The sequence below is a fragment of the Miniopterus schreibersii genome, assembly GCF_964146895.1.
Source record: "Miniopterus schreibersii genome assembly, chromosome: 15".
Lineage (NCBI taxonomy): Eukaryota > Metazoa > Chordata > Mammalia > Chiroptera > Miniopteridae > Miniopterus > Miniopterus schreibersii.
In genome coordinates, this window is record NC_138115.1 from 22,004,893 (window position 1) to 22,561,276 (window position 556,384).

Sequence of the window (556,384 nt, forward strand, 5' to 3'; positions counted from 1 at the left end):
GATCAATTAAATAGATAAGGGGCATTGATTAAACTGCTCTAGCCCCAGTGGTGCACAAGCTTGGCTGCATATTAGAATCCCGGGGAAACTTCTTAAGAAAAACAATGCCCAGGCCCCACCACTGAACAATTAAAATGCTGACACCCAGGCTATACCCTAAGAGATTCAGACTTCATTGTTTAGAAGGGGAGTCTGGGTGTCAGCTTCCCAGGGGATTAGAGGGTACAGATGGGGTTAAGAACCCCTGATACAAGATGTTTCCCACATGCTTTAGTTAATTGTCAGGAGAGACCAGTGGGACAGGGGAATGACTAGGAGAACACCCAGGGGTCCCAAAATCAAGTGAAGAAGGGAGCCAACAACTGTGCCAAGCCACATAAAGATAAGGCCTGAAAACTGACCATGGATTTTGCCATGAAGAGGCCATTGGTGACCTTGACAAAATGGGCATCTGTGGAGCAGTGGGAGTGAATGTCTGCTTAGAATGGATTTAAGAAAAATGGGGGGTAGAAACTGGAAAATTGAGGATGAACAGTTCTTTTTGGGAGTTTTGCTGGAAAGGGGAGTGTGGAGGCTTATTGCTTGGTGACCCCTAATGACCTTGTCTCCTAGTATTCAAGACTTTGGGTAGTCCCTTCCCTTGGATCTAGGCTATTCCTGTGGCCACCTTTAACCTAGAATGTGGCAGAAGACACGCTGTGCCAGTTCCAGGCCTAAACCATAGAAGGCCCAGTAGCTTTGGCACTTTGGGAACCCAGCCACCATGCTGTAAGAAGCCCAAGCCACACAGGCCATGTGGAAGAGAGAATGGAGGCCCTCTGCTCAACAGCCCAGCCAAGCTCCAGACAACAGCCAGCACCAATCATCAACCCTTAATCCAGTGGAGCCCCCAGAAGGCTACAGCCCCAACTGATATCACATGAAACAGAAAAACTACCCAGCAGAGCCCTGTCAACCCACTGAATTGGAGAGATATAAAATGATTGTTATTTAAAAGCCAGTCGGTTTTGGGGATGGCTTGTTGCACAGCACCAACTATCTAAAACAGAGAAACATGAAATAAAAGCTACAGAGTCAAGAGATTTTTTGTTGTTTTATTTACTGATTTTTAGAGAGAAGAGAGGAAGAGGGAGAGAGAGAGAACATCGATTTGTTGTTCCACTTATTTATGCTTTCGTTTTTGCATTCATGATTGTTTCTTACCTACGCCCTGATCAGGAATCGAACCCGCAACTTTGGTGTATCAGAACTGCACTCTAACCAACTGAGCTTCAGGGCCAGGGCCGTTGTTTTAAAGATGGAGGAAATCACAGCATGTTTTTATGGTGATGAGAATGATCCAGAAGAGGTTAAAAATTATGATGTGAAAAAAGAGAGAGGATTGCTGGAGATACATCCTTGAGCAGATGAAGGGGGATGGGGCCCATGCACAGTACAGATACACAAGCATGGTCAGCTCACCTGGGAACTGGGAGGAGGCTCAATATGTGGGTGGAGGTGCTGGTGGGAGGGTGAGTGCCTGTGGCAGAGAGTGAGGACAGGGAAGGGGGCGTGAAGGGTTTGGAGAGTGGAGGAGTGAAACAGTCGTCCAGCAGAGCTGGAGCACCAATGAACAGAAGGTTAGAGCTTAATTGCCAGGCAGAGCTGAGGGCTGTCTTGACAGTCAAGGTCATGAATTTTAAAGTGAGCAGAGTCGGGCTGGTTATCAGTTTTTCTGCAGCCACGTTCAGCTGCAGCTGCGTGGGGGCCGAGGCAGATTGGCTGAGAGTGGAACATGACCGATTCGTGGCTGTGCCAAGTGAGCGAGGAAAGCATAAGTAGTAAGTGAAGAAATAAAGATCTAAGGAAATGTCACTAAGATTAAAAGCTCAAGACCGGGGCAATGTTAGAAAACAGACCATAGAAGGGGAGGGAGAGAAAGGGAAAGAGAGAGAGACTGGAGAAAAGTAAGGAGGAAATATGAGCATGTTTGAGATTGATGTTATTAGGCAGTCGCACTTAAGTGTAGATGAGTTTCAGATGCTGTACCAACCACAGGTTTTGGTGGGAAGGGCTGGCAGGGAGCCAGGAGGGTGCCAGGAGCCTGACACAGACGTGGAGGTGACAGCTGAAGCACCTGGACCACCCCTCTCCCTCTGACCGCGCCCTGCCCCAGGACAAACTGGCTCTTTTTAATTTGGCTTCAGTTGTATTCACCTGAGGGTGGAGCTTTCTGTCCCTTCCCCCACTCCTCCCTTGCTCCCCCAAACCTGCCCTTCCCAGGTTGTTACAAAGCTGCTCTCAGGAACTTGGCCCCAGGAGACTTCTCTCCCAGAACATCCTTAACAGCAAAGTCCAGAGGTTGAGAAGTGTTCCAGCAGCTTGACAGCAGGAAAGCCAGCTTCTGGCTTCAGGCTGGGAGATTAGGGCAGGCCAGTCACACCCAGCGGTCCTCCTGCCAGAGTCACCCGTAGGGCTTCTGGGAAGAAAGCCAGACCTCGTCAGGAGATGGGCCCCCTGGCTCTCCTGCACCTTTCTGTGTGTCAGCCACTGCTCTCCTTCCCAAGAGAATCACCTGTTCAAAAATCCAGATGGCAGGGCTCCTACCCCAAGCTGGCAGTAGGATCTAGAAATCCTTATTTTCAACAAATTCCCCTGGTGAGTTCCTAAGACAGAGTCAAGGTTAGAAACTACAGATTCTTCTCTGGGCCTCGGTTTTCCTACCTGTTATAAAAGTTAACACGCAAGTCTACATGTGCTCCCAAGCACAGATTTGCTTTGAGCCCATGACAGCCTATTGGTATCATTATTCCCATTTTTGAAACCGGAAGAATGAGGTTTGTAGAGGCAAAGGGATGAAAGAGTGAGCCGCAGGATCTCTAACAGAATTTGTGGTGCTTGGATTTGAGGAATTCAAGAGGATCCCAGGGTATCAGCAGAATCTGCCTCCCGATGCTTGGGGCTGACTTAGGCTCTAACACGCCCAGGAGACTCTCAGATGACTCGGATGAGTAACGGGCAGCCTGCGTGTCCAAAGCGTGTCATTGCACATGCATGAGTGACGTTCCCTCCCCTCACTGGCATCCTTCCCCCTTCCCCACACAAGCTCCCAGCTCCTCCCTGATCAGTTGCTGCCCAACCTGTGACCTATTTTGGAAATCTTCCCTGCCATCTCTTTACTGTGCCCTATTTCAGAGTAAATGCTTTCTGCACAGTGTAGGGGAAGGTAAGTTGGGAAATTGGGAGAAACTTCTTTCTGGCTGAGTCACTTTAAGAGGGAGGGTGGAGAGAGCAGTCTGTAGCCATTAAGACTTTCCGCTAGGGGAGCCCCAAGAAAAGTTACTCTGCTCATGTGCAGATGGAGGGGAGACTGGACTAGAAGAAGCAAACCAAGAGGTCTGCAGACAGCAATGAAGCTATAAAAACCATTCAGATAACCACAGGCTAGGCGGGGGTGTGGGGACGAGAGAATGATGGGCTGTGGTGGCTGACCTGATGGTGGTGTGAGAGTGGAAGAGCTAAGGCGGTGCCTGAGGTTAGGGCTTGAGAGTCTGGGCGATGGTAGGCACTGTTCATGGAGATGGGACACAAAGGGGAGGGACCGTGTGATCTTCAGATTTACGCTCCAAATCTGGAGCACGTGGTGGACCCACTGTGAGGGAACTGAGGTGCTAACATGTCTTCTCGGGTGAGACTTCTGAGAGTTTTTGTTTTCATGGTGGGAGAGTGTCCAGTGCTCTGGCACCAGGGTTAAGGTCCCTCCTAATCCCAAAGGTGCCCTGGTATGAATTAGGAAAAGGTGACCCCCAGAGAGTGGGAGGAAATATTTACAAATCACATTATCTGATACGGGTATAGTATCTAAAATATATAAAGAATTTTTTCAAGTCAGCAGTGAGAAGCAAACAACCCAACTAAAAATTTGGCAAAGGATATGAATAGACATTTCTCCAAAGAAGATACAAATGGCCACAGAGCACAATGTAAGATACTCGACATCATTAGTCATTAGGGAAATGCAAATCAAAACCACAGTGAGATATCATTTCTCACCCATTAAGATGGCTATATAAGAGGGGGGGAAAGCAGACAATGTAGGCAAGGTTGTGGAGACTTTGGAACCCTCAAACATTGCTGATGGGAATATAAAATGGTACAGCTTCTCTGGAAAGCAGTTCAGTAGTTCCTCAAAAAGTTAAAAATAGAATTACCATATGACCCTGAAATTCCCAGGTATGTATCTAAGAGGAAAAAACACACCTGTTCACATGAAAACTTGTACAAGAACGTTCATAGCAGCATTATTCATAACAGCCAAAAGGAGGTAACAACCCAGGTGTCCACCAACTAATGAATGAATACACAAAATGTGGAATATCCATACGATGGAATATTATACAGCCATAAAGAGGAGTGAAGTACTGATATAAATGCTACAACAAAGATTAGCCTTGAAAACATTACGCTAAGTGAAAGAAGACAGTACATTAGACAACATATTATAGTGTTGATTCCATTTATACAAAAGTGCAGAATAAGAAAATCTATGGAGACAGAAAGTAGACTAGTGGTTGCCAAGCAATGGAGGAGGAGGGGAATTGGGAAATATGGAGTTGTTTTTTTGGGGGGGTGATGGAAATGTTCTAGAAATGGATAGTGGTGAAGGCTGCACAAAATTGTGAATATACTAAAACCACCCAAGAAGCAAAATAAGACCTTCATCCTGCTTTAGTCTTGGTGGTTGACTTTGGCCCCAGCTCCAAGATCTTTCAGTCTGAACACCCTCCAGCTGCAGTTCCACCACACACTCAAATTCCTTAAGCCAAGCCTCTTCCACACACCCAGACTCGCTCATTCTTTCCACCCCAGCTACACAAACTTTTTACCTTCTCACATCTCCAGGAGCATCCTGGGGACTCACCATGCCCCCTCAGACTCTCCCATGCCCCACCCTCTCCACCAAGCCACCTCCCCATTTCTAAACCCTGCTCCTGGCTCACCTCTTCCCAGAATGTCCCTTAGAGAAATCCCACTGACTTTCCATCAACCCTTTGTGCCTTTAAAAACACCCAATTGCCAGGTTTTAACCTAGGCTTTGCCACTTAAAGCCTGTGTTTCTGTGAGAATCTTATAACTTCTCTGGGCCTCAGTGCCTCCATCTGTAAAATGTACATTGCCATGTGTCTCAGTCACTCAGGCTGCCACAAAATGCCATAGACTGGGCTGCTTAAGCAACAGATATTTATGTTCTCACAGTTCAGGAGGCAGGAAGTCTGAGATCAGGGTGCCAGCACAGTCGGGTTCTAGTGAGAACTCTTCCTGGTTTGCAGGCAGCAGCCTTCTTGCTATGTCCTCACGAGGCCCCTTCTCTAATCCCATCATGAGGCCCCACCCGCATGATCTCACTTAACTGTAATTAACTCCCAAAGGCCCCATTTCCAAATATCATCTTATTGAAGATGGGGCAGAGAGGAAGACATAAACACTCAGTCCGTAACACTATGCCTACCTGCCAGGTGGGACTCCATGAGATTATGGATGTATAAACCTGTGAAAGTGCAAAGTCCCAGACCCTTATGAAGGGTTACTATTTCTCATCATTCCTGTATAGCCGTGTGTTTTTCTGCAGAGAAATGCCACACACCATTCGTAAGCATCTGACCTCCCCTAGGCAGGTGTCCAAGGGCAGGGGATGTGGCTGCTGCTTTGTTTTCTCAACCAATGATGCCCAACTACCAGAGCCAGAATCCAAATTGCCTCTCTCCCTCCTGGGATCCTGGAACCATACTTTGGCTTGAGTCATGGATATTTGAGTATCTGACTCTCAGGCCTGACTATAAAGTCCTTAAGTTCAGGGGTTCTGCAGGGAGAGGCTTCATTGCTTTAAACCTCAGTTTTCTTGTCTGTGAAATGGGGAGGATGAGAGTACCCATCTCATAGCATTATTGAGAGGGTTAAGTGAAAAAAAAAACAACATATGGTAAGCTCTCAATAAATGCTGGTGATGAAGATGAAGATGATGTATTAGTTATCTATTGCTGAGTAATAAGACACTTCATGATTTAAAACATCTATAATCATTTTTTCTCTCTCACAATATTAATAGATGAAGAATTTTTTCAAATACTTTTGGCACTCACTCAGTGTGTTTGCATGCTGTTCTCTGTGCCTGGAATACCCTTAACCTTCTTCTTTGTTTGATCTTCAGCTAAGTCCTGTGAAGTTCAGCTGAGTGATCACTTCCCCCAGGAAGCCTTCCTTGGGAGTCCCTCCATTCCCATCCCCACCCCACACACAGTGTTATTAATAACTCTCCTGGGCTCTCAAGGAGTGTTGTGTGCTTACCTCTTCATATCACCAAGGGTACTACATTATTTTGAAAATGTTAGCCTCTGTGTTTTTTAAGAAAAATAATGTTTTAAAAAATTGAGATATAATTTACGTATAGAAAAATGCAAAAATATTAAAAATGTTACCTATCTATCTACCCATATTATCATCCCAAAGATCAAAGTACAGAACATTTCCAGCACCCTTTTCCAAAGCCCCTTCACAGTCAATAGCAGTCTCCCTCTTCCCCCCCCCCCCCAGAGGGAACTACTCCTAAGGCCATAGATTAGTTCTGCCAGTTATTGAACATTATATAATATTTAATCTTTCTGTTTGGTTTCTTCCATTCAAAATAATGATTTTGACTTTCTTCTGTGTTGTTGTGGGCAGCAATATTAATAGTTCATCTACTTTTATTGCTGTACATTATCCCATAGTATGAACTTACCACAATTTGTTTATTCAAACTCCTGTTGTTGGATATTTGATTTGCTGCCGGTTTGGACTATTATGAATAAAACTGTTATGATTTATGTATAGTTTTTTGTGGAAATATGTTTTCATTTCTCTTAGAGCTACACTGAGGAATAGAATTTCTGGATCATAGGGTAGATCTATGTTTATTCAAGTTGCCAAGTAATGTTCTAAAGTGCCTATACCATGTTGCATTCCCACCAGGCGTGTATGAGAGTTCCAGTGGCTCCACGTCCTGGCCAACACTTGATGTTGTCAGTCTTAATTTCAGCCATTCTGATGGGGGCATGGAGGGAGCTCACTGGGTTGTTTTTCATTCTTGCTAATTTCTGTCACCCAGAAGCCTTATACTTCTGCCTCCCCCCACTCTTATCTTAGGCTATCGTCTCAAGGTTATTGTCTTTTCAAAAAAAGAGAAACCAGAATATTTTCCTGGCTTTTGAATTTCAAAAGTCTAGGGTCTCAGGGGCAACAGGAAAAGATTCTTGTGTATCGATGACATGATTGACATGGGAAAATGTAGGAGATTTAGGAGGAAGGCTCTGCCTCCTTGAAACTAGACAAAGTTTCCAAACAATGATGAGGGAGAGAGCTGGAGCAGCAGCAAAGGGGGAGAGAGACGGTGCAAGTCTCTGAGGAAAGGGACACTTGAACCTGATCCTTCTCTGGGCATGGCCCTGAGCTTCAATAGAGACTCCAGAATCCCCAGATAAACTCAAGAAAATAAAAGGTAGGAAGGACCTGTGCTCTTCTCCTGGGTGGACCCCTAAGCAGACTTCTCCTAGTCATTTCTTTCTAAAGGAGAACTGGCTATGTGTGGCTGGGCAGAACCTCAGATGTCTAACAGAGTTTTCCATGTCCCAGGGGCCATGGGAGCTGAGTAATGGCTTCTGTGCACTCCGGAGGGCATGGGAGCAGCTGAGAGATGGAGTGAGATCTAGGGCCAAGGAGCAATTTAGAAAGTGACCTTTCCTCAGGTAGGAACAAAGATGTCCCAGCAGATGCCAGCGTGGATATATGACGATGCACCCCAGGTGCTCCCCACAATATCCCTAAAATTGAGATACCATCCCCCAGAGAAATAGGAAAAACAGCTTACTGGAGATTAAGGTATACCACCAGAAATGGGAGATCATAGCAGGGACTTAGCTCACTTAACAAAAAATAAAGTTACCTTTCTTCTCCCCTGAGTTCATAGACTGAAATTGGGCCACTGTTGTACTTTTCACACTGTATCATGTTTGTTCCTTACATTTTCCTTTCCTCTCCTTAAGACTATGGGTAACTGGAAGTCAAAAATAAGTTCTGATTTGTCTTGGAATCAAAGACCTCTTGGCCCAGGGCCTGGCACAGACTATGGGCTTGGTAAAGATTTGTCAAATATTGATTGCAAGCTCCTTGAGGGAAGGGAGAGGAAAATAGCTACAGGGTTCAGCAGCTGGTCTGTGGAAAGCCCTGTGCTGTGTTATATATACATTGGCCACCCTATGAGGTCAGACTATGATTATCACATTTCACAGATAAACAGAACAGCCAACATTTACTGAGCACTCACTATGTGCCAGGCATCACTCTAAGCATGTTTCATATATTAACTCATGTAATCCTCACTACAACCCAATGTGGTTAATACTATTATTACCTCATTTTACAGATGAGGAAATTGAGGCATGGAACAATGAAGTGAATTGTTAAAGATTGTGATGGGATTTGAATCCAGCCTGCTTGATTCCAACACCCATGTGCCCATCTCCAGCCCACGCCGATGCCAATGTCCAGCCCTATGCCATGCTTCCTGCATGGTCCACTCTGCCTGAAACCTTCCTTCTTAATTCCTGCCCCATCTTGCTAATGAATTCTTCACACTTTTCACATCTCCTGACTTCCTTGCTGCTCAAGAGTAAAAATATTCATTTCTCCCTTCCTTTACTCCTTTGTTCCATTGCACTTTATTTTTAGGATTTGTGTAAGTTAGGATTGGGTTTATCTGCATGTAAAAGAAAATCCAAAATAATAGTGGCATAAGCAAGATAGAACTTTATTTTTTTCTTATATAAAATAAGAATAGAGGTAGATGCCCCAAGGCTGATATATCAGCTCTGTGGTGTCAGTAACTGAGGCTATTTTATCTGCTCCATCATTCTGCTATGGGGCTCCCTTCTCAAGGAAATATTACAGGTCAAAATGGCTACTAAAGCTCCAGCCATTGCATCTACATTCCAAGGAGCAGAAAAAAAGAAAGAAGAGTTTTCTTGTTCCCTTTTTTAAAAACTTTCAAGAAATCCCCACATTTCTCCTTACATCTCATTGGCTAAAACTTAGTCAAATGACCTCCCTTGCTGCAAGGGAGGCTGGGAAATACAATCTTTTAGTTGGATATTGGGAGAATCATTAGAAGGGGTAAACCATAGTCCCTGCCACATCATTATTTTAGCATTTGTCACATTATACCTGGGATGGTTTATTTGGAAATTTTGGTCCCCAGCTAGTATATTTTAAGGGCAAATTCTTGGCAGCTTCATCTTCATATCCCAAAGTCTAGCACATGTTGGAGATACTTGAGAGGGAGGAATAAGTTATTAGTTGTTACATTTCTTTGGATGACCTGGGGCCCGTAGCATGGTTCTCTGCCCACACCAAGCCTCTGATAATTGTAAGTAAAATGAATTATGCCCTGGTCAGTGTGGCTCAGTTGGTTGGAGCATCCTCCCATGCACTGAGGGGTCTTGGATTCAATTCCAGTCAAGGTACATACCGAGGTTGCGGGTTTGATCTTGGTCGGGGAGCGTAAGGGAGGCAACTGATCAGTTTCTTTCTCATGTCAATGCTTCTCTCTCTCTCCCTCCCCTTCCTCTCTCTCTAATAGCAATAAAAAGTTAAAATGTTCTTGACCTTAGCTTTCCCATTTAAAAAAAAATGGGTATAAATGACCTCAAAAGTTAATTTCAGTTTGAACATTCTCAGAGTCCATTGTATAACATTTGAAAAATATAGCTAAATATTAAAAAATGAAAACCTAGCCAGAGTTAGGTGCTGTGCATAGCTTTCAGTCTTTCTCTATTTCTTCTGCATAAACACATTTATATGTTTTACATATAAATAGAACCCCATTGTATGTACATTTTATAGTCAACCATTTTTACATAATGACATATGAAGGGACTTCTGCTTCTGCCTATAACAAACTAGCTTGTAGAGAACAAACCTCTCAATAAACAACTAGAAAATCTGGATAAAATCGTTAGAAAGAAAATAAAAATCTCTTAGAAGGCATCAAAGAACTTATCCAGGAAGCCAGAGCATAAAGGATCACAATCCCAGAGTGAAAAGAAACACATGGAGGTGGGCCCAGCGGTCTACGTGCTTTCCCTACAAATTCCTCACTAGACAGAACTACATGGAGAGATTGAGAGGCTAAAAAGATAGCAGATGCTAAGAAACAGAGAAGTTAAGCATAACTTTCTGCAATCTTACAGGGCTGGAGAGACAAAAGTAATTTATGCTGAACACATTTCTCGGCCATTACATGTTTTCCTGGAAAATATATGAATATTCATTAAAGCTCACAGACCTTTTCCATAAATAGAGTTTTGGCCTTGGGAAGAACTCCAGAGATAATATAACCAAACACTTCATTTGATGGATGTGGTAACTGAGGCCCAGAACTGCTGAGTAACATGCTTAGGGCCACACAGCAAATGCATACACCCGTCTGGTGCAACTTCTTGCACTGCACTGCCTTGCTGCTGTTGCTGCTGCTCCTAGCCTTAACCTCCCCATTTCTCTCCACACCCCCTAGCTAGAAGCGGGGAGTGGGGAGGGGGGGGGAGGGAGAAGTCAAATTCATCTCACTTCTGGTTGTAATTTCTGAATAAATAAAAGTGCTTTTCTAAAAGGAATCCAAACACAAATCCATTTATAACAATTATTAGGTATTTTTCCCAATTACAAATACCAATTTACTAAGGAAATGTTAGAAAATACAGATAAGTGAAAAACAAAAGCACCCACAAATTTTCCTCTCCTTCCCACCAATCCCTGATACAGGTATTTTAAGCTTTTTTTATATACACAAATAGGTATATATTTTTACAAAATGAGTTTATGCATACTTTGTCTTTTATGACTTGCCCTTTTAACTAGCTAGTTTTCACACAAGTCCATATTCTCTAGTATGATCTTAACAGCTGTATAAATGTCCATTCTATTGATGTGCCATAATTTAATTAACCAACCCCCTATAGCTAGACATTAGGGTTATTTTCAATCTCTCATTATGATACACAATCCTGCAATGAACATCTTTATATCTTGTTGATATGATTATTTCCTCAAGAAAAACTCTTAGAGTATGGAATAATGGACTAAACATTTTAAGAATTCTCAACATCTGGTTCCAAATTGCTTTCCAGGAAAGCTGTATCAATTTACACTTCCGCCAGCAGTGTACACACCAAACCTATATGCTTTACTTAAGGAGGGGTGGAAGGAGCAGGTCTTGTCATTCCAGTTTGACATCTGCCATTCCTGCTCACCTTCCTTTACATAGGTAGGCTTTACAGCATGCCAGACTAACTAAATTTAGAGTGGAGAAGTCAGACTAGCTGCCCAAGGCCAGAAACTTTGGAACTGATTCAGAGCCAAGTTGAAAGGGTCAATTTCAATAATTCTAAATAACATGCTTGCTACTTGGCCCACTTTGGCCCTGAAGGATACACATCTGCTCTCACAAACTGAGCAGGAAATAAAACAAAGGAGAGGCCATCTTGCCTACTTTAGGCAGCTATATGAAAAATGACCACTTGGATCTTAGCACCCAGACTGCAAAGTCCCCAGAGGAAATAGCTGAATTCATAATGTGATGGGTGGGGAGCTGGATTGGGCACTCCACCCAAATCTACCTGTCCAGGGCTTGTTGCACAGTTTGGGAACCCATTATAAGTGGCATTTATTCTCAGCGTGTCTTAAGTGCTTTGTGATTTTCCAGTTTTCCCTGTACAAATGCAAAGACAATTTCCATGGTTAGTAGGAAATCTGAAATTTCTCGGCTAAGACTAGGATTTGTTTCAGAGGTTCTATGACTGGTCAGCTGGGTTCTGTGGCTGGTTAGGTGGGTCACTGTGGAAAAGTCCTTTCCCCTCTCTGGATCTTAGTTTGCCCATGTGAACAAGGAAGCAGTTGGTCTGGATTTGGTGAGCCATGAATCCTGTTTCTTATGGGACAGGGGAGAAGGAAGGGGTCTTGGTGCCCACCAGAGCCAAGCACTTTGCATTACAAATGTATTTAATTCTAACAACAGCTCCATAAGAAAGTGGGTATTTGTGCCTCTCCAGCACCAGTGCCCCATTATTCTGCTAATAGTCCTCTGATTTTCTTTTAGGGAACCATCCCTCACCCACTCCTAGTCTTTGTGACTTAGGAGGGGCCAACTCTAATCATAGGCATGTGACTCAGGCTTGGCCAATCTGAGCAACTGTGATGGATTCAGAGCTGATCATGTGACCCAAACCAGGCTAATGAGAGTCAACCCTGAGATTTTTGCTGGAGGTGTTCGGAAGGAAGTGATCTCTTTGTCTTGAGGTTGCTTACCTGGCCATTTCTGCCTTCCTGGGAAAAGATCCATCCTGCTAATAAAAATGACACAAAGGAAAACAGTCAAGAGATAGAGGGAGACAAATTCATGACAACTTCCTCTGAGCTTCTGGCATGGACTATATCTGAATCCAAAACCACCTCCTACATTTTCAGTTCAGAACCCTTTTTGGCTGAAGCTGGTTATAACTGGGTTGATATTACCTGCAACCAAAAGAATAATCACTAGAATCCTGGATATGACACAGGCATTATTATTCTCATTTTACAGATGAAGAAATTGAGCCTCAGAGAAGCAAAGTAAACAGAGAGCTAACAAGTGGCAGAGCAGGTTTTTTTTAAAAAAACAACAAACATATTTTTGTTGATTTCAGAGAGAGGAAGGAAGAGGGAGAGATAGAAACATCAATGATGAGAGCGTCATTGATCGGCTGCCTCCTGCACGGCCCCCACAGGGGATTGAGCCTACAATCCGGGCATGTGCCCTGGCTGGGAATTGAACCACAATCTCCTGGATGATAGGTTGATGCTCAATCACTGAGCCACACCTGGCCAGGCAGAGCAGATATAATATATATTTTTTAATATATCTTTATTGATTTCAGAGAGAGGAAAGGAGAGGGAGAGAGTTAGAAACATCAATGATGAGAGAGTCATAGATCGAGCCCACAACCTGGGCATGTGCCCTGACCGGGAATCGAACCCTGATTGCCTGGATCCTAGGTCGATGCTCAACCGCTGAGCCACACCTGGCCGGGCCAGAGCAGATATTTTTAATCTACCTCTTTTTAATCTGTACCTCTAATTTCTACAAAGGAGCTCAAGAGGTTCCCTTTTCTAGTTTTTTTCCACAAAGCACAGAAATAGGAACAGGCTTGTTGAGTCAGACTGATTCAGGTTCCAGACCTGGTTCATCTGCTTCCTAACTATCTGATCTTGGAATGACTTATTAACTGTATACTCTGAACAAGTCTCTTCATCAGTTTGTGCCTCAGTTTCCTCATCTGAAAAATGGGACCATAATAGTATCTCCCCCATGGAACTGTTGTGAGGAGTAGATGTATTAGATTGTGTAACATTCTTAGAACACAGCTGGGTACATGGTAAGTATGACATAAGGGCTCATTGTTGTTTTTCATCTGCTGCCTGTATATCGTTAATAAATTGGCTGTCCCCTCTCCTCCCCACACACCCAGGAAGGGCCTGAGTTATCTCATGCTCTATAAGTTCCAAATGCCACAACAAAACCTACATACCCTGGTCACCAGGGGCTTCGAATAATATCTGACATGCTGTTTCTAAAATGCTGACTTTTCTGAAAGTGCTGATCACTGTGGGCTTAGCAGGCCTAAAAACAGCCCAGGAAGTGAAACTTTGGAGAGGAATTCCAAATAATCACGCCTTTGCTGACTTGCAGAAAGAAGAAAGAGGGGTTGGAAGTGAGCACACCCATTTCCAAGGGTTCCACCCCACCTTGGTTATGTCAGCCCCACAGCTGTAGAGAGCAGAAATGCATTTCCCTTAGAGTGTATAATAGTTGCTACCCAGTGTTAACTGAGTTCCAAAAGGTGCATTAGTCTGGTAAAGTGTAAAATATGGAGCCCTGGAGAACCACCAGGGAATGGGAGGGGGTTACTATGGACTCAGAGTGAGTCCTGGTTGTGGGCTTATGTTAAGGTACAGGGAGCTGGTCAGAGGAATAAATTGGGGCTCCTTTACCACTCTGATTCATTCATAAATGTCAGAGCTGGTACCCAGAACAGTAACATGGCCTGTCAGTTATCTAGAACCCAATGTTTCCTGTCTCTGGGCATCACCATCAGCCCTTTAATCCCCACCTTGCAGACAGGCTTAGTGGTCAATGAGCTACCATTAATGGAGCACTTGCTAAGTCCCTTACATAAATGATTTCATGGAACTTTCTAGGAGCCCCATTGACATGAAGGTTAGAGCACAATAATGATGACCTTGGGCCTTGTAGCCAAGCTGCATGGGGTAGATTCTCAGTTTCCCTATATACTAGCTGTGTGATCTTGAGCAAGTTACTTAACCTCTCTGTAGCCCAGTTTTCTCCTTTATAAAATAGGGATACTAATAGTTCCTACTTGTTCTGGCTGTTGTGAGGATTAAACACGGAAGCATCTGTAGCACTGAGAAGAATGCATGGCACAATGGCAGCTGTTTTTATTAACCCTCATTTTATAGATATGGGCCCTGTGAAGCTGGGCCTGGAACTAGCTCTATGTGATCCACCGAGTGGAATTGCCCTCTACTCAGAAGAGTTTAAAACACCCCCCGGAGACCCCTAACCCACACCCTAGCACCCCTCCACCCCAGTTCCCTCCTTCTCAAACACCCTCCTCTCCCTCTGAACTTGGGTGTCCCTTTTGAAGTGTTTAGGTAAGATCTAAGTAACTGTTTGAGGTGTTCGAATGGAGTTTTTTCTGGCACTGAGGAGAGAGAGAGACTGCCTCTCTCCCCAGCTTGGGAAAGGAAGGCAGTGGGTATGACCTCTCAGTCCCCCAGAGTCAGAGGGCACAGGGGCTGTAGGGCCTGCAGAAGAGCTAGCTGCATCCCACCCTCCCGGTGGCAACCTCACCACCCCACCTTCTGCTCAGTCTGGCATAGGATGCTAATTGAAACATGTCATGTTTTGAAACCTGAACTCATCTGGAGGGGCTAAGGAGGAACATATGAGGGGTGTGGCTTTCTAGACCTTTGGGGGGGTGGTCTCCAGTTCCCCTCGAAACCTCTGAGGGTAGGTGCCTGTCTGTCTGTCTTATCCTTTCTCTGTCTGCCTGGCTTTGGCCGTCTTTTTCTGTTTTGGCCTCTCCAGCAGGGATAAGGGGAGATGAGGCATCGCTATGTGTTTGTTGGTCAGTCGGTCTGTAGTTGACTTTGCCCAACATCATCTCATCTCTCTTTCTATCTCTGCTTCTTTATCTTGACTTATCTATATTTCTGTCTGTCTGCCCTCAGTCCTCACCAAGGTTCTCACCTTTCTTTCACCTCTCCCTGCAAACCCAAGGACCCGCCCCACCGCGCAGAGCCCCGACACTGGGGGGCCAGGAGGGAGCAGCTCCGACCCTGGGGGGCGGAGGGGGCGGTGGAATAAGGTGTCCGAGCCCGACGCGCCCCCTGGCGCCCCCTCCCGGCGCGGGGGCGGCCCTGGGAGCGCCGAGCGGGAGGTGGAGGCGCTGCAGGCCCTCGGGGCCTGGGTCTCCGCCTCGCTCCCTCCCTCTCCGGCGGGCCCCCTCCCGCGCGGCTCCTCCCCGGCACCCCGCCTCTCCGCTCCGCTCCCTCCGCCCCCCGCTGCAGTCCCCGCCGCCGCCGCCGAGCACGGAGCAGCCAGGCCGCCGCGCGGCTAAACTTTCCCCGGAACCGGCCCGGTGAGTCGGGGCCGCAGGCGAGCCGGGCGCGCGCCGGGGCGGGAGCGGGGCCGCAGCGGCAGGGCCAGGCTTTGCGCTGGCCGGGCTTGAGCCTGGGCATCCCCGGGGAGCCTGGCGGCGAACCCCGGAGCAGGCCGGCGTGGGTGGGCGCTCCTGGGCGACCTCGGGACGTGGGTGGCTCGCGTAGGGTCCCGTAGCGCGGCTCGCGCCGTGGCGCCCTCCCGGGTGCTGAGTTTCGGCCCCGGCGCCCCCGGGCGCAGACACCTGTGGCTTCCCCGGGGTGGGCCGGGGCGCGCGCCCCGCGCGGCTGCCGCCGGGCTCCGGAGCGCACTGGGCGAGTCTCCAGCTCTCCCAGGGCTGCCCAGGCTCGGCTCGGAGTTGGAGGCTGCCGGCAGTCCCAGCCCATCCGCTGAGTGCGTTGCCTGTGCCAGGCGCTGGGCATCCGTGATCTCTTTTGATTCTTCCTGTCATTTGATGGGACCTTAGGTCCCTTCTGCTTGTGGCCGGGTATTATCATACCCGTTTTACAGAGGAGGAAACAGGCTCAGAGAGGGAAAGTGGTGCCCAGGAGCACCAGCGAGTCAACGAGGGAGCAAGGGTTTTGAGTCCGAGTCGCCTGACCCGAACTACTACTCCGCCCGCAGGCGAGCCCCAGGGTCCGCGTGCCCAGGGCTCGGGGGTGGGAAGAGTGAAGACCACCGCCCATGCCTCCTGCAGCCCGGCTGCAAGCCCAGCACGGCGGAGCGGATTTACCGCGCTGAGCACCCTTTGGGAAAACAGGAGGCTGTCTCTGCCAGAGAGTGGATTCTGGTGGTAGGAGCGCATGGGGGCTGCTGCTCCTGCAGGGCAAGGGTGAGAGGGTAGTAAATTCCCCATTTTTCGGGAAGGATCCAAGGAGGTCAGGAGCAGGAGCTGAAGCTCAGAAGTTCTTCGCGGAAGCCACTCTCCCTTTCTGGGCCATTAGCCCCTTTGTCCCCCCACCCCACCCCACGAAGAAGCCCCCTCCCGAATCGTTGAGAATCGGAGGTGTCCGCTCCGTCCGGGAGCTGGCGGTGCAGAGGTGCTGCGGGCAGGGTCGCTGTCCTCCGGCAGGGGGCTCCCACTTCAGACCTGGAGCCGGCGAAAGGAGACAACGCAGGGAGTGGGGCTGTGTGAGCAATATCCCCTGGCGGGAATGTGCTTGGGAAACTCTCCGTGATGAAGGGTAGGCCCCTGTGACTGGAGCACAGATGGAATGCATCTCCAGAGCATGAAGGAGTGGGGAGCTGAGGGTCCGATAGGGAGAGGCTTGAATGCCCCAATCTTGGTTTTTATCTTGAAGGCATCCAGGAATCAGAAGAGCCTGGGAGAGGGAGAGTGGGTAGAATGATCAGAGTATCATTAAATCCCTATGAGTTTTCACCGCAGCCTTGCAAGGTGGGCACTATTATTCCTAGCCTCATTGAAGAGAGAGTCTGTGAGGCTCAGAGAAGTAACTTGCATGGTCCATATCAGAGTTAGGATTTGAACATGGGTCTTACCTTACTCCTTCCAGATTATCAGTGAAACTCGGGCTGCAGATGGGACCTCAGATCCCTCCTGCTTGTGGCTGTCAGCACCAAAGGTGATGACCAGAGACATGCCAGGCAACATGGTCCCTAATGCCCCTGCACCAGCTCTCCTTTCTCTCTGATAGGTGTCCTGCAAGAGGCCTACTGCTGAGTGGGTGACCACTCACAGGAATCCCTAATAACCCCATGTAAATACCCTGACATCTTCAGGTCTTGCTAGACTGTCACAAGCAAGCAGAAGGCTGCCTAACACTGCCAGCTGTCTTGATATATTTTCTTGGTGGAGAAAGAGTCTGTACCATTTGGTGAAGGGAAGCTGTACCATTTTCAAGTGTGACAGAATCCTTCCAAGGTGGGAGATGGCCCAGCACTGACCATGATTTCAGAGTTGGGTGGAGGCTGGAGCTGCCTGACAATGACCCTGTAGCCCAGAGGAGTTTGAGTAATCCGGGGCTGGGAGTGGTACCTCTTGGCCCTCAGCAGAGTGTCCGAGGTAGGAAGAACTTACTCTCCTTGGACGCTCTCAGAATTCCGTGTTTGTACTTTCATTTTTACAATCAAAGAGTGGCTGATGGGACATGGTCTGGCTTTCTGTAACAAAGAGGAGGCATACCAAAGAGATAAAAAGTGTGGATTCTGGAGCTGGCTCAAATTCCAGTGCTCTCACTGAGGAGCTCCGTGGCATTGGGCAAATTGCTATACCTTTCTGTTCCTCAGTTCACCATTTTTAGAATAGGAGTGTTCATAGCACCTTCCTCACTGGGTTGGTAAGAGAATTGTGTTCATGAACATAAAAAAGTGCCATTTAAATATTAGTTTTCATTAGTGTTACTATCAAGGTCAAACAGGCTAGCTTTTATCCTGGCTCTGCCACCTGCAAGCTGCCTCATCTCTGCAAGCCTCTTTCCTTCTTGTCTGTAAAGTGGGAATATGTCTCGTGTTAGATATAAATGTGTGTCCCAGAAGTCTTAATGCCGTCTCAAGCTTTAAATAGCCTAAAACCCAAAGTCTCAATGCAGACTTATTTAAATTTCCGGCGCTCTACTAGGTACTCAGCAAATTCTGGGCATTAGCACAGTTATGACTATTATGGCAACCTCACTCCTTCATGCTGTAGCTTAAACTTTATCCTCTGGCTTGGTTCTGAGCAGTATGGATTTGAGGCAGTTTTCTGGCTTGTGTGGGTAGGGAAAAGGCTCTTCCTGTCTTTCAGCCCAAGTTCTCTCTTTGTGGTCATTTCTCAGGTCCCTAAGGGACAAATGTGGTTGTGGGATGTCAGATGGTAGGTTTGAAGTTCATTTCATAAAGTCTAGCTACAGGTGCCATGTCCTCACCAAGGCAAAGGTTTCAACAGAACTCACCACCCTAGCTGCCTTTCAGATTGTCCTACTGACTAAGGATGTTTTGTGTACCTTCCTAGTAAAGTGAACACATCCAGAATTCTGAAATTTTTCCCCTTAAAGACAGAATGGTGGAGTAAAAAAGGTTCAGGGTTAGAACCCCAACCTTGGCCCTTTGAGCTGAGTGAACGTCAGTTTCCTCATTAGCAAAATGGCCATTAATCATATTTTCCAGTGTCTGTTTCTCAGCATGGAAAAGCAGAGAAAAGAAGGGAAAAAGCAGATGGTATAAATGGCAATGACTTACATGCAATTGTAAGTACTTCTCATTAGCATTCAGGCTGGACATTAGCGGTAATTGCTCCTGATCCAAGACGTTTTATCTGAAAAATGTACCTGGCAGAGGATCATTCAAGCCCCAGTCGCCTGCTGCCCTCCCTTTCACAGTGATGCCGGGCATTTCTGAATTGTGGGATGTAATTATAATAAAGCTCCTGTATCTTATTTATAAGTGACTCATTTCTGCCATTAATGGTAGCAGAGGACTCAGGCGCACACTCATTGGGAACAATGCCACTGATGCTGTGGGAAGAGAGGCCAGGATGCCTCTCCTCTTCCCTGCATTCATTATCCCGGCTGTAATTCTCCAGTGATAATGCACGAGAATCACATGGACCGGGGTTAAAGCTGACAGCTCACTATTCGTGCAGCAGCTTGGATGGCAAGACCCGTTGAAACTTGGTGCTGCCAGCAGAATGGATGTTAGAAGTCATTATATTCACAACAGAGAGGGTGGAGCAGAGGAACTTGAGGAAGGCAACTCCAAGGAGTGCTTAAGAGCATGGACTCTGTCCAGCAGACCTGAGTTTGAATCTTGGTTCTGCCGGCTTGTTGGTTGAGGTATGATTTTTGGCTAGCTTCTTCACTAGACTTGCAGCTCTAATAGAGCAGGGACCATGTCTGTCTTATTCACCAGGGTATACACAGCTCCTAGCACATAGAAAGGGCTCATGGATGCCCAATAAATGAATGACTATATGAATGACAAGTTGCTTGATTGGGCCTCAGCTTTGTCCTATGCAAAATGGGGCTAGCATAGCACCTGCCTTGTAGGTTGTCATGAGGACTGAATGAGGAAATGTTATGCACAGAATAAGCACTCAGCCCTGCCCTTGGTGACAAACTGATGAGCAGAAACAAGGACATAGCTGGTTTAATCTGGGAGAGAAAACTTTTCCCCTACCCTCAAACCAACAAGGGGCAATAATGCTAGTTACAAGAATCCTTGCATTTATACAGCACTCTACAAAGGGCTTTCATATCCATTGACTCCTAACAACTAGACAGAATGGATATTCCTGTTTTACAGGTCAGGAAACTGACTTTCGGGGTGGTGGTGATGGAATGCCCAGAGTCCCACATTTTAGAAGAAACAGGGGGTGGGAAATAAGCCCAGACTGCTGTAATCTGCTAGCTGTTATTGCTGAGCTCTCTATTGCTCCACAGAGGGTGTAAGGTATAGTGTTTAGTCTTCCATGAACATGGTATCTCTATTATTTAGAATATCTTTAACTTCTCATGGTACAGTTTCCTAATTTTCTGTTGGTGGTCTTGCACATCTGTTACCTATCTATCATCTATCTATATCTATCTATTTATAATATGTTTTTATTTCAGAGAGAGGAGGGGTAAAGGAGGGAGAGATAGAAACATCAATGACAAGAGAGTCCTTAATTGGCTGCCTCCTGCACGGCCCCCACGGGGGATTGAGCCCCGCAACCTGGGCATGTGCCCTGACTAGAAATCGAATCGAACCATGACCTCCTGGTACATAGATAGATGCTCAACCACTGAACCATGCTGGCCAGGAGCACATCTTTTTTTAGATATATTGCTAGTTATTTGATATTTTACATGCTATTTTAAATAAATTTTTTTAACTTAATGCTCTATTGGTTACTTTTTGGAAAAATATGTCTCCATTTTGCATAGTGATTTTGTATCCAGAAATCATGCTAAACTCTCTTACTAATTCAAAACAGGTATTTATAGATTCTTTTGGATACACTATGTATACAATTATAGGAGGTAAAAATACCAGTTTTGTTTCTTTCTTTTGATTCCTTTTGTTCCTATTTTTTCTCCCCCCCTCCCCTTGCGTTACTTCCCTGGATAATACCTTAGTACAAGAATGAATTAAAGAGGCAATAGTGGTCATCTCGCCTTTTGCAGCTCTTAGGGAGCTGTGTACATTTGATAACCAGGTATAATGTTTAGTCCAGGGTTTTGGTAGGTAATCTTTACCACATTAAAGAAGTTCCTTTCTATTTCCAATTCACTGAGTGTTTCTTTTCTTTTTAGTCATAAATTGAAGTAGAGTTTTTAACAGATGTTTTCCATGCATCTGCTCAGATGGTCATATGATTTTTCTTTGTCAATCTGTTAACATGGTGAACTACATTGATTTCTGTTTTTCTGGAATGAACTCAACTCGCATCATCCTATAGCATCTCTGTTGCCGATTATTTCTGCTCATGTTTCTGTTTAGAATTTTAACATCATGAGTTTATGAGTGAGATTCATTGGCAATTTTCCGTTCTGATGCTTGCTTGTCAGACTTCGGTATCAAGGTTATGCTGGCCTCACAGAACAAAGTGGGCAGAATTCCCACTTCTTTGGTTCTCCAGAAAAGATTGTGCAAGCTGGGTGTTGTTCTTGTTGAGTGTTTGGTGGACCTCACCAGTGAGGCCCCCAGTGGGTGGAAGCTAAAGTAGTGTTTGGGAAGGGCAGCAGGTTTCAGCTCAGTCCAAGGAGAAACTTTCCAACTGCGAGAGGCAAGCAAGGCTGCCTCAGGCAGGAGTAGACAGAAACTGTGACACCGGCTGTCCTGAGTGCTTCAGGGAGAGCCGAGCGACCCTTGGGCACTGGGTAGGGTTCTTCCAACCAAGGATCATGGATGAAGGGAGCTCAGCCCAGGGTGAAAGTCTGATTCCTGCCAGTTCTACTTGAGTCTCTTGCTTCTAAAATTGCTGCAGCTGCAGACAGTGTACTCACCATGAATTATTATTGCTCTGGTACTCACAGATGGAGGGATCTGACTCCATGGACTGTTCTTCCAGTTGGTATCAGTTTGCCTGGAATCCCCAGATTATAACCTGGGGCTACACCCCTCCTGCTGATTCCCCGTGTCCCCTCAGGGTTGCTAGATTTGGGGAAGTTTCTCAGTGGAATCTTCACTCAATCCTCTTATACTTAAAAGTACCAGGCCCTGTGCTAATTTGCATCCTCTCTCTTAGTCCCGATAACAACACTATGAGGTAGTCACTCTTACCCCCATTATTCAGATTAGGAAAACAAGGTTTCTAGTTGTCATGTTTTAATGCTTTCATATTTCACACTGAATCATCCCTCTCTAACCTGTTTGAGTTTGGGTATAAGAAAAAGGTCTAACTTAATTTTTTTAATTCACATAGTTAACCACCTGTCCCCATCCTATTTACTGACTCTTCCTTCCTTTCCTCACCTATGCCACCTGTTTCATCAGACACTAACTTACTCCCCATCTCCTGAGGCAGAGCTGCGGCATTGCACAACTCCGAGGACGACCGTTCACATGGTTTTGTTTCTTGGGCCTTGAGATATGCAATTTGGAAACCCTGTCATTAGGAGCAGGTCTCTTTCCAGGCTGTCTGTTCTGGTGTTGAACTTTCTGCTGATTCTAGCAGACAACCATCAGACAGGGTAGTGGCAGGAAACAGGGCAAACGCCAACTGGGCACAGCACAGGTGGAGGGAAGGAGTGGGGATCTGTGCCATGCTGCTTTGATGATGGTCTGCATAATGTATGTTTTCATAGCTGGCAAAGGCATCTGCTTCCCCCCTTTTTTTTAGTTTTTTCTTTCCAACTTTCTAGGCAATTTTCACTTGGTTTATTCTTTCAGGAGAATTTCATTTATTTACTAGCTGGCTTTTTCTGTTCCTGGAGAGAATCATCATTCAGTAAACCCACCTGCTGTCCCTCTGCCTGAGCCCATGTGAATCACAGTTTCATCTCCAGCCTATGCATGTGGTTTGGAGCGTCTGTCGATGGGATCTTTTGTTGATCCTGGGCCCACAATCAACGGCTCATTTTTTTCCCTCTGTCTGTGGCCTCTGGCTGCCTGTATGACAGATCCAGCCTGATGGGCCTAACATGGGCCTCTGGTGGATCCCATTTTCAGCCTCCTTAGAGAATGATGATCTAACTCTTCAAAGCACCTCCCAAGGGCTCCCCAGAGAAAATCTGAGGGAAACCGTAAATTCTGCATTTAAATCAGACTACCATAATCTCCTGAAAACAAGTTCTTGCAAGGCAGAAAGAGACAGAGAGACAAAATGTAATTGTAGATATAAATTCAATTATATAAATGAAACCCACAAATTCAGTTTACGGATATGAGCACAGTTTCCAGGGCCAGATGACGTAGATTCCGATCTGGCTCCAACACTCTCCAGTGTGTGTCCCAGGCAAGTCATCCAACCTGACTTTGCCTTGATTCTTTCAACTTTAAAGTGGGATTAGTGACTGCATTAAGAGACGGGATTGTTACGAGTATTAAATGAGTCATGAAGTTCCAGAGAATTAACATTTGAAAAGCATTTACAGCAGAGTCTGGCCACTCATAAGTGTTTATTAAATAAACCAGTGATTTTCAACCAGTGTGCCACAAGAATTTTTAGAACATGTGATACCTATTTAGTCAGGGGCACTGACCTCTTTTCCCTTAGATTGTCAAATAGAAAGATGACAACAGCCAACACAGAAGTGAATCAATGAATCAAAATTATACCTATTTTTGCCCTGGCCGGTGTTCTCAATGGTTGGAGCATTGTCCCGTGCACCAAAGGGTTGTGGGTTCATTTATGGTCAAAGCACATACCCAGGTTGCGGGTTCGATCCCTGGCGTGTGTGTGAGACAACCAGTTGATGTTTCTCTTTCTGTCCCTCTCCCTTCTTCTCTCTCTAGAATCAATGAAAAACATATCCTTGAGTAAGGATTAAAATAAAAAATTATACCAATTTTTTTTTTGTCTGATCAGCAAAAAACATATTTTTTGGTGTGCCGCAGAATTTTAGCAATTAGTTTATGTGTGCCATGAGATGAAAAAGGTTGAAAATTGCTGAAATAAACCAATTAATAAACAAAGATATTATATGGATTTCTTTTCTCCCAAGATATTGGGAGTCATTTTGTCATGTTCCAAAACAAATTCCATTGGGTTTTTAGAATTTGAAATTGTAGTAATTTTACATATCAATTTCTGACCTGCCTCGTGTGATTAGTGTTTTCTTTGTAAAGATGTTTTCTCTCAAATTTGACTGGAAGCTCCTTCAGGGCAGCTACACGCCACATTGCTGAAGCTGTCCGCAGGAAGATTCTTTTTAAAAGCGCTAGAACCGAAAAAGAGGAACAAGACTGTGCAGGTAACCGCTGCACCCGCCGCCTCCCGCAACCACATCAAAATTACAACTAAAGTACAGAACCACCGTCGCTCAGAGCCTCCTGAAACCTGGCTGCACAGAAGCCCCACAACCAGGGAGCTGAAGAAGCACCGAGACCAGAGGAGGGGCGGAGACGCCGGCGGGTTGGGGCTGAATCGCGGAGACGCGGCCGCGGGCCCACCTTCTGTCCCCGGGTTAAACTCAGGAGGGAATCTCGGCGGCGGAGGTTTCCCGGAGCAGTGAGGGGTCCCAGCCCCACATCAGGCCCCCAGCCCAGGGCTCCAGGGCCAGGAAGAGACGTCCCCACAACTTCGGGCTGTGAAACCGGCGGGGACTGTCCCGGAGGGTACAGAGGCGGCGGGAGCCCCAGGCTTTCCTCTCAAAGGGCCCGGCACGGACTCACTCGGATGCGCCCTCTGAGCCCAGCGCCGGGCAGCAGCCGGAAAGGACCCGGGACACTCGGGGAGGAACTAACCTGCCTGGAATCAGGGCGAGAGGTGGAGGGGCGGCTTCCTCCCAGGCAGAAGAGCTGGCAGAGGCCACTGCTGCTTTGGGGAGTCCTTCCCCCACAAAGTCGGCAGGCGGCGCCATATTTGAATCGCCAGCACCTGACTCACACCTTTGGCCCCGCCCCGTGATTCCCGGAGGCCCCGCCCCTCCCCACCTGCAGCTCATCCAGGCCATTTCCAGGGGCTTTTCTGTGCAAGTGGCCTCTCAGGCCTCATGCTTAGGACTTTCCTAAAATCTCTCAAACAAGCAGCAGCGGGCCCCATACAGCTTGATAAGCGGCCCCAGGCCTGGCACTAGCGGCAGCCTGCATTGGTTCATGGCTTGGCCTCTCCTGGACACCTCCAAGCCCAGCACAAGTAGCAGCCAGCTGTGGTTTGCTGTGTAGCTCATGCTGGGTGGCCCTGGGCAAGGCACTGGCACAGGCTGACTTTGCACCTCCCGGGAGGCCCCAGAGACAGTGCACCTGGTGGTGAGGCTCGACCACACTGGATTACAACCCTACCACAGCCACGAGTGACACACTCAAGGGGTGCACTTGGTGAATACCAAAGCCCCACTGAAGTAAATCCTGCTCCATAAGGGTGTCTCCAGCACAGCAGCTCTTTGGCTGTAGTTGCAGCTGGTCCTCACAGCCGATTGGCCTAAGGGTCAGTTCCTCCCAGGGACACCAACAGCAGCCAAGGCTCAACTACAACAGGACAGTGCACACAGCCCACACAGGGGAGCACCTAGAAGGTCCAGCTTAGGTGACTGGGGAGGCTGAGCCACTGGACCCTAGAGGACACCTACTACACAAAGCCACTCTACAAATTCCAGGAGACACAGCAGCTCTACCTAATACATAGAAACAAACACCTGGAAGCAGCCAAAATGTGGAGGCAAAGAAACATGTCACAAAGGAAAGAAGAGAAGAAATCTCCAGAAAAGGAATGAAATGAAATAGAACCAAACAGGCTACTAGATACCGAGTTCAGAATAACAGTTATAAGGATGCTCAAGGATATTAATAAGACTATTACGAAAACAAGTGAGACCATCGATGACATAATAAAGTACCACTCTGAAATGAAGGCTATACGAACTGAAATAAAGAATAATTTACAAGGAATCAACAGTAGAATAGAGGACACTGAGAATCAAATCAACAATTTGTAACATGAAGAAGCAAAAAACACCCAACTAGAAAAGCAAAAAGAACAAAGAATCCAGAAATATGAAGATAGCATAAGGAGTCTCTGGAACAACTTCAAGAGGCCCAACATTCGTATTATTGCAGTACAAGAAGGAGAGGAAAGACAGCAAGAAATTGAAAACCAATTTGAAAAAATAATGATAGAAAACTTCCCCTACCTAAGGAAAGAAATAGACATACAAGTCCAGGAAGCACAGAGGGTCCCAAACAAGAGGAACCCAAAGAGGCCCACAGCAAGACACATCATAATTAAAATGCCAAAGGTTAAAGACAAAGAGAGAATCTTAAAAACAGGAAAAGAAAAGCAGTGAGTTACCTACAAGGGAGCACCCATACGACTGTCAGCTGATTTCTCAACAGAAACCTTGCAGGCCAGAAGGGAGTGGCAAGAAATATTCAAAGTGATGAAAAACATGGAACTACAGCCAAGATTACTCTATCCAGCAGAGCTATCATTTAGAATTGAAGGTCAGATAAAGAGCTTCTCAGACAAGGAAAAGCTAAAGGAGTTCATCACCACCAGACAAGCACTACAGGAAATGTTGAAGGGTCTTCTTTAAGAAGAAGCTAATGAACAAAAGAATCTGACAAACTAAATAGATCCAGAGACATTGACGCATGCGACAGATGATCTTATTTCAGAGGGAAGAGGGAAGGGGGGTGGAGGGTGGGAAGAGATTAATCAAAGAAGTTATATGCATATATGCATAACCCATGCACACAGACAATAACAGGGTGAAGGCCTGGGGAGGGGGTGGGGGCAAGGTGGAGGGGATCAATTCGGGGGGAAAATGGGACACCTGTAATACTCTCAACAATAAAGATTAAAAAAAAGTGCTAGAATCTAGAGGCAGGTGGGTTTGGTGGCAATAGTTAGGGTTTCAGAGGCTGGACCTGGACTCACATCCTAATGCCATCAATAGTTACCTTTGTTACCTCAGAGGAAGCATTTTAACCTCCCTGGCCTCAGTTTCCTCATCTGTAAAAGGGGAAGAAGAAGAAGAATACTCAGCTCACAGCATTATTGAGCACCTCTTCCCCAAGATCTTGCAGTGACTAACGCCTTCTCATTACTGAGGACTCAGATGTCCCCTCCTTGGAGAGGCCTTAGCTTCCCACCCCATTTTTACCCCTGCACCAATGCAGTCACTCTTCGCTGATTTTCTTCATAGCCCCCACCAGATTGCCAGCTCCAGAAGTGTAGGGAAATCATCCGCCTGGTTTACCACTAAACCTGCAATTAGCACCTGACACCTAGTAGGTGTGCAATAAAAATGCATTGGATGAAGGAAGTAAGATCACAGTGAGATCCTTAAAGATGAGGGCATGTCTGGATCATGCACATGGTGGTGAAGACCACCAAGATGGTGAATGTTCCTGGCACATTTTAGCATTCACACACCTGAAAATGCTACTAGGCATTTTGGATGTAGTAAGAAACACTGGGCAAAGATGAGCTCTTCTCACAATTGTATTTGGAGCTCAATAGATATTTGTCAGTCATCTATTGATTGATTCTCACAGCATCCAATACCGGGCTTGACTGAGGCCCTGAGTAGCTCCATTAGTGAGTCAGGAATACAAGACAGAGTTTTCTCCCACTGCTTAGTCCTGTTGGGGGGTCAGATAGGTCAATAAATAGCACTTCTTCGCCTGGTCTGAGTTCTGGACCAACCGAGAATTAAGACAAAAGGCAGGGCAGCTGGAGAACAAATGTTACTGTTACTACATCGACGTTGGAACGTGCGGGCTGACTAATGCTGAAAGCCAGAACGTTGGATATCCCTGCCTGGCGCAGCGCAGGTGGTGTTGGGGGTCCTGCAGAGGGGCCCCTTCTCCTTCCCAGTAGAGAGGGAACAGCCCCAGATGCATGCCCCCTGCAACCGGGCTGGCTTTTAAGAGAAGCAGAAAAAAGCCTGAGTTTACTTACCTATTGCATCTCTCAAACTCACTTATAAATATGTGGCACCATGCACAGACCTACGGGAGGAACAAATGAGGAGAGGGAGAGAAGCCGGGGTATGAAGGTAGTAAAACTCCCATTACGTGGAAGGAAACATGAGGAAGAAAATAAGGCAAAAAGCCCTGTGGGGTGTGAGCTCAAGAGAGTCGGGGAGATCCAGAGGCCTCTAATGCCTGCTTGTTATCTGTATCTTTCTGACCCCTCCCATCCGGCTGAAGAGGAGAGGAATTTTCACCTATTGAGAAAGCACTCCTGGCCTGGGCTTTCCATTCATTATGTTGCCTGGTCTTCTCTACAGCCCTGTGAAATAAGTAATTACTATGCCCTTTTTATAGATGAGGAAACAGAGGCTAGAGATATTGACCAACTTATGCTAGAGTGAAACTGGGGAGACCCGTAAGGAGACTATTCCAGCTGTCCAGATGAGACAGGATGGTTTCTTGGACCAGGAGGTGGTGGTGATGGAGAGAAATGGACAGATTGAGACTTTTTTGGAGTAGATGCATTAGGATTGACAGGTGGTAGAGTGTGAAGAGGTTGGTTGGGGCATTACTAGAAGACAGTGTTAAAGCAGTGCTATTGGGTAACTTTTGTGTGTGGGGGGGGTTGTTTTGTTGCACTTTGAGTAGAGTAGATATGACCCTTCTAGGCAACAATTATTCAGAAAATTAAGAATTCCACGGGCATCACATCTGCACATCTCAGGGGAACTGAAACTGATGATCACTCACTCAATTGGAAGTGCTAGCTGGAGCATGCTTAGAGAGAATTAAAACACACAGGGCTAAGGTAGGGGGCTAAAGAGAAAAGAATGCTTGGTCTGTAAGGCTTGTAAGAAAGGGGATCTGGAGACACCCCGTCCCCCATTTCCTTCTTCCGTTAGAGGTGGCAGCTGCTACACCCCACTGTCGGTCATGTTCCTACTGCCCAGCCGCCTTCTGCGCCCTCCCTATCCCACCTTGAGCATAAACCTGTTCTCCTTCCCTAGAACTCCTAACATAGTTTTCTGCCCCCAGGTAGCCCCCTGCTGTCCCCAGAGGCTCTTTCCCAGGGATGAATCTGATCATGTCATTTCCCTCCTCAAAAGCCATTGACATCTTCTGCAGCCATTAACTAGAATGAAACCTGAGTTGCACCACCTGGAAAGATGTCCATGAAAAATGTATTGTTAAGTGAAAAGAGGAAATGTCAGATACGGACAGCATAAGATGGCCACCAGGTGTAGTGGTCAAAAGCATGGGCTCTGGGCCCACCCTGAGTTTGAACCGCAGCTCCTAACCTCTGTGGACACCACCACTAGCTTCAGGCAGACCGTTCTCTTTCCAAGGCTTATCACGTCAAATCTAGACTCATCCAGGGTTTTGTCCATAGGCTCTTTGCACGCTGGCTCTGGATGCCTTTCATCCCTTCCCTTCTCCCCCGGTCCCCCCAGACTATCCACTTGTCCCACCCACACTGGACATCTCACCCTTCCCCAGACATGCCTAATGCTTCCTGAGCACCACGTCTTTGCTGCCAACATACCCTGCTGCTCCTCTGCCCACTCAGCCCCTAAGTGCTCATTGATTTGTACTCTTAAAACAAGAAAGTTCTACTCTGGGGTGTGTGTGTGTGTGTGTGTGTGTGTGTGTGTATTAGAATATACATAAGAAAATGAGTGAATCTTATGGTATGTAAGTTGCATCTCAATATAGCTGTTTAAAAAAACAAAGGAGAGGGTCCTGGGGATGCCCGTTCCAAGGTCTCCCTTCTGTGGTGCCTCTTCCAGGAAGGCTTCCTCGTTAGCATGTTGTTTGGGATTGCAGGGACTAGAGATATGTCTACTTTAGCCTCGGTTAATGGAGTTTGTTGTCTGGATATATAGGAATGTAAGAAAGACAGAAAACAGTGTCTCCACCATACTGCAGGCCTCATGGAGAACTGAATAATCATTTAAATCCACTGGAGACACATTAGCCTGTCCCCCCTGCAGCAGTGACCTCTGCTTCCCTCTCTACTCCTGGGACGAGGGCCCTCAGCTCCTTATTCCTCTGTTTTAGCTGTTCCTGCTCATACCAACTAACTCTTCCTATTCTGTGCTCTACCTTTCAGTCATTTAATAAACACTTATTGAGCACCTACTGTGTGCCAGGTCTCCTCTAGGCACTTGGGATATTCTTTAGAACAAAGCAGACACTTGCCCAGGTGGAGCCTATATTCTACCTCCTGGTTTCTGCTGTCTATAACATCTGTTGTTCCATGGCTTCTGGTTGCTCATAACATCTGTTGTCCCCTGGTTTCTGCTGACCCATGACATCCATTGTGCCATGAACTCTGGTTGCTCATGACATCTGCTGTCTTGTGGCTTCTGCTGGCCCATGACATCTGTTGTCCCGTGATATCCGTGGCCTCCTGACTTCTGTAGCTGCATGTTTTTTTATTTCTGTCCTAATCCCTACCAACTACTGCTTCTCTATTCAACCTACCAAGAGGGATCCTTCTTATTTCAGTTATCCAGTATCCCGGTGTCCAGAAATTTTGCCCCAGGCTACCCCATAGATAACCCGTGAATGACTGTCAAGGACTGACCTCGGTGCAGAGATACAGGGTGAACAAAATGGAAGGTCTTGCCTTCCTAGAGTTTATGCTCTAGTGGAAGGTGAGGCAAGAAATAAATCAATAAATGAAATTAAAATGGAGTGTTGGAGAACAGTAAGTGATAAGCCAGGTAGGAGAATGGAAGGGTCTTTTTACACAGAGTGGGAGGGGCAGCACTGGAGCCAATGAGGAATGAAACATGCTTGTATCTGAGGGAAAAGCATTCTGGACAGAGGGAATAGTAAGACCCTGGGCTGGAGGCGGTTTGGAATATTCTAGAAAGAGAGACGAAGCCTGAGTGGCGGGCGCACAGTTTAGGGATGGAGTCAGAGAAATCATGGGGCTAGCAGTATAGAGCTTTGTTGGCCATTGTGGGGACCTGGCTTTTGTTCAGAACACATTGGAGCCATGGAGGGTTTCAAGCTTCCAATGACACAGTCCAACCTGTGATGAAAAGCATGGCCCTGGCTGCTGTGTGGGTGATACACCAAAGGAAGGGGAGAGTAGTGGCAGAGCGATATCATAAAGGGCCAATGCTGTCATTCAAGTAGAGGGTGGTGGTGGCCTAGACCAGGGTGGTGGCCTCCAGGTATGACGTGGAGGGGATGAAAAGTGATCAACTTTCAGCCCTGGCCGGGTGGCTCCTAGGTTGCAGGTTTGATCCCCGGTCTGGGCGCATGCGGGAGGCAACGGATTCATGTTTCTTTCTCACCTCTCTCTCTCCTCTCCTCTCTCTCTCAAATCCACAAACATATCCTCAGGTGAGGATTAAAATTTTTTTAATTTTAAAAGATAAAGTGATCAGCTTTCAGATCTATTTTGAAGGTAGAACTGAGCTTCATGGATGTCTCTCTGATGCACTTTCCCCCAGTCTCGCAGGTAGATACAAGCTCTCCCTCCTCTCTTCTTCTGAGATTCTTACCCTGGGTGCTACTGGTGGGTTCCCTGATCTATAATGAGGATAATAACTGTCATTGTGAGCATGCAGGGCCGTAGCGGAGCTCCTGGAGCAAAGTGGATGCCCAGCAAGTGAGAGCTATTATTTTGAGGAACACTGGGGGTGTGGGCAACATGAGAAGAACAGCTCTGGGTCAGACTTCCCCAGGGGCTTGGGCAGCCCTGGCTCTGCTTCATCCAGGAACCCTGGCACTGGGGTCTTACCAGAAGGAAACAGAAGAGCAGACCCCTTTACTATACTCCAACCAGGAGCCTGGGGCTTTTCCAAGCTTATTGTAATACTCACAACCCTCAGAGCAATGGGACACACCTAATCCATTCTGCAGAGTGTCAGAGAGGTAAAGGGATTCACCCAAGAGCCATGGCAAGTGGCAAAACTTGGGTCTGAGAAGTTGAACCCTGGCCAAGAGGCAAGGTGGTGTAGTGGTTAAAGACCTAGTCTTTAACCCGTGGAAAACAAGTGTGAATCCTGGCTCTGCCAGGTACTGACTGTATGACCCGGGGCATGTCCCTTCCCCTCTCTGTTCCTCAGTCTTCTAATCTGTAAAGTGGGTTCTTCACCTGGTGGCATGATGAGGAAGGGAGATTATGAATGTGAAATATTGGACAAGACCCACACAGAGCAGGCACTCAGCAGGTGAGAGGGCTCCCTTTCCTTACCCCAGGCCTGTGTCTGTGTGGCTCCTGCCTGGCATCTCTGCCAGCATTTTGAAGTAGATGCCTCATTGCCAGATGCTGTCATGGAAACCAAGAGATGGGGCAATAGGAGAGACCCAGAGGACGTGTGGGGAGGGGATTTCATTCCCTTACTCACCCTGGGGCCCACCTCAACCAGCTCATTATAGCAGTGATGGCTTAGAGGAACAAAGTGGGGATGGGAAGCCTGGTGGTGGTGGAGGAGACAAAGGCTGGCTGAGCTCAAGTAGATGCTTTGTTCCTGCGGGAATGCAGGATACAGAGCACTATTTGTGGGGCCCCCAAAGCTTGAGGGGGCTGGAGCCAGGATGTGACTCATTTTGGAATCCCTTGTCTACCCGTCATTCTTTCTGTACTCTTCAAGAGACAATACATTGCCTTTCCCTTTGAAACAACCTTCCCTCCCCACCTCTGACTAGTCAAAGGGGATGACCCTTCTGGCTGTTTCTCAGAATCAATGTCAAAATGAGTTGCTCGCTATCTTGCAGACAAGAACAGCTCCATTTGGGGACCTGGTCCCCTATCCAGGTGTTCTTCAGTAATTGGATTCCTTTTGACACCTCATTCCTACAAAAGGGTCCCTCCCCCTTCTGTACACTCCAGCCCCCGGGACTCCATCCTACAACTCCTACTGCCTTCCATTCCTCCAGCGTGTCAACACTGCTAGGCTCCCCTCCACTATTTAGAATGTAGGCTTCAAGCTTTGCAGCTTTTGGTTTGGACTCATGCAGAGCTGTGTTAGAATCCCCACTTGCTCTGCCACTTATACACTGTGTGACTGGTTCGTGGCCCCTGTGAGTCCCAGTTTTCTTATCTGTTCAGTGCAGACTGGCTTCACAGGATTCAATGAGTTAACCCAGGTAAAGCACCTGCAAACTGCATTACTATGATCACTTCCCGCCTTTCTTAAAGTTCAGGAACAAAAAAGGAAGCAGAAACACAACACACACGCACACACACACACACACACACACACACACACACACTTTGTTTATTTCTCTTGAGATGGAAAGAATCTGCTAAACTCTTTCTTTGGAGGAGATGTTGCCAGCTGCATATCAGTTTGTCAAACATTAATCATGCATCTACTATGTAAGCACTGGGCAGACACAGGCAGACAAGGTTTTGAACTTGGCAGATAAGGCAGACCTGGATCCAGGCAGTGTCCATACAATAAGATATGTGTTATGGTCTAGATGTTCACAGGGTTAAGTGTGTGCAAAAGCTGGCTTTAGGGTTCGGGAGGGGACAGTTATCTCAGCCTGAGAGTGTGACAGCTGAGGTTTGAAAGGTGAGTGGGACTTAATTCAGCAAAACAAGGTGAGATGGGCTTTCCAGACAGAGCAAAATACCAGCCAAAATAGTGTGGTATGTGAGGAAACTGTAAGGAGCTAGGATTTGCCAGAGCATAAAGTAAAGCTTAAGGTCAGGGGGTGGTGGGAGATGGACACAACTAAGACAAGCAGTCTCCCTGTCTTGGTCTAACCTGGCATCTTTTCATCACACTGAGTGAAAGTTTCAGGGTTACCAGGAGACCAAGAGGCATGGAAAGGTTTAAACTGCCCATCTATTGCCTGGAACTTCACTCTTCGTGGGGTTGTTCTAGGACCAGGAGCACCGATGTCACTTGGGAGCTTGATGGAAATGCAGAATCTCAGGCCCCACCCCAAACCTGCAAAATCAGAATCTGCATTTTAATAAAGAGACATGTGCACAATACAGATCGAGGTGTATCCAGTGCCAAAAAGTATTCAGACATCACCCACTCTGCTTCCAGCTCTGGCAAAGGGGGACTTTTTGCTATTTAAGCAGTCTAGGACCCCTGAGTAGGCATACGTCATTAGTCTTAGAGGAGGACTGGGTGGTAATTGCCCCAACTCTGGGATAGCTCTAAAAGGGGAGATGTCTAAGTCCCTTATTACCTCCCTGGGACTTCTTGCCTTATCTGAAGCAGGATCATGTGGGATATCTTCTCTGTTCTTTGTTATAAAAAGTCTTCAAATGAAAGATATTTGGGCAAGAGATTTGGCAGGTGCTACATGATTCCTTCTTTGTGATGGTTTTTCTTCAAGGACAGAACAGCCAGACCTTGTGTGTGTCACTTGTTTAACAGCCTCCGTTTATCATCTGCATATTCTCTTGACCGCAGAGTTTCTCCCACTTCCAAGAGCCGTGGAAATTAGGCCAAGCGAATTGGACTTCTGCCAGGCCCATTTGGGAGCCATTGAAGAATTCTAAGGAGGGGAGTGGCAAGTTGAATGTTGCTTGTTGAAAGACCACTCTGCTGGCAATGAGGAAGTGGCAGGAGGGTCTGGGGACATCAGCACAGAGACTGACGTCGGGGCCCAAGTGAGAAAGGTAAGGCCTGGGTCTGGCCTTGTTTTGGTCACACTGCGTCAGCCCTCAGAGGACCCATACTTCCTCCTGCTAATCGGGCAGTGGCTTAAGGACTTGGTGTTCATAACCTGTCTAGTCTGCTGGAGACTCAAGCAGCAGCTAAATTTGAAGCAACAACTTAGAACTGGCTGAGAATAAAATATGGGACCCTCTGTGGGTCATATGTAACCAATGAGATTATCTATTTAGATCTGGGCAGTTTAGGAGATGTCAGCTGGAGTCTTGGCCTCTCCTGGAAATCCCTCCTAATTCTCACACCAGCCCCTGGGGTGAACACAGAACTCAGGACCTCCGGGCCCAGCTAAGAAGGGGAAGGAAGAGACACTGTGGCCCAGAAGTCCTTTTGCTGCTTTTGGTTAATCCATGAGAAACAAACTAGAGTAGTTAGTATTTCCCAGAGTCGCTCTATGGAATTCTAGATGAAAGAAAGTTCCATGGTTGAGTAGATTTAGAAATGCTGTGTATCATATTTACAATACCCAGTAAAATGTAGAGACTTTGGGTGAGACACAACCTAGCTTTGAATCTCAGCTTCATTATTTTCTGTGTGATCTTGTACAATAAACTGCACTTCTTGGGTTCATTCCGTCTCCTTGTCTGCAAAGTGGGAGTAATGGCTGCACTGATGACTTAAAGTCATCAGGATCCATGAGATAATGCATAGCACATGTCTTGCAATAAGGAGACACTAAATAAAGGGTAGCTGTTAAATTATTATTTTTTAATGTTATTAAATTATTAGCTCTAAAAATTTATTATATATATAATAAAATTTATTATATATTATATATTATATAATATATATAATATAATATAATGTAATATATAATATATATTATATTATATTATATATATATATATATAATATAGATATATATATAATCTTAGTATTTTACCTATAAAGGCTCTAAGAAGTCTTGCAGTAAAGCCTGCTTGACTTTATTAACGCAGTGTTTCTGAAACTTACGTGATCTTGGAGTCTCCTTTCTCATATAACATACAGGACTTTACTAAGGAATTCATGCTGTGTGGGATGCTGGGAAATACTGATTTTTGTATTTTGGGAATAGTCTGGGGAAGCCAATGTCTCTGAGCCTGGATCCAGGTCAAACATGGGCCCTTCTGGGTATAAAAAGTTAGGTTTTATTCTCTTTCTCCTCTATTCCTTCTTCCCCAAGATGGTCACGCACCAGAATTGTAGCACTAGAAGCAGGGGTTGAGGCTTGAGAAGCCAGCCCAAGCCTTGGGAAGCTCCTGCTCATCCTTCGATACCGGATTCCAGTGTTCACTTTTCTCAGACTTCCCAGCTTGCCAGGCAGAATGAGTTGGCCATTGCAACATGAGAAGGCCCGTGTTCCCTAGTCTAAACCTGACACTCCACACGTACACTGAACCCCACATTGAGCCATAGTTACCTGTCACATGACTGTCTCCTGCCAGCCAGACTGTGAACTTCTTAAGGAAAGGCATCCTCTGTGTGTCATCTCAGTGCTCTAAGACAGCACTTGATCAACACCAGGTTTTATTCATCATGTTCGAGGGATTCCTAATGACTCAGCCAGAGAGAAGAGGAGTGGAAAACATAGCTCTGGGTTTCTCAGGCTGGGAGTGGCCATGGCAGCTCGGACAACTCTGCTGCTTTCCATTGCCTTGGGGAGAAGAGTCAGTTTTCTCTGATTGCCAAATACATGATCCAAGACCTTTCTGGGGTCTCTGAGTGCAGAAGCCAAGGAAGTAGGAGATGAAAACCGCGATTTCAGCTGCAAAAGGGCAGAGAGAACCACAAAGGAATGACAGTAACAAAAGCCAGCTCTCAGTGCCCACTCCAGATTTCATATGCCATGAACTGTAAAATTGGTGGCTTATTGAGAGCTAACTGAGGGCCTTGTGGATGATTTGCCTTGGAAGGAGGCAGCTGTCCCCAGTGCTCTGATGATTGGAGGTGAGCCTAGGGCAGAGGGGCCCGGTTAATTCTGGACAGCTCAGAGGCCAGAGCTGGAACCCAAGAGGTGGCTCTTGGCTCTTCGCTATAGCTTAGGGCCTCAGCCCAAGCATGCCAGGACCCCAGAAGTGGTGGGGAAAGTGGGGAAGGAGCTCAAAGCCAGGAGGAGACTGGAAGAGCTGTTGGGCACTGGATGTCCCAGGACAACATCTAGTAGAGAGTGAGGCCTGGATCCAACAGGGTCCCAATGGGAGAGTCTAAGTTTCATGGTTCATGTGGATCAGGACCCCTCTCCCCATCGGTGCCTGGAGATCCAGGATGCTGAGCCAAACTGGAGGAGGGTTTTGGAGTTGGGATGCTAATACTTCGTCCCATCTCAGGGTCCCAGCTGGGAAGAATTCTTTGGATAATTAATAATAATAATGATAACAGCAGCTTCTATTATTACCAAGCACTTAACTTGTGCCTTTTATAGTCAACCTCATATAACGCTCACTACAACCCTTTAAGGTGAGTATTTTAGCTCCATTTTGCGGATGAGGAAGCTAAGGATCAGTAAGAAGCTACAAATTCCCCCAGGTTATATAACTAGTAAGCAACAGAGCTGGGGTTCAAATTTAAACCTTTCTGGATCCCAAAGCCTGGCTCCCATACTTAAGCTACACTATTTGTCATCCCAAGGGAAATTAGATAGATCCCAGTTGTAAGGACTAGGCCAGCAGGTCTGAATCCTTCAGACCCCAATTCTCCCTTTTAAAACAAATAGTTGGTGACCCTCTTTACCACCCTGAAATGCAGTTCATACATAGATCATATAATGTACCTACAGGTACTAAAAATAGTATTAATCATAATAATACATTAATCATATGGCAAAGGAGAAAGAAAAGGAAAACCATTTATAATAAAATATTAATACATGTTTCACTGCATAACTGCTTGGGCATGCCCACACTCACAGATTTTCTGAAGCAGGCAGATGCCTGCAGCCACATCAGGCAAAAGCACAACTGCAATGCAGATGGATATAGGTGTGTCAAATTGGCAAGTCAAACCCAGCTAAGTGATTCACCGTGGTAAAGCTCCAACCAAAACAAGATATAGGCATACCTCATTTTACTGTGTTCCACTTTATTGCACATCACAGATATTGCATTATTTACAAATTGAAAGCAAGACCATCCACCAGCAAAAATGTTATGACTCTCTTTATTTAGATGGTCTGGGATCAAACTGACAATATCTCTGAGGTATGCCTGTATCACCTTCCTTCAATGTACACTATCAGAACAATCTTAGACAATTCAGAGCAGATTAAAACTGTGTGTTGAGTTTTTGTGTTTACGTGTAAGTATAATTAGGAATCTGGATTTAGATAATTATAAACAGGATTTCCCACCTACATACAGTTCAGGGAGCATTTGAAAGGTGGGCAGGACAAAGGACAGTGCTCGTTCTGAGGACTTCACTGCCCACTGCCCACTAAGTGCTAGTTGTGTCCTCCAAATCATTGTGATAACTCAAAATGTCCCATCCATTTCCAGATGCTCTGTCCACTTCCAGATGCCCCAAAGAAGGTAGTACCTCACCACCACCACTACTATCCCCATTGAAAACCATTCTTTTAGGCTATATAGTGGGGTGGAGTGGGGTCTGAGGTTTTGAGAAGCACATGGGCACCCACAGTTCTCACCCCTCCAACACACACAATGAATTCCAGGCCTCTGGCTACAGTTCCAGGTGCCAACTACTGGTGAGCCTGAAGGTGCCCAGTGTCTCAGGTTGACTCAAGGACTGGCCAGGCTAGTAAGCCTGTAGCCAAGTAGGAAAGGTGGGGAAGAAATGAATGAATATCAAGTGTTTACTTTCAGTTGGGCCCAGGTTATACTGTTAATGAGTGGTGAAGGAGGATTCAAACAGGACTGACTCCAAAGAAGATGATTTGTACCATAGTTTTTAAAATTAAGGTTGTCATTTGGGGTCTTAATGGAATGGGAGTCTCAAGATAGACAGTGTTATCCAAGTACAACCCCAGTCCTACTGCTCATCAGCCAAGTAATTTTGAAATGGCACTTCCCTCATTCTTTTCTGGTGAAGTTCTCATCTCAAAAAAGCCCAGCTCAAATATCACCTTATTTATGAGTTATCCCCAGCTTCTCCAGGACAAGGGAGTATTCCCTCCTCTGGGCTCTAAGCTCCTATTTATAACTCTTACCATGACATTTATCACCCTGGGTTGTGATTCCTGTATCTGTGTCCCCTGCTGGATGATGAGCTTCTTGAGGACAGAGACTTTGTCTGATTCATTTATGATCCCCCCAGCCCCAGCGTCCAACACAGTGCCAGCCAGGTGCATCACAGGCATGCGTAAGTGCAGAATGAATGACTGACTTGGTTGAGTCAATGCCCATGGTTTGCTAAGTTGCTCTCAGAGCAGACCCTTCCAGCTGGGTGACTAAGTGGAGCAAGTGACAATCACTTGGGATTTATCGGCTGTTTGTGGCTTCTCTTTAAGCACAGCAGCTTCTCAGCGGCACAGAGACAGGAGGCAGCGTGTTCCTGCCACAATCCAGCCCCGCTTTGAAGAGGTTTATTCAAAAGAGTTCCCACCACGAGGTTTCTTTCAAACACATCTGCATCCCCCAGTCATCTCAGCCTCTGCATTCTGTTATCTGGGTCTGTCCACCCCCAAACTAGAGCTTTCAGCAGCGGAGGAGAGGTGGTTGGGTTGCATTTAGATCCAGGCCATGGAGGGATTGTTCCTTTCTGTCTCCCTTGGGATCCAGGTTTGTGTCTCTCTCCAGCCTCTGGCTGCTGGGCACCATCCTCCTTTTGGGTCCAGCTTGTCATCCTCGCCCCTGTGGTCCATTCCCCAGCCCCGCCTATGGGAGCATCCCTTTTGAAGAGTGTGAGGAGGCCATGGGCTTTGGGGAATACCTGGTTTCAAATCCCAGGTCCCTTATTTCCTAGGTAGGTGCCTAGAGCAGGCAGTGCTGGTGTTCTGCTCAGATCTCCTTTACAGTTTCCATGCGACCCGCCTCCAACCTCGCTGTGCTTTTGCCCCCAAAGGCATGCACTGCGACCCTTCTCTGGAGGCTGCTGCTGGGCTAGGAGCCATTTTGTCCACACATGCAGAGATCCAGAAATGCCCAAGAATTGACACCTCCCACCTCCATCCCCTTGGCCCTTGACTAAACACTGTTGGGTGCTAGAGTATGAAAGCCCATCGCCCTTGCCTTAGCTGGGCCAACTTGCCCTTCAGAGCTCCCCTGCAGGATCAGGCTGGATTCTGCCTGAGATCCCAGGCTTGCTTGGCTCCTTCCCCACCCACCCCCTTCTGCTTTCTCTTCAGACCCCTACCTGATTCTTGCTCATGAATCTTTGTCTCTGGGTCAGCTTCTGGGCAACCTGAATCAAGTCAGCAACTTCTGCAGGTCACTTCACATTTCTGAACCTCAGTATTCTCATCTGTTAATTGGGGTTCGTAGCACATAGTACCCAGGGTTGTTGGCAGGATGAAGTAAGCTAAATGGGTGGGCCATAGCATAAGCCAGAGAACAGATGAATTTGATTTGGTTGACTTGCTCAAATTTCACATAAAATTTTGTATTCCCTGATTCTCTTGAGAGAGAAAAAAGAGAGACAGAGAGATTTGTCAATACTAAGCCCAAGTTCCCACTTGGCAAACTTGGCCAGAGCTGAGAGGCAACTGTCCCGTCTGACTGCAGCATGCATGTAGCAGGTCTCCACGATGCCCCTTGCTGGACCTGCTCCACTGCTTGGAAGTCAGGGTCACAGCTTGATCATCTCCACACTCCCAGCCATTCTTTCGGGCTGTGCTGCATGCTTGTTGAATGACTTCACAGGGAGTAAAGGGATGACCATAGAAAAGCGGTGTGTTTGCCAAGGTCACCCAGTGACATGCTGGCAGAGCCAGGGCCAGAACACATCCGTGGGCCCAGAGGGGAGCGTGGTGACAGGCAATTCCTTCCTGTAGCAAAAATATCTTTCCTGACCACCCCCCCTTCTCTGGCCAGGATAAGGGGGGTAGTAGCAGCAGCTCTCAGGAAAATTCCCTTGGATAGATGTCATGACCCACAGTAGTTTCTATGAATACTGAGCAAGAAGTGCCAGGGATTTGAAAGAAAGTAAAAGTATAGCAGGAGCATTGGTCTACCCTTGACTTGTCTTGGTTCCAGGAAAAGCCATATTGTCTTCCTGCGTTATTTCCATAGCCAAGAGCCACTCACCTACCCCGGTTGACTCGAGGGTCCAGGGGGAGGGTCTCAGGAAGAGATGGAAGTATTGTAAGAGACACAAACCTCTTGCTGTCTTACCTTTAGCTGTCCTGCCCCTTCTTTTTCTTCTTCTTCCACATGTGAACTCGTGGCCTAAACATGACCTGGGGTTTTCCCTTAAGTCAAAGGGCATTTGCAGTCTTCCTCGAAACAAACATTGTCTGCAAAACTTCTGAAATAGTTACTTCAATGATAAAATGTAGTAGGATAATAACACACAGCTGACTTAAGTGATTTTAAAAAAAGAGAGCCATTTTGGCAAGAAAATGATTACATCATCAGGGAAGACTTCTTTTGGACTTGTGTCTTAGTTTCTCTAAAAAGCCTGGCATGCTGCTAAACACTGTGAGGGGATCGAACATGAGCAAAATTTGGCTCCCTATTGCAGAAAGAGTAATGCTCATCTAATATTCCATGTGCTCCCTACATTTCCCAGCCCTTTGCAGGTAGTCAGAGCCAGTAACTAGTTCAAATTAATCAAATCCAGAGCACTTAATTGACCATTTGAGACCTCCAGCACTCTCTTCCGCTATAGTGTTAATCAACAGTGTTTCAGACGATGAAGCCTTTTTATCCTGGTTCCCTGAATGACTATGTGAAACAGAATCCCCTGCTGACGTGCACTGGCCATTTAGCACGGCGAAAAATTAACCTTTGCTTTGTTATACCTCCGAGATTTGAGGGGTAATTTGTTCCTACAGCATAATCTAGTCTATGCTGACTAATACAGTCCCTAACCTCAGTAACGACAGCTCCCATTTATTTTTTATTATTATTATTAAAAAAAAATATCTTTATTGATTTCAGAGAGAGGAAGGGAGAGGGAGAGAGAGAGAGATAGAAACATCAATGATGAGAGAGTCGTCACTGATCAGCTGCCTCCTGCACGCCCCCGACTGGGGATTGAGCCCGCAACCCAGGCATGTGCCCTGACCGGGAATGGAACGGAGATCTCTTGGATCCTAGGTCAATGCTCAACCGCTGAGCTACGCCCAGCCGGCTCCCATTTATTGAATGCTTACTATGTACCCACACACTTTACTTGTTTTATCCCATTTAATCCTAAGAGACAGCCCTATGAGAAAGCTATTGTTATCTCCCTTTTCCAGACAAGAAGCAGAAGTTCAGAGAGTCTTGCCTCTTATCACACAACTAATAAGTTGCAGAATCAAGATTCACCCTCTGGTCTGTCTGACTGTTTGCTGGTGTTTTTCTCCTAAACTAGTTTCAAGTTCAAGCGAGCTTAGACATGAAAATGTATTCTGCAAGGTGACGGTTGGAGGCTGGGGAGATCAGACAAAGGGGAATTCCTCGGTTTAGCATGAGAAGGAAATCCAGGCTCAAGATCCCAAATTAGAATGCTGGTATTAGAGAGACAGAAATGCCACTTTAAATGTTGTTTTGGTTATGGCCACTACTTGACTTTGCATGTGTAGACACATCACTGCTATTTGCTCCCACCAGCAAGAAGAATCCCTAATGTAATCTGTTTGCTGTTTCACATATATTTTAGCTCAGAAACAAGGTCAAAGTCATAAAACATTAGAATGAGAAGAGACCTCCTCTGAGATGCCTTCTTTTTAGGGTTGTCCCTAAACGGGAAGTCCCCTACACACTGTGTTCCTGGCAGCCCTTTCAGCTGTGCCACAAACACATAACCCAAGTATTTGCAGAAGTCTGCAGAGAAAATGCGTGTCTGATTTTCCTTTCTTCTGTAAGATCCTAAATGCTCCCTGAAGCCAGGAGTAGCATCAGACTTATGCACTCAACCCTGTCCCTTCATGTATATGTTTAGCAGAAGCTAAGTATTTTCACATCAGTTGTCTCTTCTGACCTTCACAGAAACCCTCTGAGTGAGAACAGGTCTTGTCCCTATTGTACAGGTGCCAGAAAGTTCTCAGTGAGGTGGAGTAGTTTGTTCAGCATCACACATCTTATATGTAGCTGCAACCCAGATTTCCTTACTCTCAAACGTGTCATCCTTCCGTATCCAGGAGACACCCTCAAGCTTATATCGTAGAGCAGCCCACTGATTCAGTACATGGCTCTGCATTCATAATCCAGCTATTCAACCCTTCTGTGACTCAGTTTCTTCATCTGTAAAGCTGGGAGGATAATAGTACCTGGCTCAAGAAGAATTAAGTGAACTAATGCATGCAAAGCTCTTTAGCATAGTCCTTGGGACAGTTAATGCTTAATTGATATCAGCCAGTACTCTAATGAGATACTTGGCATCAGTGGACATAATAGTTTGGCAGTTCTCAAGGGAGCCCTTTGATCCATGGCAGTGACAATTTATTGTTTTGCTGAGACAGATGTTAACTACGGAATGATATTATAATAATTTTAAAACACACACACATACTTCTTTGGGAAAGATGGTCACTAAGGGAGTGAAAATAGTGAAAATTCAGGTAATTGGAGGAGAGACGGGTGGGAAGCATGTGCCTCTAGAATAACTGTGTGACAGAGAGAAAGCCAAGAGCCTCTGGTGTGGTATGGGTGAGCCATTGGGGCACCATTATGGGTGTTAGTAGAAGGATGTCGTCCAGATGGCGTTTAGCCAGGGGCCCAGGAACACCCAGCCCTGCTCTGCAGCTCCCAAGAAGGAATATAAGTGCCCAGAGGACACTGAGCAGAGTGTCACTCTGCAGCTGCGGCCCCAGAAACCCACCTGGACCCCGAGTGAGCATGACCAAACCAGACCTGAAGGTCCCCTTCCCTGATCCACACTTGGGCCTGGACTCTTACCACTCCAGTAATGAGGAGAGCCCTGGCCGTCACATGCAGCCCCAAGGCCAAGCCTCCCCATGCTGCTCACCTCAGGCCTCCTGTGGACAGGGTAGTGGGCCAGCCACGTGGAAGGAAGAGCTGATCTTGAAGTTTGTTGGTTTGGTTCTGTGTTGTTCAAGCACAGATGCAAATAGATGGGCAGCATACATGTGTGCGTTGGGATAAAACGGGCCATACCTCAATCTGGGGTCTCTATGAGGCATTTGTATGAAGGACATTTGTTTTTTCTGGAGGTGAGAGTAAATGATTTATTGTTAGGGGTGGGACGGTGGAGTTAGAGAATCTGGGAACTGAAGGCAAACAGACCTATGTTCAAGTACCAACTTTGGCACTTTCTAGTTGTATGCATTTGGACAAGTGTCTTCGTTTCTCTGTGCCTCAGTTTTTTCAACTGTTAGACAGGAATGATAATTCCTGCCCTCTTATTGTAAGGATTAGAGACGATGTAGGCACTTGCTAAATGGTGGCTGTCGCATTGGGGCTCCTAATTGGTGCCAGACTCTATGCCATGAGCCCGCCCACTTTCATCTCAACAGTTCTACAGATTCTACTACTTTTGTCTTACTTGTAAACCAACTGTACTATTATTTATTTAGTAAATTTCTAAGCTTACTTTTTAATTTAAGCCTCATCCTGAGAAATAATAGCCATGAAATTATGGCTTGATGTGCTTCCCCCCCTAATATGCCTTAAAGTATATGCATAACCATTAAAATAAATTTTCATGTTGAGACACAAAAAAATAAGACTTGCTGTGTTTGCCAGCATTTATATGCATCCCTCAAGACATCCTGCCAAGGAAGCCATCCCCCTTTTAGAGACAAAGGAATGAGTTTCTCCATCAAGAGCACGCATGCAACCAGAGCCTTTGAGAGGTCAGTTTGACATTCCTTCAAGACATTTTCTTTTTAAGAGAAATCTTTCAGAAACTAAATTCTGTTCTAATCTGTAACCAAAACCAGCAAAACACTGTTGCAAGTGGTTCCTTGGAACACGCAGCTTTCTACAAAGTTGTTTTCATTTTGAAAAGATTCATATTCTTCTCAGTCTCTTGTAAATCAAACCCAAACCTCCAACATGAGGGGAACCATAAACAACCTTGAATGGGGCTGGCTGGACAGTGCTGACCTTCAGAGCCAATTCGTGTTTCCAGCTGGGACCATATTTAGGCATTTCTGTCATATGATCCCTTGAAACCGCCCCCACCCCAATTCCCACCCCCACCCCGAAACCTCCCACTCCTGGGTTGGCTAGAAATTGCCTCCATCTCAGTGTAGTGGGTGGCAATGACCTAGTGTGATCCTGCCAAAGCTCAGAAATCTATGTGCATTTGTTGGGACCAAGCAACTATCCAATGGAGTTGGATTAAATTATGGGGAATCTGAAGATCCATCTCAGGGCACTGCTGCTTGCCCTTGAAAGCTTCAGTTCAGGTGCACTGCTGAATTCTCTAGGATTCCCTGGGTTGCAAGGAACTCCGATAAGGATACAGAGGCATCCCAAGGAAACCAAGGCAGGACAGCAGAGGAGCCTCAAGGAGGGCTGGAACCAGGACCTGAAATGCAGCAGAGCACCCCCACTGCCACCCCACCCCCACCCCCACAAACCCTCCCTCGCTCAGTTACTTCTGTGTGTCTGGTTCACTCTGTCCTTAGCAGACTGCCTGTCCCTGCTTCCAGCATCTTTTGAGCAGAAAGTGGCCATCCACAGCTTCAGCTTTGTGCCACCTGGAGAGAGACAAAATGCAAATCTTAGGATATTCCTTCCTCACCTTAAAACTCTTCAGCGGCCCCTCGCACTTTTCGCATGGGGGCAGAACTCTTCAGGAGGTCCTGCCTGGTCTGGCTGCTCCTGAAGCACTCCCGCCCACCTCCACCACCAACCTCCTTCACTAGGTCACCGCTCCCTCCCTTTTACACCCTCGTCACATTTGTCACAGATGTAGGTTTACATTTATCCGTATTATGATTCTTTGATTTTTACTTGTTGCTAACCTGAATATAAAAGGCCTTTCAAAGTGAGAGGCAGCAGACATTTATTTGAGATCACTAAGAATAGCTATTCAGGACGCACTGAGTCAGGTAGGAGCCCAAATAGTGGTCTAATTAGGAGCCAAAGGCAGTGGGTAGTTACCAGTAAGGGAAGGGGGGCAGTTACAGCAATAGAAGGAAGGCATTCCTACTGGTGCTGAGAACATAATATAGTGATGTTAATTCTAAATAAAGTTTTAATTTTTAGTCCGGTGAATTCTATGTCATCAGTCTGATAGTCATAATATATGCTTCCTTGTTACCTTTGCAAACTTCTTTGGGGCACACAGTTGCTTTAGTCCCAGTCTAAAGGTTATTTTGCCCGGTTTTAACATTCCCAAGGTTTGAGGCTTAAGACATTCCTCTGGCATGACAGCTCTGGCTCCATTTTATAGTGGCTTCATTTGTTTTATTTATTTGGCATTGTCTACCCCCATTCAATGGCTCACGCCATCAGGATGAAGAATTGTCTGTTTAATCTCCTAGCACATAGTAGGTGCTCCTCAGTAACAGCAACATTAATACTTGAGCCTTTAATCGAGTCATCTCTCAGAGCCTTTCAGAGCACCCGTGCTTCAAACACATGTCATACATTTGAGATGCTGCCCTTTAAGAAACTGTATATGATGCTGTCATAGGGAATTATATTCCAAATAATAAATAGCCATTCAGCTACTCAGACGGCCTCACCTGGGAGCCTGTTAAAAATGCAGAATCTCAGACCCCACCACTATTCATTTGGAATCTGTATATTAGCAAGTGACTCATGTGCCTGTTAAAGTTTGAGAAGCACTGGGTTAGGATACCCTTTTATGTGCCTATAACATCTCTTGATTTCTCTCTGTTTATAACTTTCTTTAGTGTTGGACTTCTAGACTGTGAGCTTCCTGAAGGCTGGGACCTGGCTGTTTTGCAAACTCATTAACCTTGGTGCCTGGTACATGGCCTAGCATTGACAGGCAAAGATGTGTTTTTCCCCCTCTAAATTATTTCCTAGAAAAGGGTCCATACAAAATCTTTCATATTATAAGAATCTCTGTAAATTACTTTGTTTTGAACCAAAAATAATGTCTGCAAAAGTACATTAGTTTGAAAATAACCTCAATGCTCAATGGATTCCATTAAAAAAATAGGTAAAGAAATGCAACCCAATTCAGTCATCATTTCTTGAAAGTGTGACTTCACAGTTGTAATCACTGGATATTATTGGACATGTGCCTTTTGAAGATCATCTTTAAAAATATACAGTATGTGGTTACGTTGGGGGAGGGGGGTCATGACATACATCCCAGAATTAACTTAGAGAAACGAACAGCTCATCGAAGGCTTCCTTCCTGTCTGCACACTGTTTCTAACGCTACAGTGTTAGCTCTTAGGAACTGAGGAGGGAAGATCACATTTGGCAAGCTGTGACTGGAATGTCCCCACTCTGCCTTGTACTAGCTGGTGATTGCAAGAGAGTCTTTCAACTCTGGTCTTATTTCTTCGCCTGGAAAAAAGAGGATGCTGCTGTTGACTCTGAATGTGTTTTGGATTCATTTATTCCACTGTCTAGCTGAAGCCTTCATTATCCAGCTCTCTGCTGGGCTCTCACCTACTCTCCCCGGTACCCTTAGCCATGACTGCCTGTAGCCTCTGCCATCTGTAGCACAGGGGGACACAGAGACCCTGGGCCTTGCCTTCTGCAAAGCTGTGAGGTCCTAAGAGCTGCAGTTGGTCCTCTGCATCTTCATGCTTCTTCTTGCACACCCCTCCGCCTCAAACGCCCACCATGCTTGCTCGTTGCCCCCCCCCCCATAAGGTCCCACCTAGACCAACTTCCATTTCCCACCCTCACTTTCCAATCCCCATGCTCCAAACATTCTCTCCCTCTGATTTAATTCCAATTTTATCAGGGCCCAGCTGCCAGGATTTTATTTGATAAAGGAACCAGATGCCAAAGACTGAGAGATCCATCTTCTATTATAATAATTGCTGCTGTGTATTGGACATTTGGTTTGGCCTGGCTTCTGGGTTGCATGTGCAGGTGGATGGTGGTGCCATTCTCTAAGATAGAGAAGAGGAGGGTGGGGACTTCCTGTAATTATGACCCCCATCCCTGCGCCCACCCCTAACAGTTGCGGGGCCCAAGGCAGAAAAGAGTACAAATGATCTGGGGGTGCATGCGGGAGGCAACCAGTCAATGTGTGTCTCTCTCCCCTCTTCCCCCCTCCCACTCTCTCTCAAAATGCAATGGAAAAAATACCCTCAGGTGAAGATTAACAACAAAAAATATATATTTTTGCCAAGAGACTTTGGCCACCTGAATGAAGGCAGTGACATGAGAACAAAAGGAGAGGGTTGATGTATAAGAAATTTCCAAGGCAGAAACCGGATGGTGAGGAAAGAGAATTACTGAGGATAACTTTGTGCTTTACAGGTGTGTGGCTCATAAAGCGGGGAACCCAGTCAAGGACATAGGTGCCCCAGAAGGAGTCTTGGAAATGACACATTGAGTGTACCTCCAAGGGGTATTGTCCAGGAGGTGTTTGGATATGTGGGCATGGACTTGGCAGATCCGGGCAGATTTTGGAGTTACCCTATCAAAAGTTTGAGGCAGGGACAGAAGGCCAGAGTTGCTGTCTACACCAGAAATGATGGTGGCCTGGCCCAGAAGTGGTGGCAGAATGATTTAGGAAAATGGAATTGAGGAGCATTTAAGAGATAGAGTGGGCAGCACTTAAAGATGGTTGGAATGTGGAAGGTGAGATAGAAGTAAAATTCAAAATTGCCTCCCAGTTTTCTAGATGCCACAGCATCTGCAAGGAGGACAATGCAATCCCTGGAACAAGAAGACATTTGTGGGGAAAGATGATGACTTTGTTTTCATTCTCCCCAAAGCAAACTTTGGCCATGTCTGAGAATGGTCTCATGAGGCTGGTTGAGCACTGCTCCTGGGGGGTTAACTCTCCAACACGTCCAGCCTGCCCTGCATGGCAGGTAGAGAGACCCCGTCGGAGTAGCCAGCTGTCTGAGAGTAGACCAAGGAGTTATGGGCTGAACACCAAACGTGTGTGCTACAGGTGATGAGACAGCTCTGATAGGCTGAGTCCCAGGAATCTGAGACTTCCAACAAACAGATGGTGGTGACACTGTAGTAGCCATCAAAGAGTCCTGGGCACTGTACCCTGGAAGGGTGAGTCCCTTCATGTTTGTTTAGGGCCCTTGGGTATCCATGGTCTGGTTGGACCTGGCAGATGGAATCATCTCCAGACCCTGGGTCTGGCTGCAGAGCCAGTACTTTAGGGCTCAGTTCAAATAGTCATCGACTATTTCTATACCTCTGCCCTCCCTTCTTTCATATCGAGAGCACCACTTGACAAGAGTTCCAAGAAATAGGGATCATTAAGCAAAGAAAAGATGGAGGAGTGGGAGCAAACAGGCCCATCAGAGGACAAAGCACAGAATGGAAAACAAGAGAGCAGGGGGCGGTGGGGAGCGCCACCTTCATCGCCGTCATGATGCTAAGTGAGCTCCCAGGCAGCCCGAGCTTGTGCAGGGAGAAGCTGGGCAGAAAGAGCGATGGTGCCTGTGTCCCTTGTCCGCACTGCAGGTGTTGAATGGGTTTGCCGTCCAGTGCTGCCAGACGGTTTTAGGAAGCCCATCAGTGGATTCGGCTGGAGGAAGGCATCCGAGGCCCACTCCCTGCCTTCCCGCCCTGCCTGAGCTGAGGTAGGGGAAACGGAAGATACGCTCTTCCTCAGAGGGACCCTCAGTGCAGAAGGGGAGGCAAATGTGCACGTAAACCAATCACCTCCCTCGAGAGGCACTGACAGAGGCAAGCCCTGGTGACACCAGGAGAGGGACTTGTGTTGCCTGGGAAGGCAGGGGAAGGTGCTCACCAGGTGCTCAGAGGAAGGTCTCGTGTAGGCAAAGAGCACCCCCGGGGTGTGACAGGGCACTGGTAATTATGGAATGGGGCGTAGCTGCGCAGTTAGAGCACAGCAGGAGATGAGACTGGGATGGTGGGATGGGAAGAAGGACAGGATAGAGAAAGGCTTGTGGAGAGGAGCCCAGAGGAGGCGGCCAAGTGCAGGATACTTTGGGGTCTGCATAAAAGCGGGGAACAGGGCAGATCTCTACAGAAGTTCATGAGGACCTAATGTCACACATGGGCCTCCAAGAAACAGGCTGAGAAATCAGCACAACCTCAGACTCTGTGAGAAAAAGGCCATCTGTAAATTTAAGGTGTCACCAAGGCTGACACTGCCCCCTGAGAGGGAGCTACCAGGCAGAGTGCTCCCCTATCCCAGCCTTGACAAGCGCCTGCTGAGCTGCCCACAAAAAGCATGCCTAGCTTGGAAGAAAAGAAAAAAAGCCGAGACCTTTCCCCTTTGTGTGGTCCCACGGTGGCTTTTAACTCAGGCCCTTGTACCTGACCCTCAGAGGCTAACATTAACATTTCAGAAAGTTAAAGGAAATGGTTTACCTGCCGCCCAGGCTCCGGTGGGCTTCCATCTTTGCTGGAATTGCATCTGCACGGTGTCTCCACGTGGCTCCCTCACACTGGGCAGGCGCTGGCTGACAGAACAGGATGGCTTTGAGTAATTCGAAGCTGGGAAAGTGGATTCTTCCCTGAAAAAATGTGGCTCTGTGGTGGATGAAGTTGTTTCATGGCAGGAACTTCCTTTGTTTGGGAACCAGTTAACTAGGTAATGTCTAAGGTTCCCTCCGGCTTTTAGCACCCTGACCCTCTGTGGTGTCAGCCTCTGGGCTCCCCACCCCCCCATTCCTCCATCCCCTAGCCAAGCTGTTCTTCCAGGGAGCTTTACTCCTGCTTCTGACTCCTTAACCAAAGGGAGTTGGGGAAAGGAGAGTTGGTCCATCGAGGGACTGTTGTGTGCCAAAGATTATTTAATCATTTCACAGCACCATAGGGTGGGATTATGATTCCTGTTGGACAGATGTATTCACTGAGGCTCAGCCAGATGTGCACATCCATCCATTAAACAAACATGAATTAAAGAGCTACTTTGTGATAAACCTTGAGCCCGGAGCTGGAGATACAACAGAGAACAAAATGGAAGTGTTACCTGAACTTACTATCTAGTAGGGCAGAGAGGGACATTTACAAGTAAATGGAGTTAGGAGAGTTTAGTCTGGGCTAGGGAAGGCTTCCTGGAGGAGGTGATATTTGAGCCGAGCTTGGAAGCATGAGTACAGGTATTAACTAGGCAGAGACAGGGGCAAGGTGTTCCAAGCAGAGGAGATAGCACTTGCAAAGCCCTTGAGACAGGAAGGAGCTTCGGACTTTCCAGGGACTCAGAGGTCTGTGTGACTAGAGCATGGAGTGCGAGATGATATAAGAGGACCTCCCTGAATCACTGAGGGTAGGGAGGGTCAGCTCCATACCACCTCCTGGGCCTTGAGCTCATAAAGAAAGGGCATAGAGAAAGAGAACAAACCACATACCAGGCTCTGTACCAGGCGCTGTCACTACCTGTGATCTCATTTGATCCCTGCAACCACCCAATGGTAACTGTTTTCACCATCCCATTTTACACATGAAAAAACTGCAGCTCAGAGGGCACTAACTGCAGGTCACATCGCTGGTCAGAGGCGGATCCAGGCTTCCCACCCACACCTGATCCCAAAGCCCTGGCCCCCCTCGTCTCCTCATCTCAGGCGCCTGGACACCCCAGCCACCATCCCTCTGCCAGTGCCTCGAGCCCCCTTTTCCAGGTGCAAGATTCCCTGCAGGGAGAACCCCGCCAGCCTCTCCTCAGCCCCACATTTTTGGCTTCTAGCCTGTCTCTGTGGCATTCTTGCTTGGAATCCAAAAGAGAAATTTGGGGTCTGGTAATTGTATTCCATTAAGCCTAATTAAGATGCAAATTTGTACAGTTAATGAAGAAGGCAATTTGGAGGCAGATTCACCAGTGTCATGGGACTCTCATCAGTACCTCTCTTCTCAGTGGGTAGGTCTGAGGATGTGGGAAATGTATGTGCTGCTTGCTACCCACCCAGCTGCATCTGGCTGGTCTCCAGGAATCAATTCTTCCCACCCCAGGTAGAACATACTGTGCAGAAACTACTCAGATCGCATGATCCCTGATGCGAGGATCACCCAGTCCTGGGCCCCTGCCACTTTCCTCCCCTCCAGTTTTCTTGACCTTCACCAGCAGGCTCTGCATTACCCTGGCCTCTTGATATGGGCCAGAGAGCCTGAAGTATTTCCCTAGAACCAGTCTTCCTAGGTTCAAATCCTAGCCCTACCACTCACCAACTGTGTAGCTTTGGGCAAGTTTCTTAACCTCTCTGGGCCTCAGCTTCCTCCTCTGTGAAATGGGATCCTAATAGCATCACCTGATAAGGTTGCTGAGGGGATAAAATGAGACAATGCACCTAAAACACTCGGAAAGCATCTGGTGCATGAATGTCAGACATTTTCATTAGCTCTGCTAGTCTCCCACATGCCACATGGGTAAGAGTTCTGCCCCCCAAACTCCACGTTCTCAGATTTCTTATTGCTGCTGTCAGAGGCCTGCTGTCTTAGAGTTGGACTTTCCCCAGGTCCTGGATGCCCTGTCCCTGTGATTGGTCTGGCTATGTAGATGGAATGAATATACCTAACAGCTGGCTTTCTACATGGATCACCACCTGTTGGTTGTCTGTTTTCCCATCTATGGATTCCAAAATTGGTGCTGGCCTGGACTTACTTCTAGCACCTGGCTCCACTTCCTCCCACCCCCTCGCCCCTCTTCCACTTTTGACCAGATTTACTGATAAATAAATTACTGATAAACCAGTATCATTATTATTGTAGCTAATATTTGTGGCATGTTCACTGTGTTAAACTCTTCACTTATAATTATATTTTATCCTTACAACAGTTTACAACAAGATGCAGAAAGTGAGTCTCCGAGCGGTAGAATGACTTGCCCAGGGTCACACGGCTCATACAGGGCGGAAGTGGAATTCAAACCATGTCTCTCTGGCTCCTAACCTCATTTGCAAGCTTTCTATTCAAACTGCTCTGCAATTCCCAAGTGTCTGGTGTGTGCCAGGCCCTTTGCCCATCTCCTGGGGCAGAGACCATGTCTTTGCCCTTGAGAGGAACACACACTTGTAGGAAAGGACAGCCAGGGGAACAGGCAATGCAGAGCAGGGCAGAAGGGCTGCAGTGAAGGGAACCCAGGAGAGTGGGATATGTGGGACCGTGAGAAGGACCTTTGTCTTCCACGGGACAAGTCAGGAAAGGAAGAGATCAAAGAACAGGGAGCACTTGACCTGAGAGTTGAAATATGGATGGAAGTCTCTGGAGGTTTGCTGTGGGAAGGGCATTCTTAGAGGAGGAACAGCAGGTGCAGTGGCATGGATGTGTGAGATACCTGATGTACTGAAGTTTAAGGGCCAGGGGTTGGTGGTGGTCACAGAACAGCGGTGGGAAAGGGAGGCAGTAAAGGTAGGTAGAGGCCTTGACAATCATGTACGTCTTCCCATGTCAATAGAGAAAGCCACATCATATTAAAAGCTGCATATTATTTCAGTATTCTTCTATGCTAATATTTAAGCAATTCTATAATGACTAGTGTTTATATTGCTTCTAGTTTTCCAAATAGTATAAAGAACACTATGGCGAACATCTTTTTGTACTCTGTGGGATGAAAGATTCTTAGAAGTAGAATTGCTGAACCAAAGGATATGTACATTTTAAAGATTTTGAATAAAAATCACTAAACTGCCCTCCTGAAAGAGAGCCCCAATTTATATCACTCCATTTATGAGATGCCAACTTCTCTCACCCTCATCTGTCTTGTTTTGCTCTTCTAGATGCTAAAATAAAAAGATTCAATTAGGAAATACTTATTAACAGAGATTTGGAAATAATTGTTTTGTGATGGTCATTTTAAATTGCTGAGAGATTGTTTTTTTAAGTCTCCAAAGACCTGTGAATCCAATGAGTACAATAGAGTTAGAGATGGCTCCAGAGACTCTCAGAGCATAGCACCATTAGTTCATTCAGCAAATATTGATTGAGTACCTATTTTGTGCCCAGCATCAAAATTCAGCAGTGAACAAGACAATATGCCAGCTCCTGAAGAACCTATTTACAAGGGAGATTGAGATAAAAGAGAGTAGCAGGCAAATAAATCTGCCCCATAATTCAAATAGTGCTGGGTGCTATGAAGATAAATACAGGAAAGCAGACTTAGAGGAAAAATAAAGCAGACTAAGGACTAGAAATACCAAGAGAGAGGGCTTGGGAGGAGAATTATTTAGACTGAATGGACAAGGAGGGTTGCCTCTGAGCTGAGATCTGAATGAAGCGGAACACACCAAGGGAAGATGTGCTTTAACAATTTTGGTGCCCAAATCAAGCAGCTAACGGGGCCTTCAGACCAACATTGTAAGTAATGAGGAGGGGGGTCCAGCTCCCTAGTCCGGTGAATTATAATCCTAGACGCTGAGCTCTTTTGTTTCCAACTGCTGGGGGAACACTTAGTATCAGCATGTAAATTTGACAAATTGAGAAATGAAACAGTATTTCATAATTACTATTAGGCCTTTTTGTTACCTTTTACTATCAGAACCTTAGGCAAGGCCTGGCATCCTCTCCTGGCAGCTACTATCCCTGGGCAGCTGCAAACCCCAGAGCGTGGGCCCTCCTGGGTATGACCCAGAGAGCAAACTCTGGGCAGTGCTGGTAGTTCAAGTCCGGATGATAAATGCGAAGGTTCACATGCAGGTTGGCAAGGACTGGGATTTTAAGATTCTCCTGTGCTCTGATTTGCCCAGGAGATGTCCCAACCTGCCAGGAGCCAGAATGTGCTTCTCATGGTTTGGGAAAGGATTGGGGGGCACTTCATCCTGTGAGCCTAGATGCAGAAAGATTGGACTCTATGGTTTGGGGCAGTTTTTCTCAGACCACCAACATCGCAATCATCTGGGACTCTATTGAAAATGCATCTTCCAGGGCTCAACTCAGACCTCCTGAGCCCAATTTTCTGAAATCTGCATTTTAAAGAAGCTCCTCTATGGTCCCCAGAGTTGGGGAATTGACTGGATGGTGGGGTACCGACCAGAAGAATATTTGTAGTCATGATTGTCCTGGGACCATCAGCGCACACTCTCCCTGTCCTGCTGTCAGGTGGCATTTCCAAATCAGGTTGGTGGGAGCTGGCCTCATCCCCAGTTTTGTATTTTTGCCTCTGAGAGAACTGTGACAGGAATAAAGGCAGGAATTTCAGAAGTTGGTGTCGGTTGTGCTGTGAGACAGTGTGCATGAGAAAGCTCTACTGTACTTCAAATGAGAAGGAAAAAAGAAAAAGCTTTATATCTATATTCTGGAGGCAAATGTGTCACTTTCAATGGATTCTTTTCCAGCCTGGACACAATTTTCATTTCTCTCTGGTGAGTCATTGCAAAAGTCGCCTTTTGTACGCTGCCTCTTGTAAGCAAAGGACATTTCATGGAAGGACTGAGACCTCCCCAGGGATAGGACTGGGAAGTTTACTCTTTGCCAAGTTCACTAAGAGGACCCACTGAGACTGTCACAGAACCCCACCCAGTCCTGTGCTGTGGGGACCACAGAGACTCCTAACAACCAAGGAGATGGTCATGCTCCTTACCCTTTAATAATTAGCCATCCTTGTTAGCTCAGATCTTATCCTCTCTTGGGTTATTTTCAGACTATCTGGCTGCTATCCTGCTGGTTTTAATGAGAAAATGTCCCCAAGTATTTTTTGACATTCTCTCATGTATCCATCAGTATAGCATAGTAATTAAGAGCATGGGTTCTGGAAGCCATCCAGTGTGGCTCCTCATCTCAGGCAAAGTCAAAGCCAAAGGCTCTATCACATCTGCAAGGCCCTGTGTTATCTAATCCTTGTCACTTCTCTAACTGCATTTCTCTCTCACTCAGCTGCAGCCTCACTAACCTTCTTGCTATTCATCAAACATGTCAAGGATGTGTCCACCCCAGGGCCTTTGCACAGGCTTCTCCATCCTCCTGTGATGCTCTTTTCCCCAGATCTTGACTCATTCCCTCACTTATTTTACGTCTCCACTCAAATGTCACCACATCCCCTTTATAAAATAGCACACCCATTCCAGCCGTCACTAATCCCCGGGTTTTTTTCCTCAAAGCATTTATTACCACCTAACATAGTATTTATATACTTGTATTTTTTTATGATTTGTTTTTCTGCACTAGAATGATAGCTCCTTGTGGATGGGAACTTTGTCTGACTTAGTTACTGCTAACTTGTCAACTTCTAGAATGTGTCTGGTATATTATAAGCACTTAATGAATAATTGATTGATTGATTGATTGATTGGATTGACTGATTGATTGAATGCTCTGTGTGACCTTGAGCTCCTAAGCATCTTTAAGCCTCAGTTTCCAAATGGACATAGTTCAAATGGACATAGTTTAAATGGACATAGTTATAGAGGTTTGCATGTTAAATGAAACAATACATGTAAGTCCTTTGCATGGTGACCAACACACTCAAAGTTCTCCATAAATGATGACTGACCTTCATCTATTATTATACCAACAAAGCAAGACGGAATGTGGTAAAGGAATGAAAGAGGTTTACAAAAAGCTGTCATGTTGAAAGATGGCAGAGATGGCAGAGATGCTGCCCAGGTGGTTGGAATCAGGAAAGGCTTCTCAGCGGGGGTGGCATTTGAGCTGGGCCTCTGGGTTGGGCAGGATCTCAGCAGGTCAGTCTTGAGTTTGTAGAATCTCAGCAGGTCAGTCTTGAGTTTGTACAGGAAAAAGGAACCGGGTAAATAAAGAAGCAGAAGGGAGAAAGTTCAGGAACTGGTCAAGTGTGCTTCCCAAACCCCAGGGACTTTAATAACAGGGGGAAGGGAACACAGAATAAGAAGATGGAAGCATTTTTTTTGCTTCCTGGAAGAAAAGAAACCAGCCAATGATTTCCAACAAGTTGTGCAACAATAGAACAAAAAGAAAGTCTGATTTACACCCCAGCTCCCTTCTTGGGGCAGAGTGCTTTGCAGTTGGTAAAGCAATTCCTAAGCATCATTTTGCTGGCTTGTCATAACCCTTCTTGAAGTAGGCAGAATTTATTAGGTGTTTATCATTCCAATCTGGCAGTCACCTGCAAGTAACTCTGAGTGGGGTATCATGTCCAAAGACACCCATTGGCAGTGGTGGGATTTCTGGGTGCTATGGCATCCTGCTGTCTTGAAGACTGGGAAGAAATTCACAGCATAGGTGTCAGGGGAAACCAAGAAGGGTGGTGTGAGGGAGAAAGACTGAATGGTTAACTTCAGAAAGCAGAAGGACATGCGTTTGTCATTCATTTGGTCATTCATTCATTCATTCACCCCGTGAACACTGAGCACTTATTCTGTACAAGCCAGAATATTCAGGCCAAGGGCCCAATGGCCAGAACTTTAGCCACATTATATGTTTAATTTTCTGCATGATTAAAAAAAAAGTTCTGTCACTTAAGGGAGGTGGGGGAGGCAGCCTGGGTTTCATCTCAAATATCAACTTCAATGGATTTATTGTAGCTACCCAGAAAGGGTTTCTGTGGACTCATCAGGAAGGAATCCAATAATTCATTTTCAATGTCTTCCTTGGGCCAGAATACATGTCTAGGGATTCACATCTGCATAATAAAACAATTTATTAGCTATTAAATTGGTTAAAGTGATTCCTTAAAACTCAGGATAGTGATTACTTGCAGGTCATGTGAGAGGGATGGCACACACTCACAGGGCTTCTGGGGTTGGGGGCAAAGTTCTCTTTCTTGACCTGAGTGGTGTTTGCCGTATAATAATCCATTAATTTATACACTAGATTTGCATGGTTTTCTGTGTTTATGCTTTGTTGAACAAAAACACACACTCACTTTTAAAAAGATAGGAGGAGGTGTTGGGGACAGAGAGAGGAGTCAGACAGACCTAGATAAAAACCCAAGTTCTGCCTACTGTTAGCTCTGTGACCTTTGGTAAGTTACTTAACCTCTCTAAGCCTCAGTTTTCTCATCTGGAAAAGAAATCATAATAGTACTTAGCTCATAGTGTTGCATAAGACAGTGCATGAAATTGCCTAGCACCACACCTGATCCCAAGTAAGTGCTATAAACGTTAGTTGTTGTTGATCCTGGAAAGACATGGACCCAGATATAAGAAGCCCTGAGTGCCATTGTCACCTCTAACCCTGACTTGCTGTGTGATCTCGGTAAAGTCTCTTCTCTGTGGACTGATCCCTCCTAATTTTCCTGATAATTTTGTATGATAACTGAGATCAGTAGGCTACTCCCTGGGACCTGTGGCGCTCAGGGCTGAGCCTCCCCATGCTGTTTCCTCCAACTACATGCAGAGCCTCTACTCACCCCAGGAAGCAGCAGGTGAGAAGCGTGGAATTTTCCAGCTTCCTGTGTGAGCCAGCGGGTAAAAATGTGCCCCAGACAGACAGCCGAGACAGTAATTGCTTTCTGTCATCCTGTGCCAGGAAAGTAACGCTGTTTGTACCTTTCTAGTCTTGGGCTGTCTCTCTTGTTTGCCCTCTACCTTTAGCAGGTGGTGTGAACTTAACAGACAAGTGGAGGGTAAGTACAGCAACCTCAGGGAAGGAAGGATTACCTGCCCAGCGAAGTTTCACTTTTTATGAAAAGTGGGCTTTCGTTCAGAATCCCGCTTCCCCAGGAGCATGACAGAGACAGCTGGCCAATCCCTGGCTCCTTCATGGAGCAGACCAGCAGAAACCAGGTCAGACAGAGCACTGAAGCCCCTGCTCCCTGAAATATCTGAACATGGGAATAAGAGTTCATAAGAAAACTTAACTTCATGTATAATAATCAGTCAGTGCATGGGCACCTACTAGAAGACACTTCCATTCAATCTATCCCAAACTCCCAGGAAGATTTCCTCTAAAGACCCCTTTCAATTGACAAATCCTTTCATGTCAGATCCCCTCAGAATGCTGGGAGGAGCTGCTCAGTTCTTATTTATTTGTTTGTTTATTTTTTTAATAATTGTGGTAAAATATACATAACATAAAAATTTACTACTTTTGCCATTTTTAAAGTGTACAGTTCAGTGGCATTAAGTACATTCACACTGCTGTGCCATGGTCACCACCACCCACCTCCAGGGCTTTTCCATCTTCCCAAACTGAAACTCTCTGCCCATGAAATACTACTCCCATCCCTCCCCCCACCCAGCCCCTGGCAGCCATCATTCTACTTTCTGTCTGTAGGAGTCTGACTACTCTAGGGACCTCATGTAGGTGGAATTATATAGTATTTGTCCTTTCGTGACAGGTTCATTTCACTAAGCATAATGTCCTCAAGGTGCATCAATGTTGAAGCGTGTAACAGGGCTTTCTTCCTTTTTATTGCTGAATAGTATTCCATTGTGTGGATGCCACACTTTTTTTATGCATTCATCCATTGACGGGCACCTGGGTTGCTTCTGCCTCTTGGCTATTGCAAGTAGTGCTGCAGTGAGCATGGGTGTATCAGTTTCTCTTTAGAGTTGCCCAGTAATCCTTTATTCCAATTCCTATGAAGTTGTTCTGATTATACAGGGTACTAATGGGTGCAAGTAGTCAGCTAGGTCTTCTCTTTAACACCTATATCCTGGGCTCAGGAACTGGGGAAATAGCCGAGAAGCAGGAGGCAGGGGACAGGGTGGGTGTGAGGGGCAGCCAGGACTGGGCCAGGACACGGAACCCCAACATGCTGTATATTCACAGCTGTAGTTCCCCAGACTGGGAAAGTTCTCTCGGCAACTTTTATGAAAGCTATGATTATTTTCCATTTCCTAGCCTCCGTGCTTGTTTTCATAAGAAGCTAAGTGGTTCCCATGTGATTATAAATCCCAGGTGTTGTGTGGGATTTTAGCTAAAATACTGAAATCTAAGGCTCTTTGCCTGTATCACTCATCCGTTTGTTCAACTTCCTCCGAGTTCATTGCACTATTTAAATTGTTTATAATGAGTGCAGGTTTTAGTGAGTTCTAGAAAGCAGAAAGAGGAAAAAAATGGTGGAGAAAAGTAGGATTGAAACAGAAAGGAAAAAGACGGCAGGCTGACAGGGAGGGACAGTGGTCCCAGTCGCTGGCTGCTGACGTGTGTCCAGCAGAGCAAGCAGTCCCTTATATCCAGACACCCCATCCAGAGACCCCTACGTCCCCCTTCCAGTTAAGGCCCTCACTCCACATTCAAGCACGTTAGACACTCAGTAATAGTTGTCCAAATGTGTCAGAAAGGATTTTCCCTTTTCTGAGTCACTCTCTTAAAATGCAGACGTTCCTTAAAGAGCAATGTGAATTTTCAAGCTATGAGGGCTTTTAGGGTTCATCAACCTAATTGTTATCAAACTCTGCTCGGAAGGCGCTTTGGGGGAGCCTGGGGCAAAGAGGGAGGGGAAAAGCCAAGCAAATGATGCTCTGAGCCTCCCGTTCCTCCGCTCCAGCCAGAGCAGCTTGCTTTTACCTGTTTGGTATACATTTGTACATGAACCAGCAGTTGCATTGCCAAGAAAGGGGGGAGGGCATTTGGAAGCCTCTGATCTAGTGCAACCCCTATTTTGACAGAGGAGGCCTAGAGAAGTTGAGAGAAGGGTTCAAAGTTACATAGCAAATTCATTCAGTAGATCCATACTGAGCACCTACTATGGGCCAGGCACACAGTGAACAAAGATGACTGCTCTAATCCCTTGCCATGAAGAGTGGAACTCTTCTCTCTAGGATGAATCCCCTCCAGTCTTGGGGGGACACACCGGGAGATGTCAGTGGGGAAGGGAACAGCCTTCCCCTAACCAACAATATGTTCCAGCCAGGTGATCCTCACACCCCACCTGTGGGTGATGCCATCTCTCAGTGCAAGCAAAGGGGAACAGTCCTATGTTCTCTTTAGTATATTGTTCCCCTAACATAACATCTCTTTTCATCCTTGCTGAAGCCCTGTGGTATGTGTACTGTTACCAAAAAAAAAAATTCAATGACTTTTGTTAAAGATGATAAGGCAGACTTTATGCAGGACCATCGTGATAGGTATTGGGATCCCTACAATGGGATTGTACAGTGAGAGAGAGAGAGATGGGACTCAACTCTGAACACACAGTGGGCCAGTGGGAATTTATAGCCAAAGAACAGGGTGAAGTCCATGGAGGGAAAAGAACTCGGAGGAAACATCAGGGGTGAGGGGATTTCTGGCTTAGCAGACCTAACGCGATTCTTGCTGAAGACAGTCCAGGGTGATCAGATATCACCTGGGGATGGTGGAGCAGGAGGAGCCTGATAAGATATCAAGAGAGATCGTGCATCAAGGGTGGGAGATTCTGATTAGACATCGGTATAGTTTTGCTCTGCTTTCAAGTCTGAATGTCTTTATTTCATTTTTATGCCTAATTGCTGGGCTGCTTTTAGCTCCTTTTCATTTTTGGCTAGGTGAGAGCCAGCCCTGGCTAAAGACAGAGAGAGGGAGGGCTGGCCAAGTAAGGAAGAACATAGCCAGGTGAGTACCAGGGTAAGCTCTTGAGCTCTGATATGACACCTGCTCCCAGGCATCCTCACCTGATGAGCAGGAAGCAAGTCACAGGTAAATGCTTTTCTGCAGCGCTCATAGCTGGAGCATATTTCTGCAGCATCCAGTAACTGTTTATTGGGCCCCTCCCTGGTTCCTGGTGTCAAGTGTAAGAACTCTTTGCCTAGCCTTAGACCCTGGAGTTTTCTCTAATGTATTTTTCTAAAACTTTTATGGTTTTACATGTAAGTCTATTGACCATTTTTGTGTTACTTTTTAGAGGTTTTGGTTAAGGTTCAGTTTTTGTCCTATGGATGTCCAACTGCTCCTGGACCATTTGTTGAAAAGGCCCTCTCCTCAATTTAATTGATTTCGTGCCTTGGTCAAAAATCTCTTGGACATATTTGTGTGGGTCTATTTCTTGGTTCTGTATCCTGTTCCATCGGTCTGTGTCTACCCCTTCACCAATCCCACAATCTTGATTCCTGTAGCTATATAAGTCTTGAAATTAGGTAGCCTGAGTTCTCTCATTTTATTCTTCTTTCTCAAAATCATTTTAGCTATTCTAGTTTTTTTGTGTTTTCATATAAATTTTAGAATAGTCTTGTCCATATCTACAAGAGATCTTGCTGAGATTTGGATAGGACTTGCATTAAATCTGTACATCAACTTAGAGAGAATTGACATTTTTCTATGCTGAGTCTCCTAATCCGTGAACACCGGGTAGCTCTCCATTTATTTAGATCTTTTATTTCTCTCATCAGCATTTTGTTGTTTTCAGCATGCCAAGCCTGTACAAGTTATTCGTAGGAATGTGTTGATTTCCCTTCATTCCTTAAGGGTATTTTCAATGAATGTGAGATTCTGGGTTGACAGTTCTTTTCTTTCAGCATATGAAAAATAGTGTGTTGCTTCCTTCTCATCGCTACGTTTTCTGATGAGAAATCTGTTGTCATTATCATCATGGGAAGGTATTGTTTTTCTCCGGCTGCTTTCAAGATTTTTTTCCTTTGTCTTTAGTTTTCAGAAGTTTAATTATTACGTGTCTTGGTGTGGGTTTGGGGGAGCTGTTTTAGGTTCACTCGGCTTCTTGATTCTGTAGATTTATGTCTTTTCCAAATTTAGGAAGTTTTCAGCCCTTATCTCTTCAAGTACCTTTATATTCCCACTCTTTTTCTTCTCAAGATATTACATGAATGCTAGATCTTTTGTTATAGTCTCACAGGTCCCTGGGCCTCTGTTCATTTTGTTTGTTTCAGTCTATTTTCCCTCTGATGTTCAGATTGGGTGATCTCTATTATTCTGTCTAATTTCCATTGTTCTGTCTTCCAGTTCACTGATTCTTTACTCTGTTTCCTTCATCCTGTTGTCAGGCCCAACCACTGAGTTTTTATTTCAGTTATAAGATTTTTCAGTTCTAAAATTTCCAATTTGTTCTTCTCTTCATCTTCTGTTTCTTTGCTGAGACTTTCTATGTTTTCATTTGTTTCAAGTGTGTTCGCGTTTGTACATTGATGCATTTTTATGATGATTACTTTAAAATATTTGTCAGATAATCCTAACTTCTCTGTCATCTTGGCATTGGTATCTATGGATTGTTTTTTTAAAATTCCATATGAAATCTTCCCATTTTTGACATAGCAAGTAATTTTTGACTGAAATGCAGACATTTTCAGTATGTTAGAAGACACTGGATCATATTTAAGCCTCCTGTTTTATCTGGCTTGATGTGACAGTGCTGTGGCAGAGGCGGCAGAGGCAGTGGAGAGAGTACGCACGGCCTCATTACTTCAGGGTGGGAGTAGAAGTCCAGGTTTCCTGCTCGGCTTCTGTGATGTTGGGGGCCGTACTTGCTCCTCACTAGGCTTCCAGGAATAAATCCCTGGCTGTAAGATGTGCCTCCTTACCGCTCCCCATGTGGCCTCCACTGATACTGTGGAGGATGGGAGGCAGTGCTTGTCTTCACGCGATGGGGATGAAAGTCCCAGCTCCCTGCCAGGGACACCATCCCTGGTCTGTTGGGTGACCTTGTTGCAGCCTGATAAGGGAGTATCTTGGCTCCCCACTTAGCCTTTGCTGGCTAGGATCGGAATGGGGCTCCAGTGTTTTCTGTGGTGTTTGGCTGCAGTAGAGCATTTATTTCCTGGAAGTTTTCTTTTTGCTAGGCTGCCCATTTCCTGTCCTTTGTCTAGACACAACAGGCTTTGTATGTGGGGGGGAGGAATCTTTTATTTTTGTCTGTGCTCATGGGCACAGAGTTTCTGAATAGCCACCTTCTCCAGCTGAGGGTCTCAGATATATGTGGCCGCACAAAAACCCAGGGAGCTAATAGTCATTGTGTCATTTTTTGGGGTCCCAGAGTTCCTAGCTGGGCTGCCTTGGCCTCTCCACCTTTCAGAGTCATCTTATGTTTGTTTTAAATAGGCCCAGGGTTTTTACTTGTACTTAGCAAAAGAATAGGGAAAAGCACCTTTACTTCCCCTTCTCTGAAGCAGATGTCTCAGTATGTTTTAAAAGCTCTCCAGGCAGCCAAAGTTGAGATCCACCAGTATAGACTGTAAACTCCATGAGGGCAAGGATTGTGTCTATCTTTTACTGATGATAACATCTTTAAATAAAGATCTTTTGGATGGATGGATAGATAGATAGGAGGGGCAATAAGATGGGTGGATGGGAGCGTGGATGGATGGATAGATGAATGAATGAAGCAATGAATGAATGTCAGAATGGAACTGGCAGCCAGACTGGTTCACGCTCACCTGTGTCCCTGTACTACATACTCCAGTGTAGACACAAGTCTGGCTTCAGAACCATCAAGAGGGCTTGACCAGCAGGTGGCGCTGAGGAGCCCCAGGAGTGCCGCCTGGGTGGCAGCTGCACTGACACTGAGTCACTTGAGCGAAGGAGACAGAGACCTTAAAGAAACTCCTCACTACCTTGGAGCTCTCTCTTGAAAACATCACATCTGCCTCTCCTTTCTCTCTGCCAGCTCTTTTATTTACTTCAAATATCACAAATAACTTTTTCTCTCAGGAGGAGAACAGCCTGGATGACTTTGGTCTTTGAAAGTGCCTTCCTCAAGGCTTAATCTCCAGGGACTTGGAACACAAAAGAAAGCATTATTCATCATGTCCTGAAATAATATGTGTGTGTGTGTGTGCTGGGCCTGGTGTTGTGTTTACTGTGTCCTTGTCTAATGTTAGCGCAGATATTCATATTTCCAATTCCATGAAATCTTTTTTTAGCATTTATTGACTTCCCTCTCTTTTTTACCATAGTGAGAAGAAGGGTGGGTGAAAGGCAAGAGGTGGGGATCTGAAGCTCATTCAAAGGTCTTAGAAAGTGGTGTCACTTGGGCCTTTAAGTGAAACTTGATCTTCAGTCACTCTTAGATCTTAGTGCCGGGCACCCAGGCCTATAAACTCTAGAAGCCCCTGTTTCTACATCTTTAAAATGGGCGCAAAAGTGATTCTTTAATTGTGAGGTCACCAGCACTGTGAAGATGAAATGAGTCAACCCGGAAAACCTCCCAGCCCAATGCTGGTATGCAGAAAGTCTTTGAGATATTACTTTTCTTTCTATTCATTGCTTTTTAAGGCCAGATGGTAAGAGATAACAGAGCTGGGCTTTAACTTGTCTTGCTTGCTATTTAGTGATAATTATCCTTCAGCTTCCTTTTCCTGTGCCTAATTTTTTTTTTCCTAATCTTTAAAATCCCAGCCTGTCACACCATGGATGGGGGTTAGGAAGAGCAGATAATCAAACATGTTCAACCTCCCAATACTTAAACCAAATTAAAGAATGAGCCATCCTAGAGGTACAGGAGAAGAGAGCTGATGTAACTGAGCTATTTCCATAATTCCACTCCTGATGATTAAGTCAGAAGTCATTGTGTCACCTTTACAAGAAATCACGAGGTACACGTAATCAAAAACTTAGTACCAGCTAAAGTTGTCCTTCTGCTAAGCCATTAGTTTGCTTTCATTTAAATGACACTAGAATCTTTCATTTAGTTCTATTTCCTTCTTTTCTCTGCCTTTTGGGAAACTCAGAGTCAAATTTGTGCCTCATGAGGAGTGGTTCTTTAGCACCCACCCTTAGTTTCATCCATATTGTCTAATACTTCTTTATTTCCTTAAAAAACAAACAAAACTAGAGCCTGGTAGGCATTTTGGGGAGCAACTGATATACATAAACAGATTTTAAAAACAGAGATATGGAAATCCAGCCAGCCTCTTTCTTGGGCCACTGAATTTTTTTATACAACTTTATAAAGGTATAATTTACACACCATAAAATTAACCCATTTTAAGTGAATCATACAATTCAATTGTTATTAAATTTACAAAGTTGTACAGTGGTCATCAGAATCCAATTTTAGACCATTGCCATCAGTCTCAAGAGATCCCTCTAGTTCCCAACTCTTACCCCAGGCAACCACTAATCTACTTTTTGTCTTAGTGGATTTGCCTATTCTGGACATTTCTCATAAATGGAATCATACAGTGCATTGCCTTTTATGTCTGGCTTCTTTCACTTAGCATGATGTTTTTTGGAGTGCATCCATGTTGTAGCATGTATCAGTATTTTGTTCCTTTTTATTGATAGTCTTTCATCACATGGGTATACTGTATTTTGAATATCCACTTACTAAGTGATGAACATTTGTGTTGTTTCCACTTTTTAGCTTGGTATGAATAATGCTATGAACATTTACATACAAATTTTTTGTGAAGATACGTTTCAGTTCTCTTGAGTATATATGTACATATGAAATCACTGGGTCATATGCTAACTATGTTTAACTGTTTGAGGAACTGCCAGACTTTTCCACGGTGGCTGTACCATTTTACAGTCCCACCAGCAGTGTATGAAGGCTCTAATTTCTCCACATCCTCTTTAGCACTTGTTGTCCGTCTTTTTAAATTACAGCCATCCTAGTGGGTATGAAGTGGTATCTCATTGTGGTTTTGATTTGCATTTCCCTGGTAAGTAATTATGTTGAGCATCTTTTAATGAGCTTATGAGCCATTCCTGTATCTTCTTTGGTGAAATGTCTATTCAAATCCAGTGTCCATTTTTTAATTGGGTTATTTGTCTTCTTTCTATTGAGTTGGAATAGTTCTTTATACATTCAGGACATCTCAGATATGTCAGCTATATAATAAATATTTTCAGCCATTCTCTAACTTTCCCCTTTTTTAGTGGTGCCTTTTGAAGCACAAACATTTTTATTTTGATGAAGTCCAGTTTAGCAACTTTTTTTCTTTACTTATCGTGACTTTGGTATTTTATTTAAGAAATTTTTACCCAACTAAAGGTCACAAAGCTTTTCTCCTATGATTTCTTCTAAGAGTTTAAGAGATTTAGCTGTTACATTTAGGATCGTCATCAATTTAGAGTTAATTTTTATGTATGGTGTGAGGTAAAGGTCTAAACTCATCTTTGTACACATAGATATCACTTCTTCCGGCACACGATCATTGCGTGGGTCGGCTGCCTTCTTCCATCCCTCCCACCACTTCAGCATGCCTGGAGATGAGCAACACCCCTGCTCCATGGCAGCCTCAGACCCCACTTCCCCGCCATGTCAGTTCACAAGACCAACAGACTGTCTTGACTGCACACAGTCCCAATTCCATTTTTCTAGAAGAAGAAAACAATGGACCAATTGGCCCATTTTGGGTCAAATGACAACCTCTGGTCCAATTGCACATGCCCTAGGGGTCAGGGTTGTATAGTATAACTTTGGCTGCCACGCTCACCCCTGGATGGATGATAGTTCTCAGAGAAGGATGCTTGTTATAAGCTGAGCAGATACCCCCAAAGGTGTCTACTCCTGAGTCAGTTCAGCACTCTGGATCTCTGGTAAACTAGCTTGACTTTTCCAGCTCTGGGCTCACAGGTCATGGCCCCAAAATTTGTTTTTTCTTGACCTGTGTTCAAGTGTTCATGGAAACAAATGAAACAATTGAATAATTTACAACATTTAAAAACTATAAGATTTCATCTGAAAATCCAGCTCTTATCTTTCATTTTTAAAATAGGCAGATCTGGGCTTGTAGCACTTGGTGGCATCTGAGTGGCACCTGGACTCTTCAGAGATTATACTCTCCAGTCCCCACCACTCCCTCTTGTTCCACAGACATTCCCCCTGTAGTAATTTTTATTCCTGAAACCGTAGACATTTAAATATGTGCCTCCACCCATTGAAAAGCTCGTGGGGCCACTGCCTGCCCACAAAGTCATATGCCTCTTGCATCTTATCCAGAGGATAACTCTTAACCCAGCACTGCCTAGATTCTAAGTCTAAATCCTGCAGCACTGGACTCGAAAGGGGATTTTGACATTTACAGTCTGCTCTCTGCACCACAGCCAATGGCGCTGATAATCCTGCATGTTTTATGGAAATTATGCTCTGACCAGACTTCATGAGAATATGCAGTATTTGGGGCACCTTCATGCATGATGCCTTTTTCTCAGAATTAGAAAAAGAAATTAATATTCTGACTTACTCGACTACAATACCAAGTATGGCAGAAAGTAGAGCAGTTTGGAATGGGAAGTGGTGGATGAGGCAGGTTAGAATATATTAAGAAAGGAATCTCAAACTCTCACTTTTTACTAAGAAAATAAAAGATGTGCTAAGAATGTGGAAGGCATTTCATTTTAGAAGATCTTTCCCAATAGGATAAACCTTTTTTTTTTTTTCTTTATTGATTTCAGAAAGAAGAGAGAGAGAAAGAGAGAGAGGGGGGGATAGAAACATCAGTGATGAGAGAGTCATTGATCGGCTGCCTCCTGCACACCCCTGACCGGGGACCCAGCCCACAACCCAGGCTTGTGCCCTGACTGGGAATCCAACCGAGATCTCCTGGATCCTAGGTCGATGCTCAACCACTGAGCCATGCCCAGCCAGGCTAAACCTTTTTTTTTTTTTTTTTTAATGAGTTCAGTTAGTTCTTATTTTCCCTTTTATAAAACCAAGATGTTCTCATAGTTGAAATCTTGGGAAATACCAAAGATAATAAACATCCACTACCCAGAGGAAACCAGTATTAACATAAGAGGGACTCACCCTTGCTCTCACCCTGTTAGTTAATAGAATTGGCATCATCCTGCACAAACAATGTCTTCTATAAATTTAATCTCCTTATAAGCATTTTCCCATATCATACTGGGGCTCCACGGATGTGATTATCAATGGCTGCATGTTCTGTAGCTATCCCATAATATATTTCATTCCCAAATGTCAGATTATTTCCTATCATAAATAATGTTGCAATGAGCATCTTTATGCATAACCCCTTATTCATGCTTTGGATTACCATGAACGGATTTTCTAATAATCAGATTTCCAGGAAAAAATAGGAAAGTTAGCAGAAAGGTATCAATATTCATCAATAGGATAAATCTTATCTCAAGTTTTTTGTTGGTTTAAACATCATTGTGAAAAATATGCCCATACCTTCTGCACTTAGGTCCTTCTTCCTGTGTCTTCTTTATCCATTTGGGTCTCGTTTCCTCAGAATTCAACTACAGAACCTCTCTTGAGTATTGATCGTGTGCCAGCTTGGTGCCAGCACAGGAGAATGGCAATAGGTGAAAAGGTGTGGTCCCTGCCATCAAGGAGGGGGCATCCCCTTGATCGTCATGGGTGTCACAAATCAGAAACAGAAGTAATGGACACCCTGCATGCCCTAGAGTTGCACCCTTTTTAGTCAGGGAGAACCAGCTGAAGAAGGAATGATTAGATAGGTGATATAAAGAGCATTGTTAGAAGTGCTGTGGGTACACACAGAGAGGAGCACTAAGAGCTTCAAGGCAAAAGGATGCTCCAGGCAAGGAGCCCAGCACAAGCAAAGGCACACAGTGTAGAAGAGCTTCCTTACACCTTGGCCCCAGCATGTCTTTCCAGACTCATCATTCTGCACTCCAGTCATGACAATTCTCTCCTAATTCATTGAACTCAGCTCTGTATTTTTATTCTTTCTTTTACTCAGCCTTAAATTCCTCTTCCTTCTTCCTGGTGAACTTCTACTCATCCATCAAAGCCCAGCTCTCCCATCACCCCTTTTCTGATGTCCTTCTTGACATCAACACTCTACCTTGGGAGAAGCTGTGTCTTCCTCCTCTGTTCTGCCACCTGCTTTCATCTTACCTGAGTCATCACACTTGTCCCAGTTGAATTCTCGAATTTTTAATGTAATTTTTAAAAATATGTTTTTATTCATTTCAGAGGGGGGGAGGGGGAGGGAGAGAGAGATAGAAACATCAATGATGTATCATTGATTGGCTGCCTCGTGCCTGCCACTACTGGGGATCGAGCCCACAACCTTGGCATGTGCCCTGACTGGGAATCAAACCCTGACCTCCTGGTTCACAGGTCAGCATTCAACCACTGAGCCATGCCGGCCAGGCTAATTTAATTTTTGATGCTGTTTATCTTATGTCTTTCTTTTCAAGCTAATTGACAAAGTTCTTAAAGGCAGAGCAGTGTATCAGTTAGGATGATTCTGTTGGCTGTGTGTGATAGAAAATCCAAGCTAACCCAGTAGTAGAGAGTCCTGGCTGGTAAGGCAGCCCCATTATCATCAGAGACCTCAACTTTTTCCAAATTATAACTGTACCTTTCTCATTTTGTGGCTCTTTCTCATGGCTGCTTAAAGTCTATTCATGCTGTCAACATTCCAGCCAACTGGAAGAAAGAAGGGCCAAAGAAAAGAACAAATCCTCCCTTTAAGGCTGCCTTTAGAAAGTTGCAAACTACATTTTTATTTCCATTTCTTTGGAACTTAGTCATATGGTAATCTCCAGCTGCAAAGGAGCCTGGGAAATGTAGTCTCTATTGCAGACAGCCATGTACTCAGCTAAAAGCAGAAGCCTATTCCTAAGCAGAGGAGAACTGATATTAGAAGACTATTAGTTTCTGCCATAGTGAAAAACAGGGAAAGATCAAGGATGATTCCCCTGAACCAGACTGGCCCGGCTGTGGGATCCCTGTGTCACTCACCAAGAAATGGAAGAAAACACAACAGCTACTATTAATTAATTGAGCACTTCCTGTATGTCAGGCACTGTACTAAGTGCTTACTTTATCCCCATTTTAGAGGTGAGGAAAACTGAGTCTTGGTGAAGTCTGGACCAGCTCATTGGGGCAGAGAGAGGATTAGAGCAGAGGTTTAGTGGTTTATAAAGCACCTGCGTTCTTAATTGCTGCCCTGTTCTACCACTCAAATGAGTTCCGAGCCATCTGAGGACCAGCAGTGCTGAACTGGGAGGGGAAGTGGAGGGGATGAAGCCATGGGAGAGCATCTCTCCAAACCCTTCAGTTCCTCTTGCCTGCCCTTTCTGGCTATCAGCAGAGATCCTTGCCCAACAGTCTCTTTTATCTACACCCAACGCCTGCAAGTTTTACTTTGGAAAATAATTACCTTTAGGAAAGTGGGAGTATTTTGGAATCAGACCCAGGCCACTTCTCCTTGCATACCTCCCATCATGGGAAGCATAGTATCTCTCAAGGCAATTCATCGCATTGTTAGATAACATTTACTTTTAGAAAGTCTTCCTTACCTTGAGCTGAGAGCTGTGTTCTTTGGTAGTTCAGGGTGCATATTCTTCAGTTAGTTCAGTGGTTCTAAACAAAGGATCATTTTGCCCCCCAGTGGATATCTGGCAATGTCTAGAGGTATTTTTGGTTGTCATGACTGGAAATGGGAGAAAGGTGCTACTGACATCTAGTGAGTAGAAGCCAGGGATGCTGCTAAACATCCAGCCAATGCACATGACAGCCCCCCACAACAAAGAATTATCAGTTCAAAATGTCAGTAGAATGAAGGCGGAGAAACTCTGAGTTAGATAGACCTACTAGGTTTGAGTCTTGGCCTCACCAACTGCTTCCTGGCTGTCTGGCCCCTCTGAGCCTGAGCTAACTGCCCCACCCCACTATCTCCAGTGATCCTCAACAGCCCAGGGAAGGAGGTCATAATATTTTCCTATAATACAGCTGAGGAAATTGGGGACCTGACTGTTTTCTCAGGTTCCCCACAACCCATCAAGTGGCAGAGCCTGGGTGAGAAGGTGAGAGCGCTCTCTCTCCATCACCTGCTTCACTATGGACACAATGCAATAAAGAACCTACAGGCTCCTCCTACCTTTCTTCTCAAAATGCCCTGTCCAGTGTGCCTCCTCTAGCTCCTATTCTGTTTCCTCAGAGCACATCTTCTCACCAGCCAGCACCGCCTCTGAAGGCTTGGTCTTGACCCTAGAGAGGGTACCTCAGAACCCAGTGGTGTCTGGACAGACTGAGAGGAGTGTGGCCTCTTGGTGGCATGAGGTGAAATGAGGATCTGTGTCCCCAAGTACCTCCATCCTGTGCCAGAGTGCCATAACATTAGTTATCTCACTGAGTAGGGTCTGTTCAGAGATTAGGTGAGAGGAGGAGAGTCTAGGAAGGACTTAATGAGCCTATGTATGACCTGGGCAGCCACACAGGCCCTGGGCACAGGATCCCAAAGTTTGGTTTAATGTTCTGCTGTCTCCATCTTGAAATTCTTAATAATATTTTAATTTGCACTGGGCCCACAGATTATTCAGCCAGTCATGATGTGGCCACTCCTGCTGTCCTCTTGGCTGCCCGCCCTGTAGGGCCCATTTTTTCAGGCTCAGTGCTGGAGTCACATGTTCCCTCAAGCTTCCCCCTCCTCTTCTGACCCCCCCACCCCCAGCCATCAGCGTTGCTCAGGGAGGGGTAGCCTCCAAGTGCCATGTGTATGCAGCGTGGGTACTGCAGTTGCCTTTCCAGGGACCCTCCTTTGGAATCCCGTGGTTTAAGACCGAAGTGGATTTGCTCGTTCCTGAAACAGATCACTGAGCTGCAAGGGAGTGTTCACCAGTAACTGTCTGTTGAATGAATAAGTTCTAAGCTGAGATATTTCGGACCATCCTGCTTCTCACTCACTAGGGCTGCCTTGGGAATGCGAAGCTCTGGCAGTGTTTTAGGAAACCGCTTCCTGCTTTCTTCCAATCAAAACAATAACAAATAAAATCCATGAGAGAATACTGCCTTAGCCTTCCTCAGGTGACTGTGGGCAATTCCAAGGAGTTTCAGTTTGGTCAGGGCTGAAGGTGAAGCTCCAGTTTATTGACTGAGTATTGGATGGAGAAGTACAGAAAGATACAGACTGAAGCTGTAGATTTGGGAGTTGTCCACACAGAGGTGATGGCTGGGGTGAACCGGGGTGAGTGCGTAAGGCCTGTGAGGCTGACAGCATGGAGTGAGAGGGGCAGAGGGCAGGACTGGGCCACAGGAGGAGAAGAACAAGTTCTTGAAAAAGTCAGAGGAAGCACACTCAGAGAAGTCCGAGGGTTGCTCTGCCTGGCTGTTCAGAGCTTGAGAAGAACGTGGAAAAATACCTAAAGCAAGACTCTAAAAAGGAGACCTGGAAAAGCTTTTAGTGATCACCTACCCTACCTTTCACATTTGACCAATGAGAAAACACAGGCTGAGACATCACTCAGAAAATTAGTGGCAGAGCTGGGGCAAAATCAGTGCCACCCAGTGGTGCTTTTCCAGTAAACTAACTCAACAGGTTCCTTCCTCAAGGACCAAATGCCTTGGGGTCATGATATTTATCTTAAAAAATATGAATTTGGCCTTATACTCAGGAATTTATCTGGCTTTGCCTTAATGTAAAACTAGTTTTTTCCCCTAAATTATTCAAAAAGATTTATGACCTCTGTGTTTCTCAGTTTTCTTTAAACTCATGTCACTTTTTGAAGAATATAAAAAATCTGGAAGTTTTAATACCTACTTTTACTTCCCACCCCAACTGGTGATCACCAATAACAGGATACAATCTGTTCTCAGTATAGACCCGCTAGCAATGTATAGTTTTATGTCATAAAAATGTTTTTCAAATATAAAAGTAAAATAATAATAAATATGCTTTCTCAAGTAACAACCCTCTCCCCATTTGAGAACCATTTGTCTAAGGAAATGGGCTCAACTTATTTCCTGCTTTGTGTACCCTTGGAGCCTCTTCTATATCAGTTAGGGGTGCTTTTAGTTGTCAGTAAAAACTCCCGCAATAGTTACTTAAGCAAAGAAGATATTTCATTATTTCCCATAATAACCAGTGTGAAGGAAGAAGATTCCAGGTTCTGTTCAGCATCTCAACGATAATAGGACTCTCTGGGTTGTCATCTCAGCGTTTTTCTTAGCATTTCCCCGATGGCCCCAAGATGACCTCCATAGCCCCAAGCATCACTTCCTGTGAGGAAGAAAGCAGCAAAGTGGGAAACAATGTTTTTCCTTGTTTTGCTCATTTTTCGGAGAGGAAGTACTTTCCAGAATCCCACCTTTGCCAAGAGACTTTCCCATTTACTTCCTTGGCCACAGTTGTGTCTCATGCCCACCCCTAGACCAGCCACTGGCAATGAGGAACTAGAGCACCGTATTCAGCTTAAACCAATCATGATGCAGCCCACCTTTCCAGAACACGTGCAATGTGGGATACAAACTTCACCTTGTTTTTGTCCAACTCCCTCACTAGAATGCAAGCATCTTGAGGGCATAGATTTTTGTTTTGTTCACTTATATATTTCCAACACCCAGAACAATGGCAGAAATTCAGTAAATAGTCATTAAATGAAAGAAGGAATGAATGACAAGAAAGAAGGGGGTATAAGCTGTAGGTAACCAGCAATGTCCACTGCCCCTGATCACATACAACCCCAGTCTGATCAATGTGATGGTACTAAGTGACCGTTGATCACCAAGACCTAACCTTAATCCTTCTGTCTTTCTTCCCAGGGAGTGAGCCATAGCTGGAGGTTGCTCTTTTGTCAATGACCTTTCCCAACTCTTCCATCATCTTAGAAGATAAGATGTGTGAAAGGAACAGGACCACCATGCCCATCTCCCAGCTAATGCCCCTGGTGGTAGTCCTGAGCACCATCTCCTTGGTCACAGTGATGCTCAACTTGCTGGTCCTGTGTGCTGTGCGCAGCGAGCGGAAGCTGCACACCGTGGGGAACCTGTACATCGTTAGCCTCTCGGTGGCGGACCTGATTGTGGGAGCTGTTGTCATGCCCATGAACATCCTCTACCTCTTCATGACCAAGTGGTCCCTAGGCTGGCCTCTCTGCCTCTTTTGGCTTTCCATGGACTACGTGGCCAGCACAGCATCTATTTTCAGTGTCTTCATCTTGTGCATTGATCGCTACCGTTCTGTCCAGCAGCCCCTCAGATACCTGAAGTACCGCACCAAGACCCGAGCGTTGGCCATCATCGTGGGAGCCTGGTTTCTCTCCTTCCTCTGGATTATTCCTATTCTGGGCTGGCATCACTTCATGCCGCAGATCTCAGGGCAACAGAGGGACAAATGTGAGACAGACTTCTACAATGTCCTCTGGTTCAAGATCATGACCGCCATCATCAACTTCTACCTGCCTACCTTGCTCATGCTCTGGTTCTACGCCAAAATCTACAAGGCTGTCCGGCAGCACTGTCAGCACCGGGACCTCATCAACAGATCCCTCCCTTCCTTTTCTGAAATTAAGCTGAAGCCAGAGAGCCCTAAGATGGGGGCCAAGAAACCAGGGAAGAAGTCTCCCTGGGAGGTTCTGAAAAGGAAACAGAAAGTTGCTGGTGATGGACCGGTCTTGAAGCCACCATCCCAAGACCCAAAGGAGATGAAATCTCCAGGTGTCTGCAGCCAAGAGGATGATGAAGAAGTGGACAAACTTCATTGCCTCCCACTTAATACTGTGCAAACACAGACTGAGGCGGAAGGAAGTGGCACAGGCTACATAACCACTGACCAGAGCCAGAGCCAAAGCCAGCTTGAGATAGATGCGCAGAGCATGACTATGCATGGGGCCAGTGAGATATCAGAGGATCAGACCCTAGGCGATAGCCAGTCCTTCACTCCAACAGACTCGGACACCCCCACAGAGTCAGCATTGGGGAAAGGCAAACCGAGAAGTGAGTCCAGCACAGGCCTCGATTACATCAAGTTCACTTGGAAGAGGCTCCGCTCGCACTCAAGACAGTATATGTCTGGGTTGCACATGTACCGAGAGCGGAAGGCCGCCAAACAACTGGGTTTTATCATGGCAGCCTTCATCCTTTGCTGGATCCCATATTTCATCTTCTTCATGGTCGTTGCCTTCTGCGAGAGCTGTTGCAACGAACATGTGCACATGTTCACTATCTGGCTGGGCTACATCAACTCCACGCTGAACCCCCTCATCTACCCTTTGTGCAATGAGAACTTCAAGAAAACATTCAAGAAAATTCTGCACATTCGCTCCTAAGGGAGGCTGCAGGGGGATGCGACAAAGTGATATTTAGGTTGTCCCTGAAGAAAATGGAGGGGGAAGGCCTGTGCGTTGCCAGGTTCCTGGGCTTTCTGGAGTCAAAACAATAGTCCTTGGGGCTGGGTCATTTGGAAAGTTCTTAGGCACCATCGAAAGAACTGCAAATGGTGGTCAGCAGAGAATGTACTCTGAGTACAAGAGAGAATATTTCCAAGAGAATCGAATCTGGATGAGCACTCCTACTCTCACTGTAATTCAAGTTTCCAGACTTGAATTAATTGGCAGTTGAAGGGACTCATGGGTAGAGTTCCACTGGAGAGTTAGAACTCTAGCTCCTTTCTGGAATGGAGCTATATGACTGTGCAGAGACCTTACACATGCAGAGATGCTGTCCCTTTCCAAGGGTCACCTTGAGAGGCATAACAGCTATTCTACTGTGACTGCCACTTCTCAGAATACCTCTCTTCTGAGCCTCTTTTACAGCTGTCTTCAGAACCAGTGTCTGAACCGCCCTGGAAATTCTGCCTTATTATTTCTCCCTCACACATGGCTCAGAGTTGATAGGAAATTGGGCAGCTTGCACACCCATCGTTTTCAACCCCACATTCCTTTTAGCTATTAAAAAAAATGATGATAAAAGCTGCCCTAAAAAGAAAAAGAAATTTTTTAATGGTTTCACATTAAACATTTTTAAAAAGGGAATGGGAGAAGAAAGCTGTATTTCTTGAGCACTATGCCAGGTTTATCTCATTTAAGCCCCATCACACCCTACAACAGGAGGGTGGTGTGAGGAGAGACACAAACTGAGGTGCAACATGGTGAAATAAGCTGCCCAAGATCACATAGCTAGTTATGTGAGAGAACTAGGATGAAAACCCTGTGGGGTTCCCGTTCATCGTAACACATTTTCTCCCAAAAGCAAGTATTTGTCCTATGAGTACAAGCGCGCACACACACACACATGCACACACACAAAATTCTTGAGAGTGGTAGCAATTCTCAAAAGAATATGTTGTGAGCAGGAACAGCTGATGTAGAATATTCCTGTGGCCATTGAAGGTGATACTTTGAAGGGACAGTGTGCTACTTATCTGTGAGTTCTGCTGTGTTTGTCCAAACATGGTCATGTTCTTTTACAGTCACATCTCTCAAGTAAAAACTAGTAAAGGCATGGAAACATACAGTTTTACTTGGTGTTCATGTTGCAATCTGTTGGTGACTTATATTTTAAAACTTGATGCTAAACTGTAATATGTGTAGCAAATGGGGTGTCCATGTAAGCTGGCATTTTGTGTCTTGTGTTCCTGTTTGCATGATCTGCTAAAATCAGAGATTTTTTACCTACTTAAAATATGATATTTAAAAGTATACTGTTATCATTTTGACTTACCCAGGTCTACTATTCTGAGTCTCTTGGATGGAGATGTACTGAAATTACTGTCAAATGTTACAAGAGCTCATATAGGGTTTCTCTTTGGTTTCTGATCACATTTGTAAATGGCGTTAGAAAAGGACCTACTTTTCAAAACTAGCTTCACACTCACTCTGCTTTGCATCCCCAAAAGCTCTTCTTGCTCAAAACTGTGGGAGCTAAAGAGACTTTTATCCTGGTTTTAGAAGCTGCAGCTGGTCTGTTTCCAGGTCAGCAGACATTTCTCAGAAGGCCAGTGAAAGCGTTCTTCCCTAGGATCCCTCAGGACCAAGGAACACCTAAAAAGACCATTCTACGCAGACAAATGGCTAAGTGCTCATTATTTATGTTGATGTACAGTTAAGGCAACTAGTGAAGAGAAGTGGTTATGAGCTCTGACTTTGGGTCAGAGTAACCTGGATTTGAGTTTGACAAGAACAAGAAACGATCAACATAAATTGTCAGAGCATAAAGAACAAGGTCCATGCATTATCATATACAGTGTTTATGATGCTTGTAGTTTGGTTGGTACACAGAGGGAACTCATATGTCGTTTTCAAACATACTGAGTATTTGCTATGTGCCGGGCTTCATGCTTTACCACCATTATCTAACTTAACCTTTATAGCAGTCTCGTGAAGGAGATTTCCATGTTTTCACAAATAGGCAAACTGGATCACAGAGAGGTTAAGGACCAGCTGTAAGATCTGATTCTGAAATGTGCTTCCTTTCCACTGTATCAGCCTGCTATTCCCACTCCTGTCTGAATGATTGGATTAATTTTTGAATTTATGAGGGACTAAATTCATATGAGATAACTCAGCCCCAGCCCATTCAGCAAAGAATCAGTGACCGATGGCTTGCACAAAATCCAGTTGAAACCAGGCTTTCTGCCCTAAATACCTTCTAGGAGAGGGCTGTTATAGAGACCTTGATTATAGATAAGAATTTGAAGATTCAGAAGCTCCTATGGATTTCTTTTTATGGGCTTAAAGCTGATGAGCTTAAAGCCAACTCCTCATATGGCCAGTTTGCCAAATTTATCAAACATTAGCTTCTTTTTAACCATTTACAAGGTCTACAACAATGCATATTGGATGAGGCTTTTAAGAACACTTTTCTACCATTGTGAAGATATAGTAACTGATTCTCAATTTCCTTCATGGCCATGTATTGAAGAAGGTTCAGTATGCTCTGCCCCTAGCTCACTGCTACTGCAGCAACAGACTGAGTTGCAGAGAGGGGAGAAATAGAGGTGAGGAGACTAAGGGTGAGAAGAGGGGGAAATGAGGGGTAGAAATTAGAGGAGTGGGGGAGACAGAGGGTCAGAGAAGACACACCAAGGGGAAGAGATGAGGGACACCAAGGGACAGAAGAGGGAGAAAGGGCGAGATACAAGTGCGGAAGGACAGAGAAGGGGAGAGATTAAGGAGCAAATGGAGGAGATTAAGAGGCAGACAGATGGAGACAGGGGAAGACAAAGGGAGAAACTGAGGAATGGAAGGGGAGACAGAAAATAAAAGGTGGAGTGGGGGACAGAAAGAGCGTAAACTAGGTAGCAGAGTATTAATACACCCAGGAAAAAGCTACATTCAAAAACATATTCTTCATTAATGTATTCATAAGTTAAATTTATTCAGAGAAAGAATGAACCATCTTTAGCTTTTGGTAAATAGAAAATGCCTTCAAATGCTTCTCTGAGACACATGAAAACCAGTTAACTACCACATCACGTAAATCTTTAAAAGCTTGTGAAGCCATTCCATCCAATAGAAATTGATATAAACCATAGAACTTGGTCATTTGGTTCCTTGGTTTACAGAAAATTGTTGGTCTTTCTTTTGAAGTTGGGCCTTCCAGGAGGTAGATTTAATAGCCTTAACACACGGTAAAAAGATCCTGGGGCTCTGCTGGCTGTGATGCACTCTAAGTGCTGTAAAGAAAGAATGCTAAGATCTAACTTGCCAACATGTCATTCCCCAATTTCTTGGGCTTTCAAAGCCAAGGTTGTGTGCCATATGGTTCCCATTGTGGGGACTGTGTGTACTCCTCAACTGAGCTGGAAGATAAGCATGAAAGCAGATTGACCTGAGTCACTTGAATAAGCATCACGGTCTTGTTGACCTGCTATGTCTGAGAACATTCTCTTGCATCTTTCTTGATGTTCCACCATCTTGGTGCCTCCCCATCCTGGGCAGCAAGGCAGGTCTTCTGTTCTGAACCTCACCCTAATAAGGAGGCCACATTTGTGACTTGAGTGACCATCTATTTTGTATGTCCAGACATCATCTGTTAATTTAACAAGTACTTCTTGAACACTTCTTGGGCCAGGCATTAGGAGACAATGGAGAACAAAGCAGACATGACTTCAACCATATGAAGTTACTTTAGGGTTGCAAGCGACAGAAATCAGGTTTGTGAATGGCTACTGAGGTGTTTTGTGGAATCCAGTAAGGTTTTAGATGACCTCGCCTCCGGAAGGGCTTGAGCCAAGTCAGCCACAGGAACCACAATAGTAGAAGAAGTTCCCTCTAGAATACTGCTGTTGACCTATTTTATTTATTCCTGTTCCTACTATCTGTGAGCATCAGTTCAAAAGCACAAAGCTCGAGTAAAGAATCGTCCTATGTCCACCTCAGCTGCAATCAGCTCTGAAGGGAGGTGGGGTGGGGGTGGGAGCAGGTGGGACATGGGGTACAAACATGGCTGGAGGACCAGCAGTTCCTAGAGGAGCAGGAAATATTGTGAGTTGGGAAGAAACCCCAAAAGGTATTAATTACAAGGATCTTGAAGTCCAGCAGGGGAAACAAGCTTATAAAGAACTAACTTCAACCTATCCTCATATATGCTTAATAGAGTGAAGCCTAGAGATGGTGGGTGTCAGGCACATAGGAGGTCACATCCCTACTGTTGTTTTTTTAAATCAAATTTATTACATTAAATATATCAGTAAAATGCACCCATTTTAAATGTAGGGTTCAATGAATTTTGACAAATGTGTACACCCACACCATCTCCATCTCAATCAAGATAGATAAAACATTTCTAAAAAGTTGCTCATGCCCCTTTGCAGACAATGCCTCCCCTTTATGCCCCAGGCAACCACTGACTTGACTTCTATCACTATAGATTAGTTTTGCTGATTCTAGAGCTTTACATAAGTAGAATCATATAATATGTTCTCTTTTTCCATCAACATTTTGTCTAAGATTCACCCACATTTCAACTGGAGTTTGAAGACAGAAAAAGGGTTAGACAAGCAGAGGAAGTGTGAGGGGATTGCAGATGGAGAGAGAAATGAGCAGGATGTGATTAAAACATCAGAATTAGTGTAGTGTGACCCAAGCATGCAGTCTGAGGGGGCAGTGGCAGGGGAGGAACCTGATATAGTGGGAACAGTTGACAATGTTGAATTTTACTTGAGCCCCGTGCTCTTAAAAACCAGCAATGGTTAAGAAATCCTCCCCCACCCCAACACACACACATACTCTTGTGCTTCTGAACTGGTTTACTGAAAGAAACATCAATTCTCATGACTTAGATGGGACTTATGGGTGCCTCCTTGTTTACTGTGGCAAGGTCAGACACAGTCTTGAATTCCTTTTTGTCTCCACTGATTAAAGAAAAATGCCTAATAACCAACTTTAGTTAAGCTCTCATTCCCCAGGCTCCCTAATGTTGACTCACCCACATGCTGAAGCAGCATACAACCCCTCCCGAGAAAAGGGGGGGCTCAAGGTAAAACAGTCTGATTTACTACTAGATCAGACCACCCTTTCTTCCCACTTTCCCACACCCAGTTTCTTCTAGTCTTCTTCACTCTTCTTCCTCACTGAAGAAACTCTTTTCGCCTAACCCTCGAGACATTTGCAGATCTTTTGGTCAGAGCGATTTCCTATTGCAATATTTCCCTCCCCTGTTGCAATAGCCTCTCCCCTCTCCTCCCCCATGCTGTGTAAGAATCCTTTTGAATAAAGTATCTCCTTACGAAGTCAAACAGGCTTCGATTAGAATCCTGGCCCGAAAGTTCTTTAACTTCAGCAAGCCCTTAACTTTTCCTGGCCTCCATCCTTTCCTATGTAAAATGGGGGTAATATAACACCTACTTTGCTGGACCTTTGTGGCAATTAGAGATGTGGAAACCTGCAAACATGGCAGATAATCAATAAATAGTAGTCATTACTCTTGTTATTATGAGTCTATAGAGCTACATCAGAGTCACTTTGTGAATGGCCTGACAGATTAGGTTTATACTCACTACTGTATTTTCAACACCTCTGCACTGCTTGGCACATAGTACACGCTCAATAAATAACTTAGGTGCAAAACTATCCCATTGGAAGCGGAGTGCTTTGAGAATAGTGCCTCGGTGAGAAAGCGCAGATGGGTCACTGTAAAATTTCATTGGCCATTACCTATCACAATTCTCATCTTCTGTCTCTCCACGCCTCTCTCCGAATGGTCCCTGGAATACATTTGATGCTGCCTCTCCCAGAAAATGGAAATGCTAATAATTCCTGTCCTCTGAAAAAAAGAGAGAAGGTGGAGCGTTTTTACAAAAGCCTAGGGGCATAAACTCCTTCCCGCCTCGGAGGAGGTGCAGCCTCCCAGGACCTGCTCGCCCCAGGGGGCCTCGCCCACCGCCTGAGGCTCCGCCTCCCCCGCCTCTCAAGTTCCTCCCACTCAGCCCGGTGCTAGGGGCTCGCTTCCCACGCGGGCCCGCGGCTCCGTGTACGCATGCTCACCACTAACCCCGGGCAGGCGGGGGCGGGTCACGTTGCGTCATCGGGGCGCGCTCTGCGGACGACGCTGCGGTTGCCGGAAGTTGAGCGGCGGTAAGTGAGCCGCGCTGGTGTGGGAGCGGTGGGGTCCTTCGGGGTAGGTTCTGGAGGCCTGGCGGGACGGGGCGAGCTCGGCTGTGAAGGCGAAGGTCTCAGAGAGTCTCGGGATCCTCCATCCCCCGGGGAGTGACTGACTCTCGCCCTCGTCCTCCTGCAGTGACGTCCCCTCTGATTCCCTCAGCCGGGGTCTTCTGACTCGGGTGGCCCTAATTTCCTAAGCCAGTCCCTTGAGTCCTCCGACAGGGCGAGCTCAGCATGTCCGGCGGTGGAGCGCGGCAGCTAGGACGCCAGGCTGCTCGTCCTGGCTTTGCCCGGATTTGCTGTGTGACTGGCACGTCATCCCCCTTCCTGAGCCTTCTTCCCTCATCTGTAAAATGGGAGTGATAATAACCCGATCTGTGAAGCGTGGACGTTAAGTTGGGCTTCTCTGAGCTAAGGTTCTTGATTCCTCGGTTTGGTCCGAGGGTTGTAAACTTTAATGCTTAGTCGGGTAAGGTAAATGTAGATGTAAGAAAATTTCTGCATCATAGAGTCAACTTTTATTTTTACTGAATTGAGTTATATGAGCACAATACTAACATATATGATGATGGAGAAGTGAAACCAAATCTCCAGTGTGTGTGTGTGTGTGTGCACGTGCGCTGGGGTCAGTCTCTTGTTTTTTAAACCCTTGGTGACTAATACATTTTTTTAAAAATTGGCAACTAATTAAAAATCTTTTAAACTGCAGCTGAAACCAGGCATATCTGTGGCTTCCAGTTTGGGACCTTTGAGTCCCAGATTCCCTTGTCCATTGAATACTTGGATTTCTTCTGTGACACTGCCACTGGTTAAAATTCTTAAGTGACAGAAGCTTACTACTTCTTGCTACTCCTATTTGGACTTCCTCCAGCTCTGACTCTTAAAAAGTCATAAATTGAGCTGAAAGTGGTTACCCAGTAATTTCAGCTCATTGTCCCTCCTTCAGGCTCTTAAGGCTCTCACTTCCACTTTATTGCCCACACATCTTTGAAAGCTGCTAGTTTGTCTTCCTCTTCCCACCTTTTCATCTTCAGGCTAAGCTCATATAATTTCTTCTTATATTAGAGAGAGGAAGGTGGCGGAGAGAGGGAGAGACACATGGATTTGTTCCACCTATTTATGCATTCATTGATTGCTTCTTGTATGTGCCCTGGCCTGGGATTGAACCCGCAGCCTTGGTGTATTGGGATGATGCTCTAACCAACTGAGCTATTCGGCTAGGACTCATTTTTTTACCCACAGTAAACTCCACAACAACTGAGAATATTGTTATGTGTCAATCAGGCATTATTGTAAGCATTGGTGATGTAGCAGTAAAATAAAACAAAAGCCCTGTTTCATGGAGCCTTCTTTTTGATCATGGTGGCCGCAGTTGAGGTGATAGTCAATAATACAGTACTTCTAATGGGTCATAGGTGTTTCGGATCCTGATAAACACTTTTTAAAAAAAGAAACAAGAGGCTCACAGGCTGTGTTTCACCTGTAGCCCTTTGCTTTTTTTTTTTCTTTCAATATATCTTTATTGATTTCAGGGAGAGGGAGAGAGAGAGATAGAAACATCAATGATGAGAGAGTCATTGATTGGCCGCCTCCTGCACGCCCCCGACTGGGGATTGAGCCCGCAACCTGGGCATGTGCCCTGACCGGGAATCGAACTGTGATCTCCTGTATCCTAGGTCGATTCTCAACCGCTGAGCCACACCTGGCCAGGCTAGCCCTTTGCTTTTGATGCTTCTACTTTCTGGAACATCTCTCCTTCCCCTTCCATTTTTCTTGGCCAACTCCTCCCTGCCCCTCATGTGACATAATTTTGAAACCCGTTAAGAAATTGAGCATAGGGTTCTCATTTGACCACAGGGTCCTTTTTTTGCTCCCAGCCAGCCTCTCATAATAGAGAATAACCGTAAGTATTTATTGAGCTTCTGCTATGCTTGGCACTGCTCTGCAAGCTGAAAATACCAAAATGAGTAAGAGACACATCCCTGTCCTCAAGGAATTAACTTTTTCTAATTCAAGGAGCTGGACAACAGCACTATTATATGAAGCTGTTGTAGAGGTTTGCTGGAGGAGGATTTAGGGTGCTCAGGTCAGGGTAAGACATCAGAGAAGGCTTCTGTGAGGAGGTGTTGCTTTACCCAAGTCCTAACGGATGAGCAGGACTGGACAGGTGGAGAGAGATGAGAGGTGGGAAGGTAGTGCAGACACTGGGAGTAGTGTGAGCTAAGGGCTGTGGGTGACAGTGCATGACCTGCAGGTAGTTCACCCAAATTGGAGTGTGGAGTTGTAGGGTAAGACATGACTGAAAATGTAAGCAGGAGACATCATATAGGGCCTTGTGGACAATAGCATATTAAGAACACAGACTTTGGAATCTAAAATACTTGTGTACCAGTACTAGCATTGCCACTGAATTAGTTTTGTGACCTTGAGCAAGTCACTCTCTTTTAAAGCTTTAGTTTTCTCATCTATAAAAAGAAATATAAGCCCTCCCAGGGTTGCTGTGAGAATTAAATGAAGTATTTGTTATCCACTTGGCTCTGGTAGATGGTAAACAATAAACTATAGCAGTTAATATTGCCATGCTGAGAAGTCTGGACTTTATTTTGAAAGTGTGATGGTGGAGAAGGATTTTAAACAGGGTGTGACATGCTCTCATCTATTTTAAATTACCCAGGCAGCATTCTGGTGATTACATTGAACAGGGTTCGACCAGCAGGGAGACCAGTCGGGGCACTGTTACCTGGTCTAGATGACGAGAAGGAGGCTAGATCGAGGCAGTGACTGTGGAGGGGGAGGGGAGAGTGTGGATTTGAAGGATGAAGTGGGATTTGCTGGACTGGTAACTGATTGAGTGACCCCATACAGGGGAAAGGAATCAAGATATTGGGGTAGGAGAGAATGACTCCTCTGCATGGTAATAAGTAATAACAGAATTCTTTGATTAACGTTCCCTGAGATTATTCCTGACCTCCTCTCAGATTGCCTCTGCCCTCCAGTTTTACCCATGAAAGAATGAAGTTCACAAATGCCTTCCTTCTCTCCTCTCTTTCCCAATCCTTACTTCCACTTTTCTCAGTGTAAGTAAGGCCCAATTGTGATTCAAGGGAGAAAAACTGGTGCATCAGACTGCATTGTTATCCGATTGTGGTGTTTTTTGGACTAAGATTTATAACGCTATATTCACCTCTATGAAATTTTTTTTTTAATCGTCACCCAAGGATATTTTTTCCATTGCTTTTCAGAGAGAGTGGAAGGGGGAGAGAGACAGACAGACACATCGAATGGTTGCTTCCCGCAGACGCCCCAACCAGGCCTGGGATCGAGCCTGCAACTGAGGTACGCGCCCTTGACTAGAATAGAACCCACGACCCTTCAGTCCCCGGGGTGATGCTCTACCTATGGAGCCAGACTGGCTAGGGCCACCTATATGAAATTTTTAATCTTGTTAAAATAGGCCTGTCATTCCGGGCAGTCAGTGTCTTTTTTATTCTGAATTTTTGTTATCCATCGTATTGCCTTTTCTTCCCTGCTTCACGTCACATGTAGAGTTGATAAGCAAGCATTGTTATCCAAGTTACTGATAAAATGTAATGACAGTACCTTATTGAATCGACTTGTTTGTGTCTGTTTCACTGCTGTAAGAGGTTTAGCACACATGAAATACTTTGTAAATACTGATGAATATTCATTAACATAGAAAAATAAAGTACAGTAGTCCCTCCTTATCCATGGGAGAACACGTTTCTAGACCCCCAATGGATGCCTGTAACCACGAATAATACCGAACCCTATAAATATTTTGTTTTTTCCTATACATACATACATGTGATAAAGTTTTATTTATAAATGAGGCACAGTAAGAAATTAACACTAACTAATAAAATAGAATAATTATAACAGTATACTGTAAGTTATGTTAATGTGGTCTCTGTCAAAATATCTTATTGTATTGTACTCACCCTTCTTCTTGTGATGATGTGAGACGATAAAATGCCTGGTAAAGTGAATGATGCAGGCATGGGGAGGTAGGCTACTATTAGGCTACTATTGACCCAGAAGGAGAATCATCTGCTTTGGGTAATCCTGGACCGTTGAGCCATGACGATGTTGATGGTCGGATGTCAAGGCAGATGATGCCAAGAGCTGAGAATCCTTGATAATCGAAGGGTTTTTTTGTTCGTTTGTGTTTTTACTAACGGGTGGCATATACAGTGTGGATATGCTGGACAAAGGGATGATTAACAACCATGGCAAGACAGAGCTGGACAGTGCAAGATTTTATCACACTACTCAGAACGATATGCAATTTAAAACTTATGAATTATTCTGAAACTTATTAATATTTTTTGGACTGTGGTTGACCTTGGGTAACTGAAACTGTGGAAAGTGCAACCATGGATAAGGGGGGAACTACTGTAAAAATAGATTGGGCAGGACCAAAGACTGAGCCAAAGACTTATCACTATTAGCTCCTTTCTTATTAACATCAGTTCATTCCTTAACCAGCATTCTTTGAATAAGATTATTTCACCAGTTCTTAATTCCTCTAATTATTATTTTTCCTCTAATTATGATTCCTCTAATTAGTATTTAATTCCTACATCTTCAACTCGTCTACTAGGGTATCTGGAACAGTCTTGTCAGAGACGTTTCTGAGGTCCACATATCCTATATCCTGTGTGTATGGTTCTGTGATCAAGGCAGAAATGAGTTACTTCATAATGCTTGTTTCTTAAATAAACCATAGTGGCCTCTTGTGATTACTCAGGACTGCTGCATACAGTTGTGCAGGTTATGTACTGTGCAAGAGGTCACATCTGAGGGGGTTCTGTTTAGATCATAGGCATCATGGGTGTATTTTTATAACAGTTTTTTGGCAGACAAGGGTAAATGTCTTGAGCTAACCTGTTCAATATATTACAACAATTTTCTAAGAAAAGGAAATAAAATGTTTTGAAGGGGTACAATTTTCTAATTGTACAAAGGTACCATGTGGACTAGAATGTCTCATGACATCTTTCCTAGGAGCAAAATATCTGTTCAGTGGGATACAGAATCCATCTTTATTCTCATTTTTGGAAATCAATTATTTTGAAAATCTGAAATCAGGTATTGGTTTGTCCCAGCTTTTTAGCACTTCTCCCATTTTCCAGGACTCCTTAAAGGTCCCCAGAAATGAAAACCACAGAAACTGTTATTCAGAAGCAAGCCTTCATTATTCAGCCAGCTTTTAGAAACAACAGATTTTAGTGGTTGGTTGACATAAGGGCTCCCCAGCTATTCAGGTGAATCCAGGTGGTTATCCCTCATGTACAGAAAGGACCAACATGATTGGTGGAGGTAATAAATAAACACTCAAAAGTAGGCATACTGTTCTCCATTATCCTTGTGTTGTCTCTCTCGTCTTTTCCAGGTTTCTCCTCAGCTTTCGCTCTCACTTCCTTGTATGCATGTCACACCCCACAATGCTGGTATCTAGTGCGTCCATTCTCAAAAAAACAGGCTGGATGAGAGCAGATTATATGTGAAGGTTCAAGTTATTACAACAGAAGGAAAACAAAAAAAAAAACGACTGCCTGAAGTAACCAGTGAGAATTCAGGTTATGGTTTGAAGACTAGAGGTGACTGATTGGCCTTAGGAAGAAACAAGTGTCGATTCTGTAAGAGTAGATGGCTCACGTGGAGGTGAGGTGACAACTTGTTTGTAATAGCAGTTATCCTGCCTGTGTAGGTAACCAGCTGTTACCACCTAATAGCAGTCACAAAAAAGCCATTTTGTCTTGTAGATACATCAGTTTGGCTCAGGGGCACCTTGACTCTAATGCAATTTTTAAAAGGAATTGAGGCTTCTGTACCCAGCTGGTTCCCCTATAGGAGTCCTGAGTTTTCGTCTTCCCTTAAAGCCTAATCTTTCTTCTAAGTCTGGAACTTCCCCCCTTCCTTTTGGAAGCAGTCTTGCTAATTACTTCCAAAACTCGTGAAGTTGCAGAAGCATCATTAGCCGACAGAACGTGCATTGGCTCCATATGCCAAAGGGGCCCTCTCCCCACTTCTGGCCATCTCCACCTCCTTTTTACCCATCCGCAGCTAAGAACATACTTTGTTTGTATCAGTAGGACTTGGTCACGTGGTTTGGTGCTTATTTTAATGACTGCCAGAGCTCACAGCCCCACAGCTGGGAAAATGAGAACAGAAGCCTGCTCTATGTGCTCCATTTTGGCTCAGAGAAGCTACTTCAGGGCCAAATTGCAGTTATGCTGGCACTTCTGCTAAGTGAATGGCCCCACGTGGCCCCAGAGAAATTGAACACAGAGTGCTCCTAACCCCTTCGAACTTGTCCCCTGGACTACCCCTTCTTGTCCTATAGCAGGAGAACATCTGTTTCATTTTAATTAAACCTCCGCTGTGACTACCGTGAAGGGAGGTGAGACATCAGTGAGGTGTGTTCTGAGGCAGAGAAGGTTTTCATAGTGAGTGTGAGGAAGGGCAACCACATTAGTCAGGCATTGTGTATGGGGGTGGAATGGGGGAGTGACAAGAAAAACTAAGAGCAACTACCATTTTTTACTGCTGGCTATATGCCAGGCACTGTAACAGGCGCATCACACAAGTTCTTATTTAGCCCTCCCAACAACCTCCTGGGTTGGGTGTAATTATCCTTATTTTGTAGATGAGGAAATCGAGGCACAGGGGATGAAGTTACCTGCTCAAGGCTACTCAGCCAGTGAGAGGTGGAGACAGAACTCAAAATTGGGTTTGTCTGACTGAAAACCAAGCTACCGTAGCTTTTAGCATCCTTTCTCTAAACCATTCACAAATCCTCTGGCCTCCCCAAGCAAACGAACAACCCCAATAACACACATGGAAAAATTACAGTGAGAGATTTTTTAGTATAGTCAGGCTGCTGGTCTCTTTTTCTGCCCTCCCTTGAAGGGTCTAGTTTTCCTAAAGACAGGTTTGTTTGTTTATCTCTCTGATTGCTGTTTATTTTCTACCAATTTTACTTCTTCATTTCAAAAATCCTACACTGGTGTGATATTTTCTGTGTCCAGTCCTGTTGGTCCCCCATGGAGGGAGACAGTTGGGCAGACTCACTCCAGGAAGCACTTCTCCAATTAATTTTATAAGCAGCAAAGCCAAAATACTTGCATCTTCAGCATCATTAATAACAAAATGCTAGAAAAATATATGGACATGTTATTTCATTTAGACTCCTTGTTTAGAGCAATGAATTTATTTTCACCAAAGCTAGGTTTAAATAGGTTGTCTGTTAACTGTTGGATGAATACGGAAGGTTCTTTGTAGGATCAGTATAGCTTGAATATAGGGTTTTCTGTTCTTTTTTGATCAGGTATAACATACATATAGTGAAGTGCACTCTTTGTAAATATATAGCTCATGGATTTTTACATATGTTTGTGTCACATAATCAGGGTATATAGAATATTTTCAGCTTCCCAGGAGGCTTCCTCATGCCCCTTCCTAGTCAATAGCTCCACTTCACCCTGTAATTATTATTCTCACTTCTGTCACTTTGATTGGTTTTGTCCATTGAACATACCACACACTGGGTGTGTGCAGGCTCTAAAATTGTCTTAGTGTTTTACTTTGGAACAGTTACAGAAACCTTACAAGAATAAGACAAGGACCTTCCATATGCCCTTCTCCCAGAGGCTCCATTCAGATTTCAACCCCATAACATTCTTTATAGTAGTAGACAGTCAATCCAGGATTCAGGCATGGCCCCCAGTCATCATGTCTTTCTAATCTTCCACTCTGGAATAGTTCTTTAGCCTTCCTTTGATTTTTAAGACCTTGGCACTTTTAAAGATTATAAGCCAGCCAGTCCCGATCATTTTATAGAATGATTTTCAGTTTGAGTTTATCTGATATTTCCTGCCAATTAGACCCAGGTCATGTATTTTCAGCTGAATACCATATATATGTTCTTTTCAGTGCATTGTGTTGGTAGCACACAATGTCCATTTGTCCAATTGCTGCTGGTGTTAACTTTGATCCCTTCGTTAAGGTGGTGTCTGCTAGATTTTGTCACTGAAGAGTCACTTTGTCTTTCTTTTGTAATGAATACTTTTTTTGTTTTTTGAGAAATACTTTGAGACTGTGATTGTAGGCTTTTAATATACCCAGTTTCAGGAAGAAATATTTATTCTATATTACTTTTGTATTTGGTTGAGTAAGTTTTCACTTAAATTGATTTGTACATGCATATTTCCTGTTCTCTAAGATCTTAGTCCTTAAAAAAACAACGAATGATTGGTTTAGAGACCTTCCAAGTCACGTGGCATACCTCCATATGTTCTCGACTTCTTACTCGTCTCCATGCTCCATGGTAATAAGCCTGGAGTCTCTTCTCCCAATCAGAAGCCTGAGTTATTTCTCTTGTTTCTCTTGGGTTTCTTAAATTCATCTTAGCAACATTTGAGAGCCAATCTGCAGGGGACTAAGGTAGATTGAGAGGAATATGAGCTAGAATCTGTATTTGTAGACTATACAATCAGGCGGACAGAATGGAGAAAGACAGGTAAGCAAAGAGTTGACTACCACTACTAAGTGTAGAGGTAGCTTAGGGAAAGATGTGATTAACCAGCTGATGGGAGGAGCATGAGAGGAGTCAAGAGATTGAGGGGCAGCACTGGGAAGGCTTTCTATAGCAGATAACCTCTGATCTGGATTTTGAAAAGTCCCAGGCAGTCATGGGGCTAGGGTGCCTTTTAGACAGAGGAGGACTGTTCAGGGTTGTGGAGGCAGGACAGCCAGCAAGCATGTTAGAGGAGCACCAAGCAGCTCAATGTTTCTTCAGCATCAAGTCAGAGGTGGGGAGTGGCAGGGCCACCAGGGTGGCACTAGAGAAGTTAGCAGGCAGGCACAGAGGTCCAAGATAAAGTAATGAAGGTACCCAACAGAGGCGTGTAACATGCCTGTCTAGGATGTGAGATGCCGCTGATGCAGTCTTCCCCACATGTTATGAGCTTCAATAAATATCAAATGAGCTTCATCTTGGCTTAATGATGCTGACGTATGTGTGAGAGTGTTCTGTGTAGACTGCATTTACCAGTTCATAAAGACGTATCTGCAGCATTACAAGGTACATATTGTAGGACAGCAAATGTAGCCTTGGCATCTGGTCTTGCAATCTGCTTCCCCCTCAGCAATCTTGCCGATCTCTGCTACCCCCTAAAAAGATTTTGCCCAAAATATCAGTCTTTCTAAGAACAAAATACATTATTGTCACCTTCAAAAAATCAAAAATAACAGGTTTGGAAGATCATTTAGTCCATGGGTCAGCAAACTACAGCTTGAAGGTCAGATTCTGCCTGGGGCTACTGTATGTGTGTGTATGGGCACGCAGGCGTGCAACTGTGAGCTAAGAATGTCTTTTTACGTTCTTCAAGAGTTGTAAAAAAGAAGGAAGAAAATATGACAGAAACTGTTTTGGCCTGCAGTGCCTAACATATTTACTATCTGGCCCTTTTCAAGAAAAGCCTGCCAACCCCTGGTCTCTTGCCTGACTGCCTGATACAGTAATCCTTTGTGCACTGTTATTTGGCAAATAATCATCTAATATACGCCTGAACACTTTCACTAATGGAAAATTTATTTTCTCTCTAGTCAATCTGTTTCCTATTTGGACAATTCAGGCTATTAGTAATTTTTAAACTCTGCTGAAACTTGTCTCACTATAGCATCCATCCTCTGGCCCTTTTGTGGGGAAGAGAGCTATTATTTCATTTCAGCATTTACTGAGCTAATATATTCTAGGCACTGTGCTAAGTGCTGAAAAAAGATGAATAAGACACGTTTTTTTCATCAAGTATATCCCAAGTGTTATTTCTTGGCACTAAAGCAGTTGGGTTGGCAGTCTTCTTTCTCTCATTCTCTGTCTTTGTGGCATTGGGTTAGGACTTTTGTCTTGAATGATTTTACTTATTTCTGAATTGTTATCCCACATACACAAAATTCAGAAGGGCAAAAGGGTCATGCAGTGAAACTAAGCCTCTCCACACCCCTATCTCCTGACCCCTTAGCTTCTTTCTTAGGAAGTAGCCACTAACATACATTTCCTGTGGGGGTTTGACATTAAAGAACAGCATGAACACAAGGTTTTTAAATCCATTTGGACAGAAACTTTTAAGTCCAATGGCACTATTTTTTTTTAATCTCCTATTTGTAAGTTTCTGAAAATGACTTAGTTTTATGTTTATAAAAGCTTGAAATTTGCACCAAGTTTGAGTGGTAGACACAGCTCCAGAGGGTCAGTTTTGCTTAACCACCCACCTGCTTTTTCAGTTTAATCTTGCCTGGATGTTTTGGTTACTGCTGGCTTTCTTATACTGCTGGGATTCTTGTTCATTACAGTATTGAATCCTCATCAAAGCCTTTCCTCTTTCATTTGAAGTAACACAATCCCATCTTGTGTAACTCCTGGGTTTCACATCCTGAATATGATAGAAACAGTTTGAAATAAAGTTGAGTCATACTTAGAATGACGCCTCTGTCAGTTTCTTCCCTTGAATATGTCTGTATGTAATGTTGAAGGTTGATAAAACTAATCTTTTAGCTTCCTAAGCTAAACAGAGGCCAGAAGTCTCACCTGCACTGTCTAGGGTTATATAGGCAAACCTTAATTTTTAGGAAACAGGTAATGTTTAGACCTAGGTTAGTTACACATAAATGACTGTATCAAGGACTCACTTCCCACTCCCTCCAGAATTCCCTCTGATCATTATTTCTTTAATATTCCCTTCCAATTAGGGAAGATAGCAATGTGACCTAGATGTATATGTTCCTAAGTGATACATTTATATTTGAGTATCCTATTTAGATGTTTCCAGCAGATTCCTAATCACATGTTGCTGCTATTGCTTAAGAATTTCCCGTTTAACAGTTCAGCAGCTGAACACTAACGGTATCCTTTTGTGAAATAGGCTCTTGGATTCTGTTTGGAATTTCTCAAAGACCAAATAAGCCAGAAAGGATGTGCCTCTTATGCAAATTACTTTCTTAGTGTGCCTGTCCTTTATCTTTTAAGTGGTCATCCTGACTCACTTTTCCCCAGCTGCAGAAGTGCTGCGTGGGATAGAGTTTACTCATTTGTCTCTGGCACTGGTAAAATTCCATCTTGACCTCAGAAGGTCATCTAAACAATGATGAGAACAGGTTGCTGTTGACCTTTAAGAGTAAACTGTGAATGACTAAAGTGTGTAGGGGCCCAATGACCCATCACACAGGATTTCAGATGAAATCCATTTGTACCACTGTCTGCTACTGTGTTGAGTTCTTTCTATATTGGGTCATTGCTCTGGCCACTGTCTTTTTCTTTTGACTCGATTATAGAGGAAGTTAGTATGTAAATGTTTTTCAAAATAATTGGTTAATTTTTAGCATATGTGGAGTTGATGTGCAATATAAAGATTCTGAAAGGGAGGGGGTGTTTCTTCCTTCAAGGAAGTATAGTGTTGAAATTCAGGGCTTTGAAGCTACTAGACCTGGGTTATAAACTCAGCTATTCCACTTCCTTTGTGACTGGGCAAGTTACTTAACCTCTCACTTCTTCCCAGTTTCTTTTCTATAAAGTAGCTTACTACAACAACTCTGAGGTTGTCATAGATAATATGTGAAATGTTTAGTGTAGTGCTTGCCATAGAGTAAGCATTCAGATAGAACGGTTATTATTACTGCTGCTGTTACAATGGTCCTTCCTTAACCACGGTTTCACAGTTTCAATTACCCGCAGTCAACCTCTGTCTGAAAATATTAAATAGAAAATTCCAGATATAAACAATTCATAAGTTTTAAATTGCACACCATTCTGAGTAGCTTGAAATCTCGTGTCATCCCACCTGGGACATGAATCATCCTTTTGTCCAGTGTATCTACACTGTATATGCTACCTGCCCATTAGCCACTTAGTAGCCATCTCGGTTATCAGACCAACTATCTCGGTATCACAGGGCTTGTGTTTAAGTGACCCTTATTCATACTTAACAGTGGCCCAAAGCTCAAGAGTAGTGATGCTGGCAATTCAGATATGCCAAAGAGAAGCCATAAAGTGCTTCCTTTAAGTGAAAAGGTATGAATATATAGGAAAAAAACAGTATATATAGGGTTCAGTACTATCTGCAGTTTCAGGCATCCACTGGACATCTTGGAACACATCCCATGAAGATAAGGGGAAGACTATATTTTAAACGTTTTTGAAAGGGTATGATCAAAAAAGGAAGTATGATTCATGGTGATAAATGCTCTAATGGAAGTTTTCATTTGGAAAAGGGAACTACTGATACCTCCTGACTGGGCATTAATGAAAGCTTCATAAAGGATCTTACGAGATGAGAAGGAATTTTCCTGATAGACGGGGAGAGATTTCCTAGGGGTATCAGCAAAGGCATAAGGTCAGGAAACTGGCAGACTAAGGCAGGGATGACACCTAACTCTGTGTCTTAAATCCAGTAAGTGTTGGTTTGGTTGGTTAACAAGGGAGCCACCAGCGCAGATCAGTTCTGTTGGCAACTTCTTGTTTAGGGAAGATAGGGACTGAAGTCAGTGACCTGTGAACACATTCCTGCTGGAGCGGAGGTGAGATGGCGGGCCTGATGTGTGGCAGTGGGAATGGAGAGAAGGAAAGCTGACCTGGACAGGAAGCATGAAGTTGCGTGAAGAGTATGGGCATTGGAGTAATGCTGGAATTTGAATCCTGGTCCCCCCACTTAACTAACTATACAAACTTCTGTAAATTTCTTTCTTCTCTCTTAATCTCAATTCTTTCTCTGTAACACTGGAACTTCACTTCCTAGGGCAGTTGGGAGAAGTGTCTGTTCTGCTTGCTGTTGCGGTTTCTGTTCCTGGCCCATATACAGTAAATTTACCTTCATTTTTTTCCAGAGGACTGTTTAAGGTTCAGCCTCTAGCAATTAGTGGTTTATTGGATGTGAGAGAGAAAAATTGACGATGACTTTGAGGTTTCTACCTTAATATACAGAAGTGCTAAGTAAACTAGGACATACAGGAAAAGGGGCAGAATTTTGGGAAAAGGTATGGTATGTTCAGTTTTAGATTTGTCGAGTTTGAGATGTCTGAGAAATCCAAGTCCTGGCTTCCAAAGACACTTAAATATATGATAGGTTAGCACTAGAAATACAGTCTTGGGATTCATTGGCATATGGATGGATATTGATATAGAAAATAATTTTGCTTTTGGGAGAGCTTTTAGATTAAGGACAGGGGTGAGCATGGAAACTTTCAAAAACCAACAATAGAAAGTAAATACTAGTTGCATGGTAGAGGAGAAAGGAGAAGGGAGCAATTGGAGGCCCAGAAGCCAATCAGGAGGTTGTTAGGGTGTTCTAGTCCAGTGTTTCTCAAAGTGTGGACCCCAGGTCACTTGCACGAGGGTCTGTTTCTCCACTGGGCACCGAAGCCACAGTGCACAGGATCCACAATTTTTCAGGGGCCTATGAAGATAGGAGAGACCTGAAAAGGGGTGAATATTCTGAGAGTGCAAAATTATAAAAGTCCTTTCAAACAATTAAAAGCCAGAAAATATTTAATATGGGGTGAAGGTGCACTTAAATCTGTCTGATATGATTTAGAGGTGGGATCTCCAAAAGTTAGGAGTGTCAGTGGCTTAAAGGCATCAAGATAGCATCAAACTTTAATCAGAATAAACTATGGTACTTGTCATTTCTGACTCCTGGCCACCCTCCCTCTCCTTACTCCCCTCCAGCAGGTGGAGCCCAGATAGCATCATTTTTAAATAAGCTTTCAAGGTGTGAAAAGTTTGAAAGACCTTGGTCAGGCATTGTCTGGTGCACGATGTTGCAAACCCATACTAAGGCAGGAGAGAGTTTTAAGGACAGTGATGCACCCTCCTTTGTGATCAACTAAGCTTATTGATTATGTAGGAAAATAATTATTATAGTTCCCACTTCTTGTTTTCTGTTTGTTTTTCTGAGTTTGTTAAGTCCCCACTGTGAAATTTTTATTAATTCTAAATTGGATTTCTGTTGCCAAATCGTATTTTTAAATGTGACAAACACATTAAGCCTGCTGAAAAACCATCACCCATTAAGAATCCAGTAGCAAACTTAACCAGCCTCTGGAACAAGCCAAGACACAGTTGGCTGCTTCCCCATGCTGATCGTACCCTTGCAGCATGTTCTGTTTTTAACAATCTACCCTCAAATTCCACTTTAGAAAGCCACCACTGAGCTCCTTTTAAAAATTAAAATCCAATGGCATTGACCAGGCCTTCTTTTCTTTTTTCCTTTTTTCTTTTTACTTTTAATATTCTTTGGCACCATTTGTCATTACTCTCTTCAAATTTTTTTTTTAAGTAGTGCACGGATATGGTTTAATCTTTTTCTTGGTAATGTTTGATTTTTTTAAATTTATTTTTTATTGTTAACAGTATTACAAATGTCCCCCATTCTCCCCCACCTCTGCCCCACTCCACCAAAGCCCTGCCCCACCCCAGGCCTTCATTACACTATTGTCTGTGTTCATGGACTAAGCATATATGCATAGAAGTTCTTTGGTTAACCTCTTCCCCTCCCTCTGATCCCTCTCCCCTCTGAGATCTGTCAGTCTGTTCCATGCATCCATGTCCCTAGACCTATTTTGTTCATCAGTTTATTTTGTTCATTAGATTCCACATATACATGAGATCACATGATATTTGTCTTTCACTGACTGGCTTATTTTGCTTAGCATAATAATCTCCAGATCCATCCATACTATCACAAAGGGTAAGAGTTCTTTCTTTTTTACAGCTACATAGTATTCCATTGTGTAAATGTACCACAGCTTTTTTATCCACTCATCTACTGATGGGCACTTGGGCTGTTTCCAGATCTTAGCTATTGTAAATAATGCTGCAGTAAACATATATGGCCTTTATTATCTTGAGGTATGATCCCTCTGTTCCCACTTTGCTGAGAGTTTTTATCAAAAATGGGTGCTGAATTTTGTCAAATGCTTTTTCTGCATCAATTGATATGATCATGTGATTTTTATCCTTCGTTTTGTTTATGTGATGTAACACATTTATTGATTTGCGAATATTGTACCAACCTTTCATCTCTGGAATAAATCTCACTTGGTCATGGTGTATGATCTTTTTAGTGTATTGCTGGATCTGATTTGCTAATATTTTGTTGAGGATTTTAGCATCTATGTTGATTAGGGATATGGACCTGTAATTTTCTTCTTTGCAGTGTGTTTATGTGGTTTTGGAATTAGGATAATGCTGGCCTTGTAAAAAGAGCTTGGAAGTCTTCCTTTCTCTTGAAGTTTTTGGAAGAGTTTGAGGAGGACAGGTGTTCTTTGAATGATTGGTAAAACTTGCCTGTGAAGCCATCTGGGAGTTTTTTGGTTACTGCTTCATTTCATTAGCTGTTATTGTTCTATTGAGGTTTTCTGATTCTTCCTGGTTGAGTTTTGGAAGAGTGTATGTTTCTAGGAATTTGTCTGTTTCACCCAGGTTGTCCAGTTTGTTGGCATATAGTTGTTTATAGTATTTTTTTACAATCCTTTATATTTCTGTGATACAGTTGTTTTTTCTCTTCTTTCATTTGTGATTTTATTTATTTCATTCCTCTTTGTTTCTTGATGAATGTGGCTAAAGATTCATCAGTCTTGTTTATCTTTTCAGAGAACCAGCTATTGGTTTTGTTGATTATTTCTATTGTATTTTTTAGCCTCTATGTCATTTATTTCCACGCTGATCTTTATTATTTCCTTCTTTATTGATTTCAGAGAGAGGAAAGGAGAGGGAGAGAGAGAGATAGAAACATCAATGATGAGAGAGTCATTGATCGAGCCCACAACCGGGGCATGTGCCGTGACCGGGAATCAAACCCCAGTCGCCTGGATCATAGGTTGACGCTCAACCGCTGAGCCACGCCCGGCCAGGCTGGACTTTTCTTGTTTTTCTCTTTATAGTTCCTTTAGTTAGATTGGGGTTAGATAGGGTTAGATTGCTTATTTGAGATTTTTCTTGTATCTTGAGGTAGGCTTCTCATGCTCTGACCTTCCCTTTCAGGACTGCTTTCACTGTGTCCCATACATTTTGGGTATTGTGTGTTCATTTTTATTTGTTTTTAGGAAGCTTTTCATTCCTTTGTCTCATTGGTAACCCACTCATTGTTTAAGAACATGCTATTTAGCCTCCATTTGTTTCCCCATTTTTGTTGTTTCTTTGTGTTTGTTTCTGTGTATTGGATAAGACTGTTGTGCCTCCCAGTCTTGGTGGGGTGGCCTTCTTGTGGGACCCAATGGTGTAGTCTCCTTGATCTTCTGAGCTGGGTGGTCTAGGACTGTCTCTTGTGTGGGTTATGTGTGCCCTCCTATTGTATTTGGGTGTTGATTGCTGTTGTCTTGTTTGTGAATGGGCTCAGACCTCAGGCTTGCTGACTGTGAGGTTAAACCCTGACCCCATCATGTCAACTGTTAATCGGGTGCTGACAGAAGAAATCAAGACCAAACTGAAAACAACACAGAAAATAAAATACCCAAACAACAAAAATAACAAAGACAACTACCACACACACACACACACACATACACATAAAACAACAAAAAGAATAGTAAAAGGCACAAGACCAAAATAATTAGAGGAGGAAAAAAAAAAAGAAACAGAAAAAGAGAATATGAAAGAAAAGAAGGAAGAAAAATGAAATAGAATAAGAATAAAAAGGAAAAAATAATGAAATAATAACAAAATTTTAAGTAATAATAATGAATAAAACAAAATACAAACTAAGAAAAGAACTGAAAAAAAATTAGAGATAAAAATTTTAAAAATAAAATAAAAAGGAAAATAGAATAAAAGGAAAGAGAGAAATAGAAAATATGCAAGCATAAAGAGAAGGAAGAAAAACAAAAGCATTTGGATCTGCTATTTGTGGAGCTTGCTGGATTTTGCTCGGATGTTGTTGAATCTGGCCCCTTCGTATGTCGATCTGGCCTCCAGAGAGGTTTTCTGGTGCAATCCAGTGTATGTCACTGTCCCTGCCTGCTCCTGGGCAATCTGACTGAAGCATGGCAGGGTGGAGCCTAAGTACTCTTGCATGTGGGGCCCCCATGGCCCAGAGGCTGGGTGTGCCTGGGTCACACCTTGAATGTCCCTGTTTTGAGCAGCTCTCCCTTTCCTCACAGAAGTGGGTTCTGCAGGGATATCGCGGTCCTGGCCAGGATGGTTTAAAGACTCATGTTGGGGGTGGTACCCATAGCTTGTGGGACGGGATAGGCACTTCCTCTCCGTTCAGTGTCTCAGCTCTGCCTAATTTGCTGCCACCCCCTTGCTGCAGGAGGGGTTTTTAAAAAATTTTTAAATCAGCCCCCTTGGCACTCCAGTCTTTTAGCATGGCAGCTCCCACAGGGTGAGGCCTCTGCCCAGACTCCCACCAGGCCAAAAGTCTGAGTCCCCTGTGCCACCAGGTTGCAGATTTCCAGCCCAGAGCCCTTACCCTTTGCCTTGCATGGCAGCGGGATGGGGCATAACCAGCCTTCCCCAGCGCTCAAGTTGGGGAGGACTGATCCTCTTCCCTGGGGCACACTGTCCAGCCCTATCCTGCTCTCCACCAAAAGTACTTTCCATCTGCTGCCCCAAGTACCACCTCATGGCCCCTCCTGCAGGCACAGTCTCTTCAAACTTTTTCATTGCTTTGGATCAGTGGATACAAATACTATCCTGATGTATCAATTAGTGCTTTGCACTGTCCTGTATGTGTCTTTTGTGTTGCTGGTTTACCTGCTAACTGGGCATTCTCTAGGACAGTGATTTTCAACAAGTTTCCCATGAGAATTTTTAAAACCTGCAGTATCTGACTATTTAGTCAGGGGCACTGACCTATTTTCCCTTAGATTGTCAAATTTAAAAAAATGACAACAGCCAACACAACAGTAGCTGTCCGGTGTGAATGAATAAAAAATATACCTATTTTTTTTTGTTAGATCGGCAAAAATTATATTTTTGGTGTGCCACAGAATTTTAGTAATTCATTTATGTGTGCCATGAGATAAAAAAGGTTGAAAATCACTGCTCTAGAACTCTGTTGGGCTGTGACTTTTCTTTCTCTGAATAACTTCTAAGAACTGATCATTCTCACCTGTTATTGCTGTTATCTCAGTGTAAATGCCTTTATAATCTCTGAGTCCACCCTCTTGGGCACACCCCTTTCCTTGGATCAGCTTCACTTTACTCTGCTGCTGTCCTTGTTGAAAATGCCTTTAATTTGTTATTACCTGTCTGCCTCTCAAGTGTCTTCTCTGTGGAGCTGCCACTCTCCTAGCCAGTCATGGCTTGACACCCCAGGCAGGGACTTTTTCCTCTTGCATTCCTTGAATCCATCAAGATACCAAGTGTGTTCACCTTTTCTCTGAAAATGTCTCCAAAGAGGGTCTCATTGTCATTCTGGCTTCCTTTGCTCTAATCCAAGTCTTCATAAATTCTTAGGCTCTTAACTGCTTTTCCCTATCTGGCTCCTTCAAAGCCATTTTGCTACTATCCAATTCTGTCATATCCAATTCCTGTTCCAAACTGCCACTTGCTTCTTACTCCAGAATTCTTCACCCTTACTTTTTTTTTTTTAATCTTCACCCAAGGATATGTTTTCATTGATTTTTAGAGAGAGAGGAAGGGCGGAGGGTGGGGGGTGGGGGGCAAGAAACATTGATGTGAGAAATATTGATTGGTTTGTGTGCCCTGGGGATCAAACCTGCAACCTAGGTATGTGCCCTGACTGGGATTCAAACCCACAACCTTTCAGTGTATGGGACAGCCCTCCAATCAACTGAGCCACCTGGCCAGGGCCAGCCTCACTTTCGAAGGCTTCTCCATCCTTGTTCACTGTGTAACCCACTTAGCTTTGTGTGTGCTATTGCACAGTACCAACCCTCCACTAAGAAAGCTTCCCTGTTTCTACCACAGCGGTTCCCTATTCTAATTCCTTTAGCCCTCTGCCCATCTTCCCCCTTCATGCCCATCCTTTTCAACACCTTCACAGAAGCTTTCTCCCTGCTCTGTTCCACACTACGCCTTGATTTTTAGCACTTTTATGTAATACTAACTTTGCATTTTCCATATTGATACTATCAGTCCAAAGCTCCTTATCTCTAATTCTAAAATCCCACATGGTTGGAAAAGTGAAAGCTATCTAATAACCTTGGCACAAAACTTGGGCAAAACAGCTCTGAGTGGATGTGAACTCTTTTTTATTTATTTATCCCATCTGGTGTGACTGTTTATACATTCTGCTGCAGAAATATGAATTTCATTACAGGGCAGTTGGACAGGGTGGAAAATAAAGGGAACTTATCAACCCTCACTTTTTGGAACTGCCAAGTTTCTCTAGTATTATGCTTCTCAGACTGGGGTACCTGTACCTATGAGAGTGTGCAGGGAACATAGGGAGTTACAGTAGATACCTGCTTGATTGCCAGGAGGGTCAACTTTGATGATTTGAGGGAAAATAGGAAATATTAAAGAAAATGTAGTAAGGTACAAAATTTTCATGCATTTAAAAGATCAAAGATGAGATTTCAGAGAAATGCAGGTACTATGGTCAGGTGGTAAGAAACTTCTTCATTCTCCTCACCTGGGGGGCTCAAGCACTGTTCTTATTCAGAAAACCCTAACAGTTTGCATTGTTGTGTTTCTCACTGTCTGGCCTCTGGGTTTTGTACTTGTAAACTTCTCTAGGACCACACAGGATGGCAAAAACTGTTGATACTATGACTGTGTGGAAGAAAGAATAACACTAGTTCATCAGTCAGGCTGACTTTAACAAGAAAGGAAGATGTATAAAAGTAAAGGCCAAGAAAGATTACTTAGAAAAATCAGTTGTGTCTTAAGGAGGCTAAACTTGACAACACAGGCGAATTACTCAGGTTGATTTCCAAAGTTGTGTCTTTAGGTACCCCAAATACCTTTCATACTTTTTGTTTGGTTGATTTGTCCCCCCGCCCCCAGTTTTATCGAGAAATAATTGACATACATTCCTGTATAAGTTTAAGGCACACAGTATGAAGACATGATTATCACAGTAGGTTCTGCTAACTTCCAGCTTCATATATAGGTAACAATAAAGAAAACGAAGAAAAAAGGAAAAGCATTTTCCTTGTGATGAAAAGTCTTAGGATTGAGCTCTCTTAACAACTGTGTGTCATACAGCATTGTTAGCTATAGTCATCATGTTATACATCCCTAGTACTTATTTATCTTATAACTGTAGTTAATGCCTTTTGACCACCTTCCTCCAATTGCCCCTCCCCCCATCCTCTACTTCTAGTAACAAATCTGGTCTCTTTTTCTGTGAGCTTGATTATTTTTTATTTTTTATTTAGAATCCACATATAAGTGAGATCATACAATATTTGTCTTTCTCTGTCTGACTTATTTCACTTAGCGTAATGCCATGTTATTGCAAATGATAGTATTTCCTTTTTTTAATGTCTGAATAATATTCCATTATATATGTATATTACAGATTGTTTATCTGCCCACCCATCAATGAACACTTAGGTTGTTTCCATGTTTTGGGTATTTTAAATACTGTTGCCATGAGCATGGGGGTGCAGCTATCTTTTCTACTTAGTGTTTTCATTTTCTTTGGATATATTCCTGAAATGGAATTGCTGGATCAAATGGTAGTTCTATTTTTAATTTTTGAGGATCCCCTTTTCCATAGCCTCTACCAATTTACAGTCCCACCAACAATGCAAAAGGGTTTCCTTTTCTCCACATTCACACCAGCATTTGTTCTTTCTTGTATTTGCTGATGATCAATCTAATAGGCTCGAAGTGATATCTCATTGCAGTTTTAATCTGCATTGTCCTAATGACTAGTGATGTTGAATATTTTTCCATATACTTATTGGCCTTTCATATATCTTCTTTGGAGAAATGTCTTTTTAGGGCCTTTGCCCATTTGTTCTTTTGCTATTGAATTGTATAAGTTCTTTATATATTTTGGGTATTAACCCCTTTTCAGATATGTGTTTTGCAAATATTCTTTCCCATTCTGTATGTTGTCTTTTCACTTTGTTGATGGTTTATTTTGCTGTGCAGAAGTTTGATGTAGTTTCACTCATTTTTTAATTTTTTATTTTTGCCTGTGCTTTAGGTTTCATGTCCAAAATATTACAAAGACCTGTGTCAAGGATCTTTATTCTTATGTTTTCTTCTATGAGTTTTATGGTTTCAGGTCTTACATTTAAGTCTTTAATCCATTTTGAGTTTTTGTGAGTGGTATAAGATATGTGTCCATTTTTATTTTACATGTATGACTATCCAATTATCCCAGCACCATTTATTGAAAAAACTGTCTTTTCTCCATTGAGTATTCTTGGCTCCCTTGTCAAATAGTAATTGACTGTATGTGCTGGGGTTTATTTCTGGGCTCTCAGTTCTGTTCCATTGGTCTATTTGTCTATTTTTATGCCAGTACCATACTGTTTTGATGACTTTGGCTTCTAGTATAGCTTGAAATCAGGAAGTGTGGTACCTCCTACTTTGTTCTTCTTTTTTAAGATTTTTTTTTTTCTTTTTGGCTATTTGGGGTCTTCTTTGCTTCCATATAAACTTTAGGAGAATTTTTTCTATCTCTGTAAAAAATGCCATTGATAGGGATTGTATTGATTCTATAGATGCCTTTTGATAGTATTGATGTTTTAACAATATCAGTTCTTCCAATCCATGAACACAGGATACCTTTCCGTTTGTGTCTTCTTTGATTTCTTTCATTAATGTCTTGTAGTTTTCAGTAGAGATCTTTCACCTCCTTAGTTAAATTCATCCTAAGTATTTTATTGTTTTTGATGCTAATGTAAATGTGATAGATTTCTTTGTATCTTTTTCAGAAGATTTATTGTTAGCATATAGAAACACTACTGATTGTTGCATGTTAATTTTGTATTATGCAACTTTACTGAAGTCATTGATTAGATCTGTTTTTATTTTTTAGGATTTTCTATATATAAAATTGTGATATCTGCAGATAGAGACAGTTTTACTTCCTTTTTGTTTGTCTTAATTAAGCATTACTGCAAATGTTTATATTTACCATGTTTTGTGCTATATTGTTGTGTTCTATTTTGCTTTTTTAGTAGGCAACAAATAATGGCGGCAGCTACAGGGGATCCTGGACTCTTCAAATTGCAGTTTGCCCCCTTTAACAGTGCCTTGGATGTTGGATTTTGGCATGAGTTGACCCAGAAGAAGTTGAATGAGTATCGGCTAGATGAAGCTCCCAAGGACATTAAGGGTTATTACTACAATGGTAGGCAATATTAAACTTCATCTTCCGTTATCTTCTGTTATCTTCTCTGCCCTCTAGTATTGGGTCAGCTTTCCTTTAACAAGGGACATCCTTTCTTTTACAATAATAGCCTACCACTTTCTATTTTACTTCCTGACTTTTGACCCAAGTTTATTTTTACTTCTTTTTCCCTGTTGTGGGGAAAAGAAAGGGAGAAGTAATATTAATTCTTTGGATTGCTAGGAGAAAAGATTGGAAATATTTTTTTCCAGTGACTTTTTTTTCTATATTATTGGCAAATTTCTCAAATTCACAAAAGCTCTGTCATTGTATGCTAAGTCTGACTTGTTTAGTTTGGATAACCAGGAGTTGGGTGGGGCACTTTGGGCTCAACAAAAAGAACAAAATTATTCACAAATGTTTTCATTATGAATGCTGCTATCAATGACTTATGATTGAAAATGTGATACTGCTTCTGTGCAGGTGATTCTGCCGGGCTTCCAGCTCGCTTAACATTGGAGTTCAGTGCTTTTGACATGTGAGTATTTTTTACTTAAAAATCTATAGTGCAGGAACAGTGTTTGCTTTTTTCAAGGAATGAGCATTCTTAACCTTCCTCATAGGTGAACCACAATGAAACTAGAGGAGCTCCCGGTGAGCAGAGCCAGTTCCTCATGATTCTCTTTACTTCTCATAACACAGAGACAAGTGCTAGATGCTTACAACTGATTTATTTTTTCAGCAGGTATTTATCAGATCCTATTTGGTGCCAAGTACCACCTAGTTTGATTGAGGCTTAGATAACATTCCTCCTGGTTTTGATTGTAGTTAGTCTTTTATGTTTTTTTATTGTATCTCTTGGTATATTCCTTTAGTTGCTTATCCATGGGTATCAATGAATGTTTATTAGGTTATTTCTGTATAGAAGCTACTGTGCAAGGCATTATAAAATTCAACACATTTTATTCCTTTATCTCAAATTATAAAATTAGATTCCATAACATAGATGCAAAACAATGTTAGTCTTTATATCTTTAAAATGGCAAGTGTTGGTCCATAATAAATTCCTGTGATTACTTATCAAAACAAATTAAATCCTAGTAATCTCTGCCCTGCTTTCGTAAAGACTCACTTAATTTTGTAGCAATTGCAAGATAATGAGAAAAATACGGACAGTATGCAAGCAATAAATTATCTGAATGAAGATGGTAAAGTAGGGAATATCAGCCGTGTAGTTTCAGTATAATCTGGAGAGTCTAACATTCATCATAGCCTCACTCCTATCTTTATTCTGATACTAGACTGAAGGTTATTTTTTAAAAGATATTAATAGTTTTGTTCTTTGGAACAATTATAGAAAAAAGCAGTTCACAGAAGTTAGGCTTGGTCTTATTACAAAATTCAAGCATCTTAAATTTTAGTGATCCAGACATTTTAGTTGAAAGAAGGAAAAATATCTGTGTTCCTGCAGCTATGACTTTCACACAAATTGCTTGGTTTTTCTCATCATACTTGTTTATTTAGCTACTGAATACTCACAGGATGTGAGGCTCCCTGGTAGGCACTGGGAAAGATCAGCAAGAATAAGATGCGGGCCCTAGTGTTGGGAAAATAGCCCTGGATTTGAAGTTCGAAGACTTTGTATCTATCTACAGCTGATTAACCAAGTTACCTAGAATAAGTCCTTTTAGTTTTTTAGCTTCAGTTTCCTCATCTTTAACTCTCAGCTTCTAATGTTCCTTGTAGTTCTAAAAGCCTGTGATTTTCTGAGTCCCTCTTTCCTAGGATGGTTGGTACTATGGTCTGAATATTTGTGTACCCCCAAATTCATATGTTGAAAACCCAAAGCCCAAGGTTATAGTTTTTAGTGGTGGGGCCTTTGAGAGGTGATTAGATCATGAGGGCAAAGCTCTCACAAATGGGATTAGTGCCCTTATAAAAGAGGCCCCAGAGAGCTAGCTTACTGCTTCAGCCATGTGAAGACAGAAAAAAGTGGGCAGTCTGTGACCAGAAGAGCACCTTCACCAGAACCCAACCATGCTGGTACTTTGATTTTGGGCTTCCAGCCTCCAGAACTATGAGAATATATTTCTATTGTTTATAAGCCAGCCATTCTATAGTATTTTGTTATAGCAGCCTGAACAGACTAAGATAGTTAGGAAGTTTAATGAATGCACTTAGAGCTCCTCAGAAGAAATGAGTTTTTTATATCCAAATTATTTTTTTTATTATTGCACTTTCTTTATTTTTATTACTGCACTTCGGCATGGGTTTGTAGGAAAATCTTTATGAATTTATTTATCAAACACTGAATGCTGCTTATGTGCAAAACGTGTAGGTGTTAGGAAAACAAAGACTTATGAAACATGGAGCTCTGGAAGGGCCCTGGATTGAACTAGAAGACAAATATTTGCATTATAGTGTGCTTTGTGCTGTAATAAATATGGAGAGGTAATAGTTATTTCAGAAATACTTATTGTTTCCTCTGTGTCTTGATAATAAAATGTGCTAGGCACTGGGTATACAGAGAGGAGTAAGATACAGTTGAAGAGCTAACAGTCCTAGTTGTCACTTACAGATGCCATCAATATCTCAGCTTTGCATAGCAGCAGATAAATCCCTTTTACTCTGAGTCCCTGGAAGCTTTGTGGATCTCTGCCAGAAGGTAGCAACACAGGATCCTGTTCTCTACATTGTATTAGGTGAATGATCAGTCAGGCACCAACTGTCTTGTATTGGAGGGTGCTATTTTGGGGTGGAGTGTACTACTGCACTAGACTCCAGAATGTAATGGCTCAAACACAGAGAAAGTTCTTTTCTTGCCCACTTCATAGTCCTGGGTGGTGGTCCAGTCTTCTTTCCTCTTATGGCTTCATCATTCTAGGGGGCTTGTGTTTGTGTGCTGCTTAAGACGGAATTGTATCTTTCAGGTTATAATAGATAGAAAGGGGAAAAGAGCCAGGGTGAAAACAGGTGGAAGAAACCTACCCAGTCTCTTAAAGGTCCTAGCCAGGCAGGGACGTGAACCACTCCACTTGGATTCTGCTGGGGAGAGCACAATGCCTCAAATATCTTGCAAGGAAGCTTGGGAAATGTGGTGTCCAGCTACCAGCATCTTGTATGTATTCTGTTTCTGTTTAAGAAGAGGAGAATAGATTTTGGTGGACAATTTCTGTATAAACATGAAACTAGTTTTTTAAAAAAGTTTTTCTTTCCCTGGGCCTCTTTCCCTTGGTTTTTAGGCATAAGAACTATTTTTCTTCTCTAAGCCTCAAGTTGGACTCAATTAGAGAAAAAGAGGGCCCTCAAAAACCTAAACAGTAGCTAAGGAAGTAAGACTCATGCACAAAATTACCTGTTTCTTATTCTCTGCTATCTCACTAGTACCTAACACAGATCCTGACATGTACTAGTTGCTCAAAAAATTGTTGTATTTAGTTACAAGCAGTCTAATTGCATGGCTGTCAAAATGAGATAGGGTGTGGCTGATGGAAGGATACCAGTGGACTCTGTTAGAGGATGTTATCATCAGAAACTCAGATTATCATGGCAAGCAGGAGATAATGCAGCACGCTCCCAGACTGAGTATGACTTCCCAGGTTCCCAGAGTTCCCAGTGGCCATGCAAAGCTGTGGAGTAAGATTCCTGCAGGTGTGAAAAGCGACCTCTGCCCTTCTGGAGGATTCATTCTGTCCTGGCCACCGCCACTGCCTGCCTGTTCCAGAGGCTTTGGCTCATGCCTGGTTTGGCCAAGTGTAAGTAACAGGTGCAAAATAATCTCAGTACTTTCCTGAGTAATCACTGGGAGACTGAGTGAAGTAAAGGCATAGTTTTCAGCGATAACAGATCTGGGCTCAGGCCTCTATGAGATCCATTCTTTACCAGGTTAATGTACACATCATTGTAATGTACACATAATGTACACATTCACTGTTGGCTGTAGGGAAGATTTCTGATTCTGATTTTTTAAACAGCTTTACTGAGGTAAAATTTATATACCATAAAAGTCACCCTTTAAAATGTACAATTCAGTGGTTTTTAGTATATTCACAGGGTTGTGCAAACCACCACCATGGTTTAATTCCAGAACATTTCCATCACCCTCCAGAAGAAACCCTGTACCCATTAGTAGTCACTCGTCATTCCTCCCTTCCCCCAACCCTAGGCAACCACAAATCTACTTTCTGTCTCTATGGATTTGCCTATTCTGGACATTTCATGTAAGTGGAACTGTAGAAAACTAAACTAATAAGTGTTCAGGACTAGAATTTGAACTAAATTATCTTGTTTCCAAGTCTAAGGCTCTTTCTAGGTCTCATCTGAGCCACGTCTTTGTGGAACAAGTGGAACAAGTGGAACTTGAACCTTGAGAAACTGGTAGAATGGTTTTCCCTCCCATTATCACTTTCTAAATTTGTTTCCTTGGACACTTCCCCTGCTGGAACTTTAATCATGAAAAATGCTTCTCCTTTGAAACTTCCTCTTGTCCTCAGTAATTGCATGAGCACTGATGATCTAGGAATGTAGCTGACCTGGCAGTTGCTTGAATTCTCATGATGTGGTTTCTTCCACTCTCAGAGCAAGGCTTTGACATGGCTTTCACACACCCAGGACTTTTGGACATTTAGGAAGGAGGGTACATTCCTCCTCTTCTGCTTGTATCCAAATTAGATCTTAACCTCCTTCCTTCTGTTTCAGCAGCAATTTCATAAAGTTGCCTGATGTAGAAGGTCTAGTTTATCAACTGCTCCACTTCCTTCTTCTTTCCTCTAGTCTTAATCTCACTTCTTCCGGATATCATTTTCTCATCAAGACTATCTTTGATGGCCTCATTTCACCTGGATGAAAAATATTCTTATGTTGGAGTAGAGTGGTGACAAACAACCTGTGATTGCTGATTTGTCAGCTCTCAAAGGAAGGCTCTGGCCATTGAAAGTTGCTCACCCCTAGGACTTGGCATTTGAGCCTTATAGACTGCATTTGGCAGAATCTTTGTCACTCGTTGCACCCCTTCACACCTGTTCTAGGCTTAGATCTCTTCTTGCAGCCCACCCCCAACCCAATTTTACACAGACTTTAAATGAAGAGACACTGGGTCTTTTAAACACAGCTACCATCAGTGCAATAAATAACACTGCATTTTTTCACAGTAGTTCTTAAGTGACAGCAATATTAGGCTGCTGAGATGGTATTTTCTTTTAGTATCTATAACTACTGAGCACAAGTTAATCATTTTATAGAAGAGACCAGATTTCTCCACATCTGAGTTTGTGTTCAGAATCAACTCATCTTTCCCTCTCTTGACTTTGATTATTCTGAAGACTGTGAGGTCTTCCAGGGCATTGTACAGTACCCATGTGGCATGATGAATTGTCAGGTAGCTTGGTGTAACACATTTTGTCTGTGTGGCTCTACCAAGGGGTATATACAGCTCTGTGCAGAGCCTGTTTGGGCTGGGCTTGGTTGTGGGACAGTCAGAAGAGGGGGACGTGTTCCCTGCCCTTAAGGAGCTTACTGTCCTCCAGTTGGGTGGATATAGTCATACTGTCTTGGAAACACTCTAAAATATTATGCTCAGTTTTATGTGTGAACTATTACCAAAGACAATGGGAGATGGCTTCCTGGGAGAGGAAGGTTCGGAACAGGACCCGGGGAGGGCTTGAGTGAGGAGTGGGGAGCATAGCACTTCGGAGTTAACTAGTTCTGACTTTAGATTCCAGCTCTACTTATTCTTATATGACCTTAGGCAAGTAACTTAAACCTTGAAATAGGAGAACAAGCTGTTATGAGAATTCAAACCTTGTATAGTTCTTGGCACAGTAGAAGCTTAATAAATAATGTTTCCTTTTCAGGTTAAAGATGGGAAAGAATAACAAATAGAGAAAGAACTTATATTTGGGGGCAATGGAAGAACAGTATGCTAAGAGATTAGGGTAAGGGGAATATAGAGGCTTTTGGGAGGTGCAATGCCTGTTTTTATTTTTTAAGCAATAATATTCATTTTTTTCCAAAGAAATGTACAGTCAGTCTGTTTGCCCCTCCAGAGCACTGTCCTCTGTCTCTCACTGTTGTGCTGGTTTGTTTGTCACTCCCTGGCTCTCTGGGTCCCAGCTGTGCCTGCTTAACCTTGTTTCTGTTATATCCAGGAGTGCTCCCACCCCAGCCCATTGCTGCCCGGCTGTTGGAACACTGTATAACACCAACACACTCGAGGCTTTCAAGGCTGCAGATAAGAAGCTACTTTTGGAACAAGCAGCAAATGAGGTTAGCTGGGAAAACATGATGTAGTCGTTGTATTTTCTGTGGTCCTCAAGGCATGGAGTTTCTGATCAGGTGCAGGGATCTGTCATAGAAACTAGTATATAGTTGGTCCTCAAAGATAGTTGGCTTCTGCGTTGGTGAGAAGGTCAGGGATAAGACACTGAGACTCTCACCTGGGTTTAGGCCAGAATACAGGGCAGTGTGTGAAAAGCTTTGCTGCTGATCTCTAATTATAACATTTTGAAACAGCTTGATCCTCTGTCTGAGAGTTCTGTTTCTATGTCCGAATGCATTTGGATTCTCTGTTCTTTGTGCCCCTGGAAGAGACTTTCTAGTCTAAGCACTATAGTGCTGTCAGAGGTGGTTGTATAGCCTCTTCAGTATCCTCAGGACTAAATCTAAACCACTCCAGATGATTTACCAGGCCCTTCATGGCCTGGTCTCTGTGGCCTTTCTGTCCTATCACTCTTGCCCTCACCTTCTTTGACCCAGTCACAGTAAATCACTTCTCATTCCTTCCTTCACCTGCTTTTGTTCTCTCCTCTTTCCTCAGGACATGATGTTCTCTCTACCTGGAATGTTTTACTTCTTCATATCTGAGTCTGTGTGAGGAATTAAAATGGGGGGACAATTTATTCCCATCCCCTCTAACCCACTTAACCGAGTGGTCTTTATGCTAGTCTTAAAAAACAAAAACAAAAAAGATTCTTGCCCTGACCAGGGAGGCTTAGTTTGGTTGAGTGCTGTCCTGTGAACTGAAAAGTCACTGGTTTGATTCTCAGTCAGGGTATATACCCAGGTTGTGGGTTCGATCACTGGTCAGGGTGTGTGCAGGGGGCAATTGATGTTTCTTTCTCTCTCCCTCTCTCTCTGAAAAATCAATAAAAATATATTTTAAAACAGACAAAAAAAATGACTCTCACTTATGTGGGTGCCATGGTTAGAGAAGGAAGTTTCCTGCCTTTGGTCTTGAAGAAGGTGTCTCTTATGTCCCTCACAATGGATGCAGCTTGTGACTCAAGTGATGATGGTTGTTCTTCTTGGCCTGCAGCTTGACTGTTCCTGGGCTCTTTGTTTTGGCTGAACATTTATCTTCTTTTTTTTTTTTTTTAATTCTCATTAGAGGATATTTTTTCCATTGATTTTCAGAGAGAGTAGAAGGAGAGAGAGAGAGAAAGAACATCAATGTGAGAGAGACACATCGTTGCCTCCCACATGTGCCCTAACTGGGGCCAGGGATTGAGCTTGCAACCGAGATGCATGCCCTTGGCTGGAATCGAACCCAGGACCTTCATCCTGTGGGCTGACGCTCTACCCACTGAGCCAAACCAGATAGGGCTTGGCTGCACATTTAAAAGGCCATCTCCAAAGTTGGGTCAGACCTTAATCCATCATGGAAAAAACAGGTTGCCCCCCACAAGAGTCCTCACTCTTTGCCTGGAGCTCAGACTTTCCCCACAGTTCCCCTCACTTGGCTTATCAGAAACTAGGGTCTGCTCTTCAGCAGAACAGCACCACAGTTGGTATTTCAATAGCAGGATCTTCTCTTTGCTTATTTCACTCTTCCATCCAAATGGTTCTTAAGACCCATTTGTTTGTCTTGCATAGTGACATAACATTTAGCAACTAATCTTAGCTACTAAAACATCTTGTGACCAGCAGCTGCTGACCAGTACCAGCTTCTGCTTCTAGTCACAGCACTTGCTGAGTATTCATGAATTTGAAGTTCATTCTCTTTCCTTCCTATCTCGGGGTGAGATAATCCCAAATAAGACTTTAAGAAATCTCCTCTGCATAGTTCAAATCACTGCCTTCCAGAGCCCTCGTTGGCTCTTTTCCCTCCCACCTCCCAGCCCAGTTTGGTGTTCCTCCCAGGAATTCTACATTCTTCTGTGATAGCACATCCTACCTTATGGTGTACTTGGACATTTATGCCTGAATCTCTCACTAGACTATAAGCTTCTTGAGGGTAGGGACTGTGTTTTTTATTTTTATAACCCTCGTGTGCCTGGTATATACTAGGAAACAAGTAAATGTTTGTTGAAGGAAATAATGAAAGGCATGAAAATGGCCTAGTTGCCTCCTCTGATGCTGAAACCCACTGAGAGGAGGCCTTTGGGTTCTCTCACTTTCCTCAGCCTGTTATGTGAGTGTGGCTGGTGGAGAGGGGTGGGAAATGGGAAGAGTGAGGTAATGACCCACTTCATTATCTGGGATAAGTGTTGCTGGGCCTGTAGGAAAGAAGAGTTTGGGGCTGTACAGCTCTGTGCTTCTCTTGAGAGTGAGAGACTCAGAGATGCCTGATATCCTACCTTGACACTTTTTTTTCCCTTCTGGCAGATATGGGAATCCATAAAATCAGGCACTGCTCTTGAAAACCCTGTTCTCCTCAACAAATTCCTCCTCTTGACGTTTGCAGTAAGTAAATGGACTCTGGGTCACACTTAGATTGTTCAAATGCCCTGGCCAAACCCATTGTGCCAATAGAACAGTCTGCTGTCTTCTCCCTGAAGCTTTTACCTTGTGTCATTCAAGTCACGGCTATTAAATGTTCATTTGGCTAGTGGCCCAATATTGCTGGCCCTTATTACCAGTGCAAAATTAATTAATTCTTACTGATCATACTGGTATACTCATACTACTGGTAATATTTGTATGGTTTATATAGTGCAGTCGTCAGACTCTTGTCATTCAGGACACCATAGAGTCAGATTCAGGAAGTAGTGGTTTGTTGTTGCTAACGTTTTTGTTAAATACAGTCCTGCAGAGCTCAGTGCTGGGTCCATTGACATAAAGAAAAGGTGATATCTTAGGAAACCCGGTCATCCCCAAGCAGCTCTAGACTAGAGGAGATGACACTACATTGCTTGTCCACACAATTATGTTTTTTTAAGAAGGAAAAATGTTTTACATAAATGAGACCTAATTAAAATGAACATTGAGGACAGCCTTAAAGAGGAAAAGAAATCACACTAGGGTAACACCTGCTGCCTAGGGCAGTAAGGGAAACAACCTGGTCTTGGTGATGGGGAAAGTGATATGGGTAGAATGTAGAGATACTAGCTACACACACACACACATATGTGTATATGTACATATATATGCACAGGCATACCTTGGAAATATTGCAGGTTTGGTTTCAGACTACTACAATGAAGCAAGTATTGCAATAAAGCAAGTCATAATCTTTTGCTGGTAGAGGGTCTTGCCTTCAATTTGTAAAATGCAACATCTGTGAAGCATAATAAAGCAAAGTTCAATAAAACACTGTATGTTTTATATGTGTGTCTCTATAATCTACATATAAAACTAATTTTTCTTTTGTAATAAAGCACAATTACATAATATTCTGTCAAGTGTATATTCTATAGATTCTTGTACAGCTAGGTTGTTTCTAATAATTACTTAAAAAAATTGCTGCAGCAAGTAATACTGGCCGTACTGATATTTTCCCCTGTGCTCATTTTATTTCTTTAGAATAAATTCTTTGGAGGGGGCATATAAACTTAAGTGTGTTACTTCACCACAGCTTTGGGCATTAACCCTCTTTCCCACATTTTTCTTTCTTTCTTTTTTTTCTCCAAGTTATAGGTCTTGCTTTTCTTCCTCCCCAACAAGTTAATCCTCATTTCCTCTGAATGCTGCCTCTGATTTACTGAAAGAATGATCCGAATCAAACTGGAGGCCATTCCAAAGGGTGGCTATCTGAAAGGAGCACATTTTCTAACCAGTTATACCGCTTTATGTGTAACAGCAGGGGGATAGAAAAAATTTTAAATTCTTTATGGGATTACTAAGGTGCAATTTGGCATTGATAATTCATCTGCAAAATTGAGTAATTTTGTAGGTTTACTACTAGAATAGATGTAAATAGTGCTAGTTAAAGATTTCTAGTTTTGTTACTTTAACATCAATACATTTTCTATACCAAGAATTCTAGTTAGTGGAATCTAACTGACAATTTGCACTTAAAGAGAAAAAATAACATTCACTCATACTTAAAGTTTCAAGGCATTTCCCAGAGTCCGTATGTGTGTTAGCCTATTGCCCTTTTATTGAGCATTCTTAGTCTGCCTTTAAAAATATTAAAAGTCTCTATCTTTTAAAATCTTCAGGCACAAAGGGCTTTATGTTTAATTTAATGGAGGCCTTTTGTATTCTGAAAAGAATCCTAAGAAATTCAAGTCTTTGGACTTTTGAGAATGACCTCATAAAGCTTCTTAGAAATTGTGAATCCTTCATCTTGAATTGTTTAACATTTTACTAAAGATCACTTATGATAAATCATTTAAGTACAAAAAGAGAGAATAATCTCTGGAGGTGTGTTTTGTTTTTTTTCCCTGCTGTTTTTAGGACTTGAAGGAACAGACACTTCATTAATTTCAGTTTTGCAGTTTCGCTATTGTCGAAAGAGAATTTATTCCTAGTTGAATTTATTCCTAGTTAGTGGCAGAATTAAAGAGTGCAGAAACTGTGATTACTAGACTTTCTCATCTAGACACACATTTATATATAAGTTTATGTTTTAAAAAGTCATCTAATATGATTTGATTTATATGAAAAGTCCAGAAAAGTCAAACCTGTAGAGACAAAATAGATTAGTGATTTCCAGGGGATGGGGAGAGCAGGGAATGGGGATTTTCTGCTAACGTAGTGATTTTCAATTTTTTTCATCTCACGGCACACATAAACTAATTACTAAAATTCTGTAGCACACTGAAAAATATATTTTTTGCTGACACGACAAAAAAAACAGGTAGAATTTTAATTAATTTAAACAGCGTACAGCTATTGTGTTGGCTGTTGTCATTTTTTTAATTTGACAATGTAAAGGAAAATAGGTCTGTGCCCCTGACTAAATAGTCAGATATTGCATGTTTTAAAAATTTTTGTGGCACACTGGTTGAAAATCGCTGTGCTAAGGGTTTTTTTTATTGTAGGGGGTGATGAAAATGTTCTTGTTAATATACTAAATATTCCAATTATATACTTTGACATCATGAATTTTATGGTGTGTGAATTATATCTCAATAAAAAAAGCTATAGGGCAGTTATCCACTTTTTATTTGTAGCACGATTCAAGAATAAATATTAATTAGCCAACTAAAGTGCATTGTGATCAGTGGTAACAGACCAGCCGGTAAGCTGTCAAATAGCAGCATAACTATGGGATCCTACACATGAGTGATTCAGGCCACAAATGCTGCAAGAATTCAGAGGCAAGAGCATTCAACCTGAGTGGAAACCGTACCTAGGACAGCTTCACAATCCTTTCTCCTGCATCTCTTTGCCCTTGTGGAAGAACAATCTCTCTCTCTCTCTCTCTCTCTCTCTCTCTCTCTCTCTCTCTCTCTGACACACACACACACACACAGTCACACGTGTGCCCATGCACGCACGCGCACCAAGACATGCACTCTCTTCTATCTTTGAAGCTCTGTAGTTCTTAGAACCTCTTCTGTGACACATACACTACTAACTTAATCTCTGCTTCCTGCAGAAAGTGAGCTCAAGGGCTGGAACTGGGTTTTATTTATCTTCTTATTGTTATTGTCCTGTACATAGCAAGTGCTTCATAGTTGTTGACTTGAATTTCACCAATAAGACATTTCTGAAAGCAACATTATCTCAGCACATATAGGTTATGAATAGCACAGCTTCTTTAATAACATGATTAAACCATTTGATTATAAAGAGAATGGTAACTGTGTTTGCAGGTCATGCCTCCCAGATGGAACATTGAATGTTTTGGTTTCATGAACAAAAGCTTAAATTTTAGAAGCAGAGTTCTGATCCCCTCTCTGCCACTTAGTATCTTTGTTTTGTTCAAGTTCTTCACCCCTCTGTAAGCTTTAGTTTTCAGTCTATAAAATGGGATGATAATAGTTGTCTCCCTGGGTGGTTTTGTGTATTAAACAATGATGACAATAGTGTCAGTTACTTACTGAGCACTTTCTGTTAGCAAGTGGCCAAAAAAGTATATTATGTTTATCGTGAGATAGCAATGTGTAGTGTGTGGGAGTGAAATTCAGTATCTATCATGAGTTCTATTGGAGATGAGAATTTCTGACAAGCTGGTCATATCTTGTGTGCATCAGTTTTTCTGTCTTACGTGGTTATGGGAAGTTACATTAATAGATGCTTTCAATTTAGTCATAGGTGCTATTCTGATATCCTGTTATATTTTTTCTTCTAGGATCTGAAGAAGTACCACTTCTACTACTGGTTTTGCTCTCCCGCTCTCTGCCTTCCTGAGAGTATACCCCTCATTCAGGCACCAGTGGGCTTGGATCAAAGGTTTTCACCAAAACAGGTATCAACAAATAAAGCAAAATGCAGGTACAATTGGGTTTAACGTGCAAGCTCAGTTTATCTAGTACATTCTAAAGACAAATAGGCACTTGTCTGAATGAAGAGGTAGTCACTGTGAAATCTTCCAAAGATGGTACTAGCAGACTTATTTCCAAAATGTTTGTAAAATCATTTTGAAGAAGTAGTGAGCAATAATTTTCCAGGTTTTCTATGACATTTGGTAAAATTCTAAGCCAGTAGGGAGGAATTATAGGAACATTTTAAAAAGACTGTAAGAATTTTCTAAAATGTGGTCTTCACTTCAGTGGGGGGAATCATAAGGCAATATAACTTTGGGATGAGGGTCTTTGAAACCAAATAGAAGACATTCTCCTTCCCTCATACCAAGTTGCAGAACTTCTGCATCAGGAATGATACATGCAGAGCTAGTTTTTACGGTTTAAGAAAGATAATAAGGTCATTAGAGACGGTCCCGGGAAGAGCAATGAAAATAATCAGGCTGATAGAACACAGACCCTAAACCAAAGAATTCTGACTGTTACTGAAGCAAAAATTGAGTGGCAAGATGATTTGAATTCATAAAGCACATTACTCACTAAAACCCTGAATTCTGAAGCCAGGGAGCGCTTACTGATTGAAAAATAATGTTTGTTTACTAAGAAAAATCAAAGGTTGTGGTTTTGTGGAACTAATTTCCCAAGGAGAAATATAAGTTGGGGGAAAGGATTATGCATGGGGATTGACTGCTGATGGGTGTGAGGTTTCTTTTAGAAGGGACAAAAGTGTCCTCAAATCATTTTGGTTACAATTGCATAATCCTGTGAACATGCTAAAAACAGCATTTAATTGTGTACTGTAAATGGGTCAATTGTTTGGTAAGTGAATGTGTCTCAATAAAGTTGTTAAAGATTATGGAAAGGTTCAGGGTAAAATTCAGCAATGGTAGAGTCATGCTTGGTTATCCTAGAAGAGGAATAATGTTTGGATACCTCTCTCAACCTTTGTGGTTTACATCTTAGAGAACCACCATGCTGTACCATAAAATGTCGCTTTGTGCCCCTAAGACACACCATCATACATGTGAAAAATGTTATGTAAAAGTGAAGTGACATTTATGGTCATTTGCTGCAAAAGAGTAATGGGTGTGATCAGTCATTTCTAGTCCTCTGGCTTGAAATTACTTTTTATTTTATGTTAATTTTTAGCTCAGAACCAGATATGTGATTCCTGGAAAATAACTCAATGTTTCCTATTTTCAGATTCAATCCCTTGAGTACGCATATGATGATCTTTGTCAAGCTGAAGGCGTTCCAGCGCTACCTTACTTCTTAATCAAGTATAATGAGAACACGGTGCTGGTTTCCTTGCTTAAACACTACAGTGATTTCTTCCAAGATCAAAGAACAAAGGTCAGAGAAACTCTGAGTATCATTTTATTATCTAATAAAAAAACAACAACACCCGACATTCATGTTAGGATAGACCACTGCAAAATTCACACTCATTGATTTCTTTAGCCCTCCAATGAATGTTTCAGAACATTTCATTATCTTCACCCTCTCCCACCCTGCAGTTCCCAGATCAGCTCCTGCTCTAGATTTTTCTAGCTCTGTTGCACCTCAGAGTAATTTTTGATTCCTTGCTTCCCATTAGTGATGAAGTTATTTCAGTTTTCCTTCCCAATATATTTTGTATCTATGTTTTAATTTATTCCCAGAGCTACCACTAAAGCTCAGGCCCTGATTATCTCACTCCTGGACAGGAAGAGTCTTCTTACTTCCATCTTGCACAGCACTACTGAAAAAGGGCCTTCCTCAAACTGCTCACATTCGCTATATCTTCATTGATCAAGGGTTAATGGCGTCTTCCTTCTGACTCCAAGCTAACTTTCCTGCCTTGTATTTCACCACCTTCTTCTTAAACCATGGCTGCAAATAAGCTTGTCTGTATTTTATCAGACAACCCCCCTGCAATCAACTATATCTAGAACCTTTTCTATATCTCTCTTTATCCTCATGTTATATCATCTTCCTGAAACATATTCTATCTGTGAAAATCCTAAGAAACTCTTTTTATTGAAATTCTACCTCCACTGTGAAGCCTTCTCATGGTGGGGCCATGTGTAACCTAAGCTTTTCTGATCTCATGGCACTTATTCCCTGATCCTCATTTTCTACACAGCTCCATTCTACAAGTTACTTTTTGTTAGTCTGTAAGCTCATAGAGGGCAGGGACTATGTCTACATTGTGTGTAGCATCTTAGGCACTCAATAAAATTTTGAATGAATGAAAGAATAATGTAAGTGTCCTTTACAGGTGATGAGATATATAGTAAGCTATCTTAACCATACAAGAGATTGTAAATTAAAAATTAAAAATTGATTAGTATTATGAATTTGAAATCAACTGTGTAATTTTAATAGCCATGTAGGTCAATCAGAACTGAGAGGAGAGAGACCTCTAACTGATGGTCTGATTATTCCTTAGCCTGAATTTAAGATACCTTTTTTTAAAATACACTCTTTTTCAGAGGAAGCCCTTTTTAAATTGATGACTGAGGATTGAAGTTTTATTAAAATTCTTTTCTTTTCCCCCAGGCAGTTTCACAGAACTGTAGCTAAATTAGTAGCAATGAGACCAACCATTAATAATTTAAAGTCTAGTCTAAAGTGAGGTCCTGTTGTGATAGCAGGCAGGATTAAATGGCCTGTGTTTGAAGGCAACTGTAATTCAGGACGTGTGTGGTAAATAATATGTCCTCCCCCAAAGTGCACCTCTACCAAAATAATAACTGTTTGCAGAGCATTTTACTTTTTAAAAGGGGCTTTAACACAATTGACCTTGCAATAACTTTGTGAAATAGGTGTTATTAGTGTCTGCATTATCTATTTAATGAAAATGAGACTCAGAGTCAGATGGCCAAGTGGTCTGATTCCAATCTCCTGTGCTTTCTTCCAGTCCATTCTCTCATCATTTGGGCAGAGATTGGCCTTTGGAATCAAATAGATCTGGATTTGGCACCCAACATTGCCATTTAGTAGCTTGGTGACTTTGGGGAATTTGCATGATCTTTCTTTAGTTTAGTCTACCTGTTGAACAGTGGTAATACTACCTCCTATAGGCTTTGTAAAGGTCAGACAAGATAATGTAAATAAAATGCCCAGCAGGTGCTTAGTATGCATCCACTTCCTTTCTTCCTCAACAGCAACATCTTTTCAAGGACTGAACAAATCTCTGGAGTCTCCTTTGAAGTTCTCTGGGCAAGTTTACCAGTGTCCTGACCCTGAGACCAACCACCTGCCAAGTTCAGGCGTAGAGGTCTTCACTGGGTTAGGGTCACATCTCAGGAAAGCCTAGAATTGCTCAGCGCGTGTGTTCTCACAGAACCTGAGGTTTTCTAGGGAGATGAGACATGACTTGTGGAAAGTTAACGAGAAATTCAGCTAGCAGAAGAGAAGTGCCAATGAAATTATATGGATGATACTTTGGTTGTTTATCTGTGCCCTGTCTTGTTCTAGAAAGGTTCACCAGAAACTGTGCAGATGGGTGGCCTTATAGGAATTTCACGGCCTCCTAGGCGACCTCCCCATCTGTGGTCCTGAATGTCTTATCCATCCCTCACAGTGCTGCCCAAATGCATTTTCTAACATGTAAATTTGATCATATCAATTTTCTACTTAAAACTGTTCTATGGTTCCTGTTGACTTCAGGATAAAGTAAAACAAATTAGGTTGGCATTTGGGGCCTCTTCAAACCAGTTCCTGCCTATCTAGCTTCATCTCCCAATATTCCCTCAGGATGCATCCTATGTTCTGGCTATAACTATGCTTTCCAAATGCCCCATGCTTCCCCCAACCTCTACCTTCAGACATGCCTTTCTCTCTGTCTCCCTTCCTTCACCTGTTTAGGATCTCACTCGCTTTCTGGTTCATCACTGTTTGATAGCCTTCATCTATGTTCAGGTAGCAGCCTTTCTCCTAGCACTGACTGAGCTCTCATGTCATTGTTGGTTTATCTGCCTGCCCCCTCTCCCTGACCAGCCTGTGGACAACTTTAGCACAGAAATCACGTTTGACCCCACACTGAGTCCTCAACATTTAGTGGAATGCCAAACACTTCATGGGCACCTGATGTGTGAATGTTGAGAGGAGGAGAGACCATTTTGGACTGGTCTAGCCACAAAAGGCTTCAGGGAAAGTAGATCTCTGTATAATCTAAACATCACTTCATTTGAAGTCATTCCTGCTTTAATTGTTATTAATCTAGTTCACTGTTTTACATAAAGTTCTCTTTAGTGTTTCTGATTCATGAAGTGTCCTTGAAGGCTTTTGCCCTGACCTTCAAAAAATAGGCATTCTTTTCAGTGTGAACTCCTGCAGTTGTGCTCTGGCTTCGTGTTTTACTCTTTTATCTGCCTCCTCCTCTTACGAGCACTTTGAAACCCCTGGGGAAGTCACTGTTTCTCTGAGAGCCTTGGTGTCCTCACATGTAAGATGGAGAAATGTTGGCATCCCTCCAAGTTTCTCACTTTTCAGTCTGTTTTCTTTTCTGGGGGATCTCTTTGTGCTCGCGATGCCTGTAACCACTTCCTCCATTATGCCCCCTCTGGACCCCAGACCATGTTATCCAACTGCCTGCTTTCTCCAGCCCCTCAAATTGAATATCTTCAAGCTGAACTCATGATCTTCATCTCAGATCTGGTCTCCTTCTGGGCATCAATGTCTTGTAGTGATACCACCTCCCATCTAGTCATGAGAGCCAGAAATCGGGACAGCCTACCCCTGAAGAGGGCACACTGCCCACTTAGCCAGCAGCAGCTGCAGCTACTGTGTCCTAAGTTCTGACTATGTGCCCACCACAGAGCTGGTTCCTTCAACACCCTGCAAAGTCAATAGTATTGTTCCCATTTTATAGATGAGGAGAAGGGAAACGAGGCTAGGAAATGGAAGCCTCTTCACATGTGAATGACCTTACCTCCTACAGTCAGAGTGCTTCCCGTAATGGAAAAAGAAGCAGTCACTTTTCTCTCACTAGCTCACAGCATGTTGTGATCGAGTAGGAAGGCCAGATTTTGGGTCCCAACTGCAACTTCATGAGCTAAGGTCTCTGAGTCTCAGTTCCCTCCTCATGTCCAAGTGTACAAGTAATAATACCCTCTTCCTCATAGATGGTTGTGAGAATTAAGAGATGATAGATATAAACAGGCTTTCTTAAGTTTTACTCACATGTTACAGTTGTTCCCACTGTATTTTCTAAGAATAAGTTTGTCAGTTTTCATTTTCAAAGGAAAATTCTTTCTTTGAATTAACTTCAGTCTCTAGCTATTCTATAAGAATGGAATATTGAGACCCTGAGTCATGCTGCCAACTTTTGCCTTTACCAAAGAAAGGCAAACTTCCTTGCCTTTTTGGATTTCAAAAATATCTGAAGAAATTAGGAGTAGTCCACCTGCAGGAGAAGCCCTCCTGAGATTTGCAGAGATACTAATTCAGAAGTCCCTAGATGATCCAGGAAGGTTTTTACCAGTTCAGTGCTTTCTTTAAATTAAAAATCAGTAGCAAATGCATCTTTGATTGGTTTTCTCTCATTTCTTGGCTGACTTATGGTTGTTAAGATGATTGCTTAAGGCCAAACTTTGACTGTTACTGATAGTTAAAAATACCTGTTAAATTATGACTCAATGATCATATTTATGTGTGTCTTTAGATGTATATACACATATGGTTAACTAAAACAAAAGTTTAACAAAATAATACTTTACTAGGTGCTTATTTTCTACCCTATTCTGTTTTATCTTTTTGAAAAATGCTAGTTGTGACCCACTAAATGATTTAGGACTCACAAATAGCTTATCACCTGTGTTTTGGACAATGCTGTGTACCTATTTTTAGGATACTAGCAGATAAGTGAACTGTACTAGGCATGGTTCCATTCATTATTTTTATTTATACTTGTGTCTTTCTATTTTTGAAGTATTACAAAGCTCCTCAACTATTTAAGTTTTTGGATTTTTTTAAAGTAAGCGTTTTGTATATTTCCTTCTGATTTTTTTCTGCCTATTTTTTAACAACTAAGATTCTGTTTTATTGTAGCAGTTTAGCGTAATAGTATTATACTCCTCAGTTCCCTCCTCATATCAACATCCTTTTAAATAGATATATTTGGTAATTTATTTTACCAAATTATTCACATTTAGATTTCTCATAATTATTTACTATTAGGAGCTTCTTTGTGCATGAAATTCCTCCCCTCCTTCCTATTTTAAATTATTTCCTTAGATTTCTAGATGTGGAATTACTGGGTTGAAGAGTTTGAACATCTTAAGGCTTGTAATCAGTGATGTGCTGGTGAATGTTTGACAATTGGCTTTTGGGTTAGGGGGACCCTGATTTTGTAGTGTTTGCTTATTTTCATGGTGTCGGTAATCCCATCACAGCCAATTTCAAGCCACCATTTCGAAGTCACATGCAGAGATGGGAAGAGAGAAAGGCGTAATTGGCTCTCCCAAGCCTGTTTGAGCCAGCTCTAGCACACCACTGCTTATAATAACTGTTGCCCCAAACTGCCAGTTTCTCTCCTACCAACAGTGTACGCTTACCAGCATTGAGTGTTACATACATTTTACGCGTTTGGTCAGTTGAAAACAAGCATTGTTTAAGTTCTTATTTCCCTCAATAAAATGTTGATTCCACTTATCAGTCATGGTCGCACCGTATTGCTACAACAAATAGTTCTTATGATTGCATTAAAAACAGCCCATATAGCTATTCCATTGCCAATCTTTTTGGACAGCTTGTTTGAGTCTTTTATTCTCTTCAGAGCAGTTATTGAAGATTGGATGTTTGGGAAATATTTTGTAATTTCAAAAACATTAGGCTTTAATTCTAGGGCTTTAGAGCAATAGCATTGGTATGCTTTTAATGGACTCTTAGCGATTTTTTCATTTTGGCAGTTGTCTGTGACATCACCGGGCATTAGCGCTATGAATGATTTTCTTATACTTTTAAAATATGTAATTTCCTTTGCGCATTTCCTGTTATATCAAATGTTTGGGTAATAGCCATTGGTCAGATACACATGTTTTATGGGATCAGTGTGGAAATTTCTCAAGACACTCAAGTTGACAGTTTTCACCCCCTTTTCTTTCTCATGTACTTTTCCAGCAAATTGCTGGGTAGACCATAGCCAGATCATGACTGGACCACTTCAGTGAGTTGTATGCTCTCAGCCAAGTGGAAATAAATATTTATTTTATAAACCTTTTAAGCAAAGTATTTTTCCAATTATATTTTGCTTCTTTCTGCTGATTTGTATTATAAAAGGATGTGATTTGTCCAAGTTTATGCAATGAATTTGCGGCAAAGCCAGTTCTAGAACCCAGAACTCCTAGTCAATGATGATTTTTGGTTGCCATTTAAAAAAATTTTTATTGATTACCTAAAGAGTTAAGCTGGCTTCCTAGCATTGTGCTGACTAATTTCTATAATGACTGAGCTTCCTGATTTAGTTGCTAAAGCACTTACAGGTTTTGGAGTCACTTTAGAAAAATCAAAGGAATATTAAATTATGTTCAGCCTAGTGTCAAATGGATTCTGTCATTTTTCTGTCCAGATGCTTGCCTCATGTGAGTAGGAGAGTTACTTCAAAGCATTTTCACGCTGACCTCCCTTTATGGGTAAGTGATAGATTTTTCTTTAGCAGTTCATTCCTGCTCTGTAGCTCATCTTAGGTCATGTTGCTCTAAGAACTTATTCCTGGTCTTTTCGGCTCAAAAAAAGATTTCTTTTTTTCTTACTACCTTCATACCTCATTGCCTTTGTATTTAGTGTCAGAAATATGCTCATTCTTTGAAATTAGGCATCCACTTGTAGTATATAACATTCTAATTTATATAATTTAAGTACCACTTAGTCCCAACTCTACATTTGCAGTTGATAAAACCTAGACCCAGAGAATATATGATAAACTAGAACTTATCCACTTCTTCTCTCTACCAGTTAGGAAAAGATAACTTTGATACATACTGAAGATAGATAGCTTTATAATGGTGATGGATTGAACTGAACAGATAGGTGAGTGAAGGTACTACAATAGAGTTTATTTATATTGCATTATAGTCACCATCTGTTGAGTGCTTGCCTGTGTCTGTGCTCAAGTGCAGGTAAGAATTATCGTATGGATGAGAAAACTAAGGCATAGAGAGGTTAAGTAAATTGCCAAGGGTTGCACGAGAGTAACTCTGAACGTTTGATGAGAGCCCAGGTTTATGGAGTCACATATGAAAACTGAAACTCAAAGTCTCTATACAAATGGCATTTTTTGGATTGATGTTGTCTAGGTTCTTCCTAAATAAGTTGAATAGCCGTAAAATTGAACCTTAATATAATCTGTGTTGTTTTATAACTTATGTAGGATTTTTTCCTCTTTAATGTTCTTTGAAGTTCTATAATTCTGGAGCTAAAAGGAATCCTTTGAGATAAAATGATTCAACCCCTTCATTTTACAGGTGAGGAAAGAATTTCCCCAAGGTCTTAAAATCAATTAGCTATAGGGTTAGGACATATACTGCTCCAACCAGTAGTTTTGTGTATGTGTAGTTTTTATTTTTACTGTATCAGGCCATTTCTTTTCTAACTCATTTCAAATGTTAGAGAAGTCGAATGTTAATTTTCTCTGATGAATTTTTTTTTTTTTTTTGATTGAAGTTGAAGCGATGATTGCTTTTGTAGTTTATCCAGCAGATAACATGTGTCACTACTGAATCATGGGGAAGACAATAGGACCTACTTCATAGAGTTGTAGTGAGGATTAGGTGAGATGGTACTGAACATGAAACCCTGCACATGGGTATTGCTTCTAACAACATTATTAGTGACTCCGAATCTCCAGTGGTGAGACTAGCCATCTGTTTGTATAAAATGCCTGAGTGATTCAGATAAAATTGAGTCTTGGAGGAGTTGACTAATTTTCCCTAGGCCACTCATTGAGTAAGGGGCAGTATTCAGAATAGTCTCTGCAAGTTCTATTTTTTAAAGCTTCCTAGATCCTGAGGTTTTATCTCTCCATGGAAAAGGAAATCTCAAATAAAGGTATCCTATATTTTCCGAAAGGATGGCCATACCTATGAATCTGTTTATATTGAATTAAATATGACTCTACTTGCATTTAATACATGAAAATGCATCTAGGCAAAATGCGTCAGTCTTGGGAATAAGAAAATTTATAGCGCAGAAGGCAGCAAATGTATTTGAAAGAATGTCTTTGAAATAATGCAGTAATTATCTGATAAGACAATAATAGTAAGACATTTTCAGAGATTTATTGGGCACAGGTGAAGACTACTTAATTGTCCTTGAATAGAAAACAGAAAAAAGTTGTGCGACATCAGTACAGTGGAATGCCATTCAGCTACTGATGATAGTGGTTGTAGAATGACACTTATTAATATGGAAGAGAGTTCACAATAGAATAATAGATATAAAACAATATTTATAGCATGATTTCCACTTTTGTTTAAAAGTTGTAATAATAAAAATATATTTATGTAAAGAATAAAGTTAAGGGAAGTTACACACCAAGGTGTTAATAGTGTTTCTCTCTGGATCGTGTTGTTATGGCCTCCCTTCCTCCCTCCCTTCCCTCATTGTCTCTCTTTCTGTCTTTGTTTTATCTGAATATTGGTTAAGCTCCTTCTTTGTGGCTGACACTGTACTCAGCACTTTGGTAAATAAATGGAAGTGTTTGGGCTGATCCCGTTCTTACAGAACTAACTGGATCTAGACTAATTACAAGTTTGTCTGCCATGTTTCTATTTAACCCACGGGTATACCTATAAAGGACACCTGGGGTTAACTTACGGTTCTCTGCCAGCCATCTTTCCTTCCTCCTTCCTTTCATCCTTTCATCCATCATCCATCCATCATTTAGAAATCCATCCATCCATCTATCCATCTGTTTTCATCATTCAACAAGCATTCACTAAGTATCTGCTATGTATCTATGAACTGATCATGGGAAGATGAAAAAGATACTTCTCTTTTTTAGATGCTCATCATCTTGTTTTTAAAAAAAATATTTTTATTGATTTTTAGAGAGAGAGGAAGGGAGGGGGAGAGAGAGAAACATCGACCCCTGCCTCCCACATGCTCCCCCCTCTCCCAGGGATCAAGCCCACAACCCAGGCATGTGCCCTGACAGGGAATTGAACCGGCAATCATTCAGTGCATGGGATGACACTCAACCAACAGAGCCACACAGGGCAGGTTTTTTTTTTAAATAAACTTTTTATTTTGGAATAATTTTAGATTTACAGAAAAGTTGCAAAGATAGTGCAGAGAGTTCCCATATTCCTTCACTCTGATTTTAGTTTTTTGTAGGTTTTCTTTTTGTTTGTTTTTTATGATTAGACTGGGATTATGGGTTTTTAGAAAGAATACCACTGAGGTAAAGTGCCCTTTTCATCACATCCTATCTGGGAGTATCTGATATCCATGTAGCGTCCCTGGTGATGTTGAACTTGATCACTTGGTTAAAGTAGAATTTGCCAGGTTTCTCCACTGCATAGTTACTAATTTTTCTTTAGATGTGATTCACTAACTCCAGCCACTCTCAATGATTAAGCTCTACTCCTGGAGGGGGCAGTATGTATCTACATATATTGTTTGGAAATCTTCTGTAAGGAAGACTTGTTCCTTTACCTTTATATACTTATCTATCCCATCATTTATATCAGAATGGACTCATAGATATTTACTTTATACTATGGATTATAATCCTATACTATATTATTTATTTTGTTGCCCATATTGGTTCAACCTTGGCCATTGAGATAGCTCTTTCTCTTGGCTCTGGTGATCTCTTGACATCTCCCATCCTTTTGTTTATTGAGCACTTCCTTACTTTCTGATATACAAGGTGCTCCAGGTTCCTCTTGTATTTTTCCAGCCTCAGCCCTAGAATTAGCCATGTATCCCAAGGAGCTGTGATTCCTTTTGTTGGATAATGGTACTTAGAAATTGAGACCTAGGTGTTTAGTGTTCATTGTCTTTTGAGAGAAAGAAGACAGAAAAAGTGAAAAATGGTGTGTATAATGTTCAAAATGCTGTGGAAGCAGAGGGAACAGAGGCACTACTTTAGCCAAGGGGAGACAGCACTGAAGAAATGGCATTTGAAGTTGAGTCAAGTTTTCCAGACAGAGGTCAGAGTTTTGGGAGTTGGAATGGGAAGGGATGGGAGGAAACATGTCAGCAATCAAGGGCATCTGGCTTTTGAATTTGACCTGGCTTTAGATTTATAATGGTAGTGGCCCTGAGATTTCCTCATATAAAAATTAGTAATTTTCACAGATTATGTCTCTTTAAGAGAGGATTTTCTCTATGTGAGCCCTGACAGTTGACAGTCTTCCCTCCCTCCCTCCTTCTCTCCTTCCCTGTCTTCCCTCAGTCTTTCTTCCTTTTACATGTATCTAGTTCCTGCTCTCTGCCAGGCCCGTGCAAGGTACAGGGGTACAGAGAAGACTGACAGCTTCTGCCATCAGGGAGTTCTGTAGTCTACACTTATATCATTTTTGCTTTCTTCCCTTCCCTTTAGCCCCTCACTGAGCATCTAATTGTTAATGCTTTTGCAGAACAGCATAAAAAGTGAAGAGGAAGTGTTAGCAATGTCTGTATTGTGAATCTGACATGATACTTGATTCACTCAGAAAGTCTTTTCTGTTCACAGATAACAGTTGGTGTATACGATCCCTGTAACTTAGCCCAATACCCTGGATGGCCTTTGAGGAATTTTTTGGTCCTAGCAGCCCACAGATGGTACGGTATTTATGTGTGTGTCTGTGTGTCTGTCTATATGTTTTTGACAATGTGTCTGCCTATATTTGCATTTTTTTCATTTCTGGCACACAAACCAGATTATAAGTCAATAAATTAGTTGTGAACTGATTTCCATCAGTGGTGAGCCCCTAAGCAGGGCTGTTATGGAGCTGCAGACTGTGACCATAGTGTACTAAAGATATTTTAGAATATGGCAGGGCAAGTAGCCAGAGGTCCTGACCCTGAAATTCTTCAGCCCTCCTTTCAGCTGTCTGGTTGCTTTCAAATAAGATTATCCTGTTGCTCTAGCCTCCTTTTGTCCTAAACCTAAAATAGCTTAAACAAAGGGTATCTATTGGGCCGATATACATTTGAAAAGATGCTCAACATAATTGATCATCAAGGAAAAAAAATGAGATCTTACTCATTAATAGAGATAATAAGATACAATAATGAGATACTGCTATATACCCACCAGCACGACTTAATAAATGACAATAGCAAGTGTTGTTGAAGTTGTGGAGCAATTGGAACTCTCAGACACTGCTGGAAAGCTGGCAATATCTATCAAAGTTAGAAATATCTGTAGCTCAACAGTTTCACTCTCAGGTATATGTCGCATATAAATGCTAACTCAGATACAAGCAAAACACATACCAAGAATGTTTATAGCCAGGAGGCTCAGTTGGTTGGAGCATCATCCCATACACTAAAAGGTTGTGGGTTCAATTCCTGGTCAGGGCACATCCCTAGGTTGCAGGTTCGATCCCCAGTTGGGGTGCATATGGGAAGCAACCAGTTAATGTTTCTCTCTCACATTGATGTTTCTCTCTCTCTCCACCCCCTTTTTCTCTCTCTAAAAATCAATTAAAAACATATCTTTGGGTAAGGATTTAAAAAAAAGAATGTTTATAGTAGTATTATTCTTAATAACCCAAAACTGGAAATAACCCAGATGTCATTCAACAATGAAATGGAATGGAATAAATTGTGGTTTATTCATTGCAATGGAATGCTATTTTATGAATTTGAGTGGACTACCAATACATGTATCAGTATAGATGAGTTTAAAAAACAATGTTGCTCAACAATTTCACTCTCAGGTATATATCGCATATAAATGCTTGAGTGAAATAAGCTGGATATAAAAGAATATATACTCTATGATTCCATCTATGTGACGGTCAAAATATGCAAAACCCATGTATGGACTTTATTAGAGTAGTAGTTATTTTTGAAGGGGTGGTTAATAACTGGGAGAAGCTATGAGACAAGCTCCTTTGTATTTAAAATTTGTGTACTTTGCTTTGTGGCTGCTTTACTTAAGTGAAAGTTTACTTAAAAAAAAAAAATGAAGATAGCCCAGCCTGCATGGCTCAGCGGTTGAGTATCTACCTATGATCCAGGAGATCACAGTTTGATTCCCGATCAAGGCACATGCCTGTGTTGCACGCTCAGTCCCCAGTAGGGGGCATGCAGGAGGCAGCCGATTAATGACTCATCACTGATGTTTCTATCTCTCTCCCTCTTCCTCTCTCTGAAGTCAATAGACTTTTTTCTTTTTTTAAATTATAAAAAAGTGAAGATAGCTAGCTAAGTTATAGATTGTCCCCAGAGGGAGAATGGTTATACTTACTTATCCAGGTGGTCAGTCTATATAGTGCAAATGGGCTTCCAGCTACTGAGGTGTGGTTTCGTAGGATGTAAGCTCAGATGGAGAGAAGGGTGACCAGAAGAACCCATGCATGCCCCAGCCGTTCTTTTTAGTGTCTTGTGAGTTTTTTTCTCTTACATTTAAGATTCATTATTTATGATTGTTATATAAAATTCACCTAGAAAGAAATCATAGCCTATTCAGCCTTCAGCCTGTAAGCACTGAGCCAAATGAAGAATATGTGGATGTGTTCAGAATTTCTCAAAGGTTAAGGCCATCCCCCAAGAGTGTCAGGGAAGCATAATTACAATGAGCTGAATTCTCTCCACCTGGGTTTGCTGAAGTTCTTATGTGAGCTCTTTCTTTTCCTTTCTTAAAAACAACAATGACAACTGGGACCTGACACAAGGAGGAGGAGTTTCCAGTCTGTTGAAGTCCTCTGCTTCCGGGACCGCACCATGCAGGGGGTTAGAGACATCACCCACAGCATCATCTTTGAAGTGAAGCTTCCAGAAATGGCATTTAGCCCAGGTAATTTGCTGGTCTCTGAGAAAGCATATAATTATTATTTATCAGAAACCTAATCAGGTTTAACTTTCCTTTCATCCTTTCACATTGGCAGCAGAAGGGAGGGAAAAGTACAATTTCTACCTCTTTGTCAATGCAATCACCTCCCTTGAACAGAGGGCAGCTCTGCTAGTCTGATAGGAACAAAGGCAAAGATTGTCCCCAGGAAATGTCCTCCTTAAGGATGTTTTATTCCCCTAGTTTTGTTTTTGTTTTTGCTTAAGACACAGTCTTTATTCCTGACCCTTCTTAAAGGAAAAATGAAGTATTAACACACTGACTTATTTATTTGTTACAAACTTAAAGTTGTATGTGACTTTATTCTCCATACAGTAAACGAGCGAGTAAAAGTGCCAATTCTTTTTCCACATTTAATATTTTTCATTTAGTCCTGTGTGGTAGACATAAGCTATTATCCCCCTTTCATAAATTAGGAAACTTAGGCTCACAGACATTTTATATAGATGTGTGTATGTACATATATATGCTTATGTTTATATGCATGTCTCAGAGACTGAACACATACTGAAGTCTGAGTAAAATTAAGGTAATACTAGTACCTACCACATGGAGTATTTCTTATGAGGAATCTGTCCGGTGTAAAGGACAGAACACAATATCTGACATGGTATAGGTGCTTCATAAATGCTGATTTAACTTCCTATCACACTAAGCCCAGCACTCTTCAAAATGATCCCTCAGATTTCTGTGATTTACATGCTTTCCAGAGTATTTTCACATACATGGTTTAATTTGCTCCTCACAATGTCCCACACTGTTTCAAGGCATTACTTTTTTTAATCCACTAGTATGTGCCTTAAAGTGTGTGAGTGTTGGGGGTGGGAGGACGGGTGTTGAAATTTCTTCTGAGATGGCATTTCTAGAGTGCAGAAGTCAAAAGGATCCAGGATTGGCTCTGATGATATTTTATCAGTGATTCTTTGCTGTAGCACTGATAAATGTCTTGGTAGACTTCTCAGAGAGATTGACAGAGAAGTGCTAGGTCAGGCAATTGAGGGAGCCATTTACTTATTACTTTAGAGCCATAAGAAATCCATTGCCTCTCTGCTATCTTTAGATATTTGCATTTGGCTTAGCACCCTCTTCTGGCACACTCTAAAATAGCTTCCATGTGATGTTAATTTACATACTGTAACTTTGTTATATTAAAGCCACAACTTGAGGATAGTTCTAGAGGAATGAAGTTAACAAGTAATGCCGGCCTGGTCTATACCTGACAGGCCACCATCGCCTTTCATACTTCCCTCACTTAATCCTGCCAACCACCGTTGGCGGAGGCACGTTTCTTTCCATTTTTAAGATAAAGTCACTCAATTACTCTTACTCCCTGCTCCCAGTATCACTTATGCTTGATGAAGCTGGCAAACCCAGGAAACAGTGTACATTTCCATTTGAAAAAGAAGCTTTCTATAGTCCAGTAATGCCTCAGTACATCTTTTTAATGCTTGATATTACGTGTAGATCATTTAGTTTAGGAAAGACAAATTTTCTTTATTTTTTCCTGTGAATTAATGGTTCCCCTCTTAGCTGTAAATTAAACTTTATAATAAAAAATCTTTCACCCTGGGTGAGTGGCTCAGTTGGTTGGAGTGTCATCCCATACACCAAAGGGTTGTGGGTTCGATTCCCAGTCAGGGCACATACCTAGGTAGCAGGTCCAATCTCCCAGTCGAGGCACGTAGGAGAGGCAACCAGTCAATGTTTCTCCCTCACATCAATGTGTGTTTTTTCTCTCTCCCCCTCCTCCCTCTTTCTCTCTAAAATCAATAAAGTAAAAAGCATATCCTTGAGTGAGGATTAAAAAGAAATCTTTCTAAAGAATTATTCTGTATCATAGTGTGAACTGAAGGTATTAGAATGGCAGTAGTTTTTAGTATTTCGAAGACATCCCATAACTACAATGGCAGTGGTATCAGAAGTATAATTTTAAATATCCTATATTTTCTTATGCTCCTCACGGTGCAGCCAAGCCCACCCACCCTCCGTTGCTGATACAGAGAGTATTCTGGCAACTGGCTGAAGGAGGCAGCAGATGCTGCTGAGAGTGGGGGAGCCCTCATTTTAATTCGTGTCCTGGATATGCTCCTCCTAGTTACCCAACTGTGGGAAAACAAGTCCTAAGTTTCCCCTAAAAAATATTTTCTCATTAATTTGGGATATGACTTATAGATGTAGTTTATATGGAGGCAGATACGATAGATTACATATTGTCATATATAGTATTTTTTTCATTATCAATAAGTTCAAAGTACATCTAATTTTCTTAGAAATGGCTGTAGCATTTTGCGTAATGAGATATTTTAATTTGAAATAATATTTTGTTTTTGACTTATGATTTTTTATGAGAAAACTTAAGCTGGAGTTATGAATTACAGTACTAGACTGTTCTTGTCAAGTTTCTTGTGCTGTGTATTAGGGAAACATTTTTTATTTAATGTAAGAATAGTAAGGAAATACTATTTAGTAACAAGTCTGAACTCTTTTTCCCAGAAAAAGAATTTCATAGTCTTAACCTCTTTAAGAACTCAAATTTATTTTATCAGTTTTAATTTTTCATGACATTAAAAATAGGACCACACTAGAGGCCTGAATTAAAGTGAGAAGGGACGTTTGTTTTCTGGCTTCTTTCTGTGAATGATGCCCCCAGCTAAGTAGCTTTCTAGGATGTTTGGTCCCAAGGTTTTCCATTGGTCATCCTATCCCATATTTTCACAAAGAAAAAGATTATGTAAATGAAATCAACACATTTTAGGTCCCATAATTATATTAAGAAATAATATTTTAAAAAGAAAGAAAGAAGAAAGAGAGAGAGAGAGAGAGACAGAGAGAGAGAGAGAGAGAGAGAGAGAGAGAGAGAGAGAGAGAAAGAAAGAAAGAAAGAAAGAAAGAAAGAAAGAAAGAAAGAAAGAAAGAAAGAAAGAAAGAAAGAAAGAAAGAAAGAAAGAAAGAAAGAGAAAGGAGGGAAGGGAAGGGAAGGGAAGGGAAGGGAAGGGAAGGGAAGGGAAGGGAAGGGAAGGGAAGGGAAGGGAAGGGAAGGGAAGGGAAGGGAAGGGAAGGGAAGGGAAGGGAAGGGAAGGGGGGAGGGAGGGAGGAAGAAGGAAGGAAGGAAGGAAGGAAGGAAGGAAGGAAGGAAGGAAGGAAGGAAGGAAGGAAGGAGAGAGAGAGAGAGAGAGAGAGAGAGAGAGAGAGAGAGAGAGAGAGAAAGAAAGAAAGAAAGAAAGAAAGAAAGAAAGAAAGAAAGAAAGAAAGAAAGAAAGAAAGAAAGAAAGAAGAAAGAAAGAGCAAAAGCTAAAAAGTTTCCAAGGAAAGAAAAATAGAAGGTCAGTAGAAATCTAAAAGTAGGAGAATGGCGAAAGAGCCAGCATACAATTAGAAACAAACGAAATTTCTCCGGATAGTCTTGTACATTAAGTCAAAGAGCTTCTGTTCCTTCAGAGATGCATGTAAGCAGACATTGGAGGGGATGCTGAAAGGGCTGTGGCTGGGTGAATTCCCTGTGAAGGATTTGAAGCTGTACTGTGAATTTCAGGGATTCCGTGAGGAACGGACTGAGGTCCTGAGATGTAGGAAGTGTAAGAGAGTGGCTGCACCCCATTAGCAGGTTTCCACCAAGAAAGCCAGGTTTCCATTAAGGTGAGGAGGTAGCAGGAGTATTCTACAAAGCAACTGAGGTTTTTAAGAGGATTTTGCAGCAGTAGAATACAGCTGCATTTCCCTGAATGTGTTACCAGTGAGGGAGGGAGATACTTAGAGGCAGGTAAGTTTGGGAAACAAAGCGACATCAAATACTGTAGTTCCTTTACTGTAGGCTTCTCAGAGCTTTTATCTCCCTCAAGTGCAATGTGAATCTCCAGGTTTGGGTGGTGGTAGGGAGTGGATCGGGAACATAGAGATGGGTCTAGAGGTATTTCCCAAGTCTGTTAGCCACGGGACCTTATCTTCTCAGAGCATCAGACGGCATACATTGAGAATTGGAGTAACAGAGGCACCCATAGCAGGTTAAAAGATAAGTCAGAGAAGGGGAAAGTCTGAATGGGTAAGGGTGAGCTTAAAGGAGAGGGCAGTTTAACAGAGGGACAGTCCTCCTGGACTCTGGTCTGCCCACAGGTAGGTAAGTACACCACGGTGGAGTTGAGTGGCTGAGCAAAGGGACGTGATGAAGATGAGGACCAGAAGGGACGTACTGTTCACATCCCAGTGGGAATTTCATCAGAAGCTATGCTGCCATCACAGCAATGTGTTTGCTTCGATAGAGAACCTTCAACAGGGTTATACCAATCCCAAGTATGATTGTCTTTATTTGAGCAGCTTCCAGTAACTGCAGAAACCAAAGCAACTAGGGCTAGAGTTGAGGGCTGTTTCAGAAGCCCCTCTACAGGAAGACTATGCTTGGGTCTACTGGCCTCTAAGCAAGATTCCTAGTAGCCATGGCAGATGGGGAGGCCACTGAGGCAAGCAGATGCAAATTCAGGCCCAAGAGCCTTTTGAGAAGGAAGTGTGCGGAAAGCTTGTCAATGTGTGGGCCATCTTGCTGCTTGACTGACTTGTTTTCATCCTTCCCTCCTTCATTAAATGTACTGTTTTATTTGCATTAAGATTGTCCCAAAGCAGTTGGATGGGAAAAGAACCAGAAAGGAGGCATGGGACCGAGGATGGTGAACCTCAGTGAATGCATGGACCCTAAAAGGTATATTTTGGAAGATGTTTTCTCCAATGGAGCTTTTGCACCCCAGGTTCTATGAGGCCAGTGGCATCACACAATTCAGTCCAGGGGGTGCCATTCACATGAACAATGAGTGTTATTGCATTCTTTGCTGCTTAAGTCATAATTTAAGTTTGGTTGTGGGAATTAATATTAATGATAGATATCCCGAAGGGCACACAGTTCACCTGTTCCTAGACATTCTAAATTTTGTCCTTGCTTCAAGCTCAGACTTGCAGACCTGTATACCTGCAGCATCTTTTAGTCCTTTATTCATTGCCCTTTAATTTTGTCCAAGTAGCCTACATAGAAGGACATTATAAGAAATATTTCATGGAAACCAGTATTGTATTTAAGGGAGAATGTAAGTGCACCCTTTATTGAGTGGACATGGAAGAAATGTCTCTGTTTTCAGTATTAGGAAAAACTTTCCTCTTAAGCAACTGGTATCTGGTGTGTTTTTATTTATGGATACAATGACTTCTGGTACCAGGCATGCTTCCCTTTTCATCTTGGCTGCTAGGAGCTCAGTATCAAATATGTGGCCTATCACTAACAATTGCAGAAGACTACAATGCCATGATTCTGTACAGTAAGTAACCTTTCTCCTCCCCACTTACCCTCAAGCTTCATCATATTTTTCCTTTGATCCTAATTTCCTTAGTATTTGTTTCTTTTCCCATACAGCTACTTTCTATCCAAAAAGGACAAGATGGGAGTATAAATGAGTGATTGACTGAATAAATAAATAATTCTCTCATTTTTTTAGGTTAGCTGAGTCATCAGTGGATCTAAATCTCAAATTGATGTGTTGGAGATTGGTGCCTACTTTGGATTTAGACAAAGTTGTGTCTGCCAAATGTTTGCTGCTTGGAGCCGGCACCTTGGGTTGTAATGTAGCTAGGACACTGATGGTAAGTTTGTGGGGGCCAAAGGGTACCTTTGAAGCTGTGGCTTCTCTTTCTATTTTACTATATCTGATTGCCTTCCACCTTCCAGATGCCCTTTTCCCTCCCTCTCTCCTTTCCTTTTTTCTTTTCTCAATATATTTTTAATTATAAAAGGAATACATGCTTTTATTATAAGGTAAAAACACAAAGTCTCTCTTCACTCCCATCCCAAGTCACATTTCCCAGAATTCTTTAGACTTTATAGATCAGTATGCAGTACATCTTTCCCTGAAGTTGTCATAGGCATATACAAATAGACATTGTCATATTTGCTGCTATTTATTTATATTTATGAAAATTAGATCATAGCATACTGTCTATAACAGGTTTTTATTTTTAACTTAATATAAAAGTAATTATGGCTCTTTTTTTTTCTGTATCCCATGTTATGTATATATAATATTTTGTTGTATGACTGTGTCCTTGGTTTATTTCATCAGTGTCAGCATATTTTTCATTTAGAGGCGCTGATGATATGAATATATTTACACTTATATCTTTACTATGATAATACTATTGATAGTATTATTTCTTTGGGGAAAAAATCCTAGAATTGCTATGGTAGAGAAAATGTAATATATATCTCTTTTTTTTTTCCTTCCCAAACTAAATTATCTTTCAAAAAGATTATACTAGTCTCTACTCCTAGAAACATGTGAGGAACAGAACTTCTTATTTGCATTTCTTTAATTAGTGAGAGTCTTAAATTTTATTTCTTTTGTGAAGTTTATTTCTTCTATTCGTGTCCTTTGGGCTGTGTTTCTTTTATTGATTTGGAGTTCTTTTTATTATGGTTAACCTTTTTTCTGTTATGTGATGCAAATGTTTTTCTCAACTTATTTAAAGTATGTTTAGCCATATAAAAAATTTTTAACAAAGTTTTTGTGATTAATTATGTTAGTCTTTTCCTTTATGGTTTACAACACTCTTGTGTAAAAGTTATAACACAGGAAAGGTATCCATTTTTCTACCACTTTTTCACTTTTTTCCTTTCAGTGTTTGTTTAATATATATTTTTAAACCTTATATGATATGTAATAATGTCCCTTGGTTTTATTAATTAACGTTGTAAACACTTTCCTATATCATTAAAAAGGGTGCTTATTAGGCCTTTTTAATGGCTTTAGTATATGCCTTTTTGTATGATGAAACATAATTTACTGAGACATTCCCCTAACATTAGGCATTAACATTTATTCCAATTTTTTACATAAGTGTAAATTTTTTATACATAACTATAAATTATGTTGCAAAGAACATCTTTGCAATTGCATTTTTGTCAGTATTTCAGACTATTTCCTAGGGTAGATTACCAGAAGTAGGTCAAAGGATGTGCACATTTTAAAGACTCTAGAAACATTGCCAAATTGCTTTCCAGAAAAATACACCAGTTTATCATTATCAACCAGTAAAACAGGCTTTTCACTACCACATCCTCACCAGCATTGAGTATTGTAATTCTCTTTAATCTTTGCAGATTAGCCATTTAAACTGTGTAGCATTCCAAGAAGCCAAAAGTTAAGTGTGGAAGTCCACCTGCATGTGACTACCTATGGCATGTTTGTAATTTATCTGGCTTTCTTCCCACTGCCCAGCATGTTCCCAAACTGCCTTCTTTGCTACCCACTTAGCATTGCTTTAAGAAATGCAAAAATACTTCAGAAATAAATATCTCCAAACTAAGCACAAGTGACTTTTGGATTTTCCATACCTTCATTCTCGGTCATGATCGATTACTTAGCTGGGTTAATAGACCAAAAAGTTAACTCTGGGTCTCAAAACAAACAGCCCATCTAAACTATGCTTTTGAAAGGACAGATTCTGGCCTGCCTTTCTCAACCCCAAAAACAAATCGGGTCTTCATTGATTGTCCCCCTAGAATCATCAGTGTAATTGAGTTTCAAGGTCCCTAATAGAAGGATATTGAAATGAGAGAGAGCAGAATCTTAGCTTTCTAGTGAATCATGGCAGAGCTTCTCTTGGATCATTATGCTTATTTATGATATACTGAAATACACACATGCACACACCCCACCTCGCCCCCCCCCCCCCAAAGTGGGCATCTTCGTTTGATAGCAACTCTGGAGATCTCATTTCTTCCCCGCCATTAACTACATCTATGGCCTTAGGTGAATCACTTACCTTTTCTGAGTTTAGTTTTCATATCTGTAAAACAAAGTAATTGGACTAAAGATTTTTAGAGATCCTATCCAGCTTTAAGACTTTATAGATGTAATTGAAGTGTATGAAAACTATCTGAGAATACAGAATCATCCCCTACATTCTAGATTATTAAGGCTTTTGCCTCTTGGAGAAATAATAGAAACTCTTCTACAGTGTTAGTAGGAAATAACTTGTAAGTCATTTTTCCCAGGAGTTAATTTAGGCTTTAAGTGAGTTTTAAGATGAGCTGTTATTTATATTTAATTATTCCTTAAGGGGAAGCAAGGACATGGGGGGGCTATTGCTAATTCTTTTAAGACAGCAACATAGACAGTTTTTATGAGAGTCACCTCCAAATCTTTTTCTGGCACGACTGTCAAAAGTAGTGAATTATTAGCTAGAGCCACTCTGACACTTCTTAGTCTCATTACTACAGGAAACCAGGTACTGGGTGTATAATTTTGATATTCTGTTTATCAGAAACTGAATTTGCACAATTTAATTTCTGAAGTTCCCTATATTTTGAGGTTCCCAAGCTGCTCCAAAGCAAATGCCTTTTCAGGATTTCAAGAGAGATACCCTGTGAAACGTTCACCAGAAACACACCATGATATCCTGTTTCCATGCAGGGATGGGGCGTCAGACACATCACATTTGTGGACAATGCGAAGATCTCCTACTCCAATCCTGTGAGGCAGCCTCTCTATGAATTTGAAGATTGCCTAACAGGTGGCAAGTCCAAGGCCCTGGCTGCAGCAGACCGGCTCCAGAGAATATTCCCCGGAGTGGTGCGTTGATGCTGTTTGGGAATGTCAGAGTTTTTCTCCTGTGTCTTTAACGTTTAAGCCTTAAGGAATGAGGCTGTATGGTACTGGTGAAAGACAGTCAGATATCTGTCACTTACTACCAGGCCCTCATTATGTGGCTGAGCCTCTGTTTCCTCATCTCAGAGATGGGGATTAAAACACAAAACAAAACCTCATATATTGTTGTAAAAATGAAATGAAGAATGTGTGAAAAAATATTTCGTAAGTTACAGTGTATTATCTGACTTTAAGTTGAGGAATTATGGGGGTATGTATATTTTTATATCCTGCCTTGTCCCAAAGGGATTTATGGTGACAGATGTAGGATACTATTTTTCCTTCATCATGAGAATACAGAGATAGTTTCTTAGAACAGATTGATAAAATAAATTGAATGCAAGCCTGTGCAGAAGAAAGTTTGAGCTATATGTTTAGCTTTTTACTTTAGTTGTTTCTTATTTTTTAGTTGGATCATTTAAACACCAGATAATAGGAAACAAAGTCATTCAGCTCACTTGATTCAAAATCTTGTCAGGTTTTTTTAAGTCATTCTGCAAAAGGGATTCTGCATGCTTAGTCAATTTATCTGACAGAGGTTAGATTACATGTCTCCAAAGCATCTACTTATATTTAAAGTGCCACAAGAGACTCTCAGCCCTAACTTAAAAAAAAAAAAAAAGCCCACTTTCTCAAAGTTTCTCTGTTTAGTCACTCATTATTCATTCATTTTAGAAGTCTTTGCTTTAGAAGTAACTTTGACGGTTTTGTTCATTTTTCCAGTGTATCTGAGGAATGTCATTTATTTGGTTTAATTCAACAGTATTGATTGAGCACCCACTATGTACCCAACTAGGTTACTAGATGCCAAAAGAAATAAGAATAAATTACAACCTTGTCATTAAGGAGGCATATTAGTTAGGTTTCTGCTGTGACAATATTGCATATCACACATCCCAACATTTCAGTAGCTTACATTTATAAATATTTATTTCATGATCACAGGTCTGCAGGTTGGCTGTGGTTTAGTTGCTAGGCTAGGCTGGACTCCAAGCTTCGAGTCAGGTTCCAGTCTGCACTATATGTCATTATTTCAAAATCTAGACTCAGGGAGCAACAGCCATCTGATCCTGCTTTTCTTATGGTAAAAGGTGGAAGTGTAAAAGCGTTGGTGAAAACTTACCATACCTATACCTCTTAAAGTCTCAGCTTAATGATGGCACTGTGCAATGTCCTCCATCTCCATTGCCAAAATAAGTCTCAGGGCCACACCCAAAGTCAGTAGGGTCGGTCAGTACACTCTGCTGTCCTAGTGGGAAGTCCTGCAGAGTAATATGGTGATAGACATATAATTCTATTAGAGGGAGGCAGTACATAGTTGAGAAGAATAATCCACTTTATCACAGAAGCGTGTTATGAGCTCCCCCTGGGATCCAGAGAGACCTGGCCTTGAATCGGAGCTCTGCCACTTATTTGTTGCCTGAAGTATTGGCTTGCTCAAATCATAGCCATTGTCTATGAGCCAAATCAGTCCCCACTATTTATTTGTTACCCTATTATTACTTATTCACCAAAATATTTAAGGCCTGTTATGTGCTTGGGACTAGGGAACAAGACAGACAAAGTTTCCTCTTCCTTATTTTGAGCTTATGGTCTAATGAGGGAGACAGTCATTAACAACTAATTTCACAAAATATTATAATTGTAATAAGTACATGAAGCAGGAGCTCAGTTGCCATGAGAATGTTTAACAGGAAGCCATGACCAAGACTAGACTTCTGTGAGGAAACTAGGTCTTGTAGGATGAGTGGAGTTAGCTAGACTAAAGGTGGCAGAGCTGTCTGTGCAAACACCTGAGGCAGGAAGCAGCATGGTGCTTCTTTGGAACTGAAGGGAAAACCAGGGTGGCTGAAGCACAAAGTTCAAGGAAGACAGACAAGAGACTGGGGCCGAAGCAAGGGCCACATCATGCTGGACCTTAGAGATCAAGTTCAGCTTTTCTTGAAAACATCAGCCCACCAGGATCAAGCCTCTTCCTCAGCACAGACATCCCTATTGGAGTATTAAGTCCTTGAGCCCAGGAGTCAGGTCTCTCATACTTTTATCCTTCATGCCTATTGAGCAATCATAGGTAATGTATACAGCCCATCAAAGTGCTGATATAATTCATTCATGAAAAATACTTGTGAAGCTATTTCACTTATTGCTTAGCCAGGCTTACCCATAAAGAACATTTTCTCTATATGTTCAATTTAGTGTAGTTTTTTCATTTAACAGATATTCATTACCTTCCTTGTTCCAGCCATGGCCAAAAGGCTAGTCCTAAGTGAACAAGACATGAAAAGAATTGCACTGCTACAAATACCATGCCTAATTTGAGAATTGAATTAATTGAATAGGAAAAAAATCTGACCTTTAATAAATCAAGTAACTATTTGAGGTCACCATTTTTTTTTAAGGCTAGGCAATAAAATGTAGAATTATGGAGCTACACTAAAGGTTTTAAAACCCAACTCTGAACATCGGCTTCCAACCCTGATGAATAACTGATATTGGACTAGCTCTCCTACCATAAACAATTATGTACCTGGAATATATAAAATGACTCTCTTCAGACAATGAACAATAGGCAGTGAAAGACTGTGGTCCCAGACAGAAGGGAAAGAATGAATGTTTGTCCCAACTTACTGCATGAAAGCATTTTCTGGCCCATTTCAGAGCCTACAGGATATTCTTGGTCTTGATGAGCTGAGGAAGCTGAGATCAGAGTTCAGAGCAGCTAAGGTGTCTGGGATTTGCAGGATAGAGTATTAGACATGTGGGAGCTGTGCAGAGAAGGAGGCCCAGAAAACTATCTAGGCAGCACCTTGAGCCTCTGACTGAATAGGAAGTTGTACATGCCCAGGTCATGACTCTGTAAAGCTGGGCAAAAAGCACCACCATTCTGCTGTGAGAATGGAGATACCAGAGCTCTAACAAGGCTGGGAGGCATTGGAGTTCCACCTGTTCAGAAGGAAGAGACCTCACTGAATACTCTGAGCCCTTAGGTGACACCCCAGTAAGGCCGTAGAATTAAACATAAAAGCTAAAATTTCAAAGCTTCTAGGAACAAGAAGCTTAGTGATCTTGTGATAGGCAAATATTTCTTGGGACTCAGTAAATACTGACCGTAAATAAAAAAATGTATGACTTGGACTTTATAAAAATCTAAAACTTTTGCTTCTCAAAAGACACTATTAAGAGAATGGAAAAGCTGGCCAAAACTGGGAAAATATAGTACATCTGTTTGGCAAATATCTTTATCCAGAATACATAAACAACTCCTACCACTCAATAATAATAAGACAGACATACTGTTTTTTTTAAGGAGCAAATACTTGAACAGGCACTTATTTCATAGTGAAGCTCTATAAATGGCCAGTGAACACATGAAAATGCTGAACATTAATAGTCATCAAGGAAATATGAATTAAAGCGACAAATATATATCACTACACACCCACTAAAATGGCTAAAATTCAAATGATTGACAGTGCTAAATGTTATCAGGCTGTGGAGCAGCCAGAACTCTCATAGTTTGCTGGTAAAACAAGGCCTTTGGAAATTAGTCTGGCAGTTTCTCATGACATTAAACATACACCTACCTAATGACCCCCAAATTCCACTTTTAGCTTTCTATCTAAGAGAAATGAAAACATATATACAGGGGTGGGCAAAAGTAGGTTTACAGTTATGAGTTATATTATTTATTTATTGATTATTGTATTATTTATATGTATTATCTGTCTTCTTCCACATGAACAACTGTAAACCTCCTTTTGCCCACTCCTGTATACTAAAAGACTTACACATGAATGTCCATAGTAGCTTTATTCATAATAGCCAAAATTTAGAAGTAACCCAAATAGCTGTCAATAAGAAAGTGAATAAAGAAATTGAGGTATATTCATACAACAAAAAGGAACGTACTGTTGATACTTAACAATATGGGTGAGCCTCAAAAGAATTATGCTGAGTGAGAGAAACCAAACGCAAACAAGGTATACTGTAGGATACCATTTATATGAAGTCCTAGATTAGGCAAAACCAATCTAGGGTTTAAAAAGTCACAATATTGCACAATAATAATGCAGAATAATGTTCATTGCAGCATTATTTACAGTAGCCAAGATATGGAACTGACTTAATTATCCATTGATAGGTGAATGGTTAAAGAACATGTGGTACATATATATACACAATGGAGTATTACTCAGCCATAAAAAGGAATTATATCTTGCCATTTGTGACACCATGGATGGACCTAGAGGGTATTATGCTAAATGAAATAAGTCAGACAGAGAAAGACAAATACCATATTATTTCACTTATATGTGGAATTTTAAAAAACAAAATGAACAAACAAAACAGAAACAAACTCATGATAGAACAAACTGATGGTTGCCAGGTAAGAGGGGTAATGGGGGCATGGGCAGAAAAGGTGAAAGGATTAAGAAGTACAAATTGGCAGTTATAAAGTCATGAGATGTAAAGTGCAGCACAGGGAGTATGGTCAATAATATTATAATAACTACATTGGTGCCAGATGGCTACTGGACTCACCAGGTAAGATATATAAACATCTAATCACTGTTTATACACCTGAAACTAATGTAATATTGTATGTTAACTGTAATTGAAAAATAAATTTTTTTAAAATGTCAAAACAGCAGTTGTCCCAGTGGGGTTGGAGAGTAGTGGGGATTGACTGGAAGGGGTGCAAGATTGCGCTCTGGGGTAATGGAAATGTTCTGTATCTTTACAGGTGCGTTACAGTGGTTAATCTGCAGTTTTGCAAAACACACTGAACTGTACACTTGAGATCTGTACATTTCACCTTTTCTGTAAATTATACCTTGCCCCAGTCACACAATTGAATCATCTAGGCAGTTTTAGAAAATGTTGGTGTCTGGGTCCACTCTCAGAGATTCCGATTCAAATGGTCTAGGGAAAACCTGGCATTAGGAAGTTTTAAAACTCTCTGGGTGGTTCTAGTGTGCAACCAAGGTTGAAACCTACTCTGTTGAAACTTGCTGAATTCCAGCCTCAGTTGTATAAACCTAAATGGCGGGCCAAGGGCCAGTCCTATCGACGTTTATTGGCTGAAATTTTAGCAAGCAGAGAATTATTTAGGTTAGCAAAGTGGATATGGGTGAGGATCTGTACTATTCAATAGGTCAGAATTGGCATTGAGTAATTATACTTTAATCTTGGTGTCATTAAAATACCTAAATAATATCTGTTTGGACCAAGTTATTACCACTTGAAATGCTTCATTATTATTGTTCGTTATGTTGTTGTTGTTATGACTGTGGTGGTTGCTTTTCTTATCGTTTATTATAGTACTTGGTACATGGTAGGTGCACCATACATAATGAATGAACAAATGAGGTCCCAGGAGTTGTCTTTGTGGTGTTTTCATTGTTCAGATGGACTTGTTTTGAACCTTTATTCTTGCTGAAGTCCTTTCTGCCTGGCGTCCTTTCCTGTTTTTCTTCCAACTTTTTTTCCCCTCATTCTTCTAAAGATTGTTGTCACTATTGTCCCGTTCTTGAATTCCAGAGATTAGATTTAAAATTTAAGATTAGGAGAAAATATCTACACTATACAAAATAGATTTTCCGTTGTAACAGGACCTTCTTGCCCTGCCCCCTGAGCTATTTTTCCAGTGGGTGAGGGGTTTTGGCAAAGGAATTAAAAAGCTGATGTTTCCACACACTTCCGTGTGGCCAGGTCTATGCAGGGCATTAAGGGTGCAGTTTGTGATTCTAGAAAACTTTCTTTCTTGAAAAGTTAATGTCCCCAGCTCCTTTGGCACCCATATGTGACTCACTGTTAATCTGCCAAGACACTCTATGGCCAGCAGGGGGCAAATGGTAAATTACAGAGCTGTGCTAAAGCCCCTGTGAAAGTGCATCCCCACACTTGAAGAAAACCCAGGTTGCCAGGGAACTTCTACTTTTGGACAGAGAATGAGGCCTCACTTTAGTACCACATGCTCTTAGGGTGCCCTCCCCACTTCCCACCCTCCCCAACAAATATCTGCACAGTCCTAAGTAGATTTTTCTGGCTGAAAGTTAACAAGCAGAGTTTTTGGTTTTGAGGTTGTTGTTTTTTAAATGTGTATAACCCTAGGAAGATGAAGGCAAGACTGGCAGTCATTCTAATCTTATGTAAATTTATTAAATCAAATGTTTTTTGTTATAACATGTCATTTCGAGATGTTATACACTAAAGAAAAGGAGGAGAGGGCAAGTTGGGAACAAGTAAGAAGAGACAGCTCAGCTGGACAGAGGGGATTTGTGCAGGCAGAGGGCATTTTGGTGAAGTGTTTTGGCCTCAGATTGTAGGAAAGAGCCAAAGATAAACAGCTTTCTCCAGGGTTCTTGCTTCAGATGGGAAGTGCCCTGCCACCCACTTTGAAACTAATATTCATATTTCTTTGTTTGCTGCTCTATCCAGACTTAGGGACCCTGTGGTGGCAGGCCAAGGAGGTCTAGGATACAGAGGTAAAGAAGCCTGAGAGCATAGGTAGCAAAAGGAAAAAGCAACATAATTATGCACAGAGACATTTCTGGTTGCCAAGTGACCATACTTACATGCTTGTAGCTATGGGGAGACATGGGCTCTGAGACATCACCTCTACCTCTGCTTCAGACATCCTTATATCTGGGTGTTTCCCTAGAATGCCAAAGGGTTCAACATGAGCATCCCCATGCCTGGACATCCAGTGAACTTCTCCAGCGTGACCCTGGAGCAAGCCCGCAGGGATGTGGAGCAACTGGAGCAGCTCATCGAAAGCCATGATGTTGTCTTTCTGTTGATGGACACCAGGGAGAGCCGGTGGCTTCCTGCTGTCATTGCTGCGAGCAAGAGAAAGGTAAGGTGTATGGATCCCCTGGGGCTTTTTTCTCTGGTTGTGATTTAATGCACAATCACCCTAGAGGGAGAAGTGTCCCCAGTCCACCCTCCCTGCAGAAAAGACGTGTGCTTCGTGTGTCCTTAGTGACACAGTTGGAAAAGGCTTCCACTGCAGATTATCTGCCTCACAGCCATCATCCAACATAATAGTTATCCTTTACTGCTTAATTTCCATAGCCCGTTCAGGTACTTTGGACTAGAATGGGTACTCACACTAAAATGTAAGCTCCAAGAGGGCAAAGACTTTGTCATATTCACTACTATTTGGTCAGTGACACATTCAAGGGTCAACAGTATTGATGGTTAAATTAAGCATGGTACATACATGTGATAGAGTAATATGCAGCCATTCATGGTTATGTTTTCAGTGAATTTTAATAACATGGAAAATACCACATTATGTTAAATAAGCAGAGAAAATACTGCATATACTTTATATCAATTATGTTTATATATATGTATATATATATATAAACGTTTATGTCTATGTCGGTTTATCAATGGGGGAGGAAACATGAAGAAGGGAGAAAGGGAGGGAGAAGGAACGGGAGATAAAACAAAAAAATAATAGGAAGAAATTCCCCAAATTATTAATAGTAACTGTTTGCGCTGTAAGATTGTGAGTGACTTTTGTTTTCTTTTCTGGTATGGTTTTTCTTTATTTTTCTAACTTTCTATATAACTTGGAATTTGGGAGAATAAACTAAATTACAACTAAAAGAAGTTCCTATAAGTAAAAATAAAAGCTGTTCTTAAAAATCTATGAAGGGTAAATTGTATAGTATGTGAATTATATCTCAAACTGTTATGAGAAAAATCTGTGTAGACATGAGAGACCACAGTATAACAGTGGAAAGAATGGGTTTAAGAAATATCAAACTGTGGTTTTATATGCCTATCTCTTACCAGCTAAGTGACCTTGAACAGGTTATAGAAGTAACCTCTCTGACTTTCAATATCCTCATCTTTAAATAGAAAATGTTTGCTGGGAGTTTTAAATGAAACTGAAAGAGATGATTTATGTTAATCACTTGCACTTAATATGCCTTCAGTGTTGGGTAACTTTCACCAACATTATCTTCTAGTATCTAATTACACTCATATGCAAGTTCAAAATAAATTTTAAAAGTTGACCAAATATGAAATTAGCCATGGCTTAAAATATAAGTGCCTCTTAATTCTAGTCTTTTATTCCTTGAAACCCACAGCTGGTCATCAATGCTGCCTTGGGCTTTGACACATTTGTTGTCATGAGACATGGCCTGAAGAAACCTAAGCATCAGGGTGCCGGGGACTTGTGTCCCAGCCACCCTGTGGCACCTACTGATCTGGGCTCGTCGCTTTTTGCCAACATCCCTGGCTACAAACTTGGCTGCTATTTCTGCAATGATGTGGTGGCCCCAGGAGATGTAAGTGAGTTTCTTTGTGGTTCCAAGTATTTCCTATAGCTGTCTTGCCCTCTGGGGCAGAGAGACTCAGCTCTTTCCTTTATGACTATTTAAATACTGTCTTTTAATAAAGAGAAGAATTCTTCAGTTTGGGGGGTGACATTATCCCACTGTGGGCCTTGATTGGCATCATCACCTGTGTACAGCTGTTCCCTGTTCACCAATAAAAAGGCAGGAACAAACCATTTTTGTGCAAAGCTCAGCAAGGAAGTTACAGGATGGACCAGTCCCTGGCATCACTCAGCACTGTCTCCTGTGTCTATCTTAGTGAAGAGAGAATTAAATGGGGAATAAGACCCAAATTCTAGTTCTGGCTTGGACGCTGCCTCATGGGGTAATTCTAAACAAGTCTCTTAGGCTAGCTGTGCTTCTGCAGAATGGGGCTGGGGCCCATAAGCTGGTCAGATTTAGCAAGTAAAAATACAGAATTCCCTGTTAACTTTGAATAATGAATAATATTTTAGTATAAGTATGTCCCATGCAATATTTGAAATCTGCTTATATTAAAAAGGAATTCATTATTTATTTAAAATTCTAATTTAACTGGGCATCTTGTATTTTATCTGTTAACCCCAGTAGGAAAGTAAAACTACTTTCCCTGACTACTCCCAGTGCAAGGTGGGTTTAACGTGAAAGTGCTCTGAACAGCAAGCAGTAGTACACTGTTGAAATGTAAGTCTGTAGTGTTAATGTCACCACTCCAGGCAGAGTCTGTAGGAATTGTCTTTTATCAGAATAGATCATCACTTCTAGTGGAACAAAGCAGAGAGAGGTGTTTTCTGTACCATCCCCTCCATTTTCCATTTCTTTTAAACCATGTTCTTTAATAACTCATACCCCTTTTGGATGACTGGCTTTCATGTCCTCCCAGTATAAAGAAAAAATGATAAATATTCTCTTATGTGAAGAAGGATGGCTTTATGATCTCCATCATGGTGTTATAATACAAAGCTGGTTCTGTTGTTTCATTCTTAATAACTAATAGAAATAAGGGTCAGTTGCAGTCAAGTCACTTATGTTCATAAGGTAAAAATTTCAGTCAGAAGTATCCCTAATAACCTCTTTTCATTTGTCCAGAGTTGGAATACTAGAATTTCTTTGGTTTGGAGTCATGTTGTAACAAAAATAGTTGTATTTAAGCCCTGAGATAACACTCAGAATGACAAGATGCCCACATTGTGAGAGGCACATAGGAACTGAGGACAGCAGGAATAGTAATTTAGTGCTCCCATCTCACAGGTACTCTGCAGCATTAGCTCAATTAAAATGGCAGGATAGAATCATTTGTGCTAATCAAACGATTATTCCTCTCTGTATCTCTGTCTCTCAACTACAAAGCACAGTAGAGTTGAATTGAATCACTTAAAAGGGCACATTGTACAAGTCTATATATGAGACAGCTAAGCCCCAAATCTTTAATTTGTTTATAACTGCTAGTCCTTTTTAGTACATTACCTCATTTAGTTACCTAAATTGTATATTTTGTTTTTCTTGGTACTTGCAAGAAATGATGTTATTTGACGCTGAATGTTCTTTGCCAACAGTGACATCTGGTTATGTTGTATAGCTTTATCATTGAGGAGTTTCATGCTGCAGACAGCTAGAGTTGAGCATGTCAATTACTATCTCTCTGTAGTCAACCAGAGACCGGACCTTGGACCAGCAGTGCACTGTGAGTCGTCCAGGACTGGCCATGATTGCAGGAGCCCTGGCTGTGGAATTGATGGTTTCTGTTTTGCAGCATCCAGAAGGGTGAGTTTGCTGTTTAGAGATGGGTATTTAAACAAAGAAAGCTTTTGTGTCTCCTTTGGCCTTTTCTCAGTCTGACTCTTCTGAGAATTGTGTTGCTCTTTCTGTCCTCAAACAAATAAGACTAAAAAACCTGACCTGATTCTTTGGCCTAGAAGAACTTGTCATGCAATCTTTGGGGCTACATCACTGCATCCTTTTGGAATTGAACTCTCCTAGTTCAATTTAGTGATACAGAAGAATAAAAATGTTGATAGGGGCCTAAGGACCTTCATGTTTTTATTCTGTTAGTAAGTTTTACCTCCTTAGCCCTGGACATGTGTAAGGCAGCACCTGAGTCACATATGATAGAAAATGCATTTGGCTGTATATTACAGAGATCCATCTTCAGTGACTTAGCCAAACAGGGCTTTATTTTTCTTATGAAGCAAGAAGCTCAGAGGCAGGCAGTCCAGGACTGATACAAAGGCTCTGTAATGCCATCAAGGACTCAAGTTCCTTCTTGTCATTCACTAAGCTGCTCTTACCTTTCTTCCTTATGCTTGTTACCTCTGGTCAAAAGATGGCTGCTCTGCCTCCAGTACTGCTTTTGTGTTATAGTTAAGAAAAAAAGGCCCTGGCCAGGTAGCTCAGGTGGTTAGAGTGTTATCGAGATACGCCAAGGTTGCAATGTTTGATCCCCCATCAGGGCACATATAAGAATTAACCAACAAATGCTTAAATAAGTGGAATGACAAATCAATGTTTCTCTTTCTCTCTCTTCCTCCCCCTCCTTCCTCATTCTCTCTCTTCTTACCCTTCCTCACTCTCTCTAAAATCAATAAATAAAAATTTTTAAAAAAAAAGAAAGAAATGAGCAAAAGATAAAAATTGTGCTCAGCTGAGGCTTGCCCATCTTTTAAAGAGGTTTCCTGGAAGACTTGCCCACTGATTCTAACTTCTGTATCACATGACCTTTCACTGTTAGCTGCAAGGAAGACTGACATGTAGTTGCCTCTCTGAATAAAACTGCAATAAGATAGAATGAAGAATGGATGTTGGGTAGGCAACCAGCAGTGTCTGAAAACTCATTTTCTAAAAATGCTGTCTATATTTTAAGCCCCAGAAGATATTATTAGTGTTATATAGTTGGTATTCATTTAGTTTTACTAATATTTTCCTTTTTGTTGCTTTAAAAAAAAATTTTTTTTTAATATGTCTTTATTGATTTCGGAAAGAGGAAGGGAGAGAGAAAGAGGAATAGAAACATCAGTGATGAGAGAGCCATTGATTGGCTGCCTCCTGCACGCCTCCTACTGGGGATCGAGCCCACAACCTGGGCATGTGCCTTGACCTGGAATTGAACCGCAATCTCCTGGATCCTAGGTTGATGCTCAACCGCTGAGCCACGCCAGCTAGGCTCCTTTTTGTTACTTTTCATTTCTTTCTCGAACTTCAAGCTTCTGGCCAAGGGCATTTGCCTTCTGTCTGAAGAATACCTTCTATTATACTTCACAAATGCTAATGACAAAGATATCTGTTTTTATTTGTCTGAAAATATCTGTTTTACCTTCAAGTTTGAAATATATTTTTGCTATGTAAAGAATTGCAGATTGGAGGTGATTCTCTTTCAACTTGTGGGAAGTATAGTCCTGTTGTCCCTCCTTTCTCCTTGTTGTGGAATTAGGTGTTTATCCCACTGCTGCTCCTTTGATACAATTTATTTTTCTTCCTCTTCTCCTCCCCCCAGTTGTTTGTAAGATTTTCTCATTGTTATTAGATTTCAGAAGTTGGACTATGATGTACGGAGTGTATTTATTCTGATTGTGTTTTCTATTGCTTCTTAAATCCATGTCTTGATTATTTTCATCTGTTGTGGAAAATTCTCAGCCATTATCTGTTAAAATATCCTTCTGCCCCTTTTCTCGTGCTTCTTTCCTGTTGAGTCTCCAATTGCATGTCAGTTAGAGTCGACCTGTGTTCTTTTCTGTAGTTTCCGTCACCTCGTCTTTGATTGCTCTGGACTGGCTTATCTTCCAATTTACTAACTCACTCTTTTTCTGTTTTTAATATGTGTTAAAACCATCCACTGGGTTTTTAATTTCATTATTAAATGTTTTAGTTCCAGAATTTCCATTCTATCTTATTTTACACGTTTCCTGTTCTCTGCTAAAATTATGATTTTGGTCTTTTTCATTCCTTGATAATATTTAACCATGTTTTTCTTTTAAGTTCTTATCAAATGTCTTTCTTATCTGGATCTCCTATTGGTCTTTTCCTATTGTCTGTTGTTTTTCTTGGCTTTTGTTTATGCATTGTCTCCTCATAAACCTGATGTTTTAGTTTTTTTAAAACAAAACCTTTTTATTATGGAAAATTCAAACGTATGAAAGAAGATATATACATAAAATAATAAACTCCCTGTGTACACCACCCAGCTTTCAATAATTACCAGCACATGGCCAGTCATTATTTACCTATACTGCTATCCACGTTGTTTCCTCCTCCCTCCGGCTTATTTTAAATCAAATCCAAGACATAGCATTTCATTCAGAAAAAATGTATCTTTTCAGTATGTATGTCTACTATTTTTACATATAAAAAGTTTAAAGGCAACTTCTTAGTATCATTACATGTCCAATTTGTATTAAATATCTCTAATTCCTTGAATCTTCTTGATTTATTTGATTGAGTACTGGACATTATATATGAAAAATTAGAGATTATGTGATTTACATTTCCTTCTGGCAAACTGCTAGGCCAAGTGGACTATCAGTCCTAGAATACCTAAATACAATTAGGATTTGTCTGTTTCTGGTTCACCTTTGTTCTGCCGATGTAGCCCCAGCTCAAAGCTTGAGATATTTTCTATGGTTTCTCCTTCTTGGCAGACCTCAAAGTATAGCTTTTTCTTTCAGCCCCATGAGTCTGTCAGTATCACTGTTCAGCTTCTGATCCTATGCCTACTGCTTTTGGAGGTTGGCAGTCACTTTATGGAAGAAAGCTTCTCTTGCAAATACCTCTATGGGCTTCTCCTCACAGATCTTGGCTCTGCAATTCTTCCCTACCTTGGTAGCTCTGTGATGCTTTCAAACAAAGATGTTTATACTTTATCTGTCTTGTCTTATCTTTTTTTTAAAGAGCATTTTCTTTTTGTTATTGTTGTTAAATTGATTTTAGGGAGAGGAGGGGAGAGAGAAATTGAGATAGAAACATCAATGGGAGAGAAACATTGATCAGCTGCCTCCTGCAGGCCCCCCACCAGGGATTGAGCTGCAGTCCAGCCATGTGCCCTGACCAGGAATCGAATCAGCGACCTCTTTCATGGTGCATGGGACCACGCTCAGTCCACTGAGCCACACCAGCCGGGCTTGTCTATCTTTTCTGTTTGTTCTCAGTGGGAGGGTTGGTTCTGACCACCTAGTCCACTAATACCACTTTTTTTTTCCAGTTAATCCTCACCCAAGGATATTTTTTCCATTAATTTTTAGAGAGAGTGGAAGGGAGGGAGGGAGTGGGAAGAGAGAGAGAGAGGGAGAGAAAGAAAGAAAAATCAGTGTGAGAGAGACACATCGATTGGTTGCCTCCCGCACATGTCCTGACTGGGGTGGAGGATCGAACCTGCAACACAGATACGTGCCCCCTGACCAGGAACCAAACCCCCAGCCCTTCAGTGCACAGGCCAGGGCCCACAAATACCACTTTTGAAAAACCTCTTTTAATGTATTGAGCACTTACAGTGTACTAGGTTTGCATATGAGAGGAAAGAAATGAGTGGGTTGATATTCTTTGTTTCAACTTGACCTTGGACCTTTTAGTCTATATGTTTAACACTGTATATAATTTATATTAAAGATAAAAAAATTAGCACATTTGTGATCTGCACTTCTGCCTTGTCCAAGCAAGGAGAAGATCTTACTTTATGATTTACAATATAATTAATTCATCTTGTAATAAATGGAAGTGAGACAAAAATTAAATTAATTTTTAAAATAGTAAGATTCTCTCAATATCTGCCTGAGACTATGCTTTCAAATGTCAGATGGTGAAGACAGACTGACATCAAGCAAATATTTACAACTAAGTATATGATAAAAACACTGTAATTTATTTTTCAAACAGATAGTGCTTACTTTGTGCTAGGCACTGTTCTAAGCACTTTACAAATATTAACTCATTTAGCCCTCAAAACAAACCTACTAAGAAAGAACTATTATTAATCCCATTTTTGATGGGGAAATTGAGGCATAGACAGGATAAGTTGCTGAAATTTATATAACCTGATAAGTGGTAAAACTGGGCCTTAGCTCAGCCAGTTTGGCTCCAGACTTTGCTTTAATCACTCTGCCATGCTGTTTGTAATACAGGCAGAGAGAATTGTATTTTTGAAAGATTTATTTTCCAATTCTCAGAAATTAACATGAATATCCTATTTATTGTGTGACTAAGTTTTTTACACAGTTGAAAAGATGGCCTTTGTACATCATTGGTATCATGTAACTAGCAAAAATACTCCATAATTAAATGAAAATAAGCAGCTTTTTTTGTCTTCCACTCATCTCTGTCGTTTTCCTTAGCTCTCCATGCCATCTAAGCTTAGTGTGGCCTCCTGACAGGAACTATCTGGGAGAAAGTCTTGGAGAGCTGATTCTGTGATTTCCTGACTTTGGCCCTCTGTCTGCCGTGTTCTCACTAACTGTAGGCTGAAACCAGGTCCTGTGTCTCATGTCTCCTGTGCCGTAAGCAAACACACCCTTATTCCAGGAGGAATGTACTCATTCTCCTGCCCAGTTAGTTCCTCGCTCTTCTTTTTCCTTCCTCCACTTTAGTAGCATTTACATCACCTCAAGAAGTTATGGTTGAAAAGTTTTCCATTTCAAATTCCAATACGAAAATGTGCTGTGGCGTATTACAAGACTGTCTCAGAATAAACAAGTTATCGTACCAAACGTTGTGCATGGCAATTTATCTACTATTTCTCACAACCATATTATTACTATTTTATAGATGATGGACCTGAAACACAGAGAAGGTGACAAGCTCTGGTCTTTTCAATTCCAAAACTCAAGCATTTTTTGTACTCTTCTGCCTTCCCTGCAAGGAAAATCAGTTATATGCTGCCTAGCAAGGGGCATTTTGGTTATCCTTATAAGTCTTGCATGGACTGCCTCCAGGTCACCCTCACATATGTTAAACATAAACTTTTATTAAATGAGCTGCTCTAATCATTTCCTTTTCTCAGGGGCTACGCCATTGCCAGCAGCAGTGACGACCGCATGAATGAGCCTCCAACCTCTCTCGGGCTTGTGCCTCACCAGGTTAGTGATTTGGAAATGAAATCACAGTTCTGGACCTGATCCCAGTGATGCAGGGGGAAAGCATTTGGGGTCACTTTACATGCCATCAACCCAGCCCACCTCTCCTCTACCCTATTTACCCTCCAGCTTCCCTGGAATGTCAGTGGGAGAGATTTATGACCACGAGGAAAGTATTCCATTCTGCAGATGGTGATGAGAAGAAGTCGTGAACAAGCAGCATTACCCAGAGTCTTTGATACATTTAGAATATTGACTAGAGGTCTCATAATTAAAGAAAAAAAAACAAGAATGGGGCTTTGGAATCAGCCAGGCGAGGTTTAAATCATAACCCTGCGGTTATTAAGATGGCCTCCCTTGGTCAAGTCCCTAAACTTCTGCGAGCCTTAGTTTTCTTATCTATAAAGTGGAGACAATAGTACTGACCTCATTGCAAAGATAATGGATGATATATAGAAAGGGCTCAGCAACAGCGAGTGCCTGTCACAGCCCCTCAATAAATATGCCTAGTATGTTTCTTGCTGTTGTTTGTTATTATTATTGACTCTCTAGCCAAATACAAAGCCTTTATAGGCATGTCTAGGAAAACCATTAGAAGTGTGCAGCATCACCAAAAAGTGGGGTTTACTTTCAGGGAAAGAATCTGAAGCATCCTAAGGAAGGTCCATTCCATTGAGAGCGAAAAAGACAAAAAGTAGTGGAATGAGAATTTAGAGTGGAATTCATCTCACCTCTTCAGTAATTCTCTTATTCGGTTTGGAGGAATGAAGAGGTTTTCTAGTCTTATATTTTGGAAATCATTTCTCTAGGTTTCATGCATGCAAGTCAGTCTATAACAGGCAGGCTGTCTTCATGCATGAAGCATTGATAGTGCCTGAGAGTCCTGTCTGGGAATTTTTGAGGACAGACTCACAGATGAGTGCAGGGAATAGGGTGACTCATTCATTCATGTCCGTCTCTCTCTGCCTCCCCTCCGTCTGCTTCCTGTCATGTAGGACAGCCCTATCATTTTCCAGTTGAAGAAGGGAAATTCCTTGTCCATGGTCATAGAGCGAGATAGTGGACACACTGCAATCCAGACCTAAATTTGGCACTCTGACCAGAGCTCACTCTTAGATTTTGTGAGTGGAAAGAGCCCTGGCCTGCACATTGGAAGAGTTAGCTTTGAATTATTACTGCAGCCCTCTTACACTAAGTCACCCTCCACAGACCTGTGTTAGGTCCCTTACCATCCCCAAGCCTCAGTTTCCATATCAGTAAAAGCAGGTGCTTTACCTTGTGTCCAGGATTAAGTCTGTAACGAGGCTTTGTAAACCATAAGATACTGTTCAATGCGACCTTTCCAGCCTGCCTCACAAAGGTGGCATTTTTTTTATATGAATGTGTTCATCTTTTCTACAGAAACATTTCCAGTAAGGCCCAACAGATACTGTAATAACCCTTGGTCATAAGAAAGTGGTCTTCCAAAGCCGACCTCTGCTATTCACACTATCTTATCTCATTCGAATCCCCACCCTCTTCTCTTTTTCATGTCTCCTTCCCTTTCTTCTGACCTTGAGATGTGCCCTCATCTCCATTACAGATTTCATACTGAGAAGGGCCTTAATTAAATTTTCAGTCATGCCCCTGCACTGGTTTCCTTCTTTAAGTCCTTTATGTTACATTACGGCAGTTGTAGTTTTCTCAGTGCTGAGGCCAGAGGGCAAAACAGTCTCTTTTAGAAGGGGTCCAGTGTCAACATGCATGTGCCCATGTTTTTAAAGTACTATGGCAACTAATCCCTCTCAGTGTTATTTACCCCCATTGAGCCTTGCAATTGTTAGTCATTCATCAGCTCTTCTAGTTCTTTCTCCTGCTTTTCAGATGTCTGCAGGATTATTTTGGTTGTTGGCCATCTCTTCATTTGGCCTTTTCAAAGTCTGAAGAATAAGGCACCCATATATGGGGAAAGCCCAGTGTGTGTGTGTGATTACTTGCTTACATTATTTCAAGTTTCAAGCCTTTATTTTTAGCTACTTTCTAAAAAAGAGAGTGGAGAAAGAGCTTTAAAATTATTAATCAGGGTTGTGTGGCCCCTATTTATAGGCTTTAAATTTCTTTTTTTTTTTAAGTAGAGTTAGTCCATTTATGCAACTGTGTTTTGATTAGTAGAACATCCTTTCCACAAAAACACTGGACTGTGTTGCAATGCCCTGTTGCAGACTCAGCACTTCCCTCCTCCTCTTCCTGGCTTTCCGAGACTAATGGTTTCCTGTTGGAGAGGAATTCGGTCAGCCCCTTTGTGTGCTTTGTATACCAAGAATGACCAGTGACATTCCCTGGGCTCATTTTCCTCAGTTCCCCAAAGGAGAGTGTTTATTAATTGGCCCTTGTGGAACGAGCTGTAGTAGGAAAGTGATAGCCCTTGGATAGAGAATCACAGGGCCCCCCACCAGCAACTCATTGTGTAATCTGGGGAAAGCTGCCTAAGTAGCCTGCGCTCCCTGTGCCTCTGCTATCCTCCGCCTCAGACCTGGGAGGCTTAAGGATTACTTTGTTGATCTCTCTGTGGGACCACAGCCAGCATTTGGCCCATCCAGAGATTGGCAAAGTGCAGAAAAAGGCTTGATTAGGCCCTGAAATTCAGCAATATTCAGGCTGGGGGGGAGGGGGAGGGACAAAAAAACCCTCTTACTCAATTTGAAAACCATGAAAAAACCACTTGAAGGTGAGAAAATAGGCTTATGGGTTTGTTCTTTTTTAAAGTCTCTGGCACAGAATACATGAATGGGGTTCTGTAAGTATGCCACAGCAAGTATAAGCCACTTTCTGTCTACAAAGAAAGTGATTTTTTAATCGTTTTATTGATGTATAAAAGACCTGTAGAGAGTCACACAAGTCCTTAGGTATACAACTTTAATTATCACAAAATGAACACACTCATGCACCCAGCACACAGATCAAAATAAAATGTTATCGGGCATCCCCAAAGTTCCTCTGTGCTTCGTCTAATTATCCTTATCTCCTTCCTGCACAGAGGGAAGCATCTCTTGACTCAGAACACCATGGGAGACTTTTGTCTAACTTTGGACTTTCTATAAATGAAATCATATAGTATATACTCTTTGGAGTCTGAATTCTTTTGTAGAGAGAACTTTTTCATTGTAGATCGTAGCATAGTATCATTCCCTCTATTTCCCATCAAGTGGGATATTTTATTAAAAAAAAAAAAAAAGTTTGTCTTTTCCTGGCTCCTGGGGTGGTGGCTGAGTACTGTGAGGCCAGACCCTTTTCCCTGGTTCTTTGGTGGGAGGTGCAGTTCAGGAGTTATAAAATATATAAGCCACTCCTGATATCCAGAAAGTGATTCTGTAGGTTGGTAAGAGATTCTGAATGTGACAGAAACTGGCTGCCTATGAAGCTGCTGATCATTTGGCTGGACATCCATTAAAGAATAAAAAACAAGCTGCCAGTATAACAGTCATTCAAACACCACGGTCATCAATATAAGCAGTCCTGATTTTATCCCATTTGTGGACCAGGCAGTTCGAGGCTTTTGTCTTTGGGTGAATGTACTCTTGGTTCTCAAGTACTGATGAATAAAGACCCTGAATGTGTATGCTCTTACTTGGGGTTTGGACTTGCCAAGCCCATGGTTCTCTCAGGCTCTTGAATTCTTGCTTTTTAGTTACTTTCAGAAAAGTAGAACAAAGCCCAAACTAGGACAGGACCCTGGGAGGGACCTGGTCTGGGAAATCTCTAAAAAGGCAAATGCTGAGATAGAGCTGGCTCTCTCCAGTCAGGCCTTGGACTGCTATTTATTTGGCCTCTGTACAGACTGTGCACCACAAATCCTCAGGCCTTTATATTTAAATTTTTTTTAATTGTTCAAAATATTACAGATGTCTCTTTTTCTCCCCATTGACCCATTCCTCCCCGCCAGTCCCTCCCCACCCCATTGTCCTTGACTCTCTTTACTGTGCTCAGAAATGCTTATATCTCAGTGTGTGTCAAAGGATATAGACACATTGACTGCTGAGAAAGGAGGTTGAGAAGATAAGAAATAAGAGCATATTTCCTGAGATATAGCCCAGGAAAAGGAATCTCCTTCCTCCTCTGGGTCTATACCCCTTAGATTGATGACTGGAAATGGCAAGAAAAACGGGCAGTCCAAATCTAGCCTGTCTCACCTTGTCAGCTGTTGTGGTGTGTAACCTGCTCATCCCCCCTGCCTCTCTCTCTCGTTCCCTCCCGTCATCCCATCTACAAATGGTTCCCAAACACTGACTCTGTGCCAAGCACCGTTTGGTTCAGAGGAGTTAGGCAATTGCACAAGATCACCCAGTGTTTAGTTCCATTTACTTCTGGAGTCATCTGAGGTGTTAGATGCACCCGTGTGGATGTGGTAGAATCTGCTCCCATGGAGTGGCGCCTGAATTGGAGGCGGCCCTGGGTACAAGGCCTGACAGCGTCGGGGCCTCCTGTGTGTGGCCCTAGAAGAGGATGGGGGTCCCTCCCTTGGCACACAGGAGAGGGTTAAATACAGACAATCGGAGTTCAGAAACGTCCCAGGTGGCATCTCTTGTCCCCAGAGGACTTGGGTATGACTTTTATCAGTTGAAGGAAGTTACTTGTGCCCAGGAGTTCTGCTCCCTGAGGAGGCTGTCCAGTTTGGGAGGTCCCTTGTGCGAGGCAGCCTGAAGGCTGCGTGTGTGGCCATGCAGGTCTGATTAGGATCCCAGCTTTGCCTCTTATTTTATTTTCATCCATTCATTCATTAGCTCATTTTACAAAAGGATTTGTAGCAGTTCTTGCCACCTGTCTCTGTGTGTCCTCTCTGAACTTCGTATTTCATGTCAGTAAAATGGGGGTAATAATATAATAAACTCCTGGAATTCATGTACAGAATAAATTATATGACATTTACTAAGCACTAGCACAGTTCTGAGCACATAAGAGATACTTGTGGATGCTGGTTCTATCTTTCATGTTTAATTAAAATGGTAAAGTGGGAACTTATCTAATCTCCTAAAAAATTAAGTTACAGAGAATCTCATAAAACTCTGGAAGTGGTGAGTGAGTAGGGAAGGTTTGGAAGGGTTAGCTCCATTCTCCAGAATTTTTCTAATGATGACACTGGCTCATTTCCAGCTTACTTCTTCTGCCCCATGGTGGCTCTAGTTAGATAATGAGATGGGTCAGTAGTGGTAGCTGAAGCTGTTGTCTGAAACAAAGACCACTGTGGTGTGCGTGGGGTTTTGCAATTGCTAAACTCTCCATTTTGGCATTGAATTTGATTAAGAATCTTTCCAACATCCAAGAGCGATCTGGAGTTTGGAGTCAGTTTTTATTTATGCAAACTCCAAACCCTAGAAATATTGCCAGGCCTGCTAGAAACTGGTGTGAATTAAAGCAGTACGTCCCAATTGTGGTTGCAACTGTACCTTTTCAGAATGGCTGTTTCTGGGCATTGGATCTTCACTTCCCATCTAGGCGAGGCGGGCTTGGAGCTCAAGTTGATTTTACTCAGCTGAGGTATAAACACCAGAATGGAAGGGATCCTTCTATTCCTCATCTGTTTATTTTGTAGCCAGCTGGGCATAATTGATTAAAGATAATTTAATCCACCCAGCCCCTGATAGCAGCCATCTAGATGCTGAGTTTTTGGTTGGGGTGGGATGGGGTTTTTTCTAATTCCTCTGGCCTTCTCTTTCTTTTCTCCTTTCTTTTTAACCCCTCCTTGCTTTCTTTTCCCAGACTTTGGAGCCAGAAAGAACAGAATTGAGTTTCCTGGCTTTGCTACTTGATAGTTGTAGAACTTTGGGCAAGCTGTGCCACCTCCCTGAGCCTTGATTTCTTTATCTGGAATGTGGGAGAAGGTCACAGGATGGTAGTGAGGCCAAAATGAGATGAGTGTAGGAAAACACTCAAGAGCAGTAGACACAGGGATGACACTTAATAAATGTCAGTGCTCTCCTCCCTCCCCCAGACCATCATTTTCCACATTATTCCAGGGCATGCCTTCTGGCCAAGGTTAGGAGGGAGCAGTTGTTTATGTGGAAGGGAAAAGGGAGAGGAATAAGCACTTTCCGGAAGGCACAGGAGTGGCGGAGAAGATGGGTGAGAAGGGGGCTCAGTGAGTTGGAAGTGCCAGAGGGTGGCCAGTGTATCTATAAAAGAGAGACAGTTGGGGGAGCACAATGGAGGAAGAGAAAAGGCAGGCAGGATCTTATAGGCCATTTTAAAGGTTTGGACCTTCAACCCAGGGGCAACAGAAAGCCACTGAGCAATCATAAGCTAAGTCATGATAAGGTTTGGGTGCTGCATGGAGAATAGACTGGAAACGACATGAATGGATCTGGGTATAGAATTAATTTAAAGTCTTCAGGCACTAAGTCGCAGACATCCTGATCCAGGGGCTCCCACATCTGGCTGTGTATCAGAATCACCTCAGGAGCCATTTCAGAATGCACATTTCCCACCCCAGATCCATGAGGTGACGCTAGGCATTTGAGAAACACAGCTTCGGTCTATAAAATTGGCTTCTTGGTGGCATCGTATGGGACAAAGTACGTAACTCATCAAGGTAACAGACCAAATCCTGCTCTTCGAACATGCCTTTGAGTTGTGTGCTCCCAGCAACACTAGCACACCAACCCCCCATCCCAAGCAGGTGTTCCTGCCTTCGAGCTTTTGGATACTAATTAGACACACACAGGTGCCTGTGTTGAATTAAAGCCGGTCCACCCCCATCCTGCTGGGAACAGCCCAGGAGTGAAGCAAGCCAGCGTTTAAAGGCCCTGCTCTGGTGCTTTCTCTTCTCTGCTGTGTTTTCACTCCTCCTGGTGAGAAGGGCATGTCCTGTCTTATAAGGCACGGTTAGCCAAGTGCAGATATCACCAAGTTCCTCATGGGTGCCTGACAACGGGGGATTTCAACTCAAGTTGCTTTTGTCCTTTGTGGGACCTGGAGGTGATGAGAGGTAAGGGGCCAAGAAACCATAACTAATTGTATTCTAAGTTCTGTCATTCCCAGGTGGGTTTTTAAATATTCAGGTGTTAGCAAAGATTCACATATTGTAGAGCTGGTTTAGACACAAAATATTTTTTTTCCTAGAAGGCTACACAGGAAACTGATGTTGCTGATTATTTTGAGGAAGAGGGATTGGGGACAGTTGGGACTTATGCTTCCATTTTGTACCTTTCTGCATGGTTTTGAAAGTGTTAATCAATCAAGATTATGTTGTTTTTTTACATCACCTTTTTTAAAGTATAATTTATACAATAAAATGCACCCATTTTAACTGTGAATTTTGATGAGTTTTGACAAGTGTCTACACTTGTATATAATCACCACCACCACAAAGAAGACCTAGAACATTCCTAATCACCCCCAAAATTTCCTTTGTGTCTTTCCAGGTAATATCCCCACTCTCAGCCCCAGGCAACCACTGATTAGATTTTCATAAGGGCCATTTTAATGTTTTCTTTATTTTCTGTATTAAGAGAGAAAAACTTAATCTAAGTTTTTAAAATGAATAAAATGTGCAGTTAGGCAGGCAAGGTCTGACCTTTCTAAGGAATCCCTCTTACTCTCCACAAAGCTAGGTAGAGAGGCAGCGTGTTTGTGAAATTGGCAGCAGTGGGGAGGTTGAGAATCCAGTATTCAGAAGAGGCCGTTTTAAAGAAGTTAAATATTTTATTTTTTAAAAAGAAAAGAAAAATGGGAGTGACTATGCTATGGGAGTACGTTTTTTTGTTTGCTCTTTTGTTTTCTGTCATGTGTTTATTGTTTTTATTATAGGTAGAATTACGTTTTTAAAATAGCTGTTTAATGCCTACTTTCCTGTCCTTAAAGGAAAGCTTGGCAGCAAATATTAGTAATAGGCTAGGAGTTTAGAGTAAACTGTGTGCAATCCCAGGTTAGAGAATTTACCTTGAGCAGTGTCAAGAGGCCTATGTGAATGGAGAAATAACCCGGATATTTTGTAAAGCCTTTTCATTAAACGTTAGTTTAGATGTGGGCTAAATTAGGTGGGTGTGGTGGTGCTATTCTTACAAAACGTGGAAAGAATGAGAGGCTTGCTAACTGCTTCCATCTGTTTCCTGACATCTACCAGGTGATGTTAAGTTGGTACAGAGCAAAGCACAGGAAGGTGTAAATAAGGTTGGTAACAAAGCATCTTGTTTCACACACTTGCTGATAAGAATCACCTGGGGCTCCTGTTAAACATACAGATTCTCAGGCCTTACCCTAGACCTTTTGAATCAAGTTCCAGGCGATTCTTACCAGGCAAGTTTAGAAAAATACTGAGTGAGCATATTGTTTTACACACCTTGCACACTATTCTAAGTAGGGAGGTGACAGTAAAGTTTTCTCTACCTAAGCAAAGGACAAGTCCTTATAATTTTGATGATTATGAATTGGGGCCTGGCCTCTCTAAATTGGTGTGAATATATTTATTAAGATTTTGCCAATGGAACCTGGATTTTAGATTTCTCTGGAGATGTCTTTGGATGTCTAAGGAAGGAGCTAAAATTTTAAGGAGTAACCTCTGCCCTTTAATTTTTATGTATTTCTTGTAAGAGTGAGGGAATGTACATCATGTTGTGGAAGCTCAGTGTGTTGGTAATACTGGGGATTTAAAGCATTGTTGTTGGGGAAGGGCTTCAAATTGCCTGAATGGTGGTTAAGTTGGAATTTTTCTTGTGGTTTATTTGGGACACATTTTCTCTGTATAGTTTAGATATGAATAATTTGGTAGGCTTTGAGATGTTGGTGTTTTAACATTCATTCATTTCATAATGAATAACACTGACTATCCTTTATGAGCAAATCACTGTACCATGGGCAAGTGCAAATAGTTCAACCTGTATGTCTTGCCCTCTAAAAGCAAGAGAGATAAATAATTTTTTAAAAATAACTAAAGCACACAGGTTGATCCTAAAATTCATATGGAAAGGCAGAGGACCCAGAATAGCCAAAATAACCTTGAAAAAAACAAAGCTGGTAGGCTCACACTTCCCAGGTTCAAAACTTACTGTAAAGCTACAGTAATGAAGACAGTGTTGTGCTGTCATCGGACAGACAGATATATCAACAGAACAGAATTGAGAGTCCAGAAACGAACCCTTACGTTTATGTTCATTTGATGATGGTTCAAGTGGGAGAAGAGTCGTCTTTCCAATAAAGGGTTGGGACAGCTGGATCCCCCCTGCAAAATAATGAGTCTGGGCCTTTATCCTGCACCACATACGTAATCGAACTCAAAGTGGAAGACAGACCTAAATGTAAGAGCTAAAACTATAACACCTGGAGAAAGCACAATAAATCTTCATGTCCTTGGGTTAGACAATGGGTTCTTATATAGGACACCAAAAGACCAAGTAACCAGAGAAAATAAGACTTCATGAAAATAAAGTAGTTTTGTGCTTCAAAGAACACCATCAAGAAAGTGAAAAGATAACCTACAGAATGGGAGAAAATATTTGCAAATCATTTATCTGATAAGAAACTTGTATCTAAAATATATAAAGAACTCTTCAATTTAACACTAAAAAGAAAATCCAGTTTAAAATTTGGCAAAGAATTTGAATAGACATTTCTCCAAAGAAGATATACAAATGGTCAAGAAGCACATGGGGAAATCCTCAAAATTATTAATTATTAGGGAAATGAAAATCAAACCCACAGTGAGATACCACGTCACACTCACTGGAATGCCTATAATAATTTTTTTTAAAAGGCTGTAAGTATGGACAAAAAGGTGGAGAAATTGGAAACCTCACACCTTGCTGACAGGAATGTGGTATAGCAGTTACTAGATATATGAAGCATATAGTTAGTATAGGACTCATTAATTCCACTCTGTGCAAAGAAATGTCCATCAACTGATAGATGGATAAGCAAAATGTGGTATATTTATACAATGGAATATCATTTGGTGATTAAAAGGAATGAAGTACAGATACATGATACAGTATGGGTAAAAACATCTTGCTGAGTGAAAGAAGACAGTCTTGTATGATTCCATTTGTGGGAAATAAAATAGGCGAGTCAATAGACATAGAAAATAGATCAGTGGTTCGCAAGGTCTGGAGAAAGTGGAAAATGATGACTAATTGCTTGGGAGCTCTAGGCTTCTTTTTGGGGTGATGAAAATGTTCTGAAATTGGTGTGATGGTTACACAACTCCATGAATATACTAACAGCCACTGAACTGTATGCTTTAAAAAGATGAATTTTATGTTACAGGAATTATATTTCAATAAACCTGTCGTTTTTTTTTTAACAAAAGAACTGTTACACAAGGTATTTTGATGATAAATGCCCCAAAGAAGAATTTCAGATGATGGAGATATTATTTCTAAGCTGGGTGGTAGGTAGATTGAAGGTTTGTGAAAGAAGTGTGTTTGAGTTGAGTAGCTTTTAAGGAAAATGAAAATTTGAATATGTAGCTATTTCCAAAAGGAAGAATTCTGAGTTCCAGCATTCAGCATGAGACAAGATGCAAAACATGGGGATGTCTTTAGAAGGGAAGGTGTTGTTCGGTTTATCATTTGTGCAGGGCCTGTGAAAAGATTTAATCCAAGACATAATCGAAGGGCAGGTTGGGCCCAGATTAGGGGGAACCTTAAATGCCAACATAAGGAATTCTCTGCTATATTTGGTCAGCTCCAGGAAGTTGATTAAAAATGACAGACCTCAGAGCTGTATATTGGAAAAATTAATCAACAGCAGAGTGTTGCGTTAAATGGAAGGTAGAGAGCTCACCTGTGAAGATACCAGTTAGGAGTCTGTTGCCATTGGTTTGAGAAGGCTTTCCTCTTAAATTACCTAAATCTGGAATTACTTTGATTAAGTTCTGGGCCTTCTGATAGCAACTTGGTGAATTTGAAAAGCCTCACACACACATGTTATTCTACTTCATTTCCTGGGAAAATGAATCAGTTTCCTAGTAAAGAGCTGTCTGGGTTACTAAACAATAGTGTGTGGGCCCTTGCTTGGCCAACCCATTCAGTTCAGCTTCTTTTCTATTGCTCACCACCTGTGTTTTGTTTTTATTTTCCCCCTTTCCTTCCTTCCTCTCCCTTTTCTCTCTTCCTTTTGTTCCTAACTGGGTCTTCTGTCTCCTTTTCCTTCAACTTTCCCTCCCCACCTCCAATCATGAGACGGTTTAGCAGAGAAAATTACCAGTATTTTTTTGTACAACATAAAGAAAACTTGATATTGGCTATATAAAGAAAAGAGAATGAAAAAAATCTTTTCATGAAGCATATATGGAGCCATTAACATATATAGGTGGTGTCAATGAACATTTTAATGGAAAGTATGCTACTAATGATAAATTTTTTTCTAGGTAAATTTTATATTAAATGAAAATTCGTCCAAGCCTATAACTTAAAGATCTCATGAGGATCTCAACATTCCCATTTATGTCTTGCCATTAAAGTCTCTGTCAGTTTGATGTCTCCTGTTTTGATGTCCTGAATAGCAAACTTAAGACCCTGATTGTGCCTCAGGTACTACATTACAAAGTGGCCACCACATTCCTGAGACATAGGGAACTAAAAGATTGTCACATTTCAGAGGTTCAGGATGAGGTTACCTAAATTGTCCTAAATTATTCCAAATAAATAATAAAATTTATAATTTCTACCAAACACTTTTGATCTTGGATTACCTTGATAAGGACATTTAAAAGATGGCTACAGGCATTTTCGTTAAGGTTAGATTTTCCGGTATGCATATGCAGTTAGACTTAGCTGTAGTGCAGGTATGCAGATGGAGTTATCCAAACTCAAAAGGAAGCCTGTTTCTTTAAAGAGTTTGTCAGGCTTTATTTGTTTTTTTGTAGCGGGGAGTGCTGGTAGGGTGGCTAAAGACAGCACTGGTGTGTGGGTTGGTTTTTCAAGCGAGACAGTTAAATTTGTGTTGAGACCTAATATTGAAGACTAATGCTGTGATATGATATCCTGAGGGGAAGGGAAGGAGGCGGGGAGGGATAGAAACAAAGAGGGAAGGGGCCCAGGCCAGGGCCTCGCCAGGTTTGGAGTCAGGGACGCTGACTTTTTTTTTTTAATTGAATTTATTGCATGACAGTGATTCACAAAATCATACAAGCTTCAAGTGTACAACTCAAACAAAACATTATCCGCATACTGCATTGTGTGCCAATCGCCCCAAGCAAAGTCTCTTTCTGTCCCCATCCCCCCTTTGGTCACCTCTGCCTACCCTCTACCTCCCTTTCCAGGAGGGCTGCCTCTGAAGCTTAGCTCCATGACTTTGTTTTCCTGACCTAAGTTGCTTCACCTTTCTGAGCTTGAGTTTTACCAACATAAGATGAGGTAGTTGGGAAGATCAAATAAATTAACTCATGAGAAGATGTGTTGCCTGACATAAATGTTGAGTCCTGTGGAGACTTTAGAGAGTTTGCCATTCATATTTTAGTAATAATATTTTAATGATATATACAACAGTTTAAAACTCTCCTTTTGTGTAAATATAGTTCTAGAGGTATAATGTTCTGAATTACTTAAACCTTGGTTTGTGAAACCTGGTTGTAGCTAATACTCAGTAAATGGAAGTTAGTTGTAGTCCAGAAATTTATGCTCAAGGTGGCGCTGTTTCCCCATAAATTTGGTGATGTTTTGCATTTTATCCCTAAGTGTTCTAAGTCAAGCAAATAACTGGATATATATTTAGGACTGTCTGCCTTCTGTATTCCCCAGGCCTTCTTACCTTGTAAGAACCCACCCAATACCACATCCTAGAAATACACACTTATCTCATATTTACTATAACTTATATATGAGAGTTGTCATAATGAACTAGTTGACCTGTTATATTTTTGAAGACATTTGTTAAAATGGAACTTCAGATTTTACAGCTTTTTTATTTTGTAGTCAATTATGTTTTTAGATCTCAAATATGTGAAAAGCCTGTAGACCCTGGTTCCTAATGGGATAAAGGAACTAATATAGTTCTGTTCTTCTTCACACTGATTATAGTACAAGGGAAGATATTTATGCCAAACTTCATTTTTGCTGGTAATCTGTGTCAAGACCATCATATGAATTGTTTCCAGCTTGTCTGAAACTACACATGTATTTTACAGGTGTGATCATTCTGAGCTTGATGTGAATGATTTTGTTTTGTTTGTTTTTAGATCCGGGGATTTCTGTCACGGTTTGATAATGTCCTTCCTGTGAGCCTGGCATTTGACAAATGTACAGCTTGTTCTTCCAAAGTAAGTCGTTCTGCATTTAAGGGGTTTGTCTTTTAAAATAAGCCCGTCAGCCTTACTGGACAGAGGTATTAAAATCAACTGAGGGCTTTTGGGGGGGAAAGGTGGGGTCTAAAAAAACCAGAAAGGACTTTGTTTTCGTTAACCTGTGTTCATTCTTACAGAGTAACCAGTCTGAGACAGCTGGATTTATAGTATACAGAGAGAGACTGAATTAGCTATTTTAGTTTTATATCCGCAGTTGCATCTGGTAATTTTGTCTTGAACTTGAACTCTACTGGTCTTTGTTCTTCCCCATAGGGTTCTTCCCTCCCATGGACCATCATAGAGCACCTTCTTTTTTTCGTCTCTGCTTTTTTTAAAAATTGAATTTATTGGGGTGACATTGGTTCACAAAACCATACAGTTGTCAAGTGTACAACTCAATAAAACTATCTGCGCACTGCATCATGCACCCATCTCCCCAAGCAAAGTCTTTTTCGGTCCCCATCCCCCTCTTTACCCACCTCCACCTAGCTCCCACCCCACTTTCCCTCTGGCTGTTACCACACTGTCCTCTGTGCCTGTGTGTTACATCATAGAGCAACTTTTAAGTGTTATTCAGACGATGGGGGATACCAGGCAGACCTGATGGTGTATCTTTTGGAGAGCTATATAATGACAAAGAAAAGTAAATGGAGATTAGAGGCCTGGAGGGGGAGCCAATAAAAGTTCAGCTTTGATCTTTCCAGAGGCTCTAAAAATAGAGCCGGTATGTCCTCCATTATAATGGGAAACGGCTGATATATATAAAAACTACAGTGATGGCATCTCATTTTTTAATAGACTTTGAGATAGTCTGAGTTATTTTTACATTTATGCTTCGTGTTATAGCTAATTTCCTTTTGGATGTTTCTTTAAGCCTCTAACACCCAGTGATTTAACCTGAGCTTTTAAAACTCATGATTTTTGATAAAACTTTCATGTTTAGGTATTATGCAAAATAGCGTTGGGGTCCTTAATCCCAAACTCTGGCCTCTTGGTTATAATTTGGGACTTCTTTGCTGTGTAGCCTACATCTGGCAGTATGGAAGGAATTAAATTCTGGGGAAATTCTCTCGATTCTGAGTTGACAAGCTTACTTTGAAAACTTCACTTGGGGCATAGAAGCACAATCCTGAGCAGTTTCTCTAAAATGTTAACTCAGATGTGGCAACAATGTTGGTGAAGTTGGTTAATTTGGGGTGCTCAAAATTTTTGAGTGATTTTTTTTCTTCAAAAGTAAACTAAGCTCCTGCTTTATCAAGTGTCTATGCTGAGATTTAAAGTATATCATTTGACAGTAGTTGGTCATGAGCACATTCTGTAGTTTCTTTAAGGTGTCATATCTGCCCAAGTCAAGGACTCAGGAATGTCTATGTGCACTTCTGTCTTCAGAAATGCAAGTTTTGGGATTATATGCTTTTCAGTGGAGCACATTTTTTTTTTCTTTGAATGGCTGAGCTAATTGGTCTCAAAATAACTTGGCAATAGTATTAATTTTTATATTGAAATCATTTGGCACAGGTGCCAGTTTTTCTGTGGCTTTATGTATATCTGGCTAGTTAATGAAATAAAGATAATTGGGCTCTCTGAGTGAAATGCAAACACTCATTCTTTCTTGTTCTAGTTCTAATTAAGTTAGCCCCTTATATTTTTTGAGAGAGAATAGCTTTGCATTTTGTTTTCACACTTATTGTAAGCATTACGTTAAATATATGTATCACTTTTTTGTTAGCAAAATTATTTCCTCTTGGTGGTCATTCTGAGAGTCCTGCTTTACATAAGCATGCTGGACGATTTAATACAAACTGACTTGGATTTTAACAGCTGTGCTATTCCCATAGTGATCACTTTTCATGTGGTCAAGGTATTAAATTTCTTTTGTGCTGGAAAGGTTGCTTCATTGGTACACGTATTTCCTTACAGTAGAAACACAGCATTTACTTACTTGGCTAACTTCTTTATTCGCTTAGGAGAATGTCATTCTCTATTATCTGCAAACCCAACATTAATACTTTGAAATGACAAATCCAATTACATTTTCATCTCTGTGCATGTGAATTTTTCTTAATGCATACTTAGCATAATATTTTTTATACTGACTCATATCATAGTTGTTATTATTTCAAAAAGATTCTTTGGGGCTAAAAATGACTTTTGAAAAATTCTCCTTTCACATCTATGAAGTAATTTTTTCCTTTGGTAGTTTTCAGTATTTTTTTCCCCCTGGAACCGAAGCCATACTTGTCTTGATTTAACCACAAATACAGACAGAAAGATTGGGGGCGTAGAATAAGCTCAGCTAAGTAATAATGTTCTTGTTCACATATATATAATATATAGACCTTTAATAAGGCCTGAGGTCTGGAAGAATACAGTTCTTTGCTTCCATGGCAGGAAGGCGGAATCATCTACACGTAAATCATTCTTACCCTGTTTGATTTTAGCTTGGCATATAGCCAGGTGGATTGTACCATTTACAGAAAAGCTATTGAAGAATCTGGAGGGAGGGGAATGGTGAGGAGTTACTTTCATTCCAATTTCTGTTGTTTACCTTGCAAGACTTTCTAAAATGACAGTATCTACCACTGGGATTTCAAAAAACCTTATTGGAAGGTACATGAGTTGTTTTTTGGTTCTAAAAAGGAATTTAGAGCCAAGAAACAAATACATGTATTCTTGAAAGAATTTCTCATAATACATTGAGTTAGCTTGTTATTAGCCTCTCACCTAAATATTTTGGGGGAAAGTTAGGTGTGTGTTTTTTATGTTTTTGTTTTTGTTTTTTTGTAATATTCTATTTTGATGTAATTTTAAGTTGCAAGAATAGTATAAGGAATTCCTGTATAACTTTTACTCCGATTCACCAGTTGTTTACATTTTGCCCTGTTTGTACCTATGGTCTCCCTTTCCTTCCTCCACTCCCCTTTCTCTTAAAACTTTGGGAGTAAGTTGGAGACATTATGGACATTTATAGCTAAATACTTCAGTGTATTTCCTAAGAACAAAAGCAAGGACATTCTCTTACCTAAATAGAATACTCATCAAATTCAGGCAATTTAATGTTTATACAATACTGTTATCTAATCCACAGTCTATATTTCAGATGTTATTATTTGTACCAGTAGTGTCCTCTATAGGTTTTTTCCTCCCAGACCAGGATCCAATTCAGCATCAAACAATTGTATTTAATTGTCATGTCTCTTTGGCTTCCCTCAGTCTGGAAAAGTTCCTTTCTTTGTCTTTGTAACGTCAACATTCTGAAATTTTGCCAGTTATTTTGTAGAATTTTCTTCGATTTGGATTTGCCTAATGTTTCCTTATGATTAGATTCAGGTTTTGAATTTTTGGCAGGGATTCCAGAGAAGTGATGATGCATCCTTGTGTCAGGAGGCACATGATGTATTTTAACCCCTTTGGTGATGTTAATTTCCCCCTTTTTATATTTGTAACTAACTTCCCCAACCGTGAGAAACCTGGCTCCCATTACCCTGGATATACAGGGTGTCTCCCCGCCCCAAAAAGCTATAACAGCTGATAGCTCAAATTTGAAAATGAAATGTATTTTAATAAACACTGCCTTTATAATTATTCAAAGTGTGTGTATACATTTGGGGGGACACCCTATATTTACTCACTTGCTCAAGTCTAGATTACATAAAAAGTAGTTTCAAAATTGCTATCCCATACTACTGCAGAAAGTAAACCTACTAACTAGAGGTTAATTGTGCGTGGTTCTTTTTTTTTTAAGTAAAATTTATACACAGTGAAATATGAATCTTAAGAGAATTCTGTAAGTTTTGACAAATGTATCAACACATTTCAATCAATACAGAACATTTCCATTATACCAGAAAGTTCCCCCCTTGTACCCCTTCCCAGTCAATCTTGGTGGAGAAGGGCAGTATGTTGAATATTGTGACTATTCTCTTTCCCTATAAGGAGAAAGCCAGGCACCTTCTGGTGTTTTATGCAACAGTAACTTTGTTTCTGGAACCCAAAAGTGGACTAGAAACTTCTCTCAGCTCTGCAGTCAGGAGCAGGGCTGTGCATGAAGAGACTGTATGCAGAGTATTCTTGCTTTTGTTGCACAGTCTGTCACACACAACTTTTGTGATATTGCAGGAACAGCCTTTTATGAAGAAGCAGACCCCAAACTTGGTTTTCATACCATCTGGGACCTGTCTGCTGCACAGATGTAGCAAGATGAGCCCAGAAACCTGATCTTGAGATTTTTATTAGCAACCCTAATAATATACTCATTCTGGTGTTTACTGTGCAATGGGCTCTTCTGTTGATGGGTTATGATTAAACTTCCCAAAGTGACTTATTAACTTTTTGTGTACATCTGTGTTTGTGTGTCTTGAGGACTGGTAGGGAGAGGGTGGTGTAGGAATTATATATGTTAGCTGGTATCATTTTTTGGTAAATTATACTTTCTTTTTGCCTTTGTCATAGCCAGCCTACCCATTTATCTTTTGATATTATACAATCCTACGTTTCTTCTGTCATATTTCTTCATAAATTAAAAAGCATGAAATACACTAAACTCGGCTATTGAAACTTTAAGGAAAAATCTCTGTCCCAAAGCAACCTATTGCCTGAAAGTTCTGCCAATGTACCATTTAGAGGATAGAAAGGCAAATCATAGATTTACAAGGAAAGGTTAAAGTCTTACTGTGTCTGTTAGCAGACATTCATTTATTCAACTGATGTTTGAGGGCCTGTTGGTTGCCAAAGATACAAAGATGATTAAAATAGCCACTGCCCTTAAGGAATGCTGTCTAGAGGGTGAGACAGACATATAAACCAGTGATGATTTCTCTTATATTGTGATATCCTCTGCAGTCAAGGAATGTCCTCTTGTTATGGTATCCTAGTACCAATTTTATAAACGGGAAAGACCTAGGACAGCCTTGCAGAGAGTGACTTCTGAGTTGATGAGTAGGAATTTCTGGAACCACACAGGACAAGAGGAAGGCATTCTGGCAGAGGGGGATTGCATGTGTAGTAGCCAGAGGCAAGAAAACACGGCACGTTTATGAAGTTGTTCAGCACAGCAGTGTGACAGAACCTGAGACACCCTAATTCCCTGCAAATTGTCCTCCGGTCTTTGTGAATTCCATTTCAGTTTCAGCTATTCTTGAGTTGGAATTCTTGAGTTAGGCTGCTGTTTTGAATTTTATAATTCCATATAAAACTCCTTCTCACCTTAGGGGGTTTCCTAGCCTAAGGAATCCAGCAGCTGCAGCAGGGTGATGTGGAGGCCAGGAAGTCGGTCAGGGGATTTCCAGGGTCCTGGCTCTCCTCCCTCACTGGCCGGCTGAGTGACCACGAGCAAGGTGCTCCCCCCTCTTTCCGCCTCCATTTCTTCTTTTGTTAAATGAGTCAGTTGGATGAGATAAGCTCTGGCTCTCTATTGACACTTAAAGTTACTAGCTTTAATATTTACTCTATTTTATTTTATTCTTTATTCCACAACAATCCATTTTAATTATTTTTTTAAATCAGAAAATATATTTAAGGATTAAAAAAAAGATAACCATATTCCAACCAATCTGATCACTGTTAGCTATTGATCTCTTGACTTAGGAAAAAATCTATATAGAGGTACATGTAGATAATTTTTCTCTCTGAACATTCCTATTATAAGTTTAAAATGAGCTTTAAAGAGAGGGCTTATGGTGCTTCATCAAGGATACTCCCTGCTCCTCTGATATGATAGGGTTTTAAATCTCAGTCATTTACAAGGACTGGACAGACCCCAATCGGAAGAGCTCTCCAAAGCTTGTGCCAGGAATTTTTGCATACAGCTTCTCAGTGGCAAATATTACTCAAAACTGGACTGCAGACAGGTTTTCCTTCTCCTTTCCAAAAGGGACATAAATTTCTGATTTGGAAAATGATGAGTAACCCCCAGGTTCCCTTTTTCTATCTCATTTACCCAGCGAGACCTCGGATCTTCTGTTTTAGTGCGTGATGGATTCCATATGTATGGTTGTGTGGTGTAAACTGTATCCCACATCTTGTCCTTAGCAACTAGTGTTTCTCCAATCTCCAGAACTGCTTCGTTCCCAAAAGGAGATGGAATATCCAGCCAGAGCCAGCGTGGAGTATTTAGTTACAAGCTCTAGCCTCAGAGCTCTTGGCTCTTCACCTCCTTGAAAAACCTTGGACATTTCTCCCTTTGCTTCAATTTCCTCATCCATAGAGTGGGGAAAATATTTTCTGTTTCCCAGGGAAATTGCAATGGCTGACGTGTCTCCAGTTCCCTGTGACCAAGTACCAAGGCCTTTGCCCACTCTGGGGACTGATGTTGACATCAGAAGGAGAAGAAAACAAAGACCCCTGTGATTGCATTTTGTCTCCTGGGGTCTCTGGAACCCTTTCTGGGCTCACTGTTTGTTCACAAACAGGTACAGTGAGAGTCCTGATGGAAGGTCAAGGCTTCCCTGGGTTTGTGAGGCTGCAGAAACCTTCCATCGCAGCTCATGACAATCACGAAAACCTTTTCCGTGATTCCAGAGAACTCAACCTTGCTTGTTACTTTTGACCTGTGCTCTTCTGAGACCACCTAATCAGTAGTTAGAGCTTGTGCAGCTTACTCCTTTCACTGTCACCTGTGGTCACAGACACACCAGCTTGCCTAAACACATTTTTTTCTTACAGAATCTTTTTTTACCATCCAGACCAGAAAGGTTAGGACTGTGTCATCCTTCCATGGTTCTACTGGCTGCCTGGCCCCAGCATATTCTTCAGGTTATTGAAAATATGGGTTCCTTTTAGTTTGGAATTAATCTCATTCACTTTTAGCTTTCCCCCCAAGCCCATCTATTGACATAGTGGCTCTTAAATTTTTTGAGTCATGGACCTTGTTTAGTCTGATGAAAGCAGTAGACCCTGCTCCCCTGAAATATGCAAAGCCAAACAGTTTTGCAGACAATTTCAGTGGCTGCATGAAGTCCCTGAAACATGCCTGTGGATTCTAGTGGAACATTCTTGCTCTATGCATTTTTCTTCAGTACCATTGTCAAGCTCTCCACTGTATGTCTTTGGAATGTTGCCTGCTCTCTTGGGAGACTCATCTTTCATTTTTTGTAGGCCCAACTACATCCCACTGGGGGGCAGGGAAAGAGACTGACTTTGCTCAGAGTTGCTCAGAGTTCTAAGAGTTAGTTCTTCCTCCTCAAGTAGTACATTGATTTGACTCCTGATGGGCACAGAGCCCCAACTATCATCCGTTCATATACCTTCTTTCCTTTTTATTTATATAGTACATTCCTCTTCTTCCCTTCTCCCTCCACCCTTACTACCTTTGGAAAGTAGGGAGGAAGGCACATGGTAGTAACTGCTGGATTTTTGAAATAAGGGAGCCATCAGCTTCAATAGGGAAACTTTTTATGAATGTACATGCTTATACATACACGGGTTGGATACAATATATATGACTATTTTAAATGAATGCTTTAAACACCCAAATACATATTTATAAGAGTTTATTTTAATGACTATTGTTATAGCAGTCCAGTTCAACAAACATTAGAGCTCCTATTTCATGACATATTTTTGGATGATACAAAGGAGAATAAGGCGACCTCTGAAGTTTTTGATGATGTCCTTCTGGACAAGATAATAAAGTTATATGCATGATTATACAATTCAAGCATATCAAATTATTTAAATATCTTTACTCAAGAAAAGTTCCTAGCTTGGGAGATGTAACTAATTCCTAGCAAGTGGTAGGAACTGATTAAATATGTTTTGAATGGTGAGAAAAATGAACGAGTGATTTGGTAGGTAAATAAATGAATGGAACAACAGGAGGGGGAAAGGAAGATAGTCTGCGCCCTGCAGGGACACGGCGCCTGGGAGATAGCTAGGACTCAGTAGCAGGCACCCTTTGCCTACTAGTACGGAGGTACAATTTGTCATTAAGCCATAAATGGTAGCTGTTATTGAATGCTACATTTCAGTGTTCTGAATATTTATTCAGCTGAGCTTCTTTCCAGCTTTTACTATCTCAGTTGCTTTAGTTGATACTTTCGATGATTTGTTATTGTGTTGGAAGATCATTTCCAGAGTATATTAAAACAGGGAGCCTTTGGGATTCATCAGAAATGATTTAGCATTTTATGAAAGGACACTTTCTGGCAGTGAGTTCTTTGAAGGGTTTTGCTTGTTCTCCTGCAGGATTTTTAAGTGTCTCACCCTGTTATTTTTTCTATAGGGCCTTTCAGTATTCTGTCCAGGTAATTCTAAAAGTTCTTATAACTTCTTTTGCCGGAGAAGATGTGAAAGAACTGTTTGAGAACATCCTATTCCTAAAGTTATTGTCCTTATAACTTGTTTATATAACATTTTATGCCATGATAGTGATAAATTCTAGACTGTCTGGCCTTCCCTAGTTTTAAATAAGTCTTTCATCATAAAAGTTTTGTTCAAGTTTTTTTCTTAATGTGAAGAAAAGACTACATGTTTGTTTTTTAACATCTTGAATTTATAGCCATCAGACTAAAATTGGAAAATATCTCCTCTGTGGTCCTTAAATGGCTGCAAGTGTGCTAAATATAAACAGTCGTAGAACAGACATAGCAAGTTTTGCAAATGTGAGGAACTGTCTTGACATTATGAAAGTATGTATCCAGCGGTGTCTTGAGGAATGGCAGCTTCTTTGGGATAACTGCCCATTCTCCCACGAGGACTGCTTTGAAGGGTATGATGAATAGGCACAAGACCTGTAGTCAGAACTTATCTATCATCATAGTTCTAGGGGCTTTGGTGGCTTTATAGTTGACTCTGGATTCACTGGGGTATTTAGATATTTTTAAGATCTTTATCAGAACTCCAACTTAACAATCTGTGTGAAAGTATATTTTTGTGTTGTCAAAGCAGAAGAGAAAATTTGGGTTGAGGCAAGTAGCAATTATGAATTGTTGCATTAATACCTCTCACATATCCCAAATGTGGAACATGAGCTCAGCATTGCTCTTTCTTAAAGAAAACCTGACTAAACACCATCCATAAGATCTCACTAATATGTGGACTCTAATGTTCAAAATAAACTGACGAACAAAACAGGACCAGAGGCATGGATATATGGAACAGACTGGCAAATGTCAGGGGGAGGCGAGGGAGACTGGATAAAGAAGGTGAAGAGATTAGCCAAAGAACATATATGCATAGCCCACGGACACAGACAACAGTGTGGTGAAGGCCAGGGGAGTGGGGAGTGGGGCTGGGTTGAGGGGGGCAAAGGGGGGATATGGGGGACATCTGTAATAGTGTCAACAATGAAAATAATAAAAATAATAAAATAAAAGCCATCCGTAAGATTGCTACTGTGCCCATATCCAGATCTTCTGTTAGTTCAATTTGACGCGGCGGATTTGTCTTCAATCACAGTGCAAGCGATTTTAAAAAATGAGTGCACAATGACTTACTAGTAGAATAACGTACATAAGTAAGAAAACAAAACACACTGCGTCACGTGGCTGTACTGGAGGAGTAAGAGTTTTATTTCACATCTGTTCTTTGCCTAATTGCTCACTGCTTCCTATTATTGAGATTATTCCAATAGGCACTTACACCTGAAAAATGAGACCTACATCACCCTATTACACTCCCTGCGCAGGGACTGCAAGTCCCAAGAAATGGGCCCTTTCACAGTGTTCCCTGGGGGAGGTACTGTGCGTATTTCAGTTCTGTGCTAGCTCAAAACAGTTGACAAGTTCTTCTTGGGAAATTGCTTCAGATCTCTCAATATTTTCCTCTTAATAGTCTTAGCCGTGGTGAATTATTGAGCTTTGAGGATGAGTTTGATTTTTTGGAAATAGCCTAAAGTAATTTGGTGTTATGTGTTGTGAATAAAGAGAAAGAGCAATTAGCAAGAAAAAAGTTTAAAATTTAAAAAAGAGCTGCAAGAGTTTTAAATAGCTTATGGGTCTGAATAAGCGAGAGCACCAGTTCGAGGGAACTCAGAGCACACTAAGCTTTTGACTAAGAGCTGGCTGAGAGAGAACAGGACGTTTGGATATGGCCCACGCCATAGAAATGAGCACTGGCTTTAGAGAGAATGCCATCTATCAAATGTGGGACCTGCGACAAGTATCTCAGACTTTCTGAGATTCAGTTTCCTCTGGTGGAAAATAGTTAAAATACCATTTTAGTGGCGATGAAGATTAAATGAGAGCTTCTATGCTGAGTGTCATGTAGCTGGCTCTCTGTAAATCTTTTTGATAGCTCCTTCGTACGAGCAGAGATCAGGTGCCATTCCCATTTCCTTTCATAAAAGCACTCACCTTGTAATTTACAGTCATAAACTCTTGACATTTTTAGAAGTTGACAAAAAGGGAGGGGAACAAAAAAAGATGAGTAATTCTTTTAAAAGGGCATGGCCTCAAGAGCTGAGCAAATAAATATTAATCTGAGAGGTTATTAGATTCTTTGTCTTTTTCTTTTCCCTTTTCTTTTCAGGTAGGATTTTCATGTAGGGGTTTCATTGTTAACCAAAATGAAGCTGAGGGTTAATGTTCCCTGGAGTGTGTACTCAGCGAGGGGGTGAATTCTCTTATTTCCTGAAATATCTGTGACCAATGTCAGACCAACAACTTGAGAGATGAGCTGACATAAACTTTGGGAACAACCTTGTGGCTGTGTTTCCTCTGAATTCTGAATTCCTCTGTGCTCTTAGAGGCAGGGACATAAGAGACCCAGGATGGCAGTTCTCTGGCAGCACCAGGCCTGCTGCCTGTCACTGCAGTTGCTCTTATCTCTGTCTCACCCTGCTTCTCAGAAGCCTTTCTCCAGCCTTGCCTTTTCTTGCTGTTGCTATAAATGGGTTGGAGGCCAGGGGAATAGGAGCAGGAAGCACCAGCTGCCTTTGGCTTAATCTTTTCAAGTGCTGCAACATTTCTCTCTTCCATTAGCATCATTTTATGGATGTTTTCAGTGTCTCATTCAAGCTTCCTGAAACGTGGCTAGCAAAAGGGCTTCCCAGTCTATCAGATAGGGAGATCGTTAGGCTCAGAGAAATGACATGAAAATCCAGGTTTTCACTTACCATATTAAACATCTCTCAGACAATGATGTGACCAGATTAATTCACACCAAAGAATTACAATGTACTCTCTTTTGGAGGGAGGGGGAAGATTCCACTTGAAATTTTTAGCAGTTTTGAGGACTGGTTGGTTAAGCTCCTTCATGAACCAGTTGGTTAGCTTTCTTTGAGGGACCTGCCCTTGTAAGGGGGAATCCTAACACCTGGAAGAATGTGCTTCTTATAGTCACGTTTTCAGACTGTGTCATCAGGAGAATTGTGTGGGCTAGGGCCACTTCTTGTTGCCCTCCAGTACAGCTGCAGGGTGGGAGATGACAGTTGCAAAGTTTTCCCTCAAGAAATTGTTATGACAAACATACCTCACTTTCCCATTTTGGTTAATTTTCAGCTTAAATATTTTTTAAAACATTCAGAGGATAGGGACATGCAGCTGCTAAGAATCTAAGACAGTACGGTTTTAAAAATGCAAATGCTTCTGTTTTGCATTTACTTGAGGAAGTCGGATAGTTGCCTCCCATCTATCTATTCCTTTGAATACAGAAATTGTTTATATGGCATTATTTTGAGTTGAGTCCAGAATCCATATGGTTTTGGGGAAATCACTGGGTAAAAAAAAATTGGATATCATTGCATTCCAGGGGCCAAGAAACAGAATGATGGTATTTTTGGCTGGCTCCCAGGCCCAGCAAAACCCACACCCCGAGGCTGTCTCTGTAGCTTCCTGTGGTTTTCTCACTAAAGAGAAATAGCCTTTCTCTTGGAGGGTCCAGGATGGCAAGTTTGAGCATCGTCAGCATGATATTGCTGCTCTGAGGTTATGTCTCAGCAGGCTTCATTTGGGAAATCTGATGCACCATAATTGTTGCAAACTGACCTGAACCAGTTTCATTGCTTCTGGTAGTGCAGATCTTTTTGGTAGAAATTGGTAGCTTCCACGGATTACAACCTATATGCTTCCATGTGGTCTGTAACAATAAAGTGAAGTTTCAGACCAAATTTTGCCACACAGGTGAACATTTATTAGCAAGCAGGCAAGTTAGTCATTGAACCTGTTCTTATAGACTGAGAAAAGCTCCAACCCTCATCCTTTCCGTGTGTATCTCACATCAAAATTTCAGTAGAGACAGATGCAGACATTTTCTTATGTTACGTGATATATTATCTAACCTGTTAGTTGGATCAGGTGATGGAATCATTTGTTAAGTCCCTACACCCAGGACCAGAACCTTAGGCCTAGAGTGCTACTTCAAGGAGTGTTCATCTGCCTGGTTTCCCAGATTCTTATAACCTGCATGTATGTATAACATTGGAGGTCCCTGTACAATATTTCCAACCAACCCATATATCTTGAACACTATTACTTTCATCAGAAAAATTATTTCTCTGCTCCCTTGTATTCATTAGGGAATCCTGTAGTTGATACACTCTGACTCTGGAGGTTGGACTTCTTTTTTTTTTTCTTTTTTATAAATATATCTTTATTGACTTCAGAGAGAGGAAGGGAGAGGGAGAGAGAGAGATAGAAACATCAGTGATGAGAGAGTTATTGATTGGCTGCAACCCACAACCCGAGAATGTGCCCTGACCAGGAATTGAACCCTGATCTCGTGGATCCCAGGTCGATGCTCAACCACTGAGCCACTCCCGGCTGGGCTGGAGGTTGGACTTCTATTTAGTTTTTCAAATGTGAACCACTCACACATGGAATATGCATTCCCGAGTACAGTACCTCAAATACCAGCTAGCTACCCCTAAGAGATAAAGGGAGAGTGTGTGGTACATATTGTATGTGTGTACGCTTTGTAGGCTGAAGTATTTTAAACTAAATTATAGATACTATAACAATAGATATCCTCTTGTTTGACCTTTTGAATACTGTGTCTTCCATAATGTTGCCAGACACTGATGAGTGACCTGAAATGTCATTGGACCACTGGCCTGTCATGATGAATTAGCCAGAGTCATGGATGAATGGTTCACCTTTGGGGTAAAGAAAAAAGGGAAGAGAATTGCAGTTCTTATTAGTTTTGTAGGCTTTTTCAGGCTCTTTTGTGTCCTTTCATCTGAACTTTTGATATGTATGGAAGTAGTATCTCTCCCACCAAATTTTGCAGATAAAACTTTGTCCAGAATCATAGGGTAAAGAAATTACAGGAACTGTACCCCTTTGCCCTTTATAATTCTTCTGCACTATAAGGGTAAGTTGCTACCAAGAAGAGTGATCATGATTCTTTAAGGAACACCATAGAACTTTTTCACCTGTTTGCAAGATAAGGCTACATACTAAGGATATAATATATAAGAGAATGCTGGGAGAGCATGATTCAAAACAGCTCTCTTATGTCAGCTAAAGGAACTGGATCAATTCTTTTTCAACAGTCTTCTTAAACATAAAAGAACTAATAAATTGTGAGGAATCATTGAGTTCAAATTTGGGGAAGAATGTGAATATAGGAGTGAGCCTAGCACTGGGGTCACTTTTGTCTTATGGGCACTTGTTGATTAGGACAAGGAAGTTGAGAGCCTGAGCTCACCTTTGGTGTCCTTTCAAGGTTAAAAATTGTAGTCTGGGTGTTGTCAAGCCTGGGAATCCTGGTAAACCATTTCCCACTTTGAGTTGGGATCCCCTGAAGAGATACACCTAGGAGTAAGGGTAACTGAGAATAAACCACTTCTCACATGGGCTGCAGCTCAGTTTCACATTATCTGAGTGGCCCAGAAACCTAAGGCTTACTTGGATTAAATGATAGCTAATGCCCATAGGTGCCAAGTAAAAGCAATGAAATCATCTTAGAGGATTCTAGTCCTCAGATCACTTCTACAAATAATTTTTCAATTACAGTATCATAAAAAAATAAGCAAAGAAAGCAGTAAATATGTGTATAACTCTGAGTGAACATTAACTGTAAGACAGTACAATGTTGGATTTTTTAAAATATAGAAAGATTTAATATGTGGGACAAAATAACAATAGTTGTGAGTAGGTAAATGGAATTAGTCTGTTCTAAGGTTCTTACATTGTCTTGGAAGGGGGTGAAGGTGTCAGTTAATGTTTGACCATGATAAGTCAAGGATATATGTTGTAATTAATGGACTAAACACTAAATAAATAGAAAAATTTTATAACTTCTAATAATGGGGGGAAAATCTAATGAGAAAACAGTTTAAAGGGGAAAACAGGAACATAGAATGAGTAAAAGATATGGAACACAAGGAGTGGTGGTTGACTTAAACTCGTATGCATCAGTAATTACATTAAACATAAATTGACTAAAGGGACAAAGATTTTCAGACTAGATTTTTAAAATTATATGCATTATGCAAACAGTATACTTTAAGTATATGGATAGAGAATAATTGAAAATAAAAAGTGCAGCTTCTGGGTTATCAAACACATGGAGATTCAGGGAGAGTGGCACCCCTGCAGAAGCATGGAATTTCTGCACCCTTTCCCCGTACCTTACCTTATGCGTCTCTTCCATCTCGCTGTTCCTGAGCTATGTCCTATTACAATAAATTGGTGATTTAGATTAGCAAGTTGGATCTGGTAATGATTTTTATGTGTTCTTCTAAAGACTTGGAATTGCTTCAGGCAGAGCACAGTATACTCAAAATTGAGCAACAAACAAGTTCAGCAATTATCCACTGTATCACAGTCTCTATGAAATGTGAATTAGTGAAAAGTTTTATGATTCACCTTTTAAGTACCACCTCACTTTGGCCCAGGTTTGAGGAGGGATGGTATTCAAACTAGCCAATTTCGTAGTTGCCTTTTGACTGTCAAGATTATGCTGTAGTTTTAAGAAGTATGCTGGCAAAATTTATATTTTAATGAAACATCCACAAAAAATGAAAATGTATGGTATATCATTGATTCACTTTTTTCTGCAGTGAAGAATTTTACAGAAATTGCTTCGAAGTTCAGGGAGAGACTCCAAGATTCAGACAAAAACAACCCAATATTATTGAGAATTATAAATGAACAGCTGATCTTTCTGTAATGAGCATTGATTAGTCACTTAGGATTATCACAGGCCTTTCTATAGGCATGTGAAACAGCCACAACAACATTCTCAGGAATCTATAATGCCCTGTTTGATATCAAAAGCAAAGTGCATCCCTTGCCAGTGTGGCTTGGTTGGTTGGAGCATCATCCTGTACACTGAAAGGTTGCAGGTTCGATCCCCAGTTGACGCTCATACGGGAGCCAGCCGATCGATGTTTCTCAAATAAATGTTTCTCTCTCTCTCAAAAAAAACACAAAACAACAACAAAAAGTCAGTTAAAAAAAAGCATATCCTTGGGTGGGTATTTAAAAAAAAATAAGGAAGTGATTATCACACAAGTAAGTATCTCAGAGAGGCAAGCAGGGCGTCATGATTGGGAAGTGGCTTTGTAGGGACTTCTGATGTTATTGACTAGGTGGGAGTTATACAGAGGTTAGTTCATGCTACAATATTTTAAGCTACTCTATATATTAAATTTACTTGTCTGTGTTATTTTACAACAAAAAAGGTTAAAATGACAAATAGGCATGATGCACGCAGGTTTTTGCAGGCACTGCTTATTGTTTACACTATTCTTTTTGCAGACAGGAAGGGTCTCAACCTGGCACATAGTTTTTCAGAGCATGCTCATCCATCCTATCCTGAAGGTTTCCTCTACAAGAATTTCCAAAGAATAAATGTGGCCTACCTACTGGTAGATCACACAACTCAACAACCGTATGCCATAAGAGACTGAATCCAAAAAACCTTACCTACACCACACCTAACTTAAGCCAGTGTATATGTTCTTTTTGAAACTGAGACCCTACTATCTGTTCCATCTTATGTAGAGCACCCAAATACACGAGATGCTAGGCTGATAAATAAATGCTTGGAGAGGACTAGGTTGAGGACAACAGGAAATGAATGGGAACTGTGGCCAGCTAGAGCTCAAATTCTCTCTGCAGGGCAGCTACAGCCCAACTCTGGCTGATTGTTGACTTGCAGAAAATTGGGAATAATATTGCCAGATGTTCTGATTTTTTTTTAAAGAGAAGGTAGAAATCTGAATTTTAATGTGAAAGTATCTGATTTTTAAGTGTTTAAGCATATTTTCCCCCCAAAATACTACATGAATCAAATCAAACCTGTGTCTGAGCTATTTCCAGCCAAGGGTTGCTAGTTTATGGCAGTGACCTCAAGAGCTCTGCAGATGGAGGTAAAAAATATGTATAAAATAATTTAATATAATCAAGTTTCTAATTTTTCTCAATGGAGCTTGCCTGCCAAATATGTGCTTGTATAATTATCAGTTCCAAAATTAAAAGAAACTCACTGAACCAAAATTCACACATTACGAAAGTTACTCTGGGTAATGCTTTTTTTGAGACCTGGCTCCCTTGCAGGGGAACTGAAAACTTTTTACCATAAAGAATTTATTAAAGGGATTGACTAAAACTGCTAGATAAACAATAATATCACCCAAAGTAATTTTTTTAGGAGGAAGAGCTAAAAGTGAGTTTTTAAAATGAAAGGGAACGTACACATTTCTGCCTGGGTTGAGTCTTAAGAGAAAGTGCTCCTGTTTAGATATAACAGGCATCCTCAGTACCATTGTCATCTGGGAACTTGCTGGAAATGCAAATTCTTAGACTCCACCCTACACCCAATAATCAGAAACACTGGGGGTGGTGCCAAGCTGTCTGATTTTTAACTAGCCCTCCATGGGGTTCTGATGCATGCTTCAGTTTGAGAACCACTGCTCTGTAATTTTTGTGCTTTGTGACTTATTTTGAAGGATTGCTTTAGAAAGTTGTACTTTGTCATATTAAAATTTCAGTATATAATTTAAAAATTTTGAAATCCTCCAAATGATCCTTCAGAGTTTGTTATAGTCAGTAAAAAAGCATGATTTGATTTAAAAAGATGACTGAGAAAGAAATTTGCATTCCTAAAAATTCCATTTTAAAGTGAGATTTGTATGCAGTGGATGCAATTATACCCTCTTTTTGTCTTTCTTGTCTACTCATATGATGAAATAGATATATTTTTCAAGGATATTCAAAGGCAGTAGTGGGAAGGTAGTAGGAGAGGTGATCAAGAGATTATATTTTTTGAGATGACAGGCATTTCAGCTTGTGTTCAGGTGAGAATATGGAGAGGAAGGGATATAGTTCTTGTCTTATTCCTTCTGTTTAGGTGAAAGGAAGTCATTTAAGAAATATAACTTGTACCCAATGTAAACTTTTTTTTTTAATTTTATTTTTGTTTAAAACATTATAGATGTCCCTTTTTCTCCCCAATGACCCGTTCCACCCCGTCCCCACCCCCTCCCCAGTGTAAACTTTTAACTTATGTATTTTGGGGGAATTTTTACCTCTTTCTCTGAGTCACTTGCATTTGATTGGGGTCCGGGGATCTTCATTTTACATGTTATTGTTAATTAATACTTAAATATGTAAGGTTGTCTGACTTGGTTTTTCTCGACTTGGTTTTAGAAATTAATGAGTATGCTAATAAAATGGCAAAGAAAATAAAAAACCAACAAACATTAGAGTAAAGCAAACTTGAGACCAAATAATGAATATCACAAGTGCAAAAATAGTCCTGCATGGATCATGCATTAGAGTGGATATTTGGTTATCTCCCTGATGAAAGACGGCACCCCGTACTTCCCTCTTCATTGCGGCATCATTCGTGATGGCTGGAGCATGGAGGTCAGCCACGTGTCCGTCCACAGATGACTACACAAACAAAATGTGCTCTCTACATACAGTGGAATATTATTAAGCCTTCGAAAGGAAGGAAATTCTGACACATGCTACAATACGGATGAGGTCATTAAGCTAAGTGAAATAAAGCAGTTTACAGTAAAACAAATACTGTATGAATCCACTTAAATAAGGTCCTTAGAGTAGTCAGGCTCACAGAGACAGAAAGTAGAATGGTGACTGCCAGCGACCATCGGGAGGGAGTAGTGGAAGTTATTCTTTAATGAGTACAGAGTTTCAGTTGGAAGATGAAAAGACTTCTGGAGATGAGTGGTGGTGATGGTTGAATAGCAGTGTGAATGTACTTTATGCCACTAAATTATACACTTAAAAATGATTAAGACAGCCCGGCCTGGCGTGGCTCAGCGGTTGAGCATTGACCTAGGATCCAGGATATCGCCGTTCGATTCCCAGTCAGGGCACATGCCTGGGTGTGTGGGCTCCATCCTCAGTCGGGGGCGTGCAGAAGGCAGCCAGTCAATGACTCTCTCATCACTGATGTTTCTCTCTCTCTCTCTCTCTCCCTTCCTCTCTCTGAAATCAATAAAGATATTTTTTTAAAAAAACAAAACACATCCTTAAAAAAAATGATTACGACAGTAAATTTTATGTTATGTGTATTTTACCACAATAAAAAATTGGGGTGGAAAAAAAGGATGGTTTCCCTTAAACAGAAACACACTGAATTTCCTGAAGAAGCCTGTAACCTAGAGCAGGCTCTCTGTAAATATTTGATTGATGTATTGAGTGGGTTGGGCTGTAAGTATTCTTGGAGTAACTTTTTGTTTGCATTTTTCCAATTTACCTCCTTATTGATTTCTATTGATATTAAAATAAGCCCTCTTCAGATTTATGACCTACAATAGCAAAAGTCAAAAAGGATTAGATTAATTGGTCAGAGCATCCATTTGCAAATATTTGGATCATTATAATATCCTGCTCATTAACCAGCTTAATTTTTTTAAACAGCTCAATTTTGTAAAGTCAAATTATTTGAGAAAACCTTATTTTGCTTTTATGATAGAAATAAAAAGAGAGCTATTTTGTAGATTTAGATAAAGTTGCTTGTGGCAGATTAGCTTTTCTTTTTTTTTCTTTGTTGGGAGGGGGCAGGTTAGCTTTTCTACAAAGGATCTACACTAGTTCTTTGGTCCTCTCCCACTCCCCAAAACTCGAAGCTTGTGGACAGAACCACCCAAAGAGAACTTCCTTGTTCTCTCCCTTTCTCTTCACTATATATATTTCTTTATCATTCCAAGGATCTTCAGAAGTATTGTTGATTTTTTTAAGGTGATAAACTAGACTTGGTAGTTATTTCACTCCAAACAACTCTAATTGGAAATGACACGATATCGAAGAAGCATTCCCTAGCGCTTCAAAGACTGATGGGAGTGGGGTAAGTGTGTCCGCCTGTCCCTTCATCCATCCAGATACTGTTTTTAATTCCTCAGACATTCTACATTGGATTCTCCTATTAACAGCTTATTGTGTGTCTCTTTTAAAAACAAGCTATAATTTACATACCATAACATTCACCATTTTAAAGTACCTCATTCAGCCCTGGCCGGTTTGCCTCAGTGGTTAGAGCATTGACCTGTGGACTGAAGGGTCCTGGATTCAATTCTGATCAAGGGCATGTACCTTGGTTGCAGGCTCGATCCCCAGCCCTGGTCGGAGAGCATGCAATAGGCAACTAATCAATGTGTCTCTCTCACATCGATGTTTCTCTCTCACATCGATGTTTCTCTCTCTCTCCCTCTTTCTCTCTCCCTCTCCCACTCTCTCAGAAAAGCAATGGAAAATATCCTCAGGTGAGGATTAAAATAAAAAATTGCATAATTCATTGCATTTTTAGTATACTTACAAGTTTGTACAACCACCACACAATCTAATTCCAGAATACTTTTAGCACCCTCAAAAAAACCCTGTACCCACTAGTAGTCACTCCCCATTCACAGCCTTCCCCCAGCCCCTGGCAACCACTAAGCTACTCCCTAGGTATTTGGGTTTCCCTTTTCTGGACATTTCATATAAATGGAACCTCATGTGGCCTTTTATGAGTGTTTTCTTTCACTTTGCACAATGCTTTCAAGGTTCACCCATACTGTAGCATGTATCAGTACTTCATTGCTTTTTATGACTGATAATATTCCATTGTACCACATTTTTTATCCATTCATCAATTGATGGATATTTGGGTTGTCATTTTTTTTTTTTTACTATGATGCTATTATGAATAATGGTGCTATAAACATTTATGTACACGTTTTTGTGTAAACATATGTTCTCACTTCTGGGTATATACCTAGGATTATAATTATTGGGTCACCTGGTAACTCTATGTGTAACATTTTGTGAAACTGTCAAACTATTTTCCATAAGAGCTCCACCATTTTAAATTCCCATTAGCAGTGTAGAAGGGTTTCCATTTTCCATCTTCTCCTCAACACTTGTTATTGTCTCTTTTTTTATTATATCCACATTACTGAGTGTGAGGTGGTATCTCACTGTGTATTTCATTGGCATTTCTCTAAAGACCAGTGATGTTGAGTGTCTTTTTGTGTGTGTGTTGGTCATTTGTATATCCTTTTTTTGTCTATTTAATTCCTTTGCCCATTTTTAAATTGGGTTTTTTGTCTTTTTGTTGATTAGTAATAAGAATTTTTTATATATCCTGGATACCAAGCCTTTATGAGATACATAATTTGCAAATATTTTCTCCTGCTCTGTGGCTTGTCTTTTCACTTTCTTGATGTATCCTTTGAAGCACAATAGTTTTTAATTTTGATGAAGTCCTAACTTATTTTGTTTTATTTATTTTAATATAATAACTATATTCTTTTCTTATGGTTTTATTGTCACATCTAAGAAACTGTTGTCCAACTCAAAGTCTTCAAGATTTACTATGATTTCTTTTTAATCATATTGTTTTAGCTCTTATATTTAGATATATAATTCATTTTTAGTTAATTTTTGTATATGGTATGTGGTAAGGGCCCAACGTTATTCTTTTATATGTAGATGTTCAGTTGTTTCAGCACCATGTGTTGAAAAGACTATTTTTCCCCCATTGTATTGTCTTGTCACTCTTGTCAAAAATGTCAGGGTTGCCCTAGCTGGTTTGGCTCCGTGGTTAGAGTGTCCGCCCGTGGACTGAAGGGTGCTGGGCTTGATTCTGATCAAGGGCACGTGCCTCAGTTGCAGGCTTCTCCCCAGCCTGGCCGGGGCACATGCAGGAGGCAACCAATCGATGTGTCTCACGTCAGTGTTTCTCTCTCTCTGTCTCTTCTTCCTCCCTTCCATTCTCTCTGAAAAGCAATGGAACAAATAACCTCGGGTAAGGATTAAAAAAAAAAAGGGTTTATTTTTGGACTCTCAGTTCTGTTTCATTGATCTGTATTTCACCCTTATGCTAGTAGCATTTTGTATTGATTACTGTATCTTTATGGTAAGGTCTGAAATCAGGAAGTGTGAGATCTCCAACAGTGTGGGTTTTTTTCAAGATTATTTTGGCTATTTTAGGTTCCTTACATTTTTATATAAATTTTAGGATCAGCTTGTCAATATCTGCCTCCTCCACTAAAAGCCAGCTGGGATTGCATTGAATATTAGATCGATTTGAGGAGTGTTGCCATCTTACCAATATTGAGTCTTGTGATCCATAAACTTGTCTTTGTATTATTTATTTTGTTCAGTTTTTTTCAATGAAGTTTTGTGATTTTCAGTGTACATGTATTGTACTTATTTTGTTAAATTTATTCATAGATATTTTATTCTTTTGATGCTATTGTAAATGGAGTTTTCTTCTTAATTTCTTCATGAAATTGTTCATTGCTAATGTATAAAAATATGATTGATTTTTTTATATGGCCCTTGTATTCTGCAGAATTGTTTGTTCTAAGAGTTTTTTGCAGATTCTTTAGGCTTTTCTGTATACAAGATCATGTCATCTGCAATAAAGGTAGTTTTACTACTTCCTTTCCTTTACTTCTTCAATCTAGATAGATGCCTTTTATTTCTTTTTCTTTATTTTTTTAACTCTGGTAAGAACCTCTAATAAAATGTTGAATAGAAGTGGCAAAAGCAGGCATCCTGGTCTCGCTCCTGACGTTAGTGGGAAAGCTTTTACCGTTAAGTGTCATATTGCTCATAAATATGCCTATTGATGCCCTTGAGCAAGTTGAGGAAATTTTCCTTATTCCTAGCCTGTTGAGCTTTATCATAAAAGAGTTTTAGATTTTGTTAAATGCTTTTTCTGAGTCTATTAAGATGACCATGTAGTTTTTGTCTCTTACTCTGTTAACATAGGGTATTGATTTATTTTCATATGTTGAACCGACCCTGCTTCCCAGGGATAATTCCCACTTTGTCATGGTGTATAATCCTTCTTATATTTTGCTAGTTTGCTAGTATTTTATTGAAGATGTTTGCATATATATTTATAAGGAACATTGTTCTATAGTTTTCTTTATTATCTTTTCTGGTTCTAGTATCAAGATAATACTGGCCTATAGGATGAGTTGAGATTTGTTTCTTCATTTTCCGTTTTTTTGGGGGGAGGACAGGGGTGAAGTTTGTGAAAAATCAGTTAATTCTTCTTTAAATGTGTGGTAAATTTACCAGCAAAGCCATCTGTTCCTGGGCTTTACTTAATGAGAAGTTTTTTTATTATTAATTCAACCTCTTTACTCTTCATAAGTCTGTCTATTCAGATTTTCTATTTCTTTTTTAGTCAATGTTAGTACTTTGTTCATTTCAAGGTTATCAAATTAGTTAATTCAATTGTTTATAGTTTTGCAATCTTTGTTTATTTTTGTAAGATTGATAGTAATATCTCCTCTCTCATTCTTTTTATTAGTAATTTGAGTCTTCTCACTTTCATTTTTGGTAATTTTTTTTTTGAGATGCAGACATTTTAAATAATATAATGTAGCATCTCTGGAAATCATATTCTCCCCCTGCCCATGGTTTACTGTCACTCTTTGCTGTTGTTTTTGACATTTAGAGACCTATCTGAACTAATTCCATTGATTTTGTATTCTTTGTCCTGTGCGGCCATGAAGTTTCTGCTTGGTTAACTTAGTGGTCATCTGATAATTGGACAGAGATTTCCTTAAATGCTTGGAAGCAATAAGTCTCCCAGTCTTTTCTGAGAGGCTTTATGTGCATATTGGAGCATGCCTTTAATGCTCAGCAAGGCAGTTAAGAATTCTGCCTTACCTTTCATTTCCTGTTTGTACAGATCCTCAAGGTCAGCTAGAGGTAAGAGTTTAGGACCTTCTCAGATCTTTCCTGAGTATGTGCACGACTTGGGGCATGCATCTAACTCTATGCCTATGCATGGTCTTCTAGATTTGTAAGAGTATGCTATTCCCTAGGTTTTCCTTTAAAACTTTTTGGTTAGCTTATTGTTACTCCAACTGTTATCCACCACTTTAGGAGATCATGATATTAAGCACTTGCCCTTGATACTTCTCAAAACTGGCCCCAGGAAAAGGGCTTTCACACTGAGTTCTGAGTCAGGTCAAATAAAGACAGCATGCATGTAGAGCTTCCTTCCAAACTAGTGACAATTTTCTGAAAATGGGATTGGAACTCTTTCAGAGCTCCAATCTGTTCCCCCCAGTGGCTGCCAGACTGGCTTTAACTGTGATTGTGTGGTAATTGGTTTTCAAGGCTATAGTTGATCTGGAAGGCACATGTGCCTTCTTGTCCTGTATTTTCTATACTTATCAAGCCCTATTTGGTGATAAAAAAATTATGTTTTAAAAGTAATAAGTGCAAAGAAAAGGTAATAAATGCATTGCTTTTCTATTGCCCTTTGTAAATTATTTTTGTCAGTGATTGAAATCATGAAATCTTTTTTTGTGTTTCAATAAGTGGGGAGATAGGCATGGTGTTGCATCCTCATTTTAGAGATTAGCAAGCAGGCTCAAAAGATAGTGTTTTGCCTAATGTTGCCAGATTACTGCAGTTGCATGTTGACTCCCAATTCTCATTTTCTTCTACCCAGTTGGCTTCAATAAAATTCTGATTTTGGTATGTGAAGATACCAAGATGTAATATTATTTGGTTCTTTTTAGTACAGTTGTGTGTTGCATCCTAAGAAGTTCCATTAAAATACTAAAATACTGGGACTTTTATTCCATTGTCAGTTATCTCAATTTTAAAGCTATTTGATGTTTTAATTTGAAATCACCCGCATCCTCTAAATTACCATTGTTCCCATTTTGCATTTGGATGCCTAAGAATAATGTGAACTATACAGTGACTTTAGGGAAATAACAAGAGACTTATCTGTCCTATATTTTTGACATGTCGGTAATTATCCCGATTCATGCTATAGTTTTTGACATACTAATACTTATCTTGAACTGATTACATATCTTGAACTCAGATTTGTCCTTTTTAAAAAAAAAAAGTTTGGCCTTGTAAATCCTGCTTGTGACCGATAGATCAAGTTAACAGCAACAGATGTAGTTAGGATGATAGTTTCATGTTTCCATATGAAGCTATTTTCTCATCCATTATCTGCTTTATATCACTGACATATATAGAAAGAGAAACAAAGTTATTGAACATCTGGTTGATATTTGAAAGTGCCATCAACTCCTGATTACCAGGGGATAGTGAGTCATAGCATTTCCTTCAATTTCTTTGGCAACTCGATGGGCCTTAGAGAGTGGGGGAAGAAAAGATCATAGAAAGTGGAATTAATCAGGGAAGACTTCTTGCAGGAGTTGATAACTTGAACTGAGCTTTGATGTAAGTAAAAGATCTTATTTAATGTAGAAGACAGGAGGTCATTTGAGGTAGGGCAGCACCAAGAGGGAACCAGAAAGGAGATGAAACTTTCCCAAAGTGATGGTCCTGTCTCCACAGGAGTTGCTGGGAGCTGTGAAGGTGGTACAGTAGTCTTGTAAGGGCTTCTGAAATTGGGGCTTTTTTCTTCTTTGATTATCTTTTATTATGATAGAAATTCCAGGACACCAAGAGACAAACTGATCAAGGGTTTCCTGGTTTTATTAACATTGCTTCCTGTTCATTATCTGAAGTGGGGCTTCTCTGCTGTGGAATGGCTCACTTAGCAACAGTTCTGGAAAACAGAAGGTTTTGCCCTCAACTTGGAGCAAAGCCTCTGCAGACAACTGGGTAACTGTCCCTCAGTGGAGAGTGTTTTGACCTTCCTTTCGTGGATTCTTGTAGGATGGGAATTAAGGATCTTGGTGGCTTCCATACTCTTTTATTACCCTATCTGGCACATAGGGAAAGATTTACCTAGGTTTTTTAGAAGTCAGGATGCACACATTTTTTAATTGCTGAGAACAAGTAAGTACAATTTCTAAACAATAGGGACTTTGTTTTGCAGATACTTCATGTGACCTTTCCCCTTTGAAAACACACAAGCTATTTTTTTAGATAGGGTACACAGTTTGTGGTGTCCTATTTAAGAATAATAGAAAAGAGTTGTAAACTACGAATTTCTAATGCTGCTCATGAAATGAAAAACAATGCATAGTGTTGTTGGAAGGTCTTAGACTCTATGAAAATCATTCTTCAGAGAGTCATCCAAAAGTAGAGGGTTATGGAGGGACTTAAATGCCTAGCAGGAGAGTATGGGTTTGATATAGTAAAGAGTCACCAAAGGGAGGGGCCCAAGTTGGAGGTGTAAAAAGATCCCAAACTCATCTCCTTCCACAGACACACTAAATATACACTTATGTATAGAGCATTTCTTCCTGAAGAACAACTGAGAGCTGATTGAACAGCTTCCTCACAGAGAGAGAGAGAGAGAGAAGGACACATAGAAAGGGTAGGAGAGACAGATATGTAGTAATCATGGGAACTCTACCCAGATAGTGTGTCCTACAGTATGGTTGTTACTGAGAGGCCCACTCAGGCATACTTGCCTGCTCTGGAGCACAGCAATAAAATAGCTGAAAGCTTTCTCTCTAAGATCAGGAACAAAACAAGATGCTCATTCTCACCACATTTATTCAATTGGAATAAATTGAAAATGTTAGTATTGGAAGTCTTGGTCACAGCAATCAGACAAGAAAAAGAAATAAAAGGCATCTAAGTTGGAAAGGAAAGAGTTAATTAAAACTGTCGTTGTTTGCAGAAGGCATGATACTGTAGGTAGAAAACCTTAAAGACTTTAAAATATATATATATTAAAACTGATAAATGAATTCAGTAAAGTTGCAAGATACAAAATTAATATTCAGAAATCTGTTGCATTTCTGTACATTAATAATGAACTATCAGAAAGAGAAATAAAGAAACCAATCCCATTTATAATTGCATCAAAAAGTATAAAATACTTAGGAATAAATTTAAGGAGGCAAAATACCTGTACTTTGGAAACTAAAATACATTAATGAAAGAAATTGAAGATGATACAAATAAATGGAAGGATATACCATGCTCATGGATTGGAAGGATTAATATAGTTAAAATGTCCATACTACCCAAAGCAATCTACAGATTTATTGCAATCTCTATCAAAATACCAATGACATTTTTCACAGAGCTGTAACAAATAATCCTAAAATTATATGGAACCACAAAAGACTTTGGATAATCTAAGGAATCTTGAGGAAGAAGAAAAAAGTTGGAGTTATCACACACTGATTTCATACTATACTACAAAACTACAGTAATCAAAACAGTATGGTTTTGGCACAAACGCAGACACATAGATCAATGGAACAGAAGAGAGAGCCCAAAATAAACCCTCAAGTTTATGGTCAATTAATCTATAACAAGGAAGGCAAGAATATACAATGGGGGACAGTCTATTCAATAAGTGGTATTGGGAAAACATGCAAAAAATTGAAACTGGACCACTTCTTTTACCATATACAAAAGTAAACTCAAAGTGAATTAAAGACTTAAATGTAAGACCTGAAACCATAAAACTCCAGAAGGAAAAAAAAAAGGTAATAAACTCTGACATTGGTCTTAACAATATTTTTTTGAATATATCTCCCTGGGCAAGGGCAACAATATAAAAAAATAAACAAATGGCACTACATCAAACTGAAAAGCTTTTGCACAGCAAAGGAAACCATCAGCAAACAAAAAGACATCCTATTGAAGAGAAGATATTTGTAAATTTTATATCCAATAAGGGGTTATTATAAAAAATATATAAAGAACTCATACAACTCAACATTAAAAAAATGGGCAGATGACCTGACTTAACATTTCTCCAAAGAAGGCATGCAGATGGCCAACAGGCATATGAAAAGATGCTCAAAATCACTAATCAGTAGAGAAATGCAAATCAAAACCACAATGCAGTTGGGGGTGTGCAGGAGGCAGACGATCAATGACTCTCTCATCATTGATGTTTCTACTTTCTCTCTCCCTCCCTCTCTGAAATCAATAAAGATATATATATATTTTAAAAGTACTTGTTCTGCAATTAGCTGGACTTTAAAAAAACCACAATGAAATATCACCTCAGATGGCTGTTACCAGAAAGTCAACAAGTAAGCCCTGGCCAGTGGCTCAGTTGGTTGAAGCGTCATCCTGTCCACCAAAAGGTTTCAGGTTCTATCCTAGATTGGGGCACTGTGCGAGGCAGCCAGTCGATGTTTCTCTCTCACATTGGTGTTTCTCTCTTTCTCTCTCCCCGCCTCCCCACCTCCCTACCTCCCTCTCCCCCACCTCCCCCCTTCCTCTCTCTAAGATCAATTTTTTTAAAAAGGCAACAAGTAAATGTTGTCAAGGATATGGAGAAATGGGAACCCTTGTGCTCTGTTGGTAGGAATGTAAAATGGTGCAGCTACTTTGGAAAACAGTATGGAAGTTTCTCAAAAATAAAAAATAGAACTACCATAGGACACAGTAATTCCTTTTCTGGGCATTTATCAAAAAAAAACAAAAATACTAATTCAAAAATATATATGCACCTCTGTTTATAACAGCATTATTTACACTAGCCAGGATACAGAGGCAACCTAGTTGTTCATCGATGAATGGATAAGATGTAGAGGCACCCTACATCTTGGTGAACTACACAGTGACAGATGGTTTGTAGACTTAGTGTTGTGATCACATTGTAAGGTATATAAATGTCAAATCACTGTTGTACACCTAAAATTAATATAATATTGTATGTCAGCTATACTTTTATTTTTTAAAAAGGCACCAAAAATCTTAGCAAGAGAAGTGATATTCCTAAATTGGTGTTGTAAGAATATTGCCACCTTTGTCCAGCAGTATGTGCTCATATATGTTGCAAATAAAGATAACCTAGCCTTATAAAACAGTTAAGTAAGGAAAATTATATCCATAAGGAAAGGATCTATATCTTTATACTGAAGGGGTCATTATTATTTCTCTACTTAGCAAACTCTCCCAGAACCTTTGGAATACTTGTACCCTAGCAGAATGTAAGGGCCCTCCACTTCTCAGGACCTTATATTATGTAACTCTCTTAAGAGGTGTGGCACATTTTATGTAGATTGACAGGTTGTTACACTGCTCATATTCATTGTGATAGTATCTTGGTTTTTGTTTTTGGATAATGTAAAACACATGTTTTCCCCTTTAAGACAGTTAAGCTGTTTGTAGGGGGGGAAAATCCTGGTACCTTTTATAAGCTGCTTATACTCGTAACACAGATTAACTTCCCAGCATATAAAGGGAATACTGGAAAACCCTTGCATGATTAAATATGCCCCTAGAGGATTAAGTTTTTCCACATATTTTTCAAGCCAAAGCTATTAATAATGTTTCAGCATTAAACTTTCTGTACATCATGATTATGGGGAAGGCCTTTACTCATTCTGTCCTTACTGTTGGTTTTTCCACTGTCCAGATTTGTAGCACCAAAAAATTATCTGTGAAAACATAGGCTTGAAAACTGAAAGTTTAATGAAGTCTAACAAATTCTCATCTCTGGAATTATTTCAGGTTTTTTTCAAAGTTTTTGTTCATTTTTCAAACTCATTTCTTCTTTTACCCTACTAGAAGCCTGGCACAAAGTAGCTATTTCGTGAGTATAGTGGTTCACTCAGAAATACATGATCACTAAACACTCAGCATTTTTCATTTCGAACAAGGTCATTTAATTTCCATGCACATTTTTCCTTAGATAACAATCTGGTTTGTAAGAAATCTTATTACTGAGGGATTCAGTTATTAAGTGCCTTTTTATCCAAGCAGTAGGCTGTCAAATTAGTTTACTGTATGTAGTTAACCGAAGACTGTTTTGTATATGTCTTGAGACATGACGTCCACCCCACTCCTCCAGCACTTCAGGATCCCAGTCTAGCTATTCCCTCCATCCTGCAGTTCTTTTCTTACCAGCCTTGGGTCCCTTCTTGGTATTCATCAGCCCCTCAATTTCTTTGATCTCTGTTTTTTTCACCCCTATCCTTCAAGTCCCCAAGCTTAGATGGGTCCTTTAACCACCTTTCTTTGAAAGCTTATATTTTCTGTCCTGAGCAGAGGGCTCAGATTGCTTAGCACTCTTTCTGTGATGCTGATCAGCTTCCTTTCTCACATTCCCCACACAGATGTCCCAGATCATTACCACCCTCCTTAAGCTTCGTGGCCTGCCCCTTCCCTCTCTCTGGCAGCAGATGACCTTGTTGCCTGCTGTTCAGACCCTAGAGCTCCTCAGCCCAGTTTCCTACTCTCCTAAATTATCACTACAGCTGCTGTGCTTCCTGTGGCTCAGAGAGGACTCACCCTCCTTTCTAGCTCCAACTTCATCAGCAGGACTTTAGAGTTCTTCCTTCTCTTCTGAGACTTTTCTCCAGCCCTGGGGAAGGAAAACAAAACCACTAAACTAAGATTTTAATATTATTTAAAGAAGTAATACATGCACCTGGTTTTTAAAATTCAAGTAGTATAAAAGAATATACAGAAGCAACTACTTGATGCGAGTTGCGTGTGTGTGTATTTTCTTCCAGAGATGATATATGCATAAACAAGCATATGCATATGTACATTTCCCGCCCTTCCTCTTTCCTCCTCTGCTTTTATTTTAAAAACATTAATACTAGACACATGGTCTGTCTGGTCATTGCTTTTTAATATATCCCTCTGTCTTGGAAATCAGTTTATATTGGTACTTTGGAACTGTCTAATTATTTTTTGGGAGGTCTGGGGGACAATGATCTTTTTTTACAATTTCTTTTTCAGTTACAGTTTACTTTCAATATATAGAACTGCCTCATTCTTTTGATGGATCCAGATTATGTCCTTGATTGTAAATACACCATGATTTAGTTAATCAGTCCCCTATTGAAGGGTAGTTGTTTCTAATCTTTTGTTGTTTCAACTTGCTATATAGTATTTGACTACATGAATAAACTACAGTTTGTTCATTCATTCTACTGTTGGTGGACACTTGTGTAGTTTCTAGTTGGGAGCTATCATGAATAGTGCTTTTGTGGACACTTTTGTTTGGGTCTTCTGACGCACGTATGTATACATTTTTTGTTGTGTATGTATAACCAGGAGTAGAATTTCTTGAGCATAAGGCATATAAGTGTTAAGCCTCTAGAGTGGTTGCCTCACTTTGTACTCCCATAAGAATGCTGGTTGTTCAAAATCCTTGCCAGTACTTGTTTTTTTCTGTCTTTTCCATTTTAGCCATTTCAGCCACTACTATAAAGCAGTATTTCATTGTAGTTTTACTTTTTAGTTCCCTGATCACTTGTAATGCTGAGCAACATTTCATAAGTTTATTGGGTCTCCTCTTTTGTGACATGCCTGGTGAAATTTAGTTTTACATTTTTTAATTCTTTTTTTTTTTTTTAAATCTATTTGGCTAGCCAGTTGGTAACATTTCCCATCCTTCTGTCCCTTCCTTTCCCTTTATCCTTGTAAAAATATTTTCTTGGCTCTTCTCTTACCTGTGGTTTTTTTTGTGTGTGTGTTCGTTTTTTAATAACAAGTGGGCTTTAAAATCAGTAACCCCAACTCTTCTAGGATTTTTAATGAATTTGCATGTAACTTATTTTATATGAGAAAAAAATTTCCATCTCAATTGGAAGATAATATTGTCATCCTTTCTAAGAAAGAAAAAAGTGATAAATACTAAGCCCTCCCAGGTTTTTTGCCTAACAGATTGGTTATCCCCATACTTAATACTAGTTTTTGTTTCATTTTTGGCAGGTGCTTAGTAAAGTGAAAATCTTTGAATATGCATTTAAGACCTACAGCGCCCTTTTAAAAAATATAAATGTTTTACAGGTTCTTGATCAATATGAACGAGAAGGATTTCATTTCTTAGCGAAGGTGTTTAATTCTTCACATTCCTTCTTAGAAGACTTGACAGGTCTTACATTGCTGCATCAAGAGACCCAAGCTGCTGAGGTAAGAATAAAACAAGTTTTATGTACTGAGAATTGATGTATTTGATGTTCAGATTTACAGAAAAGGAAGGGAGCAGTTAATTATTATTATTTTTTTCCCCTTAGAACAAACCCTCTGCAGTTGCTAGATGCTGATGTGTGCAGGTTGTTGTATAATAAGTGTCAAATGCAAAAAAATTGTTGATAAAGGAAGTACAGGTTATTGATTCCTAAGCACCTGTTTCGTACTGAAAAACAGCATGCCAGTGGCCATTAGAGAGTTGGTTCTAATGTCCATACATCAAATGCAAGCCAAGGAAGACACTGGACTCTGACACCGTTCTTTAAAGAGAACATGCCTGGCTTTTATTTCACAATTTGATCAGTCTTAGGCCATTGAACCCTACCATGAAATAGCTTCTTCAGTTACAACCTAAGAGAGTTACGTTCAGCTTGTCAATTTGAATATTTTGCAGATCTTAATTTCCCATACCACCGCAATCATGTTTATTTGTTTTTTAAAGATGGGGATTAAAAAAATAGTTGTTTTGTTTTTTCCAAATGCTCACCGTCCTTAAAGAAGGGTATTACTGTAAGTGGTGTGGAGCTGTTTGCGTCACTTGGCAAAATGGACAGTTTCTCAAAATGGTTGAATGAGATTAAATCAACATCTTTCTACTCAGTTACCCAGGGGAAAAAGCTCTAAGGAAAAATGTGACCTATCATAGCATTTCCACAAGCTACATAAGAACCTTGAGTGCCTGTATACTGCACAGTTGCCATTAGTCCTATCGTCCGATTCTTTGATTACCTCCCCACTGCCACCCCTTCCTGGTGTTGTATTGTCTCATCAGTAGGGGAGGCCCCAGTGGTTATGAGTAGATGATCAGGCCCAATACTAGACCAGTTGGTGGTGAAAAGGCTGCTGTTTGGAAGATTGGAGGTAGCACTGAGCATAGGAAAATCATGTGGAAATACCAGAGTCAAATCCTTTGAAATTTTCAGCAGATTTGGGTGAGAATTTTAAGCACACCAGAGACACAAGATAGTGCATCTCTAGTGCTAGACTTAGAACTGAAACTGGTTCTTCTTTAACTTGCTTTGGCTTTGGGGTCCTGGGCATTTAACAAATGTAGTCTTCCACTGATGACCAGTAGTTAGACCCACATAGAGTCTCTTAATTTCAGAAGGTGAATGGCATCTCTGCAGGACTTTAAGAGACTTTCATATCTTCCCCAGAATTTGGCCCAGGTTCCCAGAGAGGGTTCAGAACTTTATGTTGATGTTAGCCATCATATTTTCTTTTGAGCAGCAGTATACTGCCAGATGATGAGGGGAAAATAACTTATAGGTCTTTTCAACCATACAATCATTTCACTAGTTGGTTGGGGAATTTTTCCAGCCAGCTAGAAATAATTCACATGCTTTTCTTTAGTTGGCATGAAGAATTGAAACTTGAAATTGACCTCATATTTTCACTCTTTAAAACAGAGCAGATGTTAGAATAATGGGCACATTTCTTGATTAAACCTGGCTCTTTTGCATTTTAGTTGGTCAAACATTAATAGCCTTTTAAAAGACCCTGGAAGTTTAAGGCAGCAATAGTGACTAAACAGATGGTGGGGCAGGATGGGGCATGGATTCTCCTACAGGTCTGAGTTTTCTTCTTGAACTTTTTTTCTATTAAATTATATTTATAGTTTTGGAATCATAAGCCACACATCAAATTTTTGATTAGAGATGGTAAACTGGTTGGCCTATGAGCCAGATATGGCTTGCAGGTGTGTTTTGTTTGGCCTGCCCTATGTGTTAAATTCTGAATAAAGCCAACATTTTAAAATTATGAGTTTTACATAAAAATCAGAATTTTCCCATTTATAACTTCTTTGAAAAATCAAATCTGGCAACTTCAGGACTGCATTCCTAAATAGTGATGGTTAGGTGGAGCCAAGAAGCAAATTATATAGATAAATAATGTACTTGATATGAAATTTAAAGGTATAAAAAATATTCTGTGTGTAAAGGAAATCTACACCTTTCCCTTACCACCCAGTTTCCTTAGTGGAGATAAACACTGTTGTTAGTTTCTTGCCCAAAGGTATTTTTTTTACATATTATTTATATATTTATTTTTAATTTTTCAATTTCAGTTGACATTCAATATTATTTTATATTAGTTTCAGGTGTACAGCATAGTGGTTAGACAATTATATAATTTATGAGCTGATCCCCCCCAATAATTTAGTATTCGCCTGGCACCATACATAGTTATTACAATATTATTGACTATATTCCCTATGCTGTACTTTACATGCCCATGACTATTTTGTAACCACCAATCTGTACATCTCCATCCCTTGACCTTTTTCACCCAATCCCCAAAACCCCCTCCCATTCTGCAACCCTCAGTTTGTTCTCTGCATCTATGAGCCCGTTTCTGTTTTATTTATTTTGTTCTTTAGATTCCACATATAAACAAAATCATATGGTATTTGTCTTTCTCTGTCTAACTTGTTTCACTTAGTATGATAACTCTCTAGGTTCATCCATGTCATCACAAGTGGTAAGATTCTATTCTTTTCTATGACTAAGTAATATTCTATTGTATATATGTACTACATCTTTACCCACTCATCTGTGGGTTGCCTCCATATCTTGACTATTGTAAATAATGCTGCAATGAACATAGGGGTGCATATATCTTTTTGAATTAGTGTTTTGGGTTTCTTTGGATTTATACCCAGAAGTGAAATTGCTGGGTCATAATGTAGTTCTCTTTTTTATTTTGCTAAGGTAACTCCATACTGTTTTACACAGCAGCTGCACCAAAGTGCAGTCCGACCAACAGTGAACGAGGATTCCCTTTTTTCCACATCCTCAGCAACACTTGTTTGTTGATTTATTGATGGTGGCCATTCTCACAGATGTGAGGTGATATCTCATTGTGGTTTTAATTTGCATTTCTCTGATGATTAGTGATGTTGAGTATCTTTTCATATGTCGATTGGCCATCTATATGTCCTCTTTGGAGAAGTACCTGTTCAGGTCTTCTGCCCATTTTTTAATTGGATCATTTGTTTGTTTTGATGCTGAGTTGTATGAGTTCTTTATAAACTTTGGACATTAACCCCTTATCAGATGTCTCATCAGCAAATATCTTCTCCCATTCAGTAGGTTGTCTTTTCTAGTTTGACATAGTCTTATTTTTTAATGTTTTCTTTTGTTTCCCTTACTCGAACAGATATATGAGAAGAAATATTGCTAACAAAAATATCAAAGATTTTACTGCCTGTGTTTTCTTCTAGGAGTTTTATGCTTTCTGGTCTTACAATTAGGACTTTAATCCATTTTGAGTTTATGGTGTAACAAAATGGTCTAGTTTTGTGGTTTTTTTTTTGCACATTATCTGTCCAATTGTCACAGCACCATTTATTGAGTAGACTATCTTTACCCCGTTGTATGTTCTTGCCTCCTTTGCCATAGATTAATTGACCATATAGGCATGGGTTTATTTCTGGGCTTTCTATTCTGTCCCCAAAGGTATTCTTTAGGTGATGTTCTCCATTTAGATGATGCTTTTCAGTTGATGATCCTTATAGGTATTGGTATTTGCAGCCCCTGTCTTAGAACAGGATCATTACTTTTCTTAAAAAGCTCTAAATAGGGCTGTGTTTTAAGATAATGCTCACCAAAGGACCTTATAACAACAAAAATCATCCTACCTACATTAATTTATATTACTGTGAAAATGTGTGTGTAAATAAATAAATAGGTATGTCAAAAAATATATACATATCTGTGTAAAGATAGTGTTTTGATTTATGTATTTGATTCCCAGTGCATTTGCATTGTTCAGTGATAAAAATGCAAAATTCTGCATCCCATATAGAAAGGTCTCAACTTATTTATTTTAACAATGGAATGAAGAATGCCCAATTAATTCTCATCTTAGGCTAACTGTTTTCATGCATCAACATTGGAATTGCAAACAAAAGATTCAACCAGATAATTATGTGACAGTAGCATTTTATACATTAATTATAAAATATACATTTGTACAGATACTGTTTTTAAAAAGAGAATTACTGAACATCTTTTGAAAATAGCAAGGCAGTGTGCTAGTGAGCAAATACAGAAGTTAATGAGATGAGCTCATGGTCTAGTGCGAGAAACAGAGACATAAATAGGGCACTCTAATATCATTAAAAATGTTCTGGTCATTTATATATTAAGTGCTGAGAGAGCAGTTACTGCTGCCTGAGGGGTGGGGGGGAAGGAGGGATTAAGGAAGTCAAGGAAAGCTTCACACAGAAGGAAACAAATATTCCAGTTCGGTTTTTAAAATTATTTTAATTGAGGAATAATTGACATACAACATTATATTAGTTTCTAGTGTTCACTGTAATTAATGATTTGCTATTTGTACATATTGCAAAACAATCACCACAGTAAATGTAGTTAATATCCATCACCAGTTAGTTTTAAAGGATAAGTAAGCTATCTTTTAAAATAAAAGTTGGATTTGGGCAGGGAAAGGTTAGGGGGAGGACATTCTAGGCTGAATAAATGTCTCAGAGGCCAAGTCTTTAGTGTGTTACTCAGAATCATGAGCGTGTAGCTGGAGCCAGAGTTTCCTGAAATCAGATAAGGTTGTTTTTTATTAATAACAGCTTTATTGAGTTATAATTCACATACTATGAAATTCACCCTTTTAAAGTGTACAGTTCAGTGGGTTTTTTAGTATATTCACAGAGTTGTGCTATTATTACTACTAAGTTTAGAACATTTTCATCACACCCAAAAGAAACTCTGTACCATTAAACAGTCACTCCTCATTCCCCCCTCATCCTAGGCCTGGCAACCACTACTCTACTTTCTGTCTCTATAGAGTTGCCTATTCTGGACATGTCATGTAAATGGAATCTCATAATATGTGACCTTTTGTATCTGGCATCTTTAACTTAGCATGATGTTCTCAAGGTTCATCCATGTTGGGGCAAGATAATTCTTTTTTAATTAGAGGAAAAAAACTTTTGGTGCTATTAATCTTTCCCATCTCTCTTGAATACCTGTGGTCTGTCTCCCAAAATATAGACCCTTTATGGAAGATTGCATAGCTGATCCTACTAGAGACTACAAATCCATTTATTTTCATAGAAAGGGGCACAGGGATAATGGATTGGAAGATATATTTAAGACAGAATCATCCAGATCTAATGCAACCCAGTTTGTTTGCACCCATCCTCCTTCCATCATCCAAAAATAATTGCCATTATTTTAGTCTAGGTTACTAGTATGATAATAGTGCTGTTGAGATTACCAGACAAATCACCAGGTTGGTTTGTGTTGCAGGAGAGCTTGAAGCACAAGGTGCAGAGTAGGGTCTCATTGTGGTGGAGTGGGTTGCCACACTTACAAAGATGAGTTTGTTTGGGGTAATGATGATTTTGAGGTAATGGAATAAATGAGTGAAAATGACTGGATGGTATTAGAGATAGGATGGAGATACAACTTAGAAAAAGAAGCAGAACTGGTAGATTGATTTTGCAGATAAAGGAAAAGTATCCTGTTTCATTTAGTGAAGTGAGGAGAAGCTGCCGAGCTAAGATGCAATAAAAATATTTAAGTGACAAATGTGTGTGGTAGATTTTTAACTCGAGTTGAGTCGTAGATTAAAAAATTAAAAATGTCCCTGGCCAGTGTGGCGCAGTTGTTTGAACATTGTCTCATGCACCAAGGGGTCTCCAGTTCAGTTCCCAGTCAGGGAACATGCCCAGATTGCAGTTCCAGAAGGGGGTGTGCAGGAGGCAGCCGATCAATGTTTCTCTCCCTTCCTCTCTCTAAAAATCAATAAAAACATATAACAATAAAAAAAAATTATTTAAAAATTTAAAAGACCTCATAAATGTTTTTTCTTATATTTCATTAATTTGGAGTCTTGGACAGAGCTCTCTTTGTCTATAGTCCATCTTGCTGCCAAACTATAGTTCCATTCTACCCGTGAGGTATTAGAAAGCCTCACAGAGGAAATGGCCCACTCAGCTTTTTACTCTCTCAAAATGTTGCCATCTGAATAGGGAATTTCTGACCATTGGCATGAAGTTCTGACCATTACTTTCAAGACCTGTAGGGAGAATGGGTTTTGGATATATGGAGATTGAGGCCAGTTTCCTGTTGTTCCTAGACATCTGTTTATCCCAGTTGGACCCAAAGAAAATGGCCTTAAAGTTGATGAAGCACAAGATATCCAAGTTATGGAGCTGGTGAAGTACTCACCAAATACTCTTCAAATTGCTGAATTTGTTGTAGAAAGAGTCTAAATAAAATGTGAATAACTTAGCCATGTTTTCATAAAATTTGCTGTGACTTGCCTTCTTAGGGTTATTTATCATCAACTATCAGTTTTCATGTACTGATTTCATTCCAACTGTGGATTCAGTGTTGTGCTGTGGGAAATGCCAAATAATTTTCAAGCTCCATCTAACTAGAGAGAAAAGACTGATTCATAAGAGAATTAACAAAACAAGCTGTATTGGTATATCCTTGAAAAACTGAAATTCCAAAATCCCATAACCCAGCTTTCCTGAAATACTTTATTCTCATTCTTGACAGTTTGTAAGTTCCATGATTTCAGGAATAATTTTAGGCTATGTTTCCTTCTCTTGTCTTGACTATATTATCAATATTTGATGATGTATCATACAGTTATGTTTTCAGGATTATAGTTACAGCACTCTTTTAATATAATTGTAGAATTAGGGACTAATGAATGATCATTTAAAAAGAAAGGTTAGCACCAACTTTAACATAGGATTTAAATCATGAACAGGCTGTCATAAATGAACAGGGCTAAGCCGGTGGGTTGATTCTGAATTAAAACTCAGATTCTGACTCATCTACTACAGAACTCAGAATTCTAGAAAATAAAGTGCCCATTTCTCTGAGAGCAGGAAAGTCATAAGAAAACATTATAGTCATGTGATATGACTTCATTGGCCTGACAATTTACTATTCAGCGAAGTAAATAATGCAATTAACAAATGTTTCTGCTGGGCCTTTTGCACTTACACTGAGTTTTTGGCCTCTTCCACTCACAGCTGGTTTTGATTTGGTTCCTGTGGATTATTTGTTTTGTTTTGTTTTGTATTTAACAACAGTCAGATATTTATGTACAGCTTCATCAAGAGCCTCTGATGACAAATAGCCTTTGGAGGCCAGTAGAAGCTGTGGGAAACCCCATGTCGGCACTTAGCCCTGTTTCCAATGGAGAGGCATTGCTCTGGAGACTGACCTAGCCTGCCCACGAATCCAGTTCTCTTTTCCCAGGGCCTTCTGCTAGCCCACGTCCAACCTGCACTGGCCCATCCTCAGACTGTATCCTCTCTTGATTTTTCCTTATGAAGCAACAGTCAAGACACAGCCTTGGCCTTCTCTCCTAAGAGAGGGGGAAAAGGCAGAAACAGCAGGCAGAAAGCCATTTAATTCTCAAATTGGAAACTAGAGACTATTTTTTGAAATAAGGCTTGGCCGTATCCCTTTAGAACTCACTTTATAAAATGAGTCCCTTTTATTTGCTGTCAGAATTATCTACATGGGTTTGAAATGTTTAGATAAGTTGGTATTAGGGAAGGATCCAATTGGAGCATAGACAATGAAGTCTGGGCAGAGTTCCCCACTCTTAAGGAGTCTTGGATGGTATAATCCACTTGGAGATCTATAGGAGAGAGAAGGGGAGAATCATAAATGCTAAAAGCAGCATTAAAACAGCAACTATTAAGAAATAGAACATGGGAACTGCATCCTCCTTAAATTTTTGTTCCTGTTCTGCTAGTGTTCTCATGAGTACTTGGGTGAATAAACATTTTGTGTGTCAGTTTCCCCATTTACAATAAGGGGATTGAACCATATATGAAATCCTTTTTAGTTCTGATAATTCAGTGATTTTGATTCATATATACCCAGTATGACCAAGAAGTAAAAAGATGACTAATTCTTATATAAAAAAATACTTTAAAGTGATTGGAGTGATTACTTTTTGTACATTTTATAAATATTCTCTTGTATCTGTCATATCTGGCTGCCATTCCTAGAAACACTTTTGGTCACATTCTTTTGAGATTTAGAACTACTTTGGGCCTTAAAAGAACATTTCTCATACTGTGTATTTGTTGGTTGTATAGCAGTATATGTAAATACAAAATGGTGTAATCCAGCCAACTGACCTCATGCTCCAGACTTGGCACCCAGGACTTTGGGCTTCTTCATAATCTCAAATCTCCCCTCATCATAATTGAGTATGTTCATAAAACATACTACTCATGACCTCTTGGTGCAGGTTCTAAAGATGAATTTCAAAACCCCCATGTTTTAAGTAATGGCAGTATCCTTAGATGTTGAATGTATAGTATATGAAGAGCTCTTTAAAAATCAGCCATATTACACTAAAACACACAGAGTAAATGAGTAGCCTGAACTCTGACCTGATGAGAAGGCCTGAGTTCATATTCCTACTCTAACAAATGGCCAAGACTACTGTGTTCAAATGTGTGGGTTTTACAGGACAGGCCCATGTACAGTGGCCCTATGTGAGACCCTGGGTCAATTCTTTAATTTCATTGAGCTTCATTTCTTCATTTGTAGAATGGGGTCAATAATTCCTACTTTTCACCATTACTGTGAGCATTAAATAAGAAATAATCTTTTAAAAGAAAAGACAGAAAAATTAACTACATCAAAAACTTCCTATTTCAAATAGTTTTTTGCAAATCATATATTTGATAAGGGACTGGTATCCACAATATATAAGGATCTCTTGCAACGCAACAATAAAAAACATATAACTCAATTTTAAAATGGGCAATGGATTTAAAAGTTATACAGATATCCAATAAGTACATGAAAAGATGCTCAACATCATTAACCATCAGGGAAATGCAAGCCAAACCACTGTGAGGTGCCACTTCATACTCACTAAGATGACTACAATAAAAAAGACAAGCCCTGGCCAGGTAGCTTAGTTGGTTAGAGCATCACCCCAAAACACCAAGGTTGCAGGTTCAGGCCCTGGTCAGGGCACATACAAGAATCAAATGATGAATGCACAAATAAGTGGGACAATAAATCGATGTTTCCCTCTCCCTCTCCCTCTCCCTCCCCCTCCCCTCCCCTCCCCTCCCCTCCCCCTCCCTCTCCCTCTCTCTCTTTCTCTTTCTCCCTCTTCTTTCCTCTCTCTCTCCCTAAAAATCAATCAATAAATAAAAAGAAATAAGATAATCAGTGTTGACGAGGGTGCAAAGAAATTGGAACCCTTGTACGCTGTTGGTGGGAAGGTAAAATGGCGCAGTCACTTCAGAAAACAGTCTGGCAGTTCCTTAAAAAGTTTAACAGAGTCACCAGAAATTCTACTTCTAGGTATATAACCAAGATAAATGAAAACACATGTTCATACAAAAACTATTATACCAATGTTCATAACAGCTTGTTTATTCATAATAGCCAAAAAATAGAAATAACCCAGAGACCCATCAACTGGTGAATGGATCAACTATTAGAAAATAGTGGTGTATCATTTGGCACCAAAAAGGAAAGAACTACTGATACATCCTGTAACATGTATGAACCCTGCTAAGTGAAAGAAGCCAGTCACAAAAGGCCACATGTTACAGGATTTCATATATAAGAAATGTCCAGAATTTAAAAATCCATAGAGTCTGAAAGCGGATTAATGGGTTGCCAGGGAGTGGGAGTGGGAAATGGGGGGAAATGAGGAGTGACTGCTTAGGGATAAGGGTTTCTTTTTGAGGTGAAGAAATGTTCTAGTTTTGGATTGTGGTAATGGTTGGACAACTGTGAACATACTAAAATCGTTGAATTATACACACTTTAGATGAGTGAATTGTAGGGTATGTGAATTATATCTCAATAAAGATTTAAAAAAGAAAGCCTGTAGCCTGATGCACACAGTTGGGACTCTCTGTCCCTCCTCCTCTCCTTGTTTGCCTCTGAGGGCACTGTGACAGGCTGTTGGAGCATGTTAATGTATTGTTTGTGAGATTGAACTTTGTGTAGAAGTGACAATGATTTTCTTCCATTTTTATTGTGCCTTGATGTGCAAAGCCTTAGTCTCTGCTCACCATTTAACCCTTTCTTGTAGTATGGATAGCCAGTAACTGCTGGAGCACTGAGGGAGAAGGGAGAATATGGAAGGGCCCACTGGCCAAATGCCTCCCTCCCTGGTGGGCTTTCTGGAAGGAGAGAGAAAGTCAAAATGTCAGCTCCAGCCCCAGAGACCTCTCATAGAGTGGTTCGGGGAAGATAAGAGTGCTTTGATGTCCATTATTGTAAGTTGAAGCAGGTATTTCGAAGATCCAAACCCCAACCTGGATCTCAATTTAAAAAATTTCCCTCTTGCCCTGGCTGGTTGGCTTAGTTCGTTGAAACATCATCTGGTACACCAAAAGGTTGTGGGTTCTATTTCCAGTCAGGGCACATTCCTAGGTTGAAAGTTCAATCCCCAGTCGGGGTGCATTCGGGAGGCAACCCCATCAATGGTTCTCTCACATCAATGTTTCTCTCTCTCTCTGCCCCCCCCACTTCCTCGTTCACTAAAAACAGCCTCGAGTGAGAATTTTTTTTAAATTCCCTCTTTATCACAGGATTTCCCCCCCTGACTCTTTATTTTAAAAATTCTTGAACATACATAAGACTTTAAAGAAAAATACAATAAAATCCCCATGATGTACCTTCCACTTGGATTCAACAATTAACATTTTGTCACATCTAATTTCTCCCCCCACACATACCATATCACATACACACTCAGACATTTTCCATTTTCCTGAACCATTTGAAAGCAAGTTTTGTATACAGTGACACCTCAACCCTAATTTTTTAGCAAAAATCTGCCAAGAATACATTTTTTTAATGTAAACAGAATACCATTGTTGTCACAGAACAACAAACAATAATTCCATAATACCTAAATCCGGTACATATTCTAATTTTCCTAGTACACAGGATTTTAAAGGCAACTTTTAAACCATTGTTTTTTCTCAAGTTTGCAACTTTATAAAGTTTTTTTAAATAATAATTAAGCATCAGTCACTTGGCATATAAACTTGAGCATATCTGTTAAGCTATGACACCCTCATCTCTAAATAGGGAGACTTGGTTATCCTGCTAGGCAGTATACCCCAGAAATCCTGCTGGCAGGTCTCTTCCAGGTGAGGTTATCTCCAGGTATCACATGGGCATCCTGGCTGTTTTCCATATTTTGAAAAGCCTAACAAAAATAAAACATTTATGACATGAGATTACATTGACCAACAAAACCATCAAGTTGGTTTTTTTGTTTTCTGAATTCTGTTGTTTCAAATAAAATGGAATACTGGTTAGCTTGACCCATTCAGAAGCTCTGATTGGTAGCTATGTATGCCTTTGAATTAGAAAAACAATAAAATAAAGTAGTGCCTTTTGTTGGCTAGGAGGGGTTTTTGGAGATAAAGTCCTGTGAGAAAATGGAGATTAGGAAGTGGAGAGCCCTGGCCCTGATTTCCTGACGGCATCAGCAGTGGAGAGTCCTGGGGAGGTGTTCTTGCAGTTTGCCCTGTGACCATTATTCTAGGGGCTGTATTTTTACAGCTGACCCTTCTCACTTGCAATCATAACAGCTGCCATGTGTTGAATTTGGGGGTTGTCCATGTTTTGATATTGTAAAATTAAATTGATTTCTTGGTTCTGAAATCTTAGTGTTGCTTCATCTTGCTTTTCAAATAGCTGTGGGAGAGCAGGGAGGGAAGGGAATATGAAATATTCTAAGATGTATATTTTTAAAATTAAATACTGTTCAGGTTTAATCATGGCTTCTATCAGTCAACAAATACTTATTGACCCCTTGCCAATTTCATGGTAGTATGGGGATTCAAAAAGGTATAAGCCAGGCCTTCAGGAGACAGGGGAGTAGAAGGGAAAAGTAACTGAGGCTGCAGGGCAATGGATGTGCAGAGAGCTGGATACATGGTACAGTGAGTCCTGCAGGATTTTAGGAGCATCAGATGCAGAAAAAAGACACCAGGCAAGAGTTGGATTTTGAACTGGGCCTCCAAGGTTGGAACTCAAAAGTGTAGGAGAAGAGAGAAGGCATTCCAGAATAGCGCATGACCTGGAAGCGTCCAAGATCTCTGATGAAAAGTACCATGAGGGGTATAGCAACCAATATTGATTACGTTATCTATAATTTTCATGCAGCTTTTGTACCTAGCCTTTGGATGCCCACAATAATCTTCTGAGGTGGCTACTACCCCGTGGATGAGACTGTCAAGGCTCAGGGAAGTGAGTTGATTTGCTAAGTTGACTGGACATTTTTAAACTTAGCTGTGCTCAGTATTTATCTACATCTTGAGGTTTACTTCATAAGCCTGGGATGTGTTCTACTTTATAGAGGGTACCTCTATTTCAGAACAAGTAGTTTAACAAAGCCCTTTTGCTTTTTGTCTGTTTCCTTTCACCTGTGTTCTTGGATAGCATGGTTTATTTCACTGTATTATCCTGGGGCCTGGTCAGCCAGCATCACTATGCTTTCTTACTGCTTGAAGAGTAGACTGGCTTCTAATAAAATCTGTGGGAATGAGGTTTTAACTTTGTGATTCCATCTCCAGACTTACCTATGGGGAAAAGAGCAGGTAAAAGATAACTTCTTTCTTCCTGGCCTTTACTTTTCCCTCAATTGTAAAGGGAAATTGAGAGCTTGCCTTTACTTGCCTTTATTCAGCTGTGTGTGGGGGGGGGGGGGGGAAATTCAGTGCTAAAGTAGAAGTATTTATATCTTATTGTTGCAGAACAAAATCATTGAGTTCCTAATTATAAATATAGCACAACACTGTGAGTTAGTTTGTTTTTAATTTTGCTACTAAACTTAGGCCTTTGTGTCTATTTTACCTTAATTTTCCTTGGAAGAGGCCATACCTAATTCTCCTTAGCAGTTTATTAAAAGGAAAGAAACTTGGCTTTTAAAAGATTTTTTAAAATATTTTATTTTTATAAAAGATACACACATATAATATTTATGTTATTCTTTGTCTAAAGCTCATCATTGAATTGATGTTTTAAAGCACCAATTCAGTATCAACTCTTTAGAAATAACTATTTCAAGTTTCTATACCCCAATACTTATTGGTATATTTATACTCTACTCCCTTGTTCCCTTTTCTCTTTCTTTCAACAATGACCTATAGAAATAAAACTTTATTTTCCAATACCATGAAAGTTAGACTAAATAATATTAAGCCTAGCTCCCTTCAGCCCTTAGCATCATGGGTCTAGAAACAGAGTATTCTCATGGACGGAGCATAGGGTTTGGGTTCTGAAGAGTAGGGGTCTTGCCACTTAATTACATCACTTCCTCTTGCCTGGGCTTAATTTTTTTTTTTTTTAATATATCTTTATTGATTTCAGAGAGCGGAAGGGAGAGAGAGAGATAGAAACATCAATGATGAGAGAGTCATTGATCAGCTGCAGCCCGCAACCCGGGCATGTGCCCTGACCGGGAATCGAACCCCGATCTCCTGGATCCTAGGTCGATGCTCAACTGCTGAGCCACGCCCAGTCGGGCTAGGCTTCATCTTTAAAAAGAGATAATACCTAACCTACAATGTTGCTGTTACAATGTGCTTTGAAATCTTTTAGAAGTATAATGCAAACATTAGCTTTTATAAGCTAAATATAAATGAACCAAATGGAAAACTGCCATAGCTTTTTAAACATAAATTTTTCTTGAACATAAATATCTTAAATTAAACTTTCAACAATCATTAACCATTAAAATGGTAATTCACATTAGATTGATATGATTTGAGTGTAAAAGAGATTAGCAACGGGTAGTTTTGTTGTAGAAGAACCTATAAAAACCTATTTGATCCTAGTCAAGGTATAAGAATGCACATTAACTTTCAAATAAATCTGGGTAAGACTTCCTAATATGAAATAATTGCAACTTTTTGATTAAATCGTGATTTTGAAAAGGTCATTCTTATCTGTTCTGAAATTAACTCCTCAAAAGGACAACTGAACGTAGCCTATTCTCCCGTGTGTCCCACGTTCTCAGTGAGGCGGTGCATACTTCTGTGCTGCATCCCCTCCCGCCTCCAGGCTGTTCGGCTAAGCTGTCTGCTGGTTTCCTTCCCCATGGGATCTGCCTGGTGTTCCTGCTGGTCCTTCTAACTCAAGCAGTTAACCTCCTTTGAAGAATGGTTCCTAACTCACTCCTTCCTTCTGAGGCCGAGGTGCAGACAAGGTTTTGTAGATTAAAATCCGAAAGCACCACGCACATTTGGAGCAGTTTGTATTAATAGTTGTGAGTTCAGGAATATCTTGATCCAAACAATACTTCAGGAAAATATAAATGGTAAAGATTAAGAAAATTTTCCCCCTGCTTTTTTCTTTTATATCTTAATGTTTGTTTCAAAATGAGCTATAACACAGGCATAAGAAAACATAAAACATTATGTACAGTCTAATGAACAGTTATTATATAAACACCCAGGTCAAAAAATATAACATTGTCTTCACCTCTCTCATGTTTGGCTCTCTAATCACAGCCCTAGAGGTAACTGCCCTACCAATTCTTGTGATAGTTATTTCCCTGCTTTTTCTTACAGCTTTAGTCTACTGTATGGATTCTCAAACAATATAATTCCGTTGGCCTGACTTTGAACTTTTATAAATGGAATTATATCCTATGTAATCTTTTGTGTCTTGCTTCTTTTTCTCAAAATTATGAGTTACCCATGTTGTTGTTTGCATCATGTTCCTTTTCATTACTGTATAGTATTCTACAGTTTATTCATTCTACTAAAAATGGATATTTGTAGCCCTTCCAGTATTTGTAGCCCTTACAGGGGGCATTCTTGTATATATATCCTGGGGTACCTGTGCAACATTTCTGTAGGTCAGTGTTTTTCAACCTTTTTTCCATTATCACCTCTTTTAGGGAGAAAATTTAATTAGTGTTAAACTTAAACTTTAAAATTCAAATTAAATTAATCCTAAAGAATAAGATTTTGTTGGATTGGATTGTGTTTTGGAGGGCCAAAAGCCATTGTAATATCCAAGATATTTTCACCCACCAGAAATCAATATTTGCTCCTTTGTGGGGTAATATTGCCCCCATTGAGAATACGTGTTCTAGGTTATATACCTAAGACCAAAATTGTTGGGTCACAGAAAATGTGAATTTTCAACATTATTAGATCATAACAAACTGCCTTCCAAAACAATTGGACCAATTTAAGTGATTACTAGTAGTATGTGGGAGTTTCTATGGCTGTATATCCTTGCCAAAATCTTGGTACTGTCACATTTTTAAAAATTTGCCAATCTGTTGGGTGTATAATAATATCTCATTATGCTTTTAATTTGCATTTTTCTGATTATCAATGAGGTTAGACAGCTTATGTTTATCATTTATTTTGATTTCTCTTTCCTGATGGTTTATTTCTCTACTTCAACTCTAAAAATGTCTGTATGTCTGTATGTTCTGCTTATGTAGCCCTTGTTAAAAGAAAACACAATAGGATAACCTAGTTATTCACTTAAAAAATACAACGGAACTCAGAGGCCTGTGTTCTAATCCCAGATGAGCTATTCGACTTGGTCAGAGTCCTGTCTATACCTCTGGTCCTCAGTGCCCTCATTTGCTGGGTTAGAACAGTGATTCTCAACCCGGTTGCCTATCAGAATTTTATCTGGGGTGCTTTTCAAAAATACTGCTGTTTAGACCACACTTACACCAGAAAGCTTGATTCATTTGGATTAGAGATATATCTTTTCTAACTTTAAATTCCATGATAATGATAGAATAAGTCTTTAACACCTGGGTTCCATGGTTTTGATCATTCCCCTTGTGTGCACCCTAAATTAAATATGCCAGAGGGCTATTTTCTATTTTTGTAAATGAGCTATAAAAAGGAGAAAACACCTTAATTTAGTCCACAGAGAAAACATGGTATCAACATTAAAAATATTTTTCTGTAGCTGATTTACGGTTAGCACTAATAGGATTTTCTTTCATTGACAGCTGTCATGACAAAATGTACATCCAATGACAATATTAAGAAATGATAAATGAACCTTAGAAAGAATGAGCACATGTCAGGTTAGGGCCCAGCCCAAGTCTAAGAAGGCTGAATTCCTGAATTCCTAACATTGGACTGCCTACTGTAAAATTCTGTCACATTGCCAAAGGCCCTACTTCCAATTCCAGTTGGAGAGGGGCTGCTCAGGTCTGGGACCATGGCACAGTCTGTGCTCCAGGAAGAGTTGGCCAAAACCACTGCTCTCCTGGACTGGGTCATAGGTTGGTGATTATTGGGGCTGGGGGCAGGAACCATGACAGGGTATTATACCATTCCACCTGCCTCTGTGTATTTTCAAATGTCTCCATAATGAAAATTTATTGTTTTTTAATCACTCTCCTGACATTGATTGGTTCAGCAATTTTCCTAGTACCCACCTGCCACTCAACATGTGATCAATATCTGACACTTGTGTGGCACTTGTATTTTTCAAAGTGGGTTTACTTGCATTTACTCAGTTGATCATCATAGCAACCTCATTTTCAATAAAAAGCCTTTTATAGCCATCTAGACCCTGGTTATGATAGCAAAAACCAAAAGTTCGAACTAGCTTTAACATAAATGAGGAATTTTTAACCAGGCCATGGAATCCTGGCCCCAAGGATTCTAGGTTGGGGTGGGGCGTGTTTAATGTTATGACCATCTTTGTTTTCATTGTTTATCTCTGTTTTCTCATTGTTGATGTCATTTTCTCTCACTGTAAACAGGTTCCATTTTGGGTTTTTTTGTTTTTGTTTTTCCATGTAGCAAAAAACATGGCCTCAGTTACTTCCACAATTTCATTCTTCCTGTAAGAGCATCTTCCCCAGTGGCTCCAAAAGGAAAACCTCAGACACAGGTCTGAGTCACATGCCTTCTCTGGACCACTTGTAGGCAACAGGGATGGGCAGTTGTGATTGGCCAGCTTGGACCACAGGTACGGTGATTGGCAGCTTCCCTCAGAACTACATGGTTGGGGTGAGAGAGGCATAGTCCACCCCAAAGGAGGGGAGACTGATATGGGTGGATGGGTGTTGGGCATATGTATAGAAATCCATTCTAAGTCCTGTCTACTCTTAATTCTACTTCTGTGTTTGTTCTTGTTCCTCCTAAACAGTTCTTTTCTATGAGCAATTTCAAATTAAGGACTTTAGTGCCAATCTTAAAATTCTAGTCCCCAGATTTGCCCCCAAGAGCTAGCTGCTCAGTCTACCTCACCCTCTCCTATGCCCCCCCCCCAAGAAAAAAGAGAAGGAAGAGTTTTCTTTAAGATTGAAACATAGGGCTTCTCTCCTCCACAGGACTTAAATGTCTCATTCCTTAAGTTAAGCTCCCACACATCATTGTGAGGCCACACCTCTTAGGGTGGGGAAGGGGAGTGCCCTGACTTCCTCTGCTGCCCAAGTATGGACTGGGGAGCTAGGGATTGGAGGCCAGTATGAGGTTTCATCTTTCAGCCCAGATGGTGATGGTCAGTAACAGTGTCACTGCCTTAGGACATGTGCCTTCAGTCTCCTCTGCAGTCTAAAAAATTACTTGCTATGCTGAAACTTGTTGATAAACTAAGGTCTGTAATTAGGAACATAAGCTACACAAAACAGGCCTCAAACAAATGAACAGTTGTGGGGTATTATGGGCCCCTGTGGATTATTTGACTGAAGAAAAGGAGAGGGGGAAAGCTGGTTGCTGTTGAACAAATTGCTACCAGATGTAGATTTCAATAAACACCACACTGTTGTTCTCTTGCCCGAAGGTGCTATGAATTTCTTGAGGCAACAGAGCAATCAGTAAACTGGCGACTGGTCCAACATGAACGGAGCCTCCTGGTGTTTCCTGGTCTAGATGTTTGTCCACAAAATGCAAAGCAGACCCTGGGTGCAGGGGCTATCTCCCCTACCTGACATTTTACAGGAGAGTAATATACTTTAAAATGCAGCAACCAGATCCCATGGAAACTAAAAGAAGTGGGAACTGCAGTTAGAATGTTGCAAAAAGAACACATCACTGAGAGGCTGCTGTAAGAGAAAGGGGATCACCTGGCCCTGGTCAGGGCGTGTGCAGGCAACCAATCGATGTGTCTCTCTCACATTGATGTTTCTCTCCGTCCCTCTCTCTCTCATTTCTCCCCCTCTCTCTCCCTCTCCCTCCTTCCCTTTCACTTTCTTTAAAAATCAATAGAAAAAATATCCTCAGGTGAGGATTAACAAAAAGAGAGAGAGAGAAAGGGGATCAGTGGTTTTTCTTACAGAAGCTAATTCTAATAATCATAGGATGAACCTGCCTCAGTGAATAAATATTTGAGAGCCCTCCTGTGCCATCTAATGAAGAAAGCCCAGTTTCCTTCTCCCCACCATGAAACTTCCAATGAGAGGAAGAGGGGCATTAAGTGGTAGCTACAAATAAATAATGGATGACCTTCAGTGTCCTGGGAAGGAGTCCTGTGTGAATTTGTAGCATGGGAGTTGCTTGTCTGCCTTCACCAACAGCTGCCATTGGCCGGCCAACATATGCTATACCTTGAAGGGAATGGAAAGGAGAGATTGAAATTGAAAGAGGGAGGGAGAGAGTGTACAGTCGATTTTAGTTCAGTATAGTAACAAGCTTCTCGTGTTCCTTGGAACAGAGTGATTCTAGATATAGTGATTTGCCTGCCCCTTCTCTTGGTTATGACTCTGTAATGCACCGTCCCCCTTTGTATTCTCATTGACTAACAGGCACTTTTCATGTAAGTACTCAGAAAAGTATACATTGGTTCAATGGGAAAAAAGAACAATTTTATAAGAAAAACACATCACCCAGCCCGGCGTGGCTCAGCGGTTGAGCATAGACCTAGGATCTAGGAGATCGGGGTTCGATTCCGGGTCAGGGCATATGCCAGGGTAACAGGCTGCAGCCGATCAATGACTCTCTCATCATTGATGTTTCTCTCTCTCTCTCCTTCTCCCTTCCTCTCTCTGAAATCAATGAAGATATATTAAAAAAAAAAGAAAAGAAAAGAAAAGAAAAACACATCAGCTACTGAGACATTTTTGTTTTGAATTTTATGTAAAAGTTTAAGGGGCATGGGAGCTAATTGGAAGTCCTGGAGTTGAAGTAAATTCAACAGCATCAGGGTTGTATTTGGCCCTCTATTGGTACTTCTCTGCCCTGACTTTAATTTTGGGGGGGCTCTCCATCTCATACTGTGGTCAGTCCTCCTTTGGATAGTGATGGTGTGATGGCTAACCTCTGAGGGCTTGCTATGTTCCAGATGTCAGACTAAGCATTTATTTGGATTATCGCATTTAATCTTCACAGTCACTTTATTTCACAGATGAGGAAACTGAAGCACATGGAGGCTAAGTTGCCCAACGTCACGTGGCTGATAAGTGTTGGAGTTTGGTCCTAGAGCCTGTGTTCCTAACTACCACTTTGTACCACCTCTCTTACTCATTAGTTGTGTCTACTTATAGCTAGTTGAATTCCTCTTCTGAATGACATTCCAAAGGTCATGGTTTTTATATTCCCCAAACCTCTGTTCTCCAGATTTTTGCTTTGGTGGATAATCATGGTCCTTGGGTCCTACCTCCTCAGATCAGAAATTCATTTAGCATGAAGACTCTCAGGAACTAACTTTAAATAGCCAATATCATAAGCAGTTGATGTATAGACTAGGCTATTTAATTTGTTGTGTCTTTCACACCCTATATGTACACGGGGGGACAGTTGGTAATCAGGTTTCACGATTGCCTCATAGAACTGTGATACCTCAAGTACCAAAGGGATCTGTTTTCCAGTGAGATCCCCTTGCTAATTTCTAGACAGTGGCAAAGACATCAACAAATTGTTGCACAAATTCTGGGCTCCCTCTTTCCAAACTCCACATGGACCCTGCCACAAACCATGAACAATTTTCTAGAGTTATGTTGGTTTCAGCTTTCTTAATTAAAATATATCTCCTGAGATCACTCCTTTGTTACTTTGATTAAAGGTGGAAATTCCCAGTCTCATCAACTGCTTTTCCATAGTCTCTTCAGATGACTAACTTTCACACATGGCTGATGTCCTCCAAGGGCATTTCAGTTCTTAGTACTGACTGGAATAGTAATTCCATTCTCCAAGGCTAACCCTATTTCCAAGATATACAGAGCCCTCAGTACTCCCTACCCCCATATGTGCTAAGTAAGGTCATTACCACACAGGAAAATCTCAAATACATTGTTGGAAACCCAGAGAGAATATTTCTTTGATCTTAATAGAAAGAAAAAGACAAATTGGGTGCATTTAAAAACAAACCAAAACTTCTGAGTCTTTATCAGAGAGGGTGTCTTTTGAAAAGGACCGATCAGGTACAGGTGCTTGATCAAATAGGAGTAAAGTAGACATTTGTAGGCCTGACCATCACATGACATGGAGCACATGACATGGAACACTGGGTAGCATCTACCCAATAATGTTGAACCCATAGGGAGATGCTGAGCTCTTGGCCTGAATATCCCATTGGTACAAAGGGCCTCTGCCAGAAGCTATGAGTGTGTCTATTGTGCCCTGGGTGTTATGCGCTCAGCAAATGTTTATTGTTTGACTGTAAGTAACTGGGAGGCAGATACTAGATTTTACTCAAGCCGGTGATTCCAGCACCTGGCAAGAGAACCGGCATATGCAGGAAATACAATGAATATTTGAGGTGTGTGTTTTTTTTTAATGAATGAGATTCTATTTATATGAAATATCCAGAATAGGCAAATCTATAGAGACATAAAGTAGATTAGTGGTTGCCAGGAGTTGGATGGAGGGGTGGAGGTATAGGGGTCAGGAGAGTTGAGGGAAAATAGGGAGTAACTGATAATGGTACTAGGTTTCTTTGGGGCATGATATAATGTTCTGGAATTAGATAGTGATGATGGTTGTACAACTCTGAATATACTAAAAACCACTGAAATGTACCCTTTAAATGGATGAATTGTATGGTATGTGAATAAACAGTTCGTGTGTGCTAATCTGACCTACTATACTAGCATCCTTTGTTTGGAGTTAGCTCCTGAGGACTGGAGAATCAGTTAACTAGTTTATTTACATAGGATCGAGATCTGTTATAAAGACCATAAAAGTTGAGTCACCTTAGGGTTGAGAATTTGTTAGGATTGGGGCACTGAGGTTTACAGTAGAAGAGATGAACACTTTTCTGGAACACAAATATTGCAGGTGTTAATGTTTAGACCCATTCTTTTTAGTATTTTTTATGCACAAGTATTCCATAGTTCATCAACATTCACTAAATGCCTACTGTGTGTGCCAGTTGCCAATCCAAGGGAGAACCAGTTCTTGTCCGCTGGAAGTGCACAGTCTCCTGGGCTCTGGCAAACACAGTGCCAGTCCAATGGGGAACAGGTCCACTGGCTGCTAAACAGCCATCTGTTAAAACCCAGAAAAGACAGTGGAAGCAAATAACCCTTTCTTACCAAGCATGGAGTATCTACAGTTCTGTCCACAATGCTGAAAGAGAGCCACACTGAAAAATTGGAAGGTCTCTTCTCTTGTACAGTAAAAGGAGGAGTGGTCGTTTTGATGTTGACAGGGCTGAGTTCTCTGGATTCCCAGGGGAGAAGAACAGAAAGAGTCATGGGCCTTTTTGCCATGTGGCCTAAGAACTGAATGTCCTTGAAGTGTGGAAAGTCCTGTCCACAAGCTTTATTAACTATTTTTCCACCTAGAAACAAGCCAAGAAGTTTCAGAGTAATCCAGAATCATCTTCACAGAAGATAATACCAGAAAACTCAGAGGGATAAAAAGATATGCTTGTTAAAAAGAATATTTCCCAGCCTTGGCTGGCCCTTTGAGCCAACAAAAGCAAAACCTCAGTCAGTCTTTAATGAGTGAGAGAGAACAGCTAGAAAAGGGTGGAGAAGTAGGCAGAAGGAGGCTATTTAAAAGACCCTAAAGTGCTGCAGCTGTTTTGGCTAATTTTTCTCATTTCAGTGATGTTCCAAGCTCTTTGTCTTCTACGTGGGGTGAATTCATTTGGCTCTCTCATTAGTCATCCTGCCCACAAATAATCTCTCTTGGAGTAGCCCTCATGAAAACAGACAATTCACATTGCATTGTGTGAATTGGCAATTGTGTGTCCCTTCCCTGGGTGGGCCAAGCTGCGTCTGCTCTGCCTTCACACATCAGGACTTCTAAGGTCTAAGCACACCCTCGGTTTGTTTGGGGTTGGGGATGGGATGGGGGTGGAGGGTGTTACACAGAAGGAGACATCTGGAGTGCAAAACTGAAGCAGGCAAGGAAGGCTGCTCCATCCTAAATGTTTCTAGATTTCACAGATGTAACCTTCCTCACAGGGTTTTATGAGAATTATCTATGAAAAAAATAGACAACATCAGAGGAAATTCTGTGTAAATAAATGTTACTATCATTTCCACTTGGATCTTGCCAAATGAGCTTTTCCTTTTAGATAGTATTTTCTTTACTGTATGGCCAGCAGATCTGATCAGCATTTTTATTTAAGATTTCCCTAGAGATACTGATCTCTTTAAGAAGAGACTAGAATGGATATCTTTGTTTTGGCTGCCTCGCAAGACTTTCTCTTCCCTAACAAGTACCATGATTTTACTCTGAGAAACCATCTGGGACTTTATTCTCATCCCATGTGCATTTCTGGGACTCTGCCTTTTGGGCTCAGGGTTGCAGTGTGTAACAGAGGCCCAAGATAGTCAGCACATCATATTTCCCTGGCCATGATGATTGGTTCCGAAATGGCATATGACCCAGTCATGAGCAATGAGATTCAGTGAGATTTTGGTTAGAAGGCCTGGATCAGGGCTTGGAGCTTTGCCAGCATGAGCTCTGGACTGGGGCAGCCTTCTAATGATGTGAATGGAGAGCCAGTTTGAGCATGGAGACCATACATGGATGAGAGCCGAGTCTAGCTGAGCTGAGAGAAGACAAGGACAGTCATGGTGTTAGCCTCTAAGCCCTGAGCCAAGCTGTCCTGAAGGCACCATTGTCCTGGTCTTTCTAGGTGTGTGAGCCAGCAAGTTCCCTTTTGGCTTGAGTAAATCTGGGTTGAGTTTTCTGTCTCTTCTACCAGGAGTTCTAACTCATTTGCAGCAGTGTTTCACTCATACTCAGCATTTAGCAGAGTACCTGGTTTGTAGAGGAAACTCAGTATACATGTATTGCATAAATTCTCATTCAGCTAAACAGGTGTTTATTGAACACTTTTGGAACAAGGTACAGGCATACCTCACTTTCTTGTGTTTCACAGGTGTTGCATTTTTTATAAATTGAAGGCAAGCGCCTCCACCAGCAAAAAAGATTTCAACTTGCTTTATTGTGCTACTTGTTTTATTGTAATGGTCTGGAACCAAACCCAGTGTCTCCGACATATGCCTATATTGTTTGGCTCCTATAGGGCTGCACTATTTAATATAACAGCTACTTGTCACAAATGGTTCTTTAAATTTAAATTAGTGAAAATTCAATAAAATAAGAACTTCAGTTCCTAAGTCACACCACCCACATTTCAAGTGCTCAATAGCCACAGATGGCAGTGGCTGCCATATTGGACAGTGCAGATATAGAACATTTCCATCATTGCAGAAAGTTCTGTAGAACAGCACTACTACAGAGAATACAGACAAGACTCATACCATGCTTCCAAGAAGCTGTATCTCCTCAGTTGTTTATTTTGAAATTATCAAAACGATAGAGCATAACATGCAAAATTATAGTCTGACTTACTGAAAAGACTGATTTATAAAAGGTCAACTTTATTTCTCTCATGTATAAATGTTTACATATAAGTTCTAATTAAGTAGTTTATGATAAAAGTTACTATATAGAGCCATACATTATATGAAGTTAAGTGTGCTCAGCTGTTCTTTAAAGCAAGAGGAACTAGAATTTGCTGGGCCTGGAAACTGAAGGTACTCAGAATACCTTGTTGTTTTTTGGAGCCTTTTCAGGAAATAAGAACTTGTTTCTTCTCTTTATCCAGTAAGACTCACATGTGCTAAACCATAATGATTACAGTTCTGAAATAGTATGGTCCAGAGCAATCAGTTCTGGCAGATGGCTCCTGGACATGCAAGTGCTCCTCTTGTTTCTTTTGTGTTCAACATCCAACTCTGCACTGCCCCTCCTTCAGAGTAGGGTGTCTGACTGTCAACATACTCGTTTTGAAGCGATATGAGTGTTTCCCCACAGTTCCTTCCTCCATTTCTATGAACAGTTCTGAGAGAGGCTGACCAAGAGTCTGTCAACTTATTCTTGTTGGCCTGGAAACCATCAGCACTTGGAAGGCTGAATGGATTCTGCCCTCACCGGGGGCCATCTTCAGCCCCTCAGATTTAGCCCAAGCTGGCCACAACTCTGTTTCCAGCCTCATCTCCTTAGGTCCCCACTGAAGGCTCCCACCTTAACCAATCTGGTTTCCTCACAATGCGGGAGCATCTCTGTCCTTTGGTTCACACTGTCTCTCTTTCCCTTTCCCCTCACCTCAGTTAAGGATTTCTCCTCAAAACTTAACTCAAATACCTAACCTGTCCTTATGATGCTCTTTCAAACCCCCCAAACCAGAAATTCTTTATCCCTCCATTAAGCCTCTAAGACAGCATTTTTTTGTTATTACAGTGAATTATTGATATATAAGTCACATATCCTACAAGTTACCCTTTTTAAATGCACAGTTCAATGTTTTTAAATATATTTAGAGTAGTAACCATCCCCTGATCTGTTTAGAATATTTTATCACCCCAAAAATAAATCCTGTATTCTTTAGCAGTCAGCCCTCATTTCCCCAAGGTCTACCCCCCACCCCACCATCACCCCAGACCTAGGCAATGACCAATCTACATTCTGTGTATAGATTTGCCCATTCTGGTTTTACGTAAAAGGAATCCTACAATATGTGGTCTTTTGTGACTGCCATCTTCTGCTTAGCATAATGTTTTCAAGGTACATCCATGTTGTAGCATGTATCAGAACTTTATTCATTTTTAAGGCCAAATAATACTCCATTTTGTGGCTATACCACTTTTTTTTTTATCCATTCATCAGCTGATGGACATTTGGGTTGTTTCCACTTTTTGGCTGTTATAAACAATGCTACTTTGAACATCCATGTACAAGTTGTGTGTACATACGTTATCAATTCTTTGGAGTATATGCCTAGGAGTGGAATTGCTGGGTCACATGGCAACTATGTTTTGTACCATTCTTTTGGCAACATTATATATTCCTGTACTTAAATCCCATGATTATTTAGCTTATCACTACTATATCTCACCTTCCTTAGGAAATCTAAACCCTTTAGGGCAGAAAAAAGAGCCTTATTTCTCTCTGTTTCACCCAGTAATTACCACTATGTCTGCCTAGCAAAAAAACACAATCATTGTTTGGACATGAAGATGGAATGGAAAGAAGTAGAGACTTGTGGGGTTCTTTTCCTAAGTTATGTCACCTCTTTCTGTTTGTGCTGCATTTGTACTCTTTTCTAAATGTATTTGGCCTCTCTGAGGCCCAGGCATTGGAGGTGACCAATCTGCAAATGCAGGTAAGTGGTGTACAACACCCCACAGGTCTGAACCTTCTGAGGGAGATGTACTTTGGAGCACAAAGAAAGGGCAGCTTCCAACATGACTCTTTCTGGACAACATGCACTGTTCCACACTACTGAGAAAGGTCAGCTGGTGGGTAATAAGGCACCTCTACAAAGCGGGGCTTCACAGGGTCTTTACTCATTTATCACCAATAATAAAATGTTTAAAGACATGTAAAAGTCATTAAAAGGAAAAGACATCTTCCTGCTTTTTCTCCCTTGATCAAACTCTAAGAAAGCAGCTTAAACAAATGAGAAGAAAGATGCCAGGCTTATAAAATGGAGGCCCTGCAGCTGTCTTTGGGTCCACCTTGAGATAAGGTCAGAAGTCTTTCTCCACCCCCCCCCCAAACTCTTCGGGCAGGAAGAGCTATACTAGGTGGCATTGTTAACGGGTTCTTTTCTCAGTTGGTAAATCACTGGGTATGATAAGCAGCTGCTTTGAAGTAAGGGTGCAGCAACTCTGTTTGAATCTCTAGCAGCAGATGGCAACTGTGGGTGATGACAGACATAAGATAGAGCACTGTGCTGCCCAATCTGAAATGGAAATTTCGAGTGAAAGAGAACTGAGGTCTCTTGTTGGGGCATAATTTGTCTTTCATGAGTCATTATCAAGCATTCTTCCAGTGCCTAGAAGAACTGTTCCTCACCCAGGAGCTTAACCAGTGCTAAATGAATGAAAACATTTACCTTCTTTCCCGAGTGGGGGAAATCAGGGTTCTAGTACATACAATAAGAACGTGAAATTTTATAGCATTTAATAAGCATGTAATAACTGTTACTAGTCCAGGGATGACAGTTCATGTGTCCCTGTTATCAATTGCTCATGGCTGCTTGGAGGGTTGTATTGGGAAGGCTTTTTGAGGCCAGTTTTAGGCTCAACAGGAAAGATGGTCATATAGTGAATTAGTGGTGTCTGTCATCAACACTTAAGAAAGTAAGGATAGTACACGTGTTGAATACTTGCCTTAGACCTTGAGTTCCTTGATGACATGGACAATGTCTTAGATAGCATATCATCAGGACCTAGCACACCACCTGTCATGTAGTAATTAACCAGTAAGTATACATTGGTTGAATGAGTGATTGATTTCCTAGTTTAGGGGTTTGGCCCCTGGTTCTAAGTGAATGACATACATTGAATGCCTTAACAATAAATCAATTTTTGCAACAGAAATATTTCCCAGAGGACTTTGATTTTAATGGAGCTATTGCCTTGATGTTTTCAAAACAGCCCTCCATTTTGCTACAATAGATAATGCATTTCAAGAATTTCAATTCAAATTGGCTACTCAAAACAAACTTCCTCATCTTCTATTTCAGTGGTCTTAGAACAGTGTCTTGGCATTTTAGAAAGAAGATGGACCTGGAAGTCAGATTTAGGTTTTACTTACAGCTTGGCTATGAATAAACTATGCTAAGCTAGTCACTTCTCTACTCTGGGTCTCAGTGCCTTCTATAAAATTAGGGAATTGAAGTCAATGAGCTCTTTGAGTCTATGAATCAGGATAGAGGATGAAAAAGAGAATAGGTTTCAACAAGATAATCTGTCTGTCTTCGGCCTTCTCTGATTTCAGCCTCACTTTCTGTCCTAGGAGCAGTGATCCTAGGGTAAGGAGGTGGGAATGACATTTTTAACAATGATCACTACAGTGAGATGTCAACATAATGAAAGCCTTTTTTGATATCTCTGGAGAATGCTACATGAGATTTATCCTGTATTTCAAGATGATTATGGTATGTGTGATTCACAAAAATATAATGTATCATCTCAGACACAAGTCTTGGCTGACATTCAGCACCAAGAATCTGACTAATACATGTTTTTATATTTATGTACATTCTTCCTGATTAAAAAAAAAAAGACTTAAGACAGTTATACTATACTCAAAATCATAGAAATAACTAAGGCTAAAAACCTTTGGAATGAAAATAAAAGGACAAGAGCCAAGTATTTTTTTAAGTCAATATTTTAGAAAGTGCAACTAAAGAAATCTTCCAAAATTGAACATGAAATGTAACTTCAGAGCAAAGAGGAAGATAATGGGCTACCTAGTTCTCCTTGTCTAATAACAGTTAGAGTAATTGGCTTTGGGAAAAAATTAAATGCAGGAACAATTTGTCACCCTGCCAGACCTGTTCTAATGGCCTCTTATCAGGGCAATAGCCATCAGTTAATAATGAAACCATTGAATTGCAAAAGCAGAGTGCCAACACAGACCAAGCCTTATTTAATGAATAATGGCTATTTTACTAGTTGTTTGGTAGACTTTAGCCAGGTCACATACAATAATAGTAGCTGATGCTTACTTTTTACAGTGCTTATGCGCCGGACACTGTTATAATCACTTTACATATATTAAATCCTTAAAACAGCCCTATGAGTTAGGACTAATGCTCTGTGATCTTAACCACTGCACCACACAGCCTCTCACTAGTCTGAAATGATGCAGAGGTTTAACTTAACTACCACTTACACAGCTTATCTCTGAGCTATCTTAGGACAGAATGTCTCATTTAAAGCATTAATAACCTGTTAAAAAGTGGGCAGCTGCAGTGCTCTACAGCTGCATGGATCAGTTGTTTGCTCACTGAGTTAACTGGCTCTTTTCACGTTGTTTGAACATGGCATCTTGAATTTTAAAAGAATTTTAAAAGCCCTATTTGAGCATTCTTTTCTACATTTCAGTGTTGGCACAAAGAATATTGTGCATCATGCACAAGTGCATGGCTTTATCAGCCATGGTCTAGTTCAAGATCAGGATTTCCCTCTAAACTACATGGCTTCTGAGATTATTTTATTTCCAAGAGGAGAATAGGGTGTAGCGATTCACAAAATTAATTCCTTCTTCAAATTTATTGAATCCCTGTTTTGTACAAGACACACAATAGATCCCTGGCTGGTGTTTCTCAGTGGTTAGTACATCAACCCATGCACTGCAGGGTTGTGGGTTCGATTCCCAGTCAAGGGCACATACCTGGGTTTCAGGTTCAATCGCCAGCCTGGGTCCAGGTGCGTGCAGGAGGCAACCAATCCATGTATCTCTTGCACGTCGATGTTTCCCTCTCTCCCCCTCCCTCCCTCCCACTCTCTCTAAAAATCAATGGAAAAAATATCCTTGTGTGAGTGAGGATTAACAATAGCAAAAAAGACAATAGAAAGATGAACAAGTCCCTGTCTCCAAAAAATTTATTCCAGCCAGAGACATATAAATTCTAACAAATAATTTCTATATGGTGAGGTAATTATTCTTATAAAGTGCTGTGGGGAGCGCAAAGGAAAGGACTGCTGTCTGTGCCTGGGAAGGGCAGACAGGCTTCACGGAGAAGGTGGCAGTTAATCCAAACCCTTATTCGAGCCATGTGTGGAGCCTTTTGGGAGTGTATTTTTATAACCACCTGGCATGACCATGTTCCCGTTTTTTTAAACTGTAATATTCAGAATACATACATACAGTGCCACCATCAGGAAGTCATCTCTTTTGAGTCCCGATGCAGTTTCACACCCAGGAAGAGGGTATGAAACTAATCTATCAGGATGGGTCAATATTTTACAAGTTTAGCTGTGGGTCAGACCTCTGGGGAAGACGAAGCCAGGGACAGAGGGGGTTCATACTACTGGGCGAGGGGAAGAAGGTGCTAAATGAGAAATCAGAACTGCCGGCAGCCAGCGGGGGCATTTCCTCCACGGCCAGCTCTGTGTCCACATAGAAACATGTTCTCTACAGACGTGAGAATTGCAGGGAGCAGTGATTGCGGTTAGAATGGCATCACGGGGGCTGAAAAATAAAGTCACTTTGGAGCTAACCTTTGTATTCAGAGAGAGCCCCTAATCCTGTTTAGGATTCCCACAGCATCTTTTCTCTTAAGAGAGGTCAAAGGCTTTCATTTTTCACTCCTCACTGCCTTGTAAAGATAGACATCCAAAATCCCCATTTGCAGTGAGAAAACCGAGTTTGTGATCTGAGAGCCCTAAGACTCACAAACAAGTGCTTAATCTCTCTCACCCCCACATTTGATCTTAAATTTGATGCTTGGAATGAGAAGATTTCTTCTCGGTGGTTTTAAGAAAATGATAAGGCTTCATACTATATTTAATCACCTAGAAACAAAACATTAAAGCCAAGAGGACACTTTGGAGATATCATATCCGTCCTCTCATTCTAAAGATGTGGAATCTGAATCCAGGAGACAGCTACAAATAATTCGAGGAGTAGCCATTAAAACCTACTCAGCCTTCAAGGTTTCTGTTTTTAACTGAAGGTCAAATGCCCCCAAGAGCTGTTTAAAAGCCTCTGTTGCTTCTTCTGGAACTCAATTTAAGAACTGCTGGGGCCCTGGAAAATTCCCCTGTCCTCAGTTTGCATCTGAGTTCCAGGCCTTCCCTTAGCCATTGTTAATGGCTTTGGCTCCTCTCCTATGTTTCTGTCCATTTATCAGACTCCTGCCATTTCCCTAACAACCACTGATTGCAGCTTGCAACAGAAAATTCAGGCTTTGCAGCTGAAAAGGACTCAGATTGCTGACCACAAGTAGAAGAGGCCTCCCCGGGAGGTGTTATAGACCAGCTCTGCTGTTCCTTACCTGCTTCCGGATGCCAGCTTGCACTCAGGCATGTCTTCCTTGTCCCTTAGGGAATGCTGCAGGAGACAGTGCTCTCCAAAAAGCTGGTATTTTCCTAGGTCTCCTAAACCTTCGGACTTGTTAAACTAGTTGTTTTACTACCTTGTAACAGCAGTTGGGAATTTTTCCACCCTGGATAGGGTATTTCTTATGGCCTCCTACTTCATTTCATCTTTTTTTTTTTTTTTTTTTTTATTTAGACTTGGTCACTTTCAACTGTACATTCCTGGTACCGTTTCTAAATTATTCAGGACTGTTGGTTTCAAGTGACATAAACCCAACTTGAATTATTGTAGTCCAGTGGAAACGTGAAGCATTGAGCACATTTGAAAGAAAGGTCGATCGAGGAAACCTTAAACAAAGCTACAGTTCAGGAGTAACAGGAACAGGTCTTCTCCCTGCAGACAGGCTTCTTCCCCATGGCAGGAATTATGGCTGCCAGCAGCTCCAGAGCCTACTAATTCAGAGTTTCCATCACCTGGCATGCATGGGCTGGCCCACATCCTTAGGTCCCAGATTTAAAATTCAGGGCCTATCTTGGTTCTATTGCTTATTTGGGGGCCAGTCAAGTTGGGCCAGAGAGGCAGGGTTTGTAAAGGGACATTGTTGGCATGGAAAGAAGAAGAGGTCCCCGTCAAAAGTTGTTTGCCATAACCAGAAGACAGCAGGGTGCTGGGCAGATAAAACCAAAGTACCCCAGAGTTCGTTAGGAGAGGGATGATTAAGTAATTTAAGTGAAAGAGCAAATTGAAAACCAACAGGCATAATATGCTTTTTAAAAATATTTATATCCAATAAAGTTTTCCTAACCAATGTTCCCTTAATTGACTCTGCTGATTAATTAACTCTGCACTCCCTTGTTAAAGCATGATCTGGTGTCCGTGCCAGGCCAGATGCTCCCCACTAGTGGGCTGTTTTCTAGGACACCTGTATATTTCTGCTCCTACCAGTTAAGGCTTACACTCTCCAAGAGTCTTTTGTATTTCTTGCCAGACCTGAAAATGGCAGATGGACTTGTTGTTGTAATTATACCATTTAATTAAATAGCCTTTAAATGAAAAACCAATGCAAAAAGAAAGTTATTTCTATGAAATCAAGTTTAATTCAGAAAGATTTTATGACAGCAAATTGCTAGAAGCAATGGCTCTCTATAGTGGGAAAGGGGTTTTCACCATTTATTCCAGAATGGGTTATGGTGTCCAATCCCCTGTTTTCAAAATCTAGCTGCTTACTAGCTGTGTAGCCTTGTGCAAGTTGCAGAATCATCATAAGACTTAGCCCCTTTAATGTAAAATAGAAATAATAACCTTGTTGAGGAACTGTTAGGATTAAATAAGATAATATATTTAAAGCACTTAACACAGTTACTGGCACACAGTAAACATTCAGTAAATGGGACATCTGCCATCATCGTCATCATTATAATTATTATTAACAATCACAGCTTGAAGTGAAGTATATATTTATAGTGTTTCACACTAGTCTTATGTTACATGGTATAAAATGAGGATGTTTCCATTAAGTATTTAATAAATTTATTTTTAATAATAATTAGAAATGATTGACCCTAGAGAAAAATCATTTATTTATCAAATCAATCCCTGAAAACCTAAATAATTTTTTTATGCAAAAAGACACCTCCAGAAAGTTCTAGAGCTATGCAAAAACCTGGTTTATTAGGATGAGCCTATTGTATGTCCTCCTTCCCTGGTAGTATGTTTGGCTTTTGTAAGAATAAAAGAGCCAGGGATATGAAGCAGGGGAGATACTTGGAAGGTCTCCAGGTAGCTTTAAGATCTCTCAGTACAATAGAACCTGTGTTGGCTCTATTCATAACTGCTTTCTGGACCAGTATTCTAGAAGTTGGTACATTCTTTTCATTTGTGTCTTTCACAGAGGGCAGTAAAATTGAGTTCTAATTATATTTAGGGCATCTGGATTCTAGTCAGTGTTTCTGGCTCCGTTTTAGAATCTAAAGTCTGTGGCCTATTCCTAATGTGGAAAATGGAATAATCCCCCAGGCACGAGAAGAAGAACTCCAGCTCTCAGGCTGCCGTTACTATAGAGAGACGCTGCTGCAGACATCACAAGACTTGTTATACAAGGAAACATGATTACAGTGGATTAGAGAAACTTGCCAGGGCCGTGAAGGATTTATTACTTTTTGAATTCTGAATGAGACCTAAATATGTTTTTCCCCTCTTGATTTTGGACCCCATACAGAGGTGAGAAAATTCTTCAGCAAATTCTAGAATGTTTAAGCTCCTAAGGATGATTTGGGAATTGTGTCCAAGTCATACTGCAAAGGGCATGAATACTTGCTTGGCAGAGATACAAAACAGTCACTCCTCTCTGTCTGCATTGCCAAGTTAGTTACTGCCTTGTCTCCCAGTGGGAGAAAAACGGAGTTCCTTGGGGAATCTTCTGGAAGGCAGCGTGCTGTAATGGAAAAGGCAGTGCACTTGGAGGCAGGAGGCCTGGATTTCACCTTTCCCATTTATAAGCTCTGTGATTTTCAACGGGTTACTTTAACTCTCTGCGCCTTAGTGTCCTTTTATGAAATATAGGGACAATAATTTCCATCTCAGAGAGTGGTGTTCAGGATTAAAATGTGTTAAATATCATATAGAAAATTTCAAATGTTAGTTGCATTAGCATCAGAATGGCAGCTTATAACACACTCATTTGATATCTTAGATCTCAGAATTTTGCTGATGTCCTAAAGGGAAGGGCTTTTAAAAATAATGATGGTCTCTCACCTTACCTGTTCTCCAGATTCTCTGATTTCTCTGGAAACTGAACAGATAGCACGGGATAGTGGTTACAAACAACTTCGGACTCAGACCTCAGTTTCAACCCACTGCTTACTAGCTGTGTAGCCTTGAACAATTCACCTGACCTGTTATCCTCAGTTTCCTCATACGTAAAATGGATACAAAAATAGTACCTCAACCATTCTTTATTTCTTTGCCACCTTTTATTTTCTTTATGGCACATCACTGTCTGAAATTATTTATGTATATTTTTTGTCTCCTACTCCAGCCCCCACTCAAATATAGTCCCCATAAAGGTAAAGACTTTGTCTTGTTTACCACTTTATATGTCTTGCCTAAGATAGTGACTCATACATTGTTGTTATTTATTCTTTTCACCTTTGACTCCCATTTTTAAAAATTCCCCTCTGAGCATCATGGCTAAATTTATATACAGTAGCTGAGTTGGAAACTGGGCAGAGATGTTTGTCTTTGGAAATACCTGTTGTTCTTACAGTTGAGTTTCTATTTCCTAAAGATGCTTATTCAGTCTTTCATGGCACAGTTTGACTTGTGACATCAGAAGATTGACAAGCAAAAGTCTGACTCAGGGATTCAGCTAGGAGAGTGTGTGACTTTCAGCCTGGCTCACCCTTTGAGGGTTGGCTGGACAAGGCTCAAAAAGGTCTTGGATTTCATTTTATCTAGGAAGGTATTTAGCAAATTATTTTTAACCATTTGGATTTGGTACAGATCATGCAAGGAATCTGCAGTCTCTGCACAAGTACAAAATGAGAATGGAAGAACTAAGTGGAGCTGAGCAGGAGAGAACAGGCTTCCCTTCCCCTTCCTGGGGAGGGTGGGGCACCTGCTGGCTTTCTCCAAGGCCTGGACCATGCCTGCTCCCCTTCACCCTGTTCCTTCCCCCAGAGCATCCCCTTGGACTTTTGCTTACTTAGCACCTTGGAAATCACTAAGATTCCAGGATTTTCCACAGCCACTCAGAGTTAGGCACTGCAGACAGATAAACGTTTGGGCTCTGTTTCACATCAGTCATTCTCCATTTCCCTGCTGAGAGGTGGCACTCAAAGCAGTGAGCTGTATCATGGAGAAAATTGAGCCCTGAGAGGAGGAACTCTTGACTCCTACCTCTTCTTTCAAGCCCTGTAAACTGTTCCTTTGAATTCCTGTAGGACCAAGATGGGCTTGGGGGTGGGGGGTGGGGTGGGATGGGTATGATTCCTGAACACCCAGGAGTTGTATACAAAATTTTGTAAGTATGTGTATTGTGGGGAGGCTCAGTGTCATTAAAATCTCAAAAGATAGAAATCTTTGGTCTAAAATAGATTTGGAACCACTGCCCTAAGTGGACTTAATATGTTTTTATAGCACTTGCAAACTCTGCAGATTTGCCCCTCTGGCACCCAAAGCTCTATGTGGGTGGGTTAAGGATGGAAATGCTGAAGCAATGTACAGCTGCCCAATCTTGTTGGGTTTTTGCATTATGGTTCTCTCATCTCTTATTGAGTTTGCTCATTTGCACAAACAATTAAGCCAGGCCCATTGGTAACCAGGTCCTGACTTGTCAGCAGAGGGCTTGGTTGAAGAAGGTAGTAGGAAGTTCTATAAATAAGATACCTCTATAGATTTGTCTTTAAGAATAAAATAAAGCCACACCACCAACAAGCCTACCTATTAGTCCACTAAGTTTCTTTCTTCAGTCACAGAACATTCCCCAGCCAATCCCATACTCTTAGAGAAAGAGTGATGATACATTTGACCTTGTCACCTGACAGGTGAAGGATGAGAGTTGTATTTCTGCATCCGGGAGCATTAACGTGCCTCTCCTTGTCCAGCATCGTTCACTGTAACCTGACTGGATTTCTTATAGGCCTTCAGAAATAGTGCACTTGTGTTGGTCTGTGTGCTTTAAAGACTCAGTAAAGAGCATCTGCCTTGCTTCTACAACAAAATTCAATTAACTGGAAGATCTAGAAAATGCTGGCAAGTGAAAAGGGAGCTCCTGATGTGATCGTGTCTTTGTCTCTTAGTAATCCAACTCGCTTCATCTTTAGCAGGAGTGTGGCAGCTTCTATTTATTGCATGTTCATCACGTGTCAGGCTCTATGAAATTTGCTTATTTAATTCTTATCATGTGGTAAATGTCAGTATCCCATTTTATAGGTGAGCAAGTTGAGGTTCAGAGAAATGTAGTCGGTGATCAGGTCTAAAAACAAATATATGATGCCAAAAAAGTGTAGGGGACCAAAGGGGCCACCAGCCTATATGGAACGCAGGTCTTCCCTAAAGCCAAGCCATGCGGGTGAATGGGATTTAAATGGGGGGCAGAATTTAGGCTGGAGGAGCTGAGACCAAGTCTGAGGAAGCACAGGCATTTATTCCCCTTCCCCGTATCACTCTTATTCAGTCTTTGTCCTTTAGCTTGCTAATCATCTTCTTGACTTGAATTCTTCTCAAGTCACCTGCATGGGGTTAATTTTCAGTGCCTTTCATGTTAGAATTGTAGACAATTGCCTCCTACTCTTGTCTTTTCTCCATTAAAGTCCCTACAGCCATTTCCCATTGACGATCACAGGACCCAGTAAGTCCTGCCTTCCACCTCTGTCCCCTCTAGTCCACCCCTACAATGGCCACCAAGCTTCCCTTTCTGACCCACAGATCTGAGCATGTTACTCAGGAACTTCCAAAGTCTCAGCTTTGTTTCAGGATAAGATCAGCTCCTTGGCCTGGCACCCACAGCTCTTTCAGCCACTCCAGCCTACCTCTCAAGCTGTCAGCCCTAGCCACCTTGGGCTTCTCACACTTCCTGACTATTCCATTGCACTTGTTCTCTCTACCTGGCAAATGCCTTCTCATCTTTCAAGGCTTCATCCTTTCCAAGGCTGTTCTGGATCCCGTCTCATGCCTGTCACACTGAATCATAATTATTTGTTAGCTCCTTGAGAACAAGGACTGTCTTAATCATCTTTGTATCCTTAGCACCTAGCATAATACTTGCATTTATTTGACACTTGCTGAGAACATTTTTGAATGAATGAATGGATGTTTGACTCTTTGGTGGGGATATGAAGATGAAAGATCAGAGACATAATAAATGAGTCTCCTTCTGTCTACAGTAACTTCATAGTGTAGTGCAGTTGTCTCATTTATACTCAACAGAGAGAGTGTGTGTGTGTGTTTGTGTGTGTATAATTTTGGTCAAATGGTATTCCTTTATTTGAGAGAGAACTCAGAAAAATACTTCATGAACTGCCTTTTTAGATAACTCCTTTAGGATTAAACTCTACAAGATTATTTACTGTATCAGTCAAACTCTTTTAGTTGGAAGTTAGACACTAACGTAAAGAGATTTAAGCAAACATGAGAATTTAATTGTTCAAGTAACTGAAAAATTCATGAACAATTCTAGCCTTAAGGCATCAGTAGATCCAAGTGTTCAAAAAGTGTCAATAGTGACCTTTGTATCACCTTCTCTTGCCTGGCTTTTCTCTGCATTCCTTCATTCTTAGGTAGTCTCCAGCCTGGCGATAGCAGCATGGCACTGGTAACTCTAGGCTTACATCCCCAGGCTTAGCAACTCCCATGGAAAGAGAGCCTTGTTCCCATTGATGTTAACTAATGTCCTGCTTTACTGATCACTAGTGACCCAATGATGGCGGGGCATGGGGGTAACTTTCATTGGTCAGATTTGGGATATGTACCCATCTCTAGTGGCACTGAGGTGAACAGACCACCTTAATCACATGACCTGAGAGTCAGGGATAAATTGGTGAAAAATTAGAAAACTGGTATGGTTGTCATAAGGATAATGATACTGCAGGCTGAGCAAACAGAGTGACAATGTCCGCTATGGTTACCTTGCCTTTCTTTTTTGTGGCCACTATTTCTGTCATTTCCTAGGACTTGGTGTTAGACCCCAAGCAGGTAGCTCGACTTGTCCTTTTCCTGTAAATACCTTCTTCCCCTCCCCCCAGAATTGTTGCAAATAGTTAGTCCACTGCTTTCTTTGATTTACTTTTCACCATAGCCTTTGCGATTGGTCCAGCAGCTCCAGTGTTTGTGCTGGAGCCTTGGAATGCCAAACCTAGTGATTTGAACACAACAGCTTTTCCTGATGACTTGCATTTCTCAATAAAATCAATAAATAAGTAAATTCCCATTGGTCGTCCCCCCCCCCCCACTGGAATCCTACCATGAGTTCTCTGCTACTATGTAGCTTTAAAGAAATTACTGTTCTCAGGGACATACTTTCCCTTTCCTTACATTTTGTAGTTAACCAGTGATTTCTGATATTCAGTGACTTTTTTCTGTTCAGCCCTGACTACCACTTCTCACTGTGATGAAGCCGTAACATGTCAATGTTTGTATCTTTCTTATATGGAGAGTAACACGAAAACATTATAGCACTTTGGGCCTTGTTTCATTTTTTCCGATTGACAGTTTGTGTTTTTCCTGCCTCTCTTCGTTATGCTTGTTTCCTGGCATGCTTTCTACCCCAATTTGACCGTCACCTAGTGAGTAGTTTTTGAGCTCCTACCACCTATCCAGGAAGGAAATTGTAATTTGTTGAGTACCTACTTTTTATTAAATACATCAAAAGGCCTTTTATGTAAATCATCCTATTTATTTCTCATACCATCCCTTTGTGGGATGAGGGTCATTATCCACTTAAAAGATGTGGAAATGAAGGCTAAGAGAGGAAAAATTATTCACCAAATGCCTTAGAACTGGTGGAAGGCCTAGGATTCAGTTCTGAACCTGCTAAACTTCAAAGCCCTTTCTCCAAGAGGGTAGGAACTCTAAGATCCTGGAAAAGCATGAGATCCAATTTCTGATCATTTGAAACAATGAGAGTGAACTTAGGATAGGGTCATTTCTTTTTCTTTCTTTCTTTTTTCTCATTAAACTTTGTTTTAATGGGTCTCAAAATTCTGTGACAGATTTTTGGTCAAGTTGTTTCTATTAAAAAGTACTGATTTTTAAAACTAAAAACTTAAAAACTGCCACACACACAAAAACACACACACACAAATGGCCCACAAAACATTCTCTTTTCCTTCTGAAGGTTTATGATGCATTGTTACCATGAACCAGTCTTTTACTATTAAACTTAAATGGCCAATTGAGACAGTCCTAAGACCGTTCTTCCACCACTGATTAAGACTGGAGTGGCAGGTATTGGGGATAATGTTCATTTAGCCTTCAGAGCTTTCTGGGTGACTTTGCCAGCTCCAGCTGCCTTCTTGTCCACTGCTTTGATGACACCCACAGCAACTGCTGTCTAATATCACAAACAGCAAAATAGCCCAGAGGAGGATAGTCAGAGAAGCTCTCAACAAATAGCCCAGAGGAGGGTAGTTTGCCAGGAACCATACAGACTGGCAGCATCACTAGATTTCAAAAACTTTGTGCCACCTTCCAGCATTTTCCCAGAATGATTGGCAGTCTTCTCCTTCAGCTCAGCAAATTTGCAGTTAATGTGAGCTGTATGATAATCCAGCACCGGTGCACAGTCAGCACTGATTTGGCCTGGATGGCTCGGGATAGTCACCTGAGCTGTGAAGCCAGCTGCTTCCATTGGTGGGTCACCTTTGCTGTCACCAGCCACACTGCCATGATGAACATCTTCACAGATACATTCCTGACATTGAAGCCCACATTGTCCCCAGGAAGAGCTTCACGCAGAGTTTCATGGTGCATTTCAACAGACTTCTGTTGTAACATTGACTGGAGCAGAGGTTACCACCATGCTGGGTCTGAGAACGCCAGTCTCCACTTGGCCCATAGGGACAGTACCCATACCGATTTTGTAGACATTCTGGAGGGGCAGATGCAGGGACTTGTCACTTGGATGAGATGGTTGCAGGATGCAATTTAGAGCTTCAAGCCCTGTGGTTCCACTGGCATTGCCGTCTTTATGGGTGGCTTTCCCTCGAACCAAGGCATGTTAGTTAGCACTTGGCTCCAGCATGTTGTCGCCATTCCAACCAGAAATTGGCACAAATGCTACTATATCAGGCTTTTAGCCAATTGTTTTTAATGTAGGTGCTGGCTCCTTGAACAATTTCCTCGTATCTCTTCTGGCTGTAGGGTGGCTCTGTAGAATCCATTTTGGTAACACCAACAATCAATTTTTTCACACCCAGTGTGTGAGCCAGCAGTGCATGCTGACAGGTCTGCCCATTCTTGGAGATACCTGCTTCAAATTCACCAATACCAGCAGCAGCAATCAGGACAGCACAGTCAGCCTGAGATGTGCCTGTAATCATGTTTTTTATGAAATCTCTGTGTCCTCGGGCATCAGTGATGGTCACATAATACTTGCTAGTCTTGAATTTCCACAGGAAGATATCAGTGGTGAGACCACACTTACATTCAGCTTTCAGTATATCTAAGACCCAAGCATACTTAAAGGAGCCCTTCCCCATCTCAGCAGCCTCCTTCTCAATTTTTGATGCTTCTTTGTCCATGATATTTGTAGATCAGATGGCTAGTAGTGGTAGACTTGCCAGAATCTATTTGTCCAGTGATGACAATGTTGATACAAGTTTTTTCCTTTGCCATTCTGGCTTTGATTTAGTGGTGGTTTTCACGACACCCCTGTTCTGGAGGCAAACTTGTTGCAAAAAGCAAGATAGGGTCATTTCTAAGTGCTATGTGAATACTGCCTCCAAACCCTGCTCTACTTCTGTCTGAACCTGAGTGGGAATATATCTAAATATCAGAGTTTATTTTAAATGTAACCCATACAGTTTCACTGTATGCTAATTCACTGTTTTGTTTACTCTGTGCTGTGAATTTAGACATTTGTGTCTCCTCACACTTCTGTTGAACCCAGAAACCTTGGTGAGCCCTAAATATCTTTACATACATTCGCCCTCATGCCCACTGTCTTTTAGGTCCCATATACTTACTCCTTGATAAGCACAGGCCACCGTTATGAACTCTTTATGGTACATCTGATCTGGCAAGATGGTGGCCAAGGGAAGATGTTTATCTGTACCCTGGATATCTGCCACTTGATTGAGTTCAGTGCAGTTCAACTCAGCTAAGGCTTACTGAGCGCCGGGTAAGTGGCAGCCAGTGCACAAGGCTCTGTGGGAGATACAGCGTATTATTCATTCAGTGTCTGCTATGTGCTAGGCCCCTTCTAAGCACTGGAGATACAGTGATAGTCAAGAGAAGGCAAGGTCTCTGTTTGCATGCAGCTTATTACATTCTAGTTTCATAAACAAGCAGTGGGGGAAAGACACTTTCAGCTAGTGATGAGCACAATGACGAAAACAAAACAGAATGTTGGGATAGAGTGAATTGGTGTGGGGCATGGAGGAGCAGGGAACAGAGGTCAGGATTTAGACAATTTAAACTGGCAGGTCAGTGAAGGTGGCTTCTGAGCTGAGACCTGAATACAGAGAAGGAGTCAGACATGTGAGAATCAGGGGAAAGAGCCTGTTGTCAGAGGGAATGCCCTGTGCAAAGACCTAAGTTACAAACAAGCTTTCTTAGTTTAAGAAATGGGGGAAATGTAGCCAGTGCGGCGGAAGCACAGTGAGTTAAGGGGAGAGTGGAAGGAAATGAGGTTGGGGGCATAAGCAGGGAGCTATATGGGCTCTCATAGCCATGAGAACATCTTGTGTTGTGTTTTAAGCAGGAGAGTGACAGGGAGTGATTCAAATTTTTTGAAAGTCTTGCCTGCTATGTGGGGAAAGGACTGGGGTACAAAAATGTTTGGGGTGAGTGGCTGAGCAAGGTAAGTTATATTGTTGTTATTGACATTATCACATACCTGGCCAAGGAATTTGAATTTAGACTTTCTCCTAAAGGCAGTGATGTGTGTTAATAATAGCTCCCACTTATCGAACACTTACCAGTACTTGAGGCATGTGGCCCTATGTGCGTTTTTCATCAAGCACACACGTGCACATACACACACTCACATTCACACACCTTATAAGCTGGGTTTATTATTGACATCAGCCTTTGTGGCGGGGAAAATTGAGGTGGAGAGAGCATAGCTACTGACCACTAGTTAGTGAGGAAAGGGAACAGGAACGGCTTGATTCCAGGTGCCCAACTCTGAGAAGGGGAGACTCGTGAGGAAGCACATGGAAGGCCACTGGAGTTGGGCAGTGGTTTTGAGACGCAGAGAAGAGCTGGTCCTGCTGACTGGTGAAGAGCCTGTGTAAGGAACACATATCAAAGGGCAGCCTGCACTGTGTGTAAACCACTGGGGTAAATGCTACAGTCTTTGATAAACCAGAAACTGATGTTGTTACCCCCAGCAATTTACAGACCAGGAGGTGATTAGGTATACCTGTAACACAAACTAAAAGCGGGAACTTCCTGAAGGAGAATTTGTTGATACCCTTAACTGAGAATGTCAGAAAAAGCCCTGGTGTCATAATTGAGCTCCTACACCTTCCCCAGGGTTAGTTTTAAGCTAAAATGGTCTTAGAAAATCTGTCCTGTCCTGTCCTGTCCTGTCCTGTCTGTGTCCTGTACCCCAAGTAAGCAGGTCGGTTCAGTGCTTTTTTAACCCAGTTAATCTGTCTCTGTCTCTGTTACACAAGCACACATGCAAGCACTCACACAAACACCCTGGGACCTGGACATTCTGAGGCGTCTCAAGAGCCCTGGGGCAGTTTGTTGTGCCCTGAATGTTTCCATTAGGACAAAAATCACCCCCAGGTGTGATTTTGTTTCCCTCAGACACTTAGGGTCTTCTCACTGCCCTGAGACATCATCATGACTTCCCAAGGACGGGGTGTTTGTGTGTGCACAAAAACCACACTGCATGTTTATTTCCCTCAGCCCTCACCAGGGTCAGGTCCTGCTCCTCTGTACCCTGAAGTATTGGAAAAGCTGTTGGGACCTAAATCTGGTCTCATCTATAAGAACCATTTTTTGTTTCATTTTTGCTTTTCCTTCTTATTCTTCTTTGAGAGGACTGACTGTGTTGTTTTTAGTTTTCTCTCAGCATTTGCTCTGGCAAAGCCCAGAGGTGCTGGGGTTTATGGTTGGCCAGGCTACAGATCAGTTCATAGCAAATGACTGCAATTCTAGGAATTGCAGTCTTGATTTGTTAGCCAAAGTCTCCATGCACCAGCAGTGGCAGTAGCTGCCGGCTGACCTGAGATTTATGTGGTGAGATTGCTGTTTTGTTTTGTTTTTCCCCTCCTCAGATGAGAACTACTGTTTGCTAGAGCCGAGATCATCAAAACCATTTCAATTAAGACTTCGTCTGAGAATATAATTAAACCTCCCAAAAATACAAGCCTGGCTTAGTGAAGTGAGGGCAAAAAACAAATAGGGTCAGTACGGAAGAAATATTACTGGTACCAGGTAGATTGAATGGAAACTGACTCACTTTCAATGATATTATAGAAATTAAATAAAATTCTATTCCCTTTTATTATTTTAGCTGAGTATTCTTGTCCAAAATGAAAATCAGATGTTTTTCTTCTTGTTCATTTTTTTCCAAAGCCAATGGTTACAAACACTTACTTAATATAATTTACTGGAGCTTTTTTCTAAAGGAACATTTACATTACTTTCTTTTATGCATGCAGTAACTTTTGATCAAAACATGACTCCACTCCCTTGTTTAATGTTGAGCATCTGGATTAAAGGCTTCTTTTAATCTTAAATACAGATTATGGCTCTCTTTCCCTTTAAGCAAACCGCCATAAAACTTTGGCCCCCTTCCAGTTTTCTTCATTAAAGCTCTCTTTATTATAGTGTTTTCGGATGGCAGTCATTAAATGATTGTTATGCACAATGGGCACTTGATTATAATTATTTAACTGGCAATCAGTTATTGCAGCAATTTGGTGGTGTAATTAAAAGGGAGCATGTTTGTACCTGCCAGCATCTCTGAGATGTTCAGCTCTGGGCTAGGGAAAGAAGCAGAACCTAAACATATGGACAGGAAGGATCGGCACTTCTGTGAACGAAGCTTTTCTTTTATTCTTCTCCAATCTGGTCCTTGGCCTCTTTTGTTCCATAAGGTGGGTGAACAATGGTGACAAAATAAGATGTGCTTACGCATATTTGTGCTACTGACTCCTGAATCTGTAGATTCCTTCAGTAGTGAATGTTAAGTTGCTCTATGTGCTAAGAAAAGTGAAACAGGTAGGACTATATTTATATAATTCTGCTTGACTTAACCCAAGTATAGGAGTGTTTTTCCTCACTCTGATTTATCAGTTTCAGCGTTTCTTTCTTGACATATAAGTTGATATGGGATACCACTAACAAAAAGTTGCTATAAAAAATACATGACGTTCATTAACACACACCTGGAAAGCCATTAATCACTAAAGAAGTTAGTAACAAGGTGATTTCCAAGTTAAGATGGGCTCCTGCATTATTGTGCACAACTCTTTTCTGTTGTAAATTACACAGGCCTGATTCTTACCAACCTTAGCAAAGAGGAAACTGGTTATGTAGCTGGAATATTGCTGGAACTGCTTATAGGATTAAAGGAAGAGCTGCAGGAACCAGGGCTCAGGGTTAGGAACTGGGATTCAGTCCCTCCAAGACTCACTTTCTCTCTCTCAGCTGAGCCTGCCCAGGCTTTGCTTCATTCTGAGGCATAGACTTCCATCTTCTCTTTGTGGCAGGAAATACGGCCATTAGTAGCTCCAGATTCCCATCTTCCCAGCTGAGCAACTCCCGTGGAAAGCAACATGTGTCTTCCATCGTTCATAAATCAGTCTCAGGGAAGGACTTTGATTGGCCCTACTTGAGTCGTACACCCACCCCCTGGACTAATTACTATTGCCAAGAAAATGGCACTGTTATTGGTTAAGCCTGGATCAGATATTATCCCTGGGATAGAGAAGATGGAATCCTGTGGTTGATAATCCTGTCAGAGGCAGTAATATGTCCCCATATGCAGTACCCCAATGACTGAGAAAAATGCAATGATTATTTTAGAAAATGTTTTCTACTTGTTTTTTCAAAGTGGATCTCTTTCTTTTAGAAATATTCCACCTTTGTAAGACTGAATTATAAAAGTGTCTGAGTTTCAAATGATTGCCAAACCTCACCTATAGTCATTCTTGATTTCAAAAGACCCCTTAGTAGTTTAATCTAAGGGCAGGGTCCTGAAGAGATGGGACAGGCACAAATTACAGATGCCTGCCATAGCTACATTATCACCAGGGACTCAGGATTCAGGGTTCAGGGAGCACAGTGTTCAACTACTACCTCAGAATATTAAACCACTTACCACAGTTCTGGCTAATAAAATTCTCCATTTCTGTCTTGGTTTAGTTCCATATTTGAATCTGTGAGTACAAAGGCAAAACAGTCTACAAAATAGCAGACTTAATAGCAAAAAACCTTAAAAGCAAAAGAAAACATTAATTGAAAATTTAAAAGAAAAGGTCCCTCCCTACCCACACCCACCCACCTACACACACACACACTCACACACACACTCTGAATATGATCTAATCAGTCTTACTTATGGGGCAAGTATGAATCATCCTATTTATTAAGCAAATAAAGAAGACAATTGAAATGTGCAAGCTCAGACTTGAATAAAAATAATTTTCATTTTCTCATTTCTCTTATTAATTAATGCACATTTGTTTTTGTGTTATGTATATATTTGTACAACTGAGATATTTAAGCTCAGGGTAACTGAAATGACTAATTGAATACTACCTGAACTCAGGGATGGGGAATCAGCTTCTTCAAATCGAACATGTGCTCGTATATTTACACATACACACTTTCTTAGTTTGTGGATATTGGACACTGCTAGAGGAGTTTCTTGGGAATCTAATCTTCTCAATGGCAAGCTCCTGCATCGCCTTTGCCAGTAGTTTAGTTCATATGGACTCAATGCCAATTTTCTTTTCACATATGTGAAATAACAGTTTGGCACATAGCAAACAAAACAGTGACACCATAGAGAAGACTGGTGCTTTTTAAGGAGTGCAAAAGGCAGATTCAGAACTAATTTTTTCTTTAGGTGCACAAAGTTTAAATTAAATTAAATGTTGTAAGAGATTACAGTATTTGTGTGACTCAAGAAGTCAAAGGCCGTGGCAATAAAGTATTTTCATTTTATAGAGTTTTTCTTGGAAAGGATGCACACCATATGACAGCAGAGTGCTTAAAACCCAGAGCCTGCTGCCAGCACAAAATCCAAACATCATAAAGTTACTTCCAAAGCCCAGATATTTATCGGTCCCCTCTCTTGGAACAGAGCATCTGTCAACTAGTCCAAGTCCACCAGCTCAGAATCACCTTCCCAGCCTTGGGTTTTGAGTATGAAGCACCAAGTAAGGCATGTTGTCCAGGAAGGAAGGAAAAGCAATAGAACAATTGTCAGATGAGTCAAAAACCACAGACAGCAACATTGTCCCAAGGGACAATTTTTGTCTTTAGCAAAAATTTTTTCTTTAGCCAAAGAAAGTCAAAGGAGGCCAAATAGTGGCCCAGTGGCCATTGCTATGTGCGTTCTTGGTCTCTTGGTCAGTTGTGTTTTTTTTAAGCCCAGTGAACTTCCCTCTAACAAATAGTCTGTCTACCTCTTAAACCTCTCCGCTTAGGGCTGTGTGCCATTACCAGATTAGAAAATTCTAAAGTGAAGGGGCCATTTGTTCAGACTTTCCATGCTTCTGCCGTGCCCTGGAAGCAGTAAAAAGCCTTGTAATCCTTGTTTGTCTGCTTCCCCAACTTTACCCAAAGAGTACTGGGGAGGCCTTTGCTTTCTCTCTAGGCTACTTCTGTGCACAGAAGACCTCTGAAAGCTTTGCTCACCAGGACCTGAAATTCAGGCTCCTCAGTGAATTTCCATCACGGTCACTGCCAAGTCACACAAATCTGTCAAGGAAGGCTTCATAGGAGAGCACCGAGTCCCTGTCCGCTGGGCGACAGCTCAACAACTAGCCTCCAGTGCTGGCTGGCCGGGTGTCTCTTCTTTCCCACTCCCAGCTTTAGACTTCACCACCACCTGCTAATGCATCTACAGAGAGCAAGAGGTCTTGGTCACAACAGATGATTAGAGCTGATGCCAGAAGGGTAAACAAGTCATAAATTACTCTTAATTCTTCTTGGCTATGGATGCTATTAGTTTTTAGTTATGGAAAAATAGACTGCCTTTAATCTTTTTTATTTATATAATAGTTGGTTTTCTTCTATGACTATAAAGCTCACTTTTCTTCAAGAAGCATTTCCTAAGCATGTGCCCTATGCAAAGTGCTGTGTAAGCTGCTACTTGAGCAGGTAGGGGAGTTCGCGTTCAATGGTTCGGAGTTTCAGTTTAGAGAGAAAAAAGTTCTGGAGATGGATGGTGGCCATGGCAGCACAACAGTGTGAATGTACTTGATGCTACTGGACGTACACTTAAAAATGATTAAAATTGTGGGGTTTGTTATATTTTACCACAATAAAAAAATTAGGTTTCTTACACAGTTTTTTAGTCAAGGTTAATTATTTGTTACAAGTTATATGTTCACATATATCTCATAGCAAAATGTAAGTGTATGTGACTTACCACAAAAACCTAGAATTCTACATTTCTTGTATTTCACATAGCAAATGCTGAGGTCATTATTTCACTGATTTCTCCTAATGTCAGAATACTATATAAAGTCTTATTTAAGTTAATGAATGATTATCCCCTGTAACAGAAGTGAAAACAGAATCTCAACTAATGATTTGCATAATACATTCCTAAGTTAGGCCTTAGACTGAAGGTCCATACCGCAGTGCCCCAGAGTGATGAGGGCTTTGATGAGCTTGGAGAACAGACGTCCAGATCTTGTCTTGAGCCTTGGTAAAGTGGAGAGAGTCCTGGCCTTAGGCCAGAGGTGTGACTGCAGGTCAATCATGTCATCTCTGTGGGCTGCAGTGTCTTTATCTGCAAAACGAGAGTAAAGATGCCTACCTCGGCCAGGTTGTCAGGAATAAAAGTACAAACATTTGTGAGAACACTGAGTGCTACGCCAGGGACATAGTAGGTAAATCTGTGCCATCTCCCTTCCCTTCCCTTGAGGTCATTGTGATAGTCAAAGGTCTGTAATGCAATGGGTGTCTGAGGCGGGCTCTCCCCTCATCCTGCATGTGTGGGAGCATGTGAGCTGCCTCCTGAAAATCCTTTTCTCCCTCTTCTGATACCAGGGCCCCTTTCCTGTCACTCTATAGACTTTTTTTCCTCCCGCTCTGCCTGCCTTTGAACTGGGGAGCTCATGATAGAAATGTATTGATGTTGTGTGAGGGGGGAAATGGCCCGCCCCAGAGCCCCTGGCCCAGCGCCAGCAGCAGCTGTGGAAACAAAACAGTGCTTAGTGTCTGATGGAGTTTGGGCCTCTTGCTCTTCCAGGACCCCAAGGCCTCACTGCCTCACTCCTCAGACCCACCACCTTTCCCTTGGGTTAGAATCTCTTCCCCTTGGTTTCCTTTGACCTCTCATTCATTAGTCTAAAGCCAGCAGACCCGTGTCTTTTCAGTGAGTAGCTTGGCCCCAGCAGGCCTTCCTCCGGGTCAGAAAAGCTGTCCAGCAACTGTACCCTTCCTTCCTTGTGAGTCCATGCTGCTGCTCCTGGCTCCAGGAGACAGTCTGGCCCTGCATCAGGCCTCACCAAGAGCTAGAATTCAGTTTGTTGAAAGATGAGAGTACTTTGATTGCTGGTATAGTTTATCAGCCTTCTCGAGTGAATAACATCCTTTTGTATCTTGTAAACATCTCAGTGGTAAATTGCTGGCCACCCCCTCCATACCAGCACCATGAATTACAGGGGACAGCTAGTCCCAGGCTGTCCAGTGGTTCTCAATCCTTTTATTATTTTTTTAACCTTTTAATTGAGGGTTATATAATTTATATACAATTAAGTACACACTTCTTAAGTGTACATCTCATTGATTTATTATCTATACACCTGTGTAAATACCACCTAGATCAAGATTTAGAACATTTTCTAAAGCCTCCCTCGACTTCTCTTCTACGCTGTGTCCCCAAAGATGGATAACCACTATTTTGACCTCTATCACCCTAGGTTAGTTTGGGTTCTCAACTTTTTTTCACCTATGCTCACCCCTAAGTTCCCCTCTCCTATTTAAAATCATTTAAGAATTCAAAATTAATTATTGCCTATTATAACCAAAAAACCCCTAGAGTAATGATAATCTAAAAAATGCTTTTCCTGCCCTTCCCTCCCCCACACATTCTAATACACGCTTTCTCCCCTTTTCCCATCCCCAAACTAGGTCATGGGGAGGGAGGGTGACACCCCTATCCTTTCTGGGCAGTAATGTGCAATCCCCAAATCTGGCAGAGAAGAGAAACATACACCCCAGAACCGTAGTCCTATATTCCTGGTGCCCAAACCTCACATTATAGTATTTTCTAATCTGAACAAGTGTGTGGTTATTAGAATTATCAGACAGCCACTGAGCTCCCAATGTGCACAGATTCCTACTTCCCATTTTCTTTCAAAGTAGGATTTTTCTTTCTCCCCGATTATGATTTATCTTGGGAATGAGGATTGCATTTAAAGAGGAGTATCACCATTGCATCCCCCTTTCAACATGTTAAAGTTGACCATCTTGAACTGTTCCTCATGAGGAACACGATGGGAAGATTATTTTACAGGAGGTGCACAGAAGCCCCCATTTTGGCATGTACTGCCATACTCAAATCCTTGTATTTAAAAGTGGAGCTTAGTCTGTTTATCCTACAGTAAAAATATCTACAAGAAGCTATTATTATATTGACATTAGAGCCAAACAGGAAATCAGAGGATTCACAGATGTTATCTCCTTTAATTCAGTGGGTTTTCTACAAACTGACCTTGCAGCCAATCAGGATAGGCACTACAAAAGGATTTAATGAACATGTTATTGACATAATGTTTATTCCTTGGGCTTTGCAGGCTACATCGTGTTCCCAGAGTTCCGAGGGCTAAAGAGACAGGAAAACTTAGAGAGAGAGGTGAACCCAGCAAGAAAGAATTTAGAAAGATCTCATCACTACCAAGAAAATATAACTATAATTTTTTTTATATTGGGTAGGACTGGATATAATTCAACAATTTTGTATAAGCATTTATTATATGCCCAGAATTGCAGAACGCACAGTTTGGAACCTAAAGGGAAGGTGAGGTGCCAAAAAGGTTAAATCCTCAAAACTGGCTTTTTCAGGATTTTTATCCGTGATTTAGATTAGGACAAAACTGGCACATCTAGCAAATTCATGGATGATGCTAAGCCAGGAACAGAAATAAAATCAGGATCCAAAGAGATCGTGACATGCATAAGGCTGAGCCTAAAATACTGAAATACAACAGGCACAAGTGTAAGTCCTTAGATCTTAAAAAAAAAAAAAAAAAAGTTTCCATGAGTATAAGATGGGAGAGATGTAATAAATAGCACCTGTAAAAGGTTTCTGACACCTGCAAGCACACTATGAGTGAAGGAAGCAGCAGTGTGAAGGGACATAACAACATAGTGTCTGCACCGTTGAAGGTACATTTCTAGAAATTGAATGGCGAGACCCACACCTGGAGTATTGACTTCACATTGCTACACTTTAAGATGCTGAAGCACGTTGAGAACCAGGACCAGAAACCATACAAGGAACATTCTCAAATAAAGAATGAATAGTTAGGTGAAAGACGAGAAAACCAAAGGGATGCCTTTGTCCTATGCACAAATACCTGTAGGGCTGGCCTGTGTGTGAGGCATATGAAGGCAAAGCTAGAACTAGGGGACAAAGCTAGAGAAGGGTCTTCAGTTCAGTTTGACAAAGACCTTTTCCCACACTTGAAGATGGTGATCCAGAATGGAATAGGTGGCCTCGTGACTGAGCACAGTGTGGAGGACTGCCATTTGTGGAGGGTGTAACCCATGCCAGTCCTCATGCCAATTGTAGGGCCCCAGAGGCCACCTGTCAGGGACGCTGTGGAGGGGATTTGTGCACCCCGCAGATGTTTGAAGGAGATGCTCTGTAAAGCCTCATCCAACCCTGGTATTCTCTGGTTGCTTATGTGTGCACATGGTCAAAACACACAGTGCAGGATCTGGTGAGTTCTAGTAAGATGGCCATGGGCTAGAATGCCTGGGGAAGGAGGCAGGGATTGCTGTGGCTCTTGTAGTGTAGACAGAATTAAGGAGCTCAAGATGATTGAAGGCTTGAAGGTAGGCATGCATGGGGGTGAGAGGGCAGGTTGGAGCCCATCATGGCTGACAGCCATGGATACCAAGTTTCTGTTTTGCCTTCATTCATAAGTGTGGCTCTAGAAGGCTCTTCCTTAGTTCTGGCCATCAGCACTCTTTATCTAGTTTTATTTAACTTCCCAAATTCACCCTTTATTTTCTTTTAACTGAATAGACAACAGATGCAAAGTGCATACAGTGGTGTTAATTTGGTTCATTTGTACTGTAAGGACTTACACTATATTGTGTTACCTTTTGCAAGTGCACCACACTTTTATTTCCAGACATTTTTTCCAGACAACAGCCCTATGGTGTAAATAAGTTCTCACTTATTCCCTGTATCCCAGACGAAGAGGTTAATGCAGGAGAGGTTAAGTGATGCTGTGAAAATGGTTTTGTAAGTGTGACGAATATCCCATTTCATGAGAGGCGAGGCCACTGGAAGGAGGACGTTATCGCCCTTTAACTAAAGAAACATTCACAGAGAAAGGGTTTGGCATTGGCAAGGCCAAGTTAAACAGGATACTGCATTCTCTCCAAGTGTTTCCACCACCGCACCCCTCTCTTCACACTGACGCTTGCGGGTCACTTCCTAATCCGTGAATGGGTTCACTGACCTGTAAGCAGGAGTGGGAGATAGAGATTTCATTTGCACAAACTCACGGGGGGAAGTCATTTTGCAAGTTTCCCAGGGATAAGAGAATGTTTTTCCTTCCTCCTCCCTTGCCACCCCTTCCCTTCCCCCACTGTAAAACACCCACAGCCTCTCTGCCCTAGCAAAACCTGTGGCACAAACCTGCATGTAGATGCAGACTATGGCCATGTTTATCCTGTTCCCCTCTGGGAGCTACTGAGTCTGGGACTTTGTGCCCTCACTGGACCAATGCCTCTAAAAAGACACTTCAGGGCCATCAAAGAGACTGTACTATCTGGGGGCCATTTAAAAAGCCAGAGACCTATTCTGTGACTCATCGACAAGTTCTGACATTTACTAATCCCATCATCTTACAGGGCCCCAAATACTGTTTCATTTGATCTTATACCCAGTTTGAGTAAAGAATCAGGAGTGCTTTATGGGCTAATTCTGTAGGATACATTATCATTTCTTCTGAAGCTAGAAAGGAAATATAAATCTGTTATTGCTTAAATTAAAATAAAATAAACAAAAATCTGTAGGACTTTCATGTCCTGTCTGATGCAGCCTTTATTGGGCATTTCTTGTGTTCATAATTATTTCAAGTTCCAAGTCTGTTATTCTGTTTCCTGCTTCCCAGGATTTTCCACAGTCTTCACCCCATCAAATCTGGCTGCTCCTACTCTGTCTTAATGTGGGTTATACAGAGCTTGTTTGTTCCCCAGAGACATGAAGCAGATCAGTGGCTTAATTTTTATTTTAAATGTCTGTGAGCCATCATCATGGGGCAACTTTGGTATATAAGACTGACTTTTGTTCCCCAGAAGTCTCTGCCAATATTCTGGTCTATTGTATACATTCACTGCTATTATAGTAATAATAGTTTACAGGAGCCCAGATTATGATATTTAATAATATAGAGCCTTTTGTTGATATAAATGCTTGATGCAAATTGGAATGAAATATTGAAACCACACTTTTGGCTCTACGTAGCAGTACACAAGAAGATTGGACTTGATGCATCAGGTAGACATGAGCCTTCTTTGGCATTTAGTGTTTCTTCTCACGTCCCTTATAGAGCCCTCATTTTCAGAGTGATGAAACAGGCCTATGACCACTGTTTGGTGAGTTTATGGTCAAACTGAGATTCAACTCTAAGTCTCCTGACTCCCAGTCCAGTACTTTTTTTCTCCTGTTCCATGTTTAAACATTCTTTTATATACTTTCCTAGGAGCAAGCCTATGGTCTCCAAGCAGAATGTCTAAAATCTTGATTCTAGTTTGCCTCAGAGAGAATCCTAAAACAGCAGTTTTTCAAGCACACAGTCAATGGCTACAATTCCTATTATCAGGGATTATGGTTTGGAGTATTTTGAGGTATGGACCCTGGGTAGTGTGGCTGCTGAAGGAAAGGACTGACACCTACTCTGTTATATCAGGTTTTTACTATGTAGGTGCATTGATTTTTCAGGTGATATAATTTCTTACCTTCTCATTCCTCCAGTCCATCCACTGCCCCCACTAGGATTAATCTTCCTAAAACACTGGTTTTTACTATATCACTCCTATGACCTAACACCTCCCCCACTTTCCCCAGATCAAAACTCCAAACTCCTCAGCTGTTCCTCCAAGGTCCCCAGCCAGATCACTGTCTTCCCTGTCTCCAGAACAGGCCATGTTCATTACACATTCTCTTTGCTCTTATAAAGGCCTTTTCTCCTGTCTGTGGTTCAGTCCTTCCCACAGTGGCCAGGCCAGTCCCACTAGTTTGATTCTGTCCCAGACTGTGCTCCCTGTATTCTGAATTCCTGAAATGTCTGCTAATTCAGTGAGTGTATAAGCCTAACTGTTCACATCCCGATTACATGACTGTCATGACTCTGGTCTCTGAAAGTAAGCTGTGAGCTCCTAGAAAAGTTCTCAAACTTTCTAGTCACGGTGCTCTTGGAGTCTTAGGAATTGTTTCACAGAGCCCCTTTGGTCAAAAAAATACATAGCAGTTCCATTTGTTAAGTATTTAGGACCAAGCAACTTAATATTTAATGTCTTAGCAATTGAGTAGCTATTTGAAAAAAATGCAGTACATACATTAAAAGAAAAGATCACTGTTTCATTCTGAAATTACCAGTTATTTGCTAATAGGATGTATGCCCCTGTTGGGTACTGCACAACATCCCAAATCCTGGAATCACATGGGAACCTGACATACTCCTTTCCTGTTCTATGTTGATTTTCACACAATACTTACTTTTATAAAACAACTGCCTAAAACCCGGTTTTGCTTGCTACTCTGCCTGTGGGGTAGCCCATTCTCTGTCTCACTGCTTCACTAATAAACTCACTTTCACTTAAAAAACAAACAAACAAACAAAAAACAACCACCAATAAGCCTCCCCTCCCCCCAGTTTTGCAAAGATAGATCATCAAAAGGAATGTAACACAAAGTAATGCTGAAGCTGTAAACTACCTTGATCTGGTAGTTTGTGCAGTGCCCAACAGGTTGTGTATCATGGCGTCTCCCCCCAAAATTTAAAATATCCCGTGGAGCCAAGTCACTGCAGCGTCCTGAGGCACCAAGGCACACAGTTGGGAACCACAGTTCTAGAGCACAAGTGTAATATCATACTTCTCTTGTGTGTTCTCCAAGGTGCACTGGGTGATGCAGTCCTTATCGTAGGTAGCCACTAAATGCTTTATGAGGATCTCAATCCTTGACCTCCTGATAGAGGCCACAAATGCCACAACTTGAGCAATATGCTAAGTTCCCTGGAACAGCAATAATTGAAGTTAAATCCGTTTGAACATCTTTGAGGGATGCTGTAAAGGAAGTTCCTGTTCCCTTCCATAGCTGAGGTTCTTTAATTCAGTGGCAATGACATGCCATATAAGACCAGTATAAGCACAATTGCATGACAGTGGTGAGAATGAAATGTCTCAAATCCCTGTGCCAAAAACGTAAAAATATTTGAATTCTAACAAGCTGAGTTTGGTTTGGAGGAAGGAAATAGAGACATAGAATTGTTATTTCCTTAATAAGCTAGATTAATTGATAAACCACCTTCTTTTCAATTGCTACAAAAATTGAACATATGCTAAAACACAGAAAACTGCAGTACATACCAAAAAAGTTGAAATAGCACAAAAAACATATCTGATCCCTATGTAATACAACTGAAAAATACAAGTTAAAAACAAGTTAAAACTGGAAATAAAACACCACTCGGAAATGTAAAAATTCTTCTTGGGTCAATGAGGAAATCAAAATAAAAATTATAGACTATCTAGAAAATGTGAAAATTCTACGCATAAATATTTTTTGATACAGCTAATGCAGTGCTTAGGAAAATTCACCAACTTAAGTTCTTATGTGAATAACAAAAATGAATAAAATAAAAGAAATTATGCATCAAACTTACAACGTTATAAAAAGAACAGGAAAACTTACCCAGGGATGACAGGGAAAAAATCTGAGAAAAGTGCCTGACACATAGTAAGCACTTAATAGGTGTTAGCTCTTATCTTTAGTTGTCAAGTAGATTGAGGAGTTTCTATTTGAGTAGTACAGAAAAATCTCTAGGATATAGTGCTAAGTTTAAAAAGCAAGGTTTGTCTGTGGCCACCCTGAACAAGCCTGATCTCATCCCAAAAAGCAAGGTTGACTTTTGAGACAGCTGGGGAAATTTGAATATGGACTCTATGTTAGGTGATATTATTGAATTAATGATAAGTTGCATAGGTGTGGTAATATTGTGGGTATATAGGAGAATGTCCTTATTCTTAGGGGATACATGCTAAAAGATTTAGAGGATGTGTCATTGATGTCTACAGTGTATTTTCCAGTGGTTCAGGGGGGGCAAAAACATACTGAGAGAGAGAGAAATGTGGGAAAATATTAATCAGTATAATTATGTGAATAGTATAGAGGTGCTTATTCAAGTTTTCTCTAAGTTTGAAACTTTTCAGAAGAAAAAGAACAAATACTATTACCAAAAATAAACAAGGTACAGTTTATGTTTTTCTAAATCATGTGTATGTTTGTGTGTTCATGTGCTTGTCCATACATGAACTGTCTCTAAAGTATACACCCAGTCATTGCTACTAGGGAAGGGGACTGGTTGGCTGGGGACAGGACCAGGAGACTTAGCTTTTGAATCTTGTACTGTGTACTTACATATTCTGTTTTAAAAACATGCTGTTGGGTTGTGTTTTTAATTTTAAACTCTCTGTCCTGTGCCAGTCTTATTGTTGTGCCATCAGTGGACAAAGGAGATAAGAGTACCTGGAGGCCAGGAGACCATTTAAGAAGTGCCTTTTCTCAGGGCCAGTTTCTTCAGTGGTTTCTTCTTCAGACTGGCCCCACGGCACTGCTGATCTTCCTGCGGGTGAGCAGCCTGTGTGCTTCCTGCCCAGCATCCCACCCCACCCGCACGGAGCAGCCCTTTGGCCTTGGCTCTGTGGGGATTTCATGAAGGCGTTTTTACAGCTGGTTGAAGGTGGTGGGCACATGGGATGGTCCTCAGAAGAAATAGGTGTGGGCTTCCTGTTTTCACTGTGACTCAGACATGTGGGAGAGCAGTTCTGTAGAATACTCTTAATAAATAACTTCTTTACCCTGACACCAGTGAGACTCCCCAGTGTCACAGTTGGAATTGAGGGCAAGAGGTACCTGATCCTGATGTTTCACTCCACTCATTTGCCACCCACTATACTGGGCAGGCTGCTCTCTGGAAAGCTGAGGGGGCAAGCCACGTTCCTCCCATGGCCTCGCCTCACTATTTTCCGTCATGGCCTCCTAGAAAGCAAGCAGGAGCTATGGGAGGAAATGGCCTATCAGCAGAGTCATTGTGAAGGTTAGACACCACTGTGCTGTGGTCCTGGCCTGCTGGTTATGCCATTTGATTCCTCTCTATGTCATCCCTATAGGCTCCTGTATTTATGGCAGGTTAGCTGATGTTTGTATTTCTTACTTCTATGTTGGAAAGGGCTTCTTCTCTTTAACCCCAGATAGTTGAGCAATCACTTAGTCGAGTATTATGCTAGATAGAGGAGTTACAGCCCTGCTGTCAGTCAGATTGTGTTCTGGTGCTAAAGGCTGCAGATATATTTATTTATAACTGTAAAGGCCACTAGATACATATAAGAGATGGTCATCAAGTTTGAGGATGGAGAAGACTTCATGGAGGAGGAGCCACTTGAGCTGTATCTAAAAGAGCTAGTAGGATTTTAACACAGAATATGCACAATGAGAACCATGGGTTTGAAGGCATAGTTTTTGCCTTTTTCAGGTAATCAGAGGGTAGAGTGCATGTAAGAATTCTTCAGAGAAATGAAGCTTTAAAGTTAGTAAGGTAGGTGTGTGGGGTGAGGCTGGGGAGAATTTTGAATGGACTTTATCCTGAACATGTGAGGGAATCCAAGAATTGTATTAAGCAGAGGAGAGACACGGTAAGGACTGTTAGAAAAATGCCTTTGGCAGCAGGAAGGCATGAATTAGAAAGGGAGAGCTGAGGCCTGATCAGGAGACAGGAGGAGGAGGCAGTAGCAATAGGGGAAAAAAAGAAGGAAAGGATGAATTTGAGGGTAGGTACTCTGTTAGAAGTGAGCAAAATAGATGGGTAGGCAGAAGGCAACTTAAGCTACTTATTCTTTTTCTGTTTCTACTGATTTTGTCAAACGGGGGTCAGACCACAGGTAAATAGCAGCAGTATTTTTATCAGTACCTCGGGCTATGAAAACAAAAAACAAAATGGAGTATAATGTGGAAATAATTGCATAAAGGCCTAAGTAGGGACAAGAGTTTAAGGCATATGAAAGAAATGAGCATCAATTAAAAATGCTAATGGATCTTCTTAAAGAAGAGGGAGGAGGAGGGGAAAAGATAAAAAAATGAAAAATAAGATGGCAATAAATACATATTCATCAACAATTGAATCAAAAAAACAAAATAAACGAACAAGCAGAACAGAAATAGACTCATAGATACAGAGAACATCTTGACAGTTGCCAGATGGGAAGGAGGCTGGAAGGGATCGGTGAAAAAGATGAAGGGATTGAGAAGTACAAACTGGTTGTTACAGAATGGGAATGTAAAGTACAGCACAGGGAATATAGTCAATAATATTCTAATAACTATGTATGGTGTCAGATGGGTATTAGATTTATCAGAATGATCACTTAGTAAGTTATGTAATGTTATCAGGTACACATCCCAGTTATCTAATCACTGGGATGTGCACCTGAAACTAATATAATAATGTATGTCAACTGTAATTGAAAAGTTTTTTAGCCCAGCTGGCCATGGCTCAGTGGATGAGCATTGACCTAGGATCCAGGAGATCGGGGTTCGATTCCCAGTCAGGGCACATGCCCGGGTTGCGGGCTGCAGCCGATCAATGACTCTCTCATCATTGATGTTTCTATCTTTCTCTCTCCCTCTCTCTGAAATCAATAAAGATATATATATATTTTTTAAATTTTTAATGATTTAAAAAAATGTTAGTACTCAAAAAAAAAAAGTCATCCTATATGTCTTAACTTTCATGCGTTGATTTCTGCACATGCTGAAGTCAGGAAATGAGAAAAGTCCTCTGCATTTAGAATCAGGGATCCAGCATACAGCATTCCTTCTCTGCCTCTTAACAATCTATGAGACCTTGTGTTAACCACTTGACCTTTCTAGACTGTGGTCCCTTCCATCTTAAAACAGGATTTGTCTGTTGCCCCAGGATTCCTTTCAGATCTAACATCATATAGATTCTGCTGACAACATGTTAGGCCTTTCCCCTGAGGCATGTCTTTCTGGATACCACTCACCTTTTTCTTTCCCAAGAAGAGGAACTACTTGCTGAGTTTCTGTAAACCACTTCCATAATTCATATGATTTATTTCTAAATCTGACCCACTGAAAATATATGTGCCTATATTGGGTTAAGGGCAAGAAATCTTCTAAAGGATTTATGAAGCAAGTTGTAGTGTACTTCCCCTTACCTTTTAGCTAATGGGCTAATATAAAGAGCTAGTGAACCCTGAAGAGTGATTATTGCTTTAATTGGTATTCAACTATGATACAGGGCAGAAAGAACTTGGCAAGATACCCTCAGGTGTGTGCCTACTTGAGACTACTGCTCTGCCCTTGAAGAGTACAGTTGTGTTACAGACATGATGAGATATATGTTTCCCAGGTGAATTTTTTTGTACATTTGAATTCTAAGTTCAAATAATCTCTCTTTCCATCTATTTGTCTTTTTACCATATTAATAAGTTAATTTTGACGTCTTTGTCTACTAAATCACATATCTGATAGGTCATCTCTGATCTGCTTCTATTCACTGTTTTATCTCTTGATAATTTTTCACTTTTTATAGGTGATTTTTTTTTGTGTGGGCTGGGTGTGGGGCATATTTAGTAATTTTTTTATGATATGTGAGATATTGTAAATGATATATGTACTCTGGATTTTGTTACAGTGTTCTAAAGAGTGTTTAATTATCTTGTGACAGTCAGATAAATTACTAGGAGGCACTTTGATTCTATTAAGGCCTGGTTTAAGCTTGTTAGGGCAGATCTATTTCAGTGTTCCCCTTGCTCCTAGAATATGGTTGCTAATCTTATAGGCAGCCTTTCTGGAGTTCTAATACATGTTTGATATGTTCACCTATGTCTTCCACTCTGACTTGGCCTAAAATCCAACATCTCTCTAGTACTGTTTAATATCTGGCATTTCCTCTGAGCCTTAGTTCTCACCTTCCCAGCATGTACTTTCTTCTTCCAGACTTTTAGGTGTCTCACCCTTCACTTTGAAGCCCAATAATTAGCCAAGGTTCCAATTTCCACATAGATTTCTGGGTTTCTTCCCTGAGGTTCACCTATCTCTGCAACCCTGCTCCCCAGATCCCAACATCCTTCACAGCATTGTACTCTGATTTCTGTCTTCTCTCTCTATCAAGACCATTGTTCCCTGCTTGAGTTTCTGTGTTATTGTTCTCTGAGCCTAATAACAATTATTTCACATATTTTGTGAAGCTATTATTGTTTATGACAAGAGAGTAAGTCTGATATAATCAACATTATCATGGTCAGAGCTGGAAGTCAGCATTTTGCTGTCTTGATTTCAGTTACATTTCTTTACATTCTCATTTTAAAAGAATAATTTATGGCTGATTTTGATTTTGAGTTTGAGATTACTTCATTGAGGTAGTTTTATTATTTAGTAATGTTTCCCAACTATGGAATGTGGACCTTGGGTGCCTTTATTGTTTAGATAGAAAATTATTATTTTTTAGCAGCATCTTTACTAATGCATGAATGTTTTAATTGCCTATTTAGCTTTGGTGCTCAGTATGCTAAAAATTAGCTTCTTGACATTTGCTTGGTTTGAATTTTGTGGAGGGTTGAGAGTCCATTCGGGTTTGCCCCAATATTCCTGATGAGCATGGTCTTAGTAACAGCATATCTTGGCAAAACTGATATGTTCTGAAATGGCAGCTACTAGAGTTTAATTCCTTTGGCCCTAAGTTTTATCTCCCGTGAAAGTTGAGCCACTTCAAGGGAAGAATGGCAGAGTAGGCTGTATTAGTAATTCACACCACTAGGAGAACAAATTATCAGATCCCCTCTTGTGGAGTTAGTTTAATAATAAGTGGGAGGAAGTTTTTGTGGTTAGCTTTGGTGTCTGAGGCAGTGAACAGGCCATACAAGGTAGGAAAGCATAATGTGGAAGGGACAAGAGAGAGAAACTTTATCATTGTTTTAATCTTCTTCAAGGAGCTGGGCTCCTTCATTTTCACATCTGTTTCCTCAAGAAATTCTTAGTGCAGTGTGATAGGTACTAGAGTAATAAAGCAGAGTCAAAAATGATGCAAATAGACTGATAATATAGAGTAAGAATTAAAATGATGGTAGGCTGAAAAAGACCTACAACTTTAAGAGAGGAGAAAATAGGTAATATACGAAGAACCAAAAATCAGAATGGTTTCCAACTTCTCAGTAACTACACTGGAAACCAGAAGAAGTCAATGGAACAATGCTTTTCAAACCAAAAAGGAAAATTATTTCTAATCTACAGTTCTATATCCAGCCAAACTGTTCATTGAGTTTGAAGGTAAAGATATTTTCAGGTACACAAACGATCTCAAAAAATTTATCTTCTGTTCAACCTTTTTGAGAACCCACTGAAGGATGAACTCCAGAAAAGTGAAAGAGTAAAACAAGAAAGAGAAAGAACCCTGGTCAGTGTGGCTCAGTTAGTTGGGCATCATCCTGTGCACTGAAAGGTCGCTAGGTGTATTCTGGTTCAAGGCACATGCCCGGGTTGTGGCCTTGGTCCCTGGTAGGGTGCATGCAGGAGGCAGTCTATCGATGTTCCGCTCACATCATGTTTCTCCCTCTCTTTTTCTCTCTCCCTCCCCCTTCCTCTCTCTCTCTAAAAACCAATTTAAAATCTTTAAAAAAGAAAGAAGGAGGAAGACATGAATTATAGGAAATGGGGGATGGCACACAGGAGAGAGTTAAAGGAATCCTTAATAATGGTGAAGGGAAATCTTAGGATGACAGTTGTGCCTGAAGCATTGAGGGAAACTAGAACAGATCAGAGCAGAGCAGAAGGCCCCCAGCATGGATTTTGTTAAGAAAGTGAAATTGCTTGAATATGTGTTTGAGCATATATTTAGGAGATTTAGACAATTGGCAGAAATGTTGGGATTAAATTATCCGTAAGTACTTAGGAACAAAACAAAACAAACAAAAAAAGATAATTGTTAACTCCAGGGAAAACAATGTTGTAGAAGAAAGAAAAAGTAATCCTTGTATATTATAGTGCTCAACTAGATATACAATTAAGTAGTCATAATAATGTCAACACTGGATATTGATCCAATTAAGCTTATAATGTAATTATGTTGAAAGGATGGGAGGACAAGAATGTAAGAGTTTGTGATTGTAGGGGTGAAAGGGCGCTTAACAATGAAAGAGAGCTAAATCTTCATTTACCAAAATAGGAAATAGATATATAATGCTTAAACTAAAAAAAAAAAAAAAAAGAGGTAACAATATAGACATATTATTTTAATATATAGAGGTAACTTAAATAGTATCAAGTAACTCACTATGGGGAGTGGAAGGTGGAAACATGCTTTTTCCCCATAACATGCCTTGGAATTATTTTTTTTTAAACTATGCTCATATATAAATTAGAATCAAATGAAAACTTAAAAAGAACAAAACAAAATTGAAGAGTCGTAATAAGAATGGACACTGAGGTTTTGGAGGATGAGTAGGAGTTCTGTAAGCTAAGGGAATGGAGACATGTGCTAGCAGGTAGAGAGAACCAAGACTGGTAGTAAGTAGGGCGGAGGTAGCAGGGCCTCTGAAGAAAGCTTGAGATGTGGGGTATAGACACACCTATGTATTTCTCTCTTTGGTTTCTATTTGTTGTTTAGAATTTCAGATCTGGTTCTTTTGTTACTGATAAAATGACCTGTTACTATATTTGATTATTGTTCTAAAATAAGTGTTCTTTGTACTAATTTCAAAGGAAGGAATATGAACTGTCATTGAAATGATCTTTGCAGTAGTTTGCTGAAAAGGCAGTGTCATTTCCAAGTCCTTACCTGGACTTCAGAAGAGTCTTTTAACTACCACTCCCAGCCCTCAGGAGTCCTTACAAGACAATAGACTCCAAAGGAAACTGACACTTTGCCAAGTATTTGTGAAATTCGGATGTCTGCAGCATCCCAAAGCACCTAGGGCCAGAAAAAGGACTTAGCAGACCTTTGTGCCGCAGAGGCAAATGGACACCTGGGGGAGTGGTCAGGTGGTTAAGAGCTAGTTGTGGGTCTTTTTGAGCCAAGTCACATCCTGCTGCTGACTGCCATCCGCTGGAAAGGACATGGTGTGGTGCTAAGATCTGGAGTTGACTCCTGGCTCTACTATCTTTGTCACTTCAACAGAGTCACCTAACCTCTCTCAGAGTAAGATAGGGATAATAATCACAGGGTGATTATAGGTGTCAGGTAAAATTATGTATATGGGAATGCTTTTATAAATAGAAAACTCCTATTACAAATCTTGGTTTCAATTAGTAAATTTCTCTACCTGTTGAATTTGTCTCTACAAATGTGCCTTCTTTCTCTAGAATATTTATTATTGATTCCAGGTAGTTTTTTGAATTAGTTAAGGTATAGGTTAAGGTACTATAACAGAGAGACCCAAAAATATGGCAGTTCAAACAAGATAGGAATTTGTTTCTCTCTCATATAACAGTCTAGAACTGGGCTATCCAATGTGGTAGCCACTAGGTACATGTGGCTATTTACATTTAAATAAATTAAATTTAAATAAAATTAAAAATTCCGTTTCTCAGTTGCATTAACCACATTTCAAGTAGCCACTTGATTAGGTGCTGTTGCATGGAACAGCACATATAGAAGATTTCCACCACACAGAAAGTTCTGTTGAGCAGCCCTAGTCTAGAGTAGTGGTCCAGAACTTGCAGGGTCTACAGGGTCATGCATGGACATGAGTTCCTTAAATACTATGTTCTCTTATTCCCTAGGTAAGGCTTCATAATGTTTTTTGTGCCATAAATCCCTTTGGCAGTCGGACAAAGCCTATATACCACTTCACAAAGTAATAATGTTAAATGTGTAAGATAAAATACATAGAATTACAAAGTAAATTAACTATGCTGAAGTACAATTGTCAATGTATTTTTTAAAAATAAAACCAACTCATGGTACAGTAATGTGTGCTTTATTAATAACATTAAATAATCTAGTGGCAAGTATAATGTGACATGAAAATATTTGTAATTTCAGTTGGTGACAGAGTCATGGCTACTGCTAATATCAGATAAAGGATAGTAAAAATAAAGTTTCATAGTTTTTTCCCACCCAAGATAGAGACCAACAATTTTATTTATGGACCCCAGGGGGCCTGTGGACTCCAGGGTTAAGAAACCCTGCTGGATATTGTAAAAGCTGGCTGGGCAATGCCAAGTCCACACTCCAGAAGGTAGAAAGGAGAAAAGAGAGGAAATGGAAGGCAGATGATTTCCCTCTTAAAGTACATGACCCGAGAGTTGCTCACATCCCATTGGCCAGCAGTTGGTTCCACGGCCACCTGTGGTATAAGGCAGGCTGGGAAAAGTAGTGTGCAGGGCAGCTCTGCACTGTGCTAGTGAGAAACTGGGAGGAGTTCTATCAGGAAAAGGAAGAAGGGAAGAATGGATGTAAAGATAAGGAGTCTGCCACTGCTTGGTTCATCACTGTGGAACTGAGACAAAACACGTTCATTCAAAATGTGCTTAGAAGTCACAAGTCTAAATCAGAAATGCCAGAAAGAGTTTCACTCTGACTAACTGTGGGCAGGCCACCAACGTGTTGCCAGTGCCTGAGGCACCACCCGGGTCTAAGGGATATAACATATTTTGAGTTAATATTCCCCAATTCTGTGGATATGCCTGAAGTCACTGGCAACATTTTAGTATTAGCACAGAGAGGACATTTTCCTCAGTATCAGAAGTGTGTTTGTTCCTTGTTTAAAGCAAACTCGGTATGCTATGATCTGTACTTACAAAACTAATAACGAATTAGGTGTCTGCTCCTGTCACCCATGGCCAGTATTCTATGTGCAAGACAGCATAAAGTAGCAGGAAGCTGGCTTTTCCCAACAAACAGATCCCTTGAGCACATGCCCTTTAAAGTTTAAAATAACAACCCCTTGGGTTGCACAGGACTTTAACTTTTCAGAGAGCTATAAGTACCTTAATTCTTCTTATTTTATTAAAGCTCCCAAATCATGGGATTATTTTTTTTTTTCTCAAGTTAGTTAAATAAATAGCAATTATGACACAGCAGCACATGGCCAGCAGCTTTTAAGCCTTTAGATGGAGGGTTTGGAAAGGCGCACTTAGAGGCGAACTTGGTTGGCTTCTGCTGGACTGAGGGAGGCAGAGCTGTTCCAAGCCCAAATAACACTTAAAGGGCCAGATGATCCCTCGTGGGCTTCCCCTTGTATCCGTCCAGGAGGATGTTTTTCCGATACAATGTCCAGCGTCCTAGATTGTGAGCTCCCAAGGGGCAAGCACTGGGGTCTTTGTACCCCCACAAAGGCTGGTGCAATTCCTTGTACTGTACATCAAAGACACTAGACATATGTTTGCTGACAGATAATTTCTACTTTATAAGCATTTATAATAGCCTTTTAAGTAAGTGTCATTTTAAAGTTTGCTGAATGAAGGGTGGCTTTTTTTAGCCTTAGGGTTACCATTGTTTTATTTTGTTTGTATTTTTTGGCCACCCCTCCCCCAATCCATCTCTAGTTTTAAAATGTGATTCACTAGGAAAATATGACTCCTTTAATTGAATTCATTTTAGAGCCAACTTTTCAGGAACCTATCTATTTCTGTAAAGTGAGATCCACTTGCAAGTGTACCGTTTGGTGCCAGCACTCAGATTTTCCCTGACTCAGTTGTTCCAGTGGTGTTTGAAATATCCATAAATCAGGCAGCCAGTGCCCCATACTTGTAAGGATTATTTACTGGGTCTTGTGATTCAGCCCAGGATCCTGATAGTGATCTTGGACGGGTGATATAAATAGGCTAGGATTTGCCAATGGCTATTTTTATAAGGGAAGCTTTCTAAGTTGATTTCTTTGAACCCAGAATGACTTCCTCCCTCTGGCTTCCCCTGTTTTCCTCCACCAGTGGGGAGATCCTCTCTTCATTCTTCCTGTCTGTCTTTCCCCCTCCCCCAACCAGCTGGTGTCTGCAAAAATCAGAAGGAAGATACGTGCCTGACACAGAGTTGCTTGAAATCATATCTTCAGCCCCTTTCAGGATCATCTTTCTTTCATCCGGCCCCAAGAATGGCAACTACCCCGCCCATCAGGCCACAGGATCTCTGGGGCCGGCTGCCTTGTCTGAAATAGATATCCACCAGCTCTCAGGCAGAACAATTCCCTACATTCATACCTGAATGTATATTTTACAATATCATCCCTTGTTTATCTTTGTAGCTTTGCCCCTACCCCAAGTTGAAACAAAAAAATCCTAAGTAGAATTACAGCTAATAAACTCTACTCTTTTTCCTAACCCCAACCCTATTTGTGCCCAGCCTTCAGTCAATTAATAGAACAGAAGAGAGAAAATAAGCATCTAACACACCCACCCCAAGTGGTACAGACACTGGGATGCCTAGTCAGACCTTGCCCCCCCCCCCCGCTCCAGAGCCCCCTTCTCTCCTTGTGAGATGCCCCCCCCCCCCAGCACAGTAAGTGTTGTCAGCCAGGAAAAGCTTGCTGTGGAGCACAGCCCTCTCTCAGCATCCTTCTCCCAGGTTTTCATGCTGAAAGCAGCACATTCTCAACATGAAACAAAAATTGATTCTGCTGTCTTTTCACTTTGTGTTTTTGACCATGCTGTTCTTGGCAGTCAGACTTCCAGTGTTGGGGGTAGAATTGATAGCTTAAAGTGTAGATGTTAAATTGGTCGGCCATATGCCATTTGGAGTCTTAGTTGCCCTGGATAATTTACCAGCATCTGTGGCTTCACCCCACCCAGTGGCCTTGAGTGTCTCCTTAACTTTACAACCAGCTTCCCTCTTGGATCTTCCCCCACCCTCCAACCTCCCAGCTCCCAGCCAGCCCTGAGTGCTGAAGCCCTTTCTCAATTCCTGGGCCAAGCGCTAGAAGTAAAAGAGACTGTTTTCAATCCCTGAGTTCTACCCAGGGTCAAGGGCCTCAGAGTCTGGTGCTGCGGTCTGGCCAAAGGGATCACAAAACCAGGTCACCAGTGATGTTCATCCATGCTCTGAGCTTGGTTCTGCCTTTACATGGGATGAACGTTCCATCTTCGAATAACCGAGGATCAGATGAAGTGTGTGAATACTTGAAATGCTTCATGAAAGGTAGCGAGAGAAGCACAGCAAGAATAAAAATAGTAGCTACTATTTTCTGAGAATCTTCCTGCCTGAGGTACTGTGTTTTGACAACGACTCTAAAAGTATCAGTACGCCCATGTCATAGAAAGGAAAGGGAGACTCAAAAAGATCAAGTTATTGGTGAAGATCACACACCTAAGGAAAGCGATAGAGTTAAAATTTAGTTTGGTCAGTGTGACTTTATGGCCCATCCTCTCATCTATTAAGCAGAATATTTTTCTTCCAATTTCCAGATTTATAGGAGAAGCAGCATTATCTTTAAGATGTACATTAGTTGTTCTTTTCCTTGGAATACCTGGTGTATCTTTCATTTTCAGGTCAACAAGCAATTTCCTGTGCTCAGGGCTTATTCCCTTCAGCAAAAGGAACTCAGTGATTTTCTCACTGGGAGGAGACCTGAGATATGGCTGCCTCTTCGAGGAAATGCACCTACTCATCACCCATGTTGAACTGCCCTGATGCACTGATGATAGGTTAGCAACTCAGCCATTACTCTGTTGTGTAAGCCACTAGCTGTCACGGTGACTAAGGCTCAGAAAGTGCTCGCTGCATTTCTGTTTCTGTGGTTGACAGTAGATTGAGTAGGGCATTTAGAACTGCTCTGCTTTTAAGAGCCTCTGGGCAGATGTGAGTTCATCCAGCCCTTGGCATAGCACATGGGTAGCCACAAGGAGAATTAGAAACAAAAGGCTTGGTTCCTATGTAGAGCCACCATCCTGTGGAAAAGACAGGACAGGCATTGTGGCTAGTGACTGTGTGTATATTTGGAAGTATAGGATTAAATGCATCAGTGAAGAGAATTTAGAGAAGGCCGGGGTTAATGGGGGCTTTGGGGAAGCCTTTATGAACGAGAATTTGATCTGGGCACTGGTATATATACATTTTTTTTTAATCCTCACCTGAAGGTATCTTTTTTTATTGATTTTAGAGAGGAGTGGGGAGAGAGAGAGAGAAAGAAACATTGGTTGTCTGCCATACACACCCCAACCAGGGATCAAACCCACAACATAGGTATGGGCCCTGACCGGGAGTCTAACCCTAAACTTTCTGGTGCACGGGATCATGCTCCAGCCAAGCCACCTGGCCAGGTCTGGCAGTGGTCTATGTAGGCAGAATAGTGAGAAGGGAATAATGTTACGAATAAGAGAAACAGCCAAGTGTATCTGGTCAAGATTTTGAAATGCTTCGTTCTTGAGAGGATTTGATAGCAATTGAATTTTAGTCTTAATTCAAGAGGATACATGAGAAAACTTGCCACTTTTCAAAGTGTTCTTGCCTTAACTGAGAAATGATGCAATTCTACTCAACATGTCTTAACTGTTGAGTGACCAGACATTGTCCCAGGGGCAGTGAGGGAATTGAGAGTGAGTGAGATGGTGGTGGTGGTGGTTACACAGACATATTTGTATATTAAAATTCATAAAATTATTCCCCCAAAAGTTTTTCACCATATGTAAATTTCTAAAATAATAGTTTTTTAAAGTGTATGAGTCCTTCCCCCTCAAAGAGCTTACATCTTAATGAGAGGTAAGATAGTAAACTCTTGCGTAGCTGGTCTGTGCCACCAGAGGACAAAAGAATGTTGTGGGAACTTAAAGCCACTGCTGGCCGCAGGAAACCTAAACCATCCTGACAGTTGGGTGGCATATGCAGTGAGAGTGTGGAATGGCCAGAATAAAGGCATAGGAGCAGGAGGTACATTTTGGGAATAGCTTACATTCTCTTTTGTTTTTTTTAACATAAGACATAATTCCTAAGCTGATGTTTGTTGAACACCAACTCTGCATCAACCCCTGTGTTAGGTGCTAGTCCCCACCTTCATCCCCACCTCACTAGAGAAGATATACAGATGGCAAATAAGCGTATGAAGCGATGCTCCAGATCATCTGTCATCAAGGAATTGCAAATTAAAGCAGCAATGAAATACCACTACGTACCTATTAGGAAGGCCCAAATGTAAAAACTGACAGCACCAAATGCTGACAAGGGTGTGAGCAACAGGAAGACTCGCCTTCATTGCTGGTGGGAATGCAACATGATAGACACTTTGGAAGACAGCTTAGCAGTTTCTTATAAAACTAAACACATTCTTATCCATCCAGCAATCATGCTCCTTGATGTTTACCCAAATTAGTTGAAAAATTGTGTCCACACAAGAGCCTGCACACAGATATTTATAGTTTTATTCATAATTGCCAAAACTTGGAAGCACCAAGTTGTCCTTTAGCAAGCGAATGGATAAACTGTGATACGTCCAGACAGTGGAATATTAGTGCTAAAAAGAAATGAGTTAGCAAACCATGAAAAGACAGAGGAAACATAAGTGCATATTACTAAGTGAAAGAAGCCAGTCTGAAAAGGCTACTTACTGTATGATTCCAACTATATGACATTCTGGAAAATGCAAAACACTGGAGGCAGCAGAAGATCTGTGGTTGCCAGGGGCTGGGGGTAGGGAGGTAGAGCAGAGAGGATTTGCGGGGTGGGGGGGCTTTGTTCCCTGTCCTTAGAGATGTCTGGTCTAACTGGGGAGACAAACACACACAGTGTAGCTGGAGATGGAGAAAGTACAAATTCTTCCCCAGAGGAAAACAGAGGAGGGACCTAAGTGGCCCTTGGGAGCTTCACTAGTGGCTTTCTAGAGGAAGATGCTCATCTAAGGTAAGCCTGGAAAGAGCTGCAAACAGAAAGAAAGTGAGAACATTATTCCAGGCCACAGAAACTGCACATGGAAAGGCCTAGAGGTAAGAGAGAGGAATAGAAACCATCTGTGACTTGAGAGCAGCTCAGCAGAGCTGGGAGGGTCTGGCAGCCAGGCTGAGGCACCAATGGGCTGAGGCAGGCAAGGCTTGGTCAGCTACACAAGGACATGGAGACTTTGTGTTGAGAGCCATAGGGAGGACCAGCAGGTTTTGAGCAGGATGACATGATCAGATTCCTGCTTCAGAAAAATGACCACAGGGTAGAGGACAGATTAGAGATGATAGGCTAGCTCAAGGAGGACAGTGGCTTGGCTAAGAGCAGGCTAGAAAGCAGAGGATGAATTGAGAAGGTAGAATCTCCAGGTCCCAGTGATTGGCTGATTGGTGGGTGAGGGAGAGGAAGGGGACGATGAGGCTCTTTGGGTTCTGGTTCTGGTTCAGACAGCTGGCAAAGGTAGGGGCTTTCACAAAGACGATGAGGAGCTGGGAGAGGAGGACAGGAAATAAAGCTAGAAAGGTTGATTAAACCATGCTGTGCAAGTACTGAATGCCAAGGTAAAGACTTTGTATTGAAAACCCAGGGCAGGAATGATCTTGTTGCAAATCACTATTTGTTACTGTTCTTCTCTTTGATACATCAGCTTTGGCCAGAACCCAGGATATAGATGGATGTCTGGGAATTGTTAGATTCTAGAGTAAACATTTGACAGCCTCTGCATTCCCAAACTGATAATTGGGGACTTGCTGAAATCTGGAGAAAAGCTTGGTATGAGCCTCAAAGCCAATGCAGTTAATTGAAAGAGAATAATTTGTATTGAGTTTTAATAATTATTTCTTTTAAATGATAAGGTAAACAACAGAAACAACCTTAGTCTCTCTCAATTTTCTCATCTTATAAATGAAGGAAAAAGACCTATTGATCTCAAATTTCCCCTCAAGCTCTGAAATATTAGCCTAATAAAATTTTTCTTCAAGTTTTTGTAACAAACACACACCTCTACTTATGTGAATAAACACACAGAGTACAGCATGATCCCTTATTGAGCCTCAAACATTTTTTATCCAAAATTTTCATTTTTAAACCTCAATTTGCCAGATTTTTCAAAGTATAAATCTCCTGACCAGTGAGCTATTACTGTTTGAAAATACCTTAGCCTCCAAAACTCTGACTTTATCTTGCTTGGGAGGTAGTTCCATTTTTTCAGCAATGAATTTCTTTATTCTAATACTACAAAAAGCTAACAGTTGTGTCATATAATCCCCATTTTAATGATAAAGTAATATGTAGATGAAGGTAATTATTTTAGACCCTGTGCTTCCTTGGTGGGGTATTTGTGGATAGTGAATCTAACTCAGCTTTTGTCCTGATGCTATTCTTAGAGTAGACTTGAGAAGTTATCACAGCCAACTCTCTTTCTCAGTGCAGATGGATAAAACGGGTACAAGTTGTCTTGCGTTTGTGCTCAAAATATTACTTGCTGTCATTGAATTCAGTTGGTGAGAGGAGTTTTTATTTTACCTTAAGTATTTTTTTTGTTCAACCCAATTATCTTCACCTCTCCTTCCCCTCTCCACTTTCAGATGACACCTTTTTCTTTTTTTCTTTTTTTTTTTGGCATTTTTAAATGGAAATAGCTTTGGGACCACATTTATACAGCTTGAGACTGTGACGGTCTTACAGGGAGTAAGGGAAGGAGGGATCCTGTCAGACGCCCAAATGGCAGCTGTGTGGTTGACACTTTTTGCACATAAACTCATTCAATTCTCATAAAAATCTTGCAAGACAAGGGAACTGAGCCTCAGTGAATTCAGTAAACTTACCCACAGTCACACAGCTTTGAGGCAGAGTTAGGATTTGAACCCACTTCAGGCAGACCTCACCTCCTACTCTCCACTAGCTGCTGCTCAACTATGATTGGGGGACCCCAGGTTGAAGTCCCTTCCCCAGCAATATTAAAGAACTAGCACGTCTGAAATGCCACTGTCCTCCTTTTTATTTTTTATTCATTCAATAAACGAGATGATACATCCACCTGGCCTCATCAGGACATTTTAAGGATTAAAGAAGTATAATTCCTATACAAGTTTTGGCCTTCAGCTCAGCAGTAAGTGCCTGTTCAATGGTAGCCCTATGGCTTTAACAGGAGCTGCTCTTAGCAGGCTAGGGACATAGGCACACGTTCCTGCCCTGGAGGAGCTCACAGACAAGGGGAGGATATGGCCCCAAAACAAATAACAAGCATATAGTGAAAGTAGGACCTCAGCACACAGACTCTGCGCCTCTGAGGTTGCCCTCTTATCTTGCAGCAGCAATCGCAATGACCTGACACTCTGGGTTACAGAAACCACTCTGTGGATCAGGGCCTCAGCTTGTCGAGAACCAAGAGTATGTTTGGGACATGTTTTTCCCTCTTTAAAAAGTCAGAGTTTAGTAGGAGCCCTTACCCTCCTCCACCTCGCATCTTCCCTCCATTGGCCCCTGAGAATTAGGCACAGTTGCTTGAGTTCTCTCTGGGGGATCACTCTACAGGCAAGTGAGTTTTCTAGCGCTTAAGGCTACCATGTTAGCCTAAGGGGGGCCATTGTTCCTGTGAGGATTGGAACAGAGTGAAAAGCTACAGACTGTTGGGTTCATAGTTGCTCTCTCTCTAACGTGGGATGATGGTAATATGTCTGCCTAACAGAGGTCTTGGGGGAAAGGTCTCAACAGATCATAGATCATGAGATAATAGGTGCGACACATTTAAAGTCTGTAAAGCACTAAGCAGAAGTTAGTTGCCATTAGTAATAATGAGCTGAGAAGGCCAGTAACACATGAAACAACTATATATATATGAGAATGCTGGCTGTACATGCTAGGCACTGACAGGGTACTAAGAAAAATAAAAATTTGGCTGAGGCTGACCTGGAAAAGGGTGGCTAAGAGAAGCATCACAGAGATTTGGCTATGTGATGGTAGAGAATAGTGGAAATTCTAGCTCAGGGGGAAGGCACGCAGAATTGCAAAGTAGCAGGAAGGAACAAGCTGAATGAGGGGTATGGAAGGCCCTCTGATGCAAGATTGCACCCAAATGGTCTCTCTTAACCTACTGCCATGGCCTGCCATGGGATCAACTTTCCATTTAATGACTCTAGATTGCCGCTACTGACAACAACGAAGTAGATAAATGTTTGAGTGCCTACTGGTATTGTCCTAACTCTTGATGTTACTGGTCTTCACTACTACCCCATGAGGTACCTACCATTATTATCCTCATTTTATAGAAAGGGACAAAGACCTTGCATGACTTGTCCCCAGGTCAACAGCTAATAAGTGTCTAAGCCAAGGTTCCATTTCAGATCTGTCTATGCTTAGAACCCAAGCCCTTTAATTCAGCAGTACAAGGTTATTCTTGGGAAGAAGAGATTTTTATTTCCTTTCATCTGGTTATCTTCTATTGAAAATGTTCCTGTTGAAGGGTTAAACCACATCCAAGACTGACAAATCTCTTTGATGGCATGTCAGGGAATCCTGACATCCTAAAGCCAAGAGTTGTGTGTTTTTAGAACTTCCCACCCTTTTGTGTCTTCACTTCCTTTTCCTAACTAAAGGTGGGTTTACAGTCATTTAGAAGATGATTCTGTGCTGGGAGATACTGGGAGATTCCTGAATAAGCTCAGGACTTATTAACCAATCAGACAAGCTGATGAGCCTTATGGAGTTCACAGCTCTGCAGGTTGGCTGGGTGAATAATGGGTTGGGCAGGGCCACAGAGACACTCCTGTGAGGAGCTGCACAGGGCCGGGAGGGGCTAGGAACAGAAGTAGGCCTCAAGGCAATAGACATGACTATTAATGGAATTTAGACTAAATTCTATCAAAACGGTGTATACTGGGCAATTCCACGTGACTGTGACTAACTAATTCAAACAAACCACAGCCTTCAACCAGCCTGTCAAATGCTCACTGTGTGTCCTCTCCTCCCAGTCTGATGTTCCTGCATTTAAGCATGGTGGTGTCAGTGCGGGCTGTGAGGAGGTGCAGGCAGACCGTGAACACCCACACTGTTTTGATTCTGTGTTTGAAGGCTCCTTTTCACAAACTAATAGCTCTGCATCTAGAATCAAGCAAAGCGGAAGTCAAGAGCCAACATGCCACCTACCAGCCATGTGGCCTCAAGGCCCTCGCTATTCCTCCCGCAGACTTGTTTCTTCACCTCTGCAGTGGACATACTATACTGATTCCTCGTAGGGCTTCTCAGAGGGGCTAATGAAAGAGTGTGATCACACTTTGTAAAGTACCTTGTAAATGCTGACGTAATTTTGTGTTGTATAGGAAATGCTTCCTCGGGTGCTCATAACGCCCAACTCAAGTCATCCCTGAGAACATCCCCAAGTTGTAAGGATCAACCAGAAACCGTGATGATGGTTTTGTAAATGTTTGGCCTATAAAGTAAAATTAGTATCTTTCCTTCCTCATTCTTGGGGAGGGGGGATGTTCAGATTTGTTAAAATGATTTTAATAAAGCTCTTAGGCAAAGATCATTTTACCCTGTTTCCTGATGACCCATCACATACGAGGCAGTCAGCCACCTAGACCATCTCCAGGCCTAGAAGGAGGATGGGGAGGATGCTTTTTAATTTTGACCATATGCACCACTGCTCCCAGGCCACCTTTAGGCAGAAGTACTCCCGATGTTTGGTTTAGAGTAACAGGGAAATCTGCTATGCCATTCCTCCGGGAGCCCTAAATGTTGATTTGCCTTTGGGAAGGGGGGTGTAGGTGAAACCTGATTTACAGCGTCGCCCTGGTACTGATTTCCTTTCACATACTCTAAAGGAAGTGCTCTAGTGATATTGGCACTGAGCAAGTAACAAAGGCTTTAAAACGTTGGCTCTGGAAACAAAACTGCACCTTGTGATGTTAGAATAATTATACCACACTTGATCTCTGATTACAGCCAAAACAATGGCTAAATCCAGCTAACATGGAAAAACTGGAAAAGAAGAGGGAGAGATATCAACCAAACCCCTGACAAGGGACAGAAAGGGGCCTCGGTTGGACACAAAACCTTGTGTTTCCGCTTGTCTGGTACTAACTGCAACACCCTGTGGCCCCAGCCCCCACCCCTTCCTTTTCTACAACCATAAGGCTCTGCGTGTTGACACTAGCAGCGGGAACTCAATGATTTAAAGTTGAGTTGAAAGAACTGCTTTTATCATTTTAAGTATGCAGCTCCAGGCCAAAACAGACAAAACAATTTTTAAAAGTCTCAGTTCAAAAGCAGTTTGAAACATTCTCTATTTTTCTTACATGAATGTCTCCATCAAAAAGAACCCCGAATCTCTCCACTGTTCTCTGTGCCCTTCCTCTGATTGTCTACCTGGCAGGCTCCCCCGGTTAACTGGTTCCCCTGGGTTAACTGTGGTGTAGTTAAGCTGCATTTGAAGCATGTAAGCTGAAGGAAGGTGTTTCCTCACAACCACCAACAGAGCAGGCCATTCCACTACTGTCACCACTGGAAAACCTATGTGGGAGTGCTGAAAAGTGGGATTTGGGTTTTCCCTCCAACTATGGCATATTATAGAAATAGAAGAGTGTCATACAGAATGGTGGCAGCTGCTGCATGTTTCTCAGGAAAGCAGAAGAATTCTACTAAAGAATGTACAGTCTGTTTTTAATGCTACTAATAAATACCATGCGTTCCAAGTCTGTGGCAGATCCCCCATTATCCTGTCATCTTCCAGGTGATGTTTTGTACTTTACAGATCATTAAGAACAGAACTCTTCATTAGTGAGCAGATGCTTAAAACAACAACACAGAACAAACCACAAACCCCATACATTCTGTATAGTCCCTAGCTGCTTCAAAGATTTGGGATGGAATTTAGGGGCATTTATTCCTGTCTTCTCAAATCTTACATTGGCATGTTTTTGAGAATCAAAAACAAAGTATCCCTTCTCTTTCCCCTGAGTGATTGACTTTACTCACAGGAAGTTCACAGTCAATCATTTGTGGGGGGTTTTACTCCCTGGTCCTTGTATTTGATAGATGCCCATTTGTTTGTTGATGGATTGAGCATCTTTTGTACAGCCAGTATGAGATCTAGTTATAGCCACTTTTGAATCAAGAGCCCAGGTACTAAGAAATTTTGTAGCTTTATTTCCTCAAAAAAAAAAAAAAAAAAAGAGATTCTGCCTCTCCGACAAGGTGATTTTGAGTTTCTAAAACACTATTGTGATAGCTGACTACTAGACTCAGTGAAAGAACTGTTTCTCCGTACTCACAGAATATTCCAGTGTGTGGGTATGTTTCCCACACTGAGCAGTTCTCCAGTTATCTGCAGACACCAGCTGGGAGTCGTACCATTCAACTGAATTCTGACGCTCTCCACCTGCAGATAGCATCCAGCCCACTTTGCCTGTTGCTCAAAGATCTCCCATGTAGTCATTTCTACTTCAGTTGTGGGCTTTCTGGCACCTTCTCGTTTTGGGGACCTTGGGAATGCGCATAGCAAAGAAAAGAAATGATCCAGTGGACAAGAGGGCACATGAAGAAGGTGGAAGAAAGGACTAGGAATTAAGAGCCCGAGGGTTATATTCACGGTCACCTCAAAAGCCAGCCTGGGTGAGAAGTTTGGATTTTCACCCTTAGGGTGCTAGGGCCAAGATGTGTCTGTGACATTCAGCCAACTTCAGGCTCCCAGCTTGCCTCTTCTTACCCCTCATAATGACTGAGCTTCACTGTCCTCTCCTGATGAGAAAGGAAGAGCCCATAGACCTCTCTCTTACTGCCCCTTTTTAAATTTGAAAGTGGTGGGCAGGTGTGCCATTGGCTTCTGTGGTGATGCCTCTCACTCTGGCTGGAGGGTGTTGGCTCCAAGGCAGGCCTGAGGACTGGCTGCCCCGTGTAGAAGGAGCCAGCACAGATGTGTTGTAATACCCTTCCCACCTCAGCAGACATGACTAAACAAACACTGTCTGCTTTGAACAATTAATTCATTTGTCAGAGCAGCTCACAGGGCGAGCGAGGCCTTGCAAGCAGCAGCATGTTCTCAGCAGAAAAAGTACCGGGTGTGCATCTGCAGACTTCCTTCTGTGGAACACGTTGCCAGTCGATGTGTTGAACACTCTAAGATAAACTTTTTAGGAATTGCAACCTTTTGAATTTAAAGAGCCATAATGACCTGAGCTGTGTCTTGGCCCAGAAGTCGCTTCCAGACCTCCTTTCATCAGTTTTCTGAGGGACTTGGAAGCTGAATTATGAAGTAATGATTTGCCTTTGTTGAAAACAGAAATGCAAGAAAAATTCAAATTCTTTCCAGCCGGCACCCAACCCAGACCTCATCGTGAAATATGCCCCCTCCTCTGAGATCACCACTTCTCTCCTGACCCCCATCTTCATCAGTGACCCCCATTTAGCCACGATCTTTGTCTCTCCAGTTCTTCCTAATAACAAATACTGTCTTCACATTTGTTTTACTCTTAAAAATGAGGACTGCCTTCCTCCCCAAGGTCACTGTGGAGTTAGGCAGGCAGGCTTCATCTCCCTCTGCCCAGTGCTCTCAGTTTATAGGTTCCAGAGTTGAGACTAAAACCTGCTTGTCCTGACCCGGCCAGGCACTTAAGGACGGGTGTTACTGTGCAAAGCACACAGCACATGAAGGGGTTGGGGTAGGGAGAGCAAGGAAGAGTGTGAGCATGGGGACCTGGAACTCCTATCCTGTTAGTCTGAGAGGTGGGGGGACCTAAGAACAGGAGGGGACTTCACTCTCACTTCATGCTTGGCACTTACCTCCCAGCCTGTGTGTGAACATGCTGGGGTGCAACCTGCACAGGAAGGCCAAGCACCTTCTTCACAGCACGGCCACCGCCTCGCCCCAGTTCTTTGCTGGATGACTCTAATAGAACTCACCCACTTGTAAACGTCCTTAAGCTCAAGGAACAATTAAATGGTCCACAAGTCTGTGTGTTGGCTCTCACTAAACTCCATCCTTACACATAGCATTTCAGAGTTTCTTAAATAGCTAAAAATGGTTTAATAGTAATAACACTTATTGAGTGTGTACTATGTGCCAAACACCGTTCTAAACACGTTGGTTTCAAATTTAATTATCAAATTTAATTATTTAATCTTCCCCAGAACTATCACTTAGAAAGTGATCACTTGTTAAGACTTAGTGAACTGAAGAGATTACATTTTATAGCAACAGACAGACCAGACTGTCACTGAGCCTCCTGTGCCAGGTGCTGGGAGGGCCAGTAGGAAGGAGGGTCCTTCCTCAGGGTGCTTCAGATCAGAATTCAAGAAGAGAATTTACATAATGTGAATCACTGCTAAGAGTGGGCTTGTTCTTTTATTCCCTTATTCAACAAGCATTTCTTGAGCATGATTTATTGATTTATGCATGATTTATTGAGCATTTGTTGGTACTAAGCACTGTGAGATGCTGCAGATACTGGCATATCATCTGCAATGAATAAACCAGAAGCGCAGTGTGCTGGAGGCCCACAAGCGAGGAGGGCAGAGCTGAGCCTGAAGGACAGAGGGAGCTGGAGTCGGCGGTTGAGAACACAGGCTTTATTCCCACAGCTAAGGAGAACACCTGTCTCTGTGTGGGGCGGGGATGTGTCGAGAGAACGTGGGAGTCGTGTTTACCGCAGTGCCTGACAGGCGTCAGCAGGCAGAAAAATGAGCTATTTTGTTAACAGAGTATAAGGGCTTTGGTGGAGACTGAGTTTTGTTCAGTTGTCTGTATACCACCCCTTGTTCTCAGTGTTAGCACTGACTCACACACACGCTAGGTACCAGGATGCAAACCAGGAAGGTTTCCCAGAGGGGTGGGGAGAAGAGCAGGCCCCAGCCAGAGAGGGAAGGACTGGAGGAAGGCCCAAGACAGGGACAGCCTGGAGGGGTACTTTTGGGCAGAGCAGAAAGCAGTGCTCTTTACTCTGGAGTCCCTAACCTAGAACTGCTGCCTCCTGTGGGTCAGAGGGCAGACATGACCCCGCCCCCTCACACACACCCCACTGCCCCCGCACCCCATCCCCACACACACTGTGCTGCCTGTAGGGCCCCGGAGGCACATTGGGCTGGGAGTGTCTCAATCACTGGTGGCCACAAGGAGCTGTTTATCCCCCAAGCCCTCCTCTCTGCTCCTTTCATCATCACTGTGCGTGTTCATTTAAACTCAGCAAGACCTGTGCCAACAAAAACAAAGAAAATGATCTCTTAGCAGTTATTTATATTGTAAACCTCCTCTGGAGTGATTTTTTCCCCAGTCCAGCTTGCAATAATTTATTAAGAAAGATAAAGTGATTTTTAAGTGTGATTTTAAAGAGGTAGGCCCGTATTTTCTGTTATTCTTCTGCTCGGGTTTGATGATGTTCCCAACATGAAATTTCATTTTCCTTCTTAGTGTGGGACCTCTGAGAAAAGTCCCCATTCTGTAAAACCAGCCATTGCATAAATACACTGAAGCAGAAACTCTTTTTCTGAAATGACTAAAAACTGTCATTAAAAACGACTTTCTGAGATAGAAGAGATGGTAGGGAATACATGGAGCTGATTCTTTAAAGATGTTATTTTTTGAAGCCACATTTGTTCTTTCTTCTCTGTTAACCAAAATGTAGCCTTTTGAACTTAGCGCCTGTTGTTTATCAACGAACCAAGAAAGAGAAAAGAGAAAAATGGAAAGAAAAAAAATTAGAAGCAGAAAATTCTGAATTGTTTATAAAGTGGGTTTTTAAAAAAATATTTATTAAGAGAACAAACTACCCTTTCTTTTCTGTTCTTAAAATTTTAAGCTCTTTCAAGTGATAGCCAATTAAAAAACTTGGAGCACATCTTGAGGCCCAGGCTTCCCACCATCAGAAATGTGTAGCCACAAAGGAAAAGTCAAGGATTACAGCTGCCTGGGCTGGAAAAGTACTGGCCAGAGGAAAGCTTCAGGCTGGGGCCATGGGGCTTCGTGCCTTCTCCCCGCTAGTGAAAAGCTGCATATCTGTCCAGCTGGCATGGCTGTGCCCCTCTGCCAGGCCGTCTGTCATCTTCACCTGCGGTGGAGGATGTTCATTCAGTCTGAACAAGAAAGGAACTTGAGATTCCAGCAACACATAGTGAAAAGCTTCTAGAGTCTTAACACTGTGTCCTTCTGCTGTAAGTTGGACTGTGCTGATTCTGTGGCAGCAGGCAAATGCCCATTCTGCACAGGCATCTATATTTAGGTGTGGGCATGAGATTGCCAAGGTAAAGAAAGGCATGGTCGGTGTTGCCTCAGCACACTGTTTGTTTTGGAACTGAGGCCCTCACTGTCTGTCCTCCCATCTCTGCTCACAGGCAGGCCCTGTGTTGCCCCATGGGTTAGACTGTCTCACTGAGGAGAAGGCCTCTCCCCAAAGCCCAGGTAGTTGGAAGGCAGCAGGGCCCTCCCTGAATGACTGTCCTTCATGTCGGGTAGCTACGTGCTCCTGGGCAGAGACCAGACACCGTGGTTTCCTATTTGCTGTCCTGCAGGCAGCTGCCACAGGCTCTTTTTTAGCAGACTGTGTAGTCGAGCCCTGAGAAGCTCAGCCATGTCCAATGGCTCATCATCTTTCAAAGCAGATGTCCTTTAACCCACAGTGGGAAGCTAACTCTTTCCTGGCTCAGTTTCCCACTTGGGGACAGAGCCCCAGTCATTATGTACCTAGCTGCCTTGGGACCTCCTGAGTGCCCCTCCCACCCCATGGAAGGGCAGCACAGCATCCTTGCCCCACGCTCAAAAGGCCTCAGCTTGACCAGCAGCCCACATTCTTCTCCCAGTCTCAGGCCCCCACCCCAGAAGCCTTCCCTGCCTTTCTTTTTCTTACTTCCTGACCGGAACCTCCATACCAGCTGGCCTTCACCCTCATCTTATACCTCCTTGCCCCAATGCCTTTGCTCCCCTGAGCTGTGCTACCTGTTCACACCTTTGTTCATTTCTAGATCAGCTCCTCCAGGAAGCCTCCTGTGAAAGGCTGACTGATTTCTTTCCAGGATTCTTTAATTGGGGGCCTCCTTCAAGGCCACGCTGGCATTCATTCTGGAATGTTCTATCCTCAGGGCCTACACCCAGACTATCCTGTGCAGAGCCTTAGCTGAGTTCCCAGCCCTCTGCACCCTCTAGCTCAGGCCAGCCCCTGGGCCTATCCCTCTGAGAAGGGCTTGACCTGCTATTTTCAAATTTGTAGGTCTAGCCTTCTGGGCACAGATGCAAAGGGGCTGGGGATGAGGCATTTAGGGCTCTGACTCCAGGGAGAGCTGTAGAGCTGTTCCCTGTCCCGCCTTTCCAAGATCCTTTAAGAACACTTCAGAACTTCCTAGGACCCAGGGCTTCTTCTAGCCTCACACCCTTGGTCTCATGGCGAGACACATCAGTCTTTTTTTTTAAGAATTTTTGCTGATCTCACAAAAAAATATGAGCCCTGAGGCTTATCATCCTCAGCAGGGATAAAGCAATCAGTTCTATTTGGGAGGGACAGAGCCCCCTGCCATACCATCATCAGCCTGGCAGAGGTTCAGGTGGGAAGGGCCTCAGAACTCCCTCCACTGAATGGGTCAGGGCCACTAGGCCAGTCCCTGACTTCTCTGGGCCTCTCAGGGCTGGCTCCTGGGTAGAGGGAGTTTGGAAGCACTGGCCCCAGGGACCAGGGGAGCAGGGTTTGAGGGGAACTGATTCTGGTGGGTTCAAAATAGCTCATTAGGGATGAATTAGGTAGCAAAAGAAATGTCTGTAAGGACTGATATTAGTGAGTACAGCCATCTCCTCTTAAACACTAGTTCTGGTCCACTCACCACCACCCTGCCCCCACCAACATAAGCTCAGGGAAACATACCATCAGTGGCCTGGTGACAGTGGGCGGTGGAGGGGAACCAGCTCCACCTTGCCATCACCCTATTCCATCAGAAGTGACCATCATCTCTGACTCCACCTTTAGTTTTGTCCTGGCAACATAGCCTGGATTTCAGGATAGGTCTGTGCCTTCCCAGGACCTTCTCCTGGACTGCAGAGGAAGAAAGCCAAAACTTCCATTTCCCAAGGGAAGTGCAGAGTATCACACACACCTAGGGAGGTTGTTTGTGTTCCATGGAGGTCGCTGCCCTTGTTTCCAGAGTAAATGTTTGTGTGAGCGAAGTCAGTGGATAGTGGACCCTCTCAGATCTGTTTCTCCAGGAATGAACCAAGCCGCAGCTGAGGACCACCCTGGTAGTCTAGGGTTCTAGGCCCAGCTCTGCTTAAGCCATGGCCCCTCTCTGGGCCTCGGTTTCCTCTTCTGTAACAATGGGAGGTGAACTTGATGTGTATAAGATTATTTCCAAGCTCCTACACTTTAGGATTCTGACCTTAGGTATTTAAGACCAGCCAGCTGATACTCCCTTCAAAGTACTGTATACTTCCAATACGTAAACTGCTCCCATTTCTCCTGGCACTGTCCATCATCAAGTCACTTCCTGCTTAAGTTCAATGTCTTAGAATAAACCCAGACTCCTCACCATGGACCCTCTAATCTCAGATCTCCCGTCCTTCTGTCCTGGGCCTTTCCCACCCCAACCACATCTCTGCTCTCAGGGTGAAACACTCAGTTCTTTTAAAAGAATTTCTGCTGATCCCACAGCCCCTGGAGCACATCACGCCCTTTTCTGCCTTCAGATCTTTGCACCTGCTGTTCCCTCCACTGAGAGCCACCCTCCCTCTGCTCTTTGATGAGTTGGCTCCTTCCCATCTTTAGGATCTCAGCTCAAATGTCACCTCCAAGAGGTCTTACTCAAAATCTCTGTCTAAAGTAAGTGCTCCTCCGTTGTTCCACCTCTCACTCCATGTTTATTTTCCTTCATGGTACTTAGGTGTCTTACAGCTATTTTCTTAGATATGGTTATGTGTCTCTTTCACTAGAATGTAAGTTTCACACAGTGGGGACCTCCTGAGAGTGGGTCCTTATCTGTCTTGATCAATGCTGATCACCCAGAGTCTAGCATAGTGCCTGGTACATAGTAGGTGCTCCATAAATGTTTGTTGAATGACTGAGTGGTTGAATGGATGGATACTTCTTCCATAAAGAGCTTCATTTTTCTTCCTGATCTCTCGGTCTCAGGCCCCATGTTCCCTCAAGGATCTGCATGTAGCAGTGAGGGAGATTATAAAACAAACCAATGTCCATTGACGTCCTTAGTCAATAGCCAAGAGGGTTTTTTACTCCCCACCCCACTCCTTGCTCCTGTGGCCTCAGCACAGTTGGACTCAGATTTGTTTAACATTTCCTAAGGGCCGGCTTAGTGCCAGGTTCTGGGTGAATGCTTTCCAATCATTAATTTATTTACCCTTGATGACCTTTATGAGTTTGATGGTAGAAAGTGACTCTCAGATTAAGTAACCTTTCCTAAAATCACAGAGCTAGCAAGTGGCAGAGCCCAGATCTGAACTAAGGAGCTCCTTTGCCCTGAGGCCAGTTCTGTTTCCTTCTTACCCAGTGCCACTGAGCTGAGCTGTGGCCATGAACATAGCAGGGGCCTAGGAAGGGTGGAGGGAGGCTGGCAGGTACCTATGTGTGATTTTGGATAGCCTTTATTGTCCGCCGAGCTAGAAGCATGGAGCCTGGGGCTGCCTGATGTCCCTGTGTGTCATGGGAACCTGACATCAGTCTGTGGAATTTCTAGAGACCTGGTGTCATACAGAGCATGGGGTTGTGTTAGGATTAGTGATAACTGGGAGACCAGAGACCAGCTGGGTGGTGCTGCCCTCTCAGCAGTGACCTGTCAGCTGCTTCAGGAAGGCCTTTCTGAGGCAAGCGCAGTTTCTCTTCAGGAGATAGTTCTCTTGGCAAGACATCCACTTGGAGCCTCAAAAAGGACCTAGAAACCAGAGTGGAGAAGAAAACATGGGTCATGAGACCAGACAGACCTGGGCTTGAATCTAGGCTCTGCTGCTTACCAGCTGTGTGACCCTGAGTCATCTACCCTCTCTGAGACATAAATTCATAAAGAGAGTCATATTTGAATATGACACAGAATCTGCACTTAATAATTCTTGTGGCTCAGTAAGAAAAGGAGACACATCTAAGATGTCCCCTTCCAGGAGAGACGGCAGGGAGGAGGAAGCAGCTCCATGTTATTTTCAGCATGAAAAGCTTTTAATTAGGCTATTATATGAGATAGATCACCCACAACTTCCAAGAGCTTACCAAAAAATGTTAATGATGTAAACAGGGATTTCTTTTTTCAGGTTGTAAGGTTGTGTTCTCCATTATTTCAAACAAGTAACAGCACACACTCACTTGTTTACCGTGTCAGGCACTATTCTAAGCACTTTATATCCCTTAGCTCATTTAATTGTCGTAGTAAACCTATGAGGGAGAGACTATTTTTGTCTTCGTTTCTCAGATGAGAAAACGGAGGCGCAGAGAGATTAAGTAAGTGGCCTAGGGTCACACAGCTAGTCAGTGGCAGAGCAGGGATGCAGTCCAGGAAGTCTTACTTCAGAGGCAGAGCCTTCAACTCCTGGGCTAAAGCGCGTGGTGTTGATTGGGGACTAAAGGGAGAACCCGGTCCAGGATGAGAGAAGGCATGCCAGCTAGCTGAGGAAGCAAGGGGATGCTAGACAGTCATGATTCTGTTCTGCTTAAAGAGGTTAAGAAGTAAGACTTCTGGATAGAGTGGTTGGGAGACAGTTTGGGTGCTGAAAGGGTGGAATTGGGCCCTACTTCAGGATTGCCCGTCCTTGGCCTTCTTGCCCATTTTGGAAAGGGTACAATTAAAAAACAAGCTCTCGAGGTATAATTTATGTACAGTAATATGTATGTAAAAGTGTACTTTTCTATGAGTTTTGACAAACTTACACACCTGTGTAACTGCCACCACAATCAAAATAGGGACATTTTCTATTACCCCAAAGGTAAAGATTTCCTTGGGGTTTTTCACAGCCAAATCCCCCACTGACCAGCCCCAGGAAACCAAGGGTCTGCTTTCTGTCATTACAGATTCCATTTGTATCTTCTTGGGTGCCATACAAATAGAATAATATATTTTTGTTTTATTTTATTTTTTATTTTTAAATTTACTTTTATTGAGATATAATTGACATATAACACTGTGTAAGGTTAAAATGTACAACATATTGATTTGATACATTTATATATTGCAATGTGATTACCGTAGCTTTAGCTAGCACCTCCATCACCCGTCATGTCACAATTATTCCCTTTTTGTGGTGGCAGCAATTAAGATCTAGTCTTTTAGCAATTTTAAAGTTTATAATACAGTTTTGTTGCCTGTAATCACTATGCTGTGCATTAGAATCCCCACTTGCTTATCTACTAGTTGCAAGTTTATACCCTTAAACAACATCTCCCCAATTCCCCCAGCGCCCTCGCCTTTTCATTTTGTTGATTCTTTTTTTGCTGTGCAGAAGCTTTTTAGTTTATCATCTCATTTGTTGATTTTTGCTTTGTTGCTTATGCTTTTAAATTAACATCACATCTAAAAAACCATTGCCAAGGTCAAAGTTAAGGAGCTCCTTTCCTGTGTTTTCTTGTAGGAGTTTTACAGTATCAGGTCTTGGGTTTACACTTTTAATCCATTTTGAGTTAATTTTTGTGAATGGTGTAAGATAGGGGGATCCAATTTCATTTTTCTGCATGTGGTTATCCAGTTTTCTCAGCACCATTTGTTGAAGAGACTACTCTTTTCCCATTGAATGTTCTTGGCTCCCTTGTCAAAGATTAGTTGGCCATAAATGTGGGGTTTATTTCTGGGATCTCATTGTTTCATTGGCCTGTATGTCTATTTTCATACCAGTACCATGCTGTTTTAGTTACTATAGCTTTGTATAATTTGAAATCGGGAAACGTGATGCCTCAAGCTCTGTTCTTTCTCATAACTGCTTTGGCTATTTGGAGTCTTTTGTGGTTCCATATACATTTGAGGATTGTTTTTTGGAATCATATATTAAGTACTCTTTTGTCTGACTTCTTTCGCTCAGCATAATATTTTTGAGATTCATCCATGTTGTTGCATGTGTCAGTAGTTTGTCCCTTTCTATTGCTGAATAGCTCCCCATTTTATGAATATACCATTATTGTTTATTTACTAATTTATTTATGAGTATTTGAGTTGTTTCCGTTTGGAACTGTTATAAATAAAGCTTCAGTGTGTGTTTGTGTACAAGTCTTTGTGTGGACATTTGTTTTCGTTTCTCTTGAGTGATTAGCTAGGGCTAGAATTGCTTGGTTATCATATGAGAGAAGTATGTTTAATTTTTAAAGAAACTATTTCAAAGGGGCTGTACCATTTGTTGTTCCCACCAGCAATGTATGAGTGTTCTGGTTGCTCCACATCCTGGCCAACACTTGGAGCCGCAGTTTTTAGTTTTAGCCATACGTGTGGGTGGGTGGTGGTATCTCGTGGTTTTAATTGCAGGTCTATGATGACGGTGGATGCTAAACATGTTTTTCGTGTACTTATTTGCCATCTGTACATCTTCTTGTGTAGCATTTATTTCAAATCTTTTGCCCATGGGTAGTTTTCATTGGGTCATTTTTCTTATTATTATTGAGTTATGAGTTCTTTGTATTTTCTGGACATAGATCCCTTCTCAGATATATGTATTGCATATATTTCCTCCTTATCTTTGGCTTGTCTTTTCATTTGCTTAATATTATCATTAAGAGAGATAAAATTTTGAATTTTGTTGGCGTCCAGTTTATTGAACTTATTATTTTATGGTCCATACTACCCTAAGAATTCTTTTCCTATCTGAAAATCTCATTAAATTTTTTATGTTCTTTTCTAGAAGTTTTATACTTTTAGCTTTTACATGTTATGGTCCATGATTCATTTCAAATAATTTTTGTGTATGGTTTAAGGTAAGAGCGAGGTTCATTTCCCCCCCCATGATTATCTTATTGTTCCAGTACCATTTGTTGTTTTTTTAAAAAATATATCTTTATTGATCTCAGAGAGAGGAAAGGAGAGGGAGAGAGAGAAACATCAATGATGAGAGAGTCATTGATCGGCTGCCTAGCCCTCAACCCGGGCATGTGCCCTGACCAGGAATCGAACCCCGATCGCCTGGATCCTAGGTCGACGCTCAAACACTGAGCCACGCCTGGCCGGACACTATTTGTTTAAAATACTCCCCCCACTGAATTACCTTGGTGCCCTTGTTGAAAGTCAGTTGACCCGTGTCTGTGTAGGCCTGTTCCTGCCTCTCTGCTCTTTTCCATCCTTACCTCATTGCCACACTGTCTGGTTCCTGTAGCTTTATACAGGGTCTGAGGTCAGCATCTGTCTCATCCCAGGATCTCTGCCGGCCAGGCCCAGAGGCAAGGTCCTTGGGAGAGTGCCTGCCAGGGATTGAGTCACTCACCTGTATTTGCATTGTTTAAAGTTTCAAAATTATCTCTTCTTATCAAGTAAAATCTCTGTATGTTTATATTCCACATTCACCTCATTCTAGAGCTCTCAGGCTTTTCTTCCGTCTCCTCTCCCCAGCGTTGACCCCCAAACCTTTTTGAGGTAGAGAACAAAAATGCCAAGTGCCCACTTCTTTAAAGGGGTGCTTTTCAGAAAGTTTTCTAAAGAACTGAAAAGAAGAACAACATAATGGAAACCATTTTGCAGCCTCCAGCATGGCCATTTATCTCAATAACCATTTCATTTAAAATGTGGGCCAAACATATAAATCATATCTTGAAAGAAAGTATGTTGGTGCCACAGAAATTGCCCTGTATTCTTACCACCTAATTTGAAAAATGTGTTTTGAAGCTTGGAAGAGGGAACATAAGCCTGGGGCCCCACCGTCCTTCCCACACATCCCTTTCCTTCATTCCTTCTCCTTCATTCCTTCATCCATCCCCAAAATAAATCCTTGCTACTCCCCAAACTAAGTGGGGAAGCTGGATCGCATAAGACACACCCTGTCGTTAAGTAATTCTCTGCTGCTGCTATTTTGAGCCCTCCCACCTTTGAATGTCATTAGGTAATGAGGAACTGAGAGCCAAAAAACAGGCTGCTCCTCACCAGTCCTTGGAGTGACCCCTCTCAGAGCATGGCCACCCTTGTCTTTAGGCCATTAACAGGAGTTGGAGCTCTTAGATATTGGTGCTCATTTAGGGACCTGGCCAGAGGGAGGGTGCTAAATATAGCAGAGCCCTGAGGCCCATTCTCCAGACTAATCAAATGGGGAGACATTGGGCAGCCTGTGCCGTGGGCTGGGAATTCCAGGATCTCCCATTTAAACCTCACTGAGGAGTCTGTGGTTAAAATGGCAGCATTTCCCCTGTAGCTGGTTTCTTATTTTGCTTCCCAGAACTTCCCAGGAGGAGAAAACAAAAGAAACCAACAGGTACTGAGTCCCTGTGCACTGTCGCGGGCAGAGTGCTTCCTGTAGCCGGTGTTCTCTCCCGGAGGGTCCCTGGAGGGTCTCTGGAGGCTCCAGTATCCCCCACGCTTTACAATGCATATTTTTCCTGATTGTGAAAGTCCTGCGTGAGCATCTAAGATAAAGAAAATTTAGACCCTCAATTCCACCCCTCAGAGGTTCTGGTTTGCTTTGTACTTATAGCCCTCCCCCCCCTTTTTTTTTCTTTTAAACCATGCATATGTGTGACTGGGGTCAGAATGATGATCATTTTATTTCCTCTTTTCACTTAACAATTTCTGATCATTTTCTCACATCATTAAAACTTGCTTGAAAACATGCTTAATGCCTGCCTAATACTCGTCCTATGCATGGGCCAATCTCTCCCACCATCTCCCCTGGTAGTAGGGGGCCCGGGATCCCAGCCCTGACGGCAGTTTCTCTTTTCTGGCCCAGGGGATGGCTTGACCCTCCTGTCCCCCATAGGACAGACATTCTCCCCACCTCCTGTGTCCCTCCTCCCTGGCCTTAGAGGCCATGCAGCCTCTGGTAGGAAGGTGGAAACCAAGAGCCCTTCCTCAGGTGGACTGTCATGAAGCCTCCCTGCCACTGGGTGATAACGCCTGAGACCTGCACCTCCCCAAACCTACCTTTTCTCTCCATTCTTCCTCCTCCCAGCCTAGTAGCTGCTCCCAGCAGCCTGTTCTCCACCGTTTCCCTCCTATGCCTCCTTTAAGAAGAGACCGCCTGGGTACCCCTTCCAGGACATCCTGTCCCTCTCTCTGTGTGTTTCAAGTGTTAGCTGAGTTCTTGGTGCCTGAGCACCACCCTAGCACTTCTCTGAGTGTATTGGCCTGTCCTTTTCTCTGGACCTAGGTTCTGAAGCATGGACCCGTTTTTTTCAGACCTCCATTATCAGTTGCCATCCAGAGCATCTTTGTAGGGGAAGCAGGGACACCTGGGTGGCAGAGGCCTCCCGAAGGTGGCAAATCACATGTGTGCGTAGGCCCTGGCCTTGCCTCCTCCCTCGATGAGCCTTTGATCAGCTGCCCAGGCTGTAGGCAGACAGAGGCGTCCCCCACACCCCTCCATGCCCCCAGCCTGCCAGCAACATAAAGCATTTCCTTTCTCCTTTCTCCCCCCTCACCATTGGCTGCCCAACATGCTTTGTATAAGTCATTGTTTGCGTCTTATCACCTGCCTCAGCCCTGACTGTTTCTTCCTAATAAAACATCAGCCTTGTTCCTGAAACCCCTGGGGCAGTGTGGTCTTGGGGAAGTGCATGCAGGGCCCCTGAATTGGCACCTGTGGGGGTGGAGAGGGAAAAGCTGGTGATAAGTTCTCCACCAGAAGATTCTAGAGCTGGAAGTTGCCCCAGAAACAGAGGCCAGACTAGAGGAGGTAGTGAGTGAGTGGGTACAAGGGCAGATGGCAGATGGGCGTTTTTCAAAGGGGAGGCACCAAAGTGGTGGTGTAGAAGACGGGAGAGTGCAAACCCCTGAGCATGGGAGGGGGAGGAGAGGAATCATTTCATCTCCACTGGAGGTGGGTGAACAGCAAACATAATAGGAGCCAGAGCCCTGGCAGAGCCCTGGCTGCTGGGCACAGACAGCAAGGACACTCAGATGTCCCCTGCAGGGCATGGGTTGTTGGTTCCCGAGGGAACCCTCACCATCTGCTCCGGCCTTCCTCATACAGACTCTCTACCCTCTTCTTTCCTCTTGTTTGTCTCCCACAGTCATCATCTGCTCTCACCAGCAGACTTCAGCAGTTCACACCAACCACCCTTGACCAAGGGGCAGAAGCATCTTGAAACTTTTGGATCCCATGAACACTGGGGCACTATCCTCCCACTATCCCCCTGGATTCTGCACCTGTGAGAGCGGGGACAGGGTTATTCATGAGTTGTTCAGATGTCCATGATGAGACAGAAGCTCCGGGTGGGAATCTTGGAACTGGGAAGTCAGAACCTGGGTCTTTACCCAGTGGCACCTCCTGTGCACCCCTCTATCCCAGGCACATGCTGCATAGGTAGTCCTGGGTCAAGCATGGTCACAGGTTGGCCTGCAAGGCCACCATCTAGAGATCCCAAGCTGCTAAATATAGAGCATCCTTTTTGACAGCACCAATCCTGCCCTGGGGCCTCTCGGGGTCGAGAAGCAAAAGTTGTCCACAGCTCTGCATTCCTGTGACCTCCTTTCAGACCTGAGGGTGGGCCCAGGAAGGAGAATAAGGCCTTTCTTGGAAAGTGACCCCACTGCCCCCTTATCCCATGGACTCTCACAATGAGATGACCACAGCCCTGCCCCAGTGTCCTTTGGGGCTTAGAGGCTAAGGGTGTGACTTGCCAGATACCCCAGAAACCAGCTGTACTGAGCGACTCTTTCTGTTTGATTCTTGAGTATTATGTTCACACCAAAAATTCCCCTTTCTCTCTCCTGTAGAATATGTCCAAAGCAGATGGCCGGAATCACTGTTCATTCAAAAGTTATGTATTGGGTCCTGGCTGGGTGGCTCAGTTGGTTGGAACATCATCCCAAAAGGTTTCAGGCTTGATTTCCAGGCAGGGCACACACCTAGGTTGAGGGTTTGATCTCCAGTCAAGGCACATACTGGAGGCAACCGATTGATGTTTCTCTCTCTCCCTTACCCTCCCTCCCTCTCTCTCTCTCCCTCCCTCCTTCCCTCCCTCTCCCTTCCTCCCTCCCTCTCCTTCCTTCCCTTCCTCTCCCTCCCTCCCTCTCTGAAATCAATAAAATAACATATCCTCAGGTGAAGATTAAAAAGAAAAAAGCTGTGTGTTGGGCCAGGCCCTGCCCTCTAGTGGCTCATGGTCCCCTGGGAAGTCAGGCAGATGCACAAACAAAAATGTGGTAACAGATTACAGTAGGGTCTCTGGAGGAACCAAATGGGTTGTTTGAGCCAGAGAATGAGGAGGAGGCTGTTTTAGATGGGTGTTCCGGAAAGACAAAAGGAGCTGCGCACAGCCAGCCAGTGGTGAGAATCCTGGGGAGGGGTCTCCCATGCCAAATGGGAAGGGGAGAGCTTGGGACCTTCAGCAGCTGGAAGCTGGTGAGCGAGAGTCATGGGAGGGGAGCTCGGAGAGGTCGGTAGGGCCAGGGCATGGGGACTAGTATGGATTGCACTCTCCCTGTGTGCAGGGAAAGCCTTTGAAGGCTCTAAAACCGAGGCAGGGCACTATGAGATTGCTTTCTGAGAAAATCAGTGTGATGCTGTATGGAGTATGGGTGGGAACAGCACCAGAGGGCTGTGGAGACTCAAGGTGAGCAGCCAGGGGCCAATGCTATCTGGAAGACAGATCCTGTTCCCTCGTGGGCACTCGGAACCTTCACAGTGCCCCTGGACACAGCCCTGCCCCACTCCTGGGGGTCCCAGTGGTTTCTCCACCCAGCAGAAAGAATTGTACCTCTGAGGACCCAGCAAGGAGGTGTGGGGAGCAGGAGAAGTCTAGATATTTCCAATTTTTTATTTAAAAAAATACAGAAATGCCAAAACTGGGTTTCAAAAACTGGTAATTTGAAATGTTTACATTTAACAAATGAACACTTTTAACACACACACAAACGCACACACACACACACACACACAAATATAATTGTGCCATTCCCAGGATAATTACAGTGTTTATAAAAGAAAAACCTTAGTCCATGGCGTGCTCCAGGCAGTGTGGTCCAGAAACGGGACACGCGTTTGAAATTGGATGACAAACGGCTCTGCTCCAATGTGTCTGTCTCCTTTGCAGAGTGGAAAGTGAAACCTTGAGGCCCTCTGGGGGTGTGCGGTCTCACCACACATTTCTCCCTGGCTCTTGTGATGAGCTCTGATGGTTAGAAAGTCCTCCTGGTTAGAGTTGTGGGTCCAGTCACTGCTGCTAGGCAAGGGTTTGTTCAGGCCCTGACCATGGGGGTCAGGCCACCCAGCTGGCCCAAAGCAGCGCAGCCTACTGCCAGTCTGAGCCCACAGCCTGAGCTTTGGGGCAAGAGCTTAGGATCAACCACTGAATGGGATCAGAGAATAGAAGTGGGGACCCAGGAGCTGATATAGGACAAAGGCTGGTCTGGCCTTTCACCCGTCCTAGGTTTGCCCGTGGTTACTGTGTGTGCCGTGGGTCCTGGGGCCACTTGTTTGTCAGCATCACAGTGTCAGTCCAGGAAGACTTCAGACTGTCCTTCACTGTTTTTTTTTTTTTAAGAAGGAATTATGTTTAACAAGAAGGAAGTCGTGAGATAAAGTGGAAAAAGTCTCTCCTCTACCCCTTACCAGCTCCTGAAAGTCATCTCAACAGTTTCATAATTTCCTCTGGCCTATGTTATAAAACTGGGGCCGTCACAGCAACATCCTCAGGCTCCTGAGAAGACTGAGTACAGGCAGGTGTTTGGCTGAATAATATTGCACTGTATGGGCAGATGGCATTTTCCATTAATCTGCTGATGGACATTTGGTTTGTTTCCACTTTTTGACTAATGAATTATGCTATGAACATTCATGTACAAGTTCTTATGTGGACGTAGGTTTTCGTCTCTCTTGGGTATACACACCCAGGAGTGGAATTCCTGGGCCATATGGTAACTCTATGTCTAACTTTTTGATGAACTGCCATCTGTTTTCAAAGTGGCTGCAGCATTTTACATTTCCAACAGCAACATATACTGGTTCCAGTTTTTCCAGATCATCACCAACACTTGTTATTATCTGACTCTTTTATTATAACCATCATAATAGGTGCAAAGTGCTATCTCCTTGTGGTTTTGATTTGAATTCTCCTGATGCCTAATGGTGTTCAGGTATCCATTGTCTATGTCTTCGGGCTTCTTAGCCATTTGTATGTCTTTTGTGGAGAAATGTCTATTCAACTCCTTTGCCCAATTTTAATTGGGTTATTTGCTTTTTATTACTGACTTGTGAATGGCCTAAATACAAGTCCCTTATCAGATGTGGTTTGCAAATATTTTCTCTCAGAATTGTCTTTTCACTTTAATAGTGTTCTCAAAGCTGGCCTTTAAAAAACACAAAGTTTTTAAATTTGATGGAGTCTAATTAATTGTTTTGTTGCTGTGCTTTGGGATATTTTTCTTGATTTAATTTTTAAATATGTAAAACACTTCCTTGATTCTAAAATGAAAAGGTATTCTCATAGCAGTCTCGTGTCCATTCCACCCACTCCCTACAGGTAGTCATTTAAATCAGTTTCTGTTTTACCATTCCTGCGTTTGTGAAAAGTTCAAGACGATTTTTAAATATTCTTATTTTCTCTTCTCATAAAACACATGGCATGCCATGGACACTGTATTTTTTTTTTTTTCACTAAGTAAATCTTGGAATGCCTCCTATCAGTTCATTGAGCTTTTTCTCACTGTTTTGGGGCCACAGTGGGCCATGGTGTAGATGTACAGTGAATGGTTTCATTAGGTGGTTCTGACTTGGGTTGTCTCCAGTCTTTTCCAATAACAAGTCATGCAGCAATGATGTCCTTTTGTATTTGTGGAGGTGTATCATTAGATAGACTCCTGAAAGTGAGCTTGCTGGGTCAACAGTTAAGATGTGAGTAATTCTGTTGGATATAGCCAGACTTTCCTTTGTAGGGGTTATACCATTTATGTCCCACCAGCATCATAGGAGAGTGCTGTTTTCCCACAAACAGAATGTATTGTCAAGTGTTAGGATTTTTGCCAGTTTGATAGGTAAGAAAATGCTGTCTCTGTGCAGCTTTTTTAAAAATCAACTTTATTAAGGTACAATTTACATAAAATAAAATGCACCCATTTAAAATGTATAGTTTAGTGAGTTGTGACAAATGATACATTTTCTGTCACCATGGATTAGTTTTGCCCCTGCTAGAACTCCATATACAACCAAACCTCGGTTCTCAAACATCTCCATCTTGAACAATTCGGTTCTCGACCAAGTTGTTCATGGAAAAATGTCTCAGTTGTCTAACAAAACTTCAGTAGTTGTCGAACAGATCTTCCGGTTGACCTGACAACTCTTTCTCACTGATACATCTGCGTGACAAAAATCATCTCTCAGGCTACAAACAAAGGAGAGAATGCCCCAGTATGAGTCAATTTACCGCTAAGCCTCACCTTATTAACATCTCAGGAAATTGTGCTGTGAATATTTTTGGGGGGTTTTCTTTCTTTTGTTGCTGGTGAAATGGACAATTAGCACAATTTTAAAATGTAAAGAGGCCATCAAGAGTGCTGATGTTGCTAAGGGTGTGAAAGAAACAATGACCACAGGCAGTTGAAGAGGTAGAAAAACTGTTGTTGATTTGGATAAACGAAAAACAGTTAGCAGGTGACAGCATTTCAGAGGCAGTGATATGTGAAAAAGTGAAGATGGCTGCGTGCAGACCTCTCTGTAAGACACCCCTGGACCTAGTGCTGGAAGTGATTCATTTAAGGCTAGTAGGGGGTGGTTTGATAAATTTAAGTGTTTATTTATAGATTAAACAGTACATTAAACATGGACTGTATATAAGAAAGGTTAACATAGGGAATCATTTGGGGGGTTCTGGAACGAATTAATTCAATTTACATTATTTCTAATGGGGGAAAAAATTCAGTTTTTTAAAAAAATCTTTTTTATTGATTTCAGAGAGAGAGGAAAGGAGAGGGAGAGATAGAAACATCAGTGATGAGAGAGTCATTGATCGGCTGCCTCCTGCATGCCCCCGACTGGGGATCGAGCCCGCAACCCGGGCATGTGCCCTGACCGGGAATCGAACCCGGATCCCCTGGATCCTAGGTCGATGCTCAACCGCTGAGCCACCCCCAGCCGGACAATGATTCAGTTATTTAACAGATCACTTCTTGAACAGCCTTCCGGAATGAATTAAGTTTGAGAACTAAGGTTCCACTGTAAATGGATTTACAGTGGTACCTCGGTTTTCGAATGTCTCCGTTGACAAACATTTCGGTTTACGATCCCCGTAAACCTGGAGGTAAATGCTTCGGTTTTTGAACATGCCACACGGCTTCCGCTGAGGGCAAGATCCTGAAGCCCAGCTGTCGGCTCTTGATCCCTCGGTTTTCAAACGTTTCCGAACCCGGTCTTCCGGAGCGGGTCACATTAGAAAACCGAGGGGCCACTGTGTCCAGCGTGTCGTCTTTTGGGGTGGGCCGCTTTGACTCAGCATGAGGATTCTGAGATGAGCGCACATTGCCGCACGCATTAGTGGTTTGTTCCTTTGACGGAGAGTAGTATCCACTATGAATATTCCACAACAACTTTTCTGTCAATGGACATTTGGGTTGATTCTAGTTTGTGCCTACTATGAACAAAGCTGCCGTGACCATTCTTGCACAAGTCGCCTCGCAGCCATGTGTTTTCCTTTCTTTGGGGTAAATAGGAGTGGAATGGCTGCGTCATATGGTAAGTGTATGTTTAACTTCATGTCATCAGACCTTTCTCCCAAGTGGTTACGCCAGCTGACATTCCCACTAGCAGCAGTGCGTGAGTTCCCAACCTTTTTCATTTTGGCCATTCTAGAAACGGGGTGTGCTGTCTTTGTGGTTTAGATTTGCATTTCCCTGAGGACAAAGGATGCTGAACATCTTTTTAGGTTCTTATTGGCCATCGTAGTTCCTCTTTTGTGAAGTGTTCAGATCGTTTACTTATTTTTAAAAAATCATGTTGTCTCTTTTATTGAACTGTCAGTTTTTTTGTATATTTTGTATACAAGTTCTTTTTATATACATTATGGGTATTTTCTGCTAGTCTGTGGTTTGCTTTTTTATTTTCATAGTGGTGTCTTTCAGAGATCAGAAGTTTTGATTTTTGTGAAGTCCCAATCAATTTTTCTGGTATTGTGTGTCCTAAGAAATTTTAACATTTCTCTTATTCTGATTAAGGTTGAGCATCCTTTCTTAACTTTAAGGGCAACCTATGTATCTTTTTTCTGTGAACTGTTGATGTCTTTGGCCTGCTTTTTAAAAATCAGTTTATTGGTCTTTCTCTTCTTGATTTTTAAGAGCTATTTGCGTATTGGGGAGATTAGCCTTTTATGATATGTTACAATGTTTTCTCCCAATGAGTTTGTCTTTGGCTTTGCTTACAGTGTTCTCTCCATGCAAAATTGCACACGTGTTTTTACATAGTCCATTTTTATTGCTTATAGATTTTAGGTTATAGGCTTCCTACTTCCAGGTTATAAAGGAATTCACCTATTTGTTGCATCTAATATTTATATGGTTTCACTTTTTTACATTTAGATCAGTGTTCCATTTGGAGTTTGTTCTGATGTTCAGTGTAAGGCATGGAATCAATTTATCATTTTGCAAATGACTATATACTTGTTTCCATGTCATCTATTAAAAAGTCCATTTTTTCTAATGATTTGAGGTCACATTCCCCAGACCTTTATCATTAAAATATTAAATTTCCATATGTACACAGACATTCTGTTCTGTCCTGTTTCTGGACTCATTTTGTTCCACTGGCCCAAATGCCCACAGTCTAGGAGGCAACAAGTTTCCTTTTTCCCCTCAACTTTATTAAGGAATAACTGGCAAATAAAAAATGTATATATTTAGATTGTACAATGTGAAGATTTAATATACATATACATTGTGAAATGGTTACCACAATCAAGTTAACATATCCCTCACCTCAGTTACTTTTAAAAAAATTTTATTTAAGCGTAGTTGGTATACAATAACATATTAGTTTCAGGTGTACAATATAGTGATTTGACATTTTTGTATGTGATCACCCCACTAATTCTAGTAATCACCTGTCATGGTACAAACTTATCACAGTATTACTGACTATAGTCCCCTTCACCTTTGTACCCATCCCCTCGGACACCCTTTCCTTTTATCTGTTTCTATGAGTCTGTATTTGTTTTTTTTAGATTTCCACATTTAAGTGAAACCGTATGGTATTTGTCCTCTGACTTATTTCACTTAGTATAGTACCCTTTAGATCCATCCATGTTGTTGCAAATGGCAAGACTTCATTCATTTTTTTATTGCTGTACAATATTTTATGTATATAATTTTTATCCATTCATCTATTGACATATCTTGGCTAGTGTAAATAATGCTGAACATAGGGATGCATATGGCTTTTCAAATTAGTGCTTTCGTTCTCTCTGGATGAATACCCACAAGTGGAATTGCTGGGTCATATGGTAGACCTATTTTTAGTTTTTTGAGTACTCTCCATACTGTTTTCCACCAAAAGTGGCCACACCAATTTTCAGTCCCACCAGCAATGCACAATGGTTCCCTTTTCTCCACATCCATGCCATTACTTGACTTTTTGGTAATAGCCATTCTGACAGGTGTGAAGTGGTCTCTCATTGTGGTTTTGATTTGCATTTCCCTGATGATTAGTGATGTTGAACATCTTTTTGTCTGTTGGTCATCTGTATATCTTCTTTGGAGAAACATTTTTTTGTGTCCACTGCCCTTTTTTTTTTTAATCAGATTGTTTTTTGTTTTGTTATTGAGTTGCATGAGTTTCTTATATATTTTGGATATTAACCCCTTATCAGATATATATTTACCCATTCAGTAGGTTGTCTACCTAGTTACTTTGGTGTGAATAGTGGGAACACTTTTAAGATCTACTCTTAGCAAATTTGAAGTATACAATACAGTGGGAACTGTAGTCCCAGTGCCGTATATTAGATCCCCACAACTTATCCCTCTTGTAACTGAGACTTTGTTTGACCAATATCTATCTCCCCACTTCCCCCAGTCCCTGGCACCCCCACCCACCTACTCTCTCTGGTTCTGAGTTCGGCTCTCTTAGATTCCACATGTGAGATCATACAGTATTTGTCGAGGCTCATTTCTGGAAATTTTAAATTAAGGCTGCTGCTGCCTTCCTGAACCCAGCTGATAGGAAAAGAACTGCCTGCCTTAGTGGAGAAACCCATCTCAGGGAACTCATTCTGTGAAATCCCGGAGTAGTTATGTAAAGGTCCACCCCCTCTCCTTCTGTAGAGCTCCACCATAAGCCCTTTGGGCATCTACTCGATCCTCTACACAGCCTGGGCCTCCCGACCTCAGGCCAGCTCTCTTCCCCCTACTATGTGCAGAGGCAGGGCTGGGTGTCAAGGACCCTTCCTCACAGCTGAGATCCAGTAAAATGAATGGCAGCTCCTGCTTTCCCATACAGCCCTGCCCTGGGCCCCCAGAGTCATGTGAACTTCATCTGCCCATCTGCAGAGGGCATTGCTCATTGACATGGACTCTGCCCAGCCCTGGCTGGTGGCTTCCCAGGAGGCTGGGCGGGAGGCTGTGGAGGGTCAAGGTCCCCTCCCTGCAGCCTGCCCCGGCCCCCGCCCCGCAGGCAGTCCAAGCAGCCCTTTTTGTTCACATAACCTTTTCCCACACACCTGTGTTCCCAGGTCTGCACCTTACTTGCTGTAGGAGGCCAGGCAAGGTGCCTTACCTTTCTGAGCTTGTTTCCATCTGTACTTCACAGGCTGTTGTGAGGAGTGAAGGAAGGATTATTGCGTCAGGTCTGCGCAGTTTGTGGCACAGGGAGAGGCTTCATAAATGTGTGTTTATTGAATGACAGAGTGAAAGAATGAATTCCACTGGTGAACCTTCTGGTGGCTCATTTGCCTGCTGAGATGGTCAGAACTGTAGGATCTTCAGGTCTAGGGGCTCCTAAGTGCAGACTTCATTCCAAATGCAGCCACCCCATCCCCTACCATTGAATCCTACCCCAGGAGGCAGGCCCAAGAGTTTTCAAGCCATGCTGAGGATGAGCCAAGTTGGAGCTGGGCCGAGGACAGGGCCTGCCAGGCCACACTCAGGTTGTCAGACCCCAGACCCAGCTCCTCCACATCCTGGCCCGGCTCCTGCAGGCACCTGGATGTTGGCACTGCAACCTATCCCAGTGTCCTTAGACAGTTAAGATGTATGTAAAGATGGGGGGATGTGAGAGGCACACCCACCAGCCCTCAGTCTGGGCTGCTGGGTCCTCCAGAGAGGAAATTTCCTTCTCTTATTTATTTTCCACATCCTTGACTTTGAAAGCCAAGCTGGTGTTGATATTTACCTTGGCCGAGCCACCCCGTCTCCCTGGGCCAGCCTCGTGTAAACACGATGTTCCTTCTCTCGGCTCAGCTAGCGTTGAGGTGGCCTTTTGCAACCAGTTCTAGGAATTCTGAAAGTCTGAAGGCGTAAGTTCAGGGACCAGGCCCTAGGGAGCCCAGGGTATGAGGAGCCCAAGGGCCTCTGGGGCCAGCGGGCTGGGCCTCCCCCCACCTTTTCTCATTTCTGTGGGAGATCTTATTTTCCCCATATTCACATCTCGCCCCACCCCAGGTCAGACTCAGAAGTCCCAGGCTCCTTAAGGATATATACCGAGGGGCAGGCAGGATCTGGCTGTCCACTGTCCTGCCCTAGGCGCCCACTGGGGCTGGTATGGAGAAGGCTGACTCGAGGGGCAGCCAGCTCTCTAGTGTTTGTCCAGACATGTGGTTTTTTTGTCCAGTTGGCACCTGGACCACCACCCTGGTGGGTGCCTGCGGAGGTGGGAGGTGTGTGCACAGTCTGGGCCCCATTCAGCAAGAGCACAGCCCAAGTCCCTGCCCTCAGGGAGCTTACCTTCTAGGGAATGGGTGTATGTTAAGGAGGAGGCCATTGAAGAGACAAGGTGACCTGGGCTCATGGTCAGGCCACAGAAACAAGAGTGAGCGGGGACTGACTGGGGCAGGAATGGTAGCTCTGCGGTGGATGGAGCTGAGGCGGCATTTGTACTCCTTGGGGCCAAATCCTAGCTCTCCCCGCTGGCTTGGCCACTGGTTCACTTACCAGAGATCTCTTGGGCAAGTGACTTCACTTCTCTGAGACTTGGTTCCATTATATAAGAAATGGAGGTGTCAATCTCTTAGTGACAAGAGTTGAGGCACACAGTGTGTCACCTGCAAGTAGGAGCCATTGTTCCTTCTGCTTATTGACAGTTGACACAATTGCACAGCTCTGAACATCAGAAGACAGCTCTGAGCCACTGAACACTCTGAATGTCTCCCCTTCTCCACACAGATCTGGGACATGAGTGACGACGAGACCGTCTGACACAGCCCACCCTTGTGTGGACAACTTCTCCTGGCTGCCTGCTGAGGAGCTCTCAGTGGCCAGAGCAGGACTGCCACCCTAAGACTGGTGACTCTGGGTGGGCCCTGCTTCCCTTCCTCTCCATACCTTGAGAACTGGGGCCCTCCCTTTGCTGCCCAGGAGCTTCTGGTGTTCATTTCTGATTCATGATCCTACCCGTTCTGAGCTAAATAATAACCTTGGCTTTGCATTGCCATCAACCTGGGACATGGTTCCGTCCTCGAGCAGTTCTTTTTTCTCGTCAGTGTTTGATAGTCAAGCTCCCCAGGATCCTTTCCGCCTTGGCCCCCATGGGGTGGTAATGGGGACAGAGAGGAGTCAGCCAACGAAGACTAATGGTCTCCTTCTAGAGACCATTATAGGGGCTGCCCCATCCCTTCCCAGCCCCTCACCTGACACCTCTCTCCCCCACCCGGGGATCCTCACTGTGCCCTGACTCGTGTGGGATGGCGGGGTGGCTGGCTGTGTGTGCACCAGTCTGTGGTCAGCAGGCAGTGAGAGTTCAGATGGGTTCTGCTGTGTGTCATTCAGGCTCTGCCTGATTTTCTCCTTTATCCCGGGTCTGCACATCTGTGACACCCACAGAGGTGAGTGTGGAAACCCAGGAGAGAGAAGATGCCCTTTCATACCTTTTATCTTTGTGGTTTCATCTTTTGTCTCAGGCCTGGAACCAAAGTCAAAATGGAGCCAGAAGCTGACTCTTACTAGAGTAGGATTTCTGGAGGTTAGGTTTTAAATGAATCTTATACTCTTCCAGCCCAGGGGGGACATAAATAGGGGCACCTCTATAAACAGGTGCAGGGCTGCTAAGCACCCTCCCCCTCCCAGGGCCTCATAGCAAAGGTGCTATCACTCCAGGACCCAAGGGTGACACATACAGTCCGTGGTTTAAGAGCACTTTATTATTGTTCTTAAGGCTACTTTTAAGTACAAAAAAAAAGATGGCCTGCCAAACCTTTTTTTTCTTCTTCTTCCAGGAAAAACAGGCCACAGAAAATGGTATATTACAGATTTACAAACATGGAGAGAACTGTCAGAACGCACTGCAGATGGCGTGGCTCTGTGAAGACCCTCACTGTGCTCCTCCTGAGGCCGGAGAGTATGTCCTTTCCCAGTGAAATGTTTGGTTTCCTGTTCCCGTCTGCCCGAGGCCCCTCCAGGTACTGCCTATCCCAGATAGGTCAGTGCACAGGGACCCGGCCGTCACACCACTGTCCCCTCCCCGAGCGATGACCTCGTTCACGGACAGCTGTCCGAGGAGCCAGTCTTCACAGAGCCCGCCGGCAGTGGGGTTGTTTCCTGTGGCGACGCTCAGTAGCCTGTAGCAGTAACAAACTAGTGGCTATTAAGGCAGATGCAGTGTTCTCATAGAATAACTGTGTTCCTGCACTTTTACAGACAAAATCTACGACAAAAAAAGATCAACTTTTTTTTCCAAACAAAAAAAATATGAATGATTACAATAGGAAAGGGAAAATTAAATAGCTACATATCATTAACAAATTAATTGTTCTTCAAAAAATACCTACAAATTTCTCTGTACATTCTTTACGCACAGCGTAATGATGGTCTTAAAGTTACCTATATAAAAAAAGTGTTCTCAACGATTTTTCCTACAGAAAATACGGGGCCTGAATGCGAAAGCCTGGAAGCCCAGTTAAGTGGGAGTGAAATGTGTGCAGGGGCGAGAGGACAGGGCTTTTCTTTCGCCTTTTCAAAGACCTGCAGCCACCCTGTGACCACAGCAAGAGCCAATCCTCAATCTTTTCCACCTGGTGCGAATTTTCAAAATGAACCAGCTCACCTATATTTTTCTCATACTGAAAACCAGCCTCGAGGGCTCCCGTGAGTCCACAATGCCTTGCAGGTGAGGTGGTCACGCCAGCGTCACCTGGCCAGGTGACTTCTTAAACCCTCCAGTGAGCGAGGCTGGAATGTAGCCCAGGGGAGGGGCAAGGGGATAGACACGTGCGTTTACCAGAGAGAGGAGCAGCTGTCGAACATCCACAGCTGTGTCTGTCATGCTTTCTTCTTCACCTAATTTCTAGTTAGTAGCTATTACTATAGCAAACGATAATAAATGCAGTAATAACTGTATAAAGTCAGAGGAATGTATACTGCCTTGGCCCCAGCGTATGAGGAAGCACACAAAAGAGCGCATCACAGATTGTCAGAAATCTGCTGTTTAGCCAAGAGAGTTAAAGGAAGCAGTTTCTGCATGGAGGGCAGTTGGGAGACACAAACCCCACCTCCCCTGGGAGCTAGTAATAAGCAGACAGGGATGCAAAAAATAAATGATGCTGTCAGCCTGTAGCAAAAACTCCAGCATCCTACACCACGGCTGACCGACGACTCAACTGCCCGTCCCAGGGCCTGCCGGGGGCCACTCGGCCCCCACTACTTGGGAGTAACGTGAATATCAAATACAAATCTTAGAGTACAACTGTACCAGCAGTAAGTATATCTAGGACTGTAACTGACAAAAATAAACTAATTCTCAATAGAAGCTAGTAAGTATTAAGGTTTGTGTTTACTGTCTATACAATTAATAGAAACCAGCTATTTTTCTCTTAAAACATGCATCGCATTTAAAGCACTACGGAACCTCCAACCTCAGCTCTAGTCTAACAAACTGCAGTGTTTAGAAAAAGTAAAATGCCCGTGATTGGTGGAGTCTGCAGTCCAGTTGCAAGCACCTGAAATCTAGAGAGAAAGACCTATAACCGGTATGAGACTTCCCCTTCCAAAGCTGTTTAGTCTAAAAACAACAACAATACACAAATGGTCAGAAATGTCATCCTTAAACCCTTTGTTTTTCAGCAGTTTGCCCTCAGTTAGCATCTCACATAAAGTTGTCAAGCAGGCAACTCTAGTCCCCCTCCAATAGTGCAAATCAGACACAACAGTCCTCTGTTCTCTTCAAGTAGACGCACACACACAAGCACACACGCGCGAGCTGGACCGAACAAGCCACGGAAGCTAAGCCGCACACACCTCGGTCTCAGAAGCAACTGCAAAAGCACAAAGCGTTTGGGTCACCAATGTCATGGCTTGTGACTGAGGAAGTGCGTGCCATGGAGTCCCGGCCCTGCTGGGGCAGCAGACCTGCATCAGAGGTTTCTTTGGTAACTGAGGCAGGAAGTTAGGATGCTACATGAGACAGATGTTCCACATGCCGTTCCTGCTATCGTTTTTGAGGGCCCTGGCGTACAAATACCAAGCAAGCACAAAAACAGAACAAAAATCCCAACGACATGGTTTTTGCGAATAAACCATCCCCTTCCCCCCACCCCACTCCCATGATTTTTTTTTTCCTGTTTTTTAAGCAATGACTGTTCAAAGCTCAGGCAAACCATGCAGATCAAGGTCTTGCTCGAGGGCGATGTTCCCTTCAGGAGACCACGGAGGGGGAGTGACTGTGGCTGACCATGTGAGCAGAGGGGCTGGCAGGCTGGCCCCTGCGTGAGGCCGACTCAGGGCTGCTGGACGCGCCGTCCTTGGCCGCCTTGATCTGAAGCCACGTGTCTCCCAGGGCTTTGGCAAAGTGGTCGTCCACGGAGCCCGTGATGGACACCGAGTTGGGCGCCGGTTCAGGCTCCTTGTAGTTCTTGCCCAAGCTCCTGCGGAAATGCTCCTCCACCACAGGGTCACAGGTGGCGGTGGCAGCTGTGGGGGAATGGGACAGTGGTCAGAGCTGGGATCTGGGGACAGAGGGCCCATCTCCACCCAGCTTAGCTGGACACTTGGGTACATGTCTCAACCTATAACCTGGCATCAAGCCTGCCACCTGGGCTAGCTACGAGTTCAGAGAGAGAATGTGGCGTTAAGTGATGCAGAGCCTATTTTTACCCCAACTAGAGAGAGATCCTGAAGGTCAAAGCCAATGTGTGTCTTCCCTCCTTCCCACCCAAGCCAGGCACAATGCGAGGAGCATATGTGCTCCAAATATCCCACTTTCGGTCTTCTCAATTAGAAATAAGCTCCAGGACACCTAGAGGTTCCCGTCTACAGCATGAGCTGGGAGCAAGCAAACTCCGCTCGAAGCACGTTGACTGAGGAGGCCCAAGCCCACCTGGCCACCCCCACCCCAGGGACACTTACAGCTCGGGGCCCTCCGGTAGCTGGCTGGCCCGGCCACGCAGCCACTGTGCGCGATGGGGCAGTGGGAGAGGTTGCAGTTGCGGGCGCTGGCAGAGGCGCAGGTGATCACTGAAGGCCGGTTCTGGGGAGAGGGGGACTGGCGTCAGCTCAGGCTTGGGAACACAGGAGTCGTACTGCTTCCCCAGCCCTCCCACAGCAGAGAGCCAAGTGCCACCCACCGCCTCGGGCCCCAAGTCCCCCATCTGTCGGACTCCAGCTCCTGCATTCAGGACCCTCACCAGCATCCTCCACCACTCTGCTGTGAGCCTGGGGCCCCTCCTGAGGGAAGGCAAATCAAAGTCCCGTCCCTCAGCAGCCTCCTACTTCAAAAGCGGAGTCATGCTAAGGGACAGCAGCGAATCCAGGAGAGAGAGCCACCCCTGATCCTCCAGTTGAGGTCCCCGTGTTGAGGTCCCTGCAGCAGCAGTCTTGCCTTATTAGTATGTGCGACTGTACCCCAGAGGTTCTCTGAATGGTCCCTGTACCCTTCAAACATGCAGTTTCTGCTTAGGCCAAAGCCAGCTCAAGTTGGTTTTTAATATGACCACACAAATGGAGACCGAAATGCAGGAAATACATGAGTATATGAATTACACGTGTACCACCGCTCACCCATCTGCTGTGCCGATGCTTTCCTTTCCCATGACAGCCACACTGTTTGCCAGGCAAACTCCACTCGCCCTTTAAAACCCTGTTCAAATACCATCTCTGTGAAGCCTTTTATGACCCGCCCCCCCGCCCCGATTCAGCAGGTAAAGCAGCCTTCCAGGTGCACCCGCAAGACACCAGCACCTGCCGCCGCCTCTAGACCAAGCACACTTCAGAGCAGGGACCAGAGCTAGTTTCTAGATCCCCAGACCTTGGTGCAGCGCCTGTGGCAGAAAATATCTGAACCAAACAGCTTCCTCAGGCTCCAGCCAGGAAAGGCATCTCCTGCTAGCCCCGAGGTCAAGACTTAGATGACATACGCTGAGTTCCAAGACAACAAGTGAGGAACTGATTGAAGGGTCCACAGAGGGGACTGGCTTGTCCCCCCAGCCTTTCCTTTCACGAGTCGATCAGCAGCCAGTACACAGATACACTCAAGGCTTCACATCAAACCTTCTCATGATTGGAAATGAACAAGACTGACAAGGTGGAAAATATGCAATGACTCCATATCCAAAGTAATGACTCCAAAACAGGACTCCGAGCAGCAGGGGTGAACCAGGAACAAAGGGATTTAGAAATTTCATGCTTTTCCTTGGACTCCTTTTCTGTGCCTGGCCATCTACGGTCCCCCCCCCCCCCGCACCTCTTCAACTCACCCACCCTCCCCTTAATATGAACCACCTGAATTTTGAACTCTCTTAAGATGGATTTGAGAATTCATTCTCCCATCTTAAGAAACATTTCCTTGCTCAAAAAAAAAAAAGACAAAACCACGTCTGTGATAAAGATCTGGATCTACTAGGAACTGGGATTAAACATAAGGGCCTGGGCTTGGGTCTAACAAGAAATTACATCTAAGATGGGGGAAGATGCAGCTTAGTAGCAGCACGTGAAAAAATTCAGAGTTTTATTAACAGCACAACTCATCAGTTGAGATGTTCCCTCGCAATAGGGATGAACAGCCAAAGACACAGCGTGGACAAAAACGGCAGAGATGAGAACGTGGCTTTGAGGCCAGGCAGACCCAGGCGAGTGCCACTCCTCAGGCAAGGGCCTACAGAAGGCTGAGCCTCCATTTGTTCCTGGACAAGGGGCCAGATGTGGAAGCCTGTCCCCTGGTCGCATGTAGGAGACCTGCTCATCAGGTGCTACTCAGACCGCACCTGGTGGACAACCTGCACCTCTGGAAGGACCTACTGAATCCCTGAGCCCATGATCGCCTCCCCTCCCCTCCCGGGGAGTGTGCCCTCCATCTACGAGGTAGGGCTAAGGCAGCCAGGTTCATAAGTGCCCTTGCCCCTTGGCCAGGTTGGAAATCTGAGCCAGGCTGGGGGCCAACTATTAAACCTGACTCATAAGAGATTCAGACTGACCTCAGGAGCTGTGGGACAGCCACGCTGGGCGTCTCAAAGCAGAGCGGAGAGGATGCCGAGACCCAGACAGGCACAGAGCCAAGGGAGGAAGGCGAGTCCTGCGCCCTCTCCTGCTCTCCCAGGCAAGGGCCAGCCCTTCCTTCCTCAGCCCGGCTGTACCCATGACCCTCCCAATAAAACTCCCTTCCTTTTGTGCTTAAAGCAGCTCAGGCTGGCTTCTGTTCCTTGCAACCAGAGTCCTGACCAACGCAAATGCCAGGAAGTAGGGATGTGTTTGGGGGAAGTGTCGCAGAACGGATTTAGGGAAGCTTAGACTGAATGAAGAGGAAAGTCGACATCCAGCCTGTATGCCGCTGCTTTTCAAAGGCAGGAGCGGCGACTCCAGGACAGAACGTGGCTCCTCCTAGTGGGGGGGAGCCCAGCAGAGCAGGACAGCCAATGTGGGGGCACTGTGAGAGATGACAACTGTAACCTGGCACTGGATCGTTCCTGGGACGCCTCCTGACCTGACCTGAGGCGGACACCTGCAGATGTGCAAATGGTCACTGTCTGGGCTTCCTCTCCTCCCCAAATCCAGACTGCAGGTGCTTTCCTGGGACACACAAACCACCTTCCTCTTCCGAGCTCAGGTTCCAGTGTCTTGACCAAACTCTGGCTGAGTGCGAGCTGGGCTTGGGCGCCATGCACTCAACTAGAACAGACCTCACGCTCCCAGATGGTGGCTGCTGTGAGCCCACATGGCCCAACACCCCTCCCCCAACACCGTAATTCCCCAGATGGGGAAAAAGGCCAGAAACAGAGCACCTGCTGGAGGCTACACAACAAATTAGCAGCAGGGCCACTTGTCACCCAGCTCCATTCCCCCCTTGCCCTACCTGCTCTGGCTGGCTTAGGGGAAGAGCATCCATATGAGAACAGTCGGGTGCTCACTGCCCCTTGGGTTTTACTATTTACTCTTTTCCAGTATCTCTCTTTGTTTGCTGCTGCTTTTGAGGCCACCCTCTTGGTATCTTTCGTACCATTCTTTAGAACACCCCACATCTCCAGAGCTGCCATTACCAAAACATAAAGTGGGGTGACACTTTCTGCAGCTTCCCCAGACATGCTGCCTGGGAACTTTCCAGTCCCAGTTCCCAGAGTTCTGAGTCACACTTTCCAGCACGCAGAGGAAGGCTTCCCTGCACAGCCCGCCCTGCCTGCCTGCCACACCGCGCTCGGCTGTGCTCCGGAAGCCCCTCCCCACCCGCACCTCCCTCACTCAGAGCTGGGGTGACACGCACGCCTCCCCGCAGCAGCATCCCGACTGCTCACAAACGAAGCGGACTCCCAGAAATGGGTGGACGCCCGAGCTGCTGGAGAACAGGCGCTGTCACTCATCTCTGTGTCAATACAGCACCTGGCGCGGACTCAGTAAGTGTCCAAGCAGAAGCCCAGGTTGTAGCCCACAGCCCAGCCCACGCCGCCCACATAGGAAGGAGCTTGAGGAATGGTTGCTGTGTGAACGAAACGTGCTGACCAGCAGTCGAGGTGAAAGGGCAGGCCGATGACCCTTTACCACTAACCCTAAAGTAAAGCTTAGGCCAGTGGCCACCATGTCGGGGAAGCCAGAGCCACTGTGCCCATCCCAGGAAAGCCGTTGGCTTGTTCGATGGTCACTAGCCAGGAATCTCCTAAGAACACAGGTGGGAATTCAAGGTTCTAGAAAACCTGCTCACCAGCACACCTGATGGGCAGGATCCTCTCCTGGAGGGCAGCTAGGTATATTTTAGGGCAGGGCTAGGGAGACCACGGTAAGGACGGCAGCGAGGTCACTCCATCCAGTACACTTTTCACAAAGCAACTGTGAATAAAAACCAACCAGAAGAGCCTCAAAAGCCTTCACAGAAGCTCAGGGGCCCACCCTGATTTCTGGGAGGCACCAGAGCTTCCTCCCCGGCCACCTAGGCTCAGAGACAGAACCTCCCAGTGGCTGCCCGCCTCCCCCGCCCCGCCCCCAGGGACTCCTGAGGCAGTGGCAGTGGCCAGAGGGCTGAATTCCGTGGATATCCTGGAGATAAATTCCCTTCATGCTTAAATCACCTCCACTGTGCCCGCCCCGCAGGAGCCTGTGGAGGGCACAGGGCTGGTCAGTCCTGGTAATGTTCAATAAATGAAGGGCAGTGGTAACTTTGGCCCCTGTTCTTATCAGAGTAAGTGGCTGCTGACCAATACTTTAATAGTTAAAATACCATAGTTGTTATTTGATTACCTATCTCATCTCCAGACTAAAACTGAATGCCACGTCTTGCTTGACTGCCTTCCAGCACACTTCCTTCTACGTAGTAGGTGTCTACCAGCTTTGCTGAATGAACGAATGAATGAAACACACGGGACCGTGATGCTGGGCTCCGAGGTGGGAAGCACACTGCTCTTCAGCCTTACTGGGAATCCCAAGGCCTGGCCTGCCCACAGGCAGCCATCACTGACCCGACCAGAAACACGCCAGGCAGTGCGGGCTGGGCTGGGCGCAGCTGGACAGGGTGGAGCGGCTGCCAGAAGCCCGGCCTCGGGCAGTGGGATGAGCCCATCAGTGGTGTACTGGGGGGCTGCTTAGGGGGGGCCTGGAAGCTGTGGCCTGGCCTCCTGCTTCACCCAGCACATGCTCTGCTCACTGCCAGCAAGTCTCCAGCAAACAATGACTAAGGACCTATTAGGTCACAGACCCCAGAGGCTGAGAGAGAAGGGCCACGGGCTAATGCAGTGATTCCAAACCCAATGTTAATGCCTCCTTCTCTTACATATTTCCTCAGGAACCCCGTTTTTAAAAGATTTTTTTTTTTCCTACCAAGCAAACTGGTACTTATTAAATAACCTAATTTTCTTATTTTCCTTGAATGAAACACATCCCCATCGGCCAATCACAGGTTCCTGACCAGCATGAGCTAATAACCATTGTGACCATTCACCTCCTAGGATTCCAGCCCGAAGCAAAGCAAGCTGACATTCAGCCACCTGTGACCTCACAGCGGGTAACTGCATGATTGCCGTTAGGGTCATTACACTCATCCTAACAGAGACCACCAAGGAAGACTGCTGGAAACACAACCAACCTGGACCCCTTTAGCAAAGACACCAAACCTCACAGACATTCAACCCCTCGTCCACGGCGGTTAGTCCTACGAGGTGAGGCCCAGCAGGTCTAGGTAGGCACTGAAATCGAGCTGGTATTTGGTAAAAGTATCCCTCCCCCTGTCGCTGCTGCGGCTCCCGTCCCACGCGCAGAGCCAAGGCCGAGGACAGACTCACCCACCACCTCTCCCCACCTCCCTCACGGCCTCTGCGCGGCGCTCTTCCCCCAGCCCGCAGGCCCCAAGCCCCGAACCCTCCTGGATAAAATACCTGCTGCCGCTCCACCGGGGTCAGCGTGGGCGAGATGCCCGCCGGCCTGCTGGCATCCATGCTGTTCTTGGTCAGTGCGAGGGGCTGCTCCATGCTGAGGCTGGGGAGGGACGTGTACAGGTGGTTGCCGTGCAGGCTCATGGTGGGGGCCACGGCCCGCTCGATGGGGCTGCGGCTGCGCTCCCGGGGGTCTTTCCGGCAGTCTCCATTGGCAGTCTTGTTCCTGAAAGAGGAATGGCTCAGCTGAGAATGCCGCATCCCGCGAGTGGCGCCGGGGACACGGCCGTGTGCCAAGCCCTTCCCGCAGATTATTTAATTCTTTACCTTGCTGTGGATAAGTATTACTTCCTCCTCATCGCCCCCATTTTCTGAGGCTCGGGTCAAATAGCTCACCGACCAGTAAGCTGCGCTCTGGAGCCCAAAGTGCCCCATGCAAACCTTGAACAGAGCCCCCCCCCCCCAACGCCACTACCAACGATTTCTTCACCTATGTGCACACCTCTTAAATTACATAACTGTCTAACCACTACGCTGTATACCTGAACTACCATAAAATATTAAATGGCAACTGTAATTCAAAAAATAAAATTTAAAAGTTTCCTTCTAAATTTGGATAAAACAAATTTATTGTTTGATAAGCTACGTAAATTGCTCCCCCGACACAACCCCCCCCCCCCCGCGATGTCTGAAAGCCATTTAAAGAATGAGGCAAACCCAGGGCACAGACTGATGAGCTTCTCAGAATTCTCCTCTGTCTGACTCGGACGCCAGTGTATTCAACCAGGGTTAACTGAGCCCCTATTTTGTGACAGTTACAGAAAGCAAGACACAGTGCTGCCGTCTCACAGGGCACAGGTGGGTAGCACATGCCAGAGAGGCTGGCGGGAGGCTGGAAGGAGCAGCCTAAGCTCAGGCAGCATCTGCCCCAAGGTCAGAGTCACCAGTCCGTACACGCGGCCCACCCATCCCTCACACCGATGTGCATGTGGCACCTGAATGCTGGCAAGTCGAGCCACGTGTACTAACTTGGCTGAGCCTCCAGGGGCCAACCCTGAGGCCCGGGGCTCAGTCACCACGTTCCAAGGGAAAGGGGGTCCCAAGGACAGCGGTGAGGTGTCTGCAATGCCACCTGTGCTCCTGAAGACCCACTCTGCGCCCACACTGCGAGGGGGAGCAGGGAAGGGACTTTGGGGGACGCAAACCAGAAAAACGGTCAACCAAAAACATGACGCAGTGGGGCATCACGGAGCAGACGCCGAAAAAGACAGAAAGAAACGTCTGAAGAACTCGCTGGTTAATTTTAGTAAAATTATACATTACTCACATTTCCAGCTCATTTTCCTAGTTCCTGGAGCTTAAAGACAGACATTGTTTTCCATGTTCCCCCCGAGTGAATCATACCCCGGGCTCCACTGCCTCCCAGAGCATCATGTGCTCCCAAGGCCAGCAGACCCAAACCACACGCTTCCTGCCTGGGCGATCGGAGCGGCCTCCGTGAAAACAGCTGCGGCCCCACTAGGGCCTAACGGGCTCGTGTGGCGGGACACCGAGGACCATGGTGCCGCGGCAGCTCCAGGGCACCCTGGCCCCTCCTGGGACCTCCCCTCACCCTGGGGAGGACATTCCCACTGCCAGCTATGGAAATGGAAGGCGGGGGGGGGGGGGGGCAAAAGTAAAGAGATGGTAAAAAGAACGTCACCTACTATACTTTCCTTCATGACAAAGTGTCCAGGCCACAGACTCCTACTTACTCTGCCCTCTCTGAGCTGAGAAGCCAGAAATGCCTACAGGGTTGGGGAAAAGTCCACGAGAGTCTAAGCAGTGACGCTGAAAGAGTCCATCACACGGCAAGTGTGCTGCGCCCACGGGGTCCCCATTAGAACGCGAGTTCCCGCCCTTAACACCGGAGCTCTGAGTTGACGCCGACGGGAAGGCGCTGCAGCAGCGGACTCGCTCAGGCCTCGGCTGAGTTCCACTAACTACAGACGGCTATGAACTAACCCAATGTTGAGTCTGAATTTGTCCGGGGGGGAGGGGATATGGGGTGAGACGTCGTACTTCGTGCCTTCAAGGAAATATTCTGGGATCCTGGGGTCCCGTGGGACCCCGTGCTGTAGGCACCAGGCAGTCTCAGGGCAGGTCCCCCGGCCCAGGTGAACGAGGCAAGGACCAGTTCAGCCCTGCCTCTCCCCCACCCAGCTCCCGGGATGCGCAGAACACCCCTGAGGTGACAGCAGTCCTGCCGGACGCCAGACCACACCTGGCTGCAGTGAACTGAAGGGGTGAGTAGTGGGGAGGCCAGGAGGGAGCAGGGGCCCTGGACAGCCACAGCCAAGACCGTCCTCCCTCCAGCTCAGGCCCCCTTCCTTCTCCCGTTTCATTCCTGCACAAGCATTTGCCCTCTGGGAACCTACAGCAGAGTAACACACCTTCACAGCCCAACCCTGAATACTAACAAAGTTGTTAAAGCATCTTTACTTTTCACAAGCTTCCTCAGAGAATGCTCTTAATGCCACTGAACTGTGGCTAAAAATGGCTACAATGTCATGCATACTTTACCACAACTAAAAATAACAATTTTTAAATTAAAAATAAAAAGCACCCCCATGACCATCACTTACAGAGCCCTCAGGATATGACGTGCAGCGGCAGGTGGCACTGCCCAGGTTTACAGAAAAGAGGGCCGAGGTGAGGAAGAGAAAGGGCCTAAGAGCCAGATGGAAGCAGGATGTCGCCAGACACACCCTGAAACTCAGCTGTTCTCACCCCGAGCCCCTGCGACACACCTCCGCATCACCCCCCAAGCTTCCAGGAGGCCTTCCCTGACCCCGCAAACTGCAGGGACAGAGGTAACAGTGGGGACCTGGACACGAGGGGAGGCACCAGCCCCCCAGGGCACCCCCCCACTTAGTTGCGTCTGCCTTACTGTCTGAATCAGCCAGCTTCGTGGAGCTGTTCCCAGGGGCACGTCCAGCCTCCCCAGGGGGACCAGACGCTCTGGAGGCCCGCACCTGCGAGCTCTGCCCCCTCTCCAGTGCTGGGCCCAAAACTGAGCACACAGCGGCGTGTTAACTATCCATTGAATAAGTGAATTATTAAAGTACATGACTACGTGTGAGTCTAGTTAACAGCATTTATGGTGAATGAAAAGGGAATTAAGGACATTTCAGAGGAGATTTCCAGCAGGAAAGACTTCTTTTTGTGAAAAAGAATTCAGGGAACATTGAAACATCAGGTAGCAATGGCAGTGAGATGTTCTCTCCCTTTAAGTACATTTTCCAGCTATTGTTTTCGCCCCCCCACTTCTAAATGTCCCCCAGTTTGTCCAAACCTCACACTCACGGGATGCACACACCACCCCCTCTTTCTCCTCGCGAGCAGGATAAGCCAAGCAAGAGGATGCTGGGGTTTGTCTCCAAGGCATCCTAGTCCAGTCTCATCACTCCTGAGTACCCATGTCAGACGGGATGGGGGGGAAAGGGGGACAGCACCACCAGGGTGCTGTGACAGAGGGAAGCCTGATACAGATGACGTTCGCATGCGGAGGTGCTGGGAGGTGGGGCAGAGACACCGTCCAGCGTAAGAGATGGCAAGCTCTGCGTCACGGGCAGGAGAACATTGGGAAGCACTGGCATCCAGGGCGTCCCGACGACACGGAGCGACCCAGGGCTCTCTGCTTCCATGACGCTCATCCTGGTCAGCAATAAAAAGGGGGCAGAGACTGCCTCTCCCTTAAACGCAGGGAATGACTGTTGCATAAGACAACTATCATCACTTCACCACAAATAATCAACAGTCACAGCCCTACCACCATCAAAGGCTCAAGGGGACCCAACCTGAGTGTGAAGGACAATGCAACCGGCCAATTCCAGTTGCCACAGCTACCCACCCACGTAACATTTCCCCCATTTTAACTCCCATCGTCCCCCCTGCTGCTAGTTCAGCTTTCAAAAACCAACTACACGAACTAAGCAATACCCCATTTGCTCAAACACGTGACTTGTGACCTGCAGTCCCAGTGAGAAAGGCATACACCATGCAATATTGCCCTCAGAAAGTAGTGTTCAAAAACAATGCATTAAAAGTTGGGGGAAATCAGCCCTGGCCTGTTTGGCTCAGCGGTTAAAGTGTTGGCCTGTGGACCGAAAGGTCTTGGGTTCGATTCCCGGTCAAGGGTACGTACCTGAGTTGTAGGTTTAATCCCTGGCCCCAGTCAGGGAGCGTGTGGAAGGCAACCAATCAATGCATCTCTCTCACACTCATGTCTCTCTGTCTCTGTCTGTCTCTCTGTCTCTGTCTCTCTGTCTCTCTCTCCCCCCCCACTCTCCCTAAAATAATAATAATAATAAATAATAATAATAATGGAAAAATATCCTCAAGTGAGGATTAACAATAAAAAAAGTTGGGGAATCCCTGGAAGCAATTTATTTATCTTACCTTTACTATCACACATGCCAGATCACATGCTACACACGCCTCATTACCTTATTAAATCCACCACACTGCCGCAAAATACGTATCATCACCCCCATTTTACAGATGAGTAAACTGAGGTACAGAGAGGTTGAGTAAGTTATCTGAAGTACTAAGATTCTAATTTATATGTGACCCATTCCAAAGCCTTTCTTTTTCACATTCCCCTCTTAAGAGTGAGGTTGAGTAAATGACAAAGACCTATGTACCTACCACCCAGAGCTGAGCAATGAAGCCACACCATTGTATCTGCTTCAGACCTTTCCTTCCCTCCTAAAGGAAATGCTGGCCGTGACCAAAGCAGCAGAACAGGGCAGACACAGCCGCAGCCCCTCCTTCCCACCCTCCCCAGGCCCATGGCCCCTATTCACCCACAGATGTACCCGCCGCCGTCCAGTATTGGGGGATATTCTTCCTATCTGTGAATATATCTATAAATAATACGAAGCACATTTTAAATTCACATCACGGTATCACACTGTATGTTCTGTTCTACAACCATGCTTTCGCCCCTCCCCTGGTTCTGGGGCTCTACCATGATCTGGCCTAGAGATCTAGTGGATGCAGCTCACTTCCCGGCTCCTTCACACAAACACACCACAGTTCACTTACTCACGCCCCTAGTGACAGGTATCTGAACAGTCTCTGGTTTTTTCCTGCTGTACACAGCCCCGCAGTGTTTATATCTCTGCACATCTCTCCTGTGCCTGGTGCAAGGTTTCTGAGCGCCTCTCAGGTAGACATCTAGAAGTCACAGTGTAACTGAGGAGATGTCCATACATTTATTAATCATTCTACCTTCTTATTTAAATTGCTTTTAATTTGTTATGGCTTGAACTATGCCCCCCAAAGATGTTGAAGTCCTAACTCCCTGCCTGCAAATGTGATCTTACTTGGAAACAGAGTCCTTGCAGATAATAAAGTTAAGATGAGGTCATTAGGGTAGGCCCACATCCAATATGATCGGTGTCCTTATAAAAAGCAGAAATTTGGATAGAGTCACAGGCATGTACAGAAGAAAAATGATGTGAAGACACAGGGAGAATGCCATCTTTAAGCCAAGGAATGCCTGAGGCCACCGGAAGAGAAAGGCCTGGACCAGACTTTCCCTCACTGCCCTCGGAGGACACCAACCCTGCTGACGCCTTGTTCTAGGGCGTCCAGCCTCCAGAACTGAGGGACAATACATTCCTGTTGTTTAAGCCACTCACACTGGGGTACTTTGTCACGGCAGCCCTAGCAAACTAATAAAATTTCCATGTTTTTTGTTTTTTTACCCCATTGCTTTATACATTATTGGATATTGTCCACACCCATGTTTTTTTCTACTTTATTTGTATTAATCCTGCCCCCCTTCCCAAAACTTTTTAGAGTTTCTTCTGGACACTTTCAAAGAGGTCCCTAAGGTCCACTGGACCTCAGGTGTCCCTGTTGTGCACACCTGCCATCATGAGGCATGTTTCATAAGCACCGAGATGCCAACAGGAGTCGAGACCAGTGTGTGTGAGGCCAGGCCTGCCAATGAGAAGGTGGAGGGCCAGCTGCCCCGACTTGTCCTCTAAGTGCAGTTCAGAGGCAGGAAAAGGCACACCCACTGGCCCCCACATACAGGAGGGAAGCAGCTTGTCGGCCAAGTTATCACCCAAAACCTTTAGGCTCAGGGTCATTTTGAATGGATGAATGAATGAATGAGCCAGCAGATCTTTTCATTATTCCAGCACTGATGGGCCTGTCGATAGCAAACACCCCGAGACCACGGGCCAACTGTGAGTTCTGCCCACCTCTCTATTCATTGCCTGGGCCAACCCTTGGAAGCGCCCACCACCATTCCCGTGGCACACGGAGGGAAGGGGTAGTTGAGAATGAGACACTCAGCCCAGTCACATGGCTGGTGGGTGGTGGTGGGCGGGGAATCAAATCTGGTCAGCCCTTCCTCTTCTGCCGAAACTGCCTGTGAGGGTTTCAGAAATAGCACATTTCTGCAGTGCCAGGGGGCGCGCCAACAATACCGGGCAGTGCAAGAGTAAACACATAACTGACGTGGCCCCTTCTCGGTAACTGAGCCCAGGGTTTCCAGTGAAAGCCCTCTCAGTAGTGAGTGGCGCTGAATCGGCACAGCCCACGTGTCCGCATCCTCCAGCCTCCGCGACTCCCGCCCTCCCTCCGCCCTCCAGCAGCAGTCCAGCCCTACCTAGCGCTCGGTGTGATACGCCCCTGCCACCCGCCCTCCTCTCTCCGAGAGGAAGGAGCAGGGGAAGTGGGCCTCTGCTTTCCTAGAGCACATTACTGTGCAGATGTGTGCAAGGGACCCAGGGGCGCCCAGGAAACCTGCCGCGCATCTGGCAGCACAGGGTGGTCAGTCACTACGTAAAGCTCCCAGATAACCCAAAAGTGAGCCTCAGAGATAAAACACTGTCAAACCATTTCAGTTAGCAACCCGTCTGAAACATCCTTCAATGTATTCTTTCGCGTCTTGGTGATTCAGGGTCTCTATCATAAACACTATTCCCAGACGAGAAGCAGCAGGCCCCCGGGCCGGCCTGTCCGCCTGCACCGAGCCTTCACAGTGCCCCGCGGCCTGCGGCCTCTGCCAGCTCCTCGCTGTGCTCTGGTTCCCTCCCTTGGTTGACGTAGGGTCATTCCCGGAGCACAAGTGTCTACCACGGCCGGTACCCCTTACCTTTCCCTTCTCACCATGGGCCAAAACGCCAGGCAACCAGGTTTGCTAGAATGACGGGTCAAGGAAGAGTCCACAGCTCTGAGGGCCTGCAGCACCTCCCAGGGCCAACTCTTCCCATCTCAAGTCCGGCGCCCAGAAATCTTATTTGCCTGGGAAAGGAGGGCCTCCTAGACCTGCAGCCTAGACAGAAGCAAGACTCGCCCACAGTGTCGGCCGGCAGAGCAGGGCTCTTACATGTTGCTGGGAGACTCACATTTCTGAATTGCTCAACTCTATGTTAAAAAAAAATTTTTTTTAAATTGCTCAAGCAGTTTTCTTTGACTACAACTGTCTGCACATGTTTTCTATCATTAGCTGAGACAAGAGGAAAAACTAAAGTTTGAGAAAAGAGGTCAACCCCGAGAACACGATTGGTAAAGCATCTCGTCCGCCGCCCATGTTAGCACCTGAGACCACGACGGCACTGGGTTTCCTCCCCGTGGGCCGGGCCCCGGGACTCGCTACAACAGGCAGGCGCCCACATGCGCACCAAGCGCTGCTCACAGGCAGGGCGGGTCACACGCCCCACATGCGTCCACTCAGTTTCCACATGAATGGAGATGTTGCTGAGACTCATAAATTAATTTAAAATTCCTACTGCTCCTAAATTTGCAGTCATTTTTGTCATTATGTGTTCCCTCAAGGAGTGATGTAGAAAAATACAACCACCATTATATTTTTGGCATTAAACAGAGTCCTCCCACCAGAGAAGGGATGGGAAACATTATGTCTTCCTTCTGTAACCCAGCCACAGTTTCTGAGGTGGGCAACGGCCTACTTCTCAGCACAACAGCGGACATGCCAACATGGTGATAGTCTGCTCGGCTGTCCGCTGAGGACCGCTTGAGACAGCTGGTGGAAGGAGAAGCAAAGGGATTTGCCCAGAGATCGTCCAGAGCTGGCTTTCAAATGGACAGTGTCTGCACCAGCTCTGCTGGGGGTGCCCAAAAGCTCAGTCTTCCTGCTGCTCCCCCGGCCGCCACCAGCCCTCAGTCCGATTGTAAGATCCACGGGCAAAGGCTTCCTTGTGCTAGGAGAGTGTGGAACCAGCTGCTCAGGAAGGCGCAAGATGCAATCATTCCCTTTCTTAATCATTCACCAACCGAGCCGAGACTCAGAAGACCAGTTACTTTCTAGACAGGCCCAGAATGAAGCCGCCCAGGGAAAGGGACTCTGTGCGCAGTGCACTGCCCAGACGTTCCCACGGTCAGGGTCCACCACAGTGCCTGGCACTCAGTAATTTACGCACGGAACCATCCAAAAGCAACCACTTCTTAGGAAAAAACAGCACCAACTGGTTTGAATAAGACAGAGGAACTCATGAAGCTCCAGGACAGCACCTGGCTGAGGGGGGACAGGAGAAACAACTCCGGCCATCGCAAACCCTCCAGAAAGTAATGGTCTGCAAACTCCTTCAGTCGTCCTTTCGGCTTTCATCCCGGTTCGGTGCCGAGCCAGCTTTCATAATTCCATTCAAATTCTTTTGAAGGCTCACTCTTAGCTTTTACTCCACATTTTGCAGCAAAATGCTGGAAAACATTATGAAAGCGTCAAGGTTGGATGCTTTGTCCTCCTCGCAGGAAAAGAGCTTCACGGTGAAATGCCTGTGAATAAAGGAGGGGGTGGCGGCCCTGCAGCGCCCCTCAGACAGCCGCACACCCAGGCTCTTCCTTCCTCTCTAAGCAACTCGCTCAACTATTGAAAAGCTTCACTGAAATGTTCTTCCTCGTAATGGGTGAAATCTGCTTTTCAGCAGGACTCTTGGGTCAAAGGTCAGCCCTTTGGAAAAAGGCAATGAAATCGTATTTCTTCTTCCAACTACTAGACAGCTGCTTCTATGTCAGCCCTGCCAAGCCCAGAATTCTCACCAAATGAGAATCCCTCCAAACAACCCTAATACCAGACCCCCGTCCTGTCAGCCACCTCCGCATGGTCTCCAAACTAACATTCTTCTTCAAGTGTGGTGCCCAGAACTAGGAGTACTACTGCAGATGTAATCTAAAGAGCAGAGCACACCAGAAAATATCATTCCCTTCCATTTATGGTAGCTTATTTCTGGACCAAAAATCAGGGCATACGGTCTAATTGGTAAACACTAAAGTAAACAAAACAGAACATTCAAAATCAGGATTATTCCAGGACCTGCGTCAACTAGAACTACACCGTCAACAGCACCATTCAAGGTGCCAACAGTGACTTCTGCAGCCCTGTCATACAGTGAGCGTGGCCACCTAAAATCCACTTACTTGGTTTTTTCCTTTCAATTCAGCTCTATCTGTGACCCCATATTGGCTAGAGATATAAATGAGTTACTACATATATCTGCATCTCACGTGCATGCATATCAGAAACAAACTATCCAGTTTCCTTCCTGTGCCATCTGGTTTGTTGCAATTCCCCCCTCCCCTCCCCTGCAGGCACCCAGACACGACCTACACCATCCCATTCCTACACCTGACCGAAAGGAGCCCTGATGGGGTGGTAACCAGTTTGTTTTGTGGACTTGTTGATATTAGAGGATAACCTCTAACTCAGTACATTTATTCAACACTCAACAAAAATTAGAAAGCCAGTTTTTCTTTTATAACTACCCGTCTACCCTGACTGGCATCAGAAACGTGGCAGGCAAAATTAAATTATTGAGTTAAATTACAATTATACTAAAAAGTTTGTCAGTCTAAGTATTGAGTATATAAAGTGGTTAAATGGTCATCTAATAAAAGACAGTGAGTCATCTACCAAATATTCTTTAAAGTAGTTAATTATTGTAATTATTAATTATAAAATTATTGTTAAAGGACCTTCCGTCCGAGAGCAAACTATGTAGTGCACGAATTCCCTCTGAGCATCAGGCAGTCTCTGAGCTGAACTCCATCTTTCCAGAAATTAGAGGAAAAGGTTGGCTAAACTAATTTTTCTTTACTTAGATTACATGATAGGAGCTGCTCTGAATTACTTAATGATTATTTCAAGGACCTTCGGGTGCTTAAAAAGGCTTCTAACATACTGACAACGGACAGACAAATTACCAATCGATCTCTATTCTTAAAGCAAAGTTCCCAAGGAACCCCCCCCTCCAAAAAACAATACTGATGACCTACTTCATTTTTCTCCAAGTTATAAAGTGCAATTATTCTCTCATTTTCAAACTCTTCATAGAATTCAGAACTGACTTTCCCTAAGCTGTCTGCTTAGCTTCACTGTAACATCTCTAACATCCAAGTAGTCCCCTGGCTATTAAAATCATACTTGGTCCAAAACCTGGAACCCTGGAAAAGAGGGAGAAAAGATACTTAGGGGAACCTGAGGATTCCATTTAACCCTGAAATGGCATTTTCTCCCCAAACCCTGAGTTGGTGATTCTAAACATACCTTTAGAAAAAAAATCCAGGACCACCATCCCTACACCCTAAAGGCCATACACGTTTCATTTTCACAAGCAAGGACTTCCAAAACCAAATGGTAATGGTGAATGAATCCTAACTAGCCTTGAAGTTAAAATGATCACCCCAAGAGTCATCACACTGGGACTCTGTATTATTAGACCAAATAACACATCCTCAGGGAGCTGAACTGACCCCCAAAATGCTCACTTCCTTCTTGTACCTGTGCGTAGCTCACCTTGGCTGAGTGTGGGAACATGAAAGCTTAACCCTGCCTCTGTTCTTCTGGGTAATAGACTCACTATTGTTTATTCAGTTGAACTAAATAAAGTTAATCATTAGTCCTAAAAAGGAATTTTAATTTATTTTTTACGGTGGTAAAATACACATAAAATTCACCACTGCGGTCATTTTTAAGCGTACAGTTCAGTGGCATCAAGTACATTCACGCTGTTCTGCAACCATCACCACCATCCACCTCCAGAGCTTTTCCATCTTCCCAAACTGAAACTCTGTCCCCACGAAACACGAACCTCCGTCCCCCCTCCCCCAGCCCCTGGGAACCACCACCCTACTTTCTGTCTCTAGGAATCTGACTCCTCACAAAGTGCAATCATACACTACTTGTCCCTCACTCAGCATAATGTCCTTAAGGTTCATCCATTCTACAGCCCGGGTCAGGATTCTCTACCTTTTTTAAAGCTCAGTAATAGTCCGCTGTGTGTACAGACCACATTTTGTTTACCTGGATGTGGTGATGGACATTCGGGTTGTTTCCACCCCTTGGCTTTTATGAATAGCGCTGCTGTGAACACGTGTGTACGAATATCTCTTCGAGTCCCTGCTTTCAATTCTTTTGGGTCTATACCCACAAACAGACTTGCTGGATCGCATGGTAATTCTACGTTTCATTTTCAGCCCTTAGAAGTTCTGACAAATCACTGGCAGTAAGGCCGGTTGGCACTACAGGACACATCTTTCACTGCATGTTTTGTCCCTCCCTACTAGAGAAAAAATAAAAGGTTTCCAAAAGGATGGGTCTGACCCCACAACAACAACAACAAAAAATGCCAAGTCTTTGTAAACACGGTCCAAGTGGTTCATGAGAGAAATGCTCATGAATAATGTAAACATTTGACATAAAAGTTAAATAAACAAAGAACATCCATCACTCAGTTCACTAAATTCAGCAAACACAGGCACACGGTCAAGGATGTTGCAATCAACAGTGAGCATGGTGGCGACTCACAAGCTACATACTTGCGGTTCTCATTTCTCACCATGGGCCTTTAAAAATTACTTCAAGTCATCAAGGATGGCTAATGCTAATAACATGTAGTAACAACTACCATTCGTATAACATGAGCGTAGCGTTTTACAAAGCGCTCTGCACATACGTGATCGTTAACAGATCTCCAATGTGCAGCTCCCCCGCACTGCCCAGAATATGTTTCTCAAATGATGGGAGGAAAGGCCTGTGGCACCTTCTGTGCCGGCAGGTGAGGGCACCAGACGCCGGCCCCCGTGGCCCGTTACCTGGCTCTCCATTTGAACCTCAGCTTCATTTCAGACCAAGGGGGGGGGGGAAAGGGGGGGAGGAGTGACTGCTCTGCGGAGTCACTTTACAAGTTCCTGAGAGATTAAACAAAAGCGCTCATTTTCTATTAAATGTGAAGGATCTCTTGGTGTCTAATGCATGCTGTGCACTCAAGCAACTCAGAGGAGGGACTCAAGTAAAATTTCCATGGAGGGAAGTGGTCAAAATAGCTGAGGTCAAAACCTCCAGACTTCAAATGTGGCCAAGTGCTTTTATTTCCCTTGTAATTTTCTTTAAGAATAAATGTTAAACCTAAAACATACCCTTCCTTTTGGAGGCGATCCTGGCAGCAGAACTGGGGGGGCGGGGGGGAGGGGGAAAGCACCCCGTACTCCTCCCCAAACCAGCAGCCACTCTGACCACACACCACTGTCCGGAGGGGGTCACCTGAGCGCCCGGCCTGGCAGTAACAGGTCGGCCATCGCCTGAAACTTGGTTACTTCCAACCCCGTGAGGACGCTATTACCCGTGTGCATGAGCCCTCCCAGCTCACACGTGTAATGGGGGGCCGGGGCTGCAGCCCCACTAACAGCCCTCTCTCTCCTTGCAGTTCCTGTCCCCCCACCCCCGGGAGAAACTGTACATGACACAGATCTGATTGGGACAAGGTGCCGTCCAGTGAGGGGCAAGGGATTGGGGGGGGATCACTGCTGTCCCCTCCGAGCAAAATCAACTCTACCTCTCCCGGCACTTGCTGCCTCACAGTTTAAATTAATTACAGCTGAAAATACAGGGTTGCCATCTGGTTTGAAAAAGCAAGGGTAAGGGGATAAAATGAAAGGGTTTTTGGTACTAACCTCACTTTAATCATTGCCAAAGAGCATGAAGACAGCCCAGCGTCCTCCCACAAGAAAGCCTTGGGCCTCACAAACTTGGCAAGCGGTCCCCGGCGCGGAACCCGGGGCGCAGGATGCCTGTCAGAATAAAAGTCCCCGGCCGGAGGAGCCTCGCAAGGTAAGGGGCCGGCCTGCCCCGCGCCGCAGGAGCCGTCTCCTATGGGTCCTGGGAGAGGTTAGCCACTCCTGGGAGGGTTTGTTTACAGACGGTGTCTTGCCAAAACGTTACACGCATCATTACAGTTCCATTTTGCGAGAAAATGGGTCTGCTGTCAGAGAATTATACTATGTGATTTCCTCTCTCTTTGTTTCGCCATCTTCCACAACATAAGGCTTTCATAAAACTCCAAAAACAAGGCTGAACAAAACACAGGGGAGGAAGGCTGCCGGGGAAGGGAGCCAGCTCTGCCCGGACGATGCAACTCAACTCCGCGGCACCCTTGCAGCTGGCCCCGCGCAGAAGGAATGTCAAAAATCCCTATTTTTCCTCCGCTCGCAGCCACAACTACAGTCTCGCTTGTGTTTTGTAGGAAGCAACTTCCTTCTGCTTTCCTCCCACCAGCAGAATCCTGGATGAGAGGCTCTTTTCTATTTGGACGCTTGGGCTGCAGAAAAATGCTGACTGCAGGCATTGGGGAAGGCAAGGTACCACAGCAATCCTAGATTTGTCTCACTGGGCTGTAGGTGGGTGCAAAAAAACACAACAAAACCCAGCAACAACGAAAACGCCGAGTCTGCAGCTTTCTTAACCATTCCCCAGCGTCAACTAGCCCACAGAGGCGGAGCATCGCTCAGATTTTCAGTCCCATTTAAAGTTTCACCTGCCAGCTACCTGAGTTCTTTTCGACCCAGGTGAGTTTTGCAAACAAAACCGATAGGTACCTGAGTCCAGCTGCTCTCAGAAAGTAACATCCACGAGGCACAGCGGCGTTTACCGAAATAAACTCTGATCAGCCAGCGACTGTCTTTATAAACCAGAGATCAGAACTGTAACTGAAAAGATTATGAAGACAAGCATTTCTGTTCCGGGGAAAAACACATTTTCCACCCAAAAATGATGCGAAAGTTGTCGTCCAAATCCTGCCCTGACAGAATCATTGTCTATAGCAACAGTGTCCATAACATTCAAAATCTCAGGAGTGTAACTTTCGAGTAAATGGTACATCTGTCAAACCACAGGAAACATCTGGTAATATGGTTAAATAAAAACAGAATTTCAACTTTTGATTTCACAGCTTGCTTACGGTACCCAACAGGAGACTAGTAAAACAAATACCCAAATCTTTCTGACCACTCACAGGGCTCAGTGTGATAGTGAAAGAAAGAAAAAAAGGAAAAGAAAAAAAGTGTCCCCGAGTGAGATGGGGAGAAAAAGCAGACAAGGCAGGAAACACTGGCCGCAATCCTATTTTCGTGGAGATCGCAGTGCCCCTGTTCTCACAGGGACTGTGGCCACAGCCTTCCGAGGGCCAAGGAAACCCCACACTCTGCCCACACACCACCCCCCCTGCAACTTCCTCAGGGCTGACGCCTTCACACACACATCCCCACATCCCCCAGTGCCACCAGCCAAGTAGGCCCTCAGGAAATGATGGGTGGATGAACAAATGAAGATACAACCACTACGCTCTCTTCATTCCACAGCCAACGTGTATTAAGCACACACAATCATCCTACACAGCCTAGACGTATGTAACAAGGTCCACGCCAACACATTTCAGTCCCTTCCAGAACACTTAAGAAGCCTTTTCCTTTAAAGAAAAGATTTAATGATTTAACCAATTCCAAATTTTTTTAAAAATCTGTATTTCAAAAACACGGTAAAGTTGAAAAGCAAATCACAAATTAGGAAACTGGTTATTTTCCTAACATCTGACAGAGGATCTTTAATATGAAGAGTGGTAACATATTAATAGAAAGAAGAGGAACACCCTAATTTTTATTTTAGAAAATGATGAACAGTCACAAAAGAAGAAATACAAATGGCCAATAAGCACATAAAAAGATCACTGAAGTTCCCTACTAGCAGAAAGGGAAAAATAGGCAAGTTATCACACAATGATGAAACTTGCAAAGATTAAATACACATGGTAAGAGTCACCCTCTTGATGATGTAGGGCGACAGACACATGCTTACAGTTGCTAGTGGGAATGTAAATCAGTAAACCTACTAGATACCAAGTTGGCAGAGAGCACCAGCAAAAGCAGAGCCCTCTGACCCAGAAAATGAGATATGACCAAGGATGGAAATACAGTGATGGCCCCAGAAGTTCTGCAAGTGACAGTAAAACACTGTAAACAAACCAAATATCTGTATTTGTTAAGTTCCTTTGGTTACAAGCAACATAAAACAAGGCTAGCTAGCTTAAGGGAAAGGGGCGGGGGGGATGGTTATTGGAAGGCTACTGTGCTCCATTTCTTGGAAATGAAGAGCTGAACAACCAATCCTTGAAAAGGGAAAAAAGGAGGCGGCCCTGAGGGCCTCGGCAACAGGAGGTGGGAAGAGCTCCGTGCTCCCCCCGTGAAACGCACCCCAAGGCCTGCTCCAGCTCCAGAGCTGCCTGCCTTCCCCCAGCACCGGGGCCAGACGCTCAGCTGGGAGACACCACAGGCAACCGCTGAGTTAGGAGCACTGACCTTCCCCCACCGCAGCAAGAGTAGAAAATCCTGTAAAATTTTTGACTTCCCCCAAAACTTTACTAATAGCCTACTATTGACCGGAAACCTTACCGATAACATCAACAGCCAATAATAACACGTGTTGTATGTTATATGTATTATATACTGTATTCTTACAATAAAGTGAGCTAGAGAAAAGAAAATATTAAGAAAATCATAAGGAAGAGAAATTGAGTACATGTAGTTTATGAATTCATGACATACCTAACCTTTTCTCAATTGTTTCAATATTTCTAGGCCAGGTGGTGCATTCGCAAGTTTTTCCAAATTGTCGCAAATCTCCAAAAAATTTCTCCATATATTTATTGAATAAAATCTGTGTATACGTGGGCTCATACAGTTCAAGCCCGCTTATTTAGCATTTAAAGTTCAACTGCATACCCATCTCCAATCACAGTGCCAATATCAAGACTTAAAAATTCTGAGACTGGGTTTATTAGATAGTATATGTGCTGCTAAAAATTAGAAGACGCCACGCACACCCCCACCAGTTTTCACAGTCAGACTTCACCTGAGCTTCAAATGAATTATTTCTAAGCAAGAAACTCGGGATCTTACAAGAACCCAATCTACTAGGGTTTTATTGGGGGGTTTGTAGATTTAGAGAAAAAAGGAACAGGGTATGGCTCCACTATGCCATGAGTAAGTCAAAGTACTGGGTTTTTTTAAACTGTCAGAATTGTTAGCTAGAAATAGAAATGAGCCTTTGGGGCAGTCATAAAAATTTATGAAAAGGTGACTTGAGTTTTCTGAGAGCAGGCATGAAAATTTTAATTGGTTCCCTAGATCTCAGCCATCTTGTCTTCCAAACCCTTTGCCTGACTTTTTCAGCAAGCCTGCTCTCCTTTTCCCGTTCCCAAACTCATACTTCCTACCACACAATAACCACACACATATCCTGAACACTCCATTTATTTATCATATACAATGTCATCCCTCCCAGGGTTCGTAGACACTCTCCTCACCACTGGTCTGACTGGCTTTCCCAAGGGAGATCTCAGCGGGGGCTGACACTCCAGGGCAGTGTGTGTGTGGGGTCCCCGCCCCTCTTACCACCAAAACACCGCCCCCGCCCACCCCCGCAAAACGGGAATAACTATTCTAGATTAAAGATCTCTAACAGACACGACAACCCAACGCAATGTGTGATTTGTAATTGATTCCTGAATTTAAAAGAAAACATCTATAAAGGGCACTACTGAATATGAATATACAGTATATTAGATCATATATATATGTCTACAACACACACAAAAGAGAAAGCAAACAGACAAGTCTGGATGGAATGTGCAGAATGATCTCACTTGAAAGTATAGGTGATGTGGGACGTTGGTAGCCCTCGAAGAGTCTTCAAAAGAGCTGGCACAGGGATGAGAGGAGGAACCTGTGTAGTGGAGAGGGCCACGCCATACGCATGGGATGCCACGGGCAATGACAATGCTGGTTTCAAACATCAGCCTCAAATCGAAAGTCCAGACGCAGGTTAAACAGTCCACCTTGAATTGAGAGAGTTGCTTCTCACACTCTGTGTAGCTTGCCAAAAGGCAGGTACTAGCCATAATTTAAGTTAATTCTTTTTAGATTTAGCCATGGGTAAGGAGTCTTTAAACAATCAATAGTCCAAGGAGACCATTTACTGAGAATTAATACTGGGGAAGGGAGTTTGGGACAGATCACCAAAGTCCTTGAAGGGTACCCTAAAAAACTTGAATTTTATATTGTAATCAAAAAGGAGCCAGAGCCATGGCCCACCAACAAACTTTGCCATGCGCTCCAAACAGGCTTCTCAAGATATACCTGCTGGCGGAGGTTTCATGGCCATCAGCCCCTTTCAACAATGTCTCCATCCCCAAGGTACAGGGGTGGCCCCAAAGGCATGTCTGTGTTTCAATCACTTAACATAACTTGCTCTAAAGCTAACAGGCTAGTAACACAAAATGATGCAGTGTCATTACCGCATTCGGGATCTAGGGCTGTTAGCAAAGCAAGCCCAAAGTTATCACACACAAATAAAATAAACACCACGACGACCCTATTGGAAAATAGCTGAAAAACACTTCAGCTTTGAGAACTTTTTAGGAAGATCTGAAAAACAACAGAAGTAGTAAACACTTGGGCAGAGATCTGCTTGCTTTTCTAGTACGAACAGATCTATATTTTGGGTGGATTTCCACCCAGAAGGAAGTCTGGCCATCTCTCTGGCCTGTGAGGAGCACCCAACTGAACTGAATTTCTCATTTCCATAAACCTTACCTATGTTCACATTGAGATCGGAGCAAGATGCATAAGAAGAAATATAAACAGAGGAGTGGAAAAAAACCATTTCATTCATACAAAAAAAAAAAAAAACTCTGAAGGTTTATTACTCAGAGTCAACATTGGAATAGGATCATTGGATCCAAAATAAGCATCACAGCTGGGCCAGTGAGTCAGACTGTAAACTGTGCATTTGCCCAGGTACCAGAGGTTTGCACTGTTCTGTTTGGGGGGAGCTAAGGGTGGGGAAGGAAAGCAGTGGAGGTCATATTGGTGGGACTCCCTCTGTTCTAGCATGTTCCCTGAACTAGACATCAAGGCTACAAAGAAAAACTGGAAGTACAAGAAGTGGTGCCACTCTGGGTTTATTACGTATTTACTTGAAAGGAATTCTTATATTCTTTCCCGAAGGGAAGGGTGGTTCGACAATGCTCTCATAGTGACTCATTTTTCATTGAAGCATTTACTTAGCACCTAGAAGGTGCCGGGCACTCTGCTGGGTGTTAGTGGGACAGACATGAGTAAGACTCAGCCCATGTCCTGGAAGAATGTGCCGTCTGGGAAGGGGGACAGACAGATGGGTACATGATTACACCAAAGTGTCATCATTTTATACAAAGAAGTGTTCATCTCGAAGCAGATGGAACGGCCATTTGTCAAGAGAAGGAGGCAAGGGACGTGTATGGGGACAGGAGTGTGGGCACGTGGCTTACATCAGCAAGGCGGAGCTCGCTGAGGGCCAGAAGCTCCCATGGATAGGGGTGTGTCCAGTGTTTCCTGGAGCTGACTGGGAGCCACGGGAGAATTCCAAGCACAGAGTGAGACTTCAAAAAGCCTCTTCTGACACTTAAGTGCCAAGGCCAGTATGGTGGGCGCTGCTGTGGAAATGGAGGTCCAAACTATGGCCTAGGTCAGGTCCTACGTGGAAAACACTCAGCAGACTGATTCCACAGAGTGTGTCAATGGACTTGATCCGGGAGGTGAGATAAGAGAAGGAAGGAGTCGACTTCCAGGCAAGTGGAAAGATAGCTGTCCCATCATGAAAATGGGACTTTGGAAAGTGCTGGAAGAAGGAAGGAGTGACTAAAATCAACTCCACTGAGGCAGCACTGAACTTGAGGTCCACATGCAATACCTACAAAGCAGAAAGCTCTATGGTGTGAAGGTTAGCTCTCAGCTGGACATCAAGATTTGGGGGTCATCCACGTGTAGTGTTGTTCAAGCCATGAGTTGGCATGTCACTTCCCTGGAAGAGCCTGTGCAGTGAGGGCCGAGCTCTGGAGAATGGCAATAGCGATGTGTCTTTGGAAGGTCCTCAGCGGAGTGGCCACAGAAGTAGGAAGGGAACCAAAGAAAGCAAGTAAGGGGCCACGGAAGCCAAGAGAGAAGAGATTTACAAGGAAGTGGAGGTCAAACAGGGTCAGGAATTGCAGGTTTCCCCCGGATCGGGCGAAGTTTCATTAAAATTGTTGGTAGGGATCACAGCATTGGACTGGGAAGTAGACGTGGGAGTGGAGACAATCTGCTCTCTGGAAACTGCTCAGAGGGAAGGAGAGGGGTAGAGACGGAACATGAGGACACATGGTCAAGGGAAGACAGGGCCTTCAGCTTCCTCAATTTCTCTGGCCTCGGTGACTTTCCCTGAAAGCCCCGGGGAAGAAAGATGGCACCCAACAATCCCAAGTCAAGAAATTACACAATAATTCCATTACGACAGTTAAGCTGTGCAGCACCAAACTTTATGAGTCTGAATGTTTATAACAGGATTTTGAAATCAAATAAAATGTTGATTTTGTCAGGCAAGTGTGCTCCCCTGGAATAGTCCTAATAGGTCTCATGCAAAGGGGATAAAGGATTCCATGGCCGGTTACATCTGAGAAACCCTGGGCCAACCAATGTTTCTGTGCATTGGGCTTCTCAAAGTCTGAAATGTGGTCTCAACGTGCACAAGCAGACCCGGGACATCAGGACAGGTCCTTCCCAAACTCTGCCCAGAGGACACCCTTCTTCCTTCAAACATCTGAGGCAAGACCGTTCTGACACAATCTACAGGCCACGGTGCTTTGAACCCCCAAGGGTGTCACTTCAGTGGTCATGAGCAACCAAGGAAATCACTCCTGACGAGTTAGGAAACCCCACTGCCATTCTTCGATGGGCTCCAGGACAGGAGCAAATTTAGGGAAACAAAGAGGTTTCGGCTCTCTGACTTGCTTCTAAAGCAACCCGACCTAATAAGAAGAGCTGGTTTGTTTCTTCCCCTTGGCTTAGGCCCATTTTCTGAAGCTGGTTTCGATGTGGATCCATTAGTTGTATTCCTTAGGTCTCCTCAAGGAAGGGAAGGCAAGAGGTGAGATCAGTGAGAGGGGAGTATGGCAGCGAACTTTGTTTCCTTCTGTTCTGCAGCACATTTCGCCTCTGTCGGGGCGATGAGGGCTTGGATCCAGAATTCAGATCCCTGTTTGGCAAGGTTTCTAGCTACTGCCAGACCCAGAACATTATTACTGCAACATTAAGTTCTCTAATTATGCTGCAGAGGCAATCTGTGAAGAAATTTCAAAATGAAGAGAGAGAGAATGTGTGTGTGTACCCAAAGATTTAGCAAAGAAGAGAGAGACCAAGTACTCGCATTTATTAAATAAAACAATACTAGACACAGAACACAGGGCTTGTAAACTACCTCGCTCTGTTCCAGCTGCATGCAGCACCGGCAAATGATTGATTTACAAGCAAGATCCTAGAGTAAAAGAAAAGAGCCCCCAACACTCACACAGGCACATTCCTCAGCATTCCCCTTCCTGGTCCTCGGTCAAATCTACTAAAGTGACAGCACGGCTTTCAGGACAGACTGGCTCTGTGCTGCTAAGAAGAGGCCTGTGCGGTCATAAAGCTACATCAAGATTAATCCTGTAACTATGTATAAAAATAGCTGCCATTTGTGTTCCCAGCGCAGAAGCATCTTCGTGCGAACAGCGCTCGGAGAAGAGCTGAAGCGCTGCGAGAATCGGGGCGGGAGGGGGGCCGGGGCAACTCCCGAGCTGTTCTCCTTCCTCACCTTCTGAACAAAACGCCTTCGGCTTCATCCATAAATCTAAAAACACCCCTTTTTCTCAATTTTAGTGTGTCATTTTAAACAGTGACTTTTCACACGCTAATGAAAGCTGTGATATGTCCCAAATGTTCTTTAATTCCTCTCTGGGAAAACAAGTCCCCGTTTTTTTTCAAGGTTCTCGCCCCCCTGTTACAACCCTCGTGATACAGAAGAGCACCGCCGAGGTCCCCAGTGGGGACAGGAACTGACAAACGATGACGGTCCCTTTTGTTCACCTTCTCTGACCCTTGGCACTCTTGGCATTTCTTCACTCTGTGCTATTTGGCCAGAAAACCGTCAGTAGCGGGATGGTTATCTGCCCTCCCAGCTCCGGGCGAAGACTCTTAAGGCAGAAGTGATGCCTGCTGGGAAAAGGCTGATGTCAGCTCCCGGAGCAAGCTCCCTGGGATAAGAAGGTCTTTGTTTTCGGCTGAACTGTGAAAATGAGAAAATGCCTCTCAGCCTGACAAACAAGAAGCCCACAGGACACAGGTAGGCCCGTGACCTTTACTTAAAGGCACCACACTTCACCAGCGGACGCGCCTTGCACGTCACGTGGGAGCGGCGTGGCAGGCCAGCTTCGCTCCCACCCCGGTTCGGGCTGACCTGGGCCACAGCGGGGAGCGCGAGGGGCAGCGGGCCCGCGGGACGCCCTTCTTAGATCACACCCCCCTGACGCGCCCTTTCGTCAAGACCCAGGCTCCCTTCTCATTTATATTTTTTAAGTAAACACACATACTTGCTATACATTGGGGAGGGGATTTTTTTTTTTTAATCCCTATTTAACAATATCTCAGTTTGCGAGTTATTTAAGAGAACTAAAATTAAGGCTCTAAAATATCCTCTTAAAATATCCCAGAACACTTGTGGGAGTGCTTGCAAGACTGTGTGTGAAAGGGACAGAAGAAGAGAGAATGTCAGGGCTAGAACTGCCCAAGTTTGGAGACGCCAGGAAGGATGTGGGAGAAAAAGAGAGAGCATCCAGTCTGAGGGATTCTATTTCAAGCGCGTTTGATTTATGAAATCTGGAAAGGGAAGAAAAAGATGTCTTCATATACACAAATTTAAAAACACTCCTGCAGTTTGAGTCTTTTACACTAAAGTTACTACTGTGCCACTAACTTAAAACTGGGTCAGATATTTTCAACAAGAACTGGAACAATTTAAAAAGCCCTTTCCTGAGCCTCAAGGAAACCCTTGTTTGTTCCTGCAGGGTTCTCGCCTGTACACAGACACCATTTCAAGCCTCTTCAGGGGAGTATATCAACAGCCCTTCCTTCCACCGTCTCTGAAGGGAACCGTCACTGCACTGGGGGGGTTTCGCCTGCACAGCACCCTTATTACTGACGACCTTCATCACCTTATGCCCCTCCATCTCCAAATGCTAAAGATGGGTAGTCTCCACCTCTCTCGCCAAAGCATCCAACAACTGTGTTTTGAGAGTGTTTAAATAGTAGATCGTCCAAAACTATGAGGCATTAAGGACCTACATCAAACGATTCACATAAGCTATTGATATAAACGTAACATGGTCGCTGAGAGCGCTGGCTCTAGGAACAGACAGCCTGGGTTTCGGTGCCCGGCTCGGTTACCTACTGGCTCGCTGTGTGACCCTGAACGAGTTACAGAACCACTCTGAGACTCAGTTTTACCATCTGCGAAAGTGGGATAACAACAGTATCCACATCACAGGGTTGTGAGGACGCAACGAGATCATGCTCATGAAGCATCTGCCTAGGGCTTGATACACATTAAGGCTCAATAAATTGTCACTATTATTAAAGTTTTGACATAGCTGTCATAATTCCCTGGATGCCGGGAACCCTGACCCATCACCATCCTCAGTGAGGAAACGTTCACGCGCTCTAAGGCTTCTGCAGACATGAACGTGACAGTAACACGGCTCCGTCTACAAAGATGTATTTCTGTTTACCTTACAGAGCCTCAGTTGGGTCAAGGTACTAATATAACGGCAACTTTTCAATTTCCTCTGGGTCTAGTTTCAGTTTAAAATGAGGAATTGCTTCCTCCACTTTCATGGAGTTTGTAGAAAAAGTAGTTTCGTGGTAAGTTTATGTCCATATATGTCCAAACCAAAGGTACTAAAGAGATACAGGAAACAGGCTCACCAAGGGAGTGTGATAATGTCACCAAGGGTTATCATCGGGGATACCACAAACTACAGACATTCCCGAACACTTACACAACCAACTCCACTGCAAAAAATAAACAAAACCCAGAGGAAAACCCCGAAACCCATTTTATCCAATAATCAATATTTTATTTATTTAGGTTAATCCTCAATCGAGGATATTTTTCCATTGATTTTAGACAGAGTGGAAGGAACGGGGGGGGGGGGGGGCACATCGATTGCTTGCCTCCCGCACAGGCCTGACTGGGATCGAGGATCAAACCTGCAACCCAGGTACGTGCCCTTGAACGGGAATCGAACCCGCAACCCTTTGGTGTGCGGGTCAACACTCTAACCACTGAGCCACACTGGCCAGGCTCAATAATTTTTTAACCAAGTTTCTATTATACATGCCCAGCACTTGATTTCTAAGGCTTGCTCCAACCTTTTGTCAAGATGAAAGAATTACCAGTTTTGAGTTGTCACTTTCCCTCGTTCTCTGTTCACCCTCATGGAGGGGAGAGGGGAGCGACTGGGGGGTCGGGGGGTGTAAGAGGAGGGCGGAGGGAAGAGGAACGCAAAGGAGAAGAAGGGAGAAGTACAAGCGGAGGAGCGAAGGAAACAGAAGCTCCCGAGATTGGATAATGCACTCTAGGATAGACCAAGGCTGGCTACGTGGGATCTGAGAAAAAACTTCAAAGCAACGGCCACAGAAGCAAAGTCAACAACAATGGACACATTTCACACCAGGACAGTATTTCAAAGGAGCACCACCAGAGAGAGGAGGCAATGTTTTCTTCCACTGGGCCCTTCCTCAGTCAGCAGCTGGTCACCGCACCAGGCTAGTGACCATGGCTTTGATCCCAGTGTGAGCTGATGGTGTTCTGAGGCCGGGGGCAACTATTCTGCAAATGTACACCACTGATCAAAAAGACGATGCCTACTCCAACTGAAACCTGAGCTCAAAGAGCACATTCTCTGGATAGCAGGTGCAATTCAATTCATGTGCCATGTGCGGGACCTTCTCCTGGTCAAGTGGCATGCTAAATATGCGATGTCTATCTTTAAGTGGATGCAATCCTGGCTCAGGTAAGACACAGCTATGGCATAATCAAATGACCACTGATTTGGGTGCCACACACAGCAGGGTTAATCCCAGCTCCACCACTATGGACACATTACCCTCTCAATTTCTACTTCTGTAAATAGAGCTACACGCACACCGCCTTAAAGGAACACCTTCATTGTGAGGGTTAAATGAGATCATACATTTAAAGTGTCTAGCGTAGGTCCAGTATATAGTTAAGCACTCAGTATACATTCCCATCCTTTCACAGGTCACTGCATGAACAGTTCAATCACCTGGCCCAGCTCCAAACCTACACACACAAAGTTGAAAACTGCTTTGTTTCCCAAAATCATCTTAGACTCTTCAGCACAGAATTCCCACTAGGTTCTACCAGCCAAGCAGCCTCAAAAAAGTCTTAAAACCAGTATGAATTTAGCATGCTGTTATACTACAACAATTACTAGCCTTCAAGAGTTTTTATTGTATTACAAAAACACAAGATATACAAGATGCACAAGATTATCCACTGCAATATTAGTATTATAAAATATTGGAAATTACCTAAATGTCCAAACAAAGGGGACTGGCTGAATGAACCTTGGCACATGCATGCCGTGGAGTACTATGCAGCTGTGAACAAGGATGGGGAAGTGGCAGGAAAAGATTTCCACAACATATTGGTGAATGAAAACACCAAAGCTCAAATAAGTATACAAAGTGTGCTACTTTAAGTGTAAGAAAGAAGGGGAAATGAGAAACCACTCATGCACCTGCTTACTTCAACACACACGTGCGCACACATGCGTGCACAAGAATTACCTACAGGGACAGGGAACAAAGAAGTGAAAGAGACATGGAAGGAAATAACACTTCTTTTAAGTACTTTGTAATAAAGTTTTGACTTTTTTCCTTTCAGGTTTATAGAGTTGCAACTGACAGGCAGTACTGTGTAAGTATGACTTACATATACTGCAAAACATAGTTTTGACTTTTAGGAGCAAGTTAATGTTTTACGTATTCAAAAAAAAAAAAAAAAAAAAGAAACAAAATCACCAAGGATGAAAAAATCCACAGCTGAATGGAAAAAGAAATTAATGAACCCATATATATGCTACCGAACATAACAACACTGAGAAGAGGGGGGAAGTAACTCATGAAGTTGGTGTTTTGACCATTTTCTCTCTGCACAGGGAAAAAAAGAACTGCCAACAAATCGCGAACTCTTTTTAGGAGGTTTGTTTTTCAAAGTGGAATGACCACAGCATTTCTGAAACTACGTTATATGTCCTGTAGGACTGAACAAGGCAATGTGTTGACGCTGCTGGGAACCAGGGAGATACAAATGCGGATGGGGAGGGTGCGGAAGAACTCTGCGGACTGGATTAGAGTTGGAGTGTTTTAGTACGAACTCGTCATTTCCGAGCTCTTTCCACTAAAAGGGTCTAGAGACCCTGCTCTTCAAGAGAACTTCCTGTGACAGTAGAAATGTGGCTAATGCCCCACCAGCCACGTGTGGCTCCTGAGCTCGGAATGTGGCGACTGCAACTGAGGAACTGAATTTTTTATTTCTTTTCATTTTAAATGCAAATTGCCACATGTAGCTAGTGTCTACCATGTGAGAAAACGCAAATCTAGAGGCAATGACATCACAGTAACACCTAGCACCCATATCTTGGCTTCTAAATACTATTCCCCACTAAAAGGAACCAGGGTGTCCTAGAGAAATGGCTGGTTCTATGGCTGAGGTAGATGGGTTACAAGATGAACATCTTGCTTGCCAGAAAATACGAAAGTGCTAAATATATATATATATGTAGAAGATGTAACAAGCACACAAGAGCCAGTTAAAGGGACTCAAGAGTCAGTCGAAGGGACTGTTACTTGCCAAATCAGGGACAGCTAAAACTCCCTGAATAAAAAAGGAATCCATGAGTCCATATGGATAATACACAGGAGAAAAGGGAGAGCTCTTCCTTACCAAATCATACTTGAAAAGCAAGGTCACATAAACAGTTACCTACTGACATTTCCATGAGAGGAACCCCAACTCTACCTGCCCCCAACCACCACCACCCTCCGCCTTATACTTCAATCCACTTTCTAAGTAGCACTTTTCGACTTCCAAAAAAAGGCATTCATGCTCTTAACAGTTTTCTTAGAAAACAAAAAAACAAAAAAATACATTTCTCAGGGTCACCATATCAACAAGAAAATTAATAGAGTGCAAATGACCCAGGTTTTTATATATATATGGCTGGAACCAGAGCCCAGAAACTCTCAATATCCAAGTTCTGAAGAAAAACTAAGGAAACCTCTCTTCTTTCTCCTCCCCCCAAGTCAAATCAGATGAAATGTAGACATACTCTCTGGAGCTTCCTATTCTGGCTCAGAGCCACTCGCTCTCTCCAATGTGATGGTTATAATGAAATGCAGCCAAAGCGTGCATCTTCAGACCCTCTTAGCGAGCTGTCACAACAACACTCCTTCCTCCAGAATTCCTGTGATTTCTTTAGTGATAAAATAACAAAATACATTTAAGAAGATAAAAAGTAAAGATCACTTTGTAATCTCCTTAAACAAATATACGACACCATTCTTTTCCAAATAAACACGAATCTGTAATTTATTACTGAAAACGTCCTAGACAGTAAATAAAAAGGCGGGAACATGCTACCCCTCAAACAGTAAACATTTCATCAAGTCAAACAACAGGACTTCCTCAGCACTACACAACATGAAGAGGCAGAGATGCAGCAATCTTTTCAATCTGCCTGCGAAATCTATCATTCGGCTCTTAGAAAACAAGTAGAAATACTGGTAACGTTACCGAAATGAGTAACTACCACATGAACAAGTGACACCAGAAGGAACCGACCACACACGGATCACGTTTCCTGCTTAGGTCCAGGGAGGCTGGCCCATGAGGGCGACTTGGCGGCCGTTTCTGTTTTCCTGAGACTTTTCATGATGACGTCCATTGTGAGCTGCGCATGAAATCTAGCAATTCTATTTTTATTATTTACACTTCATTTATAACGTCATCATAGACCCGTACCTCAAGGTCATATTTGTAACAACCCAAGGAATTACAAAATCATTTTCTAAAGCCGAGTTCTCACTACCTGCCAGGTGCTGCACTTGGCCCTTACAATCAACCTACAAGGAAGGAACTATGATTACTCCCAATGAAACATAGAGCTGGGATGTGAACCCAGAATTTCTTACTAAAACGCAGTGTTCTCAAACATTAAATTCACCATAATAGCATTCTTCGCCTCTATCATCAGTACCAGTATTTGAATAATAGACTTGTTAATAAAAGTAATAGCTACATGAACTGAATATTATACTCTGCCAAACTCCTTGCCAATTTTAACTCTAATGCTCACAGTAGCTCTATACACGAACTATTATCATTGCCATTTTACAAAGAAGGATACTGGGCCCAGATATATTAAGGGATTGTCCAAGGCCTTATAGCTGGTGTTAGATTAGGATTTAAACTAAGGCATGTGTGACCCCAAAACATACTATCTCAGAGCTGTCTCTTCGCACCTTCCAAAAAAAAACCCCAAACGTCTCTTATTTGGCTCTGGAGAGGAAAGGATATGAGAACAATAAACTCCAAACAGTTGCACGCCCAGGACCTACATTATAAGCCAACCGGTTCGCGAGAGCCCGTTGCGCCTCGTCGCTGGATTCCTTCCTGATCGTAGCAAATCCCAGGGCTCCAGACTGCAGGCTCAGCCTCTAACACTACGGTGATTTACTGGAGGGTAAATACCTCTGTCAGTGGGTCTTATGACTGCACACAGCAGTCCAAGCGGCTGGAATGTGCGGAATGCCGAGGACTGCCGGCGCTGAGGCAGCAGAGGGCTGCTGGCGTTATCGGCCACCTAACTGCGCAAGGTCTCCTCCTCCGACGAGGAAATGGGAACTCTCTGAACCTCACGTCCTTGCCAGAAACAGCAGCATCCTCGGAAATCAGAACCAGGGAAACTGAGCATGCTGAATAATTACAAAACATTAACAAGTCCGTGGGGAGGGGGAAAGCAGTAGAACCTTTTTACCTGGATACACAGAGAGGCCCCTTCCAATAACCAGAGCTAAATTCCCACGGCTGCCAAGACCCCAGACTCTGATCATACCGACTGGCTACACAATTGCCAGAGCAGACTCTCCAGGCAGCTGGCTGGGTGCCTCCGAGTCCTGAAAACATGTGAAAAAGCATTCTGCTCCCTTTTTCAAGGCATGCACGTGTTAGAGGAGAGTGCAAGGGAAAGCCGGAATATAGTGCACAGAAATACAAGCTGTTTTCCAAATACAAACGTGCTACATGGTGCACAGTTTCAGAGAGCTTTCATTTCAACCCTTTCATTTCATAAATAAGAGAACTGAGGCCCAGAGAGTTGTAGCAACAAATGCTGTGATTCTAGAGAGTGTCGCGGCAGGTCGAGCACCCAGTCCTCCTAGCCCCAAGACTCTAGGGGCTGCATGCAGCAGGCTCACGCATCAGATGGGATGCACAGCACCTTCTCACAAACACAAAAAGCCATCTTTCTCACGCTGGGAAGATCTCAAGGTTACACCGTGAACACATAAGGTGAGAATTAATACTTCTTAATGTGTTCAATCCTAGACTCCTAAGGAAAGGATTTCACAGAAGTCTGCTCAGGCGCTAACCTTTCCCACCATGTCCCTGGCACATAACGACATTCACCAAAGACTGACTCTCCTAACGCCCACCAGTAGTACAGCCAAGAAAAGGCAACTCTTTCAACCACCCCAAGAAGCACCAAGTTCCCTTAAAACACCCGTGGGAAAAACACACGAATGGTCAGACACATAAGCCAGAGGGAAATAAGATGTCTTTTTCTGAGTTATTAAAATTGGTTTAATTACCCCCTCCTGGCAGATGAGCACTATTCATCTTTCACTCTACTGTCGAAACAAAGCTGCAAGAGAAATGCCGCACAAACCTAAATCAGAATGCCCACACTTCAGAAGCAGGGAACTTACAGATGGGGGTTGAAGATGCGGCTGATCTTGGAAGCATGGTCGTTTTCACAGTCCAGGTCATCGTCCCCTTGCTCCATGCCGAACTTCCTCTTGCTGGGGCTGATGGGCGGGGGGCCCGTGCGGTGACTGGTGAGGGCGGACGCCACGGGGATGGTCTGCATCCTGGGCTCTCCCCTGAGAGCAGCTTCACCTACGCAAGAAAAATGATGTAGTCACCAAGGAGGAGAAATGTCCCTACCTCAGCCCCTGGCTCCCCGCCCGCCTGGCCCCTTGCAAAACTACTCCCAGTGGAAAGTTTTTGGCAGCGTGACACGCGGCCCTGCCATTCTCAGAACATGGTCCGAGCATAAGGTTAGCTGCCAAGCATGAGACATTTTACATAAACGTGGTTTTCTAGCACAATAACTCTTTTTCCCCCCTAGCTTTATTGAGATATAACTGACATATAACATTATGTAAGTTTAAGGTGTACAACGTGTTGATTTGATACTTATATATGGCAAAACGCTTGCCACCACAGAGTTAGCTAACACCTCCATCACCTCACATAATTACCATTTCTTCAATAACTCTTCAGGGTAGAGTTTAAAATTAAAAGTTGCAATAAAGTAACAGAGGGGAAAAAAATACTGACCATAAACCATCTCGAAAGTTAATTTAAAACATGAAACAACTTTTGATTTATGGGCACTCAACTCCATACCTCTAAGAGAATGACCTAACACAGGGTTCATTAGAACACTACACCAAACTCACTTTTCTTGCTCATTACATTTTTATTATATTTTTGGTATGCTATTTTTTTTTTTTAAGGAATGAGGAAAATTTATGGGTTAACGATTCACATATTTGCCCAAAAAGTTAAAAGAAATTAAAATGCATTGTTTAATGAGAAATAAACATTTTATTCTTAGAGTACACTAAAAACGGCACGTTAAAAATATTATGGTTATCATCAGCAGGGTTTCTGCATATAATTTATCACAAACTTAATCCACAGGTCTAGTAGTTCTCAAAACATTTTTCAAAGATGCTCAAATTGAAGTTCACATCTTGATCTGATTCAACATCTTGTTGGTTTTCATACCCATTCTAAAAAGTCTTTGCACTAGGTGACAACTTTGTGCCTCATTATGAACTGAAATTAAGTATAACCCTTCATATGCTTATAATAAAGGTTGTATACCTTCTAAGTTTATAAACAAGAATAATAATGACTTTAAGAGAAAACTTGAAGCTTTCTGAGTCATATGGGGGCAGAGGGACCTAAATTTTTCACAAATAATGACCCTTCTGTTGTGCTATTCATACTGGTCTCTAAGGCCTGACCAACTGGGTTTCCACTTGGTCACAACTTGAGAGTAATATTAGGACAAAGTCAACTTCATCTGAGGCCTTTTGGTACCTAAGAAAGGAAATCTTTGTTTGCCACCATTAATTTTCATATCATCACAGACGTGTGGACGGTTTTAACAGTCGTTTGCTTCATACACGTGTGTATGACAAATATGATTTTGTGAGGAGTGAGGAAAAAAACCTTCTGAGTGTTTACCAGGAAAAATAAAAATTTTGCCAATTTAGTCACCAAGATATAAACTAGCAAATATACAGAGTGACCCCTAATACACCTCCAGTGAGGACTTCTTTTTGGGATTTTTGGCCCCAGTGCAAACTGGAACTTTCCATTTTAAATGAAATACCTAAAAAACAGGACCTATGCTGGCCTGCTACTCACAGAAATTCAGTAGGATCTGGGTTGACCTCTACTTCCAATTAAGTAATTTTTGGTTTAAATAAACAAACAAGCAAACAGAGCAGTGCTAATATTTATGCCTTGATAAAGTAGAAATATTCTTTCCAAATATGCCCCTTTCTTACACTTGCCTCCCCCCACAGGGAGGGGAGGAGTTCCCAGGGTATAGCATTCGTAGCCAAACTAACTTTTGGAGGAGCCTTGATACCCCCCCGGGAACTCAGCCATTGCAAATCAAACCTCGTCACCACGCCAGAGCCACCACGCCAGAGCCACCACGCCCTCCGCCCAGTGTTTCTCCACATCTTTGGCAGGATGGGGGATGAGGAGGACTCGGGCTCTATGCAGACCCCTGGGATTTGGGAGCCATTTCATCAGATGCCAGATGTGTGGCAACGGCAGTTACCATGGAAAACCACCACCACAGCAACAAATTCAAATCACTCCAAAAAAGGAAGCCACTCATCACACAGCATACACTGTTCCACGAAAAGCAAAGCTCTTGGGGTAACGACAACATTCTGTTCCACTCTCCAATTTTCACCCAGCGTAAGTTCTTGAGCTTGTTTGCACTGTAAGTTCGTAAAACTGATGCACTGCTTTGTCTTTAAGACTGAAGCACTGGTGCCTGACACAGAAGAAAGTCCACAGCAACACTCTGAAAACACTGGAAATTTCTAAGCTGGGAGGTAAGAGACCCACAAGCAGCCGCAGGTGGTCCTTCTTCCCTTAGGGGCTGCAACCTAACTCTACCGGATCCCTTAGAGACAACGGGGCATGCATGTTATTGGTGCCAGAAGGGGCCTTGTGCACACTGATTCCCTCACACACACTTTGGGTGTTGCTGCCCTAGTTCAATATTACACAAATTAGTAAATGTTGGCTGCTTGCTTGTTTGATCACAGAAGTACATCACTAATTCTAAAGGCTAAAGGAATGAGAAAACTGTGCCCCAATCATGGAGAGACCTACTTAGGGTCACAGTTAACAGGTTAACTGTTGGCAAGAACCTATACCCCCTGCCTATCAGACTAACACCTCACCCTCCCCACACAAGGCTAAGATCAAAGAAACTATGGGTAGAAGAAAAAGAATTCACAGAAGGAAGACAAAGGTCTGGTCTCTCACATGCTTTCATTCCTCTTTGGGTGCTCCACCACTGAGGGCCCTAGCCCAACACCTTGTACTGCAGAGCAGGATTTGTTGTTTTATTATGTATGTAGCAAAAGAAGGTTAAAATTATTTTGGTAAAATCGAGAACATTTGGTCTGGGAGTCAAGACATGCTCCCTTTATTTGGGACAGGTGAACATGGGCACAGACTTCTCCTCTAAGGCCTCCATACAATGTCGAGATGGACTAGCTAACATCTAACATTCCCTCAGCCCTTAGAACTACTGATCCAATTCTATGATCCACAATCCTACCATTGACCAAGTAACCAACTAACCAACATTCGCTAAAAAATTATTACTTGTATAATATTTAACTAAGGCAGCAAAACCCAAAGTATGTACCTCAGATTTTATGTTTCCTTTTCTTTAAAAAAGGTGAATCCATGGTAAAAATAAACTTCAAAATCATGACATTAAACAATTTCACAGGCGTTTCTTAACTACAGGTCTTGTCTTCTAATGCACATGTCAGTCTTCAAGATAGAAACACTGGCCAGTGTTGCTCAGTGGTTAGAGTGTTGGCCCACACACCAATGGGTCCAGGGTTAGATTCCCGGTCGAGAGCATGTATCTGGGTTGCAGGTTTCATCCCCAGCCCCAGTTGGGATGCATGTGGGAGGCAACCAATCAATGTCTCTCTCACATCGATGTTTCTCTCTGTGTCTCTCTCTCTCGCTTTCTCTCTCTCCGGCTCTGTCTCTCTCTCCCTGTCCCTTCCTTCCACTCTCTCCAAAAAGCAATAGAAAAAAAAGATAGAAACACAGCAGTACAGCTTTCAATCACCCCCAAACCCACCTAGCGGCATACACATTTCTGCGAATTCAGTCTTTCAATACACCATTCTAAGCACGTCAACCTGTCCTAACCCCACATATCCAGGGGCTCACCAGTCACTGATAAAATACTATCCAGACTGCTTCTGCATTCAAAATCAACATGTGGTCCCAACTACCTTTCCGGTCTTTGTTCCCAGTATTTCTCTTATTTCAGCCCTATAAGTTAAACTAGACCAGTCACCATTCCACAGAGAACAAACTGTCTAACCACAAGATCTTTACTCAGGTTCTTCCCCCAATCTTCTTGTATTTAAATCCTATGCATCCTGCAAAGGCCACTTAAAATGCCACCTCCTTCAGATTGTCTTCCTTGATTCCTCAATCTGAAAGTTATCTCTTCTTTCTTCTGAACTCCCACTGAAGTTTATCATTATGGTACTTCAATTCCTGCTTTGTTTTATGCTCCTTGAAGCAGAGGACATTTTATTCATTTTATATTCTTGAGCGCAGAGAGCACAGTATTATCTTCCACACAGAGATGGTCAATAAATACTGACTGAATGAACAAATGAAGCAGGGCAACGAGGCGCCCAAGTTATAGAGTTTTATAGTATGTTAAAGGTCAAAGATGCCATAGAATAAGGAATGTTAAAAGATCTACTTAAGAATATATTTATATAAAGACTCACAACTCAACAATAAAATAATAATCCAATATAAAAAGAGGAAAGGATCTGAATAGACATTTCTCCAAAGAAGATATGCAAATGGCCAATAAGCACATGGAAAGATGTCCAACATCATGAGCCATCAGGAAAACAAAAAAATCAAAATCACAATGAGTTACCACTTCATAGCCATCAGAACTATAATCAATAAACAAATAATACCCAGTTTTGATGAGGATGTGGGGAAGCTGGAACCCTCGTGCATTGTTGGTGCAAATGTGAATGGTGCAGTTGTTGTGGCAAACAGTTTGGCAGTTCCTCGAAGGTTAAGCATAGAGTTACCATGTGACCCAGCAATTCCACTCCTAAGAATATACCCAAGAGAAATGAAAACGTATTTTCACCAAAACGAGTATACCTGAGTGTTCATAGAGCAGCATTTGTCATAATAGCCAAAAACCCAAATGTCCACCAGCTGAAGAAGGTATACCAAAAACAGTGGTATATCCATACAATGGAATATTACGTAGCCATAAAAAGGAATGAAGTACCGATTCATGCTGCGACATGAATGAGCCTAAAAAATAGTCTGTTGCATGAAAGAAGCCAGACGCAAAAGGTCCTATATTTCTGATCCCATTTAGATGAAATGTCCAGAAAAAATAAATACAAAAAGACAAAAAGTAGATCAGTGATCACTAGGGGCTGGGAGAGAGGGGAACAGGAAGTGACTGCTGATGAGTACAGGTTTTCTTTGGGGGATGGTGCAAATGTCCTCAGACTGATTGTGGTGAAGGCTGTTGCACAATATGCTGAGGACCACTGGACTGTATATGTTCACTGGGCCAATCGTATGGTATGTGAACTACATCTCAACGAAGCGGTTACCCTCCCCCCAAACAAGAACATGTATTTATCAGCAGATGACAGAAGACCCCTATTAGATCCTTTCTCTCGGGTTTTTCACACTTCACTGTTAAATAAAAAGAAACCTTTTGTGTTGTTATAGCTCTATCTCTCCCCACTCTGTTTCAGTCAGATAAGCTCCAGCTCAGCTTCTAATCAGACCGAGTCTGAGTGCCTGTTACGTGGTGAAGGCTGTGCGAAGGACTGTCAGAAAAACAAATGATGACATTTATACAGACCTGACCACGGCGGGGGGGGGGGGGGGGGGCGGGGGGGGCGGGGGGGGCTCACACACCCAAGGAACTTATCTTGAGGGTACAAAAGGCTTTTTTCTTTTGTACTAATGGGTATTCTAAATTTCACAATGGTCTGGCACTTGAAAAAGGAGAAAAGATTATCTTTCATTTTCAAGAATGAACAGGAGAGAAAGGAGATTTGAGCTGAGTAACCCAGTATTTTAAGTCTCTCAATTTGGCTTAACTACACTTGCCAACTTAACTTTCTGAAAATTTTACAGTTGTAACAGAAAGAAGTTTAATTTTTTTTAAATGTTTTGGCCTTTTAAACTAGGTGTGTTACTGAAGAAAAATGCCTAATAGATGCAAAAATTACTTAACGTGGTGGCAGTTCTAATCTATAGACCAAAAAAAAATATTTCTCCCAACTGAAGATGAACAAAGACTTTGGCCCAAGGTTTCACAAGAATCAGCATATATTCATTTCAATTCTAAAAAATTTAACACAGAGAAACAAAAAAGAAAATCACTAAGCTTTACAATGTGCTATATGAGGATCTGGGTGAAATATTAGAAGAAAATTCTTTCAAAGTCAGAATGGAGAAGATGGGAGAGACCCAGGAATATGTATAGCCTGGTTTCAGAGCCCTGTTATTACCATATTGCAACAGAGGTAAGAGTCTTTACTTCCTACATTTTTTTTTTAAATATATCTTTATTGATTTCAGAGAGAAGAAAGGAGAGGGAGAGAGAGATAGAAACATCCATGTTGAGAGAGTCACTGATCGAGCCCGCAACTCGGGCATGTGCCCTGACCGGGAATCGAACCCCGATCACCTGGATCCCAGGTCAACACTCAACTGCTGAGCCACGCCCGGCTGGGCACTTCCTACATTTTAATATAGCTAAGACTGAAGTTGGCCTTATATTCAGTTGGTGCATTTGTCTTAGTGGGACATAAAACAATGGTTCGTCTTAGACTGGATGCAAAATGGAATCTAACTGGAAGGTCTTCAAAACAGCACTCATCTCGTCGGCCTCAGTTTCTGCATTTGTAAAAGTAAGTGGTTCCATCTGATCACCTTGAAGGCCTAACGTGGGCTCTAACGGTCTACGTTCTCCATAATGCATACCTTCCAAAGTTAAGTCTTACTTTAATAACTGCTGATTGAAAAATACTAAACGTATACAAGGCACACTTTACATGGTGGTGGTGGTGGTGGTGGTGGTGGGGAAACTTGAGTCAAATGTTAACTAATAATTTACCTCATCATTAAAGACGGTTTAATAAAAAATCAAGTACACTTCTAATTCTCAGTGCTCCAGCTTCATTCATTCACTGAAATACTACAAGAGAGTTGTAGTCAGTCAACTGAAACCACAGACGAATGAATATAACCTGGTCCACAAAATGCAGATTTGACTTGCATACAACTGAATGATCGAGGCCAAGACCTTCAACATGGAGATGAGGCAACTGATTTGGTTTCAGAGAGATGAATGGATTCGGGGGCAAAGCAGCAGCAGCGGCAGGACCTGTGTCTCAAACACCCCATCACAGCGCCTCTGCACCAGCTCGGGGCCCACCGCCAGGCAGGCATCTGTGACTGCCCTGAAGACTGCGGCGTGACTCAAGAGGAATCAATCGGAGTAATGGCATTTACTGTCGTTTTATGAAGGTTAGTCAAACAGCGCAATGCCGAAATGCCAACGTCTCTGTGTTTGTGAAACAGCGGAAGGTACAACTACACTATAAAGTATTCTGCTACAACTTTTAAGGGAAGGTTTTTCACGAACATCTCCATGCCTAACCCAACAGAGAGTTTTCTGCCACAATTTAATCTCTGCTGTGTCTAAGACTTTATATTCTCACTCCCCTCCCCACCCCTTTTATCGTGTCTGAACCTAAATCAAAGAAGTAAAACCACAGCGCAGTCCCCCAAGCCAGCCGCTCAGCTACGCGGATGTCTCCTGTCTGACCACAGCCCACGGCGAGCAGGCTGACGTCACCCTGCTGGCAAGAGAGCACCCTGATAAAACAACTCTAACATTTCACGACCCAGCTCACATCTCACAAACTCATGACCGCGCAGGGCAGAAGCCCCGGCAGCCAGGGCTTATTCATTTTCTTTCAAATAATACTTCTTTGTCTCAGGGACTAGCAGCTGGGGAGAAGACAGTGAACGTCAACCTCTTTCAAATAGTTCAACTTGTGGCTCTCCCCATTCTGGTTAACTTTTTTTCTTTTCTTTTCTTTACTGTTGTTTTTTTTTTGTTTTTTTTTTACAAGGAGGACTGTTAGGCAACAGATGAGACCCGGGCGAGCCAGCGGAGATAAAAGATGTGACGTAGTGTCTGCCAGTGGTACAAGGACGGCACACAATTCTACAACTCAGGGACCGGGTGCCCTTTCCCATCACCTCTGGGGTACAACACAAGTGCCATTCCCACTGTCCTTCCCAGGCAGCCCCGGGCTCACAGCTCTAAACCTGCAGAGCCTGACCTTGTATCTGGAGGCCAAACCTCGGTGAAAGGTCACTCTGGTCCAGTCGGCCAGGAGGGGGAGGACAGGCCAAGTCCAGACCTCTGCCGGAGCTTGGTTTGAGCTGATCAGGTCTGGTGTTTTCTTTAGAGCAACAATGAGGTTGCTGCGAAAACCCCCACAACCTTGCACTGCTGACTGCTCTAATACTATAATTAAGGACAACACAGTAAAACGTGTGAGGTTGAAACATGTGCCATTTTAATTAGAATTTCAAGTAATCCAAATAATCCTGTAAATATGACACGCTGGCAGAGTTTCCCTGTATCTTTAAAATATTTTAACTTAAAAGCGTTTTTCCTCACTACAGTCCTTTAAGGGAGGAGGGGAAGAATAACTCCCATTTGGCAGCGAAGGACACTAGCATTTCAAGAATTAGTGAATTGCTCAAGGCCACAAAGCTGATTAACAGAAGAGCTGGAAGGAGAAAAACAGCACTTAAGAGTTTCCAGTTTTTATATTCTTTCCCTCCTTGCGGGACGCTTTTACAGGTTAAGGGAAGAAGTGAGGGGGAGATAGCTGAAGGGAAGGAAGGAGGAGAGAGGTGGATGGGAGGGGAGGGGGGAGAGAGAAGTGAGGAGGAAGGGAAAGGGTGGGGAAGGGACTGTTATGAATGGAACTATGCCACCCCCAAATTCACATCCTGTAGTCCTAACCCCAGGACCTCAGAACATGACTGTATTTGGAGACAGGGTCTCTAAAGAGGTGACTGGGGTTAAGTGGGATCATTAAGATGGGCCCTGGTCCAATATGACTGGTGTCCTAATAAGAAAAGATGAGGACACAGACAGACAAGACAGACCATGTGACCATGAAGACAGTCATCTTCAAGCCAAGGAGAGAGGCCTCATCCCTGTGGACACCTTAATCTCAGGGGCCCAGCCTCCAGAACTGTGAGGGTGTCCTGCCCAGCCTGTCACGTTACTTTGTGATCGCAGCCTGGGGAGGGAGGGAGTGGAGGGAGGTGAGGAGAGGACTGAAACCTAGTCTGACCAAACAGCTCCCACCGCTGGCCTACGCTGACTAACCCAACACAGTGGGCCTGGTCAAGGCGGAAGCAACCTCATGTGGGAGGCCACCTCTGAATCAGAACCCGCCAGGGAGGGAAGAGACCAAAGGGTCGGCACTAAAAGCAAGTGGACTTCTTGGCTCAGTACCCGGCAAGTGTAGAGACTCATGCTATGCCTCAGGGCAAAAGAAAGCACAGAGAGACTGGGCTCACTCTGAAAGGCACAGGTGAAGGGGAGGGTTCCTAGGAACCTGGTAGGGGTCTCACTCAGGTTGCGGTTCAGCGAATCCAGGTGGTGCCGACTCCCAGACAGCCCCGAGGGTGGACGCTGTCAACAGTCCCTAATGGTTTTAAATATCTGTAATTCTATAGGGGCCAGAGGGGGAAGGGTAACAACGACAATCCCAAAGAAGTGGTAAAATGTCTCTATAATCCTCAATATCCATTCCACATATACGCTAAAATGTTTTAAAAAGTTGAAAAGTTAACTTGAATATCAAAAAGCAGTAACTTATAAATGCTCAGAAGGAATTTCCGAATGATGCTGGATCTAACCTCTTCAACAGTGGAGCCACCTCTGACCTGGGGGGGGGGGATTCCAGCTGCCATGAAGCAGAGGAAGTAAGCTAGGGGGAAATGGCATCGCCTCTCCGAAATGTGAGTAAAAATGCCCAGAGAAATTATTTTTAAGCTCTTTGGCATGCAAACAGGTTAAATATCTAAGGTAACAGGCTAGTACCTACATCTTCAAAACATTCTTTAATTAAAGGGAATTCTGGAGGGTATGAGTGGACCAGGGATCCTGGGACAGACAGTTGAGTCTTAAAAATCAGTCACTGACCAACAGAGGAGGAAAAGAAGAGACAATTTTGAGAGTGGATGGAGAGGCTGGAAAATTAATCTTTCCTTTCCCTGATTTCCCATAACACTCTGAAGCTCTAAAATGGACTTCTCACAGCCTGCCTCTTCAAGACTGTGTCTGCTCCTCTTGGTGACACCTCACGTGTGGTCAGGGTGCTGCCCTGTGGGCAGGGGGTTGGGGGGCAGGGGCTTCATTTCTGCCTCCCTGACCACACTAGCCCAGTGTGGACGAACAGGGTAGGACATGGGCTTTGCAATCACAAATAGGTGTGATCTTGGCAAAGTCTCTTCATCTCTCTGGAGCCTCTATTTCTTCATCTACCTTGAGGGATTTTTATGAGAATCAATGAAAACTTGTACAAAATTCCTAGAAAGGTCCTATCTTATTAAACAAAGTTCCAAGAAAGGCTGAATTCCATCAGTTGATACAACTCCCATTTAGAGAATGAAATGATAGGGGCACAGGGAACTTCTCCAAAGGTCACTCCCACTATTCAGGAGAGTTCCTCTCCGCTAATAAACTTAGCACATATACAGTTTCCACCAACTAATCTGAAAGGTCAGGAGATGCAGTGCCAAGGACCATGGGTCAGTGAGCCTTCCAAATGTGCTCCACCAAGAGCCAGCGGGGTGATGGCGGGGCCGCTACCTGACTTCCTATGACTCTTTCCACATGTGTGAAAATTTACAGAGGCCCTGAGCGAGCGCAAGGATTAAACAGAAACTTGGCCCAGTGCCCAGCGCTCGGGAACCCAGGCATACAGTCTCACCTCCTCTGCTTGCTTCCATTCACCTTCCTCCCCACTAGAATGAGTTCTGAAATCCTCCTGACCAATTTGTATTCATCTCAACTTTCAAATGCTGCCGCTTCTGATACATTCTAGCTGGGCTGAGCTGCAGGGCACAGTCCTAGTGACACTCTAATGCTGACCACCTCCAGCTCAACAACTACTGATTCCTGAGCAGTCAGTCTCTCAAAAGATAAATAGGCAATACTGTTCTCTGCAACATGGCCTAGCCCAGACCCAGAGGTCCCCAGGAACAAATTTAAAGTGCTTATACAAACCAGCATACGGACTGCGCTAAAGGCCACGTCCAAGCCTACCTATTTCAAACATGGAATCTCACTATCAGCTCCAAAAACCCCCGACAGAAGGAGTGGGCAGGTAGCTGGGACGTGATAAATATCCTAAGTCAAATATCTCAGAAAGCCATTTTGCTGTCCCTCAGAGATGCATTAACTCGCTGTACTACTTAATGTTGCTGAGCATGCTGGTTTCAGAAGCCCCGGGGTGAATTTCCAAGGATTAAAATAGGACACAAAGTTCAAAGACTCCACAATTCTGAGAGTAAAAGCAGCATTAAGAACTCAGGCAAGCACATTAATTCAAGTGCCTAATAACCATGAAGACTGGTAAAACGAGTGCTATAAAGTAGGATTTTGTAAACTTGATCACTGAAAGAGCTAATACCTAAATGAATAATTTTATTTTATCCAATTTATTTAAAAAAAAAAAAAAATTAAGCTACTGAAAAGTTGAGTAAACAGACAATGAGCATCCCATTCCCTTCACTTTGATTCAGTTTGTCAGTTTATCTGCACACATGGACTTTTGGGCTATAATTCCTATCTTTTTTTTAAAGTAACCTGCAGATATCATATTTCACTCCTAACTGCTTCAACAAGAGTCTTACTCTTCTAAGAACAAGCTGTTCTCCTCCTAGCCACAATACCATTATCACACCCAAGAATATTAAAGCTGACACACTGTCACTAATACCCAATCCATTTTCAAATCTCCCCAACTGAACTATTTCTTTTGGGGGTGGGGGGTTGGCACTGGGGGAATCCAGGATCCAATCAAGAATCACACACTGCTAAATGCAGTTGTCATGTCTCTTTAATTTTCTTTTATCTAAAGAAACTTATTCTATTTTTTTTCCTTTCCTGACATGATGTCTTTAAATAATCCAGACCAATGAGCTGCCCTAGTTTTTGGTTGTCTGATCACATCCTCATGAGTAAATCTGAGCTGAATGTTTCTGGCAAGAACACTATAGAGGTGAGACTGTGCACACCTCCATGTACCTCCTCAGAAGGCACCACATCCCACTGCTGATGAAACTAAGCTTCATCACCCGGTTAAGGGGGTGCCCACAGATTTCTCTAGTATAAAAAAAATAACCTTTTCCCTTTCATAGTTATTATATGGGGTTGTGCATCTTGTCATCATCACTCACTCAATCTCCTGCTCATTTATTAAGCATCTTTATTTGCTATGCAAGAGACTAGTGCTAAGCTGGATAAAACATGACACTCCTGGTTACAAATCAGCACATCTGATCTGGGACACAAAATACAAGAAAACACCCAATGTGACCAGGGCCTGGCTTACACTCTTCCTGGAATATAGCAGGTCTTCAATAAATATTTGTTGAATAAGTTACCTGTATGGTTCGGGCAAATGAAAATGACTGACACTGACTGACCATCCTTTCAATTCTTCCTTCACACCTTGAGCAGGCAGTCTTCCAATGCGGTCACTCAGCCTCCCACCATGAGAGATTAAAGTCCCCGATTGACTGGGTTGCTGGAGTAAATCTAAAACTTCTCAATCTGGCAGTCTAGACTAGACCTCCACAGCCCATCTCTTCAGCCTTAGGCCTATCTTTCTGGTCTTCACACTCCTCCAGGACCCCATGGCTCACGCTGCTCACTCATGCGGGAAATGCTCTTCCATCTCCCCTCCCACCTACCCAAAACATCCCTCACTTCCAGGTCTGGGCTAGAGTGCAAGTCCCACCTTCATCAAATTCTTCTTTGGCACGTCAGCTTTCTTGCTCTTCACTACCTCAAAATATGTATAAGCCTTACTGTCTGTATCATGCACTGTGGCTCTTCACCATATCACCTAGCGGTGGCACTACTTACAAACCTTTTGACAAAGCTGGTAAGCCAACAGGCGACTTCATGGACCCAGGTTCCAAGGACAAACCCTGTTTTTCTTTGCTCGGAAAGCTGGCACCCCAGCTCTCTTCTTGAGATGGTCCTCACCCCAAAAAGACAGTTAAGCGGAACTTGTAATCCTGCCGAATCATCCTAGAAACGGACACACAGAGCCTTTATTTTAAAGGCTAACTGCTAATTGTTGAATACAGCCCCATCTAAAGAAGGCATGAGATTTAGAACTAGCAGAAGAAATAAGGGGAGATGGCTCAGTCAGAAGCATTTTAGGGCCTGGAATGTGTGTAGGACAACACCAGGAACTAAGGAAAACAAAAGGACATTTGAGATCTGGTCTCTCCCTCAAGGAAATTTAGTTCCAAGTAGTAGTGACAAGTCATGGAGATAAATAACTGTAAAGAAAAACATGATACCTTCTAAAATAAGAGAGATGCTCTTTGAATGGGAGAATTGTAGGATTATGTGAATCACGTCTCATTAAAGCTGTCAAACAAGAACAACAACAAAAATCACTGAGGACCACAAAGAGCTTCTGCTTATATAGGTTATAACTATCAATAATTACTATCAATGTTAGAAATTAAAATGGAGACAGGTGTTCAAATATTAATTTGAAGATAAAAATAAACTCATTACATTAAAAAAAAAAAAAAGATAGAGAAGCTATGAGCATTTTGTATGAAAAGACACAAATTCCAGCTCAAATAGTCAGGGGTGGGATTTGAAAAATAGGTAGGATTTGGACACTTGGAAACCGTGGGTATGGGCATTCCAGGCGAGGACAACTGTATGAATAAATGGGGAGAGCAAGAATGACATCATATGTGTGTGAGGCTGCTCTAACTGGAACAAAGGGCTCATTTCTTTTAGTAGTAAAGGGTCAGAATAAACAGATAGATGGGTCAGATAATAAAGGGCTTTGAACTTGGGCAGAACCGTTTAGACTTGTGGCAGGCAACTGATAGGGAGCCATTATAGGTTGCTGGCTCAACTAAAGCAAAGCTTCAGAGAAAGGTGGTCTAAGGACACTATGCTGGATGATTCCTTGGACGGACACACCTGAGCAGGGACAGGGCAGTGACACCTGTGTCCGGGGGTGAGGTTCAGCAGTGTTCATATCTGCGAGGGTCGAGAACAGGCAAGCCCAAAAGGCATTTTAAGGAAAGATCAGACAACTGCAAACACATTCCAGCTTGTACGGTCACCTGACCTTTTCGAAACAGGCCACCCTCATCTTCCCAATAATTCTCTCAACACGTGGCTGGTCTTTTCTTCTTTATAAATTGAGGAACTATACGAATTGAAAAAGCCAGTTAGCTATACTTTGTTTCTAGCTTATCAATATGTAAAAGAGGGAAAATAAAGATTGAGAGAGCAGTATAGCTCCATATTTTAAGTTCTACAGGTTGATGTAAAAAAGGTTCACTAACCTTCTACATCCAAATTTAGTATTGTCAGTGGACATTTTTAATATTCTAATAAGATCCTTTTTATTGTCGAAGAAAAAAGGTTAGTATACCAAAACTCATTTTCTTTAAATAAAATAATACAGATGGCTATTGTTTTAGTGCCATGCGTTGTGCTAAGACCTTTCAATTATCTATGCTTAATCAATATTCATTCAATAGATATTTCCTGGATAACATCTGAGTTGTGAAGAACAAATATCAAACACCTCAAATAATAATGCATGCTTACAGAAAAAAACTCCTGAACAGTGATTTAAAAAGACTCAAATAAAACCTTCTCTATGTTAAAATAAACCAATTCTTTAAAAGCATAACATGGCATCCTTCATTAAATTGGTGCCAAGCTAATACACAGTTATGTGTGCTTTTTTCACAGCATGCAGTATATTTTGGAGTCCTTTTACAAACACATTTTATTAAATAACTGTAGTTTACATAAGCTATTATTAAAAGATGTTTGCAACCCCCAACCCATAACTAAGAGACTACTGGAACTGAAGTCTAAAAACATACTGACTAGCTTGAAGGAATATTAAAACTTATTGGAGATGTACTGGAGAGGCATATAATTTCAAATATGGATGAGTATTTAATATCAAAATATATTTTTAATTTCATATTAGTAACTATTTGCAGCATAACCAAAGAATATGTGAATCTGTGAGTTGTTTTATCAAGGAGCTACTGCAGATTTGTTCCCCAGATTTTAATATTAATTGGAAATCTTAAGATTCTTATGCAAAAAATTCCATCCAGTCAAGGAGAACTTTTTGTATCCTTACCAAGTTCCAAGAAAAGAAGCCGTTAAATAATAAACTTAAAAAGTCATAAAACTTAATCTGAAAACGAATATTCCACTAGCATGTAAAATGCGGTGTGTTTCCAAAGCACAATACACCCCTATGACGCTGAGGAGTTTTACACGCCAATGCGAAGGAGATTCCCCAAATCATATTTAAACAATTTAAAATATTGGGGGAGGGGGTATGGTGCTTCTGTTTTATTTCTACTTCTCTCAATCTTGTCCACCGCCGCCGTTTTTTTCAAGTTTACTTTATCCAGTGAGCAAATTTTATCAATGAGCGGCCAGGAAGGGCTGACTCCCTCCGGTATATTTACTTAAGATAGGAAGGTCAAACCACCACTGTGCTCATAAAAGTTGTGGCTGTTTTGGGGCCCACTTCAGGTCTCTCCTTACCTCCAAGTGACTCATTATGAAGCCAAAAAAAAAAAAAAAGAGGAAAATTGAGCTGATCAAAGGCCAGGCTGTCGTTAAGTGAAAATGATGGAAGATGAAAGGCCTGCCCGCCACTTCAAAGGCAGAGCCCAGCCGGGCAAGCTCACAACAAGCCCCTGGCTGGGAGGTTCGGACGGCAGTGTGCAGGACTACGGCATCCCTCGAGCCTAGAGCCTAGAGAGCCTAGGCTTTCCTTCTGGCTGTAAAGGAGTGGGTAACCCCAAATTATCAAGTGGCGTACATCCTTTCCACACTTGCAAAAATGAAGAAGTTTAATAAGGTTCAAGGGCTGCTGAGGAAGTTGGCATCACTGAAACCGTGTACAGTTAGATTTAAACAAAGTTGTCCCTTATGCCCTTAGGTGTGTAATGAAATCAATCTTAATTTTGAGAGAGCCTGTGTGTAAGCTGTAAGTCTCATTCCCCAGCGGTTTAATGGACGACACTTAAGAGTATTGAGGCAGAGGGACCCCCCCCCCCCAGGTTTGCTTGAAGCTATAGGGAGAGTATAGGGAGAGCCAGGACAGGGACAGAGAAGAGGAGGAGAGCGGGAGAGCCAAGTCCTTTATTATTCCGCAATGGTCCCCTCATCCCACCCTGCCACACCCTCACACCACACCCGGTACAAACAGAAGCTCCTTTAGGCAGCAAAAATTTTACATTATATGGGGCCCTTAAGTCATTTAATCTAATCTCCCTCCTCAAATAGATTCCCCAGAATGACTATAAAAAGGGGTAAACACATACGCACTCCCCACCCCCACCCCCTTTGGCACATGGAACAATCTGACCAAACTGGAGGCTTTCTGGAGGTTTTACAGCCCCACCCTCACCCCTGTAACTTACTGTTAGTAATGGAAGGGCCGGGGAAGCAAAGAGGAAAGGGCCACCCTCTCGGCCTGAAATAAATAATCGGGACGACAGGTAACACAAGCACGGACTTGGTGCCGGGACGGGTTCCAAAAGCTCTACATTCCCGAATTTGTTTCACCCTCTGATTACCTACGAAGTCTCATTTTACAGAGGAGGAAACAGAGACCAAAAGTGGCTTAGCACTTTTTGCCCAAGGTCGCAGCATTCAGGGAGGCTTAATGGAGCAGATGGAGCTCCAGCTGAGCCTCGAAGGACGGACCGGAGTTTGCCAGCAAACAAACCCTGCAGGCCCAAGGGGCAGTGGGTGCAGAGCGGCGGGAGCCGGCAGGCAGCACCGGGTCGCTGCAGTTCACAGGCCAAAGGAGGAAGAGCGCAAGACACAAGGGCTGAGGAAAGAAGACCCCGCTGACTGTGGTGATGGGGACAGGTTGGGCTCTGGCAACCCAAAAACCTTAGCTCCTCCAAGACCCCGTCCAATCAACACTCACACTCATTGTAAGTTCAGCTTAGTCTGCTACGCGGAGAAGCTGAAGACAGGTCCACGCGCCCTCCCGTTTCCAATCAGACCACCCTCTTCCAGTCTGACCGCCAACACAGCTCCCCAGCGCTGGAAATTCTCACAGCCTCTCTACTCGGCCGCGCTGAAGACTTTGGACTTTCTTTTGCAGGCCATAGGGAGCTAATGACAAAATTCAAGCTGGAAAGCAAGATACACGTGTACTTGGCCATCTTTAAGCATTTGCCCTTGTTGATTGCCTTCACCTAGATTTCCATCCCCTCCTCTCCTCATCCTCAGGTTCCAAACACCTCCCCGCCCCCCCCACCCCCCCGCACACACAATTTAGTCTCTGTAGAGATTATCTTAATTTACAACGTGCATGATGCCAATGTTTCTTATACGATAGCTAGTACTAATTATGAAGAAAGCACAATACTAGATGGTCAGCTTCTTGAGAAAAGCTGTACTGTGTTCAGCAGTGAATGCTCCCTAGCCCTGGACACAAAGCCAGCACTCAGATATTCAAGGACTGCTCTACGGGTGCCGTCAGTAAGGTTCATAATCGAGTTAGTAATAATTTGCAAAATATTTTCATGTAAGCAAATGGATACACATACAACTTTGCAAAGTATCAAATGAAGTTATAGTTACAAACAACATTCCCCACTTCAAATCTTCAAATTTTTCAACAGCTTTATTGAAATCCATAAAGACATACAATGTCACACTAGTAATAAATTGTAGAATCTACATGGGTTTTGCCAACCTATTTTCTTTAAAACCAGGATGATAATGATTGTTAAAACTGCTCCCATGCTAGAATGCTCTTAAATTGTTTTAGCCTTGACACAAGGTCAATGGGAATTAGACTAATGAAAAAATAAAGCAAAACTGAAACATTATGATCTGGGGTCTACTATATTAACTTCTAGCAAATTAAGTGGATGAATGGTTTGCAACCACTGACATTTATATTTCACTATTAGTTTTCCAGGCTCTTTATTTGCTCTGTGCCATGAACCTTTAGGGTCTAGCTCTTTGTCAATCTCACGTCAACCATGCTTTCTAGGGATCACAGATCAGTAATTCCACGGCACAGTATGGCACAAGCCCAGCCAAATCAGAGAGACAGATGTGAGCTCATGTCATTGAGAGGTTTCCATCTGTTGCACTGAAAACTGAGGCCTGAAAGCCTCACATTTCCTTTCTTATACTCGCTTGGAGCTGTTTGGGTTTGGGAAAACCCATTTACTTAAGCACTAGATATTTCAACAAATATCTTCAACGGCTAACGGGAACACTCATTTAGGATTCTCACATTATGGGTCACAAAGGTGGCTAAAAACAGAAAGGTGATAATCCCAGATGGGAAAAGTAACATCAACTCCTGCATATCCAAGTCCTAGCTTTCCACATGTAATCACACTGTCTCACTAAGACAGCAGATCATCTATTGGGACCATGTCAAGGCACTGTAAATTTGCTAGAAGAAACAGAAGGATCTGTGAAGTAGAAGCAGCAAAGGATCTTATTTTTAGTAAAGAGTTAAAAAATAGATGTTGTATACTAAAGAGAAATTATATTCTTTCTCTCAGGATTTTCTATAAGTGGCTGATCTGAATATTTCGATGACTATCCAGGTGAAACTGACTTCATGTGAAAATCTGGGAATAAATTAACTTGTTTAAGTCTGATCATGATCTACCGAGCTCCCATTTAAAGCAAAAGTGGTTCTCAGGTTATTTTCATCAATCTGTGGAAATTTTCCTTATTATTTCTCATTTGCCCCTGTTCACCACTTAGGTGAAATGTTTTTCAAAGTATGGTCCCTGGGTCACCTATATCAGAATCACTGGAGATGCACATTTAAGATGCATATTCCTAGGCTTCACCACGGTTCCAATGAAAAAGTTATCCCGGGACCCCAAAACTCTGTAATTATAGCATGCTTCCCCGGGGGGTTCCATGCATATGAGCATGTATCTTCTCTTGTGCCTCTTCAGCTTTCAAAACCGATCAGTACTACAATCAACCAGTCAAACATTTCCAACTGCCCACAGGGTGTTCTGGCAGCGATGCAACGGGAGGGAGAACTCAATGCTCAAGTCAGGAAATGCCTGAAAAAACAGGTTTAGAGAGCAAGATTTAGGGCATTCTGGTGACCTCCAGCTAACAGTAATGTGTAAGCTGAGGATCGCCTGTAGGAGAAATCACCTCTGCTTTCAAACAATGATATATTTCTCTGATTTTTTAAAAATGTTCACCTCTTTAGAGGTCAGAACCTTAGTTAAGCAACCCCCACAGGCGCCTCAGTTTCCCCCTATAGAAAATAGACACACCACCTGCCTTATAGTCCCTATAATGCATGTACTGCCATAAGCTTCCTATGTGTCTTTTGCGAAACAAAGCAACTCATGCCCCTCAAAAGCTCTGAATCAGGCCCACAAGATATTCCATAAAAGCCTTGCAGACAGAGACCACCAATTTGTAAATTTCTCAGTCTAGAAAAATGAGAGAGGCAGGGAAGAAAGCGAAGGAAAACTTCTCCTTTAACTGTAAAAACTAGTCTCAACTTGCTCAGCAGAAAACTGCCAGCATCCTTGCGGCCAGCTCCTCATGATTAAACGGAGGCCAACCACAACGCCACCGTGATCGCTCTCTGAGATGCCACGGAGGTAAACTGAGGATGGAGCGGAACTGGTGTCAGAGACCAAAATGCCCTTTGGTGGATCCACCTATTAAAACATCTCACCTCATTCTGTAAATATTTTTGAAACAAGCAACAAAACCAAAATCATTAAGAATTAAAACAGTTAACAAAGAATCACATGCTAACTTATAAAAAGTTTCTAAAAATTCAAAAGTGCCAGAGGCATTTTTTTCTGCAGCAGATTGTTTCTCAGATGTCACTTCGTGACAGAAGGGGCAGCTCATGAGAGCAGGATGTTGCCGTTTGTGTCAGCTAATTCATCGGTGGCAGCACACTGCCTCCAAATCCTGTGAGGAGGCATCCTTAGAGGGACTGCTGGCACTTGGCAGTCTATCTTATTTTGACCCCATGACAATGGAGACCAAACCATAAACGCACTTCGTAGTTTATAATTCATTATGATTTAGGTTGAATGATATTTGGTTCTGAAGTCTTCGAAAGTACAGGTTTAAAAATGCCAAAGACTTTTTATTGATATATATCTGTATATCCAGAGAGCTATTTTAAACGTATATATAATTTATATGTATTTATAGATAATATAACTTTCTTAATACAGACTATCTCCATAGATGGATAGGCATCCATGTGAAATCAGACAGAGATCTAACACTACACATCCAATCTCACTGCTATCTATATACATATACACACATACACACATATAAAATCACCATATCTAAAGTGTAGGCTTCCTGAGAGCAAGGAGCCTACCAATTTCACAGAGCCATTGCTCATGCAACATACAGATGTGCGAACAAGGCTGAACAAAAGAAACACAGAGCCAGAAATGGCCAGCCTACTGGGAGCACAAACGATCACTCAGATACTAAAACGAAACCATGCTACTGCTCCAGGGGGTTATCCCACAGGGTCGGGACACAGACATTCTGCTGCAATTCGAGTGCCAATCGGCAAACAAGATGGCATGTTTTCCTCCTGCTCTTTCACAGCTGAAGAAGACTGCAGAAGGCATTCTAGTCTATAGAAGGGCTCAGCCCCGCCCTGGTCCAGGAGCTATTACCGCTTCTTAAAGAAACATTCTCCTTTGGGTTAAATAAAATGTGGTATAACCATACAGAGAAACATTACTCAGCACTAAAAAAGGAACGAAGTACTGATAGCGTGCTGCGACATCCGTGAAGCTTTCATGACGCTCAGTGAAAGAAGCCAGTCACAAGAGCTCATACACTGTATGATTCCATTTATATGAAGTGTCCAGAATACGCAGATCTACAGAGACAGAAGGTAGATTAGGTTACCAGTGGCCTAGGAGGAGAGGGGAATGAGAGCACTGCCAATGGTACAAGGTTTCTTTTGAGGGTGATACAAATGTTCTAAACTTAGATCGTGGTGATGGCTGCGGGCTCTGTGTGAATATACTCAAACTACTGAATCGTACACTGTAAAAGAGTGAATTTTATGTATATCGATTACACGTCAGTAAAGCTGTTTAAAAAGTACAAAATTTTGCCCTGGCCTGTGTGGCTCCGCTGGCTGGAGCATCGTCCTGTACACAGAAAGGCTGCGGGTTCAATTCCTGCTCAGGGCACATACCTACCTGGGTCGCAGGTTCAGTCCCCGGTTGGGGTGAGTAGGAGAGGCAAGCAATCGATCTCTCTCTCAAATCAATACACGTATCCTCGATGAGGATTAATTTAAAAAATACAAGCCCGGCCGGGCGTGGCTCAGCGGTTGAGCGTCGACGTAGGATCCAGGCGATCGGGGTTCGATTCCCGGCCAGGGCACATGCCCGGGTTACAGGCTCGATCCCCAGTTGGGGACGTGCAGGAGGCAGCCGATCAATGACTCTCTCATCATTGATGTTTCTCTCTCTCTCTCCCTCTCCTTTCCTCTCTCTGAAATCAATAAAGATATGTTTTTAAAAAAATAAAGAAATAAAAAAAATTATTTTTAAAAACTATCATCTTTAAAAACCTACAGCAGAAAGAGAATCAACATTGAGGAGAGCAAATATGGCAGCTTTTTATCTTTCCAAGATCCTCAGTAGGCCCTGGGCATTACAAGAAATAGACAAGCAACCGTCACAGCTGCAATGGCATGGCACAGTGAATCAAACAGGGAAGGGGAATTCTCCTGAAGTCGAAGAAATAAACTGCCACACACACACACACACACACACACACACACACACGCACGAGAAACTAAATCAAAACAACGTGAGTCCCAGCAGGGTGTGCATGTTTCCAAGTGCTGTCACTCACGTCACCAGAGGTTCTCTGCCTCCCTCATTACTTAAAAGATAAGCCCTGGGAAGGGCAGGAACTTGAAGTTTTTTGTGTGTTTTTTTTCCCCCTCATGACACACGAGATCTTGCGCAGCTGGAGATTTCACAACCTTTAAAGGCAGGAGTATTTTAAGGTGCCACGAATATTCCCTGAACTGTACCCTAAACAGTACTGTGGTAGCTATGAGCTGTGACTACCCCCATCCCCACCTGTTTCAACGGGAATGGGGGACTCCTTCCACAGAAAGACTCCTTACAGACAGGACGTGAGGTAGCATTCACCTCTCCCATAAAGTGGGGCGATGAACAGGTTGCTAGAACTTCAACAGCCAATGCTCTGTGCAACATATATAGATAAGTGAGCAAAGCTGAACCAAAAAAAGACAAAGCCAGAGACTGCCAGTCTCCCTAGTATAACAACCAAATCACCTGGGCCCTCTAAATAAGGGCTCTGCGATCTGCGACCACACATTTACTTAGTGCCTATCGTGGTCACAAGCAATGACCTGTGCCACGGGCACAGGGAGAGCATTTAAAAGACAGTAAACTCCTTTCTGTCAAGAAACACTTTAGATGTGGTGAGTTCATACATATGCATAATATGAAAGAATACATATTATATTTATGTATATGAATATGTAGAGAATGTATGTGTGTGTGTGTAGCAGTGAAACTGAAATTTTTATTTTTTGGTAAACATGCAAATGAGGGCTGTCATTTTGTTTTAATCCTCACTAGAGGGTATTTTTTCCATTGCCTTTCAGAGAGAGTGGGTGAGAGAGACAGACAGACTGACAGACATCAACGTGAGACACATCGCCTCCGCACACTCCCTGACGGGGGCCGGGGATGGAGCCTGCAACTGAGGTGCGTGCCCTTGACTAGAATCGAACCCGGGACCCTTCCGTCCACGGGCCAACGCTCCAACCAATGAGCAAACCAGCTAGGGTGAGCGCTGTCGCCTGCAAAGCAGTCATTCTAGAATGACTTGAACTTATTAAAAAAAAATTTGTCGCTGATTAAAAGATATTCTCCGGCTCCACTTGTAGAACTGGCTTTAGAATGACACAGGCAGAACCAGCTCCTCATTTCACAGGGACACTTACAGAGAACTGTGCCTGGAAAAACCGGTGCGCTGCGGATCTCATGTGTGTGTGTGTGTGTGTGTGAGCGTGTGTGTGTGTGTGTGTGTGTAATTACAGGCCACCCTTCAAAATATTCAAAAGAATGTATCTCAGACCTTGAAAGCAACTTCTAAAAAACCCAGCAGTGTTCTGAGAACGAGATCGTCACAGCGTTAGGTTAAATGTGTAATTTTCCAAGGTAACTATTTTGAAGACAAGCTTGAACTCCTTCCTTACTTAGATGTGTCAGTTGTTATGTTTGTTTATTTTTAATGTCACACTGTATTTACATTAAAGGTTATAAAATAAAAAGAAGACATAACTGCCAAATGATAATTATAGGCTATAAAAACTCCACCGAAATTCAAAAGAGGACATGAACGTCGTAAGGCATTGAAAGTGGGCAAGGCATCTCGGGAATTTAAAAGGTCACAGTACAACTCCTGCCTATAAAAAGTTTCAAGTTAACTTTTACAAAGGGAGGCTGAGCTACACTCTGAAGACTGTATAGAAATCATATCACTGGAAAGTTAACTTTTACAAAGGGAGGCTGAGCTACACTCTGAAGACTGTATAGAAATCATATCACTGGAAAGGAAAAAGAAGGGCTTTCCAAGTGGGAGGGAAATGAACAGAGCCTAACGGGAGAATGGTAGACAAACCAGGAAAGAAATCAAACTGGAGCTAAGAGCTTAGTCCCTGAGCTTCATTTGAACAGGCCAGTGGTTGGATGAATCATTACCAAATAAGAAATAAAGCAAAGCAACACTATACAGTGTTTCCAAAAAAGAGTCCTCCGTGCCACGTTGGTGTTTGTTCACATCCCCCAATCTGGCTGCCGGATGGTTTCCACGGCTTGGATTTACCAATTTGGAAAAACAACCCCTTCTTGGACAATACCAAAATCACTACTTCTGCCCTGAAATTAGACAAGAAACATACATACTGTAGCCTCTAACTTAGATGATCAACTCTTCAAAAGTAGAGAATATGTCTTTTTTCACATAATACCAATCACCAGTGTCACAACGGATATTCAGTAAGCAATGAATTATTAAGTTAACAACAGGCCTAAAATTTCAAAGACTGGCAAGATCAAGTAGTGGTGGGGACGCATGAGTGTCCGGAGCCCTTTCATGCTGTTGGTGGGAAAGTCAGATGGTACAACCACTTGGAAAGCCACTAAACATACCCGATGACCCAGCCGTTCCAGGCATATTTATCCAAGAGATACAAGTGCATACGTCCACAAAAAGGCTTGTATAAAAATATTCAGAGGTCACACCACAAAGAGAATGTACTTAATACCACTGAAGTGTACACCTAAAAATGGTTAAAACGATGAATTTTATGTTTTTTAAAAAAAAACAAAAAACATGTTTAGAGCAACTTGATTCAAAATTATTAAAAGCTGGAAACAACACAAGTTTCCATCAGCCTTAGACCAGTGTGGAGGAGGCTGGTCCATGGCACGACCACTGTCTGACTACAGCCGAACCAGACCCACAGCTAGATCCCGGCCAGGACAGACTGCTTCCCAAACTCCTCTGAGTCTGCCTGGTGAACCCCACCCTGTGCCCCATGGAGTTCTGGTTTGTGCTGGTTCACAGGCTGTGGCCTTCCAAGGGCAAGCCAGCATTCCTCTTATCTGGGGTGCGCGACGCCCCAGAACCCCTACCCATCCTGCCCTTCCTCCCTAACCGAGCCCTCAGTACCCGCCATGCCGTGTCCTCTCGCCGTCGCTGCCCAAGGCGAGCCTCCTACGTAAGTTCCCATAATAGTCTTGATGTGATGATGGAGTTGTCAGCCTTTTCCTACAGTCTCTAGCCCAGGAGAACTTTACATAACAAACAGGTAAGCAAGATGGGAGGCAGGGGTCCGTTATGGGGTTCTTATAGGAAAAAGAAGAACATTACTGAAGACCTGAGAGTTCCTACGACCTCTTCAGCTTCTCATTCTACAGTATTGTTTGTTCCTAGGTGACCATTCTTGCCCAAAGCTTCACAGTTTTCTCCGTCCCAAACTAGTATCTCCAGCAGCGGCCTCTCCTCTGAGATCTAGACCCATGTACGCAACTTTCCAAAACTTACCTCTACTCTGAAATCTCAAAGATCCTTCAAACTCAACATATTCAAGACTATACCCATGACCTCACCCCAGAATCCAGTCTTCTTCCTGTTTTCCTATCTCTGCAAATGGGAGCAGCATCCATCCTCTTGGGTAAGCTGGAAACCTTGGAGGCGCCCTCAACGCCTTCTAAGTCTTCTCCCTCACCCCCTGCTTCAATCTAGCACCATGTCCTGTCAAGTCTTCCCTCCAAATAGCTCTTAGATCCGCTCACCTCTGTCCTACTACACAACCACCATAATTTGGGTGACCACCATCTCTTGCCTAAACCACGGCAACAGGTTCCCACCATCTCCTCTCTCTACAAACTTTCCTTATTCCCTCCCAATCTATTCTCAAGCTGCACCCACAGGTTTTGTTTTCAGTGTGGACCAGCCTGCCTCGCTCTTTTAAGGCCTCCTGCCCACCGCCCGCCAGGAGCTCCATCAAGATCCTGTCAGCGTTGCTCACCAGGTCTTCATTCCCCATGGGGTGGAGACTCGGTAAGTATTTGAGCCAAGGGATGTAAGAATTTTAGGAATCTGTAAGGAGTCAGCGCCAAACGGCACAGAGGTGAACTAAGGTGAGGCCTAGAAAGTGTCCACTGAACTTGCACTAGGATATCATTCAGTAACCTTGTCCAGAACAATGTCAAGGGAGTTGTGGGAGCAGAAATCAAATGACAGCGGGTCAAGAATAGCATGGGCAGAAGGGAAGGAGAAACACACTGACCTTCTTCCGATGGCTTGGATGGCAAGGAAGAGCGTCTAAGAGCAGAGGGTGAGCACAAGGTTTAAGGACGGGTTGGTTTGTTTTTGTTTTAAAGTTGGGAGAGACTGATGCACGGACACATGATCAAGAGAAAGACCCAGGGGAGGGAGAGGAAACTAGAAAAGAAACAGATCACTGGATGAGTCCCTGAGGCCCGAAGGGTTGGGACTTGTGAGAACCAACAGAAGAATTAGCGTTTCACAGATCCTGAGGGAAAGGAAAGAGGGATGGGGTTGGATTCAGAAGAGTTTGAAGGTGGGAAAGCCAAGAAGATGTGGTGGTTCCTCTATGTTCTCCTTAAGTGATGTGTAAGAATTCTTCCAGCTCTATTCAGAGGGCACTCTCTCTCTGTTGGACAAGTACAGTACGTATGTGTGTGTATATTCTATGTATTTTTTTTCTTGTGTTGTATTTATTACTGGACAAAAAGAGCAACGTTTGATGTCTACTGTCAGTTCTGGAACTCACTTCATTCCACCTCTTTCCCTACCAATATCAGCCATCTCTTGTTGTTATAAAGTCTCTAACAGAAAAAGGGCTCCCATCGCAGTCTCCAGAAACTGGTGGCAATTGTTCCCAATAGAGAACTCAGCAGAGCAGTGCTAGAGAACTTTACATAGGTTTTATACCAAGAATGACTACTATTTTCCATCCCTTTTACCCTCTACTCAATAGAACTTAAAACCTGATACAGCTGCTATTACATATTCCTTTTTAAAAAGCTACCAAAATCACTCTCACGGGTGACTTTAAGCATTGGCAAAGAGGTTACAGCTTTTCAGCAGGGAAATAAAACCAGGGTTCTCTGTGGGGTCAGCCAATCGTTTATCAGTTACTCATCAGAAAAACAATAGTTTAAGAGGACACACGGAGTAAGAATGGGAGAAAATGGGTACAGGAAAAAGCTGCTGACATTAAAATAAAATTTTAAATTAATCCCTTGTCACTTTAACAGTGCTGCCACATAATGGAAGATGTGTTTGTTTTCAAAGGGGGGAAAACATCCAGAAATTTGCACTCATCACTCCCTCAACTGTTATCGGGAAGAAGCATAGACTCTGTCCAGCTGGATTTGGGGTAGTGTAAACAACTTGGCTAAATTGCTTGGCAGAGTGCATCTGCATCAAACCATTAAATTCTGGAATTCACTCTATTAAAACCAAATCATTAGCCAAGAAGAATTAGCAGGCAACTATTTTCATGCAAAACAGATATAAAATAAAAAACAAGAGCAATACATATGGATGATTCATTTTCATTCATAATTTTAGATAGTGCATAAGGCAGACTATTGTTTCAGATCTTTGTTACTCTCTAACATCCATCTCTATACAATGTAGAGTATTGTTTCAATATTGGAACAATTTAAGCTTTTTCTCTGTATCTAAAAGTCCCTGGATTAACATCCAAAGAAACCTGGCACTGCAACAAAGCTGACTTGTAGCAAGTCTCAGCCTTTAAGCAATTTGCTTATTAATGCAGAACTAGAGTCGCAGTTCAGATCCTAATTAATAAGCTATGTATCTCCAAGTGTCCCCCTGCTTTTACACTCTCCAAAACTGTGCAGAATTTTTCTAACACCTAATTTTCCATTACAGCATGGATGGTGGAAGGCTTTAACAGGTGGTGAAAACCATGGACAAAATACTGACTGAAAAAAAGCTCAGACCAAAGCATCACCAGGGCTGTTTAATAAACAGCACAACAGCAGGTAAGAGGAAGGCTGGGACATCCACATGTATTCCTCAGCCACGATTCCCCAGACTCCAAGATAAGCTGGCATCACACGGAAACGACCGACTCTTAGGACATTCCACTGCTTTAAAAGACCTCATCAACAAAGACGCAACAGAAGACACTAAAAAAAGACAGACAAAACTAAGCTAATTTGTTTAGAATTACACACACAGTCATAAAAGTCAAGGTATTTATTTATTTTTAATATTTTTCTTTTATTTTAGAGAGAGGAGGGAGAAGAGGGGTAGAGGAGTAGAAACATCAATGAAAGAGAAACATCTATCAGCTGCCTCCTGCACGCCCCCTACTGGGGACCCATCCGGCAACCCGGGCACCTGCCCTAAGAATTGAACCAGCGACCTCTTGGTTCATGAGTCAATGCTCAACCACTGAGCCACCCTAGCCGGGTAGTGGTCGAGGTATTTTAAAAAGCAAATTATAATTGTGATGACCTCTTGGGTTGGGAGAAATTGTGACCGGAAGAGAATACTTGAAGGAGGCAATTTACTATTTTTTGACCTGGTGATGATTACAAGGTTTATTTTTTAACTATAAAATACACATGTTTTGTGCACATTCATGTATATGTGATCTATTTCATAACAGAAATTGAGAAAGACAGAGAGACAGAGTCAGACAGACAAAGACCAACCCCAAGACCTAATACATTCCTTAGCCGCGCGCAGGCATCCCATAAACGCTGAGAGAATGGATCCTGGGTGACTAAAGGACAGTAGTGAGTTCCTTACTAAATATATTCCAGTTTGTTATGTTTCTTTGCAAACAAATGGGTGAAATGTTAAGAGTTCGGAAGGGTCATATAAATAGCAACAAATGGAGAACTTTAAGAATGGATTTCCTATTTTATTTAGGGTAAATAAACATTCTCCTAATGAGCAGGGATTCACATGGTTAGGATTAAAACACACCCTGTATTACTCTGAAATTAAAACAACCTACAGAATTATTATTATTTTTTAAATGCAGAAAAGGCAAGATGAAGCAAATTGACGGGAGTAATTTCATAGAACTTAGCAGAACTGCAATATTCAGGAAGGGAGGGAGAGGAAAGGAGGGAGGGAGACAGAGAAGGAGGGAGGAAAAACAAACAAATGGAGAAAGTAAAACCATTTCCAGACTCTGCTTTTAAAATTAAGTGTCCATGGCTGAAGCGTTGGGGGGATGGACAGGAGGGGGGGGGGGGCCTGATACATGAGTTCATGAAAAAATAAAACAGGGAGAGAGACTATTTTGTAGGACAAACTGATGTTGCTGAGCAAGACCAGAAAGTAGTTCCAATGAACTCAATATGCAATACATAGATACCACTAAATATAAACAGTCACTGAACAAATGTTAACATATAGAGAGATAAAACAGGCGTAGCCAGAAACAATCCCTGGTAAGGCTGGTTTCATATATTTGTGTACATGCAGCAAGTGCTAAATCTGGATCCAATTTCTTCATGACAAAACCCAGTTTTCTGCAACATCCTCACAATCCCAGAGGGAATTTCTTTTTATCTTATGGCATGTTTTAAAAAACAAAATCTTCACAGCAACAAATTTAAGCTCCCTAGAAGAAGGCCGCGCGGACAATAGGGGAGGGAAGGAGGAAGGAAGGAAGAGAAATCTGCCTTCTCAAACAAAGCCATGTGCAGGCTCCAGAAGATAAACAGCCAAGTAAAATAATCCTTCCAGAAGCAGAGAGAGAAACAAGGGTGGGGAGCTAGGAGGAAGGAGGGTATGTATAATCACACCTTCCCTTCACAAACTGTAATTAGAAGGGAATACAAACTGGCCAGATCTCTCTCGGGAGATCTCTTGGGCTCACCTGGGCCTGTTTTATTCATCAGGCTCCTCCCCTGTCTCTCTCCCTCTCTCCCTCCCTCTCCTACAAACAAAAAGCTAAAGTAAAATGAATTTCCACAGCAAAACAGTTGCAGATGTTCTACCTTGGAACACACCCTTGGATCAAGAGCTGGTCACCTGATATCCAGGGCTGGGGACCTGAGGCTGGTACAAAATGGCCCTACTCTGTGGCCTTTTCACCTTCATAGTACCCAACGCTTCTAAGTTTCCTGATGCCTCTGAGCTCATGAGACAAAGAACAATGAATCCAGGACTCCATTAAACCGCTGGTGGTTAGACTGGCAGAAAACAAAACCGTCACCCGGCCTTGCTCGCATTCCTAGCAGTCTCACTCAACTCCACTCCTGCGTGTGTTTCCCTTGCAATTCCAGAAAGCTAATTTAAATGTAGCCTCTGATGAAACAAGTGATAATTATGTTCTAAAACAACGAGCAGCTCAAAAATGTGAGGGACTCAGAATACGCTCTTCTTAAGCTTTCAGATGATCATAATATGTGATTTGTTTTTACTTTCTCCCAATATAAATCATACTATTAAATTAAAAGGGGAGAATTCTTCTACCGAATTACACACTAATGGCTCTTAACCCATAATTAAAGTATCACTAACAGCAGCTTAAAGCCACAGCCAACCATGAGCACATTTATTAGGACCTAAGTTTTCAGCACCAAGTAATTATGTAAATATAACAGTCTGCCATCTTGAGAAAAGTCCATGGTCTAACCAGCTCCCTGCTCCCTTGGGAGACACTCTTTGTGAACTGACGTTACACAGGGCCTCCACCTCCTCTGCACAATCAGAAAAAGGTAAAGCAAACGTTTAAGTGCCGATGCAGCAAGGAAAGTAAATGCCAATGAGGTTGGTCACCTAGAGTCTCACTGCCGGCCTTCCTGAAAGTCTAACAGCCTGGAAACCTGGACAGACCAGCAATGGCTTCGGAGCAATGAAGAGTCCAGAACAGGCTCGACTGTGCACTGTGATCCACAATGTCCCTGCGTTGGAACTGTGATGGTCCCAGAGACAGAGTGTGGTCTCTAACATCAAGGAGCTAATAATTAATTCAGGAGACAAGACATGAAATAATTTTGGAGAGGCAGTCCAGTATAGAAAAATCATGGAAGAGTCAAAATCACCGCAATTGGGTTATCATCGCAATTCAATTCTGTTACAAACTTTCTGAATAAACTTGAACAATTTATCTCACTGGGCCTGTTTCCTTGGTAAAAGCAAGGCCAATGTATCAGGTGATGTCAAGGCTCTGTACAGCTCTGCAAATAATTAGATAATTAGATAGTGCAACACTGTACATAACCAAGTGCTAAATTATACAGTAGCGACTACAACTGCTATTGGAAAGATTTTGTTGATTTTTCTGAGCCCTATCAGGCACAGGGTCAGGATTGAGAGACAGCAGCGACCAAGACAGTGCCTTCCCTGCCTTCAGGAGGATTCTGATCTCCTCCTGGAGTGTTCTCAGGAGAGTTCGGAGGGGAAAATGGAAGGCTGGGGTTGGACTAGAACCTTTTCACTGAGATGGAGGCAAAACTGGGATGCAAACGGGTATAATCTGACCCCTCAGAGAGGCGATGATGAACTGGTTAACTGTTGAGGATTGCAGCAATAAACCGTGAGGTTTTCGAACAGACGCATTAACACATGCAGGGTTCTGCTCATCTGCTGATCATTCACTGAAGGTAATTAGTTTCCAGAAATTAGTCAGACTTACAGATTCTTTCTGCCCTTTGCCAATCTTCTCCTCCTACCCCAGCGGGCCCCCCCACCCCATGCCTACTATTGGTGGTGAATTTTTTCTTTCATTCTCTTTTCAGTGACGCTTCTGGAGGACCATGATGGAAGTCAGGTGCCGGAGAGCAGTCACCACACAAAGTCCACCTGAGTGAGCCATGCAGAGTGTGCTCTCAGTGTGGGCTTTTAGGAGGGCACTGTATGCTACCAGATAATTGGCTAGAAAAGACCCATTTGTGTGTAAGTTGCTAGAGAGGCTGAAGAAAGACGGTGCAAACACATGGTTTATTCTGCAAAGCAGAGCTGTGTGTAATATAACTAAGGAATATGGTATAACGAACCTAGAGAATAATAATAACCATCGACATCTTAATATTTAAAGCTAAAAATTCAGAAAATGCGTCCCCTTATTCTTAAGAGACGTGAAACCTGCCTGTGCCCTGAGTGAAATCAAGCGCTGCCTACCAACTGTACATTCCATTTTCCAAATAACTTCCCTGGAATGCTGGTGAGCTGAGACGCTTAACACAAATATTCTTCAAGTGTTGGATTTAAAGGAACAATTGCTCCGACTTTTCTTACCCAAAAAAAAAAAAAAAAAAAAAAATTTTCCATCTAAGATTTATGTCCATCTTCAAAACACCCTTCTGAGTTCAGAGCAGATGTGTGCAGTGTTTACAATGAGAAAACCACGAGTGCATAAACAACCCACTATAAACACCACTCAAATTCTGCTGTGCTTTTCTTCATATCCTGTATATTTATTTTGGTGTTAGAATAATGTTAACTTTCATAATAAGGAAAATAGCAGCAGATGTTTAAACCAAACAAGACTATATAGCGTATCATCCCACACATCTCCTTGACTTTCAAAATCAAAGTTTCTCCCTCACAAACAAGGAGGGAGGCCAGAAGACGACGCCTGTGTTTTACACACTGCAGGACAAGTCAACCTGGAGAGGCTTTCCATAAGCTTTCCCCCCCACCACCAACTGGACACATACAAAAATTAACGTGGTATCAACTTCCTAACAATCTTTATATTCCTTTCTTAAGCTGATCATTACATTTTGTTTTGAGGGTATCACATGACTCAATAATAAACAGAAACTGCCTCCAAAGTTTTTAATTTCTTGTTCACTAAAGAAAAGTTTAAAAACTAACTGCAGGAAGTTAATTTCATGGGCCTGTTGAGACTATTCTGGAGAAATCTGCCTTTTAAATGGGTGACCTCACAAGCAAGATGATACTTAAGCAGCAGATTCAAAGAAAGCAACTCATCAAAATTCCCATTAGTGGGACAAGTTGGAGGGGAGAAAAAAAACAAAACCTTTAAAAAAAACAAAAAAACTTAAGTATGAAATCCTTATCCAGGTTTAAAAAAAAAAAAAAAAGGCATGAATGAGATTTGTTTTTCCCCCTAATAAGTTTTCAACTGATTAGGCAACAGGCCTGAGATTTTTTATGTGAAAAATACTAGTGGATCCACTCACCCTCCCAAGTTTCTTCAGTTTTCTTTTTTTTTTTTTTCGAGAGAAATGTTCAGTTCACTACAGGAGAAACATGGAAACTGCTCCTGCTGAATCAGAAAGGAGAGGTCTCCTCGATTTGTATGTCGTTACAACAAAAAACACTCCCCGGGCCAAGCTGAATTCCCCCGGAGATGCCTCTGGCCACTCAAACCCAGGCCATTACCACTTTTTCAAATCGCACGTAGATAATGTTCCAACAGATTAAGAAATCACTTCTTCTCTTCTTGCTACCCACAGAGACGGCTTGAAATACTACAGCGCAGTAGGGAAATACCTCATGGTTTAGTAAGTGGTAATAAACAATAAGAATTCAGAGCCCTTTTCTTTCTTTTTTTTAGCTTTCTGGTTGGGGAGTTGTGCAATCACTTCCACAAGGGACCGGAGTGTGGAGGGAACATCCTTCAATGTCAGAACTCTCTGGAGCTGTACAGGAAATGGGAAATCAGACAAAGAGCCAGTCTTCGCTCGGTGACATGGGTGCCCTTCCAGTCCCCCAAACCGAACAGAAAAATTATTCATTGTTTGGGACAATCGGTCCCAAAAACAAAAACTCACTGTAACTTTCTGTTCCCCTCTATATGCAAACCCGAAGCGCTGTTGTAGTACAACACAAATACTGTAGATGGTGTAGCGCTTAAAATAAATATCAATGCAAAACAACAAAAAACACGATACATTTAACTTTTACTTGGGTCCGAAAAGTTCTTCCCCTAAAGAAAACACCAACAGAAATTAAAAAGAATTACATTTTAAAGAGTCAAAAATCTGAATAGTATGTTGCTAGCGAGCGTAAAGCAAACTTTTAACAGTTTATATTTCACGTCCTCCCCACCCCCAGTCCTCACCACTACCCCCAGAAAGGCGAAGATATAAACAACACACTTTGAAAACTGAAAAGGGCACAGAATAATATCACCTCTCAAAGCACCCGAACGTCCCAAGAAAGAGAACAAAAAGCAGGGAAGGCACTCAAAACCTTAGAGGAGGAGTGGCTTTCCTAAAACAGGATAGCGATTTCTAGAAGAGAGCCTCTACCTTCGTAGCACAGGATGCCGATATTGTTGTTCATCTTGTCCAAGTACTGGTAGTTCAACAGGTCCATCTTCATAAATAGCATTTATTGGGCTAGCACAGAAAACCAGCTCTTTGCTTTTGCCCCCCAAAAAAAGAGTACGTTTCAAAAAAAAAAAAAAAAATCAATTTTATTGCTGAGTAGCTCCTGGCTCTTCTCTTTAAAACTTCACAAAGACGGAGGCCCGGCCTCAAACAATCAAAACGAAGTATGTAAAAGTTGGAAGAAAGGGAAAAAAAAAAAAGAAGCACACACACACACAAAACTGAACTCACACAAAACCCTTCAAGGGTTTAGTTGTAGACGGTCTAAGTTTTGTATCCTCAATCGAGCATTTAGAAAGCGTTTCAGAAGTCTTTACAAGTCTTTCTGGGAAGGAAGAGAGGAGCGAGGAAGCCCAGCGCGGCGCACATTTCCCAGGACAAAGCCCGCGGCGCCCTCGCAGCCGCCGCCGCCGCAAGTCCCCTGCGCTGACACGCGGGCTATGCGCGGTATGACTCGTATGTAAACGAGCTTCCTCTTCCCGGGAGCGCGCCGCGCCTGCGCGCTGGGCCGGGCGCCGCAAATGTCAGGGATACTTTCTGCACAAGATCAGCCTCCCAATGTATCGAGTGTTTGCAAGCGAGAGAGAGAGAGAGAGAGAGAGGAGGTGGAGAGTCTGCACGGAGGGGCCGCGGGGAGCCGCTCGCTCGGGGCAGGAAGCGGCCCTGCCGCCGCAGAGCCGTAGGAGGAAAGAGAAAACCCAGGAAGTTTCTTTTGCAGGAGCTGAGGGAAAAGTAAAAAAAAAAAAAAAAAAATCCATCATGGAAGCAAACTTCCATGGAATGTAACTCTAGGGTAACGTCTCGTTTGGGTTTCCTAAGCCCGGTGTGTGATGATGTGGTACATATACCACGTCTATTTGGCAAGGGGTTCCTTTTCTTTCTTTTAAAAAGTGTTTCCCAGCGCCCATTTACACTTTCTCTGCGTGTTTTAAAAGTACTGGCGTTTGTAGTTCCATACAATGTCTCTCGTGATCCTCCGAGCTCGTGGGGGCAGGGAGGGAATCGCCGCACAGCAGAAGAAACTGAGGCTCCGAGGGATGCAAGGACTGGCCCGTGGCCCCCAAAATAGCTGTGAGAACTACTTTTAGAGTGTTTTCTTCCCTTAATATTATAACCTTCTAAAAAAAAAAAACACGGGGTGTGGGGGGGTGTTAAAGAGGAAGAAAGGAGTGGTTGGAGCTGCGCGGGCTACTCGCATGCAGCCTTGCTGTTCCCCGCTGGAAGGGCTGGGCTTGGGGCTTTCAACCTGCATCTCCAACACCTCGCACAGCAAGGAGGGGCCCAAAAGCTGTTCACTGAATCGATCGCTGGATGTTCAGAGTCTTCCACACTGGAAGAACACAACAGCAAAGTGTGGGGGGGAGGGGTAGTTTTTAATTTTGTAGTTTTTTTTCTTTGCAGAAGCAGCCAGGTCTTGGCACCTTAAATAGACTAATAATTCACCATAGGAAGTGTTTCCATATTGACATCATTGTATACTATTTGGAGACTTAGAAAATACCAATAAGTATGCCAAACTGTAGATCAGCAAAACCTGAAATTTTAACGCTCTAAAATAAGATTTGAGTATGTAATTTCAAGGAGACATAGGTTAAAAATTCAGCAATAGTTGCATTTGGGGTAACAGGCCTGTTCATGGCAAGGTGTTCCAATCAAATCTTATCTGGAGATGACTACAGCGCCCAACTACTGTAACCGTCACTGCTGCCACAGTAGTCATTGGGACAGCGGCTGCTGAAGTCAGGAAAATCAAGATTTCACAAGCTTTAACTTATTACTAATGCTAGATACTAAATTAGCGACATTGAAAGATATGTATATCATCAATTGTAATTAAAATACTTAATGGGATTTGGCGGGAGGGTTGGAAGAAACCTCTTATAGCATCTAGTATACACACAATGATTGCATTTATATAACAGTCTTACTACCTTTAAGTATCAAATTCAAATTCAACTAACAGCTTTGGAGTACAATCACTGTGCTATATGTTCTTTGACACATAAGTTCTCAATCAGAAAACATTAGCATAAAGCATATCCCCTGTGTGAGAGAGTTGGCTGCACACTGGAATCAGTGCAGAGTTGTTAAATAGCCTAATGCTGAGCTAACACCCCAAACTAATCTGAGGGGGTGGGACCCAGCACCAGGGTCTTTTTTAAAGAGTCCCAGGTGAGCCCCAGCCGGGTGGCTCAGTTGGTTGGAGTGCTGTCCCATACACCAAAAGGTTGTAGGTTCCATCTCCAGTCCGGTACCGGAGGCAACAGATCGATTTTTCTCTCTCCCTCTCCCCCTTCCTCCTCTCCCTTTCTAAAAATCAATAAAGATATCCTTGGGGAGGATTTAAAAAAATAAAAGTCCCAAGTGATTCTAATAAGCATCCAAGGTTGAGAACTGTTGCTTTCATCTGGAGGGGAAAATTTACCTGCTTTAATATATTTCGTTATATAGCTATTTTGAGAAGGAAAGTTTCTTTTTAAAATACTGTGATTCAACCAGATTCAAATAATACCATTGTAAAGATATGAGTAAGTGCCAATGCTTCTTAAGTTGATTCATAGGCTAATATATTCATCATTAAAATACTAACAGGAAGAATGGTGCTAAATTTTGTCTATAAAAAAATCAGGTTGAAAGATCTATTTTTTAAGAATGAAGAAATTTGAATTATCAGATATTTAAGACATAAAGCAAAGAACGTTTTGGGGTGAAACTGGGTACTGATTTAAGCAGCACTAAACAGATATTGTCATAAAGTGAAGTTTTTACTGTAAAGACTTTGAAAACCGTAAGAATATGTTCAGACTATGTAATTTGGAATAGGGAAACATTTTTCTATGCCTGAAAAAAAAAAAAAAAACTTAAAGAAGTCACAGAGGAAAACACTCAAGAATTTGACTGAATATACAAATTTCATGTTTTTGTACTTCTGAAAACACCAAAACCAAGTACAGAGGCAAAGCACAAAAGAATATATTTGTAACATATATTATGATGGATGAAGGATAAATGTTCTTGGTATATAAAGAACATTTTAGAGTAGTAAGAAAAAATAATCTAAATATTTTTCTAATGAGCAAAGAACATGAGAAAGAAATGGATGGCCCATACATTGTTGAAAAACTATTCAACCTCATTAATAAGTAAGAAATTTTAATTAAATCATCGTCAATCTCCCAAATTAACAATACAAGAAGCCTTTTTCAATCTTATTTAATGCTGGTGAGGTGAGATGCCATTGGAATTTGTGTTCCCTGATAGTGGAGGGTAAATAGATAATGCCTTTCTACGAAGCAGTGTGACATTCACATTAAGCTATTTGCAGTGTTGAAAATGCTCACATTCCTTTCCTGGCCAACTGGGCTCTACTTCTAGAACTCTGTCTTATGAAAATAATAAGATGTGGTTAAAGAGGTACATAAAGATGCTTTGCATCCTTCTATTTATAATAATGAAAACTTGAAAAGCTAGAAGTACAAAAATAAGGGAATGCAGTGGAACTGAGGCCTATCAATGACAGAATATTATGCAGCCATTATAATTCCTTCAAAAATATTCAATGACACGAGGAAATGCTATATTATGTACTATATATAATAGTACTACACAGGTTAACTGAAAACAATAAAAATAGGATAAAAAAGCTGTACACTCTTTGCCAATTTTACTTATATATAGGGTGTCCCAAAAAAATGTGTACACATTTTGAATAATTATATATTCCAATGGGTTAAATCTGAAAAGAAAGAAACGTCAATTGAGCTATTAGCTGTTAAAGGGCGTATACAGTTTTGGAGGGATACTCTATGGGCATATATACACATATAGAAAAAAGTATACACATGTATTTAAAAAGCTGGGAAGAATACCAAAACGTTAATACTATCTTTGAGTCACGGGCATTTTTTGACATTTTTCTGTATTTCTAATTTACCTATAAAGAGTATGTTCCTTATATGATCAAGATGAGGGTGAAGGAAGTTCCCCACTTTTTAAAAAGCAGGCACATAATGTGAAACTATGTCCTGGTAAGGCAAAAGCAATGGACCATATATATTTTATTTTTAAACACCATGATATGTCCTTTTGACTTAGATTTAACAACTAAAAATAATAAAGTCCCAAACATCTATTTAGAACTTTATAAAACACGAGGATGTTTATGGTGAGGTATCCGTCCTAAAGAACAGCGTCCAGGGAGAAACTCTCTGTACTTTAAACTTTCAGAGCACACAGACATGGATGCATATGCTTTTTGTATTCCACTGGTTTACTAATTATTTCATGTATTAGTATCAGTTCCCCAAACCAGACCACAAGCTTCTGGAGGGAAGGAAAACTAAGCTTCAGTTCTTGGTATAAAGCTCCTCACGGCATACAGTAGGTGCTCCATAAATGTTCCCTATGGCAGCATCTCAGCACCTTTGTGGAATAATGACGACCAATGATGATAAGAGAGCCCAGACCAATGACTGGGTTAAACTGTTCTACTTGCTAGAGAGTTGAGTATCAATTTACAATAGAATCACCAAAACTTTTAGGTGCTTAACAAAAGCCAAACGATCAAAATCACTCTCCAGACACTTTTTAAAACATAAAATGTTTTCATCAGAGCACGTGCAGAAAAGGGAATGTTTTACCGTTAAGTCTAACAATAATCTCTTCAAAGACGCTGGGAAATAGAAATAATCCTACTGGGCTATTTGGTTCGTCTACTGGATTCAACTGCTCTCTTCCCAGGATTCTAAGCAACCTAGACATTTAGCTAATGCTTTCATTTTAAAGCATGTTTTTTTCTCCTTACCACACACATATTTTTTTTACAATCATTTTACTCTGTGTGAATAATAAAACAAACCTTATTGAAGGAAGAAAATAAGTTTGACTATACTTTGACCTAAACTTGCAGCTTGAACAAGAAGTTGGGTGTATAAAAATAAAATGTGTAAAAGCATCTCCAGACTCTACTGCCTTTTACAGGTACATTCCTCGGTATAATATGTTCTGGAACAAAATGATGATGATGCTTGGAAAACACTTCACTGGTTAAGGCACTTGCATGTTTTTATTTTAATATCTTAATTATTAACACAAGGTTGTAAGAAGGAAAGCACAGAAAAAAGTTTAAATGAAAACCAAGCATTCAGTAGGAAGGAGGAAGACTTAAGAAATCAAACTTCCTTTTCTTTTAAATACAGGGTGGGGCAAAACTAGGTTTATAGTTGTGAGTACTCAAAACAGAGTTTACTCTTGCATTATTATTTATTTATTATTGTATTATTTTTCATACAAACAACTGTAAACCTACTTTTGACCCACCCTGTATTGTTTAGAATGCAAAGTTCTGTGGCTTCTACCTAAAGGCCTAGCTAAAACCCTACCTCCTCCCCCCAAAAACCCCATTAGTTAGGATTAATCTCTTTATTCCACTGTGTTTTATAGGGTTAGACAGCTTATAGGTTTCCTTAATTCTAAAGAAAAGCAGATTATAAGATAATTTATGTATTTCTCCCCACCAGATTATAAAGACTACTTTGCACACTGTAGGTCTTCAACAACATAGCTGTTCAATTACAGAAGACTCCCAAACAAAACAATTTTCAAATGCCTCAAGTATCAATGATGTGAACCTAAATATCTATTAAGTTACCTATGTTATTACATTTTCTATCAAGGAAAGGATTCCTAAATATATCATAAAATACTGCTTATTTCTTTAACTTGGAGTTGTTCACACTGAAATGACGATGAAAAATATACAGTACTTTGTCAAATTTTCACAAAAGCAAATACCATTAAGCTTAAGTCTTGACTTTTATTGTTTATAAAATAGTACCACTTCTAAGTTAAAACACTTGACTTCTATTAAGTAGTTACTAGGTCATTTACTGTAACTAGTGGGATTTTAGTACAAATATATGTGTGGTTTTTTAAATTTAAAATGGTTTTTCAAATCAAATATTTAAACTTTCAATACAACAGTACCCCCTAGGGGTGAATTTTAAATTGCAAAGACAAATTTAAGAAAGCAAACTGCACATTGGGCTATTCTCACCTGATGTAAAATATATTTCCAACACAATAAGCTTCTTGTTTTATTTAATAAAAGTCACAGCAAATATCTTACAACAAACAGTTGAATCTTCACTAGGCTTTGCAAAAATTAAAATACTAACAAAACCAATTCAATTGATATCAAATGATTCAATCAGAAATCTGCTTTATTAACCTGAGTTTAAGATATAAATAGTATTTTTAAATGCACACCAAGACCCACGTTTTGAATAAATCAGTATTTTGGAAGAGAATTTAATCAATTAGCATTCCCAAGAAAGAATAAATCTCTTGCCAAACACTGTAACTTGTTAGTTTGAGTAGTACCTTACAATGATTGACAACACAATTGTTTTCTTGCAAACAAAAATTATTATTTTAGTTGTTTTCATTGCTAAAAACCACTTAGGTTCAGTAGTCCCATTCAAAGAAGCCTCACAAATAAAATATTATTCTGATATTCACATTCTCCCAAGTTATAATTATCCACAGACGTATTCCTGCAAGGTTGGCCAGAACTAGCTTCCATGGTAAAGATAGGAGAAGAACACCAATGGAGGAAAAATCCTAAGTACTTAACATTTGAAGGGCTCATTATGCAGAATTTTCCTACCTCCAGAATCACCCTTTCAACTGGTTAGGATCCAATCCAGAAAGCAGACAACACATCTGTTATTTTAACAGAGAGAATTTTAATGCTTCCCCTTCCAGTAACTGCCTCCCAGAAGGTAACTACTATCCCAACCTTTAAGAGCATAGCTTGGTTTAACCACTTTATATAAATAGAATAATATGCCAAATACTCTTCTGTAATTGGATTCTTTCATTCAACATCATGTTGGCAAGTGTTATCCTAATTTTTCTGTGCAGCTTAAAATAAATCATTCATTTTCATTGCTATATAGTAACCCATTGCTCTAACAGAGCATACTTCATTCTACTATTGATTGGCATCTAGGCAGTTTCTATTTGGAGGTGGTTATAAATACTGCTGCTACAAATATTTTAGTACATGTCTTTGGTGAGCATATGACTGCATTTCTGTTACATACATACTTAGGAGTAAATATGTCTGGTCATAGAGTAAGCACATGTTCAGCTTAAGTAGATATTGCCAAACAGTTTTCCAAAGCAGCTGTACCGATGTACACTCCTGCCAGCGGTGTGTGGGATTTCAGGTTGCTCCGCATCCTCGACAACACTTTTTTATCTTTGCCATTCCCACTACTCTGGTAAATATGAAATAGCCACACTGTGTTTATACTTTGTACTTCTCTAACCAATAGTAAAAACTCTTAAATGCTTGTGAGAGGCAGAGGGAAAGGATTCACCATACAGAACAGGGTGGGAAGGGTCTAGGCCACTGCCTCTCAACCAGGCCAATTTTGCTATCCCCCAGTGGGGGACACTGGGCAATGCCTGGTTGTCATAACTTGAGGTTGCTACCGGCATCCAGTGAATGAAGGCCGGGGATGCTGCCAAACTTGCTACAATACACAGGACAGCTCCCCACAACTTGTAGACTGACCTGGACCAAAATGACAATAATGCCACTGTTAAGAAAACTGGATCAAAGCAAACCATTACTACAATTACTCTCCTTAGCCATATAATCGGTGGCTGGTACAGCTCATGGGGGCAATTTCCTATTGTCTCAGAATGTTATTTTCTCCCTGAAGTTGAAGGGATAGAAAGACAAAGGACACTTACTACATCTTGGGAATGGTACATGGGATAATACTAGGTTCTTTCACATATTTTGTTTTTTATTTCTCGCAACAATGCTATCAGGTACTATCACCATTTTATAGATGAGAAAACATCAGGCTAAGTAGTTTATCCAAACTCACACAAAGAGTGGTAGATCTGGGATCCGAAGCTCGGATTTTCCACTCTACCCAGGGTCTTAAGTTTAACCAAAAATAAGAATTTTTTAAGTCCACAGTGATTGCTAACTTGCAAGGGACAAGTTTAGCATTAGATTTGTAAAAAGCAGCTAAATAAAAACTGGGTATGGAAAACAGGTCATTTGCAATGTTGAGATTAACATGCACCTGTAAGTTTACCCTACAATGTTTAAACAAATCCATCTTCCCCACCACCCTGGGATCTCTTTGAAGTTAGATCCATGTCTTATTTTTCTTTGCCTATGCCCCAGTGTCTGTAGGAGTAGGTATTTAAAGTTTCCTAGGTTAATTACTGACCCAAAACCCCAATGAGGGAAGACAGGCTCCATAAAGCAAGCAGATAGTTCAGGTATTCCTTTCTCACCAAGCCAACTGTATTCAGTAGTATAAAGTAGAATAAAATGGGTTTTGTTGCAAATACTTGATTAAATAAATGGTCAATACCATCAGATTCTTTTCACAATTCTACTTTTCCAAGGATTTATTTGCCAACATAGCCTTGTCAGTCATCCTTCCGATGTTTTCACTGATGCCTTAAGAATATTACAGCCACAGGGCCACCAGAAACCCATCCACCAGAAGAACAGTTTTCACCCCTGGCCATGAATTAGAATCACCCAGGAGGCTTTGAAAGCCATTGCCACCGAGGCCCCATATTTGGAGGTCAGTTTAGTAAATCTGGGGTGGGACCCAGTGAGATATATTTTGAATTTACACCCAGGAAAAAGGTACATTCAGAAAGAAGTATAGTTTGAAAATAGCTCCCCACATAATTTTCACACGTGCTCCTCCCCTAGTGGTTCAGAACCACCACCAAAGGGGCAGGGGAGAATTCTGAACTGAATTTAGTAGGGCACCTGCCCCTTCCCACACTTCCCAGAGTTCAAGGGCATCCCACGGAGTTACTCCTGGGCAGGACTAGGGGGCGATGTAAGCCAACCTAAGAAACAGCTCAGCCTCCTTCCCACTGCGAAACGGATCGTTTTAATTCACACAATTCCAGCCTTGCTTTACAGGGAAGGAGCAAATGAACTCCCCTATTCTCAGCCTCTCTTCTTAAACTACCTAAAGTGCCAATGCTTGTCTGTATTAACACTAGAAATGTACAAACCAGGACTTTCTGTTTATCCCCATGTGGGTAGGGGTGTGAACGGTCCTGGAAATGAGACAGGGCATTTACTAGGGGAGCAGAGTAGGATTTCCACAGTGTGTGTGTCCAGTTAAGGCTGGTGACGGTGAATTTTCAGTGACACTCACACGGCACCACGCACCTTGTCCCTCCAGAGGACTCAGAGGCAGTGGTAATGTCATGTGTGTGCGCTCCTCTGCTTAATGTCCATCTCCCTTCCAGTTTTCCTAGCGGGTTCCAGCACTTAACACAATGCCTGGCAGCTGGTAGGTCAAAGATTTGTTGAAACAACAAATGAGAAGACAGAGCTCTAGAATCTGGAACGGAAGACAGCCACCAGGGGCCAGACACCCTGAGTTCTGGATCAAGTCTAGGGCAGCTGGAAGGGGACACTGACGTTGACAGCTTGGTGAGCTCTACAGAAAAACTAGGTTTCTAGCCAGGCTTAGAGGACAAGCGACATTCCAGCCTCCCAGGGAAGAGCTGACTGCTTTGGCTCCCGTAACAATAAACCACAATCCTCATGAGAGAATCAAACCCTAGGGAAAAAGCAGAGGGTCTAGGGATTCAAGACCAAAAAGAAAGGGCTGCAGGGGAACATGGCATCTACCGGTGAAGCCAGGAAAGGGACAGCAGAGAGAAGTCTGTAGCATCGGAAGCTGAGAAAATGACAAGCCTGCTTTCTGAGCTCTCTGCAATCCCAGACTGGCTTCCTAGTTTAAAAAAAAAAAAAAAAAGCACTAGATAGAGTCAGAAAAGTCAGGTTCCTGTCCAGCGCTGACCCACACTGAGCCATGTGATCCTGATCACGGAACTCTACCTTTCCCAGCCTCGATTTCTTTATCTGCGCAATGGGTACGATAAACTTCCCGGGCCCATCACAGAGGCTGCCAAGGACCCAGCGGGACAACGGCTATCACAGGGTTCCGCAAACTACAAAGAACATACAAAGGTGGGTAATGTTGACAGCCATTCTCACAGATGACGGGCTCCCGCTCTTCCCTGAGAAGCTGGGGGCCTGTTCCGACAACAGGCCTGCCCTGCCCCTCCCCCACCCCGACAGAACTTCAAACAGAAACAAAATCTGTAAAAGAGCGGGAACAAAGCTTGTCTTTTGGGCAGTGAGCCGTTTCCTTGTGCTTAATTAGACAGTATGTGGATTTCCAAAAAGGAGAGTCCAGGAATGCTGCGACCGTATCCCTCACCTGTCTGTCCTGAGGACCACCGAGTAACTAAAGACAGCTGTGGCTCTGTGAAGGAAACCACACACACGCTTTTTTCTTTTTTTTGTAACTTTAAAAATATGATTATAATGCATGCAGAGTTCAATTTAGCATCCTTACCCTAAAAGTTGTCAAATATTCGAAAATCACATTAGCTACTTACCCATAATGTACACGAAACAAAAGCACACTGTGAAGAGGGCATTAAGGACAGGGGTCTAGCCCCGGCTGGTGTGGCCCAGTGGTTAGTGCCAATCACACGCTCTCCCGTCCCCACCCCCCCCACCCCGCCCCTTTCCACTTTTTCTAAAAATCAATGGAAAAAATATCCTCACTCCTTGGGTGAGGATTTAAAAAAACACACACACACAGAAAACAGGTGTCTAATACTGGAGTAGATTTGCTCTGTTGACTTCACACAAAATGTACCACATTGACTCGCTTATTCCCCCAAACCTCACCCGTTCTCTCTAGTCCACCACATGTCCACTTCAATAAACAGCCTCCCTCTATCTTCAGCCCCTATGGGGTCTGATGCAGCCCTAAAATTCCAGGGTTACGGACAATTCCTCTCTTCTCGGTTGCTCACCTCCACCCAGCCATAGACTGCTCCTTTCATTTGTGATCTCAAGACAGAATTTCACATTGTACATAATAAACAGTAGTAATTATTATTTAGAGAGGGCTGTTTCTGCTGGGTTTATGGTAGCTTTTCTTTGGTTTTTCTTACTGAAGGCATGTGGGAAGTTAGAGCTGTACCTCCCAGGACAATAAAAGAAAAAAAAAAATAGAGCGGGCTAGAGAGACATTCTTCTCATAACAATAGACATGAAGAATATTGTTTTGTTCATTTTCCAAATGGTTCAACTTAACAATAGTAACAATAACAGTGGGAGGCCTTAACATAACTGAAAGTTCTAGGCTTCTTTGGGAGAACACGGAAACAAGCCGTCTGCTACCCTACAAGGATCTGGATCTGCCTTTTCTCTTCAAAAAGAGTAAAAAATAAAAATTTAAAATTTTTTTAAAACTCTAAAATTCCTGGTTGCCTCAAGTTCTAGGTGAGGCTGGTTACTCAAGGGTTAAGGAGTCTCACCACTCCACCCATAAAAGTTTCAGGTATAATCCTATTATTTTTGAACGGCTATCAGTGCACTTTGAAATTCTGATTACGCCAAGATTACGGCTACAGGATATCTGTGCTAACAGCCCTGTGGTACAGGCTGCCAAGAAGAAAATTATGATCCTGGTTGCAGTAATGCCAATTTACACTCCATCTAAATAAATGATCCTTCCTGCTCTCTCTTCCCCATTTTCCCAGTAAAACAAGTTTGAAAGAGAGAGAGAAACATGAGAAAACACAGCATCACTGAACCTGCACACTTACTGGTGTCTGCTCTCCGCTGCAATAACCAAATGGCCATATTTTATTTATAGACACTCTACAGGTACAACTGCTTAAAGCACAGGCTAAAACACTTTTCATTTGGCCTGGAACCACCATGGAAAGGTACAGCAATATATTTCCCTTAGGAAGGCTGACACACAAAACAGACGCTTTACTCCCTCTTAGTTAAGCAAACCTTCCAATCAGCTTCTGACAGAGCACTGCTTCGTGTTTGCTGTTTTAATATCATGATTATTTAAAGAACGAGCTGCCAATTTTAATAAACTGAGAAGGCCACAGAGAAAAATAACACATGGACTCTTTCTAGGCCTTTCCTCTTAATTCATCTGGCATGTGGCCCACTACTCTTCACAAAAGAGAAAAATCACCCCCTCAGTTTTCACTTGCAAATGCACACTTGGTTATTGAACGAAAAGAGTCCAAATAACCTTAAGAGTCCAATATGCACTTATAAAATGTTAAAATGCCTACTATGTGCACTTGGCAAGTGAATGTGAAAATATTTTGCAGAGCTGAAAAGTGCTGTTTGGCTCTTGATAGAAGACAGTATACAAAGTGTAGCACCTAGAATTTTTTTTCTATTGACAAGAGAATGCTACAGGGACCCCAGGAGCAGAGACATCAACAACACTCCCCATACACACCTGGCCCCTATCTACAAGTCTCAGGTACAAATTCATCCAGCCCAGGGTCATGAAAGAGGTAAAAACCTGGAAGTAAACCCAAAACAGATACAATTTTCATGTCTCCAAGTACTGTTTACTTTTCTTTGGGATCCTAAACATATGACAAGCAAGGCATCCAATAAACAGTATGGACCGAGTGCCATGTTAACCACAAGCACCACTTCACCGGCCTGAAAGTGAAGGGTGCAAAGATGAGTAAGATACGGTCCCTGTCTTTGCAGGGCTTCTAATTGAGGGCAGACTGCAAAAACTACAAACAGTACCGTAGTCCCCCCTGACCTGCAGTTTCTCTTTCTGTGGTTTCAGTTACCCACAGTCCACTGCAGCCCCAAAATATTAAATGTAAAATTCCAGAAATAAACACTTCATAAATTTTAAGTTGCACACCATTCTGAGTGGTGTGATTAAATCTAGAATTGTCCTGCTCCGTCCCACCTCACATGTGAATCATCCCTTTGTCCAGGTCTCTTCACCTGTCACTCACTCAGTCACTTAGATCAGTTATCAGAGAGTGAGAGAGACAGAGAAAGAAAGACCACTTTCATATAACCTTTAATATAGTATATTATTATAATTGCTCTTTTATTATTGGTTATTGTTGTCAATCTCTTACTGTGTCTAATTTATACATTAAACTTTATCACAGGCAAACTACCATATGTATATATAGGAAAAAACATAGTATATATAGGGTTGAGTACTATCCACGGTTTCAGGCATCCACTGGGGGTCTTGGAATGTATCCCCAGTGGCTACGGAGAACTACCGTAGAAGGCAGAGGAGGGAGAAATCCTCTTTTCTGAAGGAACTTAGGTATGGGCTTCATAAAGAAAGTGGCCTTAAATGAACATAATTTCAAAGCAGGATTGAGGAACATTGAAGGCATTCCAGAGTATTTCATTAGACACAAAATAAAATGTTTGATATCACTCAGTATTTTTACAGGCATATTAATTGAACTTTAAATGATTACTCAGGACAAAAGTAACTTAAAATATAAAAATATTTAGCCCAGCCGGGCGTGACTCAGAGGTTGAGCCTCAACCTAGGATCCAGGAGATCAAGGTTTAATTCCCAGTCAGGGCACATGCCCGGATTGCGGGCTTGATCCCCAGTCGGGGGCATGCAGGAGGCCCCGATCAATGACTCTCACCACTGATGTTTCTATGTCTCTCTCCCTCTCCCTTTCTCTCTCTGAAATCAATAAAAGATATATTTTATATACATATGTGTATACACACACACACACACACACACACACACACACACACACACATATATATATATATATATATATATATATATAAAATATCCAATCCTGGAGGCCAGGAGTCAGTCAGAGGCAGGTTCCAATCTTGGTTCTGTCCCAGACTAGCTATGCGAGTTTAGGCATATTACTTAATCCCTCGGATCTAGTTCTCCATCTTCGAAAAATGGGGATAATCACACCACCCTCAGAAAACTGATCACGCTACCTAGATGCCACCATGTTGATCATGGTACTTAACAAAGCCTGTTATAATTACACAAGGCTCTATCTCCCCCATAGACCAAGACCAAGTGCTCCTTGAGGTCCAAGGCCTTTATTTACTCTGAAAAGCTTGGCACACCCAATAAATGCCAAGTTCTCTTCCTATTAGATTTCTAGTTACTGTGAAAACACTGCTGTTCTTCAAATTGTGAAATATCCCAATTTCAAAATTTGAGTTTTACCTTGCACATTTCAGCATATGTCCATTCCAGCAGGACTCTTCTTTTGTATGATTACTGTTATAGGTTTAAAAATATATACAACTATCTCTTTGGGGACTTGAGTATATGAAACACTATGGGGAAATCATTTAAATTTAGTTCTAAAAATTAAAAACTAAATAACTTTGGAATCCCAAGAGAAGACTCTTAAGCTTTATATTAACTAAACTTTCATTTCAGCTTTGCCTCCAATAGATGGAGAAAAACACAGAATACCAAAGGCAACAAAAACAAGCAACTGCACATTTCAGTTTCAACAGGATGGCCATGGGAATGAACAGCAAGATTACCATACACGAAAGCCTTCACAAAAATGGATACATATACCCTGCCGGGTTAGCTACTCACACACTAAGTGAGAAGGACCTGGCTATACTGGCTTCATCAACAGTCAAAATTCCTGCTATACTGGAAAGGAGAAATGCCCTCAGGATGGAGTGCTTGGGCTTGTAAGAAATTATTCTGAGGCAACAGGCTGAAATTCAAGTTGCCTTTACCCCCAGCACTCTGCCCAAACAATTCCCAATCACAATCACTCAGCAAATTGCTACCCTGGAAAGAACAATCCCCATTTAAAACTGAATAAGAATGAGACTGGAATCATCACCGACTGAGGCAAATAAAGTACCCGATAAAAGAAACATTACAAACAGCAAACATTTAAAGAAAATACACCAGAGGAATTGTGCTACAAAGAACTTGAAATTTATGAACCAACATTTCTCTGTGTGATTTTTTGTAAGAGGCATATAACCTCTCCGAAATAAGAGCTTAAAGGAGAAACAGTAAGACAACAAGCGGAGATGAAACTATAGCTAGCGAAGTTCAAGAAAGAAACAGAAGAGAAAAATTAGGCTATGACAGAAACAGATGTCACATTAAAAGCAATAAAATAAATAGACACTGATGAAAATGCAATTAGGTTTTCCTGAAGGACAGGCTTCGAGGCCATCACAGTGGTCGGTGCCCTACGAGCACTCGTCTTGCAGACGTTTGCTGCAGAGTTTCTGGAAAGAAGCCCGAGAGAGCTATCAGAAGAGACAGTCTTCTTTGGCTAATATGGTAAAGCCATTCTGCTACTACCAAGGAGGTCAGCCCAAGGACAAAGCCACATACCAAGAAAATCACAGAGAAATAAAGCGGGAGCCTGAAAAGACCAGGATCCTTTCTGTTGTTGCTAATCGTTACCCCAGGATATTTTTCCCATTGACTTTTAGAGCGTGGAAGGGAGGGGGGAGGCGGAGGAAGGAGTGGGAGAGAGAGAGACACATTGAGCGGTTGCCCCGACTGCAGCCAGGGATCTAACCTACAACTGAGGTACGTGCCCTTGACCGGGAATCGAACCCGAGACCCTTTGGTGCAAGGGCCGACACTCTAACCACCGACCCGCGCTGGATCCTCCGAATCAAACTGCACCTGAAGCCCACCCGACCTTCAGATTGTTGAGCTATGTGAATTAATAAATTCCTTTGATTTTTAAAATCATTTTGATTGAGTTTTCTCTTTTCTTCAATTGAGAAAAGGCAGTTATTTTTCATAATTTTAAAATAACACAACTAGAAAGACAAAAGAAACACAACTGAAAACGTATTCAAAACAATACGAGAATGTAGTGAAGTGGACTGTTATAAAATTAACTTATCAAAACCCAGTATGAAAATAAGAGTTCATGGGTGGTAGACAAATACACTCCCAACTACCCTTCTCCCTTATTACCTCCACTAGGGGGATGGAGAAAACAAAATGCTCTCTTATTCCAGTTATAGTTGGGAGTGACCACGTAACACAGACCTGGCCAATGAGACATAAACAGAAGTCTGTTTTGGGCTTCTGGAAAAGCTTTTGCTTTTCTTAATAAAATGATCAGATATGGCTCGGGACACCTTTTCTCCTCCCTTCGCTGCCTTACTGTCCTGCATGCAAATGTGATAGCTGGAGATAAGGCTGCCACTTTGTGACCAAGCCTCAAAAAGCTTAAGGCAGCTACAAAAGAAACTTAACAGTGGTTACCTCAGGAAAACTAGGAACTTGAGATGGGAAGGGTTTACTTCACTGACTGAATTTTCTTTTCTTTTTAACACCTTTTATAATAAAAGTCGGTAAAGAAAGATAATTATCTTGGAAATACAAAAGAAAAGACTATTAAGGTTTACTCCGAGTAATTAGGTTTTAAAAAGGGGACAAGTTGAGTAAGCAAAGTAGCAGGGGAAAAGCGTTCAGGCTATCAAAATGACCTGAGCCACGAGTTTACTGAAGCAAAGGGTTCTGGGGGTGGACAGCAGATAACATAACTGAAAAAGATAAAGGGAGCCAGAGTAGGAGTACAAGGAATAAGCCAGCAGAAATCAGGCTTGACTCTGTACAGTAACATCCAGTCGTGAAGAGTCCCTGAGTCCCCATAGCTTCTTTTTGGGGAAAAGGAGTGATACAACAAAAACAACATCTGAAGATTAACCCAGGATACATAATAAGCTTGGTAAGTTGGGAAAGAAAATAAATGTTGAGAGTCACAATGAAGTCACCCAACTCAATTCTCAGATTTCAAAATTACATTAGCAACACTCGATGAAAAATTCTGTTGTATATGTTGAAGAATTTGGACAGCTCTGTTATTACACACTATTTCTTTCTTTTTTTCTTTTTTAAGATATTTTATTGATTTTTTTTTTTTTTTATGAGAGAGAGAGAGAGGAAGGAAGAGGGAGAAAGAGAAACATCAATGTGAGAGCGAAACATGGATTGGGGGCTTTCTGCACGCCCCCTACCCGGGAGGGATCGAGCCCACACCCAGGTCATGTGCCCTGACTAGGAATCTGACCACCAGCTATTGGGAGCCACTCCAGCCAGGACCGCGTTATTTCTCTACATATCATTATTTCTGAGATTAGCAGACTGATGGATTTAATTTCTCAGTGCTGAACACTAACGTAAGAGAACACATTTGCCATTTCTTTTTCTATTTCATTTTCCAAACAGCTCCAAAAAGGACAGACCAATCCCTGGAAGGAAGGCAGCCAGAGTCCAATTTGCTACTTTCGCACAGTGAGACCCTAAAAAGAGCACCCAATTAGGACTCTGGAGACATGGGTTCCAGGTCTACCACTAGCCTACTGTGGGGTCCTGGGCAGACACCTCCTCTTTCTGAACCTCAGCACTCTCATCTGTAAAATAAAGGAGGTGGCCCAAAACTGTGCTACAGTCCTTTTCAATTCAGAAGAGAACCGGCCAACAAAATGTGACTATTGTTTCCTATGATCTGACGCCTCTATACCACCGATTCTTCCCTCTCAACCACTTCTTCCTTTTTAGATTATGTCTCACTAATACTCTCCTTTAGATTTCTTAGTCCTTGCTCCCAGGAGCAACGGACACAAATCAAAACAAAGCAAAAACAAAACGAACCACTGGATACTTTTTAACCAGGTAAATTTCTAAACGTATTTGAGAAAAATTAGAACTGGTAGGACCTGTCTGAACAGAGACATCATATGCATCAGAACCGGGAGTGTAAATTACCTGATAATTGCAATTCTATTTGCTTGTGGAATTCTGCCAAGTAAAGCTATGGTAGAATCATGCTTAAAGATAGACTCCTTAAAAATTAGTATTATCTAAAATACATGTATATAATCTCATCAAGATAAACATTTTAACTTCTTGTCAATTTAAGTGACCTAAATATCTAAACTCAATGACACAGGCTTAACTAGAAGCAATTGCAGTAAACTCCTATTTATTTAAAGTTTGGGAGAAACAGCATTAATTAAATGCTCTGGTTAACTAAAAGCTACCATATATAAATAATTAATTTCTCAGTTACTTGGAAGACAATCACAGAACAAATGTTTGAATAAACACTCAGAGAAAAGCACATATAGAACCATAACTATACAAGATAAGCCCAGCTTCCTTTGAAGTCTCTCACTCAGGAGTCACAGAATTTTATTGTATTAAAATCTGTGTTTGTGTATACTCTCATATACACACACGCACAAAATGTCATTTGTAAATCCCTCCAAGGATTTCTTCTGATGTGCCCCAGAAGTAAAATGCTTTCTACATAAAAGAAACACTAGAGTCCAGACTTTAAAGACAGAGACAGGCTTGTCAAGGGTTGTTACTAGAAATAATTTCCTCAAAAGAGAACACAGTTCTGGAACTAAACATCTCACCAGAAGTAAGGGGTAAAGAAGATACATTAATCCTTGAGATTAGTCCAAAATGTACATTATCTCTTTTGAGATTCTACCAGCCCCAGATCCCTGCAATCCACAGAATTCTCTCAGAAAATAAAACTAGCCTCAAATATAACAAAATAGTTACACCACTCAGTTATCCAAAGTGGGCAGCCCATTCCTACATCTCTTTCAGGAACATATGTAGCAACTTTTTGGAGATTTTGTAATGACTATTGGATATTTTCTTTAATGTCTCTAGTTTCGATTAATTTCAAAATAAAGTTCCAAACACTGCTTACCAAAATGAAAGAGATTTGAATGACTGCATTTACTGGGAAAATTCCACCATATTCAAATCCCAACACGCCCTCGTGCACCTATTAACTTTGCCAAAGCCAATTTACACCCTGCTGCCAGCCCACGGCCTGGAAGATGAGTACCTTCTGAGTGGGCAGGAAGAGCTGGCTGAGCGGCTGGGGAGGAATTAGGGACTGCGAGCACTCCTGTAAAGAAAGCCGAGTCCTGTCCATGCACGCAGGTGCCTGACAAAGTCTACACCAGGATACCATCGGGAAGGATGAGACGGCACATATTTATTCATCACCTACCATGTCCCAGGCACTGTTCTAGGCCCTGGAGATTCTATAGTGAACAAAACAAGATAAAAATCCCTGCTCTCATGGATCATGTATTCTAGTGTTTGTGAGAGAGAAACGAGGTAAAAATAAAGCAGAAAAGTGCAGTCAAATCACAGATAGAGGGAAGCATGGCAGAAGGAAAGTTGTTCTGAGAAAGTGCAATTGAGTGAAGACATCAAGGAAGCAAGAGGGTTATCCATGATGATATCTGAAGGTAAATCATTCTATGCTGCAGGAGCAGCAAGTGCAAAGGCCCTGGGGCAGGAGAGGGGACATGCTTCCCATGAACAGTAAGTAGGCCACCGTGCCTTAGAGGTTATATAAGAATATCAGCTTTTATCTCCTCTTGAGATGGAAAGCCACTTGAAATTTTCTGAACAGAAGAGTGACACAATCTGATTTCCATTTTAAAAGGATCACTCTAGCACCAGGGTTGAAAACAGAGTAAAAGGGGACAGAGAAGTAGTGACAACAACTGGGAAGATTCTGCAATAACCCAGGCAAGAGATGAGAGTCTATGGACAAGGGTGGTAGCCATGATGTGATGAAAAGTGGTCAGATTTAGGATGTATCATCCGAAGGCAGATCCAACAGAATTTTCTGGTGGACAGTTTGTGAGATATGAGAGAAGCAGTCAAGAATGACCCTAAGCTTTTTTGGCGTCCGTGTAAGATTTTTCGGATGTATCTTTGGGCAATGATTACTACCCACACTGAAAACAGGCTTCGAATCCAGGGCCAATGAGACCGTGCAAGCTATAAAAGGCTTCTACAGGGACCTCTAAACCTACAGGCTTGTAAGGCTCCATAAAACACCAGTTAGGAAGAAATTCACTGCAATAGCTTATCACTTACAATTAATGCTACTACCGTTTTATTTTTTCACACTCTATTCTTTGCTGAGATTCTTATACATTTATGAGCAATTTATTTATTTTATAAATCACTAGTAACACACCCTTTTACTTCTCACTTTTTTTTTTTTGGTTAATCTTCACCCGAGGATATTTTTCTCCATTGATTCTAGAGAAAGCCTGAATGACTTTGAGTGACAGGCTACATTGCTTGGGCTTCATTTGATAGCTAACATGAAGCAAAATAAGATTGGTGAATATCCTGATATTCTTTTCTCACCTTCCCTTCTGAATTTACATGTTATATTGTCTTGTTTTTATGGTAGATGTCACTTTCTAAAGGCTATAAAGGTATAAAGTGACATATTCCATTTATATATACCTATATATACTACATATGTCCTAATTACTTATCTATATATACTCTATATACCTACTTTTATATATATATATATATATATATATATATATACACACACACACACACTAGACACACACATATACTATGATATATATTCTATTTACCATTAATCTGACTGCTTTATCTTCATTATCACATATACAATCATTTAGGACCTATTTGATTCACTTTGCATAACCTCTGTGTAGTACCAATATATAGTCAGTCTTTGCACAGAGAAAGGCCACAATATTTGTTATATCACAAACAAACGTAAAAGACAATGGAAAGGGACCAAACAGCAAAGGCAACTCATTAAAAATGTCACCAAAAGGTGCTTCCTTTTAAACTCTCTAAATATCATCACCACTTGGGTTGCATTTTCTCTATTACGCAATTAACAAAGGTTCCTGACACACAGGCAACCTTTCTGACGTATTTCATGAGGGTCTCAAATTCCTATCTTTAAGCCACAGGAAGTAACCCATTTCCTCAAGATATAAACCAAAAAGAAAAAAAAAAAAAAAAGGTGGAAAACAAAGGAGACAGAATTTTAAACATCAAAACAGCTTTACTCTCATCTTGTAAACCCCAAATACAGCCTTTTAGAGTAAGCACCATCTCTAAATGCACCCTGCTTATTGCTACTGTTTCTGAAAACTTCCTTACAAAAATGACCCAATCCATTCTCACTTTGCTACTAAAAGCGAGGCGACCAGACAACTTGTGGGAGCTTGTCAGAAATGCAAATTAACGGGCTCTCTCCCCCAGACCTACAGAATCAGACAAGCTCTTGGGGTAAACCTTAGAGAAGGCCGGCTCTTTCCCAGAGTGGTATTTTGACAACCCTCCTCGATGTGCCATCTCTCTCATGAAAAACCGTCAATGGCCACAGAATAAAGTCCAAGTGCCTTAGCCAAAGGTGAAGGATCTTCTTAGTTTAATTCCAACAGTCTTCCCATTAAATCACTAGACATGTGTTGACCACCTGCCATACTTTTGCAGACTGAGAGAATGTAGCCAAAGTCCCTGCTCTCACGGAGCTTCCCTTCCAGGGGAGAAGCTGTCCTCGGACCTCAACTCCCTCCAACTCCTCTATCACCTGCGTTCTAGTCACAGTGCCTTCTTCACCCTGCTCCAAATATGTCCAAGCACTTTACTTGCTTCATGACAGAGTTCATCCTGTTTCCTCTGCCTAAGAATTTCTTCCACACCTACAAAACCTCCTTTCAACTCAAACGTCATCAATAAAGCCACTTCCACCCATCCCAGGCCCTGTCCCTGACTCAATACCCACCAGGCTGAAATAACCCCTCCCTCCTCTGGGCTTCCTCTTACCCTCTAACATAGTTAGGGGTGTGTCCTTTAATTGTGGTTTGTATTTAAAGTACCTGTTTCTCCTTCACAGGGTCGTATGTACCTCAAGGGCAGGACTATATATCATTCACCTCGGTAGCCTTGGCACCTGGCTTGGAATAAGTAGGCATTTGATTAAATGCTTTTCAAAACGCAACTCAAGAGGGAGAATACTATCTTTGTTCAAAACCCTTCTTTGGAAATCTTTACCTTTTCCTCTAAAGTCTATAACTTTTTTTTTTAATGGCATTCTTCTAAATGATGAAAATATCCTTTGGAAGAATAATTAGAATTTTAGGCAATGGCAAATCATTTAAATATAAGTGGTGTGAACAAAAGGGGTGATTAAGATGGGTAATACAACTGCTATTTCAAACAAAGCTTGCATATTAATAAAACTTATTATTTTGGTGCATTTTACAAATTCTTCCCAAAGGCAATTCCAAAAATGTCTTGAACAGTGACAATATCACTATAATACTGTTATTCTAGAGTAATAGTTACAATAACATTCTTGTGAATGTACCAATTCTGACATGCTTCTTCAAAATGAAATACAATCCCTTTTCCAGCAGGTTTGCAGAAATGAATTATGAACAAAAGTGGGAGCCTCTTTCTTTCTAAAACAGATAAAAGCAAAAATAACCAGATTGGAGAGAGGTTACCAGAACCTCTCCCTATTATCTTTCTTCCTGCCACCCCAGGCCCTTGCCATCTGAGGCACCCATGGAAACCCCAGGTTCCCTGGAAGACATCCAGAAGCCAAAGGACTAATGGAAAGAAGCTGGAAAACCTCTGTCCTAGTCCCAAGTATCAGGATCTTAGGAAAGTACATACTTCTACTGTCTGGGCCTCAGTTTCTTTATACGGACAATAAGGAAAACTCAGGTTCCTTCTCATTGAAAGGCTATTGTTTCCAAATATCTTCAACTCTGGGGACAGAACACCGGCTAATTTACCTGAATCTCATAGGTCCTTTCAGGATGTATACACATAGCATCAAGTAACCCATCAGTAAGAATGTTTAACACTCATACCCTAAATATGTATATTCATTTTTTCCAGTATATATAAGTAATATCATATCTATACTAAATATTAGTAAAGCTCAAGGTTGTAGAAAAAAGCAAATATAAGTAAAACTTCTATGCTGACTTCCCCCACTGTCTTTAGAGCCCACCGACTGAGAGGAGGGCGGGCCCTCCACGGACACTAATGAGCACCTGCCCGTGAAGGACTGCGGAGGGGGTGGGAGCCAAGAGGCCGCCGCAGCAGTCTCAGGCCTTGAAAAGACTGGAATCTGGTCTCAAGCACAAACGGGTTTTATCAAGTAGCAAAGCATTTAGATAAACACACGAAAAAAGAAGAACATTGCAAGACCATTTCGCCCTGTCAATTTTTAAAATGTGACAACTTTTTAGAACTGGTAACTATGTGGGTGATGGATGTGTTAATTAACTATGTTAATCACTTAACAATTATATGTATCTCACATCACACTGTACACTTTAAATGTATACAACTGTATCTGACAATTATACCTCAAGCCGGAAAAGCAACCACCACTTTTTCTCCTCCCCTGCCCCCACTCCCGTGCCCCCCCCCCCAAAAGAAGACAGTGTGAAAACAATGAGAACATTTTCACCATGGTGTAGAGCTGCCCCTCTCAAATTTTACAGTGCATGGGACTCCCTGGGGGATCCGGTCACCATGCATCGGCTCCATCAGCAGCTCTGCCATGACCGCATTGCTAACAGGCTCCCAGGTGATAACGCCAGGGACCACACTGGAGTAGCAGAGAGGGAGAGCATATAATCTACGCAGCAGTATGCTTCCTAAAGGGTCTTGTTCTGAGAATATATAATCTAAAATCTCAATTTTTTTCACTTCAACTGAGAAAATTCCATGAAGCCAGACCCTGGCTCAAAGCCCAGGATCCCAGGCCCTTTTCTTAAAAATAGGTTTTCAAAATGCTTAGCTTTTTTTTTTTTTTTTTAAGAATAGGCTATTTGCCTAAAATTCTAGCAAAGGCTTTGATATTCATCAATCTGATTATTATATTTACTAACCTAACCGTTGTTTCGATTTTCACTTCCTGCTCTAACCTGTCATTAAACTATATCAGAAAACTGCCAAATCTCTACTTGCTTGCCAGGAGATGAAATACCACTTACCATTTGCTTACCTACATAGAAGAGAAAGACTTTATTTTCCTGGCAAGTTTTTTAAAGTCCTTAATTTTTTTTTCAGTTTTATTGAGGTATATTGACACGAAAATGTAAGATATTTAAAGTGTACATCATGGCGATTTGTATATATTGTGAAAGAATTCCCTCCATGTAATTATTTACTGATAAACACACTTACCACCTCATACATTTGGGGGGGGGGGTGGAGGGTGGAGGGAGAACACAAGTTCTACTCTCTTAGCTAATTTCAATTATACAATACAGTGTTATCAACTATAGTCACCATATCATACATTAAATCCTCAGACCTTATTTACCTTATAGCTAAGTGTTTGTATCCTTTTACTCATCTCTGCCTATTTCTCTAAGTTCTTTAAGATTTCCAAAGGTGCCTGGCCAGCATGGCTCAGCAGCTGAGCATCGATCTATGATCCAGGAGATCGTGGTTCGATTCCCAGTCAGGGCACATGCCCGAGTTGCGGGCTCGATCCCCAGTGGGGGGCATGCAGGAGGTGGCAGATCAATGACTCATCACTGATGTTTCTATCTCCCTCTCCCTCTCTTTGAAATCAATAAAGACATATTAAAAAAAAAAAAAAGATTCCCAAAGGTACAGAGTATCTATCATGCAGCAGGGTTATGGAATTAGGAAACCAGAAAGAACTTTTGGACTTTCTGAAAGTTTGTGGTTACTTCAGATCATCATCCCATAGAGAGGGCAATTATGGGTCCTCTTTGTAAAGCAAAAACACAGGCTATTAACTACAAAACTAGGCCTGAAGTACAGAAGGTCAACTTCAAACAAATTCAGGACGCAAAGATCTTTCACTCAGGCAGTAACTTGATTTTCCAAGACGATGCTCTCAGTATTAAAATAGCTCAAGAAGAAAGCATATGCTTCTATTTAGTGTGGGTTTTTTTCCTGTTGTAAATTCTGCTAACCTATTATTTTCTTATGTTTAAAAACATCTTCATTCTCATTCACTGTCCCTGGGGCAGTGTCCCTGGCAAATTCTTCACAATTCCCCCAGAATCTTCCAGCACAGACACAGGCTTCCAAGTCAAAACTTGTGCAAACATCACCTGTCAAACGCCTGCAAGGTAATGACATATGCATCCTGAGCTCTATCATCATTCCCTTACTGGGACTTTACTAAAATCCCTAGCACAGCAAGAGACTTTCAAACAGCTTTCTCCTGCCCTTTTATTTCACAGGTTAAGTGACTGACTCAAAGTTACACTGCTATTCAAACTAGTCTCCTGGCCTCATTTGTGAATTTTCTAATAATCTACAGATTAAGCAGAGGCGGCCAATTATGAGAAATAAAAGCCCTCCGTTTATAAACATTTCCCCAAGAAGTTACCAATAAAAACATCTATAAAAGGAAAAAAGAGAATGCTGAACTCTTTATCTTAATTGAAAAAGAAAGGGCAGACATCACACTGAATTCTTAGGCCAGTTACTCATACAACTGAATTTAAAACAGCCAATTCTCTCCCTCATCTATTCTACCAGGCCAGGATTCACAGCAAATCTCTACTATTAAGTAAAGGGAAGAAATCCTTCTATTGAGTACCACTGACCAAATCAGGGCAAAAGAAAATAAAGGATCATTCATAAGTAAAAGAATTAAAGTTTAATTTCTCAGGAAAACTTACAGAGTGTGCAACTTTTAAAAATACAAAGACCACTGAACTTTAGTCAAGATATCCATGGACTTTATTATATACTTTTATTATATATTGGAGGCAACTAAAAGGGGCATCTCAGATTGGAGAGAGCTGGAAGTTCCCTGTAATGCCATGAGGGCAGGGCTTCTAGACAGTTCAGGGCTGTGTCCCAGTGCCTAGAAAAGTGCCAAGCACAGAGCAGGTGCTCGACACATAGTATTAGCTCAAAAAAAGAGAAAGGTGGGAAAAAGAACAAAGTTGCAGCACAGAGATACATACAAGAAACACACTGGGATGGCTGCTCATGGGGAAGGCATGGAAAATGGGGAAAAATAAATAACTCAGAGCCGGGCTTTCCATGGACCTATGACAGGTAATATGCCATGACCTGACGTTCAGCCAAGGGGAGGGAACTGGGAGGGGACTTGGAGGAGATGAGGAAAGGTTGGGATGGACAAGAATGAGTAAGTTTTAGTCATTAGCAACTAATGACTATCTTCAGAGGCTAAAAAAAAAACAAAAAACAAGCTGAGGGCCAACTCCTGCCTTTAGGTTCTTGGTTCTCCACTTCCTGACAAATATTTATCAGTTAAGTGTGACTAAACAGGACGTTCAATTCCAAATAGTAATTATTAGTTTGGAAAGAAGAAAGCTTGGAATGCTATTTACCTATATCGCATTTTTTTAAAGTGTGCATTTTCAAATCTGCCTGAACTAACCTAAGGATGAAAACAAATAATATTGCAGCTGGTTATCAAAAACAACATGGTGCTGTTTCCTTACTTCTCATTAGTTAACAACACGAATTTGGCCCCTTGAGTGTTTTTAAACATCTAGATCGTGAACAGAATATTTTCTATCACCAGTTCTAATCCCAAAAGATAGCACCACAGAGAGGCTCTGCTGTTACTCATAAACTCAGTGTGTACATTACTTATTCTAAATGCCTTCAAGGCTATTTCTATTACCATTAATAATGCAAAATTTCGAAAGCTAAGGGGCTTGAAAATAAGCTAACAAATTTGGTCCTAATTTTTAAATACCCTGTGTTCCAACAGCATTGTATACTTTTTAAACTTCTTTCACAAGATCATCTCACGAGAACCTCATTTGAAGCAGGCAAAGCAGGTATTTGTCCCACTAAAAACAATTAATATGAAAAGGTTAAATAAATAAAAGTTATTGCCAGAGCAAGGGCTAAACGACAGGTCTCCGAAACATGATATATTTAGTCCCAACTCCATCATTAGCTCCACGTTTTTCTACTTCAACAAGCAGCCTCACAATCACATACAAAAGGTAACAGTAAAAGAGAGGTTTGAAAAGGGAAGGAAGCCCAAGGTAAGCATTCCAAGTGAGACTGCATTCTTTAAACAAATACTGGTTGGAAGCCTATCACAGACCAGGCACTGTTTTGGATGCTGTTGCTTCTCAGCCCTCATAGAGCTTACATTCCAGCGAGGGAGGGAGAGAGATGCACAAACACATAGTATCAGGAAGTAACAAGTGCTGTAAAAAGAAACGTAGGTGTCACCTGTATGTGGAATCTAAGAAATGCACTTGGAATCTAAGAAATGCAGGTTGCACTTATGTGTGGAATCTAAAAAAGCCAAACTCATTAAAAAGGAGAGGAAAATGATGGTTATCGGGAGCTGGGGGTTACTGGAATAGGAGAGATGTTGTTTAAGGATACAAATTTGCAACTATTAGGTAAATAAGTCCTAGAGATCTAATGTACAGTATAGTGAATATAGTCAACAATATTGTATTATAATTATCAAACTTGCTAAGAGACTAAATCTAAATTATTCCCACAACAAAAAAATTAACAATTATGTGATGTGAAAGAAGTGCTAATGATGGCAATCATATTACAATATATAAATGTATCAAATCAACATGTTGAACACCTTGAATTTACACAGTGTTGTATGTTAAATATATTTGAATAAAAGAAAAAAAAAAAAGCAGGTTACAAGACACTGCAAATATACTACTCTGAGACCAACCTAACCATCACTGAACGGTACACTTCAAATTGGTTGTATGGTAGGTATGTCAATCTCAATATCTCAGTAAAGCTGTTTTTTAAAATGCAGGGTAAGGGAATAGCAAACAATGGGGTTGAGTATTAAACTTCACAGTTTTGTGTTACCTTAAGCACTTAGCCAAGTTAAGATGGCAGATTGATTATACATCCCCAACTTGGCTCCCAGAATGCTGGCAGACTGTGAACTCTGGGAAGCTCTGAGAAACTTGACCAGCCCCAGACCCATGATATTGAGACTGGAGGTTCCCCCAACAGATGGCCCTCAAACAGCACCCCACAGTGTGGTTCAGAGTATAAATGCTCTTCTTCTTTTATTAAACTCAGTAATTTCTACCCTGACCCTAATTATGTGCAGACAACTAAATATTTGAGGAAAATTACTGACATGGAAGACAGAGACCAAATCAAACCAAAAAAAGCAATCCGAAGACACAAAGACTATGCAAGAAGGAGGAAATGTCTGAAAATATATCAATTGCCTCAGAGAGAGACAGCATCTATGAAAGAGAGTATAAATTTTAAAAAAAGTTCTAGAAAATAAAAAACATAATAGAAGTTTTAAAAATAATCAATAGGATTGGAAAATAAAGTTGAGAAAAATCTTCCAATAAGGAGAACAAAACTTCAAGAAGGAAAAAAGAAAAAAGGGTAAAAAAAATTAAGCTCAGTTCAGGAGATCCAACATCTGAAAAATAAAATTCCCAGAAGGAGAGAAGAAAGCAAAGATAAGAAAAATGAGTAATGAAATTATTCAAGAAATTTCCCCAGGAATGGGTTTCCACATAGAAGGAGCTTACTGAGTCTCCAATAGAACAGGTCACAAGAAACCCACAAGTCAGAGCACTGTGAAGTTTCACAACACTGGGAACAAAAAGACAATCCCAAAAGCTTCCAGAGAGAAAAAACGGTCACATTAACACATAAGAAATCAGAATACCTTCAGATTTCAACAGTAAGTCAATGCCAAAAGGCAATAAGGCTTGCCTCCAATATTCTGAAGGAAAATTTCCAACTGAATTCTATACCCAGTTAAATTATCAATGAAATGGGAATGTAGAATAAAGGTGTTTGCTGGAATATCTCAAAACGCTTATCTTCCACAAGTTCTTTCTCAGAATAAGCTCTTCAAAAATAAGAGTAAATCTGTAGAGAGAAACACAGGAGACACAGGACACAGGAGAAAGGTGAAGGAATACAAAGAAAAATGTGAAGAGGGGTCCCAGGACGGCTCTGGTGTGTGTCCTAGATTCAATGGACAACCATCTACACAGACCGGGGATTATGAGCAGTTCAAAAATCCCCAGGGATTTGTGCAATTAAAATAAAATTTTAGTGGGGGTGGGAGGAGAGGAGTTGCAGGGTGGAAGGGTGAATGGGAGTGGGGGAAAGAGAGACATCTGTAATACTTTCGACAATAAATTTAAAAATAGTAATTCTTAAAAACCTCTCGATTAATAAAGTACAAAAGAATGTGGAATTTAAGTATATTCTGTCAATTGAATCAGAAAAAAGAACACTTGGAAAAAAGAAAAAGGCCTATATCTAATACAGGTGAAACTGATATAAATGTAACTATTTGTGCAACAATAAGTTGCTACAAACCTTTTAGAAAGCTATATACAAAACATTTAAGAAACTATATTGCTTTACCCAGTAATTTTTTTCCTGGAAGTAGGAAATAACTAAAGAGGAAATAAATGCTATAAGGCAAGAAAATAATCACTATCTACAATAACCAGTTATAAACTTTTTTATTATTATTCCATTTAATAAAAGGGGGAATGATTAATAAGTAAATTGTGTCATATCAACTCCATAAGAGCCCAATGAAATTAGTTTAAATGTTTGATAATTTTATATTTAACCAATTCACTAAGTTTTTTGAAAAGAAAATATCAGATAAAAATCACTCATAATCCTGCCACTAAGAGAGAAATCACTGCTAAAACTGATACATGTTTTCTATATGACACACATTTTTAGCAGAGTTAGTGCGATACCACATGTGTAGTTTTATTGTTAAATATTTAGCATGTTTTCAGTATTTTGCAATGCCACAATCAGCATCATGTGCAAACCTCAGATTATATTCTTAGGATAAATTCCTAGGAAATTAGTAGGTTAATAAGTATGAACAATCTGCTAATTTGTATTCCCATCAGAGAGTGTGAATATGACTTGTTAAATTTTTTTAAAAGCAGACTGGAAATTTTAAAAAGTGTTATAATGTGCTATAATGAATAGAACATATGTGAGCAAAAAGGAGAAGAGAACACACAGGTAATCATTTTTAAAATTTCATTTAATGTTGTAGCCATACTGTTTTACAATTTAAATTACTAATTTCATGCGCTAGCTTCAGCTCTCAGCTCTCAGTTCTCAGAACAGAATCCCTAAAGATTCACACCAAATAAAGTGTCTCTGACCCATAACTAAATTCTTAATATCATGGTATTTTTCATTCCAGAGATAGCACAGTATTAATTCCAACCTACATACTAATTATCTTTCAGCAGGAATGCTGTTCCCAGTTACAATGTTCCTTTCCTTTTAAACTGGTTTTCGTTTAGCTGAGACCCTCTACATAGTATCCTAATCCATGTACCTATTTGTTTATGCTCGAAATTTTTTATAAAACAAATTTTTAATTTTTATAAAACAAATTTCATTTCTTTAAAGCATAGCAAAGGGATGTTCCTAAGGAAAGCCATCCTATTTTTAAGTGTCTCTATTATTACAACCATGTGTTATTTTCCACAGCAGTATGACAAGCAAATATCCCAAAACACTACCAAGTTCATACCTACTAAGAGAAAAAGTAATACTCAGTTTAAAAATAAATTATTTTGCTTAAAGCACTACACACAGACACTGTGGGAAATCACAATGTGTGAGAGAGATGACAGACTGACACAGAGATAACAAGTCTGATGCAAGGCAGACACCTAAACATAGGGTCCAGCCCGGCCAGTGTGGCTCAGCAGTTGAGCAGAGACCTATGATCCAGGAGACTGAGGTTCAATTCCCGGTCAGGGCACATGCCCAGGTTTTGAGCTCGATCCCCAGCGGAGGACATACAGGAGGCAGCCGATCAATGACTCTCTCATCACTGATGTTTCTCTCTCTTTCTCCCTCTCTCTGAAATATCAATAAAAATACATTTTATAAAAAACAAAATAACACACCAAGATTGATTCCAGAAGGGAAGCAGGGAGGGTAGTGGAAAGACACTACGGGCTTGTCTTAGTGGATACCATTAAGCCACGTTTTTCTCATCTACAGCACTTATGCCAAGTTCCTTAAGAAAATTCCAAATGAAACTTGCATGACTGACTCAAAATAGTCAATGTAATGTTCACTTACACTGAAACAGCACAGTGGAAAGGATATGCACAATGAAGTCAGCCAAGTCCGGTTTCCTATCCCATTGCTGTGAGAGGATAGGAAAAGTCTCGACCTCCGCAAAATGGAGATGATAGTCTCTACCTCTCGCTTAGCATGGCATCTACCTTTCCATGAGGCACCGTAGGCACAGTGCCTAAAGCCCTCAATATTTTGGGGAGGTCACATGAAAATGGTCTAATTGTTTTCAAAATCATAAGAAAAATGTAAACTGGTAGACTGAAGAGAATGTTTTAATATATAATATTAATCTATATGCCAACAATCATAAACTATAATTTTTAATATTTTTTTAATGAAGGAAGGTACATACAAGGGAAAAGTTCCACAGGCTCATGAAAGCCATACTGTGGCCCTGTCACTCAAGCTGAGGACCAAACATGAACAAAAAGCCAACAATTCAGATTTGGGAGAAGAGTATTTCAGGTAGAGAGAGAAACTGGTGAAAAGGTCCTAAAATGGGTAAAGACTAATAGCATGTATGGAAAATGTAGTAATATCACAAAGGACTGGTCTGAACCACATTTAAGAATAAAGACAACTTTCTATAGAAAAGATATAGGAAATACAAACAGTGTTGCACAGATGTTAATATATAGTGGAGATAATACATTCTAATTATTTTCCCCTCTTTTTTTATCTAAGCATAAGCATTCCCAAATAAGCAGCTTTTCAAATATCGAGAGAGAGAGAGACAGAGAGAGAGAACTTGAAACACAATTAAGAATAAGAGATTTAGAAATTTAACCAAGGAGGAGAAAGATCTGTACACTAAAAACTATAAGCCACTGATAAAAGAAATTAAAGACTCAAATAAACGGAAAGACTTCTTATGTTTATAGAAGAATTAAATTAATTAAAATGTCCATACTATCCAAAACAATTTACAGATTTAATGTAATCCTTATCAAAATTCTGATGGCAGTTTTCACTGATATAAAATCCAAAATTCATATGGAACCACAAAAGACCCTGAACAGCCAAACCAATATTGAGAAAGAAAAACAAAGCTGGAGCCATCATACTCCTTGATTTCAAACCATATTACAAAGCCACAGTAATCAAAACAGTATGGTACTTGGCATAAAGACATAAAGATCAATGGAACAGAATCAAAAGTCCAGAAATAAACCCAAACAAATGCTGTCAACTAATCTATGACAAGTGTAACAAATATACAGAATGGGGAAAGTATAGTTTCTTTAATAAACGGTGCTGGGAAAACTAAACAGCTACATGCAAAAGAATGAAATTTAATCCTTATTTTATGCCATATGCAAAAATCAACTCAAAATCAATTAAAGACTAAAACATAAAATCCGAAATCATGACATTTCTAAAAGAAAACATATGGGGTAAGCTCTTTGATATTGGTCTTGGCAATGATTTTTTGGATATGACACCAAAAGTACAGGAAACAAAAGCAAAAATAAACAAGTGGGACTACATCAAACTTCTGCACAGCAAAAGAAAAACAAAAAGTTTACCCATGAAATAGGAAAATAATTGCAAACCGTATATTTGATAAGGGGTTAATATCCAAAATATGTAAGGAATTCATATAACTGAACAGCAAAATAATAAATAACCTAATAAAAAAAATGGGCAAAGAACCTTCATAGACATTTTTCCAAAGAAGATACTACTGTCCAATCAGTATGTGAAAAGGTGTTCAACATCACTAATCATCAGGGGAATGCAAATCAAAACAATGAGGTATCACCTCACATCTGTTAGAATGGTTACTACCAAAAAGACAAGTGTTGGCAAAGATGTGGAGAAAAGAACCCTTCTGCACTGTTCAGCCACTAAGGAAAACAGCACGGAGTTTCCTCAAAAGATTGAAAGTAGAGCTGCCATATATGACCCAGCCATTCCACATCTGGGTATATATACAAAGGAAATGAAAACAGTATCTCAAAGAAATATTTGCAATTCCATGTTCATTGCAGCATTATTCACAATAGCCAAGATATGAAAACAACCTACCTATCTGTGAATAGATGAATGGGTGAAAAAAACTATGGTGTGTATATGTATACAATGTATACATAAAAGAAAGAAACCCTGATCTGCAAGAGTGGCTCAGGGGTTGAGTGTCAACCTATAAACCAGAAGTTCACGGTCAATTCCCAGTCAGGGCACATGCCCAGATTGCAGGCTCCATCCCCAGTAGGGGACATGCAGGAGGCAGCCAATCAATGACTTCTCATCATTGGTGTTTCTATCTCTCCCTCTCCCTTCCTCGCTCTCTGAAATCAATAAGAAACATAAAAATAAAAATAAAAAAAGAAAGAAAACCCACCATCTGTGACAACATGGATGAATCTGGAGGGCATTATGCTAAGTGAAATAAGCTAGACAAAGATAAATACTGTACACTCTCACTTACATATATGTGGGATTTAAAAAGGCAAACTCATAGAAACAGGAAGTAGAAAAGTGGTTGCCAGGGGCTGGGGAGAGAAATGGGGAGATGCTGGTCCAAGGGCACAAACTTTCGGTTAGTAAATAAGTAAGTTCTGGGGATCTAATGTACGGCATGGTGGCTACAGTTAATAATACTGTATCATATACTTGAAATTTGCTGAGAGTAGATCTTCAGTGTTCTCTCAGCAACATATATATGTATATATGTGTGTGTGTGTGTGTGTGTATGAACACACACACATATATATAGTAATGGGTGTTAATTAATTTGACTGTGGTTAATGTTTGACAATGTACATATATATCAAACCATCACACTGTACTTCTTAATCATATACAATTATTTGTCAATTATACCTCAATAAAGCTGACTAGAAAAAAGAAAACATCATGTAATAAATAGGTGAGAAAAGGAGACATTTCAATGGGATCAGAGAAAAATATCCCAAGGATGGAAATTGGAACAATTCCAAGGATTGGAAGAGATGTTCTACGTAACTGGGAATAGAAGCGTGTCCAAGAAGATAAAGTTATATTGATGCAGATTTCCATTTAATAATAAATAATAAAACTGTTCTAACTCCTCAAAGTGTTCAAGGATTGACAGTGTAATGAAGTAAGGGCACCTCTGCGTTAGAGGGAATACTGAACAAGGGGATAATCAAGGTCCTATCCATCCCGGTAATCCTCAATTTTCACAGAAGTCCGCAGGAAAATAAAGGCCTTCTGCAAGCTGGGTTCCCTAGAAAGAAGGCTGAGGTGGAGACAGTGTGCAGGAAGTGTATAGGGGAGTGCTCTCAAGATCATCCCTGTAGGAGAAGGGATGGAGACAGGAGCAGATGGAGAAGTTAGGCTGTGATGATGTCATAACAGGGGCCTCAGTTTACCCCTTCAGAGTCAGGGCAAGAAGGTTGGCTGGACCTTTATACCCCTTCATCCACCAGTCAGTCACTGAATGCAGACTGCACCCAGGAAGGAGTGTGACCCTGAAGACCAGACTTCTTTCAGCGGAGGGCTAACAGCTGAGAACCACAGGCAGGCACATGACCAGCAGCGGGCAGGATCTGGGAGATGCAGCACCCACTATAAAACCTTACATAGAGGTGGTGGCTACACAACATCACGAATGTACTAAATGACACTGAATTGTTCATGTTAAAATGGTTAATTTTATGTGAATTTCACCTCTGTAAGAAATAATTGACATAGATGACCCACAAAGTGAATCCCTGACACATAAATAAACTATATCATTATTCCAACTATGAAAAAACAAAACAAACAAACAAAAAACCATACATAAAAAATTTGTGTACCAATTATTTCAGTAGGATAACACACATCAAATGCCAAAACCAGCCTTTGGCATTTTACGACATTCTGTTGTAAAATATTCAGTAGTTCACTGGCCTCACTAGGAAACACCACAGCACATAAATATTATTACATTTACTAACATATCTAACTTTTAAAAAACAATCCTACTTTCATTCTTCATACAAAAAGATCCCATCCCACTCTCCACAGCCAAAGTTTAGAAGGTTGAGAATCCTCATCCACAGCGCTATGGTTGTGTAAAGTCTGAAGTTATCAACAATAGCCAAAATTAACCAATAAAATTCAAATTAGATAGAAAATCAAATGTTTTTTAAATCCTTCCCTCCCCTTGGGAGATTAAAGATGGCGGCAGACTAAGTGGAAGCTACACTGACACTCTCCCAGGACCAAACTGGAATTACAATTAAAACATAGAAAAACCATCCTGAATTATCAATGGCAACTGAAGACAAGCTGGAGAGCACCCTCATGACCAAGGAGGAAAAGTGGAGACCACATAGAGACTGGTAGGAAGTGTGGAGGCATGAGAGGGCTGGCTGGCCTCCCACAGGAAGAAGCTGAAGGTCCTGAGGGATCTATCAGCTGTGGGGGGTTCCCACAGAGGAATCTGGGGCCTAAACCCCAGGCTGGGCTTCCCAGCCAAGAGCCCCAGAACTGAGAAAGGTGTCCACATAACATCTGGCTGTGAAAAGCAGCTGGGTTTCTGTCTGCCAGGGAGAGATGACTGGAAATGAAGGCACACTCTTAGAGAGCTAACACACAACGTTTTGTGTGCAGCCACTCACCTTGGGCTCCAGCAGAAGGAGGGCACAGTTGGACTGGAGCTGTGTGAGGAGAATCAAGGGTTGTGGGCTCTGGAGACAGAGCTCAGAGGGCATTCCTCTGGATTCCTGTGCTGAGTCATTCCCCCATACTGCAGAAGCAGACTTTTACCTTCCAAACAGCTTTTGCCTGAGGGGGAAGCAATTGCCCCACCCTGCTGGAAAACCTCTTGCCCTATCCCGTGGAGTGTCTACAGCCTGAGGCTCATTAAGAGAATCAGATTAATCAGCCTGCAGGCAGAAGCAGACCTCAGAGTGCTTTGAGTCTTTGCCTGATCTGCTTCTGGACCCAGGCCCTGGAAAAGTAAACTTTGGTGTGCATCCTGGTCCTCTCCAAACAGACCCAGCCCCAACAGAGGGGACCTCAAGCCATTGGTTGTTAATAGCTCCAAACAGAGTCCTCAAGGCCAGTCACAAACAGCATCTGACAATTGCTTGCACCAGAGATCTTCCAAAAAGGCTAAGAGTCCTAGCAGGCCTACCTAATACATAGAAATGAACCCAAATAGGCAGTCAAAATGGGGGGACAAAAAAACAAGCCCCAAATGAAAGAACAAGAGAAGTCTCCAGAAAAAGATCTAAGTGAAATGGAGATAAGCAATCTATCAGATATAGAGTTCAGAAAACTGATTGTAAGGATGCTCAACAGCATGAAAAAAGATATGGAAACTATGAAGGAAATTAAGAATGACATAGCAGAAATAAAGAATACATTGGAAGGAATAAACAGCAGATTAGAGGAAGCTGAGGACTGGATCAGTGAATTAGAAGACAAGGTAGAAAAAAATCACTCAATCAGAGATCCAAAAAGAAAAAACAATTAAAAAACAGGACAGTCTAAGGGACCTGTGGGACAACATGAAACATAACAATATTCGCCATCATAGGAGTGCCAGAGGAGGTCGAAAGTAAGCAAGGGTTAGAGAACCTGTTTGAAGAAATAATGGCAGAAAACTTCCCTAACCTGGTCAAGGAAAAGTCACTCAAGTTCAGGAGGCACAGAGAGTCCCAAGCAAGAAGCCAAAGAGCCCCACACCCAGAAAAATCACAATTAAAATGACAAAAATTCAAGACAAAGAGAAAATATTAAAGGCAGCAAGAGAAAAGCAATGTTACCTACAAAGGAGCTCCCATAAAGCTGTCAGCTGACGTCTCATCAGAAACTCTACAGGCCTGAAGGGAATGGCATGAAGTATTCAAGGTAATGCAAGACAAGGATCTGAAAACAAGACTACTCTATCCAGCAAGGCTATCATTCAAAATAGATGGTAAAACAAAGAGCTTCCCAGACAAAAAAAGGCTAAAGGAGTTATCACCACCAAACCAGCATTGCAGGAAATGTTAAAGGGACTGCTGTAATTAGAAGTAGAAATACAAGCATTGCAAGAAATGTTAAAGGAACTGCTGTAATAATGAGAAGAAATAGAGAAAACATAGGCATAAAGAACTAAAACAGCAATAAATAAGGACCTATCAATAATAACCTTAAGGACTTTAAGGGAGAGATCAACAGCAATACAGTCATAATCGTGGACTTTAACACCCCACTGACTTCACTGGATAGGCTTCCAGACAAAAAGTCAACACAGAAACAGTGACTAAATGGCACACTAGATCAGATGGATTTAATGGATATTTACAGAACATTTCACCCCAAAGCTGCAGAATATACATTCCTCTCAAGTGCACATGAGTCATTCTCAAAGACAGACCACATTAGGACACAAAACCAATCTCTACAAATTCAAGAATATTGAAATCATATCAAGCATCTCAGATCACAAGGGCATGAAATTAGAAATCAACTACAGTAAAAACACTCAAAAACATTCAAACACATGGAGGCTAAATAACATGTTATTAAAGAATGAATGAGTTACCAATAAGATCAAGAAAGAAATTAAAAACTTCCTGGAAACAAATGAAAACGAACACACAACAACCCAAAATCTATGGGACACAGCAAAAGCAATCCTCAGAGGGAAGTTCATAGCACTGCAGGCCTACCTCAAAAAGCAAGAAAAATTTTTAGTAAACTATCTAACCCTACAACTTAGAGAATTAGAAATCTCCCCTGTGAAGCTGTCCGGACCACAGCTTTTGCTGGGAGTTTTTTTTATTACTGCTTCAATTTTATCAGTTATTAGCCTATTCAGGTTTTCTGATTTTTCCTGATTCAGTTTTACATGATCTCAGTCATATGTGGAATCTAATAAACAAAACAGAATGAGGAACAAAATAGATCCAGAGACATAGAAGCATGGAACAGACTGATGAATCTCAGTGGGAAAGCTGGGATGGGGGAGTAGGTGGCCAAGATTAATAAAAGAACTTATATGCATATATACATAACCCATCGACACAGACAATAATGTGGTGAAGGCCTGGGGGGGGGGCGATGTGGGATGGAGGGGATCAATGGGGGGAAAAAGAGGGAATATCTGTACTACTTTCAACAATAACGATAACTTTTAAAACTATAAAAATAAAAGTAAATAAAAATCCTTCCCTCCCCTGCACAATGTAAACTAATTTACTCACCCATAGAAAACGTGTGTTAAGTGTACATGCATTCTACTTCAACTGATTATCTTCTAATTGATAAGCTTTAACCATGCTATTCCCTCATGCTATTAATATTAGGTCATTAATGCCCTGGCTGAGGATCTCAGTTGTTAGAGAGTCATTGTGACTCGCCGAGGTTTCAGGTTTGATTCCTGGTCAAGGCACATACAAGACGCAACCGATGAATGCACAAATTTGTGGAACAACAAACTGATGTTTCTCTCTCTCACATACACACACCCTTTCTACTCTCTCTTTCTCTAAAGTAAATAAATTTAAATTTTTAAAAAAATATTAGGACATTAACTTATTTATAAATTGTCTGTGCCACACATATGACATGTAAATATCAAATCATGAGATTTCCATAATCAACATCTAGTCCTCTACAATCAGAAAAGCTGAATTTTCAACAAGTCTAAAGAGTAATTTACTGCCTTTGAGTAAAATGCTGCTAATGGAACACAATTATGATACAAATATTAATAAGGCTTTCCTTTTGCTTATAAAGTTTATATTTACACTAAAGAGAAAAAATTGAGGTGTGGACATAGGCAAGCAGTGCCTGCCCTCAAACTGAATTATCTACCTCTTTGGTGACTAGAATGACCAATTTTTAGTGGGGGGGGAAAAAAAGCTTACAATTTAATACAGAAAGATTAAGAAAAGATGCTGTACTCATGTAAAAGTGAAGTAGCTTCTTGTAATTTATCTCTGAAATTCTTCTAGAGCTCAGACAGAAGGGAAATAATGGGGAAAAGTGGACCTAAAGTGCCACAGTCAAAACAAAATTTTTGCTAAGTTCAAGAACATTTAGAGAAGCCAAATTAAGATCAATGGAACAATAAAATAAATAGGTGTTATTCTGAGCCATTAAGTTTGTGGTCATTGTTACAGCAGCAACTGAAAACTAATACAAGTGCTTATTAAAGTCTATCTCTTGCTAGATATTAAATAAGAGTTACGTCTTATACATTTTAATGTGTTCTGTTCAAAGCTTATTTAGCAAGGCTCTCTGTACAAATCTGGCCCTCAATACCTTTTGAATGAATGACATCTTGTAAATCTCCTCCCTGCCTTCACTAAAGGAAGAATTATATTAGAACCAGTCTAGATCGAATTTCTTTAGTAGGACTCTTTGCCAAGAAGCCCAGGAGCTAAAGACCCTCACTTTTTTTTTTTCATTTATCTTAATTTGGCTTCTCTAAATGTTCCTGAAATACCAAAACCTCTATAAGGTTGTTTCTTTTAAAGGATGACTGATTTTCTAATAACAAATAAATTGAAGTATCCCTAATTAAACTAAAGTGTTCAATGCCTCCTAACTTGATATTTTTTATAGTGTCAGGTCATGTAATTTAAACACTTATCTTCTTTATTGCTACAAAATCAGTGTTGTTTTTTTGTTTGTTTTTGAAGGGAAGGGGGCCATATCATTCTCCTACACAAAGTCCATTTATAGCTCTTCACTGCCTGCTGAATCAACCAGCATTTCCTCACACCGGCACTCACAGTATGCCCCCTCATCTCTCCATTCTAATCTCCTACTCCCCACTCTTACGCCCATTTTCCTCCAGCCAACAAGACAATCATTCCCCAGGAACACCATGCACCAAGCCTGTCTCCGCCTCTTTGTTCATGTTCCCATTGTTGGGAACATGGCATCACCCTCCATTCCTACTCCTCACTTCTAATTCTACCTTCTCCATGAACCTCTTCTCGCTCTCTCTCAACCAGATGGTCTCTTTCTCCTTGGAATCTTCAAAGTCCTTTGGAAATGTCTCTCGGTGATTAACTCTCTCCTGTGCATCACGGTTATTTCTATGATTGTCCCCTTACACTTAAAGACTGTGCACCCGGAGCTTGCACAACCTACCCCATTGTTCAAAATGGGCGGGCAATGATACATATTTGTGAATTTGAAATGACTAGGTCCCCTTTGATGATTGGGTGTTGGGTTATAAACATTATAGGTCCATCACAATTGATTCTGAAGGCCTATATATAAATTCTTTAACCAATCTGATATTTATTTTCGTCTACAGTATGAGGTGAGAAACCTCTGTAACAACTTTCTTCCAAATATTACTGAACCGTCTAATTGTCTTAGCTTTTTTTTAGCAATTCATTCTTTCTCCATGGATTCAAAAATTTTTATATTAAATTTGTGTGTGTGTGTTTCTGAATTTTATTCTGTTTCAATTACTCTAGCTTGTTTTTCAAACTGCAAGGTTTCCCCCATTAGTGGTTCCTAAAATCAGTTTAATGGGTGATAACCACCACTGTTGTTTTCTTTTAATGAAATAGGACAGAAAATAGCAGAGCACTTCTGATATAGTAAAGTATTATCCCATGAAACTTGTTTCATATATATGTACATATACACTTGGTTAAACTGTAAAATGCTTTTGTTACTATGAATCATAGGTTTTTTTAAAGAAATACTGCTAGAGTTACCTCTATGCCAATATTACTCCCATTTTAATTACTTCACAGTAACAAAATTTATAGTGTTTTAATGTCTGCAAGATCCTTCCTTCCCCACCTTATATTTTTCAAAAATTTTGAACTTTAAAATCAGTTTATTAACTGAAAAATTATTTTGATATTCTGATTAGGATTACATTGAATCTAGATTAATTTAAATGTAACTGCCATCTTTGACTGAATCTTCCTACTCAGAAATACAGTTTGTATTTCCTTTTATTCAGATCATTTGTCATTAAATAGTTTCATAACTTATTCATATATATCTTACATGTTTAGTTAGATATGTTCCTAAATATTTTATACCTACAGTTGAGAGGTACAGTTATTTTTTTAGAGATAATTTCTAACTGCAAGTGATTTTTAATGCTATTCTTATAACCAGTCACCTTATTTAAGTCTCTTATTAGTCCTAGTAGTTTTTCCCCCCATTTTTGTTATGATTTTCTAGTAGACTATTACAAACATCTGAAAATTAGAGTTTTGCCTATCTCCTTTCAGTTTTTATGTCTTGTTAAAAATTCACTAGTCTAGAACCTCAGGTTCAATGCTATCTGAGTTGTCTTGCTCCTAAAACTATTTCACCATTAAACATATTCATCATAGGTTTCTAGCAGATAATTTTTACCAGTTTTAGAAAGTTTAATTCCTATCATGCTGAGAGTTTTTATCATGAATAGGTGCTGAATTTCATAAAATACTTTTGGGTTTCTGTCATGAATATTATATGGATTTTTCTTCTTTTACGCTATTAAAGTAATATAAATAATTTATTATATAAGAGTTTCTATTATTGAACCATCTTTGCATCCTTGTGATGCAAACAACTTACCTGGACATGTGATATGTTACTCTTTTAATACACTACCAGACTGATTTTTTACATATTTAACTTGGGGTTTTCATATATATGTTATATGAAATGATTTATAATATATACATACAGTATGTGCTTTCCTTGTCCAGTTTTAGTATCATGATTACATTACCCTTATGGAAGGAGTTAGAAAGTGCTATATATGCTAAGATAGTCTTATAAAGAAATTTTATCCGTTTAATATTTGGTCAAATTTACCTATAAAATCATCTGGGCTCACATCTCTGACTACCTGTTCGATTTTTCCTGTAATTATTGGCCAACTCGGGTTTTCTACCTCTTTATAAGTAAAATAAAACCATCCACCTCACCAATCTCTGTTTTTTGTTATATTGTGCAATAGTGTGTATATTATTCTCATTTATGCTCTTAATAATGTCCCTTTCCTAATTTCTAATGGCCTGTAAATTACACATTTTCTTTTTTTCCTAATCAAATTCACCAACAGTTTGTGTAATTTATTGGTCTTTTTTAAAAAAAAACACACAAAGAAAACAGTTTTTGGTTTTACTGTTTAGGTTTACTGGTTATTTTTTTCATTTACAATAGTCCCACCTTATCTGTGGTTTCCCTTTCCTTGGGTTCAGTTACCCACGGTAAATATTAAATGGAAAATTCCAGAAGTAAACAATCCTAAGTTCAAAATTGTATGCCATCCTAAGTGGCATAATGAAATCTCACTCTGTTCTGCTCAGGAATAAATCATCCCTTTGTCTTGCACAGCCACACTAGATATATGACCCATCCATCCATCACTTAGTAGCTGTCTTGGTTATAAGATCTTGTGTTCTTAGTATCACAATTGCGTGTGTTCAAGTAACCCTTATTTTATTTAATAATGGCCCCAAAGCTATAGATATAACTTTTATTACAGCATATTGTGATATTCTACTTATTAGTTGTTAATCTCTTACTGTGTCTAATTTATCAATTAAGTGTTATCAGAGGTTCTGTATATATAAGAAAAACATATATATGTGGGGGGGGGGTTCGGTACTATTTCTGGTTCCAAGAGTTCACTGGGGGTCTCCGACTTATCCCCTGTGGATAAGGGGAAGGGTCTACTGTACAGAGATAAAAAGCAGTGATCATTTTTTTCTACTTTGGGTTTTTTATTATTATTATTTTGGTTGTTCATTTAGCTCATTTATTTCCTATTTTTTGAATAAATGAATCTTCTCAAAACTGCTCTGCCCTATCCCACAATAACTTCTATCTGATGACAGATTTTTGTGATCCTGGACTTGATCGGTATTACCTCCTCATTTCCCAATGTAGGTACAAAACTTCGTTGCCTTTCTTCCAGACCACTCAATTTGTCTTTAATCATATCCATTCAATTCTCAAGCCAAACTATTTAATCTTTTAAGTTCAATGATCATATTTTAAACTCCCATACAGTTTGTTGTTTAATTGATCTTTTCTCATAAGCAGGCTACTTTTATTTAATGTACTCACTATCTCGAATCTCTTCCTGAGAGACCAGCTAACGTGTTTTTAGCTTCTATATTCCCCAAACTGCTTATTCTGGGTCTTTTCTTTCACCCGGTTTTCCTCAATGGTCTGATGATCCTTTGATCTTCATTCATATTTAAGAATAAAAGACTGGCCCGGCCGGCCGTGGCTCAGCGGTTGAGTGTCGACCTGGGATCCAGGCGATCAGGGTTCGATTCCCGGTCAGGGCTCATGCCCAGGTTGCGGGCTCGATCAATGACCCTCTCATCATTGATGTTTCTGTCTCTCTCTCCCCCTCTCCTTTCCTCTCTCTGAAATAAAGATATATTTTTTAAAAATTTAAATAAATAAATAAATAAAAGAATAAAAGACTGGGTCAATCAAGAAAGGCAACTAATGCATGCTTCCTCTCTAGTATTAGGACTCTCCTTAGAGAGGGTCAAATACAGGCTGTATGTTAAAAAAAAAAAATAAGAGTATAAGGAGATGTCCAGTGATGGGCTTTCCTTAAGGGTGCATGCGTAGGGAGCAAGCAGGAAGGCAGGTTGAAAGAAAAATAAAGTCTGTCCTCTAGTGGCAAAGGACTTGAGTAGAAACTGCCTATTACTTTCTTTCCCCAGAACCTCTGTTGGGGGTGCCCATGGTGATCCTGAACTCTACTCCGCTGCTCTCTCAGATCCCTAAACCCACATGAGGGATGGTTCCAAGACAGATGCTCGTTCACTTTCTAGAAAGCACAGATCTCAGTTCTTAGCCAGGGGGTCACTGTTATAAACAGAATACTTTAATTTCCTGCATTTTGCTCCATCCAGGGCCCCTGCCTGTTGGTAGTTGTTAGTCACTCTAAGCTCTGCTTTTAATTCTGTTTTCTTTTGCACCTGTGTTTTGGGTTATACTTTCTTCATTTTGTTTTTGTTTTCATTTGTCAACTTAATCCCACCTGTTTTCGGTTTTCCAGAAATTCCTCCTAACTTTTGGTCTACTGAAGATAAGCACCTTTTCAAGTTTTCCAGCAGTATTACAAATTTTCTTAAGTGTCTATATTTTGTTACTTTAAAGGATTTTTGGATAAGAGGAAAGCTAGAAGCACTTGTTCGGGCTGCCATTTTACTCCAAAACTACAGTTTGTCCCCCTGAATTCTAAATGAAATATTCCTTTGTGATACTCAAAGTGTTTTATTCAAAAACTGTAATTTAAACTGTTTAGTTCCCTAAACTAGCACTTTACTAAGAAAATGAAAATTCATTCTTCTCACCCGTTGCTTACTGGTGAACAAAACAGACTTCTCTCTTGTCTAGTTCATTAAAAAAGTGATTCAAGTCCAGTTAAACAAGGTAAATTCCATGAAAAAAGTGACATGTAACCAATATTTTTCCAAAGGGAAAAAGCATATATATGTAAAGTTTGATGAGAAGGCAGTTCTAGAGAAAGAACTGGTAATTTCTACAGATTTCAAATAGGAAGATTTATTCATTTCATTTACAAGGACTCAAGAGTGCGATACAATAAAAAGGCAGTTGGGGTAACTCTAACACCACTAAGGATGTAACAGTCTGATTTTTCAAACTAGATTCAATTTCTCTAAAAGTGTAAACCTCCAACGTTCGCTTGTACAAATTATACCCACATCAAATGCCAAGTCAACAAGTACCTCTTAAGCACGTAACAGCAATCTTTAAGAAAGCAAAAAAGCAGAAGAAAACATGTAGCCTTTGTGTTTTAACAGAAAATCTGAATGGGAAGAAAAAATACACATATCCAAATTAATTTCCTCATTAAGATAATAATAGGTATTAGAAGACAGTTTAATGCTAAATATCACCTTTTTCAGCTCTTAAAGAATTGCTGTAGTAAATCACAGCTACAATGGAGGAGGAGAGAGAAGCCGATGTAGGTCGCTTTAAAAAAATCTGTCATTTTTTCTTTTTGTTTTATTACAAGATTGTATTAATGGAAGTATGGAGACTATAATATAAAACACATACTAGATAATACCTATCGCTCCAATCTTGGGAAGAGAACTACTGTTTGGCTCACATGAAAATTTTAAAATGTAGAAATTTTACATGAAAATCCAGGTTTTAATTTATTTGAACAATCAAGAGTATCTGACAAATAAATCCAGCCCCATGTTCCCGCGTAAAAACAGTCAGCTGGACCAGTGACACGGTACAGGCATGCCTCACAGATAATGCAGGTTCAATACAGCAATTTATCTTTTTGCTGGTGGAGGGCCTTGCCTTCAATTTGTAAAAGACACAGCATCTGTGAAGCACAATAAAGCAGGGTGCAAGAAAGCAAGGTAAAAGGTAACAACCGGCTCTGTTGGGAGGAAAAAAGCCTGATCTATAGCATTTGCCATGTTACAAACACTCCCACAATGACTGATTTCAAGCTCCCACATGAAGTCCAGAGTTGGTAAGAGACCTACAGCGTCAGCTCTCATGAGCCAGCTCTGACACAACAGAGGCCACGGCTGGGTGGTGGCTGCTGCCCCCTGTAAAGGAATAGAGGCCTTCTGTTCTCCAGGGTTCCCACTGCTCTTCACGGCCTTACACTCGGCCACTTCATGCACTGGTCACCAGTCTGCCCTTCACCCTCCACTGCCATGAACCCTTGGACAAAATCGAAGTTGGTGGTAGTCCTAAGTACACTATACTACATTTGATCACATACAAAAATCAATGTTTAGGTTTGAATGTACCATCTTACAGGAGGGACACTGACTAGCCAGGTGGGTGAAGAAGACAGAGCCAACAAAGAATGGTTGCTTGTACTGGGGATATCTGGACAAGATATTAATTAGGGCAGTGATTATTATGAGGCAGAGAGGGGAAGAGAGAACAGGGAGGACCATGCTGGGAGGCAAAAAGGCCATCCACAAAGACATGCATCAAATGAAAAAAAGGAAGTACTTCATCCAAGGATTCTTGATTCTGATATTTTAAACTGAATTGCAAAGGACATTAAAATAGCTCATAGCATTTTTATGTGTATTAAAGGAAAGCATGGATTTCTAAAGATGGAGTAATATTCATTTAAATGAAACATGATAAATCACCCTCAATTGTCTAAAGAGCTATTTGGTGGAAGAATCTATTTTCAACATCCATTATGCTAATTAACAAGCCATTATTTTCAGCAGTGGAGATCCATTGCTAACATTTATTATGCTAATTTGATCTGATATAAAACTATAAAAATAGCACAGACATTTGTAGTAGCTGTCTCTGGAGGGTAGCCTTCTTATTAAATGCCAGGTGACTACCCTGGGAGGCCAGCTGACCACACCTACAGTGTCCTAAATAAGCACGTAATACTATCCCACCTTATGTTTTATGAAGCTTTTTAAAGGAAAATAGACTACTGAGAGATGATATTTCCAATGTCATTTTCACAAAAGGAAATAACTGAAAACACAAAACATAGTATTAGTGATTCCAACCTTTAGAAAAAGGGCAGCAAATTCAGTCCTTATTTTGTTTTTGGGGATTTTTTTTGGGTTTTTTTTTTTTTTTATATCTTTATAGATTTCAGAGAGAGGAAGGGAGAGGGAGGGAGAGAGAGAGATAGAAACATCAGTGATGAGAGAGTCATTGATCGGATGCCTCCTGCACGCCACCGACTGGGGATCGAGCCCGCAACCCGGGCATCTGCCCTGACCGGGAATTAAACCACCATCTCCTGGATCCTAGGTCGATGCTCAACCCCTGAGCCACGCCCGGCCTCAGTCCTTCTTTTGAAGGAGGTGTGGGAACATGGAGTTAGAGTAACTCCCCAAGACCTTCTGATTTCCTACCCTGGAGGACCAGCCACAAGTCCCACTCATTTATTAATTGCTATCCTGATGATCATAGCATGAGACTGCACATGAGGGCACTGGGGAGGGGGGGACACCTCCAGCTTTTTTTTTTTAACATTTTAATCTTGAATTAGGCATTCAACTTCTTTCAAGCATAATTTTTTCTGATAACCCCCACTAAGCCTATTGCAAAGATTCTTGTTATAACCACCAGATAAAATGTTTAGCAAACTACGGAGAATTATCAAGTGGAATACAGTGCTCCTTTAAATCTGTACATTACTGGTGGTAATAGTGCTAATTATACTTAGTCATTTTTGCTAGTGCTAAATGAATTATTCCTCAGAGATGAGCCTTTCACTCCAGTGGTTGCTTTATTGCCAACAGATATTTATTAAATGCTGATCATATGCACCAAATGGTACGTGCTTGGAAAACAAAGCAATATGGAACAGGATCCTTGCCTTGAACACACCTAGGGTCTAATCGTAGGTCCTCGAGTCCTGCCACCCACCTAATTTCCCGCTACAATGCCTCTGGACAGTGGTCATCTTGTCTCTACTGGAACACTTTGGCAATGAGGGATCTGTTACTTTGTGAAGCAGCCCACCGCCGGAGCCGAGATCCTCTCCTTAACCGAGGTCCTTGCTGGAAACAAAAGCTCAATATAAAGAGAAGCTCTGTGGAAGTGTGTGTGTGAGCCGTCAACATACGTGGGAGGCAGAGTCACGGCATGAATGTGGGCTACTATCCATCCTCAACGTTTGGCTGGTTATAGGTAGCTACTTAATGCTTTGAAAATGCTCACCTTTTCCCTAAAAGGGAAACCTTTTCCAAATGAAAAACCTCTTTGCTGACTTATTAGTGGAGGTAGTATATACAGTTTTATTTTCTTTTGTTTGCATTTTAAATCAGCAGTCAAGCCTTCAATGCCCTCTATCTGAGAAGGCATACAGTAGAGAACTTAAGAGCGTAGACTTCAGAGTCAGGATATCCTTAAATAAATTACTTAAGCTCTCTATAAGCCTTAGTTTCTTTAACTCTAAAAGGAGACTTTAATACCTACTGAATAGGGCTACTGTGAGAACTAAATGAGATAATACATAATCCTTAAACTGAGGCACACAGACATGTACTCAGGGATCTGTGAGGAATTTTCACTTGTATTGTTATTTCAATGAGAATCTTTTTAAAAACCTGACATAAGCATATTCTGAATCACACACCTAGTATATAACCAAGCATTGGGACATGATTTTGGTGACTGTTTGCATTTTTCTCCTGGTCTAATGAGAAACAAAACAAACCCAATATGAAATTAAGGTATGTGCCCCAAGAGAAAGTCAACATGTCACTATAATCAGTACAATACAATATTTTATAAGAGCTCACAAGATAAACGTGGTGGGGAAATTGTGTCAAAGGACACATGGCAGTACAGGCATAATGACATTAAAAAATCAATCGTGGTGCCTGGCCGGGCGTGGCTCGGCAGTTGAGCATTGAACTAGGATCCAGGCGATCAGGGTTCAATTCCCGGTCAGGGCACATGCCTGGGTTGCGGGCTCGATCCCCAGCAGGGGGCGTGCAGGAGGCAGCCGATCAATGACTCTCTCTCATCACTGATGTTTCTCTCTCTCTCCCTTTCCCTTCCTCTCTCTGAAAGCAATATTTTTTTTTTTTAAATCAATCATGGCCCAGTGGCAGTGAGTGCTCTCCACTAGTGGAACAGGGTGTAGTTTTAACAGATTGTCATCTATTGTATCATGGCTTTTATTGGCTGTATTAAATCATAAATTCATATTCTGGTTATGAGGTTGTAGAAGAACTATAAGCATAAAGATTTTATGCCCAATTTTATCCTTATATATATGTAACATTTTAATGAAGATAACCATATCGTGGTTATGAAAGAGAATATCCTCATTTGTACGAAATACATATTTAAGTATTTAGGATTAAAGAGGCATAGCTCCCACTTACTCTCAAATGTTTCAGGAAAAGTAACACACACATACCCGTGTGTGTGTGTGTGTGTGTGTGTGTGTGTGTATTTGTGTGTACACAGTAAGTCCTCACTTAACATCATCAAAAGGTTCCACAACGTTAAGTGAAATAATGCATAACAAAACCAATTTTACACAGGCTAATTGAGTTAAGTTCCTAGGAATCTCATCAACATCGTAACAAATTGATGTTGAACAAAACAATATTATTTGAGGATCTGCTGTGTATATATGTATGTATGTGTGTATGTGTGTGTGTAGAGAGAGAGAGAGAGAGAATGTGATAAAGGAAATGAGACATAAACTGGTGAGTCTGGTGAAAGGATACGTGATAGCCAAAGAAGGGTCTAGCCCCTCCTTCTTAAAGATCCAGATCCAGAGCTCCTGCAGGAATACTACTAAACCAGTGGCTCTCATCTGGGAGAAGGGATCCAGCATCAGAACCACCCGGGAAGCCATTCCTCCTCTCTTGGAGAATCCCTGCTACGATGAGTGGCTGTCGAGATGGAAATGCATGATACCCTTCTCGGCTATTGAGGACACAAAGAATAAAAACCACAAACGCAGTGACCAAAGTCATCAAATTAGTCTACAAAGGATCATACTGGTGTGCTGTCAGTGTCTACTAGCAGTCTCAATGGAGCTAGGAGCACTCTTTAGGGAACAAGAAGGAGCTAAACAGGTTCAACCAAAGGGGAGTGACCATTTTCTAGAGCACTTACTCCAGAAATCAGGAACGATAAAGGCTCAGAATAGAGAGGAACTGCCTCTAATGGAGTAGTCATGTATGCTTACAATTACTGTGCCAAGTCCACTAGTGGTCTTCAAAGAAAACAATATAATGACATCATTCCTGTCCGGTCACCAATAATTCCATCATGTCTAATACTCTGGCTCACTGGCCCTGTGTCAGTCAAATCTTCCCAGTACACAAAGGGAGGAGCCGGAAATGTTTATCTAACAAAGGAGATCTAAACCAAATCATGTTTTTCAACTGCAGGTCTCAAATCATTAGTGGATCCTAGAAATCAATTTAATGAGTCATGACCCAACTTTCATTTAAATAAAGTAGAATGCAAGAATAAAACAGGTAACTCAAACGACGCTGTGCAAAGTCAGAGCAAGTATTGTTTCATGAAGCTTCTGTATCCATTAGGTCACTCTCTGAGTACAAGGGTCACAATGGAAACACTTTTTTACCCTGTGCCATGGTCAAAAATGTATGCAAGCCACTATATCAGAGGCCAAGAGGAAAGGCAAGAGAGTAAAGAGGAAAGGAGAGGAAGGGGGAAAAATCAGGCCCAGCTCAAAGGAAAGTGCTGGCTAAATCACCGCAGCCTGGGCACACGGCAACTGGTTTACCTTACTGGCACAGAGGCTGACAAAGTCATTGTGCTCACGGAGGAAAGAAGTTAATCTGAGGAAACTGTGTGTGAGTGCAACTGACTGTTATGTTACAACTAACTGGATAGGCCATGGAAATAGTCCACACATCTGGGCATCAGTCCCCATGATCATAAAAGCTTCCGCTCCTAGGAATCCTTTCCTCAGAAGGAATACGGTAATTTATGCTTCATCAATTAGTTCAGCTTTCAAACACTGGCCAAATGAGGAGCTAGCGAATTTCTAGGAGCAGATGCAGCCGCACCACCTGCCAAAGCTGCCTTCCCTTCCTGTTCCCTCCACATCACAAACGCCAACTTTTGTTGTTGTTGTTAATCTTTACCAGAGGATATTTTTTCCATTGAAAAAAGGGGGGGGAGGAGAGAGAGAAACACTGATGTGAGAGAGTGATTGTTTGCCTCCGGAGCCAGGGATCAAACCTGCAACCCAGGTACATGCCCTTGACAGGAATCGAACCCGTGACCCCTCGGTGCGAGGGCCAACGCCCTAACCACTGAACCACACCGGTAAGGGCATTCACAACAACTTCATCCAGTTTTTTCTGATCGTATGCATACTCATTAGACCAGATCAAAAGTACTATCCCCTCCACCAAAACCCTCCAAAACAAGAAGAAAAAAGTCCAAAGATGTCTATAATAATTATTAACATATAGACAACATTTTTTGAGACTTTTCTTACTGCGGTGCTGTCAGCAGATACAAGAGGACCTTATAATCAGAAGATACAAGAACAAAATGTGTACCAAAAATAAAACATTCTGCAAACATCACAATAAAACAAGGTATCATGTTGGAGATGCACGAGGTGTTGTTTTAAACATCAGAGTGTAAGTGTCCTGTCCTCGAATCCTGTCCAATTTTGACTACTAAAAAACAGAGCTGGAGAAAAGGCTGGAGTCTTCCAGCATTAACGATCACTTGAAAGGAGAGATTCCTCAAGCACAGGGAAGACTGGCAACCTCTCGTCGTATTTTTGTTAAGTACCTTCCAGGATTACCCCGCATGCTGATTAAATCAATGTCTCATGAGCAGTGGAGTGATTATTTTAAGTAAATTTATTCCTTCTAGGCCATCCAGATAAGCGACTATTGTGTTACTACAAAACCACCATTTCGCTATTGACTTTGGCGTTACAGTGTACTACTGAGATATTTCTTTTATTTTCCACTAGCAGACATAATGAAGTCTTAAGGCTATCAGGTATTATATACTCAGGTCCTATTAGGTACTGTTCTCTTCGAAATGCGAAAACAATAACATCTTCAAAAATGCCTAAGTTTTCGGTTCTCCGTGAGCAGAAGAAAAGGGAGTCATTTAGGTCACCTACATGAGTTGGGAAACTGATCTCCAAATAGTAGAACATTTTTCTGTTTGGAATCAGACACCCAAATCAGATTACACACACAAGACTTTTTTTAAAGCGCTGAGGAGAATGTTCAGTGTAAGAGCAATCTATAACAAAAGCGAAAATAGACTTAATCTACGGCCGCGAAAGCTGAATCGGGCTGAACAAGCCCAAATAGGTTCTTAAAAAAGGTACCTGAAAGACTGAACTTAATGCTCAACTTGGCCTATAAATTACAGGAGTTTTCACATACTTACGTTACTAGGTAATAGAAAATACAGTGCACGTCTGGTTTTTGAGCTCTGAGCTCTTACGAGTGCTACACACAGCCCCACAGTAAAAGTTTAAAAAGTTTCTCAAAACTGTTGCCTACATGTTAACAATAATGAATACAGACATCTTTGGACTTTTTTCTTCTTCTTTAGATGTAAAAAATGGTCCCCCCAAAATCTGAAACCATTACAAATGGGTTCCAGGATTATGCCAGCCCATTCCTAAACCAATTGGAATTACTGGAGCCCAAAGAAGAATATTCCAGAATAAAGTCTACTCGATGGTCAGTCTAGCCTATTACATGAATACAGATGTGACATTTTTCCCGAATATTTTCCATCCACGGTCGGTTGTATCTGCAGATGCAGAACCCGCAGGTACAGAGAGCCGACTGTATACCTTTACTCTACAAAACACCGAGGGCTGTGTTCAACACAGGAGGAAAGTAAGAATTCCTCTCCCCCTTGGCAGTGCCCTTCTGCTTCTATGAAAACAGCTCTCCCAAGCTCTGGGCTCTAAGGAGGCCCTGTATCTACATCGCCCAGTATACCCAGTCTACACACGGTAAGTTCATAAGCTCCATGAAGGCAGGCACTGCCCTGGTCCATCTATATATGCCCCGTACACATAATCATTCAGTCGCTGCTCACGGAACTGGAAACTACACACAGCCTCCAACCTGAACAGAGTAATCCTGAAACCGGGCTCCAGGAGAGAACCCGAGAAGGTAGCAGAAAAAGAAAAGAAACTTACCCTCTACACTCAGGGTACAAAGGGCCACCCTGAGGTCATTCCTTCTATTTTCCATTTGTATCAACAGTATTTTCTTTTAATAATCCTAACTAAACATGGGCATTATAAAACAGAAACTCAAAATACCATCTTATATAAAAACTTCTAAATTAACTATATTAATGTTTAACAGTTTGTAACTATCTACCCAAGTCAGGAACATTTATTGCAATCTTAAGAGGAATAAAGGAGTTTTTTGTTGTTCAGATAAAAGCGTACAACCTGAGCTGCCTCTCCCTAGCTCAGTGTGCTTGGGAATGACACTTAACATCCCAGAGCTTCAATTTCCTTGGGGAGGAATCACTACACCTCACCACTGGGTAGTTATAGCCTCCCAACAATCAAAAGCTAAATAAATGTAAGTTACATACGAGGTTAGAAAAAAAAACACACACACAAATACTTTAATGGTCATCTCATCCAATCACTAGTCTGAAGATAATCCCGAGGGGTGGTGGGGGGAGAGTGGGAAGATGCAGACACACTGATGGTGTATCGAAACCAGAGTAACAGTGAGACCTATCAGAGAGCCAACAAGGCACCGAGAGGGAAGAGGGCAAGGGAGTCCCCACGCCTTAGGAGTTGAGAGCTAAGGTAAGCACTATCTGCACAACAGCCCATCTAATCCTCACAAATACTTTGTCAGTAGGTATTATTTCATGTTACTAATGAGGAAACTGGCTTAGAAAAATAAAAGTCTTAACGGCTAGTAAAAAAGGCAGACCTGACATTTTTAAGGACATGTACTTCCAGCTGCCAACTCATTAACAACTAAACTGGAAAGTAGCTCTCATCTTCCAGAATTTATAATGTATCAATGCTCAACCTTTTATTACTATTTTAATGCGTAGGAAAAGAATATTCAAGCTTGTTCCCACATAAAACAATTATTCTTGCAAATATTGTTCAGAGCAAACAACTCTAACTTTGAACAGAACATTGAAAAATAACTACACCTTAGGATGAGCAGGAAAATCACTGTAACACATTGTGGAATAACCTTCCAGTGTCGACGTTCCTGCTCCTTTTGCCCCTCCCCCACCAAATTAAGAATGTTTTTCCCCCAAATATTTGCTCTCTCTCAGCTATGGGAAAGGAATTTTCACAACTGTTTTTCATTATATGTACTGCACACTTCCAATGACAGGAATGGTCTTGGAGGATTTTTTTCCCATCTCTAGTTCTCTGACGGTCAATCTGTCTATCGACCAACACACACTTATCTAAACTTCTAGACACTAAGGAGTATCTCCTCCATTCCAGCCCCACTGGAGGAAGCTGGGAAGGAAAAGACTTCCTGGGGTGAACTGCTCAAGCCCCAGGATCCAAAGATAACATTTAAAGGACTTACATGTTCTGGCACTTGGAAATAAAATTAAAAATACCAAGCTGTTATCTCTAAGGAAAACAAACCAAAATTAACAGCATATAGCCACACAGCCACGTATAGAAATCCGTAATTTTATGACCGTGCAGGAGCAGGAAGGAGCACGGAAAAGAGATGCCTCACTTACGCTTCTCATCGTCAGCATGCACCAGAGACGCTGCCCTGGACAGAACATCCAACGGCGTCTCCATTCCTGGTTGGAGCCTACGAGGAAAGAACAAAAAGAGAAATAAAAGAATTTAACCAGAATTCGAAAGGCACTTTTAGAATGCTGGTCATTAACGACTGGAATGACCGCCCCCCCCCATGAAACGCAGATCACTCTTCTGAAGATGAAATTCTTCCCGTTCCGGGAAGAAATCGGACTGGGTTCAGAGGCACCCAGAGGAAAGGGTTAAACGCCATTCGGTCTACTGAGCTAAACCTTGCCCCTTCCAGGAAGCAGCTCCTGTCGGAACTAAAAGAAGGGATATTGTGAATATTCATGCCCATGTTATTTGTGCTTATAAATGCTTATGTGTGCGCATGCTAACATGCCTGTACAGACATACCCCGTAAAAAGTCGTTTCCGGAACAAAGGCAGCTCTGTGAGCATAGCATGACTACCAGTCTGAGGTTTTTGTTGTGGTGGTAGTGGTTGCTGCTTTGTTAGTTTTAACAAAAATTACTAAGACGGAACCATTCTGTTCTTACGCCTCCTTTAGCTGACAGAGGCTCTGCGTGACCGTGGAGCGTAATGTATGCAGTGTACTCATCACAAGCTGGTGAGTCAAATGGTATTTTAAGCCCAATAGGAACCTTGTAGAGTATGAAATGCACATTTCAAAATGCAAAACAAGGGAGACGTGTCTTGTAGAGTGCGTACTATCGCCACCACCAATCACCAATTTATCTAGCATCATATTTTTAAATAAGCCTGGATTTTAATTTTTAATTGCTTTCTTAAATTATGCCATACCGATAAAAGCAAAAACAGCAAAAGATTTAACGATGGTGGACAATCTAGAAAACCAAGCTACTTCTGCCCAGTTTCCTTCTCTGGAAAAATACACACCCCCTATTAGTACAACAACGAAGGACATATATTAACTACACCCCTTGAAAGAGGCTCAGCCTTTAATCAGCATCCTTCAACATTTACTGAGTACCTGTATGTGCAGTTACCAAACGTAGCAAAGCAGCCTTTCTTTATAATGTTCATACGTCAAGCATCCAAACATCAATTCTTAATCTTGCAACATGATTTCATTCAGTAAACGCCAGATATCTACCAGGTGCTAAGGCAGGAAAAATGAGCCCAGCCCAGTGAGGGCCTTCAAAGAGCTTTCAATCTGCAGAGCAGACATGCCTACAAGAAATCTAGCTTCAGGCAGTATTTTTCCAAAGTGTTTTGCACTGGATGTTCGTATCTCATAAGAAAAAAAGGTTTTCTATGATAAATAAGTTTCGGAAACACTTGAATAAACCAAATTAAGCAGCTTCTTTTCTTTCCTGGGCTTCTGATATGCTGTTGCTTACTATGCCTTACACAGGGGCCAAGGCAAGTGGGGATGGCAGCTCTATGTACTCAAAACCTCTCAAACCTCACTGGCCATTCTTCTTTTTTTTAAAATATATCTTCATTGATTTCAGAGAGAGGAAAGGAGAGGGAGAGAGAGAGAGAGAAACATCAATGATGACGGAGTCACTGATCAAGCCCGCAACCGGGCATGTGCCCTGACCGGGAATCGAACCCTGATCGCCTGCATCCTAAGTCGATGCTCAACCGCTGAGCCACGCCCGGCCGGGCGGAAACATCTCTTAAGGAATACTTAGGGAAATAATGGATTAAGGCAAAACGTGCTCAGTGTCAAACAGCGCTATAAACTAAGTCCCAGAGAAATACAGATGAACTCTGAAGGCTCTGTGGAGAAACAGAACCTGAGCTGAGCCTCTGAGGAACACATATAGCAGCACTCCAGAAGGGAGGAACATGAGCAGAATCCATTTAAGAGCTAGAAAAATAAACTGGGGAGGGAGAGGAAGTAAGAGATGAAGATGGAACCATATCGTGGAAGGACTGAGGGCCGGGGAAGGATCTGGGCTTCATTTTGCAGGCACAGAAGGAGCCACTGAGATCTCAGAGCAGAAAAAGAACTCACTCATCTACGTGCTCTTGTGGCAAGTTATTCTGGTAGCACTGTGTCGAATGGAGTAGCGCCATTCTACAGAAAGGGAGCCAAAGGCAGGGTGGGCAATTTGAAAGATACAGCTCTGCGGCACGCGGAAGGTAATGGGACATTATCACGGAGCAGTGGGGGTGACACAACAGAACTGACAGCTTGAAAGTCTTCAGACTCGAGACTGAAGACTCAGAGACACTGGATGGGCAGTGGTCATAAACCAGAGTCAATTTCTTCTTTTTTTCAGAGACAAGGAGGGATGAGTAAAATCAGAGGTCTAAGAGAGAAAAAGGAGTGATACAGTCCTAATCTCTTGTGTAAGATAGGAAAGATCATCTCCTGTGAATAAGGATTTGTAAACTTGTTCAAAGGTGGAGAAAACAAAGGATGGTTTGGAACAGACTGATAGGAGAAGGTTTGCTGAACTCCCAAGATCTCAGTTAACATTCTCTTCATCTAAGCCAGTTTCCTATTCAGGCAAGATTTGGGTTTAAAGTCTTTTATTTTGATTAAGGAAAATGATGATAAGCATTCTACTCCTTAATGCAGTATCTAGACTCCAATTCCTTAATTTCTCCATTAGGCTGAAGAAGTTCAACGCTTTCAAAATTCTAAACCAAAATAGATACATGTTAACATATGCCTTAAGTATGCAGAGAAGTGTTATGCATAGAAACAAAATATCAAAGTATAAAAATATCAAAGTATAAAAATATCAAATGGCACACAGAAGTAGACCCAGAATTCTAGCATCTTAGAAGATTAGATACTTAAGTTGATTCAGAATCCATGAAATATAATCGCCCGAGCAACTTATGTTCAAAGTAGGTAGCAGATAAGAAATCAGGTGTTAAAGGTTCAACTGCAAAGTACCTGCCATCTGCTGCAACATTATTAATGAAACCAATTTTTATTGCACAATTATTCTGAGTTCAGCAAAGCACTAAGAAGAGAGGTTGAAGAGAACAGAAGATATGACCCCTGCTTTTAAGGAGTTCTCTTGTTCGTAAACCTAACGTATGTGGAACAGGATAACCATAGACAAATTTAAAAGAGCATAATAAAAGACTAAATATGATTTACAACCAAAATGTGCATTGTGTAATAAAAAAGACATCGGGGTCAGTGAAGTGGTTACCTTGTGAACATCTATTGTTAGGTAGGTGTGTAATGTGCCTGTGTATGTGCGTGTGCGTGCACACATGTGTGCATGTGTGTTTCCAAAAGCCACAGCAAAGGCTTCTTTCCCCCGTTTCTCTGCCCTGGGCGGTCACTCTCCTCTCTGGCCTCTCTTACTCACCTGTGGATCACGCTGTTTGATATTTCCTGGGTGCAAGGAAAGGCACAGAGGCAGGAATGAGAAGCTGGGACAGGGAGACAGACCAGCCAGCCGGTAAACGCTGAAAAATCTTTGTTAAGCAGAAGAAGCTGTTTGGGTGAGCATGATGTGGACGTGGCAGACCACGGGAGGTGACCCAGGCAGGTTCACACTGAATGTAGTAGGCAACGGGCAGTTATTATCAGCCCCCGAGCAGGTTGGTGATATGATGTTACTGATATTTTAGTTCGGCAGTTCTGGGGAGGGTGGTTTGACTTGAGGGAGTGAAGTGGGCAGTCACTGGAAGCAGATCAGTTGGGAGGCTTCCGTAGGAACCAGGTGTGAGATAAGGACCATAGGGCTGGTAGTGACACAATAAAACAGGTGGGAGATGTAGACAAGGCACCAGGCAGTATCCAGCCACAAAAGACCTAAGCAAATAAAGGTAAAAGGTAACAAATTTTTTTTGCAAAGTCTTCTGAATTTTATGTCTTGTCTAATATCACAGCCCAATAAAACATTAGTAATGCGGTGGAAAAAAACTAGTTACAGTATTTGATGGAGGGACACACTATACTGGGAGGCAAATTAGAACGATGGCTATTTACAAGGATGATCTTTGGAAGCCGATCTGAGTTTACATCAGCTCAGTCTCTTTCTGTCTGTGCAATCCTGGGACCTCTGTGTATCTGTTTCCTCATCTGTTAAATGAGGGTATTAATATTACCTCCTTCATAGGGTGTTATGAGAAGTGAATGGGCTTTAGATGTATTAAAATAATTATTTGTCAAAATATATGCAAGCATGTTAAATGAATTGCAAATGACAGTAAATGTATTTTTAAAAAGACAGGGCACTGGCCACTACTTTTAGAGTAATCTGGGAAGATTTCTCTGAGGAGATGGATGAAAGCTGAGACCTAAAAGATGAGAGGAATTAACATTATGAGGGGAAGAAGGGGAAAATAGCATTTGGGGGAAAAAAAACAGACCAAAGCTGGACATGTGGATGTGGAGGAGTGCTGTGGCCTGACCACAGTTCAGGGAGCCAGGGGAGAAGACAGGAGGTGAGGTGGGAAAGTGGGCAAGGGCCCAATCGTGCAAACCCTTAGATTTTATTCTAAGCCACAGAAAAGCCCTTGAATGGTTTGAATGGTTTTAAGTAGGGGAGTGACATGTCTGGTTTATTTTATATCCTTTATGAACCAGAAATCATCTACTACCTTTTACATAAGATTATACATCTAGAAAATAAATCTAAGTACATCTCAACGGTTTTTTCATCTCTTTGATAGTTTTTATATTATGAGATCATGATAACCAAAAATATAATCACGCAAAATGCTAACACCTGGGACACAGTAACATTAAAGCGAGAGGGACGCGCTTCTGGAAAAAGACAAAGTGCATTTGTAAAGGTGTTCTACGGTGCTGAAACCCATCTTTGGTCTATCCATTCACCTTCTTTCATGGTTGTTGTCAACATGAATATCAGTCACGATGACTAGAACATACATTTTGTTTTGTGATTTCTTTTTCAAGCAATAGTCACGTGTTTCCTCTGCCAGCCCACATTCCTTTCCTCGGACTCCCTCACCTTTAATAACATGCTCTTCCAAATAGCTTAAGGTTGGGAATTAGAGAACAATAGATATCAATCCTAAAGCTACTAAAATTTAGGGGAATTCAGTGCTAATGACAAGCTCAGCTATAAATCTGAACACCATTATTTTGGCCTTCCACAAGAACAGTCCCATTTTTATCAACAAGGAACAAGAGCACCTATCTGGAGAACAGACGTATGGGATATATTAGATTATATTTTTTTCAGGCAAGGGAATGGAATTTCAAGGTATGCTATGGAAGCGTTCCAAGGAGATTTCCAAGGAGATTTCCAAGGTGACAGCTACAGCACCAGGCTCGCCTTTCTGCCCGGCTCTTCCAGCAATAGTGGCTAACTACATTATAGTGAAGAGAGTAGGAGAACAGAAGCAGGAGGTGGAACGGGAGAAGCACATTCACACCTCCGGATGTTCCTGCCACACTGTCACTTCACTAGAAGCCAGGAACACGAAGACATCACGCTCCTGGGATACTGATGGCATCTTCAACTTCCAGATGCACACTCTTCAGGGTCCCCAACTCCTGTTGGCCCTGTTCCGTCCCTCTATCCCCCCCCGCAGGACCACCTCTTGGGCTAACCCAGCGTGGCCTCGCGAATCAAATACAACCATGGGACAAGCCTACAAGTACGACCTGGAAAACTACGGCACAGGGTGTATGGTCCTTTTGACTGTCAAGAATTTAGAGGCTTTCACTGGCTATCTCCTCTCTCTATTGAATATTTATGGATGATACAGAAAAGGAAAAAGAATCGTAGTGCCCTGGAGCAATGTACACCGAATGCAACCAGACTAGGGTTGATGTGGCTAGCTGTCCATCTCAGAGAGAGGAAATAAAATGTCAGACCAATCATCACCCCATTCTGGAGGCCACATGCAAGCACAGCTTCAGGTACATGAGGTAAACGTGTGTTAACATCCTCGTAGCTGTTCTTTCCCACAGTGTGTCCTCACTGCGCCCCCCCAACTTCTTGCAACACACGTTCTTCCTGTTCTTATCCAATTCTCACACCATCCTCTCTGTTCTTCCTGCTAAAAATACCTCTCATTTGTGTAAGACTTTTTGTTTCTCACACTTTACCATCTGTTAATGTCAGCTGAGCCGGGACTTCACCGCAGTTTGAGCCCTACTTCAGCCTTTCACTCATGCAATCAACAACGAATCGCTGAAAGGCTATTTTGTTCTAGGCTTTGCTCTAAATGCCCAACGCTACATGTACGGGCCAGTCATTTACTCTCTCCAGGCCCAAGTTTCCTCACTTAAACAAAATCACACTAGCAGTGCCTACTTCACAGTTCACAAGCTCGGCATGTGGTGTAAACGATATAACGAAACTAAAAATGCCTTGTGAACTCAAATAAGAAATGAGTGGTTTTCATTCTGCCTCTACAACCAACTTACAGCTGTCTAGCACATACTTTTCAAAAACACAGTCACATAAATTAGCTCATTGTATTCTCACTATGTGTTGACCAAATACGATTATTAGTATTCTTCTACAGGTGAAAAACCGAGGTGTAAAGAATATAAGTGACTTCTTGAAAAAGCTAAGACGGGAACCCAAGTCTCCTGACTCACCATTAAATGCCATTTTTACTATTCTTAAGCTGATTTTCATCAAGTCCTTTTGGAGAAAAGCACGATTATTAAGTTATCAGAACAACAACAAAAAGAACCTCCCCTCAGCAACCAAGGCAGGACGGCTAGTCTGTGCCCTTTCTCCTACACCTTGAGACATATATCAGGCAATAACCTGGCAGTTTCTAAAGTAAGCAAAGGGAAGCAAGCCCTCTCCTCTCGGACATACAAAAACCATGCCTTATTTTACTGTCTTTGAACAGAGACAGGCATGGAGTCACACCAATAGTAACCAAGACCAGTAAGAAGATGGTGAGAGTGGGACAAACAGCACAGACTGCCAAGCCATTGGACTCCGGGGCCACAGCCACACAGGAATTAAGCATAAGCCCCAAGGACTTCAGGCTCCAAGAACAGGCTCAGTGCAAGGAAGGATTGCCTCGACTTAGTCAAGATCAAGAAAACCTGTTAACCTGCAGTAGATAACTGTTAAGGTTATCCAAAAGGATGTCCAAGAATTCAACTTAACTCTGATACGATCTACCAGGAGATAAAATCAGATCCCACAGGTTAAGGACTCAATCCCACAAGGCTGCCCTCCACTTCAGGCATCAGTCACAAGTCCAGGTTGTCATCTGTGCTTCTGACAAACTTGGCTATAAATATAATAGGTTCTCACAACTCTCTACTTGGGTTCAATTAATTTGCTAGAGTGGCTCACAGAACTCAGAAAAACATGTTACTTACCAGTTCACTGGGTTATTGTAAAAGGAACAGCCAGATGAGAGAGATATGTAGGACAAGGTATGTGGGCAAAGGGCATGGAAGCTCCATGCCCTCTCCAGGCGCACCACACTCTTTCCCGAACCCCCTAGTGTTCACCAACCCAGAGCCCTCTGAACCCCATCCTCTTGGAAGGTTTTTATGGATGGATCCTTTGCTAATCCAACTCTCCTTATCTAGGCATGTCCCAGGCATGAATAATTGACCCATATTGCCATTCATTATATAGGCATAATTGATTAAACCATTGGCCATTGTCTATAGAATCAATCTCCAGCCCCTCTCCCCTCCCCAGAGGCGGGTGTGGGAATGAAAGTTCCAACCTTCTAATAACACAGTTGTTTTTCCTGGCAACCAGCCCCATCCTCAGGTGCTTCCACAAATCACCTCATTCACATAACAAAAGACACCTTTGTCACGCTCAACAACACTCAGGAAATTCCAAGCATTTGGGGAGCTGTGAGTCATGTACAGTGGATGACAAAATATATACAAAAAAATATATTTTGGTCGTGAGTATTTATTCAAAATACTCTTTCCATAGTCATACTACCAAAAATAGAACATAAAGAGATGGATCCTTTGCTAATCCAGCTCTCCTTATCTAGGCATGTCCCAGGCATGAATAACTGACCCATATTGCCATAGTCTGAAGCCCCACGCATACCAGGTACAATGGTCAGAAAGACCTGGTCAGATTCTGCTTACATTCAATCTCTTACTTTTACACGTAATCATTCCTGAAAATTCATCTGAAGGCCAAATGTCTAAAATCTGAACAATATACCCACATGTTTTATGCTTATTTCCAGAGAATTAAAAATATATATGTGTAAAATCCCTAGTTAGGTTTCTTTCAGGTGCTGTCAACCTCAAGCATAAACCCCAAAACGAGAGCCAGCTGTGTTGGCAGTTCTTCCAATGCCTTAGGACACTAATCAACTTGGTAAATTGATATAGGCGTGTACCCTTCTCATAAGGGCTTAATGCCCCTCCAGTGAAACCTCTGCAGGAGGCCGGCCATGGGCTGGGCATCCAACAATCTCTTACATTCCCAGTGGGACACATTATATATCAGGCACAAGGTAACCTGAGGTGCCTGCCATCAACTCAGCTCTGTCTTTGCTCAGCTACACCTCCCAGCACATCAAGAGACTGAGGTACCGGTTAGCTTAGGCTACCACTATGGATGGAAACCCATGAATGAATGAATGAATGAATGAATGAATGCTCAACCAACCACTTTAGGTGTTCTGATGCTAAAATGGCCCAAGACTTGACTCTATAGACAAAAGGAGGCAAGGATGTCATATTTAGTCATCTTGACCTGGGCAACAGGAGCTGCCAAACAGTGCCTCCACGCAATAACTAAAATCCTTGGTTACTATAAAATAGTTTGGTATCAGTGTAAACTGCGCAAATGCACGGACTATATGAAAGGTGACCATGAGTCAGTGGAGGGCCATCTATTTAGGATTAAAGCTGCAAAACCAAACTTTGGGTAAAGCCTATTTCGTGACCTTTATGTGAGGCTGCCCAGTGCTGGTGTAAAATTCTTACTGCTGGCTGAGGTTCACCCATCTCCCTGTAGTATCCCCTGGAAAGTAATGTATGCTGGGCCCACACTGACACCACTGTGCCCAAGGAGGAAAAATAAAATTCACATGTGGACTCTTTGAGCAGACTACCAATTCCCACCATTTTGCAACACTGTTGTCAAATTAAAATGAACTATCCTTTTCTACCTCATATTTAGGCTATTGTGAATCTGCCTCATTTTCAAGACCTCAGCCTTGCACATGAGAAATAAGAGAAACTCAGGCATTTTTAGTTTACTCTGGATATGCTTGTTCTTGCCATTATTTTATTTGGATACTTAGACTTTCCTATTCACAAGCACTGAGGTGCCTCATCCTCTCGGGGACTTGTTACTCCCAAGAATAAGATACATGAATTTGCACCATAATCCGAGTTGGCAAACTTCCCATCATACCCCAGATCTAACTGCACTGTTCCAAAATCTCAACTCTCAGCCTAGTCAGAGCCTAGAAAAAGTCTTCTAACCCGTGATACATTGTATCATTAGGAAGCACTCTAGTTCTCTACATCCATAAGTGCCGTCAATTCTCATTATTCACAGTAGTTATGTTCTATAAAGTCTCTGTGAACAATGAATTAGCAAATACCGAACCATTACTCCTAGGGGAAAGACAGGGTTAGGTCCCTGCAAGCCTCTGGTTACAACATTTTTGTCAACTGATCAATACATAATCTTGTTTTACGAGTGTTTCTATTTAAAGGCACCTTATTTGATATCTGTTGTTGATTCATTAACACTGAACTCCCAGCCAAAAGCACGACAACTCATGCCTGGGCAAAGCTTATCTAATGCACTTATTTTTCATGTAAGGCACATTATAGCTTTTGCTCTTAGGAGCACTTGACAACACTTCAGTATTATGCTTGTGGGCCATTTTAAACAGCAAAACCACCGACAAAAAAGCCCCCAAATGAGGAAACCATGGCACTCAATAAACAGACCGCAAAAACATACTTGTTTACAGTATGAGAGCTGAAACGAGGAGGCAGAACGCTGCTTTGTTCAATCTCGCCTGAGAGCATGCATTTCAGAGACTCACATTTTGTACCACTCTGAGCATGTGCATGAATGACTGCAAAAGTGCTGCAAATACTGATTTGGGAATCACACAAAAATTTTAATAAACAGACAAATTCTCAACTACGGAGTCCGCCAAAAATGAGAATAATGAAGACCAACTGTGTCTTTATCACACCTGCGGCATGAGATACAAGATTTTCCTCCCTTGCAAAAGAGCTATAATGTAACCCAGGTAGAAAGAATTTTTCTGGTGTTAGCACCCCCCCCCTTCCCATCCTTGGCAGTTTATACTAACAATATCTTGCAGTCCAATTCCTAAATTGCTGTCGCTTTAATATGGACAGATCCTAAATGGCTACAGAATGACTGATTGGCAGCACTTATTTGTCTCTTTGATTAAACTACCACATACAGATTCATTCCATAACTTTAGATGGGCTCCCTAAAAGAATCACTAATCAGCCTCAGTTCACATTTCTTGCAGAAACTTTTTAACACATTTACAAAAAAACTTTCCCTGTCACCAGGTTCTCATAGCTGCAACAGCTTATTTAACACAGGCCAAAAACAGACAACTTGATATGTTAAAATCGCCACTCAGCATTAGAATTTTGGTTACATTAGAACTCTACCAATGTACAGGAGTGGGTAAAAGTAGGGTAATAATAATAATAAATACAATAAATAAATAATACAAGAATAAACTGCTTTGCATACTCACAACCGGAAACCTACTTTTGCCCACCCCTGTATTTGACTTTTACCTCCTGAACTTACACTTCTTATTTTATTAAGTCATGTTCAAAGTTGCAAAACAACTTTTATTATGATTATTTTATTTATTTGATTAAGGCAAACTAAAAGTTGCACAGCAAAACTATCCAGGAGAGATACCTGAAAAGACACAAAGTAAAATCTTTCTTTGGATTTGTTTTGGTAACCACCACAGAGAGGTTGGTAACAAGGCTGACTCCATAAGGAGATAAAAGGAATTTCCCATTACAGAACTCTTATCAAACGGAACATTTAAAAGTGAAAGTTTTAGTTTCATAATTATCATGTCCGTTAAAAGCTTAAGGTAAAGTCCTGGTCCTCAATCAGTTGGAGGTAAGTGGCAACGGCTGTGTTTATGAAGCTCTCACATCCTCAAAGACTTTTATAAATAACATAAATAACACAAATACTTTTCAAAGCACATTATTCCCTCTAATTCCTGAAACTCTGTAATGTATTGGAACAGATATCATCACCCCCTTACAGAGGAAATAAAGCCCAAAGGTTAAATAGAAGTAACTTTTTCTGGTCCCAAACTTACTAGGTGAAAAAGTCAAAACTTGAACTCAAGTCTCCAGAAATAAACCAGAGCTGTTTTTACAACAATACACACAGTTTTGGAATGTAGTTCATGGCTATTTATAGAATTATTTTCTTAATTGTATTGTGTTTTGGTCAACACAAAAATTAGTTTGCATTCCCTTCCAAATGGAAAGCAAAGGCAGGCTGCCCAGAAGTGTGAAAAAACCATGGCTGGGGAAATCAGCCTAAGATACAAATTTTGCCAAAATTAAACAACAAACTGAGGGGTTTACACCATTTCTACCATGGGGGAGGTGACTTTTCAGCCAGATGTGACAAGAAATGCAAAGAAAACACACACACACACACACAAAACCGTGTCTTGAGTATGAGACAACAAACTTCCTAGTAAAGTATTTCTAAACCCACTGTTTAAAATTAGAGCACTGGGATTTAGAGATGATAAATACAGCCTTAAGGCTGCTGACCCCAAAGCTCTCTTTAAACTGCTCAAGCTAAACCCCTCACAGTCATGCGCAGACTTCATTAGCTGCAAGCAGGAAACAATATTACAAGTCTGTGGACTCCAGAGACTGGAACAGAGTTGAAGTTTGGTATGCTAAAACCGTGTGCCAAACTGACCTTTAAATACCAACAGAATAATTAACACTTAATGTTTTTGTGTGTTCAGAGGAAACAGTTGCGAGCCTTCATTTTCGTCAAGGTAGGCTTGGGTTTAGGAAAAGATATTCAAACTCGACAAACCTGGCGGTAGGACCTTATAAGTAAAGGGGGGAGCCAGCTGCTGATAAAACGAGAAGAGCGATCTCCACCCCCGGCCCGCAGGCTGCTGGTTCTTATTAACCAGAGAAGGAAATACAACCAGCAAACATACAGCACCCGTGATCAAAGTGAAACCGATTTTTTAATCACCTAGCTTAAGTAGACGAACACATGCCAGTAAAGCGTATAAAACTAAGTTAATAGCAAAAGCAAGTACTGTCATCCTAACCTAAGACATTTAAATTTCTCAGCGTAATGAATCAAAGGAGACTTTAAGCCACACACACAAAACGAGGAGAGACTTTTGCTTTTCGGCGAGGCCTGCACTGGGTGCGGGAAGTGTGTGGTGTGGTTTTGAGGGGGGGGGCAGGAAGCCTACAGAGAGGGGAGAGCCGGGCCCCAGCCGCCCATCCCCAGCTCCTTCCCGCGGCCCCGCAGCACTGCCCTCCAGCGCCGCCCGCCGGGACCAAAGGGGATGCGGGGCGCCGGGCCCACTTCCTGGCCCCGCGCCTCCCACTCCCAGGACGCCTTCCACTCGGGACCCCTCCAGGAGCTGCACCTCGCCCTCGGAGAGCCGAGACGCTTCGGTTCCCACCGGGAGCCTCAAGTTTCCCCGCAAGGACTAGCCACCGTCTCCTGGCAGGAGGGCGCCCTCGGTCCCGATCCGCGCCAGCCCGACCCTGAGTCCCCGGTAGGCCACCCCCCGCCCGGCCTCGGTCCCGCCAGCCCGCCGGCCCGGTTCCCCAGCACTCACCGCCCGGCGGCTCTGGGCGCGCCCGCCTCGGGCCGGCAGGGCCCCGCGGGCACGGGGGCGGGACCGCCGAGAGCGCGGGGCGCACTCCGGGGGCGCGCCGACGCAGTGGCGCGCTCGCGCCCGCGCTCCCGCACCGACCCCCCTCCGCACACCCACACGCACAGGCGGACGGCGCGCGCAGGGCCGGCTCGGCGGCGGACGCGAGCGCGGGAGCCCGAGGAATCCCTGGAATGAGGCGCCGCCCGCTCTCTCCGAGGCTCTGCCGGCCTCTGCCCGGCTCCGCCAGGCCCGCCAGGCCCCGCCCCCCGCCACGCCCCTCCCACCGAGCAGGTGGGGCCGAGCCCAGGTGAGCCCGCGTGAGCCCGCAGGTAGGCGGGCGCCGGGCGCAGCGCGCGGGGAGAGGCTCACTTCCCCTCCCCCGCCGCCGCGCGCCCCGAGGCGGCTCGCACCTACCGGGCGGGTACCGACGCGCTCCGGGAGCCAACGGCCAACAAGGGCCTGGTGCGGCGCTGGGCACCCCCGGAGGAGCCTCCGTCTCCCACACCTCCCGTCCTCAAGGCCCCGCCAGTGGGCACACACCCTGCGTGCACCCGCACAGACACAAACCAACCTTTCCCGTGCTCCCAGGTGCCTGCTGCCGTGGGCCAGGGCCAGGCATGTTCCTCACACGCACACAGCCGCTCTCGCGCCCGTGGACCCCAGCACACGTGACACCGAGGTCCCCGGGCGAGCCACGCTCGGTACCCATTGCCCCAGCCGCCCCTTCACCGCCCCAGCCAGCCAAGGGTCGGCGCCAGACGTGCAGCGCGTCCGCCGCGCCCGGCTTCCCCCCGCGCCGCCCCGACCTCCCGAACGGACCCGCCGCGAGGGCCGCCCGCGGAGGGCGCGCAGACCCCTCCCGCGCCCGGCTCCCGGCGCTGACACCGGCTCACCGCCAGCCCGGGCTCCACGCTGCACGCGGCGCCGACCTGGGGCCCCAAGCACCCTCCCCGCCCCGCACACGCGACCCAGCCGCGCGGCCCAGGCGGGCGGGCGACCGCACGTACCTGAAGGCGCGGGGCGCACTAGCTGGTGGAGGCGGGAGCTCAGGTGCCGCGGGCTCAGGACGGCCGCTGCGGCGCAGGACGCCCGGGGGCGGCTCGGGTTCCTCCCATCACAGCCCTTCACACCCGCCACCCCACTTTCACACACACACGCGCGCACACTCACGCCCGGCGCTCCGCAGCGTCTTTCCCCCTCCCTCGCCCACAGGAGGAAGTCCCGGAAAATCAAAACAGTGTGGGAGGGAGGGAGCCAGGAGGGAGGGACGGAGGTCCCAGGGGAGAGGGTCCCCCGCAGCCGCTGGTGCGCACCAGTGTTTGCGTGTTTGGCAAACTCCTGGAGCCCACAGCTCAGTCTGCTCGGAGATATGCGGGGGGGGGGGGGGGGGCGCGCAGGGGGGGGCGAGGGGGAGGTGAAACATTTCTAATTGGTGCAGGTTCTTATTACAGCAGCCGTGTAGACATGTGACCACGAAAAGAAAAGGCCTGTCTTTAATTTTTTCCTGTCATTCTCTAGAGATTTAGTGGTGGGGGCTGGGGGTGGGGTGGAACACCCCCCCCTCCCGGGCAGCCCTTCCCCATTGTTTTCTCATTCTGCCACAATTAAGAAAACATTTGCTTAACATATCCAGCCGTTAACTTCATAAAATAAATAGTCAGAGACTGGACTTCCTCTGGTTTGCTTTAGATGGCTTCATGTTGCGTCTCCTAGCTGCTTTTCTCAAGCCTCAGCCATTATTGGGGGGCTCCTGCTACATACAGGGCTTTCTCTGGGAAAGGGCTCTGCAGAGAGGGAATGATAACCGTAAAAACAAATACCAGCTTACATTAAGGCTGGGGGGAAATGCTTTGCAGTTTTCAAACGGTTTTCCCTTCTATTACCTCATCCCCACACGTAAAGTCACAGCACATGAACTTTTTATCTTAGCCCCCGTTGGGCCTTCGTAGTTCCATTTTACAGAGAGAGTGGATGGTTTGCCTAAAGCAGGCAGAGGCATCGCCCGAACCAGAGCCCGGGTCTGGTGGCCCCTTGTGAAATCCGCTCTCCTCCACCCCACGCAGGGCCACCGGGAACCGGGCAACCCAAGTGACAAGCCTACCCGAGCACAGCTGCCCCTTCTCGCCTGGTTCCCAGATTAAAATTCACAGATTAAAGCCAAGAGGCTCCCAGTCTTCCCGAAGGTATTTTTACTTAGACTCCATTTTAGTTCATCAATAGTCTCAGGCTCGGTGGGTGGGAGGGGGCCCTAAGAAAGATCATAAAGAGGTTGTCATCCTGCCGTATTAGGACAGTGAATGAGGAAAGAGTGGGGACTGCTTGGGCAGATTTCAGGGAGTGTGACAAGATAGAAAAAGGGTCTTAGAGTCGGAAGACCTGGATTTGAATCCAAACCCCACCTCCATTAGTTAGAGGACTTTGGGTATGTTATGAAGCCCAGTTTTCTCATCTGTAAACCAGAGATAATTTTTACCTTGAAGAGCCATTGCAGGGACTAAGGACTAGGCCGCCTATTCAATGAATATTCACATCTCCCTCCTCTCTTCCCGCCTTTGTCCAGTCCTGCCGGGACACCACTATAAGCAGGGGCCCACCTTAATTGTGGAGGGACAGGAAAATGATCTGCCCAGACAGTGCAAATGAAAAATGATAGCAGCAACACTACAACTGCACGTTTATAAAAAGGCTCTGGGGTTTACAAAGTGTTCCCACATATCATTATCTCATTTGATCTTCATGACAACTCTGCCATCTGTATGCTGCTAAATGATTTTTGTTTTTTGGGTCAGCGTAGAGGTCCTAACGCTTCCTCTTTAATTTCCATCACAGCTGAGCGCGAACCTCACTCTGCAGATAAATCATGGGGACAGAGGCCCTTTTCTCATGGATGTGACCAGTCTTCGACCTCTCCAAGGATTAATCTCACTGCTTCCCTTCCATCAGCATGAATGTGCCTTTGCTCTGGCAGCACCTAAGCAGGATTGTTTTAGTCTGGCTGTTTTAGTTGTGCCGAATAAAGACGCACTCAGGTTAACATAAGAAAATGGGGGGCGTTCTGTCAAGATGTGGACTGGAACTGGAGCATGTCCGATACATAGAGTATTCGCACATTGGAGTATTAGCAGCCTAAACAAATGACTTACAGTGACCTGCAATAATAGGGACAAGTCATGAGAATATTGAGTGGAAGAAAAAAAAAGTAAGTTCTAAAAGATGGCATAGAGTGTAATATACAATTAGTAATGTGAAAAAAATGAAAAACAATTGTATGCGTACATACACCTGCAATAAAACTATATAAAAAGGAAGTAAAGAAATAAGTATGCAACGAAGCAGAATGAGGGTTACCTAGGGAGGGGACTGCATGGGGTGGAATCATTTGGTTAGATGAAGGTTACTGTCAAGGTCTTAGTTTTGGGCTGATATTTGCACAACAGTGTGAATGCCACTGAACTATACACTTAAAATGGTTAAAATAGTAAATTTTATGTTATGTATATTTTACCATAGTAATCGCTCCTCAGCCTTTTGGCTGAGATCAAGTGCAGTATTTTACAACAGTAAAAACATATATATATATGGAGCTGAAGGGGGAAATGGGGAAATTTCTTTCTTTTTTTTTTTTAATATATCTTTATTGATTTCAGAGAGAGGAAAGGAGAGGGAGAGAGAGAGAGAGAAAAACATCAATGATGAGAGAGTCATTGATCGAGCCCGCAACCCGGGCATGTGCCCTGACCTGGACTCGAACCCTGGTTGCCTGGATCCTAGGTCAACGCTCAACTGCTAAGCCACGCCCGGCCAGGCGAAATGGGGAAATTTCTAAAAATAAAAATTAAAAAACCTACTTAAGTAGCTAACTATGAAAATAAAGGCAGGCTGTATATTGACCACTGATAAGAATGTGATTCACACCAAGGATTTTGTAAATGCACCAGAAGTTTATTTTTAAAAATAAAAATAACCCAGGAGGAGAAACTAGATCGCCACTGAGTTGATCATGATTGGGGCTGACTGATGTGTGCAGGGGGAGTTGTTATACTGTTCTGTCTACTCTTGCATATGTTTAAAATTTATTATATTAAAACATTAAAAGGAAAAGAAAGTCCAGAGGACAGAAGGATGCTGCATGGAGCATTGTTCTGACCCTCCTGTGGGCCACGAAGCCGTTGGCCGATCTCCCTGTTTCTCTGCGCCTCCCCTGGTTCAAGTCTTTTTCATCTTTCTACCAAGGAGCTTCCTCGTTGCTTCGGCTCCCTTATTACTGTCCCTATGACCCCTTTTGGCTTTTGCCCTTGCTGGTGCCTGACTCCTTTCATCCCTTCATAGTTCAAATTGCTCAGAGAGAGAATCCGATTATTCTCTTTGACTAATCCATAGAAATGGCTGCAATCTGATCTACCTTGAAGCCGCGTGTCCATGAGGCTCCCTGAAATGAGCCATGGCCCAGGATGAGAAAAGGGAGAACTCGGGGAGAGGCCGAACTATGGGGTATATAACACAACTGCCAGCAGGCGGGGGTGGGACAGCAGCAAGACTGCGATGACCAAATGCAGCGTGAAATGAAAGGCTCTACGGAGTTTAATTAGGTAAGAAGAAGGTCTTCACCTTCCTGATCACTCCTTAGGATTTTTTAAGGATCCCCAGTTAGTATTGTAAAAATTAATTTTCCACACCAAATCCCTAATAAGTAGTTTATTTTTCCATTTGCCCTCCCATGTCATGCTTTCAGGAGGGGATTAAGGGAAACACCAACAGCTGCCAGTCTGAAACGTGCATACGCAGTGCACAGATTCTCATTGTTCTCAATGCTCTACCCCGTGTCCCTTTGCTTATAATGTGCTCACATGAATCCCTTCCTTCCTTCTCTTCCTTCCAACTTGTTCCACAAAGAGCACAGAAGATGTGGGTTCTAGTTCAGACTCAGTCTCTAGGTGAGAGTGTGAGCCCATGGAAATCATTTTACACCTCTGGGTCTAAGGCTCCATATCTGTGAGGAGCTCAGACCAGATCAGGTTTGGGACACAGGTTTTGTCTTGAGCACCAGCTCTGCCTGGAGCCTTTCTTAAGAAGGACTCTAGCCCGGCCGGCTGTGGCTCAGCGGTTGAGCGTTGACCTAGGATCCAGGCGATCGGGGTTCGATTCCCGGTCAGGGCACATGCCCGGGTTGCAGGCTCGATCCCCAGTTCGCGGCATGCAGGAGGCAGCCAATCAATGACTCTCTCATCATTGATGTTTCTATCTCTCTCTCCCTCTCCCTTCCTCTCTCTGAAATCAATAAAGATATATTTAAAAAAAAAAAAAAAAGGAATCTAAAACCATACTTGAGGTTCAATAAAAAAATTTAAAAAAAAAAAAGAGCATCAAGATTGATGAGCAATGTCTGCTATGGGCTGGGGATAGGAACTGGTGAGCCAGACGCTCGACATTTTTTAATCTAGAAGAGCTCTAAAAACCCCTTCTAGTGATAACTTCCCTCTTTTCTCATAGAGTGAGAATAGGTGAATTTCTACTTTTCTGGGGACCAAAGTAACCAGTGGAAAAAACCAAAGGATATTATTTCAATGAGAGAATACAGAATAAGAAATGATCTAAAATGACAATACTCGACATTTACTGAGCGTACTTCCTATGATCCCCACACTGTTCTAAGTGGGTTAAGATGATTATTTATGCCTTACAAGAGCCCTATGAGGTAGGGACTATAAATATTCCCACTTAGCAAATAAATAGGAAGCACAGAGATGTTAAATGACTTGTCCGAGTTTTTTAAAGATAGTAAGGGTGCAACTAGAATTACACCCTGGCAGTCCGATTCTGGATTCCACGTGCTTAACCTATCACTTCACAACTTCACATCAGGCATCCCCTGGGAGCTTGCTAGTAATGAAGACTCCCAGGCCTCACTCAGACCTACCCCATCAGAATCTACATTTCAGCAAGCTCCCTGGGTGATGTATATTCACATTACACTTTGAGAAGCACTGGTCTATACCATATTGCTTCCTGAAAGGATGTCATTAAGTATTTACAATATGAATGTATTGTGCTAAGCATTATGACTATGTTATTGCATTTAATCCACATAAATAGCCTAGAAGGGAAATCCTATAAGATCAATGAATTGATCAATGTCAATATCCTGATCGTGATATTGTACTAAGTTTTGTTAAGATGTTACTGCTGGAGAAAAGGCTACATAGGACCTCTCAGTATTATGTCTTAAAATTACATGTGAATCTACAATTCTCTCAAAATAAAAAATATATAATTTAAAAATCCTATGATGTAGGTTTTATTTTCCTACTTTTATTGTTGAGGAAACAGAAGGTTTAAAGAGGCTAAGTAAGAAGCCTAGTTGGTAATTCAAATTAACAAATAAGTATGGAAGCCCTACTGTGTGCAGGACACTATTCTAGGCACTGAGGATACAGCAATAAACAAACACTGCACTAGTTGACCTATCATTCTAGTGCAGGTGGTCAGAATTCAAACCCAGATCTGGTTTGCCCTGTCCTCTACTGCTCAGATTTCAAAGAATGGTCACAGGATCAGAATGCGGTAAATAATAGAGCTATGAAGGTTAAAACATTTGCAAAATTTTCAAGCAGATGTATATGTAAGCATCTAACAACGCCAGGCATTCAATCAATTCCCTCCCTCCCTCCCTCCCTCCCTCCCTCCCTCCCTCCCTCCCTCCCTCCTTCCTTCCTTCCTTCCTTCCTTCCTTCCTTCCTTCCTTCCTTCCTTCCTTCCTTCCTTCCTTCCTTCCCTCCCTTTCAACTGTCTCAGAGCCCAGAAATGAGCCTCACCTCCACCATGACCCAACATGGACTTTACCCTTTACCAGCTGGACAGAGCCCAGTGATGGGGCCACTGTGAGCGGTAGTAACCTAAACCATCCACTTGAGGAATTTGATGAAGAGCTGTGCTTGAGGGCGATGTTCCAAGGTTCGGGGAGGTACCATTTGAAACCTGTCAAGGAGTCAGTGGTGAGCATTTTTATGAACATCAGCTCTTTACACAGCATGGCTCTGAATGAGTCCCCTTAAGCAAGACCAGATTTGTGGCCAAAACAATTACTCAGACCTCGGATCTCTGAGTGATGTGTAACACTGACACAGAAATTGGATTTGTCCTCACACAAGGAATTTTCCTTCAAATACTATAAGAACAATTCAGCTTGTCGATATATTTTTTCTCAGAGACAAACTTCAGTGGACTGGAGCGGGAGATAATAAGAGCAATTTTCCAAAGAAAAGAATGTTGCAGATGCTGGATTCAAGGCCAGCCAGAATTTGGCCACAGTTAACCAGCTACCTCTCAGACAGAATGGTTTGACTTGGTAACAAAACTGAGCATGCGTTTTTCTTCTGAGTGTGGATTCAAGCAAACACCACCACCACCTTGGAGAGAAATTCTTCAAATCGAGATTGCCACGTCTCTCTTGGTTCCAATTTCTTCTTTTGTATTCAGCTCTTACAAGCATGTGCTATATACAGGCAGGAAGAAAGTAAACAGGAAGGAAGGAGATCAGCATCACTGGGTGCCAACTATGGGCAAGGCACCACGCTGAACATTCTCACTTAATGCAGTGTGACCCTGTGAGGAAGACACGGGTGACCCGACTCTACAGAGGACGAAGTGGGGGCTCGCAGAGGGTAGAACATTTGCCTCAGTGCAACTGCTTGAGTAGTTCAAAACCAGGATTCAGAACAGCTGGCCTGACTACTCATTCAACAATCTTTCAAAAATACCACTAAGTTCACCCAGGGAAGACCCCTCTGTCTCTAAATAAATCATTGTATCTACTCTCATAGACCAACACTTCAGTTCAGAAGGAAAATATCTCCTCTTGGTTTCCCATCCCCTGGGGCTACCCTGTGGAACTGGAATTTACTGGGGTTCTAACATCATTTTTGAAATTATCAAAGGATGGAGAAGCCCTTGACACATGAAAATTGCTGAGACTGCAGCATCAGACAGGCCAGGGTTCCAACTGTGGTCCCACCATTTTCTTTTTTTTTAATCTTCACCTCAGAAAATTTTTTCCATTGCTTTTGAGAGAGAGTGGAAGGGAGAGAGAGAGAGAAAGAGAAACATCAATGTGAGAGAGACACATCAGTTGGTTGCCCGAAAGCCCCCAGGGCCAGGGATCGAGCCTATAACTGAGGTACGTGTCCCTGGCCGGAATCAAACCTAGGACCCTTCAGTCCTCAGGCCGACGCTCTAACCACTGACCCAAACCAGGCAGGGCAGTCCCACCATTTTCTGGCTGCATGGCACTGGGCACAAACTTGGAGAGTGCCCAAACTTCCATTTTTCTCACCTATACATTGGGGATGATGTCTACTTAGAAACGTGTTTCTAAAACAAATGTGTACATGGAAAGACATATATTGTATAATCTCACTTATATGTGGAGCCTAAAATAGAAAAAAGAATCTAAACTTATAGGAAAAGAGATCAGGTTTGTGGCTACCAGAGGTGGAGGGTGAGAAGAGGGGGGACTGGGTAAAGGTGGCCAAAAGTTACAAATGTCCAAATATAAGATAAATGAGTACTAGGGATGTAATGTACAATATGATAACTATAGCTAACACTGCTAAAGCTATATCTGAAAGCTGTTACAAGAATTTCATCACAAGGAAAATATTTTTTCTTTTTTTTTATCTATATAGGATAACGGATATTAATGAAACTTCTTGTGGTAATCATTTCACAATATGTGTAAGTCCAACCATTATGCTGTACGCTTTAAATTAATATAGTGCTGCATGTCAATTATATCGCAATAGAACTGAAAGGAAAAAAGAGAAAAGCCTTAACTGAATTCTAAAAAAAAAAGGATCAGAGTTTTTAAAAGTATTAAGTACTTTAAAAAGTATATTTGTATCTGGTGAGGACTGGCTTCTTGGTTCTTAGATTCTCATGGGGTGGAAGGGGCAAGAGAGTCCCGTTCCTAAGGGGTCTGCTCTCATGACCTAATCACTTCCCCAAGGCCCCACCTCCAAATGCCATCACACTGGGGATTAGGTTTCAACAGATGAATCTGCAGGGCACACAGACTTTCAGTCTATAGCAGCAGAGAGATAAGTTAGGAGACTTTTGCAATCTTTCAGATGAGAGAAGATAGTGGTTCAGAATAGAATAAGAGATTAAAGAAGACAAGAGGACAGATGTGAGATATATGTTGTAGATAAATATACTAGTTAAGTTGATGCCAGCTACTATAAGAGATAATCCCCAAAACTTGTTTTTCACATAAAGTCCTAACAGGTATTCTAAAAGAGTGAGTGGCTCTCCTCCAAGTGGTGACTCAGGGACCCAGGATCCTTCTTCCATCTCTTGACTCTGCTAATCCCAGGGGCCCCAGAATCCTTTGCAGGATCGTCTTTACCCAGCAAACAGATGGAGAAAGAGAACATGGAGAAGGCACACATGCTCCTTGAGAACTTGGGCCTGGTTGTGGCACTTCCATTTACATCCCATTGATGGGAACTAGTCCCGTGATTTCACCTGAATGATAGGGATCTAGGAAATTTAGTCCCTGTGTGGGCAGCCACTTCCCATCAACAATTCTGCACTATGGAAAGGGAAGACAGATCTTTGTGTTCAACTGGCCATTTCTGTCATTGTAGAGTCAGCAAACTTTCTGATGGATTACACGTAGGGGTTGAAAAAAAGTGGGACACCCAGCATGAATCCTTGGCTTTGGCCTGAGCAAAGGTGGGAGGCGGTCATTAACTGAAACAAGAAGTTGGGGGAGGGGCAGATTTATACTGGGAACAGGGGTAACCAAAAGTTCTTTTTTAGACACAATGTGTGAGCTGACTGTTAGACATCCAAAGGGAAATCTTAAAAAGGCTATTGGGTATATGAGCCAGGACTTCAGAGGGGGGGTCAAGACTGAAGATTTAAATGTTGTGTTTCCCCCTTACCCAGTGGCTTCTGAGCCTAACACCTCCTCATATAGTGGTATGGGCCCCTCATTGCCTTTGACCCTCAATGCATTAACTGCAACCGCATAGCTTTGCTCCTTTATTAGAGATGTTTGTAATTCTATTACTCATGAGATGACAGCTGTTACTAGTACATGCATTCAGTCATTCCACACACAGTTTACTGAGTGTCTGCTATGTGTTGGGCAAGTGCAATTAGCAAGGAAGAAGACTAGCCTCTGCCTCATGAAGATTGCATTCTAGTAGGTATGGATAGAAAATAAAGAGGTAAGTACACAGCACAGTGTGTCAGGTTTCCTGGAGAACACTAGAGCACCATGAATGAGAAAGTACCAGGGAAGATGGGGACTGGGATTACTAGAAGCAGAACGACTTCCATAATAAGGAATATTTGAGCAGGAACTGGAAAGAAATTGAGGAAGCACATCATATGTCTATATGGGGAAGAATGTGTCAGGCAAGTGCAAAGGCCCAGAGGCACAAGAGAACCTGGCACCTTCCAAAACCAACCAGGAGGCCAGTGTGCACAAGGTGGAGTGGGAATGGGGAAGAGTGGTAGGGTGAGGTCAGAGAGGTGGGAGGTGGGCAAATCATGCAGTAGCCAAAGTGGGTTCCCCCCCCACCCAACTCCTTCAGGTAACTGGAAAAGCAGGAAGAAAAACAAACCTATTTCCCCGTACACAAACCTTTGCAAAGAAAGCAATGGACAATCAAGAACTTCCTGTGCAGTTTCCAAAGCGAAACACCTTCAAAGTGGAGAACTTGTGACCAAAATAAGAAAGGGTAACAGTTTCATAATATGGAGCACAGAGTGTAGAATTTTTCCTTGTGCAGCAGGTTTTCTTCACAGTTAATTGCAGCCACATGTGAAGTACTGCAGGGAAGCATTTTCAGCAAGCGCCATCTGAGACCTGGACAAATGCTTCCCATCCCTCATGCTCGGAGCAAAACCAGTTGTGTGATTAGCCCAGGAGGAAGGGAACATAAAAATCCTGCTATGATAAAAACTATGTTTTCTGAATTTCAACTCCAAAGACGGAGCCAAAGTCCTTTTATTAGCTTGTTTTTATAACATCCAAAGAAGCTGGTTTAAATAAAATAAAAAAATAAAAAAAATTTTTTTTTTTTTTTTTTGAGGAAGACATGGTTTCTCTATTAAATGTCCTTGTGTGGTTCCCTCCTGATCTGTCGTGAGGATCATGGAACAAAAATACCAGTGGTGGAAGCTGGGCCTTTTATCGTTGATCTTGGTCACAGTGGGACCTCATTAAACACTGCTCAACAATATCTGTAAACATGTGGCCAGAGCTACATGGTTGGTGCTCATGAGGTGGTTTTATTTAATGCTGACCTCCCTGGAATTGTTCCGTTGTCTCTGTTTTATAGGGGAGGGTGCATAGTGGACATTGTCTGGGTTTTGGCTCCTCAGCATCTAGAGGTCCTTCCTATTTGGGGGAAATTCTCCATTGTCTGGCTCTACAGAAGTCAAAAGAAGCCAGATGGCCCCTCCCTGGCAGCCGGGAGGTAGGCAAATGACTGAGGCTCAGCCAACTGGATGTTCCCGCCTGCTATCTTCACTCTTGAAAGAGTGATTTGAAGGCTTGGTGGTGCAGCAGCAGGAGTTCTGGATTGGCAGTGCCTGGACCTAAGTAGTGAATGAGTCAGAGCTTCTTCCACCACAGACAGCTCTGGGGGCAGCCCTGGCCACCCTCCCTAGCTCCTGACTACTTACTGAGTCTGGCTCTCTAGCCTTCCCCTCCGTTCTTCAGCCACCCAATATCCAGCCAATAAACTCCATTTCTGCTTATATTAACCAGAGACCATTTCTGTTGCCTAAAACCCAGAAGCCTGGCTTAATCTTAAGTAATTTGCAGACCCCATTCATAAACAAAAGCTCCCCTAGACTCCCAGAGTTGACTATATTATTTTTGTTCTCATGTAACTCAAATAAGTACACCATAAAACTAGGTATAAACTCCTTAGAGACTTGTAGCTTTTAAGGAACTATAAAACACAAACACATTTGCAAGCTAAATACAAGCAATGGCACAAAATCAGCAATGTTGAAAATAATAGCATTAACTTAATATGGCAGATGTTCGTGAAACTAAATAGCTATTAGTAATGTGAATATGGAACTGACTGATATGGGTTCATGTCTTTGTTTTTTAACTTCCATGGGCCACTTAATGACTTAACTTTTCTACTTCTTTTCTCCATTAAAACCATAGCGGACACTCCATTCACACAGCTTGTCTTGAGGTCCTTTGCTCTTTACGTTGCATGGGCCCATCATTCACAAACGAAGACGACTGATGCCCTTCGTATAAGGAAAATTCTACTTGGCTCCAATGTCACTGTAAACACCAATGCAGATGCAAGGTCTGAAATCAGCTAGAAGCATTGTTCAGATATCCAATATTTGCTTAAATGAATTTTTAAAAGATTAACATTAATAATACTGAATTTTAAAAAGTCTCATAGAAACCTTATAAATTCCTAAAAATGCATTTGTAAACCACAGTTTCAGAAACCATGACAAAGTAGTTAGGGGCATAAGCTTTGGAGTTAAAAAAGGAATCCTGGTTTTGAATCCTAACCCCATCCTTTATTAGTCTTGGGATCTTGAGCAAATTATTTAATCTCCCTTAGTCTTATCTGTAAATTGGAACAATAATACTCATCTTTCAGGACAGCTATATTAAACAAGATGATTGCTTCGCTATTTAAGAAATGGTACTAAATATTGTTACTGGTGTACTAATTGACATTCGGATTGGGTAACATGTGTGTCCCAGTTCATATAACCAGTTGGTCATAGAGACAAAACTGGAACCCAGATCCTCTCAACAGCTGGCCCTTTGCTTTTAATGCTATCTGTGCTGAGCAGTGTGATGTCCATTAGGGCTGTGCTCATAGGGAGCTGTTGTTTCTGAGGGATTTACACACTGTAGGAGATAACTCAGTCTCCAGGTTGATTCCATTGACTATCCTTCCAATAAATAAATGAATAAATAAATAAATAAGTAAGTAAATAAATAAATAAATAAAGATCACTTCATTCCCCTACTTGAAAACTCCTGTCCAGCTCTTATTCCTTATACCAATGGTTCTCCAAACGGGGTCTCCTGGTCAGCGGGGACTTGTCAGAAAGGATCAAGCAAATTCTCAGGCCCCATCCCAGACACCCTCAATCAGACACTCAGGCAGGGGAGGGGGCGCAATCTGCATTTTAATAAGCCCCATATGCAAAAGTTTGAGAACTACTGCTTTATGGGACCAAGGCCAAACTCCTGAGCACAGCATTCAAGGCTCTTCCTGTTCTGGTCTAAGCCTACTTTTCTAGGGTCTTCTCCTGACACCCCTGAAAGTACCTTATACTCCAAACAGCACCATTAGACTCTACTCTCTGTCTTAAACATGACCGGCCCTTTCACGCTTTGGTACATGTAGTGCAGTTCCCTCTCCTGGGCGTTTCTTCAGAAGGTCTCTTCCTCTGTGAGCCTTCCCTGCTTGTGCCAAGGCTGGTTTCGTGGCCCTGCGGCCTTTATGTCATACTTCCATGACACACACCAGTAGTTACTAACTAGTTAGAGGCTTACCTTCCCATCTGGATTACAAAATCCCTGTGTTGGAGACTGCTAGTTGCCAACCCTGATCCATTCTCTCCCTGTCCCGGCAAGAGAATCCCAATTTCCCAGCTCCCTGCAGACAGGAGTGGCCAAAGAAATGCAGACGGAGGCTGACGATGCACCTCCCTGGGGAGTCCCCAGCAGGGCGTGGGGAGCTCGCTAATTCAGCCGGCAGGCCCTCCCCTGCTCTCCTTCCTTCTGATTAAAGCTGAGCTGCAGTGTCCACCTTTCAACAAGGATGTAAGCTTGAGCGTGGGAGCCATGTGCTAAGGGTGAGGGAGCAAAAAGATAGTAGGAGCCTGTGACTTTGGTGACGCTGCAGGTAGGCCACTGCTCCGACTCTGGATCTTTTATCCCAGTCTTCAGGTTACATAATACTCAAGTAGATCCCATTTTTATTAGAACCAATGTTGTTTGCCCCTCTGCCCCCGGGATCTGACAATGCAGTTTCTCAAAGGCAGGACTGTCTTACTCACTGTCGCGTCTATAGTGCCTGGCACGATGCCTGACCCATAGCAGATGCTTAATAAATACATGTGAAAGGAATGAAAGAATAAATCCTCATTATTTCTGCTGCAGAAGGAACCAGAGCTCATATATTGGACCTAAAATTGCCTTCTTGGAAACTCTGGGAAACTACATCAGGTTAAAAAAAACAAAAACACAGATCTTTTAAATTTTATTTTAAATTAAAATGTCACAGTTGTAACTTAAACCAGGATGATATTATCCTGCCATTGGACAGAAAATAGGTGCTAAATGAAGACATGTGTCCCTCCTGCTTAAAATCCCTCCGTAGTTCTCCACAGCATTTAAAATCCCAAATCCTTAGTGTTTTCTGGCTTTCCACTGCTTTTTTATTTTTTATAGTGATAATTGTAGATGCATACATCATTGTAATAAATAATAAGGAGAGAACTTATGTACCTTTTGCCCAGTTTCCTCCAGTCCTAGCATCTTACAAAACTATCGTACAGTATCAGAACCAGGATACTGACGTGGAGACAATCCACCAGCCCTACTCAGAGCGCCCAGCTTTATTTATACTCACTTATGTATATGTGCACGTGCGTGTTTAGTTCTACAACATCTGGTTTTGTGTGTAGGCCCATGTATCCACCTCCACCGTGAAGACATAGAGCAGGACATCCGTCTTTATAGCCACCCTCACCTCCTCTCGCTGTGCCCTCTCCCCATCCCTGACCCTCGGCAAACACCAATTTGTTCTCTATTTCTAAAATTTTGTCATTTCCAAAAGTTATGTCAATGAAATCACACAGTATGCAATCTTTGGGAATTGGCTTCTTTCACTCGGCACAATTCCCAGGAGGCCCACCCGAGTTACTGTGTGTATCAGTAGTTCATTCCCATTGTTCTGAGTAACACTCTGTGCTACGGATGGACCATTCCCTTCTTGAAGGACAATCTGGATTATTTCCAGTTTGGGGCTATTACAAATAAGGCTGCTATGAACATTCTTATACAAGTTTTTGTGTAAACATTCCCGCTGCTTTTTGAACCCTTTCTATTATTGGGGGGGTTCCCTCCCTCATGAGTCCTGCCTACTGAAAAGAGAGGCCAGAAAACACATTTCCCCAACTTGCACAGGGGGAGCTGATGCTCTGTCAGACACAACCATGAAAGATTCTGTTGGGAAGTGAGCTGTGTGAGGAATCGTTTTAAGATAAAGATGAGAGCAGGAAAAAAACAGGTTTGGTGGGGGCCAGCCAGAATGGACGTTTGAGGTCACTGTAGCTGGTGAGCTCCAGGGACCATACCAGCAGGGTGGTCGCAATGGGATCTTTGCTGAAAGTCCTATGGGATGGTTTGTGTATTGTTTCTGGTCCAGTGGCCTCTAAACCCCACTCTCTGGCCCTCTTGGAGATGTGAACTACCAAGTATTTTTTTTACAAATTTATTTTCTGCTAAAATAAGCTTGAGTGGATTCTGTTGTTTGAAACTTAGAACTCTAACCAATCTCCCTCTCCAGCCCCATTTCTAGCCATTCCTTATACTCAATGCTCCCAGTCTCTGAAATGACTCAGTTTACCAAATATTACAGGCTAGCATCGTGCGCTTTCCTTTTAGGGCACTTGTCACAAAGGGAACGTTGCCTATTGACTTATCTGTCTCCCTCCAAGACCTGTAAACCCAGTATCCCCAGTCACACTTTTACTGTCCTTAGTATATGCTAAATTCATATTCAAATAATTGCTTGTCTTTATCTTCAATAAGAACAATGCTGTGACCAGTAAGTACTATTATAGTCACTTTGGTACTCTGAACAAAAGTTTCCTTATCTATAAAATGGAATAGCTCTTGCTGGCGTAGCTAGTTGGCTGAGCATTGTCCCATGCACTGAAGGGTCGCTGGTCCGATTCCTGGTCAGGGCACATACCCAGGTTTCAGGTTTGAACCCTGGTCGGGGCACAATCCATGGCCCTCTTGGAGATGTGAACTACAGGGCATGTACAGGAGGCAACCGATCGATGTTTCTCACATTGATGTTTCTCTCTCTCTCCTTTCCTCTATCTCTAAAATCAATCAAAACATATTTACATTTCAAACACTAGAATCCCACTCTTCAGCCTCAAAGAAACTAGAATGTCTCGTGTTAATGTTGTTTATGTTTTTTGTACTTTTACATGCAGCAGCAAAATAATAGAGGGGGAAAAGAAACAGAAAATGACATTTTTGAGAGCTTTCTCTCCTGTGGGAGCTACCGGTGGGGTCATCCACATGGTAATACGGAGAGTGTGAGACTTGAATCTGTGGCAAGCATTTTGCTACCACAGTGAGAGCCTGGAGGGTACTTTGCTTGGCACTGTTGCATACGTATTATCATTTGACCCTCAGCACCCGAGGAAGTAGGTTTTATTGTGTTCACGCTTACAGTTGAACAAAGAGACTCAGATTTGTTAAATGCCTTTCTTATCACACTGTCAGTAAGTGGTGGAACTAGGACTTAAACCTAAATCTCTCTCCAAAGACTTTTGACTACAAACCTGGAAACTGGAATCCTATATTTATAGAGCTTAGGTCCTGGCCACCAAAGCCTGTTTCCTTTGTTTTACAATGATTAGGGTCTCCCCAGGAGAGTCCCTAAATTCTGTGCAACTCTGACCTACGTAGGTAAGACATAGAAGCCAGCCCATTGTTACTACAGTTCATCAGGATCTGCTGGCAGACTTTTTTCTCTTTCAGCAATTTCTTTCTTTTTATTTACAGTTGTGTTCAGTGCAAATCAATTCCATAAAAGAGAAGTTGCCATGAATCAAAGCATAAACACACACACAATGTACAATGCAAAACAGATGTGCACCGATCCGATATGAAGCAAAAGGGAGCGTCCGTTCATACCCACGGTAGCTTGAGATCTGTTGGATCTGCTTGTTCCCATGTTGCTTTCTAATGATGGCAAGAACTGACTTTGATTAAGACTGCTGTTATCAGATTAGACATGATCATCTTAGCCTGGTGTGTGCCCAGGTGAGCAAAAGGCTTTGTGGAGTGTCTGTTTCTGAAAAGGGTTCTCTGTACTGAGGCAGTTGTAAAACATCTACAGTTGATCCTTGAACGACATGGGTTTGAACTGCACTGGTCCACTTATACGTGGATTTTTCTCAATAAATACCTATAATGTTTTTGATCCGCGGTTGGGGGTCTGCAGATGCATGGATTTACTCCATTCTATAAAAGGGACTTGAGCATCTGCAGATTTTGGTATCTGTGGGGGATCCTGAAACTAATCCCCTGCGGCTACTGAGGGACAACAGCTCTAGTTAAAGTTTGGTGGAGTCAAAGGTTATACACAAATTTTTGACTGGACGGGTCAGTGCCCCTAATCCCAATGTTGTTTAAGCATCAAATGTACTTTGCAGAATCAAGCCCACTTTAGGCTTCAGGCCCTCTTAGACCCATGTCTAACCCTCTGAAAATACTGGCTGATTGTGACATGTTCTAATTGCTTACCTCGGTCTAACGACAGAAGACTTGTGGCTTAGATTCAAATCTTAGTTCAATCAAATCTGTTGAAGGCTTGGTTCATTCTCAAAAAATGCCCCATTCAGTTTCAATTCGCCAGACGCACAGGTTGACATACTAGTTGTATCGGTCAGAGCTCTTTTTCATCCATAAGAGGAACTTATTTACTCATGGAGCTGAAGTGTCCAGAGGGAACTTGCTCAGACAGGGCTTGCTCCCAAGGATCCACCTGCCACTGGGGCCTCACTTACTCTTTCCCTCAGCTCCCCGCCCCCCATAGGACCTGGTTTATCCACTGGCTCCACACTCTGCTTTGTGGTAGCAATATGGCAACCACAGGTCCAGGTCACATACTCTTACACCACAACATCCAGAGGGAGAGAGTGTCTTTCCAGGAGTTTCCAGAAGTCTTCACTGAGGAGCCCGAGCGAGCATCTTCTTGAATGTCCTTGGCTGTGCACAGCCCTGAACTGAATGCTGTGGGAAGCAAGCATATCACCAAAACCAGTAAGCCCCTGCTCTGGTGGGGTCAGTCCCCCAAACCACATGGTTGAGAATGAAGAGAATGGATCCCCACAGGCCCATCAGGGCACTGTTGGTAGAAGAGGGGGGTAGACCCTGGATGGCAACCAGCGCATTTCCACCTGAGCAGCTTCTTCCATGCTTTGAACTGACCTGCTCAACCCCAAAGAATATGCCGCCTGAACGTTCAGTCCTCAGATCACTGAAACTCCCAGCTGCATTTGCCACTGTTGACCCTTCTTGAAATTCCCTTCTAAAGGTTCTCAACCCTGGCTGTTATCTGAGTACATCAAAGTGGAGAATTTTACACTAACCCAGGGGATTTAGATTTGATGGGTATGAGACTGGGGCAGGGGGCAGGCATCTGTACATTCACAAAGCTTCTTGAGTTGACTTTGATGCCAGCAGCCTCAACTGAGAACACTGCACTAGGCTGCTGTGACATCACCCCCTCCTGGGCCACTCCTTTATTCCTCAGGTATTTACTGAGTGTGTACTAGGTGCCTGACACCCAGGTAGGTGCTGAGCCTACAGAAAGGAATGAGGCAGACAAGCTCATTGCATAGAGTTTACATTTTAGTGGGGGGAGGGGGAGTGTGGAGCGAGGCAACTAAACAAGAAAATGTTCCAAAGATTTCAGATAATGCTACAAGCAATAAAGGAAATAAATCAGTAATAGGAGGAAGAGAGAGCTGCCTTAGATCGGCCACCCTGCCCAGCCAGTGTGGCTCAGTTGGCTGAGTGCCCGCCCATGCACCAAGAGGGCACTGGTTCCATTCTTGGTGGGGCACATGTGCTTCCCTTCGATTGGCACTTGTCATAAAGGGAACATTGCCTGTTGACTTATCTGTCTTCCTCCAAGACCTGTAAACCCAATATCCCCAGTCACACGTCTACTGCCCTTAGTATATGCTACATTAATATTCAAATAATTGCTGCTCTGTTCACCTTTACGCCGAGCATCAGATGCTTAAGTATCACATAATAGGGGGCAGAGCCATGTTTGGGATCACACAGTCCTGGATTAAAACTCCAGCTTTACGGTTTACTCGCTGTGACACCTTAGCAGCCATGTTGTCCCTCTTATTATCAGTAAAACACACCGATGATCCCTTTTTGCAGGTCTTTCTGAGGATTAAATGGGCTTATTTAAAGTGCCTGGCACATAGTAGGTGCTCAATCAATGTTAGCTCCCTTTCTTGGCCTTGAGATACGCAATAGGTGTAATTCTACAGTCATTGAACAGCTACTGTTTGTGGGATGCTACCAACAGTGCCTGTTAGCACCGCCTTTCCCTTCTTCCTTGACCTCTCTTTCCTGGTAAACTTCAGTGCAATTCTCATTTATTACGTATTGGAAGTGAGGCATTTTCCATGCAGAGTAACAGGCAGAAGCTATCATTTACTGGGCGTCTACTGTGTGCCTGGCCTTCACCAGGTGCTTTCCAGGTAGTCTCTCGGTTAATATTCACAATGTCACTAGTATTAATCACTATCCTATATATGCCCAAATCAAGGTTTTGAGAAGTTAAATAACTTTCCTGAAGTCACACAGCCAGTAACTGATAGTCAAGATAGAAATCTAGTCTTCCGGATTCCAAAGCCCATCCATGTCTTTTCAAATAGACCACATTTCCTCTCATGAAATACAATATAACAATAATAGTAATAGAAATTGTTAACACTTAGTGATTACCTATTTGCTGGGAACTATTATAACTGTACATGTATTAATTAACCTCTGCAAACATCCTATGAAGTAGTTACTCTTATTAGCCCATTTTACGGAAAAGAACCGAAGCATAAGGAGGCGAAGTAACTTGCCCAGATCGCTTAAAGCTGAGTCTGTTTCTGTATCTATGTTGTGAAACGTTGCAGTCATCAATCTTCTTTCTTCAATGAGCATAAGATCCATGATCAAAAGGGAAAGAATAAATAGGAAAGTTTTAGAAACCTAGATGTGCTAGAGGGGTGTTTGCTATTATGTTGAAGTGAAAGCGAGGGGAGATTCTGAGTGTGCTCAGGGTTTGAGAACCAGCGAGCAGAAGCGCTGTTCTCCTGGAACTCACCTCCTAAGGGCGGGCTAGATCCCGAGGGTCACATGGGGGGGAGGGCACCGGGGCACTGAAGTTTGTCACCCATCCCTGGAGACCTATAGAATCATCGGCCTTACAAAGATGATTAGCAGCCTAAGAGAGCAAGGACAGACTCTTCCAACCAGCGAACAGAGCCAACAACTTGCGCAATCCCTCGGGAGTGTGTGACCATGATGTCACCTTGTTTATTCCCCGCATGGGAATCAGGCCCCACTGGGGTTTGATTAACTGCTGGCCACAGACAGCAAAATGACAATGCTTTCAAATCTATTCTTCAGACCTTCAGACCATCAGGAGCTCCCCATCTAAAAGTCACTCCGAAATAAATCACAGGGATGGTTAATCTTTGCTCTGATTCTGAGATTTAGAAGCCATTCTGTGTCACTTCCCTTCAATCACTGGGCATGTCACTCCTTAAGTGCGGGGTGGAAATCATTCATGTAGACGCCATGTATCCATTGAGAGTCTCTTACATGTCTGTTCACTAAGCAGGTGCTTAGGATATGATGGCGAATAGAATGATATAGTCCGCCGGCCAGGTGGCTCAGTTGCTCCAAGGTTGCGGGTTTGATCCCTGGTCAGGGCACATACAAGAAGCAACCAGTGAATGCAGAAATAAGTGGGACAAAATCGATGTCTCGCTCTCAAATCAACCAATGAAAAAAATTACCTTTAGCCCTAGCTGGTTTGGTTAAGTGGTTCAAGTGTCGGCCCACGGACACTTTATTGAAGTCTCAGGTTCAATTCTGGGCAAGGACACGTACCTTGGTTGCAGGCTTGATTCCCGGCCAGGCCAGAGAGTTCGGGAATCAACCAATCTGTGTGTCTCTCATGTCCATGTCTCTCTCTCTCTTTCTCTCTCTCTCTCTCTCTCTCCCCCACCCCTCCCTTCCACTCTCTCTGAAAAGCAATAGAAAAAATATTCTTGGGTGAGGATTTGAAAAATTACCTTTAAAAGAATGATATGGTCCCAGTGGGTTCGGAACTGAATCTAGTTGGGAAAGGGGACATTTAAGAAACATTTAGTGCCTGGCTGGTGTGGTTCAGTTGGCTGAGCGTCATCCTGTGCACCGAAGGGATGGCTGGGTTCCCGGTCAGGGCACATGCCCAGGTTGCAGTTCAGTCCCCTGTCCCAGTGCGTGTGGGAAGCAGCTGATGCACATTTTTCTCTCTCTCTCCCTCTCCCTTCCTCTGTCTCTAAAAAAAAAAAAAAATCATTAAAAACAAACTTTTTTTTTTTAAAGAAACAATTGGAGCTCTATTAGGAGTTTTTTAAGGAGGTGTAGAGAGAGCCAGAGGGCCTAAGTCTGGCCTTTCTTAGTATTCAGTGCCCTTGCCATTCCTGTTACTACACAAACGCCCAATTCCTGGTCACCTCTGCCTGCTTCTCCATGCCGAGCCGGGCAGCCCATTTATCACTCATGTATGTGTTTCATGTTTTCTCCACAGAGATATGTGATTTATTTTTTACGGTGGCTATGTTTTTTTCTCTGTTTTAATAATTTATATTTTTATATATTTGGAGCAGGGAAAGCCTCAAAGCATGACCTTATGACACCATCTTGACCAGAAGCCTCCCAGATCCTCTGCGCATACCTCTGTTAGCCCACTTGTTACGTGGTATTGTAAGTGTTTACAATGCTGACTTCACTGCTTGCCCAAAGTCATAGGTCAAATTGTGGAAACAGGATTTTAACCTCAGTCTACTGACTCTTATTTAGAGCACTCTTTTTTAGAACAGAGGAATACGGTTCATTTATCACCCTATCACCAGTGCCTTGCACACAAAGATAGGTGGTCAGTTAATGTTTTTTGAATGAATGACTTAACCTTGGACTCCCATTGCTGTCTTCTAGATTTATCATAATTCTCCCCCTGTCAAGCTAACACAATGACCCTCTCTTTAGAAACGTAAGATCAGTGAACACTTAATTCTTACCTATTCTCCCTTTCCTGTGCTCATGACAAATACCACAATTGGTCAGATAACTTTCTTTAAAAAAATATTTTTATTTTTATTTTTATTGATTTCAGAGAGAAGAAGGGAGAGCGAGAGAGAGATAGAAACATCAATGATGAGAGAGCCATTAAGCAGCAGCCTCCTGCCCACCCCTTGCTGGAGATCGAGCCTGGAAACCCAGCTATGTACCCTGATGGGGAATCGAACCTTGATCTCCTGGATCAATGCTCAACCGCTGAGCCACGCTGGCCGGGCCAGAGAACTCTCTCTTAATGCCTGGGCCTTGTTGCGTGACCCTCCTTACCTAGCGCTTCAAGCACTCATTATTAATTGATGAGCATTTGCCTTCCCAATATAGACACACATTTTTCTTTTACCCATTAAAGACCCTAAAGCTCTCAGAAGACCAAACATGGAGGCATTAATGAATTAGTGGTCTCCTTCTATTGTTCTGGAATTTTTACTTCCTACTCTAATTTTGTCCTAAGATATCAATAACAAACACATCTAGAAATAATACAATTCTATGATCTTGGGTTATCTGTAAACAGCCCACAACTGAGAATACTATCTATAATTTCCTATAATGTTACCTTCTTTTTTAATACAATTCACTTTCTTTTACTTAATTTCACACTAAACCGATGAGGTAGGCTTTATTATTTATTTCTTACAGATGAAAAAACTGAAGCACAGAGAGGTTAAGTGACTTGGCTAACAAGACACAACAGGTAAGTTGCAGAACCTGTACCAAAACCCAGATATTTTCTTTTTTAATTAAAAAAAATTATTGATTGATTTTAGAGAGAGATAGAGGAGGGAGAGAGAGTAGCATTGACTTGTTCCGCTTATTTATGCATTCATTGGTTGCTTCTTGTATGTTCTCTGACTGGGGATTGAACCCACAAACTTGGGGTATCGGGACAATGCTCTAACCAACTGAGCTATCTGGTCAGAGGCAGATTTCCTCATTTCTAATCTTTGTATTGCCTAGTATATCAGCACTACTTCTATTATCTTATTGTTTTTCTATAACAGTACTTTTCAAGCACCAGACATATGAAGATGACCTTCATAATCATTTTGTTTCAATGTTATCTTTGACAAATATGATAAAACATTCACAGAATCACTGTTTTATATTGATTACAGATCCCTATTTTGTGGTTCTTTTTGTTGCTGTCTTTTTGTTTCTTGTTTTTTGCATTTTATAGGTTCAGTACTGTGCACGCCTGAGGACTGGGACTGTCTGGCATTCTCAGTGCTCAGTGAGGTGCGGGCCCGACGCATGTTTGCAGAGCTGTTTCCAACAGTTATCCCCAAGGTTATACACCCTTAATGCTCAGGTGTGTGCTGAGTTTCCAAAGTCAAATAATCTTACTTTCTAAAAATAAGCATGATTGAGAAGATGCATAACCAATTTTAAGTTGTATATAGGCCTTTTCATATATAAGACATCACGAATCACACACATTAAAAAAAAAAAAAAAAAAAAAAGCTTTTTTAAGGATAGGTATCCTAAGTTTTTGCAAGGAAAATACAGTCATCATGGGATCACGATTTGTATGAAATGCTTCTTGACTCAGCTGACCTTAGGATACAAACCTTTGCTGGCCTCATCCCGCCTGTGGTTTTTCCATGCTGTTTCTATAGCTTTCATTTCAAAGAATATTAGCTTGAGCCTCCAGAGTAACCAGGCCTTTGCTCTCCTCTGATTGTTCCTCTAGCAGAACTGACAACAGAAGCCTTTTCTCTGGCTCTCTTTAAGTACAAATCCATTATCAAGTGGACCCAAGGACCTACTGGGCTCAAGGCTTTTACTACCAACCCCAGTCACCTACAAATATATGTCAGGGACAATAGTGTATAAATCACCATCCTTGGTATTATTGTCATCATAACTACCACTTACTGAGTCCTTAATATGGGGCAGGTATTCTACCGAGCCTTTTACATGAATTAGCTATTCATGTAATTTTAACCTTCACAACAATTCTATGGAGTAGATTCTACAATTTTCTTTCTACATATAATGACACTGAGACTCAAAGAAGTTAAGAAACTTATCCAATGCCACAGAACTAAAAGAGGTAAAGACAGGATTCAAAACCAGGTCACCTCTGGTGTAGAATCCTCATGATATCCCACATTAAATATAATATACACACACAATGAGCATGATGTTTTCAAAGTTCATCCAGCTTGTAGCATGAATCAGAATTACATTCATTTTTAAGGCTGAATAATGTTTTATTGTATGGAATACACATTACATTTTATTTATCCATTTACTAGTGGATGGAAATTTATGTTGTTTCTACTGTTTTGCTATTATGAATAAAGTTGCTATGAATATTGCTGTACATGTTTTTTGTGTGTGTGTGTGGACATGTTTTCATTTCTCTTGGGTATATACTTAGGAGTGGAATTGCTGGGTCATGGGGTAACTCTAAGGGACTACCAAAGTGTTTTGTACGGCATCTGCACCATGTCGCATTCCCACCAGCAATGTAAGAGGGTTCCAGTTACTCCACTCCTCACCAACACATGTTATCTCTCTTTTTGATTATAGCCATCCTAGAGGGTATGAAGTAGTAACTAATTGTGGTTTTGATTTGCAGTGCCCTGATGGCTAATGATGTTGAGTATCTTTTCATGTGCTTATTGGCCATTTGTATATCTTCTTTGTGGAGGTAGGTTCCTTTTAAAAGTCCTGAATATACTTGATGTGTGGCTCAGCAGTTGAGCCTCTACCTATGATCCAGGAGATTGAGGTTCGATTACCAGTCAGGGCACATGCCTACATTTTGGGCTCAATCCCCAGTGGGGGGCATGCAGGAGGCATCCAATCAATGACCATCTCATCATTGATGTTTCTCTCTCTCTCCCTCTCCTTTCCTCTCTCTGAAATCAATAAAAATACATTTTTAAAAAATAATAAAGTGAATGTGACAATGTGCTTACTGACGTTTGATGTTAGAAGAAAAAATATGTACTGTATCTATTTACGAACTCACTCATTAAACATCTTCTGAGCACCTATGATATTCCAACTACCAGAAGTTCAGAGAGAAGAAGAAACCAGATAGTCCATTATGAGAGGTGGCATAGATAGGGTTCTGGGCACTTTTATAAAAAACCTGTTTCTGACTTAACTTACCATCCAGATCATTCATCTACATTCCTGGCAGGAGCAGAAAGGCAGTGAGACAAGATCCCTGATCTCTAGTAGCTCACTCTCTAGTGGGGAATAAAAACCCATAAACACACTGCAATCCGGGCAATACAGTGATGGTTGTTTGTCTAAAGAGCTAAGGGAGCAGAGGAGGGAGGACTCAATTCTGCTGGGCCTCTAAGGAAGGGTGCATGGGGGAGGTGACATTTGAATTGGTGTTATAGAATGTTTAGATGTTTGACAGAGGGAGAAAGCAGAAGGACGTTCTAGGCATCAGCCACAGCATGAACCAAGGTGGAGGGTGCAAAGTAGGGATGGGAGGAAGTGTGGGCCAGGCTGTGTAGAGCCACACTAAGGAGCTTCTTCCTATAGTGTGGATTTTTATTTATTTATTTAAGCAGAAGAATGTTGTGGTTGGATCTAATGTTTAAGAGATCACTCTGCCCTGGCCTGGTGATTCAGTTGGTTGGAGTGTCAACTCTGTAAAGGGGCAACCAGTAAGTATTTTGGGCTTGCCAAAATATGATCTTTGTCACAAGTTCTCAACTCTGCTGTTATAGTGTGAAAACAGCATAGGCAATACTTAAATGTATAAGCCTGGCTCTGTCCTAAAACAGCCCTATTTCCAAAACCCAGCGGAGTATGCCCTGCAGGAGTGGCTCAGTTGGTTGAGCATCATACTGTGTATCAAAAGGTTGCCGGTTCAATTCCCGGTCAAGGCACGTACCTGGGTTGTGGGTTTGATCCCCAGTCAGGGGCTGTACAGAAGGCAACCTATTGCTGTTTCTCTCTCACATCGATGCTTCTCTCTCTCTCTCTAAGCATGTAAAAACATAAAATAAAATAGGCAGAGTGGATTTGTCTGAAAGGCCATGGTTTACTGACTCCTAGGTTAGACCAAAGGAAGAATGAAAGTAAAAAGACCGGACTATCCGGAAGTTATCCCATTAGTGGTGAAAATCAAAATGGAGCAAGGGAAGTGTAACTTTTAACTGAGGCAGAAGGTATCTTTAGACTTCAAGAAGAGTCGGGTGCGCAATGTGGGCTGGGCTGGAAGGTGGAACTACGCTTCCCACCCCAGGCCAGTGTTTCCTACAAGGCGAGCCAGGACTCCCTGTCCACCCCAAATCACACCACTCCTTCAGGCCTCAGCAGACCCTGTGACAGCAGTGTGGATGCGTGGAGTCTAAACCAGTGACAGTCCTGCCAAGGAACCCACAGCCAAGGCAAGGAGAAACCTAGACAACGAGGCAGAAAGTCTCGGCAAAGATCATCGGGCCTGAGACAGGAGGGCTTGATTCCAGTTGATTTAAGTAAGGAATATGTGCAGGGCACCTCCTAGAGCCAAGAGGTGGGATGCGTAGGTGGTCCTGGACTAGAGCCAGGGCTGGAAGGTTAGGAGCAGGTGCCCTTCTTGGCCTCTCTCGGGCTGCAGGGACTCCTATTTTGGGGTCTGCTGCAGGCTTTGCACACCGGCTTTCTACCTCCGTGTGCAGCCTGCTCATCAGTCAGCACAGGGTGGAGACACAGAGGTTTATGAGTGGCCTTATAAAAATATGAGGGCTTTCAAAAAGCCGTTTAAAAGACTCTGCCCGCTGATGAAAACTGCCAAACTTCTTTCCTCTTGGCTGGGATTACTGTCAATTTACCGTAGTAACACTGGTTATCCCAGACCAATCTGCTGCTCTGATTGGCTGCTGGTGACATAATAGAAGTTCCCGAAGGTGGTTGGCGGGCCAGCTGCCCAGCTGAGCGCCACTGAGCTGGAGGCAAGTGGAGCTGTGAGCAGAACAGCGCATGCCCAGAGTGGGAATAGCCCTATAGGGGAATCGACCCATCAGCGTCTTTAAAGCACTGGGCTGAGTTTTAAACAAAACAGAGGCCTTGAAGCTTGTGAAACCTATGCATGATCCTTGAGGTGCGCCCGGGTTCCTTTGTGTTGCTTCTGCCTCCCCTTGTCCCAGGGGTGTGTGTGTGTGTGTGTGTGTGTGTGTGTGTCCCTAGAGACTCACAGACAGGTGCTGACAGGTCTGCCTCCACTCCCAGTGCCCCTGTCTCTGCCCCGACACGCTCTCTGGAGCCCTGAGATGGGCGGCCAGCTTCCCCCTCTGCAGCCCAGGGCCAGGCTGAGCACTTGGGTCCTTCCCTGCTCCAAGTGGCCACGATAACAGCATCTCAAGCTGCGACCTTGTGCAGCATCAGGCACCCTCCTTGACAACTCCTCCAGACAGCAAAGCCACAGTGGGAGGAGCGAACCTGAGAGGAAACACAAACGTGCGGGCACAGGCGGGAGGGGCGTGTTTTCTTTAACAGGAACAGGAACGAGGGCCTGGGGACCGGCTCACCTGGTGAGTCACTGCACATTCTCTGCCCTTGGCTGGCTACCAAAGGAGAAGAGCACAAGCAATAGCCGATGGCCTCCGGGGACAATGTGGGGGCACTTTAGAAAGGCTCAGGGTCTGCGGAAGAGAAGAGCCGTAGCACAGCACGGGGGGAAGCTGCTCGGGGCTCTCAGCACACTTGCCTGGGGCCTGGGGCCTGGGGCCTGGGGCCTTCTCTTTGGGTCTCCCTTGCCTCACCTGTTGAACGTGGGCTACAGCCCCATAGTATCCAGGCCTTTTCCAGCTCAGTTTTCCCCTCCTCGTGGAATACAGGTGTTTTGGGAGCTGAAAGTGTTCTGATGCCAGTAATATTACCCATACCTTTCCTTTAGTAAGGCTCCTACTATGTGCCAGGGGGTTTCCATACATTAATGCTAATCTTGAGAATAACTCTGCCAAGTAGGTATCATTGCCATCTTAAAAAGAGGAAGCAGTTTCCAAGAGATTTAGTAACTTGCCCAATGTCACACAGCCCTTGTTCTTAATGTAAACCCAGGTCTTTCTGACTCCAAAGTCCCCCAAATATGATTTTTTTTTTCCTTTTTGATTTGCTTTAAAAAAACCCACACACATAAGAGCCAATAACTAGTACTTTGTCAATATTAAGTTTTTCTCCCAACATTTTTACTTGATGACTACTATAGGTACTAGCAGAACATCAAACCTATTGGCAAAAGGATATTGGAAATGAATGCCATGAAGACACTTAGAAGCTGGAACCTGAGTAGCTCAACAGTTTGTTTTCTCCATGAGCCGGTATGCTTATGGCTGTGATTTTGTCATTTATAACAGTATGCACAATAAATTAAGCAGGAGTTTCTAGCCCAACCCAGATGCTAAATCCATGCATATATTCTGAGTTAAATCATGGTCCATACAATGAGCAATAGAAATGCCAGTGTTGGATCATCTTCTGCAAAGGAAGCTGACTTCCACGTGCTCCGCCACCTATAACAGGTTTGAGCAGCCTTGCTTCCAGCTGCTGAATGCACACTGTATGCACAGGAAGACTTCCTGGATGAAGCAGAGCAAGCGAGAGTTCTCTCACCACCTTAGAAGCCATAACCCTGGGGGTTGTTTTCTTTTCCTCCCTGGAATCAGAAAATGTTCTTCCCTCTATGTGTACACCTGGAAAGTTTCCCATCAAACCACACTGACATAGGCAGGCCCTCCACCCTGCCCACAAAAGCAGAAATTGAGTTCAGTGTGGCCAGCACAAGATCAACTAGTTGTGCCATGGGCAGAAGAGGGAGCACTTTCCATGAGGCAACCGCATGCCTCAGGTTCAGGGGCGGAGCCTGCAATCGCCTGACTCCCGAGACTGGACTGCCCCTGACCTAACGTCTTTCCCTTGAGCTTGAGACCAGGAGCTAGAATACTTTTCTTATTACTATCTCCAAGAGACCTACCGACATTCCCTGTGGGCTTTGGAGATGTGCTAACCATCTTCCTTTCTGTCATATTCACGTTCCCTGCCACTATCCTGGAGATTGTCCATGTGCATATGAACAATTCTCCCTTCAGCTATGTTTTTCAGCATTATAGTTTCCTCAAGGTGGCCAGGACCTGGCTATTCTGCAGTTACAGTTATCTGCTCCAATTAGCTTCATATTTTGGAATAACTCCGGAATTTAAAAAACAAATTATTTGCTACATTTGTTCCTCCCAAAGAGGAAACCTTACACCGGCTCTGAGTTATCCTGCTTTCCAGTGGAGGGCTGCAAGCAATGTAGCTAATAACCAGGTATTTTTTTTGGCACAGCATTTGAGAGGAAACGAAGGGGGTATGGCGCCCTTTGATTTGTCGCTGTGATCTAAAATCTAGCTTGGCTTAGAGATAGAGGCAGCTTTGGTTTGAGACCCTAAAACAAAACCCTAAATTCTCAAACAAACAAACAAAAGTCATACTCTCCGTTCTCTGTCACTCTTTACTTTTCCACCTTTATGCCCTTTTCACTTGTTCTTTCTCCACTTTCTCAACTCCTACCACTCCTCTGAGGCCATCGCAAGTGCCTTCGCCTCTGTGAAACCTTTCTTTTATTTTTAACAGCTTTATTTGAGATATAATTCATATGCCACATAATTTGCCATTTAACATACTTAAACCATTGAATTTAAGTAGTTTAATGGGTTTTGGTATATTCACAGAGTTGTGTAATCATAATCACAATCAATTTTAGAACATTTTCGATAACCTAAAAAGAAACCCTGAATCCTTAGCTGTCACTTCCAAGCCTCCCATTGCCCCCTTCCAACCCTAGGTAACCAACCACTAACCTTCTTTTTGTTTCTGTACTTTTGTCTATTCTTTAGAGAAAGAATATTTAATACTGCCCAGCTGGTGTGGCTCAGGGGTTGAGCATTGACCTATGATCTAGGAGATCGAGGTTTGATTCCAGCTCAGGCCACATGCCCAGGTTGGGGGCTCGACCTCTGGTGGGGCACTTGCAGGAGGCAGCTGATCAATGACTCTCTCATCATTGAGGTTTGTATCTCTCTCCCTCCCTCCCTCTCCCTCCCTCTCTGAAATCAATAAAGATATATTATTTATTTATTTATTTATTTTTATTTTTAAAATATATGTTTATTGATTTCAGAGAGAGAGAGAGAGAAACATCAATGATGAGAGAGTCATTGATCGAGCCCACAACCCCGGCATGTGCCCTGATTGGGAATCAAACCCCAATCGCCTGGATCCTAGGTCGACACTCAACCGCTGAGCCACGCCCGGCCGGGCAAGATATCTTTTTTTAAAAAAATTTAATATCAGTTGAATCATACAATATGTGGTCTCTTGTGTGTGGCTTCTTTCACTTAGCGTAATGTTTTCAAGGTTCAACCATGTTGTAGCATGAGTCAGTTTCATCCTTTCTTATTGCTGAATAATATTCCATTGCATAAGATATACCATATTTGTTTATCTGTTCATCAGTGGTGGACACTGGGTTGTTTCCACTTCCTGGCTATTGTGGATATAGGTGCTATGAATATTCATGTACAAGTTTTTGTGTGGGCATCTGTTTTCATTTCTCTTGGCTATACAGCTAGAAGTAGAATTGTTGGATCATACGGTAATTCTATGTTTAACCACCTGAAGGCCTGCCAGATTTTTTTCATAGCTGCTGCAGTATATTACATTTTCACAAGCAGAGAGGGCTCCAGTTTCTCCACATCTTCACCAACACTTGCTATTTTCTGTCTTTTTTATTCTAGCCACATAGTGGGTATAAAAAGTATCTCATGGTTTAGTTTGCATTTTTCTGATGACTAATGTTGTTGAGCGTCTTTTCATGTGCTTACTGGCCATTGTGTACTTTTTTTGGAGATATGTACTTTCAGATCTTTTCCCCATTTTAAAATATGGTTATTTGTTTTTTTGTTTTGAATTGTAACAGTCATTAATATATTCTTAAAAGTTATTTATACATTGTAGGTACAAGGGGGCCTTATCAGATATATGATTTGCAAATATTTTCTCCCATTCTATGGGTTGTCTCTTCAATACAAAAGTTTTAATTTTTGATGAAATCTAATTTATCTTTTTGTTGTTGCTTGTGCTTTTAGTGTCATGTCTAAGACGTCATTGACTAATCCAAGGTTATAAAGATTTAATTGTGTTCTCTTCTAAGAGGTTTTATAGTTTTAGCTGTTACATTTAGGCTTTGATCCATTTGAGTTAACTTTTATATGTGATATGAGGTGAGGCTCCACCTTCAGTCTTTTGATGTGGATATCCAATTGTCCTAGCACCGCATGCTGAACAAATCATTCTGTCCCCCATTTATGCCTTGGTACCCTATTGAAAATCAGCTGACTGCGTGAAACCTTTTTTGAACCTTCCAACTGAATTGGACCTTTCTGCTGTATTAGTCAGGATAGGCTAGGTTATGCTGCAATAACAAGTGCTTCCAAAGTCTCAGAGGATGTAACCACTAAATGTTTATCACTCATGCTGATTGTGCATCATGGTTCTGCTCCAGGCGATCTTTATTCTGGGACCCAGACTGATGAAGTAGCCTCTATTTGGAACATTGCCAGTCTTATGGAAGAGGGAAATGAGACGTGTTAAAAAACTCTGGGCTGGCTCTTAAAGTTTCTGCTCAGAAGTGACACTTGCCACTTACATTCTCACTGTATTGGCCAAAACAAGTCACAAGGCCACACTTGATGTCTGTGGGGGAAGACAATTGATCCTCCCATGGGAGGGGACACTGCAGGGAGGGAAAATCAATTATCAGGGGAACGGTAATACAATTTAATGCTTCCCCACCATCCCCTGTATGACTTGACACCTAGTTCTCCTGGTTTTCCTCTGACCTTTCCACTACTCCTCAAATTTCTTTGCCTTTTTCTTTCATGTTGGTGTTCCCCAGTGTTGTGCCCTTGGCTTTCTTCTCTTTGTACCCTACAGACTCCGGGGGAAATCTCATCCACTCCCGTGGTTGTCTTTAACTACCATCTATTAGCTGCCAACTCTCAGTTCTATTTCCAGCCCCAGACCTGTGTAGCTAACTGTCTACTGAACATCTCCCACAGACATCCCAAACTCAGCAAACCTGGGCCTGAATTTATCACCATCCACAAGCTACCCACAAATCTGCTTCTCCTGCTGAATCCCTAACTTGAGAAATGGTACACCATTCTCCCAGCTGCCCCAGCCAGAAACCTTGGCACCACCTTCTCCGTATTCAACCATGAAGCTGTACTGGGTATAGCTCCTAAACATCACTTGAGTCTGTCCCTTTCAGTCCCTTCTCAACAATTCTGCCCTAGACCACCATTATCTCTCAGTTAGATGATCTCAATCTTGTTGTCCCTTCTAATTCATGCTCTATGTTCCAGCCATAATGGTTTTTAGAAAATGCAAATCCAATTCTGCCAACCCCATTGCTCTGGGATAATGATTAACACACTAACAGGCCGTATCAAGACCTTTCATTATCTGGCCTCAGCCATTTCTCCAGCTTCACTTCTGCCTGGCATTTTATTCATTTGGAGCTAACTTTAGTGCCCTGAACATACTGTGATCTCTTCATTCAGGGCTTTTGAACAAACACTTCCCTCTGTCTAGGACACTCTTCCTTCTCCTCTGGGTAACTTACATGTTCTTTCTTTTTCTTTTTTTTTTTAAAGGAAGGATTATTTTTATTTTTAAAAATATATCTTTATTGATTTCAGAGAGAGGAAAGGAGAGGGAGAGAAACATCAATGATGAGAGAGTCATTGATCGGCTGCCTCCTGCACGCCCCCGACTAGGGATCAAGCCCACAACCGGGCATGTGCCCTGACCAGGAATCAAACCGCGATCTCCTGGATCCTAGGTCGACGCACAACCGCTGTGCCACGCCAGGCTGGGCCAACTTACATGTCCTTAAAGTAACAGGCTGGACATCACTTGCTCCCTCTATTCATACGCTTCAGTGGGCGAATCCTACGTGATTGAGAGACGGTTTAGCTAAGAGGTTAACAGGGAGGGTTCTGGAAACTGATGGCCCGGTTTTGAATCCTGGTTGTCATCTACTACCTGTGAAACTGTATGTAAGGTATTTCTTCTGGGTGCCTCCATTTCCTCAGGCATAAAATAGGGAATAATAAGAATCCCTATTATATAAAGCTGTGGTGAGGGTTAAATGAATACGTGCATAGGGAGTGCTTAGGACAGTGCCTGACACACTGTAAGGGCTCAGCCAATAGCTGCCATTACTTCTATTTATCTCCTTAACACAGACAGGCACGTATCTATTTAACCTCCTTCAATCTGCTGTATTTTCTACAAGGAGTGTCAGTGGTGGTTTAACTTTACAGGTTAGTTTCTAGGTTATCCGATGGCCAGGTGAGAGTGTGATTACAAAAGGAATTAGCATCATCCAGAGATGGATATAATGCTCTTTTCTGCTCATTATACAAATTTGTACAAAAGAGCATTTTATTTTTTTTCATTTTTATATCTTTATTGATTTCAGAGAAAGGAAAGGAGACGGAGAGAGAGAGACAGAAACATCAATGTTGAGAGAGTCATTGATCAAGCCCGCAACCTGGGCATGTGTCCTGACCGGGAATCGAACCCCGATCGCCTGGATCCTAGGTCGATGCTCAACCGCTGAGCCACGCCCGGCCGGGCTAAAAGCGTTTTCTTAAGTACAAAGGATAGTTTCATCATGTCAGGCGGAAGCTGGAGGCCGCCATTATTGTAGAAAGCTTATGTATTAATTGAAGGGTGTACATAGATATTCAGTCACTGGAGCGGTGGATATGCAATAATTTACCTGGTGTGCTTCAGCCGGACACCCATTCTTCTGCACTCCACTCTACACTGCTGGGGGTGGGTGTCTGTGAAGTACATTTCCCAGGCTTTCTTACCAGGAGACCTAATAAGCTTTGCCAGTTGGAGTCAATGGGGAGATCCAAGGGTGGGGGATAGGGAGTTCCTAGGTTTGACTTCATCATCAGCAGCAGTTATTCATGGTCCCTCAGTGGCATCTGGGCAGTGGTGGCATCTCTCACACTGGCAGGGGCATTGGGCCAATTACCTACCTAATGCTGCATAAAAAGTCTCCCCAAACTTAAAGACTTTTAACAATAATCATTTCCGTATTCTCCCTCAGGGTTCTAGGAGTTGGCTGGGCTCAGCTAGGCAGTTACAGTTTGGGGTCCCACACTTGGCGGCAGTCAGGCAGTGCCTAGAGCAGGAGTTACCACAAAGGCTCGCTCATTCACTTGTCTGGCAGCTGATGCCCACTGTCAGCTGGAGCACTTACACTTGTCCTCTCCACACGGCTTGGGCTTCCTCGCAACCTGGTGTCTAGATTCTAAGAGTGAGTGTTCTAAGAAAGAGCCAGGTGGGAGGTGTATCGTCTTTTAGGACCTCACCTTAGAGGTCATAGAGTACCTTGTCCAATGTATTCTAGCTGTTAGAATCAAGTCATTCAGGCCAGCCCATCTTCAAGGAAGGAGAATTATGCTCTACCTACTGACGTGAGGGGAGCCAAAAAATTTGTGAACGCATTTTGAAACCAACACAGATAGCATCTCCAGCAACACAGTACGCAGATCTGCTTAGAGATTCCAGCCCAGGGATGTTAACTGCCTCCTGACCTCTGGGAGTCATCCCTTCTTCCTCCCCCAGCATACCCCCTCTTTTGTTTGCCAGTACTTTCAACATTTTTGTAATAAATTCCCCTTATTAAATCCCCTCTATTTGATATACCTAGGATGGTTTGTTTTCCTGACTGAATTCTGACTTAGACATGTGGGATTCTCTCTAGCTATCCAAACTCACCATCTGAATTCAATAGCAAAGCAACTTATAGAAACTAACTATTATTATATGCCAAGGACTAACCTAGGTGCTTTAATACATTACCTCATTTAGTTCTAACACCAGACCTGCCAGATGGGTATGAGCATCCTTACCTTATGACACAGAAACCGAGGCTCAGAAAGGTTAAATAACTTGCCCAAGAACACAGCTAGGAAGAGGTCTGGCTCTCAAGTACATTTATTTTTGGGGCCTTCTGGAATTTGAGAAGAGCTACGTCTTGCCAAAGAATTCCATTTTCCTCAGATGAAGTCTCACTTCTCATCCTATGTACCTGTTAGATGAATCCCCACTTAGATATCTACACTTGAAAATGAATCGAGGAAAGAATACAGCTAGGGGAAGTAGAACACAAAGACTCAAGTATTCATGTGAGAAAAGGCACTAGACAAAAGCTTGCAGGTCTGGGTTCAAGTCTCAGCTATGTTACTCAGACATTATGATACTAGGCAGTCACTTCCTCTCTTGGGGCCTCAGGTATTCCCAGCTGGAAAATGACACTAATGTTCTGTCCTCTACTGAGTATCTATTTTCAAAGTAGTTGAGGATATAAAAAGCCATATCAGAGACAGGAGGCAGAAGATAAAAGTGAAATAAAGCCTGTTAACAGAAGGTCTTGAATAGGCCTGTATGGATTCAATGTTTATGTTCCCCCCAAATTCATGTTTAAATTCTAACCCTCAATATAATGGTATTCAGGCATGGGGCCTTTGGGAGGTAATTACAACAGGATGGTGGAGCCCTTGCGAATGGCATTAGTGCCCTTGTAAGAAGAGACATGAGAGCTTACTTCAGCTCTGTTCTTTCTATTATGTGAGGATATGAGAAAACAGCCCTCTAAAATCCAGAGAGGGCTCACCAGAACCCAAACATACTAGCACCCCAATCACAGACTTCCAGGCTCCAGAACTGTTAGAAATAAATTTCTGTTTATAAGCCCAGTATGATACCCCATTATAGTACTCTGAACTGACTAGGCGTAATGAGAAATTCTTATTTTATCCTGTAAGTAGTGGGGAATTATTTTAGCTTCTTGAGGAAGAGCCTGACACAAAGAAACATAAAGGTTTATAGAAGAAAATAGCAACAAAACAGTAATACAAAATAACGATAGCAGTGATAATCATTTACTGAAGGCTAGTAGGCAGTGTCCTAGCACATACGACACTTAGCTCACAGGATCTTCACGACAGCCAAATTATTATATGTAATAGTATCCCTGTTTCACAGTGAAACTGTTCAGAGGCTAAATGACTTGCCCAAAGTCACACAGCTAGTCCGTGGTGGGGCAGAGATTCAACATGGTTTGGTCATGTCCTAAGCCTGGGCTCCTTTCACTATACCATGGGGTTTCTAACTTGGGTTTGAATGCGCTGAACCCAAAGGTGGAAAAAGTAAGTCTAAAAATATTGTTCAAATTTACAAAAGAACCTAAGGGTCTGTACTAGAGCACTGAGCAATGGAAACAGGGTGCCCTTCCAACGCCGGGCGCGAGGGCGGGAGCATTCACTCGGACGGGGACAATTTAGAGTTGCCGATGAACCTCACGTGCGCATCTTTGGGATGCGAGAGGGAACCAGAGCACCTGGAGAAAACCCACGGGCACGGGGAGAATGTCAAGCTACACAGTGATCCAGCCAGGAATCAGTTTTTCCCCTTATCGACATCGTAACGAAATGACATTGAAAGAAACAATGTTATTTGAGGATGTGCTCTATTATGCAAACCAAGGTATCTTCAAATTCAAGGAACCAGTCAAAGTAACAAACACTGTTTTGTCAAAAAGGAACACTTTATTTGTGCACATATAAAAAGCAAGCAAAATCAGGATGTTTTCCTCAGCCATCCTTTCCACATTTTATGCAGTTTTCGTGAACTATAAATCAATGATTTCTTCATGCCTAAAAGAGAAAAAGAAGAGACAGTGAGAGAACTGAGGCTTATTTAGTGGATACTCAGCTAGAGGTTTTGTGATATTTGGACCAGAGACTTGTCCTTGGAGTAGAGCAGTGATGGGCTGGCTGTTTAGGAGACCCTGGGAGCCAAGGGTTATTAAAGGTCACCGCGATCGTGAGGGGAAAAGACTGTGAGTTAGGCATTTATTAAAACGGTGATGTGACGTCAAAGGTACCTGAGTTTCTGGGATAAATGAATCTTTTGAGATATTAGCATATTGGCGGCCTTTGAATTTAGTAGTTCTTAAAAACTAAGAGAAAGGAAGAACAAATACAAGATCTGTATGTAAGTGAGCATCCTTGGCCCCTTTCTACCTCCCAGTGCCTGCATCCCAACCAACCCCAGCTCACTGCTTCAGTGTCACTGCGTGTGCCGATGATCTGCCCAGAGTGAATATCGTTTCCATCACTTTCTGCTGAGCAGACATCATATCCCCTTTCAGGTTTCTTCTCTAGAAGTGCTTTCCTTTACTCCCCAGGCCAATTCAGACACTGCTCCTCCTACACCCACACCACCTGTGCTGACGCCCAGCACAGCACTCACCCCTCTGTACGGGGCTCAGGAACAGGTTTATTAACTTGTCCCTCTGCCTGGACTGGGAGTTCCTTGAGGACAGGGACCTTGTTCTATTCATCCCTGTCTCCTCATCACCTATGGTAGGTACTTGGTAAATGTTTTCGAAATGACAGAACAGACGCACCTAATTCAGATACCTGATCTTCCCCCACCCTCTGCACACTTAATCACAAGTACCAGGTGAAACAGGATAAGCTCTCTGGGGAGCTTATGGGAAAGAAGTAAAATGGGATAGAATAAGTGGGATGTTACTTGTCTGTCAGATCTAATAGGATCCTATTTGCAGACAGAATTATGGGCTCGACTTCCTTTGTGTTGAGAATGAGATCATTTAGTCTGTGTTTCAGGGTGTGGCCCAAAGATCCAACTAGTCTTTTTCACCATGGGATACAAACTGTGGTCTGTGCTGCGAGTATGAAATGCACACCCCTAGCAGTGCACTTTGTAAACATTGCTGATGAGGTAAAAGGATTAGAGAGTTCTAGAGACTCCTAAAAATACCTGGCCAGCCCGGCCAGGCATGGCTCAGCGGTTGAGCGTCGACCTAGGATCCAGGTGACTGGGATTTGATTCTCGGTCAGGGCACATGCCCGGGTTGTGGGCTCGGTCCCAAGCTGGGGGCGTGCAGGAGGCAGCCGATCAATGACTCTCTTTCATCACTGATGTTTCTACTCTCTCTCTCCCTCTCCTTTCCTCTCTCTGAAATCAATAAAGATATATTTAAAAAAAAAAAAAAAAGAAAGAAAATACCTGGCCATGTTACATGTAAGCTGCCTACTCCACTTAGGACCTTGTAAGAGGCTACTGCAGGCAGTGGCAGGTTAAAAGGCAAGGTACCAGTAAAATCATTAGCAAATACTTCTAGAAACTCTGGCCTGGCTTGTACACTGACTGACTACTTGCAAACAGACAGAGCCTAGTTAAGAAACTCAGAGCTCCTTTCCTTGCCTCCACCCCTTTTAATTTTCTCCCTGGAGCAAACACTCTGGTAAACCTCACCCACTTGAGCATTGAAACTGGAAAGTTATTACGTAAGGTGCTTTTTAAAATTCTAGTCAGAGCCAATCAAGACACTAAGCAGAATACAGGTAGCTGCATAAGGTTCAACACAGCAACCCTGGGGCACTGAGTCACAGCTGCAGGAAGATGCACCGACCATGATAAGTCCCAGTTCAACTTAAAAAATGTACTCACAGACTCCTTGGAGTTTACCATTTAAGGTAAATATATAAAGTACATCAGAGACACCATGTAGCCTTTTTTTTCCCTGCTAGCCCATGGAAACCTCCCTTAATTAAATACAATCTCTCCCTTCAGTGGCTCTGCCAGAGTGATACTCTCAGAAAGACTGCAGCAGAGAACTGTGTTACAAAGACCACTGGGATAGCAGTCAAGAGACCCAAATTCCAGTCCTCGCTGGGCCACAAACTTACAGTGCAACTCCCCGTCTCTGGCCTCGACTTCCTCATCTGCACAGTGACTGGCCTGGACCAGGTTAGGGGTTCTCTAACGAGGGGCCCAAGGACAGGCTTCAAGGTCAGTCTGTGAACTCCCTGAAACTGTAGCGGTTTGCTGTGTAGATGCACATGTGCGCTTCTGCGCAGAGGGTGCAAAGTTTTGGCCAGATTTTTATAGGGAGCCAGGATTTGCAACAGGGTAAGAACCAACTGATCAGAATAAATGGTCCTTTCTGCCTCAATATTCTAACTGCAACAAAGGTGGAGGATTTAAACTTCAGGAACCTGGAATAGGCCAAATTTCCTAAACAGGATACAAAAGCTGCTGACCACAAATGGTTAAACTGGACTAAGTAAAATTAAGAACCTCTTTTCACCAAAAGACACCATTAAGAGAGTGAAACAACAAGCCCCAGAGGGGGAGGTTTCTGCATTACATATATTCCACAAAGGACCTATATTCCGATTATACAGAGAAGCCTGCAAGAAAAGGCAGACAACTCAACAGAAAAATGAGCAAAAGATGAGAATAGGCACTTCACAGAAGAGGAAATCCAAGTAAGCATATGAACAAATGCCCAGCTTTACTAATCAGCTGGCATGGCGCAGCAGCTGAGCGTCGACCTAGGATCCAGGAGACCGCGGTTCGATTCCCGGTCAGGGCACATGCCTGCGTTGTGGGTTCGATCCCCAGTTGGGGGCCTGCAGGAGGCAGCGGATCAATAATTCTCTCCTCATTGATGTTTCTATTTCTCTCTCCCTTTCCCTTCCTCTCTCTGAAATCAATAAAGATATATTAAAAAAAAGAAAAGAAAATGTAAATTAAGACTCCAGTATAATACCACTACTCACCTACCAGAAGTGCCTAAAATGAAAAAGACACATCATATCAAGTTTTAGCCTAGGAAGTGCTGCAATAGGAACTCTGCTAATGGGAGTGTAATGTGGACAACTGTTTGCTAGATACCAGTTAAACATTCACATGCTTTATGATCTAGTAATTCTACACCTAAGTTTATACCTAATAGAAATGCATAATATGCTCACCAAAAGTCAGGCACGAAACCAGCAGCACTACTCGTAATGGCCCAAACAGAAAACAACTCAAGAAGCCGTTAGCAGTAGAGTGGATCAATTGTATATATTCACACAGTGGTCTGGAAGCAATGAGAACAAATGAACTACTGCTCCTCCCCACACCATGATGAATCTCACAGATGTCATGAGGAGTGGAAGACATGAGAGTACGTATTTATGTAACGTTAAAAAAGTAGGCAAAACAGAAGCATTAGAAGTCAAGATAGTAAGTAGTTACTCTTGGAGGAGTGGTGGCTCTGACTGTGGCAAAGGGGGATTCTAGGGACTGGTTCTGTTCTATTTCTTCACCTGAGTTCTAGGTGCATGGGTGTGTTCACTTTGTGAAAATGTACCAACTTATGATTTGTGCACTTTTCTGTACACATGGAGATTTTCCATACTACCAGAAGACCTAGAATCTTTCATTTATTCAGTCACTGAAATACACTGAATGAGTATTTATTGAGCACCTATATAAATAAGACACTGAGCAAGTTGCTGGGGATGCTGCTATGAACAGCGATGGTCTCTGCCCTCACAGAGTTTACAATCTTTAGAATTCTACTTGGCCTACATTAAGCTTACTTTTGGTCTCTGCTTCCTTTCTTTAAAAAAGGATGGCGATTTAGGGAGTCTGATTTAGAAAACGTCTTGAGGGAAGACAGCCTCCTAGGAGAGAAATTTTACTCTGAGACCCATCACCATTGTCTTTGCTCCTTCTCTACATTTCTTTAAATATTTCTTCTTTAGACAGATCCTTATTTACTCGTCATTAAGAATTCTGATTAGTATCTAGAGTCAGGATTTTGTTTTGGAAGGGTACAGAAACCGACTTTAATATATGGCTCCTAGGGTTTCTCTTCTGTTGATTTCCAGATTGTTTTACATGACCTACAGCAAAGTTACTACCAATGTAAGACTATGAATTGCCTCTATGACCTTAAACTGACGGGTTCAATGACAGACAAAATTCTCTAGGAAACAATGTGAGGCAGTAGGTTGTGAGAGCTCTATCTTCCCACAATTCTGTATTTCAGATCTTTAGGAGAGAAAACCAGTAAGTCCTCAGCATTCTTCCAATTAATTTCTAACCATACTTAGATATATCCACAAAGAAAACCTATTCTGAAGCAGAAGTACAACTTATTTTAAACACTTTCAAGTTGAAGTGATAAGCACATTACCAGAAAAAAAAATCTTATGTGTTCTTCTTATTTAAATATATAAGTACCAAATATTGGAATATTTTAGTTTTAAGAAATCAGAAAACAGAGAACAATGGATGATCCATTCTATTACGTGCCAGGAAAGGCTGGTTAGAATCAACTGAGGCATGCCAGAATCCTTTTAGGAAGAAGACTAAACCTGTCTTGTTAATCCAGCTGAATCTTTTGAAGCTAGAGAAGTAAATAGGTGCCTATCCCCAGAGTTAATTCTGATTGACCAGAAAGTCAGGTGGGGACAAATAAAGCAAGGTTTCAAAAACTAAACCCATTATCCTCTCCCAGCCTTCCTTACCTCCTGAAATGGCGCCACCATCTACTGCTTCCCAAGCCCCAAACCCGGGAGTAAGCAGTGACTCCTTTCTCTCCTCCACTTTCCATATCCCTCCAGTCACCAGGACCTGGCAACCCGCCTTCTAAATATTGCTGGCATCTCATCTCTCTGCCTCTACTGCAGTGACTCGAGTTCAGGCTGCCATGACTCCTCACCTGGCTGGCTGCAACCATATCTAACCAGCTTCCCAAGAAATAGCTTTATCTCCCTTCAGTCGGTTCTCAGTTCTCTAATGGTCTTTCTATAGCCTCTCTGCCCTCAAAAGGAACTCTGAATTCCCTTTCATGGCTTTTAAGGGCTTCCCTTGTCTGGCTCCTGCTTACTTCTCAGTCTAATCACTAAATCCCACCCCCACTGCCCATTTCTCTCCCAGTTCCCACACAGAGTACTCCAACAGTTCCACTTCTCTCCAAACCAATTAGAAACATAAAAGACTGCTGCTTCTCAGAATATGACAGTTTGCTTAGCTGGTCTTCTGTTCCCAGCACGAGATGTGATGCCATCTGCTGCTACTATGAAAGGAGGAGCAGGCAGGTGCTAGGAGGCTGAACAGTCTTCAGCTACTTCTGAGCCGGCTGGCTCCAGCTGCTGACCTGCTACCCCGAGGAGAACTACGCTGTTCTACCAACAGCACAGCCTAAGAGAAGTCTACATTATTTTTTAAATGATCAAAACTCAGGCTAGCCCTGGCTGGTGTGGTTCAGTTGGTTGAGCCTCATACCATGTACTTTATTTTTTATTTATTGTATTTTTAAAAAAATATATCTTCACTGATTTCAGAGAGAGGAAAGGAGAGGGAGAGAAAGAGACAGAAACATTAGTGATGAGAGAGTCACTGATCGGCTGCCTCCTGCAGGCCCCCGACTGGGGACCGACTGGGGACCGCAACCCGGGCATGTGCCCTGACCGGGAATCGTACCCCGATCGCCTGGATCCTAGGTCCACGCTCAGCTGCTGAGCCACGCCCAGCCGGGCGTCCCATACACTTTAGAAAGGTCGCCGGTTTGCTTCCTGCTTGGGGCACATGTCCGGGTTGGAGGCTTCGGATCCCAGGTAGGGGGTGTGCAGGAGGCAGTCGAATGATGTTTCTCTCTCTCTCTCAAATCAATAATAATAAAAAAACATTAAAAGAAAGTATGATTTAAAAAAAGTATCTGCTTTTGATCCTTCCTTTTTTACCCCCATATGAGCAGGAGGTTGCAAAGAAACACAGTGATAATGGCTACGGAGGAATAAAATCTCACCCGAATACATTGGGGTTTTCTCATCCCGCATGAGCTGTCTGAAAAACTGAACAGAGGTAGAACTTTGGAGATTCAGGGGAGATGGCCCTAGCAAAAGCAAGCAGAACAATAGCTACAACTGCAACAGGAGGACTTCTAAAGAACAAAGTGCAGGGGGTGGAGGTTCTGAAGCTCGCTGTGACATTAGAGGGAAAAGAAACAGGCAAATTGGCCACTCAGTTCCTTCCACTGCTAGTTTACTCCAGCTGGAGGCCTGGTTAAGGGACTAATGCTATTTGAACATGACAGTGAAAAGAGCCACGTTCTAAAGAGAGGTCAGGAAACTTCTAGGTAATGATACCAAAAGAAAAAAACTAGGCACAGTACTAGATGCTTTTATATATTTAAGATATAATTTTTACAACCTGGCGAAGCAGGTATAATTATCCCCATGAAATTAAAACTCAGAAAAATTAGGTAACTTGCCTAAATCACAGTAGTTAAGTTGGAATTTGAACCCACAACCATCATAAAGCCAGAGCATAAAGCAAGTAAGCCTAGACTCTGAAGGGATGCTCATCATTTTCCACAATTTCTGCAACCTCAGTGCCGGTTACAGACATTCTGATACTCTGGACTTCCTCAATCCGATGAGCTATCTTTACACATTGTTTGCAGGTAGTTTTTATCGCGCGCTCTACTACCAGTCAACGTAAAACGTATAAATACGTTTCCCGCATACAATGTGTTTAGAAGGAAAAGGGAAACAAGCACCAAGCGCTCAGGGGAACCTGCAGTGGGCACTCACTCCATGGCCACAAGGAGATCTGGGCTGTGTTTTATGAGGTGTTACCCACTGCCCTCTGCTGGTCACTGGGAACAATGAGTGAAAAGAGGCTCAAAGGTTCATCTCAGCTTGCAGTTTCATGATGATGATTGATTTTTTTTTAAAAAAATATATCTTTATTGATTTCAGAGAGAGGAAAGGCGAGGGAGAGAGAGAGAGAAACATCAATGATGAGAGAGTCATTGATCAAGCCCCAAACCCGGGCATGTGCCCTGACCGGGAATTGAACCCCAATTGCCTAGATCCTACGTCGACGCTCAATTGCTGAGCCACGCCCGGCCGGGCATGATGATTGATTTTTAAAAACCTTTTATTACAGAAAAAGTCAAACTTACAAAAGAATAGTATAACATGTCTCCATGCATCTTCATCCAGCTTCAAAATGTATCAACTAATGACCAATCCATGTCATCTACTCTTTACCCACTTTCCTCTGCCATGTTTTATTTCGAAGCAAATCTCAGAATCCTGTCATTGCATCTGTAAATATTTTAGTATGTATTTCTATAAGAAAAAGAATTTAAAAAAAAACCCATCATACTAACATTCTCACAACAACAACAAACCATCAATAAGTGAGTAATTCCTTATAGTACAGGAAGCCCCTCCCTACCCCAAAAAGGAAAACAAACCAAAAACCCCCCAAACATTCAGCCTCACCCAAGGAGGATTATAGAAAGGGAGTTGCAATTATACAAAACACAGAACCACCCAAACAAAAGCACCTATTCTTCAGCCTTGCCAGGGTAAATCAGCAGAAACACAGATTGAATATCTTAATTGGAAATGCAAAGCTACGTACCCCTGGGTGGCAGAAATATCTTCAACTGAGTCTATCTGGCGTATGTGCTACTAAATCTTTCTTGACTCTTCAGCTGAATCTTTCCAAAGATTCAGGAGGACCACAGAGTGTCCTTGGGGCCAAGCACTCAGCTGTGTATCCAAGTGGCTGGGGTGACATGTTAAGAGGCGTGACCACGCCGGCTCCCTGGCAATCTCAACCCAGGGATCAGAATCAGGCTGAAAGATCACTCCCATCTTTGTGTTACCTTTGAGCCATTTATGCCCTGGTACTACTGCAAATTTCTATTTACATGCCTGTCTTCCTTTCTAGACTATGAACTTCTTGAAGGCAGGATAGTGTTTCGTGTTCACTTTGTATACTGTGTGGCTAACACATGAGAGACGTTCAGCAGATGGTTACATAAGAAAGAAAGAACTAGAGAAGTCCATCATTGACAACACCAAGCATTGGAAAGAATGGGGAGAAACGAGAACTCTCACTTATTACTAGTGGGATTGACAGAACTACCTGGGAGGGCAATTTGGTTATATCCAAAGAGGTTCAAATGCTTAAGTCCAAAAATCAAGAACAGTATGTTTTAAAATAAAATAAAAATGGAATATTCAGAGAACAACAATAACAGTCAAAAAGAGAAAGAAAGAAAAAGAGCTCCTAGAAATTAGAAATGTAATAGCAGAAATAAAAAACTCAATAGAAGGGTTGGAAGCTGAAGTTGAGAAAATCTCCCAGAAAGCAGGACAAAAGGACAAGGAGATCAAACATAGGAGGGAAAAGAAAGAAAACCAAAGGACTAGTCTAGGAGGTCCAATATTTGAATAAAAGGCGTTCCAGAAAGAGAAGAGAGAAAACAGATGAAAAGAAAATGAAAAAGAATGAAAATTCTCTTATATTCTGAGTGATCGAACTGAAAAAGCAATGAGTATCGTAATAGGTCAAGACAGACTCACATCAGAGCCCTGCAGGCAAATGAAGACCCACCAGGCCTCTGGAAAGAACATACACAGAGGATTAATAATCAGAATGGATCTGGACTTTGACAGCAGCCCTAGAAGTGAGAAGATAGTTGGAGCAACGGTATCAAAATTCTAAAGGAAAATTATTTCCAATCTATCCCCAGCCTAAGTCTCAATTTATGTGGAAGGGTAGACTAAAGATACTTTTAGACATACATGATCTCCAAATCTGCCTCCCATGCACCCTTTCTCAGAAAATTACTGTAAGGTGTGCTTCACCAAAATGAGAGTGTGCACCATGAGGACAGAAGAATGAGACACGGGAAAGAAGGTATCCCTCGCATGAAACAGATAAAGGCAATCTCTGTGGGCCAAGAACGTTGTGTAGAGAAGGAAAAGCATTGTATGTGGCTCACCTATGAATCTCATTAACACAGTCACACAACGTAAACTCTGAAGACTGACCTAACCAGAGCTGCAATATAACTGTACCAGGAGGACAGAGGGATTGGAGGGGTGAGTGTGTGTGGTAAGGTGGGTGGAAGAGTTGAATTCTAATCTACCATAGTGAGAAGTCAACAGATAATGCCTAAAATTGAAAAGCAAAGAAGCAGTAATATAAGCTTATTATTTAGTGAACTGGGAGTGAAAACAAAAATAACCCACTAAGAGAGTTGGAAGCAGTTGTCTCAGGAGAGGGGAAGTGGGGGAGAAGGGCAAGTGAGGGAGAAGGGCAAGGTGCTGCTGTTTCTGCAATGATATGCACGTGTAACTTTCATAAATAAAAACACGAGGGAAAAACTTGCACACAAGGAGTTATTCAGAAAACTCAGAGGGGGAGTAAAGCCTTCCAAGAGTACCTCATATGGTTTGACTTTTTTAGACGACCAGATTACAGTGCTGTCTGCCTATCTGGTACATTATTGCAATATCCTAGTTTATGACCATCAAAATTCAGTATTTCACAAGTACCTGCAGGATACAGATAAAGCTTTACATTTTAACCAGGGGCGCTGAGGCTCCTCAATCCAGCAGCTTCATTAAGTACGGATTTTCTAAGTTCTTACCGGCAGTGAAAATGCCTTTGATGCTCTGTCTCAGGCTAGAAGGTCTCACAATTGCTGAAAGCCCTGTGAGAAAAAAATCCAGCAAGGATGCCAAAAAAGCCAGATGTTAGTCATCTCAACACTTTTAAAACCTGAAACTAAATATTCTTTCAGTTATCCAATAAAACCAGCAAATCTATCTGTTCTGGTGTCATAGAATGACAGTGAAAAGGGTATCAGGACTGAGGGCCAGGAGACTGGAGTTGCCAGCCGCGTCCCCGAGCCAGCGGCATGGGCACAGGCAAATGGGTCTGGGTATCCTCACTTTAAAACAGGGTGGGTTAGGTGACCTTCAAAGGTCACTTTATGACCTTAAATCTACTTAAGGCTGCCGTTCTCAAGTCCAAGATGTAAAAAGATTAAAAAAAGAAACCCAAATAAAAACCCAAATGTTTCTGCCCAGGAATAAAACTTCCATTCTGAAAACACACATAGAGGACTCCTCAGTGAGGATCCACAGTACAGCCTCTCTCATGCCCTGTGAAAGGCAGCAGAGATCACATCGTGACCAGAATCATGTTAAAATAAAAAACAACAAAGGACAGGCCTCCATATTTATCTTCAGAATAGGTATCTGGTGACCTAAACATATGCTCTAACAACCTGAGGCAGGTCACTGAGAGAGTGTGCGTGGAGCCTGCCTATTGCAGTTAATGTTCAGTATTGTCACTGTGAATATCTAGCACAATGGCTTCTACCTTGGAGGGTCAAGTACTTAGTCAATGAAATGGGAGAATGCACTCATCTGAGGGAGTCATTTTCAATTTCAAAATTATTTAATAAATTACCTTTAACACCTCAAAGGGAAGTGGGTCTCTGAAGACAAGGTTCAGATTTTTGGGTAAATATTAGGGAGGCCCTGGGAATAATGCGTAGAACATAGGCCATGTCAGAGGTTACCTGCTGAACACACTATGAGACACACCGAATGGGAGTCGGCTGATGAAAGCTGTGTTTTTAAAGTCATCTGATAAAAGCTGTGTTCTTGATGTCATAAAAGCATTAAAAATGTCACCAGTTTCCTGCCTTCTGAGACCACCATGAAGAACACAGACTTGTCTTTGCAATAACTGCTAGAGGTTATGCTCTTGGGACCAAAAGAAACATTGTTTTCCCCCTTTCGCAGTGATTTAGGATCCAGGAATTTGAAAAATACGTTTATACCACCCTACTTCAAACAAATGAGAATTTAAATTTGGAACCCCCCAGGGATTGCTAGTGCTTTCTTCTTTCTAGAAGCAATCTATCTCTTGATCTCACCAGGTAAGAAAGAATAAAGAATACATCACAGTCACAAACCACAGCCAGCACTTTCTCAGTGTCAAATTCATGAACATACCTAGTCGTACCACATCTCCGCAGTCAGGGTCATGAGCAAGTTGTAAAAAAGTTTCTTCCACATCTCTGTTCTTTCCAGGAGGGTCCATAATACGATTTATTTGTTGCTGTAAGGTTTTGGGTAATGTCATTAGCTGCGTGAATTGTCCTTCTGGGCTTTTATCTATCTAAGGAATTAAAAAAAAAGATGAGGTTGATGGAAAGTACTTTGAATTCCATAAATATTCAAAGGCCTGTGGTTCCTCTTTATTTATTTTATTTTTTTAGCCCTTACCCGAGGATATGTTTAGAGGGAGAAAGGAAGAAAGAAAGAAACAAGGATGTGAGAGAGAAACATCAATGGGTTGCCTCCCATACATGCCCTGACTGGGAATTGAACCCACAACCTTTTCGTGTCCAGGATGATGCTCCAACTGACTGAGCCACCTGGCCAGGGCCCCATGACTTCTCTTTAAAATCACACAAACATATATGAACCCATATGCTATCCTAGACGGCATGCTAAGGAGACAGTCTCCTTTCTGAAACTAAATGCATAAGTGTTCAGGCATGCTAAGGAGACAGTCTCCTTTCTGAAACTAAATGCATAAGTGTTCAGGATTCCAAGTTCCTTCATAAAAACCAATTCTTTACCTATAATATTCCATTTTTACAGAGAAAAGAACAAATGCCTCTTCCAAGGATCGATTTCTGATTTTCAGTTTTAAAATTTCTATTTGCCTTAAATCCAACAGTTAAAGGAAGTAAGGCTGCAACTAACAGTCACTGAGGCCCCAGCAAATCCAGGCACTCTAATTATTTCTTCCATTTTATTTTTTAATCCTCACCCGAGGATATTTTTTCCATTGCTTTTCAGAGAGCGTGTGGGGGTGGTGGTGGGGGGAGAGAAACACTGATGTGAGAGAGACACAGTGACTAGTTGACTCCTGCATATACCCTGACCAGGGCTGGGGACGAGTCTGCAACTGAGGTACATGCCCTTGGCTGGAACCGAACATGGGACCCTTCAGTCTGAGGGTAGACACTCTAACCACTGAGCCAAACCACCTAGGGCTACTTCTTTCATTTTATTTTATTTTATTCTATTCTTATTATTATTATTTCAAATATATCTTTTATTGATTTCAGAGAGAGGAAGTGAGAGGGAGATATAGAAACATCAATGATGAGAGTCTGCACACCCCCTTCTGGGGGTCGAGCCCACAGCCCTGGGCATGTGCCATGACTGGTAATCGAACCAGTCTCCTGGATCATAGGTCATTGCTCAACAACTGAGCCACGCTGGATGGGCTACTTCTTCCATTTTAAACACAAGGACACAGAATAACACAGCCAGGATCATACAGCCAATAAGATAGAGTGGGATCTAAATGACCAAAAAGTGGATTTTTCTGTAAAATATGCTAGAAATGACATTTATGCATTCATATTTGGAGCCAAATATTGAGATTAGTGAAAAGGATCATGTATTTCTATAAGGCTTTACCTATGAAACTTTCAGGAATTTTAGAGATGTCAAAATGGCTTGAATACTATAAGGAATTAGTAAATAGCATTTGTGCCCTGGTCAATGTTGCTCAGTGGTTAGAGCATCGGCCTGCGCACTGAAGGGTTTTGGGTTTGATTCCTGGTCAAGGGCACGTACCTGGGTTGCACGTTCCATCCCTGCCCTAGTTGGGGCGCGTGTGGGAGGCAACCAGTTGATGTGTCTCTCTCACATCGGTGTTTCTTTCTCTCTTTCTATCACTCTCTCTTTCCCTCTTCTTCCCTTCCACTCTCTAAAAAACCAATGGAAAAAAACATCCTCATGTGAGGATTAATAAATAAATAAATAAATAGAAAAAAGCATCCTTTCTTTCACTGCTTTCTCTCACAGAAAAGAATGTACTGGAATTTTTGCTTGGAAACATGTTTAGACAAAATATTACTTGACATGTTCAAATAAATTGTTAAATTCTGTCTAATTATCCTTACTCTTTAATTCTTCATGTTTTACTGACATGAAAGAGAAAGCATTCAGTTAAATGATGAGAAGCAATGAATGAGACTGCATTTTCAAAGCAGACATGGGAAAAGTCCACATATTATATTTAAGCAAAGTATCTAGAACAGGCAAATCCACAGAGGCAGAAAGTAGATCAGTGGTTGCCTGAGGGGAGGAGAAGCTAGGCACTGCTAATGAGAATGAGATTTCTTTTTGGAGTGATGGGAATGTTCTAAAATTAGACTGTGGTGATGGCTGCACAACTCTGTGAATATACTAAAAAAAATCACTGAATTTTATGGTATGTGTGTTACATCTCAATAAAGCTGATATTTTAAAAGGCAGATATGGTTATATGATGGTGGATGCTGTGTTGCATCACTCAGGTCCTGGCTTCAGGGCCAAAGTACTCAATCCACTGGCAGCTGGCACCTTCTCAGAGCCCCTCCCAGAACTGTCCTCAGCTAAAGTGAACTGCCTGTGTCCAATGACTGGAAAATGCAGGAGTACAAAGGCCTGGTCTCTTTGCCAGGTGTTGGGACAACTAAGAAGGGCCACCTAGCTCCACAGTGTCACCACAAGATCAAATGAGGTCTTCATTTCCGTCTTGATCTTACACAATTGGTACCAGGAATGGTTCTAGAATGCACACTCAAAGGTGGCATTTTGAAGCTGTGATAGTGTGGAAAGGCAAGTGGGAGCCTCTGAAACTGCCATTCTCACCCCCTAGTCAAAAGACTAATTAAAAAATAAAAACATCCTGGGAGATATGATGGAGATTAGTGTCACCTGTAGACCTAAAAGATGCAGGGTGTGATGTTTAATTTAATGCATTAAGCTGGCTAGGCTACGGTGTCCAGTAGCTTGGTTAAATATTAATCTAGATGTTACTGTAAAGGTATTTTTTAGATGTAATTAACATTTAAGTCAGTAGACTTTGAGTAAAGCAGATTACCTTCTATAATGTGGGTGGGCCTCATCTAGTAAGTTGAAGGCCTTAAGAGAAAAGACTAAAGCCTCTGGAGGATGAAGGAATTCTGTCTCCAGATTTCTCTCAGACTCAAGACTGCCACACTGGGTCTCCTGCTTCCCAACTTGCCTTGCAAATTTCAAACCTGTCAGCTCTCCCCACAATCATGTGAGCTACTTCCTTAAAATAAATCTGTGCTTGTGTGTGTTGATGAGGGTGGCATAACAGTAAAATATCCTCATCTTTCACAGGCGATGGCAAAAATAAAGTATAAAATTTTAAAAATCAAGAAATGACAGTCAAATCATTATTTAGAAATACGGAGGTAAACATCAGAAGAATCAGCTACTGAGATGAAAGCAGCTGACTTCTAGGAAGTAGCACTGAGATGTAGGAAGGTATATAGCAGGGAACTCTAACGTATAAACTGTGAGGTACCATTTGATTTTTAAACCATGTATATGCATCACTTTGAGAAAAGTAAAAACTGAAAACAGGAAAACCTCAATCTGAAGCAAACATGGAAAAGTCTGCTCAGTGGAGCAGTGGGTATTCTGGGCATTTCATGATACTCTCTATTCCTTCCTTACATTTAAAATAATTATTAGTTGGAAGAAGAGCATAAAAGGGTAAAATACAGTGTTCTTTATGCTAAAAATGTAAAAAAAACCCTGAGGTTTCTATAGTTTAAAAAAATCTTAAATCCAAATTATTTTTCTCCAAGGAAAAGTTCTTTAATATTTATTTTCAAATACTTAATATTATTTTTAAAGTACCTTGAAAGAAAGTTTTACTTAATGTATTGAAAGGAGAGTTTCAAGAACTAATTAGCCTGGCCGGGCATGGCTCAGCGGTTGAGCGTCGACCTAGGATCCAGGCAATTGGGGTTCGATTCCTGGCCAGGGCACATGCCCTGGTAGCGGGCTAGGCAGCCAATCAATGACTCTCTCATCATTGATGTTTCTACCTCTCTCTCTCCCTCTCCTTTCCTCTCTCTGAAATCAATAAAGATATATTTTAAAAAACACACAACTAATTAATATAACAAATGGGGGATAAAAACAAGCTTCAGAATAATATGCATGAGTCCATTTATGTAAAAAAAAAACACCAAACACACAAAAAAGACCAAACCACATCATATATGTGTATAGGTACAAATATATAAAAAATGCATGCAAAAAAGTCTGGAAGAATAAATGCCAAACTGTCAGGATGGTTACCACTGGGGAGGCAAATGAAATTGGGGACAGAAAGAAGGTAATCTGAGAGTTTATTTTGACTTGTTTTTGACTGGTAATTAATATGCATAGTAAGAATTTCAAACGGCAAAAGAGGTATATACCGTGAAGACAAGCTGCGCTCCCACATCAGCCCTGGTTCCCTTCTCCAAAGGTAGCTTCTTATTACCAATCTATTTTGTTACCTTTTTAAGCATGTTTATATATAAAACTTACTTTTAAAAATATGTTATCACACTAGTTATATTGCTCTAACCCTTACTTTCCCCCTTAAAACAGATATTAGCCTTAGAAATGGTAGAAGTTACTTTCTACAGTTACCTCCAGTCTGCCTTGCTGGAGTTTATACACCACTTGTGGATTCTCTTGTAGTATGCTGCCATACAGCTCACGGAAGTGGGCTATGTTGGGCTTTACAATATTCAACACTTTTGTCTTATCCTCTCCAACCACCATCCGAAAGTCGCCTGGTTAAAACAAACGGAAAAACAAATTTCCCACTGATAATCCACATTCTGACCTACGGACTACAGCCCCACTCCGATCCTGCACTCGTTCAAGACGGCAGCATCCCTCATTCAAAACATTTCCCTTTCCTCCTTAAAACCGTGAACACACTGCCCAAGGAATGCAGGCACTTGTTTGGGGAAAAAAGAAAGCCTCTCGAATCATAAAGTCCTTATGACAGCTAAAATATATAGTTACCTAAGTGCAAAAGGTAATCATCATCGAGAAGCTGATGATGATTTTGTTTTTGTTTTTCCAATGCATAAACTTCTGTACTTACAAACTTTCATCTTGTGAACAAAACTCTGCCTGTGATCAAGCATGGAGATGGGGGTTCTGTGTAGTATCACCTCAGGCATGTCCTTGTTACTGCCCACTCAGCTTGGACCTGTTTGCTGTGCTTGCAACAAGGGCTTTTAAGCAGCTTTATGAATATAAACACCTTATTATACTCGATAAGGGCAAGAGCAGCTAGAGTTAAAAGTCCTAGTATCTTGTTTACATTTTAAGATGAACTTGAAAGCAGATTATTATTATTTTGTTAATCCTCACCTGAGGATATTTTTTCTATTGATTTCTAAAGATAGTGGAAGGGAGAGAAGGAGGGGAACAGAGAGAAAGAGAGAGAGAGAAAAAAACATCGATGTGCGAGAGAAACATCAATCCATTGCCTCCTGTATGTGCCCTGACCAGGAATCGAACCCACAACCTTTTGGTGTAGTGGACGATTCTCCAACCAACTGAGCCACCTGACCAGGGCTAATTTTTAAAATTTAAGTAGAGAGAAATGAGAAATGGTACATCTGCCTGTAGAATGAATTAATCTGCAAAATAAATCATTCTGAAGGACAAAGAACAAATTTTAAAACAAATTTAAAGGGCCCTGGCATGCCTATGACACTGACAATTATTATCAGCAAGATATTGGGGGGGGGGAGGTGATAAAATGGGAAAACTTGAGTGAATGCCTATTGGGCTAATATTAATTCAAGGCTGGGCACATGTGAGGACCTCCCAGGTGAAGCTTGGTGAAAGCAACGTGGCTGAAGCCTTTGTTGGACAGATAGAAAGTTGTCTCGGAAAGTAGTGAGGTAGTGAGTACAGGTAGATCCCCCAGCTGCTGAGGAATCTCCTGGGACGAGGTGACAATTTATCATCCAAACTAGGCCACTTTTGAGGGCGAAGGGGGTACTATGAATAATTCCACTGGGATAAGTACAAGCTGGGCAAATCAGGACAAACGATTACCCTTTGGGAGGGTGGAGGGCAGGAGGATCATCAAAATCATTATGTGCCACAACAGATTTTCCTAGAGCAAAAATAAAATGCTACCCAATAGTATATACATCAGCAAGGAATAAAATATGCCTGGTTTTTAAGACCAACTTACGCTATAATTTGGTGGAAAGCAGCTGGGGGCTAAAAGCTCAGGAAAACATACAAATAGCCTCTGGAACCCAACCTTTGTGACATGAGATCTGACTCTTCAGGGCAATGAGCAGAAGTGAGTTCTGGTCATAACAAGCTGCCCAAATATGGAGGGACTTGTTTTTTCACTATTATTTTAAAGGGAAAGAGAGGTAAATAGTTAAAACCTGGGATGACTGCTGTTGACATCATAAACTGCTAAAACCCATCTCTGGAGAGTGAGCCTAAAGAAATAAACCCAAACTGAGGTTAAGAGGTAAAGTTTACTGAGCATCTGGTAAGTGGCAGGCACTGTTCCAAGTGCTTTGCTGTATTACATCATTTAAGCCACACAGTTATCCTCCCAGGTAGATCCCAGTCTAACCCCATTTAGCATCAGGGCGACAAAGACACAGAGATGAAGTACACCGCCTAAGATTTCCCAGGAGCTAAGTGAGTATACTACACACACAACTGTTCACTGAAGCACTGTTTATAATACTGAGATACTGAAGCAATGAAAGTCCAACAACAGGGGAATGGATAAGCTACGATGGGACAGCCACCCATACACTACCTCGGAACAACGTACAACTATTAAAAATTACAGTAATCACACGGAGCAGGACGGGAATGATAAGAAACAGGATACAGAAGTACAAGAAAACAACTTCGTAAAAGAAAACAGGAAAAACAAGACAAAGGGACTATATACAAACGTTTGGTTTTGCTCTAGTAAGATACGCATTTATTGTGGGCTTTTGAGGGAGTGTGTGCTTTACATGCGCTACTCGTTTAGTCTCATTCCCAGTTTCACAAACGTGGAGACTGAGGTGCAGGATCCAGCCGCCTTTCAGTCTTGGGGTAGTGACATTTGAGGTGACTAGTACCCTCTACTTTGTCATTTTCCTCCATTGCCCTCACTTCTGCAATGTTGACGTATTACTTCTGGCATTTTAAAATAAATTCACAGAATGCAGAGATGTGATGACTTGGCAAATGTGAGTGGAGAGGAAGCTGGGTTTCAATTGTGTAAATCCTCATGCTTTTATTTAGAGTCTATAAATGAATTCTATTGATCTGTGAGGGGATGAAATGTCACCAGACTCTGAATCTAGCATGGCTGGCTCTGAAGCGAAAGATCAGTTTGTATCACTTTTGAGTCCTACACATTTGTGTCATTTCTTTTCTTCCTGTATATTCAACCAAAAAAAATTCTTATAGATAGCAACTTTCTGAGAGAGGCACTGCATTTCACCAAAATGTAAAAGCAAACTAATCCAAATTGCATGCCATGACTAAGGGCCTGGAAAATACTATGACTTCTGAGAATACGGACTGGGGCTTACTCATCTCTGCCTCCTCAGCTCCTTGTGTACTGCCTGGCACATTAAAGGCACATCCATAAATATTGGCTGAATGGAATTTCTCCAACTGCTGTGCAGCAGAACTAGCTCAGCCACAGGGAACAGCAAGAAAATGGGCTTATTATCCATTTCTTCAGAAAAAAATAAATAAAATCATGGGCACAGCATGAACCAGCATCTGATCATAAGAATCAATTTTTCTAACCACCACAGATGTTTGCAACAAAACACAGAAATTGAGAAAAACTGACTGCTGACTTTTATTTTATGCCTCTACTGATGGGTTTAACTCTTGACTGCTCAAGCCAATCCAATAAAATGGGTAACCAAAAGGATAATTTCTCTTTGACTCTGAAAACCTTGTAAACCATCTGTAGCTGGCCTGCCATCAGTGGTCAGGGACCTTATTATGAATGTAGGGAAGTGAGGGGCTGTGACATACAGTGGAAAGGCCCTGGCTTTCACGGCTGGCAATGTCCCATGGTGACTGGAGATTAACTTTTCTGAGTTAGTTTCTTTCTCTGTATAATGGCTGTAACAATCATACTAACCTCACAAGGTTGCTTTTAGATTAAATGAGTTAATGCTCTCGAAAATTCTTTGTAAACAGCAAAGCAAATATTGTTGTTATATATGTATACACACATACACATGTATGTGTATATATGTACATATATGATGTGTATGTGTATATATGTATATACATGATGGACAAAGGATAGGGGGTAGAGGAGGCCGAGTCTTTGAAGATAATGACTGGCTTTCCCCCTCTTAAACTGCAATACTGCTGTCATTTCAGTTTAATAAATATTTGGGTGGTTACTAAGTATGAGGAGCTGTGCTAGACATTGGAGATATAAAGATAGACACTCTACCTAAGGCAGCAAGTGACATGAAGACAGAGCTTCAGTGCAGGTTACAGAAGTGGGGAACTTCTTAGGTAGTAGTGTCTAAGAATAGTAGCCCAAACTGGAGGTAGATATGGCAAAATATGATTTTTAACAGATTTTTTGAGATATAATTTATATACCATATAATTCACCCAATGTAAAGTATACAATTCAATGTTTTTTAGTATATTTAGAGTTTTGCAACCATCTAATTTTAGGAAATTTTGGCCTCCCTAAAAGAAACCCTGTATCCATTAGCAGTCACTCTCCATCTCCCTCCACCCTTCCACTCTCAGCCCTATGCAAAGATAATTTACTTTCTGTCTACAGATTGTCTAACACTATGCTGTACACCTGAAACTAATATAAAATAATATTAAATGCTACATGTAAGTGAAAAATAAAATAAAAAAGTTAAAAAATAACAATATCTGAAAAACAGCAAGTATCCATAAAAGTTAGATATTATTGACAATTAATATCCCTTCAAGAGTGCTGCATTCTCAGAAATTAACAAGTGACAAGTGCAAAGGGTTCCTACTGAGGCTTCAGTAAAAGCTCAAGCTTGCTAAACATAGAGAAATATGCTTCCGAATTACTGAAATCCCCAGTCTCCAATATGCAAGCCATCAAATGACACTGCTTGCAAGCTTTCAGACAGTGTGACTATCATGGAATAAATCTTAATAGCTCTCACCCCAAAAAAAAAGTTTCTTTACTGACTTTTACCAGGATCCAGAAATGGGGATGTTTACTCACACTTGAGAGTGCTGGCACCCATTTCTCATTTTTTTCCTCCAAGAATCATTCAACTGGAAACTAAACTTCTTCACTGCTTTGTTTCATTCCTAGAAGTAACTGAGCCTGTGTTCAGACAATTTGTCATTGAAAGAGACCCATTCTCTCTCTTACACAAGAGTGCTTGAAGGTGTTTTTCATTCCTAAGGACAGAAAAGGGCCAAAAGAATCTACCTGACCTCAGTATTCTGCTAATTCTGACAGACATTGTTTATCAACATGTAACAAGTTTTGTAATTCTTATTACATAATTCCATTTGGAGAACATGTCCAAGAAATGGAGTCAACCTGAGTGCCCGTCAATCACTGAATGAGCAAAACATGGTGTCCCAACTTGGGAAAACCTATGTAGGCAGCAATAAGACTTAATAATAATAAATAATAACAGTAATCATTTTCTGAGCACCAACTATCAATGGGGTATCACGATACTGCAGGATTTTATACATACTATCTCACTGAAAACCTTTTTATGGGATAGTTATTTCCATTTTACAAATAAGAAAAGTGGGTCTCAGAAAGGTTCAAGCACTTCTACAAAGCTAATATTCGGACTCATGTCTGAATATAGTACTTAACCTTTCTGTTGTCTATTACATCAAGCGGCTGTGTAACACAGGCAAACAAATAATAACGGCTAACATTTACTGAGCATTTACTATGTGTCAGGTATTGTGCTAAGCACTTTATATCATTTAATTTAATCTATATGAAAACCTTCTTTAGAGATGAAGAAACTGAGCCATAAGGAAATAAGAAATTTGCCCAAAGATGGAAAGTTAATTAAGATCTGAACTCAGGCATCTGACTCCAGAACCCCAGCTTTAAACATTTCACTAAGGCTGAAATGAATTAATATGTTTAAAAAAAAAGCCAGAGACATTGAAGCATGCGATAGGCTGATGTATTCCAGAGGGAAGGGAGGGGGCTAGAAGAGATTAACCTAAGAACTTACACGCATATACGCATAGCCCATGGACTAACAGTAATGAGAGGATGGACGTGGAGGGGCAGGAGGTCTGGGGAGGGGGCGGGAGTGGGGTGAAGGGAGTCAATGGGGAAACGGGGACATCTGTAATACTTTCAACAATAAAGATTAGAAAAAAATTTTAAAAAAAAGATACAAAGCAAGGTTCAAAATGGGACACTTAAATTAAGTAATTAAGGGTTTAATGTTGATTATTTTCATGTTAAGTTGCTCACTTCACTGAGGCACCGCTCTCATTTAAGCTCTCATCATCATTCACAGTTGTTGGTCTCCCTGTCCATCCAACAAGTATGTACAGAGTGCCTACTATGTGCCACACAGTGTTCCAGGGACTGAGGACACAAGGGTGACCGAACATGGACACTGTCCTAACTATACTCCCAGCAGGCTCCTCTCTGCCTGAACAGCTCTCATTGGGGCTCTCCTCATGGTCCTCACCTGTTGGGGCTCACTTCAAATGTCACCTCCTAGAGTGACCTCCATCTTCTTCCCCTACACTAGTGCTGCCACTGTTTGCTGTCTGACTTTTTATCTGGAATGAAAGCCCCTCGAGGGCAGGGATTGTGCCTGCCTTCTTTACTTCCTTTATCTCCAGAGCTTAGAAGAGTGCTTGGCATAGGAGACTCTTGTAATTATTTACTGAATGAATAAACTTTTCCTTGTTTTTAGTTTCTCCCTCCTGCACAGTGCTAGCAAAATGATCTTTTTATAACAACAAATCTCAGACTATCTTGCTATGCCTGAAAACTTCTGTGGCTCCTAGTTGTGTACAGCTTGTCAAATTCCTTTATTTTTTCACTCTGTATTCAATGCCCTGCCCAACCTGGCCTGGGTCTAACCTCTTCTCCAAAATACGAGAGAAGCAGTGAAGTTAAACGGTTAGAGTGTGGGATAAAAGTTCAGCTCCAACACCTACTAACTTACCAGACAACTGACCTGGGACAGATCTGGGACTCAATTTTCTGTAAAATGTGGCTGGAGTACAGCTCCCAAATCAAAGGGCTGTTGTGAAGTTTAAACTAGTTACTAACTCCAAAGTACTGAGAGACATTCCTGGCACAAAATAATAAGTGCTATTTACTCCTGTCATAAGCTTGGATTTTGGTCACATCAATCTACTCCTTCCCTAAACAAGCCATGCTCTTTCATACCACCCCTTTCCTTTGTCACGTGTTATTTTGTAAGTCTACCACTGACTCACTCTGACTGCATATGCTGATTAATGTGAAGTTCCTTAGAGCAAAAACTATCTCCAATTCTTTATAAGGTATGAAGTGCTGACTCACTTGATAAATGTTAAACCAGGATCATTACCTAAAATTAGTCATTTTAATAGTTTGTATTTACATAAGAAAGTTCAAGGTGAACTTTAAAGTTTATTTGGTTTTCCTTTTCTAGTCACTTAAATGCTGACTTCTAAGAATAACTGAAGGATTAGAAAGCTTTCTCCTCCCCAATTTTGCAGGCTCTCATCTTCCACCTACTCCTTTCTCACCATCATTTACAAAAATAATGCCATAAATACTGACCCCAGGGCCGTCAAAGCGATCCTTAAATACTATGTTAAATGTAAGGGCTATTATTACAACTAGTAACACTGATAGATCTTGCCTTGCCAGTAATTACCAGCAGGAACTTGTCCAATAACATGGAGAAACACTGTTTTTTTCTGTTCCCCCCACCCCTCTACCCCCTCCAGGGAGAAATGCTGTACTTCACAAGTTAGGGACAACATGTTATCTCCCAACTGGAAACAGGTGAAAAACAAAGGTCAAAGTTGTAAATAAAATGAGATTGATAGGTAATTTAAAGTCTGGAATATTCTGAGAGCTTGGGAGGTTTTTGGGTGTTGTGCCAAAGGGATAGAATCTGATCGGTTCCAGGGGTTCTGAGAAGCCTAGGAAAGGCAGGAGGAAAAGCTTGCCTTTCAACACATCGCCTGTGGCAAGTCCCATACCTATGAAAGATATCTACCTGCAGGGCCTAGATCCTTCCCTATCCTCACTATTCTAGTCTAATTCAAGCATATCATAGGCTAGGTAACCATTAATTATACTGTGTCCTTGCTTACGAACAACCATCATATATAATGTTGTTTCAATGGGAAAGTATGTTCCCAGTTCTAAACAACTGGCTTATAAAAGACTTTTTGGAAAATGTCTCATTCATAAGCTAGAAACTGCAGTGTTGTAACCAGCTCCCTCTGGAGAGGATGTGCCAAGTATTGTGTCCTAAGTTTTGCAGTAATGAGTAATGTAGGATATTTGGCCAAATTCTCAGATCCAAATCTGGGTTAAGCAATAAATAATATAATGGCAAGAAAACAAGAGGAGACTAGATGAGAAATGGGAGTGACTAGAGGCTGAGACAGCTGGAGTCAGACACACCAGGATTTGAAATCTGGCTCTTGGGAAGCAACTCCCTTTCTCTGACTGCCTTTCTCCCAAGAGCCCAGGGCTGCCTTTTATCACTATTTAGATCTCAGCTTAGACTTTACCAGTCAAAGGGCCTTCCCTGACTCTCCATTGTGAAGACGGCCCTACCCTCAACCTGATTTATTTTCTTTTCATTGCATTTAATACTATCTGAAATTACTTTATTGCTTCTTTATTGTCTGTCTCTCTGTAAAAGAGCATAAAATCCATGAAATATTTCACTCATGTCATGCTCACTAGAGTATATCTAGGGCCTAGTACAGTGTGTGGCACATGGAAGGATAAACATTTGTCAAAAAAAACCCAGCGCTATTGTGTGAGGATTCAATGGTGGAATAAATTATCTATCTCTTTACCCACCTACCGACCTACCTCTGTGTCTGGTACAGTGCTGCTATCCAGCAGATAACTATTATAAAAGAAACAAAACAGAGGATGGTACTGTTATGAGTCAGAAAGTACTTACTGAACAACTTGCAAATGTCTCAGAGCACAGGAGGAACCAGGAGTATAAAACTTGATTCTTCCAGGAGTCAAAGCAAAATTCAGCTACAGATTAATAGCAGCCTAAATGCTAATTTGAAGTCTGCTCATAGGGGAAAGCAGTTATGGTATTTGACAAAGTTCTTTGGCGAATGTTCAGAATTTATAGAAAACTCCTAGAAGGTGCCTAACACTATGCTGATGTTGATGACATGGGAAAAAATGGAAGAGTGGTTGTGGTGTGGGCAAAGTAGAGAATGGTTCTGCATTTTCTTCCATAAGTCAATAAAAGACTTCTGGTCCACTTTTCTCACAGGGAGCAAGCTGAGGGAATTATCTTAACAAAATGACCCCTTTCCCACATGTTGCATATAAACCCGTTCTTCCAGGTACAGAGCCACACCTCTCTCTGCCCCTCCCTACACCTTTTGTTGAACAGCAGGGATGCTGCCACCTGAAGCTGTAAGCAACTGAAGACTGAGGTTATTTCACTTCCTTTCTCCTGGTGTTACAGTTATAGCTCTGGTCATGCCAGACACATTTTGGAAAAGACACTGAAGAACGGGACCTTTTAGGTCTCTCTAAGCAGTACATTTCCATGAAATCTTATCTGTACAGGGATTCAGAAAATGAACAAACTGCTTTTGCAATATTTTGAGCATAGTTTTTTTGACTCATACTTAAAAGCTGGAAGAGAGGATATTTACTTAAGATAGTGGTTTACAAACTATTTTTTAAGTGGAAGATGACTTTTTTGTAAATAAAATTTTATAAAGCTCCTTAACACACTAAGCAGATCTGTATGACACTCCTCTGGTCATAGTAGGGTGAGGTGCCAGGGCTTGCTCCTCTCAGCTTTCCTCTTGCCCTCTGAGGGAGCCCCTGACATCTCTGAGAAACACAACTGGTTAAGGGAAAGGGGAAAGAAAGCTAATATTTAGATAAATAAACACATGGGGAAGAGAGGAAAACTTTTCCTTAATGTGGAGGAAGAGGTGGATTTGGAAGCTACCACTTTGTAACCAACATAGTAATAAGATGGGTTTGAGCAAGAATCATCAATGGTGCTCAACCTGGGAGGGAAAATTTGATAAGAAGCAGGATATCTGGCCCGGCTGGGTGTGGCTCAGTGGTTGAGTGTCAACCTGGGATCCAAGCGATCGGGGTTCGATTCCCAGTCAGGGCACGTGCCTGGTTGCGGCCTTGATCAATGACTCTCTCATCAGTGATGTTTCTATCTCTCTCTCTCACTCTCATTTCCTCTCTCTGAAATCAATAAAGATATATTTAAAAAAAAGAAGCAGGATATCTGCATGATCATCAAATGTCTCCCCATAAATTGTTCAGAAGTGAGAAAACACTGCTTTTCAGGGCACAAACATCACTGGTGTGCAGACTTCAAAAATGTGAATGTCATATAAGACAAAACAAAGTCTAGGAAGTATTCCAGATTAAAAGATATAAGAGATATGACATCTCAATACACTATATGATTCTTGACTGGGTCATGTTCTGGAGGGAAAAAAATACTATAAAGGACATTATTGGGACAACTGACAACACTTGGAATATGGATTTGTCAATTCAATAAAAGTAACGAATCAGTGTTAAATTTCCTGAACTTGAAAACTATACTGGTTATGTAAGAGAATGCCCTTGTTCTTTGGAAACACATATTGAAGTGTTTGGCCTGAAGGGAACATGATATGTGGACTACTCTCAAATAATTCAGAAAAAAACCCAAAACCATAATACAGTGTTTACATATAGAGCGAGAGCAGTGGTTCTCAAAGTGGGATCCCTGAAGGAGCATCAGCATTACCCAGGAACTTGCTGGAAATACAAATTCTTGGGCCCCACCCCAGACCTAAATCAGCTGTCTGGGAGTGGGCCCAGTAGTCTATTTTAACAAGCCCTCCAGGGGATTGCAGACTCAAGTTTGAAACCCCCTGATACAGAGAGAATGATAAAACAAATGTGGTGAAATGTTAAAATTGGTAAATCTAGGGAGAGAGTACATAGGATTTCTGTATTATTATTGGAACTTTTCTGTCAGTTTGAAATTGTTTCAAAATAAAAATTAACAATAACAACAACAAAAAGCATACCCTGGGGTAATTTATTTACAGATGGGGAAAGGAAGAGACTTGGGAGGCAAGGAGGCAAATTACTGGATTTTTGTATTAAACTACAGAGGAAATAATGGGATTCTGGACTAAGGTCGCTGCAGCTCCAGTGTAGAGTGGGAAGTGGGGTATTTGCACGGTCTTCAAACAAATCAAAATATGGGTACTAAACCTACTAACCTGAATAGGAGAGTCCGGCAATCTCTATAAAGAGGTCTTCTTCAGAAAAGCTTTCTGGAAGCATGAGGAAAGCAGCAGTCACAGCACTCTTCAGGTTTTTATCTAGGGCTGACCTAAGAAGGACATTCTCATTCATTGCTATGATTTTCACCTGAAAAAAGCAGAACATTCAGAAGAAAAATTCCAGAAGGGTATTGCTCAAGCTAAGGGGTTTACATGTGCAATGGAACTATACCAAACTTAGCCCTAAAGATCTTGGAATAGTAGGCCAGTTGATACGAAATAATTATTATTCTAATAAGCAATCCCAGAATCTCCTGTTTTGTGCCAAATTCAGAGAAATCATGACACAGGAAAAAAAAACAACACACCCAAAAGGTTTGAAAAAGAAGTCAGTAGAAATGGAATAAATGTCCTTTGGGAAACTTAATATTTATTTTACAATCTCATTGATCTTCACTTAATTTTATAGTGGACAAAGGCAAAGTTTTACTTCTTTATTTAGAACTCAACTCTTCTGTTATCCATACATAATCTGAGTAGTTCACACTCTATTTTGAACTGATTTTGACCTTGACTAAGGAAAAAGGAAAGAAAATTAGCTACGATATAAAGAACATGGCTTTTGGGTACAGGTATGGGCTCATGTTCAGGTATTTATTAGCTGTGTGAATCTGGGCAAATTACTTAACTTCTCATCTATAAAATGGGAACATGCATCGAAGAATTATTACAAAGACTGACTGAGATAATAAATGTAAGGTGCCCATTGTACTAGTAAATGCCTTGATCAATAAAACATTTGTTTCTCCTGAATACACAGCAGAAGCTGCTGTCTTTGACTTTCCCCAAATTCATGAAAACATAAATTGCTCTAGTCTGTTCTGAGATTCTAGGTTTTAAAGACTGCATTGAAGTTAAGAGAATGTGTTCAAGTCCCAGCTCCATCTCTTAATAGCTCTGTGGCTATGGGCATAATTCCTTATCAGTAAAATGGAGTTAATAACAGAATCAAGCTCTTAAGGTTGTTGGGAAGATTAAATGAGATATTACATATGAACCCTTAGCTGAAGTGAGCTTCCTTCTGTGTTTCTTGGTGCATACTGCAAGAGTTTCTCTGGGCCAGAGGTTCTTACTTTTTACAAGCATCAGAATCACCTAAAGGGCTTATTGAAACACACATTATTAGGCCCATCCTCCAGAGTTTTTGATTCAGTAGGCCTAGATGACGCCTGAAAAACATACGTTTCTAACAAGTTCCCAAGTAATGTTGCTGGTGCTGGTCCAGGGACCACACTTTGAGTACCACTGCTCTAAGGTATTTACTTAGGAGTAAACTTGCCAAATTGCTCTTTGGAGTTGTGTCAATTTATACTCCTGCCATAATTATTTAAAACCATCACGCTCCTTCTGATTGATTATCTAAGAAAGGGTCTAGAAGTCCCTAATAAGAACTCTACATATCTCAAATGTATCCACCATCTCTAAACCATTTACTGCTGGCACCAAATTTTCCTCCTATTCTAGAAAACAGGGCTTAAGTTGCCTTTTATTTGTCAAGAAGAGATAACTTCTGACAAAATGAAGATGGTACATAAAAGACACATACATATAAGAAGCTCCAAGTTAAATTTTATTAGACAGCAAGGAAAGAGACTAATGTATATCTCAAGGTATAGTTAGTTTTAAAAAATTAATTGTAAAAGGCAATATCATAAGATATAAGATATTTTAGAAATCAGGCTTAAAAACCTAAATTCTACCTTTTACCTTTTGTTCCTACTTTTTTTCTAAGGGAATACTTACAACAAAAGCCTCTCGTCTGTTAGTTAGGTGAGCCACTTTATTCAGTACTGCCGCCTCCTCCCTTGTAATTACAAGGACTTAACAGCCCTTAATTAAGCCTTTCAGCACCTGGGTGAGTTTACTATTATTGTAATCACCTGCAGAAAGTAAAACCACGGAGCAGCCCAGTAGCAGGGCTTGCCCAAGGTTGCAAAATGAGTTGAAGGCAAAATGAGGGTAACGCCCTTGCGCCTGGCAAACCCAGCTCTAAATATTTCGAATTATTCTCATGCCTTCAGCTAGGGATCTGCTCTGGTTGACTCCTTTTTTTTAAAGATGATTAAAACAAATGTTAAGGTTCTACTAAGAACTCCTATGTTTATTTCGTGAATAACTTTCCCAAACTTTGTACTCCATATAGAATCACGAATGTAGGAAGGTAACCTCATCTTACTCATGGCGACTGAGGCCCCGTGTAAAAGCTTTCCCCATGACAAGCAGTGGCACAGTGAGTGAGGACCTAGGTCCAAAACTCTGCAGAGCCTCCCTTCCAAATTCTATTCTTCCTCCTCCTTCACCAGGTCCTGCGCAATCATTCTTCACCCTCTTTTTTGGTAGCTTTTACAGGAACTCCAAGGAAACAGAAGCTGCTCTGAGATGCTAACAAATCAAAGTTCAAAGAAGAGTGAGTTTGAGGAAATTTTCCTACTCAATGTGATACCACTTATTCTCTAAGAAAGTTGTTCTACCTAGGTTATGAAAAAGCAGTCTGTTTGCTAGTTAAGGTTAAGAGAGTGTAAATAAAAGCATCCTTACTCAAAGGAAAAAATGTCAATTCAGAAGACTCTGCTACTGTGCTGATCTGGTTCTCCAGTGTAAGGTGAACTAGGAACTTGTCTCAGCAGCACTGTTATTTGTTGTTCAGAATGAAAAGCCAGTGAACTCCTGGGACACTGCCAGAGAGGCCTGGGAAAAAAAGAAAGCCCTCAGACTTGTGAATAGCTGTTTGTATCTTACTGGAAATGCCCCCATCTGAACCGCATAGATAGCATTAGCACTACTGCCAAGGAGAAAATCTTCACTGAAGAGAGGAAGGGGCAACACTTGAAGGGACTTTCAAAAGCCCAACTCGAGAGATTTGTGAGTATCTTTCAAGATAGAAAAAAAGGGAAAGTCACATGTGGTCTCTCCTCTATAATACAGTCACATGGAGACAGTACTTGAATTGCAAACGGTGAAGTTATAGTCACAAAGAACACAGCCCTACCTAGTGTTCAAATGCCCAACCACTAACCAAATGACCCTTCCCATGGAAGTTTTCCATTCCAAATGGCCAGAAAGGCTAATTTTTCTAAACGGTCACTGCTTGAGGGCCAAAAAGAAACACTGAACATTCTAGCTGGATGAAACCTTATTTATTACCTGTTAGACTACGAACTCTTCCAAGATAAGAGTGTGGTGCTTTTAAAAAAAAATTTCTTTGGCATACAGAGAGAAGAAACTTAGTTGTCTGTTAAATAAGTAAATGAACAGCTCAATCTTTGCATTTCAAAGGCTAGAGGCAAAGATTTGCTTACAGCTGGGCAGAGCCAAGGCTAGTAAGCCAGATTTTTTATCTCCAGTCAGGAATCTTTTATATTGCTGGGATTTTTCTATCCACAAAAAGTAAATCAATAGCTACAATATGATGATGGTTGCAAAATTGTGAATATACTAAAAACCATTGAATTGTACACTTTAAATGGTTGAATCATATAGTATGTGAATTATATCTCAATTAGACTGTTATTTTTAAAAAGCTATATTACTAACAAACAAAAGAAAACATATTGAATGAATATATAAAAATAAATTTAAATCCTCTTAACAAGGTGGCAAAATACTATTGTATGTCAATGTGAAGGCTTTAAAAAAATTCAAGCCAAATTATCTATACACTAAATATGAAATTAAAAAATCCAAACTTATGTTAAATAAATTAGGGAAATGACTATTATTACTTTAGAGTTCATTTGACTTAAAAAGGACTAGCCACAAGGTATTAAATATTTTAAATTTCACTGTCCTTTACTTGGAAAATGACTTGGTAAATGACTCAGAAACTTAAGGCTGCACTAAAAATAAAAATGGGTTATCTCCACAATTTTGAAGAAAGTTAATGGTAAAGTATGATAGAAATTTAACTTACACTCAACTTTTTCCAGAAATGTCAATCTTTTAAAGCAAGGTACTCCTTTTATTTTTCTTTCTTATTAATAAACTTTATTTTTTATTTTATTTATTTATAAATATATCTTTATTGATTTCAGAGAGAGGAGGGGAGAGGGAGAGACAGAGAGAGAAACATCAATGATCAGAGTCATTGATTGGCTACCTCCTGTATGTCCCCCACTGGGGATTGAGCCCACAACCCGGGCATGTGCCCTGACCCGGAATCCAACTGCAATCTCCTGGATCATACGTAAATGCTCAACCGCTGAGCCACGCCCAGCCAGGCATTAACAAACTTTATTTTTTAGAGCATTTTAAAATTCACAGCAAAATTGAATGGAAAGTACAGAGAGCTCCTATACTATCTGTATATTTTGAACACTTAAATCGCCAGTGATTGAGAAATTCTATTCTAGTTGCAATATGGACAATAATTTTGGGGCTTTAGATAATTTAATGTAACTCTTTTCTTAAAAACACATAAAAACAAAGAATTCACACTCATATTCTCACAATTCTTTCCTAAGACATTCACCCATTCTTTTTATTAAAATGCTACCAACCCTTTTTTCCCCATCATAATTGTTTATTTAATATTTGCTGCCACCTAGAGGTAAAAATAGTTTGTTTACAGACAATTATCTTGAGAATGGTTAACAGTGTTTTCCACTAGAGGAAAACTAAAAGCAGAAGCGGGTGGAAGAGTTAATTCACCCATTTATTATTCTTTATTTCTTTTTTTGCCATGTGTTATAGTCAACACTTCCAAATGATTTTTCAAAGATATCCTGATTTTCTTTTGCTAGAAGCTTAATAAGCCTGAGGGAGAGTCACTGTTATCAATAACACGTTCTTCTCCAAGTTAGCTGAGAAATGCCATTTTGCATGATATAAATGTAGCTGCTACTACTTGTCTTGAATTGTTGTTTTATCAGGATACATGACATTTAAATGAAATGAGGTCATTTCCAGTGCTTACATTCTGAGATTTCATGGTGTTTTCAGTTTTCTAAAATCTTTTTTTTTTAATTGAAATATTCCAAACACAAAGGATAGCATAGAGAATAACAACATTTTCACATCCACTATTTCATTTTATCTCAAAATAACTCAGATGGGCAAGGACAAAGGGAAGTGAAAGAGCACTTCCTGAGTGTCTACTATGTGCCAGGCATTTTAGATCTAGGTATTTCTCAAATGTCTTTTGAGGTCAGTGTGATCAGCCTTATCCATAGAAGATAATGTTCCAAGGCTCAGGGAGACTAAGTCACTGGTAAAGGGTCACATAGCTGGGAGTACCAGAGCTGGGATCCAAACTGTGTATCTGTCTGGTTCTAACACACCTCTTTCCTTTCCAGCATTACCATTCTGCTTCCACTTTTGAACACGTTTTTGTGTTTTTTTTTTAAATAAGCCATTGCCTTTTCTTTTTCTTTTTTCCCCCCAAACACATCTGCATTGATTTTAGAGAGAGGAAGGGAGAGGGAGAGAGAGGGATAGAAACATCAATGATGAGAGAGCCACTGACTGGCCACCTCACGCATGCCCCCAACTGGGGATCGAGCCCGCAACCCGGGCATGTGCCCTGACCGGGAATCAAACCTCGATCTCCTGGATCCTAGGTCGACACCCAACCTCTGAGCCACGCCTGGCCAGGCCGAACACGTTCTTGAAGTAGGCAGGGTAAATACTGTTGTCTCCATTTTACAGATAAATTACTGGAGGTTCAGAAAGATAAAACAAGTTGCCCAAGTTCACGTAAATAGCTAACAAGCGGCAGGAATGAACAAGACCCAAAGCTTCTCATTCCACACTTATTACTCTTTCTGTCAAGCTACATTTACTGTAAATTAAAAAAAGAAAAACTGCCCAGCTGGTGTGGCTCAGTGGTTGAGCAGCAACCTGTGATCCAGGAGATCGCGGTTTGATTCCCGGTCGGGGCACATGCCTGGGTTGCGGGCTTGATCCCCATCAGGGGGAGTGCAGGAGGCAGCCGATCAATGACTCTCTCTCATCACTGATGTTTGTCTCTTCCAGTTCCTTCCTCTTTCTGAAATCAATAAAAACATATTAAAAAAAAACTTGGAAAAAAATTAATATCTATAAATTTTCCAACTATATTTATCAGCTGAATTATGAGCTTTACTAGTTATCCAGTCTAGAAATGAGAAATTCATCTACACAGATATGAAATTATTTTGGTAAGCTTATTGTTTCTGAACTTAGAAGATAGTATTTTAACTGAAGTAAAGATTACATAAAGTATGCAAATCTAACAGGTACAGCTTGACAAATTTTTACAAATGAATATATTCACGAAACTACTGCCTTTATCAAGTATTTCTGAACATTTTAATGAGTAACAACTATTAAACTTTAAGCCCAGATGCAAGGCAAGAAAATCTTAACCACCCCTATACATCAATAGAGATTTTTATGACACAACCAAGGAAGCTAAGATTGTATAAATCACTAATTTTTTGCCATAACTGACAAAAGGAGGAGCAGCATAGTCACTCTATGGGAGACATTTGAGAACAACCTATGTCCTCTCTTTTGGGGCCTGAGACCCTCTGATAGCACAAAGAAAATTTTTCCTTGCTGCGAGGTTAGCAACTGTGACTATGTTGCATAGTTCTCAAACTATGAAAAGATCTTTTCTCAGAAAATAGACTATATATCTGCAAAAAAGAAGAAACGTGACATTTGCAAATACAAGTCAAAAGTTCAAGTCCTCTCTACCTTTTCCCTGTTTTGTTTATTTTCTGTTTCTATTCAAGCCCAAGGAGGATCTCACCATTGGCCTGAGGAAGATAAAAAAAAGGGGATTAGACTCCACTCCCCTCAGCATCACTTCTTGGTTCATTCACTTATTCAACAAATATTTGCTGAATGCTTACTGTGTGCCAGGCATTGTCCCAGGCACTGCTGGGATACATTAGTGGACAAACAATGCCCCATGGCACTTACATTCTAGAAGAGAAGGTGACCTGGGTCGAGCTGACAGAAGCTCCACTGAGGCATTGGGCATTTCTTCTGCCATCCTCTCCAGGCCCAAAGGACTAATTCTGAGCCTGATCCATCCAGACAATTGAAGAATCTTTAGAGAGCAGGCAGGAGTAGCATAGATAATATCTAGATATTGTTTGGAAATGAATTCTTGAAGAAGAAAAGGAGTCTGAAACTCATTTCTATTTCCTGGAGTTCCATCTCAATGCAATCAAAGATCACAGTAAAGTCCGGTTCAGAGAGGAGAGATATCCCTAATTGTGGCAGCCAGTAAAATACTCACCGGTTTTTGGAGTCGTCCAGCAATGTATAAGTTATTCCAGTTGAGGAGATCTTCAATCAAAATACTAGTGCTAATAACCCCATATTTGATAAGCTGGAAAAGAAAAGAAATGGGCATGAAAAGGAGCACAATACCACATTGTTGCTTATGCAAATGCAAAATATAAAGAAATGCATTTTTGCCCAGAGTAGTACCTTTATTTCCAAAGCCACTCAAAATGTTTACTTTGTAAAAACATGCATCTCTACCAAAATTTTTCCCAAAGGATAAGTTTCCATATACCTCAGGTATATGAGGTAAAGTGACCACTATTTTAACTCAGACTCTTGTGATGTTAAAAGGCAAAATGGCTCTTAGAGGCTATCTAGTACTGGTCCTCAATGCACTGGAAATAAAAAACTGGTCCTTCAGCACAGTTTGAGGAGTGATCATGTATTTCATGCTTCTCATTTGAGAAATAAGAAACCTGAGGCTCAGAGAGAATAAATGATGTGTCCAAGGTGGCATTTAGAAGCAGAGACAAAACTAGGTCCCTAAATTTTATTTAAAAAAAATATGTCTTTACTGATTTCAGAGAGAGGAAGTGAGAGGGAGAGAGAAACATCAATGATGAGAGAGTCATTGATCGGCTGCCTCCTGTACACCCCCAAATGGGGATCGAGCCTGCAACCCGGGCATGTGCCCTGACCAGGAACAAACCGAGATCTCCTGGATCACAGGTTGAGCTGAGCTATGGCGGCCCGGTAGGTCCCTGAATTTTAGTCTAGATTTCCGACTTTCATTTTATTACAAAGTACAAGGAACTTTTGTTTATAATTAAAAGTTTTTACTGACATCTTTTACATGGTAAATTTTTCTTTCACTGTGGGCTATCCAAACACTTTTATAATTACAAAGCTACATCCAAAAGTAAAACCTCTTTATCAATGCTGAAATGGAATTATGGTCAAGCTCATGCAATAGTAATTTGTACAAACCCTGAATGCAGTTGTTCCAGGTTACAAAATCTCATTTGTTTCAACAAATATCTCTGGCTTCGCTTTGCTGAATTTCAGTATCCCAACAGCCTTCTCAGGATACAAATATCTAAAAAGTAGCTAAAGAATTTTAATTAAAAAGTACAGTCCCTTTGGCATATAATTATGCTCAAATATTTGGTTACTGGAGCTTTTAATATTGTATGAAACTACTAATTAGAGATAGGCTCAGCATAATATTAATTATGGACAAAGAACAAAGCTACATGCTTGGCATGACTAAAGTGGACATGGAAGGCTGTGCTGAATAACCTCCCCTCCACTATAGCCACAGTATTGCTGAAAGCCTTCTTGCTGCAGGCAAGTAAAAGCTGGGAGGTAATAGAAATACCACTGGCATGGAGGTCAGGGGCGTATCACTAACTAGCTGCATGAGCTTATGGAAAATATTTTCTCTCTGATCCTTGGTTTTTCCATCTCCAAAGTACAGGTGGAGAAGGGTTGGATCTCAACCAAAAAGTTAAACCCATGGCCCAAAGGTTATGCAAACATTACCAATAATCAAAGCATTCATTCCTGCCAAGTTCAGACAGGTCTTCAAAATCCTTCTCAGTCAGTACTCAACCTCCTGGCCTTCAAAGTGTGGTCCCCTGACCAATAACATCAGCATCGCCTGGGAGCTTGAAAAAAAATTACAGAATCTCAGGCTCCATTCCAGACCAACTGAATCAGAATCTGCATTCAACAGGATCTTCAGGTGCACATCAAAGTGTGACTGCTCTAAGCAGTCAGCAGCATTGAGCAGAGCTGGCACGGCTGGTGGAATCCCTATGTCATCCTCAGCCCAGCTAATCTCTAGGAAGCATCTGATTTACTCCCCCTGGGTCTTCTTAAACTGGGATCCTGCCTAGTTCTTGGCAATCCTCTTACAGATTGGGCCTCTTTATCTGAAATATAGTTCAGCAGGGTTCCTGCCATCAGACAATCCTCTGCTGAGATCCATGCATCTTACCTTCTCTCCAACAATTCATCATCAGATTCCACCAACCTGCTGGCATCAAGAGGTTCCTACCACTTGGCACCACATGCTCCCAACTACCTATGACATCCTCTTCACTTTCAAATTCTTCCTGGGAGTGTCAGCCCCTCCATATAGATAAGATTAATTTCCACTCTGATCCTTAATGTGCCTGCCTATTCTTCCCAACTGACTAAACCACTGGGTCTCAAAGTGTGTTTTCCAGACCAGCAGTAGCATCATTTGGAAGCTTGTTAGAAATGCAAATCTTCATTGCTAAGAGGGTAAATCTTAAAAGTTCTCATCACAAGAAAAAATATAGCTATGTGTGGTGATAGATATTAACTAAACTTATTGTGGTGATCATTTCATAATATATACATATATTAGTGTTGTACAACTAAAATTAATACAATATTATATGACAATTATATTTCAATTTACAAAAAAAGCAAATCCTCAAACCCTACTCCAGACCTATGGAGTCAGGAACTCTGGGGTGGGGACCAGCAATCTGGGTCTAACAGGCACTCTAGGGGATTCTGATGCACACTGAAATTTGAGAGCCACTTGGTCAAAGGCGAATGACAGTCACACTTGACCATCTTCATCCAGCAGGAGCTTGAACATTTCCTTACCGCAAGAATATGCACATTTAACTAGTATTCTAATAACAAAGGTTAATAACAACCCAAGTTAAGACAAAAGCCCAAAGTCACTTACCCTACCATCACACATGAGCAACGGATTGTAGTAAACTCCAGCGCCATAGTTATTCTGGATAGTGGTGATAACCTTGGGCCCCAAAACTTTTAGGAAAGAGTAATGGCTCTGATTTTTCTTCAGGTTCTTTGAATGCCATGCAACAGGGTCATCTACTGTAAACACAAAGTCCAGCATGACATTCTGGGAGATGAAGAAAAGAGAATGATTTTAGTTTTAGTTCTTAGAAAGGCATCCAGGTAACAGTGGAAAGCTCTACAATTCTATGCCATTATGATTAATAAAAGACCTGGGGTTTTCATCAGAATTTAAGCAAGTCTCTGGAACCAACCTCAGCTCTGTTTTCATCAATACACATAATAATACTTATTTAACATGCACTGTTGTGCCAACACTCTTAACACTTTATATATTATACATACAGTAATTCATTTTATCCTCAAAACAAATCATACAAGGTAGGCACTGGTACTATCCCAATTGTATAGGGAAAAAAACAAACAAACCAAGGTGTGGAGTAAATTCCTTGCCCAAGGATGCAGAGTTAGTGAGTGGCAGACAGTCCGGTTCCAAATTCTGTGTGCTGAGCCACTATTCTACACTGCCTTTCATATGAATGTTGCTGAATATGCTCCCCTTTCCTTCCAGATAAAATAACCCCATGTGGATAAGCTCTATATGGTATTATGTAGAGGGAAATGTTATTCTAACTCTCACCCACTCACCACTCACTGAGGATGTACAATGAGCTCTGATAGATCCTGAGGTTGTGGTCAAGAGCACCAAGTCTACTGGGAAAATAGACACATTATCAGCAAATGGACTTGACAGAATGCAAAATGTACTAATTTCACTCAAAACTGGGTCAGAATAGGAAGTGTACATTTTCCTATAAAATTACATTCTTCAAAACTCTAATAAATCTGAGTCTTGAAAAATGTGCAAGACTTAAGCAGGCCTGGTGGAAGTATTAAGAGAAGCACCAAGAAGGGGAGTCCTGTCTAGGGAAAACACTCCTGTGGGTGTGAGCAGTGGGCTTGCTCTGTGCGCTGCATCTAGTTTGCTATGGCAGGAACAGAATGCAGGCAGGGGAGTGGTGAGAGATGAGACCAGAGAGGGAGGCTGGCTGCCATGCTAAGAAATTTTCCTACAGCAGAGCTCACTGGAGGGAGGAGAGAATAAAGGCTGGAGGGCACATAGGAGGCTAACTGCATGATTCCAGGTGAGAAAAGAAACTAAGGCACTGAAGGGTATAGAGACTGATCTGACATAGATTTAAGGTGTTGAATCTACAAGATTTATTAACCTGTAGGAAATAGGAGTGAGGGAAAGCAAAGGACCTTTTCTTGGAGGGAATGCTACCTCTGCTCAAAGGAAAATTTTCATGGAAAAATGAAGAGGTAGCTATCAAATCAGAAGGCTAAGGCCTGCTCTGAGTTTCCCATAATGTGACCCATAAACCACTGGTGATACTTAAGATTTGGGATGGACATGTTTTAAAAAATTCATAATTATGTTAATATTTTTAAAAAGATAACTAGCCTACAGTAAGCTATAATTTATATACCTATAATCTATAATTTCTCATATGCTGTCAGTTTAAAGAAAAGTATTACTTAAAAACTAGTGTAGCCCTGGCCAGTGGCTCAGTTGGTTGGAGTATCGGCCAGTACACAAAAGATTTCGGATCTGATTCCTGGTAAGGGCACATACCTAGGTTGCAGGTTTGATCCTCGGTTGGCAACCAATCGATGTTTCTCTCTCTCTCCCTTCCTCTCTCTGTAAAATCAATAAACATATTCTCGAGTGAAGATAAAAAACAAAACAACAAAAAAACTAGTGTAGGTAGGAAACAGCAAATCCAAGCAACAGTATAGACTGATGGCCAGACAGGTTACAGCCAGGTATCCAAATCCAATGAACTGTTAGGCTGTGCATGAACTACGGCAAGTATAAATCCAGTTCAGAACACAAGCTGCACACACAGTGAACAACTCTATTTAGACTTTTGTTCCTTCTATGTTAATTCAGCAAAAGCTCTAAAGTCCTGTTAGAAAAGTCGCCAACAGCTTCATTTAAATGGAAAGTATGTGCCCGCCACTCTTCTGCTGTCTTGAATCTTGTCTCCACCTTGGAAGCAAACTTTATTTTCAGAGAAAAATCTGCAATCACAAGGAAAATTGCACCCTCGCTGCTGTTGTGCTCAGCGGACTCAGAAGGGTAATAATGCCTAATCCTAAAGAGCCTCGTTAAATGCCCTAAGCGTGGGTAAGTATACTGGTCACCCACTAACTTTCCCTCCTCAGTGCACTTCACTGCACCTGCCCTGGCCCTACCACCAGTCCCTCCACTTCCTGAAGTCAGGAAGATCATTTTGTATTTTCTCCTACAGCTCTGGACAGTCGCTCTGAAGCTTGGCTGTGCATTAGAATCACCTGGGAAGGTTTTGAAATTATCTGAAATTACTGAAGCCTCGCCCAGCCCAATTAAATCAGAATCTCCGCTGGTGGAACCCAGGCATCATATTTTGTAAAGCTTCTCGGAGCACTACGTGTTCAGCCAAGGCTCAGGACACTGAACCAGCACCTGGCAAATATTTCTCTTCCATTCAACCATCACGCTTCTGCATCAGCTTTCCCCTCCGCATAACTGCATCTCCTGCTCTAGACGGGAAGTGGACTCCTACTTATCTTAAACACTCAGCTCACACTATTGTTATACTAGGAGCACTTTTATACAGTTTGCACTTTGCTCGCTGAGACGTGGAGCGCGCAGAGCAGCCAGGCAGCTCCAGGGCTCCGGAGCGAAGCGAAGCAAAAGGAAAACTCGTGCGCAAAGGCCGATTCTGGGCGTGGGGCTGGCCCTAGGCCGGGCTCACCTTCTGGTTTGAACTGGGCCCCGCCTGGCGGTACACCCCAGAGCCATAGGCGAAAGCCAGGCTCAGGTCCTCGGGGAAGTGAGACAGGATCCTGCGGAAGGCCACCCCCGAGCTCTGCAGCGCCTGCAGCGCCATCGGGCCGAGGCGCGCACGGGCACCCCCGGCGGGGCAGGGCGGGGCAGGGGACACCGGGGCGGGCGGGGAAGGATGGGGAGGGGAAAGACCCGGACGGGCCCCAAAGGGAGAAGGCTGGAGCCGGAGGGGGCAACTGGAGGGAGCCGCAAGGGCCGGGGTGACGGTCCTGGGGGGCCGGCGGCCAACCCCAGCCACGCCTGGCGCACGCACACGCGTTACAAAGGCGCCAAAGCAGGCGCCCGCCCGCGCGGGAGGACGCGAGGGCCTTGCAGAGACCCCTGGCGGCCGGAGGAGCGCGCCGCAGGCCGGAAATAGGGGCGGAGGGAAGCGTCGCCGGCTGATTGAACTGCCTTTGAGTATTTTAATAAATGACTATAAAATCGTGCGTGTATATTGCAGAAGATTTTTAATGAGGTGAAATTCACATAACAAAATTTTATACTTTACGTACAATTGAGTGGCATTTAGTATATTCACCGCGTTCTGCAACCATTACCTGTATCCAGCTCCAAAATTGTGGATTTTCAAGGTTTAGGAAACCACAAAGAAAATTTTGTGCCCAATTCCACCATTCAGAGACTATCACCGTTAAAATTTGGCTGTGATTTCCTCCTACTAAAGCCCTTTTTAAGTCCAGTGATGGGTATGAAAGTGCTCCATAAATGGTAAAGGACTACCCCAATGATATTTCTGTTTAATATTAAGGGTGGAGAAGAGTTTCTGCCCCTTTGCCTTGGGAATTAGTCTCACAAAAGGGCACATTAAATGTTTCCTGATAATAAACAGGACCCCAGGTGAGAGCTCACCTTTTTATGTGTAACTAGAGAAACTTGCTCAAGATCACAGGGCCATTCAGGATGTAGTTTGACTTCCAGGACAGAGGCTTTTCAGATACTGTCCTTCTTCCTTATGTACACTGCCTCTCAAAAATAAAAGAAGTAGTAATAGCTACATTTGGATAATGTTGATGCACTTCACATGATGTTTTTCATTGAGTTCCTCCCCTCTGCTGTCCTGTGGGAGGCGGTTATTGCTTCCATTTTAGGGATGAAAAAGCTGAATCAGAGAGAAAAAGCAATGGGCTTAGGATCACATCGACTTTTGGCAAAACCGGAGCTATAACATAGGTCTGGGTCCACATCCTACAATTCTACTATGTCCTGGAAGTGTTTTGAGCAGAGACCTATTGGACTCAAATGTTAGCCTGGATTGGAGTGGGGAAAGAAGAGCTCAGTCAAGAAGCTGTTACCATAGTTACACTGTGAACTAAAGGCGCCTGGCCTGGAGTGATAAAAGCAGGGATGGGATTAATTCAATTTGAAAAATGATTATTTGAATTCAAACCCTAGACTTGGCACTGAGACTAAGTACAGAGGATCTGAGATGACTAGAACAGGGCTGCTGCCTTGCAGGAGCTCAGGGTCTGTGGAGGAGATAGACAAGCAAACCCAGAATATAAAGTGCAGTATGAAGTTGGGTGCCCAGCACCCTGCAGGACCTTTGATGACAGAGCATTAATCAGTTCTGGGTGTGCAAGGAAAGGCCTGAGGAGGTTTCACAGTGATGGCATCTGAGCCAGGCTTTGAAGGATGAGTAGGAGTTTATCAGGCAGAAGATAGATGGGAGAGATTCTACCAAAGAAGAATTGATAGGACACAGTGACAATAATAATTAGTGACATTTGTTTATTTATTTACAGTTCCCAACCACTTATGATACTTATCTTTTTTCATCATTCCAAAGACCCCCTGAGACAGGTTCTCTAAGAGTATAATTTTTCAGATGAAGAAAGATAGGGCCTAAAAGGAGAAGCAAATTTCCCAAATTCACACAGGAGATTTGAACCCAGGTCTCCCAAACTCCAAAGGCCACACTATTTGCTACCTTGTTTTAGTGACTTCTAAAATAGGTGGCTTGCCCAGCCAGTGTTGCTCAGTGGTTGAGTGTTGACCTATGAACCAGGAGGTCATGGTTGATTCCCAATCAGGGCACATACCGGGGTTGTGGACTGGATCCCCAATAGGAGGCATGCAGGAGGCAGCTGATCAATGACTCTCTCATCATTGATGCTTCTCTTTCCCCCTTTCCCTTCCTCACTCTAAAATCAATAAAAGCATATTTAAAAAATAATAATAAAATAAAATAGGTGGCTTGTGAGGCCAGAGAAAGAAATGGAAGTCAGCTGTTTCTAGAGAGCAGCAGCAGTAGTTAAAGGGACAACCAGGACCAGGATAAGGGTGGCAGGGGGGAGACACAGCCTCTCTATGTGAGCAAAATCATTCTGGTTCATTCTGACTGAATATCGCCCTTGCCAATTGCCAGAATTTGAAATGCATTTACTGCAGAATTACACTGAAACCTTTCACCCAAAGATAGTGAATAAATCTCTACCAGCTGTGTTACTATTTTTGCTTTCCTTCCTTTTGATAATAATTCAACTTTATTTTGTTTTTCTCCTCTCTCTTTGCAAAAGTATTCCATACTTATAAAAATGTAAACATTACAAAAATATGTATACCATCCCCAGAGATAGCCACTGATAATCTTCGGTACATATTCTTCCAGATGTTTTCCTATGAATATATTAATATTAAAGACATTTTAAAATGGAATCGTAGTATAGATATTATTTTACAATTTGCTTTTTTTCACTTAACATATCAGGGACATGTTTCTGTGTCAGAATAGATCTATCTCATTCAATTTATTAACAGCAAATTTTTCTAAACTATGGCACCATTTGTTTAGACATTTTCATATGGACAGATATAGAGTATTTCCATTTTTCATACATGCAAACAGTGCTACAGCAAACATCCTTGTACGCAGACCTTTGTGTACATGTGCAAGTTGCTATAAAGTAGATTACTAGAAGTAGAATTGCTGGGTCACAGTGTCAGCACATTGTTAAAATCCCCTCCAATAGATTGTGCCAAGTTCAGCCCTTGATATAAATAAAGATTCTGCAATGTTTTTCCATTTTTCAGTCTTACAGACTTTCACACCTAATTATCAGTCATTTTCACAAACACTTTCCTCCTGATAATGGAAAATCACCAGCTGGAAAGTTCCATCACATTCCTGTGTGCATTTGCCTCTCCCCAGAAAGAGGCAGAAGCAATGTAGCAGAGAACACATTTGTATTCTCCAGCAGAAATCTCCCTGCTCCTAGCAGTTCATCCGCTCCTTTTTAAATTACTGTGGCTTGTGAAGTTAAAAGCTATTAAAAAGCCCTAGTGTTCTATATAATCGCTTTAGGGTTCTGTTGGAACTCTCACACCAATGAAATAAAAACGTTAGAGAGCCATTTTCAAATACAGATAAATGCCACTTGATTTGGGTGAATATGGGGCCTCATTTTTCTGATTTATCCAGCTGTTGGCTTTGTATTTCTTAACAATGACCTTGTCAGGCAAAGTTTCACTAGGAGAATGTTCACCTATTCTGTTTTTTTTTAAGCCCTGTAAAATCTCTATAACTTTTATGCCTGGATTTTTCTTCTAATCAATTTTTAAGTAAAGGACAGGAAATGTTTTGGGGAAAAATCCAAGCTCTGTGTATTTTACAATTAACCACGTGTTCAATTTATTCACTGATGGAAGTGAAGAAGAGGGATCTCCATCTCCATCTCATCAGAGGAGGGTCACCCTGTCATATCTGTCCATTGGCAGCTGATTGACATATCATAACTTGGCCAGACTGAGAGCATCTTTAATACATCTTTAGTCTCTGAGGTACCATCTGGATTTGAATCTGGACCCCAGGAGTTCATAGCTGTATGACCTTGGGCAAGACAACTGAAGCTCTTTGTGCCTTCCCCACTCATTTGTGGGATGAGCATAGTAATGGAACCTACCTTACAGGATTGCTAGGACAGTAAACGAAGTAGCATCCAGAAAGTACATAGATGGGTGTCTGCCCCAGAGTAAGCTCTCAATAAATGTTCTCCATCTTATTTAGTTCTTAAGAGGCAATGTACAAGAGGGATTAGAAAGCATAATTATGACATTTAGCATTTTACACAAAGCATTTTCCAGACATGATTTTATTTAATACTTAAAACAAATCTTGCCCTGCAAGCATGGCTCAGTGGTTGAGCTTCGACCTATGAACCAGGAGGTCACGGTTCAATTCCCAGTCAGGGCACATGCCTGGGCTGCCTGCTCGATCCCCAGCAGGGGGCGTGCAGGAGGCAGCCGATCAGTGACTCTCACTGTTGATGTTTCTATTTCTCTCTTCCTCTCCCTTCCTCTCTCTGAAATCAATAAAAAGATATTTTTAAAAAATTAGAAAAACTAAAAACAAATCCTGGGAAATGAGTGGATACTATTCTAATTTTACAGAGGGATAAACTGAAGCATAGAAAAGAAGAAAGTGATTTGCCTGAAGTCACAGGGCTAATGGCAGGCCTGCCAATACAGTTTCCAAGTCTAACCCTTTTCCTCTTGTACCATAAAAATAGCACAAATTATTCATTTCCCCAAGGGATTCATTCATGCGCCCACTGAAATCTTCCTTGTCCTTTAGTCCCAGCTCAAATATCACTCTTCCTACTCTTCAGAAGTAAATTTTCTGTCCCTCTGTGCCCATATAATTCTTTGCTTATAACTCTCCAGCCTTTGTCTTAAATACCAGATATGTCCATCAAGAAGAGGCTTAGGGACTCTCTCAAGTCAGGAACCATATATTATTCATCTTTCTACCATTTAGGGCCAAGCATAGTGCCGAAACAAAGCTTCTGTAACTGAGAATGTCATAGGCTGGTGACAAAAAGATAAACATATATACAAAGCAATTGTAGGAAAATATAGACAACATCTGTACCACAGCTGTGGTAAGACAGCTCTTCAGGTTTCCTGAGAAAGCTTCTTGGATGGCGGTGGTGAGTTGCTATTTGGGCCAGATCTTGAAAGATGGACAGAAGTTCACTAGATAGGAAAGAAGAATGAAAACGTTCTAGGGAGAAAGAACCACCTCTGCACCGGATCTTGGAATTCGCACTCCGGGAGGGCACTGTGTTTTCCAATTTTGATCTGGAAGGCCACAGACTCTTAACACCAAAGAAATGAATGAATAATGGTAGGATTTCAGGGAATGAAGCAGGTATCTCCTCTAAATGGCAGTATAATATACAGTGATCAAGAGTGTAAACTCTGGCTCCAGACCGCCTGGTTTGAATCCTGGCTCAGCCACTTATTATCTGTGTGACCTTGGGCAAGTAGCTGCATGCCTCAGTTTCCACATGGATGAAATGGGGATAACAATAGGGCTTACTCACAGGCTTGTCACAACAACTGAACTGGTTAACATGCACAACGTGCTTGGGAAAATACCTGCCACGTACTGAGTACTGTGCATGCATTTGCTATTATTATTATCATCATTATTATTATTTACTGTCCCTGAAATTCAAACCAGTCAGTGACTGTCTACTTTATCGCTTTGTAAAACTGGCCCTGAATTTTGGGATAAACTGAGTTGGCAAAGAGCCTAGGCAGAAGAGAAAGAGTTAATTATTGTATACCAAATCTGTCTCCAGCCACCAAAATCTGCAACTTGGGTTTGGTGTAGAGTAGCATGTCCCCAAAGTAGGTTTTTATTGAACTGTTATTTGGAATTATTTGAAAATAAAAATTCCATTGTTAACTAAGTTTGGGAAATCAGGTTAAAAGAGGCAAATAGATTTCTTTGCTGTGGGATTTCTCAGAGCATTAATATATTAATATGCATTGAATAATCTCCCAGAGAAAATTGAACGTGTAGCATTTTTCAGTTTCCCAGACTGTTTTCTTCTTCTCCTTCTGTCCACCCTCCTCTCTCAGCATCTTCTGGGATTAATGTTCTGTGGCATCAATTTGGGAAACATTGGTGCCAAGCACTCCTTTGCACTCAGAGAATCATCTCAGTGTCCCAAACCAATTAAGACTAATTACATAGATTTCTTTTGCCTGAAGGCACCAGAGGATCCCATAACCTAAGAGAGAAATTGAGGAGCTTCCTAACACATGAATAACTTGTGTAGTTATAATTTGTAGTTGTAAAAACTCAAGATTATCTATGCTTTTGATTCTGAGGATGTCTTTGTTCAGATCCAAAACTGACAAAACTCTGGGAACAACCGTCTTGTTTAGAATGAAACTCTCCACATTTCTAGGGTCTGAGCATTTGACCCTCTCACTTGGCATCTACTACTTTGGGCATCGCCTGGCCCCTTCATAGGCGGACGTGATTGAGGAAGAAATATCACAGCTGCTGCACAAACACCTCTTTGTTAGTACTTCCGTGTATGAAACACCAAGGCCCAATGAGAACAGTACTCTTATTATGTTACTCTTCTTTTAATTTAATTTTTTAAATTATCATAATTTTTTTTTACTTTCTTTAGTATATCATTCTGTGAATTTGAACACATGCATAGTTTCCTGTAAATGCCATTGCAGTAAATGCCATTACATGTACCAGTTCCTTCATCCCCAGCATCTTTTCGTGTGCTCATTCATCATCTGGATGGCCACCTTGTTGAAGTATCTATTCAAATCTTTTGCTCATTTTTGTTTTTGTTGTTGTCAAATTGCTTTCTTGCTATTGAGTTTTGAGAGTTCTTTATATATTATGGATACAAGTTTTCTGGGTCAGATATGTGATTTGTAAATACTTTCTTGTACTCTGTTGCTAATCTTTTCATGCTATTGAAAATGTCTATCACAAAGCAAAAGTTTTCTTTTCCAGTGAGTCCAATTTATCAACAGAGGATAACCTTTTCTTTTAAGGATCACAATCTTGGTGTCATGTCTCATAACTCTTTGCCTTACCCTAAAGCACTAAGATTTTTCTTCTATACTTCCTTCTTATAGATTTATAATTTTAAGTTTTATGATTAGATCTATGATCCATTTTGAATTAATTTCTATGTAAGTTGTGCAGTTTAAGTCAAGGTTCATTTTCTCACATATCTATGTATAATTTTCCCAGCACCAGTTGTTGAAAAAGATTGTCATTTCCCCCATTGAATTGTCCTTGCACTTTTGTGAAAAATCAATTGGTTATATTTTATTTGAGTGTATTTCTGAGCTTTCTATTCCATTGCTCTATGTGTCTGTTCCTCTTCTAGTACCACATTGTCTTGATTAATGGATGCTCATAATGTTTTACAATTAGGTAGTGTGATTCCCTCAATTTCATTCTTCTATTTCAAAATTGTTTTGTATCCTAGTTCCTTTGCCTTTCCTATATTTAGAATCAGCTTTCTATATTTGCAAAAGTTTCACTGAGGTTCTTACTGGAATTATGTAAAATCTAGAGATCAATATGGGAAGAATTTACTTTTTTACTATGTTGGGTCTTCTGATCCATAAACGTAATATATCAGTTTCTCCATTTATTAAAAAACTAGTGTATCCCTGGTTGGGTGGCTCAGTTTGGTTGGAGTGTTGTCTAGTACACAAAAGGGTGCGGGTTCGATTCCTGGGGTGGAGTGGTAAGAGTACGTGTCTTGGGCAGAAACAACATCTGCTAGGAAGCATCCAGCGATTTCCCTTCTGGATATAAACCCAAAGGAAATGAACAGAGGATATTGAAGATATATCTGCACCCCCATGTTTACTGAAGCATCATTCACAGCAGCCGAGATATGGAAACAACCTGAATGCCTGTCAGCGGATGAACCGATAAAGAAGGCGTGGTGGACACAGTCATGCCTGCTTAACAATGGGGACATGCTCTGAGAAATATGTTGTCAGGTGATTTTGCCACTGGGCAAACATCACATAGAGTGCACTTGCGCAAACCTAGATGGGATAGCCTGCTACACAGTAGGCTGTATGGTCTAGCCTATTGCTGCTAGGCCACAAACCTGTACAGCATGTTACTACACTGGATACTGTGGGCAATTGTAACACAATGGTATCTGTGTATTTAAACGTATCTAAATATAGGAAAGGCACAGTAAAAATACAGTATAAAAGATAAATAGTGGTATCCTGTATAGGGAGGGCACTTAGCATGGACAGAGCTTGCAGGGCTGGAAGTTGCCCAGGTGAGTCAGTGAGTGAGTGGTGAGTGAGTGTGAAGATCTAGCACGTTACTGCACACTGCTGTGGATGTTATAAATACTGTACACTTAGGCTACACTACATTTATTTAAAAATATTTTTTAAATAATAAATTAGCCTTAGTTTACTGTAACTTTTTTACTCTATAAACTTAAACTTTTAAAAAACTTTTCAACTCTTTTGTAATAAACGTAGCTTAAAACACAAATACATTGTACAGCTGTACAGAAATACTATTCTTCGTACTCTAATTCTATATTGACAGCTGTGACTAAGGCGTTGGGCTGTAATGTTATGATGACTGCGACGTCACTAAGCGATAGTAATATTTCGGCTCCATTATAATCTCATGGGACCACCATCGTATTTGCGGTCCATTGTTGACTGAAATGTTGTTATGACTATTATTCACTCATGAGAGAAAAGGAAATCTTGCCATTTGCAACAACGTGGATGGACCGTGAAGACATTATGCTAAGTGAGATAAGTCAGACAGAGAAAGACAAATACTGTATGGTCTTACTTATGTGTGGAATCTAAAAGAGCCAAACTCATAAAAACAGTGAGTTAAGTGGTGGTTCCCAAGGACTGGTGATGGGGGAAATGGGAGAAATGTTGTTTAAGGGTACACACTTGCAACCAATACTAAATAAATCCTAGAAATCTAATGCACAGTATAGTGGCTATATACAACAATATTGTATTATAATTATCAAACTTGCAGACTAGGTCTTAATTATTCCAATCACAAAAAAGAAATGATAATTATGTGATGTGACAGAGGTGCTAACTAGTGCTACAGTGACTATCATATTACAATACTATATAAATGTATCAAACCAATATACTGTACAGCTTCAATTTACAAATATTATGTGCCAAATATATTTTAATTAAAAAAGCAAATGTATTACAAAAAATCTGCTAGTAAGGAGGAAGGGAGGGACATTGGGAATCAGTGGTAGGTTGGTGGCAGAGATAATGCTGCATGTTTCCTTCTTTCTGGATGCCCTGGGAGACTACATTTCCCAGTTAGGTTGAGGTCCTGTGATTGAGATCTGGCCAATGGGAGGCAGGAAAAGTGATGTAACCTCTTCCAGGCATCAGCCTTAAAAACCTCTCATGTACTTTCCCAGGACTCTCTTTCTCTTCCACAGTGAAGTTGGCACAGGTACAATATAGGCGAGGGCTATCCAAACTGCATTGGATTGAGATGTGAGCAAGAAATAAATTTTTATGGTGTTAAGATACTGAGATCTAGGGGGTTATTTGTTATTGTAGCATAGCATAGCTTATCCTGATCAATATAGGAGGGTAGTGGTTTTCAAAGTGTGGTCCTCAAACCAGCAGCTTTGGCATTGCCTGGGACCTTGTTAGGTGACAATTCTCTGGCCTCCACTGCCTGCCTGCGGAAGCAAAACCACTGCTTCAACTGTGATGGTGTTTTTGCCCACCACAGGTACCCATCATGTGCCCATTCGAGGGTGACATCCTTTCATTCTTCTCCAGCTGTAGGGGGTGTGGCCCATGCTCAGACTGCTGTGCCCTTTGTGGCTCCGGCTCTGAAGTACTTTTCCAATTAGTCCCCACAGTGACAGTGCCTCCCCTGCACCAGGAGCAGCTGTTATGTAAGCTGTTTGAATCCATCCCTCCCTCCTCTATAAGAATAACAACTAATAACCTGCAAATATACCCCGAAGTCCTATAATTCCAGCCTGCAAGATAGAGAGATGCCTGGTGTTTTTTATTGCTCTGGGAAGGCTTTTGGAAAGTAAAAGAATAATTTTATTTGGAAATATTGAAAGTAACCACAGGATCTTTTCCATTTATTTTTAAAATTTATTTATTGTTGACAGTACCACAGGATCTTTTTATTATTATTATTATTACATTTGGAGTCCACAAGCTTTCAGAGATGCTAAGCTAGGAGTAGGGCTGATATAGTCTTACCCATTTCATTTCTTTTTAATATTTAAATTTAAAATTTTTAAATTTTTATTGATTTTAGAAAGAGAGGGGAAAAGAGAGAGAGTGAGAGAAAATAACCTCACGTAGATTTGTTGTTCCACTTATTTATGCATTCATTGGTTGATTCTTGTACATTCCCTGGCTGGGGATCAAACCCATAAGCTTGGAGTATCGGGACAATGCTCTAGCCCAACTGAGCTAACCTGCCAGGGCCACCTACTTTTTAAAAATATATATATATCTTTATTGATTTCACAGAGAGGAAGGGAGAGGGAGAGAGAGAGATAGAAACACCAATAATGAGAGGGTTGTCATTGATCAGCTGCCTCCTGCACGCCCCTGTCTGGGGATGGAGCCTGCAACCCAGGCATGTGCCCTGACCGGGAATCGAACTGTGATCTCCTGGATCCTAGATCGATGCTCAACCGCTGATCCACGCCCAGCTGGGCCCCACTGTATTTTTAAGATGAAGCCACAAGGTCCAGGGAGGTACATGGGCCTCTCGGTGCCTTCAAATTTAGTATCAGTGACTTTAATAGTGTTTTGACCTATAATGATTCACATGCTATCTTATTTTTTTTAACAAAATGAGAAGCTTATACAAATGTAAACATTCTTTTTTTTATTATGTGGTAAATATACACAACATAAAATTTACCATTTAAAACATTTTTAAGTGTACAGTTCAGTGGCATTAAGTAGATTCACATTGTTGAACAACCATCACCACCATCTATCTCCAGAACTTTTTCATCTTCTCCAATTGAAACTCTGTACCCATTAAAAAGAACACTTGCTCATATGTGGGATATAAAACTGAAACTTGTGGACACAAACAGCAGTGTGGTGGTTGCCAGAGGGAAGGGGGTGGGGGAGATGAAGGGGGATCTTAATATATGGTGATGGGATAAGATATGACTTTGGGTGGTGAGCACACAGAGCAATATACAGATCTTTAACATAGAAACCCACACCTGAAAACTGTGTGTTCATATTAACCATTGTTACCCCAATAAATATAAAAAATTTAATTAGAAAAGATTCTTAAGAATAAGAATGTTAAATATTTAATGAAATTGTTTCTCTTTCTGCAATGGTAAATTATTTCAACTCTTCAACCTTTAGTAAAGTCTGTCATAAACAAACAAACTAACAAATGAACAAAACTCTCCCTTACCCCAGTCCCTGGAAACTACTATTGTACTTTCAGTCTCTATGAATTTGACCACTGTAAGTACTTCATGTTGAAACATATGTCAGAATTGTTTTCTTTTTTAAGGCTGAATGATCTTCCATTATATGTGTAGGCCACATTTTTATCCATCCTTTCCATGATGCACACTTGGATTGCTTCTTTCCACCTTTTGGCCCTTGTGAGTACTGCTGCTATGAACATTGGATGTACAAATATCTGTTTGAGTCCTTGCTTTCAATTATTTGGGGTATACATCCAGAAATGGAGTTGCTGGATCATATAGTAATTATATGTTTAATTTTTTGAGAAGCTGCCATACTTATTTTTTTTATTATAAGCATCCTAATGAGTATGAAGTGATGTCTCATTGTGGTTTTGATTTACATTTCCCTAGTGGGAAAACATTTTAAATTTTATCCAAGATTTTCTACTAAGAGTTTTATAGTTTTTGTTCTTGCATCTACATCTTTGATCTATTTTGAATTAATTTTTGTGTATAATGAGGTAGAGTTCCAACTTCATTCTCTCGCATATGGATATCCAGTTGTCCCAGCACCATTTGTTGAAAAAACTGTTCATTTGTCACTGAATTATCTTGACATTCTTGTCAAAAATCAATTGACCCTAGATGTAAGGGTTTATTTCTGGACCATGAATTCTATTTTGTTGATCTATATGTGCATCCGTATGCCAGTGCCATACTGTCTTGATTACTGTAGCTTTGTCTATGCTGGATCCCTTGACTTTCCACATGAATTTTAGAACCAACTTTTTAGCTTCTGCAAAGAAGCCAGCTTGGATTTTGAAAGGGATTGAATGGAATCTGTAGATCAATTTGGGGAGTCCTGATTATTTCATAGAGTCTAGTTTACGTTGTGGTTTAGGCAAGCACAGAGAGAATAAAGAAGGCTTCCCTGAGTCTCAGGGGTGATTCCTGAAATGGGTTTGAAGCACAAATAGAAGTTAGCTAGGAGAAGGGCAGGGGAAGAGGAGAGCATTTAAAACTAGTGAATAAGCTTGTGCAGAGCCTGGGATGGATGTGTGTGTGTGTGTGTGTGTGTGTGTGTGAGAGAGAGAGAGAGACAGAGAGAGAGAAAGAGAGAGAGAGATTGAGATGAGGGGCATAGAAAGAGATGAAGAGAGACAGGCCAGGGGAGATGAGAGACAGTGGAGAGTCAAAAGGAAGAGATTTAAGGGGGTGGTGGGAGAGAGAAAGAAAGGGAGCGATTAGAGAAAGATAAAAGAGAGATAAGAGAGAGACGGAGACAGATAGAGAGAGATACTGAGATTGAGAAAGAGAATGGGGGTGGGAGATGAAGCATTAAGGAAATACAAGTAGCCCAGTCCTGTGGAGTAAGCAGAATGAGTGGTGAGAGATGAGACTGGAGAGATAGCAGGAACTGGAATATGAAGAACTTCTTAAAGCCGACGAAGTCATTTTCCTGTTTTCTGAAGTCAGGACCCTGTTTATCACACGTCCCAATAAGCCCCGCGCTAGCAGAGGGAGAATGGCACTCCTGGCCTCCAGTCACCAATGCCGGCTCAGACCCCGCGTTCAACAGTCCTCAAAATGTGTGTGTATCCACCTGTCCCCAGAGGAAACGGCTGCACGTCCCTTTAGGAGAGACCTTGGGGATCATTATTGTGTGTTTCCTCAGGGAGCCTGGTCTCCTGTTCACTCAGTGACTTCTAGGTCCAAAAACTGGCTTCGGCCTGGAACTGGACAAGGGATCGGGCTGTTTCTCAAGCCAGCTGTCCTGTGTCTCCAGACCACCCCTCCTTGGTTTCTTCTGAAAGTACAAGCTTCCCATCTCTGTTGTCTCAGGCGTTGTGCACTGTTAACTGGCTCTGTGGCCAGGCCCCTTGGCTGCCACGTCAGCCCTGCTGTGCCCTGTGATCATTGTATCGCCTGGCTTTTGGCGATTAAGTGCCACCACCTGGTCTCTATTTTGGGGTCCTATCATCTCTACTGCTATCAATGAACCTAGTACTTTTTGTTTCTTTTTCTTTTTTTAATTTTCACCTGAGGATATGTTTTTAGTATTATTATTGATTTTAGAGAGAGAGGAAGCAGGGGAGAGGAACATCAATGTGAAAAGGAAACATCGATCGGTTGCCTGCTGTATATGCCCCGAATGGGGATTGAAATCCACAGCCTACGTATGTGCCCTGACTGGGAATCGAACCCTCAACCTTTTGGTGTATGATGCTCCAACCAACTGAGCCACCCTGCCGGAGTGATGAGCCTAGTTCTTACCAATTTTTTCTACTGTCAGTCCTGTCTTACCAAGGAAAGCCATACATCTCTGACTTTTTAGTGATGCTGGTGTCCCCTCACAAACCCATTCTTTACAGTCTTGGTTGATAGTGTAGCCTCCGGGTCTTCCGATGGAACATAGTCCTCTGGTGGGCCTTTTGGTCTGTCACAGCCTATCCACTTCCCCGAGTGTTTTATACCTTATCTTATGGTCAGCCACAGCAAATGCAATTTCACTTAGCACGGGCCATAGCTTTCCCCACACTTTTAGGAACCATCCTAAGGGAGAGTTTGCATCGTCTCCTGGAGTTCAATGCTAGGGTGTTAATTCCTGCATCTTGGGAGAGTACTTCGAAATCAATCAACTCTCCAGAACCCAGTCTTATGTTCTTGATCATAAGTTCCCTTAATCAACCATTCTCAGAATACAGCCCTATATGTACCCCCCTGGCTCTTGTATCACATGCTTTCTGGGTCTTACAGCTTTCTGGGGATATGGTCTCTTTCCTTCCTTACCAGGCCTAGCATGTCACCTAACTATAGACCTGGTAGCCAGGAGAGGTGGTGGCAGATCCCAAATGGGAGTACTGTTTGTCTTGGGGAGTGGCAACCACGAGGAGAGAGGCATGGACCAGATTCTCTCTCAGAGCCTCCAGAAGGAACCAGCCCTGCTGACATTTTGATTTTGGACTCCTGGCCGTCAGAACTGTGAGAGTGCCCAGCTGGGAGTGGCTCAGCGGTTGAGCGTCGACCTAGGATCCAGCCCATCGGGGTTCGATTCCCAGTCAGGGCACATGCCCAGGTTGTGGGCTTGATCAGTGACTCTCTCATCATTAATGTTTCTGTCTCTCTCTCTCCCTCTCCTTTCCTCTCTCTGAAATCAATAAAGATATATTTTTAAAAAATAAATTTAAAAAAAAGAAAAAGAACTGTGAGAGAATATATTTCTATTGTTTTGAGATGTCGAGTTTGTGGTTGTGTGCTACAACAGCCCTAGGAAACTAATACTTCAACCAGTCCCATTGTCCTCATAGTTACTTCTTGCTGATATTTCTCAAACGCCTTATACATCATATCAGCTTCTGCTTTCCTTCCACCAGCACATGCCATCAAGCTCACCACAGGTGACTGTTTTAACAACTGGACCACTGTCACCTTGTACTGTCTGTTCTTCACCTACCATTAGGGACAAGGTCTTCATTGGCGAGCGATCTAGCTCCAGACCCTCACCTGTTTCCTGCTTTCTCAGACTCTTCCTGACACCTGCCGTCACAGACTGGGTTCTCTGTTAGCAGTCGCTGAGGTGGGGGTTGGCACGCAGGATATTTATCAGGGATCATTAGCTGTGGAAGGGAGAGGGGAAGATGAATTGTGCAGAAGGAGAAGTTGAGCTGTGATGTAGATGTGGCAAGGCCTTGGCCTGCCCTATGCTGCAGTGGGCCTTAGATTCCCATTGCAATAGTCTTTGGGTGAGGGGATGCCCTGAAGCCCACCCTGCAGGAGCTGATAGCTGGCGCTTCCTTGAAGAGGCATGTGGGCAGCTCATCTTCGTGTTCGAAGGTGAGCTTCAGCATGAAGTTTCCTCATTAACAGATGAGGAAACAGGTTGCAAAAAAGGCTGGTTAATTAGCCCACTGTTAGGAACTAGCAGAATCAAACTGTGATTCTTTGAGGAAGACGGGAATTCTAATTCAGAGTGACTATATGCTAGGCACTTTGGGAAATTTTACATATATTTTCTTTTTGGTTCCTCATAAGACCCTTGAGAGGCATTCATTACTTTCTCTAATTTTAGAGAGAGGGAAACTAAAGCCCAGAGGAGTTAAATATTTTGCCCGAGGTCAATAGACTTGGTAAGAAATGGAAATAGCCAGCACTGAACCTAGGTCTGTGTGATTCTATAATCCTTTAAAAAGCCAACAGGGAACATTGGCCTCACACGTACTTATAGTCAAAAATCCAGAGAGGAGCATACCATAATTAGCTGGAGCTCAACTATTACCTAGTGAAAGAGACTGTGTTTCTAGTCTGTATTTAGGACAACACAATTGCAGGCAAAATCTGAATCAGAGATATCATCTGGCAGCTTTGCAGGAGGCTCTTCATTGGAAGGTCTGGTTCCTTCTTGGATGATGTGGAATGGGGTGAGGGCTTAGTCACATGTGACAGAAAGACAGGAATGGCTTGTTGGAAAAAGCTAGAAAAAAAGGGCTTTAAAATAGGCACTGACAGTTTGCTCTGAGAGAATCCTGGTGTTGGAGTCAGAAAGCCTTGGATTAAAAAATTTTTTTCCCCTAAATACAAGGGTAATTTGTGCTTATTATACAAGAATACTGAGCAGTAAATAGAAGAAAATTACAATTGTTTAGATCCCCACTGCACAGAAATATTGGTAACTAACATTTTGATGCCCAGCCTTCTGGTCTTTTCTCTTTTGAATAAGTAACTGCTGATATGTCTAATGTATTTATGTAAAATGTATATGTGGATTTATATATATTTATAGGTTTTATTTTACTGATATGAGACCATAATGTACAGATTGTTTTCTTTAAAAATAGCAACTTGTTTTTCTGATTAAAAAGCAACACATGTTCATGGAGATGTGGAAAATATAGAAAAATAGAAAGAAGAAAATGAGTTACCTTTCTTTTTTATTATTTACTGATTTTTTTTTTTTTGAGAGAGAGAGAAACATCGATTTGTTGTTCCACTTATTTATGCATTCATTGGCTGCTTCTTGTATGTGCCCTGATCCGGGATCCAACCTAAAACCTTGGCATATCGGGACAATGCTTTAACCAACTGAGCTACCCGGCCAGGGCTGAGTTATCTTTCACATTACTTTCTATACTATTGGTTATTTTGTAACCTGATTTTTTTTAAAGTTACTGCTAAAATGGAGGTCTTGAATCAGATTTTTGTGACCACAATCTTGCCCTACTGTTTTCTGCATAACCAGTTTCCCATATTCAACGCGTTTGGGGGAAAATTTGAGGACTCAAGTCAAGGCCTCTTGTCCTCTAAACTACAGAATTCTTTGCACTAGAGGGGAGAATGAGAGTCAGAGAGGACATCAGGAGGCAGGGCCTTTGTGGATGTAGTCCTGAAAGGACCACATGAACAAGGGATGAGATAACTTCTGCTGGCCATCCAGCTTCTACCTGCACGAACGCTGTCTCTCACCAGCAACAGCAGCATTTGGAAAATGAGTCAATGTCTTTGGACTTCCCACCTCTCTTTTAAGGCTCTGGTGTCCTCTTGCTGGTGAGCAGTGAGTATCTCCTTCAACAACACCCAGTAGGGTACCATGGGAATAATGCCCACTTGTGCTCCATGGCTTAGCTCGGTCCCTGTCCAGCTGCTTTGTCTCTGGCTTAGGGTAACTACACCAACAACTTCCCATTTCACATCCAAGGACATTCTTGATCCTTCTGAGATAGAGGGTTTGGGCTTTGATCTGAGCTTCCAACATCCACATGTAACATGTAACTCCATAAACTTGTATCCTTAGATATCTTCTCCCAAGCCTTCAACCTGAACATGGGAAGATGCTAAGACGATGGTTCCATTCCATTCTAATCACCTCAATGGGTGCTGCTGATCTGAGCCCCTACATTGCACACAAACGGGCCATAAATATCATGACCATATGCTCACAGGTGGATTGAGCCTTGGGAGGGCAGATACTGAGAATAGGAAGGGAGAAAAAGTTTACATTTTATTGAGCATCTACAATGGACTCTCCTTGTGGTAGGTGCTTTCACATATGTATCTCGTTAAATCCACACCACAGCTCCAACAGGCATGAGTAATAAACTTGTTTAACAAAAGAGGGGCCCTGGCCTGTGTGGCTCAGTTGGTTGGAGTGTCATCCTGTGCACCGAAGAGTTGCAGGTTTGATTCCTGGTTGGGACAAGTATGGGAGGTAACTGATCAATGTTTCTCTCTCCCCCCTCCCTTCCTCTCTCTAAAAATCAATAAAAACTAAGACTAAAAATAAATAAATAAATAAATAAATAAATACAAAAGAGGGAACTGGAGTTCAGAATGTGGAAGTAACAGGTTCAAGGTCACACTCTGAATAATGGAAGAGCCCATGCACTATGAAGATTCTTTACTTGCCAGGATTCTTTACCTGCTTTTAAATCCTAGGCATCCCCTGCTCCCCAGAGCAGTGATAACATCTCTTCCTGTGTGTACTGATCATGTACTATATCACGCACCTGCCCAATCTTCACTTGGCAAAGGAGGGTGCATGCCATGCTTGGCAATTTGACCTGGACAGTTAGCAGTGACAAGAGCTTGACTGGAGTTATAGAAGTAAGTCACTAGCTCTTGTGTTCTTGGGCAAGGGACAACCCCTACATTTCTACAACTATAAAATGGGGATAAAACTATGTGCCTCATAGGATTGTTGTGAGGGTCAAAGGAAATAACAGTTCTGCAAGTTTTGATAACGTCAAAATGAAAATGCACATAATCCCAGCTCATCAGTCATTCCTGATCAAACCTTAAGGAGACTCCTAGGAATTAGGGCAGCAATAAAAGAAGAATAAATCTTTGTTTTAACCAATACAAGCAGTAGCCCCTATAAATAAGGTACCTGCTTGGAAACCAGGCGATGTGGTGAATTAGTTACAGGTGAGCAGGGCAGATGGGTGATGACAAAGATAATGAATCATGTGGACTTTCATTGGCCAACAGACATGGAGACCCCAGAGCAAGTTTTGTATCCATCTATCCATTCATCGAACCATTCATCATCAATCTATTCATCCATTTACTCAACAGTTATTTTCTGAGCACTTGTGTTACATGCAAATGAACAAGTTAAGTCCTCCTGCTCCTCCAGGGGGTTACAGGTCGGCTTCCAGATAGTCATGTAAGGTATACACTGCAAAACCTCAGGGGCCACCCTTTGCATCATTGTCTCTTGTGAGTTGTGCAGTGTGTAACCCATGCAGCTATGCCATGGTCTAAAGAGGGAGCAAACAGGTAAGCAGGCAATTGTGGTGCAGTATTTAAGATAAGTGAGAAGGGAGACTGTGGAAGCAGAGAGAAGGAACAATTAATCAAATCATTGGGCATGGGGCTGGATTTCAAATGAGGCTTCCTGGAGGAAATGCTATATAAACTGAGCCCTGTGGATAAATGGGAGTTAGCCAGGCGAATATGTCGGAGGAAAGAGTTCCAAACAGCTTTTGAAAAACGGCTTTTGAAAAGCCCTGGAGGCCAGAGAAAGCTTGGTAGATTCAGGGAGTTGCAAGCGGTTTATGCGGCTGGAATGATGAGGAGAGAGGGATGGGCCAGGGAGATGACAGATGGTTTAGAGACGTTCGCAGAGGCCACATCACAGAGGGTCTTAGGCCAGGCTAAGGAGCACAGACTTTCTCCTGAGCCCAGTGAGAACCAGCTGAAGGAGGGATGTGACATGGTCCGCGTTGCTTTTTAAAATGATCATTCTGGCTGCTGTGTGGAAGATGGGTTGGAACAGGACTAGCCAGGAGTCATGGAGTTTGGTTAGGAGGCTGGGGCGGTAATCCAAGTACAAGATGAGAGGGCCCAGAGTAAGATCAGGGTAGTGTGTTTGGAAAGAAGAAATTAAGATAAAATATGTTTGGGTGTATAATGTCAGAATTTAATGATTGGTTAGATGCCAGAGGCAATAGAGAGACTAGGAATGAAGGGTGGCCCCCAGGTTGCTGGCTTGACCCTTGGGTAGATAGAGGGGCTGCTTACTGAGCTGAACAAGGTAGGAGAGGTTTGTGAATATAGTGATGAGCTCCAACAGAGATATGTTGAGTTTGAGGTTCCTGTGGGATCCACAAATAGAGATGAAGGTAACATATATAGCTATGATGATGGGGGCCTCATAGTCCCACAGTCATTGGAGGTGATTTCCCAGGGACCCTGTGAGGAGTGAGAGAAAAAGAAGTCCTAGACAAAAACTCCAGAAAGTGCCAACATGTATGGGACAGACTGAGGTGAAGGAGAGGAGACTGAGGAGAGGGACACCAGTTTTTCCATCTTCTTGTTGCTTTCTGGTTTGCCAAGTTTGGCTTAGGCCAGAGTAGAGCAGAGTCAGGATGATCTCTGGGCTCTTAAAATATTCATCACTACACTCCCAACGACTGGCAGGGAGCCTGGCAAATAGGGAAACTCATTGGATGTTTGTTGAAAAAAAAAAAAAAAAAAGAATAAACTAAAAAGTGTAACTATAAAGCACTGAGACTTTTAAAACAATATACCAGTGTTTATACATCCAAAAACATGTTGTTCCCTGCAAAGCTGTTGTCTTAGTGAATTATTATCTCCATGTAGGAAAGGCCTTTTAAAGTACACAAGCAAAGACAAACACCATATGGGAAAAGATCTATATATCTGACTACATAAAAGTAAAAAAAAAGTAATTAAAAAATCATTAAAGATTGAAAGGCAAATAACAAACTAAGGAAAGCAAAGTACATCACATACAAAGGGTTGGCTTCTTGAGCATATGAGCAGTCCTTTAAAAAACAAGATAAATACTTCAATATAAAAATAAGCTAAAGTCATGAACAGGCAACCCACAAAAGAACAAACGCAAGCAACAACTGAGTCTATAAAATGTTATATCTTATTACCAATCAAAACATTCATCTTAGAATAAGATAACATTTTTTACTTACCTACTTAGCAATGAAGTTTGAAAGTTTAAAAAAAATGTACACTTTTGGTCCAGAAATTCTACTTCTAGAAATTTAATTAAGGAAGTAATCGGGAATGTGCAAAATATATATAAATACAAAAATACTCATTGCATCATAATTTTAATGGCAACAAAATTGGAAACAACAAAAACAATAACAGGAAATTACAAATAATTTATGTTTGTGTTTTTGATCTTTTCTATTTTCTACTTTCTACAGTAAAGATAAATGGCCTTTACAAAATCAGTAAACAAATAAATGCTTTTTTTTTTTTTTTTTTTTGCAAAGGGGAAAAAAATGTTACCTTTATTACAAATATTCTTTTGGAGGCCTAATACTATTCAGAATCTTCCAGGGGCCCTCTTTAGCTAATTTCTGAGACACATAGGAAATTGATCTTACTACTCTGTAGTCATCATTCCAGTTGGATCAAATATAGCCCTGAGTTAGTTCCATTGCCCACCTTACTCATCTGCCTCTATACCAAATGACTTAAAGCCTTGTGAAAAATTACTCTCATAAAGTATGAAATCTCCCTTCACTGAAGGAGTGCAAAGGACTGTTGTTTGGATTTTAGGAACATATATATGCTTATCATGGTGTTCAGCATATGGAGCTCAATAAATAGTAGCAATTGTTATTCTCATTTTCTTATTTGGTTTTATTTATTTCCGCAGTTGTCTAGGAGGCCAGATTGCTGAGGCCAGATGGGTGAATTCTCCAGCCAATGCTTTTGATAAAATACTGACTCATTCCATCAGTATTTTTGGGTGGATACTCTGTAGCCTCCTACCTTAAAATGTCAAGATTCCAGGACTCAGAGAAGCAAATGAATAATGTCTAATGAACTGCCCTAGCAACATCCATGGATTGTGGGAGCGGACATTGTAATTCCTCAACACACATCAATGATTTTTAAAATAAAAGGCTGAGTTTGAGCCTTGGTCTGCCCTCCACTGCCACCTGGGGGTGGGGAGGGGGAAATGCTGCCTCTCCTGCCGGGTAACACCGTTTGGAGAAGACCATGGATTACATGATGTCACCTTTAGAGGGAGCTCAAGTTTGTCTTCCCCATCTCCACAGCAGGGTCTGGCTGGAGATGAGATCAATAGTATCCAAGCTTTATCACTCACAGCTGCATGACCCAGAGCAGTCATTTTCTCTGAGTTTCATCCTCTGTTAAAATGAGCATATAATAATGATTATTTCATAAGGGTGTTATATGATGAACTGAGACATCAAAAATAATCACCTAAAATAAGGTTTGATACACTGCAGGTGCTACACAGATGGCAACTCCAGTAAAAGATTCAAAGCACATGATTAGGCCATACTTGGGAGGGTGGGGTGGGGGTGGTAAAAAGATCATAAATAGAACTGGTTGGGGTGGGAAACTCTCCGGGTCTTTTCTTCCCCTGAAATTTCATGACTGCACTTCTCTCTCTTCTCTCCAATGAATCCAATGCTGGGGCTGCCTCCCTATCAGGCAAGCTCTGGTCCCCAGGAAACGTCCCATGTTGGAGAGAGTGGGAGAGAGAGAGGAGTGGAAGGCTCAGGAGAACAGCTCTACACAAGAGTCAGAAAAGCCAGGATCAGAGTGTGGGGCTGGAAAAAGGGAACCAGGGACAGCAAATAATTTTTGTTTTGCATTTTCAATCTGATTTGGGAGTGGATGAATGTGCTGAAGAGGAATTTGGGGATGTATTCAAGAATGAGTGCTGTCAATGGAGTATGCAGATGTTGTATTATAAAGTTGTACACCTGAAATTAAAATAACACCATTAACCAATGTTACCCCAATAAATTTAATAAAATTAAAAAATTAAAAAAAAAATTTAAAAAAGAATGAGTGTTGTGATCAGTTAGCAATGTCTGCTGTGGTTGTGGGATAGGGAACTGGTGACCATATGCCACATATTTGCCCCTCTGTGGTCTGGCAAAGTACTTACTATTCAATTGTGGTCCATGGACCAGTACTGATCTGAATGCTGTCTGAACTGATCTGCAACAAGGTAAGAACTGAAATAGAAATTGAGAGTGTTTGGAAATTTGTGTAGCAATTTGACAGAGTAATTTTATTGAATCTATTAAATCTAATTGAATCGATTGAATTTATTGACTCTATTGAATCTAATAATGAAATATTCAGGCTTTTATTTTGTATGCCCTTTTTCTTATTTTTTTCTACTAATTCACTTTTATTGTATTGTATAAAATTATCAGTCCATGACAGACTGGAAAAATAAACGGTATTTCACCAAAGAGACTTAAGCAGCACTGGCTGAGAACTTCAGGCAAAAGGGAAAGAGGAGTTTTCTGCTCCTCAATGGGCCACCACGCTTATTAGGAGACAAGAAAGTGATAAGAAATGGGTATCGCTTAGATTTCTGCAAATCTCTCTCACGAACAGGCTGCTGTGACAGGTGGAGAGTTCAGAAGTTTGGGATCCTGGCTGCCTTTGCCTCAGAGACTGGTCAATAAACTGAACACTCCCGTTTGTTTCCTTGCTTTTTGCCCTCCCAGAGGTTGGTTGCATTTGGGGAAACTGAGGGAGCTCTGCAAATACAACATAAGTTCTCACCAAATTCTGAGGTGAACATCGCTGGCAGGTGTACAGCCCCCGTGGAGATGATGCGGAGAGAATGCATGCACGTGGGTGTGTTTACAGCCCCCCGTGTGGCAGAACCGAGCTGCCCCGCTGAGTAGCCAGCGCCGGTGGCAGGTGCGGCGACTCCTGCTCTCTCGGTTCTGGAGCCTTGGAGATGAGGGTGCACTTCTTCCCCCATTCAACTCAGCTGTGGGTTTGAACAATGTGACTTCTGTAGCAGGCTGAGCAGTCTTGGGAATGACAATTTTCCAGTAAATCATGTACTATATTGAAATCATAAAATAAGAAGCCTAGAGTAGTGGAAAGCAGAGAAAAACTGAAGGTTTAGCAGAAAATTGTAATCATGTGGGCAGATAATGCACAGGCAGGATTGGTAAGTGGATGACAGCCCTGCGCCTCACCTGGGAGCTCATCCAACTCCACCAAGAGGCAAGAATACCTGCTTTGTCGCTGAGGCTTTGCACAGTGGCTCCAGAGCCTCCATTCTCAGGGAATGTGGAACCAGCATTGGTAGAGGCTGCAAGGCATAGTGGTCCAGAGCCTGTGATGGAGTGAGACAGACTTATATTCAAATACTGACCCACTGCTGTGCCATCCTGGGCAAGTTACCTTACTTTTGTGACTCACAGTTTCCTCATTTTTAATGTGGGGATAATATTAGGACCTCCTTCTAGGCTACTCAGAATCTAAGCTGACAAATACTGAGGTACAAATACTGAGGGCCCACTGAGGCATTCCCTTAGCAGGTGGGCTCTAATAAGAATTGAGCTGGGTTGAACATGAGAGGCCATCTGGTCCAACTTTCTTATGTTTTCTGTTGGGAAAATCAAAGCCCAAACAGGGCAGTGAAATTACCTCAGATTAATTAGCCAATCAGTACCAGGATTTGGGTCTAGATCCCAGGTTTCTTGACTTGCCAGCTAGCTAAAATAAAAAAATAAAAAAAATCAATACTGCTTTGTCATCCAAGCTCAAAAGTGTTCTGAAGCCAAAATGGTTTTCTAGTTTTTAGCTTACTTAATGTGTGCAGCCAGGTCCCAGCTTGAGCCTGAGTGGGGATTTAGATCAGAATCCTGGCTCACCAGAACACTAGAGTCTCCTGGGAAAGAACTCATCCTAAGGAGGGGGGGCTGCTCCCAGTGTAACCAGCTTGACTCACTAGTAAATTCTGGTCCTTAGAGGGGACTGTGTACACACTGCTGTGGTTCTTTCTTGTCTCTGGGCTCAGCCTCCGACGCTTGTGTTGAGGTCCTTGCAAAGGAGAGAATTGTAAGCAATATGTTGTACTAAAAAATTCTAGAATGTTTTGAGTGTGAACAACATTACTGTGCGACAATTCTAACAGAGGGTAGCCCAAAAGGAAGTGAGAAGCATTCACTCTGCTTGGCTGCTACATTACAGGGCAGCTCGACCACCTGCAGGATTCAGTTCCGGCAGAAGATGTCCAGAGGAGACATAGGGACACCCAGTGGGTGCAAGAGAGAGCAGGCAGAAGCCTTTCATGGTGGAGGTAAGTCTATCTGAGCTACAGTAGACGCTGCTAGTTGCCTACCCAAATACTATTCCCTCTTCTTTGCTAACTGAACTACCACTTTGTTGAGGCACAATGTGTTTGGCCAAGGTTATGGATGTGGTCTAAGTCAGTTACTATAACAATTCCATACCGCACTTTCCCAGGCTTCCTTGAAGTTAGTTAGGAATGACCATGTGATCTAGTTCTAGTCAATGTGCTCTAAGGGACATATGCTCTGGGGACTTCAGGGAAAGTATTTAGGGTATAAACATGAGGGTCCTGGTCCCTTTCCTTTCTGCCTTGAGTGTGGATTTGACAAATGGAGCTGCACCAATCACTTATATTTAGACTCTGTTAGGTGACTCAGGCAAAATAAAACAAAACAAAACAAAACAACCTCCTACTTGTTTATGCCACAAATGTCAGGTTTTTTGTTCTTTGGGGCAGAAAGCATTCATAATCCGATAGATGAACACGAGTAAAGATTACGTGTTGGGGGATCCCAGGAATGTCAGACTTGGGAGGGGAGTGCATTTCACAAATAGCTCTGATGTTCTGCATAGCAATTTGAATTCTAGTATAGTACTTTAGAAATGCGCCCCAAAGCTAGAAAGATTAATGAAAGGCATAGTTATTTGAAGGAGGAAACAAATATGTCACCATTTGTAGATATCATGACTGTATATGTAAAAAATCCAAACAAATCTACTAAAAACTGATTAAGTTAAGTGAATTTACCAAGGTCACTGGATGCAAGGTCAGTGTACAGAATCATTTTATTTCTAAATACTAGCAACAAATAAGTTGAAAATGGAATTTCAAAGAAACCTTTAATTGCATAAGAGACATCAAATATCCAGGAATAAATTGAATGGACAATGTCTAGGACTCAAGAAAACAACCCTACAAAACATTATTGAGAGAAATTAAAGAAGATCCAAAAATTAGAGGGATATTTCATTCGGAAGACTCACTATTGTAAAAATGACAATTGCCACCAAATTTGCTCATAATTTTCATATTGTCCTAATTTTTAAAATATCCCACCATGTATTTTGGTGGAGATTGACAGGTTTTGGAAAGAGCTGAGAAGAGACAAAGCCATCCTGGAGAAGAGCAAGGCTGTGTTAATTACCGTAGCTCTGTTATTCCCAGATGTGAAGATGCAATACAAACCTATAATAATTAAGACAGTGTGGTATTGGTTCAAGGACAGACAGACCTACAGAATGGGACAGAGAGGCAACTGCATGGATGAATCACAAACATCATGAGGAATTAAAAAACCTAGACAGAAAAGCTTACATATTGTATGATTATATTTATACAAAGTTCAAAAATGGACAAATATAGTAGACCTTAGGTAGTAGGAAATCAGGTTACTAGTTACACTGAGGCAGGGGCAGGGTCTAGAACCAAGCAGAAGGGCACTTCTGGGGTCTGATCATGTTCTGTTTCTTGATCTGAGTATCGGTGTTGCGTTATGTTCACTTTGTGAAAATTCTTTGAGCTGTACACCTATAACTTGTGCATTTCCCTGTATGTCTGTTCTCTTTCTAGAAGGTGTTAACAATTAAAATTTTTTAAAAATGTGGGCTCTGAAATCAGACTGGCCGTGTTCAAACCCTGACTTGACTAATTACTGTCTGTGTCCTTGGACAAGCTACCTAATAATGTCTGTGTCCTGATTTCTTACCTGTAAATTGGAGATGAAAAGACTACCTGCTTCATAGAACTGTCACAAGGAGCAAATGAGTTCATACATATAAAACTCTTAAAGCTGTGTCTGGCAATTAGTAAGCACTCTATCACGATTGGCTATTATTCCTATTATGTGACCAATTTGCAACCGAAGCCTGGAAACAAAGGTTACACTTGATAGCTAGGGAAAGAACTGGGAAGAGATTAATGTCTGGGCTTTGCAGCCAGATGATTAAAAAATCAAGATGGTCTCCCAGACTGTTTTCTTGTATGCTTGCTAGCTGAAGAATTTCCAAACCAAGATGAATCTGAGCCAACAAAAGAGCTTGAAATCCACCGTGGACTTCAGTTATTCATTTGCTTATTAGCCAGCTCTGAACTTGAGGGAAGAGGTTCCCTCATTAGTTTGTAAAGTTTAAAAAAAAAGGGCAATTCAAATTCTCTGCTTGCTAATTAGCTAGCTAAAAGCCTAAAATTGAGGACTACACCCAGCCTTTCGCTCACAGTTGCCCTTGCCAACATATTCCTGGTTTTGTGTCGCTAAAGGGCAGGCTCAGAATCTGTGATGATTCTAGGTCATTGCTGACTGCAAAGACCTCACCTTGCTGTCCTCCGGGCTATTTGCCTTTAAGCCTTGTCTCTAATTATGGAAGGAAAGCTTTTGTCCCATGAAAGGGTTTTCAGGCTTCAGAGATCAGCCTGGGAAGGTAGAGAATGTTGTATCCTGGGAATGACCTTGGCGGAGGACACAGATCCATGGGTGCCCTGCGGCGGAGGGACAAAAAAGAACAGTGACAATCCTGCTCTTTAGAACAAAAGTCTGCCAGCTGGTTCAAATGTCACCTGCTTTCTCTCTCTCTCTCTTTCTTTTTTTAAGATAGGAAATCAAATGACCACACCTGTAGTTGTTTCAGCACGAAGCCTTTGGAACACAGGGCTTGTCTTTCCAGATCCCTAAGGCAAATTAAAACAGCTCTGATGGAAAACCAAAGACAAGCTGCTCAGAATAACGTCCCTTTCTCTGGTGCTGGCACCCTTTAAAGCTGAGTACATTCATTTGCTTCTCTCTCTGGGGCCCTGCAGCCATCTCAAAGTCAGTCCTTTCCTCGCTGGAGAGCAGGCACTTGGAGAGATGAATGTGGGTACAGAGGAACAGCTGGGCTCAGTGGGGATAATTATTGCACTGCATAGTCGGAGGAAGAATATGTCTTTGTTTAAAGGCCAAAATAGGCAGTGATCTGTGAGGCTCAGCTAGAGTTAGAAAGGAAAATAAAAAGTGGCGAAGGGCCAGGGTGGGGTTCAAACCTAGCTTTAGGACTTAATAGCTGAGTGACCTTGGGGCTTGTGAACTTGAATCTCCTCACCTATTCACAGAGGCCAAGAGTACCTACCTCACAGGGAGGTGGCAAGGATTAAATGAGATAATACATAGAGTACTTGGTATGGAGTCTGGCATGTGCAGGCCCTCCCTGAATGAAAGGTTTTGTTTTTATTATTCATATCAAATGGTGCCTCTCCTGGCTTCTGAAATTACAGCCAGTCTTCTTTGACATCCCTCTCTGCTTTGAATCTTCAAAATGAATTTTGTGGTTGGAATGTTTGTCTGTCTCCGGTGGTCTGGCATTCTAGTTAATCAGGCCATGAATGTCTATCCCTTTGGAGACATTTCCCCCGGATAATTGGTAAGAAATTGAGTTAAGGGCTGTTTCAGTTTTTTCACGGTTGTTCAATTGTGCCTCTCTCACATAAGGCCCAGTAGCCTGGCTTTTGTCTCCGTTTTCAAAAAGCTGTAAGCATGGGTGTGAGGAGAGCTTAGGCCTCAGCAGCTGCTCATGCCGTTTGGAGGGGTGCCAGGGAGGGAGGGAAGTGGCGCACAGCCCCGTTTGTCTGCTTTTGTCTGCCCACAGCTGGAAGAGTAGGAGTAGAGAGCTCTCTGACACTGCACCCTGCTCAGGATGCTGGCCTGGTCCACTTCATGCTTGCAAGTCCCAGATTTTGACCCCAGTCTTATGTTACTTTTTTGTGCCTTATTTCTGGGAATTCTGCTCAAATAATGATTATATTAGTAATAATATTAATTAGCATTTTTATACTCTTCTCACAAAATACTTGGCTATGGGGTTCACATCCTGGCTTGGCCATTTATTAGTTGGCCATTATGGTCAACTAACTATAGTTGACCCTTAAACAAGGTGGGTTGGGGTTAGGGGCACCAGCGGCACACAGCTGAAAATCTGTGACTCCTCGAAAACTTAAACTACAATTGGAGTCCCTTGGTATTTGCAGGGGATTGGTTCCAGGACCTCCAGGGGACACCAAAATATGTGGATGCTCCAGTCCCTTACATAAGATGGTGAAGAACAATGCATACGGTGGACCCTCCGTATCCACAGACTCCCAACCACAGATGGAAAATATTGTTTGATCCACAGTTGGTTGAATCCATAGATGGGAACTTCAGGATATGGAGGGCCGACTATATATTTATTAAACCCCAAGTATGGGTGGACCCACACAGTTCAAATCCATGTTGTTCAATGGTCACCTGTATATGGCTTTTACCTAAGCCAGTGGTTCTCAAACCTTGCTATACAGTGGAATCATCTGGGGAGATTTTAATCATTCCAATGCCCAGCCCACAGCCCTTGGCTGATTACATCAGAATCTGTGGGGCAGGACCCAGGCCTCAGCATTTTTAGTGACATCCATGAGCAGCTACCTGAGGACCAGTGAGCTAACCTTTGGCCAACCCCTTGCACTCAGTGTGCTCCTTGGACCAGCTGCATGGATATCACCTGGGAGTTTGCTCGAACTCCTGGATCACAAGCCTCACCCCAGTCCCACTAAATCAGAATGTCCAGAATGAGAGTTTGGGAATCTGTATTTATACAATGTTCTCCCAGGTAATGTTTATAACCAAGCAAGCTTGGGAAAAACTGAGTTATATTACTCAAAGAATTATTGTCAGGATTAAGTGAGAAAATAAAGCTCTGTTTTCATTATTATTATTGTCATGTATTAAGGGTTTACTGTTGTGTGATACAATGCTAGCCGCTTTGTGTTCACTTTGATGGAATGAGATAAATACTATTGTCTCCATTTTACAGAGAAAGAAACTGAGTTTCAGAGAAGAAAAGTGACTTGCTCTAGGTCATACAGCTGGGGCCCGACTAAGCTAGGCTGACTTAACAAAAATGTATTTCTATTTTTAAAAAGCTATATTGAGATAAAACTCATATGCCATAAAATTTACCCATTTAAATTCAGCGTGCAGTGTACAATTCAGTGTGTTTGTGCGTGTTAACCTCTGGGAAGATTCACTTTTGGCCTGTGCTGCATCTAGGGCTCCTTATATTGGCTAATATGGGTATTAACATGCATTTATGTAATTTCACTAGATACAGCAAATGGCTTTTGCTATATTCACAGAGCTGTGCAGCCATCACCACTATCTAATTTTAGAGCATTTTCATCACCTCAAAAAGAACCTCTGTACCCATTAACAGCTTCTCCCTATTCCTTCTCCCAACCCCAGCCCTAGGCAACCACTAATCTAATTTCTGTCTTTGTGGATTTGCCTACTCTGGACATTTCATATAAATGGAATAATATAATATGAGGCTTTCTGTGTCTGGTTTCTTTCAGTCAACATAATGTTTTCAAGGTTTGTCCAGGCTATATCATATGTCAGTAGCTCTTTCCTTTTTGTTACTGAATAATATTCCATTGTATTGTGTACCACATTTTATTTACCCATGTATCAGTTGATGAATATTTGGGTTGTGTTACTTTTGAGCTATTATGGACAAGTTTATTCCTTGATTAGTCAGAGTTCATTGAGACCCCATCCCACCCCCAGGTCAGGGTCCTCCATACCTGCCACTCCGTGATCTAGGTAGCTCCAGTTCTGGGAGCCCACTGACTCAACACAAGACCTCTACATTCACCACGGCAAGGGGAAGAGAGAAGCGACAAGAACACATATCTGCTCTTGGGTGCTTAGGCCTGTAAGTGACACATGTCACTTCTACTTATAGCCCGCTGAGCAGATCTAGGCACACAGCCCTGTATAGTTAGTTACAAGGAGTCTGGGTGGTATACTCTTCCTGAGGGCTCAGAAAGAGGGCAAGGAGAACCTTAGAGACTGGCGAACGCAAGTAATGTCTATCTCAGGCAGGCAAATAATTTGGCATCCCTTTAAACCATTATTCTTCAAATATTTGTTAAAAGGGTATTTAGAGAAGAGGCTGAATGTTGTTGGGTGTTAAGAGTGAAAACAAATAGGACTCCTCTTGGCAGTACTTAGTCTTTCTGTTGTCCAAGCAAAACAGCTCTGGAATCAAATTTACATCTCCACTCAGCAAAACAAAAGGCCTGTGTGCCAATAACCTGAACCCTGCTCCCTGAAAGCTGAGTTAGGGACCCATAATTATTGGACCATGCTTCTTGGGTGTCTTATCACCTGCCTAAGTGGTTCATCAGAAAATCCTTCCCAACCATGCACAGGACTGTCCTCAGAAGGAATTCTAGGGATGGAGTAGTAGACAGCTAACTGCCTGAGCAACATCCATTCTCCTTTCCTTCTGAGGATAGAATGGTAGCAAGAGCTAGCTGCCTGCCCAGTTACTATTTTCCTTCTTTCTCCTTTTTCACAGGACTCTGTTGGGAGTAACAATGTACCCACATGAAAATCTATATTCCTTAGTTTCCCCTGAAGATGAGTGGCCAAATGACAGAACTTGGGTGGGGCTTCCAGAAAGCTCTTTCAAGGCCATTGACTGTGCTGAGTCACCTCGTGTAATCTTGGCCTTTCCGACTACTTGGAATACAGCTGTGATGTCTGGAAACACAGCATTAGTTTTGTCACCATGAGGCGATTTTGAGGATGGAAGCCATTAGATACGCAACACTGCTTGATGATGGAGCTATCACACCTGCCTTGAACTACCCGCTCTCAGACTTCTTTTAGGTGAGAGAAAGAGAAGAGAAAATAAAAATGTGTTTAAGCCATTGGAGTTGGGTCTCTGATACAGCTGGTGATACAGTCAGTCCTCAGCTCCAGGCTTGTGGCAAAGGGAAAGTTCTGAAGAAGGAGAAGTAAAGATAAAAGGTGACAAGAATGGTCAAGGATGAGACAAAGACCTGTATCCTGGGAACATGAGGGAAGGGTTGGGCTGTGAAGAGGAGGGGATGAGAAAAGGGAAGGGCTAGTTAGAAATGGTAGACAAAGGCTGGTTACTGGTTAGGAGAGCTAATTTTGAATCAGACAGTGCTGAGTTTAAATCAAGGCTTCACTCATCACTAGCGTCATGACCTTAGGCATATGGAAGTCTTTCAATACAATGTAATAATAATGTTAATAGCAAAGAGTTATATAACATCTTTGATATATCAGGCACTGCTCTAGGTGCTTTACATATATTAACTCATTGAATCCTCACGACATCCCTCTAAGGTAAATGCTATTATCATCCCCATTTTCTGAACAAGCAACCTGTGGCACAGAGGCTTTAGGTGACTTGACCAAGGTCACAGCTAACAAGTCTCAGAGCCATGATTTCAACCATCTGTGCTCAAAACTACACCTATCAAGAAATTTCTCTACTTAGCAAACTGATTGGGTTTTCAAAGCCTGCTCCTAAATACACTTACTTTAAATCCAAAGTGGCACTGTAAGGTGACAGCTCTGTTGATAAGGAGCAGAGTTGACCTTCTACTCAAGGTTCTCAACAATTACTATTATTGTGATTAACTGAGCACATACCAAGCATCAAATAGCACCCAAGAAGCTTTCACTTATGCTCTTTTCTAAAGACTTAATTAGTCCTATGAGGTAAGTAAGTTAATACCACTTTCATTTAACAGATGTAGAATTCAGGGCCCAGAGAGTTGAAGCAACTTGCTTAAAGTTTCATGGGTATTAAGTGGTGGAATCAAGACTTGGAATCAGATGTAGCTGAAGGCTAGCTGGAGCTCTTTCCACTGAGTGACACATTGCTGGGGACGGCAGGTGGGAAAAGCTGGGCAAAGAGTGTGAGGAGGGAGGACAGAGGAAAGAGGAGACAGGAGGAAAGTAGAGAGACGTGGACAGTCAGTATAGGCTTAACAGGAACCCACCTCCATGTTGCTCAAACGTGGGAATTAGGACTATTGTGCCTGTGCTAATTAACCTTCACTAGCATAACTGGAGTTTTATGTATGAGCTTCCTGATCTCTAACAGCAAGTTGGCAGAGTAGAAAAATCAGAGAATTTGGATACTTGTATTCTTTGTTCAGTGTTGTCAGTAATTTGCCATGTGTTCTTGAAAAAAATCATCTTACTTCTGAGCTTTACTTTCTCTTAAAACAAGGCTAAGATTATCTGGGATAAGGCATTGGGAGTATCAAATGAGGCACTGTAATGGATTTCTAAGCACTGTTTTTGTATTTAATTAAATATAGCATTTGTTATAAACTCAATATTTGTCAATAGTGGAAAAAGTAAGAAGTCAAAGAGAAGCAAGGAGAAAAAATAGTGTAAATATCCTTCGTGGTTGGCACCATTGGTTGGCTAACTCAATGCTAACCCTCCCTCCCCTGTTTTCTCAGCCTCCTTTGTATCTGGAGTGGCCATGTGACCCAGGTCTGGCCAACGAGATGAAAGCATAAGGCTTTTGCTTTTCTGGTTCCAGTGAACAGATGGGGGTCATGCCATCTCTTGTCCCTTGTAATGTGTGGAGTTGCAACCATCTTGAGACCACAGGGAAAGGCCAAGGGAACGGCACAGATGGCTGGCCCTGACAATGTTGTCTTGCTGAGCCATCCCAGAAGCCACCTACCTCCAGACTCCTTATTCTGTGAGAAGAATAAACCCTTTTTATTTTAAGCTACTGTTAGCTGGGTTTTCTGTAACTCTCAATGTAACTATTACATTAATACACTCCCATCATCCAGAGAACAAAACTGATAACACCTCAGCATGCATCTTTTCAGATCTTTTTTTCCAAGGCATACATAGAAGGAAAATATTTTAAATTATTAAGAGGTTGCTACCTTGTACATTTTGTGTCCTAAGCCCACTATATGGGCCTTTTCCAGGCACTATTAATGAGGAACAATAAATACTATAGAAAAACAAAATGCCAAGGCTACTCCTAAAGTGACTAGAAAATCTACAGCAGGAATAAAAGAACTTCTGATTTACAAGAGCCTGTTTGTTTGTTTTTTGTTTTTGTTTTTTGTACAGAAAAAGAAAATGTTTATCTATAGATTTGCAATAGTCCGATTTTATATATAAAATAGCAAACCTGGAAGCCTCAGAACAGTGTTTGGAAGATAAAACCCAGAAAAAAGAAGAATAGAGGTGAGAGAGAGAGATAGATAGAGAGAGAGAGAGAGAGAGAGAGGGAGAGAGGGAGGGAGGGAGAGGGAGAGAGAGAGGAGCTGGAATATCTGGAGAGAAAAGGAAGCGCCGAAGGTATGACACCAGAGGTGACACATCACCTATGTTGAGAAGGGACTCAGAGCTCTGCCCCGGACCTGCGACTGGGAGTGGGTATTAAGGATCATAAATAGGTTTAGTACAACCACAAAAACAGAAGACACTTGAGGGTCTCTTTCCAGGGTGTAAGTTCATTCAAGTTGCTCCATGTCAAACTTGTTACCTTGTGGGGCAAAGTAACCATTGCCCGGGTGGGGTGGTAGGGCGGAAAGCATCCTTTTACAGATGGGAAAGCATCTAAGATTCCCCCCTGCCATGGATCCCTGTGATGGGCACCAAATGGGCTGAGAATAAATTGGAACAAGGTAGACCAGGAAGACATACACTTCTCAACTGACAGCCAGGACAGAACCACAGACATTCGCAGCAGATGCCGGTGTTAAAGATGAACTGCAAAGATCAGGGAAGAGCAGAGGGTAGTGCAGGACTAGATGCCACTCCTTTGGATTCTAGGACAGTACATCTGTTCATGAAAGTACTAGAGAAGCAGGGATGGAGCAGAAAATGGGGAGGAACTTGAACTAACTGCCTTAAATTTGGAAGTGTCTGAGTTACTTTGAATTGCAAGATCAAGTTTTCTAAAATCAGCAGGAATGCAGGATAATAGCCTGAGATAAGTTTAAAGAAAGAAATAAAACTTACCTGTTTTGGATAATCAAGTATGTATTCTGCACATTTTAGCTCACTACCACACCTACACGCATTTATAACATGTATGTAATTTTTCCAATATGGAAGAATATTGGACACACTGTTTTGTCAATTTCTGTTCCCCCAATATATTGTGACCATCTTTCTATGTCTACAAATGTTAATTTGTAAAAGTGATTCTTAAACTTCTTTTGAAACCTTGAGGATAGAAAATGTACTATGTACCCCACAAATCTGTCTGTGTATAATTTAAGGATACTTGTTCAAGAGCAGAGGTTAAGAATTTCTTGTCTGCAATTTAACTTTTATTAACTGAATAACATACATTATATAGTTACCCCACAATCTATTCATCAATCTCCCACTATTGGACATTTAGACTTCTCTTTTTCTTCATTATAGATGATCTTTATGATAAATTTCTAGAAGTAGAATTTCTAGTATTTTTAGGGATGTTTCCACTGTAGGTAACAAAATACCCAAATAAGTGATACATTTTTCTTTTTCTTTTTAAAATTTATTTTTATTGATCTCAGAGAGAGGAAGGGAGAGGGAGAGAGAGAGAAACATCAATGATGAGTCTTTGATCAGCCGCCTCCTGCGCGCCCCCTACTGGGGATCGAGCCCACAACACCAGCATGTGCCCTGACCTGGAATCGAATGGCAATCTCCTGGATCCTAGGTCGATGCTCAACCGCTGAGCCATGCCAGCCGGGCAGAGATCCATTTTTCTTACATAACATAAGATTCAAAGGAAGTAGCCTGGTGTAGACTCAGTAATGCCATCAAGGACCCATGCTTTTGCTTTCTTTCTGCTCTGCTCTGTTTAACATTTTGTCTTGTCACCTCATGGTTACGAAATGGCTGCTATAGCCCCAGATATGTCCTTGTTTCAGGCAGAATAAAGAGGGGAAAGGCAATACTTTTTTTTTTTTTAATCAGGAAAGCAGACTTCTGTTTAAATCTCAATAGCTAGATCACATGTCTGTAGGTCTCTAAGGGAGGCTGAAAAAGTAAATATTTAGTTTTTCTAGACTTTGCTAGTCGGGGAAGTTAAGAAGAAGAATGTTGGTGGTGGGTTTTGGGTTAATCCGTCTGCCACACAGGGGCCAAGTTTCTGAGCATTTTAAAAGAGTTGATCTACAGAGGTAACATATTTGAAAGGGGTTTATAAACCAAAAAAATTCTGTACAAATTTGAAGTATATAATTTGTTAGAAGTGATGCTGTGTTTCTCAGCAGACCAAATATGTAGTTTTATTGCTAAACCCTGGGCAACTGCTTTGCTAATTGGCCACCTCTGTTCAGAAAGACATTGTTAAAAAGCTCTTTTCCTAGAAATAGCTTTTTCATACCCACTGACCAAATTACTTGTTTATACCCTGTTTTGATATTTCAGTCACCTACCCCTGGGATGTCAGAGAAACAGCATTAGGCATGAGGTCCAAAGACCTGAGTTTATTCCTTAGCTCTGCCACCTGACCACAAGTTCAAGTTCTCCAGGCCTTGAGTTCCTTACCTGTAGGATGTGAAAAATCATTTCTACTTCACAGCATGGTGAGAAGGTGCTATGAAGTAGAATAGGGGTAGTGGTGGTGGTTGTTTAGCAGTCATTCTTACTGGCCATTTCGAAAACTTGAATCAAGGCCAGAGTTCATGGTTTGCTGGTAAACTGACCCTCTGAGGGGAAAACAACAACAACTTGATTTGTACAGTTTGGCGATATCCATGGACTAAATACGTTCACCATGGCCGATTTCAAGCTACCAACAATTTACCAAACAGCTGCAAAATTTCCAAATGTTTAACAAATCCTGTTAGCTGGTACGAGCCAACTCCCAGCACACCAACTGGAGTTGGTATCAGATCACAGCGTCAGCCACCTTGTAGTGAAGTGTCCTGGCCGGGCCAGAATCGACATTAGGAAACATCTAGCAAGTGTAGTCATTAGTCATCTTTCATCTTACCCTCCCCTCCTCCAATAGCTGTTTTCACGCACACACTCAGTTTTGTGAATGGGTTTGTAGACTCCGAAAGCCATGCATGTGCAAGTTGCTTGATGAATTGATTTTTAGCAGTGAATAGTCCTTGGGCTGCAAAGAAAGGGTAGAGTTACAAGTGGAGAGAAGTCATTGAGAACGAATCCTGTCTGTGCTATTCATGTGGCTGGCAAGTGACAGAAACCCAACTTAAACTGATGTAAGAAATGAGGAAAGCTTATTGGCTCATATAACTAAGATATTCAGGGCTCGCTTCAGGCAAGGCTGGATCCAGGGGCTCAAACAATGTCACCAAGATCCCAGGCAGGCTCTCCCCTTGCAATGGCAAATGGCTACTAGCAACTCTGGTGAAAAGAGCACTTCTCTCCTGATAGTCCTAGTAAAAGGGAGATGGCCACCTACAAGTCACATGAAGAGGCTTCAGAGGACACAAACCCTGCAGACACCTTGATCTTGGACTTCTGGCCTCCAGAATTGTCAGAAAATAAGTGTCTATTGTGTAAGGCACTCACCTTGTGGTACTTTGTTATGGCAACCTAGCAAATACAGCCAGGAATATCTTGGAAAGAGAAGAGTCAGAATTAAATGGTATTGAGATGGAGGGATAATACCTTTTGTGGATTTTTTAAAAATTGCCTAGGTAATAACCCATGAACATTCAAAAGGTATAAAATCTCCCTCCTACCTCTGTTCCACTCCCATCCCCACCCCCACCTGGTTTCCCTCCTGGGAGGCAAATGATCCTCCCAGTTATTCATTCTTTCTCTCTCCACAAACAAACAAAAATGTACATTTACATTATTTTTCTCACCCTGAACACACTGTTTTGCACTTTGCTTTCTGTTTAATAAATCATCCTAAATATCCCAGAAGAATGACTTTAACAAAGCATGTTTGGAAAGTCAGAGTGAATCACCAACATAATTAAAAACTAAAAGCAGTGCGTTAACACAGCACTGTCACCCCATCAGATATTTTAAGCCTGCTGCATTCTGCGGAGCAGGGAGCAGAGGCATCACAAGCAGGTAGCTGGGCATTGTCTGAACCATTAGCAGGCTGGAGAAAAGCCTGCTTCTCTCAGGAGGGCACACCTTTGGTTATTCGTTCGCTCCCCTCTCTGTCTTTCTCTCCCCCCCCCACCACACACAAAGTAGGTCAGCTGGAGAGAAACTGCCTTGAGCGAGCAGGAGGGAGAATGGTCCATGCTGAGTGGGAGGGCACGATTCTGGGCCCATATTGGGATGCCATCTGTAATTGTAGACTCTCAGAGCTGCAAGAGATCTTAAAGATCATCTTGTCTAATTCCTTCATTTTACAGATGGGGAAGCTGAGCCCAGAGGGGAAAAGAGGGAACTTATCTAAGGTCACATACCTAGATGGGGACAGAGCAGGGACTAGGACGTGGATGCCTTGCCTCCCAGTCCACTGCTCTGTTCATGTTGCCACAATGCCTCTGTTGGTTCTGCAGTCTTTTCCCAGATATTCTGATTTTACTTTGTCTTCTTTGCCATACCCTTTATATCTCCTCTCTGCAATTAAAAATAAGTGAACAGATCCTGAAGTCAGACTGTCTGGGTTTCAATAATGGTCCCACTCATCAGCTGGGTGGGATGGAGCAAGGTAATTAGCCTTTTTGTGCCTCAATTTCCTTTTCCAAAAAATGGAAATGAAATGCTTCTTAGGGTTGTTGATAGTGTGGCCATGTTGCATGGGTCCAAGCAGCACCATGCACAGCACAGTCCATCACGTAGACAATACATGAGTGGTGACATCTAGAGCTGTGTTAGTGCAGTGCACAGCCTGGGAGGCCCTCCACGGTGGCCCTGGCTGTGAAGAATGAGTGAGGTCATGCTTGCCAATCTTTGAGCATATTAAGAGCTCATTAAATGTTGGCTATCACCACCACCACCACCACCATCATCATTATTTTTATTGTCATCATGAAGAACCAATTATTTTATCTTTAGAAGCAGAGAGGAATGGGAGAACTGAGGAGAAAAGTCACCTTTTTAGAAGTTTTATTTCTATTGCAAAGATAATAAACATTCAGTACAGAAAACCTGAAAAACACATATTAGAAAAAAACAACCAACCAAAGTAATATAATCCCATCAACCAGAAATAACCTCTTTTGATTTATGATGTATGTTTTTTCAGGCCTTTTTCCTACCTGTTTTTTCACTTACATTAGGAATATTTTCCCATGTCCATAGATGTTCATCTACATCAGCCTTAATAAGAGGACTACAGCGTAGTGGTTAAGAACATGGACTCTGGATCTAGATGGTCTTGAGTTCAAATGTCAGCTCTGCCACTTCTTAGTTGTGTGACCTTTGGCAAGATAATTAAACTTAATCTCTCTGTGCTTTAGTTTCCTCACTTCATAGGTTTGTTGAGAGGATTAAATGAATTAACATATCTGAAGTCCTTGGAAAAGTACTTGGTACAGAGTGCCATATTATTATTTTTTGAATACACTATAATTTGCTAAGATGGTCCTTATTGTTGGCCCTTTAGATGGTTTTCATTTTTTTCCTATCATAAACAATGTAGCCCACAATTATTCTCAGCCATGTATCTTTGAGCGCATCTATGGTTATTTTATTAAGTTCCTAAAAATGGAATTGCTGATTTATAGAGAATGTGCTTGCCAAATTATCTAAAGTTTGTACCAATTTACATTCTGGCAACATTTAAAAGGACAGGAGAGCAGCATGAGTCCATGAGGTCCTGGAAAAAAATCCAGGGGACTGTGGAGACACAGTTTGGGACTAGGAAATGTATTTTTGTAGTTAGTAGATCCATGTAGTTCCCTGGAGATGTTATCCATGTTTGCCCTTTGCAACCTAATACCATGTTTCCCATCTTTTAAGTACCACCTTCATGATTTTTTTCCACCTCCAAACACCATCTATAATATATTTAATATTCAAAAATAGATTTACTTAAAAAAAATACACTTACTTTAAAAGAAAACTTGAAATTACTGCTATAAATGTAAAACCAGAATCACTCACATAAAAAGAGAGTAACTATAAAAATAAACATAACAAAAGCAAATGTTATTAAATTGTAGCTAGATGCTGCTGCCTGGCAATGGTCTGAGCTCCAGGCCCTGAACTTTGCATTGTTAGAGAGGGGGTCTAAATTAACAAAGAACTCACATACATTTATGCGTAACCAATGGACCCAGACAACAGTGTGGTGAAGGTCTGGGGTGGGGCAGGGGCTGGGAGTAGAGGGATAAAACGGGGGGAAATTGGGGGACATCTGCCATACTGTCAACAATAAAATTAAATTAAATTAAATTTTAAAAAAAAGGAGTCTGGCAAGTTAACACATGCTCCAGAGGTGTTAAAGACTTACTAGCACCAAGCTGACACTTTCTCCTTGGTATAGTCAGAAAGATCAAAAGTACATTGAAAGTAATTTTATTTTTTTTCGGAGGGGGACATGTGATCTTAAGTTGAAGGACCTGTGAATTTACCTCCTAAAATTGGCTCTATAATCATCATTTTCCTCACTTTGGGAAACACCAACCAGAATTGCCTCACTAGGGGACAGCTTCCTAGGCGTGAAAAACCTCTTGCCGCACAAGCTCATGTAATCTTCTAATAACGCTATCAAGAGAGTGCTGTATTGCTTCCATTTTACAGATGAGGAAACTGAAGCGTGGAAGGGTTAACTAACATGCCCAAGATTGCTATAGCTAATTGGTGTGAGAGCTGGGATTTGGAACCCAGGTGTTCTGGCTTCAGAGCCTAAGCTTCTAAATAATATGTTATACTGGCCCTGGATGGCCCCATTACCAGTTATGAGCTGCATCCTTGGTCTAATAGCTGTAAAGGTATATTAGACAATGGGACTCCTTTGCACCCCTTACCCTTGTCTGATAACTGGCTTCTCACATTGCTAGTTTGACCCTGCTTTAACCTTGCTTTGACTTTGACCTTTCCTTGTTACCTGGACTGGTGACTTGGAGATTCTGAAACCCTCTGCTGTCACTGATGGCTGAAGACCTTCTTGCACTAGGGATTCTTGGGTTTAGAGTAGAGCAGGATATTTGTATGAGCCTTGTGGAGGGCTACAATGGGAGGGGAGTGCCGAGTGAATTACTGACAAAGCCTGGACTAGAACCCAGATCTGATGAGTCCTGCTCGGATCCACCACATCCTGCAATTTTCTTAACATATATGGACAATTTACCTTCGAAACAATTGACTTATTTGCTTTTCCCAGTAATCTTGGGAGATAGGTAGGTATTATTATAAGTGCTTTATAAATGAAGCAACTGAGGCGGTGCGCAAGGTCATATAGCTAATAAGTGGCAGATATTGTATACATTAAAGGATATTCTGTCAGAAAGGGATAGGACTAGAACCCAGTCCTGTCTGGCTTTAAGTCCAGGTCTCCTACAAAATGCCTCATGTCCATTTCATCCCCTTCAGTTTCTTACATTCATTACAGCTACCATTTCCTAAGACTTTTAGTCTTATCTCTTTTCTAGGGGATGGGAGTGGTGCCAAGTATGAGTGACTCATACTAAAGTGTGAATGACTACATCTAGGGTCATACGTTTTCCCATCTGGGTGTGTTTGCATTTAGAGAGGATGCTCTCTAGTGCAACTGTGGAATTCACTTATGTATTTGTAATCTATTGCTACGTAACAAATAAGCCTAAAACTTAGTGGTTTGACGCAATAATAATTATTTATTATCTCTAATAATTTCTGTGAGTTAGGAACTCAAACAGGGCAAAGAGAAGTCTTGACTCTGCTTCATGATGTCTTGGTTCTCAGCTACAACACTCAAAGGCTCGGAGTAGGAATCATCTGAAGGCTCATTCTTTCACACATCTGTTGGTTGGTACTGGCTGCCAGCTAGAACACCCACTTGTGGCCTCTCCATCTGGCCTGAACTTCCTCTTAACATGGTAACTGGGTTCCATGGACAAGCATCCCAAGAGAGAGCCAGGCAGAACTCATATTGCCTTGTATGATCTAGTCTTGGAGTTCATGCAGTGTTGTTTCTGAGTCATCTCATTGGCTGAGACAGTACCTGTTGACATAAGAAATGTCCAAACCTGTAGAGAATTTTTATGAGAGTTTATTTGAGCCAAACTAATGACATATGCTAGGGAGCAAGATCTCAAATGCTCCAGAGAATAACAGTTTTGCAACTTCTTTTATGCATTAGAAATTAAGGAGGGAACCTTAGGAAGATTATATGAAGGGGGGAGAAAGCAAGGCGGGGATTGGATAACAGGATAGTTGAGATTATGTGCTCTCTAGGGTTAATTTCCCATTTGAGGGTTATTACTTCTGGCATATCAAAGGTCTGGTAACCTAGATGTATAAGAACAATGGACAGGACTGGCATAAAACCTTTCACTGAAGAAGTTAAAGGCTTGAAGCATGACTATCCACCATGACCTGCCCAGTTACGAATTTAAGATCAGGTCACCCCGTGAGGTTTCTTTCCACTGAACCCCACTTTTTTTTGTACACATATCAAAGGCCCACCCAGGTTCAAGGGGAGTTAACATGGACCCTACTTCTCAATGGAAGAATGTTAAAGTCATATTATAAAAAGAACATGTGGGATGAATATGTATTGGTGCAGCTGTCTTTGGAAAATACAATCTGGCACGCTCTCTAATGGTGGGATTTCATGCACATGTCTGGTTTGTGGAACAGATTTTTGGGCAATGGGGGGTCCTCTTGGTGTGGTTCCAATCAGGTCCCATTGTTCCTGGGTTTGCTTTGCTCTAGCTTCCTGCATTCATAATTCTTCCTTTCTCTGCTGTGCATTTATACTGCTGGTAGTTTGTGATCCATTTTTCTCAGAGGGCTCAGACAGCACTCACCACTGATAGGCAGGGGCATGATCTTGCCTGCCAAGAGGACCTGACATTGACAATAAACAGAAATAAAAAGTGTGATCTGCTTCTGTGCCATCAGATGGAGCCCAGCCAGTAATGATTAGAAAGTTTCCTGCTCTGAGGTAGGCCTGCTCTGGGCCTAAGGAGAAGCTTAAAGACTGAAGGTGGGCTAAGTTCTGATTAGGGGAGTGTGTGTGTTAGGGGGTCTAGGGGTTATCAAGATCTGTTCAGCAAAATGGTGGCAGTTCCAGAATTTCTATATGGAGGGCAATATGGGCAGCAATCTGGTTGGAAGAAGGAATAGAAAGTTTCATTTGCATAATACTTTACATATTAGAAAGTATGAATTGTCTATTTTAAACATTTGGGGTGGGGGCTTAGTTTGGATTTGACTAGAAGCATAGCCTGAAATAAAAATTCAAGAATGGGGAAGTGAGCCCGGCCGGGCGTGGCTCAGCGGTTGAGAGCCGACCTGGGATCCAGGCGATCGGGGTTCAATTCCCGGTCAGGGCACATGCCCGGGTTGCGGGCTCGATCAATGACTCTCTCATCATTGATGTTTCTATCTGTCTCTCCCTCTCCTTTCCTCTCTCTGAAATCAAT

General features: G+C 42.1%; 4 protein-coding genes across 16 annotated transcripts; 2 read left to right on the plus strand and 2 right to left on the minus strand.

Moving 5' to 3' along the window:
- Window positions 1-15,542: 15,542 nt before the first annotated feature.
- HRH1 (histamine receptor H1) lies at window positions 15,543-76,666 on the plus strand. The gene is made up of 2 exons (XM_081159384.1): window positions 15,543-15,764; window positions 73,798-76,666. The coding sequence occupies exon 2, from the start codon at window positions 73,833-73,835 to the stop codon at window positions 75,300-75,302; it is 1,470 nt and encodes a 489-aa protein (XP_081015510.1). The 5' UTR covers window positions 15,543-15,764; window positions 73,798-73,832; the 3' UTR covers window positions 75,303-76,666.
- A 4,713-nt stretch (window positions 76,667-81,379) lies between these two features.
- On the plus strand, window positions 81,380-298,798 carry ATG7 (autophagy related 7). 3 transcript variants are annotated; one of them, XM_081159431.1, is made up of 20 exons: window positions 81,528-81,551; window positions 84,821-84,914; window positions 103,704-103,876; window positions 104,339-104,393; window positions 110,002-110,119; window positions 112,457-112,534; window positions 116,313-116,429; window positions 117,688-117,837; window positions 128,150-128,238; window positions 130,302-130,423; window positions 135,077-135,167; window positions 135,952-136,096; window positions 138,925-139,083; window positions 145,823-146,017; window positions 147,267-147,467; window positions 149,143-149,258; window positions 154,477-154,552; window positions 167,697-167,777; window positions 198,827-198,949; window positions 297,839-298,798. In XM_081159431.1, exons 3-20 carry the CDS (start codon window positions 103,717-103,719, stop codon window positions 297,869-297,871), a joined length of 2,109 nt encoding a protein of 702 aa, XP_081015557.1. In that variant the 5' UTR covers window positions 81,528-81,551; window positions 84,821-84,914; window positions 103,704-103,716; the 3' UTR covers window positions 297,872-298,798. The 3 variants fall into 3 exon arrangements, with proteins under 3 accessions (XP_081015556.1, XP_081015558.1, XP_081015557.1); XM_081159430.1 differs by lacking the exon at window positions 84,821-84,914 and having other exon boundaries at window positions 81,380-81,551; XM_081159432.1 differs by lacking the exons at window positions 84,821-84,914; window positions 110,002-110,119 and having other exon boundaries at window positions 81,525-81,551.
- Window positions 298,792-438,834, minus strand: VGLL4 (vestigial like family member 4). Of its 7 annotated transcripts, none has more exons than XM_081159439.1 (6): window positions 370,550-371,058; window positions 336,703-336,892; window positions 320,422-320,538; window positions 307,453-307,675; window positions 302,012-302,132; window positions 298,792-301,576 (listed from the first exon to the last, which is right to left on the minus strand). In XM_081159439.1, the coding sequence occupies exons 1-6, from the start codon at window positions 370,629-370,631 to the stop codon at window positions 301,302-301,304; spliced, it is 1,008 nt and encodes a 335-aa protein (XP_081015565.1). In that variant the 5' UTR covers window positions 370,632-371,058; the 3' UTR covers window positions 298,792-301,301. The 7 variants fall into 7 exon arrangements, with proteins under 7 accessions (XP_081015565.1, XP_081015560.1, XP_081015563.1 ...); XM_081159434.1 differs by lacking the exons at window positions 320,422-320,538; window positions 370,550-371,058 and adding exons at window positions 424,639-424,715; window positions 438,474-438,834 and having other exon boundaries at window positions 298,795-301,576; XM_081159437.1 differs by lacking the exons at window positions 320,422-320,538; window positions 370,550-371,058 and adding exons at window positions 424,639-424,715; window positions 438,038-438,269 and having other exon boundaries at window positions 298,795-301,576.
- Window positions 438,835-474,198: 35,364 nt separating this feature from the next.
- Window positions 474,199-514,004, minus strand: TAMM41 (TAM41 mitochondrial translocator assembly and maintenance homolog). Of its 5 annotated transcripts, none has more exons than XM_081159667.1 (8): window positions 513,651-514,004; window positions 510,773-510,955; window positions 508,055-508,147; window positions 500,767-500,917; window positions 489,907-490,052; window positions 485,392-485,557; window positions 484,014-484,076; window positions 474,199-474,396 (listed from the first exon to the last, which is right to left on the minus strand). In XM_081159667.1, the coding sequence occupies exons 1-8, from the start codon at window positions 513,783-513,785 to the stop codon at window positions 474,320-474,322; spliced, it is 1,014 nt and encodes a 337-aa protein (XP_081015793.1). In that variant the 5' UTR covers window positions 513,786-514,004; the 3' UTR covers window positions 474,199-474,319. The 5 variants fall into 5 exon arrangements, with proteins under 5 accessions (XP_081015793.1, XP_081015795.1, XP_081015796.1 ...); XM_081159668.1 differs by lacking the exon at window positions 474,199-474,396 and adding an exon at window positions 481,524-481,692; XM_081159669.1 differs by lacking the exon at window positions 489,907-490,052 and having other exon boundaries at window positions 474,275-474,396; window positions 485,392-485,553.
- Window positions 514,005-556,384: the final 42,380 nt, after the last annotated feature.

Bases quoted from the DNA above. Each gene is read 5' to 3' on its own strand.
- HRH1 (XM_081159384.1), top strand. From the start codon at position 73,833: ATGACCTTTCCCAACTCTTCCATCATCTTAGAAGATAAGATGTGTGAA.
- ATG7 (XM_081159430.1), top strand. From the start codon at position 81,454: ATGCTCACCACTAACCCCGGGCAGGCGGGGGCGGGTCACGTTGCGTCA. The intron at 130,424-135,076 runs GTAATTTGCTGG...ATTTGCATTAAG, and splicing joins AGAAATGGCATTTAGCCCAG to ATTGTCCCAAAGCAGTTGGA. The intron at 136,097-138,924 runs GTAAGTTTGTGG...GTTTCCATGCAG, and splicing joins ATGTAGCTAGGACACTGATG to GGATGGGGCGTCAGACACAT.
- VGLL4 (XM_081159439.1), bottom strand. From the start codon at position 370,631: ATGCTATTTATGAAGATGGACCTGTTGAACTACCAGTACTTGGACAAG. The intron at 336,893-370,549 runs GTAGAGGCTCTC...TTTCTTGCGTAG, and splicing joins CGGCATCCTGTGCTACGAAG to GTGAAGCTGCTCTCAGGGGA. The intron at 301,577-302,011 runs GTAAGTGTCCCT...ATTCCCCCACAG, and splicing joins CTACCGGAGGGCCCCGAGCT to CTGCCACCGCCACCTGTGAC.
- TAMM41 (XM_081159667.1), bottom strand. From the start codon at position 513,785: ATGGCGCTGCAGGCGCTGCAGAGCTCGGGGGTGGCCTTCCGCAGGATC. The intron at 485,558-489,906 runs GTAACTGTAGAA...TTAATTCCTTAG, and splicing joins TCCAGCAAGGCAGACTGGAG to ATAGATAAAAGCCCAGAAGG. The intron at 484,077-485,391 runs GTATGTTCATGA...TTTTTCTCACAG, and splicing joins CGGAGATGTGGTACGACTAG to GGCTTTCAGCAATTGTGAGA.